Genomic DNA, 488,196 nt, shown 5'->3' with positions numbered 1-488,196 from the left:
ACCCCCCAGGTGCACACCGCTGGGGGGGGGTGCCGCGCGCTGGTCAGCGTCATTCGTTTCCATGCTCCCTCTGCCCTGGAACAGGTTACTTCCTGTTCTGGGGCAGAGGGAGCATGGAAATGAACGATGCTGACCGGCGCGCAGCACCCCCCCAGCGGCGTGTACCCGGGGCGGACCGCCCCCATGGCCCCCCCCCCCTTGGTACGCCACTGGGCACATAAATGCTAGTATTCTATTGTGGACTCTCAGTGCCCAGATCCTATTATAGAATTTGCACTTACCACCCAACATTTTGGTGCCTAACTTTTGGAGCACTTTTTAGAACAGCCCTTGTCTGACTCTGTCTCTCAAGAGTCCTAAAATAAGCAGGTAAATCAGTTTAACAAACCAGGAAAAACAAAGATAAAGGTGGCTTCCTGTACACAAGTGCCAAGTTGTGTATGGCTTATGGGGGCCACAACTTGTGAAACAGTTTCTTGACAGACTATTAGTGGGGTGTTTTGCTGTTGCTTTCCAGAGTCATCTTCTTCACACAAAAGCCAGGGACTCACTTACTGACTGAAATTAGATGGGGCCTGATGGCATACATCCGAGGTTACTGGAGAAACTTAAGGAAGATCTAGAGGCTCCACTCATTGACCTTTTCACTGCTTCTCTAGAATCGGGAGTGGTCCCAGAGGACTGGAGAAGAACAGATATGGCCCCTCACAAAAGCAGAAGTAAGGAAGAGGTTGGGAACTAAAGGCTGGTAAGTCTGACTTCTGTAGTAAGTAAATTAATGGAAACGCTTTAAAAACAGAAAATAGTAGTTCTTGGAATCCAGTGGAATACAGGACCCGAGGCAACATGGTTTCACTAGAGGCAGGTCTTGTTGGACAAATCTAGATGTGATGTATTTAGATTTTTTGCAAAGCCTTTAACATGGTTACACATAGAGGGGCATAATCGAACGGGGCGCCCAAGTTTTCCTGAGGGCGTCCTCGCAGGATGTCCCCGCAAAGGGGTGGGGAAAGCCGTATTATCGAAACGAGATGGGCGTCCATCTTTCATTTTAATAATGCGGTTGGGGATGCCCAAATCTCAGCATTTAGGTTGACCTTAGAGATGGTCAAACTAAATGTTGAGATGGTCGACCTTAGAGATGGTCGTCCCCGGTTTTCAGCCATAATGGAAACCGAGGACGCCCATCTCATAAACGACCAAATCCAACTCATTTGGTAGTGGGAGGAGCCAGCATTTGTAGTGCACTGTTCCCCCTGACATACCAGGACACCAACTGGGCACCTTAGGGGGCACTGCAGTGGACTAACTGATGCACTAACTGAACGGAAAAAGCCCTTCCTTTACCGATCCTTTACTGATTTGGAGAGGAACAGGCATGCATGAAGGAAATTGCATGCAAATGAGCTGCTCACTGTTAGCTCATTTGCACATGATTTCCTTCCTAAGGAGGGGAAACCAGTGCTGAGCAGCCAAGCATTATGCGTGGCCGGACACCTTTTTTTTTTTCTTTAAGAGTATGGATGAAGGATGTCTTTCTCTATGCCTCCATCCCTTCAGGTGAGGACGTCCAAAATGTGGATGCTTCTGTGAGAAGGACATCCATGCCTGCTATGCCTCTGACACCCCCTTTATTTATTTGGATTTTGGATCACAAGTAGTAGCAATGGGATTTGAACCAGCCACCTCAGGATTGCAAGACTAGTGCTCTAACCACTAGGCCACTCCTCCCTCTTAAAATTTGGCATTCCTGTGGGGGGGGGGGGGGGGCAGTTCAGGATGTCCAAAATGTTTGAAAGAAGGACATCCAATAATGATCCAATAATGATCACCCAAACTCCACACCTCTACAGGTAAAAGCATGCACTAATGGTTCCTGGAGTTTTGAGTCACCGTAAGGACCTATAGCTTCGCCTTGATTGCTACTATTCTTTGTCATCCACCAAAGGGCACAGCCCATGATAATCATTTAACATTTATTGATTTGATATACTGCCTCTATTGGCACGCAATTGGAAGTGGTTTACAATTTAAAAACAAAATACAATAAAATCAGGAAATGAACTCAATAAAATCCTAGGAAAGAAACCACACAACCAACACACTCGGTGAGAGAAAATTATTCATTCCAGTACAAACCAAAAAACTTTCTCATAAAAAAATTCAAAAACATTTCAGGATACTCATCCCACTGCACAATCTGAACCAAAAAAAAGGCTAGTTGGAAAAGATGAGTTTTTTAAAGCTGTCCAGAAAAGTGAATAAGATCTTTCCAGTCAAAGATATTAGGAAAGTTGAGTTCTATAATGCTGGTGATATGAAATAAAGGTAGAGATGTGTGTATTCCCACCTAGTCTTTGAAGGGGGTGGTAAGACTAACCTGTTATCGGCTAAGGCCTGGAGAGTGTAGTACAGTGAATATGGGATAGTTAAAACAGCCAGATATGGAGAACTGGTTGTGTAAAGAACCTTATGCGTCAATATGAGGACCTTAAAGCTTCATTCTATAGTCCATCAGCAACCATTGAAGGCACTGAAGAACAGGGACCCGATCATACCTGGAAGCTCGACAAATGATGCGGGCAGCGGTGTTCTGAAGTGTCGGAAGACATTTTAAGTTAGCCTTGATAATACCTGCATAGTTTAAATTACTGATGGAAATTGCTTCTTAACAACCGTTATATTTATAATAAAAGCAATTCTTCCTCTCAAAAGATCTTATATTTTAATTTGTAATGGAGGAAAAGACTTCAGATGTACAACCTTCTGTGTTAGTTAAATTATTAACCTCACGTGGTTGATGCCTATCATATCCATAATTGCAGGATGTACCCCATGTATTTACAGTGGATATTAGGCTTGCTCCTCATTAGTCAAAAACCTCCTATGTATCTTACAGTTTAGTCTCATTGGCTGCACTTATCTGAGCTTCGTAGTTTTGGCTGGGGACACTTTTCCGGAATTGGTGATCACCATTACGGAGCAATGTAAGCCACATTGAGCCTGCAAATAGGTGGGAAAATGTGGGATACAAATGTAACAAATAAATAAAAATTATATAAACAAAAATATGTGATGCATACAAACTAATATCAATGAAGTTGTCACACTATTGTTAATTTTAATGTGTTTACTGCTGCTTACGGGGTAGTTTATTGGAGTTCTAGGGCCTGGTGTAATATCTGTGTTTTCATGGATAGTTTGTTCCTCTTTGAGTCCTGGGAGTTAGTGCTGTTATATCTGAGTATGCTTTATCACAAGTTTGTGCATAGTGTTTTGCAATGGAGAGATTGTATGTTGGCCTTACTGAGATTATATCAAAACATTAATATAATTTTAGTTATAATATCAGATGGGGTTTTAGAAAATGCTGCAGGATCTGATGTGTGTTGAGGTGATTGTCTTATAGCAGACTTTTGTCTGATCAGGTTTAAATTATAATTACTGCCTCTTGCGTGTTTTTTTTTTAATACAGTTGAATTGTTTCCATAGATGTGTATGTGGTTTAGAGTTAGTAAGTGCTTGAAATTAATTGTTTAAAATATGAAACATACTATGATCAAGAAATCCATTGTTAGGTTTATGTGAAGCATTGCTTGCCAATAAAAGTAGCCAGCAGCCCTTCTTCAGGGCTCAGTCCCTTCACCACTGTACCAAATGTATTCCCCAATTGCACCAGGAGGAAAATCTCACTCATTGGCCTTCTCACTCTTTGGAATGAACCATCCTTGGCATTCTGCACTCTGGTCCAACATCTTTTCTTCCCCCTCCCGGCAATTAAATAATAAATAAATAAATAGGCTGTATTCTTGTGGAGCTGCTGTCTAGGATGCACAGCTGATGGATCTGCCGGTCCTGCTGCTTCTGATATGAACTTCCTATTTTTAAGGTGCAGAACCAGCAGAGTCATCAGCAGCATGATCTAGATGGCGGCTCTGTGCCTTTATACCACATTTGTTTCAGGAGGAAGTAGCATGACTGGCAAGGAGCTAAGACAAATATGCTGATAACCCTGGGGGGGGGCGGCCCATGTATAAAAGTTTGCTTAGGGCCCCATAAGTGGTTAAAGTGGCCCTGCCTGTCCAGCAACATCCTCTCTCCCCCCCCCCCCCCACGTAGGGTCCGCTATCTCTCTTCTTTCCCAATCCCTCGAGCATGCTGCAGTCCTCCATTCTTCCAGGCTGCCAGCAGCATCAGCAATGAAAACATGTTGCCTTTGGCTGGCCCTAGAGCCCTTCTCTTTGCTACAACTTCCTGTTCCTGCATAGGTGGGATGCTGTAGAGACAAGGGTTCCGGGGCCAGATGAAGGCAGCATGCTTTCATTGCTGACCCTGGAGGACTGCAGAAGACATGGGGGGACTGGGAACAGAGAGAGATAGTGGACCCCATGGGAGGGGGGAGTCAGAAAGGTCATAATGGGTGTTGAACTGTTTTTCTGTGGTCGTGCTTGTTACCCAATAGTGACACCTATGGTACATAGGCACCATTTTCTTGAAACTCCACTTGGGAGGAACTGGGAAGGGAGAAAGATAGTGGACCCCATTGTGAGTGGAGGGAGAGAGAGGTGCTACACCACGGATGGCAGGGGAGGGAAGGTAAAAGATGCCACATCACATAGGGGGTAGGGAGCAAGATGTTACCAGACCACAGGGAGGGGAGAAGGGCAACATGAAAAAGCTTGGATGAGGAGATGGGGAAGAGAAGCTGGACTCATGGGGAGAAAGGGAGAGATGCTAGGATGGGAGGGGTTGACCAGAGGGGAAAAAGAAAAATGGTATGTCTTTGGGGGGGGGGGGGGAGAAAGAGATGTGGTACCATGAGGAGGGATCAGAAGAGAGAGAGGAAGTGCTGGCTAGGGGGGAGGGAGTACAGAGGGCAGATACTGAACATGAGGGAAATAGGGACAGGGACACAGAGGGGAGGTGTTGGACATGATAGATAAGAACATAGAGGGAATAATGACGTAGACAAAAAGAAAGAAGAAATGTTAAATGGACAGGAGACATTGGAAAGCAGAAGATGGGTGGGACTGGAGAGAAGGGGCAGATCAGAAGATGGCTGGGATGAGGGTAGAAGGGGGGCATATCAGAAGATGGCTGGGATGAGGGTAGAAAGGGGGCAGAGGGGGCAGATCAGAAGGATGGGATTAGAGTAGAAGGGGGCAGATCAGAAGATAGATAGGATGAGGGTAGAAGGGGAGCAGATCAGAAGATGACTGGGTCTTGGTCATTGAAAGAGAAAGTGTTGGGGAGCAGAATAGGGAATTATAGATAGGACAGATGGCATGGGAATTTTGAGGGATGCTCGTACTTGGCATTGGTAAGTATGAATGAGAGTATGTTGATGGGTTAGGGGAATGAGTAAGGGTGTGAAATGGATAACAGAAGAGGGGAAAAAAGGAGAGGAAGTTTGAGACATAATGTGAATGACCTGGAAGACAGAAGAGGATGTGGCACTGAAAAGGGATGGGGGTACTGGAGAGGGGTATGGAGAAAGGTCTCTGAAGGGATTGTGTTAGAGTGGAAATGGGGTTAAAAAGATGATGGAAGAGGCAGTAGGATATGGGGTATAGGGTAAGAGACAGAAGAATGACCTTGAAGAAAGAGAAGGAAGAAAAAACAGGGATGGAGATGAAACTGGGGGTGGTGAGGGGATGAGAGGTAGTGGAGGGTAAATGAGGGCTAAGAGAGCAAGTACAGGGGATGGGAATGGGAGAGTAAGGAAGTGGATGAAAAATGAGGAAGGGGATAGGAGATTGGGAAAGGAGAGAGACAGAAGGCAATGAGAGGGAGATTGGAAATGCCAGTAGGTAGATGAAAATTGAAAATACTAAGGACTAGAAGGGGAGAGAAGGGATAATGAGAGTAAAATCTAATGGGCAGACAAATGCAGAGAAGAGAACAGCAGGGAGAAAAAACATAAAACAAAAGATCAGTGCCAGACAGAGGAAGAAAAAAAAGGAAGAAGACAAGAGGAGAGAGAAGAAATGGAAAGGCCAATCCAGAAAAGAATTTAGAAGACTGACATAAGAAAGTGGAAAAGAAACTGGAAGCAGCCTAATTATAGAAATAAAATGCCCAGACAACAAAGGTAAAAAAGAAAACAATTTATTTTTATTTAATATTTTTTAAGGACTGAGATATGCCTGTTTGAAAAATGTCACACAAAACATTTTCACTCTTTAACAAAGGCAAAATTTGTACTTGAAATAGACTACAGTTCTGTGAAGTGCATCAGACTTTAGGCTTTAAAAATATGAAAGGGAAAAAGCCTCTGAGACCCAACCTCCAGCCCAAATAGTTATCTTTAATGACACTGGTTAGAAGAAATCATGGGTTCCTTATTTTCATCGGCATAAAAAACCCTTTCATTTTTTGTAGTGCAGGAGATGCTAAATCTTCCCAGAGCTGACTATGGATCCAGATAAAGTGTGAAGAAAATCATAAACTTAATTTCAAACTTAACTTCAACTTTCAAATGCAGGGAGAATATCACATGTAGATAATTGGTCCAACACACCGACTTTGGCCAGAGTTTCGCTATATATTAGCAGTCTCAAGGCGTGATATTCAGTCAGAGCCCATATAAGCTTTTTTTTTTGTTTTTGTTTTAAACTTTGAGCCCCTGATGCATCCTCCGCACCCTCTCCCCCAGCTCACGGCCAGAATCCACCCCACCCCTCAGTAGTTCAGGTAGGGCCCACCTTGATCCCTGATGATCCAGTGGTGGTCGCTGGGGAAAGAGCGCAGACCCCTCACTTCTGTCCCTTGTGGCACCTTCCGAAAATGGCTGTCATGACCTATCATGGCAGCTCACAGTACTACATAAAGTACAGCGAGCTGCCACAAGAGGTTGCTGCAGCCATTTTGCAAAGCCACCACAAGGGACAGGAGTGAGGGGGCTTTAATCTTGACCCCAACAACTACCACTGGATCACCAGGGATCAAGATAGGCCCTGGGCTGGCCTACCTGAACTACTGAGGGGCTAAGGGTTGAGAGCATTTGGGAGGGAGTGGGAGTGGCTTGTGGCTATAGACTGGAGGAGGGGGAGGACGCTCGGTAGGGCTCAAAACTTTAAAGCAAAGCTGAATATTGAGCTGGGACCCACATAAGCTAGGTGAGTGAATTTAGGACAGCCCCTTAAGCCCATGTGGGCCTTGACTGAATATCGTTGGTACCCAAATAAGCCCCAGCTCCTCCCCCATCATGCCCCCTGGCCCACCCTTGACCAGCCCACTTTTTGGGTGCAGGTCAGAGGTGATACAGTGGCACTTCCTGGTTTAGTGCTCCTGAATATCAGAGGTTGGGCGGCAATAGGTGATTTAAGCAGGCCAGAGACTCTCCAGCCTGCTTAAATCTCTCTGAATATCTGCTTCAAAAGGGCATTAACTGATAGTCCTAGGAGCCAAAATCTGAAGGTTTAGTTCTCAGCTGGAATGTTGATTAACCTTAACTTGCTTAAGAAGTAGCCTAGTTTAATGAGTCTCATAAGCCAACTGTGTAAATTACATATGATCATTTGGAATAGTAAATATGGACTGTTGTTTATTATTTATCATCAATCAGGCTTATGACAGGTTACAGGATTGCTTTTCCTATTTACATCTGAGTGATTTATAATAGGATACTGTGTTCATATTGTCAGCATTTGAATGCATTCTCCTTCTGTATGATTGAATCTTTTCTATGGTTTACTGGAATCACTTCCTTTATCTGGTGAAGGGGGGTTGTAATTACCCATTGTACCCCTTACCTGCTTTTGTACCTTGATCGTGAAGGAGGGGTTTTACTGCCCCATTGCACTTCTTTACGTGTTATTTAATGCGTAAAGGGGGGATTCCAGTGCCCCATTGCACTCCTTACATGAAGGTTAATTTTACTACATTTCCAAATTTGATCATGAAGGGGGGGGGGGGGGTTTAGTGCCCCATTGCACACCTTACGTGTTATATGACACGTGAAGGGGGGATTCCGGTGCCCCATTGCACTCCTTATGTGAAGGTTTATATGTGAAAAGTGATGTGAGTTTTAAGGGTGTGATAAGTTGTCCTGAGAGTCCCCAGGGAGGACCCTGAATTCGGGACGCCGGATTCAGTTACTTGGACTTTGGGATTCCTGGTCACCTGAACCCCTTTATAGTGAAAGTATTTTTATCCAGAGTTAGCAGCGAAACTCGTGGATAAGCCACTCTTATGCACCCTGATTTCAGGTATTGTGTTCAGAATCGTTCGCAGGATTTCCTGACACACCGACCGGCAGTTTTTCCCGAAGAGTGGTAAGTAATAGTACTTTATTTTACTATTATATAGCAATACCTTTTTGTTTAGGAATGGCTATGCTGCTAGGCCTTGTTATTCAGTATTTCCCCAATGAGAAGAGGGATATTATTAAGATTTGTGCTAAGAGGTACAATACATGGAATAAAAAACAGTCTGACCTTAGTTGGCCTGTTTCGGGCTCCTTTGATCAGACTACCTTAAAAAAATTACTTGCATATAAAGAGACCCACAAGAAGGGTAAGTCTCGTCAAAAATACATACAGGCAATCAATAAATGGATTTTTGTAGGAGTTAGAGAAACAGATTCCAAGTCCTTGCCTGACTTAAATAAACACCCCTCTCCTCCACTTATTGCCACAGCCCCATGTGAACCACCGCCTTACGAGAATGATCTACCTTCAGATTCTATTAAATTATTGGCCTGCAGTACTGCTGTGGGATATGCTAAATTACATCCTGATCCCCCTAAATAAGTTCATGTGGTCTCTGAACCAGCCAGTCCACTGGTTTTACCTCTTATGGTAGAAATAGTTGAGCCCACTACCGTACAAATTAGTGGTGTGGTAAACTTAACACCTGTTTTTTCCAATAATCAGGCTCTAACCAATACAAGTCCTAATAGTAATAACCAGGTTTTAACTAATACAGGTCCTGATGGTCCTTATGTTACTGAGGAGGAGAGTCACCATATGCCATCTGCAGACAGAAGTCCCAGTCTTGAGGTTCAAGCTCGTGGGTCCCGTGATGCGGACCCGTTGAACCATGTTAATACTCTGGTTTTATAATTTTATTTTGTGAACTGCTTTGACTCGTACTACAAATAAGGTGGCATATTAAGTCCACAATAAATGATAAACAGGAGTGTCCTCTTATTCTGTGTTATGACAGTTTATGCACCATTTTCTAGTTAACCATTTCACCCCAATCAATTTTTTTTTCAAAATTCCTCAGAGTTGTCTTTTCTTCAAGCAGAAAAGTCAAACCCTGTTTAGTGTCTCTTCATAAGGGAGTCATTCTGTTCCATCATTTTTGTTACCCTATTCTGGTAGTACTATAGTCTCTTTGAGATGGGATGACCAGAATTGCATGCAACACTTGAAAAATGGATGGAACAGGGATATATGATATTCTCAGTTTTGCTCTCCATCTCTTTTCAGATAATCCGTAATATTCTATTTGCTTTTTTTAAGATGCTGCAGCATAGTAGACTAAAATTTCAATGTATTATCCATAATGACTTGAATATTTTTTATTGGGTGGTGACTCCTAACTGAGAATTTTGTACCCATAGTTGGGATTATTTTTCCCTATGTGCATCACTTTGCACTTGCCCACATTAAATTTTGTCTGCCATTTAGATGCCCAGTGTTCTAGTCTCAATAGATCCTTTTGGAAATCTTCACAATCCTCAGCTGTTTTAATGACCAAATAATTTTGTGTCATCTTAAAATTTTGATCACCTCACTTTCCACACCTATCTCTAGATCATTTATTAATATTTTAAGCAGCAAAAGTGCCAAAATAGGACCTTGAGGCACTTCCCACTAGTCTCTCTGAAATATGCCTTGGGTACCATGAGACTACCACTGGGGGCCATTTTGAGAGATGGTGCCAGGAAGGGCAGGATCAACTGGGGATCGTTCCATATGTTCCCTTCTTATTGTCCTTTTGCTATATTTCCATTATAATACTGGAGTCAATATGATCATACATTCTATAAGCATTTATTGCTGTGAACAGCTTAGACACTGTAGATAGACAAGTTATTGGTTTGTAATTTTGGGGAACATTACTTTGCTCTTCCTTTAGAAGAATAACCACCTTATAATTGAAAGAGAAAAACGCCTAGATTTCGACCCAAATCGGGAGATAGAGGTTTATCTCACAAAAACGAATAAATCGGTATAATGGAAAGCCGATTTTGGACGTTTTCAACTGCACTCCATCGTGGAAGCGTACAAAGTTGACGGGGGCGTGTCGGAGGCGTAGCGAAGGTGGAACTGGGGCATGGTTATCGGCCGAGGAGAGATGGGCGCCTTTCGCCGATAATGGGAAAAAAGTATCCGTTTGTAGCTAGAATTTAGGGCACTTTTCCTGGACCCTGTTTTTTCACGAATAAGGCCCCAAAAAGTGCCCTAAATAACCAGATTACCCCCAGAGGGAATCGGGGATGACCTCCCCTGACTCCCCCAGTGATCACTAACCCCCTCCCACCACAAAAAATGATGTTTCACAACTTTTTATTTTCACCCTCAAATGTCATACCCACCTCCCTGGCAGCAGTATGCAGGTCCCTGGAGCAGTTGTTAGGGGGTGCAATGGACTTCAGGCAGGTGGACCCAGGCCCATCCCCCCCACCTGTTACAATTGTGCTGCTTAATGCTTAGTCGTCCAACCCCCCCAAACCCACTGTACCCACATGTAGGTGCCCCCCTTCACCCCTTAGGCTATAGTAATGGTGTAGACTTGTGGGCAGTGGGTTTTGAGGGGGATTTGGGGGGCTCAACACACAAGGGAAGGGTGCTATGCACCTGGGAGCTCTTTTACCTTTTTTTTTGTTTTTGTAAAAGTGCCCCCTAGGGTGCCCGGTTGGTGTCCTGGCATGTGAGGGGGACCAGTGCACTACGAATCCTGGCCCCTCCCACAAACAAATGCCTTGGATTTATTCGTTTTTGAGTTGGGCGCTTTCATTTTCCATTATCACTGAAAAACAAAAACGCCCAGCTTACAAATTGTCGAATAAAACATGGACGTCTATTTTGTTTTAAAATACGGTTCGTCCGCCCCTTCACGGACCCGTTCTCGGAAATAAACGCCCATGGAGATAGACGTTTTTGTTCAATTATGCCCCTCTAAGTGTTCTTCCTGTTATTAGCCTTTGTGGAGTTAGGTCTGGCTCTCTGAACAATTGAGTTTTTAAATCTTCCAGGTCTTAGCTGAGTGGTATTAATTGTTTGAGCCAAAAGAGCTCTTCCAGTTTGGGGCTCTTTTTAGCCTCTTTTCTAATTCTTGTTTTTACTTCAGACAGTTTCATAAATTTGAAGTTTGCCTTTTGCAAAGTCTTTCTTATGCAGGACAGTCATTCTCCTTCTCAACTGTACTCTCCAGGGTACTATTATAAATTTCTCCAGAATGTTTCTGCAATAGAAAATGTTTTCTTAGAAGATGTGCTGATAGCAGGAATGCACAGGATCCCCGGTCAAATTTTGCCAGTTGTAGCCTGCTCTTTTGCTTGTTTTTCAAAAAAATCAAAACATTGTGATCTGTATCACTCAAACATAAATAACTGTCCAATTCATTAACAGCCTTCAAAGTAGAGAATGACATGTGACAAAGTTTGGCCCCATCCCTGTGGGCTCTGTCCCTATCCATGCCCCATCCCCATGGGTTCTGTCCCCAACCCGTCTCCATGGGCTCTATCCCCGTCCCCATTTTATTCTCTAGTCCAAGCTAATTAACCCCAGGGATAATCAGTGGCTTTCTCCAGCTCTAGCTTAATAATGATTTATGGACTTTTCCTCCAGGAATTTGTCTAAACCTTTTTTAAACCCAGTTGTATTAACTGCTCTTTGCTCCAACAATAAGTTATAGAGTTTAACTATACATTGAGTGAAAAAATATTTTCTCCTATTTTTTAAATGTGCTACTATATAACTTCATAGAGTGTCCCCAATCTTCTTATTTCTTGAAGGAGTAAACAATCAATTCACATCTTCCCATCCACTCCACTCAGTATTTTATAGATCTCTATCATATGTCCCCTTAGCCATCACTTCCAAGCTAAAAAAAAAGAGCCCTAACCTCTTTTGTCTTTCCTCTTATGAGAATTGTTCCATCTCCTTGATCATTTTGGTTGCCCTTGGGGATCATTTTCAAAACAGAAAAATAGGGGAGTGTCACTGGTGAGATTTGGGTGTTACTAACACTTGGACATATTTCTGCCATAATGGAACAAAACAAAAACATCTAGAGCTACAATCTAAACATTTTGTTGACCTGTTTTTATAATGAATAAGACACAAAAAGGTGCTCTAAATGACCAAATGACCACTGGGGAGATTAAGGTATTACCCTCTTACTCCCCAAGTGGTAAATGACCCCCTCCCACTCCCAAAGATGTAAAAGAAACAGCCTCTATGACAGCTTCAGTTGTTATAGCCAGACCTATTAGAGCAGCAGGGATGTCCCTGGAGTAGTCTGTTAGTCAATGCAGTGCACTGTCGAGAGGGACTCACGCTCATATCCCACTCTACTTGTTACACTTGTGGTAGAAAATATGAGCCCTCCCACACTCACCAAAAACGTACTATACCCACATATAGATGACCCCTTCAGCCATAAGGGCTATTTTAGTGGTGTACAATTGGGGACAGTGGGTTTTTGGAGGGCTCAGTACACAATATAAGGGGGTAACAATGAGATGTGTACCAGGGAGCTTTTACATGAAGCCCACTGCAGTGCCCTCTAGGGTGTCCCATTGCTCTGCTAGGATGTCTGTGTGGCCAGACTAGTAAGAATGCTGGCTCCTCCTACATCCCAATGGCTTGATTTTGTGCATTTTTCACTTGAACTTTTTTTTTTTAAATGGGCCAAAAATATAAACACACTGAGCGGAAAAACATCTAGCAAATGGCCATTTTCAAAACAAAAAAGATAAATGTTTTTCTGTTTTGAAAATCGCTGCATTTCCCACTCAGATTTGGGATATTTTGTGTAAAACATCCAAAGTTCTTCTCTGTACCTTTTCCACTTCCACTATCTTTTTTGAGATGCAGTAACCAGAATTGCACACAGTGCTTGAGGTGTGGTCTCACCTTGGAGTGATACAGAAGCATTTATGTTCATTGAGTTATTTTTTATTCTTTTCCTAATAATTCCTAACATTATGTTTGCTTTCTTGGCTGTTGCCATTCACTGGACAGAAGATTTCAATGTAATGTCCATGATGACACCTAAATCCTTTTTCTCAGTGGGACTCCTAATGTGGAACTTAGCATCATGTAGCTTTAATATGGGTTATTCTTCCCAAAGGGTATCATTTTGCACTTGCCCTTTTGACATCTCTACATGGTTAGCTTTCCCACATGTTCTTGTTCTGAAATGGCATTATACGTCTGGGCTTCTCCAGATGTTTAAATGTTACTGTTTACATGTGGGAATGCTTCTAAAATAAGGCCCTTTATGTATTTATCTTTATATTACAAGCCTATCTCAAACACAAAAACCATGACCCTACCTTAGGGTCATGGAAGAATGGGAAATGAAAAGATTAAAACAAACACAGTAACATAGTAGGATGTGAATGACAGCAAAGAAGTCCATCCAATCTGCCCAAGACAGCCAGAGCTACACCTGCCACTCTTGCATGATTTTCAAAAATAGGGCAGCTGGCAATTTATTACCATGCCTATCAAATATAGGCAGTTCTATTTGATGCCACAGTATCACAACACTATGCCAATAGTAAGAGTTGATTTATTATTATGTCGTTGGCATAATCACATTATTAAACTGAGAAGACAACCATATTGCTAATTAACAATATTTTATTTTCCAATTTCAAGCTTAAGGTGACTTCCTCAACTCCATAGAGATACATAACACCCGTACTCATAGCATATGATTTAAATGTGTTATAAAATACGTATACTTGACCTGACCGGTCATTGCCAATTTCAGAAGAGACCAAGAAGTCTGCCTTGCACTGACCTTACTTCCCAACTATTCAACTACTGGAATTGTCATCGAAGCCCACTCCAGCCCAACCTGTCCTGGCTTTTGCCATTTTCAGGACATAGACCTAGAAGTCTGCCTAGCACTAGCTTTAATCTCAACTACTGGAGAAAGAGAGTTGGTTTGCTCAAAAACTGTTTACAAATGCCAGTCTGAAGAGGGTATTATATATGCACATTAACACATATTGGTAGATTTAGAATGATAGAAAATGAAGGCAGATAAAGACCATATGGCATATCCAGTCTGCCCATCCATGCTACCTACTAACCCTTCCACACCCTTAGAGATCTGATGTACTTTCCCAAGCTTGCTTTAATTCAGATACAGTCTTTGTCTCCACCACGTCCACAAATTTACCATCCTTTCCAAGAAGAATTATTTCCTCAGGTTATTCCTGAGTCTATCATCTTTCACCTCATTCCAGAGCTTCCTTTCAGTCAAACATTAAACATATGCTGGTAATTTTCAGAAGCATTTATGTGGGTAAAGCATTACTTTACGTACAGATACCGGGCTTTTATAAAATTTCCCCTTCTACTGTAAAATGCAGATGAACCTATCTGCAACTTTATCTACACTGAATAGATAAGTGATGCATTAGGAGTTAGCGTTTATATGCTGACTTTAGGAAATATGGGCATGTGCATGTAAATTAACCCTAGAAATTTGCATGTACCAAATAGCTGGTGTGATGTCAATACATAAATACCCTGGAGTCATTTTCAAAGGAAAAGTACATGTATGTTTTCATTTTGAAAATTTGTCAGTACCCACATGGGGAGTATGCGTATAATATGTATGCATTTGCTTAGTTATAAAATTACCCTCATTTTCCATGCAAAATGTCTCTTGTTAAAGAGTGCCAGGTGTAAAAATATGTGCAATGGCATTAGTGTGTGAACTTTTACTGTAGGTGTTATTGGAAGCATGATTTGGATGGAGCACAGGCAGATCTGTAAAATACGTGTATAGAATATAAAATATTTTAATTTACATGTGTACTTCAATAATCTGCATGCAGACATTTACCCCAAGCGTTAAAAATTCACAGATCTATGCTAAGCTCAAGCTATACTGATGTTTGTGTTCTTATTTGGTGATAATTGTACTGAGTCATCTCTTTCAGCAGTCTGAACCAATATCCTGTCTAGCCAAAGAGTGGATTGCCAAATCAGATCTATGTTTGATCAATAAATACTTTTGTTGGATGTTGAATAGGAAGTGCTTTGGTGATAGTCCTTCCTAGTAAATTACTCACACTGGGCTATGTCTTAATGCATTGCATCATCAGTGTGGGATATAATGAATCATGTCCAAAAAGTCCCCTCACTATTATTACATGCTACAGTTTATAGAATGACATTACATAATACTTGCCCAACCACTGAGGATCAGTTGTATATCATTTTCAACTACGCATTCCTTGCTACCTTATCACAAATCACTACTCAGTAACTAATTATCTCCCCCACAAATTCCTTAAGGATTATTCAGAACAAACGTTCCATGAATCATTCTTTTAGCAAGATGTCTTAGAAACTTTGCAGTTCTGCTGTTCTTACTAACTAGATCTGACTTGTCACTGGTCTTGACTGAACTTAAGACATCAAACATAAAGGAAAGGAAATAAAATGCACCCCAATAAAGATTTGGAAAGTTCCTAAAAGAAAAGTCCATAAGCCATTATTAAGAGACTTGGGAAAATCCACTGCTTATTCCTGGGATAGGTATTATAAAATTTGTTTTACTGCTTTGGGATCTTGGCAGGTACTTGTGACCTAGATTGGCGACAGGATACTGGGCTTGTTGGTCTTTCCCAGTATGGCTATGCTTATTTGCTTATCTTTTAGCTTACCTGTTTCCACTTATCCATAATCCAGCATCCACAACGTCACTTTAACCATTCAATCTCTCCTTCCATTACACCCATAATTCCAAGCCATTTCTATCCCCCCTTTACCCCAGTCCTTCCACTCCACTTCTTTCTCTTAGGTAGGTAGGTGCATTTGTTTTTGTCTCTTTAAAAAATTAGTGTCTTAATATCTATTTAATCTACAAATTGGAGTGGAGGAATGGCCTAGTGGTTAGAGTGCTGGTCTTGACGTTCAGAGATGGCCGGTTCAAATCCCACTGCTGTTCCTTGTGATCTTGAGCAAGTCACTTAAACAGTCATTGCCTCAGGTACAAACTTAGATTGTGAGCCCTCCTGGGACAGAGAAATATCCAATGTACCTGAATGTAACTCACCTTGAGCTACTACTGAAAAAGGTGTGAGCAAAATCCAAATAAATAAATTGATGTTTGTACAATTGATTTGCAGGCATTAAAAAGTTCTAATGCACATTAAAAATTTTTTATCAAAATAAATACCTGTAACAAACCAAATAAAATGCCTGGGACTGCGTAGGTGTTGGGAACAGGACATTCAGCAGCCCATTTCTGACCAAAGTTGGATGCAGATGTGGTGCTCATTGTTTAAGTGCTCCAGGTCTGCTGCCCTCACACAGTCTCTATTTTTTTTATGCACGGGTCCTTATGGACGCCCCTCTGGTCACATACCATTAGTCCTTCCATCCCTAGTCTCTGTTGGTCTTGCCATGCTCAGCGGGGTACTCTCAAACACCTCATTTTCGACTGTGTGTGTCTTAAATAATTTTGGACTGATATATGGCTTACTTTAACAGATGTCTTTCATTTCACTGGTCCTATGTTGTACAAGTATGTGTTGCTCAGAGACCAGTGTTTTCGCTCTATGTTAAGCTGCAATGAATGCTTGCTTGTGAATACTTTGCTTAGTTTAGCCTTGAAAGTTGTTTTTGGGCACTGGAAGGCTCTGAGTCAATCCACACATCAAGATTGATGGAATTTAGTATTTCAGACTTATAAATAGGAAGTATTTCTAGCTAAAAGGTCATGTCGATACATTTCCTATAAGGAGAAGTGGTCTTTGTTATTGACCTACTTACATAAGTACATAAGTAATGCCACACTGGGAAAAGATCAAGGGTCCATCGAGCCCAGCATCCTGTCCATGACAGTGGCCAATCCAGGCCAAGGGCACCTGGCAAGCTTCCCAAACGTACAAACATTCTATACATGTTGTTCCTGGAATTGTGGATTTTTCTCAAATCCATTTAGTAGCGGTTTATGGACTTGTCCTTTAGAAAACCGTCTAACCCCTTTTTAAACTCTGCCAAGCTAACCGCCTTCACCACGTTCTCTGGCAACGAATTCCAAAGTTTAATTACGCGTTGGGTGAAGAAACATTTTCTCAGATTTGTTTTAAATTTACTACACTGTAGTTTCATCGCATGCCCCCTAGTCCTAGTATTTTTGGAAAGAGTAAACAGACGCTTCACATCCACCTGTTCCACTCCACTCATTATTTTATATACCTCTTTCATATCTCCCCTCAGCCGTCTCTTCTCCAAGCTGAAAAGCCCTAGCCTCCTTAGTCTTTCTTCATAGGGAAGTCGTCCCATCCCCGCTATCATTTTAGTCGCCCTTCGCTGCACCTTTTCCAATTCGACTATATCTTTCTTGAGATGCGGCGACCAGAATTGAACACAATACTCAAGGTGCGGTCGCACCATGGAGCGATATAGCGGCATTATAACATCCTCACACCCGTTTTACATACCTTTCCTAATAACACCCAACATTCTATTCACTTTCCGAGCTGCAGCAGCACACTGAGCAGAAGGTTTCAGTATATTATCGACGACGACAACCAGATCCCTTTCTTGGTCTGTAACTCCTAACGTGACATAGCTATAATTCGGGTACTTTACAAATGCCTGTTGAGAAGTTTTTCTTTCTGCTTTTGTCCTCCCCCCCTTCCCAATTTTTGAAATTTGTCTACTGTTACACTGAGTTGTTCACGGTTATACTGCTTTAAAATCAATAAAAATACTAAGACTAAAATGCCCAACTCTACTTTCTACTATGACTGTACATACCATATGCACTCACAATCTAAGGTTTTGGGATTTTTTTTGTTGTTTTTCTGTACCTGGGGCAATGGAGAGTTAAGGGCCTCTTTAATAAACCATGCTAGTGATTCCCGTATGGCAAATGCGCCATAGCCCATTCATTTTGAATGGGCTGCATCACATTTGCCATACAGGAATTGCTAGGGCAGTTTAGTAAAAAAAAAACGCCCTAAGTAACTTGCCCAGGGTCACGAGCAGCTGCAGGAGGAATCAAACTGAGTTCCCTAGGATCTCAGTTCACTGCACTAACCATTATGCTACTCCGCCACTACTTTCCCTTTTCATCCACACCATCACTGCTCATCACCCTTAGTATCTTCCTTATTTATTTTTATTTCTTGCACTTGTATCCCACATTTTCCCACCTATTTGCAGGCTCAATGTGGCTTACAAAGACCTGATATAGCGTCGCCATGCCAGGGTAAAGAATACAATTGGTGTTACAAAGAAGTCAAGGAAAACAAGAGGAATTGGTCAGGTAGTTATAGAAAGATACAATCTGATAAAGATGGATAGATGTTGTGGTTTAGTTATGGGTTTTCATGGTAGGCCTTGTTAAAGAGGTAGGTTTTCAGGGATTTGCGGAAGTTACTTAGTTCATTGATCATTTTCAGGTGAGGTGGAAGTGCATTCTATTAGATTGTAAGCTCTTTGAGCAGGGACTGTCTTTCTTCTATGTTTGTGCAGCACTGCATACGCCTTGTAACGCTATAGAAATGCTAAATAGTAGTAGTAGCATTCCACAGCTGCGTACTCAAGTAGGAAAAGGTGGTCGCGTGTGCTAGTTTGTATTTTAATCCTTTACAGCTGGGGAAGTGTAGGTTAAGAAAGGTTCGGGAAGATCTTTTAGCATTTCTGGGTGGAAGGTCCACGAGGTCTAGCATGTAAGTCGGGGCATCTCCGTAAATGATTTTATGAACAATCGTGCAGATTTTGAACAGTATCTTCCTCCAAACTCTTTGTCACAGATCACAGCTCCTCACTCTGCTCCTTTTGACTTTCATCCTACATGAAAGATAACATATTTCTGTGCTGATCTCTGTTGAAAGTGTATTGCACATCCTAAATGCTGCTGCTCATCATGTTGCCTTCTAACAAGAAGCTCTACCAGGTTGCAGAAGCCATTTTGGGTCTGTAGCATCCTAAACTGTTCTTCAGATAACTTGGTCCATTTCTTCTCAGGAAATGATAGGTCCAGGATCACAAACCTGATCCTTATTGCCACTGGTTAGCATAGGGTTTACAACACCGATGAAGATTTGCTTTAAAAAAAGACACAGAAAACAAATTTCATCTTTTCTGTACCAGTGCAGTATGCCCTTTCTTTGATTATAGTTCCCTTTAAGGACTGGGTTGATGTGAGCAAAATGTTTTCTTGTGTGCAAAAATTTTCAGTTACATTACCCTGTGAGCACAATTTCTATTATGCAATATAGTAATTAATTACAGAATGCTTTTGAAAATGAATATATTAACTCTTCAAGAAACAATCAGGAATCCAAGCAGTACACAGTTTTGGATCATCACTACTGTATCTTATGTTCAGACTGGGGATAATTCACCAGTGGTATGGGGGATTAGAATACTGTTTGGAGAGAAATAGAGGGACTACCAGTTGCCTCCTCTGCACAATTACTTCTTGCACACAGTCGAACAGATATTCCTCAATGCTCCAGAAGTCAAAAAAGAATTAAGCAGGTCAAGCATGGTGCTTTATGCTCTCTTTTTTACTGGCCTGGAGTGATGTGTCTGGCCTCTTCTGTCCATGGCTGCAAAATAGCCTCTGCTGAGCTACATAGATATATGTGAGCGTGCACATGGACATGGCTTACAGGGAACTACACTTCTGATAGCTACTAAAAGATAAGGGCCTTTACCCCCGAATTCTATAAGCCGCTTAGTTGCCTATGGAGCTCATTTTCAAAAGAGAAAAACGTCCAAAAAGTGGCATAAATCTGCATTTGGATGTTTTTCTCACAAAAACGTCCACATTGATATTTTCAAAACCAATTTTTAGATTTTTTTTTTAGGTCCATCAAAAGTGCGTTCAAATTACAAGGGGGCGTGTCAGGGGCATGTTAAGGGTGGGATCTGAGCGTTCCTAACACTTGGACATTTTTCAGCCATAATGGAACAAAACAAAACCATCCATGTCTAAAACTAAAATGTTTTGAGTTAGACCTGATTTTATAATGAATAAGGCACGAAAAGGTGCCCTAAATAACGAGATGACCACTACAGGGAATGAGGGATAACCTCCCCTTATTCCCCTAGTGGTCACTAACCCCCTCCCACCCCCTAAATATGTGATTTAAAACATTACTTGCCAGCCTCAGATATTATACTCAGATCCATTAGAACAGCATGCAGGTCCCTGGAGTAGTCTAGTGGTGGGTGCAGTGCACTGCAGACAGATGGATCAGGCCCATACCTACCTGTTACACTTGTGGAGGAAAATGTGAGCCCTCCAAAAGTCATCAGAAATCCACTGTACAAACATATAGGTGCCCCTTCACCCATAAGGGCTATGGTAGTGGTGTACAGTTGGGGATAATGGGTTTTGGCTGGGTTTTGGGGAGCTCAGCAGACAAGGTAAGGGACCAATGGTGAGATGTATACCTGAGAGCGTTTTATGAAGTCCACTGCAGTGCCCCTAGGGTACTCTATTGCTGTCTTGGGATGTCAGGTGGACCGGTCTACTAAAAATGCTGGCTCCTCCTACATCCCAATGGCTAAATTTTGTGCGTTTTGCACTTGGACTTTTTTTTTTTTTCAAAAATGGACCAAAAAAACAAAATGTCCAAATCACAAAACCTTGTTCAAAACAGTATTTTTTTTTTAAGATAGATGTTTTTCTTTTTTGAAAATGACCTTCTTTCCTATTCAGATTTTGGATGTTTTTTGCAAAACGTCCAAAGTCGGACTTAGATGTCATATCAAAAATGCCCCTCCAAGTGTAGGCCTTTGGCATTATATCAACCGTATGCAATAAATAAATAAATAGAAATTGCTAAAAATTGCATTCACAAATTTGGGCATGCAATTTAATTGAACAAGCCAATTAGTACCAATTGAGATTTTAATGCACAATTATTGGTGCTAATTAGATGTAATTAAAACTGACATACATAAAGTTATGTGCAGGATCTGCGCATAAATTTTACATCTAAAAAGGGAGCAAGGCCATGGAAGGGTTATGGGGGATCTGGGCTGTTCCTTTAAGTTATGCGCATTGTTATAGAATAAAGGGGATTCTGTCTAATTTAGGCCTTAGAATTTACACCAAGATTTTGTTGGTATAAAGTCATGCCTAAATGTAGTTACAGTTCCCGGCACTAAGCACTATTTTATAAACTGTGCTCAAGTTTATGCGCAGCTTATAGAATAGCTAAACGTTATTTTTCAATCCTGTTTTTAAACCACCATTTATAGAATTTCCTAAGCAGAATTGGCTTTGGGGGAAAATTATGGGAGTGTTCCTTTTAGTACACCTATTTTATTTAAATAATACATTGATATAATTAGTATAAATTGGAGTACTTAGCACCAATTCAAAAACAGCATCAGGGTGCCCCTTATCTGTTCTTGAATACTAAAGCAAATCTGATTTGGCACACTGAAATATAAGTGTGACTGCTTACGCCAAGTCAATGGCTGGCATAAGTTGATACGTCCATGTCTGCCTTTTAAAGCAAGCAACTGACAGTTGTATGCATTGCTAGGTTGAATGCCCATGACACACCCATACTCTGTCCACTTGTGATTAGGTGCTAAGTGATGCATATGCTGAGTTTATAGAACAGTGCCTAGGTCTTGCAAGCACAACTGCCAATTTATGCCACCAATCACGCTCAGAACTGCAGCTATTCTATAAATATGATGTGCAATTTAATGCCTTGTGTTAGGTAGTAGTAGTAGTAGGTGCACCTTATTAATTGCCTTTTAAGTGTGAAGAAATAACTGTCAACATTAAATGCTGTGATTGGAGACCCTCTACAGGTCAAAACTGGCATTACACTATACAATTCCTGCTAGTCACTCAGGCCATTATTTTAGAAACCCTAAGCACAATTTCTAGGTGAATAGGCAGGTATTTACATGTACAAGCAGCATCTACATGAATAGCATTTAATGGATAAAACATTTTAGAATGGCCATAGTTTACACATATATGAGTTGGGCACATCAAAATATTCATGTTTAAAAAAAAAGAGGTGTGTTTAGGGCATGTAATGGGCAGCACTGAGGTCTATGACATATTCTGCAAAGCCTGTGTAAGTTGAAGGCAGAAAATCTAAACATCAGCATCTACACCTGCCATAAATTACACAAAAGATTAACTTCACTTATCTTTTGGACCACTAAGTGGCTTCCCCAAACTCCCAATAGTCTTCAGATTTTAAATAGTTCCTTGATCTAAATCTTCAAGTTCCAAACATGATTTGTCTGAAGCATTAGGTTCTTGAGGCATCTTCTGGACACTACTAAGAACAAGAGGGAGTGGTTGTGTTGTCTTCGGAGCTGCTGCCCTGCTGCTCTCCCTCTTTCCTCTCCAATATTCTCCACAAAATAGGGCTCCTCCTAGTCCTGAACCAGAACAGTGAAGATTAGATCCAGTGGCTGTTCTTCCTGGGTTTCTTTCTTTTTTTTTTTTTTTCAACATTGCATGTCCAACTGCTGGCTTCCCCCTCCTAAAATATCACATGATGGAGGGGCATTTTTGAAAGGAAGTCCAAGTCAGAAAATTATTTTTTTAACAAATGAAAACAAGTATGTGATCGCTTTAACATTTTCCAATCAAATCTACACCATCATTTTTACTCTCCCTTTCTATGCCCGCATCCCCCTGCAGCCCAACCGGGCCCGGCACATCCCCCCCTGCAGCCCGACCCAGCTCTTGTCATCATAAGCAAAAATAAAGGCATATAGCACAGCACTGAAATCCACAATACAGCATTGCAACAAAGCAAGCTCTGAAGCACTGACAAATACATTTTGAATATACCCCTTCCCTCCTTCACAGATACCTCAAAATCTCAAAAACTCCCCAACTCCCCTTACGTGTTCCCCCCCCCCCCCCCAACAGAGAGAATGCAAAATCTAGCTTGCTATAGGCATTCTTAACAAAGAAAAACTAAGTCTGAGAAGTAGCTTTAGTGGTTAGTGCAGTGGACTGTAAACCAAGGAACTTGGGTTCAAATCCCACTTTACCTCTTTTTATTTATTTTATTATGTGAGCCCCCCCCTTTATTTATTTTATTATGTGAGCCCCCTCCCCCCCACGGAACAGAAAAATACTTTCTGTACCTGACTATGCAAGCCTGAAGGTTACTGAAGTGGTGTACATTTAGGTACAGTAGGTATTTTTCTATTCTTGGAGGGCTCATGATTACAAAATAAGAGTTAAAGTGGGATTTGAACCTGAGTGCCTTGGTTCACAATCCACTGCACTAAACACTAGTCTGCCCCTCTGCTATGCATGGAAGTCTGTATGGCCATCAGCTAAGAATGCTTCCATACTGACATCCATGTCCCTTCATCTCCAGCACACGGATGTCCATCTCACGCAGTTTCAAACCAGAAAACTTGACATATTTCCTGTTTGAAAATACCTTTGAAATGGGCATCCATTTTTGATGGTATGAGCTGGACATCTCTATCTTCCAGTCACATTTGCTAAGTTATTTTAGGTCTCTGCAAAATCCAGTGGGACTGAAGACAAGAGAGGTATAGAATGAAGAGAAGGGAAACACACACAGTTGTGCAATAGCCTTAGCTGGCAAGAAAAATGTTTTATTTATTTATTTGGTTCACTTGTAGCCCACATTTTCCCAGCTTATGCGGGCTCAACGTGGCTAACAAAGTTACTAGAAAATTACATAATACAACAGGATAAATTTGTTCCAGAAAAAAAAAGTGACAAATACAAGTACTGAAGCAGCAGAAAAAAGAGAATACAGATGGGAATACAGGAGCAATAAAAGGGAAGCAGACAGAAGGGAAAAAGCGGGAAGATGTGTTTTGCTGTATCGAGATTTAGGGTGAAATAGTCAAGGTATGGGAATGAGTTAGAGCAGAACCCCCTGGGTGAATTACACTGCAGATTTTTATCCCAGCATTGACGAAGTGCTGGGAAATCCAGGTGATACGTTTTGCTGTTGCAAATCAAGGGTTCCTTGTTCAGGAGGGTGCCCTAACCATCTGCAAATGTCGCTTTAGAAAAATAACGTTTACATGAAAGAGAGAACTCAAATGCTGGAATAATTGTAGTGCACTGAAGGGGGAAGAGTGGATCATGTTGGGGATTTCTCTAACCATCTTTTAGTCTTTTATCTGGATCTGTGCATTCGCAGGGGATGGAGAAGTGGGAACAGAGGGGGTTTGTTTTTATAAATCTGGAAACAAAATGTGTATTGCTTAATTAAACAACTGTAACCCTATTAGACTGTAAACCACTAAATTAGGAATGCATTTCTGGAACAGTAGACAATATACAAGTTGAAATCAAGGTTTACTAATCCCTCTGCACTGTGTGCAAGCGGCAAGAGTTACAAACCTGGGGAAGTTACTATTGTTTGTGGTTTATTTATTTATTAAGATTTATTTACCGCCTTTTTGAAGGAATTCACTCAAGGCGGTGTACAGTAAGAATAGATCAAACATGAGTAATAGACAATTACAGCAGTAAAAATATTCAAAAAACAATACAAAGTATGGCATGGTATTTACAATGTCAACACAATATGTAATAGAACATTATAATTGATAGCAAAGGGTAAAGCAAAGATGTAACATATAGAAAGGTAAGAAAGTAGGAAGAGTTAGAAAGTAAGGTGATTGATTTAAAGAAAGTTGCACATGAGGTCAGAGAAATTGTTAAATATTATCTCAGCTAGGGTAGGAGTGGATAAACATGTCCTGCTGCAGTATATGCAGCCTGAGTTACTCCTTGTGTGTGTGAGTGAGACTAATGAGTTAGTTACTTCTTCCTTTAAAGGCCTGGTTGAAGAGCCAAGCTTTCACCTACTTCCTGAAGTATAGATAGTCTTGTGTTATGCGCAGCCTTTTAGGCAGTGCATTCCAGAGTTTGGGGGCTACTCTGGAGAAGGCTCACTTGCGGGTATCACACTGTGTAATGTTTTTTTGGAGAGAGTGTGGTTAGTGAAAGCCCTTGTGAGGACTTTAGTGTCCTTGGAGGTGTGTGAAGGATCATCCTATTTTTCAGGTACTCAGGGCCATTTCCTTTCAGGGCCTTGAAGATCAGACATAGAGTTTTAAATTTAGCCCTGTATTGTACTGGTAGCCAATGAAGTTTTTGCAAAAATGGTGTGATATGGTCACGTTGCTTGCAACCTTCTATGAGCCTTGCTGCTGCATTGTGAATCAACTGGAGCTGGTGCAGGCCCTTTGTAGTCAGACCATTGTATAGTGCATTGCAGTAATCCAGTCTTGATGTTATCATGGCACGTACAACTGGGATAAGATTTACCTTCTTGATGTAAGGAGAGAGGCAGCGTAGCTGTCACAAATAGTAGAAGCAGCTCTTGAAGGTTGCTTGGATTTGGGGAATCAGTGTAAGTGTCGAATCTAACTGTAGTCCAAGGTTCCTGACTTGTGATTTGAGGGGGAGTTCATACTTCCCAAAAGGGATTTTGATGTCAGGTATGTATCCACTTGAGTTAAGGACCCAGAGAAGCTCGGTTTTACTTGGGTTCAGGCAAATTTTGTTGTGTTTAGCCCATTCTTGAATTGATGTTAGACAGGTAATCAGTTTATTCAAGGCTGTAGGTAAGTCAGGTTCAATGGGTATGAGTAGCTGCACATCATCTGCATAGATGTAGAACTGAGTGTCCATTGACCGAATCAGCTCAGCTAGTGGTTTGAGGTAGATATTGAACAGAATAGGTGACAGTATCGATCCTTGTGGCACCCCGCAGGTCAGTGTCTATGGTGGTGTTGAGTTGCTGCCAAACATTATGGATTGTTGCCTGTCGGATAGGTAGGATCTGAACCAAGCAAGTACTGTTCCATTGATACCTGTTTCTGTCAGTCATGCTAGCATGATATCATGATCCACGTTGTCTAAAGCTGCTGAAAAGTCAAGCAGTACTAACATCGAGGCGAACCCCTTGTCTCGGTTTCTGTGAAGATCATCTAGTAGGGATATAAGGACCATTTCTGTACCATAACCAGGTCTGAATCCAGATTGACATGGATCTAGCCAATTTCTCTTTTCGAACCAGTCATTAAGTTGAACACAGACTGTTTGTTCAATGAGTTTCCCTAGAAAAGGGTTGTTTGATACTGGCCTGTAATGTTCAAGTTTGTCCTGGTCAAGGCTGCTTTTCTTCTGCAGAGGGCGGACCACTGCCCTTTTTAATGCTGTTGGTAGCTGCCCATTAGAAAGAGAGGTGTTTTCAATTTTTGTGGCGCCTTCTATGAGGCCCATACTTGCCTGCTGCACTATCTTTGATGGGCAGAGATCAAGGGAGCAGGTAGTTTGTCAAGGCTCTCCTCTGTCATTGGGTTAAAAGTGTCCAATCTGTCTCTGTCAGCAGGGGGCAAGTTTGTGCACCCCTGGTTGACTGGTTTTGGACTGGGTGGGGATTGCCAATGAATCCTGGCAGAGTCTTTTAATTTTGTTGGCAAAGTATGCAGCAAAATCATTGCAATTCAGTTTAGACTGGGCAGGCTGGTTCTGTTGTGGGGGCTGCAGTAGGCTGTTTACTATACTGAACAACTGCTTGGTTGAATTGGCAGCCTGTGCAATGTATTGCGAGAAATACTGTTTAATTAATTTAATTTAATTCTGGTTTAATTTAAATACCTCTGTTGAGTGCAGAAGTTAAGTAAATCGATCTGAAGGAGAGAAAGGAAGAAAGTTGCCTTCTTGAAAAGACACCTATGACTCTGAAACAGAATTTGTAGCAAAAAATGAAGTATTTTTTTTCCTAACAGAGAGAATGCAAAATCTAGTTTACTATTGTTTTGGACAAACCAAGATGGTGGCAAGCTCTGCCTCCCACTGGCTTCAGCCCAGATAATGGGCTGGATAGGATCATGCTGTTTCCAGTCATCAAACCTACTTGGGGCTAATAACCACTGGGGGATTAAGGAGGTGTCATGCCTCACTCCCTCTCAATCAGAGCATCTTTTTGTATCCTGGATGTGACTGAAACAGGTCTAACTTAGGACATCCTTCTTTTTAGACTAAGATGTTTCTTCTTGTTCGGTAATCGCTGATAGACATTCTGATTTTGGGCCCTCCCTAGTCATGCCCACAACATGCCCCCTTGCTATTTGGACATACTGCAGTGTTGGATGTCCCTTTTCTACTTTTGCAAAATCAAGATTTAGACATTTGGTATTTTGAGATGTACATATGCTTCAAAAATAAGTGACTTAGTTTCATCCAGGGGACTTCTACTGCTAATAATCCTATGGTTATCCTCAGGTTCACCACTGGTGCCATTAATAAACACGAATACTGAGAGCACTTCAGGCAATAGTATAGCCAGACAGCAAATTTTGGGTGGGTCTAGAGACAGATCAAGGAGTATGAAATGTTCTCTCTGCTTCTCTACCCCCTGCCCCCAACTCACAATATAAATACCTGAGCTGGTGGGGATCCCCAAGCTTCACCAGTAAAGTCTTCCAGAGGTGCCCAACAGCACAGAATGCCATGCCACCAAGCTCTGCAGTCATCTCACAGGTAGTTTTCCTGAGGCATCCTGATTCCTGATTTGTGTCGGAAGATGGCCAGCGATCTCTTTCGAAAATAAGCCGGAAAGTGTCCCTGACTAGAGAGTCAGGCTCCCTCCCTTGCTTACTAGAACTCTGTAGCAAATTGGCATTCATTCACCACACAGCACAATCTGTCACACTTAGCCAGAAGTCACTGCCTCTAAAAACTCGTACTGACTCCTGCAAAAATCCCACTGACAACTTGCCCAATTCACACAGCCTTGCTACCTACTAGGTCTCAATATCCAGGGCTCTAGAGGTTAGAATTTTCCTTTTACCCAATGCTGGTGACAAGACTGCACTGCACCACTGCTCAGCACCTCAAACTGCCTGAAGTCAAACAGCAGCCTTAGGGCCCTGTTTACTAAGGTGTAGGGGCGTATTCAGACCTCGCAATGGGAGGGGGCCAGAGCCCGAGGTGGGGGGCACACTTTAGTCTGTCACCCCCCCTAACCTGCCATGTCCCACCCACTGCCGCAGCAAATACCTTGGCTGGTGGGGGTCCCCAACCCCCACCAGCTGAAGCTTTGTCTAGCACCAGTCTCCGGTACCGCCGCGTTGCCTGCCCTGTTCTCTCTTCCCCTCATGTCCTGCATTCTTTTAGTGAAATTGAGCATGCTCAGCTTCATTAAAAGAAGCGTGCCGGACATGAGGGGAAGACAGAGCAGGGCAGGCAACACAGCGGCACTGGAGATTGACGCTGGACGAGGCTTCAGCTGGCGGGAGTTAGGGGCCCCACTCAGTTACGCCACTGCTAAGGTGCGCTAGCATTTTTAGCACATGCTAAAAATTAGTGTGCACTAACCATATAGATGCCCACAAACCATATAGATGCCCACAGGAATATTATGGGCATCTACATGGTTAGCGTGTGCTAAAAACGCTAGCGTGCCTCTAGCATGGCTTAGTAAACAGGGCCCTTAGAATATTGGGCAGTTCAGCCCTGCCTTTATGCAAGAGAACTTAAAAATCTGTCACAAACTCTCTTACAAATACTACCTAGGCTCTCCCTTGTATACTTCAAACTAATCTCAGAACTCTCTCACAAGCTTCAGAGCTAGTACTCTCAGGAACAACCTCTAATTTTACCAAAAACGATCCAAAATAAAACTTTCACAGCTTTTTCTCACCTAACCAGCTAAACTGTTTCTCAACCTAAGCCCTGCTTCCACAGCAAGCACTCTTACAGGCTTCACTGAGAGCAGCCCGTCTAAAAAAAAAAACAAAACACACACACAGAAAAATAGTTCAGAATTCCTCTCATCTGCCCCAAAACTTAAATATGCTCTCATAAATTAAACTTACAAAAGACTCGTATGTTTTAGACTTAAAAGAACCTCTTCGCTAGCACCTACACCTAACAGCGCCCCCCTCCCTCATCCATCCCAGCTCTCAACTGCTTTCAATAGTTTTTCTCTCCAATGACATCACTAGTAACATTCTAAGGGATTGCATGCATTTTGCTGACACAAAATTCCATTCAAGGCATTTTCAGCAAACTTCTCCAGTTTAAAATATTTTCCCCAAAATCCTTTTCACACACATGCGCACACACAAACTCAGTCACTCACAAACACACAAACTCTCTATGAGATAGCTCCAAAATACAACTCCAAAATCACATATGTTACCATTCTGAGTCCAGCCACAGCCACCATGCAGCCACATACCTCAGCTTCCGCTCTCCATACCAGCACTCTGTTCTGGAAGCTCCTGTCTCTGAACTTCAGAAATGCTCAGGGGACTTGAAAAATTCAGCCACAGTTGACCAACTGCCCTGTGCTGCACATACACTCCTGTGTGGCGCCCCCCCCCCCCCTTGTTGCTTGACCTCCTGGCCAATCAGGGTTCTGTTTCATTGGCACTTTTCACACCATAAACATCCAGGCTCTTAGCCCTCTGTTTCCCCACTCTGGGCCAGCCTTTCTTCCCTGTGCATGTGCGAATAGCACAACCTTTATGTCCCACAGTTCCCATGACACCCGCAAGTGCCTCAACTCTCTTCCAGCTGCCAGCCTCTGCCCCTGAAGCACTTGACCTGTCACCCATGAGCTAGACCCAGTTCCACGAATCTCGGAGTGCCTCCCCTCACTGGCATGGGGCACTTCTGGGTCACGGGCCCATAGTCCCAGCCACAGAGCTTCTGAAGCCACAGCCCCAGTGAGCATTTTTTAATGTTTACACAAGCATGGATGGTATTAGGAGGGTGCTACCAGGACAATTGCCCTGGGCTTCAATGCCACGGGGTCTCACCCCTGTCCAACACCGGAGAGGGAACAACCTGCCAATGGATTTGGGGCTTCCTCTCATATTTCTTTCCTGGGCCTCTCCATCTCTAATACTAGCCCTGTTTGTGAGGGATTGGTCCTATTTCTTTCCTCATCCACTGCTGATTCTAGTCTGTTTGTTCTGAACAATATGCAATGGCTCCGTTTCCTAATCACCTTTAATGAGCCACAGGCCTGAATAAGTACAAACTGAGCAAAAATGAATAATGTTGTTGCAACCTTTATTTCAATGAGAATGCTACTAAAATGAAACAGCCAGTTTTGTTGCATTTTTCATTTTACTTTCAAACAATTGCACATTGCTAATTCTTTTCAGTACAGCTACTAATTTCCTGGCTGGCCATCCACCTTAGACACAGTATTCAAGTTACTGTGGTTAAGCCATATAACCTTACAGTCCTCTACAATGACCTCTATTTACCAACTATATGGCCTAAAGTTGCCAATTTATCCAGGTGTATCAGAAACTGTATTTCACCCTCAAATTATCATTAATTTTGTCTCATCTGCATGTATAACAAGATTATGATTTTGAGCTGATCCATAGTGTATCTGGATTTTTACAAGGCTTTTGATAAAGTCCTTCATGAGATACCCTTCAAGAAATTAAAAAAAAAAAGTCATTGGACATGAGGCAATTCCATATTGTGGATTTCAAGTCAGTTAAAATCAGATGGTTGACTAAATGGTTAGTTTTCTCAACAGTAAGTAATGGAGTATACAGCACATAATTCTTGCCAGTTAAACTAGGATGCTATCCTTAGCCACTCAGCAAAAATAAAGATTCAAACCCTCTGATCTCGCAACCAATTTCCATAATTTGGCACTATGATGGTTTTGAAAATTGAACTTCACAACTCCCAATGTCCCATTTGCCTTCTTAGACTGCAATCTGTACATTTATGATTCCTTTTACCTGTTTGTAACACGGGTTGAGCACCCTGGATTAGGCTATCAGACAAATACAATACACAACCAAGAAACTGTTATTGTGTAGATAATATACACTTTTATTAACAAATTGCAATTGGTAAGTGCTACAGCGTAATATTCATCAGTGCATTGGAAAGAGTCAGTGCTTGGTAAATTTCAATTCTTAATTAATACCTTTACATGAAGTGCAGAAAATCATCATCTAAACAAAATGTGACACCTATAGCTGTGGAATTAAACAAAAAGAAACCCAGTCCCTGGTGTCCACTCATCCTTTCGGTAAAAAGATAAAATGAATGAAATTACTCTGCACATTGTCACAATGTAAAAGAGAAATATACAGTACATCACTAAAGTAATTCATTAGCACATCCAAATCGAGGGCTATAAGGAACATGTTTCTCCCACTTTGTGCCTATAAAAACTGACTCCAAAGACTATTGTAAATGCCACTGTTGTGGTACAATGCAAAACGAAGACACATAGCTGCCTAGAAAATAGCACACTAGTATATGAATTCTTCATTATACTGTACCTACAGATAAATAGCAAATGCTTACTTAAGGCTTCCAGAGTAAACTACTCGTTGGGGTCTGAAATGTTTTTACAAGTGCTGATATAGGAGTTAAATATTGCTTTCAGATCATTAAATATTGTGACTGTATACTAATATTTCTCACTTAGTGGATGACAGCGAGAAGATGCTAAAATGATTTTTAACATTTGAATGCCTGAAATGTTTTGGAATAATAATCTTTAATTATTCTAAGTACTTGCTATAATATTTGCTAAGCAGGAAAGTAAATCAATTCAACAAAAAGCTTGCAGTAACTCTCTATCTCTCAATAAAAGATAAAAAGGAAATTAAGCAAGGGGTTCTCATTGGTTTCAAAGGCAGAAGCTGCACATACCTCCACGAAATGAGCCACATACTCATGGTCCGGGACAGTTAGTGGAAGGATAATGTTGGTAAGTGAAATCTGAAATGACAACTCCGCACACACTGAACAAAGAGGAAGCAATAGCAGTGTGAGCTATTGTTGGAGATGTGTGCCAAACTTCTTAACTAGAACCTTGAAAAATTCAAGTAAAGTATGCCAGAAGAGGAATAAGCAAATAAGCTCGTCTCACATTCATAGTAAACAAAAAGAGTAAAAATAAAACACACATACAGTGACTGAATAAAATAATATATGACAGTCTAGAAACAAGAAGAAATAAGAAGCTAGTAAGAAATTGCAAGATGACATCTAAACATTTCACGATTTCTAGTTTTGTTCTTTGGTACTGAAATTTGCATGTGGGTATGATATGAACCCACGGCAAGGTAGCTTTACAAATGCCCCAATGGTACAACAATAGTTTCTGAGCTTCCAGAGATTACAACTGAACTACTCAAACTAAGAAGGAAAAAACAGTGACTCTAAATGTAGCAGGCAATGGGTGAGACAAGAAAAGCGTGCACCAAAAATCACTAGGGGGTCCTTTTACCAAGCTACGGCAAAAAGGGCCCAGCGCTAGTGGCGGGGGCTATTTTTCCTGCATGTCAGGGTCCTTTTTACTGCAGAAGGTAAAAAGCCCCCAGACAAATATGGGCATGCAGTAAGAGAACTCTTACCGCATGGGAGCCCTTACCGCCATCCACCGAGGTGGCGATAAGGGCTCCCACAATAACCAGGCAGTTCATAGCGATGCCCGATTACCACTGGGTTATGACCGCGCAAGTCATTTCTGAGGGTTTTCTTTTCCCCCGGAAATGACACACACTCAGGGTGGAACTACCGCTGGCAGCAGCGTTGGGCCGGTAGTATTCTCGATTTAGCATTTGGTAAGCCTGCGTTGGGCTTACCGACACATTGTACAAGACCCCTGTGATACTTTACTTCAGTGGCAGAAACCTGCTTGCCCTGGAATTGGTAGAATGGAATGTTGCTACTATTTGTGTTTCTGCCAGGTACTTGTGACCTGGATTGGCCACTCTTGGAAGCAGATACTGGGCTAGACGGAGCACTAGTCTGGCCCAGTATGGCTATTCTTATGTTCTTAAATTAATGCTTCAAAGGATTTGTTGGGATGGGATCATATTTTCAGGGGACAGGGCACAGTTTCAGGGGGAAGTCAGAAAAACTTGGAAACAAGGTTAACATACATTTAAAAAAATGGAGACCTGGAATTCAAATGGGCTTTGCTAAATAACTGGCTGTACTACTGACATATTTTGAGATGCATGCTACAGAGCTGGCTTAAATATGGATACGGTGGGTGGACATGCTGAATTTTTTTGTTGTTTTTGGAAAGATTCTATGAATTTTGGAGCTGCTAGTTGCAGCACAACAGAACCTATAAAAGTAAGTAATTTAAAATCCTAACTTGAAACATCCTATGAAACTGTATGACAGTGCAACTAGGGCCATAGTAATTTAGCTGATATATGGTGATGTTCACCTTCCTTATGATCATGTCTAGTTTGGCAGAAAGAAAATCTAGCAGTCTTTAGACCCAATGAACCAAGATTTTGTGATGGTTCAATATTCTCCCTTCATTTTGTCTAGATGTGCCCTGGCTGTTTGTATGGGCACTGCTAACACTAATGGAGATGTTATCCCTTGTAAATACAGCAACTGGACTGAAAGATTTTATTTTCTACCATCATCCTACTAACAATAGGTTCAGTGCATATGACTACGATAGATACATATACTTCAATATCAAAAAGAACAGTAAATAATAAAATAATACAAAAGTGAGTATAACAAATAAAGCTCCACGTTTCATAGAGTACTGATATAACCCCATCTGAATGTGCACTTTTGTTACCCTGATCACAGAAATTTGGAAGCTATCAAAACTAGCATGGCTTGTCATGCCTGGGAAACACTTTTGATTCCTATTCAGAGGAATTTTTGACTAAGATAAATGGCTGAATATGTGCATATATGTATTCTGTACCAATCACTTAGGATAGTTCCCAATAACATTTTGTGGACCATCAGACGGTAAGCCATAAAAATATCTCATATGGCATCCAGCATACTATTTAAAATAAAATAGATTAATATTTTTTTGACCAATGAGGAATGGAGGCATAATTCTATGTATGCTGGAAGCCATATGAGATATTTGTATGGCTTACTGTCTGACGGCCCACATAATATTATTGGGAATTACCCTAAGTGATTGGTAATGATGAATTAGTAGTTCATATTATGTATTCTGTGGCATTTTTGCTAATATACAGGTTAGTGCATGGAATATTCTGGTCTGTAGAGCGTTAATCCTCAGCGCAATCTAGCATGATTTTGAAACTGCACTTTTTTTTTGTCTGAGGTTTTCATTCCCCCCCACCCCTCCAGTTTCTGGAAGGAATAAACTCTCTCATAACATAAATCTGTGGATTTTATTTTTATGAAAGCTCTATCCTGTACATACTTAACCTTGACTGAAGATGCAGGAAATTAATTCCTTTCAAGAGAGGCATACAGTTTCAAAGTCATGCTAGCAAACTGACTTGTCAGCGTCTTGCATATGCTTTTATTCATTCAAAAACAGAATCTGGCACTAAGGGGGAAAGTTATCAATGTGGGATACCACTAACTTGTGCTATTTTATATAATAAGACCTACCCCCCCCTGTTTACTAAGATGCACGGCAATGCTGACACAGCACATTCAAAGTGAATGGGCTGTTTCGGTATTAGCGCATGACTGCCACTAGCAAGGCTTAATAAACAGGGGGGGAGGGTAGTTACTAAAATAACATGTCTTAACAATAACTCATGTTGATAACTTCCCCCCTAGGTACATATAAATGGCACAAAATGGGAGAGACAAAATCAAGAATGAAACAATTTCAGTGGCTTTCATGGTTTTACTTTTTGTCTATTAGATTGTAAGCTCTTTGAGCAGGGACTGTCTTTCTTCTGTGTTTGTACAGCGCTGCGTACACTTTGTAGCGCTCTAGAAATGTTAAATAGTAGTAGTAGTAGTAGTTATACAGTACGAATTTTACAACTGGGATAACAAACTGCAATTCTGTTAAGGGAAGTTTTTATAAACTATAATGGTTTCAACATATAAAATTCATAGGGCAAATATTTAGTAGAATCATAACTGACCAGGTTAATTTTCACATTCCAGAGTGAAGAGTCAAGCTTTTAATTATATTACATTATCATCATACAGTAAAATATAATTTTAACGCAGCATAGCAAAAAGCAATAATATACATGGTGGACAGTGGGGAGGGAATTTTACAAATGCCTGCATTAGTGAAAATAGGCATGCACTCTTAATTATGTGGATTTTTCCAGGTTTTCAAAGTATGTGCTTGGCCCCACTTTGAAATTTCTCTCAGGAAAATGAGGTGCACACATTTATACCTGCTGTTTGCTGCACACTATTTTTCTGAAGTAATATGTGCATACTTTTGAAAATGAAACAGTTACATGCATACAAATCCCACCTCAATCCTGCACTTCAGAACACATGCAGGTTGTAAACATTAACCTTCACTCACACAGTGTGGGCAATATAATAAAAGCCCATTTCCAAGGGGGAGGAGACACTAGTTTACATATCAAAATGTGTTTGAACATTACCCCCTGCACTTTTTAAAATTCAAACTACATTGCGTTTAATTATTTTCTTATGTGATGATATATTTGTGATTATCTAATCAGGATTATGTTATGGTACTGCATATATATGAGCAGTTAGATTAGTTTAGAGATTTTAAACACACATAGGCTGTTATTTTAGAACCATATTCAATGTGTAAACAACAGCATATACATATAAATGCCAATTTCAAAGGGGTGTGGGGCTTGAGCATGGTTTGGGTATGGCTTAGGCGGGACTAAAATCTATGTGCATGCCTCACTTTTCAAAGAAATATATGTGAACGTGGAAAATTTTCCAAATTGGAATTTACCTTTTTGTGACTTAGTTGTGATTGAAACAGGTCTAGACCATAATGTTTACCTTTTAGCCCTGGATGCTTTTGCTTTGTTCCACTATGGGAATTCCAAGTTTTCGGAGTGCCACATCCTGCCCCCAACACTCCCCCTTGTGATTTGCATGCACTTCAAAAACGTCTAAAATCTGAGTTTTGAAAATACGATTTGGGCATTTTTCTCAATGCCACTTTATGTCATTTTCAAGATTTTTTTCTCTTTTGAGAATAAGCCCCTAAATCAGCCAAATGTTCCATTCACATATTTAATTTTGATTTCTAAATAGGAGAGCTCATCCTTACTGTAGTTTATCTCAGACTTCAAATTGTGGTCCTTAGTGTTCAACCATGTCTGGAATGCTAGATATTCATTTCCACCACTCCAAATCATCAAAATATATATACTGGCTATGGAGGCGGCCATAGTGGCCCCCATAACGGTACCTTTAATCTGTTTATAGAAACGGTCTTCAAAGTTAAAACTACAGCAAGGATGAGGTCTCCTTTTTAGGCATCAAGATAAAATACATGAAGGGCACATTTAAGACTACCATGTATCATAAACCCACAGATGTAAACAAGATATTGCCCTACAAGAGTTGCCAGTATATTGCAATCAAGTGTAATTTAACTCTATAGTCAGTTTCTGAGCATTAAAAAGAATATGCTCTGAGCTACAAGATGCAGAATACCAGGCTAGAGAGATGACTGCCAGATTTCAGGATAGGGGTTACCCAGTCAAACATTAGGGAAGGTCTTAGAGTAGGGCAACAAGATAGGAGTTCACTTTTGACTGTTTGACCTAAGAGAACTCGGAACAAGGTAGTCTGCATCTTGTTTTATAACCACCTTTCTATGATTTTGATTACTGCATATGTCTTTATTGACAGCTGTATCCCTGATGCAGCCTTTTAAGGTGAAATGTGGCCACATTGGGGGTTTGTTATAATAAATTGTCTAGTCCACACTTGCTGGCATACTTCTTGTTTGCTGCTTAGCTTGTTTGCATGCAAATCATCGCCTCGCAGCATGGGTTTGTAAAATGGGGCAACTATACATGGAAATGATACCACTTGCATGTGGTAAGAGGTCAAAGGGATCATGGATTTTGATATTTTGACTTTCTGTGGTACAACTAAAGTGGTATACATATAATACATATATGTACTTTCTCTGTCCCTAGTGGGTTCATAATCTTAAGTTTTTAACCTGGGGCAATGAAAGGTTAAGTTACTTGCCCAGGACACAAAAAGCTGCGGTGGGAAGAGTACAGTTCCTCAGACTCTCAACACAATGCACTAACCATTAGGCTGCTCCTCCAATTCCACATATACATGCTGACCAATCCACATGAAAGCTGCAAGTCTGAGCTATTCATTTTATTTTCAATGTATATCCTTGTAAAATGGCTTTTCCCACTGCATGTGCTGCCAGACATACAAGCAGTCCACGGGAATTTTAGAAAAGGCTCTGCATTGGCAGATCCTCTTCTACAATACTACTGGAATTTAGCATGACCTCACTTGAACAACTCAATTCTGATCAGTGTATTCCCTGTAAAAAGGGGATCTTAACCTATAAAAGCACTGAGGCTTTCTTATTTAGTAACTGTACAGTTTTGAAGCTGTACTATCATTGGCACTTTCTGGTTCTCCTCCTGGCTTAATAGTAAGTGGTATCAAGCTAGAGATCTATGGTTTACACGCTTTTAGTTAGTCTTCTTTTTTTTTTTTGTTACATTTGTACCCCGCGCTTTCCCACTCATGGCAGGCTCAATGCGGATTACATATACAGGTACTTATTTGTTCCTGGGGCAATGGAGGGTTAAGTGATTTAACCAGAGTCACAAGGAGCTGCCTGTGCCTGAAGTGGGAATCAAACTCAGTTCCCCAGGACCAGAGTCCATCACCCTAACCACCAGGCTACTCCTCCACTTATAGCTTATAGCTATGACACTTGCATAAAAAAAGCAGTTCAATCTGTCTGATTAGTTATCTGGTCACTGACACTGATACTGGCTGATGTCTGGGATAACTTCTTGATGGTGGCCTGGCTAGGTTGAATTTCTCATTTTTCACTGCTTGTAACTGGTTCTTAAATTATTTATTTATTACATTTGTATTCCACATTTTCCCGCATAGCAGTAGGCTCAATGTGGCTTACAGGTTCCAGAGAGGAGAGTACCAACTCTGGGAATATATACAGAGTGGAAAATAGAGTAAAAGTAGGTACAAGGAAGTGGATAAGGTTCCGGAAAACAGAATACAACTCTGGGACGAATATATAGTAGCATATAGAGAGAAGCAATCCCAATGAGGTTGATAAGTCTCCGGGGATGGGACTACAGCTTCTAGTGAGCAATACAGAGTAGGATAAGGGTAGAAGTACACTTAATTATAACTGGAGTGGTAAATTTCGTACAGTTTGAAGTAATAGGATTATGTGAAAGGGGCATTGTTCATTTCTTAGATTGAAAGATGTGATGCATTGTTCATGAATTAGTTCGGGTCTGCAGGGTAGGCTTTCCAGAAGAGGTGAGTCTTGAGGTCTTTTCGAAATTTTAGATGGGTGTTCACAGTTCTAATGTTTCTAGGTAAACCCTTATTTTATCATCCTCACTTTAATATTCCCTTATGTCTTGTTTGTCCTAATTAGATTGTAAGCTCTCTCGAGCAGGGACTGTCTCTTCATGTTCAAGTGTACAGTGCTGCGTACGTCTAGTAGCACTTTAGAAATGATAAGTAATAGTAGTAGTAAAGCGTTTCAGAGCTGGGTGCAAATGTAGGAAAAGCTGGATGCATATGTTGATTTGTATTTTAGTCCTTTACAGTTTGGGTAATGCAGGTTTAGAAACATTCTTGATGATTCGATGATGTTTCTAGTTGGTAAGTCGATAAGTTCGGTCATGTAGGTTGGGGCCAGACCATGGATTATTTTGTGAACCAGAGTGCAAATTTTGAAGGCTATTCATTCCTTGATTGGTAGCCAGTGCAATATCTTTAAAAAATTCAAAATTATCTTTAAAAAATTCAAAGGGATTGATTTACTGCAAATGCTTTAGTACTATAACATACATAACAGGCTTTTGCTAAAAAGAAAAACAGGTTGTATGCTTTTAGTGGTACAAACTCCATTGAATATTGGAAGCCTAATGAGCTGATGCAAACTTCACATAGAGAACCTTTATATATGAATCTAAATTAAACTAACTTACATGATATTTATAGTGGATATATATTATTATATTATTCAATATAAACAGGTAAGCACATAACATAAGAAGAAAAGAACAGCTATACTGGGTCAGATTAATGGTCCATCTAGACCAGTATCCTGCTTCCAACAGTGGCCAAATTCAGGTCTCAAGTATCTGACAAAATCCCAAATGGTAGCAAAATTCATGCTACTGATCCCAGGGACAAGCAGTTGCTTTCCCCATCTCTATTTCAATAGCAGACTATGGACTTTTCCTCCAGGAACTTGTCCAAACCTTTTTTAAACCCAGATATACTAACCGCTGATACCACATCCTCTGACAATGAGTTCCAGAGCTTAACTACTGAGTGAAAAAATATTTCCTCCTGTTCATTTTAAAAGAAGTACCTTGTAACCTCCTTGAGTGCCACCTAGTCTTTGTACTTGCTGAAATAGTAAACGATTGTTTTATGTTTATCCATTCTACACCATTCACTATCAAATCCTCAGGCCTCCCTTTTCAAAGCTGAAGAGTCCTAACCTCTTGAATTTCTTCATATAAAACGAGCCCCAACCCTTCAATAATTTTGGTCACTCTTCTTTGAACCTTTTCTAATCCTGCTACATCATTTTTAAGATACGGCGACCAGAACTGAACACAATACTCAAGGTGTGCTCGCACCATGGGGTGATACAGAGGTATTATAATATTGTTTGTCTTATTTTCTATCCCTTTCCTAATAATTCCTAGCATTCTGTTTGATTTTTTGGCTACCACCACACACTGGGAAGAAGATTTAAGCGTATTGTCCATAATGACACCTACATCTGTTTCTTGAGTGCAGACTCCTATTTTGGATTATTTTTCCCAATGTGCATCACTTTGCAGTTGTCCACATTTAATCTCATCTACCATTTGGATGCCCAATCTACCAACATCCTAAGGTCTTCCTGCAATTTTCACAATGTGCATGCACTTTAACAACTTTGAATAGTTTTTTTTGTCATCTCCAAATTTAACCACCACTCATTTCTGTTTCGAGATCATTAAGTATGTTAAATAGCACTGGTTCCAGTATAGATCTCTGGGGTATTCCACTATTCACCCTCCTCCACTGAGAACTGGCAATTTAACCCTACCCTCTGTTTTCTATCCATCAACCAATTCCTAATCCACAACAGAACATTGACTTCTATCCTGTAGGTTTTTAATTTTTTCAGGAGTCTCTCATCAGGGACTTTCTCAAATGCTTTCTGAAAAATTAGATAAACTTCATTAATCGACTCACCTTTATCAACAAGTTTAATCACGCATTCATAGAAATGAAGCAAATTGGTGAGGCAAGACTTCCCGTGGTTGAATCCATGTTGACTCTGTCCCATTAAACCATGTTTATCTATGTGTTCAGTGATTTTGTTCACTATTTTGCCTGGCACTGATGTCAGGCTTACTGGATCCCTTTCTTAAAACAGCTGTTACATTGGCCACCCTCTTCAGGCACTATGGACGATATTAATGACAGGTTACAGATTACTAACAGCAAATCTGCAATTTCACATTTGAGTTCTTTTAGAACCTTGGGGTGTATACCATCTGGTCCAGGTGATTTACTACACTTTCATTTGTCGATTGGGCTCAGTACATTTCTAGGTTCACTGAGATTTCTTTCAGTTTCTCTGCATTGTCACTCTTGAAAACCATCTCCGGTACAGGTAGATCTCTTACATCTACTTCAGTAAAGACTGAGGCAAAGAATTCATTCAGCTTCTCTGCTATAGCCCTGTCCTCCCGTGCCCCTTTTACTCCTTGATGATATAATGGACCCAAGGATTCCCTCACAGGCTTTCTGCTTCCGATATACCTGAAGAACTTATTACTACGATTTTTTGCTTCCAAGGAAGTTTCTTTTCGTATTCTCTTTTAGCCTCCTTTATCAATGCTTTGCATCTAACTTGTCAGTGCTTATGTTGCTTCTTGTTTTCTTCATTTGGATCTTTTTTTCCATATTCTGAAAGATGTTCTTTGTCTACAATAGCCTCTTTCACTTCTCTCTTTAACCATGCTGGCTGTAATTTGCTTTCCCCCCCCCCCCCAACTTTTATTAATACACAGATTACATCTGATTTGGGCTTCCAAAATGGTATTTTAAACATCCATTCTTGATTTAAAGTCCTTTCAGCTTTTTTTTTTTTTAACAGTTTTTCTCATTTTATTGTAGCTACCCTTTTGAAAATTAAATGCTGCTACAGTAGATTTCCTTAGTGATTGCACACCATTTAAGTCAAATTTGATCATGTTATGATCACTGCTTCCCAGCGGACCTAACACCATTATCTCTTGTACTAAAGTCCACTAAGTACTAGATCTACAAGAGCTCCCCCTCTTGTTAGTTACTGAACCAGTTGCTCCAAGCAGCAGTCATGTATTACGTCTAGGAATTTCACCTCCCTAGCACTCCCTGATGTGACATTTAACCAGTCAATATTGGGGTAATTGAACTCTCCCATTATTATATTGTTGCCAACTTTGCTAGCTTTTCTAATTTCTGTTAACATATCTTCATCTGTCTGATTGTTCTGGCCTGGCGGACAGTAGTACATATATTCTTTCCCTTCACAAAGGGGATTTCTGTCTATACAGAAAGGGGATTTCTGTCTATACAGATTCCACAATGCTGAATTCCAGAATTTTTATTTTGTTTTGCCTCTCCAAGGGGATGCTCTCCCTTCAGGTGACCTTTCTCCTCCACGGCAGCACAGAGGTTGCCAGACTAGAGGTGGAGCTTCTCTATTATGTCCCTGTAGGCCTCCTCTATATACCTCTGTCTGCCTCAGCTCCTCCAATTCTGCTATTCTAGACTCCAGGGATCGGACTCGTTCTCTAAGTGTTAGGAACTCTTTTCGCCAAGTACACACATATGACCTCTCATCAACTGGGAGATAATCAAACATATGACACTCAGTGTAAAAGAATGGATATCTCCCATCTCACTGCCAGATTACTGTCTGCATCTTATTATTGATAATTTCTTAATTAAGTTGCTAATGGAGTAGAAATTTGTAGATTCAAGTCCTCTACAATTTTAGTTATGTTCTAGGCTATGTTATTATTTAGGGTTTTTATTATTTGTAGGTTCCCCTCTATTGATCTAAGTAGACTATTTCCAAGAGCTAATTGCTGGCTGATAGAGATGCCCTAATTAACTTTCCAGCCTTCTAGTTCAAGGGCCTATAAATCAGAGATCAGGCCAGGGGTGGGCAGGAACTGGGTGGGTGGGAAGGAATTAAACTACACTAATTAGAACAATCCAGTTGAACAATTAGACAACCATGGTTTCCTTGTATGGAAAGGTGAATTATTACCAAGGGAACTCGATAAGCATCTATTAACAGTTTTAATAAAGTAAGTTGGAAGTCTACCTTCATAGTTATATTTACAGTGGTTCTTTAAACTATAATGAGTGTTAGCACTGCGATAAAGCTTCAGGAAAGATTAATGCAATGAAGTTAATGTACTGTGAGATGAAAATGCCAACATGTAATTAGACTATGGAATTTTCTGCAAAAGAATGTGATAAGAGCAGTTAGCTTAGAAGGTTAAAAAAGGTTTGGATAATTTCCTAAAAGAAAAGTTCATAAGCCATTATTAGGATGGACTTGGGAAAATCCACTGCTTATTTCTTAGATAAGCAGCATAACATCTTTTTCACTCTTGAGACCTTGCCAGATACTTGTGATTGGCCACTGTTGGAAACAGGATACTGGGCTTGATGGACCTTTGGTCTGTTCCAGTATGGCAATGCTTATGTTCCTATGATTTGGCCACATTATCTGGAGTATAAGTCTCAACTTTGAGGGGGTTTTTTTTTGTCCAATGTGATAGCAGGTCTTGTCCATTATGGAGGTGACCTGCATGAACTTTGAGACCGGAGGGAAGACAGGTATCACATTCAAAGTAATCCCTGCTTATGAAACAGAGGTGTTGAAGTTCTGTCTCTGAGCAGACTTCTCTCCAGCACTCAATCAGTGAGCAGTGCTGGACTGCTCTATGTATGCCATCTATGGATGGTATTCTAAAAGCATGGGAGAAATGAACAATAGAAAAATGTATTAGAAGATTTCTGTTACTGTACAGACAATATAATTTCCATGTTAACCATTTCTAAACCTTAGAAAATATCTCAAACTATGCTATTTCAAATTCCTTAAATATACATGTATTTATTTAAATAACAATATTCATTTCTAGAGCAGATAACTTACAGTAACAAAAACTGGTATAGAGGGACTGTACCCATGTTTATCTGCTCCAGAGAGAGACCTAATTATTCTTCCTGTCACCTGAATATACATCTGCCAAACTGAGGCTTATGGACAAAGTAAACCTTGCTTATCATATGAGTTTACTTCTTTATAGGAAATCAGATTAGAAACCAGCTTAATAAAATAGTCATTTAAAATCTATTCTATGTACAGAATAAATATATTTCTTGATTTTATAGTAGAGATATTTAAAAGAGGAAGCTTATAGTTAAAATGTTGCCCAGATATGTAACAGCATAATGTGGAACACATAGTTCAACCTTTCAAAGAAGAAAACAGTTTTCATCTAAATACATGTTCTGTTATTTCAAGTTTCATAGGAACCACAGATGCTATATTTCAATGCCAAAGGTTCTCCAGTCCTCTCTTGAGCATATCAAAGACCCACAACTCCCCAACCAGAACTCCTGTAGGCCCAGCATGGAGCAGAGCACCTGGGAGGATAGAACTCCATAATGTCTAAAGGAGTGCACACAATTATTAATAACAGTTTTGCTCAAAATCAGAAGAAAAAATGTGTTGTTGCTTCCATGTAGTAAGAATATGGGTTGGCATACATCTTTAGATGTGTGGGTCAGACATTGAAGAGAAGAAGGATATCAAATCTTCTACTGTATAAGAATCCATGTCAAATACACTATAACTCACACAGTGGTAGGCAGTGATCTTTGCTGGTTCAAGACCTTCCCATGTAACTTATCATTAAGATATCAAATCTTTGGCTCAGTGGTGTATAAGTTCTCGTCATGTCTGCTTTGGAGAAATCAGGACCATGTTAAAAGCAGACAATACCTCCCGTTTTTTTTTTCTTGATTCCTTCTACTTCCCATACTGACAACGGTGTAACTTTATCAAGCACAGTAAAAATACTTCAGCATAATAACGAAGATTTGGTGCTCGCTGAAATGTTACATGTATTTACTTTGAAAAAAAAAACTGATTCTGTAGTTTCTATGTCGGCAGAATTCTGAGTTTAGTTGGTACAGAACAGTCATCCTTGAAGTTTTCAAAAGTGTGATTAAATAATCTGCCTTTGGATACACAAGGTGCATAGATTAATTGTGTCATGTTGATTGAAGGCCTGAGAAAAATTAATGGTTGTAACCTTACATTTTGCTGACATACATTTCACTTTTCCTCCATTTTCTTCTTCAGAGGTCTTTTGAAAAATCCAGCCTGCAAAATTGAATATAATCATTAGTTACAAAGTTTCTAAATTTTATTTCTATTTTTTGTCTGTGGTCTTCCAAATTATGTATACTTCATTATGGCTGTTATTTTAGAAACATATCCCTAAGTAAATAATGACAGTTATAGATTATATCACATACATGTGTAAATATCAATTTCAAAAAGCTGCTATTTACATATGGAGATATAATACAATGCAACAAAAAGGTCCGGGGTGATTTACAAATAAAGCTTAACCAATACAATTACAACTTTAAAAATAAACAAACAATTATCCAAAAAATTATAAATCCTAAAATTTTGTAATGAAAATTTTGTTGAAAAGAAAAGTTTTTACTTTCTTATGGAGAGATATTTTTGTTCTTCTTTAATGGTCATATGTAAATTGCTCCAAGCATGTACTGTTTGATATGAGAATACAGAATTGTTAAAAGATTCACACCCTATACAGATTTCAAGGGGACATGATTTGAGCATAGTTTGGGAGAGGATAAAATCTATGGGGTAAATATTCAGCCGGCAGAGGTCAGTGTTTTTTTTGACCACCGCTGGCATTATGCCTGAACATTCAATGCCAGGCCATGTCTGGACTGGCATTGAATATTTAGGTATGTGCGGCCAGCTATCATTATCCGGTTAGGTGCGATACTCAGCACTTAACCGCTTTAAGTTAAATCAGGCAAAGATGGGACTGTGTTTTATACGGTCCTGTTTGACCAGTTATCTTATGTGCTGAATACTGGCACTTGACCGCATAAACACCAATTCCACACCCAGATCACTCAAAAATCATCGTCTTCAAGTTTCATGGTTAGTGCTGATATCCGGCGGCACTATCCGGGGACGTACTGCTGAAAATTAATGGCTAGCCCCACACAAGCAATTTAACCAGGACCCCCCCCCCCCCTTAGTTATATCTACCCCTATTTGTGTATTCTCCAATTTACTAAGGGAATACATACAACATATGGGGGAAATTTTTCATCTTGGATTTTACACTAGCTCATAGGTACACATAGGTTTTTAAAAAAGCACTTGTTTTTGGCCAGGCTTTGCACTAGAGATTTAGGGCATCATGTCCCTTTAATCCTATGCAGTTTATTTCCATCCCCAAAAGGAAACTAAGATCAAATAGAGGCCTCAACACTATACTGGTTGCATTTACATATGTAGGTCTGTAAACTGAAGGTGCTCAATGTGAAAGAGGAGCACTACCTCCAAGTGGAAGCTGCCAGGTTCATGCTGTTCATTTTTTTAATGTGTATATCTATCTATACACACACATATTATCTATCTATCTATCTATAAATGGCTGCTCCTGCTGCATGTTCTGGCAAATACACATGTACTCTTGTGCGTATTTTAGAAAAGGCTCTATGTCAGCAGAGGCTTTCTAAGATTATCACTGAAACTAAGCATACCTCAACCAGGATGTCTCAATTCAGATCTCTACTTTCTATGTAAAGAGGGGCTACAGATGAAATCACAAATGTCATAAGTAGAATGCACTTTTCAGAATTATGATATATATCCAATGCTCCCCATCTTTACAATATGCATTGGTATCCCTTCATAATAAACTCCCTTACCAATGTAGATTATATCAAAACTTGTGCACTGCTTAATTTGATACTGAAATTTTATTAACTGATTTTTCCTTATTAAGCTCTCAACTCATTGATTACATAGTAACATAGTAGATGACGGCAGAAAAAGACCTGCACGGTCCATCCAGCCTGCTCAACAAGATAATTTCGTGTGTGCTACTTTTTGTGTATACCTTACCTTGATTTGTATCTGCCATTGTCAGGGCACAGACCGTATAAGTCTGCCCAGCACTAGCCCCGCCTCCCAATTACAAAGAACCACTCTGACAAAAACTTACACCTCTGTTAAGAAATAATTATCTGCTTGCGTAAAGTCTTAAAACAGACCTGGACATTTGTTAACAGCAAAATAAGCCTGTTAATGAGACCAATAAAGCTACTGCTATTGACCGCCCCTATCGGACTGTCCGTTCACTTGTCTCTTAGATTGTAAGCTCCTCGAGCAGGGACCGTCCCTCTATGTTAATTGTACAGCGCTGCGTAACCCTAGTAGCGCTTTAGAAATGTTAAGTAGTAGTAGTAGTAATTACAGATTTCAGGCTTACTGAATTAATGTTGAAATACAGATTTACTGCCCCTCTACTAATAACAAAACTATTCATTTGTGAAGTATCAAAGAAAAATATAATGAACATCTGAAATTTAATAATGCATTTACAATGAAACAGTAAAAGAAAGGTGGCCCATAGCTCATTATACAAACCTATATATGTAAGTGCTACTAATTAAATAGCAAGGTCCTAATTTTTATTTTTTCCATTTTGGAGATTACAATGAAGGGGGAGGGAGTTGAGGAGAATTATTTTCTTAGAGGTCATTCTACCCAGCTGCAGGAAAAAGGGCCCTGCGGTAGCGGCAAGGGCCGTTTTTCCCAAGCGCCAGGGCCCTTTATACCGCAGCAGGTAAAAAGCGCCTAAAAAAATGGCCATGCCATAAGATTACTTTTACTGTCCATGCGGGAGGGGGGGGGGGGGGGGAGAACCACTTACTGCCATCCACTGAGGTGGCGGTAAGAGCTATTGCTGTAACCTGGTAATACCAGGTTAGCACCATGCTATAAAATTTTTTTGTGTGTGCTCAAGGCAGAACTACCACTGGTGGTAGCTCCGGGTTACTACTACTACTTAACATTTCTAAAGCGCTACTAGGGTTACGCAGTGCTGTACAATTTAACATAGAGGGACAGTCCCTGCTCAAAGAGCTTACAATCTAATAGACAAGTGAACGGTCGGTCCGATAGGGGCAGTCAAATTGGGGCAGTCTGGATTCACTGAACGGTAGGAGTTAGGTGCCGAACGCAGCATTGAAGAGGTGGGTTTTAAGCAAAGACTTGAAGATGGGCAGGGAGGGGGCTTGGCGTATGGGCTCAGGAAGGTTGTTCCAAGCATAGGGTGAGGCAAGACAGAATGAGCGGAGCCTGGAGTTGGCGGTGGTGGAGAAGGGTACTGAGCCCACGTTGGGCTTACTGTCGCTTAGTCAAAGGGCCCCTCAATCCCTTGTGTTAAGCCTTGGTTAAAACTAGCACTTTATAAGATGTATATTCCATTGAGTTGGTGCAAAACCTGATGGAGACATTTTCTCCATGTATGCATGTTCTGTTTATAAATTGGGGAATACATGTGGAGAATTTTGGCAACATCAAACCATGTCTCACCATACCCCCTTCACTGCATGGTGTGATTCTTCACATGTAAGCTCACATGTAAGCTTTCTAAACATCACCATTACAGTTGAATGCACCTGCAATGTCTTATGTGTCTTGTGCCACAAATGTGCCCACTTTATTTATTTAGGTGCACCAACCCTTTAGTAAAAGAACCCCTTACTGCACAACTGCAAGGGGCGTACACGTGGATGGAGCATGGACGTGTCACCAAGCATTACACAGAATTTACAGAACACTATCGATTGCATATATAGTACTTAATTTTAGGTCCACTAACCAACTTAAATTAGGACAGTAAAACAGCTGTACAAATTTATGTGAAGAGTTAACTGGGCACCAGCCTGAATATCAGTCAGTACCCAGTTAACTTCCAAGTCGGTGGACATGCCTGGATATTCAATGCTGGAAGCTGCACATGCAATGGCACTGAACATTCAGTGTTAATTCAGCCTGTGGTCAGAAGCGGCTTACCAGCCACTTACTACAATGGCTGAATATCAAGCCCTTAGTAAACAAATCAATATGCATTTATTTCATACCAGTTAAGACATCTAAGCCTTAGGGACTGATGACACCCTTTACCTATTCTATTCATATTATGTGTTTGACATTCACTCTGTCATTATAGTGTGGTAGAAATTATCAGTACTGTGTATAAAAATAAAAAAAAAATGTGTGTGTGTGTTTCCGTGTGTTCCTTAGGAAAAGAAAAACATGGGACTTACCTTCCACAGTGCTAGTATAAGTAGGGTGAGAATCAGAAGTCCAGCAAAAACACTCAATAGAATAACCCACAATGGAACTTTGCTGGGGTGGAGCTCTTTGGAAATTTTAATTATAGTCTGGAAAAGATGCACATACAATGGTAAATCAATACATAAAGCATTTGTTTGCAAGCTGAATGTTTGGGGTGTGGCCAGTCACAAGATACCTTGCAGTGTGGCTCCACTGATATGTATGAAACCAGCAGATGATACTATATTCCATATCATCATGCTGATCAATCCATAGACTGGTGGGTTATGTCCATCTACCAGCAGGTGGAGATAGAGAGCAATCCTTTTGCCTCCCTATATGTGGTCATGTGCTGCCGGAAACTCCTCAGTATGTTCTCTATCTCAGCAGGTGGTGGTCACACACAGCAGCAGCTCTGGCTAGGTCTCCAAGCCTAAATTTTAGGTTCTGTTGAGTACCTGGGGTTGAGGGCTCTTCTTGAGCAAGTGCAAACCTGGTGGCGCCAGGTCCCTCCTTTTCTCCCCCCTCCCGCTGGCTCCGTTAAAAAAAAAAAAAAAAAAAAATTTTGGACGTCCTTAAGGGCGTTTATTTCGACGTTTATTTAAACGTTTATTGCAGCTACTCACTGGGACACCAGGTCGTTACAGCTTGGAGCGAGAAGCAGGTCATTTTTACCTTTTTATAGCGGGCAGGGGGTTCCCCGATCGATCTCCATGTGGCCTATGGCGTTGGAGGGCGAGGGCGCGAAGAATCGCTCCCCGGACCGCCTGTGCGCTGTTAGCGGGGATGCGGGGGTCTTAAAGTCTGATTCGCCCTTGTTGGGTGTCAGTTCAGAGGCCGGTCAGTGTCCCGGGTCTTCCTTACGGTGCGGCGGTTTTTCCCGTCATAAGCGCCCATCCCCCGCTGCTCGCCTCCGCCATCTTGGCCGGCCACTCTGCTCGGACGGCTTCTTCTTGAGCCGCCCTTGAGCTGGGAGACGTTAATGCCATGGCCGCCCTTGATTTGGGCGACGGCAAAAAAGCGGCTAAAGTTAAGCGCCGTTCTTCCCGCGCGGCTCCTTCTCGGAGTGTTGCGCCGGACGCCATCTTGGATGTGCAGCATGTTTCTCCCCCGCTCTTGCGAGCGCCGGTTGAGGGTGCGTCTAGGGCTGTGGCCCAGGCTGCTGAAGTGCTCAGTCTGGGGGGTTTCTCCCCGAGTTTATTTTGCTGCTGCATCAGGCCTTTCTTATGCAAAACGTTGCCCCTTCTCCCTTGTCCATAAAGGGGTTGAGGCCCCCGGAAGTAAACGCCCTCGGGTGGTTTCCCAGGCCTTAGAGGACTCTGTTTCCTCTGATGTAGATGAGGGCAGCGTATCTGAGTTCTCCCAACGGTCCTTTGGGGATTCCTTGGAGGAGACGGATTCCCGCTCGGATGGAGCGGATGACCCCTCTGCAGCACGGATCTTTCGCTCAGAGGATTTGCCCAACCTGTTACTGCAGGCCATGAGCATTTTGAAGATTTCCTCTCCAGAGGACGTCTCTCCCTCAGCCCCTGTTGGCTCCGCCATTATGCTGGGGACGAAGCGCCCGCCTAGAACCTTCCAGGTGCATGATGCCATGCACACCTTATTTTCGGCTCAATGGTATGTCCCGGAAGCGAGCCTTAAAGTGGCTAGGGCTATGTCCTGCCTCTATCCTTTGCCTGAAAGTGAACGGGAGGCCTTTCTTTGGCCTACCGTGGATTCTTTAATCACTGCGGTGACTAAGAAAACGGCGTTGCCGGTGGAAGGTGGCACGGCCCTAAAGGACGCCCAAGACAGAAGATTGGAGGCGGCCTTAAGGTCGTCCTTTTAAGGCGGCTGCCTTAAGTTTGTAGGCCTCAGTTTGCGGCTCCTACGTGGCCAGGGCGTGCCTGACGATTGTGCAGCGGGCTTCCCCCTCGGATCCTTCCTTGAGGGCTGATTGGCCGGCCCTGGAATCGGGCTGGGCTTATTTGGCAGACTTACTGTATGATGTCTTGAGAGCCTCGGCTAAAGGTATGGCTCAGACAGTCTCTGCGCGGCGGTGGCTTTGGCTGAAACATTGGTCTGCGGACCACGCCTCTAAGTCCCGCCTGGCTAAGTTGCCTTTTAAAGGCAAGCTGCTCTTTGGGGTCGAGCTGGACAAAATTGTGACCGATCTCGGCACGTCTAAGGGCAAGAGGTTACCAGAGGTCAGGGGAAGCCCGTCGGTACCGCCCGGGCAAGTCGGGCTCCTCTGCCCCCTCTTCCTTCAAGAGGAACTTCTCCCCCAAGCAGCATTCCTTTCGCAGAGACCGCCGTCCCGGAGGTGCGCCCTCCGGTCCTCCCCCAGGGTCTCGTACCCAATGACGGGGTCCTGGTCCATGGCCCAGTGCAGAGACCAGGGTAACTTCAGACGCTTGGGTGCTGGAAGTCATCAGAGACGGCTACAAGCTAGAGTTCTGCCGACCCTTAAGAGACGGGTTTGTACTCTCTCCCTGCAAGTCTCCGGTCAAAGCTGTGGCAGTGCAGCAGACCTTGGACAATCTGATCCGCCTGGGCGCGGTCGTTCCGGTGCCAGAAAATCAGCTTGGCAAGGGACGTTACTCCATTTACTTTGTGGTACCAAAGAAAGGAGGTTCTGTACGGCCTATCCTCGACCTCAAGGGGTCAATCGGGCCTTGAAAGTTCGGCACTTTCGCATGGAGACTCTCCGCTCTGTTATAGCGGCAGTGAAGGCAGGGGAGTTCCTGGCATCCTTGGGACATCAAGGAAGCGTACTTGCATATTCCCATCTGGCCTCCTCATCAACGCTTTCTGCGTTTTGCAGTCCTGGGCCGACACTTCCAGTTCAGAGCCCTCCCGTTCGGGTTGGCTACTGCTCCGCGGACCTTCTCCAAAGTAATGGTGGTCATTGCGGCCTTCCTGCGAAAGGAAGGAGTACAAGTCCATCCTTATCTGGACGACTGGTTGATCCGAGCCCCCTCTTATGCAGAGTGCGGCAAAGCTGTGGACCGGGTGATTGCTCTTTTGAGCTCCCTGGGGTGGATCATCAACTGGGAGAAAAGCCAGCTGCGCCCAACTCAGTCCCTGGAGTATCTGGGAGTTCGATTCGACACCCAAGTAGGCAGAGTGTTCCTGCCGGACAATCGGATTGTCAAACTTCAGGCTCAGGTGGACCAGTTCCTAGTAGCCTCTCCGCTCCGGGCTTGGGACTATGTGCAGCTGTTGGGCTCTATGACGGCCACGATGGAAGTAGTGCCCTGGGCCAGGGCTCATATGAGACCACTACAACACTCTCTGCTGCAGAGCTGGACTCCGGTGTCGGAGGATTATGCTGTGCGCCTTCCCTTGGACCCAGCTTTGCGCAAGGCGCTGAGCTGGTGGCTGCAGACAGACAAGTTGTCTGCAGGGATGCCTCTTGTGACCCCGGAGTGGATTGTCGTCACGACGGACGCCTCTTTGACGGGCTGGGGAGCCCACTGCTTGGGAAGGACAGCGCAGGGGCTCTGGTCTCCTGCAGAGGCAAAGTGGTCTATCAACCTCCTGGAACTCAGAGCCATTCGGTTGGCGCTTTTGGAGTTCCTCCCGGTACTGGCGTTGAAGCCAGTACGGGTCCTGTCGGACAATGCCACGGCTGTGGCCTATGTCAACCGCCAGGGAGGTACCAAGAGCGCCCCTCTAGCCAAGGAGGCCATGAATCTATGCCAGTGGGCGGAAGCGAACCTGGAACAGCTGTCAGCGGCCCACATTGCCGGAGTCATGAATGTCAAGGCGGACTTTCTCAGTCGCCATACCTTGGATCCCGGAGAGTGGCAGCTATCTGCTCAGGCGTTCTTGGACATCACGAAGCACTGGGGCCAGCCGAGCCTAGATCTGATGGCGTCATCGGCCAATTGCCAAGTGCCGCGCTTTTTCAGCAGAGGACGGGACCCTCGATCCCTGGGAGTAGATGCTCTTCTCCAACAGTGGACGGCACAAGAGCTTCTCTATGTGTTCCCGCCTTGGCCCATGTTGGGCAGGGTGCTAGACCAGGTGGCAAAGCATCCAGGCCGGATAATCCTGGTGGGTCCAGACTGGCCCAGACGTCCCTGGTATGCGGTCTTGATCAGGCTCTCAGTGGACCATCCTCTACGGCTGCCAGTGGAGCAGGGCCTGTTGCATAAGGGTCCCGTGGTGATGGAGGATCCCTCCCCCTTTGGTCTTACGGCCTGGCTATTGAGCGGCAGCGTCTGAGGAAGAAGGACTTCTCAGACAAGGTCATCGCCACTATGCTAAGAGCGAGGAAGCGCTCTACTTCTACTGCTTATGCCAGGGTTTGGCGTACCTTTGCAGCAGCATGGTGTGAAGCAGGCTCACTTTCTCCCTTCACTGCTCCAATTTCTTCAGTGTTGGCGTTCCTGCAAGAAGGTCTGGAGAAAGGCCTGTCGCTCAGTTCCCTTAAAGTCCAGGTAGCGGCTCTGGCTTGCTTCAGGGGCCGCCTGAAGGGTGCTTTCCTGGCTTCGCAGCCAGATGTGGTGCGCTTTCTCAGGTGAGTTAATCACCTGCGCCCTCCTCTGCACTCAGTAGTGCCTGCGTGGAATCTCAACCTGGTGCTAAGAGCCTTGCAGAAGCCGCCTTTTGAACCCTTGTCAAGGGCATCTCTGAAAGACCTGACGTTGGAAGCAGTCTTTTTGGTGGCTATCACTTCAGCCAGAAGAGTTTCCGAGCTCCAGGCACTCTCATGTCGAGAGCCTTTTCTGCAGTTCACTGAGGCAGGAGTGACTATTCGCACAGTGCCTTCCTTCCTGCCCAAGATTGTTTCTCGCTTCCATGTGAATCAGCAGCTCTGTCTCCCTTCCTTTCGTAGGGAGGACTATCCAGAGGAATACTCTGCTCTCAAATATCTGGATGTGAGACGAGTCATCATCAGATATTTGGAAGTGACCAATGATTTCCGGAAATCGGATCATCTGTTTGTCCTGTTTGCAGGTCCTCGTAAGGGTCTGCAGGCTGCTAAGCCTACAGTGGCAAGATGGGTCAAGGAAGCCTTTGCAGCGGCTTATGTGGCCGCGGGGAAGGTGCCGCCTATCCAGCTGAAGGCTCACTCCACTAGAGCTCAGGCGGCCTCGATGGCAGAGGCTGGGTCCGTCTCCTTGGAAGAGATTTGCAAGGCGGCAACTTGGGCATCGGCCCATACCTTCTCCAGGCATTACAGCTTGACTGTGGCTGCTCGGGCGGAGGCCCGGTTTGGAGCTTCAGTGTTGCGGTCAGGGATTTCTATGTCCCGCCCTGGGTGAGTACTGCTTCGGTACATCCCACCAGTCTATGGATTGATCAGCATGATGATATGGAAGGTAAAATTATGTATCATACCTGATAATTTTCTTTCCATTAATCATAGCTGATCAATCCATAGCCCCTCCCAGATCTGTATTGTTTATATTCTGGTTGCATTTCAGGTTCAAGTTTAGTCTTCAGTTCCTGTTCAGGAGGACTTCGTGTTCAAGTTTTTCAATGGATTCTTCAAGAGTTGAGACGAATTTGTGTTACAGTGAGCTGCTGCATTCCTCTCCCCTCCGTTTTACGGGGCTGGATTGAGACTTAAATTCTGCTGGCGCTCCCTCCCGCTTCGTGCGTCAGTAGGGCAGCTTTGTACCCCTCCCGCTTCGGCGGTGTTAGGGTCAGTCAGCTCCTCCCGCGGTTGCAGGATAAGCCAGATCCCCCCGCATCGGCGGGTGTGGTGTCCCTCCCCCGCTCCGCGGGGATGAGCTGGACGGATTCCCCTCCCCCACTCGTGTGGGGATGAGCTGGGTTAATTCCCCTCCCCCGTTTCGGCGGTGGTGCGCTGGGCAGAGTGTCCCTTTGTGGGTGTAATTCTCTAAGTGCTGAATCCTGCGGATGGAGCTTGGATATCGACATACTGAGGAGTTTCCGGCAGCACATGACCACATATAGGGAGGCAAAAGGATTGCTCTCTATCTCCACCTGCTGGTAGATGGACACAACCCACCAGTCTATGGATTGATCAGCTATGATTAATGGAAAGAAAATTATCAGGTATGATACATAATTTTACCTTACTGCTCAGTGTGCAGCTGTGTCCAAAAACGCAAACAGGATGCTAGAAATTATTAGGAAAAGGATGGTGATTACGACTAAAAATACAATAATGCATCTGTATCGCTCCATGGTGCGACCTCACCTTTAGACGTAAAGGTCACTGTTACCTATTTGTGAGGGAAATTGATAATAGGAGGAATATCAATAACACAAACAGAAAACAATGAAGCCTAGAAAGTCATCCGAATAGACTAATTTTTCATTACAATTACTACAAAGACACCACCGACCAGATTATATTGTATATCTGTATAGAAATGTAGGTATTTGTATTTTTGGGGGATCTCAGAAGGAACAGTTGGCTAAGGGAAGGGGAATCAATTTGCCTTCCAATTTACTTCTTCTAGAATTAAATATATTTAGATTTAAGATCATTTTTTAGGGGCTTTATTACTAAGGTGCATTAGCTGTTAATGGACAGTTTAACATGCTATAACAGCTAATGCAAGGATAAGCTAATCTAGCTTCTCGTTAAAGACTTCATTAGCATGCGGTAAGTCACACGTAAATGGACTTTTGTTTTTTGGAGGGGTTATTGGGCAAAGAATGGGCATGGAGTTCTCTCTGCAGTAAAAACGCTGGAATTACCAAACATTAACTGACAAACTGTTAACACAGAAGCAATTTAGGAGGCACTAAGTGCCAGTGGCGTAGGAAGTGGGGGGGGGGGGGGGGGGGGGCGGTCCGCCCCGGGTGCACGCGCTCGGGGGGTGCCGGCCCCGCTGGTTCCCTGCTTTCTCTGCCCCGGAACAGGTTACTTCCTGTTCCGGGGCAGAGAGAGCAGGGAACCAGCGGGGCCGACGCAGCTCCGAGTGACGTACACTCGGGGCGGATCGGCCCTCCTGCAGGTAACAATGTGGTCCGGGGGGGGGGGGGGGGGGGGGCGCCGCAGGGGGGGGGGATCGCACCATGCTGCACCCGGGGGGGGGGGGGGGGGGGGTGCGCAGCGGCGACCTGCCCCGGGTGCCATTAGCCCTCGTTACGGCACTGCTAAGTGCCCCTGCCTTAACAGTGTGTTCGTTCTGAGCATTAATGCCAACATTACCACATGGCTTGAATAGTAAAATACAGAGAATGCCTCTTCTAGATGTCGCCTTAGATCCGGATTTTGTAAAATCCCACGTTACGGCATGGTAAGCCCAGATCTTAACCACTTTAGTAAGGGTTCCATAAATTGTAAATCAAAGTGATTTACATTCAGGTACAGTAGGTATTTCCCTGTCCCCAGATGGCATAGGATTTAGGGATTCATTTCCTAATGTGCATTAAAGTGCATTAAAGGGATTTAATAAATGCTAAATAATACAAACTCTATTATTCTCAGTAGGGCCTATTTAATATGGGGTCCTTTTACTAAAATGCACTAATGGATTTAGCACACGCTAAATGCCATGCACCCATTGTATACCTATGGACTGCATGGCATTTAACGCATACTAATTCATTAGCACAGACTAAATCTGTTAGCATACCTTAGTAAAAGGACCCCTATATGCTTAACTGAAATTATCGTGCATTAACACATGTTAATAAATGAGGCACTAAATTTGTACCCAGTGATGGTAATTTCAAAGTTCCTTAATTTTGTTTCATTTCCTGAACCTTTTCAACAGCATGTCCCAGTGTTATGCACCCACTTGGATCTAATAAATCCACAGGCCCCAGATACACTTTTGAAAGTCTGAAAGGGAAGGATCCACTGGAGCAAGGGAAGGATCCATTAGAACAGTGGTCTTCGTTAATTTTTAAGCTGGGGCCACATCGGATTCTAATGAGCTGAAGGACAGCATCATCATCCCATGTGGGGCCACAAGACTGCTGACCAGTGTGTGTCAATGACATCCGTCCCCACAGCCCAGCTTAAAATTTAATTGGGGGGGGGGGGGGAGGTATACTCAAGGTTGTGAGCATTTCCAAGTGCATTCTTTTTTGTCTATTGAGAAATGCTTTGTCCTTCAAGCATGTAGCTCTTTCCCATCCACATTCCCCCTTCTGTCCTAAGCCTAGCTAGAAAGGCAGAGTAGCAAAGAAAAAAGAAACATGACAATGGGGGCTGCCACTGTTCCCTAGGCATTGCATTGAAGAATACTGCACTACAGGCGTCCGAGGCATTCACCTGGCTTTTTACTGGCTGATAGGCCTCTGCTCACAAGGATGACAGAAGCCACAAATTGTGGCCTACAATTGTAAACAAATAATGCATATTTCCAGTATGGAATACAGCTCTGTTTACCTGGTCTAAATGTTGGTGGTTTCATTTTAGCCATGATTTCTGCTCTCTTCAGGGTCAATTTTATAAAGCTGGGTACCAAACTGTCCTCCCCACCTAAATGACTTTTTATAAGATCACCCTCAAAAAGGATCATTTTTAACAGGTAGTCTTAGTTGAAAGAGCAAGAAGCAGCCCAGATGTGCCCTATTTTATAAACATATTACATATATGTGTCTTTAAAAACTAAAAAGTATGGATGGCAGATGTTGAGAGTGTGGCTTCACACTTCTTCCTAATTCTGCGGAGTCACCATCTTGGACCTCGCGGGGGGGGGGGGGGCAGTAGAAGGAAGATGGATGGTACTGGGAGGGGTGGGGGAGCAGAGGGAATAAGCAAGAGATAGTTGGGACTGCGAGGGGTGGGGAGCAGAGGGATGGACCAGGAGATGGATGGGATTGGGAGAGGTCAGGCACAGCAGAGGGAAGGAGCAGAAGATGGATGGGATGGAGGGATGGTGAGCAGAGGGAAGGAACAGAAGATGGATGGGACTGGGAGGGGTGGGGAGCAGAGGGAAGGAGCAAGAGATGGTTGGGACTGGGAGGGGTGGGGAGCAGAGGGAAGGAGCAAGAGATGGATGGGACTGCGAGGGGTGGGGAGCAGAGGGATGGACCAGGAGATGGATGGGATTGGGAGAGGTCAGGCACAGCAGAGGGAAGGAGCAGAAGATGGAGGGATGGTGAGCAGAGGGAAGGAACAGAAGATGGATGGGACTGGGAGGGGTGGGGAGCAGAGGGAAGGAGCAAGAGATGGATGGGACTGGGAGGGTGGGGAGCAGAGGGAAGCCTACTGGAAAGAAGACACTGCATAAAGCGAATGCTACATACCTGTAGAAGGTATTCTCCGAGGACAGCAGGCTGATTGTTCTCACTGATGGGTGACGTCCTCGGCAGCCCCTCCAATCGGAATCTTCCTAGCAAAGTCCTTTGCTAGCTCTCGCGCGCCCGAGCGCACCGCGCATGCGCGGCCGTCTTCCCGCCCGAAACCGGCTCGAGCCGGCCAGTCCAGTATGTAGCAAGACAATACACTTTAAGGGAAGACACAACTCCAAAGGGGAGGCGGGCGGGTTTGTGAGAACAATCAGCCTGCTGTCCTCGGAGAATACCTTCTACAGGTATGTAGCATTCGCTTTCTCCGAGGACAAGCAGGCTGCTTGTTCTCACTGATGGGGTATCCCTAGCCCCCAGGCTCACTCAAAACAACAACCATGGTCAATTGGGCCTCGCAACGGCGAGGACATAACTGAGATTGACCTAAAAAATTTACCAACTAACTGAGAGTGCAGCCTGGAACAGAACAAACAGGGCCCTCGGGGGGTGGAGTTGGATCCTAAAGCCCAAACAGGTTCTGAAGAACTGACTGCCCGAACCGACTGTCGCGTCGGGTATCCTGCTGCAGGCAGTAATGAGATGTGAATGTGTGGACAGATGACCACGTCGCAGCTTTGCAAATTTCCTCCATGGTGGCTGACTTCAAGTGGGCTACCGACGCAGCCATGGCTCTAACATTATGAGCCGTGACATGACCCTCAAGAGCCAGCCCAGCCTGGGCGTAAGTGAAGGAAATGCAATCTGCTAGCCAATTGGATATGGTGCGTTTCCCTACAGCCACTCCCCTCTTGTTGGGATCAAAAGAAACAAACAATTGGGCGGACTGTCTGTTGGGCTGTGTCCGCTCCAGATAGAAGGCCAATGCTCTCTTGCAGTCCAATGTGTGCAGCTGACGTTCAGCAGGGCAGGAATGAGGACGGGGAAAGAATGTTGGCAAGACAATTGACTGGTTCAGATGGAACTCCGACACAACCTTCGGCAGAAACTTAGGGTGAGTGCGGAGGACTACTCTGTTATGATGAAATTTGGTATAAGGGGCCTGGGCTACCAGGGCCTGAAGCTCACTGACTCTACGAGCTGAAGTAACTGCCACCAAGAAAATGACCTTCCAGGTCAAGTACTTCAGATGGCAGGAATTCAGTGGCTCAAAAGGAGGTTTCATCAGCTGGGTGAGAACGACATTGAGATCCCATGACACTGTAGGAGGCTTGACAGGGGGCTTTGACAAAAGCAAACCTCTCATGAAGCGAACAACTAAAGGCTGTCCTGAGATCGGCTTACCTTCCACACGGTAATGGTATGCACTAATCGCACTAAGGTGAACCCTTACAGAGTTGGTCTTGAGACCAGACTCAGACAAGTGCAGAAGGTATTCAAGCAGGGTCTGTGTAGGACAAGAGCGAGGATCTAGGGCCTTGCTGTCACACCAGACGGCAAACCTCCTCCATTGGAAGAAGTAACTCCTCTTAGTGGAATCTTTCCTGGAAGCAAGCAAGATGCGGGAGACACCCTCTGACAGACCCAAAGAGGCAAAAGTCTACGCTCTCAACATCCAGGCCGTGAGAGCCAGGGACCGGAGGTTGGGATGCAGAAGCACCCATTCGTCCTGTGTGATGAGGGTCGGAAAACACTCCAATCTCCACGGTTCTTCGGAGGACAACTCCAGAAGAAGAGGGAACCAGATCTGACGCGGCCAAAAAGGAGCAATCAGGATCATGGTGCCTCGGTCTTGCTTGAGTTTCAACAAAGTCTTCCCCACCAGAGGAATGGGAGGATAAGCATACAGCAGGCCCTCCCCCCAATCCAGGAGGAAGGCATCCGATGCCAGTCTGCCGGGGGCCTGAAGCCTGGAACAGAACTGAGGGACTTTGTGGTTCACTCGAGATGTGAAGAGATCCACCAAGGGGGTGCCCCACGCTTGGAAGATCTGGCGCACCACTCTGGAGTTGAGCGACCACTCGTGAGGTTGCATAATCCTGCTCAGTCTGTCGGCCAGACTGTTGTTTACACCTGCCAGATATGTGGCTTGGAGCACCATGCCGAGACGGCGAGCCCAGAGCCACATGCTGACGGCTTCCTGACACAGGGGGCGAGATCCGGTGCCCCCCTGCTTGTTGACATAGTACATGGCAACCTGGTTGTCTGTCTGAATTTGGATAATTTGGTGGGACAGCCGATCTCTGAAAGCCTTCAGAGCGTTCCAGATCGCTCGCAACTCCAGGAGATTGATCTGTAGATCGCGTTCCTGGAGGGACCAGCTTCCTTGGGTGTGAAGCCCATCGACATGAGCTCCCCATCCCAGGAGAGACGCATCCGTTGTCAGCACTTTTTGTGGCTGAGGAATTTGGAAAGGACGTCCCAGAGTCAAATTGGACCAAATCGTCCACCAATGCAGGGATTTGAGAAAACTCGTGGACAGGTGGATCACGTCTTCTAGACCCCCCGCGGCCTGATACCACTGGGAGGCTAGGGTCCATTGAGCAGATCTCATGTGAAGACGGGCCATGGGAGTCACATGAACTGTGGAGGCCATGTGGCCCAGCAATCTCAACATCTGCCGAGCTGTGATCTGCTGGGACGCTCGCACCCGCGAGACGAGGGACAACAAGTTGTTGGCTCTCGTCTCTGGGAGATAGGCACGAGCCGTCCGAGAATCCAGCAGAGCTCCTATGAATTCGAGTTTCTGCACTGGTAGAAGATGGGACTTTGGGTAATTTATCACAAACCCCAGTAGCTCCAGGAGGCGAATAGTCATCTGCATGGACTGCAGGGCTCCTGCCTCGGATGTGTTCTTCACCAGCCAATCGTCGAGATATGGGAACACGTGCACCCCCAGTCTGCGAAGTGCCGCTGCTACCACAGCTAGGCACTTTGTGAACACCCTGGGCGCAGAGGCGAGCCCAAAGGGTAGCACACAGTACTGGAAGTGGCGTGTGCCCAACTGAAATCGCAGATACTGTCTGTGAGCTGGCAGTATCGGGATGTGTGTGTAGGCATCCTTCAAGTCCAGAGAGCATAGCCAATCGTTTTGCTGAATCATGGGGAGAAGGGTGCCCAGGGAAAGCATCCTGAACTTTTCTTTTACGAGATATTTGTTCAGGGCCCTTAGGTCTAGGATGGGACGCATCCCCCCTGTTTTCTTTTCCACAAGGAAGTACCTGGAATAGAATCCCAGCCCTTCTTGCCCGGATGGCACGGGCTCGACCGCATTGGCGCTGAGAAGGGCGGAGAGTTCCTCTGCAAGTACCTGCTTGTGCTGGAAGCTGTAAGACTGAGCTCCCGGTGGACAATTTGGAGGTTTTGAGGCCAAATTGAGGGTGTATCCTTGCCGGACTATTTGGAGAACCCACTGATCGGAGGTTATGAGAGGCCACCTTTGGTGAAAAGCTTTCAACCTCCCTCCGACTGGCAGGTCGCCCGGCACTGACACTTGGATGTCGGCTATGCTCTGCTGGAGCCAGTCAAAAGCTCGCCCCTTGCTTTTGCTGGGGAGCCGCGGGGCCTTGCTGAGGCGCACGCTGCTGACGAGAGCGAGCGCGCTGGGGTTTAGCCTGGGCCGCAGGCTGTCGGGAAGGAGGATTGTACCTACGCTTACCAGAAGTATAGGGAACAGTCTTCCTTCCCCCGAAAAATCGTCTACCTGTAGAGGTAGAAGCTGAAGGCTGCCGGCGGGAGAACTTGTCGAATGCGGTGTCCCGCTGGTGGAGAGACTCTACCACCTGCTCGACTTTCTCTCCAAAAATATTGTCCGCACGGCAAGGCGAGTCCGCAATCCGCTGCTGGAGTCTATTCTCCAGGTCGGCGGCACGCAGCCATGAGAGCCTGCGCATCACCACACCTTGAGCAGCGGCCCTGGACGCAACATCAGAAGTGTCATACACTCCTCTGGCCAGGAATTTTCTGCACGCTTTCAGCTGCCTGACCACCTCCTGAAAAGGCTTGGCTTGCTCAGGGGGAAAAGCATCAACCAAGCCCGCCAACTGCCGCACATTATTCCGCATGTGTATGCTCGTGTAGAGCTGGTAAGACTGAATCTTGGCCACGAGTATAGAGGAATGGTAGGCCTTCCTCCCAAAGGAGTCTAAGGTTCTAGAGTCTTTGCCCGGGGGCGCCGAAGCATGCTCCCTAGAACTCTTAGCCTTCTTTAGGTCCAGATCCACAACTCCAGAGTCGTGAGGCAACTGGGTGCGCATCAGCTCTGGGTCCCCATGGATCCGGTACTGGGACTCGATCTTCTTGGGGATGTGGGGATTACTTAGTGGCTTGGTCCAGTTCGCAAGCAATGTCTTTTTCAGGACATGGTGCAAGGGAACAGTGGACGCTTCCTTAGGTGGAGAAGGATAGTCCAGGAGCTCAAACATTTCAGCCCTGGGCTCGTCCTCCACAACCACCGGGAAGGGGATGGCCGTAGACATCTCCCGGACAAAGGAAGCAAAAGACAGACTCTCGGGAGGAGAAAGCTGTCTTTCAGGAGAGGGAGTGGGATCAGAAGGAAGACCCTCAGACTCCTCGTCAGAGAAATATCTGGGATCTTCTTCTTCTTCCCACGAGGCCTCACCCTCGGTGTCAGACACAAGTTCACGGACCTGCGTCTGCAACCGCGCCCGGCTCGACTCCGTGGAGCCACGTCCACGATGGGGGCGTCGAGAGGTAGACTCCCTCGCCCGCATCGGCGAAGCTCCCTCCGCCGACGTCGGGGAACCCTCCTGGGGCGATGGGCCAGCCGGCGCCACGCTCGACGGTACCGGAGGCGCAAGCACCGCCGGTACCGGAGGGGTAGGGCGCAACAGCTCTCCCAGAATCTCTGGGAGAACGGCCCAGAGGCTCTCGTTCAGAGCGGCTGCAGAGAAAGGCATGGAGGTCGATGCAGGCGTCGACGTCAGAACCTGTTCCGGGCGTGGAGGCTGTTCCGGGCTGTCCAGAGTGGAGCGCATCGACACCTCCTGAACAGAGGGTGAGCGGTCCTCTCGATGCCGATGCCTGCTGGGTGCCGACTCCCTCGGCGACCCAGAGCTCTCGGTGCCGACGCGGGGAGGGGACCGGTGTCGATGCTTCTTCGACTTCTTCCGAAGCATGTCACCGGAGCTCCCCAGCACCGACGAGGAGGACGTAGAATCCATCCGTCGCTTCCTCGGGGCCGAGACCGAAGAGGGTCGATCTCGGGGGGGCTGTACCGCAGGAGCCCTCAGGGTAGGAGGAGACCCACCCGAGGGCTCACCGCCACCAGCAGGGGAATGGACAGCCCTCACCTGCACTCCACTCGATGCACCACCGTCCGACGACATCAGGAGATGAGGTCCCGGTACCACCGACGTCGATGCAGCTATCCGATGTCTCGGCGCCGATGCAGAGGGCCGATGCCGCGATGCACTGGCAGCCAAGGATGAAGGTCTGGACGCTGATGACGTCGATGCACACGATGACCCCGGTGCCGATGCCGACGAAGAGCCCGAGAACAAAACGTTCCACTGGGCTAATCTCGCTACTTGAATCCGCCTTTGTAACAGGGAACACAGACTACAGTTCTGGGGACGGTGCTCGGCCCCCAGACACTGAAGACACGAAGAGTGCCTATCAGTGAGCGAGATTACCCGGGCGCACTGGGTGCACTTCTTGAAGCCGCTGGAAGGCTTCGATGTCATGGGCGGAAAAATCACGCCGGCGAAGTCAAAATCCGAAATGACGAATTTGGAGCACCAAAACTTTAAGGGAGAAAAAATCTCGACCGAGGCCGAAAAGAGGCCTACCCCGACGACGAAAGAAAACTTACCGGGGCAAAAACTGGAAATACGGGAAGGGGAAAACGAAACCCAAGGGGGTTTTCGGAGCACTTCCCGACAAATTTACAGAACTTTTCCGAAGAAAAACACGTCAATATAAAACGGACGCGCGAGGTCGACTCTCCGGGGCTCGACACGACAAAAACACAGCCGTACCGAGTGCGGACGAAAGAAGACTGGCCGGCTCGAGCCGGTTTCGGGCGGGAAGACGGCCGCGCATGCGCGGTGCGCGCGGGCGCGCGAGAGCTAGCAAAGGACTTTGCTAGGAAGATTCCGATTGGAGGGGCTGCCGAGGACGTCACCCATCAGTGAGAACAAGCAGCCTGCTTGTCCTCGGAGAAAACAGAAGACACTGGGACCAAAGCGAATAGAAAAACTAAATGATCAGACAACAAAGGTAGATAAAAGTATTTTATTCATAATTTATTAATTGAAATGTGTCAGCTTTTTGAAATGTGCATCTGTGATATTTTGCCTGTAAATTTCAATTCCTTTCTCCATATTAGCATATTCATTTGCATATGTATATATGCAAATGATATGCTAATATGCTCCGCCCATTCTTTGCCCCCCCCCAAATGAAACAGTCAAACTACGCCTATGGCCCTACCCTTGTTTTGTCCCCTGGCAATTAGATGCTATAGCACTTATGCGTGGCCTTGTACAATAGTGCTTAGGGTGCTTACATGAATAAATACTAATTTTATGTGCATTTACATGTGCAGAGGGAAGCGTAACCATGGGTGCTCAGTCACAGAACTGCCCTTCACATGACCATTTCCTTCATATATTTTTGCACAATGTCAAAGTCAGGAAAAGCTATGAAATATTACAGCTGCACTTACCTCTATTTTTTGGTTTTCACTGCTCAGTACTATTAGTGGGTCTTCACTTTGAAGTAATGCATTTATAATAAGGTTAAGGCTCTGGATATTTGCCTAGAAATAAACACATCTGCGTATCAGAGTACACACCAGAATCACACCACTCATCTGGACTCATCAATGCAAAAAGCCTCACTTTACATATTTAATTCATCTACTTTCCTTCAATCCATTTGCATTTTTGCTCTGACGGAAACCAGGGTGGATAATTTAACCTAATGCTTTAGCAGGGGTCCATAGGGAGGTGGAGAAGGAAAATGTATTTACAGAATTAGCCAGACAGTAAGTGGGCATGTAGATTCCTGTTTGCCAACAAAAAAATATTGGTTATCAATATTAGCTGTGGCTCTTGTTCTAGTACTACAAATGTTATAAGTTAGATGTTTTATGCTTTCTTTTCTAAGTACAGTATTTGAAAAACTCTATCTAGATGTAATTAAATGACAAACACATTTGACCATAATTCTCTCTGGTCAGGGTACTTACTGGAAGTAAATGCTTCAATTGAGGCTAAAGAACTTGATTTTATTGTGGCTTCTTAATTCTTGCTCAGTCCATTACCTGCCATAAATGCCCCGATGACTAGGGATAATCAATAAATTTAAACTCATAACTGAAGATAATTTAATGAATACTTAAACTTACTTGTATGAAGGTCTGTTTCCATATCCTTAGTGACACTTTCACTTCTGTGACATTAGATGGATCCACAGTGCAGGAAAAGGATGTACAATCGTATACACTACAATCCTGTTTTAGTATTTATGGATATAAATTATAAATGGTTAGTAGGTACTTTTGAAGCTGCACCATTTTAATATAAAATTGAGACACGGCACGTTCCCCAGTCTCTGGGGGACTGAGCTGCAGTGAATGCACAATGGTGACATCTAATAGCCAGACGTGGGGTGTACTTGTAATGAGCTCCAGGTGGCGTCATGCTCTCCAGCCCCTACTCAAGGACTGTTGCTGCAATGGTGGGGGCTAGGTGAGAGAGGAGTATTTATAAAACTGGAAAACTCATAAGAACTTCCTACTAAGCAGGAAGCCCACAGCAATAAGAGGAGACTGCTGCGGGGGAAGAACATGGTACCACTTCATAATTACGATTTATAGAACATTAAAATAAACTTCTGACTAAAGTTAAATTAATGTAATTCATTAACTAAAGGGTCTTTTCCTAAAGTGCATTAACTTTTGCAGTTACTGCACCTTAACGCAAGAAATTAACATGTGGTAACTGCAAAATTAATACAGCACCTATTAGGGTGTGCCCAGCATTTTTATTCCAGGTCGCGTGTTAAATTGTTCATTAGTGCAGATGCATTTAGTGCCTCTTATCTGCACTGCATTGGCTCCCAATCAAGGAGTGGATCATCTTCAAAGTTTGCACTCTGGTCTACAAAATCATATATGGTGTAGTCCCAGGATACATGATAGACCTCACTGATCTACCAACAAGAAACAGAGTCAGTACTGCTAGATCATATCTAAATCTACACTACCCAAACTGCAAAGGATTGAAATACAAAACAACCTACGCATCTGGCTTCTCCTACATAAGTGCACAATTATGGAATGGCCTCCCAAAAGCTGTGAAAACAATCCATGACCACTTTGGCTTCCGGAAATCACTGAAGACCATCCTGTTCCAAAAGGCTTACCCTACTGACCCAACGTAAATGCCTGAATCCAGCAACACAACGAAACTAAAGCCTGTAACGAACACTATATAACTCTTCTTCTCTTTGATTCTCCTAATGAATCTTTAACACATGACCCTCTTTGATAATAACATCATTTTATATCTGTTTTTCATTGAAGGCGACTAACGCCTTACGGTATTATGTAAGCCACATTGAGCCTGCAAATAGGTGGGAAAATGTGGGGTACAAATGTAACAAATAAGTAAATAAATAAATTATCTAGGAAGCAATAAGTGGACCCGCTCTAACTGCAAAATTGTCATTGAGCAAGTGGTAGTTGCTGTGTGGTAACAGCCATATGCTCTCCGTTTCCATTCTCTGCCTAGCTATGCCCTCTAGCACAAAAATCCTTTAATGCACAAATTAATTCATGCTGATTGTAAAAATACTGCAAAACAGTTGTTGCACTTGTGTAGCAGCAGTTAATGTGTACCAATAAGAATGTTAAGGGCCTAATGTGCTTTAATAAAAGGGCTCCTAAGTAACCTAAAAAACAACATTTTACAGATAGTCAAATAGAAAGAGACAAACAAGTTTGATTTAATATCAGAATGGCTTTCACAAAATATGGTCACAGATTAGTGAGGCTTACCAAAATAGTATCCTGTATGTGCTCCTTTACTTTTGGCAAGACATATTGCTCTCCAGAGTTTATCTTCAGTGGATCTATGAGGTGGCCAGCACTACACCTGGCATTCTGTTAGTGACAGAAAAGGTATCTACTATTATTGAGAGATACACGGACAAAAAATAGCACAACAAAATATTGGTAGGATAACATTATTGCTAGAATCTAGGGAAACTTTACTTACATTAGTGTATATACTGAGCTGCTATTTTCCTATGTTCAGGGCCCTTTTACTAAACTGTGGGGCTTAGAGTAGCCTTAGCAAGCCCTGGCGTGGGTTTTTCCCGTGTACTAAGGCCATTTTTACTGCAGCCATAAAATGGCCGGTTTTCTAATTTTTGTATTAATAGCCATGTTCTAATGTTGCCATTAGCACGTGACCATTAAATAAAATTACTGCATAAGCACTTACTGACACCCATTTTATATACATTAAGGGCTCAAGTGATAATCTTGTGCTAACCAGTTAACGTGCATTAATGTAGCTGCGCTGATCAGTGCAGAACACCCACTCTTTGCCCCCCTGAGATGCCCTCCTCCCTAAAGTAAAATTTTTTAGTACGTGCTAAAATGCACTTATCGCAGGACACCTGAGTGCATCCCACAGTACACCATTTTAAGCTGCGTTAGGTGTGCGTTAGTGCTTAATGCAGCTTAGTAATAGGGTCCCTTCATTTGTTAGTAACCATAAAAGGAAATTAATGTAAAATACATTTTTGGTCGGGTGGGGACTGTTGGAAGGAGGCAGTTTCATTTTCTACGAAAAGTGAGCGGCTAATTTCGGTCGCAGAGTCGGTTTCAGCAGAAACCCAAGATCCTGGTTTAGTAGGGCTGTAAAACCAGGATCCAGTTTTCAATACAATGGATCATGTTGGTAAACCTTCTCTACATAACACTTGATTAGCTGTTTCCTGGGCATTAATAGTAAGATACATTTGATCTCTAAAGTAGAAATAATGCTAGGCAATGCTCCAGTTATTTTTGTTTTCTTTTCTGACCTATCCTTGTTAAATCTTCCCAGAAATGTGGAACTTACATGAGAAGATGATATATTTGTTAGATACAAAATGGTGTTGTTGCTTGCAGTTAACTTAGGAAATAAAATCTTCAAGGTAAGGGTTGGCATTGGAAACTTGTCACCTTTTTCAATCTGTAAGACATAAAGTTTATTATCAGTCAGTTGCTGAGCTTTCGTCTACTATCATGATTCAATGTTCTTTTTTTTGTGCGTGCCATGCAATCAACAACAAAGATTTAACCTCGATAACAACAGAAAGTAAACAAGATGTTTCATGGATGATCCTGTTCTCTTTCATTTGAAGATCAGATTTGGGATATAATAAACACTGAATACAGCTATATGAAGTTGTAATTCTTGGAACACACATTTCCTTCCTGTTCCTGTGGCCCTCCAGGTGAACTGGAGCCAGGGTTGGGATGCTGGAGCCATAAACCTTCACTTTAATCCAACAAGGGGATTTTTCCCTTATTAGATAACACTCCCCTCCCATCCCCTGACCCAGTTTATGCATGACAGCAACAGTCTGGGGCCATGCACTGGAATTTTAAGCTGGTATTATTTTTCCTAGAATAACACAGCTTCTGAAATTCAACACATGCTGAGTTATTTGATTTACATAATAAGGAGTGGGTTTGCATTTTATTATGTATCCCATGGTAACAAACTAGCATGTGTTATGGTAAAATAATACATGCTATATAATGCCAGCCTATGAAAATCTGCTATCAGCAGCTCAGGATAGCTTGATCCTACTAGAAAGCTAATTATTCACCCTATCTCCCAAGCAGACAATTCTTAAACAGAAAAGGGGTATGACTGGGGTGTTTTATGTTAACAAAGGTTTCATTGAATTATTCTTTACAACTGACAAAGACCCATTTAGGAGACAAATATCTAGATAATGGATAAGGGATCTGATCTATAATAGATGGAGGAGTATCAGGCAAGTTCCCACCCAGACAGTTCTTACTGGACAGTTCCCACCCATCAATTCCCCCCCCCTCGGGACAATTCCAACTAGAACAATTCCCACCAAGGACTTCCCCCTCCCTCTTGTACAGTGTCTGAAATGAGGTTACAGCAGCATACGGATGTACACAAAGGACGTACAATAACGGAATAACTTTTTATAGGTAGAGTAGCAATTTGTTATAAATCATAATCAGTGTGTCATTTTGAGGGGCTGAATTAGGTTGAAATCTAATTTGGGGGGGGGGGGGGTGTAAGGGGGACATTGGCCCCCACCACATTTACTGAACTTTGTATTTATCTACGTATTTATTTATGACATTTAGATCCAAGATTAAACATGAATTAGGTTTAAACCTAGTTTGGGGGTTGTGTGTGTGTGTGTGTGGGGGGGGGGGGGGGCACTGCTCCCTCATATGAACTGCATGTCTAGAAGGGGAACGGGATGTGTAAAACAATGTTGTGGAGGGGGGGTAAGGGTGAACTGGACCCCCAAACGAAGTGGAAGAGAAGGGAGGGAGATTATTTGTCCTAGTGTGTTTTTTGGGTTATGGGTGGGAATTGTTCTCCCTGGTGTGGTGGGAATTGGTTCAATCGGAATTGTCCTAGGTGGGAATTGTCCAGATGGGAACTGGTGGGTGGGAACTGTCCAGGTGGGAACTAACCTAGAACTGATAAGTTGCAAGATCCGAGACAAGATGGTTTCACCAAAAGGGAAATTGTGCCAAACGAATCTCATTGAATTCTTTGACTGGGTGACAGGAGAATTAAATCAAGGACGTGCTATGGACGTAATCTACTTAGATTTCAGCAAGGCTTTTGACACGGTTCCCCAAAGGAGGACATACAATGGCAATCATATCACACAATCAGAAATTATTGGCAAAATCGTTGCCTTTTATTGTTGCCATCCTCATCGCTTGACTGATGATCACATAACAGTAAAGAATACAACTATACAAGAAGAGAAAGAAAGATGCATGGAAAGAAAGGGAACTAATTTGAGCAAACATTCTCCATTCCTACCAATGTTCCAGCAGCGCCATCTTGAAAAATGGAACCACCTTACCTCTAGTGATAGTGACATATCACTGTCAGACAGCATCATTCAAGATGTAGCTGCTGAGGCAGGACAGAGGGGCTGATGCACAAAGGTTGCCATTAAATACGGCAGCTGTGGGTAAACTTACCGAGTCGCAAACAGCAACCAATACACAAACATGGATGGCATGCAAATGAGATGCACGGAAATGTACAGCGACCTTTATATATCAGCCCCTGGAAGCACCTAGCACATATGCAGAACGGGATCAGCTGTTTCCAGGATCCGGGGGGGGGGGGGGGGGGGGGGGGGGGGGGGAGAGAGAGATGAGCTCTCCATCTTTGGGACAAAAACGCAGAGCTCCTGTTTAGAAAAGTAGCGAGGCTCCAGGGTGTGCACTCTTCCCCCCCCCCCCCCCCCCACTACCAATGCACAACTGCCTGTGGCAAGATAAATAAGGGTCAGTAGAGCACCGTTAGGAGGGCAGGGCAGAGGATGAAGGGAGAAGGGAACTGTACAGGAGGGTCAGCCTTGGAGTTGCCAGTGTGGATTAGGAGGGTTCCTGACAGCCCCTGACCTTACATAAAATCTAGCGAGTGGTCTGGTAGTTAGAGCACTGGTCTTCACATCCAGAGGTGGCTGGTTCAAATCCCACTGCTGCTCCTTGTGATCTTGGGCAAGACACTTAACATTCCATTGCCTCAGGCACAAACAAGATTGTGAGCCCTCCAGGGACAGTGAAATACCCAATGTACCTGAATGTAACTTACCTTGAGCTACTATTGAAAAAGGTGTGAGCAAAATCCAAATAAATAAATTGCATGATAAAGGTGGGTGCTCCTTTCTGTACATCGCAGGGAATGCTCATTATAATACTAATGAGCTTGTTGTAATACTTTTGCATAGCATTCTTGGCAGCTGCTACGGAACACAATAAAAGCAAAGCAAAACCCTTTTGTGCATTAAATGCTACATAAGGTCTACTTTAGACTGGCTACAACTGGTCTAAAGAAAACGTTGCAACCATGGTAAGCGCAGACCATTTTTAACTGCACCTTAGTAAAATGACCCCTAAATGAATTATTTGCTTGGGTTTTCACAGAAGAAGACGTGGATGAGATGCCAGTACCAGAAATGGTATTCAATACTGATGAGTCAGAGAAACTGAGACAAGTCTCTGTAAACCCAGAAGATGTAATGCGACAATTTGACAAATTGGAGAGTAGCAGATAGACTGGACTGGATGGCATATATCTCATAGAACTGACAGAATTGAAAAATGAACTGGAAGAGCTATTGCTAGTAATATGTAAAATCAAGCACGGTACTGGAAGATCAGAGGGTGGCCAATATAACACCAACTTAGGGTTCCAGATAAATTTAGAAGCATACATTTTAGGAGTGTAAATTCAGGAGCATAACCTTTATAGAATAAGGCCCTTAATGTGAGCAAGTGCAAAGTGATGCATGTGGGAAACAGGAACCGAAACTATAGCTACGTGATACAAGGTTCCAAATTAGGAGTCACTGCCCACGAAAAGGATCTAGGTGTCATTGATGATTATTTATTTAGATTTTGCTCACACCTTTTTCAGTAGTAACTCAAGATGAGTTACATTCAGGTACACTGGATATTTCTCTGTCCCAGGAGGGCTCACAATCTAAGTTTGTACCTGAGGCAATGGAGGATTAAGTGACTTGCCCAAGATCACAAGGAGCAGCAGTGGGATTTGAACCAGCCACCTCTGGATTGCAAGACTGGTGCTCCAACCACTAGTCCACTCCTCCACTCCATATATATGTTGAAACCTTCTGCTCAGTACACAGCAGCAGCTAAGAAAGCAAATAGAATGTTAGGAATTAAAGGACTGGCAAACAAAATAAGAATGTTATAATGCCTTTGTATCACTCCAAGGTGCGACCGCATCTCAAATACTGCATGCAGTTCTGGTAACCACATCTCAAAAAGGATATAGCAGAATTAGAAAAGGTACAGAGAAGGACAACGGAAACAATAAAGGGGACAGGATGACTTCCCTATGAGTAAAGGCTAAAGTGGCTAGGGTTCTTCAGCTTGGAGAAGAGATGGTTGATGGGAGATTTGATAGAGTTCTATAAAATATTGAGTGGAGTGGAACAGGTAAATGTGAATTTCTTGTTTACTCTGTCCAAAAATACTAGGACTAGGGGGCACACAATGAAGCTACTAAGCAGTAAATTTAAAACAAACTGGGGAAAGTATTTCTTCACTCAATGTGTAATTAAACTCTAGAGTTCATTGCCAGAGAATGTGGCAAAAACAGTTAGCTTAGTAAGGTTTAAAAAAAGATTTGGGTAATTTCTTAAAAATTTATGGAAGGTTTGGTTATCATATGGTTGAATATCTAGAGAAGTTTGATGTTTTGCATCACTCCCAATCTGGGTTTTGGGCTAATTTTAGCACCAAAACCATACCGTGTGCTTTATTATAGGACATCAATATATTGTTGGCTGAGGGGGAAAAAGGTGTTTATTATGCAATTCAATCTGTCAAGTGTCTTTGACATTGTAGATTATGAACTACTTTTAAAAACTGTTAAATAACATCGGTTATAACAGGCCATGTTCTCAATTGGGTTAGGGTTTTTTTTTGATGGAGATATCTTATTTGATTAAAATGAATGGCATTTATTCAAAGAGGTGGACTACAGTCTATGGAGTTCCTCAGGGTTCTCCACTCTCCCCTGTCCTATTTAATATTCTCATGTCATCGCTGGGTTAGTTAAATTTACTATGCAATGAAGCTACAAAATAGTAAATTTAAAACGAATTGGAGAAAATATTTCTTCACTCAACATGTAATTAAACTCTGGAATTTGTTGCCAGAGAATGTGGTAAAAGCAGTTAGCTTAGCGGAGTTTAAAAAAAGGTTTGGATGGCTTCCTAAAAGAAAAGACCATAAGCAATTATTAAAAAGGACTTGTGGAAAATCCACTATTTATTTCTGTGATAAGCATAAAATGTATTGTACTGTTCTGGGATCTTGCCAGGTACTTCTGACCTGGATTGGCCACTGTTGGAAACAGGATACTGGGCTTGATGGACCTTCGGTCTGCCCCAGTATGGCAACACTTATGTACTTATGTTTTGGAAGCTGCAGGTTTTCAGGTGTTCATGTATGTCAACGATTTTACAATTTTAATTCCAACTTTGAATGATATTTATGCGATGAAACCTTTCTTGGAGAAATATACCGCTAAAATTGCCACTTGGATGGCTGTTAAATCATTTAAAGCTGAACAGTGATAGTACAAAATTTCTATTGGTTGGGCAAAATGGAATCGTTTCAAAAATTGCTCTTTTGCAGTGCATGACTTAATTTATAAGTTAGTATCTTCTTTGAAAATTTTGGGTATCACGATAGACCAGAACTTAACATGAGAATGTCAGGTGAATGGGCTTGTAAAGAGATGCTCTCTGTTAATGTACAACCTCAGAAGGATTACGGAATATTTTACACAGGGAATATTTAGAATGATAGTTCAGGCTATGATATTTATTAAGATTTATTTACCGCCTTTTTGAAGGAATTCACTCAAGGCGGTGTACAGTAAGAATAGATCAAACATGAGCAATAGGCAATTACAGCAGTAATAATATTCAAGTAACAATACAAAATATGGCATGGTATACTACGTGTAATGACAACACAATACGTAATAGAACATTATAATCAGTGGCATAGGAAGGGGGGGGGGGCGGTGGGAACCTGTTCTGAGGCAGAGAGAGCAGGGAACCAACGAGGCGCCGACACCCCCCAGCGGCGTGCACTCGGCGGATTGGCTCTCCCGCCTGCCCCTCACCGCCTTCCAGGTATGTTCTCGGGGGGGGGGGGGGGGGGGGGGGGGGGGGGGGGGGTTGCGCTCCGGAGGGGGGAGGGTGCGCCGTGCTGCACCCGGGGGGGGGGGGGGGTGCGCAGCGGCGACCCGCCCCGGGTGTCAGCTGCCTTCGCGACGCCAATGATTATAATTGGTAGTGAAGGGTAAGGCAAAGGCAAAGTTGTAACATATAGATGAGTAAGAAAGTAGAAAGAATTTGAAAGTAAGGTGACTGATTTGACATTGTAGATTATGAACTACTGTTAAAAACATGAGGTCAGAGAGATGGTTAAATATTATCACAGGACTATTGCAATGTTATTTATCTGGGCTATCCTAAAAACCTATTAAGAAAGCTGTGGACAATACAAAACATGGCTATAAGGCTTACTTGTGGTGTGAAAAAGTTTGATAGGGTGTCCCACTTCCATGTCTAGTTTCACTGCCTCAGAGACCAGAATAATTTCAAGCTTTGTTCTTTTGTATTTAAAATTATTCATGGATTTGCTCCCGCATATCTGTTTTCCTTAATTTCAGTCTTAACATCAGATCACAGGACTAGAAATTTCCTAAAATTATCATTTCCATCGCATAAGGGATTTCACTCAGAGAATTTTTTTTAAGGCTCGGAATATTTTACCAATATCTGTGACTGGTCTTTCCTGTCATTCCTTATTTCGTAAAGCTATAAAAACTGTTTTGTTTAAGAAGTATGTATGTATTGTCATGTTGTAATTTTAAAATTATTATATTAGCCTTGTTTTATATTCTTAGTTATTGTTACTGGTTACTATTATTGTAATCCGCTCCAAACCATTTTTGATGTGAGTGGAATATAAGTCCTAGCTAAAGTAAAGTGCAATGTATCTGTCAAACACGCTGGCGGGAGACCCCAACACCTGCCAGCCGAAATCTTCTTCCTTCGTTTGGTTTCTGACTCACAGAAACAGAATGAAGCCCTGCAGATCGCAAGGCTTCGTTCTGTTTCTGTGAGTCTGGCATCCTGCACGTTGTACATGCAGGACGTCAGACTAAGTCATAAACCAAACGAAGGAAGAAGACTTCGGCTGGCGGGGGTTGGGGTCCTCCGCCAGCAAAGGTATGCGACGGCGGGCGGGCGGGGGGGGGGGGGGTCGAGAGGGTCATCGGCAGGGGGGGGTCAAAGTTGTTGGAGTGTCGGCAATGGCGGGTGGGCGGGTCGGTGTCGGCAATGGCGGGCGGGTGGGGGGGGGGGGGGCTAAAATGTGCCCCCTCACCTCAGCTCTGGACCCCCTACCATTGACGTCTGGCTACGCCCCTGCAACATGCCCCTAGCCAGAAGCTCAACTAGACAGGCAAACCTCCAGGGTCAAAACTGGGAGGAAAGTAGTTCTCAGAATCTCAGTTACCCAGGGTGAAAAATATCTGGACATATTTCATGCACTATGTCACCCTGACTTTAAGATAATTCAAAAAATTTAAGTGTCTGGTTTCTTACCAAATAGATGAGGTTAATCTCCGTTCCAATACTGTCAGATGAATTGATACTATGAGGGACTGTATCATTTTCTGCAACCGTAACATGGTATTCTTTAATACGGCTTGAAAAACAGAACAAAGAAGCATTAAATATAAACAAATGGCAACAAATGCAATTGTGTATCCTAACATGTTTGATCTATTCTTATTGTACACCACCTTGAGTGAATTCCTTCAAAACGGAGGTAAATACATCCTAATAAATAAAATAAATACATAAATAAACATTGTCTGTGATTCCTAATGTATCCAGTGTGAATTAGCTGCCTACAGTGAACCTACTGCACTTAGGGCCCCCGTTTACTAAGCTGCGCTAGAGGCATGCTAGCGTTTTTAGCGTGCATTATGCATTAGGGTGCGATAGCCATGTAGATACCCTTAATATTCCTATGGATGTCTACACGGTTAGAGCGTGCTAATTTTTAGCATGCGCTAAAAACGCTAGCACACCTTAGTAAACATAGCCCTTAATTTTGAACAATTAGGTAATTTTCTGACAGGCCAACTAACATACACAGCAGAAACTAAGTTGCACCTATTTTATAAAGGGAAGTTATGTACATAAGGATCTCTATAAAACTATCCTTGCCTTCTCCCTCTTTGCCCCACCAGAAAGTAGCCACTAGCACCTGTCCTGGGACTCACAAATGTTCTGACAAATTTTATGCATATTTTATAATACAGTGTCATTGAAAACATAAATTGATAATTGAATAAAGAAGCGTTTATTTCTGACAGTTATATATGCATGGAAATCAGCTAATTATCTATGTTCACTGTGTAAATTTCTTACAGGGGCTTAGGAGCTTATTTTCAAAGCATTTAAGTACATAAGTAATGCCACACTGGGAAAAGACCAAAGGTCCATCAAGCCCAGCATCCTGTCCATGACAGCAGCCAATCCAGGCCAAGGGCACCTGGCAAGCTTCCCAAACGTACAAACATTCTATACATGTTATTCCTGGAATTGTGGATTTTTCCCAAGTCCATTTAGTAGTGGTTTATGGACTTGTCCTTTAGGAAACCGTCTAACCCTTTTTTAAACTCTGTCAAGCTAACCGCCTTCACCACGTTCTCCGGCACTTGGTCAGGATAAAAAATGTCAGTCTTTAAAGCTCTGCCCCCTTTAGATGTAAAGTGAAGGTTTCCGTTGGGTCAATAATACTAAACTCATGCTCTTCCCAACTCCAACAAGTAAATCCCTGGTAGTGTCGTGGAGTGAATTCCCCCCTTTCCCTTCAGCTCAGTCTGGAGCATAGAGTACAAAAGCTAACTTCTAAGCTACTCCTCTTACCTCCTCCACCTCCCAAACAGACCAGGGCAAAATATAGTAATTTCAATATGGGCAAAATATAGACAAGTTCAATAAGTGGCTAACGAAGATTTTACATACATATAAGGATGGGGCAATAGATGGAAAAACAAAAGGCTCTATTGTAATGATAGACTACATCTTTCTGTGGAAACAATAAGGATCCTTGGGGAGAAATTTAGACAGTATGGGCCCAGTATTCAGTGCAAGCTAACTAGCCAAGAACGGCCACCGACCGGTTAACTCGCATTTGGAGGATAACAGGTCATTTTTCAGCAGCATTTAACCGGTTATTGCCAAAAATAAAGCCGGCAATGTTGAGGTGTTCCAGGGGCATAACCGGTTGAGTCCCGATATTTGGAACTTAACCAACCTGGCTTAGCGGCCAAATAAGGCCACATACAACGCAGGCCTATCTTTGCCTGCTAAGCCATAGCCGATTATGTCAAAATATTGACTTAACCAGTCATTCACTAGCCGGTGTTGAAAAACCCGGATATTCAATGCCGGTCTCTGGAATATCAGAGGGTATGTGTCTAGGCATTTAAATTAGGGACTGGAGGTGACAATAGGAAGCAGAAGCATTTAGGAAGTTATCCCCAGCAAAAGCATAGCAACGGAGGGGCAGATAAACTTAATTAAAAAAAAGAAAGAAACATACAAACATCTAAGCAACTCATTCATTAGCGATAAATAGAAACCAATGAGCACAAATTCTCATGGTCTGAGTAAAAACATTCAGGATTTGCAAGCCCTAATGTCTGAAGCAGATTTAGATATTGTTGCTATCACAGAGACATTGTTCAATGACTCCCATGAAAGGGACACAATTATAGCAGGCAATAATCTTTATAGGAGGGATAGGTCAGACCAAAGGGGTGGAGAAGTGGCACTTTTTGTGAAAAACAATATTAAAGCAGCTGAAATGAAGGCCCCTGGGGAAAAGGATCTTTGGGCATGTCTCTAAACTTGCCAACTTCCCAATTGCCATTTATATCAAAATTCATAGAAAAGTTGGCCTTTGACCAACTCTCTGCGTATCTGGATGATCAGCATCTCCTCCACCCCCAGCAAACCAGGTTCCAAAGATCTCATAGTACTGAAATGGCACTTCTAGGGCTATCAACTACCATTTTGGAAAACCCAGACAAATCTAAACTCACTGTGCTTATCTCATTGGACCTTACTGCAGTGTTTAATCTCGTTGACTATGACCACCTTCTTGACAGATTAGCTTCAGTAGGTGTCCAACATGCAGCTCTGTCCTGCTTTGCTTTTTACCTTAAAAATAGATCCTTTATTGTTCGTTGGAAAGCTACCGATTCAGTTCCCTATGTCCTGTCATATGGTGTACCCCAAGGGTCAGTGCTTGCCCTTATTCTTTACAATGTCTTTACGACCCTGTTACTTACTCTCATTCACTCCCTGGATCTGATCTCTTTTCCTTATACAGATGAATTCAGATAGTGGCTATACTTTCTGATGATGTGACTACTGAAATCTATGCCCTAAACTCCAAACTAGAACAGGCTGCCGGTTGACCATATTCTCACAGACTGAAGTTGAATCAAGAGAAGTCTAGGGCATTAGTAATAGGGTGTTCAACCAGCTCAATTCCTACTATGTCTGACATACATATTCTTTTTGTACAATCTGCAAAAAGTTCTCGATGTCAAATTTGGCAATCTCATATCTTTTCAATACCATGTTACTATGGTAGTGAGATCCTGCTTCAATAAGCTGTGGATGATTTATCCAATCCGCCCATTTATTCACCTCTTCTGCTCTGAGAATTTGTATTCATTCTACGCTTGCATTGCCGCCTGTCACTCGCTTGGGAAGGAGTGCCAGAAACTGGACAGTCAAAATAAAACAAAATGCCCAGATGCCCGACAGTGCCCTGGAAAGGAGGGCAGGTCAGGGGAATCCTTATGCCTGGGGCAGCTATGATCTCCCTTGTAGCAGTGGTCTTCTGAGCACAACGGAGATCATAACTGCTACAGGCAATGTCTATGAGGGAGGACACTGTCTGTTCCATCCTCTCTCAGCCCAGATGGCCCCTGACTCACATCCGGTGAGTGTGGGGGAGGACCTTTAGATGCTTCCTGTTTCAGTGCCCAGAAGTCTAGCCCCAATACAGCAGCATCCAAAAGCCATGGGTGCCAACACTGCAGCACCTAAACATCGGTGTCCAAAAATCAGGCTGACCATTTGTATCTACTCAGCTTTTTATATTAACCACCGTATAACATGCATAAAACTCCAATTCACTCCTACTTTTCCACAGCACCAATTATTTAAATTTCACTTCTTCATTATGTTCATGAATTGAACTGGACCTGTCATTAATGATTTACGCCAGAACTGGAAATAACTATGTAGTAGGCAACTACTGCATGATGGCTTAATATATTTCACTTCTAACAACTTTGAACCTGAAAAGAAATAAGAAAACAGCAGTACCTTAGAAATAGTAATCCACTTTCATATCTTACTGGAATGGTGATGTTTTTTGTGTTGTCTGCCAAGGTTTCATATGGCTCCTCGCTGTCACTAGATAAAAGATAGCACATAAATCTATGTTAATTTTATAGATCTGCACATTGGGTTACTTATCAGAGTTGCACCAAAGAACAGTATTTGACAGGTGTCATAGAAAGGACAATTAGTCCAGAAAAGCTACTCAGTTTCCATTCCTTTGAAAGTTACTACTTATTTGATTGTACAACTATGCAACAGGGGCGTAGCCAAGCTCGACGGGGGGGGGGGGGGGGGGGGGCACATTTTGGCCCACCTCCCCATTCCGCCCTCCTGCCACCACTTCTGCCCCCCTGCCTGCCACCCCCCACCGCCGCTGGGAGGCATTTGTCCCACTCAGGTCTCACATTGTCTGGCACCCTGTCCTGTTTTCAGTGCCGTGCATGCTCATTTTAATGAAACCAAGCACGCGTGGGACAAACGCCTTAGCTGGCGGGGGTTGAGGACCCCCACCAGCCAAACCGGGGGCCCCGGAGCCAATCTGTGGGGCCCAGGCCCCCCATAGCTACACCACTGCTATGTATAAGCATTCCACACTATAGAAAATCTTGTCTCTCAGCACCAAAAGGGAAGAACGGAGAAAGGTTTCTGAAATTAAAACAATTTAAGTAGATGACACCTTATTTTTTATTGGACTAACTTAAGGTTTCTTTAACAAGCTTTCAGAATTATCCTTTATTTATTAGGTCACTGAAATAATACAGATAATACAGTTACACTTGCTGTCTATAGACTGTCTGCATATGTTACCACATCTCCGTGAAAGCGGGTGGTGGATAGACAGAAATGATGCCACAGTAACACTTTACAGTTCAAAGGCCCTTGTGACACCCCCAGCGAGGGTTGAGGGTGGGCCTGTGAAATAACACAGCTGGACAAAGCAATATAAATGAAAACAAGTGTTTATTTAATTGAATCCTGAGGCCTGTTATGTCGCAGGATCAGGAACAAAAGATAGAGCGCCTCTGTAGAAGTTCTGAAGAAAAGGACATTTCTGTGGGTAAGTAACATTATTTTGCTCTGGGCTTGGTAACTTCAAGACTGGGTTTGAAAGAGGAATTGTAGGTTATTGATAAACATAGTTAGAATTAAAAAACAAAAAAAGAGAAGCAAACTATGAATAGTCTGTCACATTCCCACCCTCTCCCCAGCTCCCACTCACCCCTAGTTCAACTCTTCATTTATAGTCAATTATTCTAATTAGGACAACAAGAGGAGAGTTTTCATTAGATTTTTAATTACATTTAATTAGCTTCTAAGAAGCAAACACTAAATAAATTACACAATATATCATATCTTAAGGCTCTTTATACTCATCTGATATCCCCAGTACCTTAAGAAGTTTTAACTAAACAACTCTATAATACTAAGATGCAGACAGCAATCCAGCTGTGAGAAGGGGTGCTATTCAGTCTTTTGCACTGAATGTCACATGTATGATTATATCCCAGCTGATGAGATAATATATGTGTGTGCTCGATGCAAAGAGCTCCTACCACTCAGAGAATGAGTCTGTTCTCTTGAGGCTCGAGTAGCAGACTTGGAGGAGCTGAGGGAGACAGACAGGTATATAGAGGAGGCCTACAGGGCCATTGTAGAGAAGATCCACCTCTAGTCTGGTGAAATTGGAAGTAATCCTGTAGCCAGGACTAGCCCACCAGGGGATGCAATATTTTCTCGCACTGAGGATGTATCTCCAGGAGCTTCTTCCCAAGAGGCAAGGGTTAGGATGGCTGTTGTAGTTGGTGATTCGATTATTAGGAATATAGATAGCTTGGTGCCTGGAGGATGTGATGATCACATGGTCACCTGCTTGCCTGGTGCGAAGGTGGCAGACCTCACACATCACCTAGATAGGATTTTGGATAGTGCTGGGGAATAGCCGACTGTCTTGGTACATATGGGTATCAATGACACAGGAAAATGTGGGAGGGAGGGTTCCAGAAGCCAAATTTATGCTCTTAAGTAGAAAGCTCAAATTCAGAACCTCTAGGGTAGCATTTTCAGAAATGCTCACAGTTCTCCACGCAGGGCACAAGAAACAGGTAGAGCTCCGGAGTTTCAATGCGTGGATAAGATGAAGGTGCATGGAGGAGGGTTTTAGATTTGTAAGGAACTGGGCAAGATTCTAGGGAAAGGGGAGCCTATTTCAGAATGATGGACTCCACCTTAACCAGGGTGGGACCAGGCTGCTGGCATCGGCATTTAAAAAGGATATAGAGCAACTTTTAAACTAGAAACTGGGGGGAAGGCTGGCAATTGCTTAAAAGCATATGGTTTGGAACAAGGTACCTTCAAAGATATCAGCAAAACAGGGAAGATACGAGGTTGTAATAGAGACCATAGTGGACCAGGCAACTAAATAAAAAGCAACCAGAAGATTGTAAATTATCACTGTCAACTGCTGAGCAAGATATAAATAAGAACAAAAACAGTTTGAAATGTCTAGATGCAAATGCCAGAAGGTTAAGAAATAAGATGGGAGAGTTAGAATATATTGCACTAAATGAAAAATTAGATATTATAGGCATCTCTGAGACCTGGTGGAAGGAGGAAAACCAGTGGGACACTGTCATACCAGGGTACAAATTATATCGTAATGATAGGGTGAATTGAATTGGTGGAGGGGTAGCATTGGATGTTAAGGAGGGCCATGAATCAAATAGACTAAAAATTCTGCAGCACACAAAACACATCTTGGAATCCCTATTGATTGAAGGGGAAAAGGAGTGTACTACCGTCCACCTGGCCAGGATGAACAGAGATGTAGAAATGTTATCAGAAATTAGGGAAGCTAACAAACTGGGCAACACAATAATAATGGGTGATTTCAATTACCCTGATACTGACTGGGTAAATGTAATGTCAGAGCATGCTAGGGAGGTACAATTCCTTGACAAAATCAAGGACTGCTTTATGGAGCAGCTGGTACAGGAGCCAAGAGGTGGAAAAATTCTGGACCTAGTCTTTACTGGAGCGCATGATCTAGTGCAGGAAACAATAGTGCTGGGGCCGCTTGATAACAGTGCTATCAACATGGTCAGATTTGACATAATCTCTGGAGTTAAGCACCCAAAGGAAATCCAATACGTTAGTACTTAACTTTCAAAAAAGGAGATTATGAAGAATGGTGACAAATAAACTTAAAGGAACAGCTGCAAAGGTCAAAAAGTTACATCAGGCGTGGATGTTGTTCAAAAATACCATCCTGGAAGTCCCTATGGCTGCAAGACCCATGTCCAACACCGGGAGTGGGCGTACATCGAGCAGATCTCAACTTGCCTCAACACCAACCACTGTGCAGGGCCCCTGGGACCACTCAGCATCAGATCTGACACCAAGGATGGGATTCGACATCGTTCTTATTGGCACCAAGAAGTGTTAAAAATAACATGAGCCAGCACTTGCTAGGAATGGCAGGCCAAGGAGAATTACCTCCTATCTGTGACCCCTACGCAATAATCCCGGTAATCAGAATAGATCTATACCCCCAGACCAATGCCATTTATCCTCCAATTAGCATTGGAGGCACACCACAGAGGAAGCGGAATGAGCTGCGGACCTCCAAAAAATCCTCCTCGACGCATGGTGCCAGGAGCACCAGGGCACTGAGGATTCCAGTTCCCAACAGGATGGGGGTTGCCATCAGGAAATGCACACAATCTCCAGTTGGCTGGCAGATTGCATTTCTTTCACTTACACCTAAGCTGGGCTGACTCTTGAGGGTCATGTCAAGGCTTATAATGTCAGAGCTAAGGCTGCGTCGGTAGCCCACTTGAGGTCAGTCTCTATAGAAGAAATTTGCAAGGCTGCAAGTGGCCTTCAGTCCACACATTCACATCTCACTATTGCATTGAGCAAGATACCCGATGCGATGGTCGGTTTAGACATTGCAGCATTTGTTTGGGGTCTAGAATCCAACTCCATCCTCCTAGGTCCACTTTGTTCTGTTCCAGGCGGCACTCTCATACAGTGTGTATATAGCAGTAGGTTGATTAGTCATTTGAACTCGCTGTTGCGAGTTCCCATTGTCCTACTACTATTTTCGGTGAGTCTGGCAGCTAGGGATTCCACATATGAGTATTAACATGTAGGATATCTGTAGGAAGTATTCTCAGAGGACAGCAGGCCATTAATTCTCACATCCCCTCCCACCTCCCCTTGGAGTTGTTTTCATATTGCTATTATACTGTACCACTAGTTCCATGCTCTCGTGGTGGGTGGGAAGGTACTCACACATGCACAGGGGGAATGCTAGTGTGTGGCTGTTAAAGATATATATGCTATTACAGTGTTCCACACTGGGCGACGTGGATGGCTTCAACTACATGTAAGAATTAATGGCCTGTTCGCCTCACAGAATACCTCCTACAGTATCTTTGTTTTATAGTTTCAAAAAAATAACTTGTATTCTAATCCACAACCATTAAAAACAGTCATCTTTTAAGTCAGAGACTTAGAAACACTTAAAGGCCCTTTTGCTAAGCTGTATTTAGGCATTAAGGCTCATCTAACGCAGCTTAAAATGGTATACCTTGGGACGCACTCAGGCGTCCTGCGGAATGTGCCAAATATACGTGCACTAACTTTACATTAAAAAATAGTTTGGATTTTTTGTTTGAAGGGGCATGTCTTGGGCCGGACAGTGGGCACTCCTGCTCTAATTAGCGCAGCTACATCACCGTGCACTAACCAGTTAGCGTAGGAATACTATATGAGCCCTTACCACTTTCAAACTGGGTGGCAGTAAGTGTACATGCACTAATCTATTTGAATGGCCAAGCACTAATGGCAACATTCAGTTGAGATGCAAGATGAAATGACAAACAAGATAAGTAACCTACTCTTTATTACAATTTATGCACACTTTGGAAGCACTGAAGGTGGGGAGTTAAATTATTATAATTGGACATTTTGCATTTTGTTATGGTTTACTGCAGTATTGTTTTTCTCACAGTAGAGTTTTTTTTTTTTGGACCAATGATTAAATAGTTGCAATTTTAAACAGGTGCCTTAACTGTTACACTTTTATTTATTTATTTTTTTAGATTGAGGTCTCTCTTTCCTCCACTGTGCTTGTGTTAGAAATTAAGATTTTTTTCTTTCTTTCCACCACTGTGCTTGTGTTACTAATTAAGATTTTTAAAAAAGTTTATTCATTGTTTTAGTCTTTCTGATTGAGAGAGAACATTTGCAGGGAACCTGACAATTTTTGCAACAGTGTATACTGGATTTTCTGATTTCAATTACCCCCCAATAATGACTGGATAAATGTCACATTAGGAAATGCGAGTGAAGTAAAGTTCCTAAATGAAAAGAAGACTGCTTCATGGAGTAGCTGGGTTCAGGAACAGACAAGAGGGGGAGCTGTTTCAGATCTAGACCTTAGTAGAATGCAGGACTTGGTGTGAGGGGTAACAGTGCCTTGTAGCATATTAATAAATGATCTGGAGATGGGAACGAGTGAGGTGATCAAATCTGCAGATGACACAAAACTATTCAAAGTTGTTAAGGGGTGAATTCATCAAGTGGAATTAAGGATTTAAGTTGCCTTAACTGTCCCTTAATGCGAGTTAAACAACCCTAATGTCGCTTGACTAAAAATATCAAGGTGATAATTAAGGAATGAGATATAAAATATGAAAATGCATGTTTTGCATCTTATTATTATGCAAATATCCTATTGTGACTTGTGGTAATACACCACAAGTTACGTTAGGACCCAAAACTCACATTAAAATAACCCAGCCTTTTTGCTGGGGTTATTTTACTATCCAGAAGCATCGGCCGCAAAGCCGTAGCCCAATGCTCCCAGGCCTGAAGATCTGGGCCCTTCCGGGATTCCATTACCCCTTTGACTTAAGCTGATCCCCCTCCCCCCACCCTCCAAGAGGCTACTTTTAAAAATCATTGGTGGGCCAGAGCGGTCTTCAGAGAGGAATGAGGCCCAATCGCTCTGGTCCAGTCCATGTGCCAGCTTCAAAATGGTATGACTACTACTAGGGATCATATTTCTATATAAGTAAATATTTCTTTATAGGGACATGACTCCTAGCGGTAGTTGCGCGAGAATACTGCTAGGGGTGTCAGTTTGAAGCCAGAACAAGGACTGGGCATTGCTCCTGCCTGAAGACCCCCTGGATCACCAATGATATTTAATGGTAGCCCCTATAGGAGGTAGGCAGACCTTGTGCAGGGGTGGGGGATTAAGTCTTGGGGACCTGGAAACCTGGGGAGACCCAGATGTTCAGGCCATGACTTTGCGGCCCGATGCTCACAGGCTGTGGGAATAACACTGATTGTGAGGTGGCTCACAAACAGCATTATTCTCTTGCCCCAAGATTCAGCAACGTGTGGTACCAGCATCCCGCAGGGTCCTGAATCCCACAGGACATCAAGGTGCAGTAAAGGGTGAACATTTAGGAGGGAATTCATTGAGGTGTGGTAAATCACATGTGAACCATGTGGGAGGGAGAGGATTAGCAGCAGGGGATCCAGTATGACAAGAAGCAACCCATTTTTATGGCTAATGAGATTTTCTGGTTAATGGATTTTCAGGTAAACAATGCTCAACTGTAATTCATTACTTTAGTATAGAAAAGGCATTTGCTGCAGCACAAAGTTTTGGCATCTCACATATAGTAGAATGTATAATCACTAACCTTGTTGTGTGCATGTGAATAGCAAGGTACTCTCGGAGATGAGAAGCATTAAACTGGAATGCTATGCTGAAGGAAATCTGGAGAGAAAAAAAATTTTTTTGTTTAAGTACGAGGAAGTATAGATGAGAAAGGAATTCTATAACTGAGTGCCTGCAGTAAAAATGCCACTATGCACACACACACGCACCCTAAGTGCTAGTCTGTAAGAGTGAGCATAAGTGGCTTACTGCATATAAGTGTACACATGTGTGAAGCATGGCTGGGATATGGGCATGTCTCCCATTTACACAAACAACTTACAGATTACTCTATGATGCGCGTAGTGCTTTCTGCACTTAAGCATGCCCATTTATGCCTGCCACAGACCTGGAGTAAATGGGTGTGCCTTCATATCAGCACACAGATGTGGGTTTAAACTAGCATTCTATAACAGAATTTGGATGTCGCCATTCTAGATTAACTGTGTCCCATGATGCCATGGAGCATCTACATCTAAGCACCCCTTAACAGAATTGCCCCCTTAGTTACCATAAACACAAATGAAAATTTGTCTCAGAATTTGTCTACAAATTGCCACATTTTTGACAAGAGAGTTATGAATTGCTGGATCTGTGATTTGTCTGCAACTCTGAGGTGCAGGAGACTAAAAATACGTCTTCTTTCCAGTGTGATCCCTGGTACTTAGTCACATTTCTGAGGTGAGAAGTTTGCATTCTGGGTTATGAAAAGAACACGGGTGTCACTACAGTGATGATGCCTAACAACATTATGACGAACGCTAAGGGATTTATTCATGGCGGTGGATACCCAATCAGTCCTGAGCCATGTGAAGGAACTGGAATTGCTCAGGCACTCTTCTTGCAGAAGCGGGATTATAGTGGGAAAACGGGGGGGGGGGGGGGGGGGGGGGGGAGTTTAAAAGAAAACAATTGTGTGTTATTTACAAATATCTCCAGAAGTGCTGTACATACTAGGCTTGACCCATCAAAAAGTTTGTTAGCCTATGGAAGATGAACATCAGAAAAGAATAGTAATTACCAGAAAAACACATATTTAGTAGATACTAAGATATGATATTCTACCTCACATAAAAAATATAATGAGTCCACCTATTATGTATTTATTTTTTTTTGCATTAGAAACCAATCAAATCATTTAAAAGGTTAAATTATGTCTTACCTGATAATTTTCTTTCTTTAGTCTGCCAGATTAGTCCAGACTAATGGGTAGTTGTGCTCATCCATAAGTGGATGGAGACAGAAACAGAAAGTAGTTCTATTTGATTCACCTTCTTAAGGCCCTGCACACAGCTGTAGAATGCTCAGTATACTGTATAGCCAAGCCATGGTGCTCCACTACGAACAATCGGGCAACTGAAGAAAGGAGTGTGAAAGTCCATCTTCGCCAGCATATGAATTCCAACAGCATGCAAATCCACAAATTACTTCCAGATATTTCACCCAAGTCAGGAGTGGCACCAATCAGACTGTATGAGGCTGAATCAGATAGGCATGTTCTCCACTGACAGACATATTTTACCAAGTCGGGAGGTACGTCTTTAGATACAACACGACTGAAGGAAACAAGCAAACTCTCTCCTGACAGATATTCCACTGAGTCAGGAGACACATCCACTGCACATATGTGACTGGAGAAAGAAGGTACACTCTCTACTGAAGGTCAGCTGGAGCATTGTCAGGAAGCATCCACTGAGGTCCTTACTGAAAAAGTAGGCCTTCATTCGACAAACATGTCACTACTCCACAGAACGATGAGTTATCCCAGAAACAGAGCATGAGAAACAAAGACATCCAAGAAAGGAAATCTATCTGAAAAAAATGAGACAAACAGGTGGGGTTCTAGACTCATCTGGTAGAACTAAAGTAAAGAAAATGATCAGGTAAGACATAATTTAACCTTCCTTTATGTCCTTGCCAGACCAGTCCAGACTAATGGAATGTAACAAAGCAGTTCCCTACATACAGTGGAACCATCTCCATAGATAAAACTGGAATAACCGTAGAAACACAGCCCGGAAGGAGACGTTTCTGTCCTCGATGCTAGACTGGGGACCCCAGAAATAAGAAAACTGGACCCCCCCAAAAGCCGCAAACTGCTGCTACAATCATGATAAATGAACCTCCACCTAACATCTACCAGCAACCTAGCTCGACAGACACCATCAAATGAGTACAGAGTCATGTGATGGCCGATAATGCAAAGACAAATGTGGTATGAGATAGCCCAACCAGAAAATAATATAAGCCAGCACCTGCTAGGAATGGCATGCCAAGGGGAATTACCCCCATCTGTGCCCCTGTGTAATAATCCTGACCACCAGAATTGATCTATAACCCAGACCAATGCAATTTATCCTTCAATTAGCATTGGAGGCGCACCATAGAAGAAACGGAATGAGTCGTGGACCTCCAAAAAATCCTGCCCACTTGACAGCCAGGCCACATAGGACAGGCCCATAGCCGAACTGCCATCAAGAAATAACATCCAGCCTGAACCCCTTTGCCTTTTCTTTTTTTTAATCAAAAAGGCAAAAGAAACAAAAGAGCAGTTACTCAGCAAGGGGAGAGCATGGCAAGCCCCAAACCAAACAAAGTTGGTCTGCACAGCACAGCAACTCAGCCAATAGACTGACATGAAGGAGCTCTAGCTACAGAAGTGGCAGAGGAGTCAAGCCAGGAATTTGGAAAATCAGAGGAAGTACACCCCCTGAGAAAATAAGGGCAACCTCGAGAACTGGTAGATTGTGGCTAAAACTGAACTCTTGGGTTGAAAACACTTGTAGCATAGCAAAGGCCACCACCAGAAAGGAATGTCTAGATGAAAGCCCAAGCATGCATATTGCCAGATAAGAGCACTGGACCAGACCTGAACAGGACAGACAGAGGTGTCCAAGCCAACCCACAGGAAAAGGAGACAGAGCCCCACAGAGACTAATTAGCATGGACTACCTCAGAGATAAAGCCAGACAGACCTCCGCCAACTTGAATCAGGCTGGCTCGAGTAAACAAGAAATAAAACAGGCTGCCTTAGATCAGAAAATCCAACTTCAAGCCCCAAAGGAACAGGCCCACGCAGGCTAGATGAAGACCACTGCACTAGGTTCCAAATAGCCCTCCTGTGGAAGCGCAGACATAAGCAACCCTCCACTGATCTGAAAGAGAAAGTGAGAGAGAGCAGAAACAGCCGTAAGGCTGATGACTCCCCATAGTCCATACTATAACAGATACCCGTCACACTGACAAGTAATCGGCCTGGGGAGCTCCAAACTTGTAGGATTTTGTCATTGTGAGAAGATGAAGCAGTCATGAACTAGAAGTATGTTGGCGGACCACCACTCCAAAGAAAGGAGACATCTGGGCAAGGGAGAGCAGATGGTGCCCACCATCCAAATGGACCTTTGAGGTCGGTAATCCAGCCAACACATGAAACTCTTGAGAGCGGAGTGGGGACTACTGCAGCTGCAACAGATCAGACACCTGTGCAGCCCAAAGAGAGAGAGCTCTGACCTGCTGACCCCTAGGAGACATGGGGCATCTGCAGAGCCAGAGCATGCAACTCTGAAGGCAATGAGAGAGCCGCAATCCACAAACAGAGGTACCTGCAGCTATAAAATACCGGAGGCGTCTGTCCATAGCAAAAAGGAGCCTGCTGCAGCCACGGAATACAGGAGACCACTGCAGCTGTGACATAGCGGAGATGTCTGCAATTCAGAAGCGAGGCAGCTTCCGCAGGTACAAAACCCTGGCGTTTCTGCCATGGAAAAATGAGGTGGCTGCTGCAGATGCGAAACCCCAGAGTTGCCGCAATGCAAAAGCGAGGCTGCTGCCGCAGGTGCAAAACCCCGGAGTTGCCGCCATGCAAAAATGAGGAGACTGCTGTATATGAGAGATACTGGAGACGACTACAACCCAGAAGCAAGGAGGCTGCTGCATATGAGAGATACCGGAGAAGACTACAACCCAGAAGCGAATGGATTGCTGGAGATGTAAAATACAGCAGCTGTCCGCAACTCCACAAAGAAGGTATGAACCACAGGAGCTGTCTGCAACTCAACAGAGGAGACTACTATATTTGTGAACCACTGGAGCAGGCTACAACTCAAGAGCGAGACTACTGTACATGTGAACCACAGGAGCTGGCTGCAACTCAAGGAGAAGAGACTGCTGAAGTTGTGACCACAGGCGCTGTCTACAGCTCCAAAGAGGAGACCGCTGCAGATGTGAACCACAGCTCAAGGAAAGAAGACTGCTGAGGCTGTGGACTGCCATTGAGGTCTGCAACCCCAGAGGAGACTGTTATAGTTGTGAAATCCAGGAGGTGTCTGCAACTCCAAAGAGGAGTGTGCTGTAGGTGTGCAAAATAGAGAAGTCTGCCATGCAACTACTACTATTTAGCATTTTTATAGCGCTACAAGGCGTACGCAGCGCTGCACAAACATAGAAGAAAGACAGTCCCTGCTCAAAGAGCTTACAATCTAATAGACAAAAAAATAAAGTACGCAAATCAAATCAATTAATGTGTACAGAAAGGAGGAGAGTAGGGTAGGTGGAGGCGAGTGGTTACGAGTCAAAAGCAATGTTAAAGAGGTGGGCTTTCAGTCTAGATTTAAAGGTGGCCAAGGATGAGGCAAGACGTAGGGGCTCAGAAAGTTTATTCCAGGCGTAGGGTGCAGCAAGACAGAAGGCGCAAAGTCTGGAGTTGGCAGTAGTGGAGAAGGGAACAGATAAGAAGGATTTATCCATGGAGCGGAGTGCACGGGAAGGGGTGTAGGGAAGGACGAGTGTGGAGAGATACTGGGGAGCAGCAAAGTGAGTACATTTATAGGTTAGTAGAAGAAGTTTGAACAGGATGCAAAAACGGATAGGGAGCCAGTGAAGTGACTTGAGGAGAGGGGTAGTATGAGTAAAGCGACCCTGGTGGAAGACGAGACGGGCAGCAGACTATTACGTGCTATGGCTCCTAAACACAGGAGAGGTCTGCAACCCAAATGAGACAAGACCGCTGCAGCTCTGACAAACATGCGATGCCCAGCCATCAGATGAGACAGCTGTAGCTGCGAAATTCAGGAAATGCATCCCACACAGAAGAGAGGAGATTGCTGCAATTGGGAGCCGAATGGACCAGGGAACATGCCCCGCCCACATAACCCCACTAAAAGAAACAAGAGAGGCCATATGCTATACAATGAAGCACCTCGCAGGCAGGAAACCTCTGACCCCCGCAGTTACCTCAGCACCACCAAGCAAGAAAGAAAACAGAGTGTCAAAACCCTGAGGTGCAATGGCATACAGGAAAAATAAAAAAAATGAAACAGCAACCCTGGAGCAGCTGACTATACTCCCTCTGTACAGGCTGGCTAAGTTTGCACGGGACAGCCAACCACCGTGAAAATGGAGCACAGCAACTTACCTCTGTTTTTGTTTTGAAGAGAAATAGAGGCATGCAGGCCCTCCAGACTGCATGCAGTATCCAGTACTGCTGCACCTCCACAGTTTGACCCAAATTGAAAGAAGGGAGATAGATAAGCAGGGCAGGTACCTGGCACCACCGGGTTGACCCCAGTGCTGAGTAGGCATTGCATAATGAAAGGGAGCCTCTGTCATTGTGAGGAGTTTCCACTTAGTCACCTCCTAGGAATCCCCCAGGCCATGAGCTGACTGAGAAGCATCAGATGGAAGTTATGCGTACCATCCACCATCTGCTGAAGACAGAACATACTGAGCATTAGACAGCTGCACATGGAATTAAGAGGGCGAATCACATGGAACTACTTTCTGTTTCTGTCCCCATCTCCTCCGCCCTAGACACCCTTGCACCATCTGTTTCCCGTCCCACAAGACGCACTAATCCCCAGCCCTGGCTTAACCCTTGCACCCGTTACCTTCGCTCCTGTTCCCGATTGGGTGAATGCCTATGGAGGAAATCTCGCACCCATACTGACTTCATTCACTACAAATTCATGCTATCCTCCTTCCAGTCCTCCCTAATCCTCGCCAAACAGGACTACTACACTCATTTGACTAATTCCCTCAGCTCTAACCCTCGTCGTCTCTTCGCCACCCTCAACTCCCTCCTCAAAGTGCCCTCCACTCCCACCCCTCCCTCACTCTCTCCTCAATCACTAGCTGACTACTTCCACGACAAGGTCCAGAAGATCAACCTCGAATTCACCACTAAACCTTCTCCTCCTCTTCATCCTATCACCTACTCCCTAAACCAATCAACCCAGGCCTCCTTCTCCTCTTTTCCTGATATCACCGAAGAGGAAACCGCCCATCTTCTCTCCTCCTCAAAATGCACCACCTGTTCCTCAGACCCCATCCCCACCAACTTACTTACCACCATCTCTCCTACTATCACCCCCCCATCTGTCATATCCTCAACCCCTCTCTCTCCACCGCAACTGTCCCTGACACCTTCAAGCATGCTGTTGTCACACCTCTCCTCAAAAAACCTTCACTTGACCCTACCTGTCCCTCCAACTACCGCCCCATCTCCCTCCTACCCTTCCTCTCCAAAATGCTTGAACGTGCCGTTCACAGCCGTTGCATTGATTTTCTCGCCTCTCATACCATCCTCGATCCGCTTCAATCTGGCTTTCGCCCACTTCACTCAACAGAAACGGCACTATCCAAAGTCTGTAATGACCTGTTCCTCGCCAAATCCAAAGGTCATTACTCCATCCTCATTCTCCTTGACCTATCCGCCGCTTTTGACACTGTCAATCACAACTTACTTCTTGACACACTGTCCTCTTTTGGATTCCAGGGCTCTGTCCTCTCCTGGTTCTCGTCTTATCTCTCCCATTGTACCTTCAGAGTTGTTATGATTCTGCCGGTTTGGCTGAGGGGGAGGGGGGACGTCTCTTCTGATTGGCTGCCAGGAGTTGTGCTGACGTCAGGGGATAGTACTTTAGCCTGCAGCTGAAGAGTTTCTCTGCTTTTGCGTTACTTATTTGGTGGTAACAGGAAAGCCTGATAGGTTTCTCTCAGAACGTGCTCTAGGTTCTGACAGGGATCTGTGTTGATTTAGAGTATTCTTTTCCTTCCCTCTGGGTTAGCTGCTGCTGTGTTTGTGTGTGTGTGCTAGCTCTGTAATCAGGGTCAGCTGCTCGTTTGTTTAGTGGGGGCTGGGCATTGCTCAGCCTCCAGGGCTCTGGGCTGAGTGAGAGCGTTCTCCTTTGTTTGTTTGTTTTAAAGATTTCTCTTCCCAGTGTCCCGGCCTGCTGGCTCAGTGAGTTTAACCCTTTGTGTACTGTGTGTATTGTATTCCTGCCTCTGCCTATGTGTTTGTTTGGATGGGCCTCACTCCCTCTGATTGTTTGTTGATTTATGGCACTCTCTCTCTGCTGGCTCTACAAGCTTAACCCTTTGTGTTCTGGGTGCCTCTGTCTACAGTGGGGTTGAGGCAAAGGCTTTCTGCCTTCCTTTTGTGTTTGGTTCCTCTGGTTTCTGCCTGGGGCTCCTACCCTGGTGGGGGGGGGGGGGGGTTGCTGTGTTAGTTTCCCTGTCCTGCGCTAGTCCCCTGCATGGGCGTGGCCCGCTCTGGTCCTTTGTTTCCCCCTCTGCCCTATTGCTAGTTTTCAGCGCTTGTCTGGCCTCTTGGGGCCCTCTGGGTTCTTTCACCCCTCCCTGTGTGTGATTGGGTTCCAGTTCAGCCGTGAGGCTCGCATGAGTGGCTCTGTCTGCGTGGGTTCCGGTTCGGCCGCGAGGCCCGCCTGTATGCCTATTTCCCTTCTTCCTGAGGGACTGTGGGGAGGGGTAGCTTAGGGGGTATTGTGTAGCTGGGGTGTGCGGTGGTGGGTCGGTCTCCCCTTGGCCTGGGTCGGCGCCCTGCTGGCCTCGGCCAGGGCCCAAGGGCTCACGACCAACCCAACGGATTACAAGAGTACATTCTCATGGTTCTTCCTCCACCCCTATCCCGCTCTCTGTTGGAGTCCCTCAGGGTTCTGTCCTTGGACCCCTTCTTTTCTCTATCTACACCTCTTCCCTGGGCTCCCTGATCTCGTCTCATGGCTTCCAGTATCATCTTTATGCTGACGACACCCAGCTTTATCTCTCCACACCTGACATCACTGCGGAAACCCAGGCCAAAGTATCGGCCTGCTTATCCAACATTGCTGCCTGGATGTCCAACCGCCACCTAAAACTGAACATGGCCAAGACCGAACTTCTTGTCTTCCCACCCAAACCCACTTCTCCTCTACCTCCACTCTCTATTTCGGTTGATAACACCCTCATCGTCCCCGTCTCATCTGCCCGCAACCTCGGTGTCATCTTCGACTCCTCCCTCTCCTTCTCTGCGCATATCCAGCAGATAGCCAAGACCTGTCGTTTCTTCCTCTATAACATTAGCAAAATCCGCCCTTTCCTCTCTGAGCACACCACCTGTACTCTCATCCACTCTCGCCTTGACTACTGCAACCTACTCCTCACTGGTCTCCCACTTAACCACCTATCCCCCCTTCAGTCCGTTCAGAACTCTGCTGCACGTCTTATCTTCCGCCCGAACCAATACACTCATATCACCCCTCTCCTCAAGTCACTCCATTGGCTTCCGATCAGGTACCGCATTCAATTCAAGCTTCTGCTACTAACCTACAAATGTACTCGATCTGCAGCCCCTCCTTACCTCTCAACCCTCATCTCCCCTTACGTTCCTACCCGTAACCTCCGCTCTCAAGACAAATCCCTCCTTTCAGTACCCTTCTCCACCACCGCCAACTCCAGGCTCCGCCCTTTCTGCCTTGCCTCACCCCACGCATGGAACAAACTCCCCGAGCCCATACGCCAGGCCCCCTCCCTGCCCATCTTCAAATCTCTGCTTAAAGCCCACCTCTTCAATGTCGCTTTCGGCAACTAACCTCTACACCTCTACCCAGGAAAGCTAGACTGCCCCAACTTGACATTTCGTTCTTTAGATTGTAAGCTCCTTTGAGCAGGGACCGTCCTTCTTTGTTTATTTGTACAGCACTGCGTAACCCTAGTAGCGCTCTAGAAATGTTAAGTAGTAGTAGTAGTAGTTGGTGGATGAGCACAACTACACATTAGTCTGGACTGGTTCTGGCAAGGACTTAAAGGACGTGGTTTTTCAAATGATCTTTCTTGGTCTTGCAAAAGTAATCAGGCACTCATATTAAGTGTAATAATGTTAATCCTTTTTGGTTAGATATCTGGTCTAAAATTCTTTCCATTTTGAAGTTTAACGCGTCATTATCTTTCAAACATATCATATGGAAAGCAGTTTCCTTAGAAAGTTCTCTATCAGATGAAGATGTATCTTTATTTAATTTTTTAATCTCAGTGGCACTGAAATTAATTATTCAATACTGGAAAGACAATTTGAAACTCTCCATTTACATATGCATTATTATTTACAAAATATGAAAGCATTATCATACACAAATCATATTTAAACTATAAACATAATTGCAAATAGATCAAATTAGATGAATATCTTACCAATAATTCAACATGAATAATTCCATTCAATTTTTCTACTTAGCATTGATCATAACGTTGTTCTGTTTTGTTATGTGTTACAAAATGTATACTTGCTACCTATATTTCTAGAAATATTCCTGATCAATATTTTTGATTATTTTTGTTCTCTTTATATTATGTAATTATGTTCTTATCTCATAACATTAAATAAAGATTACAAATGAAAAAAATATACTGGGCCCACCTATTATTTGGAACATATTTATTTATTTATTGCATTTGTATCCCACATTTTCCCACCATATGTAGGGTCAAAGTGGCTTACATATTGCTAAAAGTGCTTACAAAAAATGTGTTTTGATGATGTTTGGTGTATGATACAGATGTACAATGATTGCCTAGGTTAGATTAGTATACTGAGCTTGGGATTTTTTAGGTTTTTCCTGAATTGTAAGTAGTTTTCGGTGAGTTTTATGTCTTTCGGTACTGAGTTCCAAAGCTGTGTGCCTACAAATGAGAAGATGGCAGCATAAGATGATTTGTATTATTATTATTTGTATTAGTATATATGGGTAACTCTAGCATTAGCACATGCTAAAAATGCTAGCGTGCCTACAGCGCAGCTTAGTAAACAGGGCCCATAGGTTTTATTACTGGCCCTTAGTTACTAAGGTGCAGTAAGGTAACATAAAATAACATAACATTTGTATTCTGCTAATATAAAAACGTTCTAAGCGGATTACAATAGTACAATGAACTAAAACATCTGTAGGAATTAAATATAAAGAAAAAAAACAGAAAATAAATTAGACTATTGTTTCTAACACAAGCTTTAAAAATAAAAATGTATTCACTGATCTCAGAAAGGTATAATAATTGGAAATGAGTTGTAAATCCCTAGGTAAAACCTTCAATATTTTTACAGCTTGACAGGCAAGAGAAATTTGAACTAATCTTAAGGATTTCTTCTCTTTGAATGAAGGAAATGAAAAAAAAAAAGGAATGATTACAACTCCTACGCTCCCTAACGGTTTTATGAAGACAAAATATAGTGGTAAAATGTCTATAAAATACTGAGTGGAGTGGAATGGGTAGATGTGAATTGCTTGTTTTCTCTTTCAAAAAAATACTAGGACTAGGGGGCACGCACTGAAGCTGCTAACATAGTTAACATAGAAGAGACGGCAGATAAAGACCTGAACAGTCCATCCAGTCTGCCCAACAGTCACATTCATTATCAATCTAAGATTAAGTCAACATTAAGACAAATCAGAAAAAATATTTCACTCAACGTGTAATTAAACTCTGGAATTCATTACCAGAGAATGTGGTAAAAGCAGTTAGGCTTAGCAGGGTTTAAAAAAAAGGTTTGGATAATTTCCTAAAACGGAAGTCCATAAGCCATTATTGAGGTGGAGTTGGGAAAGTCCATTACGTATTTCTGAGATAGGCAGCATAAAATCTGTTCTACTGTTCTGGGATCTTGCCAGGTGCTTATGACCTGGATTGGCCACTGTTGGAAACAAGATACTGGGCTTGATGGACCTTTGGTCTGTCCCAGTATGGCAATGCTTATGTTCTGTAACAGGTTGTCTACAATTAGGTGTCGGGGGGGGGGGGGGGGGGGGGGGGTGACGGCATGGTAGGAGCCTATTCTGTAAAAGAAAGGAAGTGCTTACTTTCCTCTGTAGAATACTAGTGTAAACAGGTATACACATGTATATATACGCTTAATTGCAAATGCCTAAGCGCTGGATATCCACATAGCATATAGTATTCTGTACGTTAAAGGGGATACTATAAAGAGCACTCAGATTTGCACACCCATATTTGGGTGTGATCCTGAGATGCACGCACAACTAAAATAGATAAGCCAATTAACATCAATAATTGGGCACTAAATCAATTACTGGTGTTACTGGCACCAATTTAGATTTATGCGAGCATCTTGCTACATCCTATCCCTATAAAACTGCATGCCCAAATCCCAAGGCGGGCACCCAAAAGGGAGAGTAGTCAAAGGAGGGGCATGGGCAGATCAGGGGCATTTCAGAAATCTATATGCAGTGTCACTGAATACAGAGGATGTGTATCCAAATTGGGCACCAGGAATTACACCTGGTTTCAGCAGGTAGTCCTGATGGGTGTAAGAATCAGTTGCACCGCTATTTTATAAAGGACAATCAACCTGGAGCGACTTTTATTGAAGAGCACTGAGCGCCATTTACTGCTGGTGCTATACACTTAAGCTTGAGCCCTACCCTGCTTGACACATATGTATCCCCTCTTGCAAATCTGAACTATGTAAATTATCGGGTATTTGCAGAATTTTGGCACTTATGCAGATATGTGCAAAATATGTGCATAAATTGCATTATTCTAAACATTTACATACATGGACAGACAAATGTGAGTGCTTATGTGACAGAATAGCCACTTTCGTGTGTGCTAACCGCTGCATTAACATCTAAAGTAGTTTAGTAATAGACCCAAAGTTGGGCAACAGAACAGCTTAGTTGAAAGGCAGTATAATTAACCAGTGGCTTCTTATCTGATATTTTTTTAGGTATTAAGGGGGCCCTTTTACTAAAGGGCATTAAGCTCTAATGTGCGGTTAGTGCAAGAGAAAAGGCTTTCTGTAAAACATCAAAGCGTTTTGTTGTAATTTTTCTGTTTTTGCGTTCTAAGCACACACTATTTAAAAAAAAAATATATATCTCTCTATATAAAAGGCAACACCAACGTTCTATGAAGCCTCCAGCCGGAAGTGTGAAGGGGGCGAGATATCCGGTTTCCCTATGAGTGTCTGCCCCGCCCTCTCTGTAACACAGTCAGTGAAGGAAAACAGCACAGCACGAAATCAAATCGCTGGCTCTGTAACAGTGAAGGACTCAGATGGGGGAGGGGAGAGAGGCCAGAGGGCAGGGACACACACACTCCCACATGCACACAGAAGAAAACATTGCTAGCCCCCGTTTCATTTGCATCAGAAACGGGGATTTTTTACTAGTATATATATATATTTTTAGATGGGGCATGTCATGGGCAAAGACTGGGTGATCCTGAGCTAACCAACTAGTGTGTTCTGATTAGCATGGGTTAACCAGATAACATAGTTAATGTGGGAGCATCTAGCACCACCTACGTAGGAGGCAGTAAGTGATCCCATGTTAACGCCAGAAGGTAGTAGTGTGCGCTAATGGCTACATTATGACCTACATAAAAATGTGTTTTAAAAATACTAAAAAATGTTGCATTGAATCTGGGCTTAGTGTAGGGAAATTCCCATGTTAAAATGCACTAAGCGTGTTTTAGTAAAAGGGCCCCTTAATGCAGAAAACTGTGAACAAAATGGATCCCATTGTTTATAACACTTGTGTGTTTCCTGGTGTTTCTAAAGAGTTTAGTTTCGCTTATTTTTCATTTATATACCGCCTTTCCTTCTCCAAAGGGACATCACCTTGTAATGATGGAGGGTGTTTCAGTGACTCAGAGGGCTATGCTCTAGGGCCACCCATAATAGACAGGCCTCTGCAGAGACCCCAGTTGAAGAGTGCCCCAAACCTGCGGGAGTCGATATGGTATTTGAGGCAGAAGTGCTGTGAGTCAGCTCCTGTGTTCGCGTCTGTTTTAAGCCATTTTCTCCCTGTTTGTGCTGGTTACAATGGGGAAGAGAGGTCAGATATGTACCTACCCCTAAGGTGCCGTAAGGACTTTTGGAGGGATTTTGCCCAAGTGTCTTGGTGATGGGGGCATCATACTTATATGCCATGCATAATTTTAATGGTGGATTTATTTCTTGAACCTAAGCAATTGTTGGGATTTTTGGTGGCTTGGGAGGGTGGTCTGACTACGATGGTAGTTCCCTTTGGTTAGTACATAATCTGGCTGTCAACTGTATAGGATTCCTCTGCCTTGTTGTTGAGTTTTATTTCATTTTCTATATTTATATTTCCTGATTCACTCCAGCAATATTGTGGACTAATGAATGATGTTTATTTCCTCTATTAAGTGGGTTTTCTGTATCTCTGTCTTTTTCTGGTTTCTTTTTCAACTATATGCTTGAATGTTATGTTGAAATTCTAAAATAAAATATATATACCGCCTTTCATAAAATCAAAGCAGTTTACAAATAAAATCAATTTAAAAATAAGGAGAAAGGAATAAGAATGCCAACTAAAAAGAGATAGATGTAAATTTTATTAATTTTATCACGGATTTTTAAAAAATATTCCGGCAGATATTAAAAACAATTTATCTAGCCTTCTGCAATGTTTAGATGCCATAGCTGAGTGGCTAGATAAGAATGGTCTGGTATTGAACTGAGAAAAAACTGCTGCATGCTGGTTTTCAGGCATCACCTTTAGTCAGCTGCTTCTTTCTTTCTGGGGTTCTTTTAGAAAGGAGTGGTAGGAATATATGGGCATCTCTAGCATTTAGCGCACACTAAAAACACTAGAGCACTTTTGTAAAAGGCCCACACTGTTTGATACCATTCATAGGCGGTCGGTGGCCCAACTGTTTGGGGAGGCTAGAGGGGGCAGGGTTAGGGGTAGAGCTTACATCCATAATTGACTGATAACACAGAAAAAAAATAAGTAAAAATAAAATAGTCACAATTAATACCTTTAATATTCAAGATTAAAAGTGACCATAAAGTAGAAGCTTTATCCTTCCCATCTGGACTTCCTTCTCACAGTCGACAGGTTTAAGTCATTCTTCTGGAATACTAATTATAGGCAAAATTGTGTTACAAGATTGATCCTTACCTTATCTTTATGTTTTAAGAAGGGATATCCCACTTTACACGTAATATTGTGATTCAGTTCACAACTGTCCTTCTGTCTATCCTGATAGCGAGAAAATTTGCAATTATTATTAAAACCTGGAAAGACAACCTGGCAACAGTTGTTCAAGTTTTTTTCTTTTTTTCAAGAAAGCAGCACTGTATGCTAAGAATCATACATATTTGTATGGATCGATATTCAGTGAGAGTGAGATTAGTGCTTGCTGACCAGGACCTGACTTGATAGTGAGTGGCACAAAACCATATCGTGCTCTGAATATCATATCTGACCACCTCAGTGCTACTTGGGCTGTGCCAGAAGGCCAGGGACGGGTCAAAGTTAGAACTGGAAGTTATTCGAGCACTGCCTATACTCAGCACTGGTGCCCGGAAAATTATCCAGGCAAATTGGACTGGTTAAAAGATTGTCTAAACTTGCCCGGATAGCTATCTGGGAACTACCTACGAATATTGGCTATACCTGGATAACTTCTGGCTGCTGTAAATGACCCACATATTGTGCACTGGCATCCAGGTATGGCTTGGCATTGAATATCCATGTCTAAATCAGTCCAAGCACATCAGTATGTTTTAAAACGCTGACCGCTGCAGTCTGAATATTGACTAAAGTTTTAATGGCAGGAAATCACAAAAGCAGCACTTAAAGAAAAGCAGTTCTTCAAATGAACAAACTCGTTTGTCTGTCTTTGGTTCTATTTCGTTCATAACTTCAGCTTAAAAAAAGAATAATAATAAAGTTAAGATGATTTATTTACCTCTATTCCAGCAAAAATGACATTAGAAGAATAATGCACTGTGGCTCTGGCATTATATGCACTCTCTTTCTTATTCTCAATAATCAGTGTCACGTTAAATTTATCATTGTTTGACTTTATAATGAATGGTGATGAACTGTAAAAAAAAAAAAAAAAAAAAGGAAATGTATTACTCTTTTCAGAAGAGTATAAATGTTATGCTATGTATATGTTAACAGAACAATCAGTTCTACATTTTAAATACATGCAGATAAAATAACATTTCTTCATTGTCTACCAAATTTTTTGCCAATTTTATCAATCTTTTTACTACTTTCATCCAAAACAAAAATCATAGTTCCATCAAACTGAAACTGAATCATTCATTCCCAGGTCATCTTTTAAATATACACACAGTCCCATTTAACAAAGAACATTGAGATCAAAACTGAGACATCGAGGTTGGGACGTGCTCAAATCCCTTTACATTTTACAAAAGACTGCTGAATGTGGACACTTTTGTAAAACACTCAGAAGAATGTGCAGGACTGAATGTTTATTTCCTGGGTAGAACTAGCAGAGAAATCACTGCTCTGCGGACAGCACACAAGTGGTCAAAAGAAGCAGATCACATATCAAGATGGTGTAAAATATTTATTCAACATTGGAGATCTCACACGATAAAGTGCCCAACGTGGACGTTTTGCCCAATGAGTTAAATCAGGGGCAAAGGAAACCAACTAATCGCATAAAAGCTCTGGTATAATCAAATAAGCCAGCAAAACTTTAAAACTGCATACAGATGACAGCATCCACTTAAAACAAGCAGATTCTGCTTTAGGCGCAAACACTTACACCATGCCAAAGGCTGGTATAAATGTTGTGACTGTTAGCAGTTAGGCATGTAATTCTAAGTATTCTATAACCTGCACGTCAAACTCCTGGGCATGCCCCTCCCACTTTCATGGCTTCTAGAATAGCGACTAATGGCAGTTGCTTCTTTATGGCATTAAACACCTTGCCCCCTAGTCCTTGTATTTTGGCCACTGTTGGAAACAGTATGGCAGCACTTATGTTTCTTAAGGTACCCAGTACACGTCTCACCATTACCCCCTTATATTGTATGGGGAGCCCTCCAAAACAAACCAAAAACCTACTGTTCCCAACTGTACACCAGTACAATAGCCCTCATGTCAGGTGTCACCTATATGTCGGTAAGGTAGAGTTTTGTTCGGTTTTAGAGGGCTTACAATTTCCACAAGTGTAACGTGTGGGAGATGGGTCAGGGGACTCTTCTCTACAATACACTGCACTGACCAAGGACCTGCCTGCTGCTCTAATAGGGCTGGCTATAACATCTGAAGCTGTCATAGAGGCTGGTATGTACTACATCTTTAGGGGGTGTGAGGGGGGCCAGGCCTTAATCTCTCCAGTGGTCATTTGGTCATTCAGGACACCTTTTGTGCCTTAGTTGTGACTGAAACAGTTCTAGACCAAACTGTCTAATTTTCAGCCTCTGATGTTTCTTGCTTTGTTCTATTATGACAGAAAAATGTCCAAGTTTTGGGTATGCCCAAATTCCACCCCTAACACGCCCCCTTGTGATTTGGATGCACTGTGTATGAACTGCATAGGAAACAGTCTTAAAAGTATGTTTTCAAAATAGTGATTTAGACGTTTTAGCAAAAAAAAAAAAAAAAAAAAATCCATCTGCCACTTTGTGCTGCTTTTTGGATGTTTTTCTCTTTTGAAAATGAGCCCCCTGGAAGTGTATTTTCACAGTACTTGGACTTACAAAGTCATGTGGAGGGGCATTTTCGAAAGAAACGTCTAAGTCTGAATTTGGACATTTTACAAAGATGTCCAAATTCCGAACCGGGAAGACGGTCATTTTCGAAAAAGATGGCCGTCCATCTTTTGTGGTCGAAAATACCATGGACGTCCTGTGATTTGGATGTTTTGCGATTTGGACAACTTTGATTTTCAGCCATTTTCGGAAAAAAAAAAGTCCAAGTATAAAACGTCCAAAGTGAAGCCATTGGGACATGGGAGGAGACAGCATTTTTAGTAGACTGGTCGCTCTGACATCCCAGGACAGCAATCGGGCACCCTAGGGGGCACTGCAGTGGACTTCATAAAAAGCTCCCAGGTACACATCTCACCACTGCTCCCTTACCTTGTGTGCTGAGCGCCCTGAAACCCCCAAAACCCCACTACTCCTAACTGTACACCACTACCATAGCCCTTACAGGTGAAGGGGGCACCTAAATGTGGGTACAGTGGGTTTCTGGCGAGTTTTGGAGGGCTCACAGTTTCCTCCACAAGTGGGGGTATGGGCCTGGTCCACCTGTCTCAAGTGCACTGCACCTACTACTAAACTACTCCAGGGACCTGCATATGACATCTGAGGCCGGCAAGTAATGTTCTTCATCATAATTTTTAGGGTTGGGAGGGGGTTAGTGACCACTGGGGGAGTAAGGGGAGGTAATCCATGATTCGCTCCAGTGGTCATCTGGTCATTTCGGCCACCTTTTTGTGCCTTATTCGTAAGAAAAACAGATCTAGCTCAAAACATCGAAGTTTTAGTGCTGGACGTCTTTGCTGTGTTCCATTATGGCTCAAAGACGCAAAGTATTAGAATGCCGAAGTCCCGCCCTGAACATGCCCCTGATTTGGACGTCCTTCTGATGGACTTCGGAGAAAGATGTCCAAAATGAGGTTTCAATTATACCAATTTGGACATGTTTGTGAGATGGATGTCCAAATGTGATTTTGTTGCTTTTTGGACATCCAACTCTTTCGAAAATGAGCCTCATAGTAACCTATGAAACTTTGTAAGTCTAAGTGCTTGAAAATGAGCCCCAGGCCCTCTCAAAATTTCACAGTTGACATTTACGGCTGTTGCTAGGCACGCATACAGTGGTGGAAATAAGTATTTGATCCCTTGCTGATTTTGTAAGTTTGCCCACTGACAAAGACATGAGCAGCCCATAATTGAAGGGTAGGTTATTGGTAACAGTGAGAGATAGCACATCACAAATTAAATCCGGAAAATCACATTGTGGAAAGTATATGAATTTATTTGCATTCTGCAGAGGGAAATAAGTATTTGATCCCCCACCAACCAGTAAGAGATCTGGCCCCTACAGACCAGGTAGATGCTCCAAATCAACTCGTTACCTGCATGACAGACAGCTGTCGGCAATGGTCACCTGTATGAAAGACACCTGTCCACAGACTCAGTGAATCAGTCAGACTCTAACCTCTACAAAATGGCCAAGAGCAAGGAGCTGTCTAAGGATGTCAGGGACAAGATCATACACCTGCACAAGGCTGGAATGGGCTACAAAACCATCAGTAAGACGCTGGGCGAGAAGGAGACAACTGTTGGTGCCATAGTAAGAAAATGGAAGAAGTACAAAATGACTGTCAATCGACAAAGATCTGGGGCTCCACGCAAAATCTCACCTCGTGGGGTATCCTTGATCATGAGGAAGGTTAGAAATCCGCCTACAACTACAAGGGGGGAACTTGTCAATGATCTCAAGGCAGCTGGGATCACTGTCACCACGAAAACCATTGGTAACACATTACGACATAACGGATTGCAATCCTGCAGTGCCCGCAAGGTCCCCCTGCTCCGGAAGGCACATGTGACGGCCCGTCTGAAGTTTGCCAGTGAACACCTGGATGATGCCGAGAGTGATTGGGAGAAGGTGCTGTGGTCAGATGAGACAAAAATTGAGCTCTTTGGCATGAACTCAACTCGCCGTGTTTGGAGGAAGAGAAATGCTGCCTATGACCCAAAGAACACCGTCCCCACTGTCAAGCATGGAGGTGGAAATGTTATGTTTTGGGGGTGTTTCTCTGCTAAGGGCACAGGACTACTTCACCGCATCAATGGGAGAATGGATGGGGCCATGTACCGTACAATTCTGAGTGACAACCTCCTTCCCTCCGCCAGGGCCTTAAAAATGGGTCGTGGCTGGGTCTTCCAGCACGACAATGACCCAAAACATACAGCCAAGGCAACAAAGGAGTGGCTCAGGAAGAAGCACATTAGGGTCATGGAGTGGCCTAGCCAGTCACCAGACCTTAATCCCATTGAAAACTTATGGAGGGAGCTGAAGCTGCGAGTTGCCAAGCGACAGCCCAGAACTCTTAATGATTTAGAGATGATCTGCAAAGAGGAGTGGACCAAAATTCCTCCTGACATGTGTGCAAACCTCATCATCAACTACAGAAGACGTCTGACCGCTGTGCTTGCCAACAAGGGTTTTGCCACCAAGTATTAGGTCTTGTTTGCCAGAGGGATTAAATACTTATTTCCCTCTGCAGAATGCAAATAAATTCATATACTTTCCACAATGTGATTTTCCGGATTTAATTTGTGATGTGCTATCTCTCACTGTTACCAATAACCTACCCTTCAATTATGGGCTGCTCATGTCTTTGTCAGTGGGCAAACTTACAAAATCAGCAAGGGATCAAATACTTATTTCCACCACTGTAAGTATTACCCTGCTACTTGTATGTATCTGAAAGAGTGATTGAGGGGGCATTGGAAACACCAGAGAGTAAGTACAACTGCAAAAATCTACAAGTTTTAAGTCTTAGTTTATTTATTAAGGAAAAAGTCACATAATCCAAAGGTTTTAGAGTTTGCAGTTTTTTAAAATGCTACTTACATGCATAAATGCTGACACTTATGCACAGGAATGTAGCCACAGGAAGAACCCCTGCCAGACTGCACAACTGCATAACCTGATGGGGACTCCCAAGCCCCACCATCTGAAGAAAAGCTGGAGACCTGCTGAGGTCACAACTATACTAAAGTAGTGCTGACCACAGCTCAAGCTTCTATCATGGCACTGCAAGCAGGTTCTGTGCTAACAGGAGCACATCCCGATGTTGATCACATGCTATCGCATCAGCAATGCTAGTCCACCAACTCTCAATGTGCTCGTGGTGCTGTGATACAGGATAGAGCTGCTACCTGCACTTCTGTAATGTACTCACAACTGCACCAATACTCCAGCTCTCTTCAGATGGCAGGCTCGGAGACATCCTCTAGCTATGGATGACAGGGGAATGGGGGGGCAGGGATAAGTAGGGGACAGAAGTTGGGGGAGGGTTGAGACCCACCCATGTTAATTTTACTTCCATTCCCAACAAAAAAAAAAATGTGCTACTGCTTACACGTGCAAATTGCAAAATTCACCACTTACATATGCTAAGTGCCAGTATTTACACTGCATCCTGAAGTGATTTATTTATTCTTTTTAATATATTTCTTAGTAAAATGACTGTTCTTGATGGCACCAAATGTAAGTGCTCTTCCTGCAGACTTGGCTATCCTTTATCCTACCTAGGGAACCTATGCAAGATCAAGCTTTTTGTTTACTAGATGGATTTTGAGTAGTACACTGTAGCCCCCATGTAAGAGAACTTGATGTAACACAGAATCGCTTATAATGCAGCCAAGGACTAGACTTCATTTTTTTAATTTCTTATAAAGTGGTCATAAATCTTGGATCCCAACATCCATCCACATTACTACTACTACTACTATTTAGCATTTCTATAGCGCTACAAAGCATACGCAGCGCTGCACAAACATAGAAGAAAGACAGTCCCTGCTCAAAGAGCTTACAATCTAATAGAAAAAAAATAATAATAAAGTAAGCAAATCAAATCAATTAATGTGAACGGGAAGGAAGAGAGGAGGGTAGGTGGAGGCGAGTGGTTACAAGTGGTTACGAGTCAAAAGCAATGTTAAAGAGGTGGGCTTTCAGTCTAGATTTAAAGGTGGCCAAGGATGGGGCAAGACGTAGGGGCTCAGGAAGTTTATTCCAGGCGTAGGGTGCAGCGAGACAAAAGGCGCAAAGTCTGGAGTTGGCAGTAGTGGAGAAGGGAACAGATAAGAAGGATTTATCCATGGAGCGGAGTGCACGGGAAGGGGTGTAGGGATGGACGAGTGTGGAGAGATACTGGGGAGGAGCAGAGTGAGTACATTTATAGGTTAGTAGAAGAAGTTTGAACAGGATGCGAAAACGGATAGGGAGCCAGTGAAGGGTCTTGAGGAGAGGGGTAGTATGAGTAAAGCGACCCTGGCGGAAGATGAGACGGGCAGCAGAGTTTTGAACCGACTGGAGAGGGGAGAGGTGACTAAGTGGGAGGCCAGCAAGAAGCAGATTGCAGTAGTCTAAACGAGAGGTGACAAGGGTGTGGATGAGGGTTTTGGTAGAGTGCTCGGAAAGAAAGGGGCGGATTTTACGGATGTTGTAAAGAAAGAAACGACAGGTCTTGGCAATCTGCTGGATGTGAGCAGAGAAGGAGAGAGAAGAGTCAAAGATGACCCCAAGGTTTCGAGCTGAGGAGACAGGGAGAATGAGAAAGCCATCAACAGAAATAGAAAACGGGGGGAGCGGGGAGGTGGGTTTGGGGGGGAAAATGAGAAGCTCGGTTTTGGTCATATTTAATTTCAGGTGGCATTGAGACATCCAGACAGCAATGTCAGACAAGCACGCTGAAACTTTGGTTTGGATGCAAGGTGAGATATCAGGGGTAGAAAGGTAGATTTGGGAGTCATCAGCATAGAGATGGTAGGAAAAGCCATGAGATGAGATTAATGAACCAAGGGAAGAAGTGTAGATAGAAAAGAGGAGGGGACCAAGAACAGAACCCTGAGGTACGCCGACAGGCAGAGGGATAGAAGTAGAAGAGGATCCACCAGAGTGAACACTAAAGGTGTGGAGGGAGAGGTAGGAAGAGAACCAGGAAAGGACAGAGCCCTGGAATCCAAGTGAGGACAGGGTATCGAGAAGTATGCTGTGATCAACAGTGTCAAAAGCAGCGGAAAGATCAAGAAGAATGAGGATGGAATATTGACCTCTGGATTTAGCCAGTAATAGGTCATTGGAGACTTTAGTAAGCGCAGTTTCGGTTGAGTGGAGAGGGCGAAAACCAGATTGTAGTGAGTCAAGAATAGCATGTGAGGAGAGAAAATCAAGGCAGCGGTGGTAAACAGCACGCTCAAGTAATTTGGAGAGAAAAGGAAGGAGGGAGATGGGTCGGTAATTAGAGGGACAAGTAGGGTCGAGTGAAGGCTTCTTAAGGAGAGGTGTGATCACAGCATGTTTAAAGGCAGCAGGGACTAAAGTTTGCATACACAATTTAACCCAACAAGCAAATTAGCACCGATAATTGAGATTTACACACTGGTCCAAAAAAGGGGCTGAGCCATGGGCAGATCAGGGGTGTTCCTTTAATTTATGCGTGTTGTCATAGAATAAAGGGGATCCATGCCTAATTTAGGAGTAGGGTTTTACACCAAGGTTTTGTTGGTGTAAATGGTCGTGTCTAAATGTAGTCATAGTTCCCAGGGCAAAGCGCTACATTTTTCTGACACCAATTTTTTTAGGCACCATTTTAAAAAATGTAGTCCTTTATGAAACCTACAGTGTATATCAAAATGGTTTATAGCAACAGAACAGATATAAACAATTAGAGCTTAGAATCATAGAAACCCAGTTAGAGTTACAACCATTGAAAGCAAAAGAAAAGGAGGATAGCTGAAGTTTCACATTGCTGTAGCCTGAAATATTTTATGTTCCTCACTGCAGCAACTCAAAGACCATAGACTCCACATCTTCTGAAAGCAGCTAAAAATGGCACCCATCCTGATCAAATAACCACAGCCTGAAACCTTCTGATCCTTCCAAAAATAAAGTTAGTGCCTCTCTGAACCCACCATCCACCCCCAATCCCATTTAAAATAGAGTCACCATGAGTTGTCAATTCACCCACACCCTGACCAGCTAACTGGATAATTTTTGTTTATTTATTTATTACAATAAGTTTGATTATACTGCCTTAAACAGGTAGATTTAAGAGGTGTACAATAAAAACACAATTAGGAACAAAAAAAGAAAATAACTACAATAATTTGACAGGAAAGCATTCACATTCATTCACAAGCTACAAGATAGGAAGAGGAAAATAAAGGGGGAGGGATGGCAGGAAAGGTACAGGAGATATACTGCAGGGAATAGTAAAGAAGAAGGATGGGAAAAAACTGATCCTATAGCAGCAGCAAGACACCCTATGTAGTATCAAAGGCCTGGCAGAATATACAAGTCTTTATGGCTGGTTTGAATTTCTTAAATGAAGTTTCGGCTCTAATTTCGTGAGGGAGCGAATTCCAGTGAAATAGAGCAGCAAAACAGAATGCACAATGTCTTGTGGTTTCGAGGGTGGCCTGTTTAAGGTTAGGAAGGACTAATTGATAGTCATTCAGGGATCAAAGTAAATGCATATGTGAATAGGGAATAGTAAGATTGGTTAAGTAGAGTGGAAGACCAACCCGAAATGCTTTAAAGGTTACGGTTAGAAGTTTTTATGGATAATTCTTTGGTTAATCAGAAGCCAATGGCATTTCTGGAATATAGAGGAAACATGATCAAATTTCTTAGCAAAATAGAGTAGTCTCACAGCGGTGTTTTGTAAGGTCTGTAGTCGCTTAAGCACATAATGTAGAGAGCTGAGATAGATGATGTTACAGTAATCCAGTCTGGAAATTAATAAGGACAACATGAGGGAATGAAATGCACTGTGCTCAAACAATCTCCTAATTAGTCTCAACTGCCTGAATATAAAGTAACCAGTTTTAAAAACATTAGAGATCTGTGGTAAAAATGACAGGTGGGAATCTAGAATTACACCTAAATACTGAAAAGAGGTGACTGGAATGATAAAGGTCTCAAGCAGATTTAGGGTTTCAGTTGGACTAGGACTACCTCCTATAAACCAGCAAGCTACTGTAGGTTGTCCCCACCAACCAAGAGCAAGAGTGATTCCCAGTTGCTCCTGCAGCTACCACTTACTGCAAGGAAGGAAGTGACTGGGGATTACTTCTGTCTTCCAGATGTCAGAGGGGCACTATTTTGTTTTAAATATATTACAGAGTTGTAGGAGGCCTTTTTTTTTTTTGCCAAGCTGACTCCTGGGGAAGTTTCAATCAATAATCCACAATGTTAATTTTAACCCAAGCAGTCTTATTCATTCTGCATAATAAGCTGCTTTACACGCATTTGCATGTTTCACAGCTCATTGTTATTTAATCTACATTGAGGTAAAAACAAATCCTTAGGAAAACTGCATTTGTAATTTTCACATGAAGGGTTGTCAAAGTAATACCAATAAAAAAAATAAAAAAAGAATCCAGAAGGATCCAGAAAACTATAGTGAGCTGGACATCAATGCCAGGTAAAGACCATTCTGAAAAATAAATTACTAAATGCATGGTAAGCTGAATTGTAGAAAAAGCATTAGTGTTATTTGAATGTTCTAATTCTGTGCGTATTACACATTTTGTTAATATTATGCTGGCATCGTATTATCTTTATTTATTATTCAGTGCTGTTAAATGTGTATAGTTTTGATCCTGTTTCATGGCAGTCTTATTATTAGGTTTCAATTTGCTGTTTTCAAGTTCATTTAAGGCAGTTAATGAATCCCAATAAATAAATACAATACATACACAGTACATATATACAAGGTTTAAAGGGTCAAAGCCAACATGGATCTGGTAGAGTGACATTTCGCTGTACTAATCTTTTAGATTATGTTTTGAGATGTTAATAAAGGTGTGGCTATGGTTGAGCAGGCTGGCAGTATCTGGAGTAAACGTGTGGGTAAAGGTGGGCAGGTTGGCAGAGTGCATCTGGGTTTTCAGAAGGCATATGATAAAGTCCCTCATGACAGGCCCCTGAGAAAATTAAAAAGTCATGGGATGGGAGGCATTTCTTTTCATTATGTAGGCTTTCACTGCTTAGAGCATTACCTGTCCCCAGTTATACTTGTATTTGTGTGCAGTACCAGATCCGTAATACATTTCTTCTTGTTTCCACAATCCTTTGTAAAAGGAATCTACAAAAACAAAACTGAAATAATTATATAGTCCCTTCTCCAAGACAGTTTATATGGTGCTCACCTAAATCCAAACCATTCAGAAAGACAGCCCCAGCTGCTTGTATTTGCACCAGGGTATCTGAGACAGAGGCTGAATTAGATGTTTGGTTTCTTGAAAGAGGCCAAGATTTCAGCTTTGAATTAGACTTTGCTCTTCTATAGACCACAAAACAATTTTTCAGTTTGCTGGCAGGGATTAAGAAAAGATTGTCTTTGCCACGACTTTCAATCAAGAAAAAGATTCAAACTGTGGAATTAGAAGAATCAATAGCACTGTCTTGATGTGGTCTGATTTCATTAGTCTTCCCTTATGCAAATTCCTGAAAAATCTTTAACAGTCCATATTCAGCCAACATGAGTCGGCATTTCTTTTAAACGTTAACTAGCTGCTTGTTAACCAGTTAGTGGTCTGAATATCACCGCTAACCAGTTAAGCACTGCCCTGCCGAAGCTTCAGCAATGGACCACCCCAGTATTAACCAAACAGTGCAGGAGCAACTAGTGCTGAAATTCAGCTGCACTGTCTGGTTAAGTGACACTGTATATCAGCTGATAGGTAGGCACAAGTGATTTAACCAGGCAGGAGGCTCTCCTACACAGTTAAATTGCTTTGAACATTGAATGGCTGATCATCATCTGAGTATGGTCAGTAGGTGTTGTGCGTATCAGCTCCTTTGGTTGAAAAGAAACAGGCTGTAGGAGATAAGATACTGGCAATCCATGGCATTAAAGATCACCTGCTTAAAGCTGAGCACTGACACTTGGTCTCAGTTTCATTAAAATTAAAAAATCCTTATCCTAGTCTTCAAGGGGCAGAACGCTCATTCCACTGCTTACCTAGCACCTTACATTCCATCATGCACTCTTCGCAGTCTGCCTTACTCTATCTCCCTCCATCCACATATATGCAGCTTGACTTCACCAGGGACACTGCCTTCTACCTAGGCCCTCAGCTATAGAACCCCCCTCCTTGTTCTCAAAATTCAAGAAAGAAGTGAAAATCTGGTTATTTCAATTAACCTTCAACTAATACTCCTCTTCTTATTATTTACCTCTTCATGACTATTGATTTTATATCTAAGATTACTTGTAGGCCTGTTTTTCAAAGCAAAATCAGAATTTCTAGGTTCCAATTTCTAAATGATTTTTTTTACTGTGATTTATTAATGCCATTAAAAGCTTTTGTCCAAATTACTTAAAACTCTATACACACACACATATATATTATATTATAACATTATAACCAAGAGAATTTCATCTTCGATATTAATAAAAAACAAATGTAACCCTGGTCTATCCCCACAGTCTAGGTTACTGGCTAAATTCCTCAGGTCAGGTACCCAGCATTAGGATCCATAAAACAGGTTCAGTTCCAGTGAGCAAGGCATAGGCCAAGGCCGAAGAAAATATCTGGTAGGCCGAAGGGTTTTCTCACCCTGGGGTGTGCAAGAGTCCTCTTTCAAATAATGACCAGCAGTCTCAATATGTAAATGTCAAACATTTCCTCTACTGGATCAACTCAAACCAAATAACAGTTCATGAAACAACCCTCATAATTTCAGTTTAACAGCATAAGAGGCCAAAGTCACATCCTGTTAGTATATAATATAAGCCTGGCCCATCCTGGATTAGGGATCCTCTGGGCAACTGGCAAAAGTCCTGCTGGGAGTGGGGCTCCTCCATGTTTATTTCCCTCCCGCCTAGGGTATCCCTTTTCACCAGGCACTGCTTCCTTCTCATGGCTCCCCGTACCAGAGAACTGACCATAGACCTCCTCTGCCCCTTGGCAGAGGTTTCATCAGCCAGTCACACCAAAGTTCACTTGCTCAGTTCCAGGACTCCCCCTCAGTACTCAGGGACTTGGCAGGAGTTGGGCAATCACAGACCTCTCTCCACAAACAGTCCTTTTTTATTTAATATCTCACCCCACATCCTGAGATTGGACTCCCCCCCTCCCCCCACCTGGCCAGCTGTTCCAGCATCATAGTGACCCCCAAGAGATCTTCCCACCTGCTGCCCGGCAGCAGAGGCATTATACTGGGAAGGAGGGCACACAGATGCTAATGATCAATACCTTACAGTTTTATCAACAAAAAGCTAAATTCCAAACAAGAATTACCTACTTACATATTCATGTATTGAATTTGGTAAGTCGCTATCAAGAACAGGACCATTTTCTGGATCAGAAAAATTAAATTCCACTGACACCTTCACAGAATCCAGAAAATCTGGCTTCTCCTGGAAATAACAAAGAATATCAAGATTAAGACCATTTTCACTAACACTGACTCATTATATTACTTGGGGGTCCTATTACTAAGCTGCAGTAAAAACTGGCCCTAGCATGCCCTTACACGAGTCTTTCCTGTGAGTTAAGGCAATTTTTACCAAAGCCGTAAATGATCAATTTTCAAATTTTTTTTATTAATGGTCATTAGCCAATGACCAGTTTAAAAAATGACCACATGGGCATTTACCTGCCACTCATTTTGTAGGTGCTAACAGCTTACAATGTATTCCTGCACTAACCAGTTAGAACATGCTAATGTAGATGTGCTATTTAGTACAGAACACTCCCTCATTAAAAAAAAAATGTAGCGAGTGGTTAAGCGCACACATATTTGGCTGTTACCGAGGGATACTTGAGTGAATTCCATGGTATGCCATTTTATGTTGCATGTTAGTGTCCATTTACAGCTGCGGTAAAAATGGCCTTAGTGCACTGGAAACACCCATGCAAGGGTGCGCTAAGGCCTCTTTTGCCACAGTTTAGTAAAATGATCCCTAGATAACTAAATAAAACATCCTTTGTAAAATGGAGAATAAAACATTGATATTCCAGCCCAGCCAAACCACTCTCTCTCCATACTCTAAAAAAAATTCCCTTGCAATCCACACATGCAAATAATTAATAAAATCACTATTTGCATGTGTAGACAACCTACATATTTAAAATCTGTTGTTTTCATGCAGTTATGCTTCTAAAAAGAGAGCCTTGATATGCATGAAGGGCTCAAGTCAGTAAAGGGCAATAAACCTTTGGTGCCAAAAATTTGGGAGTTCAGCACCAATTCTATAACAGCAATACTGCATGCAGTTGCCGTTATAGAATATTAGTGTAAGTCTGCATTTTGGTGCCTAACTCTAGGACTGAGCACCTATGCCGTGCGAATGACTGGTGTAAATGCTCGTGCCCAAATTGCCTGGCACATCCCTGATCCAACTCACATCTACACCCCTTTCGAGTTGCACACCATAGATATTAGGTTCTAAGGTTATAGAATTTTATTTATTTATTTGTTACATTTGTATCCCACATTTTCCCACCTATTTGTAGGCTCAAAGTGGCATACATAGTACCGGAGAAGCTTTGCAGGCTCCGGTGTGAAAAAATACAGGGTGATGTTATGATAAGATCAAGTTCATATGGCACAACCACATTAGGGAATCGGAGAACGGAAGAGTTGTGTTATGTCCATTACGTGCTTTAGTTTGGTTGTGTTGCAGAGATTAGGTGTAGAGGCTATTTACATGCGTAACTACAAATTAGTGCTAATTATTGGTACCTCATGTCAATTCAGCACCAATTAGCTAATTTAGTTATGCACATAATGACCCCTGCACACCTAGTTTTTAGTTGTCTTTATAGAATTTGAGGGAAAACCACACTGCAGGTTACATAGATGAACTTAACGCCACCTATGGAGATGGCATTAACTGTTCTCCATTATCTGATGCATTAACAGCTAACATGTGGTACTGTACCGAGTTTTGAGTGTAAGGTGCTGTCCCTGCCCAATCCCCATCCTGTTTCCTTTCCATGCTGTGTTATTCATGGAGGGAAAACAGGGTGGGGACTGATGTACACCAACTCGATGTTCCCTCTAAGCAGAGTATGTGAGCGACTGATTGCTCATACATTTTTGGAGCGTCATTCACAGATTTGACATGGTTGTCCATGAAATGCTTTTTTATGCTACATAGAAAAATGCATTGCAAATACTGGCGCTCAAAACAATTTGCACACACCAGGCCACTCCTTAAAGGAGATACCGCACCAACCCCCAGGTTCTGTAAATGGTGTCCACATTTGGGTGCAGATCTCAGATCTGCGCACAAACTAATCAGTTAACAAGCTGTTAAATATTGACATTAATTGTCACTAATTAAGATTTGTACGTGGATCTACCAGCAGGCAATTCTATAATACAACATGCCTAAAGGGTCTCACATGCAACTATAAAGGGGGCATCACCATGGGTGGGTCAAGGCCATTCCAAAACTTTAGGTGGGGTGTTACAGAACAGGGTCATTTGCGCACCCAACTGCCATTAGTTCAGCATGAGGATTTATACCAGATTTCAGCAGGCAAACTCTCGCACTCAAAGTTGAGCAAGGGAATTGGTGCTTAGCACTACTGTATATAGCACGCATGGCACGGATTACCCTTTATAGAATATGTATTTGGTGAGGCTCTTTCCAGCGCCTTACTTTAGGCACCATTTACTGAATCTGGCCCCACGAGTCATAACATAAGAACATAAGCATTGCCGTACTGGGACAGATCGAAGGTCTATCAAGCCCAGCACCCTGTTTCCAACAGTGACCAATCCAGGTTAAAGTACCTGGCAAAATCCCAGAACAGTACAATACATCTTATGCTGCTTATCCTAGAAATAGCAAAAACAAAAAAACTGTATGGCTTGACTTACTCCTATTATAATATAGGCTACTACAATAAATAGAAAGAGGAGAAAGTCTTTCAGAATATTTGCAATTAGTGTACAGGTGGAGTCTCATATATTTATTTGCACGAATATTCACATCACTCCCTTGGTGACTCTATTAACGTGCACAGATTTAATCATTGACTGAAACCACCTCCACCCTAAAGTTGCAATTCATTAAACTTAACATACTAAAAAGTGCAAATATATGTAAATATGTGCAAAAAGACACTTAACTTGCGGAGCATATAAACTCCCTTATTCAGATTGAAGTGTGTAGAAGCCCCCGCTACTACACACTTCAATCTGAATAAGGGAGTTTATATGCTCCGCAAGTTAAGTGTCTTTTTGCACATATTTACATATATTTGCACTTTTTAGTATGTTAAGTTTAATGAATTGCAACTTTAGGGTGGAGGTGGTTTCAGTCAATGATTAAATCTGTGCACGTTAATAGAGTCACCAAGGGAGTGATGTGAATATTCGTGCAAATAAATATATGAGACTCCACCTGTACACTAATTGCAAATATTCTGAAAGACTTTCTCCTCTTTCTATTTATTGTAGTATCCTAGAAATAAGCAGTGGATTTTCCCTAAGTCCATCTACATTACCTGTTAACGCAGGCTTGCACTAACAGTGTATGCTATTTCCTGTGATAAATAACAGGGTTTAGTGAAACGCAGTGTAATAGCAGTGATTCCTACATTCTGTCCTCAAGAACCCTCCTGTCTTCCAAAAATCTGATTTTTAGTGAAACAGAATAGACATATTAAACCAGTTCTTATCCTACACGTGCAGAAGTATTTCATCAATGCTCCTTGCGAATAGCCTGAAAACCAGTCTTGAGGACTGGATTTTGAATCACTATGCCCTAGGATTCGGAGCCATGCAGTCCTGCTGACATGTCTGCTTGTCTGCATGTCTGCTTGATGCTAGTTGGCGTATTTTTTGCAATGATTATCTTCCTTCTCTATTAAGATAGATACAATGCAACAGACAAAGCAGTTAAAAAGTAGCTATTATATATGATTTACTTGCCAACATGTAGAGGCCGTATTCAATGCAATTGGAACCTTTGATAGTTATATTATTTTGTATCTTCCTTTCTTGAGTTCCATTAAAAAAACTTCGAGACAGCTGTCTGTGTGAATCTAAAGTAACTCTGTACTGTATGCCTAAAGGATTAAAGAGACAATTAGAATACTGACAACACAGCAAATATACTGACTGAATAAGATCCTTCTTTGGTATCTGGTGCCTCAGACTGCAGACCATGAAAATTTAATGACGACTACTATTTGCTGGCCAAAGTATCATTTAAAAAACACTAACTATGACAAGAAAGCTGTTAACCATTCACCAGAAAAGAGTTGCAGAAATATCAATTTGAGGAACAATATCTTGTTCAGTCAAACCTTTGGATAACATAGTGTGGTAGCCGTATTAGTCCACTTTTAAAGGTAATAAATAGAAATAAAACAGAAATTATTGGACTAACAATACAGATCTGAAGAAGGTATTGTCTTTGAAACCTAATCAAAAATGTATTCCAGTCAATGGGCAGATTTAACCCTGGATATTAAATGCCTTTTATTAGTAGGACCCCCCCCCCCCCCATAAGGTGCCCTCTGCTTCTACAACCCCCCTCTCCCCCATGACCCCAATTCCCTTTTCCCTTTTCCCTCCCACCACACATGTATTTAAGAGCTGAATGAGACTACCCTGCTAATCCCCACCTGGGCCTACTTGTAAATACCTGGTGGTCCAGTGGGGTTGTATGGACAGGAATGATGCACACTACTTCCTAGTATCACAAGGCTTCTGCTAGAGGTCACGGTAGCCATTTTATACTGGCTGAGCATCACTCCTGCCCAATGGAACCCTACTGGACCATCAGATATTTACAAGTAGGCTGGGGGGGGGGGGGGGCTCAATGGGCCTTGAAATACATGAGGGGTGGGAGGGAAGAGGGATTGGGGTCATGGGAGAAGGAGGGGGCGGCAGAACAACTAGTGCCGCAACCCGGAAGCTAACTAGGCACCGGCCAATATTCAGCCTTTTTGCTGTCCTAACTTTACCTTACCGCTTACTAGTTAGCGGCCTGAATATGGCCACTAACCAGTTAGGTCCTGGCTCCTCCCATGCTCCGCCAAAGCTCTGCTCCAGCACTAATTGAACAGTGCAGGGGTGGTCTGTGGTGATATTCTGTGGCACTGTCCAGTTAAGTGCCACTGAATATCACCACTTAGGTGGTCAGATACAAATTAACTGGGCAGGAGCCTCTCTTGCCCGGTTAAATTGCTTTGAATATTAGGTCCATTAAGTCCAATAAAAAAGGTATCTCCTTTTCTTTATTCTTTTTTCAGTCTGTTTTATTTCTATTTGAATCTAACACATCGCCTTATACTCAAATTATATCACTGATTTGATGTTGATGCTCTCAAACCTAAGATACTGTACAGCTAATTCTGGAGAGCAAACCAGGACCATAATTATCATGCACAGAGTCAACAGACACAAGCAGCACAATGAGGCTCATTTTCAAAGCACATAGACTTACAAAGTTATGGATGTTATTATGGAACTTTGTAAATCTATGTGGTTTCAAAATGTTGACATTAATTAGATTTGATTAACCGCCCCTCATAAATCACAGCAGAGCGGTGTCACAGCTCTCAGTGTCAAAAAGGCAAGCTGCACAGAACTGCAATGTTCTATAGAATTTTGCCATTTTATTCAGGAGTCCTTTTATCAAGCTGTGGTAAAAGGGGGCCTGCATGTTTTTGATGAATGCTGAGCCCCCCTTTTACCGCAACAGGTAAAAGGATGTCTTTTTTTTTTTTTTTTAATGGCTGTGCGGCAAGTGAACCACTTGCTGAGCGGCCATTTTTGGGGGAGGGTACACTTGGTGGTAAGGGCTCCCGCGCTAATCTGGCAGTAACTGGGCAACATGAAGTGGTGCATGCTGGGGGTGGGAACTACCACTGGGCTGCTGCGGTAGCCCAGGGGTAGTTCTGAATTAGCAAGAAGTAAGCCTGCATTGGGCTTACCACTGCTTCATAAAAGACCCCCCCCCCCCAAGTGTGAACTCCCATCAGAACAGCAGAAGGGAATATTCTTCAAAAGATTAATAATTTCCATAAAACCTAAAAGTGTACTGACATTTTTCTATAGTCAATCTCAGTCTGAAAAACGCAGTTAAAACCATAAATGAATGACATATCATCAGACAGTCGCTCAGATAAGTAGGACCAAACTAACTGGTGTGACGGACAATTCTATAACTGGCCACACATAGTTATGTGCGACTTGCATGGCTAAGTGCACAGAATAGTGGCACTATTCTACCTGGTAGTGTACAAGTGCTTTAGTGCACATCTGCAATAGTGTATATGCATGAGCAGAGGGGCATGGGTGTGTCTCCAATTTACACACATAACTCACATAATACTAAAAGCTACATGGGTAAAACTGAACACTTAGGCATCCCTATTTAAGGCAGCCATTGACCTTAAATGACCACCCCTAACTTTAGACACGCCAATGCCAACTTATGCTAGTAGTCTGTAATGGTATCCTGGCCCACAGATAACATTGCAGAATTAGTGCTCAGTGCATGGCATCTGCACACCTACCTGAAAGCGTCCACTTATATAACTGCCCGCTTATTACTTTATGACTGATGTGGAGGAGTGGCCTAGTGGTTAGAGTGGTGGACTTTGGTCCTGGGAAACTGAGGAACTGAGTTCGATTTCCACTTCAGGCACAGGCAGCTCCTTGTGACTCTGGGCAAGTCACTTAACCCTCCATTGCCCCAGGTACAAATAAGTACCTGTATACAATATGTAAGCCGCATTGAGCCTGCCATGAGTGGGAAATTGCGGGGTACAAATGTAACAAAAAAAATTAAAAAAAAATATACAAAACCTTGAACTGCACATTTTGCTCAATAAGCAACAAATACATTTCACATAGGGCAAGCAAATTAGGCTCTCTTTTATGCCCATCAGCTACATTTGGAAGGAACTGTAGTGCATATATACTGGGGGGGCCAATATTCAAACCACAGGAGTTAGACCGGCTAACTCCCAAGAATGGTGCTGGACCTGGATATTCAATGCCGAGCCATTTCCGGTGACTGGCATTGAATATTTGGTTTATTTCTGGCCAGTTTAAAGATAACCGGTTAAGTCAATATTTAGCCGGTTAACTTTAAACCGGTCAAATATATCCCACCTTTTCACATGGCCAAATATGTCCACTAAACCAGCCAGTTGTATCGGGCAATATAACTAGCTATAATCTGCTACCTGGGGATATTCAGTGGGGGATAGCTGGTTAAGCACTATTTAACCAGTCAGCAGCCGGTCTAGCTAGTTAAATAGCGCTGAATGTTTGAAGGTGGGAGTTCAAAATGTAGAGCATTCTAGTACTTCTAACTGAAGAAAGCAGCACAGAAAACTAAGGGGTAAATATTCAGCAGACAGCAGCAAGTGATTTTTTTTTTAATCTGTTGCTGGCTTTATGTCCAGATATTCAATTCCACTCCAGGCACTGGCATTTAATATCCGAATATGTGCAGGTGGACAGTACTTATCTGGTAAAGGCTCATATTCAACCCTTAACCAGATAAGTGAAGGACCCCCCCCCCCCCCGGGTGCACGCCGCTGGGGGGGTGCCGCGCGCGCCTGTCCTCCGTTGTTCCATGCTTCTTCTCTGCCCCAGAACAGGAAGTAACCTGTTCCGGGGCAGAGAAGAAGCATGGAACAACGGAGGACAGGCGTGCGCGCGGAACTCCCCCAGCGGCGTGCACCCAGGGCAGACCGCACCTACCCGCCCCCCTAGGAACGCCACTGCCGTCATGAGAATTTGGTCCGCTTTATTTGGACCCTTTTTTTTCAGGTCCAAGTCCCAAAAAAGTGCCCCAACTGACCAGATGACCACCGGAGGGAATCGGGGATGACCTCCCTTGACTCTGTTACTGGTTACAAAAACAAACAAATCAGCATAAAGCATTATTTACATAAATATAAAATAGCAGGTTAGATAAGTGGGCAGGTAAATACATACAGGCTTTTTATAAATTAGTTTATTATATGAGAACTTCATTATTATACTAGTTTGTTTTGTAATTTTTTATGTTTTGTTTTTATTTATTTTTGCTGCTATTTTCTTTGTGTAAACCACTTTGACTGTTTTGAACAGTAAAGGCGGGAGAGTAAATTTTAATATAAACAAACTTTTAGGAGTAATTCTATAAAGGGCGCTAAAAAGCCCATATCTAGGCGCTAAGCTAGTATCCCATAATGGCAAATTTGTGCACCTAATCTATATAGCATACTAGCGAAAGTCAGCAATTAGAGCCACCACTTATGCTTGCTCTATGGCAGGTGTAAATTGGGATGCCTAAAACAGCAGTTAGGCTCCTAACAGTCTTCACTAAACCATGCGCTTATATAATCAGAATGCCCATGACCCACCTATGCCCCATATCTTAACACCCCCACTGCAGTTACACGTTAGAAACACTTAGGCGCTATTCTATAACTTGGTGACTAACTACCATTTTACCACCGATTTAGCAACAAAAGTTAGGTGCCAAATTGGTTCAAATAGAGGTTAACAGAAGTTATGCACCAAAACCGGAGTGAAACAGCAGTTAGGGCACCTAAGAATATTTAGGTACTATTGTATAACTTGGTACCTAAATGATGACGTGGAGGAGTAGTCTAACAATTAATGCAGTGGGCTGAGTTGGGGAACTGGATTCAATTCTCACTACAGCTTCTTGTGACCCTGGGCAAGTCACTTAACCCTCCACTTGCTGCAGTACAAAAACAGATTGTGAGCCCAGTAGGGACAGAGCAAGTACCTGCATAAAATATATAAACTGCTTGGTTGCACCACAAAAAGGCGGTACATCAAGTCCATGATCCCCTTTGACCCTTTGTAGTGTGTAACTGCAAAGGGGCGTTTACATGGGAGGGACATGGGCAGGTCATGGGCATTCTGACTATTCAAGTGTGTGCGTTATTGAGTATTGTCAATTAGGGGTCTAACTGCTGCAATTAGGTACGCCCTTTTTCACCTGCCACAGATCAAGTGTAAGTAATGATATCTAAATTTAGGCATCTAATTGTCTGATTTATGCTAGTATTCTATAATGGATTTTGCACACAAATCTGTTCAAGAACACTAGCTCAGCACCTAGATGACTCACTTTTAACACCCTTTATAGAATTGCCCCCTGTATTTCAGCACTGGAGTAGCTGAAAATCATCAGATTTGCCTGTCTTCCGCTTGGCAGCTGAACAACTCTCTGTTTCTCTGCTATGTAACTTTTCTCCTTTGTCACCTTAGCAATCAGCATGGGGGGGTGGGGGGGTGTTTTTCTTTCATACCAGAGAATATAGGACCTTCCCTGTTCCTGCTGCAATCTCAGAATCACAAATCCTCATACACACTGAATGGGAACAGAGAAGTTTCCCATAATTCCTTATAGCAGTAGGAGTTAACCCAGTTACTGCCAGCTCATGCAAAATGCAATCTCAGAACAACAGAGGTTGGGCTAGCGAGTCAATGCTAGCCTGGTTTTGGTCACTTCTTTCAAACTTGGATTCCATGTTATCTTGTTTTTGTTTAATATCTTGTTAAGTTCATTGGTACACTGTCTTTGTTCAGATTGATAGTGATTTTATTTAATATACAGTGATACTTCTGTTTTCATTGATAATCCGTCCGAAAACAATCAACGAAAACCGAAACAGGCGAAAATCGAGGCAATTATTTCCATATGAATCAATGCAAATCCAATGAGCAGGAGAACGCATGGGTTGCCCTTTGTTTTTGCAAAATTAGCAGCGAAAACCGAGGCAACCAACGAAATCCGTGACAAATTTTTCACTGAAAAAATCAGCGAAAACCGAAACCGACGATAACCAAAGTCAACGAAAACCGAGGTTTCACTGTATATGAGTACGTATTAAGATTCTGAGGATGTTACTGTTGTTCTTATTTAGGGGAATTCCCTGTATCTTATCTTTGATAGGCAATGAACCATTTTTTTGTGAACAATACCAACATGGATTCTGCATGATTTCCTAAAGCCAATTATTGTGCCAGCTGACATCATTCAAGAACATGCTGTTTACTTGCATTTGCCATCCGGTTTATGGCCTGGAAAACTACAGAGGAGAGAGCTTTATAGGCACATAGAACCCTCCAGTATCTCGTGTGAAGCTGTGAAGGAGAGTGTTTCACAGAAAGCCAGGGATGAGGTCATAATTGTTATTCACCTCGTTGTGAGAGACTACTACTGATAAGGTTAAGGTGGTCCCTCTGGAAACCCAAAGGCCCCTCATTGTGGTGACTGAATGACACCTGTTGGACTAATGTATACGGTTCCTGATTGGTCCCGGATTGGCACCTGTCAATGGCCTGGTGAAGTGAAGTTGGGCAAAGGGAGAGGGAAAGAAGATCTGATTGTGTATGTATCTCTCTGAGGAGAGGGACTGAACTGTCAGTAACACCTATGAACTGTATCTTTCTTTGCTAAGTTCAGCAGAAGGAAAGATTCAGGAGCGGATTTGTAGCTTCTGCCAGACTGAATCTAACTGCCTCTGCAGGGCAAGGTCTCATCGGACTAAGGCCTGATTACAGGGGTTCGGTGGGATCAGCTACAGCCCTGAAGGAGTGACCAATTCATCACCCCATCTGAAGCAGAGGCTGCGGATCTCAATAAGCTAGAGAAAGGGATTTTCTTTATGGTTCAGGGTTGACCAGTTTCTGGTCTTTTGCTAGCGAAGGATTGGTTATAACTCAGACACACGATCTATAGCCTAATATTGCTGGCTAAGTTCTAACTTCTTCTCAGGAAAGTACTGTAGTTGTGTAATCATATATATATATATATATATATATATATATATATATATATACAGTGGTGGAAATAAGTATTTGATCCCTTGCTGATTTTGTAAGTTTGCCCACTGACAAAGACATGAGCAGCCCATAATTGAAGGGTAGGTTATTGGTAACAGTGAGAGATAGCACATCACAAATTAAATCCGGAAAATCACATTGTGGAAAGTATATGAATTTATTTGCATTCTGCAGAGGGAAATAAGTATTTAATCCCTCTGGCAAACAAGACCTAATACTTGGTGGCAAAACCCTTGTTGGCAAGCACAGCGGTCAGACGTCTTCTGTAGTTGATGATGAGGTTTGCACACATGTCAGGAGGAATTTTGGTCCACTCCTCTTTGCAGATCATCTCTAAATCATTAAGAGTTCTGGGCTGTCGCTTGGCAACTCGCAGCTTCAGCTCCCTCCATAAGTTTTCAATGGGATTAAGGTCTGGTGACTGGCTAGGCCACTCCATGACCCTAATGTGCTTCTTCCTGAGCCACTCTTTGTTGCCTTGGCTGTATGTTTTGGGTCATTGTCGTGCTGGAAGACCCAGCCACGACCCATTTTTAAGCCCTGGCGGAGGGAAGGAGGTTGTCACTCAGAATTGTACGGTACATGGCCCATCCATTCTCCCATTGATTGCGTGAAGTAGTCCTGTGCCCTTAGCAGAGAAACACCCCCAAAACATAACATTTCCACCTCCATGCTTGACAGTGGGGACGGTGTTCTTTGGGTCATAGGCAGCATTTCTCTTCCTCCAAACACGGCGAGTTGAGTTCATGCCAAAGAGCTCAATTTTTGTCTCATCTGACCACAGCACCTTCTCCCAATCACTCTCGGCATCATCCAGTGTTCACTGGCAAACTTCAGACGGGCCGTCACATGTGCCTTCCGGAGCAGGGGGACCTTGCGGGCACTGCAGGATTGCAATCCGTTATGTCGTAATGTGGTTACCAATGGTTTTCGTGGTGACAGTGGTCCCAGCTGCCTTGAGATCATTGACAAGTTCCCCCCTTGTAGTTGTAGGCTGATTTCTAACCTTCCTCATGATCAAGGATACCCCACGAGGTGAGATTTTGCGTGGAGCCCCAGATCTTTGTCGATTGACAGTCATTTTGTACTTCTTCCATTTTCTACTATGGCACAACAGTTGTCTCCTTCTCGCCCAGCGTCTTACTGAGGTTTTGTAGCCCATTCCAGCCTTGTGCAGGTGTATGATCTTGTCCCTGACATCCTTAGACAGCTCCTTGCTCTTGGCCATTTTGTAGAGGTTAGAGTCTGACTGATTCACTGAGTCCTGTGGACAAGTGTCTTCATACAGGTGACCATTGCCGACAGCTGTCTGTCATGCAGGTAACGAGTTGATTTGGAGCATCTACCTGGTCTGTAGGGGCCAGATCTCTTACTGGTTGGTGGGGGATCAATACTTATTTCCCTCTGCAGAATGCAAATAAATTCATATACTTTCCACAATGTGATTTTACGGATTTAATTTGTGATGTGCTATCTCTCACTGTTACCAATAACCTACCCTTCAATTATGGGCTGCTCATGTCTTTGTCAGTGGGCAAACTTACAAAATCAGCAAGGGATCAAATACTTATTTCCACCACTGTATAAAAAAACATAAATCTATTTTGTGTAATCCTCAGTATATTTTTGTGATCAGTATATTTTTGTATTTTGCTTACCATATGTGTTATTTTATTATTTTATAATAAATAATAAATATATTTCCACATTGGCATTATTCCTTCATTTGGGACTGCTTAGCTCGGGACCCTAGGTACTATCTGTGTGATTTTCCGACATTGTACATGCACCTAAACTTAGGGCTCCTTTTACTATGCAGCGGTAAGCCCAACGCGGGTTTACCACTCGCTATACAGGAAGTACCGCAAGGCTACCGCAGCAGCCTGGAGGTACTTCCCACCCCTAGTGTGCCGTCATTTCACAACAATGTATTTATTTTTGTAGCGCCGGAGTGTACCTGGCGGTGATCGGGCAGTGCCGCGCAATGCCTGGTTACCGCTGAGTTAACATGGGAGCCCTTACCGCCACCTCAGTGGGTGACGGTAAGGGTTCCCCTCCCCGAAATGCCGTTTGGCAAGTGCTTTACTTGCCGCACAGCATTTCCTGTAGGAAAGCGAGGCTTCCCTTTTACCAGCTGAGGTAAAAGGGGGCCTTGGCATGTGTGTAAAAGGGCTTGGTAAAAGGGGCCCTTAGTCTTTTGATGTTATTTGCTGTGCGGATGTTTGTTTCTGTTCTATTTAAATTGTTGGAGTATGTGCACCGCTTTGGTCTGTTTTGCAGTACAGTTGGTATAGTAAGAAAAAATAATCTATAAATTATGAACTATCAGATAAAACTGAATATGCCAATTTTATCTCAGTGGTCTGTGTATGTGTCTTTTTTGTTGTTGTTTTATCCAAAATCAGAAGCCATAATTATAAGAAAGCTAATAATGAATTACTCTATCCTGAGCAGAGGTCAGCCTAAAAATTTATAGAAAGGTGGTTTATTAAGTTTTCCTAAGAAATACATATTTATTTCTTACACAATTTTAGTATTCCTATTCACCAAGTCTGACAAATACAAGGATTGTACACAGAGCTGTTAGGTTGTCAGATTATATGCTGCCCTTTTCAATTTGTGAGCCAAGGTGGCTTCACTGACCATGTTGTGATTCTGTCAGCTCTATTCAGGGAAATGCTCTGTGTATGATGATTGTTACAAAGGTATCAAAGTTATAAAAACTAATGTTTTTTTAAAAACAATTGACGAATACGTTTTTGTCAGAAGGAATCGAGTGATCTGCACTGCCCCTATTGGGGTAGGGGGGAGTCAATGAAATTATGGAACACATCATCTATACATGTCCACTCATGTTCACATGGTACACTTGAGGCTTTGCACACTGCATTTACTCTGCCATTGATTGACTCAGTTGAATGATAAGTATGCGCTATGGAGAAGTGAATTTCATAAGGAATGACTACTGCAAGACTGCAGATTCTTACATGAACTCCATTAGGGCTTCAAAATCTGATGACTGCTCAGAAGCAGCATAGAGGATCAATATAAGAGTCACTTGTACCAACACTTAGCTTGGAGTGCATGGATGCCATAGACCATTGTATTCTTATGGGCATGGCAGCAATGGATACTAAATGCCCATTAGTGCACTATAAGCGATAGAAAAGGTGCCCTTGTTCATGAGAAACTTGACACTTTTGTACTAAAACCCAAAGAGTTATGCAATATACATAACATTTAAAAAAGAAAACCACATACCAGTTTATAGTCTGTGTCCTCAGTAGACTTTAATTTGACTTTAAAACAAATGGTAGCATTAATGCATACTGTCTCCTTGCCATAAACTTTGGCAATTTTTCTTCTGAATATTAATTGTATTGGGGATGAAACTGATGGTTACATGAACTCTTCAGCCACATCACGAGACCTACAAGAGCATTGCGAAACAAAGGAGAAATTTAAATTAGCTGAACATTTCTTTTCAAAATTAAGAAACTGTGAAAACATACATACGCATCATAACTAATCTGGAGTTGAGTGGGCAATTCACTTTGCTCTCTTATACTGCAGCTAAAACATACCACAGACGGAAGATGTAATTTTGTCTACTAATAGAAAGACTTCTGATCTATTGGTCACTTTTGTACTGGAGCCTGACCGCAATGCTGTTTTAAGACTTTCCTTAAGACACTTAGAAAACTTGTTTTGGGCTCAAAGGTTCGAATTTTTCCAGATCTCTCGAGGCCTACACAAGTAAGGCGCAGGGCTTTTTTTGGAGCAGCGCCCTAGAGCGTTGGCACTGGGAGTAAACTTTGTATTACGATTTCCTTGTATTTGTAATGTATTGCTTGAGGGTAAACAGTTTCAGTTTGTAGACCCAAACAGTTTAAAGAATTTCTTGATGCTAGAGTTGATGTGAATGTTGTATGCCCTCCCTAAATAGCAGGCTAGGGTCGGTGACCCGATGGTAGCAACCGCTAAAATTTCTTTAATTCTTTTTAGACTTTTGAATTCTTGGAACTTAATTTCTTTGCTTGTGGACAAATAGGCTGTTAAGAATTTTTTTGTTACTTTAATAGCATCTTGAATTTCATTTGTATAATAATGCCGATTGCATATTTACACTGTGTAGTGAAATACTGAAATTTATTAATAAAATAAAAATGAAAAAAAAAAAAGACTTCTGATCTATTAGGCTAATTTACTAAAGATCTGTAACCTATTCAAAATGTGTAATGAAGGTTAATAGATGGGTTATTTGTTGAGTGCCCCATTATTACAATCACATCAGTTTTCTGATGTGAGCCTTATCCATGCTAAGGTTTGCATGTGTTTCCATGCTTTACTGCACTGGCCTCTATGACGGTTAATTTTTTCTGAGACAAGGTTACATTGCTGAAAATAAATTGTTCTGGAAAAAACAGGCTATTGCAACAGCATCAGAAGTGAGAGTATAGCTGTGAAATTGCCATGATGAATGTCTACTAGCACAGGTGCTCTGCCACTGAGTAGATGCACTGCTCAACATCCTGATGACTCATCGGGCTTTGAGCTTTGCTGCATTCACTTATCAGCCCTCCACAGCTCCACCTTCTGTATGTATTTATGCTTCTTCAGCTGCATGGGTGCTATATTTGATAGCTTTATTCCCAAGGTCGCAACCAAGTTCCCAACATGTGAGAAATCCGAGTAACCTACTGGGACATGCCCACAAAGGGCAATCAGCCCAAGTTACGAATGGTTGTGGAATGCCCTTCTTGCCTCTTACAATTGGAATCCTCACTTTCTCAATATAAGGCCCGTCTTAAAACATATTTGCTTTGTGATGCTTTTAATTTATCACAATCTCAACTCTGATTTGCCAGTATTTCAGGGTACTGCTGTTAAGAGACAGGCCAGGATCTCTGCCACTGACACTTTCCTGTTTTTATTTTCTTCCTTTGGAATTGTTAACTTTTTCTCTGACTTTTCTGGTACTGTTTAGATGTATTGATGTAAGCCACTTAGAAGGTCTTTCCCTTAGGCAGGGTATTAAATGAAAATAAACTTGGAAAACTGGAATGGTTTACTGGAACCTTGCCCCCCCCAACCCAGTCAGGGCCAGTGGAACCTAGTAAGCGTGGTAAGCATGGCAGGGGGGCACCAACCTCTGGAGGGTGCCACAAGCCATGCGTACCACCGCCCGGGAACTCACCTACAGGCAGCTCTAGGTTCCCACCTGCCTGCCCTCAGATCCCCGACAGCTCTCCTTTCATTCCTGTCGCCCTAGGGGATTTAAATCTTTTACTTTACCTCAGTCACAGTGGCGGCAGCCACGTCAGTGAAAGCAGCAGGCAGCCTCATCGTCTCTAGCCTTCCCTTCCCTCTCAGTGTCCCGCCTTCTTCTGATGTAATTTCCTCTTTCCGCGAGGGCGGGACACTGAGGGAAGGGAAGGTTAGAGACGTCGAGCCAGCCTGCTGCTTTCACTGAGCGGCCGCCAACGCTGCGACTGAGGTAAAATAAAAGATTTAAACCCTGCAGGGCGTCAGGAACAAAAATGGGGATGTTGGGGGAGAAGAGGGCGGGCAGGTGGGGCTGGGGTGGAACCGGAACTCGGGGCTGAAAAGGGGAGCAGGTGGGAGCTGGGGTGAGTCACTGGGCATGGATGGGAGGGGAGGACAGGGGCCAAAGGAGAATCACTGGACATGGATGGGAGCGGGAGGGGAGGGCAGAGGAGAAATCGTTGGACATGGAGGGGAGGGCAGGGGAGAGAGGAGAATTGCTTGATATGGATGGATGAAGAGAGCAGGGGAGAGAGGACAGTTGCTGGACATGGGTGGATGGATGGAGAGAGCAGGCGAGAGAGGAGAGTTGCTGGACATGGGTGGATGGAGGTGAGGGCAGGGGAGAGAGGGAGAGTTGCCGGACATGGGTGGATGGAGGTGAGGGAAGGGGAGAGAGGAGAGTTGCTGGACATGGGTGAATGGAGGTGAGGGCAGGGGAGAGAGGAGAGTTGCTGGACATGGGTGGATGGAGGTGAGGGCAGGGGAGAGAGGAGAGTTGCTGGACATGGGTGGATGGAGGTGAGGGCAGGGGAGAGAGGAGAGTTGCTGGACATGGGTGGATGGAGGTGAGGGCAGGGGAGAGAGGAGAGTTGCTGGACATGGATGGAAGGGAGGGAAGACAGGAAGGAGATGCACATGGAGGGGAGAGCGGAGAAATGCTGGACATGGATGGGGGAGTGGAGGACAGAGAAGAGGAGAAATGTTGGATAGGGATGGAGGGAAGGAAAGACAGACAGACAGAGGAAGGAGATGCACACGGATGGAGGAAAAGGGAGAGAGAAAAAATGCTGGACATGGATGGAGGGCCAGAAAGACAGAGGAAGAAGATGCACATGGATGGAGGGGAGGGGTGACAGGAGAATACTAGTCATGGATGGAGGGGAGGGAAAACAGGAGGAGATGCACATTGATGGAGGGAAGAGAGATGAAATTCTGGACATGGATGGAGGGGAGGGAATACAGAGAAAATTAGATGCACATGGATGGAGGGGGAAAGGATAAATGCTGGACATGGATGGAGGAGGGAGAAGATAAATACTGGACATGGATGGAGGCAGGGAGAGGATAAATATAGCTATCAAAGTTGCAGGTTTAGCTTGTTCTGTTTCAGAAACTTCCAAAATTACTGATATATCCAATGAATCACTTTGTTGCTGCTGAACCGGTTCTTTTTGTGGTACATAATAAACATATTTTGTCATATTATGTTGAACAATGCATTTATAAGGAAATCTTAAATAAAATACTCCTCCTAATTGGAGAACAGCCGGTTTTAAAAGTAAAGATTGTTTTCGCTTTCTTTGAGTCTCTTTCGAAACATCAGGAAACATATTTATTTTTAATCCAAGAAATAATTTATCCCTGTTTCTGAGGAACAATCTAAAAAGCCATGCTTTATCTGTTGTTAAAGCTAATATAGCTATCAAAGTTGCAGGTTTAGCTTGTTCTGTTTCAGAAACTTCCAAAATTGCTGATATATCTAATGAATCACTTTGTTGCTGCTGAACCAGTTCTTTTTGTGGTAACATAATAACATAGTAGATGACGGCAGAAAAAGACTTGCACGGTCCATCCAGTCTGCCCAACAAGATAACTCATACTGCTAATTTTTGTATATACCCTACTTTGATTTGTACCTGTGTTTTTCAGGGCACAGACCGTATAAGTCTGCCCAGCCCTATCCCCGCCTCCCAACCACCAGCCCCACTTCCCAACCACCGGCTCTGGCACAGACCGTATAAGTCTGCCCAGCACTATCCCTGCCTCCTACCACCGGCTCTGGCACAGACCTTATAAGTCTGCCCAGCACTATCCCCGCCTCCTAACCACCAGTCCCGCCTCCCACCACCGGCTCTGGCACAGACCGTACATAATAAACTTGATTAAAGGGTGGCAAATTTGCTTGAGGAATTTCCAAGATTTCTTGAAGGTATCTTTTCAGCATATCTATCGGTTTCACCATTTTAACCTTCGGGAAATTTATAAACCTTAGATTATTATATCTCATATAATTATCATAAATTTCCATCTTTCTCCTCAAGTTTACAGTGTCTTTCATCATTACAGATTGTACATTTTCTACATCTGAAATCTTTTTATCCGTTTTGTCTCCCTTTTCAGTAGTAGTTTTAAATCTACTTAATTCTTGTCCATTCTTTGTTCAATCACTATTACTTTCTCAGATACAGTGTTTATCTGATTAGTAAGAGTTTGCACTGATTGGGATATTAAATCCCATAGAGAGTCAAGAGTGTACCTCTGCCCGTTTCTCCAAAAATTTCGAAGGATGTATCCCCAAACTGTCCCGGATTCCTCAGATTGTCCACTCTTTCCATTCCTCTTTGGCCCGCAATTTTTCCACAGGATTGTTCGTCCCGGGGGTTTCTAACTGCCCCACTGTCTCTCCCTCAAGTTGTCTTGAAGCTTCACTCGCGGGACTCTCTCTCCGCTCTGTGGCGGAGGCCCCATCGATCCTCCGGAGGGAGAGCTGGTCAACTGCAGTTCCGGGGGTGGCGTTCTCTGGTTGGGGCTCAGCGTGACGTCCTGCCTGAAAGACGCTGATAGTTCCTCTACACGCCGGCGTCTATCAAGGGGTCCGCTCCCAATCATTCTGTCCCAGGGGTCCGCAAATAACGGTCAATCGGACCACAAGGTAAAGGGGAAGGAAACAGAGAAGCTCGAGCTGCTGCCCTTCCTCGTCTTTTTCGGCATAATTCTTTATTTAGGAAAGAGAGGTCCACAGCGTGTCTAGGTAGTGGCAGCCATCTTGGATCCGAGAACACCCCTTCTTGATACGGACTGCTGCTTTATAATATATTTATAAATGATCTAGAGATGAGAGTAACTAGTGAGGGTAATTAAATTTGCTGACGACACAAAGATATTAGTTGTTAAATCACGAGATAATTGTGAAAAATTACAAGAGGACCTTACGAGATTGGGCATCTAAATGGCAGATGATGTTTAATGTGAGCAAGTGCAAAGTGATGCATGTAGGAAAGAGGAACCCGAATTACAGTTACAAAATGCAAGGTTCCACATTAGGAGTCACCGACCAGGAAAGGGATCGAGACGTCGTCATTGATGATACAATGAAATCTTCTGCTCAGTGTGCGGCAGTGGCTAAGACAGCAAATAGATTGTTAGGTATTATTAGAAATGGACTGGAAAACAAAAATGAGGGCATTATAATGCCTTCGTATTGATCCATGGTGCGATCGCACCTCAAATATTGGTTCAATTCTGGTCGCCGCATCTCAAAAAAGATATAGTGGAATTAGAAAAGGTACAGAGAAGGGCGACGAAAATGATAAAGGGGATGGGAAGATTTCCCTATGAGGAAAGGCTGAAGCGGCTAGGGCTCTTCAGCCAGGAGAAAAGACAGCTGAAGGGAGATATAGGTCTATAAAATAATGAGCGGAGTGGAATGGGTAGACGTGAGTTGCTTGTTTACTCTTTTCAAAAATACTAGGGCTAGGGGGCACGCAATGAAGCTGAAGTAGTACATTTAAAATGAATCAGAGAAACTTTTTCTTCACTCAACGTGTAATTAAACTCTGGAATTTGTTGCCAGAGACTGTAGTAAAAGTAGTTGACTTAGCTGGGTTTAAAAAAAGGTTTGGATGGCTTCCTAAAGGAAAAGTCCATAGACCATTATTAAAATCAACTTGGGGAAAATCCACTGCTTATTTCTAGGAAAAGCAGAATAAATATATTGTACTTTTTTAGGGAACTTGCCAGGTACTTGTTGCCTGGATTGGCCACTGTTAGAAACAGGATGCTGGGATTGATGGACCTTCGGTCTGTCCCATTATGGCAATACTTATGTACTTAAATAAGTTGGGAGAGTTAGAATATATTGTACTAAATGAAATATTTTAGATATAATAGGCATCTGTGAGACCTGGTGGAAGGAGGATAACCAGTGGAACACTTTCATACCAGGGAACAAATTATATCATAGTGATAGGGTGGATTGAATTGGTAGAGGGGTAACTTTGTATGTTAAGGAGGGTCTTGAATCCAAATAGACTGAAAATTCTGCAAGAAACAAAACATCTTGGAATCCCTATGGATTGAAATTCCATGTTTAAAGGAGAAAAGGATAATGATAGAAGTGTACTACCGTCCACCTGGCCAGGATGAACAGATGGATGTAGAAATGTTATCAGAAATTAGGGAGGCTAACAAACTGGGAAACAGTGGTGTAGGTAGGTGGGGCGCCAGGGGAGCAGCCGCTCCCCCAAATGGAATTTTACCGGCACCTATTTATTTTCATGCTGTTGCAGTGAAAATGTGTGCCGGCGGAAGTCTGCTCTCGCTCCCCCCGCGCCGTCAACTTGCATCATCCTGGCTCTGCTTCTGCTGGGGAACACAATAATAATGGGTGATTTCAATTACCCCGATATTGACTGGTTAAATGTAATATCAGGGCATGCTAGGGAGGTAAAATCCCTTGACAAAATCAAGGACTACTTTATAGAAGCTGGTACACAAGCCAACAAAGGAAAGACTATTTGGGGGTATGGTCCAGCTAGTGTATTCATATTAGCACATGCTAACTGAATAATGCAGACCAGGTGGGAGCATTTACCACCCTCCTATGAAGGTACTAAGCGTTCCCATGTTACGTTTTTTGCAAGTCCCGTGCACTAATGGAAAAATTATCACAGGACCTGCAACAAATATATATATATATTTCCTTCTACTTTTAGCAGTATGACATACAAATACATACCAGAAGAGGGCAGCACCACCAGGCCACCAATGGTCACATCAGTAATACCATCACCATTCAAATCCATTTCTCCATGAATTGACTGACCAAAAAATTTCACTTTCTCTCCATCTCCACCTGATGGAATATGCTGTAGGAACATTAGAAGAAAAGAGCTTAATATTTGTATGCATTAGCATTTTATATTTGGCTATGCGTGAATTCATAAATTATCTATAATTTTCAAAAGGGGCAGTGTCCCCTATGCTGATTTATATATTTTCAGCACTTGATATATCTCAAGTATATATCCCTGAGGTGACTGCAGTTTACAGTTTCTATTACTGGTACTGTGCACTGTCCCTAATGGCTCACAATCTAAGTATGGATTGTACATGGGACAATGGAGGGCTAAGGGGGTCTTTTACTAAGCTGTGGTGGCATTTTTAGCTCATGGTAGAAATCAGCTGGCAGTAAAGGCCAAGATGCCCATAGGAATATAATGGGTGTTTCGGCATTCACCGCTAGCTGATTTCTACTGCGGCTTAGTAAATGACTACCTAAGTAACATGCCCCGGGTCACACAGAGCTGCAGAGGGATCTCAACCCATTGCCAACCATCAGGTAGAAGTGAGAATCGAACCCAAGTTCCCCAGGTCCACAACCCGCTGCAGTAACCATTAGGCTATTCCTCCATATATTGTGATCCTTATCTTAGTGAAAGCTGCAGACTAACTTTTCTTTCTACTGGGCACCTATCTAAAAATATGCTTTTTTTTTTTTTTTTTTTTACATAACTAAAGATCAGGAAGAGCCACATTTCCCCTTATTCTTCACCTCCCATACACCAACACATCTTCTGCAAACTCCTTTCAGGGCCCCCCTGCCTCTGAACACAGCTGCAAGTTCATTAGCTATCCCTATTCCAGTAGCCACTACACCCCACTAATGCCAGGCTGCGTCTGCAGCTTCTCTTTTCACCTCCACTATGATACCTAGTCATCACTACCCTCTCTTTCTAACATCTGATGCATCTTGAGGCACCTTCCCCACTTTCAGTAGCTACTGCCACAGTTCCCTGCACCATCGTCTATCTCCTACCACTACTACTTCAAAGAATAACATAGAATTCACAGCTTTCCTGTAAGCCAATGAATCTTTCCCTTATTTTTATTTTCTCAGTTGTACCCCCCATGTTCCCAACTTGCACAAAAGATGGTTTATACTGTTACATAGTGATACAATTTTAAAACCAGGAACTAATACGTAACACATAAAGCAGCACCCATCATTCTGGGAAATTTCCATCAAGTAAAACAGTAAGGCAGTACTTCCCAAACCTGGTCCTGGAGGCACCCCAGTCAGGTTTGTAGGATATCCACAATGCAGCAGACTTTGATCCTGGGGAACTGGGTTCAATTCCCACTGCCGCTCCTTGTGACTCTGGGCAAGTCACTTAACTCTCCATTGCCCCAGGTACAAATAAGTACCTGTATATAATATGTAAACTGCTTTGAATGTGTTTGCAAAAACCACAGAAAGGCAATATATCAAGTCCCCCCCCCCCCCAAGAATATTTCTTTTATTTGCATTTAGAAATATACAAAGAATTTACTTTGAAAAGAAAAACAGAAACAAATTACATGAAGATTGCTACCATTCCAGAACCTGGAAAGGAAATAGAAAAATACCAATGGTCCACACACCTCTGGATTCTATATAGGTTGCCAAAATTTGGGCACAGATCCCAGATCTGTTAATGAGCCATTAACAATCAATAACTGGAATTAACTAGCACTCATTTGGCTTTAAGCGTGGATCTGTCCTGCGCCCTACTTTATAAAACGCGTGCCTAAATTTTACAGCGTGCAACTCAAAAAGGGGTGTGGCCACAGGAGGGGCATGGGTGGGTCAGGAGCATTCTCAGAAATTAAGCATGATGTTATAGAATAGGGTCATGTATGTGCCCAACTGCCATTAGTTGTACACTTGCATTTACAACAGGTTTCAGAAGGTGTATGTGTTGCACCCAAAGTTAGGTATAAGATCCATGCTAAACTAGTATTCTATAAAAGGCACTCTGTGCAGAGAACCCTTTGCAGAATACTAATTCAGCATAGATCTTCCAATGCTAACTTTGGGTGCCATTTATAGAATTCTCCCCACAATGGGGAGTCAAGAACCACAGCCCATAGGAAGATGGCTTTTACCATAGAATAGTCAAAAAAAATAGGAGTATTACAATTTTACTACTTATATTAATAACCTGAAATAACATGAGAGTAGTGGCTTCATAGGGAAACACCTTACCTTCTTTCAACAATCTGACTTGTGAAGGTTAAAAAATTATATGAGTATTTTGAAGGTTCAAAAGATATATGAGCATTTTGAAAGGTAACAATGCATTTACAAGAAAATCTTAATTGGAAAGACCATCCAAAAGGCACTATAGGCAGTCTTAATTTCAGAAATGTTTTCATGCAACAGACAAATATAACAACCACATACACCAAACACAATCATGAAACTAGGCCCATAAAATCACACTCAAATAAAATTAGGCCTAATAGATGATAAAAACCTAGACAAAAAAAAAGCAAAGCCTGTAACTAGAACAATCACAGTCCCCTGAATAGTAATAATACATATTATAAAACTGAGCTCTTGAACTATGATAAGTAAGCAGTCTATACAAGGACATAATACTACAAAAAAGCCTTACATACAGAAAATCACAGCCTATAAGCTAATCATTATGGAGACAATTTTATAATTGATTTGAGTGTTTAGAACAGAATTTTAATGGTCATATAGGAACTTATAAAACTGCCCAGTGTATATACATATAAACAGGAAATAGGAAACAATAAAGCCTATTACTATTAGTACAGAATTAGGGCTGGATTTAAGATTTTGGCACCCATAAGGAAGACCAGACACAGATTCCAGATAGCAGAGGGAATGGGTGCCAGAGATCCCAAAGACCGGCGACTATGAAGGGGAGCAAAGAAAGACCACAGTACTACAGTGGTGTGTCTTTAAAGCAGCTCAAACACCTAGCTCCTCTTTGGCCTGGGTACTCGGCACCTTCACAATCTGGCACCCCACACAGTTGTATAAGTGGCCTATGCCTAAATCTGGGCCTGTAGAGAATACCACAGCACAAGTCTTTGGGAGCATTAAGTCCAGGGACCATGTTTCCCCTGTATTAGAAGAACATCACCAGTGGCCACTAACTTTCTGATTGAAGTTTAAAGGACTTTATGATCCTCAAATTGGAAGCATCACGATATTTGACAGAATATATCTATTAATATAAGTACATAAGTACATAAGTAGTGCCATACTGGGAAAGACCAAAGGTCCATCTAGCCCAGCATCCTGTCACCGACAGTGGCCAATCCAGGTCAAGGGCACCTGGCACGCTCCCCAAACGTAAAAACATTCCAGACAAGTTATACCTAAAAATGAGGAATTTTTCCAGTCCATTTAATAGCGGTCTATGGACTTGTCCTTTAGGAATCTATCTAACCCCTTTTTAAACTCCGTCAAGCTAACCCGCCCGTACCACGTTCTCCGGCAATGAATTCCAGAGTCTAATTACACGTTGGGTGAAGAAAAATTTTCTCCGATTCGTTTTAAATTTACCACACTGTAGCTTCAACTCATGCCCTCTAGTCCTAGTATTTTTGGATAGCGTGAACAGTCGCTTCACATCCACCCGATCCATTCCACTCATTATTTTATACACTTCTATCATATCTCCCCTCAGCCGTCTCTTCTCCAAGCTGAAAAGCCCTAGCCTTCTCAGCCTCTCTTCATAGGAAAGTCGTCCCATCCCCACTATCATTTTCGTCGCCCTTCGCTGTACCTTTTCCAATTCTACTATATCTTTTTTGAGATACGGAGACCAGTACTGAACACAATACTCCAGGTGCGGTCGCACCATGGAGCGATACAACGGCATTATAACATCCGCACACCTGGACTCCATACCCTTCTTAATAACACCCAACATTCTATTCGCTTTCCTAGCCGCAGCAGCACACTGAGCAGAAGGTTTCAGCGTATCATCGACGACGACACCCAGATCCCTTTCTTGATCCGTAACTCCTAACGCGGAACCTTGCAAGACGTAGCTATAATTCGGGTTCCTCTTACCCACATGCATCACTTTGCACTTGTCAACATTGAACTTCATCTGCCACTTGCACGCCCATTCTCCCAGTCTCGCAAGGTCCTCCTGTAATCGTTCACATCCTCCTGCGACTTGACGACCCTGAATAATTTTGTGTCATCGGCGAATTTAATTACCTCACTAGTTATTCCCATCTCTAGGTCATTTATAAATACATTAAAAGCAACGGACCCAGCACAGACCCCTGCGGGACCCCACTAACTACCCTCCTCCACTGAGAATACTGGCCACGCAATCCTACTCTCTGCTTCCTATCTTTCAACCAGTTCTTAATCCATAATAATACCCTACCTCCGATTCCATGACTCTGCAATTTCTTCAGGAGTCTTTCGTGCGGCACTTTGTCAAACGCCTTCTGAAAATCCAGATATACAATATCAACCGGCTCCCCATTGTCCACATGTTTGCTTACCCCCTCAAAAAATGCATTAGATTGGTGAGGCAAGACTTCCCTTCACTAAATCCGTGCTGACTTTGTCTCATCAGTCCATGTTTTTGTATATGCTCTGCAATTTTATTCTTAATAATAGCCTCCACCATCTTGCCCGGCACCGACGTCAGACTCACCGGTCTATAATTTCCCGGATCTCCTCTGGAACCTTTCTTAAAATCGGAGTAACATTGGCTACCCTCCAGTCTTCCGGTATTACACTCGATTTTAGGGACAGATTGCATATTTCTAACAGTAGCTCCGCAAGTTCATTTTTTAGTTCTATTAATACTCTGGGATGAATACCATCAGGTCCCGGTGATTTACTACTCTTCAGCTTGCTGAACTGACCCATTACATCCTCCAAGGTTACAGAGAATTTGTTTAGTTTCTCCGACTCCCCCGCTTCAAATATTCTTTCCGGCACCGGTGTCCCCCCCAAATCCTCCTCGGTGAAGACCGAAGCAAAGAATTCATTTAATTTCTCCGCTACGGCTTTGTCCTCCTTGATCGCCCCTTAACACCATTTTCGTCCAGCGGCCCAACCGACTCTTTGGCCGGTTTCCTGCTTTTAATGTATCTAAAAAAGTTTTTACTATGTATTTTTGCTTCCAACGCTAATTTCTTCTCAAAGTCCTTTTTTGCCCTCCTTATCTCCGCTTTGCATTTGGCTTGGCATTCCTTATGATCTATCCTGTTACTTTCAGTTGGTTCTCTTCTCCACTTTCTGAAGGATTGTTTTTTGGCTCTAATGATTTCCTTTATCTTACTGTTTAGCCACGCCGGCTGACGTTTAGTCTTTTTTCCCTTTTTCCTAATACGTGGAATATATTTGTCCTGAACCTCCAGGATGGTGTTTTTAAACAGCATCCACGCCTGATGCAAGTTTTTTACTCTGCAAGCTGCTCCTTTCAGTCTTTTTTCACCATTTTTCTCATTTTGTCGTAATCACCTTTTCTATAGTTAAACGCTAGCGTACTTGATTTCCTAGTTTCACTTCCTTCAATGCCAATATCAAAACCGATCATATTATGATCACTGTTATCAAGCGGCCCTCGTATCGTTACCCCCTGCACTAGATCATGAGCACCACTAAGGACTAAGTCTAGTATTTTTCCTTCTCTTGTCGGCTCCTGAACTAGCTGTTCCATGAAGCTGTCCTTGATTTCATCAAGAAATCTTATGTCCCTTGCGTGTACAGATGTTACATTACCCCAGTCTATATGCGGGTAATTGAAATCCCCCATTATTATTGTGTTGCCCAGTTTGTTTGCGTCCCTGATTTCCTTTAACATTTCCGCATCCGTCTGTTCGTCCTGGCCAGGCGGACGGTAGTACACTCCTATCACTATCCTTTTCCCCTTGCACATGGAATTTCAATCCACAGTGATTCCAAGGAGTGTTTTGCTTCCTGCAGAATTTTCAATCTATTTGATTCAAGGCTCTCGTTAATATACAATGCTACCCCTCCACCAATCCGATTCACCCTATCACTACGATATAATTTGTACCCCGGTATGACAGTGTCCCACTGGTTATCCTCCTTCCACCAGGTCTCAGAGATGCCTATTATATCTAATTTTTCATTTAGTGCAATATATTCTAACTCCCCCATCTTATTTCTTAGGCTCCTGGCATTCGCATATAGACATTTCAAACTATGTTTGTTGTTCCTAAGTACATCATGCTTAGTACTTGACAGTATTAATTGGCAATATGTGCCTCCGGTACTCTCACCTCGGCTCAAGATCTCTCTATTATGTATTTAAGTCCAAAGGAAGTGAGCACACAAGCCATCATGAAAAATCATTTTCATACGTGACCCTATCTCTTTGAAATTCGCTATCAGTCCTTTAAAGAAAAAACAAAACACAGAGCTATGCCTGGGGTCTTAGGAAAAAGGCAAACAATGGATAGAGAGAGTCCAAAAGTTTATTGGCCAATGGTAAACCTGACCTAATGAAAGACCCAACACGGGCTGTGTTCCTCGGCTAACGAGCCTTCCTTAAGTTTTGATGCCAAGATTTACATCCATTGTGATGATACACAGCCCTCAGTGGACCATTCGTTTTTTTCTGTTTTTCCTTTTTTCATAACCTGCCGTTTTTATCTTTTTCCTTTTAAGCATTACTGCTGAATTTGTTTTGGTTTTGCTTCCTAATATTTCATCACGCTTATAACTACGTTAGATCTTCTTTTTCTCTGCAGCTATACCCGTGGAGGTGCACTTTTAACTTTTTATCACTATACATCGGTAGCGCTACTACTTCCATTATAATAGCACTCTATATAATTACATCACATCATGGTCGTGCTTTTAACTTCACTTATATTGCTTCAATGGGAGAAATGTCATGGCTCTCAGCATATTTCACTCATGCAGGCTGTTTCTAATTCACTACGCTTATCATACCTTATTTTCAGTAGTATTCTGATCAGTGAAACACACATTGGGTGTAGTATAATCTTTTCATTATCCCACGCATAGCTTTCATGTGCATGATAACATTGAGCTCATTTTCAAAACAGAAAAATGTCCAAAAAGTGGCATAAAGCAGCATTTGGACGTTTTACTCACAAAATCATCCAAATCAGTATTTTAGAAACCAATTTTTAGATGTTTTTATTTTAAGTCCATCAGAAATGCCCCCAAATCTCAAGGGGGTGTATCAGGGGTGCGTTCAGGGCGGGACTTGGGCATTCCTGAGACTTGGACATTTTTCAGCCATAATGGAACAAAACAAAAACGTCCAGAACTAAAACTAAGACGTTTTGAGCTAGACCTGTTTTTATAATGAATAAGGCACAAAAAGGTGCCCTAAATAACCAGATGACCACTGGAGGGAATCAGAGATGACCTCCCCATACTTCCCCAGTGGTCACTAACTTCCTCCCACCCCCCAAAAATGTGCTGAAAAACATTACTTGCCAGCCTCTGTGCCAGCCTGATGTTATACTCAGGTCCATTAGAACAGCACGCAGGTCCCTGGAGTAGTCTAGTGGTGGGTGCAGTGCACTGGAGACAGATGGACCCAGGGTTCTATCTACCTGTTACACTTGTGGAGGAAACTGTGAGCCCTCTAAAACTCACCAGAAACCCACTGTACCCACATATAGGTGCCCCATTCACCCGACAGGGCTATGGTAGTGGTGTACATTTGGGAGTAGTGGGTTTGGGGGGGCTCAGCAGACAAGTTAAGGGAGCAATGGTCAGATGTGTACCTGGGAGCATTTTATGAAGTCTACTACAGTGCCCCCTAGGGTGCCCTATTGCATTCCTGGGATGTCAGGGGGACCACTGTACTAAAAATACTGGCTCCTCCTACATCCCAATGGCTTGATTTTGTGTGTTTTGCACTTGGACATTTTTTTTTTTTTAAATGGACCAAAAAATAAAACATCCAAATCACAAAACCTTCTATTTTTGAAAACAAAAGACGTTTTTCTTTTTTGAAAATGACCTTCTTTGCTATTCAGACGTTCTGCAAAACATCCAAAGTTGGACTTAGACGTCATATCGAAAATGCCCCTCCACATCACCTTAATTTTTAATAGCACATTACAATTCAGTTACCACTCATCTCTTTGTACTACACGTACCTCATCACACACATCATGTGGTATATTGAAACTTTATTAATATATTGAGGTAAATTGTTTATTGTCTTAGCATCTGTAATGTGTATTTTCATTTTAGTGACATCATCACTTCAAGAGTCCTTTTGTTCTAGAAGTTTTATGATTCTGTGAAGTTGATTAATTTGAACTATTTTCAGTATGTGCTTTAGATTATTATCCAGTATTCTCTAACATTTTTATACAGTTATCCTTTTATATATTATGCTATATATTTATTTTTTTATACTTTTATGTTGTAGACCCTCGAGGACAGCTCTTTAGCTGAAACACGGACTGTGTTGGGTCTTTTCTTTCAGGTTTACCATTGGCCAATATAATTTTGAACGCTCTCTATCCATGGTTTGTCTTGGTCATTTGACACATTCCCACTTCCACCTTTGCTTTGTTTTTTTTTACTTTTCCTGTAGGTGCGTGGACCCCACCTGCTCTTTCTCTGTTTGTTTTAGTAAAAATGCAACTGTTGCTTTTTGAGCAGGCTTTTCCCTAGTGAAGATAGTGAGGGTTAGTTATAGAGTGCTTAATATCATCTTGAGTTTTAGGGGATGTTTCAATTGTGTAGTTCATAGTTGCTTGTATGTAGAAAATGTAATATATTGGGAAAATTATATAACATGGCACCAAGAAATAAGCGCCACAACAGGGTGCACTTAGCACTAATTTTATAACAGTACTTAGGAATGACTAAGCTTTTAAGGAATACTAATGCAAAACCGCATTAGCACACCTAAATTTGGGTGTGCACACTTACAACTGAAACCAGTGGTTTTGACTCTAGGCAAACTTTGCATCTTGGTTTTGACTGGGACCAAAGCCAAAACCAAAAATGCTGTGCCTGCAACCCCCCTCCAACTGAAAGATACGCCCCCATCCCCTGGTGGAAGATGGGCCTCTCCGGGCTATCGCCACGACCCTCCAGGCCCCTCTGATCATTAGTAGGCCTTCCTCAGGCCTACCTTAAACCCTGGTGGTCTAGTGGCCTCTTCGGGGACAGAAAAGAACCCCATTCTTTCCTGCCCAGTGACTCTGCTACTTTAAAATGACTGCCGAGATTGCCATATTGAGATTGCTATTTCTATGCCAATGCCAATCTCAATCGCAAAATGGATGCTGGGACCTCCTGGTGCAAGTTGTACTATAGCTGAAAAAATAAGCTGGGGGTCATTTTACTGCCCAGGAGCATCAGGCCTCAAAGATCACATCTTAAAAAGTCTGTTGGAGCTGTCCTCCACCAACCATCACCCCAATCATGACCCCAGATGACTATCCCCAGAAGCCCCTCCTCCAATCCTTGTGGGCTTACCGGCACTCTTATGATCCCTAATCACTCCTAACTTTACTACTACTACTTATCATTTCTATAGCGCTACTAGATGTATGCAGCGCTGTACACTTGAACATGAAGAGACAATCCTTGCTCGACAGCGCTTACAATCTAATTAGGACAGATAAACAGGACAAATAACAGATAAGGGAACTTCTAAGGTGGGGATGATAAAATAAGGGTACTGAACAAGTGAGTAAGGGAGTTAAAAGCAGCATCAAAAAGGTGGGCTTTTAGCCTAGATTTGAAAATGGCCAGAGATGGAGCTTGACGGACTGGCTCAGGAAGTTTATTCCAGGCATATGGTGCAGAAAGATAAGAGTTAGCAGTGGAGGAGAAGGGTGCAGATAACAGAGATTTACCCAGTAAACGCTGTTCCCGGGGAGGAGTGTAATGAGAGATGAGAGTGGAGAGGTACTGAGGAGCTGCAGAGTGAATGCACTTATAAGTCAATAAGAGGAGTTTGAACTGTATGCGGAAACGGATAGGGAACCAGTGACGTGACTTGAGGAGAGGGCTAATATGAGCATAGCGACACTGGCGGAATATAAGTCGTGCGGCAGAATTTTGAACAGATTAAAGGGGAGAGAGGTGGCTGAGTGGGAGACGTGTGAGAAGCAAGTTGAAATAGTCCAAGCGAGAGGTGATAAGAGTGTGGATAAGGGTGGGTTCTGGTAGTGTGCTCAGAAAGGAAAGGGCAAAGTTTGCTGATGTTGTAGAGAAAGAAACAACAGGTTTTAGCAGTTTGCTGAATATGTTCAGAGAAGGAAAGAGAGGAGTCGAAGATGACCCCAAGATTATGAGCTGATGAGACAGGGAGGATGAGAGTGTTATCCACAGAAATAGAGAATGGGGGGAAGAGGAGACGTTGGTTTAGCAGGAAAGATAAGAAGCTCAGTCTTGGTCATGTTTAGTTTCAGATAGCGGTGAGACATCCAGGCGGCAATGTCAGACAGGCAGGCTGATACTTTGGCCTGAATTCCTGCTGAGATTTCTGGTGTGGAGAGGTAGATCTGGGAGTCATCAGCATAAAGGTGGTACTGAAAACCATGGGATGAGATCAGAGTACCAAGGGAAGAAGTACAGATGGAGAAAAGAAGAGGTCCCATGACAGATCCCTGAGGTACACCAACAGACAGTGGGACAGAAGTGGAGGAGGATCTATCAGAGTATACACTAAAGGTATGATGGGAGAGATAAGAAGAAAACCAGGAAAGAACAAAGCCCTGAAATCCAAGTGAGGACAGCGTATCAAGGAGTAGGCTGTGATCAACAGTGTCAAAAGCAGCAGATAGATCGAGAAGGATGAGGCCATTGGACACTTTAGCAAGTGCTGTTACAGTAGAATGAAGGGGGCGAAAGCCAGATTGAAGTGGATCAAGAATAGCTTGAGAGGAAAGAAAGTCAAGACAATGGCAGTGAACAGCATATGTTCAAGTATATTGGATAGGAAAGGGAGGAGGGAGATGGGTCGATAGTTGGAAGGACAGGTAGGGTCCAATGAAGGTTTTTTAAGGAGTGGTGTGACTATGGCATGTTTGAAGGCATCAGGAACAGTAGCAGTGAACAGTGAAAGATTGAGGATGAGACAGATAAAAGGGATGACAGCAGGAGAAATAGTGTTAAGTAGATGGGTGGGAATAGGATCAGAGGAACAGGTAGTTAGTTTCAAGGCGGAAATAAGATGTGTAGTTTCCTCTTCACTGATTTCAGAAAAGGAGGCAGGGGTTGGAGGGTTGAGAGAATGGACTAAGGGAAGGAGAGGTGGAGGTGACCTGGTTGAGAATTCAAGTTTAATCTTGTGAACCTTATCATGAAAATATTCAGCCAGAGTCTGGGGAGAAAGTGAAGAGGGACTTGGTGGAGAAGGCACTTTGAGGAGAGAGTTCAGTGTGACAAAGAGACGTCGAGGGTTTGAGCCAAGAGAATTTGTCAACTGGATGTAATAATCCTGTTTGGCAAGTAAAAGAGCAGACTGGAAGGAGGTCAGCGAGAATTTGAAAAATATGAAGTCAGCATGGGCACGGGATTGCAGCCAAAGGCGTTCGGCAGAGCGGGCATAGGAACGTAGGTAGCGGATTCTACAGGTCAGCCAAGGCTAGGGTCTGGAACGCTTTACAGGACGGGGAATGGGAGGAGCAAAAGTATCCAGAGCAGAGGAGAGAATAGTATTATAGGAAGAGACAGCCTCATTGACAGGCTTGGATAGCATAGTGGTAGAGAAGAGATTTGAAACACTGGAGGACAGAGTAGAAGGGTCAACAGCCTGAAGATTTCTAAATGTATTGGTTAAGATTGGACAGGACTGGGGAGGAGGGTGAAAGTTATCAGATGATGGTCAGAGAGGGGAAGAGCTGAGGCACAGAAGCTGGTGAGTGAGCAGTTTGAGAAGAGGACAAGATCAAGACAGTGGCCATTCTGGTGAGTGGGGGTAGTGGAGCACAGTTGAAGATTGAAAGAGGATGTTAAAGCGAGAAACTGAGAAGCATAAGAGTCAGAGGGATCAATAGCATGAATGTTAAAATCCCCAAGAATGAGGGAAGGAGACGAAGGTTCAAGAAAGAAGGAAAGCCAGGCGTCAAAGTCAGTGAGAAAGGAAGGGACTTATCAGGAGGTCGATAAATGACTGCTACTCGGAGAGGCAGATGAGTGAATAGATGAATGGAGTGGACTTCGAAAGAAGAAAAGCAGTGAGACTGAGGTGGAAGAAGATGTTGAAATCTACAAGAGGATGAAAGTAGTAGACTGACACCACCTCCGCGGCCAACCGGGCGAGGAGTATGGGAGAAAAGATAACCTCCGTGGCATAGGGCCGCGACTGAAGCAGAGTCTTCAGGGCAAAGCCAAGTTTCAGTTAGGGCAAGCAGATGGAGAGAATGAGAGATAAACAGGTCATGGATGTAGGAAAGTTCAGACAGAGCGGGCATTACCCGGAGCACAAGAGAAAGGCAGGCAAGAAGGGGGGAGGAGAGGAACAGAAATTAGATTGAAGACATCACGGTGTGACCTGCACAAATAGGATGAGAGCTGATGTGGAGGACCAGGATTGGGATTGATGTCCCCAGCGGAGAGCAGGAGAAGGAGCAAGAGAGTTCAGAGAACAGTAGGAGAAGTATGACAACAGCGACGAAGGCGAGATGTATTCAGATAGAAAGGAGATGGATGAACGGAAGGAAGGAAATGGTTAAGGTTGAGAGCTGAGAAGAAGGAAGAGGACAAAAGAGATGATGAGATGATGAAAGCAGAGGGTGGGCAATGTGTTTGTGCAGTGTACGGTGGTTTCAGATGGAGAAATAGATTAGGAAGGGACAGTACCAAGAAGAGAAAGTGTACTGGAGCCATAACTAGTAACTGGGAGAAAATTTAAATGTAAAGAGAAAGGCACCTAGAGCAGAGGCCCTGAGTGGACCTGGGAGTCACCCCGGAGAAGGCTGTGAGAATACAGTGGGGGAAATAAGTATTTGATCCCTTGCTGATTTTGTAAGTTTGCCCACTGACAAAGACATGAGCAGCCCATAATTGAAGGGTAGGTTATTGGTAACAGTGAGAGATAGCACATCACAAATTAAATCCGGAAAATCACATTGTGGAAAGTATATGAATTTATTTGCATTCTGCAGAGGGAAATAAGTATTTGATCCCCCACCAACCAGTAAGAGATCTGGCCCCTACAGACCAGGTAGATGCTCCAAATCATCTCGTTACCTGCATGACAGACAGCTGTCGGCAATGGTCACCTGTATGAAAGACACCTGTCCACAGACTCAGTGAATCAGTCAGACTCTAACCTCTACAAAATGGCCAAGAGCAAGGAGCTGTCTAAGGATGTCAGGGACAAGATCATACACCTGCACAAGGCTGGAATGGGCTACAAAACCATCAGTAAGATGCTGGGCGAGAAGGAGACAACTGTTGGTGCCATAGTAAGAAAATGGAAGAAGTACAAAATGACAGTCAATCGACAAAGATCTGGGGCTCCACGCAAAATCTCACCTCGTGGGGTATCCTTGATCATGAGGAAGGTTAGAAATCAGCCTACAACTACAAGGGGGGAACTTGTCAATGATCTCAAGGCAGCTGGGACCACTGTCACCACGAAAACCATTGGTAACACATTACGACATAACGGATTGCAATCCTGCAGTGCCCGCAAGGTCCCCCTGCTCCGGAAGGCACATGTGACGGCCCGTCTGAAGTTTGCCAGTGAACACCTGGATGATGCCGAGAGTGATTGGGAGAAGGTGCTGTGGTCAGATGAGACAAAAATTGAGCTCTTTGGCATGAACTCAACTCGCCGTGTTTGGAGGAAGAGAAATGCTGCCTATGACCCAAAGAACACCGTCCCCACTGTCAAGCATGGAGGTGGAAATGTTATGTTTTGGGGGTGTTTCTCTGCTAAGGGCACAGGACTACTTCACCGCATCAATGGGAGAATGGATGGGGCCATGTACCGTACAATTCTGAGTGACAACCTCCTTCCCTCCGCCAGGGCCTTAAAAATGGGTCGTGGCTGGGTCTTCCAGCACGACAATGACCCAAAACATACAGCCAAAGCAACAAAGGAGTGGCTCAGGAAGAAGCACATTAGGGTCATGGAGTGGCCTAGCCAGTCACCAGACCTTAATCCCATTGAAAACTTATGGAGGGAGCTGAAGATGCGAGTTGCCAAGCGACAGCCCAGAACTCTTAATGATTTAGAGATGATCTGCAAAGAGGAGTGGACCAAAATTTCTCCTGACATGTGTGCAAACCTCATCATCAACTACAGAAGACGTCTGACCGCTGTGCTTGCCAACAAGGGTTTTGCCACCAAGTATTAGGTCTTGTTTGCCAGAGGGATTAAATACTTATTTCCCTCTGCAGAATGCAAATAAATTCATATACTTTCCACAATGTGATTTTCCGGATTTAATTTGTGATGTGCTATCTCTCACTGTTACCAATAACCTACCCTTCAATTATGGGCTGCTCATGTCTTTGTCAGTGGGCAAACTTACAAAATCAGCAAGGGATCAAATACTTATTTCCCCCACTGTATGCAGATGAGCTGCAAGTCTTCCACAGCACCTGAAAGGCAGCCGGTGGGAGAGCTGGGCACCTCTCAGCCAAGGAAATGCTTACCAGGGGATAGGCCAAAGCCAGCATTCCTCCCCCTGAGGGTCACCTGACCTTAGCGGCACTTACTAGTGGCATCAGTCAATATGGCACCCATAGCGGAAGTCTCATGGTACTACCACTAGGGACATATCAAATTAGACCAGATGGGGACTTTCAATTTGGGGACAGCAGCAATTCCATGTGGGGGAGGCCCTGACTTAAGAGGTCATATCCAGTTGGGGGACACAGGCAAATGAGGGGTCTTGATATGGAGGGAGTATTGATATGGGGGGCCTGCACTGTAAGGGTAGCTGACAGATGGGGGTCTTTAGAAGGGGGTTCTATGACTGAAGGGGTACTTTACTTCCTCTATGACAGCCCCTTAAAAATGCTCAAGGGTCAGTAGAATAACGATGCTTGCATGGTGGCTCGCAAGCAGTGCTATTCATTAACCTGCAGTATTGGGCTACTGCCAGTTCACAACTCCCATGGTAAATCAAAAGCAGGAAACTTTCCCCTAAATCTGGGGAAAAAAAAACAATGCTTTCCTTTTGTTTTATATATTTAACATTTTTCTTTCAGCAGCACTACAGTGCTATAAATCAAAGTCTGTTTTACTTGGAACAGTGCTAAATTGGTTTAATGGCTTTCTTAAAATGAGAGCTTAACAAGTTAAAATGGCAGCTTCCATCTCCTCTTCCTGGGCCCCAACACGTGCAGTGCCACAGGGATCTCTACTATCATCGATCCTATTTAATATCCTAATGGCACCTCTTGGAAGGAAACTTGAGTCTAGTGGCTTCAGGTCATTCATATATGCTGATGATGTCATGATTTATACCCCTTTTATAGGAAAAAACAATGGCACCAAAGATAAGATCCAACTAGGGCTAGACGGGTTGGAAATGTGGGCCTCAAATTTCAGAGGAAAAGACAAAATTTTGATAATGTCTATTCCCCACTATCCCAACCGAATTTATGGTAACTAACTGAAGATATTCACTTGAAAAAAGCCTAAAAATACTAGGAGTCATAATAGACCAACACTTAACAGTTGACCAACAGACAACAGCAATAATAACAAAGGTGTTTAGAACACTTTGGAAACTAAGAAGAATTAGAAATTTATTTTACAGTTAAGCTAATTTATAGCCCGCTCATACCAAATAAATAGTTCATAGCGGGTCATAGACAAGATCATTCCGCCTTTTGGTGCAATCCCTGATTCTGTCCCAAACTGACTACTGCAACAGAGTCTATGCAGGATGCAAAGAATCAGGCTTTAAAAAACTACAAACCTCCCAAAATACTGCAGCACGTCTAATCTTCAAAACTACATGCTACCAACTTGCGACTCCTTTATTACAAGCACTATACTGGCTCCCAGTGAAAGAGAGAATCCAGTTCAAAATCATAGCCATGGTCTTCCAAATACTATTTGGAATGGCCCCCGACTATATGTGCCCTCTAATAAATCTACCATTACGAAACGCCATGATGGTAACCAGAAATTATCTACTACTCCATCTGCCAGTTGAACATGATTTAAAGTACAAGTCCATATATGCAATAGGTTTTCCTTTCCTTGCATCCAAGTAGTGGGATTACGTACCACTAGCAATAATATGGACCACTAACTACCTACTATTTCAAAAAGATCTAAAATCACATCTTTTTAAAAAATTTCTTACAGATAAGTTAACTCTCCCAATACTCGTATCAACAAATATAGAGACACACGTATCAGGGAAGAGACTGCAAAGACAAAGGCTAATATTAAACTTTTATATGATATACAAGTTGAAATTTTCAATAGCACCGTGTGTTGCATAATATGTTCAAAACGTGCTCAATTGCTATCTTTACAAAATTAGATAAGTATAGAACATTGGACATGCTCTAAGTGTTCAAATTATTTGGCTCTGTTGATCAGGTAAACTGTGTATTGTAACTCATTTATATGTACCATCTCTGTTAGTCAAGTCACACTGACCCAAATTTTCATTTGGATAATGAGGTATTCTGACATGTGAGACAGTTGGTTGAGATTTATGAATTAGGCACAAAGGGGCCTGCTTTTTTTTTTGTTCCTAATATTTCACCTTTAAATGCTAAATAGTAGTAATAGTACTTACAAAAACCCTTGGTTTTTTGAAATTAGTTACTCAGCTTAGGGCCTAGAAGCCACATGTGGCACTACAGATAAGATGACTGCTCCTCAGTATTAGGGGAGAGATCCATGCAGTCTTCATGTTCTTTCTTTTGTGTGTGTGTGTGTGAGGGGGGGGGGGGGGGCGCATTACTACTAATTCGATCTTGGCTCCACATTCCAGTAAGGTCAAACTCTTCTGATTTCCCTCTTTAGGGGCTTGCCGATTATGTACAGAAATAAAGTCATTTCATCTGCTAGATTATATATTAGAGGCTTCTGTAGGAAATGAGCCCATCCTTAATTAAGGAGTCAACTGCAGAGGGATTCAACCTTCCCTATTATATATTCATAACACATCTTTTCATTATTGGGCCTTTTCTCTTGTATGACCACTCTATACGAACAAGTTAAGACTAGATATTCAGAAGCTGATACTCAACAAATTTGTCCAAGCAACTTCAGATGTCACCTGAACAAATTTGAAAATCCACCTCTGCTGACTGATTACTTACTTGTTGGTTAGAAAAAGAAAATTGGCTGCCGCCAAAGATATGGAGTTTGAGGTGTGGCATGGTCAGAGTTTTGCTGATAACACTGGTGTCAAGTTAAACCTAACTGCCCAAACAGTGGGCCCAAAATTAAGCAGACAGCTTTGTCCGGTTAACTTGTCTGGATATTCAGCCAGCACCATTTTAAGCTAAATATCTGAATAAAGTTACCTGAACAAAGCTGTCTAGTTAACTTTACCAGGATATGCTTGGTTAAATATCAGCATTATTCTCTTATAGCATGCTAATGCCAGCTCAAAACTAACATGTTTAAGTAAGCTGTAATTTCATAGCACTTCTAAAACAAATCCACACAGATTTATTGAAATTTATACGTCAATTAAAAATAACTAAATGTCACACATGGGCATATTGTTTCCTTATGGTTTTTGCCATTTCTATGATAACAGTATATTGGTTCTAGAGGGGCTGCAATCAAAACACATATGTCAAACAAAATCAAATATCATACCTGAGCATACTGTTTCCTTATGGTTTTTCCATTTCCATGATAAATATACACTGCACCACGATGGTCACCCTCTAGAGGGGCTCCTATAACAACATCGTTAAATCCATCAAGGTTGAGATCCTTCACTGAAGCAATAGCTGTCCCAAATCGAGCCCCACAAGGTTCATGTTTATTCTCATTTCTGCAGGCACTATTCTTTTGTGACGAACAGCATGTTTGCTTTATTGGTTCAAGGCTCATCTGATAGACAAAATGTGACTGTGAAATGATAAAGAGAAATTAGTTCTTGAACTTTAAAGAAATGCATGAATAGAAAAGGAGAGTCTTACTCAGACAAATTTCCACTTTTCTGAAAATCTGAGAGAGAAAATCACATTAGATATGTGTATTCATTTTAAGTAACGTGGAAATGTCTATGACAAAAATACCTGAAATCTTGGGGGGTTTTCAGTCATAAATAGTGTGCACCATTCATAAAGAGTATGCACTATTTGTGAAATGTTTGCATTCTTTTCAAATAGTGAACACTAAATAGTCTGTATTCTTTGTGAATAGTCACACTCATCAAAATGAACACACCATTAAGAAATAGTGTGTACTCTTTACAACAGAATGCAATATTCATGTAGAGTGTGCTTTATAAATAGGGTGCACGCTATTGGCAAATAATGCACACTCTTCACAGACAGTGCATACTAAACCTGGTGGTTTGTGTGTTGGGTCTGTGAGTGCTTTCTGGGAACTGTGGGACCACTGGGAGTGTGGCTCCAGTAACCTAAAAATCATTGGGGACAATTTGAGAGCAGGAGACTCGCCCAGAGGCAGTTGTGACCCAGTCGGTGGGAGAAGGGTGCTAGTGCTGATGTTACTTCCTGTTCAAGGGCAGAGAGAGAAGGAACTGGCGGAGCCGACAGCCACGTGGCTGTTCCCAGCACCCCAGGAGGTAAGAACAATGCACCCGGGGGGGGGGGGGGGGGAGGATGTTTCGAGGTGATGCGCCAGGGAGGGACATTGCACACGGGGGGGGGGGGGGGGGGGGGGGGAACAGCGGTGATCCACTCCAGGTGGCAGCCGACCAAGGAACACCACTGACTGGAGATGCTTAAATAACTGACATATCACTACACCTCTTGTCAATCGTGGCATGAGAAGGTTCCATACATTTTACTTGATTAAAAATATAAAAGTTAACTGGAGATAAACACATCAAATAACATTTTAAAATTTCAAAGGCTTTTTTATTTCTTCTTATTTAAAGGATACTTCATGTAATAGGTTTCTGCTATTAAACAAATGTTGAATTTTGCGTTCTGTATGTTTCCTTCTAACTGATTTCTTGGTTTCTGTAAAAGGGATAAGGCAGCTTTGTTTGACTCCAGCAACCTACTGCTGTGTGTATCTCCTTTCAATGGACCTCTTAAACATCTGTTCACAGTGTTATTTAAATTCACTTCCTGTCCAAACACAACAAGTCAAACATGTACTTTCAAGATGAAGATGTCCTGTGGGATGGCTGATGCTTAAGTGCTAATCTCTTCTGAAAAGAACCTGATCAGAAACACTTTCCCAGGCCAACATGGCCACTATTCTATATTCCTTAAGAGTCAGTTTTCTAGGGTTAGAAAAGAATATCAGAAAAGAAATGAAAAAATACACATGCCAATGAGATAATGTGAAAAATCTGTGGCAAATGATGAACAAAGAAGTGAGGTTAACTCACGGAGGATGTCCAGAAGTCTTTATTGTAAACAGCATAAACTCGATATTATGCTATTTACAATAAAGACTTCTGGACATCCTCCTCGAGTTAACCTCACTTTTTTGTTCATTGTTCACGTGAGGTTTCTCCCCTTTTTCTTATTTAAAAATCTGTGGAATACATTTATCAGATGTATCAGTTATCATTTTCTCACCAATTCTGACTTTTTTTTTTTAAGTACTGCATTGGGAAAAAATCACTAACATAGGGCCTAATATACAGAAAATGCTGAGCCCCTAAATTTATGCTCCTAAATTTGTTTCCTAAGGAGCCCTTTTACTAAATCTTAGCGTGCACTAACAAACATTAGCGTGTGCTAAATGCCATATGGCCAATAGGTATAAAATACGATGTGCAGCGTTTAGTGCACACTAATGTCTGCTAGAGTGTGCTTGTGACGGAGATTATAGGATGTGGCCACTTCCCTTTAAGGACACTTCCTCACAGAATCAGAACTAAGGAGATTTAACTGACAGGAGATGGCGGGAGCGTGCTTAGCCCATTATCTGGGCTGAAGCCAGTAGGTGGAGCTTACCGCCATATAGGGTAACCCAAAACAATAGCAAACACTTTTTAGAAATAACAGGCTGCCTGCACATGGACCATCTGTAAAAGGTCTAAAGCTATTCCAGTTGTATATGCTAAGAAATAAGTCCCAGCTGTTTCTAGACAGCTTCCTTGGACAAAACCTACCTACTTCTACTTAAAAACAATCCCAATGCTATTCCTCTAGCAGCTATTGCTCTTCAATCACATTACTTCCTGAGAGCTCCTGAAATCTAAAAGACAAATCCAGATCTGACCGTGTACTGCTGACCAAATTGTGAGATGTGTGCTTACAGCAGGCCTTTCCTCACCCCCACCCCACCTCCTAGGAAGAAAGCAAGCTCTGCAGGGGCATTAGGTGCACTACCTCCCAACAGCTGTCATAGACCGATAACGAGGTTCAGTCAGCCCGAAATAAGAAGGCATGAAAAACTGCATGTTGGAATAGAGGGGAGAAAGAAAATGCCCCAGTGTGTCTCACTTCTCCTTCCATCAGCAGCCCTACAAATACCGGAAAGGGTAGTGTTAACCATATGACCAGGTTCCCCCAGACAAGTCCTCCTTTTGAGGGCACTGTCAGGCAACTGGATGGTTTTCTGCATTTTGACTGATTGTCCAGTTTCTAGGCCCAAAGCAACGAATGTGCAGTCACAGACACTCATGTAGGTGCCATATTAGTGAGATTATAGTCACCTGATCTACAGGCGCATGCATGTGGCTGAATTGGCGTGTAGCATGCAGAAACTCCTCCATCCTTCCTTGTGCGCTGCATGCAGCCCAGGCCAGCAGCCACAGTCAAAGACCCAGGACGACTCTCGAGGTCGGACTTGTGTAGTAAATCCAAATTTGCCCTGGAGCCTCAGAGCTGCAGCTCTTACATTGTTGCTGGTTTTACTTATAGTGAGATGACACAGGGAGTACTGCCACACACATGTATCTACTGTTCTAAGGTAAGTTCTGTTTGTATCAGCCTGCCTGTTTGACACTGCTGCCTGGATGTCTCACCGCTATCTGAAACTAAACATGACCAAGACTGAGCTTCTTATCTTTCTCCCTAAACCAACCTCTCCTCTTCCCCCATTCTCTATTCCTGTGGATAACACTCTCATCCTCTCTGTCTCATCAGCTCGTAACCTTGGGGTCATCTTCGACTCTTCTCCCCTTACTCTGCACATATTCAGCAGACTGCTAAAACCTGTCATTTCTTTATAATATCACCAAAATTCACCCTTTCCTTTCTGAGCACACTACCAGAACTCTTAGCCACACTCTTACCTCTCGCTTAGACTATTGCAACTTGCTTCTCACAGGTCTCCCACTAAGACATCTCTCTCTTCCCTTCAATCTGTTCAAAATTCTGCTGCAAGACTTATATTCCGCCAGTGTTGCTATGCTCGTATTAGCCCTCTCCGCAAGTCACTTCATTGGCTCCCTATCTGTTTCTGCATACAGTTCAAACTCCTCTTAATGACTTACAAGTGCGTTCACTCTGCAGCTCCTCAGTACCACTCTTACCTCTCCCTATACTCCTCCCCAGGAACTCCGTTCACTGGGTAAATCTTATCTGCACCCTTCTCCTCCACTGCTAACTCCAGACTCCATTCTTTTTATCTTACTGACCCATATGCCTGGAACAGACTTTCTGAGCCGGTACGTCAAGCTCCATCTCTGGCCATCTTCCATTGCCGTTGCCTCCAAGGAGGTTTAATTGAGTTTATCAAGATGGCGGCTGCATGGGGGAGATTGCTTCAGACTTGTCACAAGATGCCATCCCCTATCTATTAAACATCCTTTCAATGCAAAGTAACCCTAGCACTGCCTATACTTCAATGTCAGGAGCAAACACCACACATTTAAATCTCTCTCATGGACCTGAGCGATGACTCGTTTCACAGCCCTGTGTCTCACCTTGCTGGTCATCGGTCCAAAACATCTTTAATACTACTTCAAATGTTCTTACTAATTTTAATATTTAAACATACTTATCTATCGGAGAGACATTTGAGAGGACCTCTCGCTGAAGCAGCCCACGGCGAAACATGGTGCATGTCGGTTGCAGATCTCCTCATTAAAGTGTGCTTAAATATTAAAATTAGAAAGAACAACTTAAGTAGTATTAAAGACTTTTTGGACTGATGACAAGTGAAACATGATGCATGACGGTTGCAAATCCCCTCCTCAAAGGTAAGTATTAAAGGTAAATATTAAAATTAGTAAGAACAATTTAAGTAGTATTAAAGATTTTTTGACTGATAGCGAGCAAGGTGAGAGACAGGACTGTGACCCTGTTTGAAACAAGTCACTGCTGAGGTCTGTGAGAGAGATTTGTGTGTGTGGTGTTTGTTCCCAACATTAAAGTATAGGCAGTGCTGGGGTTACTTTCCAGCTTATAATTGAAAAAGAAAAACGCCTATATTGCGACCCAAATCGGGAGATAGAGGTTTATCTCACAAAAACGAATAAAGCGGTATAATCGAAAGCCGAATTTGGACGTTTTCAACTGCACTCCGTCGTGGATGCGGACAAAGTTGATGGGGGCGTGTCAAAGGCGTGGTGAAGGCGGAACTGGGGCGTGGTTATCGGGCGATCAGAGATGGGCGCCTTTCGCCGATAATGGAAGAAAAATATGCGTTTTTAGCGAGAATTTAGGGCACTTTTCCTGGACCCTGTTTTTCCACGAATAAGGCCCCTAAAAGTGCCCTAAAAGACCAGATGACCACTGGAGGGAATCGGGGATGACCTCCCCTGACTCCCCCAGTGGTCACAAACCCCTCCCACCACAAAATATGCCGTTTCACAACTTTTTATTTTCACCCTCAAATGTCATACCCACCTCCCTGGCAGCACTATGCAGGTCACTGGAGCAGTTATTAGGGGGTGCAGTGGACTTCAGGCAAGGTGGACCCAGGCCCATCCCCCCCCCCCCACCTGTTACACTTGTGCTGGTAAATGGGAGCCCTCCAAACCGCCCCCCAAACCCACTGTACCCACATGTAGGTGCCCCCCTTCACCCCCTTAGGGCTATAGTAATGGTGTAGACTTGTGGGCGGTGGGTTTTGAGGGGGATTTGGGGGGCTCAACACCCAAGGGAAGGGTGCTATGCACCTGGGAGCTCTTTTACCTTTTTTTTTGTTTTTGTAAAAGTGCCCCCTAGGGTGCCCGGTTGGTGTCCTGGCATGTGAGGGGGACCAGTGCACTACGACTCCTGGCCCCTCCCACGAACAAATGCCTTGGATTTATTCGTTTTTGAGCTGGGCGCTTTCATTTTCCATTATCACTGAAAAACAAAAATGCCCAGCTCACAAATTGTTGAATAAAACATGGACGTCTATTTTTTTCGAAAATACGGTTCGGTCCGCCCCTTCACGGACCCGTTCTCGGAGATAAACGCCCATGGAGATAGACGTTTTTGTTCAATTATGCCCCTCTTTGCCTATCAGGCATATTTTCAAAAGAGAAGGGCGCCCATCTTTTGACACAAATCAGGAGATGGGCGTCCTTCTCATAGGGTCGCCCAAATCGGCATAATCGAAAGTCGATTTTGGGCATTCTCAACTGCTTTCCGTCGCAGGGACGACCAAAGTTCACTGTGGCGTGTCGGAAGCGTAGCGAAGACGAGACTAGGACGTGCCTAACACATGGGCGTCCTCGACCGATAATGGAAAAAAGAAAGGCATCCCTGACGAGCACTTGGGTGACTTTACTTGGTCCATTTTTTTGTCACGACCAAGCCACAAATAGGTGCCCGAACTGACCAGATGACCACCGGAGGGAATCGGGGATGACCTCCCCCTACTCCCCCAGTGGTCACTAACCCCCTCCCACCCTCAAAATAAACTTTTTAAATATTTTTGCCAGCCTCTATGCCAGCCTCAAATGTCATACCCAGCTCCATGACAGCAGTATGCAGGTCCCTGGAGCAGTTTTAGTGGGTGCAATGCACTTCAGGCAGGCGGACCCAGGCCCATCCCCCCCTACCTGTTACACTCAGGAAAACTTGGGTGCCCCTTTCGATTATGCCCCTCCACGTGAAACCCCCGCTATCAAAAACTGTTGAAAAGAATTAAACCTCCTTGGTGAGAACCACCTTAAAACTACGTCTTACCCACCGGGGGGGGGGGGGGGGGGGGGGGGAGACACAGGAGTGGTGGAGCCAGGAAGGAATGGTCTGGGAAGAATAAAAGCTCAGGGCACAGCTAGGTTAAGGAGGATCAGGCTGGTGAATATTGTTGAGTAGAGACCTTAGTGCATGCTGTGGCCTGCGGAAGCAGGAATTTGGGAGGACTTTGCTGCCTAGGACTAGTTTACATTTTTCTCCCTTGCCTGTTACACTAACAGGACCTCTCATACCTAGCACTTTTGACAAACTATTGTTTATGTTCCCCTGAACCCAATCTGAGGCTCCATTTTGTCCAGGCTCTGGGCCCACCCTTGTTCACATTACCACAGCGCTAAGCTTTAATAAAAGGGCTCCTAAATTTGTGCCTTATTTTCAACCAAACTTAGGATAACAACTTTTGGGCTGGAAATTCATCTTAATTTAGGAGCTTATAACTTATTCTCGTAAATTTAGGACTGACATTCTTTTGCCTAGATTTATGAGCCTAGTACTGAAAATCAGTGCTTAACTCACATTTTTCCACTGCTCTAAATCTGCCCCTGAGACTACCAACTTTTTATGCTTCTGAATTTAGTTTAGTCAAATTTTGACTAAAAAGTTATGTACTATGCACTAAGCACTAGTAAAATTTCAGAGAGGCCAATTTATGAGCATATCTTTCAAAAGGGCTCTTTTGCTAAAACTTACAGCACGCTAATGGACATTAATGAATACTACATGCTACGCATATTATTTTATACCTGTAGGCCACATGGCACTTAGTGTATGCTAATATCTGTTAGCGTGCACTGAGCGTTTGTAAAAGAGCCCCAAAGTTAGAAGCATAAATCATTTGAATTTCAGGCCCACAGTAAATGTAAATGACACAAAGGAAAGGAGGTCCAAGTCTTCCACAAACAAGCCAAAAGCAGCAAAGTACACAGGGGGTGGAAGAAAACCAAGTCCAAGTATCTTTGTATTTATTTCTTTGGTCACAGTGGTGGTTTTCATTTTTATTTTTACTACTTTTCTTTCTTCCAGTTATGAGACACTATTTTGTGATTTTAGCATTACCATCACCCGTTTTTATGATACATGCGAGTAACGTCTCTGCAATACGGGATTATTGTTTTTACAACACACATACCAACAAATTGACGTGTAAAGATTTTGCATCTGAACCTCTGAAAAATGAGGAGCAATGAGCAAAATCTTTACACGTCAATTTGTTGGTATGTACATTTATAATGTCATTTAAATGTGCCTGCGTCTTTCAATTTGAAGCTGGAATACAGTTCCCTTCCATCCCTATGTCGTCTGTAGTGTGATCTTATGTAGCCTATTTATATATATTTTTAATTTTCTATGAGTGTTATAGAAGTCTATTGCTCTTGCCATATATATGTATACACAATTGGATTTTTCCACACATATATTCTTATATTTTTACCTGTCATGTCTTATGATCCATGCTTTTGTTGTACATTCAATGTTTTATATTTATATAGTTTTCTTATATTATATATATACTTTTTCATTATGTTTTTACATTTTATGGTTACATTTTGCATTTTATGTTTTTAGACCCCTGAAGAAGGCTTTATAGCCGAAACACGGACCGTGTAGGGTCCCAATAAACTGTGATTTTGGTGTTCTTACCACCGTGGTTTCAGGACTGGTCTTTTGGACTTGGTTTTCTCCCACAGTAAATGACAGCAGATAAAGACTTGTATGATCCAAAAAGGCAGCCACAGTTGTACCTGCTACCCCATGAGATTACATCTCTCTATGCCCTGGTTAAAGCGTGAAGGTTTGCTTTTGATTCTATCTTCTTTCTATATAGGGATCCTCTGTGTTAATCCCATGTATTTTTGAAATCAGTCACAGTTTTTGTTGCTACAACCTCCACTGGAAGGGTATTCCAGCCATCTACCACCCTCTCCATACAAAAATATTTTCTAATACTACTCCTAAATGTATCAACATGCAACTTCAATTTGTGTCTCCTAGGTCTACCACTTCCCCATCTCTAAAAAGGGCTGCTGGAGAATCTGGACTACCACATTCTCCTCCTCCCCCCCCTTCCAACACACATACACACAGAGTCCAGTGTCTCTTCCTCTGCGACCAGCCCTGCCCACTTCTTCTCACTTTCTTTTCTTCTGAAGTTTTCAGTGCTGCCGCGCTAGCAGAAGCCTTACTCACAGGCTGCCTCCGGCATGCATTGGACCTTTCCCTCTGACCCATCCCACCCTTCCAAAAACAGGAAGTTGCATCAGAAGGGGCGGGACGGGTCAGAGGGAAAGGACCGGTGCAGAAGTTAATCTGACGCCCAAAGTTAGGAGCGAGATTCACACTTAAGCGCTATTTTATAAAGGGTACACTACCTTTACAGAATAGCACATAGTGCTGATTATTTTCCAGCACCTACCTTTGAGCACCATTTATAGAATTCAGCATCTCTTGCCCAGTTAAATCACTTTGAATGTTGGGCAGATAATTGCAGATTGCGTAGTTGTTGTAAATGATAGAAGCTGTTCTTAAAGGTTGATTGGATTTGGGGAATCAGAGTAAGTGCTGAATCTAATTGTTTTCCAAGGTTCCTGACTTGTGATTTGAGGGGGAGTTCATATTTCCTAAAAGAGATTTTTATGTCAGGTATATCCCCACTTGTGTTAGGGACCCATAGAAGCTCAGTTTTACTTGGGTTCAGGCAAAGTTTGCTGTTTTTAGCTCATTCTTGAATTGATGTTAGACAGGTAGTTAGTTTATTCAGGGCTGTGGGTAGGTCAGGTTCAATGAGTATAAGTAGCTGCACATCATCCACATAGATGTAGAACTATGTGTCATTGACCGAGCTTGGCTAGTAGCTTGAGGTAGAAATTGAATAGAACAGGTGACAGTATCGATCCTTGTGGTACCCCACAAGTCAGTGCTCATGGTGGTAATGAGGTCCTGCCAAACACGATGGACTGCTGCCTGTCTGATAGGATCTGAAGCAGGCAAGTACTGTTCCACTAATACCCCTTTCTGCCAGTCGTGTTAGCACATCGTGATCCACAGTGTCAAAAGCTGCTAAGAAACCTATCAGTACTAACACCGAGGCAAATCCCCTGTCTCAGTTTCTGTGAAGATCATCTAGTAGGGATACAAGGACTGTTTCTGTTCCATAACTGGGTCTGAATCCAGAGTGACATGGATCTAGCCAGTTTCTCTCTTCTAGTCAATCACTGAGTTGATCACAGACTGTTTTGTACTATAAGTTTCCCTAAAAATGGGATGTTGGACACCGGCTGGTAATTTTCAAGTTTGTCCTGGTCAAAGTTGTTCTTTTTTTAGAAGGATGCACCACCACTCTTTTTAATGCTTCTATGAGGCCCCTACTTGCCTGCTGCATTATTTTTGATGGGCAGGGGTCAAGGGAGCAGGTAGTTGGTCGAAGGTTTCTTAGGATGTCGTCAAGGCTCTCCTCTGTTATTGGGTTAAAAGAGTCCCTTATGTCTGTGTGAGGAAGGGGCGAGAGTTTGTGCGCTCTAGGTTAGCCGATTGGAGACTGGGTGGGATTGTCTGTAAATCCTGGTGGAGACTTTTAATTTGTTGGCAAAGTATGCAGCAAAATTACTGCAGTTCAGTGAAGTGATGGTGATGTCATGCAGACCCATACAAAAATAATAAATGTAGAACTGCAGTGATGCACGTCCCTGACATCACTCACCCTTTCTCATCCCACAACAATATTACTCACCTCTTCTGATATCCCTCTAGTATCACATGCCTCAACCTATCTAATTCTCTTCGCCATCTGCAGCCCCAAGCCTCATCTCCTATCTCCCTTCTCTGGGACCTACTCAGAGGTTTCTATGGTGGTCTACTAGCATATGGTGGGAGTGGTCCCCCTTTGCTCCTGGCAAAGACTAGGCCAGGATCCAAAATGCCACTGACATGTAGGGGGCATCCTTCCATAATTTTTAACATGTGGTAAAACCTTCGCTACAGGCTTAATGCAGCTTAGTATAAGGCCTCATAGTTGAAGTCATTTTGGTAAATGCAAAAGTATGAACAACAGTAAACAAAACCATAGCCTTAAAGCATCCAGATGTATGGCACATTCAACATTTTCAAAAGAACAGAAGTATAAGCCAAACTGAAGATCTTATTTATGCCACAATATAAAACAGCTTGTTTGGGATTCCTATGCAAATACCTTTCAGATATATTTAATTTTAATTTGGAGTTTTGGCATAGATAGAAAAAGCAAACATACTTTCATAGAATAAAATCACTTGTCAGAAAAAAAAATTAGGATAGTAGCAACTACAGGATTTATGGAACACAGATTGCATTTTTATTTTTTAGCATTTAGCAACTGAAGTAATTAAATGGGTTTGTGTTCTGCTGATTTATCTTCCTTTTAGATTAAATTTCCTCCTACAAATACGAGGTTTTACAAGAGACGAATGTACTCAACAGATTTGCTGAAAACCCAAATCTACATTTTTTTGGGTTCCTTTGCTTCTCATTACCTTGTCTAAAGAATACACATACACTTTCCCCTGTTCTTCTTTTTCTGTCCCCATATACATAGGAGCTCCAACAAGGAGAAGGTCAGTCAATGAATCATTATCGATGTCAATTGTTGTAATAACACTCCCAAAATACGACCCAATCTAGAAATGCAAAAAAAATATGAACATGCATCAAAAATCTTAAGGATGTTAAATATGTAGCTATCACTTTAAACAACCTGAAGGCAAAAGTCATTATGATTATAAAGGGAACACAAAAGATTAATTTTCCCTAACATTCTATAAATGGTGCTTTAAATTGTGTGTGTAAATTTGGGTGCATGCCCAATTTGGCCCTATCAATTATCGGTGCTAATTGGCATTAATTAAAATCGCAGACATGAAAAGGTCAAGGATGGATAAGGCACATTCCTATTATTTAGGCACGTTCTTTGGTGGATCCATACTAATTTAGGCATGGGGGATTTACACCCAAGTTTCGTTGGAGTAAATGGTCACACCTAAATGTAGTCGCAGTTTCTGGCACTTAGCACTATTCTGTAAACGACACCTAATGTCATTTATAGAATAGCACTTAGCGCTCGTTGGTTTTGGGCGCCATTTATAGAATTTAGTTTTTTATGTGTAGACTTAAGTGACACTTTTGCTAAGCTGCATTAGGTGCTAACGTGCACCTAATGCAGCAATAATGGCCTAAGGTGGGATGCACTAAAGTGGTCCGGATTAGTTTTGCCATCTGTGTGTGCTAATCACACATTCATTTTTTTTTGGGGGGGAGGGGGAGGAGGTGTATCAGGGGGAAAGAATGGGTTTGGATGCACTATTCAGCTTTCATGCTGACATTAGTGTGATCTAACTAAATCATGCAGACAAAACACAGGAGCCCTTAGCACCTCCTAAACAGGAGGTGGTATGTGTTCCCGCGTTAAAAAAAATAAATAAAAATTAAGGGCCTTGTGCTAATCCTCAAAAAACCCCCACAAATATCCTCATATCAACCATATAATTGCAAATTCATGTAAAACTGCATTCAGAATTCAGGCCCAGATGCACTAAACCTTAACGATCCTCTAACAACCCTTTAACGAGGAAATTTTGATCCGTTGCATGCATCAAAGGGCTTTTACCGAGGAAGCTAGCAGCTAACGAAAAAGGAATGCAGATGAGCAATTTGTGTACAAACCCCATTGAAACGAGATGCACTAACCTTTTCCGATTGCCTTTACGCAGGAAAAAGGCAGGAAATCTAACGAGAGGTCTGTACCTCTCGTTAGGACAGCTCTGTGCCAGGAAAAATCGTAAAGTGAAAAAACAAACAAACAGTGAGCCAATCCCAGCGCATTAGCAGAGCTAAAAGCGCTGTGATTGGTCAAAAGGACGTAGCATTACAAAGAGCTGTGTTTAAGCTTTAAAAAAATGTGTCATAAACCACATCAATGTAGTGTTAGCGTATCCAGAGCATGTTTGAGCCTTACCCAACAAAAATCCAAAAAAGAATCGGGAGGGGGCAAAGGCGCTCGTCAGGAGCGTCCTGTATGGCCGTCCTTGCCCCCCCCCCCCGCTTCCCCCTGCATTATAAATTAAAAAGCAAAACATACCGTTAGCAGCCCCGGCCCCCCTCCCTCACTACTCTGTCTCCCCTCAGCTCCGCCTCCCGACATCCTCCACCCTGTGCCCCGCCCCCTCTTGGGGTCGTCGCCGCCATTCCCCCCCTCCACCGGGCCCCCCTCCCTCTTACCGGGCCCGTGCAGTGCCTCTCTCCTCTGTCCGAAGGCGCTGCACGGGCAAGAAGAAAAGCTGATGCCTGTCTTTGCCCAGCTTCGGTCGCGCGTCTCTCTCCTCCTGGGCCTGCCCCCATCTGACGTCAGTAACTTACTAAGAGGGAGCGGGGCCCGGTGGAGGGGGGTAATGGCGGTGACGACCCCAAGAGGGGGCGGGGCACAGGGTGGATGATGTCGGGAGGCGGAGCTGAGGGGAGACAGACTAGTGAGGAAGGGAGGGGGGCCTGGGCTGCTAACGGTATGTTTTGCTTTTTAATTTATAATGCAGGGGGAAGCGGGGGGAAACGGCGACCTCGGACGGGGGGGGGGGGGGGGGGGGCAAGGACGGCCATGCAGGACGCTCCTGACGAGCATCTTTGCCTCCTCCCGACCCTTTTTTCATTTTTGTTTTGATTTGGGAGCCATGTGCTTGTGTTTTGACTGTTTGTGGCATGCGCAGAGCAGCTAACATAACGCTTGGCTGCTCTGCGCATGATTTAGGGGCCGATTACCGACGTGTATTACGATTCTTTGATACATTGTACTTTTCAATACCGATCCGAGCATGTGTGACTTGTTTTTTTGGTGCATTCTTCGTTTTTTTTAAATCGTTAGGGACTTTAACGATTTAGATTTTTTAACATTTGCTTGATGCATCTGCCTCTCAATCATCAAAAATTTGAGGAAAAAGCCTCAACAGGCTATGATTATCTAGGCACCAAGCCTTATATTTACAGGAGCACTTGCTGTCATCATAGGCAAACCCCAAATAATAACAAAGTGTCCAATCTTTCAAAATTAAAAGCAAAAACATATCTTATTGGAATGTTCAGTGTCTTCATACTGTCCACGGCCGACTATGGCCAATGTTTTGAGAGCTTTGTGAGGGTCCATGGTTAGTATAGCTGTCAAGACAACAAAATCCCAATTAACATCTTGAAAGAACCAGCAGCTTACCACATAACAGTATAATGAATTGCCTCACTCCACTACTGCTAGTATCCGATTCTTCTCTCCAACAGGGCAGAGTGAGGCAATTTATTATACTGTTATGTGGCAAGCTGCTGGTTCTTTCAAGATGTTAAATGGGATTTTGATGTATTGACAGCTGTATTAACCACGGACCCTGACAAAGCTCTCAAAACGTTAGCCATAATCGGCGGTGGAAAGTATGAAGATGCTGAACATCCCAATAAGATAAGATTTTGCATCTAATTTTGAAAGATTGTACACTTGTTGATTTAGGTGGTTTTTGCCTATGATGACAGCAAGTGCTCCTGTAAATATAAGGCGTAGTGCCTAGATAATCGGAGCCTGTTGAGGCTTTTAACTCCAATTTTTGATAACTGAATTGTGAATGCAGTTTTACACGAATTTGCAGATATATGGTTGATATGAGGATATTTGTGGTTTTTTTTGAGTGATTACATATTTTTATCCTCTTAAGCTTTGATTGTTTAGAAGATTCTAAGATTTTCATGTGCTAATGCTGACATTAGCACCCAGATATTCAACAAATGAGAAAAAGCTTATTTTACAGCTATGCTAAAAATGGGCTTAGTGTGCAGGGGAGTCCCACGTTAGGATATGCTTAGCCCATTTACTAGCGCTATCCTCTAGTTCTTAGGCGTCAAGATATATGGCACAGAGCAATAAGAGTGTGGAACAAATATGGTCTTTGATCAACCTGTAGCTGTAACTATGGAGCTATTTCCCTCCCCCTAGGCCCTTTTGTTGTCTTCTTAATTTTATGTTTCTTTAAATATTTATTATTAAGACGTTAAAACTTTGAAGACAATTGTTTTCTCCTTTTTCTTTGACTTCTGTTGTATTGACTTCGAAATTTTCAATAAACACTAGGGCCAATATCAGTAGACTTTTATAAATTTTTTATTTTTTTAAGGAATCATGCTATGCTTAATTTCATCTGTAGATTACCCACAAATACAAATATGTTCTTACCTGTTCTCCACTTAATGTCTGTTCTATTTTAATGTCTCTTTCTATCATTTTAAAAATGATAACTTGACCTGTATGATTATATCGAGGTTGACCAGCAATGTACAACACATCTCCGGGAACAGATGCAGAATTCACAGTGTAACCTGGTATCAATAAAATATTTGTTATGCATTGTAAAGTAGCTCACTAACATTCAACACAGCTTTAAAATACAAATATTTCACAGTCAGATATTTTGGAGGTATAATATAAAAGGTTAATATTTAAGCAAACAGGAGTTTATATTCATTGGCACTTATCCAGACAAATCGTAAGTTTTATTCAAATTTCTGCAAGCAGAGGATGAGGAAGATATGGGTACAGAACAAATGTTGCTCAGTGAAAGGAAAAGAGACATGCTGCTATTCTTTTTTTCTGATTGCTTCCTAGAGCAGAACACTCATACTCATGTTTTGAGCTATTGCAAATACATCTGTCTTAGGTATGCCCCACTCAAGAAAAATTATTTGCTGTATCCTGATCCATGAATTACTCACAAGGACTCAGATGACAAATGTATAAATCTGCCAACATGTTCTTTCTTCCTGTAAGGTACATGGCTTTTACAGTCGCTGTATAAGAAATAGTCCAGTTCCACACTTTGGAAGCTTCTCAACACAGGTTTGGCACTCATTCCCTTTCTGCTTGTCCAGGTAGAAAATGACTATCTGGTTGGATTTACAGAGACAATTTTGTTAGACACCTGACTTTTAAAAGCCCTTAGGTGTTTTTGAACTGCCCAAATATCCAACGGATAACATTCAATTGTTTTTCCTGGAAACAACATCTGTAGTTATAAAAATCTTAGAAGCTAACATTTGGAACAGTATATCAAAGATCATCAAACTGAAATGAGAGAGCCAAGAAGAAAAAGGATTCTCTCAGTTCTTCCATGACATAGATCTCTCTTCCAATCCCTGGGACTTCAGGACCTATTGGGCTTGTCTAATGTGGATATGTGCCATAAGAGTAACTTGAATCATGGAAGCCATATGTAACACGTCTGTGCCAGAGCTCTCTTCACTCTCTACCTTACCTTTAGTCACGGTTAGCCAAGTGCAACTTTTACCTCAACAGTGAGGAGCTCATGCAAGAAGTGTCCAGCTACAAAACAATCTTTCAGCAAAGGGATTAATCACATGCAAGATTTTATCGATACTAGGAGTGGTTTAGTGGTTAGAGCACCAGGCTTGACATCCAGAGATGACCGGTTCAAATGCCACTGCTGCTCCTCAAATCACTTAACCCTCCATTGCCTCATGTACCAACTTAGATTATAAGCCATCCAGGGACAGGAAAATACCCAATGTACCTGAATGTAACCACCTTGATCTACTACTGAAAAGGTGTGAGCAAAAATCCAAATTAAAAAAGTAATTATATAAGAACGCATTTCACATAAAGCATAGGTTTTAAAAGATTTATTCCTGAAACTCAGTAGGATCTATGAAATATTTTTCTCTACAAAACTTACAAAACAATGTTCTCAATGCTTCTCTAGAGAAGTCCTTACTTCTCATCTAATACAGCTATAAATCACTTAGATAAGTATATGACTTCATGCACAACACAAAGTTCTTTGTCTCATTCTAGGTTTGTTTGGGTTTTTTTTTTTTTTTTTTTTTTTTTTTAAGAAGTTTTCTCTTGCTTCTGCATATTCTATAGGCTAAAATCTTGGGAGAATGCATTAAACAAATTCACTGAAATGTATATTAGGGTAGTGGGTTCTTTGCACTGGTTTTCCCTGATCTAGAGCTAACTAGCGCTATTCAAATATGTGCACACTTTTAGTACTTTCCCTATTTCTTTTGCGACAGTCACTTAGCTTTCCCATTGATATGTACATAAGTACTGCCACGCTGGGAAAAGACCAAAGGTCCATCAAGCCCAGCACTCTGTCTCTGACAGCGGCCAATCCAGGCCCCAAGAACCTGGCAAAAACCCCAAATTTAATAACGATCAATGGACTTTTCCTTCAGGAATCTGTCCAAACCCCCTTTAAACTCAGCAAGGTCAGCTGCCGTCACTACCTTCTCCGGCAATGAGTTCCAGAGTCTAACTACGCGCTGAGTAAAGAAAAACTTTCTCCGATTTGTTTTAAACCTACCACATTCTAATTTCATCTTGTGTCCCCTGGTTCTATTATTGTTAGAAAGTGTAAACAAACGCTTCACATCTGTCCGCTCTACTCCACTCATTATCTTGTAGACCTCTATCATATCACCCCTCAGCCGCTTTTTCTCCAGGCTAAAGAGTCCTACCCTTCTTAACCTCTCCTCATAAGGTAGTCGTCCCATCCCTTTTATCATTTTCATCACCCTTCTCTGCACCTTCTCCAATTCCTTTATATCTTTTTTGAGATGAGGCGACCAGAACTGGATCTTGGAAATCTTTCTTGCGGTGGCTAGGTTGTCGCAGGAGCAGAAATTGGCCTGGATCCCTCTCAGATGAGTACTTTTCTCTTCGTAAGTACACAAGTATTGCCATACTGGGACAGACCGAAGGTCCATCAAGCCCAGCATCCTGTTTCTAACAGTGGCCAATCCAGGTCGCAAGATCCCAAAACAGTACAATACATTTTAAGCTGCTTATCCTACAAATAAGCAGTGGATTTTCCCCAAATCCATTTTAACAATGGTCTATGGACTTTTCCTTTAGGAAGCCATCCAAACCTTTTTTTAAACCCCACTGCTAAGCTAACTGCTTTTACTACATTTTCTGGCAACAAATTCCAAAGTTTAATTAATATTTTCTCCAATTCGTTTTAAATTTACTACTTTGTAGCTTCACTGCGTGCCCCCTAGTCCTAGTAATTTTGGAAAGAGACATGCTGCTAGTCTTTTTTTCTGATTGCTTCCTAGAGCAGAATACTCATACTCTTGTTCTGAGCTACTGCAAACACATCTGGCTTAGACATGCCCCAAGATTATTTGCTGTGTCCTGATCCATGAATTACTCATGAGGACTCAGATGATGTCTACCCATTCCACTCCACTCATTTTATAGACCTCTATCATATCGCCCCTCAGTCGTCTTTTCTCCAAGCTGAAGAGTCCTATCTGCTTTTGCCTTTCCTCATTGGGAAGTCATCCCATCCCCTTCTGTGGCCTTCTTCGATGCACCTACTATTCCTAACTTTATTCAAATAGGTAAAGGAAAACCCTATCTATTACAGTGCACTTTCCCTGTGTTTTCCCTCTGCTGCCACTGTATGTAATCCCTCTCTTTCTTTTTGAAAAGAAAAGAAAATTGAAGTCCCTGCCAGGTTTCACTTCCAACTGTTTTTCCACAATCTTGAATCACTTCAGGCACACCATGAACCCAGAACCGAGTCAAGACTAGCAGGGTTATCTTTTGGCCAATGATGTCTTAGCCAATATTTTTGTTATAGGCAGCTGTATCACTGAAGGTAGGTTTATGATGCTTCTGTAGCTGTTCCTTAACCCCTGAAGCTCTTAAACAATTCTGGATACAGTAGTTCAGAGTTTTCTCACTTTAGGAATTATGCTAGCTGTACTGGTGGCTCTGTCTCACAATCAAAAAGAATTACTGTGCACTTTCCCTGCTAAAGGGCTTTTTTATTTTTAGAACCCTGCAGTCTGGCACAGATTCTGTTATTCAGACCCACAGGCCAGAAACACAAATGCTTCTGAGCTATCAGTTTTCTTCCTGAACTTCAACAATTAGCTTTTATTTTATTATATTTTTTTCTCTCAAACACTCAAGAGTCTGCTATTTCCCACGAGACTCTCAACAGCCACCCACAGCGCTGGCTGCTTCTTCCTTGCCTCTCTCATTCACATACACAACATCTGAGTGTTCCCTGACTTTTCAGAATATTTATTTTTATTTTATTTATTGCATTTGTATCCCACATTTTCCCACCTTTTTGCGGGTTCAGTGTGGCTTACAATATGAGTCAGTGTGGCTTACAATATGAGTCACTTCTGCTATCTTGAAAGTATATTTAGGTTCGTCAGAGGAAACACTCAGCTCACAGTTTTCCTATCTGAAGATTCCCTCCCAACTGCCAGTCTGATGGGCCAATGATCAGAAGCAAGCACAGGCGCTAAAGGCTATTAGTGCCATACTAGCACCTGCATTTGCTACCGCCCCATGCTCAAAGCCCCAAGTGTGTGAAATGACGTACTTGCAGGCTCTGACCGCAACTAGAATGCAAATGCATGCTAAACAGGGCTCTTAATGCAAGTAGCATGCAAATATATTCCTTCCTAATGACCAGCGGGCAGCGCGCCAAACACTTGCATGCTGTCCATGGCAAACCCTTACACCAGCTCATAGCTGGCGTAAGGGTTTGCAGACCATTGGGGAGGAATGGTGAGCCTTGTCCAGCATGCATCTGCATGCTAGCAGACCCCCCATTCCCCCCAATACAGCTCTCCTCTGCAGGAGCAGGAACCCTCGACCCTCCCACCCCAAGCCAGCGACATGGGGGCTGGAGGTCCAGGACCTCTAGTCCCCCCTGACACCCCAACACAAGTTCACTGGGGGCTGGAGATCAGATGGATTTCCAGCTCCCCTAACCCCTCCCTTGCACCCCCACAAAAAAGCCCTGGTGGCCCAGTGGGCCACAAATCAAGACCCCCAACCTTGAGGTCTACTGGCCCTCTTCCCCACCCCCCGTACCTTTGTTTGAGGAGGGAGGTGTACACTCTATTCTCTTCCAGCGCTGTCTTGAAAATGGCAGCGCCCAGCCCTGCCTAGTGCATCCTGGGATGCGCTGGGCGAGACTTCACTTCATACTCTATATAATAAAAAGCACCTCCAACGTTCTGAAGCTGACTCCGTGGCAGTGAAGCTTTGAAGGGTTCATGCTCCTGCTGTATCCATGTCCTGTCCTGACGTTTGCGTACTTCCTGGTTCATCACCAGCAGCAGTGACCAATCACTGGAAGGGAATGCTGCAGAGTTGCCAGACAACGGAACGCGTCATCACACGCATGAGGGTGTCATCGTCCTTCCCTTCCAGTTCCAGGCCCCCTCCCTCTGAATTTTAAAACTCATCTTCACTTACTAAGTCGGGTTTACGGCGGCCGGCAGCAGCAGCAGCGGTAAAAGGCGTGAAGGCTCGGCCCTTCTCTCTCTCTCAGCTCTGGTCCCGCCCTTGCGGAAACAGGAAATGAGGGTGGGACCAGAGCTGAGAGAGAGAGAGAAGGGTCGAGCCTGCACGACTTTTACCGCTGCTGACGGCCGCCGTAACCCCGACTTGGTAAGTGAAGATGACTTCTAAAATTCGGAGGGAGGGGTGCTGGAACTGGAAGGGAGGGAGGGACGACGACCCTGGAACTGGGAGGGAGGGGGGATCCTGGAAATGAGAGGGAGGGGGATCCTGAAACTCGGAGGGAGGGAGGGGGGACCCTGAAACTTGGTCCCCTGGAACTTGGAGGGAGGGAAGGGACGACCCTGGAACTTGGAGGTAGGGAGGGGATGACCCTGAAACTCGGAGGGACGGAGGGGACGACCCTGGAACTCGGAGGGAGGGAGAAGATGACCCTAGAACTCGGAGGGAGGGGATGACCCTGGAACTCAGAGGGAGGGAGGGAGCGGATGACCCTGGAACTCAGAGGGAGGGAGGGAGGGATGGCCCTGGAACTCGGAGGGAAGGGACGGACGGACCCTGGAACTCAGAGGGAGGGGATGACCTGGAGCTCGGGGGTAAGGAGGGGAGGACGACCCTGGAACTTGGAGGGAGGGGAGGACGACCCTGGAACTCGGAGGGAGGGGGTGACCCTGGAACTCGGAGGGAGGGGAGACCATGGCACACACTTCTCTCTCACAGACACTCTCGCACCCAGTCTCACTCTCTGTCACACACACTCGCACATTCACTCTCTCTCTCTCACATAGTCACTCTCACACACACTCTGTTGAACATACACACTCCCAGGAAAACCTTACTAGTGCCCATTGCATTTGTGTCAGAAACGGGCCTTTTTTTTACTAGTTTCCCTTATATGGTATAAAGCCCAGCCCAGTGCATCCCAGAATGCACTGGGCAGGGCTGTACACTGCCATTTTCAAGACGGCATTGGAAGAAGAGGGAGAGTACTACCTCCCTCCTCCAACAAAGGTACTGGGGGGGGGGGGGGCGGAGAAGAGGGCCGCTAGACCACCAGGTTGGGAGGACTTCATTTGCGGCCCACTGCACCACCAGGGCTTTTTTTGGGGGGGGGGGGGGTGCGAGGGGGAGTTTGGGGGCTGGAGATCCACCGGATGTCCATCCCCCCAATGAACTTGTGTCAGGGGGGTCGGGGGGGACTGGAGGTCCGCTGGACCTCCAGCCCCATGTCACTTGCTTGGGGTGGGGGTTTGATGGGAGCACTAGGCCACCAGGGCCTTGCTGTCTGGGGTCTGGTGGTCCCACGGACTTCCAGCCCCTGTGTTTGACAGGTCTCTCACACAGCGAATGCTACATACCTGTAGAAGGTATTCTCCGAGGACAGCAGGCTGATTGTTCTCACTGATGGGTTGACGTCCTCGGCAGCCCCCTCCATCGGAAAGTTTACTAGCAAGGCCTTTGCTAGTCCTCGCGCGCCCATGCGCACCGCGCATGCGCGGCCATCTTCCCGCCCGAAACCGGCTCGAGCCGGCCAGTCCAGTATGTAGCAAGACAATACACTTCAAGGGAAGACACAACTCCAAAGGGGAGGCGGGCGGGTTTGTGAGAACAATCAGCCTGCTGTTCTCGGAGAATACCTTCTACAGGTATGTAGCATTCGCTTTCTCCGAGGACAAGCAGGCTGCTTGTTCTCACTGATGGGGTATCCCTAGCCCCCAGGCTCACTCAAAACAACAACCATGGTCAATTGGGCCTCGCAACGGCGAGGACATAACTGAGATTGACCTAAAAAATTTACCAACTAACTGAGAGTGCAGCCTGGAACAGAACAAACAAGGCCCTCGGGGGGTGGAGTTGGATCCTAAAGCCCAAACAGGTTCTGAAGAACTGACTGCCCGAACCGACTGTCGCGTCGGGTATCCTGCTGCAGGCAATAATGAGATGTGAATGTGTGGACAGATGACCACGTCGCAGCTTTGCAAATTTCTTCAATAGAGGCTGACTTCAAGTGGGCTACCGACGCAGCCATGGCTCTAACATTATAAGCCGTGACATGACCCTCAAGAGCCAGCCCCGCCTGGGCGTAAGTGAAGGAAATGCAATCTGCTAGCCAATTGGATATGGTGCGTTTCCCTACAGCCACTCCCCTCCTATTGGGATCAAAAGAAACAAACAATTGGGCGGACTGTCTGTGGGGCTGTGTCCGCTCCAGATAGAAGGCCAATGCTCTCTTGCAGTCCAATGTGTGCAGCTGACGTTCAGCAGGGCAGGAATGAGGACGGGGAAAGAATGTTGGCAAGACAATTGACTGGTTCAGATGGAACTCCGACACGACCTTTGGCAAGAACTTAGGGTGAGTGCGGAGGACTACTCTGTTATGATGAAATTTGGTGTAAGGGGCCTGGGCTACCAGGGCCTGAAGCTCACTGACTCTACAAGCTGAAGTAACTGCCACCAAGAAAATGACCTTCCAGGTCAAGTACTTCAGATGGCAGGAGTTCAGTGGCTCAAAAGGAGGTTTCATCAGCTGGGTGAGAACGACATTGAGATCCCATGACACTGTAGGAGGCTTGACAGGGGGCTTTGACAAAAGCAAACCTCTCATGAAGCGAACCACTAAAGGCTGTCCTGAGATCGGCTTACCTTCCACACGGTAATGGTATGCACTGATTGCACTAAGGTGAACTCTTACAGAGTTGGTCTTGAGACCAGACTCAGACAAGTGCAGAAGGTATTCAAGCAGGGTCTGTGTAGGACAAGAGCGAGGATCTAGGGCCTTGCTGTCACACCAGACGGCAAACCTCCTCCAATGGAAGAAGTAACTTCTCTTAGTGGAGTCTTTCCTGGAAGCAAGCAAGATGCGGGAGACACCCTCTGACAGACCCAACGAGGCAAAGTCTACGCCCTCAACATCCAGGCCATGACAGCCAGAGACTGGAGGTTGGGATGCAGAAGCGCCCCCTCTTCCTGTGTGATGAGGGTCGGAAAACACTCCAATCTCCACGGTTCTTCGGAGGATAACTCCAGAAGAAGGGGGAACCAGATCTGACGCGGCCAAAAAGGAGCAATCAGAATCATGGTGCCTCGGTCTTGCTTGAGTTTCAACAAAGTCTTCCCCACCAGAGGGATGGGAGGATAAGCATACAGCAGGCCCTCCCCCCAATCCAGGAGGAAGGCATCCGATGCTAGTCTGCCGGAGGCCTGAAGCCTGGAACAGAACTGAGGGACTTTGTGGTTCGCTTGAGATGCGAAGAGATCCACCAAGGGGATGCCCCACGCTTGGAAGATCTGGCGCACCACTCTGGAGTTGAGCGACCACTCGTGAGGTTGCATAATCCGGCTCAGTCTGTCAGCCAGACTGTTGTTTACGCCTGCCAGATATGTGGCTTGGAGCACCATGCCGAGACGGCGAGCCCAGAGCCACATGCTGACGGCTTCCTGACACAGGGGGCGAGATCCGGTGCCCCCCTGCTTGTTGACATAGTACATGGCAACCTGGTTGTCTGTCTGAATTTGGATAATTTGATGGGACAGCCGATCTCTGAAAGCCTTCAGAATGTTCCAGATCGCTCGCAACTCCAGGAGATTGATCTGTAGACCACGTTCCTGGAGGGACCAGCTTCCTTGGGTATGAAGCCCATCGACATGAGCTCCCCATCCCAGGAGAGACGCATCCGTTGTCAGCACTTTTTGTGGCTGAGGAATTTGGAAAGGACGTCCCAGAGTCAAATTGGACCAGATTGTCCACCAATACAGGGATTCGAGAAAACTCGTGGACAGGTGGATCACGTCTTCTAGACCCCCAGCAGCCTGATACCACTGGGAGGCTAGGGTCCATTGAGCAGATCTCATGTGAAGACGGGCCATGGGAGTCACATGAACTGTGGAGGCCATGTGGCCCAGCAATCTCAACATCTGCCGAGCTGTGATCTGCTGGGACGCTCGCACCCGCGAGACGAGGGACAACAAGTTGTTGGCCCTCGTCTCTGGGAGATAGGCGCGAGCCGTCCGAGAATCCAGCAGAGCTCCTATGAATTCGAGTTTCTGCACTGGGAGAAGATGGGACTTTGGGTAATTTATCACAAACCCCAGTAGCTCCAGGAGGCGAATAGTCATCTGCATGGACTGCAGGGCTCCTGCCTCGGATGTGTTCTTCACCAGCCAATCGTCGAGATATGGGAACACGTGCACCCCCAGCCTGCGAAGTGCCGCTGCTACCACAGCTAGGCACTTTGTGAACACCCTGGGCGCAGAGGCGAGCCCAAAGGGTAGCACACAGTACTGGAAGTGGCGTGTGCCCAACTGAAATCGCAGATACTGTCTGTGAGCTGGCAGTATCGGGATGTGTGTGTAGGCATCCTTCAAGTCCAGAGAGCATAGCCAATCGTTTTGCTGAATCATGGGGAGAAGGGTGCCCAGGGAAAGCATCCTGAACTTTTCTTTTACGAGATATTTGTTCAGGGCCCTTAGGTCTAGGATGGGACGCATCCCCCCTGTTTTCTTTTCCACAAGGAAGTACCTGGAATAGAATCCCAGCCCCTCTTGCCCGGATGGCACGGGCTCGACCGCATTGGCGCTGAGAAGGGCGGAGAGTTCCTCTACAAGTACCTGCTTGTGTTGGAAGCTGTAAGACTGAGCCCCCGGTGGACAATTTGGAGGTTTTGATGCCAAATTGAGGGTGTATCCCTGCCGGACTATTTGGAGAACCCACTGATCGGAGGTTATGAGAGGCCACCTTTGGTGAAAAGCTTTCAACCTCCCCCCGACCGGCAGGTCGCCCGGCACTGACACTTGGATGTCGGCTATGCTCTGCTGGAGCCAGTCAAAAGCTCGCCCCTTGCTTTGCTGGGGAGCCGCGGGGCCTTGCTGAGGCGCACGCTGCTGACGAGAGCGAGCGCGCTGGGGCTTAGCCTGGGCCGCAGGCTGTCGGGAAGGAGGATTGTACCTACGCTTACCAGAAGTATAGGGACCAGTCTTCCTTCCCCCGAAAAATCTTCTACCTGTAGAGGTAGAGGCTGAAGGCTGCCGGCAGGAGAACTTGTCGAATGCGGTGTCCCGCTGGTGGAGAGACTCTACCACCTGCTCGACTTTTTCTCCAAAAATGTTGTCCGCACGGCAAGGCGAGTCCGCAATCCGCTGCTGGAGTCTATTCTCCAGGTCGGCGGCACGCAGCCATGAGAGCCTGCGCATCACCACACCTTGAGCAGCGGCCCTGGACGCAACATCAAAAGTGTCATAAACTCCTCTGGCTAGGAATTTTCTGCACGCCTTCAGCTGCCTGACCACCTCCTGAAAAGGCTTGGCTTGCTCAGGGGGAAGAGCATCAACCAAGCCCGCCAACTGCCGCACATTGTTCCGCATGTGTATGCTTGTGTAGAGCTGGTAAGACTGGATCTTGGCCACGAGCATAGAAGAATGGTAGGCCTTCCTCCCAAAGGAGTCTAAGGTTCTAGGGTCTTTGCCCGGGGGCGCCGAAGCATGCTCCCTAGAACTCTTAGCCTTCTTTAGGGCCAGATCCACAACTCCAGAGTCGTGAGGCAACTGGGTGCGCATCAGCTCTGGGTCCCCATGGATCCGGTACTGGGACTCAATCTTCTTGGGAATGTGGGGATTACTTAGTGGCTTGGTCCAGTTCGCAAGCAATGTCTTTTTCAGGACATGGTGCAAGGGAACAGTGGACGCTTCCTTAGGTGGAGAAGGATAGTCCAGGAGCTCAAACATTTCAGCCCTGGGCTCGTCCTCCACAACCACCGGGAAGGGGATGGCCGTAGACATCTCCCGGACAAAGGAAGCAAAAGACAGACTCTCGGGAGGAGAAAGCTGTCTCTCAGGAGAGGGAGTGGGATCAGAAAGAAGACCCTCAGACTCCTCGTCAGAGAAATATCTGGGGTCCTCCTCTTCCTCCCACGAGGCCTCACCCTCGGTGTCAGACACAAGTTCACGAACCTGTGTCTGCAACCTCGCCCTGCTCGACTCGGTGGAACCCCGTCCACGATGGGGGCGTCGAGAGGTAGACTCCCTCGCCCGCATCGGCGAAGCTCCCTCCGCCGACGTAGTCGGGGAGCCTTCCTGGGAGGTGGCTGCGGTCGGCACCGCACGCGGTACCGACGTCGGGGACCTCAACCTGGGCGATGGGCCAGCCGGCGCCACGCTCGACGGTACCGGAGGCGCAAGCACCGCCGGTACCGGAGGGGTAGGGCGCAACAGCTCTCCCAGAATCTCTGGGAGAACGGCCCGGAGGCTCTCGTTTAGAGCGGCTGCAGAGAAAGGCTGAGAGGTCGATGCAGGCGTCGACGTCAGAACCTGTTCCGGGCGAGGAGGCTGTTCCGGGCTGTCCAGAGTGGAGCGCATCGACACCTCCTGAACAGAGGGTGAGCGGTCCTCTCAGTGCCGATGCCTGCTGGGTGCCGAATCCCTCGGCGACCCAGAGCTCTCGGTGCCGACATGGGGAGGAGACCGGTGTCGATGCTTCTTCGACTTCTTCCGAAGCATGTCACCGGAGCTCCCCGGCACCGACGAGGAGGACGTAGAATCCATCAGTCGCTTCCTCGGGGCCGAGACCGAAGAGGGTCGATCCCGGGGGGGCTGTACCGCAGGAGCCCTCAGGGTAGGAGGAGACCCACCCGAAGGCTCACCGCCACCAGCAGGGGAATGGACAGCCCTCACCTGCACTCCTGACGATGCACCTCCGTCCGACGACATCAGCAGACGAAGTCTCGGTACCACCGACGTCGATACAGTCGCCCGATGCCTCGGCGCCGATGCAGAGGTCCGATGCCTCGATGCAGTCGATGGAGCGGCAGCCAAGGAAGATGGTCCGGACGCTGACGACGTCGATGCACTCGATGCCTCCGGTGCCGACGAAGAGCCCGAGAACAAAACGTTCCACTGGGCTAATCTCGCTACCTGAGTCCGCCTTTGTAACAGGGAACACAGACTGCAGTTCTGAGGGCGGTGCTGGGCCCCTAGACACTGAAGACACGCAGAGTGCCTATCAGTGAGCGAGATTACCCGGGCGCACTGGGTGCACTTCTTGAAGCCGCTGGAAGGCTTCGATGTCATGGGCGGAAAAATCACGCCGGCGAAATCAAAAGCCGAAATGGCGAAAATTGAAGCACCAAAATTTAGAGGGAGAAAAATCTCGACCGAAGCCAAAAGAGGCCTACCCCGACAACGAAAGAAAACTTACGGGGCAAAAACTGAGAAATACGGGAAGGGCAGAAAACCCGAAAGGGTCTTCCGGAACACTACCGGAGCGCTTCCCGAACTTTTTCAAGGAAAAAAAGGACAAAAACACGTCGAAAAGGACGCGCGAGGTCGACTCTCTGGGGCACGAACGGCGTAACACGACCGTACCGAGTGCGGACGAAAGAAGACTGGCCGGCTCGAGCCGGTTTCGGGCGGGAAGACGGCCGCGCATGCGCGGTGCGCATGGGCGTGCGAGGACTAGCAAAGGCCTTTGCTAGTAAACTTTCCGATGGAGGGGGCTGCCGAGGACGTCAACCCATCAGTGAGAACAAGCAGCCTGCTTGTCCTCGGAGAATTTACCCTATGATCAGAGAAATAGCTCACATAAATCTGCATACTACTATCTCTGATCATAGGGGAGGTAAAGCCTCATGCTTTTCCAGCACTAATTTTAGAGCACTGTTTGGAACAGTGAAGGGATTTCGATCATCTGGGCATGAACTGTTTAGAATCTTACCCCAGCTAGGCAGCATTCTATAGACTGGAGCACAAGCTCTGCAGCATGGTGCTCCTTCCAGTCCTTCACTGCACTATTCACTCAAAGAGAATTTCTAACCAGCTCTCCTTACTCTTTCCATATTTGCACCCTGTGTACCCTGCCACTGGTCACACATAAAAGCACATTAAAGAGTCACATTGGTTTAGCTCCTAGTTTTATTTATAAAACATTTTAAAATATCAAAAAAAATTATCTTTGGTAGGCTAATGCTCCAAAGATCAATCAACAAATAATATAAATAAGGCTGCCATTAAAGCAGTGCTTATCAATCCTTTTCAGGCCATGACCCCATGGTCATAATTGCAGCCCCTTTCCAACCCCACCATGGTGCATAGTTATGACACATTTATGTACTTCTGGGATGGGTCACAACTTCAAATGTGGAATGCATGTCCCCGTTTGTGATCTCACCCTACAGTTTGGGAATCCTTGCATTAAAGTAGACTTTCAGGATAGCGGTGTCAAGTTGGAATACACAGGATTGTATTGCTATAGGGCGTTGTTATTGTTGCTTTTTGCACAGCACCGGTCTATCGTTCCTTCAGCATTTGAGATGGTTTCTTTCAGACTTATTTTCACACATTTGAGAATTTTATCTTCTATGAGACCCCCAAAACACGGACTGTGTCAGGTCTTATCAATAAAGTAGTGGTGTGACGTCTCCACTCTTGAAGGCTCCTTATGCTCTTTTGGCTGCTTGCTATCCCTGAGGTTAAACAGCAAGAAATCTTGCTACTTTTCGGGACTCCACCAGGACCTGGACTGGCCACTCTTGAAAGAGGATACTGGGCAAGATGGGCCCTTGGTCTGACCAAGTAGGCAACTCTTATGTTCTTATGATAACTGTGATTCTAGAAGTGGTCAGCAATTAAGTGTCTTAATTATCACAGCTCTATATTCTACACAATATCTGAGACCTTACTCCTTATGCTTTGGTATCTATTTAATAATTTTGCCCTCCAAAAACAACTCTTATTCTCAGGTATTATCTGTAGCGCCGTTTTTCAGGTTCCAATACAAATTGCAGTAACGGGACTGGTATCCCAAATCCTCACTATTACATACCTCTGACATCATTCACTAATCCTCTTTCAATTGCCTCTGTTGCTCAAACTCCTACATTTTCACTACTTTTCCTTCTTGCAGAAAGAAAATGCACCCTACATGTTTAGATCCTTCCTAAATCAAACAAACTTCTTGAAGAACAGCAAGCTCTTAAAATGCCCTTGTCAAATCTAACATATCTTCCTTATACATTATAATACTGTATAAAAAACATAAACAATATAATACTGTATATAACATGTGGAAATAGCTATTTAATCATGTAGATTGCAAACATTCAAAAAGCTGCTATTTACATGTGGAGATCCCACCACACAAAGATTTCAAGGGGGTGTGGGGGAGGAATGGTTTGGGTGTTACTTGAGTGAGCCAAAGAGCTACACATTTATTCCCCATTTTGCAATATGCAGCTCAGAGGCAAGCAGAGATGTTAAATAAATGGTCATCTGGGCCAGGGGGGGATAATCTTTATTAATTCCTCTGTTTATTTCAGCCTTTAAAATGAACAATAAAAATTTCATCCTCACTAATTGGCAGTACATATGTAAAATAGGTCACCAACACATGAAAAGAGTGCACTTAACACATAAGTTCCCAAATCGCCATTTCCACATGGATGTGCTGACACTTCCATGTGAAAGCTGCTGAGTCCATACTGTTCATTTTTTTTCCACTTGCATGTTTATACTGTATAATAGCTGTTCTTACTGTGTGTGCTGGCAAATACATGGGCACTCCTGCACATCCTTCTGTGCATTTTACAAAAGGCTCAGCATTAGTGAGCGTCTTTTATAAAATACAGGAGAATTGAGCCTATAACCACCTGGACATCTCAATTCCAATCTCAAAAGTGGCCTTTAAGAGAGTAATTCTCAAAAGACTGCCTATATTTGGGTGGCAGGATGCTGTGCACTAAGTGCGGATTTTAAAACAGCAATTCATCAAGCCAGGTTAGGGCCTTAACATGTGTTATTTGACCCTTAATGCAACCTAAAGGGCCCCAATGCCGCTTGACTAAAAATACCATGGCAATATTTAAGCCACTGTAGGTTAGGAAGTCATGAGATCCACAATATGTAAATGCTTGTTTTGCATCATATTACTATGCAAATACCCTAATGCAACTTGCAGTGATATTTCCTTATATGGGAATATGATCCCCTAGTGCGAGACTACTTCTAAGGGTGCCATTTGGAATGCAACATAGGACTGGTAGGAGCAACTGAGCATCACTCCTGGCCAAACCTCAGTCGCTCCAGGCCAAACCTCCCCCCCCCCAACCCAGACCTTCTGCACCTCCAGTAAGATAAGGTAGCCCTTTGAAGTATGGAGAGGGCTTATTCTTGTGGTGTGGGGGGGGAGGAGAGGGACTTGTGGCAGGGGGTGGGCAGTTACCTGGGGGTGGACTCTGCACTTGGCGGTCCAATGGATCCAGGCGTGTGAATAACACTGCTTGTGAGGTGGCGCACAAGAAGTGTTATTCTCCTGACTCTGGATACAACAACCTGCGATAACGGGATCCCACAGGTTGTTGAATCCCGCAGGGCATCAAGCAGTGGTAAAGGACAATCTTTTACTGCACCTTGATGAATTTCCACCATAGAATACTAGTCTAAGTCTGCACATTTAGGTGATTCATGGAACCCATTTTCCTGCTCCTTCATAACTCAAGGAACACTGGATAGAGACCTCAACTATAGGATAAGAATAATGGAAGCCAAAAGGACATCAGAAAGAAGAAAAGTAAATGATAGACTACTGATTTCCTTGATATGTCGTTGCTACCAAGACTGGCAATATCTGAATCTTTGTACATATAATCAGCCGATATTCAGCTGGCGGCGGATAGCGTTTTTAAAATGCTGATTGCCACCACCAGCTAGATTAGTCCCCACTATTCAGTGCTGGGCTAAGTCTGGACACCAGCAATGAATGTCGGTGCTAAATTTGGTGGGGTTGGCTGCCGGTGCCTATGTGGGTCCCAGCTGATATTCAGCCAGGTCCCACATAAATGAGTTATATGAATTCCGGCTGAAACCTGCCTAACTAGTTTTTAAATTCTAAGAATCTCCGATCCCCCTCCCAGCCTCTCCGCCCCCAAAAGCCTCTCTCCTTCCTACCCCAGCCCACCAGACTCAAAGCCCACTTCCCCCTCCCAAGGCCTATCTGTATTCCTGGTGGTCCTAGTGGGGGTGTTGGGGAAAGGTACTACTTATTGTAGTAGTGCGAGGTCTTAGCAAGAGTTCATGACAGTCATTTGCAGATGGCAGATGCAAGGGGAAGAAGTGAGGGGACTGGTCTTCGCTTCTGTCCCCAACGCCTCCACTAGGACCACCAGGAATATGGGTAGATCCGGGGGAGCCTATCTAGACCTCAGGAGGAGCAAGAGGAGGGCTTTGAGTCTGGCAGGCTGGGGGTAGGAGGTAGGGGGCTATTTTGGAGGCCAGGAGGGAAATCAGCAGCACTTTGACATCCAAAATGGGTCCCGGCCGATATTTAGTGCTGGGGCCTGCACAGCTAAGTGGGTGAATTTTGGACAACTTTTAAGCTGTACTAAATTCACTCACATAGATATGTGGGTCCCGGCACTTAATATCGGCCAGGACCCACATAACCCCCAGCTTCTCCCTAACACTGCCCCCTGTACTGCCCCTGACCCACCCTCTTTTTGTTGGATGGTCTGTAGACATATTCAGCAACAGAAGTACCACTAAATATTTCCACTTAGGCGGTGATAAGAGATTTAATGGGGCCAGAGAGGCTCCTGTCCGTTTAAATCGCTTTGAATATCAGTCAGATAGTTCTTCAAATACAAATGTGATCTAATATTGTACATACATTTGTCTACTACTAGCAGTATACAACTCTAACACACTTATAACTCAGAAAATGTAAAATCACCTCTCATTTCTATTTACTGAACCAAAAGAATTTTTCATTTTTTATCTGTTCTGCTTGCCACACGTATCATCACTTAAAAGGTAAAATGTTTTATTTCACTTACCTAGATAAGCAGCAAGAGGTTCATTGTTTTCAGAATTGGCTTTAAATGTATCGTTTCGAGGGATAATAAATTTGTCAGTTTTCTGCATAACCACTGTTCCATTCCAATCATATGCACCAACTGCTCCAAGCATGATCCAGTCCTTGCAAATGAATGGACAAGATCATAATAATTTTGGTACTAGACAGCTCCAAACAGTAGTTTAGCATCAACCTAATTATAAACATACAGTCCATTCTGTCAAATCTGGAAAGATAAAATGACTACAAATTTTGATTCTTTAAATAAGAAATGCTCAGAGTCTGTAATCATGAATGTTATAGAAGCCAATAGCTGCATAGTTATACGCTAAAAATAAAAAGGCCCTCTTTTTTTCTCAAGATGTAACACATCCAATATAATCAACACAGAAAGAGTCATTCCTTTAACACTGATGGCATACATTAGAGTCTAAGAAATAGAGAGTTAGAACACAAAATAGGGGAAAAGGAACGGAAAGTTGGGGGCTGAGCCAATGGTGATCAGTGTTTCTTTAAAATCGCCACTGCTAGTAAAAACCCCCCAAAAAACTACAGATATTTACTACCAGTATCTGGATACCAGCCTGTGCTGAACATCTGGGAATCAATGCTGATCAACAGTGCCATCCAGTTAGCGGCAACATTCAAACCGCTACCGGATAGCTAATTGGATAAAGTTAGGCTAGTCTGGTTAGCGGTCTCAATATCACTGTTAAACAAATAACCTTCAACTACACGCAAGGACTGCCCTGACACTGTTGTTCATTCTTCTTTTTTTCCTGCTTTTTACGCTCACCTTTGATGCTAGAAGCAGCTTCCTTTACAGTACCCAGCTGTGGCTTTTAATCGCAGGATTTGAAATGTTGCTCTAGTATCATCTTTTCATCCCAAACTACAGCTGACAGAGCATTTTGATCCCTGAGGCACGCAGTCCTCTGCTGAAATATGGCCCCATGTCAAGTCTTTCATTTTGGGTGCTTTGTCAATTAAATAAAATATTGGTTGTTTTATGCCTTAATGCCGGAAATTCTTTGGTCCACATCCACCCCTACTCGCTTATCTAGGTGTCCCTCACGTGTGGGGGGGGAGGGGAGGGGCGCGGGGTACCTCCCTTTTTTTTTCTTTTCGTAGTTTGGTACTGTCTGGATAGTGCCAAGGCAGTCAGAGGAAATATTCAGCAGGACTATCCAGTCAGTGCCACTGAATATCCCATTCACTGGCGTTTCTGTGATTAGCAGCACCTGCTAACTGACACTTGTTTTTGAATATCAACTGGTTTTTGGCCTGCTATTTCTAATAAGGATCAAGGCAGCTTCCAGCATTTGTTTTTTCAATTTAAGTACAATAATTTAAAGTCTCAAATGCAGGAGGATATAGACCTGTCAAACAAGTGCGGGAGGATTGTGCCCGAGCGTATGCTCAGGCACAATCCTCCCGCACTTTTACCCTATGATAAGAGTGAATAGCATGCTTAAATTTGCATTCTATTATCTCTGATCATAGGGGCGGTAAAGCACCAAGCTGTTCCAGCACTATTTTTAGCTGTTTGGAACAGCGGGAGGCTTTCAATCATCCGCCCATTGGTGCAGATTTTATAAGAGCAATTCATCAAGCCAGGTTAGGGCCGCGGGAATTCATCAAGCCAGGTTAGGGAATTAACATGTGTTATTTGACCCTTAACGCTTACATGGGTACTAAGGCAACAGGAAACTGAGGCTGAGGTACTAAAATGTGATTTCTTTCTCTTTTTTTTGCCAATATATAAAAAAAAAAACTATGCAAAATTTATTTTTGTGAATGTTTCTCATGTTGGCCCCTTTTGCAAAAAAAATCACAAAATTGCCCCTTTCAACTAATACAGTTGCAAAGGGATTCCTGTTGCATGAAAAATATGCTGCTTTGACACTGTATCATGGAAAGCAGCTCAATAACACAAAATAGATCAATAACCAGGAAGTGAAAATGTATTCATTTGTTAGTTTTTATTTAAAAGGTAATTATGCCCAATTGACATCTACCATAGTTACCCTTCTCAGCCAGTTCCTGTAGCTAAGGGCCTTTTTACTAAGGGGTGTTAAGCCCTTAAAGGCCCTTTTACAAAGGTGCACTAGCATTTTTAGTGTGCACTAAAAATTAACATGCGCTAAACACTAAGACATCCATTATATTCCTATGGGCATCTTAGTGTTTAACGGTTCCACATCAGGAGTCAATGACCAGAATAGGATCTAGGTGTCATCGTTGACGATACGTTGAAACCCTCTGCTAAGTGTGTGGCGGAGGTGAAGAAAGCAAAATAGAATGTTAGATATTATTAGGAAAGGAATGGAAAACAAAAATGAGGCTGTTATAATGCCTTTGAATCGCTCCATGGTGCGACCGCACCTTGAATACTGTGTGCAATTCTGGGCACTATGTCTCAAAAAGGATATAGTGGAATTAGAAAAGGTACAGAGAAGGGCGAACAAAATGATAAAGGGGATGAAATGACTTCCCTATAAGGAAAGGCTGAAGTGGCTAGAGCTCTTCAGCTTAGAGAAAAGACAGCTGAAAGAAGATATGATAGAGATATATAAAATAATGAGTGGAGTGGAACGGGTGGAGGTGAATCGCTTGTTTACTCTTTCCAAAAACAACAGGACTAGGGGGCATGCAATGAATTTACAAAATAGTAAATTTAAAATAAATCAGAGAAAATATTTCTTCATTCAACATGTATTTAAACTCTGGAATTCATTGCCAGAGAATCTGGTAAAAGCAGTTAGTTTAGTGGGCTTTAAAAAAGGTTTGGATATCTTCCTAAAAGAAAAGTCCATAAGCCGTTATTAAGATGGACTTGAGAAAATCTACTGCTTATTTCTAGGATAAGCAGCATAAAATCTGCTTTACTGTTTTGGGATCTTGCCAGGTGGTTGTGACCTGGATTGGCCACTGTTGGAAACAGGATACTGAGCTTGATGGACCTTCAGTATGTCCCAGTAAGGCAATGCTTATGTTCTTATATTATGTACTAGTTTTCTCTGTGGCTTTATTGCATTGAGTAGCACCCTTCCTAGATAATCGCGTCTTGATTTCTTTCTAATTAACAGTTTCTGATTCTTCTCCTTTTAAAGATGTAGCTAATTAATATTTCCACACCAAGAGGGTAAGTCTGTAAAGAAGGTGTCAACACTTATTCACCAAATATGTGTATAAATGATTAGAACATTGGTATAGGGAGGTGGGGATGGGATTTGATATACTGCCTTTCTGTGGTTACAATCAAAGCGGTTTACTTATTATATACAGGTACTTATTTTGTACCAGGGGCAATGGAGGGTTAAGTGGCATGCCCAGAGTCACAAGAAGCTGCAGTGGGAATTGAACCCGTTCCTCAGGTTGTCAGGCCATTGCACTAACCATTAGTCCACTCCTCCAAACATATATGTTTGTACATACGAGCATAAATGTCAACATTCTGACAATGTGTTATTTTATAGAAAGGATTTAAATGTAATAGCACATAGCTGGAAGGTGGGCATACACAATGCCAGTGTGTGTGTGAAATGTGGGTGGACTGCACAGTTATATGGGTAAATTGTATGACACTATAACTTAGGCAAATGTTTCAGCAGTTTAGGCATAGGCACTTAAACCAGCTGTATGGCTGGCCTAGGTGCTAACACCTAAATTATAAAAACAGAGAAAAATGAAGCCAGATAAAGATCATATCGTCTATCCAGACTGTCCATCCATGCCATCTACTATCCCCCTTCCTCTCCCCTAACATCCTATGTACCTGTCTCAAGCCTTCTTGAATTCAGATATTGTTTTTATCTCCACCACCTCCACTGGGAGGCCGTTCCATGAATTCACCACTCTTTCTGTGAAGAAGTACTCCCTCAGATTACTTTATTCCCGTTCACCTTCAACCTATGACACCTCACTGCAGAACTTTCTTTCAATTGAAAGAGACTCACCTCCTGTGCATTTATGCCACATAGGTGTTTCTATCATATCTCCCCTCTCTCTCCTTTCTTCCAAAGGATAGGCACGACAGACAGATGCCAGAGGGTGGTGATTAATGGAGTTTGCTCGGATGAGGAAAAGGTGAGTAGTGGAGTGCCTCAGGGATCGGTGCTGGGACCGATTTTGATCAATATATTTCTGAGTGACATTGCTGAAGGGTTAGAAGGTAAAGTTTGCCTATTTGCGGATGATACTAAGATTTGTAACAGAGTGGACACTTGGGAGGGAGTGGAAAACATGAAAAAGGATCTGTGGAAGCTAGAAGAATGGTCTAAGGTTTGGCAATTAAAATTCAATGCGAAGAAATGCAAAGTGATGCACTTAGGGAGTAGAAATCCAGGGGAGATGTATGTGCTAGGCAGTGAGAGTCTGATAATGTACGGACGGGGAGAGGTATCTTGGGGTGATAGTATCTGAGGATTTGAAGGCGACAAAACAGTGTGACAAGGCAGTGGCCGTAGCTAGAAGGTTGCTAGGCTGTATAGAGAGAGGTGTGACCAGCAGAAGAAAGGAGGTGTTGATGCCCCTGTACAAATCGTTGGTGAGGCCCCACCTGGAGTATTGTGTTCAGTTTTGGAGGCCGTATCTTGCTAAGGATGTAAAAAGAATTGAAGCGGTGCAAAGAAAAGCTAAGAAAATGGTATGTGATTTGCGTTACAAGACGTATGAGGAGAGACTTGCTGACCTGAACATGTATACCCTGGAGGAAAGGAGAAACAGGGGTGATATGATACAGATGTTCAAATATTTGAAAGATATTAATCTGCAAACAAACCTTTTCCGGAGATGGGAAGGTGGTAGAACTAGAGGACATGAAATGAGATTGAAGGGGAGCAGACTAAAGAAAAATGTCAAGAAGTATTTTTTCACGGAGAGAGTGGTGGATGCTTGGAATGCGCGGTAACTGAATTCAAACATGCGTGGGACAAACATAAAGGAATCCTGTTCAGAAGGAATGGATCCTCAGAAGGTTAGCCAAGATTGGGTGGTGGAGCCGGTGGTGGGAGGCGGGGCTGGTGGTTGGGAGGCGGGTGGTCTGTGCCCTGAAAATGACAGATACAAATCAAGGTAAGGTATACACAAAAAGTAGCACATATGAGTTTATCTTGTTGGGCAGACTGGATGGACTGTGCAGGTCTTTTTCTGCCGTGATCTACTATGTTACTATATTTTACCTGTTACACTCATATTCCATAAATGAAAGTAGGCATTACAGGATAGTGCCTAAATATAGGTACACTGTTATAGACTTGCCCTCCAAGAGAATAATTTTATAATCTATTTTCATACGTGAAAGACAGATTACACACCAAAGAAAAAAGTACACACCGTGACAATATTGTGCATAGTTTGCAGGTAGGTCTCGTGACAGAGAAAGAGGATCCCAGTTCAAGGACAGGTAGGAGAGACGTCTGCCTGTCACAAAATCCCCAGAACACAAAGGGAAGCCTAGCCAAAACAAAAAGACTAGGAAACATAATGCTCTAGACTCTACAGCATGGGAGGAGTCCACATAATCCATGGGAAACAGTAAAAGGGAATGAAGTTTTTGCACACTGGAAAAGGAGGATGAGGAGGAGAAACGTTTTTCAGAACAGACCAAAGGAAAACATATGGGAAGTCCAATGGAACTAGAAGAGGGGCAATGCAAAGCATTCTTGGCCAATGGAAGACCCAGAAAGGGGGACCTAAATCAGGAAGCGTAGGCTAGGAAGTAGGGCTTTTAAGGGTCCTTTCCCCAGACTAAAGGCAGAAAGGAATGAACTTCCAAAAGTCTCTGAGACAGTTTGGGAGGCTGGAGAAGAAGAAGAAACTATGAATATCACTAAGTGGGTTAATCAGGAAGAAAAGTAGGTAGAACCTTATGATGTATAAAGTAAGGTTTTTTTGTTGTTGTTTGGTGACAATTTTGTAGGAAGGCCAGCTGGGGAGGCAACTGGCTGTGAGAGTGAGTGAGTGGTGGGTCTACCTCCCTTTTCCTTGCTCATGGCTCCCTGTGCAAAAAAAGGGTTTTGACAAAGAGAAGTTCTGACTGTGTAGGTTTTCTTTTTTTCTTTGGCCACTGGAAAGTTGCTGTTCTTCCCAATGAAAAAGTAATAATGTGGAAGTAAACAGTTAAGATAAGAGACTGGAGAGATACTTTTCTAGGTTTTTTTTTTTTTTTTTTTAAATCCTAAGGCACATGGATTGACTGTTGGCAGAGAGACATTACTGCATTTGCATACGCTGGGCACAGTGAGTAATTTGCACGTGACTTTCTTTCTAATAGAACCGTTCTGTTTACTAAAATATCAATTATCTACAAAGAGACTATGGAATTTTTGTTTTTGCGTGTGTGGATTCTAAAGATAACTCTGAGTGACTGACTTGAATTATGATAGATCTTTCTCTCTACCTCATAGGGTGAGAGAGACCTGAAACCCAGGGATTTATTGCTGATAGAGTTCACCCTGAACACTCTGTCCAGGAACAAACTGGACAAACTCCCTTTGGGCTCACAAAACCCTCAAATTTGGACTCCACACCTCCCTGGAGTGGCAATGTGTACAGAGTGAGGTTTGGAGGTATATGTGTAGATTATGGACATTTACCACTGCTCAAGAAGAGATAGGACTACCTGCACCTGTAAGGTAGGCACAGCCTCTATTACTTACAGATTTTATGAAACACATAGATGCCTATGTGTCACTATAAAATAACTCCTTTAGGCACATACGTGCCGTCTTAAAAAATTACCATCCAAATGCATAATTTTACACTGTTTGGCATTCAAGTTCAATCTTGAAGAAAAATTCATCCACAACTGTTTAAAAAAAACTAAACTTTTAAAAATATATTTAAAAGCAAAATCATGGTGTTGATATTTATACGATCAAGTTACCTGTGAATAGTGAGCACTAAAACCAGCTTGAGACATTTCCATTTCAAAAGAAGCTGCCTGCTTATCACTTGTGGCTGTAAAATAGAAAGTTAAATTTAGAACACCGAAATATTATGTAGATAGTATAACACAGTACTTTATACCATAGTATAGTATAAGAACATAAGTTCATATGTGACGTGGAGGGGCATTTTCAATAAGAAGTCTAAATCTGAACAGGAAAGAAGGTCATTTTCAACAAACAAAAACGTTTATCTTTTGCTTTTGAAAATACTGTCTGGAAAAACGTTTTGTGATTTGGACATTTTATTTTTTGGTCCGTTCTCAAACAAAAAACGTCCAAATGCAAAACGTCCAAAATAGGAGTGGAACAAAACAAACCGTCCAGGACTAAAACTTAGACATTTTGAGCTACACCTTATAATTAATAGCTGCAGTGGGAATTGAACCCACTTCCACAGGTTGGCAAGTGATATTTTTAATCATATTTTTTGGGGGTGTGAGGGGGTTAGTGACCACTGGGGGTGTAAGGAGAGGTCATCCCTGATTCCCTCCAGTGGTCATTTGGGGCACCTTTTTGTGTGGAGTAGAGGAGTAGCCTAGTGCTTACTGCAGTGGACTTTGATCCTGGGGTAGTGGGTTCAATTCCCACTGCAGCAATTTTTTATTGTTATGATCGTGGTCAGAACCCCTCTCAAACTTACCTTTTGCCTGGGGGTCAGCTTTTTAGCTAGCTTCTGTTCTGTTTTTCTGTCCTGTTTGAGCTAGCTCTCTCTCTCTCTGTGCCGGCTGCTGCCAGCATGGGGCTAATTGTCTCACTTCACTGCAGCTGTGGGTGTGGTCTGAGTTGCTCTACCTCTCCCTGGGTGTACTGGCTTCAAGAGCTTCTCGGTGCTGCATTGATGTGGGTTGGGCCTCTCGGGGTTTCAATGTGTTCTGCCTGGCTCTAGGGAGAGTGACATCATCTGGGAGGGCCTTGATAAGGAAGTGGTGTTCTTTCCTTCAGGGCCTTCGCAACGTTTGCTTCTGGCTACTTGCTTTAGGTCCAGGTTAGTTTAGTGCAGTGTGCACTTGTGACTTGTGTATTTGACTTCCCTGTTTTTCCCTTTTGCTACGGTGAGTAGCACTGCTGTTGGTGCAGTGCTGGAGTTTGGTGCTGGGAGCACCCTTGTTAGTAAGTGCTTAGGAAGCACCTTTTGTTGTTTGGGTATTTGGCTTTCCTGCCTGTTTCCTTGTGTCTTCCCCGCTTTTCCTCGTGACCTGTGTTTAGCTGCTGTAGCTTGGTGCTTAGGAAGCACCGGGGTGAGAACCCGTGTTTAGCTGCTGCAGCTTGCTGCTTAGGAAGCACCAGTGTTAGGTCTGGCATTTGTCTTCCCTTCCTTTTCCCTTGTGGCTTCCCTGCACTTCTGTTAGTGTAGGGCGTAGGGGCACCCCTGTTAGTTTCTGTTAGGAGCACTGCTGTTAGTGGAGGGCTTAGGAGCTTTTCTGTTGGTGCTGGGCTTAAGAACACTTTTGGTCACTTTAGGAGTTAGGTGCACTTCAGTTACAGCTTGTTCTAATCCTGGTCCCTGTGTCGTCCAGTAAGTCCTGCCGGCTATTCGAACCCAGGAGCTCAACTCCTGGGGGGCTTAGTAGCTAAGTGCAGGTGAAGCTGTGTGGACCAGTCCAGTGTGCTCCAGTCCAGTGTTCCAGTCCTGTGTCCTCCAGTCTGTGTGTTCCAGCTCGCTGGGCGGTGCCTGCAGTCCCTGCCGGTGTCGGTGTGCTTGCCCAGCGTTGGTTGGTGGGTTTTGCCTGCTGCTGTCGCTCCTCGTCAGCAGCCCAAGGGCTCACGTTTGCTCCAGAGCCCGGCCCCGCGGGCTCTGAACCTGAGAACCTGACATTTATAAAAATAGGTCTAGCTCAAAACGTGTAAGTTTTAGTCCTGGGCAATTTTTTTTGTTTTGTTCCATTATGGCTGAAAAACGTGCAAGTCTTAGGAACGCCCAAGTCCCGCCTTGAACACGCCACTGGCACACCCCCTTGAGATTTAGACGCACTTCTGACGGACTTCAGAGAAAAACGTCTAAAAAGAGGTTTCAAAAATACTGATTTGGATGTTTTTGTGAGAAAAACGTCCAAATGCAGACGTCACTTTTTGGACGTTTTTCTAATTTGAAAATGAGCCTGCTGCTGAATGAAAAGGTACCAGAAATTGGGATATGTGACTTATTTATACCAAAAGATAGAGGAATATCAACTGTATAATCCTGCAAATTTTCAGAATCAGGTTTGGATTAATTATGTCTAAAAATACTAAACTTTTATCAATAAAAAAGTAACTAACCCTAGAAGGAGGATGGAGGAGTGGCCTAGTGGTTAGGGTGGTGGACTTTGGTCCTGGGGAACTGAGGAACTGACTTTGATTCCCACTTCAGGCACAGGCAGCTCCTTGTGACTCTGGGCAAGTCACTTAACCCTCCATTGCCCCATGTAAGCCGCATTGAGCCTGCCATGAGTGGGAAAGTACGGGGTACAAATTTAACAAAAATAAAAAAATCACAAATCCCACCTCATGAACCTGCAGGTTTTAGGCTGTGAAACCAAAGCTGTGAAAAAAAATTACATAGTCCCATTCTACTGACCCTTTAGTAAACAAAACTTTCAAAAATGAAAGTTTCCCCTCCAAAGTTATTTGGAATACCACTTTTGGTACCTTTTTGCTGAGCGGGTCACATATGTATCTATAGCAGACTTTTTGGAGACCCAAAACGACCAAATCTCAATTTCATGGGCCCCATCTATTGCCTGCCCATGAGAACACCCATGTGAATAGCCCCCTTACAAATACACACTATGCTATTTGAGTTCTAAGGTGCTCAAATTACATTTTTGTGAAGAAGTATACCCTTACGGTAAGCACTTAAAATTTAGGCGCACGGGGGCCCTTTTACTAAGCTGTGTAAGGCTCTATGCGTGCCCAACATGTGCCAAAATGGAGCTACCGCCTGGCTACGATGTGACTCTTGCAGTCATTTCATTTTTGTCGCGCAGCCGAAAAATTATTTTTATTTTCGGACGCGTGCCAGGTGGCACTTGGCGCGTGTAGGTCAATACCGCCCGGTTACTGCGTGATACTTTACCGCTAGGTCAATGGATGGGACTAAGGTCGCAGACCCAAAATAGACGCTGGGAAAAGGTGACTACAGTAGCAAATCCAAATGTTGAGTATGGCTGATTTTTTTATGTCATGGGTTCATAAGTCCACAGTCTGTAAAAGTTACTTGTTTGAATTTCTGTAACTTTTTCAATTTTTTTTCACAGAAAAGGATGAGGTTGGAACTGTGGTATTACAAATTGTTTGCTGTAACAGAATTCATTAAAAATGATTTTTTTGTTTACAGAGACTCTAGTCACCTTTTCCCAGAGATGGTCACATAATGTATATTTTATTAATTTATTTTACATTAGTCAGTCAGCTAGCCAAACAGCCCAAGGCAATATACAGAAAATAATACAAGGCTTGTACTGATAGTCTATGAATACAGATGCAACTAATATAAGATACAGTGCAATCTCAGATGTAACATATATCTGAAATGTGTTTCCTTCCTTTTGTTTTTTCAGGTTGATGTGGGAAGCTGAGGCACAATCTGTCCATTACCCCATTTAGAAGGCTGCAGCCTTTTTTTTTTTTGTAATCAAGGGCAGGTTCTTCACTTTACAAAGCTGTCAGGGAAAGCCCTAACTGAAATGACTACAGATCAGTACACAGATCCCTATGTCTATTATAAAAAGGGGTGGAGATATGGTATGGTATGTGGCTAAGCTAAGACTCCTAATTAGGGAATCGGAGCCATCTGAAATGCTAGGCTTGCTGGTCAGACAAGGGAAAGTTGCAGAGGAATCTGAGAGGCACTAATCCCTTGATCCTTCTGAAAGACTTATGCTGAATGAGCATCTGTTTTAGAAAGATGAAATGTAAATTACTGTCCTCAGACTGAAGTTGGATTCAATACTACCAAAGAGCCTAACCTGCTAATGCTTAAAGTTTTTACGTGTGTGTCATTTGCATGTGTAAATTATACATACATATGCTATAAACAACTGTTTTAGATGGCTGCCATTTACACATGTAGATCTGCAGCATATACAGATTCCAAGAGGTTATATATTGTGCGTTTGGATTTGGTGGGCCACAGAAGTTTGCTTATATTTCTGATTTTGCAACAGTAATGCATGCACACTTAAGAAAAATGGACTTTGGCATCTACACCTGCTCTGAGGTAGGGATTATTCAGTTAACTGCTTGTTTAGATTTGGTGTTTGCATGAGAGATTGAAGGAGCAACTGTGCTGTGGTGTTCAAAACCACCTTAAAAATAATATAACAAGAGTTTATTTGCTCCGTTCCCTGACTCTTCCTGGATATCCAGTTCTGTAAAATTGAGCACTTACATGTACTGGTTGTAAAATGGGTACTAACAAAACAACACAAGAATTACCATATTGGTTCATACCAAAGGTCCATCTAGCAAAGCATTCGGTTTCCAACAGTGACCAATCCAGTTCACAAGCAGAATCTGGCAAAACAGCAAGACTCCCTGCTTTTTACACTTAGGGATAAGCAGTGGGCTTGTTCTAAGTCTACCTTAATAGCAGTTTATGGGCTTCATCTCCAAGAATTTATCCAAACCTTTAAAAAACCCAGCTACACTAATGGGCCGATGATCAGAAGCAAACGCAGGCGCTATAGGCTGTTAGCGCCATACTAGCACCCGTGTTTGCTACTGCCCCATGATCAGAGACCCAAGCGCGTGAAACAATGCGCTCACGGGCTCTGAATGCAACTGGCATGCAAATGCATGCAAAACTGGGCTCAGCACAAGTAGCATGCAAATACATGCTAAACCTATTCATCCTCAATGATCAGCTTCCAGCGAGCCAAAAATTGGCACGCTGGCCGCGGAAAACTCTTCGGGATGAGCACCCATTACAGAATAGCATGCGGAGCCGGGATCTGCGCTCAACTTTGGGCACCAACATTTATACCAACTGAAACTAGGTGTAAATCCTGGTATGGACACAAATCCGCAGTACTCTATATATCACTGCGTACATCTTAAGGGAACGCCCCTGATCAGTCCATGTTCCTCTATCATTACACCCCCCCTCCTTTTGCAGATTCATGGGGAAACACTTAGGCGCCATTCTATAAATGGGCATAGATCTGCCCCATTTCAGAACCTTGTATCTGTTAGAACACTTCTAACATATATAGGCGCCATATATATTGAACTCCCCCATAATTGTATTTCCATCTACCATAAACCCCCTAAAAATGTGGAGCAGCCTAATGGGTGGCACAGTGGGCTGAGAACCAGGGGAAGTGGGTTTGATTCCTAATGTGGCTCCTTGTGACCCTGGGCAATTCATTCAACCTTCCATTGACCCAGGTACGAAATTTAGATTCTCTGTCCCTAGTGGGCTCACCACTTTGGTTTATAGACCATAGAAAGGCAGTATATCAAGAATTTAAAATATAAACCTATATAAATTTATATTGGAAAATGTGCTTAGAAAAGTGGTGTTGTACATTTACTTATTCACACAAAAGGCTCCCTCCTCAATCATTGCACAACAATATCCATGAAATATTTTCCAACCGCATAGTGAAAAACAGACAAAATTTGGGAAATAATTATCCTACAGCTTGCTCCAATAAATTAAAAAAACAGTTCAGTGCAAATTCTCACCCAAATCCATCTAAGATCCATATCCAACTCAGATTCTAATACTGAAGATCTCTTCCTTCCCTAGTATTACAATTTGACTTGGATATGGGATCTTCAATGGGTTTACAAATGTATTGGCGTGAGGTTTTTTTTTTTAAATGTTTGTTTGTTTGTTTTTGACTATACAGATGGAAAATGCTTCATGAATATTAGTGCACAATGATTGAGAAGAGAGCTTTCTATGTGAATATTTAAAGGTGCACCACCTCTTTTCTGAGCACACCTTTTTATATAATTTTTTTGTTCAAATATTTTTTATTAAGTTATTAAGAAAATACAAAATATGCATGAAAAATATAAACATATGAACATCACTATACATAAGGATTTATATGCGGAAAATACAATATAGGGATCACATTTAAATTGCCAGTCAATGTGTACCATAATATAAAGAATGAATGGCGTCACACTGATGAAAGCAACCAGTGTTGACCAGTCTATAAGAACAAAACATAGCGGAAGGTAGAGAATGACACAGTTACTGTTACTGTGGATATACCGTGGTAAACTGTGGTAACATAAACATTGGAAAAAAAATTCCTGCGAATGCAGGAACAAAAACTTTTTACTGCCCCACGGGAACGGTAAAAAGCCATATTCCTGAGGTAAAAATAAATCCTTTCCTCCCCGCAGGTGTTACTACTTACACTTTCCTGCAGTCAGCCAGCAACATCAGCGATTCACACAGGCCAGCTCCATGGCCTTCCTCCTTTCCAGTCTCACCCTCTCTACTGCAATTTCCTGCTTAGTGTCAAACAGGAAGTTGCAGTAGAGAGGGTGGGATTTAACATGAGGAAGGCCATGGAGATGGCCTTAGTGAATCATTGTCAGCTGGCTGCAGGAAGGGCAGTGTGCTTACTTCTCTTATTGACATTGCCAGTGGCCTAAAAATTGAAGGAGGACAGTGGTGCAGGGAGCCAGAAGGGAGAACGTTGGAAAGAGCTGACCAAGGAGATTAGATTGAGAACCGGAGATGACATGATGACTGAAGCCCATGAGGTTAGTAGTCTCCCTTCCCTCTCCTCCACACAGCTGTCATCCCTGTTCACCCAAACAAAGCAAGCAAACCTACGAGCTGCTCTGTCCACGTAGTCATTCTTTATTGTTGGTAGCATTTTTGTTTATCTCACTTTTATTTTCAAGCTGTGCAACATACAGTTGTACAAAGAGGAAGCACTGGTTTTCAACCGTTAGAGTAATAATTAGTTCTAAATTGTAAATCACTGCGTCATTTGGAGGGGCTGGTTATAGGGACTCCCGTATTCATGCAGAAATGTTTTCACCTAGTAAAGGGCCACTAAAAACAGACATGCTATGAGTATCAGATGCTCAACAATCAAACTTACTATTTTTAAGTACAATTTTTAAAAAAATCGTTTAATTAGTTTGAGACCTGGGAGCTTTTAACATCTTTTTTTCCTGTGCCTACATCAAAAGAAGATGGCGGCATGTGGGAACCTGCTCCTTTTTTTTGTGGAATGCAGGGAGAAATTAAATAATGAAGGAAGGGCTTCCTTGATGCATAATTTCTGTGCAGTGTCAGTCTAAATTTGGCAACACTGTACAGTTTGAGGCTTGTGCAGATGGGATCAGAGCTCACGGGGATGGGACGGGGACAAAACGGGTCAAATCATTCTCTAGTGGAAGGTATAAAAATAAATCCATGAATAAAGCCTTTATGTATGATTTTGAACATCACCTTTGGTAGAGATATAGTTCTTCAAGGTATGACCATAGCTTTAGCTTGGATTGAAAGGTACTAATGTTCATGACATTAATTTCATACTTATATATGAGGAGAACAGAGTTCCACCAAAACTGGTTGTTGAGTATATTCAAGTTTTTAAGATTCGTCACAATCTGCAGAATGGCAATTGCTGTTAATATATGCAACAGCTGTATTGCGCTGTGTTCAATAGATGCAATTACAGGGTGCATATTAATAATGGGAGGACAAAATGAAAGAGGGATTTTAATTTTAACTATCTTTTCGATATCATAGCAGATAGCATTCAAACAGCAGATGTTTGAAAGTACCAGGTTTCACTTGATACGTTCTGTAATTTTATTCTTTATAAAAGTTTCCACTATTTTGACCGGCACCGAAGTCAGGCTTACTGGTCTATAATTTCCGGGATGACCCCCAAAACCGTTTTTTTTTAAATTAGCGTCACAATTTCCTGGATGACCCCTAGAACCCTTTTTAAAAATCGGCTTCACATTGGCCATCCTCCAATGTACAGATACTACGGACGATTTTAAGGACAGGCTACACATTACTAACAGCAGATCAGCGATTTCATGCTTGAGTTCTTTGAGTACCCTTGGATATATGCCATCCGGTCCAGGTGATTTACTACTCTTTAATTTTTTAGTTTGGCTCAGCACATCTTCCAGATACACTGAGATTTCTTTCAGTTCGTCCGCATCATCACCCTTGAAAACCATTTCCGGTACAAGCAGATCTCATATCTTCTTCTGTAAAGACAGAAGCAAAAAATTCATTCAGTTTTTCTGCTATGGCCTTTCCTCCCTGAGCGCCCCCTTTTGTTCCTTCGTGATCTAACGGTCACACGGATTCCCTCGCAGGCTTTCTGCTTCTGATGTACCTGAAAAAGTTGCTACTGTGAGTTTTACCCTCTGTGGCAAGTTTCTCTTCATATTCTCTTTTAGCCTTCTTTATTATCTTCTCTCATTACCTCTCGTCTCGACTACTGCAACTTGCTCCTCACTGGGCTCCCACTCAGCCATCTAGCCCCCCTTCAATCCATTCAGAACTCTGCCGCACGTCTCATATTCCGCCAGAACCGATATACTCATATCACCCCTCTCCTCAAGTCGCTTCACTGGCTTCCGATCAGATACCGCATCCAATTCAAGCTTCTCCTCCTTACTTACAAATGCACTCACTCTGCTGCTCCACCCTACCTCTCTACCCTCATCTCCCCCTACGTTCCTGCCCGTAACCTCCGCTCACATGACAAATCCCTCCTCTCAGTACCCTTCTCCACCATTGCCAATTCCAGGCTCCGCTCATTTTCCCTTGCTTCACCCTATGCCTGGAACAGTCTTCCTGAATCCCTACGCCAAGCCCCCTCCCTACCCATCTTCAAATCCTTGCTTAAAGCTCACCTCTTCAATGCTGCATTCGGAACCTAACCTTTCGAACATATAGGTTGCCCCAATCTGTCTGACCTATATGATTAACTGTACATTTGTCTTTTTAGATTGTAAGCTCTTCGAGCAGGGACCGTCCTTCCATGTTAAACTGTACAGCGCTGCGTAACCCTAGTAGCGCTTTAGAAATGTTAAGTAGTAGTAGTAGTAGTAGTTTATTAATGCTTTGCATCTGACTTTCCAGTGCTTATGTTGCTTCTTATTTTCTTCATTTGGGTCCTTGTTCCATTCTTTGAAGAACAATCTTTTGGCTGTAATGGGCTTTTTTACTTCACCTTTTAACCATGCTGGCTGACTTTTTCTCTTCTTTTCACCTTTGCAAATATGTGGAATGCATCTGGACTGGGCTTCCAAGATTGTATTTTTGAATAACATTCAGGCCTGATTCTTTTAGTTTCTTTTTAACCATTTTCCTCATTTTATTATAGTCGCCTTTTTGAAAATTAAATGCAGCTACAGTAGCTACAGAGGACCCAACACTGCCATCTCTCGTACTATGCCCTGCACACCACCAAGGACCAGATCGAAAAGGCTCCCCCTCTTGTCTGTTCCTGAACCAGCTGCTTCAAGAAGCAGTCGTCTATTACATCTAGAAATGTTATCTCTCTGGCACTTCCTGATGTAACATTTATCCAGTCAATATCGGGGTAATTGAAATCACCCATTATTATAGCATTGCCCAATTTGCCAGCTTTTCTAATCTCTGTAAAAAGACTAAACTAGGTCCTCTGTACCTGCTACAGTCTAGTTGTTTTTATTCTGGGCTACAAAGTTCAAGTTGTAAAACTACGGGGAAAAGAGTTTGGAGATTAGTTGATAAAGTTTGCTTTTTACTATATTTTTATTCTGCCTATCACTAACCTGCAATTCCTCCATTAAACCCCAATCTAAAGTTCCCAAAGCACAAAGCAAATAATGTTCACTTACCAGAGAAATGTCCTCTTCTCTCAGAACTTCTCAGAAAGTTAAGTTGGACCTTTCCTCTTTATATTTTTATTTTATTTATTTTATTTGTTACATTTGTATTTCACATTTTCCCACCTATTTGCAGGCTCAATGTGGCTTACATAGTACCGTAAAGGCGTTTGCCAATTTTAGTATGAACAAATACAGTAATGTTGTATAGAATAAGGTTCATGTGTACAGACACATTAGGGAATCGTAGAGGAAAAGAATCGTAGAGAGGAAGAGTTATTATATGTCCATTATGAGCTTTGGTTTCATTGTGTTGCAGGGTACAGGCATTTAAGTTGGGTCGGTAGGGTATGACTTTTTGAACAGGTTAGTTTTTAATGATTTCCGGAATTTTAGGTGATCATAAGTTGTTTTCACGGCTTTTGGTAATGCATTCCATAGTTGTGTGCTTATGTACGAAAAGCTGGATGCATAGATTGATTTATATTTGAATCCTTTGCAGCTTGGGTAGTGGAGATTTAGGTATGTTCATGTTGATCCTGTTGTGTTTCTGGTTGGTAGGTCTATGAGGTCTGTCATGTATCCCAGGGCTTCGCCATAGATAATTTTGAGGGGCATAATCGAACATCGCCAGCGAAATAGGTCGCCGGCGATCTATTTTGGCGGCGGCGCAACAGCTGGCCAGAACCATATTTTCGAAAAAGATGGCCGGCCATCTTTATTTTCGATAATACGGGTTTAGCCCGGTCAAATGCCAGAGTTCGCCGGGTTTGAGATGGCTGGTTTTGTTTTTCAGCGATAATGGAAAAAAATGCCGGCCTCTCAAACCCAGCGAAATCCAAGGCGAAATCCCAATTTATGTCGGAAGATGGCCGGCGATCACTTTCTAAAATAAGCCTGTTTATGAACCAGGGTGCAGATTTTGAAAGCAGTACATTCTTTGATTGGGAGCCAGTGCAGTTTTTCTTGGAGGGGTTTGGCACTTTCAAATCGCGTTTTTCCAAATAAGAGCCTGGCTGCCGTGTTTTGAGCGGTCTGAAGTTTCTTTATAATTTGTTCTTTGCATCCCGCATAAATTCCGTTGCAGTAGTCTACATAGCTTAGTACCATTGATTGTATCAAGTTGCAAAATGTTTCCCTCAGGAAGAATGGTTTCACGAGTTTGAGTTTCCACATTGAGTGGAACATTTTCTTTGTTGTAGATTTCACTTGGTTCTCTAGTGTGAGGTTATAGTTTTGAATCTAAGGGGACTGCTTCAAACAAACCCTTTCAAGCTAACTCAGTAATCAGACCTTTAGGTATCAGCTGGTAGCTTTACAGACCTGGGAGTTTAACTTTTTATCCACTGGCTCAGGACTACCTCTAGCCATGAACACCGTGGCATTACTATTCTTTGTAAACCTGGGCATGATCCTACTTGTTGTGGTTCTTATAGATCAATCTCGTTGATTAACATGGATTTGAAGATATTAGCTAAGTTATTGGTGAATCGAAAGGCCCTGCAAATGCCGCAGTTAATCAAGTCTGACCAAGCTGGGTTCATCCCAGGGCACTAGACACCTAAGAGCCATAGCACCTAAGTGCAAGTAGGCATACACGTGGGCAGAAAATGAGTGGGTCCTGTACATGTCTCCCAGTTATGCACTTAGGGGTTCTTTTACCAAGCTGCACTGAAAAGTGGTGTCAGTGCATAGGTTTTCCATTCGCTATGGCCACTTTTAGTGGGAAGGTAATATGGCTGCCTTGCCATATTTTTTGTAATGGTTTTGTGCTAATTTCCCCGTTAGAATGTGGCCATTACTGTGGGAGTCCTTTAGGATTAGCACAGGCATGCCTACTCTCCACCCATGGATACATCTCATACGCTAGAAAATAAAAAAATATTTTCCAGTATAGGATTAGAACGTGCTACGTGGAAAACTACCACAGGACACCTTAGTGCGTCCCGCGTGTTAGGCCTACTGCACCTTAGTAAAAGGACCCCTTAGTTCACAGAATACAATGTTATGCACATCTTTTGGTGCACAGATTATACCTGCTATTGACATGATGTAAGAGGATGAAACTAAAGATGGGTGCACCAGTGCCGACTTATCCTAGTATTCCATAACAAAATCTTGGCACCAAGATGTCATTATAGAATTGGAACTAAGCATACAGCATTGGGGCACCTAAATTCAGGGCTGGTGGAACCCAGTAAGCGAGGTAAGCATGGCAGAGGGGCGCCAACCTCTGGAGGGTGCCACAAGCCATGCTTACCACTGCTTACCTCAGCTCTCTGACAGCCCTTGTTTCGTTCCTGCACCGCCCTGGGAGATTTAAATCTTTGATTTTACCTCAGTCGCAGCAGCCGCATCAGTGAAAGCACTGCTCTTCTCTAATCTTCCCTATGTTCCCTCTCAGTGTCCTGCCTTCTTCTGATGTAATTTCCTCTTTCTGCGAGGGCAGGACACAGAATGAACGAAGGGAAGGCTAGAAACGAGCAGTGCTTTCACTGATGCGGCCGCTGCGACTGAGGAAAAATAAAAGATGTAAACCACACAGGGCAGCAGGAATGAAAAGGGGGCTGCTGGGGGAGATGAGGGCGGGCTGGGGCACGTCACTGGACATGGATGGGAGGGGAGGATGGGGGCAAAGGAGAATGGTTGGACATGGATGGGAGTGGAAGGGAAGGACAGAGGAGAATCGCTGGACATGGATGGGATAGGAGGGGAGGGCAGGGGAGAGAGGAGAAATCGCTGGACATGGATGGAAGGGGATGATAGGGGCAAAGGAAAATCAGAGGTCCACGCCGGAGTTCTGTTCACCGGCTTTCCTCAGTTCCTGTATTCCTGTGTACCAGACCTCGGCTTGTTTTCCTGACTACGATTGTTTGCTGCTTGCCTAGACCTTGGACTGATTTGACTATTCTTTACCCTACGGATTACTTGGCTATTGGACTGTGTCTGATTGCCCACCAGCCTAGTCAGCGGCTGTGCAACCCCGCCGGTTCCAGAAGTCCTGGTGGCCACCTGCAGCTGGGAGCTCAACTCTTGGTGAACGATGGTCGCTTCCCAGGTGAAGCTAGGGGTTGTCTGGCTGCCTGACCGAGTGCGGTGTCACTCCATCTCTGCCATGCTCAGTCGGGGCACAGGGGCTCACTACTACCAGGTCATAACAAAGGGCAAGTGTCTGAACAGGGATCTGTTGTTGTTAGGTTCTGAGATTTTGATAACACATTGATGGGCATAATCGAACGGGGGGCGCCCATGTTAAACATGACCAAAACCGAGCTTCTCGTTTTTCCCCCAAACCCACCTCCCCACTCCCCCCATTTTCTATTTCTGTTGATGGCTCTCTCATTCTCCCAGTCTCCTTGGGGTCATCTTTGACTCTTCTCTCTCCTTCTCTGCTCATATCCAGCAGATCGCCAAGACCTGTCATTTCTTTCTTTACAATATCTGTAAAATCCGCCCCTTTCTTTCCGAGCACTCTACCAAAACCCTCATCCACACCCTTGTCACCTCTCGTTTAGACTACTGCAATCTGCTTCTTGCTGGCCTCCCACTTAGTCACCTCTCCCCTCTCCAATCGGTTCAAAACTCTGCTGCGCGTCTCATCTTCCGCCAGGGTCGCTTTACTCATATTACCCCTCTCCTCAAGTCGCTTCACTGACTCCCTATCCGTTTTCACATCCTATTCAAACTTCTTCTACTAACCTATAAATGTACTCACTCTGCTGCTCCCCAGTATCTCTCCACACTCGTCCTTCCCTACACCCCTTCCCGTGCACTCCGCTCCATGGATAAATCCTTCTTATCTGTTCCCTTCTCCACTACTGCCAACTCCAGACTTCGTGCCTTCTGTCTCGCTGCACCCTACACCTGGCATAAACTTCCTGAGCCCCTACGTCTTGCCCCATCCTTGGTCACCTTTAAATCTAGACTGAAAGCCTACCTCTTTAACATTGCTTTTGATTCGTAACCACTCGCCTCCACCTACCCTCCTCTCCTCCTTCCTGTACACATTAATTGATTTGATTTGCTTACTTTATTTTTTGTCTATTAGATTGTAAGCTCTTTGAGCAGGGTCTGTCTTTCTTCTATATTTGTGCAGCGCTGCGTAAGCCTTGTAGCGCTATAGAAATGCTAAATATTAGTAGTAGTAGTAGTTCTCCTGGGGCCGTCCTTGCAGGACGGCTCCATGAAGGGGTGGGGAAACCCGTATTATCGAAACAAGATGGGCATCCATCTTTCGTTTCAATAATACGGTCAGAGACGCCCAAATCTCAACATTTAGGTCAACCTTAAAGATGGTTGTCCTTAGAGATGATCATCCCCGGTTTTCGGTGATAATGGAAACCGAGGACGCCCATCTCAGAAATGTCCAAATCCAAGCTATTTGGTCGTGGGAGGAGCCAGCACTCGTAGTGCACTGGTCCCCCTCACATGCCAGGACACCAACCGGGCACCCTAGGGGGCACTACAGTGGACTTCACAAATTGCTCTCAGGTGCATAGCTCCCTTACCTTGTGTGCTGAGCCCCCCAAACCTCCCCAATAGCCCACTCCCCACAACTGTACACCACTACCATAGCCCTTACGGGTGAAGGGGGGAACCTACATGTGAGTACAGTGGGTTTCTGGTGGGTTTTGAAGGGCTCACATTTACCACCACAAGTGTAACAGGTAGGGGGGGGGGGGTGGGCCTGGGTCCGCCTGCCTGAAGTGCACTGCACCCACTAAAACTGCTCCAGGGACCTGCATACTACTGTCATGGAGCTGGGTATGACACTTGAGGCTGGCAAAAACTTTTTTTAAGTTTTTTTTTTTTTAGGGTGGGAGGGGGTTGGTGACCACTGGGGGTGTAAGGGGAGGTCATCCCCGATTCCCTCTGGTGGTCATCTGATCAGTTCGGGCACCTTTTCTTGAAGAAAAAATGGACCAAGTAAAGTCGGCCAAGTGCTCATCAGGGACGCCCTTCTTTTTTCCATTATCGGCTGAGGACGACCATCTCTTAAGCACACCCCAGTCTCGCCTTCGCTACGCTGCCGACACGCCCCCATGAACTTTGGTCATCCCCGCGACAGAAAGCAGTTGAGGGCACCCAAAATTGGCTTTCAATTATGCTGATTTGGGCGACCCTGAGAGAAGGACGCCTATCTCCCGATTTGTGTCGGAAGATGGGCGCCCTTCTCTTTCGAAAATAAGCCTGATTGTTTTTCAGATTTGGAAGACTGTCTGTTCTCCTAATTCTTGGTCTGTATGCTAATTTGGTTTATGTCATTTTGGGTATACTAGAGCTATAACAGCTTACAGAAATTATTTATAATGAAAACAAACAAAAAAAAACACAAGTTATTTTTCTTCTATACTGGTGCAATATTTTCAATGATGCCATGGCTGGTAAAAGGAGTGTGGCTACTGTGGGTGTGACTACTGTAGGGGCAGAGCCATAGTGATCCCACCCCTGGATGGGTAGGGGCACTGACTAATCGGCTGCAGGAGGGCGCCAGAAACCCTAGCACTAGCCCTGCCTAAATTGAGGCACCAATTTATAGAATTGCTGCCCAATTGCAAAGGTCTCAAATATAAAACCTACTACGCGTCCAACTTCTCCATTAAAGGCAGCCAACTCTGGAACGCCACACCAAGATACATCCGAACAACCAACGAACACCTACCCTTCCGAAAGCTGCTGAAAACTTACCTCTTCAAACAAGCATATCCAAAGGACCCAACTTAAATCGCGAACTTAATCCACACCACTGACACTACCAATACCTTGACACATCCCTCCCTCATGTCCTACTCCACACAACTATGCTATTTCTGTGGTACTTTGTACAAAACATTGTAACCATGCTATTTCTGTGACACTTTGTACCTAACATTGAAAGCCGCACTGAACCTGCCATTGAGCGGGAAAGAGCGAGGTATAAATGCTACAAATAAATAAATCTTCACTGGGGATGTGCATTCATTTGAAACAACATGGGAAGGTCAATTAAATTTCCTATTTTGTTTCATATCAATATTATCCTGAAATGATAGGGAAAAAATGTAATTTCTGATTACCATCAGTGCCCTGCCTACAACATACTATAAGGAAGCTAAAGAATGGAATAGTAAGATCATTCAGTCACATTTACCTTGGAAGGGGGTATGGAGAATTTTGACAATTTGTTCATATATCTCATCGGAGATGCCAAACCTTTGGTCCCAGCAGTATAAGCTACCTACAGAGCGCCGTCCAGATAGTATTGGTAAAACAAATTCAATAGGATACTGTATGAGGATAAAATGATTCATTTCACTCAATTTGGGAAAATATTAACATTCAGATTATATTTTCCCAAACTGAGCTAAATGAATCATTATATCCTTATATAGAATCCAATTGATGCTGTTTTTCCGATACCAGCTGGATGGCACTCTACAAATAGCTTATACTGCTGGAACCAAAATTTTGGCATTATGGATACATTTTGTGTACTTATTAAAATTGTTAGCTTTTTTGTTGGTATGCCAAAGTAATGCTTTTTTTTTTTTTTTTTTTACTCCATCTGTTTTCTCAGCAAAAACTGTTTCAGTGGCCTGGCCACTACTTAAGAGATATTTTCAAAGAAATTATTGAACTCATGATGTATTCACAAAATTTCTGCCAAAACAAACATTATACGCCATTTCCCACAACCTTACTTGGCAGTAAAACATAATGAGACAATTTCTGAAGCGAGACAACTGATGATCTCAAAAAGCAAAGTGTTGACTACTAGAGAGCTGCTGATTCCCATGAATGTCTACAGTAAAAGAACTAGCTACTTTAAGTTTACTAAAGTTATCTCTAGGAACTGGTAGTCCTTCAGCTGCCAGCAAGGTAACAGGTCGGGGTCATCCTCTTGAATATTTCACTTAGAAACATATGTTTAAACCAATAGGATTTATTCTAAAGGCCACAGCTTCTATAATCCACATTACACTATGTTTTTTTAAGATGGCTCCCAAATGAAAAGTCATATATTGCTGTCCAGAAAACAGAATGCAGAGACTAACCAGGAAGAGAAATATTAGCAAAACAGAAAAATACAAAAGACGTATGTGAACAATTGAGGGGGCAGAAACTATGGTACGGTAAAGTCAGGCTTGTACCATACGTTTACTGCAGGAGTCACTAACTTACAATATTTGTCAGTATTTCAGGATAGTGTCTCCTGCAGTACAGAATAGCGCAGCTTGGGATCAGTCTCACAAGCTATATTCATACTGCTTGGCCTGATGCTCCCAGGCTGCATCTTAGGGTATTGAAAGAAATTTCTCACCCTTTTCCCCATGCTCCCCTAAACACAATCCCCCCTCTTAAAACTCACCCAAACAATTCCCCTGACAAACAGCCCTTTATTACAACCCCTCCCTAAAAGAGCTTCCTTTCCCCCAAAAGTTCCCCCACCTTCCCGTAGGCTCCCCAGACCTACCTGCTCAAATCCCTGGTGTCTATGGGTTCCAAGGCAGAAGCGATCCTCTCTCGTTCCTGCCATTGCCAGCATCTGGTTCAAAATGGCACCGGCAACCCTAACTATATTAGAGGTCAAGCTGCATCATCAACTTGACCCCTTGTGGCAGTACCATGATACTACCACTAAGGGTCACTGGAACCATTTTGATGCATGGGCCCAGCAAGGGCCCGGGATCACTCCTACCCTGGAAACCTAGACATCAGGGATTTGGTCAGATAGGCTCGGGGGGGGGGGGGGGGGCATTATGGGACAGTGAGGATTATTAATAACTCTCCTTCTAAATTTCACAAATACATGGGATATTTTGCAAAGACATGGAGGACTAAATTTCAAAAGGCTATTTACATGGGCAACAGGGTGATTTAAAAAGAAAAACACACACCACGATAAAATCTGCAGTTAACGCAGCTTGGTCTATCCAAAAAGTTCTTATTGCTCTTCAGTTATCAAAGAAGCAGGAACAAGGTCTCAAAGTGTTCTCCTATTTGTGATCCCTGATGCAGACATCTGCCAAAACATGGCCCTTGTCGGGTCCTTCAATAAATTTATTGACACTTCCCACCCTGAAAGCTCATCGTGCTTTTTGTTTGTAACTACATCAGTGAAGACACTTACATTTATCTTCAGAACTGAAAAAACTCAGACTGCATCATATTTAACTGGCTATATGTGGTTGACATGATGGCAAATTGCCAACCAGTATTTAAACATGAATGACTATAACCTGCAGAGTGTGGCAGGTGCAGTTTGCCTTTGTGGGGCATACTGGATGGACCGTGTGGGTCTTTATCTGCCATCATTTACTGTGTTACTATGGGGCTCATTTTCAAAGCACTTAGACTTACAAAGTTACATGGAGGGGCATTTTCGATATGACATCTAAGTCCGACTTTGGATGCTTTGCAAAAAACGTCCAAAATCTAAATAGGAAAGAAGGTTATTTTCAAAACAGAAAAATCTCTTTTTTTTTTTTTTTTTAAAATACTTTCTTGAATAAGGTTTTATGATTTGGACATTTTGTATTTTGGCCCATTTTTGGAAAAACACGTCCAGTGCAAAACGCACAAAATCCAGCCATTAGGATGTAGAAGGAGCCAGCATTTTTAGTAGACTGGTCCCCCTGACATCGCAGGAAAGCAATAGGGCACCCTAGGGGGCACTGCAGTGGATTTCATAAAATGCTCCAAGGTATACATCTCACCATTGCTCCCTTACCTTGTCTGCTGAGCCCCCCAAAACCCACTACCCCCAACTGTACACCACTACCATAGCCCTTACGGGTGAAGGGGGCACCTATATGTGGGTACTGTGGGTTTCTGGTAGGTTTTGGTGGGCTCACAGTTTCCTTCACAAGTGTTGTAGGGGGAGGTATGGGTCTGGGTCTACCTGTCTGAAGTTAACTGCACCCACCACTAGACTACTCTAGGGACCTGCATGCTGTTCTAATGGACCCGAGTATAACACCTGAGGCTGGCTAGTAATCTTTTTAATCACATTTTTGGGGGGGTGGATGGGGATTAGTGATCACTGAGGGACTAAGGGGAGGTCATCCCCTATTCCCTCCAGTGGTCATCTGGTCATTTAGGGCACCTTCTTATAAAAACATGTTTAGCTCAAAACATCTTTGTTTTAGTCCTGGACGTTTTTGTTTTGTTCCATTATGGCTGAAAAACATCGAAGTGCTAGGAACGCCCAGATCCCACCCTTAACACGCCCCTGACACACACCCATGTCATTTGAACGTACTTCTGACGGACTTCATAGAAAAACGTCTAAAATTAGTTTTGAAAATACCAATTTGGCCTCACAGAGATCTGATTCTAATGACGTCAGTGGTGGGCAGCTAAGACAGTGACAAAAGGGCCTACTTATTTTCTCACTGAAATAAAAGGGTTTGTGTAGCAGAAAAGGGAGTTTACTTGAAACATGTTACTACAGCTTACAACATACAGAAAAAGTCACAGCACAAAAAAACTAATTTCCTAACTCTCACCCCACAATAGACATAGGGTAGGAGAAAACCCTAGTAAATCATGCCCAAAGTGATGACTAAAATTACTGGAATCAGCAATGGAAACTTCTTTAATTTAGGAAGCAAAACCAGACTAACAGATTTCATTCCTTAAATAAACAAAAAAAAAAAAGTCATGTCAGTGGTAGATACATGTTTCTTGGATTTATTGTAATAATCAGTGCTTTGAGGTCTGCAGGTCCTGCATGCTTTATGGAATCCGTTTTGTTTTGTTACTATGGTTAAGTTGTCATGCTTTACAATCCACTGTCACTGAAAAAGCATTTCTGGAGAACTTCACAATGCTTTGCATACCAATTCAAGCTTAGCTTACTTATGTCCAAAGATAAATAGTGAAGATGGTAATATTGTTAAGATATTAAAGATTCATTTTAAAAAAATCCTTGGGGTCCTCAGCTTTGACACACATTTAAGCTTTTACATTTCTTTTCATCACAACAGATAAATGTTCTTTTGGTATTTGAGTGAAAATACCTTTTCTTGTGATGTCTACTTTATCTTTTGTTTAATGAAATTTCAATTATAGTACAAACAAAATGTACTAGAAATAGTTCACATTACAGAAGAAAAATAGTGCTGATGTCACAAATAAAACAAGAACAAAATATCTCAAAAGAAATTCTAAATAACATCAGTTACCTGACTATATATTAAGGCAATCTTAAATACACTTAGAGGGGCATTTTCGAAAGGGACGTCCAAGTTGCAATTTGGACGTCCTTGCAAAACGGCAAAACCTAGGGGTGGGGAAACCTGTATTTTCGAAACAAGATGGACGTCCATCTTTTGTTTCGAAAGTACCGTCAGGGACCTCCAAATTCTTAAATTGGGGCGTCCCTAGATTTGGATGTTTCTGACTTTTGGCAATTTTTGAAATCAAAGACTTCCATGTCAAAAACAACCAAATGCAAGCCATTTGATCATGGGAGGAGCCAGCATTTGTAGTGCACTGGTCCCCCTGACATGCCAGGACACCAACTGGGCACCCTATGGGGCACTGAAGTGGACTTCATAAATTGCTCCCAGGTACATAGCTCCCTTACCTTGTGTGCTGAGCCCCTCAAAACCCATTGCCCCCAACTGTACACCACTACCATAACCCTTACGGGTGAAGGGGAGCACCTAGTGGGTTTGTGGTGGGTTTTGGAGGGCTCACTGTTTCCTCCACAAATGTAACAGGTAGGGGGGTATGGGCTGGGTCTGCCTGTCCGAAGTGCACTGCAGTACCTACTAAAACTGCTCCAGGGACCTGCATGCGCTGTCAAGGACCTGAGTATGTCATCTGAGGCTGGCATAGAGGCTGACATGACATATTTTGAAATATGTTTTATAAGGGTGGGAGGGGGTTAGTGACCACTGGGGGAGTAAGGGGAGGTCATCCCCGATTCTCTCCCGTGGTCATTTCGGGCACTTTTTTGTGCCTTAGTCGTAAGAAAAACAGGTCCGGGTGAAAACGTCCAAGTGTTCGTCAGGGACGTCCTTGTTTTTTTCGATTATGGGTCAAAGATGTCCAAGTGTTAGGCATGCCCAAGTCCCGCCTTCACTACACCTCTGACACGCCCCCCTTGAACTTTGGCCATCCCCTCGACAGAAAGCAGTTGGGGATGCCCAAAATCGGCTTTCGATTATGCCGATTTGGGCGACCCTGTGAGATGGATGCCCATCTTCCGATTTGTGTCGAAAGATGGGCGTCCTTCTCTTTCGAAAATAAGCCTGAAAGTGGAGTATTGCTGTATAATGAAAAAAAACCTGCTTATGAGCTATTCTGTAAGCTGCGTTTAAAGTTCGGTGTGGTTTATTAGGGCTGTTTTTCTTTTGCTGTTTAAGAATATGAGCACTGTTTTGGGGACTATTTTGGACTCAAATATATGCTTGTTTGGTGTGAATGAACTGTGCTGCTCACTCTGGGTCCTGTCTGTTAGGTTCTAGCCTATTCTCTAGCCTGCTGCAACACATCCACAGGTGCCTATGCGCCCTGTGCCAATAATTTTTTTTCTGCTCCCTCCTGAGTCCTATCTCTTCTGCCCGTCTTCTCCCTCCTGCGCAGCACCGGCGATTCAGAGTGAGCCTTTCTTCTGCCGGCATCGGGGCCTCTTCTCAGGCGTGTCCCGCCTACTCTATTGCAACTTCCTGTTTTCCGCAGAGGTGGGACGCGCCTGAGAAGAGGCCCCGACGCTGGCAGAAGCAAGGCTCACTCTGAATCGCCGGTGCAGCGCAGGAGGGAGAAGACGGGCAGAGGAGAAGGTGAAACTGAAAGATACAGCGCTCGGGGGGGGGGGGGGGTGCTGGAGAAGGGAGAAAGCGGGCAGGCTGGAGAAGGGAGAAAGCTGCCCGGGGGGGGGGGGGGGGGGTGGCTGCTGGAGAAGGGAGAAAGCGGGCGGGGAAGGTTTAATAGGCTCACTTCCACTCTGGTCAATCTAGTCCACTTTAACAAGGGAGCCAAACTTACTTTCCTTGTGCCATCACTATCCAGCAGGATAGGCAATGTCTTGAAAGGTAGAGGATAAAGGATTTTTTTAAATATATGTTTATATCATACATTATCACAAGCAAAGTTGGATTCAGTGTGGCTTACATTTTAAAATACAGTGAGACAGAATAATAGAATTTAGTTATATCATGGGAATAAATAGATGGATGTGTCTGAAACATTTAACAAAGTTGAGATTAGCATATATACCCAACTGGGCATTTAAACGTTTGTCCTTTATTGATACCACATGTTCAGAAATCATAGCCATAAGTATAGACAGTTATTCAAAGATTATCACATGGGAGGGGAAGGAGATAGGGACACAAAGAGGGCACTACTGGAAAGGGGAGGAGGAGTTAGGGACAGAGAGGGGCACCACTGGAAGGGGGAATGGGGATATGGGGACAATGGTGAAAAATGGGTGAGATGGGGACAAAGAGGTAATGCTGGAAAAGGGGGAAGAGGTAACAGGGGTAATGCTGGAAAAAGAAGGAAGATGGGGACACAGGGCAGATGCTGAACTTGGGGGTAGGATAGGGACAAGGAGCACAGAAGGATGCTAGAAAGTGGGAGATGAGGAGACCAGGTAGGCTTGTGCTGAAAAAGAGGAAAGATGGGGACACAGGGCAGATGCTGAACTTGGGGGTAGGATAGGGACAAGGAACACAGAAGGGAGATGCTGGACAGGATAAATAGTGGTGCAGAGGGAAAAAGGATGGTGCACTTGGAGACAGAAGAAATGTCAGATGGGCAAGAGACCCTGTAAAGGCAGAAGAAACAGAGAAAAACAGAAAAGAGACAGTGGGACCAAAGCAAATTAGAAAACAGTAGAGGGGTCAGAGTGCATTTTCTTAAGTCATTTTGGACGTACTGCAGCACAGATTTTGACGGGTAGAATCAGGGACTGCAAATCCCACATGAATTTGGGATGTGAGTTCACACTAGGACTGGTTGAAAAATCTCCCTTCTGGAACTGGATCACTTGGCAGCTCTATATACAGCTATTTGATAGTGGGGACATAAAATGAAAGATCAGAGCCAAACAGATGTAGAGAACGAAAGGAAGAAGACAAGAGGCGAGAGAAGAAATAGAAAGGTCAACCTGGAAAAGAATTTGTAAGGCTGACTCATGGAACATGGAAAAAAAGACTATTCCCAGACAACAAAGGTAGAAAAATATTTTTATTTAATACTTTGTAAGCACTGAGATGGGAGAAAATGCATGTCTGTGTCTCTCTCTCTCTTTTTTTTTTTTTTACCAGTATTGCACTGTTTAGAGTCTGGCTTCCTTGGGCAGGGGGTCTCTATTTCAATTTTTGTTGTTGTTTTTTGGGGGTTTTCTTTGTGGCTCCCTATTCTGCATTAGATTGGTAGCATGTAATGTTGTCACAATTTGCGTTTCTGCCAGGTGCTTGTGACCTGGGTTGGCCACATTGGAAACAGGATACTGGGCTAGATGGACCTTTGGTCTGTCCATGTTCTGCATGTGTGACTGAGGTGAAGGATTCTGCCAGCATGTAGTATCTGTGTAGGAATGTGTAACAGTGCAGCTTGTTCCTGTTTCCCAATAGTAGGTATACTGGTGTTTTAGAGCCCAGTGTAATATATATAGCACTGTCTTCTGATAGGTGGTTTAGGGCTGTTATGGTGTGGTAAGTTTTGTGTTCTAGGGCAGTCCTGGAGTACCCCCTTGCCAGTCAGGTTTTCAAGATGTCCACAATAAATATGCATGACATTGATTTGCATATACTGCCTCCATTACATGCAAATCTTTTTCATGCAGATTCATTGTGGATAGCCTGAAAACCTGAATGGCAAGGGGGTACTCCAGGACCACCTATGGAAACACTTCTCTAGGTCCCACTGTAATATTTATAGCATTGTCTTTTCATAGGTGGGTTAGGGCTGTTTTGGTGTGGTAAGTTTTCAGTATAGGTTGTGGGTGTCATTTTGCAGGGGTTTGTGTTATTTCACAAAGTGTCTAGCCCTATTTGAAAGTAGGCTCTGGGGCAAGGGCCACCAAAGGTCACCCAAAATAAAAATGCTCAAGACTAGTGTTCTTCACCTCCTGTAGAGTCGCCACACAAACAAAAGCCCATCTGATTTAAACAAGGTGTCTAGCAGTGGAAAAACTGGGTGTGCTATTCCTGAGGTGATGGTCACGATTTGAATATTTTTATTTGAAGTTAAGAAGACAGGTTGCCTGCTCTGGCCAGTCCAGGGACCTCTTCTACGTCCTGCCTACTGATGTAACTTACTGTTTCCTTGTAGGCAGGATGCAACAGAGACAGCCTTTATTAATCATTGCCCGCCACAGCCCCTGAGCAACAACACAGACACTGCTGTCTAGCTGACACCAACCGGCGCCTATTTTATAAAAGTCTGCGCCTCCTGAGATCAAAACCTGGCTACACCTCTGACTGCAGTGTTAAACTACCTGCTAAACTTCTTGTGTTTTACCGCTGTGCGCTGCTGACTCTCGAATATTTTTCCCTGACCATCCAGCTGACCGTGCTCGGCGTGACAAAGGGAAGAGGGGTAGAAGGAGAGATGCTGGACCTGGTTAAGTGAGGAGAAGGAGAGAGGGACCTGGTGGAGTGGGGAAAAGGGGGAGGAAGAGAGAGAGACTAATAGAATACACCTAAGTAAGGAGGCATTTGCAAGACACACACAGTTATGGGGATGGAAGTCGTCAACATACATTGGTTGGTGGTGTGACCCCACTTGGGAAGATTTTGGCTCTCCTTCAGCCCTTTTGAACCCAAAGCAGCCTTGACTTAAAAATTAGCAAAGACTACAGCCCTAAATCTTAAACTGTGCATGAGTAAAGGGAGAGCAAAGTGAATAAAATACAAGAAAATATGTTGAGCAAGGTGTATCAGCAATAATGAAAAAATTATTAATGTCTCACGAATGGGGATAGTGTGTCAAATGTCCGAGTGGCTGCACACCTGGGAAGCAGTGACCATCAAACGGTTTGTTTTGATATAACAGCTCATGTGGATGGCGGCCACTCTAAACTCAAAGTCCTGGATTTCAAGCGAGCTGACTTTAACAAAATGGGAGAATACCTGAGGAAGGAGCTGATGGGCTGGGAGGACATACGAGAAGTGGAAGGACACTGGTCCAGGCTAAAAGAAGTAATAAACAGGGCCACAGACCTTTATGTAAGGAGAGTAAATAAAAGCAAGAGAAAAAGGAAACCGATATGGTTCTCAAAGCAAGTGGCTGAGAAAATAAAGATTAAAGAGTTAGCGTTCCAGAAATATAGAAAATCTCAAGAGGAGGAACACGGGGAGGAATACCGGATGAAACTGAAAGAAGCCAAGAGAGAGGTACGTCTGGCGAAGGCGCAAGCGGAAGAACAAATGGCTAGAAATGTAAGGAGAGGAGACAAAAACTTCTTCAGGTATATTAGTGAAAGGAGAAAGACTATAAAGGGAATTGTGAGACTAAAAGATACAACGAAACGCTATGTAGAAAATGATGAAGAAAAAACCAATTTGCTAAATAGATACTTTTGTTCTGTTTTCACCGAAGAAAATCCTGGGGAAGGACCGAGAGGGACTGGCAAAAGTACACCTGAGAACCAGGTGGATAGAGCACCGTTCACGGAAGAGAGTGTGTATCAACAACTTGGAAAGCTAAAGGTGGACAAAGCCATGGGACCGGACGGGATCCACCCCAGAATACTGAGGGAGCTCAGAGAGGTTCTGGCGGGTCCTCTTAAAGACTTGTTTAATAAATCCTTGGAGACGGGAGAGGTTCCGAGGGATTGGAGAACGGCGGAGGTGGTCCCTCTTCACAAAAGTGGGGATAGGGAAGAAGCTGGAAACTACAGGCCGGTAAGCCTCACTTCGGTTATTGGAAAAGTAATGGAAGCCATGCTGAAGGAAAGGATAGTGAATTTCCTGGAAGCCAATAAGTTGCAAGATCCGAGACAACATGGCTTCACCAAAGGGAAATCGTGCCAAACGAATCTCATTGAATTCTTTGACTGGGTGACAGGAGAATTAAATCAAGGACGTGCTATGGACGTAATCTACTTAGATTTCAGCAAGGCTTTTGACACGGTTCCCCACAGGAGGCTCTTAAATAAACTAGACGGGCTGAAGATAGGACCCGAAGTGGTAAACTGGATTAGGAACTGGTTGACGGGCAGACGCCAGAGGGTGGTGGTGAATGGAGTTCGCTCGGAGGAGGGAAAGGTGAGTAGTGGAGTGCCTCAGGGATCGGTGCTGGGGCCGATTCTGTTCAATATATTTGTGAGTGACATTGCCGAAGGGTTACAAGGTAAAGTTTGCCTTTTTGCGGATGACACCAAGATTTCCAACAGAGTGGACACTCCGGAGGGAGTGGAAAACATGAAAAAAGATCTGAAGAAGCTAGAAGAATGGTGTAACGTATGGCAATTAAAATTCAATGCGAAGAAATGCAAAGTGATGCACTTAGGGAGTAGAAATCCAAGGGAGACGTATGTGTTAGGCGGGGAGAGTCTGATAGGCACGGACGGGGAGAGGGATCTTGGGGTGATAGTATCTGAGGACCTGAAGGCGACGAAACAGTGCGACAAGGCGGTGGCCGTAGCTAGAAGATTGCTAGGCTGAATAGAGAGAGGAGTGACCAGCAGAAGAAAGGAAATTTTAATGCCCCTGTATAAGACGTTGGTGAGGCCCCACCTGGAGTATTGTGTTCAGTTTTGGAGGCTGTACCTTGCGAAGGATGTTAAAAAAATGGAAGCGGTGCAAAGAAAAGTTACGAGGATGGTATCGGATTTGCGTTCCAAGACGTATGAAGAGAGACTTGCTGACCTGAACATGTATACCCTGGAGGAAAGGAGGAACAGGGGTGATATGATACAGACCTTCAAATATTTGAAAGGTATTAATCCGCAAACGAATCTTTTCCGGAGATGGGAAGGTGGTAGAACGAGAGGACATGAAATGAGATTGAAGGGGGGCAGACTCAGGAAAGATGTCAGGAAGTATTTTTTCACGGAGAGGGTGGTGGACGCTTGGAATGCCCTCCCGCGGGAGGTGGTTGAGATGAAAACGGTAACGGAGTTCAAACATGCGTGGGATATGCATAAAGGAATCCTGTGCATAAGGAATGGATCCTAAGAAGTTTAGCTGAAATTGGGTGGCGGAGCAGGTGAGGGGAAGAGGGGTTGGTGGTTGGGAGACTAGGATAGGGGAGGACAGACTTATACGGTCTGTACCAGAGCCGATGATGGGAGGCGGGACTGGTGGTTGGGAGGCGGGAAATACTGTTGGGCAGACTTATATGGTCTGTGCCCTGAAAAGGACAGGTACAAATTCAAGGTAAGGTATACACATATAAGTTTGTCTTGGGCAGACTGGATGGACCATGCAGGTCTTTTTCTGCCGTCATCTACTATGTTACTATATGTTTTCTAATTTTCCGGAGGAGGCATATAAAGCTGAACTACTTTAAACAGAAAATATCACTCAAGCCCTATTACTTTCCTTTACTATCCTCTTGTACATCTGTACTTTCTCCCCCAGGAGGCTATACTTTTGTAATAAAATCTCTGTGGAATTCAATGACTTTAGGTTCACATAAGGCTAATGAATGGGCTTGCTCACTGTCTACAGGATAGAACAAGAAATATAAGAGGTTGCAAGGAAAAATACAAGTCTTACATTTTGCAATTTACGACCTTTCAGTTTACAGGAAAAGGAAGAAAACCAGCAGGCAGGATGAGCTAAGAGGTCTTTAGTACAAGAGTCTTTCCATTCCAAGCATACTTGTTTTGTTTGTTTGTTGGAAGGAAACAAGCCAGTATTTAAGGAATGACTTTTCCTGTTCTTTAATTAAATAAAAGAAATGGTTGCTTTCCCACAGAGTTCTTTATATGTTTGTGTATGTGTGTGTGTATATATATATATATATATATATATATATATATATATATATGTATGTGTGTGTGTGTGTGTGTGTGTGTGTATATGTGTGTATATATATATACAATTTTTTAAATTTATTTATTTATAGTTTTCAGAACAAACAGAAGTACAACAGTAACAAGTACAATATTTATTGAGGTGTTCATAAACCAAGCTGTAACATAACGTATTTGTTCAGTGTGTGGCCAATATCAAATCAGAAAATAAGCCACCAAAATCCAACACCCTCCCACCCCTTACAACCCCCCCCCCCCCTCCTCACCCTGCTCAGGATGAGGTAGCACAGAGATAGTCACAATCAAATTGAAGTCATTAAGGCAAAATGTCTACTGTGGGAATCAGCAATGATATCTCCAACCAGGTAATATAGCTATCCCAAGTTCGATGAAAGGATACAAGTATATTCCTCTTGATCGCTGTCAATTTAGACATCAGGTAGACGTGGTTCACTTTTGTTAGCAGGCCAGTTCTTCCCGGGAGGGCAGGCACCTTCCAAGAGGGTGGCAAAGATCAAGCAGCCAGCTGTAACAATCAGGTGAACTAACGTCCTCTTATGTAAAGGCAAAGTAAATGGGCCAATGTTCAGCAAACATCTAGCAGGGGATTTAACAAGTGGTGTGCCCAAAATGTCTGATGCCAACTCCATGAATTGATCCCAAAAAACCTAAGCTGTGGGACATGCCCACTATCCAGCTTATTTTCGAAAGAGAAAAACGCCTATAGTGCGACCTAAATCGGGAGATAGACGTTTGTCTCGCAAAGGCGCCCAAATCGGTATAATCGAAAGCCGATTTTGGGCGTTTCCAACTGCACTCCGTCGCGGAAACTAATAAAGTTGACGGGGGTGTGTCGGAGGCGGAACTGGGGCGTGGTTATCAGCCGAGGAGATATGGGCGTCTTTAGCTGATAATCGAAAAAAAAGGCATTTTTACCGCGATTTTGGGTCACTTTTTTGGACCCTTTTTTTTCACGAACAAGTCCCAGTGCTCCAACTGCCCACTGGAGGGAATCGGGGATGACCTCCCCGGACTCCCCCAATGGTCACTAACCCCCCTCCCACCAAAAAAAAACCCACTTTAAAAACTTTTTTTCCAGCCTGTATGCCAGCCTCAAATGCCGTACCCACCTCCATGACAGCAGAATGTGTTCGATCCTGTCACAGCCTTTCCCTGGGTCAGATGTGGCTCTTGGGTGGACTACAGGGTCACATCAGCATTGCATTGTGGTGGGTGTAGAGTATTGGGCTCCGTGATTTCATTAGCTTGTGTTACAGTCTCATGATGTTGGTAGTTGGTAGGCTCTTCTCCCATGGTGCTTTTCCCCCTGCCTACTGGGTCAGAGTGTGCCCTGTTGTGTTTCCTGTTGTAGTCCATGCGGTAGTGGCCATTTTTGTAAGCCAGTTTTAGTTCCCTTTCCTGTGTTAGCCACGTTAGACAACTTAGTTCTTCCCTTGAATGTGGCTGAAAGAGGGCACTGTACAGCATTCTGCCAGCTCTGACCTACTGCTAATCTCAGTACCAGGGAAACTTGTTGCCAGTGGGGCACAACCTCTGATCTGCAGTTAACTGTGAGTAAACGCGGTTATTCCAATAAAGGACGTTTTCGGAGAGATTAGTCTTCAGGTGTCAACTGGTGTGCCAATGTTAAATAGCGCAACCAGTCCTAGAGGCCTGCGTGTATGCAGGTCCCTGGAGCACTTTTAGTGGGTTCCACAGTGCACTTCAGCCAGGTGGACCCAGGCCCATCCCCCCCTACCTGTAACACTTGTGCTGGTAAATGGGAGGCCTCAAAAACCCACTGTACCCACATGTAGGTGCCCCCTTCACCCCTAAGAGCTATGGTAGTGTTGTGCATTTGTGGGTAGTGGGTTTTGGGGGAGGGGGGTTGGGAGCTCAGCACCTGTGGTAAGGGAGCTATGCATGTGGGAGCTTTTTCTGAAGTCCACCGCACTGACCTAGGGTGCCCAGTTGGTGTCCTGGCATATCAGGGGGGCCAGTGTACTACCAATCCTGGCCCCTCCCACGACCAAATGGCTTGGATTAGGACGTTTTTGAGCTGGGCGTTTTTAGTTTCCATTATCGCTAAAAAAAAAAAAAAACGCCCAGCTCAAAAAAATCCATTTTTTCGAAAATACGGTTCAGCCCGCCCCTTCACGGACCCGTTCTCGGAGATAAACACCCATGGAGATAGGCGTTTCTGTTCGATTATGCCCCTCCACATGTGTAGAAAGGTCCTTTGTGTACCACAACCCTGTCAGCATGCTATTTCTCGTGCCATTCATAGCTTTAAGTTGGGTGGGGGTATAATATCATTGATGTAGCATTTTATAGCCATTCTCCAGAAAATGAGATGCTATAGAAACGCGCAGTAAGGAGCTAAGGTGTTTTTCCCAATCTTTAGCTTCAAAGATGGAACCCAAATATATTATCCAACACCATTCTATAATGAGTTGGCAGGGGAATCTGAAGCAATAGAGCCTAATAGACTCTAGTGATGCTTCCTCTATCACTGTCCCGCTGTACCGCCTGTTCCAAAGGGGATTCCTCCAACAGTAACTTTGTCCAAGCTTTATGAAGGATAAAGTCTATCACCTGTTGATAAAAAAAAGAAAGAAATCCCGCTTTCTAAGATAAAACAATAAATCCTGCTTTGTAAGGCCATACTCATCTCTGAGCACCTCGTAGGGTAACACCACACCATCCTCAACCAGTTGGCCCAGTGAGGCCAGGCCATTTCCTGCCCATCTAAGAAAAGTTATGTCCTGGGGGAAGCCCTCTGCATAGGAAATAGATGTGGCAGAAAAGTAGGTCCTACCCTGTAATAGTTTGCCGGACTGTACGCCATAGGGATATAGTGAAGCAAATGATAGGATTACCTGATCATTTCGAATGTCGTATTGTTTCCATTGGAAGCTAGGAAATCACTCTTAAGGGGAACTCACCCACCAAGGTCTGCTCCAGCTGTACCCAACTTTTATGATTATCCCGTATCTAACTAGTGAGATATTTAAGTTGTGCCGCTTACATAGTAGATGACTGCAGATAAAGACCTGTATGGTCCATCCAGTCTGCCCAACAAGGTAAACTAATTGTATGTGCTACTTTATATGTGTACTTGACCTTGATTTCTCCTTGTCATTTTCATGGCACAGACTGTAGAAGTTTGCCCAGCACTAGCTTTGCTTCCCAATTACCGGTGTTGCCACCCAATCTCTGCTAACCTGCTGTGGATGCATTCCTTCTGAACAGGATTCCTTTATGTTTATCCCAAGCATTTTTGAATTCCGTTACCGTCTTCATCTTCACCACCTACCGCGGGAGGGCATTCCATGTATCCACCACCCTCTCCATGAAAAAATACTTTGTGACATTTTTCCTGAGTCTGCCCCCCTTCAATCTCAATTCATGTCCTCTAGTTCTACTTCCTTCCTGTCTCTAGAAAAGGTTTGTTTGTGGATTAATGCCTTTCAAATATTTGAACGTCTGTATCATATCACCCCTGTTTCTCCTTTTCTCCAGGGTATACACGTTCAGGTCAGTAAGTCTCTCCTCATACATTTTGTAACGCAAGTCCCATACCATTTTTGTAGCTTTTCTTTGCACCCCTTCAAGTCTTTTTACATCCTTAGCAAGATACGGCCACCAAAACTGAACACAATACTGCAGGTGGGGCCTCACCAAAGACTTGTACAGGGGCATCAACACCACCTTTCTTCCCTGGAGCAGTTTTAGTGGGTGCAGGGCACTTCAGGCAGGCAGACCCAGGCTCATCCCCTCTCCACCTGTTACACTTGTGGTGGTAAATGTGAGTCCTCCAAAACCCACCAGAAACCCACTGTACCCACATCTAGGTGCCCTTCACCCCTTAGGGCTATGGTAGTGATGGTAGTGGTGTACAGCTGTGGGGAGTGGGTTTTGGGGGGCTCAGCACACAAGGTAAGGGAGCTATGTACCCGAGAGCAATTTATGAAGTCCACTGCAGTGCCCCCTAGGGTGCCCGGCTGGTATCCTGGCATGTCAGGGGGACCAGTGCACTACGAATGCTGGCTCCTCCCATGACCAAAAGGCTTACACTTGGTCGTTTCTGAGATGGGCGTCCTTGGTTTCTCCGCCCCTTCGCCAGGACGTTTTGCAAGGACGTCCTCAGCAAAACTTGGGCATCCCTTTTGATTATGCCCCTCCACATATGTTGGATTTAATAGGATTTCCAACTGCTGGTAGATCTGGGATTTCTAAGAACCCTTTAATGTTACTATATCCAAGCCAAAGAATGTTCATTTAAAGTCAATATTCTCCACTACCTTTTTATTTTTTAGCAGTTCAAGTATAGAATAATTTGCCAGTCCAGTAAGAATTTTAATTTACTATGGTCAGTTAGGAAGTTTTTAAAAACATTTTTGTTTAAGAAATTTCTCTTATATAAATTGATGTATGAAATTTACTTTAAGTTATAATTATCCAGAAATTGTCTGGACTTCTTGATTCAGTAATCCACGTAGAAGGTGGTTATTGCAGACTATAAGAAGAAACTGTAAGAATAAGAATAAACTGCAAGCTTTGTAAGCCTGTTGTCCCTCTTAGGGCAAAACAAAAATTAGGGGCAAGAGAAAAGAGGTCTCTGCCCGATCCTTTACTTGCAGTACCCTCTCCAAAAACCTTCTGGCAGCAACAAAGAAAAACAAAACTCAGCCAGCCCAAATCCTGCCTGCTTAAAAAAAGCCCATAATACCAAAAAAAGCACCGGCTTTCTTCACTGCTGCCTCCAAAAGAAAAAAATAAAAAGCCCAAAGTCCCAACTCGGACTGGTCTCCGTTCATGTTTTCTTTACAATGTGGGCTAGCACATTAAAGTTTAAACTCAACCAGGAAAAAACGCAGTGCCTCATCCTCTCCTCCCAGTTTAACAAGTCAATCCCGGCCTCGGTCACTGCACAGAACATCTCCATTCCTGTCGCTGCCAGTATGAGACTTCTTGGGGTCATTCTGGACCCCCACCTGACCCTTGAGCGCCAAGTCTTGTCCGTCACAAAGCGCATGTTCCTTTCCATGAGGTCCCTTAAGCGTATTAAGCAGTATCTTCCTTTTGACCTGCTCAGGACGCTAATCCACTCACTCGTCTTAAGCCACTTTGACTACTGCAATGGAATTTATACTGGTTGCAAGGAGCACGTCCTTAAGAAGCTACAGATTGCACAGAACACAGCGGTGCGACTGCTATTTGGCAAATCGCGGTTTGAGGCAGCGAAGCCCCTCCGTGAAAAGCTCCACTGACTTCCGATCAAAGAGAGGATTGAATTCAAAGTTTGTGTTCTCGTTCACAAGATTGTCTACGGGGAGGCCCCAACCTATATGTTTAGCCTCATCGACCTCCCGCCCAGGAATTCCGTGAAGTCTTCCCGCACCTATTTGACTCTCCACTTTCCTAACTGCAGGAACTTGAGATATAAGCTGCTCTTCACCTCGTCGTTCAGCTACACATGCCCTCGTTTTTGGAATGCTCTACCATCACCGTTAAAAAAAAGAGACAGCCGACCATAGCCTATTCAAGAAATCTCTAAAGACTTACCTATGTAATCGTTCTTACTCCACTCCTGCTTGATCCCCTGCATTCCCTCATACCTCTCCCCTGTTGACCCCCTCTCTCCCCCTCCTCTACTCACGACTCCATCTTGCATATGACTTATTGTTTTGTACTCTTCCTTTAACGTTGTAAGCCACATAGAGCCTGCCTTGGTGGGATTATGTGGGATATAAATGTTCACAATAAATAAATAATGTCCCCACTGGTACAAACTAAAGAGTCAGAACTACTGCCTTTCCGGTGCAAGAGTTCAAAATCAAGCAAACAGTCAGAGCAATCCAGGGCTTTGCCCTGTCCCACAGAGTTTGGGAAAGGGCCCAGTGAGAATATTTGCACCCGGCCCTGCCCAGCTATGCAATCTCCTTTCCTCAGGCCCAAACAGCAGTCAAGGAGCCAGCATAGCAAGATGCCTCCCAAGTCATTTTTAAAAGTAATGGCAGCAAAAAAAAAAAAAAAAAAAAAAACTTTTCAAGAGGGATCCATCTCCTCCCCAGCATGGTTTCCTGAAACAACTGGCTAGGCCTCCTCCTCCCAGCTCTCTCTGTTAAGGCTATGCTGCTGTTATACAGGATTACACACCCCTGCTGGTTGGAACCCAGAAGCAGTAAGAAGCTCTGGGGCAGAGTATATCCTGATTGAGATCCCAGGGAGACTGACTGGGATTTCCCTCCCCTGCGGATCCTGGAAATCCAGTCCCAACTTTTGGTTTAGCCCATCCTGGACCTGAATTTCCCATCTCCCTTCTGCCAGGGTCAGCACAGCACCTGTCTTACTTACTGAAATAAGAGCGGACTGTTTTGAAAGGGGTTTTCTACTGTAAATAAGGCAAGTATCAGGGAAGCCTAACTGTTTCATAGGGTACCCCTCCCCTTCCCCACCATACCCTACTCCACCAGGATCTCTCCTGCTCTCTTCCCTTCCTTCACCCACCAAGTCTGGCATCTCTCATTTTTCTTTACTCCTCCCCCCCACAGGTCCATCATCTCCCCTTCTACCCACCTTCCCCCACCCCAGGTCTAGCATCTCCACCCCCCCCCCCCCCCAATCAGATCCAGAATCTTTCTTTCTCCCTTCTCTTTATCCCCTAACCTGGTACACCATCTCTCCTTCTCCCTCCCGAGCTCCCTCATCAGACCTCCCTACCCCAAACTCAACCCACATCTACAGGAAGGATTAATGCCTTTAGAGGAGGGTAGGGGATCTTCAAAGTAGATTGGGAGGATTGTCAAGGGCAGCCAGAGTGGCGTCTGTGGGAGTGTGTTCAGAGGAGACAGGGGGGATGTGCAGGGTGGCCAGAGAATCTGGGAAGATGTCCGTGGCAGCGGGGAGATCAACAGGGGCTGCTATAAAGGTACATGGGGGCCACCCTTGCATTGAAAAACATTGATTTAAGGAATCTAGGTAAGAAAACAGATGCTTAGATCCATGCCTTCAAACACCTCTAGTATGTTATAAACAAAGCTCACCAAATGCAGATTTGTTTGTAAAATACATACAGTGCTGCAAAAAAGTATGTGTTTGGCAACATGCACATTAAGAAAATGATTTTACAAAAAAGCATGTTAAAAAAGAATATTATCACAGAGCACATGTTTAGCAGTACTTAAAATACAGAATACAATTCTACTTTGAAGCACCAAACCAAGCTGAGGACACACCACTTCCATGCATACTGATTTACACATTACAATCTGTGTTTTACAATGTAAACAATCTATGTTTACATGTAAAAAACAAAAACACACCTAACCCAGTGGTTTCCAAACCTGGTCCTGGAAGCGCCCCAGCCAGTCAGGTTTTCAGTATGTCCACAATGAATATTCATAAGATAGATCTGCATTTAGTGGAGGCAGTGCATGCAAATCTTTCTCATGAATATTGATTGTGTGATCCTGAAAACATAGTACTCACACCTATCCCCAAAATCACTACCAGCAAGATCAGAAAATCACAAATTACAGACCAGTAGCCTCAATACCAATACTGAACAAAACAATGGAAGGTCTAGTAACACAGAAACTAACAGAATACAAAATTCTCAATCCTTCATAAATCCCAATCAGGTTTCAGACCACAACACAGCACTGAAACGGTCATAACCACCTTAATAACAAACTTCAGAAGCATAATATGCCAAGGACAAAACATATTACTACTACAATTCGACATGTCAAGTGCGTTCAACCTAGTAGACCACACCACACTAATAACACTGCTCGACAACAGAGGAATCAGCCAAGCAGTGGCAACATGGTTCAATGGCTTCCTAAAGACAAGATCCTACATTGTAAAGATGTCCAACCAAACATCAACCTCATGGATCTCTGAGTGTGGTGTGCCACAGGGATCGCCAATATCACCAATACTGTTCAATGTAATGATGGCACTGCTCATTTAAAAAAATGGAATTAATGGGTTTTAACCCATTCATATATGCAGATAACGTTACCATCTTCATACCTTTCCAAAACAATATCACAAAATTTAAAAAGGATTGGTCGTCATGGAAGAATGGGCAACAACTTTCAAACTGAACAGAGACAAAACCAAATTCCTAGTACTATCCAGCCCACACAACCTTACATCCTACCAAAAATTCACAATCAACCAACATACCACATCGAAAAACAACTTAAAATACTAGGAATCATTCTTGGTAAACATCTCAGACTGGACAATCAAATATCGGCAGTAACATCAAAATGCTTCAGAACACTATGGAAACTGAGAAGAATAAGAGACTATTTCCCTAGACAATCTTTCCAGATACTGGTCCAATCAACGATACTATCACAACTAGACTACTGCAATGCAGCATACTTAGGGTGCAAGGAAAACACACTAAAATTGCTGCAAACAGTTCAAAACATGGCAGAAGACTGATTTTCAAGAAATCAAAATACGAACGAGCAACCCCACTGCTTGAAACACTACACTGGCTACCAGTCAGGGCAAGAATATTTTTCAAAGCAAGCACCCTAATCTTCAAGATGCTATTCAGAATGGCACCCAAATACATGCTTAACATGATTGAACTATCTTCAAGAAATGTCAACCCAGAAAACAAATTACCTACTCCTACATCTACCCAACTGCAAAAACCACGGCAACAAGACTGATTTTCAAGAAATCGAAATAAGAACGAGCAACCCCACTGCTTGAAATGCAACACTGGCTACCAGTTAGGGCAAGAACATTTTTCAAAGCAAGCACCCGAATCTTTAAGATACTAATTGGAATGACACCCGAATACATGCTTAACATGTTTGAACTATCCTCAAAAAATGCCAACCCTGAAAACAGAAACTACCTACTCCTACATTTACCCAACTGCAAAAACACTGTTTACAAAACTATCTACACAGCAGGATTTAGCTACCTACATGGAACTCGATATCAAAAATTATAAGAAGCATCACAAAACTCCTCCAATTCAGAAAAGAAGCTAAAGCCTACCTCTTCAAAAAATTCTACAACTAATCACAAAGATACTGTCGCCTTCTTCTAACCTACCTCCTGAAAACTATACACATAAATATCACCAAAACTCAACAATTGAACATAAAAACTACTACTACCTATTCCTCTTCAATAACTCTTAAGAATACCATATGAACTACAGATGCCCTCTCCACATAGAACAAAACTATTGTAACTCCAACAAAATGTAAATTGTAAGCCATTTTGAACTGAAACTTGTTTTTGGATAATAGTGAGAAACAAGAATGCATAAAAAAATAAATAAAACAACTGGCCTAACACTTTCACAGCAATAATCAAAAGTGTTTACCACTATAAAAATGTGGTTGAATATTCTCTCCTAAGTGTGTCAGTGTGCTATTTCAAGCCAAAGAAAGCTTCACTTCAATAGTAACCCACAGGCGGAAGACCCTGAACTGAGACATCCTTCAGAGCTAGCTGTGCCTCTTTCAAAACTGCTCAAGGATAAGATACCCACAGAGATTTCTGTGTTTTTCTGCAGCTATTGTTCTGGCAAAAACAACACAAACAGCTTTAAAAAAATTGCAAAACTAATGTCTGTTGTTGCTTTGCTTTAAAAAAAAATTGCAAAACTAATGTCTGTTGTTGCTTGCCCGGCTTAGTTTCACCCCAGGAATGTCTCCAAGGTGACCTCAATATTCATTGTCAAAAGTACTAGAATATTAGGGAAAAAAAAGCAAAGTCTGAAATTACTTTTGTCGGATCAGCTCTCAGTAAATCCACCTACTGAATGGTTGGTGCCAATAGTGTTTTCTATCTTTTTTTTTTTTTTAATGAAGGTGGTGCCCCCTCTCTCTTACCCATAGAGCTCTTCCCTGCTTCCAAAAAGAAGTGTGTGGAACACTCAAACTCATGTGCTATATTTTCAAGAATTTACATGCCTGGGTATGTAGAGTTCAGATTACACAGCACAGCCTCTTCTATTACATTTGGCCATGGCCATGTAGTTGACTGCTTGCCAGATGTCTAAACGTACTGCTGAGTATGTACAGAGAAGCTTATTCCTGTTGGCAGAGTCTAAAGACTGCTGACAGTATTTGGTTAAGTTGACTGAGAAAATGAGCTATCATTTAGGGGTCAATTTAGGATGGTCTTTCGATCCCCCCCAATACTATTTGCTTGGGAAGAGACCTTGACAATTATAGGCCCTTACATTGGTAGCATTTTTTTTAAGCTTTGTATTTTTTGAAATAAGCATCCAGGGGAAAAACTAATAGATCAGCAATGGAAAATACGAAAAATAGGCCCTCATTAAAGGAGTAAATAGACCCAAATTAGACAAGTGACCCAGCTTTTTGCCTGAACTTTATCCAGTATATTTATTTTAATCCTATAATCAAATGACCACCCATACGTGGCACTGTTCCCTGCACCACTCCCAACCATACCTGAGAAATCTCTGGATTTAGAGCTCAGGGTCTCCAAGTTTGGACTCCAGACTCTGGGCCCTTGGAATAATTATTAGGTGTTCAAATGCCCACATACTTTCAAAAACAACAACAAAAAAAGACAGCACTACAACATTGATTCTACAACACTACAGACCAAGAAGCTGCTTTTCTCACACATGTGCTGCTGTTCCTTTCCCTTTGTTTATCATACAGAAAAGTGGTATATCAAATCCATGACCCTTTACTCTTCCTCCAGGAGAAAGGAAGGTTCCAGCTCCTGCCAGACTCTTTCTGAATTTCTGGATCTGCAGTGTTTTTTTCAATTTGGAGTGGTGATAGTGGCAGTGCAGAGGAGTGAGGAGAAAAGCAGCTGAGTGGCAGATGACAAAGAGCGGGGGATCACTGAGGAGGAACACTAGGACAGAGGGCTCTGGAGAGGGAGGTGAGAAGGATCCCATAGACAAGGGTAATGAAAACAGCATTACAAGAAGGAAAAAGAATATGAACACGGAGTGAGAGGAGAAAGCTAGAAGCAAAGGTTTCTCTAAAATATGGAAGAAAAGCACAAGAGAAGCTGCAGAGATAAAGGAGAAAAGAAATAAGGATGGGAAAAAAATTTTGTATAGAAACCAGATAGCAGATTTTTTTTTCTGGTATGTATGATAGTGCCAGAAATTGCTTCAAGCTGTTCCTTAGTACCTAAGTGGGTAATTTTATAATGAGTTCTGCAAACGCTATCCTGCAAATTCTATATAGTGTGACATGAGTTGCGTGCACAAATGTGGGCAATATTCTGATATGTGCGTGCAACTCAATTGGTTAATAAGCCAATCAGCGCCGATAACTGGATGTTAACAATTACTGGCACTAATTAGAATTTATGTGCACTACTCGCTAAGCATATTCTATAAAACAGTCCGCATAAGTTCTACCATGTGGATCTCAAAAGTGGGTGTGGCATGGATGGGTCATGGGTGTTCCTAAAATTTAAGTGCAGTGTTATATAATAACCCGTTCTGTGCCCAAAGTTAGGAAAGCGAATGCTACATACCTGTAGAAGGTATTCTCCGAGGACAGCAGGCTGATTGTTCTCACTGATGGGTGACGTCCACGGCAGCCCCTCCAATCGGAATCTTCACTAGCAAAGTCCTTTGCTAGCTCTTGCGCGCCCGCGCGCACCGCGCATGCGCGGCCGTCTTCCCGCCCGAAACCGGCTCGAGCCGGCCAGTCTCGTATGTAGCAAAAGAGATACAAGGGAAGACTCAACTCCAAAGGGGATGCGGGCGGGTTTGTGAGAACAATCAGCCTGCTGACCTCGGAGAATACCTTCTACAGGTAAGTAGCATTCGCTTTCTCCGAGGACAAGCAGGCTGCTTGTTCTCACTGATGGGGTATCCCTAGCCCTCAGGCTCACTCAAAACAACAACCATGGTCAATTGGGCCTCGCAACGGCGAGGACATAACTGAGATTGACCTAAAAAATTTACCAACTAATTGAGAGTGCAGCCTGGAACAGAACAAACAGGGCCCTCGGGGGGTGGAGTTGGATCCTAAAGCCCAAACAGGTTCTGAAGAACTGACTGCCCGAACCGACTGTCGCGTCGGGTATCCTGCTGCAGGCAGTAATGAGATGTGAATGTGTGGACAGATGACCACGTCGCAGCTTTGCAAATTTCTTCAATGGAGGCTGACTTCAAGTGGGCTACCGACGCAGCCATGGCTCTAACATTATGAGCCGTGACATGACCCTCAAGAGCCAGCCCCGCCTGGGCGTAAGTGAAGGAAATGCAATCTGCTAGCCAATTGGATATGGTGCGTTTCCCCACAGCCACTCCCCTCCTATTGGGATCAAAAGAAACAAACAATTGGGCGGACTGTCTGTTGGGCTGTGTCCGCTCCAGGTAGAAGGCCAATGCTCTCTTGCAGTCCAATGTGTGCAGCTGACGTTCAGCAGGGCAGGAATGAGGACGGGGAAAGAATGTTGGCAAGACAATTGACTGGTTCAGATGGAACTCCGACACGACCTTTGGCAAGAACTTAGGGTGAGTGCGGAGGACTACTCTGTTATGATGAAATTTGGTGTAGGGGGCCTGGGCTACCAGGGCCTGAAGCTCACTGACTCTACGAGCCGAAGTAACTGCCACCAAGAAAATGACCTTCCAGGTCAAGTACTTCAGATGGCAGGAATTCAGTGGCTCAAAAGGAGGTTTCATCAGCTGGGTGAGAACAACATTGAGATCCCATGACACTGTCGGAGGCTTGACAGGGGGCTTTGACAAAAGCAAACCTCTCATGAAGCGAACAACTAAAGGCTGTCCTGAGATCGGCTTACCTTCCACACGGTAATGGTATGCACTAATTGCACTAAGGTGAACCCTTACAGAGTTGGTCTTGAGACCAGACTCAGACAAGTGCAGAAGGTATTCAAGCAGGGTCTGTGTAGGACAAGAGCGAGGATCTAGGGCCTTGCTGTCACACCAGACGGCAAACCTCCTCCATAGAAAGAAGTAACTCCTCTTAGTGGAATCTTTCCTGGAAGCAAGCAAGATGCGGGAGACACCCTCTGACAGACCCAAAGAGGCAAAGTCTACGCTCTCAACATCCAGGCCGTGAGAGCCAGGGACCGGAGGCTGGGATGCAGAAGAGCCCCTTCGTCCTGCGTGATGAGGGTCGGAAAACACTCCAATCTCCACGGTTCTTCGGAGGATAACTCCAGAAGAAGAGGGAACCAGATCTGACGCGGCCAAAAAGGAGCAATCAGAATCATGGTGCCTCGGTCTTGCTTGAGTTTCAACAAAGTCTTCCCCACCAGAGGAATGGGAGGATAAGCATACAGCAGGCCCTCCCCCCAATCCAGGAGGAAGGCATCCGATGCCAGTCTGCCGGGGGCCTGAAGCCTGGAACAGAACTGAGGGACTTTGTGGTTTGCTCGAGATGCGAAGAGATCCACCAAGGGGGTGCCCCACGCTTGGAAGATCTGGCGCACCACTCGGGAGTTGAGCGACCACTCGTGAGGTTGCATAATCCTGCTCAGTCTGTCGGCCAGACTGTTGTTTACGCCTGCCAGATATGTGGCTTGGAGCACCATGCCTTGACGGCGAGCCCAGAGCCACATGCTGACGGCTTCCTGACACAGGGGGCGAGATCCGGTGCCCCCCTGCTTGTTGACATAGTACATGGCAACCTGGTTGTCTGTCTGAATTTGGATAATTTGGTGGGACAGCCGATCTCTGAAAGCCTTCAGAGCGTTCCAGATCGCTCGCAACTCCAGAAGATTGATCTGTAGATCGCGTTCCTGGAGGGACCAGCTTCATTGGGTGTGAAGCCCATCGACATGAGCTCCCCATCCCAGGAGAGACGCATCCGTGGTCAGCACTTTTTGTGGCTGAGGAATTTGGAAAGGACGTCCCAGAGTCAAATTGGACCAAATCGTCCACCAATACAGGGATTCGAGAAAACTCGTGGACAGGTGGATCACGTCTTCTAGATCCCCAGCAGCCTGAAACCACTGGGAAGCTAGGGTCCATTGAGCAGATCTCATGTGAAGGCGGGCCATGGGAGTCACATGAACTGTGGAGGCCATGTGGCCCAGCAATCTCAACATCTGCCGAGCTGTGATCTGCTGAGACGCTCGCACCCGCGAGACGAGGGACAACAAGTTGTTGGCTCTCGCCTCTGGGAGATAGGCGCGAGCCGTCCGAGAATCCAGCAGAGCTCCTATGAATTCGAGTCTCTGCGCCGGGAGAAGGTGGGACTTTGGGTAATTTATCACAAACCCCAGCAGCTCCAGGAGGCGAATAGTCATCTGCATGGACTGCAGGACTCCTGCCTCGGACATGTTCTTCACCAGCCAATCGTCGAGATATGGGAACACGTGCACCCCCAGCCTGCGAAGTGCTGCTGCTACTACAGCCAAGCACTTTGTGAACACCCTGGGCGCAGAGGCGAGCCCAAAGGGTAGCACACAGTACTGGAAGTGACGTGTGCCCAGCTGAAATCGCAGATACTGTCTGTGAGCTGGCAGTATCGGGATGTGTGTGTAGGCATCCTTCAAGTCCAGAGAGCATAGCCAATCGTTTTCCTGAATCATGGGAAGTAGGGTGCCCAGGGAAAGCATCCTGAACTTTTCTTTGACCAGATATTTGTTCAGGGTCCTTAGGTCTAGGATGGGACGCATCCCCCCTGTTTTCTTTTCCACAAGGAAGTACCTGGAATAGAATCCCAGCCCTTCTTGCCCGGATGGCACGGGCTCGACCGCATTGGCGCTGAGAAGGGCGGAGAGTTCCTCTGCAAGTACCTGCTTGTGCTGGAAGCTGTAAGACTGAGCTCCCGGTGGACAATTTGGAGGTTTTGAGGCCAAATTGAGGGTGTATCCTTGCCGGACTATTTGGAGAACCCACTGATCGGAGGTTATGAGAGGCCACCTTTGGTGAAAAGCTTTCAACCTCCCCCCGACCGGCAGGTCGCCCGGCACGGACACTTGTATGTCGGCTATGCTCTGCTGGAGCCAGTCAAAAGCTCGCCCCTTGCTTTTGCTGGGGAGCCGCGGGGCCTTGCTGAGGCGCACGCTGCTGACGAGAGCGAGCGCGCTGGGGCTTAGCCTGGGCCGCAGGCTGTCGAGAAGGAGGATTGTACCTATGCTTGCCAGAAGAGTAGGGAACAGTCCTCCTTCCCCCAAAAAATCTTCTACCTGTAGAGGTAGATGCTGAAGGCTGCCGGCGGGAGAACTTGTCGAATGCGGTATCCCGCTGGTGGAGATGCTCTACCACCTGCTCGACCTTCTCTCCAAAAATATTGTCCGCACGGCAAGGCGAGTCCGCAATCCGCTGCTGGAGTCTATTCTCTAGGTCGGAGGCACGCAGCCATGAGAGCCTGCGCATCACCACACCTTGAGCAGCGGCCCTGGACGCAACATCAAAGGTGTCATACACCCCTCTGGCCAGGAATTTTCTGCACGCCTTCAGCTGCCTGACCACCTCCTGAAAAGGCTTGGCTTGCTCAGGGGGAAGAGCATCAACCAAGCCCGCCAACTGCCGCACATTGTTCCGCATGTGTATGCTCGTGTAGAGCTGGTAAGACTGGATTTTGGCCACGAGCATAGAGGAATGGTAGGCCTTCCTCCCAAAGGAGTCTAAGGTTCTAGAGTCTTTGCCCGGGGGCGCCGAAGCATGCTCCCTAGAACTCTTAGCCTTCTTTAGGGCCAGATCCACAACTCCAGAGTCGTGAGGCAACTGAGTGCGCATCAGCTCTGGGTCCCCATGGATCCGGTACTGGGACTCGATCTTCTTGGGGATGTGGGGATTACTTAGTGGCTTGGTCCAGTTCGCAAGCAATGTCTTTTTCAGGACATGGTGCAAGGGAACAGTGGACGCTTCCTTAGGTAGAGAAGGATAGTCCAGGAGCTCAAACATTTCAGCCCTGGGCTCGTCCTCCACAACCACCGGGAAGGGGATGGCCGTAGACATCTCCCGGACAAAGGAAGCAAAAGACAGACTCTCGGGAGGAGAAAGCTGTCTCTCAGGAGAGGGAGTGGGATCGGAAGGAAGACCCTCAGACTCCTCGTCAGAGAAATATCTGGGGTCTTCTTCCTCTTCCCACGAGGCCTCACCCTCGGTGTCAGACACAAGTTCACGGACCTGTGTCTGCAACCTCGCCCGGCTCGACTCCGTGGAGCCACGTCCACGATGGGGGCGTCGAGAGGTAGACTCCCTCGCCCGCATCGGCGAAGCTCCCTCCGCCGACGTAGTCGGGGAGCCTTCCTGGGAGGTGGCCGCAGTCGGCACCGCACGCGGTACCGACGTCGGGGACCTCACCCCGGGCGATGGGCCAGCTGGCGCCACGCTCGACGGTACCGGAGGCGCAAGCACCGCCAGTACCGGAGGGGTAGGGCGCAACAGCTCTCCCAGAATCTCTGGGAGAACGGCCCAGAGGCTCTCGTTCAGAGCGGCTGCAGAGAAAGGCATGGAGGCCGATGCAGGCGTCGACGTCAGAACCTGTTCCGGGCGTGGAGGCTGTTCCGGGCTGTCCAGAGTGGAGCGCATCGACACCTCCTGAACAGAGGGTGAGCGGTCCTCTCGGTGCCGATGCCTGCTGGGTGCCGACTCCCTCGGCGACCCAGAGCTCTCGGTGCCGACGCGGGGAGGAGACCGGTGTCGATGCTTCTTCGATTTCTTCCGAAGCATGTCACCGGAGCTCCCCGGCACCGATCAGGAGGACGTAGAATCCATCCGTCGCTTCCTCGGGGCCGAGGTCGAAGCAGGTCGATCCCGGAGGGGCTGTATCGCAGGAGCCCTCAGGGTAGGGGGAGACCCACCCGAAGGCTCACCGCCACCAGCAGGGGAATGGACAGCCCTCACCTGCACTCCTGACGATGCACCACCGTCCGACGACATCAGGAGACGAGGTCCCGGTACCACCGACGTCGATGCAGATATCCGATGTCTCGGCGCCGGTGCAGACGGCCGATGCCTCGATGCACTCGATGCACTGGCGGCCGAGGATGAAGGTCTGGACGCTGATGACGTCGATGCACTCGATGACCCCGGTGCCGATGCCGACGAAAGACCCGAGAACAAAACGTTCCACTGGGCCAATCTCGCTATCTGAGTTCGCCTTTGTAACAGGGAACACAGACTACAGTTCTGAGGACGGTGCTCGGCCCCCAGACACTGAAGACATGAAGAGTGCCTATCAGTGAGCGAGATTACCCGGGCGCACTGGGTGCACTTCTTGAAGCCGCTGGAAGGCTTCGATGTCATGGGTGGAAAAATCACGCCGGCGAAATCAAAATCCGAAATGACGAATTTGAGCACCAAAACTTTAAGGGAGAAAAATCTCGACCGAGGCCGAAAAGAGGCCTACCCCGACGACGAAAGAAAACTTACCGGGGCAAAAACTGGAAATACGGGAAGGGGCAAACGAAACCCAAGGGGGTTTTCGGAGCACTTTCCGAACGAAAAGAGAACTTTTCCGAAGAAAAACACGTCGATTAAGATAACGGACGCGCAAGGTCGACTCTCTGGGGCTCGACACGGCAAAACACAGCCGTACCGAGTGCGGACGAAAGAAGACTGGCCGGCTCGAGCCGGTTTCGGGCGGGAAGACGGCCGCGCATGCGCGGTGCGCGCGGGCGCGCGAGAGCTAGCAAAGGACTTTGCTAGTGAAGATTCCGATTGGAGGGGCTGCCGTGGACGTCACCCATCAGTGAGAACAAGCAGCCTGCTTGTCCTCGGAGAATGGGCATTTACAGCAGCTTTTAACTGGTATAAATGGCTGCTCCTATGTTTTAGTTGTATCGACGGTGCTACAAGTATTCTGTAAACTGTGCATAACTTTAGGTTTATAGAATACACTTAAACATGTTTTCCATCCATGCCAATTTTTTTGGCGCCAAATATAGAATCAGGCCCATGATGGGTAATTTTATAAAGATTTTTTCAGATCCAAAAGGCTTTTAGTGCACACAAAACAGCATTTATAAAATTACCCCTGAGGTTACTTATGTAAATGTACATGTGGTGTCAAGAAGGTGTGTACTTTTATGCAACCCATGTGTAAGTATATTATGGGCAGAGTCATGAAGTGCATGTGTTCTTTATGCAAAAGTCATGTACGTGTGCACTTTATGTGCTAACATTTATGCTTATTCCAGAGTTACAATCTAGCCACTAGGTCTTCTGGTTTACCCCTAGTATTTTATAAAGATATGCAGGTGCCTATGGTGCTCATTTTCAGAAAAGAACAATGTCTCAAAAGCAGCACAAGTGCCAGGTGGATGTTTTTCATGGGTAAACGTCCAAGTTGCAATTTTCTAAACTCAAATTTGAGATGGTTTTCTCCGCAGTTTGTCTAAATTGCAAGGGGGCATGTTGGGGGCATCTGGGTGAGATTTAGCTGGGCCCAGAATTTGGACATTATCACAGGACTAGTGGAACAAGATAAAAACATATAGGACAAAAATTGGGACATTTGTATTTGGACCACTTTCAATCACAACTAAATAACAAAAGGTGCCCTAACTCACCAGCTGCCACTGGAAGAATTAAGGCATAACCCCCCCCCCCCCCCCCCCCCCCCCCCACACACACACACCTTAATCCCCCAGTGGCCAATGACCTCCTCCCACCCCCAAATATCTGACAGTGACAATATATACCAGGCTCTGTGACAGCTTCAGATATCATGGCCATATCTATTAGAGCAGCAAGCTGGTCTGGTCCTAGGATTAGACTAGTGGTCGGTGCAGTGGACTATAGAGAAAGGGACCCAGGTCCACACCCCACTCAACTTGTAAACTTGTGGTGGAAATTGTGACCCTTCCCAAACCCTCAAAATATCAACACCTGCAGACCTGAAGGCTTTTGTAGTGGTGTACAGTTAGGTACAGTACGTTTTCAGGTGTTTCTCGAGGGCTCACAATACAAAATAAGGGTGTTCAAGTGGGATTTGTACCTGGGTCTCTTCATGTGACATCCACTGCACTGACCACCAGGCTGTGTGGCCAGTTTTCTAGGAAAGGTTCCACAGTCATCCCTATGGTTTCTTTTTGTGCGTTTTTCTCTAGAACATTTTTGCTTTGAAAATGGTACCTAAAGAAATACATACCTTGCACAAAAACATCTGGAAATTAGAGATTTTTGAAACAAAAAAATAGACATTTTTCTAGTTCGCAAATTGATATGTTCAGGATGAGGATTTTAGACGTTTTCACCACAACGTATACAATTGGCCTTGGATGTCATATCGAAAATGCCATTCCATGTGCCTTTATAAAACCAGATAAAAATACATACTTGCTTGCCTCCAACCCTAGCTGACCACACGTGCATAAACTTAGGCACTGTTGGTGGTGATCAGCAAAACACTCATCACCACCAGCTGAAAACTGACCCCTTAGTGCACAAATGGAACTTACGTTTAGACACTAAAGTTACAGAATGAAGGGGGATAGTAAACTAGAAAAGTTGTGCATACTACACTGCAGGTGTACATGCGTGTGTAGATGTGTGTGTGTGTTTTGTGCACACACAAAACCAGAATTTATTGGTTGTTCCATCTTTTATTCTGGTACGGTTGGAGGAAATTCATAGTCAAGTTTTTTTTTTTTTTTTTATTGCTGGCCCTCGTTTGTGGAATTTGTTACCATTGGCTATGCGTCAGTCTGCATCTGATCCCCAATTCAAGAAATTGCTAAAAACCTGACGATTTTCTAGGGCATTTGGTTGATTGGGGTTCTGAATTTCTGAGTTTGTGACTTGTAAGACTATGTATTGTTTGTGAGAATATTTTATTGTACCTTACCTAGATGTTTAAATAGGTGGGTTATAAATGCAATAACTAAATACATGCGAATGTGTGCCTGTCTATGGCAAAGTATGCACATATGTCTCTTCAAATACCTGGTGTAATTAATAAATATACATGTCGCACAGGTCAAGTTGTCTGGCAACTTATGGTATTGTCATACGCACCAAAAAATGCTAAATAGCACATACATAAGAACATAAGAATAGCCATATTGGGTGAGACTGATGGTCCATCTAAGCCCAGTATCCTGTGTACAACAGTGGCCAATCCAGGCCACAAGTACCTGGCAGAATCCCAAACAGTAGCAAGACTCCATGCTGCTGATCCCAGGGACAAGCAGTGGCTTCCCCCATGTCTAGACTATGGACTTTTCCTCCAGGAATTTGTTAAAACCTTTTTTAAACCCAGATACATCTTGTTTCGATAATACAGGTTTCCCCGCCCCTTCGCAGGACGTCCTTAGAGATGGGCACCCTTAGAGATGGTTGTCCCCGTTCGATTATACCCCTCTTTGTGTTCAATTGTAGAATTTTGGTGATATTAATTCATATAGTTTTTGAAGAGGTAGATTTGAAAGGAAGGCGACAATCTACCTCTTCAAAAACTATATGAATAAATATCACCAAAATTCTACAATTGAACACAAAGAGGGGTATAATCGAACAAGGGTGCCCATCTCTAAGGACGTCCTGCCAAGGGGCAGGGAAACCCGTATTATCGAAACAAGATGGGCGTCCATCTTTCGCTTCGATAATACGGTCAGGGACGCCCAAATCTCAACATTTAGGTCGACCTTAGAGATGGCCAACCTAAATGTTGAGATGGTCGTCCCCGGTTTTCGGCAATAATGGAAACCAAGGACGCCCATCTCAAAAATGACCAAATCTAAGGCATTTGGTCATGGGAGAAGCCAGCATTCATAGTACTCTGGTCCCCCTCACATGCCAGGACACCAACCGGGCACCCTAGGGGACACTGCAGTGGACTTCACAAATTTCTCCCAGGTGCATAGCTCCCTTACCTTCGGTGCTGAGCCCCCCAAACCCACTACCTACAACTCTACTCCACTATCGTAGCCCTAAGGGGCGAAGGGGCACCTACATGTGGGTTTCAGGTGGGTTTTGAAGGGCTCACATTTAGCAGCACAAGTGTAACAGGTGGTGGGGGGGGGGGGGATGGCCTTGGGTCCGCCTGCCTGAAGTGCACTGCACCCACTAAAACTGATACAGGGACCTGCATACTGCTGTCATGGAGCTGGGTATGACATTTGAGGCTGGCAAAAAATATATATATACACTAGCCGTTAAGCCCATTAAAACGGGCGAGTATTGGTATGGGGGTTTCCAGGGCCCCCTCCCCTCGCCGCTGCAGGGTCCCTTGCTCTCCCTCCTTCCCTGCCAGCTCCAAGGCCCCCCTCCGTCTGTCCCTCCCTCCCTCCCAGTTCCAAGGCCCCATTCCCTCCCAGCTCCAAAGGCCCCCCCTCCGTTCCTTCCCCCCATCCCAGCTCCAAGAGCCCCCTCCGTCCCTCCCCAGCTCCAAGGCCCCCTGCCTGCCCTCCCAGTTCCAAGGCCCCATGCCCTCCCAGCTCCAAGGGCCCTCCTCCGTCCCTCCCTGTCAGCTCGAAGGCCCCCTTCTGTCTCTCCCTCCCAACTCCAAGGCCCCCTCCTTCCCTGCCAGCTGCAAGGCCCTCTGTCCCTCCCTCCCAGCTCCAAGGCCCCCCTCCGTCCCTCCCTCCCAGCTCCAAGGCCCCCTCCTTCTGATACCTCCCATATCCAGCATTTCTCCTGCCCTCCCCTCCCTTCCCCCCAAGGTCGTCGCCGCCGCCGCCCTTCCCCCCCCGAGGTCGCCACTACCAGTCCCCACCCCGGAGTCGCCATCGCCCGCCCCTCCACCCGGCCCCTCTCTTCGCTATTAAACTTACATCGCCGAAAACGCAGCAGGGCAGATCAGTTGAGCTGCCGTCGGCCTTCCTTCTCTGCCTGTGTCCCGCCCTCATGTGACGTAACGTTGGCGAGGGCGGGACAAAGGCAGGTAAGGAAGGCCGACGGGAGCTCAGCTGATCTGCCCTGCTGCGTTTTCGGTGATGTAAGTTCAAATGCGAAGAGAGGGCCCGGGCCGGGTGGAGGGGGGCAGCGGTGACGACTTTGGGTGGGGGGAGTGGTAGCGGCGACCACGGGGGGGGAGGGGGGAGGGGGGAGCGGTTCCCTCCCTCCCCTTCGTGCAGTTTCCCTCTCTGTCCCGCCCTCGTCATCACATATTGACATGGGGACGGGACAGAGAGGGAAGTCTCTACTGTGCATTTGCCCTTCTTTTTTCCATTATCGGCCGAGCACGCCCATCTCTTAAGCATGCCCCAGTCCCGCCTTTGCTACGCCCCCGACATGCCCCTGTGAACTTAGGTCGTCCCTGCGACGGACTTCAGTTGAGGATGCCCAAAATCGGCTTTCAATTATGCCAATTTGGACGACCCTGAGAGAAGGACGCCCATCTCCCAATTTGTGTCGGAAGATGGGCGCCCTTCTCTTTCAAAAATGCCCCTGAAAAGCTACCACTAACTTTTCCACTTCAAGTCTCTCTCTTCAAAAACTCTATGAATAATCACACAAACTATAGACGCCCTCTCCACATTGCACAACACTACTGTAACTCCACCAAAATGTAAATTGTAAGCCACTTTGAACCGAAACTTGTTCTGGGATAATAGTGGGATATAAGAATGCATAAATAAATAGTCACAGACATAAACTCACAAAGTAATTATATACAAAGAGCCCCAAAAGGTCAGTGGGGTAGGTTTGGAAGGTTAGCAAAAAAAGCACACGAGAGCCCTCAAGACTAGAACAATGTAGAAATATTTAATGCAAAAGACCTGACACGCGTCCAAGCACAATAACATTTTACAACAACGGGTTGTTGTAAGCTGCTATTGTTCTTGGACATGTTTGGAAGATTTTGCTGCTTGTTTTTTTGGGAAAAACTGCCTTGACTTCATTCTTTATCAAACAGTATACTATTCTGACCCCTGAGGCAAGCGCCCATCTGTGCCGAAATACGGCCCATGTTGGGTCTTTTGCATTAAAGATTTCTGTTAAGATTTCTACGTTGTTCCAGTCTTGAGGGCTCTTTTGTGCTTTGCTGTCCTGTTTTGTGTACCCTCTCTTTTGCTACTAGGTTTGGAAGGTTAATCAAGTGCAATACCAAGTTTAGGGGTAGATGGGGTACAGGTGCTTTACATGATTTAAAGGGTAAAATGTGATTCATTTCTAGGTCTGAAGTAGACATAACCAACTGACCCCCGAAACACACTCTTGTACCGTGTCAGCCCTAAATTATTAATGTACCTCATTGCTGTCTACAACCTAGCCATGGGACCAGTTTAGTATGGTAGTTGGTTTGGGGACTTGGGGGTAGGCAGGGTGTGAAAGTATATTAGGAGTGGGTGTTAGTAGGTAGGTATGCTAAGTGGGGCTGCATTAGTAATCAGGCTACATGCGTGACTGGGTTAAGAGGGAAGTCTAGTATACAGGGGCTGTGATTTCAGCATATCCAGAGACCCCCAGCTCAGATTACCCATGGAACAGTCCCTGTAGCTCAGGGGTCCACAGGCAGAAGTCTTTGTCTCTGGGGTACTAGATTTAGATCTCCCAGGACCAATGGTTCCTTTCTGAGGGTCCTGTGTTCTATAAAACTAAAAATGAAAAGATTTCATTGCTGTATCTGCTAAAATGATTTCCAATGCAGGAAGGATTGGAAGTAATTTTAGCAAGCAAAAATGGGCATCAAAATGGGAGTATAAAGGTACATTAAGCTTAGTGCACCACATTACACTTGGCTCTATCTCAGATAGAGTAGGAATAGCATTAGGATTTGAGGCTACAATATTTTCAACTTTATTCATTGCACTTATAAGAGGCATTTGCATTGTTATATATAATTGTATGTGTGGATTTATTATGGCTGTGTATATATATCACATCAGATTCATATGACAAGATATGATTCATCAAGTACATGCATGAAAGAAACACAAGTACGCAATACATTTCTTACCTTCTAAAGCAAATATTCTTTCACCAAGTGCTTCAACAATAGTAACAAGAGCTAATTCATCAGATACATTAAAAAAGTGTTTTTCTGTTGGTTCACTTGCAATTGATTTAATTTCTTCTACAAAAGACTCAGTACTTAAATTTCCTCTGTTGTAGCTGCCAAGAATCTAAAATGCAACACAAGATGAACTATATTAAATCCCACACTCAAAAAGCAATTCAAAGAGACTGCAACTAGTATAAATTTAAATGTAATATTTTCTTTTTCTATCCACATTTTACTTCAGTTAGACTAAATGAGGTAAAATTCCCCTCCCTCCCTCCCCCCTCCCCCCCAGAACATCACCCCTGAAATTTACTCCTGCATGGAGAAAAGCATGCATGTTGCCAACTAGTGAGAAAGATGGTTGGTACTGTGAGCAGCAGGGTTCGTTGGTGTTGGTATGCAAAGAAATTTAATTTTGAAATTCTTGATTCTGCTCCTCTTCTGTGGTACTGGTGGCAGGCAATTTTTGAAAGAACATTTCCCTTTTAAAATCTGCTTGAAGACCCACAGGTGGAGGAGTGGCCTAATGATTAGTGTAGTGGGTTGTGGACCTGGGGAACTGGGTTCAACTCCTGCTGCTGCTCAGTGTGACCCTGGGCAAGTCACTTAACCCTCCATTGCCACAGGTACAACAGTAGTACAATGTACTACTTAGATTGTGAGCCCAATAGGGACAGATCTAGTACCTGTAAAATGAAACTGTAAACCACTTAGGTCTAAGCGGTATATAAATACTGAAATGAATGAATGAAAGTACCTGCAGGGCTCTAAGCAGGAAGGCTGAAAATTGCCCTCCCACAAACAGAGGTTCTTTTTCGAGCATCAGTATAAAGATATGGAAGCATATTTTAAAAAGGACATAGAGAATTCACACATTTACTACATTTATACCCCACCTTTATCTAAAGCGGGTAACAATAAAAAGTTTTTAAAAAAAAAGTCAGGACATATCACTGTAACCTCTGCCAATAGCCCTGATCCAGTATCCAGGCCCTTTCCAACAACAGCCAGCCCCCACCCTGATGGCAGCTTCCCTTACCCAGCAGCACCCGCCCCTCCAGCAACTGCCCCCACTGACAGCATCCACACCCCCCCAAACACAATACCTGATCTCCTGACATATCACTCCACCCCCATACAGCACCTAGCCCCCCCCCCCCCCCCCCGTCCCCACCACAAAGTAGCCTCATGCAACAAGTACATGACTACCCACACATTAGGCAAAAATAAATACAGTACCTAACTCCCAACAGTACACCCTGGCAACTCCCAAATCCCAGCCATTCAGCACCCTCTGGCGAAGGAAGTCCCCCATGTGCAGGCAAGAGCCTCCCCGAAGTTCCCCACCAAAATCACCAAGCCCAGACCCTTCATACTTCACCTTTCAATAGACTCCCCCCCCCCCCAAACGTAACAACATTCCAGACAAGTTATACCTAAAAATGCGGAATTTTTCCAAGTCCATTTAATAGCGGTCTATGGACTTGTCCTTTAGGAATCTATCTAACCCCTTTTTAAACTCCGTCAAGCTAACCGCCCGTACCACGTTCTCCGGCAACGAATTCCAGAGTCTAATTATACGTTGGGTGAAGAAAAATTTTCTCCGATTCGTTTTAAATTTACCACACTGTAGCTTCAACTCATGCCCTCTAGTCCTAGTATTTTTGGATAGCGTGAACAGTCGCTTCACATCCACCCGATCCATTCCACTCATTATTTTATACACTTCTATCCATCAGGGTGGGAGCTTGGTTGAGAGCAGTGGAGAGCTGATATTGTGGGCAACTGGGACATTGCTGTTTACAGCAATTACTTAGACTTCATTCAGGGCAGGAACTGACCGTGCAGGGGCAGTAAGTGCTGATATTTAGAGCCACTGTCTGGTTAAGCGCTGCTGAGTATCAGTGGTTAGGTGGCAACAAGCTATTTATATAAGAAGGAGCCTCTCCTACCCAGCAAAATCGCTTTGAATATTAGGTGGAATAAAACTGTGTGCATTAAATTGTGAAAATTTCTCATTGCTGTAAAATTTGGTGTGTGTGTTGGGGGGGGGGGGGCTTCAGCATTCTTCCATACTAAAACCGTTCTTCCACCCACAACCTACTCCCTCCTCATACTTGACCCTCCCTTAGTAATGTCACTCTTGAGGTTCCCAACTTAGCCTGAACCCCTCCCTACACCTGATCTTCCATCCTTTCACAGTTTTCTGCCCCCTCTCCTGGATGGATCTCTTGCATTGTTCTGTCTCCTCCAACTTACTTTCTTTCCTTTTTTTTCTCTCTTTCTTCTGCTCCTCAACCCCCCCCCCCCCCCCCGATCCTGCATTCCTTAGTTCTCTCACCCTACCCCCAAGCTTTCACTCTGGGTACACAGCACATGCTCCCCCCCATCCCCCACCCCAGTACCATCCCAACTTGCTCTCTCTTTCTTGCGGAGCACCAAACACTAGTCATCTTTCAGCTTCCCACCCCCTGACAGAATACCATTTTCACTGTCCCATGATGCAGATTACCTGATAAAAGGAAGAGGAAAGTGGATGCATGTTAGGCCGCGTTCTCCTCCTGTACTGCCTGGACTCAGACAACGCATTGGAGCCATACTGGGCACTGTAAAGCCACATGGTTCAAATGAGCAGCCTAACTTTTGGTGGCAGAGGAGAAGAAGAATATGTCTTGACATGCAGTCACTCTCCTTTTACAGTTCTAATATATTTAAGAATAGGGGAAATTACCCAGAGCATGTGGTTGCAGCACGTGTTGTATTTATAAGTTTTAAGATTATATATATATATATATATATATATATATATATATATACATATATATATATATATATATATATATATACACACACATATATATAGAATTTATTCTCCACCAATTACCTATAAGGTAATAAGATTTACAATTGCAAGAATAAAGGGGAATTAAATATTATCTCTGTTGAATTACATTAACCTGCACTGCAAGGTTTAGGAATATGTGCTCAGAACATAAAAGACCATATAGCCAACTTTAAAAAGGTTTATTTACAATACAAGTAATGTAATAATGTTGCAAACGAGAGGTAGTTTTTTTAAGGGATCTTGGTTACAGGAGAAATCTGCGACATGATAACAGGTTTGAATCATAAATTAACTTACAAGTCTTTGCTTCAGAATTGTTGAAGTGTCTGTTAGAGAGAGAGGTAATTAGCACCATGGGACAATAAAACATGAATTCCTTTGTTTGGAGGGGGGGGGGGATGAAAAATAGCAGCTGCCAATGCTGCGGCTTATGCAGAATTCAGTGTTAGTGATTTGAGGTTGGATTGCAGAAGGGAGCCTCTATTCAGTGTTCTCAAACTTAAAAAAGCCTGGAGTTTGTATGGAGAAAGAACTGAGTGTCTTTTGAGAAAAGGAAACCAGTTCTGATGAGGCCAGCATAATATGAATAACTGTTCTGGCCTTATCGAACAAAAGCTGGGTCCAGTGGAATCTCTACTTGGAGTAAATTTATAACATATGTAATTACCATCTTCCAAAATGATGGGGGCATGTCCACCACGAGTGCCGTATCTCCTTAGATGCAACATCCTCTCCAACAAAAGGGAGAAGACTGTGCTTGCCATTTGTGTATGCGGTGTGGAGTGAGATAAGCAGAATAGAGGATTCTCAATTGGGTGTTAGTATCAGTGAGATAAAGGAGTGGAAGGAATAGGACCATACTGTAGTCCAGAAATTCTCAACAGACTGTTTCTTTATAATTTCTTCCCATAAAGTCTTTGACTATTTATTTAAGATTGATTTGCCAATCTTCTGCAATGTGCTTGAAGCTTCAAAGCATAGGCAGAATATAAATACTGAATTAAATTAAAACAAATTAACTTATGTTATGACTCACAAACATCAGCTCAATCTTTCAGACAGACATTCAGGACAAATGTATTTAATTTCATCCAACTGACAATGGCAGAGACAACCTGCAAAAGCACTACAGCCTGGATAAAAAGAATCATCAAATGAAAAAGGAAAAAAAAAAAACACCCCTGAATGTTGTCCACATATATTATGTAGTGCATATTCAGCATCTTTAATTTCCAACACAATGGGAACAGGCAGATATTAATAGGAATAGCATATTAAGATAATCCCTGAGGTACTCCTACCATGAGTTCCTCTAAGGGGGAAATCATATCACCAATTCCTACCTTCCTGCTTCTTCCCAGTCAGAAAAGATCCAAACCACTTCAGTACTCTTCCAGAAAGCCCAAAGGACTTATTAGGAAGTGAAAACGTCTAACAAAACAAGAAAATACCTGCTGCACCACTGCAGTCCTTGCCTCTTTACATCCAATGCCGATAAAAGAGGGGACTCAGTACTGTGAGCCTTTTGGAAGCCATATTGGAAAGGATATCTCTGAGGTCAAAGATAGAGCACAATCATTTGGGAGTCAATATTCAGCCTGTGGGCATATTTGGGATATTCAACTGGGCCAAAACGAGTACACTGACAGACACTGGCAGTTACAGCCAGTGTCATCTCCCAGAAAGAACTCTGAGCAAGTCAGGGCAGCTTTTATCTGGCCCAACTTGCCCAGATAGCACCAGTACTAAATATTGGCAGTGCCCAGATAACTCCTGGCTCTGTCCCCTCCTTAGATCTAGAGATTGCTGCAGCGGTCTGTGCTGATACTCAATAGTAGTCTCTGGTTACGTGCTGCAGAAAATCAGTATCAAACCTGATTAGTCTGATTTAACCTGGAAAGAACCCTCCTACTCACTTACATCACTCTGAATATCGACCCCCTGGTCATTGTGGGAATGAGGACCCTTTATTCTTTTCTTATGTTGGAACAGGTTCTGTTGACATTAACTTGTAGAAATAGAACTTCTTTGTGAAGACAGTAAGTGTGGGTTTGAGTCAGTTGAGACTTGGTCAGGGGGTCGTAGGGGAAGAATTAACAGAAATCTGGGATAAGGATGGTAGCTAGATTTTACGATGTGGAGTACCCAGAAATTCATTATTTTCTGCTGTCATATCTGAAGAACGCTGTATCTGATCCCCTACAACTAGGGCAGGATGTATATTGATAAAGGAACTTGCAGTATTTGGACAATGCTGTCAAAAGGAAGAAGGCTGGGCAGAACAGTGGCAGCTTGCTTTGGTAGTCTAGGATACCACCTGCACTAAGGGTTATTATGATTGCCTGGAGAAAGGTACATGACTTCATTTTCCATACTACTGACTTCTATGCTGCATTGTGCTTGTTCATGTAAAGAATGATGTAGACTCTGAAAATATAGCAGCTTTTAAATAAATCAGCCAGTATTATTCTCACTCCTATCCACTTACACCAAATATTCACAGGACCAACTTTTGTGTTTTTATGGTACAAAAGAGTCCCTGCAGAATCTACTGTAAATATCCTTTTCTGCTCCTGCCTATATATTTTATATAGTGATAAGGCAAAAGCTTCAGTGGAGCAATGCACACACTAACTTCTGATTTTCAGTAAACTTCCCTTAGGGATTCAGAAGCCGTTTCATTTTAAATGGTTAAACCAAAATCTCTACCACCATTTTTCATGTGGCCTCCTTATTCCCACCTTCCCTGATAGTTACAGTGCAATCAGAAAACAAAGACTGCTCCTGAACCATCCTGAACCATCCTGAACTATGCTGTATTAATAACAAACTGAACCACTTTATCCACAACCTTAACTTCTTAGGAATCTGGCTTTCAACAGAAAGAGAATATTAGCTATGTTACTTACTGCAATAGAAAATCTTTGAATGTTGTCAGCTTCACATTCTTCAATAACTGATTTCAGTCTGTAGTTGTCATGAGATTCCCCATCAGTTACAATAACCATAACTTTTTTCACCCCTCTCCGTGCACCACGAGCCTCAGTAAAGGCTTCTTTTCTAAAATATTAAAATGAAGAAAAAAAGTATATTTCTTATATTATTAACCCATGATTGCAATGAATATTCATGTCAACCGCCCAGGCCATCCACTGCCTCAAGTATAAACTTCTGAGTGCAAGCCTTTCAGTGACAGCAAAATAAATATTATATCTGACAGTAACTCGCTTTGAGCTACAACTGGGAAAAAACATAAGCTAAATTCAAAATTCCTTTCTTTTTCTTTCCTTTGAAAGAACAAAGAAACACATAAAACCATTCTGCAATTTGACGCTCTTTTTTTTTGGGGGGGGGGGGGGGGTTCCAGAGACTGCAGGCAGATGCCTCATACCAAGTGTAATTTCATTGGACCAATTATTGTAGATATTTTAGAAAGCACAAAAAAGCTGTATCCAGCATGCCCCCTAACAGCTCCTCAATCTAATGATAACATCCTTTGATGAGCATGATAGTGTTAAGGCAGAACTGGGAAATATCATTACGCAGATACAGAAGTGCCAGGAGAAAGCTTTCACATTCTTCCTGACTGTGTCTTTTCAGGGTGGCAGCATCTGGAAAAGTAAATTAGTATTCCATAGGGATAGGAAGATATTGAGGCAAAAGGGGGCTGAGGTCTGAAAACCTCAAAGCAGAAAAAGAGAAAACTAAAGGCAGATAAAGGCCATGGAGAAATAAAGTTCTTACCTGATAATTTTCTTTCCATTTCTTTCCCACTATTCCAGAACCTGTGGGATAGCTGAGTCCATCAACAATTTGGAGATAGAGAACTGAAAACAGAGCCGAGACATATCTCTTGGCATCCAGTTCAGCTCCTCAGTATTTACATAGAAAAGCAGAAGGACAAACTCAGAACACAACAACCTTAAACAACCCACTAACACTAACCAGATGAGCAAACATGTGGACCTCTTTCATCTCTGGACAATTTGTAGAGAAAAAAAGAGATATGCAAGAAGCACCATGCAAGGTTACAGTCGATATTTGAGTCATTATTTTGCAACGATTGAACATCTCAGAAACCTCAGCTGGGCTTTTGGAACAGTGGGAAGGACTAATGGAACGAAAATTATCAGGTGAGGCCTAATTTCTCCTTCCATTTCGTAGATTCCTGATGGGAACCACAGCAAACAATGTGGTAGTTAAGCACTTGCCTAAGTAATACCAAGTTACCTGTTTTTGGCTTGCATATATATGTACACTATTATTGTAACACTATGTTATTAGTGTAGTAGTCTAGTTCAGTAGTTGCCCAGCTGTAGCCCTGCTACCAGATAAACAATGGTTATTCAAACTATTCTTTCGGAATAAAGCAAAGTTATTTTTGAGTCACAGAGTATTATTGTTCCCCGATGTTTCAAGGGCCACCCAAAAGAAGAGGAAACAATTCCTGCTATTAAAATCAGCTGTTTTACAACTAGGAGGCACATTTTATCTCAAATTTCCCTGTAAATGTATTGTGAATTATAATTCACTTAAATATGTCTTCACGGAACCGACTCATTTGACAACATTTGTGGCTTCCAAAAGAGTTATAGGAGTATAAAGAAATGGCTTTGTATTCTTTTACTATATGCATATTTCCTTTATAATGATTTCTTGTTCCTCCAAGTACTCAATCATGGAATCTCCAAAATGTGGACTTAAGTGTTATCATTTAATTTTATTTTATTACCTACTTTTTTTCCCCTTAAAAAGAAATGTTGTGAAATTATAACACTATCCTTTTCAAGTGTAAAATTCTTGAAATATGTAATATGAAAATTTAAAAATAAAATAAAATAAAAGCTATAGAAAGCAAAATGCTAGAAGCAAAGAAACATGACAAAGTGGAGGAAACAAAGTCTACCAATCCCCCAACAGAGGAAAATCAAACACAGAGCAGAATATATCCTGATTTAGGACAGTGGCAGGCCCCTTCCCCTACATGATGATAAATTGGCAGCTCTCCTGTTTCAGTGTTAATAGTGGGGACAGGAGATCTTTGCCTATATGTCCCACCCACAAATGCTTGATTTTATAGATACAGAAACAGAAGAGATCCTTTTGCATGACAGTGTAATGAACTGAAGGGAGAAACTGCTGTTGTAAATGGTTATGGGGAGGCCAGCATCCCAGCAAAGTGTTTAATAGGGTAAGTGGCAGTGGGCCCCTCCGCTCCACTTACAGCTGCAGTGTTTGTGCCATGCTGGAGGGCAAGCTAGGAACAGTGCACACATATTGTGGAAAGTTTGGTCCTGACAAACATGTATGAAGTTTGTCCTCTTAAATAGATTGTGAGATGCCATGTACAACGGTATCTCTTGCCGGGGGACACTTAGAAATAAGAATGATGATAAAAGACTTATTGCAGATGGACATCAGTCAATTTGCTCTAAATTCCTATCATAATTCAGTGTGGTCTATGTCCAACCATGATGTTGTGAAGAAAAAAAGGCTGTTTTTCAATAGGAGTCTGAACAAGAAAGACTTTGCTGAGGCAAAAGCAACTACCATGCAGTATCAGACACTAAGCCCCATTGATCTTACACAGCCTTCTGAATTAGAAGTCACAGAACTGAACAACACTGTCAAATACTTGTTTTTTGCACCAGAGGCAGTGTGTGTAACTGACAACCAACCAATTTAGGTGAAGACAGGTTGGTCATGAAATACAGGCCTGATAGCCAGAACTGGAGTGGATCCAAACCAAACTTTGATGAAATGGAAGTGGTGTCTACAGGAGACAGCACAGTTACAAGCCAAAGAACTGTCACAGTTACAAGAAGATATGGCAGCAATTGATAACTTTACTAAAACAAAAAAACTGCCACATAAGCATGGGGTAACAGGAAATGTTCCATATATAGAGGCCCCACCTTATGAAGAATTACCTGCAGAGCTGCAAGCTTCAAGGGAGCCTACAGAGAGCTCTGCAACAGCTATCAGAGAGCCACATGTGGATAGCTGCAGCTTTTCAACCAGCACAGAAAACTGATTTTTGCCTGCAAGGCACTGGCGGGTATAGCCAGTATGCTGAATTGTAGGACGTGACAATCAACCAGCACAAAGTACTGGAAGAGAAAACAGTCATCTACACCAGCAAAAGACCTGATACAACAGTTCCTAGACTAGAAAGCCAGGAGGTGGAAAACTCATAACTACTACTACTACTACTACTTAACATTTCTAGAGCGCTACTAGGGTTACGCAGCGCTGTACAAATTAACAATTAAGGACGGTCCCTGCTCGGAAGAGCTTACAATCTAAAGGACGAAATGTCAAGTTGGGGTAGTTAAGATTTCCTGAGAAGAGGTGTAGTGATTAGGTGCCGAAGGCGACATTGAAGAGGTGGGCTTTGAGCATTGATTTGAAGATGGGTAGGGAGGGGGCCCGGCGTATGGGCTCAGGGAGTTTGTTCCAGGCATGGGGTGAGGCGAGACAGAAAGGGTGGAGCCTGGAGTTGGAGGTGGTGGAGAAGGGTACTGAAAGGAGGGATTTGTCTTGAGAGCGGAGGTTACGGGTAGGGACGGAAGGGGAGATGAGGGTAGAGAGGTAAGGAGGGGCCGCAGATCGAGTGCATTTGTAGGTAAGTAAGAGAAGCTTGAACTGTATGCGGTATCTGATTGGGAGCCAGTGGAGTGACTTGAGGAGAGGGGTGATATGAGTATATCGGTTAAGGCGGAAGATAAGATGTGCGGCAGAGTTCTGGATGGACTGAAGGGGGTATAGATGGCTACGTGGGAGGCCGGTCAGGAGTAGGTTGCAGTAGTCAAGGCGAGAGGTAATGAGAGAGTGGATGAGAGTTCGGGTGGTGTGCTCGGAGAGGAAGGGGCAAATTTTGCTAATGTTATAGAGGAAGAAGCGACAGGTCTTGGCTATCTGCTGGATATGCGCAGAGAAGGAGAGGGAGGAGTTGAAGATGACACCGAGGTTGCGGGCAGATGAGGTGGGGACGATGAGGGTGTTATCAACTGAGATAGAGAGTGAAGGGAGAGGGGAAGTGGGTTTGGGTGGGAAAACAATAAGTTCAGTCTTAGACATATTCAGTTTCAGGTGGCGGTTGGACATCCAGGCAGCAATGTCGGATAAGCAGGCCGAGACTTTGGCCTGGGTATCCGCAGTGATTACTGGTGTGGAGAGATAAAGCTGGGTGTCGTCAGCATAAAGATGATAGTGGAAACCATGAGAAGAGATCAGGGAGCCTAAGGAAGAGGTGTAGATTGAAAAAAGAAGGGGCCCAAGGACAGATCCCTGAGGAACTCCAACAGAGAGCGGGATAGGGGAGGAGGACGAACCAACAAACCTACTTGGGGTGGGCGAGAACTGTGGAATCCTATTTGAAAACTGGGATCTCAGGGATTCATTGCTATAGGACATGTGGATACCCACTGATCACCTCCCCAGCCTGGGCTGGTCCCCAAACAGAAATAGAAGTACATCGTGTGACTGCATCTCTAACAGATGAAGAAGAACTGCATGCAAAGGCCAAGTGGGCGTACAAGAAAGATGGGCATGTGGGAAAAGAAAACCTCAGCAATGGGCCATTCGAAAAGAGATGCCTCTAACCAAAACACAGGCCAAAGTAGCTGTGTAAGAATATAATCCCTATTTCAGAATGAACAGGTGGCCAATGACTCCTAAACCATTTGGTCACATGAAGCTAAGAACACAAGCAAATGAAAACTGGCCAACAGACTTCAGTGGACATCTGACAAGACAACAAAAAGCAATAAGTCTAAACAGCTGAGGATACCAATTCTGGGATCATTGCAATGGTTCCAGTGGTCATTTGTGGCCAGAAGAGAAGCACCACAGAAGCCCTGATAATCATGATGTACGGGGGTGCAAGAGAAATTCCCTCCAACAATGGAAGTCACTTCATCAGGCAGACCGTGCAACAGTGGGCTGAGTTCATTGTTCCGCAAAGAAAGCACAGTTGTGTATTCCTTGGCGTGCAGCAGTTCCTGCCAAGATTAACACTAGTGATGGATAGTAAGTTTATTGTTAGTAGTGCTTGGTACGGATAGTTGTGTCTCATCAGTCACTCACTTCTGAACTCACGGCGGTGCTTTTATATGTCTTTTTCGTTCAACTTTGGACATACCACATAACTTTAGTCACTGATGGCTTTATTACTTTTTTAAAAATCATGTCTGATACGTTGCTGTAACCACTGATGGTTTTCAAACTCTGCTGTTGACACTCTAGGTCAGGGGTAGGCAACTCCGGTCCTCGAGAGCCACAGGCAGGTCAGGTTTTCAGGATATCCACAATGAATATGCAGGAGATAGATTTGCAAGCACTGCCTCCATGGCATGCAAATCTATCTCCTGCATATTCATTGTGGATATCCTGAAAACCTGACCTGCCTGCGGCTCTCGAGGACCGGAGTTGCCTACCCCTGCTCTAGGTGTTGGGAGCAGCCCTACGCTGGCTTTTCTTTCTTTATACACAGCATTTTTATTTCTCTCTTATATGACTCATTCTTGTATTTTGGTGTTTTTTGATTTTAACTATGAGTTAGCACTGTTCTGGTTATCCTCGATTTTGCTACAGTTTTGTTTCATATTTCTTACAGAAACATGTGTTTACATATAAATAACTGCTTTTTTGTGCATTCTCACATACTTTTGTACGAGGCCTCCAGTGTGGTTCACACAGTTTTAGAAGTTTAAAATAATATTTTCTGTGTTTCAACTTTGATAGTATTCTATAATACATCACATACAGCATTCCTTTGAGATCACACAGACAACCATAGGAGGTACATATGGTCTATATATTTAGTACATAAGTATGGCCATACTGGGACAGACCAAAGGTCCATCAAGCCCAGCATCCTATTTCCAACAGTGGCCAATCCAGGTCACAAATACCTGGCAAGATCCCAAAAAAGTACAGAAATAGTGGATTTTCCCCCAAGTCCATTTAATAATGGTCTATGGACTTTTCCTTTAGGAAGCCGTCCAAACCTTTTTAAAACTCCGCTAAGCTAACCGCCTTTACCACATTCTCTGGCAACGAATTCCAGAGTTGAATTACACGTTGAGTGAAGAAACATTTTCTCCGATTTGTTTTAAATTTACTACTTTGTAGCTTCATCGCATGCCCCCTAATCCTAGTATTTTTGGAAAGCATAAACAGACGCTTCACTTCTACATGTTCAACTCCACTCATTATTTTATAGACCTCTATCATATCTCCCCTCAGCCGCCTTTTCCCAAAGCTGAAGAGCCCTAGCCGCTTTAGCCTTTCCTCATAGGGAAGTTGTCCCATCCCATTTATCATCTTCGCCGACCTTCTCTGCACCTTTTCTAATTGCACTACATCTTTTTTGAGATGCGGAGATCAGAATTGAACACAATATTTGAGGTGCAGTCGCACCATGGAGCGATACAAAGGCATTATAACATCCTCAGTTTTGTTTTACGTTCCTTTCCTAATACCTAACTTTCTATTTGCTTTCTTAGCCGCAGCAGCACACTGAGCAGAAGGTTTCAACGTTATCATCAACGACGACACCTAGATCACTTTCTTGGTCAGTGACTCCTAATGTGGAACCTTGCATGATGTAGCTATAATTTGGGTTCCTCTTTCCCACATGCATCACTTTGCACTTGCTCACATTAAACGTCATCTGCCATTTAGACGTCCATTCACCCAGTCTCGTAAGGCTCTCTTGTAATTTTTCACAATCCTCCGGCGATTTAACGACTTTGAATAACTTTGCGTCATCAGCAAATTTAATTGCCTCAATAGTTACTCCTATCTCTAGGTCATTTATAAATATGTTAAAAAGCAGCGGTTCCAGCACAGAGCCCTGGGGAACCCCACTAACTACCCTTCTCCATTGAGAATACTGACCATTTAACCCCACTCTCTGTTTTCTATCTTTTAACCAGTTTTTAATCCACGATAGAACACTATCTCCTATTCCCATGACTCTCCAATTTCCTCTGGAGTCTTTCATGAGGTACTTTGTCAAACGCCTTCTGAAAATCCAGATACACAATATCAACCGGCTCACCTTTATCCACATGTTTGTTCACCCCTTCAAAGAAATGTAGTAGATTGGTGCTTTTAACCACTGTTAAATTATTCTATTTGTTTTAACATTTTCGGCGCAATAGTTCTTATATTTCAGTTGGTCTTTCAAAGTTTCTATCCATATTTAATGCTCATATTTTATGTAACTTGTTCATATGATTGTAACATTTATTTTACATTACCTATGGTCTGCAAATATATACTTGGGTTCTTAGATTTATTGCTTTTAATCTTTGTTAGAACATATTGTTTTAACACTATAACGTCTTGGTGTTATAGCTCTTATATTTTAGCTGTTTAAGGTTCAAATTCATATTTGATATTTATAATTTATGTAAGTGTATGTTTTACCTGTCCATATGACTGTCATTTTACAGATCACTTGTCCAAAAGATTATGCCATTTTAATTTTTTATATAGAATGCTGAGGTAGGCCATATAGGCCAAACATGGACACGTTGAGTCTTGGTTATTGAACAATAAACATTTAGATCCTTTGGAGCATTGTCTGTACATCTTTTGAGTCACCTTCGCTGTTTTTGCTTTGTTGTTTTTTTTTTAGCATCTACAAGGGCTTTGGTTCTTGTGTATACGTCGACGAGTGAGGAAAAATGAAAGCATACACTCCAGAAAAATGAAAGAAATGGGGAGAAATCATTGCTGTGGGAGAAGGGGATGCTTATTTGGTTATCTGTAGAATATTGCTGTTTATGTTTCTCTCCACAAGTTGTCACTCTCCCATGAAAGTTGAAGGCCCACTTCCAAGTCTGCGATTCAAGCCTCCTAATAATCAGCACTATGACAGCACAGACTGGAAAAACCCTGCACAAGTTGTACTGTGTCACCGCAGAAGTGATTTTTGAAATTATAAGGAAGCTTCCTAGGGGTAAGGGCAGAATCTGGACTTAAACACATGGGGGTTTGATTTTACTACTACTACTACTACTATTAGCATTTATGAGGATGCCTATCTGAAGTCGAAATAGTTGTCTATGGTACGCCTATAAAGACTTTATAAGATAGCCATCCTGAACCAGCCCCAGCAGCATACAAATGTCCAAATTTATACCTGCTTCAAAGATAGTGTAATCACATACATGCATTCTATGCATATTCCAAAGTGTTCTATAAAACACACGTGTATACTGAAACTCTTCCCTCTCAGCTCTGACTCTGGTCCCGCCCTTGCAGAAACAAGAAATGAGGGCGGGACCAAAGTTAGAGCTGAGAGCAAAGAGAAGGGAAGGCAGCAGACTCGCGAGGCTCTTCACTGCTGCTGCCGGGACCCCGGTAAGAGGGAGGGGGAGGGGAGGGTAGCAGAGGGGGGTTGGCGATTTTGGAGGAGGGGCAACGCACATGTAGGGGGATGGGCGGGGCCGCGGGTGGAGGCATCGCAAGGTCGTGTCTGTAAGACAAGAGAGGAGGGGAGACTGGAACTCGGGGAGGGACAGAGGGAAGGAGAGAGAAAGAGAGGGAGGGAGGGCCTGGAGATCGGAAGGGAAGAAAGGGGGCCTTGGGACTTGGAGGGGACAGATGGAGAGAGTGAGGGAGGGAGAGAGGGATAACCTTGCTAGCGCCTGTTTCATTTCATACTGAAACGGGCCTTTTTTACTAGTAATGTATATAATGTACAATTATATTAAAGATCCTATACACCATATGGCCATATATTGAAAAAAAGGAAAACAGGCCTTTTCATGGCCATGGAAAAAATGGCTTAAGTGTGTGGGAAAGACTTATGTAAAGGTGTGCTAAGGCCATTTCTACCACAGCTTAGTAACAGGACCCCTAAATGTACAACTAATGAATGCAATCTCTTAATGTCACTGCGGTGCCAGCACATTTTTGTTTGCAGCTGTGTGCCAGCATGGCTTATCTTCCTGGACCAAAATCTCTCTGGCTTTGGGGTCCTGCGTCAAAGGATCACTTATACCTAGGGCGCCAGAGATCTGAGAGACTACTGAAAGCTATGCTAAAAAAGAAAAAAAAAAGCCTTCTATTTTGCCACACTTTTACATTACTGAGGTTTCAGTGCACTTGAAGTATTTTACCTACTCTATGCATATAATTATTTTACTGTTACTAATTAGTATGGTAGTTAAGCAATGTGCACTAAAATCTAGCACACATATGTAGTGCTGGCTTCATATTTCAGTCACTGAATTAGTAAAAGTATATCTGCACTGATATGTGACTTGTGCTGTACGTAAGTCTTGTCTTACAATATCTGCATTTGCACACTGTACCTTGCTTCATCTATTCCCGTGGCTGTCATAGTCTGGCGTCCGCCTCGCTGAACTATTTTTGTTGCTGCGTGCAGCACTTCTTCAGTTGTTCCATACTTATTTAGATTAAATTCATGGGTTACATTTTCTCCATACTGCACTATTCCAACCTAAAACATAATAACACAGTATAAAGTGAAATAAAATAGGACTTCATGCATGATTCTGGCTTCCTTTTCATTGTGGGCATACTGTATTTTTCACTGTATAGCATGTTGCATTAGGAACAGGGGAGAGGAGATGTCAAAAATCTTACCAGCAATATAGAGTACAATTTTTTCACTATAGAAACTGGAGCTCAAGGAAGAACAAGGCAGCATATGAATGGAAAGCGAATGCTACATACCTGTAGAAGGTATTCTCCGAGGACAGCAGGCTGATTGTTCTCACTGATGGGTTGACGTCCTCGGCAGCCCCCTCCATTGGAAAGTTTACTAGCAAAGGCCTTTGCTAGTCCTCGCGCGCCCATGCGCACTGCGCATGCGCAGCCGTCTTCCCGCCCGAAACCGGCTCGAGCCGGCCAGTCCAGTATGTAGCAAGACAATACAGTTCAAGGGAAGACTCAACTCCAAAGGGGAGGCGGGCGGGTTTGTGAGAACAATCAGCCTGCTGTCCTCGGAGAATACCTTCTACAGGTATGTAGCATTCGCTTTCTCCGAGGACAAGCAGGCTGCTTGTTCTCACTGATGGGGTATCCCTAGCCCCCAGGCTCACTCAAAACAACAACCATGGTCAATTGGGCCTCGCAACGGCGAGGACATAACAGAGATTGACCTAAAAAATTTACCAACTAACTGAGAGTGTAGCCTGGAACAGAACAAACAGGGCCCTCGGGGGGTGGAGTTGGATCCTAAAGCCCAAACAGGTTCTGAAGAACTGACTGCCCGAACCGACTGTCGCGTCGGGTATCCTGCTGCAGGCAGTAATGAGATGTGAATGTGTGGACAGATGACCACGTCGCAGCTTTGCAAATTTCTTCAATGGAGGCTGACTTCAAGTGGGCTACCGACGCAGCCATGGCTCTAACATTATGAGCCGTGACATGACCCTCAAGAGCCAGCCCCGCCTGGGCGTAAGTGAAGGAAATGCAATCTGCTAGCCAATTGGATATGGTGCGTTTTCCTACAGCCACTCCCCTCCTATTGGGATCAAAAGAAACAACAATTGGGCGGACTGTCTGTGGGGCTGTGTCCGCTCCAGGTAGAAGGCCAATGCTCTCTTGCAGTCCAATGTGTGCAGCTGACGTTCAGCAGGGCAGGAATGAGGACGGGGAAAGAATGTTGGCAAGACAATTGACTGGTTCAGATGGAACTCCGACACGACCTTTGGCAGGAACTTAGGGTGAGTGCGGAGGACTACTCTGTTATGATGAAATTTGGTATAAGGAGCCTGGGCTACCAGGGCCTGAAGCTCACTGACTCTACGAGCTGAAGTAACTGCCACCAAGAAAATGACCTTCCAGGTCAAGTACTTCAGATGGCAGGAATTCAGTGGCTCAAAAGGAGGTTTCATCAGCTGGGTGAGAACGACATTGAGATCCCATGACACTGTAGGAGGCTTGACAGGGGGCTTTGACAAAAGCAAACCTCTCATGAAGCGAACAACTAAAGGCTGTCCCGAGATCGGCTTACCTTCCACACGGTAATGGTATGCACTGATTGCACTAAGATGAACCCTTACAGAGTTAGTCTTGAGACCAGACTCAGACAAGTGCAGAAGGTATTCAAGCAGGGTCTGTGTAGGACAAGAGCGAGGATCTAGGGCCTTGCTGTCACACCAGACGGCAAACCTCCTCCAATGAAAGAAGTAACTTTTCTTAGTGGAGTCTTTCCTGGAAGCAAGCAAGATGCGGGAGACACCCTCTGACAGACCCAAAGAGGCAAAGTCTACGCCCTCAACATCCAGGCCGTGAGAGCCAGAGACTGGAGGTTGGGATGCAGAAGAGCCCCTTCGTCCTGCGTGATGAGGGTCGGAAAACACTCCAATCTCCACGGTTCTGCGGAGGATAACTCCAGAAGAAGAGGGAACCAGATCTGACGCGGCCAAAAAGGAGCAATCAGAATCATGGTGCCTCGGTCTTGCTTGAGTTTCAACAAAGTCTTCCCCACCAGAGGGATGGGAGGATAAGCATACAGCAGGCCCTCCCCCCAATCCAGGAGGAAGGCATCCGATGCCAGTCTGCCGTGGGCCTGAAGCCTGGAACAGAACTGAGGGACTTTGTGGTTTGCTCGAGATGCAAAGAGATCCACCAAGGGGGTGCCCCACTCCTGGAAGATCTGACGCACCACTCGGGAATTGAGCGACCACTCGTGAGGTTGCATAATCCTGCTCAACCTGTCGGCCAGACTGTTGTTTACGCCTGCCAGATATGTGGCTTGGAGCACCATGCCGTTCCGGCGAGCCCAGAGCCACATGCTGACGGCTTCCTGACACAGGGGGCGAGATCCGGTGCCCCCCTGCTTGTTGACGTAGTACATGGCAACCTGGTTGTCTGTCTGAATTTGGATAATTTGGTGGGACAGCCGATCTCTGAAAGCCTTCAGAGCGTTCCAGATCGCTCGCAACTCCAGAAGATTGATCTGTAGATCGCGTTCCTGGAGGGACCAGCTTCCTTGGGTGTGAAGCCCATCGACATGAGCTCCCCATCCCAGGAGGGACGCATCCGTGGTCAGCACCTTTTGTGGCTGAGGAATTTGGAAGGGACGTCCCAGAGTCAAATTGGAGCAAATCGTCCACCAATGTAGGGATTTGAGAAAACTCGTGGACAGGTGGATCACGTCCTCTAGACCCCCGGCGGCCTGATACCACTGGGAGGCTAGGGTCCATTGAGCAGATCTCATGTGAAGGCGGGCCGTGGGAGTCACATGTACTGTGGAGGCCATGTGGCCCAGCAATCTCAACATCTGCCGAGCTGTGATCTGCTGGGACGCTCGCACCCGCGAGACGAGGGACAACAAGTTGTTGGCTCTCGTCTCTGGGAGATAGGCGCGAGCCGTCCGAGAATCCAGCAGAGCTCCTATGAATTCGAGTCTCTGCACTGGGAGAAGGTGGGACTTTGGATAATTTATCACAAACCCCAGTAGCTCCAGTAGGCGAATAGTCATCTGCATGGACTGCAGGGCTCCTGCCTCGGATGTGTTCTTCACCAGCCAATCGTCGAGATATGGGAACACATGCACCCCCAGCCTGCGAAGCGCCGCTGCTACCACAGCCAGGCACTTGGTGAACACCCTGGGCGCAGAGGCGAGCCCAAAGGGTAGCACACAGTACTGGAAGTGGCGTGTGCCCAACTGAAATCGCAGATACTGTCTGTGAGCTGGCAGTATCGGGATGTGTGTGTAGGCATCCTTCAAGTCCAGAGAGCATAGCCAATCGTTTTGCTGAATCATGGGGAGAAGGGTGCCCAGGGAAAGCATCCTGAACTTTTCTTTTTCGATAAATTTGTTCAGGGCCCTTAGGTCTAGGATGGGACGCATCCCCCCTGTTTTCTTTTCCACAAGGAAGTACCTGGAATAGAATCCCAGCCCTTCTTGCCCGGATGGCACGGGCTCGACCGCATTGGCGCTGAGAAGGGCGGAGAGTTCCTCTGCAAGTACCTTCTTGTGCTGGAAGCTGTAAGACTGAGCTCCCGGTGGACAATTTGGAGGTTTTGAGGTCAAATTGAGGGTGTACCCCTGCCAGACTATTTGCAGAACCCACTGATCGGAGGTTATGAGAGGCCACCTTTGGTGAAAAACTTTCAACCTCCCTCCGACTGGCAGGTCGCCCGGCACGGACACTTGGATGTCGGCTATGCTCTGCTGGAGCCAGTCAAAAGCTCGCCCCTTGCTTTTGCTGGGGAGCCGCGGGGCCTTGCTGAGGCGCACGCTGCTGACGAGAGCGAGCGCGCTGGGGCTTAGCCTGGGCCGCAGGCTGTCGGGAAGGAGGATTGTACCTACGCTTGCCAGAAGAGTAGGGAACAGTCTTCCTTCCCCCGAAAAATCGTCTACCTGTAGAGGTAGAAGCTGAAGGCTGCCGGCGGGCGAATTTGTCGAAAGCGGTGTCCCGCTGGTGGAGAGACTCTACCACCTGTTCGACTTTTTCACCAAAAATATTGTCCGCACGGCAAGGCGAGTCCGCAATCCGCTGCTGGATTCTATTCTCCAGGTCGGCGGCACGCAGCCATGAGAGCCTGCGCATCACCACACCTTGAGCAGCGGCCCTGGACGCAACATCAAAAGTGTCATAAACTCCTCTGGCCAGGAATTTTCTGCACGCCTTCAGCTGCCTGACCACCTCCTGGAAAGGCTTGGCTTGCTCAGGGGGAAGAGCATCAACCAAGCCCGCCAACTGCCGCACATTGTTCCGCATGTGTATGCTCGTGTAGAGCTGGTAAGACTGGATCTTGGACACGAGCATAGAGGAATGGTAGGCCTTCCTCCCAAAGGAGTCTAAGGTTCTAGCGTCCTTGCCCGGGGGCGCCGAAGCATGTTCCCTAGAACTCTTAGCCTTCTTTAGGGCCAAATCCACAACTCCAGAGTCATGAGGCAACTGAGTGCGCATCAGCTCTGGGTCCCCATGGATCCGGTACTGGGACTCGATCTTCTTGGGAATGTGGGGATTAGTTAATGGCTTGGTCCAGTTCGCAAGCAATGTCTTTTTCAGGACATGGTGCAAGGGAACAGTGGACGCTTCCTTAGGTGGAGAAGGATAGTCCAGGAGCTCAAACATTTCAGCCCTGGGCTCGTCCTCCACAACCACCGGGAAGGGGATGGCCGTAGACATCTCCCGGACAAAGGAGGCAAAAGACAGACTCTCGGGAGGAGAAAGCTGTCTCTCAGGAGAGGGAGTGGGATCAGACGGAAGGCCCTCAGACTCCTCGTCAGAGAAATATCTGGGATCTTCCTCTTCCTCCCACGAGGCCTCACCCTCAGTGTCAGACACAAGTTCACGGACCTGTGTCTGCAACCTCGCCCTGCTCGACTCGGTGGAACCCCGTCCACGGTGGGGGCGTCGAGAGGTAGACTCCCTCGCCCGCATCGGCGAAGCTCCCTCCGCCGATGTAGTCGGGGAGCCCTCCTGGGAGGTGGCCGCGGTCGGCACCGCACGCGGTACCGACGTCGGGGACCTCAACCTGGGCGATGGGCCAGCCGGCGCCGCGCTCGACGGTACCGGAGGCGCAAGCACCGCCGGTACCGGAGGGGTAGGGCGCAACAGCTCTCCCAGAATCTCTGGGAGAACGGCCCGGAGGCTCTCGTTCAGAGTGGCTGCAGAAAAAGGCTGAGAGGTCGATGCAGGCGTCGACGTCAGAACCTGTTCCGGGCGAGGAGGCTGTTCCGGGCTGTCCAGAGTGGAGCGCATCGACACCTCCTGAACAGAGGGTGAGCGGTCCTCTCGGTGCCGATGCCTACTGGGTGCCGAATCCCTCGGCGACCCAGAGCTCTCGGTGCCGACACGGGGAGGAGACCGGTGTCGATGCTTCTTCGACTTCTTCCGAAGCATGTCACCGTAACTCCCCGGCACCGACGAGGAGGACGTAGAATCCATCCGTCGCTTCCTCGGGGCCGAGACCGAAGAGGGTCGATCCCGGGGGGGCTGTACCGCAGGAGCCCTCAGGGTAGGAGGAGACCCACCCGAAGGCTCACCGCCACCAGCAGGGGAATGGACAGCCCTCACCTGCACTCCTGACGATGCACCTCCGTCCGACGACATCAGCAGACGAAGTCTCGGTACCACCGACGTCGATGCAGTCGCCCGATGCCTCGGCGCCGATGCAGAGGTCCGATGCCTCGATGCAGTCGATGGAGCGGCAGCCAAGGGAGATGGTCCGGACGCTGACGACGTCGATGCACTCGATGCCTCCGGTGCCGATGCCGACGAAGAGCCCGAGAACAAAACGTTCCACTGGGCTAATCTCGCTACCTGAGTCCGCCTTTGTAACAGGGAACACAGACTGCAGTTCTGAGGGCGGTGCTGGGCCCCTAGACACTGAAGACACGCAGAGTGCCTATCAGTGAGCGAGATTACCCGGGCGCACTGGGTGCACTTCTTGAAGCCGCTGGAAGGCTTCGATGTCATGGGCGGAAAAATCACGCCGGCGAAATCAAAAGCCGAAATGGCGAAAATTGAAGCACCAAATTTAGAGGGAGAAAAATCTCGACCGAGGCCAAACTAGGCCTACCCCGACAACGAAAGAAAACTTACGGGGCAAAACTTGAAAAATACGGGAAGGGCAGAAAACCCGACAGGGTCTTCCGGAACACTTCCGGAGCGCTTCCCAAACTTTTTTAGAAGAAAATACACGAAAAAACACGTCGAAAAGGACGCGCGAGGTCGACTCTCTGGGGCACGAACGGCGTAACACGACCGTACCGAGCGCGGACGAAAGAAGACTGGCCGGCTCGAGCCGGTTTCGGGCGGGAAGACGGCTGCGCATGCGCAGTGCGCATGGGCGCGCGAGGACTAGCAAAGGCCTTTGCTAGTAAACTTTCCGATGGAGGGGGCTGCCGAGGACGTCAACCCATCAGTGAGAACAAGCAGCCTGCTTGTCCTCGGAGAATGCAGCATTTATCTTATCCACTAAAGCCACAAAAATAGGAAGGTTCAGGGTAAACAAACATAGATTTCTTAGAAATTGGGAAAGGAGATTGATATTAAATACTTACATATTCTTTATACTACGACCCTAGAAAGGTTTCAGTAAATGCCAAATTAAGGTGCAATATACTGGTTAAACTATGGCCATGGTTGAAATTGATTTAACTCCTTCCTCATATTCACAGTCCACCAAGTCAGCCCCTTAACACCCACTTGAGGATCCCAAAGACAAGGAGCAGATGGATTACAGTGGGATCAAGCAGGGTACAAATCATGACTCAGAGACATTTCCATGAATGATATTACTGCTCAGTTTCCTGTATAGGAAAGTGTCATAGAGGTATTAATAGTAGAGCTAGGCCAATGCAAAAGGCAATTCAAGAACAGAGGAAGAGGACACCAGAAAAAGTGGAAGATAATTCTAGCAGGGTATTCAATCAGAGGAATAGATGTGTGGACAGGAGTAGACCAATGTTCCCTCTAAACTGTGTGGGAGTCCTCCAACTGCATTGTGATGGTTCAATATCATGTTTTCAATCACTAGGAACAAATAGTACTTCTGGAGTCCTGCAGAACTTGCCCGTTTGCCTGTCTCTTGCTATTGAAAATGCAATACTGAACAGCACCACCACATGCAGGAATGTAGGTGGAGGATTCCCGCACAGCTTAAATGGAACATTGGACTAAAGAAAGCGTGTTAAATACTTAGTGCAATCACAGTTAACAGAGAAACAAAGCACACGCTTAGAATTGGAAATACTGCTTTTCTGAGAATACAGCAGACACTTAAAATAACCTGCCAGCAGAAGTGATAATATCTAAACAGTGGCTGATCTCAAACATGCTTAGGACAACTTAAAAAAAAAAAAAAAAAGACAGTTTGATGGTAGATTTCTGTCAGCGGTCCGGGCTCTCTATTGTAACCCAAAAGCACGGGTGAAGGTTAATGGGATGGAATCAGAGGAGTTCCCGATATGCCGAGGAACCCGACAAGGGTGCCCCTTATCCCCGTTACTCTTTGTATTGTCACTGGACCCGCTGATTCGAGATATAATGGCTAGCCCAACAGTGCAGGGTGTTCGAGTGGGTCAGACCGTATTTAAAATAGCGGCTTTTGCGGACGACCTGTTGGTATTATTGACAGAACCCGGTCATCTTTTGCGGTACTCATGGAATTGATGAAAGAATACGGCGACTATGCAGGATTTAGCTTGAATTTGACAAAGTCGGAAGCCTTAGCTTCCTCAGCGACAGTGAAATCACTATGGGATCAAAGTTTTCCACTAAGCTGGGCGGAAGGATCTTTTAAATTCCTAGGGATAAAACTGACTATGGAATTGGAGAAACTGCATGACTTAAACGTTACCACTTTGTTAGAAGGGACAAGAACCAAATTAGAGGGGTGGGACGGCCTACCGCTGTCCTTGAGGGGCAGGATAAATCTAATCCAAACGGTGATATTTCCTAAGTGGTTATATCTCATGCAAACGCTCCCCATTTGACTACGACGAAAAGATTTAGCGAAAATCACAAAACTTTTCAGTAGATTCTGCTGGGGAAAAAAGAAGCCCAAGATGCAGTTTAAAGCATTATTGGGGGGCTGGCACCGGGGGGGGGGGGGGGGACTGGGATTGCCTGATATAGCTTTATATAACCAGGCTTGCCTGCTGAGACATGTAGGAGATTGGATAGGCCAAACAAATATATTTACGCCACTAGAGGTGGAGCGAGAATATTTTGCCCCCTATGATGTCCTTACCCTCCTACATCTCGATCAGAGGCAGATTCCGACCCAGTTTAAACGTTGTCGGCTGTTACAACCCATGCTCGTGGCTTGGAGAAGGCTGGTTATCAACCAGGGAGGCACACCAGCAACATCGGAACTGTTAGCACTCAGAGGAAACCCAAACTTTGAGCCAGGGCAGAGTAATGCTACATTTATAAGATGGGGAAATAAAGGAATCACACGGGTGGAGGACCTGATGAGACCAGAAGGGAACCTACTAACATTTGAGGAACTACGAGATAAGATAGGGAACACCTGGGGAGACCGCTAAGCCTATGCTCAGGTTAAGCACTACATTCTACATCTAAACCAACATGCCCTAAGACTGAAACTTGGACATCTGGTAAGCACTTTTTTTCAAAATCTAGAGATAGCGGGAATGACAGTTTCAACCCTATACAGAGCACTAGTGTCACACCATCCCCGAAATAATTTAGGATATATCACACAAAGATGGGAAAGAGATTCAGGGAAGTCATTAAGAGGATGGGACATTGGGGCAACGCTGAGACGCTGAGACGCTTTCCATCACTCACCATAGATGAGAGATTGAGAGAGTGTGGATATCGGGTAGTTATGCGGGCATATATGTCAGGGCAACAATGGGGACATATGAGGGCCACAAATGATACTAGATGTGTAAAATGCAATCATGTGCCTCATAAATTATACCATGCATTTTGGGGCTGCCCAAGGGCACGTGCCTTTTGGAGACAAATCCAGAGTTATCTGACTAAAATAACACAGGTCTCAGCAGGTGGCACCTGGGATCATTATGTCTTAGACACACAAGCAGCTTTTGCGACCCAGGCGAAATGAAATAGAGTTTGGTGTCGCAAGGTATGTTTAGTGGCACGTAAGACTATTCTACAGAAGTGGATAGACCCGGATCCACCGGTGTATTGGCACTGGAGGAACCAGATACATGAGTTGGCCACTTGGGAAGCCAGAGAGGCGAAGGGAACCCCGAAAAGAAAAAAACAGTTCATGTCCATATGGGGCCGATGTATACAAGGACTTAGCCCACGGGGGCGAAGTTTGCTCCTTAATCTCTTGTGAGCTGCCTGGGTAGTACACACGGTCTGAATGTTTAAACCCACTATCCCCAATATTGATTGGCATACATAGAACTAAGGGGGGAGGGAGGATGGAAAAAAGGGTAGGGAGTGTGGGGGGGGGGGGGGGGAAGTACATAAAAATTTGATGATGGTCTGTTCAAATTTATATGTTAAATTCCACTGTACTGTTGCAGTTTTATATTTTGTGGTATCTGTTAAGCCATATTATTTCATCATCAATAAAAACGTTGAAACATAAAAAAAAAAGACAGATAAGTCAAAAAGGAAGAAGATTATGTTGTCTCATTAGGCAGAGATAGCTGGGTAGACTAGGTAAACCAAGAGATCAATAACTATTAGCTACAGACAATCCAATTCACAAATAACTTGGACGATGGTCAAGTAATTGATTTTGAGGCAGCAGGGCCAGTGTTACCATTAGGTCAACTAGGAGGTCACCTAGAGCACCAGATTTTGGGTGAAAGCAAAAACAAAGTACTGAAGGCCAAAACAGTAAGGATAAGAAAAGAAGGGACAATTCTCCTCTCTTTACTTAGAAAAATATGGTTCTGAGGATGAAGGCCAAGGAATTCTCATAGTTAAGGACTGAAACCCCTCTTTGGTGCTAGTGATATCCTCATAAATACAGCTTCTAGCTTTTACTGGTTAATGTGGCTGCCCTCTATTAGCCTTTATTGATATTCCCTTCCTCTGATCTTTCCCATACAAAAAGCAGTAAGTTATACTCATCACTCCATCGGGCTCCTGATCAAATGCTCCTTCGACCTGCTAAAATGCAGGATTTTTATCAAACTGAAGTCTTCTTAACCTTTGTACCTGAATAGATGAGTAAGATGTTTGCTGCAATGCAAATATGTGGGTCTGCCAATATTTTCCTTGGCTGGAGAAAATAGCTAGGTAGAAGTAAGAGACAGACACTGATACAGCAGAGAAGGGTGAAAGGATCATGGCAGGAGGAGCGACACTAAGAGCTGATGTTGCAGTACTTCAGCTAAAGATCTCTAAAAAGTATATAAGTGCTTTGTAGCAAAAGCTGAAAAATTACATTCTACACAAGTTCTCATGTTATTGCCTTGTTGTAACAGTGATCTATGTTCCTCTTTTTCAGAAACTTCTAGGGACACGCAAAGAAAAATATTTTGGTTAATTTTCAGATTAATTTCAGACTTTTTTGGCTGGTTTTCAGAATATTTTTGATTAATTTCAGATATCAATGTATATAAAATTTGAACAACACAATTTTTTTACATTCTTATATCAACTTTACAATAATTGCTGATCCTAATATTTCATTCAGCAGAGGTAGTATTACAAAATAAATTCACAAACCCAGCACTTAGAAAACACTTCAATAGGTACCACCATTAAAAATGTATTACTCTAAAGTGGACTTCAGAACGACTAATAAGAAATAATGAAGTAAGAAGCTGTGGCATTTAGCCAGGACCACGCCCTGACACAGCACAGGCGAAATACAGCCCATTTCAGCTAGGGTCCTGTTTGTAAAATGGAGAGTAATGGGATAGGAGATAATGTCCTATTGTGGATTAAAAACTGGTTAAAAGATAGAAAACAGAGTACAGTTAAATGGTCAGTATTCTCAATGGAGAAGGGTATACAGTGGGGTTCCCCAGGGTTCTGTGCCGGGACTGCTGCTTTTTTTTTTTTTTAATGAAGCCCAGCATATATTATACAAGTGTATTAACCTGATTACATATAATAGCAGTAATTTAAAAGAGGAAAAAAAGACAGCCTCATACAAAATATGTAAATGAACCAATCAAATAATAAAAGTAGCAAGTCACATTTACATGTGTGTATGTACCTAAGAATCCAGGGGTTATCAAACCTTCTTCCTCACAATGGAATAGACATCAAAGATACTCAGTTTCAAATTTGTGGGTAAAGTAATCCAGATTCCACCAATGATTAAAAGTGATATTGACATCAGATTTCCATGATGAAAATATTACCTTTAAAGCTAACATAAGCAATATATTTCATAGTTTAGCAATATGTTTATCTGTAAGAGATGGCAAAGCTATCGATTTCCAAAAGATTATAGCCGAAGAATGAGATTCCTCAATATCACATATTTCCTGAACAGTTAACCAAACATTTATCCAGTAGAGAGTTAGAGAACAGCATTCAAACATGTATAAAAGTGTTCCAGGATGTTTCTTACAGTGCCAACAAGTGGAATCTGGTGTTATATGTTAATTGCCAATTTAACAGAAGACCTTAAAGCCCTGTGGGAAATAATGAGGATGGACATAAAGATGCTGAGCTACAAATACGAAGTCTTGTGTCCCAAAACTGGTCCCACCATATTATCCCCATATAGGACACCTTGGCCTGTTCTTGTTTGATTGTGATGCCTTTGATTTGAGTAGAATGTCTTAATGCAATTGCCAGTGGTTCCAAGGCTAGATTGAAAAGCAAGGATGATAGGGGGCACCCGTGACGTGTTCCTCTAGAAAGAGAGAACATTTATTATACACAATCCAGCAAACTAGATATCATAAATGTAATTAATCTTACCTGAGTTTGTTTTGGGCCTATATCCATTTTTTCTAGAAGCCTCCTCAGAAATTCAGTCACACTCTCCCATGGGTATATACTGTTTGAGCCATCAAGTACTATGACAATATCCAGTTCTGTGCTGCATTCTATAACATTAAGTGCAATTATACAGTAAGTAGTGTTCTCAAGAGCAGCAGAAAAAATGAAAATCACTTTTAAATTAAGGTTAACAAATGGATATGTCTAAAACAGCTACTGTTACTGATACAAACAGTTTGCAGCAGACCCTTATTATTTTCCAGTATGTAATTAGTAAGACATCATGACAGAAACCTTAAAGAAAACAATGGATCCCAGTAAAATCTATAATGTCACTTAATCGGTTATCTTCACTGAAAATGACCAATCAATGCCAAATTCTAAAGCAGCTAACTTGGGTTAAGTGCCAATATTCAGCCCCTCACCGTGTAAGTAAACTGCTTAAAATTGGGTCACTAAATAGCAGTCCAATCTTTAAGTGGTTTGTCTTATGCAGTCAAGGGATGAATACTGACTTAGTCCAGCTATGGGTTAGCTGCCCCCCCCCCCCAAAAAAAAATAAAATAAAATGGATATTCCATGCTGAAGCCTGGACAGCAAAACGCTCACTGCCACTGGCTAAATACTGGGGGGGGGGGGGGGGGGGGGGGGATTGGGTCCAGTATTAAGCAGGCAGTGATTGGTTTGCTTTTTTTTTCTTTTTTTTAATTGCTGGCCACCATGGAAATGAATATCCGGATACTCAGTGTCAGTACCTAGATAGTGGCTGCTGCTGAATATCCGGGTGTTGCAGTGAGTGCCTACTACTATCTTAGTGGTGATGAAATTCAACTTTATCCGGACAGCTTATATGGCTATAATTATGTTTAGTGTGTTTACGTTTATTTGATTCTTGATATACAGCTTTTCTGCTGTACTAAGTTATCCTGATAGCTACTTGGGTACTGGTGTTGAAAATCACCTGATAAACTTTGGTCTCCCCCAGACTGTCCCAGCACTATCCAGATAGTGTCACAGTGGTCTGTAATGATATTCAGTGGTCTGTAACGATATTCAGCACCACTATCCAGATAATGCCTCTGAATAGCTGCATCTCGTTCAGCAACATTTATTCAGGTAGAAGGTTTTACAACCCAGAAAAATGGTTTTAAATATATTTCCAATTATCCTTTGTGGTGGACCCACAGACGTCATCCTTAGCCCTCTTCCACATTTACAGCTTGTTTCTGCTTCCTCAGAAGCATGTGGCTCCACAAATATATATCACAGAAAGCCACAACAAATTAGGGATGTGAGGCAGTACAATTCTAAGCTGAACCAGTTGGATTTCAGTCTAGTTCAGGTATAAGAAATTTTTCAGATTTACCAGAGTTCCAAGAGAAAAATGCATTATTCTGTATAAGAACATAAGAGTTACCCTAGTGGATCAGACTATGGTCCATCTAGCCCAGTAACCTGTTTCCAACAGTGGCCAGTTCGGGTTACAACTACCTGGCAGAGTCCCAAAAAGTGACAAGATGCTATGTTACTTAATCTTAGGGATAAGCAATGGATTTCCCCAAGTCTTCCTTAACAACAGTTTAAAGACTTTTCCTCCAGGAATTTGTCCACACCTTTTTTAAAATCCCACCACATTAACTGCTTTTAACACTTGCTCCAGCAAAGAATTCCAGAGCTTATGTTGAGTGAAAAAAAATATTTTCTCCCATTTTAAATGTGCTACTTATGTAACTTCATGTTGTTTCCCCTAGTCTTTGTACTTTTTGAAAGAATAAATAATTTGTGTGTTATATGCTAGTGAAATAAAATCAGAATCCTTCCACATCCACACTATACCCTAGCCTGACCACACCCTTATTGGATTCCAATGCCCTGTCCCACACATTAAAAGAACATCTCATCAAAAGAAACTTTAGTTCAGTGAAGTAAGTCAACTTACTCCTCAGTTTTTCCAAAACATTCTAGAACCTTTGACAACCCAATTTTCCTCTCGTACACTAGATGAACAAGCCAATCTATGGGATACTTCCCTAAGCAAGGTATATAATACCTTAGGCTCCTTTACACACCCACACCATCTATATTAGGGACTGAGAACCCTGGTATAATGAAGGTCTGCATTTATTGAGATGTCAACTATGACTCGCCGAATGAGAATGGCGAAAAATCTGTAAGGGTTCCTCACTCATCATAAAGAATACACCCACTGCTACTATAACAGCCAAACACAAATACTACTTGATGCAAATTGCAAAGGCGTCACATTCTTTAAATTATATAAAACACTGAAATTGCTGATGGCCCTTCCAAGTTTAACAGGAAATGCTACTGTACCTCCATCAGCTCAGGATCTTGCTACTACTTTTCAAAACAAAATACTTGCCCTTCAGGGAACATTTGGATCAACCCATACTAAGCCTTTGCATCAATCCACTAACATGGATCATATTGCTTTAAGCAACAGACTTTCCAACTTCACTGCTCCAGGAGTCAATACAATCTCCAAAATACTGACTACAATAAAAATTACACCACCACCACATGATCCCATCTCGTCAGCATAAATTAAAATCCATGCTGATATTCTGCTACGCCTAATAGTGCCTTCAACATAGAAATTAGCCAACATCAGACCAACTCTACAAATTATTCAAGGATTCAAAGTTAGACCAACTCTACAAATTATTGGTTCATCTCGAATCTCCCACTTATACTGAAAATTGCAGAAAGCACTGTCCTAACACAACTACAAGATTTCCTTTAAAAAGAAACTGATACACTTCACCCGAATCAGACTGAATTTCATCCACAATATAATACTGAGACCACACTACTAGGCATAACCACATTCATCTTGTATTAATTAGATCAAGGTAAAACAGTCCACGTTCTTTCACTTGACTTGATGTCAGCATATCAGGAAGTGCCTTAAATGATTCTATTCATATCTTGAAAATAGAGCCTATATGGTCAACTGGCAAAACTTTCTTTCCTTAGCGTATGCAGCAGATGAATCCAAGAACTGGTGGGTTGTGTCCATCTACCAGCAGGTGGAGATAGAGATTACAAAGCTGAAGGCAGTGATACCAGACGGACAGCTCCTCCTTCACCTCAGTACATCTCTATCTCCAGCAGGTGGTGGACGACGCTTCAGCAGCTCCTGGATTTGTCTGTTGGGGATACTCCTGGGTCCTGTGGGCCAGTAGAGTTTAGGGGGTGTCTGGCTGGTGGTGCCGACTTTGGGGGCATACTCAGTCTTCTGGGTCCCTGCTTCACCCTTTCCCCGCTTGCCTCCCAGTCTTTAGAGCTCTAGCCTTCCTCACCAGTAAAAAAAAAAATCAAAAACCCCAAGAGAGCTCCTTTGCCTTCATTTGGTGTTTAAAAAAAAAAAAAGAAGAAGAAAAAGAAACAGAAGATTTCTGACAGGACCGGGCAGTACAGGGTTTCCCTGTCTTAGTGCTGTGCTTTCATTTTGTGTGCCGGTTAGGCAGCAGGCTGCTGCGTCTGTGGGACTCTGCTTCTCCTCCGGAGATACCTGCTGTTCGGTGAGGCCCTGCCTTTCTCTTTTCAGCGTGGGGGTACCATGCTTTAATGTGGGTGAATCTGGCATTTGAAAGCTGTTCCCGCTGCAGTAGCAGATGCTCCGCAGTGGGACTTTGTGTGGTGGCGTGTTTGAACGCTGGGGAGGGAAGTGCTGAAGTTCCCCTTCCCTGAACGGTCTTTTCCCGTGCTAAAATGGCGGGAACGCCCGCTTTTTTGCCGGTGTGGCCCTCTTTTCTCCTGATATCAGTTCTGATCCTTTCCCGCCCTGCAGGGGGGGAGGGGTGGAAAAGTAGACAGAGCGATGAGGCCTGATGGGATACACCCGAGGGTGCTTAAGGAACTCGGAGAAGTTCTGTCGACTCCGCTGATGGACCTCTTCAATGCTTCCTTAGATACTGGAGTGGTCCCGGTGGACTGGAGAAGGGCGAATGTGGTTCTTCTGCACAAGAGTGGAAGTAAGGAGGAGGTTGGGAATTACAGACCTGTCAGTCTGACCTCGGTGGTGAGTAAGCTAATGGAAACACTTCTAAAAAGGAGGATTGTGAGCTTTCTTGAACTACATGGAATGCAGGACCCGAGGCAGCATGGCTTCAGTGGCAGGTCGTGTCAGATGAATCTGACTGTCTTCTTCAACTGGGTGACCAAACAGTTGCATGTGGGAGGGGCTTGATGTGGTATACTTGGATTTCAGCAAAGCTTTTGACACGGTTCTGCACAGGCGACTGATAAATAAATTGAGTGCCCTCGGTATGGGACCTACAGTAACGGATTGGGTTAAAAATTGGTTGAATGGTAGGAGACAGAGGGTAGTGGTTAATGGAGCTTGGTCTGAAGAAAAGGATGTCGTCAGTGGAGTACCGCAGGGATCGGTCCTAGGGCCGGCTCTTTTTAACGTCTTTGTGAGCGATATTTATTTATTTATTTATTGCATTTGTATCCCACATTTTCCCACCTATTTGCAGGCTCAGTGTGGCTTACATAATTTTGTTAACATTGTCATTACAGGTTAACAGATACATTTAGTTTTGTGCAGAGATTAAGTAAAGGAAGAAAGGAGAAGGAAGGGAGTGATTAGGGTAATTATAGAAGGTGAGCTTTCTTAACTGATTGAGTTGGTGAGGTGGATTAGTGTGGCTATAGGTTCTCATTGTAGATATGAGATATGTCTTCAGAGATTTGCGAAAGATAGTTGTTTCGTCAATTGTTCTCAGGGTTGTGGGCAATGCATTCCATAATTGCGTGCTTATGTAAGAGAAGGTATTTTATTTATTTTATTTATTTATTGCATTTGTATCCCACATTTTCCCACCTATTTGCGGGTTCAGTGTGGCTTACAATACGTTGTAAATGATGGAGGTACAGTTTGTTACATTATGATTATGGGTTACATTATGAAGAGTTATAGGAGACAAATTCGGTAAAATCATCTTTGGGGCATAGAAAATGTGGGATGTGACATTGAGGAATGGTAGGGTGAACAGATAATAGCAGGAGAGCGTTAGGGTATAACAATTTATCTGTGGGTTGATTGTGAATGTGAGGAGAGTACGGGGGAAGAGAATTCAGAAGGGAGTGTATAGATGTGTTTCTATTAGTGTGCATGGAGATCATGTGTTTTGATCCTTGCAGTACGTTTTTTCAAAGAGATAGGTCTTCAGTCGTTTGCGGAAGTCGGTTAATTCGTAAATCGTTCTCAGGTTACGTGGTAGTGTGTTCCAGAGTTGCGTGCTCATGTAGGAGAAGGTTGATGCATGTACAGTGGTGGAAATAAGTATTTGATCCCTTGCTGATTTTGTAAGTTTGCCCACTGACAAAGACATGAGCAGCCCATAATTGAAGGGTAGGTTATTGGTAACAGTGAGAGATAGCACATCACAAATTAAATCCGGAAAATCACATTGTGGAAAGTATATGAATTTATTTGCATTCTGCAGAGGGAAATAAGTATTTAACCCCTCTGGCAAACAAGACCTAATACTTGGTGGCAAAACCCTTGTTGGCAAGCACAGCGGTCAGACGTCTTCTGTAGTTGATGATGAGGTTTGCACACATGTCAGGAGGAATTTTGGTCCACTCCTCTTTGCAGATCATCTCTAAATCATTAAGAGTTCTGGGCTGTCGCTTGGCAACTCGCAGCTTCAGCTCCCTCCATAAGTTTTCAATGGGATTAAGGTCTGGTGACTGGCTAGGCCACTCCATGACCCTAATGTGCTTCTTCCTGAGCCACTCCTTTGTTGCCTTGGCTGTATGTTTTGGGTCATTGTCGTGCTGGAAGACCCAGCCACGACCCATTTTTAAGGCCCTGGCGGAGGGAAGGAGGTTGTCACTCAGAATTGTACGGTACATGGCCCCATCCATTCTCCCATTGATGCGGTGAAGTAGTCCTGTGCCCTTAGCAGAGAAACACCCCCAAAACATAACATTTCCACCTCCATGCTTGACAGTGGGGACGGTGTTCTTTGGGTCATAGGCAGCATTTCTCTTCCTCCAAACACGGCGAGTTGAGTTCATGCCAAAGAGCTCAATTTTTGTCTCATCTGACCACAGCACCTTCTCCCAATCACTCTCGGCATCATCCAGGTGTTCACTGGCAAACTTCAGACGGGCCGTCAATGTGCCTTCCGGAGCAGGGGGACCTTGCGGGCACTGCAGGATTGCAATCCGTTATGTCGTAATGTGTTACCAATGGTTTTCGTGGTGACAGTGGTCCCAGCTGCCTTGAGATCATTGACAAGTTCCCCCCTTGTAGTTGTAGGCTGATTTCTAACCTTCCTCATGATCAAGGATACCCCACGAGGTGAGATTTTGCGTGGAGCCCCAGATCTTTGTCGATTGACAGTCATTTTGTACTTCTTCCATTTTCTTACTATGGCACCAACAGTTGTCTCCTTCTCGCCCAGCGTCTTACTGATGGTTTTGTAGCCCATTCCAGCCTTGTGCAGGTGTATGATCTTGTCCCTGACATCCTTAGACAGCTCCTTGCTCTTGGCCATTTTGTAGAGGTTAGAGTCTGACTGATTCACTGAGTCTGTGGACAGGTGTCTTTCATACAGGTGACCATTGCCGACAGCTGTCATGCAGGTAACGAGTTGATTTGGAGCATCTACCTGGTCTGTAGGGGCCAGATCTCTTACTGGTTGGTGGGGGATCAAATACTTATTTCCCTCTGCAGAATGCAAATAAATTCATATACTTTCCACAATGTGATTTTCCGGATTTAATTTGTGATGTGCTATCTCTCACTGTTACCAATAACCTACCCTTCAATTATGGGCTACTCATGTCTTTGTCAGTGGGCAAACTTACAAAATCAGCAAGGGATCAAATACTTATTTCCACCACTGTAGTACTTTGTACTTTATGCCTTTGCACTTAGGAAAGTGGAGGTTGAGAAAGGTTCGGGATGATCTTTTGGCATTTCTAGGTGGCAGGTCTATTAGGTCAGACATGTAAGCAGGGGCTTCACCGTGAATGATTTTGTGAACTAGCGTGCAGACTTTAAAGGTAATACGTTCCTTGAGCGGGAGCCAGTGTAGTTTCTCACGTAGGGGTGTTGCACTTTCGTATTTTGGTTTTCCGAAGATAAGTCTGGCTGCTGTGTTCTGGGCTGTTTGAAGTTTTCTCAGTATTTGTTCTTTGCAGCCTGCATATATTGAGTTGCAGTAATCCAGGTGACTGAGTACAAGTGATTGCACTAGGTTGCAAAAGACAAATCTTGGAAAGAATTGTTTTATTCTTTTCAGTTTCCACATGGAGTAGAACATTTTTTTTGTTGTGTTGTTCGCGTGAGTCTCAAGTGTTAGGTGGCGATCAATTGTGACTCCAAGGATTTTTAGATTTTCTGATATTGGTAGATTTAGTTTAGGTGTGTTGATAGCGGTGAATTTGGTCATGTTGTATTGGGAGGTTAGTATGAGGCATTGAGTTTTTTCTGCATTCAGTTTCAGTCGGAATGCATCTGCCCAGGTATTCATGATGTGTAGACTTTGGTTGATTTCATTGGAGATTTCACTAATGTCTTGTTTAAAAGGAATATATATCGTTACATTATCGGCATATATGTAAGGGTTAAGGTTATGATTTGATAGAAGTTTTGCCAGTGGAGTCATCAGTAGGTTGAAAATTGTTGGTGAGAGGGGGGATCCTTGCGGTACTCCGCACTCAGGTGTCCATGCGGCAGACGTGATTGAGTTTGATGTGACTTGGTATGAGCGTGAAGTTAAGAACCCCTTGAACCAATTTAGGACGTTGCGTCCGATGCCAAAATATTCAAGTATGTGTAATAAGATTCCGTGGTCAACCATATCAAAGGCACTTGACATGTCAAATTGTAGGAGGAGTATATTGGTGCCGGTTGCGATCATTTGCTTGAATTTGGTCAGTAGGGTGGTTAGTACTGTTTCTGTGCTATGATTTGACCGGAATCCTGATTGGGCGTTGTGTAGTATTGAGAACTTGTCAAGATAATTTGTGAGTTGTTTGGTTACCATTCCTTCTGTTATTTTGGTTATTAGTGGTATAGAAGCAACTGGTCTGTAGTTGGTTATTTCGCTTGCGTTTTTCTTTGTGTCTTTGGGTATTGGGGTGAGTAAAATTTTTCCTTTTTCCTTTGGGAAAAGTCTGTTTTGTAGCATGAAATTTAAGTGGTTCGTTAGGTCTGCTATGAATTGTTGAGGAGCTGATTTCATGAGGTTGCTTGGGCAAACGTCTAGTTTGCATTGGGATTTGGCGAATCTTTTGAGAGTTTTAAAGATGAGGTCTTCTGACAGTGATTCGAATTCGGTCCAAATCCTGTCTGCTGGGTATATTCCGTCTTCTGGGTCTAGGCAATTTAGGAGTGTGGCATATTCAATAGGGCTGGTGGGTATTTTAAGTCGTAGTTGTATAATTTTCTCCTTGAAGTATTTCGCGAGGTCGTCGACCCCTGGTGTATCTTTGCTATTGTTTGTAACTGGTGTGGTGTCTAGCAGTTTATTTACAAGGTAGAAGAGTTTGTGTGTGTCTTTGTAGTTTGGTCTAATCAGTGTTTTATAGTATAGTCTTTTAGTCAGTTTTATAAGTGTATTTGTATTTCCTCTGAAGTGATTTCCAGGCATTCAGTGTGTGTTCATCTTTCTTTTTGTTCCATGCGCGTTCTAGTTTTCTGACTTGTGTTTTGAGTTCTTTCAGCTCTTCGGTGAACCATGGATTTGATTTTTTTCTGTGTGATGTTCTGGTTTGGAATGGGGCGATTGTGTCTAATGTTGTCTTACATATGTTGTCCCATTCTTGGAGGAATTGTATGGTGTCTGTATTTGTTGGCCATTCATTTTGGTAGACCTGTTGCCAGAAAGTTGTGGGTTCAATTTTTCCTCTCGTGGTGTATGTTGTTCGTTCATGTTTGTTGACTGTGTTTTTGTGTATTTTTCGCCAGAGGAGGGAGACATGTGCTTTATGGTGGTCTGTCCATGGTGTGGGTGTCCATCTTGTGTCTGTAAATAGGAGAGTTGAGTCCGAGTCGAATTTGTGTGTAATGATGTCTAGTGTGTGTCCCTTTTCGTGTGTTGGTTGTGTATTAGGTGCGTGTAAATCCCAGAGATTTAGGAATTCTTTGCATTCTTGTGTGCCTGTTGAGGTATTGTCTTCGAGGTGAAGGTTAATATCTCCTATTATGAGGATGTTTGAGGCAGCGACACATGTATTCGAGATTAAGTCCATGAGTTGCATTTGTGAGTCTTTCCATTTTCCTGGTGGTCTGTAGAATAAGATTGCATCGAGGTATCCTTGTTGGTTCGGATGAATGATTCTTGTTGAGGCGATTTCGAGTTGTGGTGAGGTGGATTCGCCAGTGGTTGTGATGGTGAACTCGGATTTGTAAATTATGGCTATTCCGCCTCCTCTTTTTCCCTTTCTTGTCCAGTGGGAAATTTTGTATTCTGGTGGGCATGTCTCTATGATGGCGGCGTCAGTTGGGCCGTGGAACCATGTTTCCGTGATGAATAGAATGTCTAATTTCTCTATGGTGATCCAGTCAATTATGTCTACTGCGTTGCTTACTGCTGATCTAGCGTTAATGTATCCTATTCGGATTGAGCGGTATGGTTCTGTTGGGAGGTTTAATGTGTTTATTTTGATTAGTTGTCTATTTTCTCGGTATTTGAATTTGTCATTGTTTTTTCTTTCATTTTTCTGTTGGTGGTGTTTGTATGTGGAAATTTTTCTTTTTGGTTGGCTGTTGTATTTTTGGTCTGGTGGGTTGTTGATAGGTTGTACATTGAGTTGGTGAATTATGGTTGGGTTGTTGTTGGTGTTGGGGGTGGTCCTTGCGTGGTAGATTATGGGAATGAAATAGATTATTATTAGTAGCCTGTTGGTGTTCATTTTGGATTTTAGTGAACGGCGTTCGTGTGAGTATAGGGTAGTGTAGGTGATATCAGTATTACATCAACAGTCTTATCAATTGTTCCTTAGTAATGGTTAGATCAATAAAATATGGCGCTCAACCTAAACTTAGAGAACATTTAGCATTTAAATAAAAGGTACAGCATTCGATTGTAGTACAGGTACTTGAAGCGTTTAGATGTTATGCAGTTAGAGCAAGGCTTAGAAGCAAGGCAATATGCGTTTAGAAGTTTATGCAGCTAGAAGCAAGGTTTAGAAGGAGGCAATATGTAAGGCACTTAGCATGTGTTACAATTAGAACGTTTATGCTAGCAAAGAAGCAAGGCAATATGCGTTTAGAAGTTTATGCAGCTAGAAGCAAGGTTTAGAAGCAGGCAATATGTAAGGCACTTAGCATGTGTTACAATTAGAACGTTTATGCTAGCAAAGGCGAGCAGGTAAAGTCACAGGCAGCTTAGCAGCAGCTCTTATCTGGTCTCCAGTGCATCCGGGGCGATCGATGTGAGCCGATCCTCTCACAGTTTCATCATTTGGTCGCTCTCAGCGCTGCTCTGGCCGGTGCTGGGTACTTCTCCGCGGCCTGGTCGTTGGTCTCACTCAGCAACTCGGGTCCTCTTGGTCTGCTCCTCGCTTGGGTGGTGTGCCTCGCGACGGTCGAGCTCCGTGGTTCCAGCGATTCGCCGGTCATCCAGTTTAGTTATGAGTTCCGCTAGATCACCCGATCAGCTGGGTCGGGCCATGAGGTCTCGGTCCTCTGCTCGGCTAGGCCACGAGGCAGTCCGCCCCGGGATCGCTCACTCAACCGGCCGCTTCAGGACTTCCGCCGCGCCACGGGCTGGAGGGGTCGCCCGACGCGATCAGCCGCGGCTCGTCCTCATGTGCATGGGACTTGTGGGGCTGTTGCGGCTGTGATCCAGCCTTCCCTGGCTTGTTCAGCGTTCGCCCCAGTCCGTGGTAGTCGGCTCCGGGTCGCTCACCCGTGCACAGGACCCGTGGAGCCAATGTGGTCACGGCTGCGGTCGCGTCCTCTCCCAGTCGGTTAGGAGATATCTCCGATCCGTTCCGGACCTGTAGGAGGGTCGCCCGTATGGATTGTGTGGGCCCAGTCCCTCGAGGTCTCAGGAGCTTGTTTCTGGGCTCCCTACCTGTCAGCCATCTTAGTACTCATCAGGTTGTATTTTAGTCCTTTACAACTGGGGAAGTGTATGTTGAGAAATTTGCGGGATGATCTTGTGGCATTTCTTGGAGGTAGGTCCACAAGGTTTAGCATGTAGATTGGGGCGTTTGCATGAATGATTTTGTGTACAATCGTGCAGATCTTGAACGTAATGCGTTCCCCTCAGTGGGAGCCAGTGGAGCTTCTCTCTTAAGGGTTTTGCACTTTCATATTTAGTTTTTCCAAATATGAGTCTGACGGCAGTATTCTGGGCAGTTTGTAGTTTTTTGATAATCTGTTCTTTGCAGCCCACGTATAGTGCGTTGCAGTAATCCAGATGGCTTATTACCATTGACTGTACCAGAGTACGGAAGATGTATCTCGGGAAGAAAGGTTTTACTCTTAAGTTTCCACATGGAGTAGAACATCTTTTTCGTCGTGTTTTTCACGTGGGCATCGAGAGTGAGGATTCGATCAATGGTGACTCCAAGAATTTTCAAGTTTTGTGAGCCAGGAAGAGAACAGTATGGTGTGATTATGGTGGAGAAGTTTTTTGTGTTATGTTGTGAGGTGAGGTGAGTGCGGAGGGGCTGTCTGGAAAGGTCTGTCTCTTTGCGGATGATACTAAACTCTGCAACAGGGTGGACATCCTGGAGGGTGTGAATGACATGAGGAAGGACCTAGCGAAGCTAGAGGAATTGACTGATATTTGGCAACTAAAGTTTAATTCCAAAAAATGCAGGGTCATGCATTTGGGTCACAAACATCCAAGGGAACGGTACAGTTCTTTGCGGATGATACTAAACTCTGCAACAGGGTGGACACCCTGGAGGGTGTGAATGACATGAGGAAGGACCTAGCGAAGCTAGAGGAATTGACTGATATTTGGCAACTAAAGTTTAATTCCAAAAAATGCAGGGTCATGCATTTGGGTCACAAACATCCAAGGGAACGGTACAGTATAGGGGGTGAAGTGCTTCAGTGTGCGAAGGAACAGCGGGACATGGGGGTGATTGTGTCTGATGACCTTAAAGCTTTCAAACAGGTAGAAAAAGCGACAGCCAAAGCCAGAAGGATGCTTGGGTGCAGAAAGAGAGGCATGACCAGCAGGAAAAAGGAGGTGATAGTGCCGTTGTATAAGTCTCTGGTGAGGCCCCATTTGGAGTACTGCGTGCAGTTCTGGAGACTGCACCTAAGGAAAGATATAAACAGGATGGAGTCGGTGCAGAAGGCAGCTACGAAATTATTAAACAGTCTTGAATGCAAAAATTATAGGGACAGGCTTATGAACCTCAACATGTATACGCTGGAAGAGAGGAGGGAGAGAGGAGACATCATAGAAACGTTTAAATATCTCAAGGCCATTTATGTACAGGAAGAGAGCCTTTTTCAAATGAAGGAAAGCTCTGGAATGAGGGGGCATATGACAAAGTTAAGAGGGAATAGGCTTAGGAGTAACCTAAGGAAGTATTATTTCACAGAAAGGGTGGTGGAGGCGTGGAATGGCCTCCCGGTGGAGGTGGTGGAGTCTAGGACTGTTCCAGAATTTTAAAAGGCATGGGATAAGCATGTGGGATCGCTTAGGAACAGGTAGAATTGGTGGTTACAGAGGATGGACAGACTGGATGGGTCATTTGGCCTTTATCTGCCGTCATGTTTCTATCATAAATTTTATACATATGTGTAAACCGCTCAGATGGACCCCGATGGGTGGTATAACAAGTAATAAAGAAACCTGAAACTTTGATCCCAGGGAAACCTGCACCAGATCCTCTGAAACGGACTGGATTTGTGAAAATCTGAACTGAACCCTGGTTAATTCTCATTTATGTGCTGCAGTATTTACCAACTCTAAAAACTTACTTCTTTAACAAGAGGACTGGAGATTTAGTTGACTTTATCTGCTAATTTTCTTATTGTACTTCTCCTAAAATGTAGGACTTCTTATAAATGGGATATGCTTTGAATCTGAATGGAATTTAGCGGAATATAATAAATTATATAGCACAGCATAGAATGGTATAGCACAGCAACCTCCTCCCCCACATCACCATTTTCTTTAATAGGTTTACAAACTATTTCTGCTTTCAATAAATTAGCTTGTAATCTTGTTTTTTTTTTTAAATAAAGTATTTTATATAATTCCAAGATACAATCTTGTAACAGAAAATAAACAGATCAATACATAAAATTATACAATTATACCACACAAAATAAAATGAAGGAAAAATACTCCATTAATCCACCAACCTAATCCATAGAGGAAGAGGAGACAAGGTAATACATCATGTAATATATCGAATAGGAAAAGACAAGAGAGAAATTATCCATCACATATATCTATTTCTATTTTTTTCATGGAGTGGATGTAGACAAGGCAAGAGGAGGAACAGTAACCTTAGGAAAAGATTTAGATTCCAAAAAAGATTTCAAATGTTCCAGGTCAAAGAAAATAAACAGAGTTAAGTTTAACAACACATTTACACAGATAATTAAGCCAGAACAGCAGTCCTAACTGCTGCTGACAGTAGAAGACGCAGCTAGAGCCTTATCCCAGTTGATAGAGCAGGTGCCACTGAAGGGCCCTCAATAGCCTGACCAGGCAGAGAGAGTACTCTCTGCTCAGCGCTGAGTGAAGCCAGTATCAGCGGTGGGCTCCGAATCTCTGGACTGAAAGTGAAATCAGCCTCTAGCAGAGGGAGCCATTCCTCTCTCAATGCTCCCTCCGCCCGCGAGGAAGTCACACTAGACATGGTCAACTGAACAGTGAAACAATCCATCAGGCCCGTCACAGGAACAGCAGATGCGGCAGTAAGTACCCGCAGCTTCCCTCTCCTGACTGATTAACCATCTGGTTCCACCCCCTTGCTCCGGTACATCTGACCTATGAACTGAGTTTAGAGCTGGGAAAGAGTGAATCTGGAGATGTGTAGTGTCCCATGGAGGAAAAGGATGCTAGTGAGAAAGTGCTCCCTAGCGATTGGTGAGCCATCCAGCTCCACCCCCTTGCTCTGTTACATCTATGCTATGTGCCAAGGCACATGGATGTTGAAGCCCCTTCAAAATACTTCAAAGTACTTTGAAGTTATTTGAAATTTTACCTGTAATTTTCCAGTAAGGGGAAATGTAAAGGAGTGGTAAAGAAGCAGGTTACATCTACCCCTAAGGTCAAAGGGACAACGAATAAACATCTAATGACATTTGCACCAACTGCGAGTACTTTCATCTGATGGCATGTCTGACTCCAGAGACATGTGTCCCTCCTATACAGCCAACAGATGATTTTGCTCATCAAGCGGCTGATATCGACGAGTTGCAAAAGGCTGATGAGCTTGTGGGGCCTAATCCTTCTGTTGCTACAAGAGCAAACTTGATTATTTTAGAGCGGATGACTTTTGATCCAACTCTAGCAGATCCTTTGCAGACCATGGATGAGGGAGTGATCTCTTTAATTGATATCTGGCGAGAAGTGTCCAGAACAGAGGAAATGTTGAAAGGCAAGGTTGCCCAATTATGTACTTGTTCTTCTACATTTGCTGCTTGTACTTCAGAAATGTAGTTTAAGATCACTAGTTTGGATGCTTAAATGAAGATAGTGTAGGGTCAGACTAACACCTTAGTCTTGTAAGCCTTGAAAGTCTCAGCAGTTAAGGATAGTCTGACTATGCACCATAAATTAGAGTCAAGTGACTCTACACTTTAAAATCGATTGTGGGTTAATAATCTGCGTTTTTTAAAATATTTTCCTACTTTACTTTAATTTCTGCTGAACAGTTACTGCATAAATATTAAAGTTTGAGAATGTTGCTCATGAACATAGGAAAAAAGTTTTGCTATTAAGAGCAGATGTTTGGTTCATCTAGAGGATAAGAAGTATTTTTCTATGATCCTGGACCTCTAGAAAGGTTTGTACTGGATCATGAAATTAAGTTAAAATCATTAGTTCTAGGGACTTGCTATGTTTGATTGGTTCACTAGATAGCATTATTGCTTAGTTTTTCTTATTTTTCTTTTTCTTATAATAAAATAATTGTATTTGTTTTCTTCCCTTGATGTGGACTTTTGGATAATGATGTTGGTTTTGGAATCCACTGAGATTAGATGGTTCCTATAGATATATTTGTGATATTTGAAATTTGATATTTCCTGATATTTGTTTTATTTATGACATTTATATACCACATTGTCCCACACAAGTTTGGGTTCTATGTGGCTCAACATTGAACAGAAACATTTGATAACCACTCCTAGTTACATAGAACATATATTATGAAATCCAAATAGCATCAATTATACAGTCAAAATATAAGAAAACACTGTAACAGCAAGAATAAAGTACAATATAGTCATGAATATACAAATAGTACATTACATATTGGATTGGTTGCTGCTGTCAATGATAAACAATCTTACCAAGTATGTTTATAGCAATTTACAGAATATAAAATATTCAATTGTATGACGTCATTGCTTAGGTAGGGAGTTCCATCTCTTAGTACATTGATAGGACAATCCAGCAGAGTGAATTGTTTTATATTTAATTTTATTGCAGTGTAGGAAATGTAAGACAAGGAAATCTCTGGAGGATTTCTTAGCATTACACATCGGCAATTCAATAAGGTTCTGCATATAAGATGGAGACAGATCATAGATTATTTGATGAGTGAATACACATAATTTGAATGTGATCTGTGAATTTATTGGAAGCCAATGTAATTTTAGTACTAGTGGGGTCACTTTAGAGTAACAGGAAGCTCGGAGTAGAAGGTGAGTTGCCATGTTCTGGGCAGGTTGTAGTTTTCTGATTAATGAGGTTTCTAGACCTGCATAGATGGCACTGCAATTGAATTTAGATAATACTAGTGATTGTGTTAGGGACCTGAAGACCAAGTTTGGAAAGAATGGTCTCAATCTTTTTAATTTCCACAGTGATTTGAAGATATTAGACACCACTTTGGATACTTGTGGCTCAAATGATAGTTAGTTGTTGATCAATTATTACTCCTAGAATTTTCAGATTGGACTCCAATGGGTAGGTTATATTGTCAGTGGAGAAGTTTTTGGAATGTGTTGGATGATAAGGATTTGTTATTATTAGAAATTTAGTTTTTTTTTCTCTATTAAGTTTCAGTTTGAAATTGTTGGCCCATGTTTCCATCAGATGTAGTCCAGATTTTATTTTTGTTATGATTTCTCTGATGTCATTAGCAAAGCATTTCCTTTGCTTATTATACATATATATATATGTATATAAGTTGAAATTCTAAATAAATAAATAAGAAAAGGAAAAAAGCCATGCCGAGTCACACTAAGGTCCATTGAGTCCAGTATCCTGTCTCCAACAGTGGCTAGTCCTTCCTAGATTTGCCTGCATGCTGTGACGGATTTATCCTGTTTATGTTGAAGTCAATGATCAAACAAAGGCTCAAATAATTTGGCAAGCACAAGGCTCTTGTGACCGTTATTTTGTTCTTCAGTTTCTAAATTTCCTCTTTCATTTAGTGTCTTGAGCACCTCTCTTTGATGTTTGGATGTAAACATCATACTTGCTTTCATGCTTTTTGTTAGCATGGTACTGCAATAACAGGCAGTTCAGTTTAGATGCCATTGAAAAAAATGCAGCCCCAAATATGAGAGAGAGTATAAGTGTAACAACAAAGGAAACCAAGGTCCCACCATCACAAAACCACATTAAAAAAAACTTATTGAAAATGGACTTCATAGAGTCAACTGCAATTCTATATACTAGATGCCCACATTTATGTGTGCATTACCCATGCAAATGTTCAGAATATTAGCACTAGCCTGCATATGTGCACACAAACCCATATAGGTACCAGCAGTACACCAATGTGCTATTCTGCAAATACCCTCTTAATTTACATAGTGATTATTTGCAAGTGGGACATATGTAGGGGCAGAGAATGGGTGGGTCTTAGGTGGACTCCTATTTACACACGTATAGCGAATGCTACATACCTGTAGAAGGTATTCTCCGAGGACAGCAGGCTGATTGTTCTCACTGATGGGTGACGTCCACGGCAGCCCCTCCAATCGGAAACTTCACTAGCAAAGTCCTTTGCTAGCCCTCGCGCGCCCGCGCGCACCGCGCATGCGCGGCCGTCTTCCCGCCCGAAACCGGCTCGAGCCGGCCAGTCCAGTATGTAGCAAGACAATACACTTCAAGGGAAGACACAACTCCAAAGGGGAGGCGGGCGGGTTTGTGAGAACAATCAGCCTGCTGTCCTCGGAGAATACCTTCTACAGGTATGTAGCATTCGCTTTCTCCGAGGACAAGCAGGCTGCTTGTTCTCACTGATGGGGTATCCCTAGCCCCCAGGCTCACTCAAAACAACAACATTGGTCAATAGGGCCTCGCAACGGCGAGGACATAACTGAGATTGACCTAAAAAATTTACCAACTAACTGAGAGTGTAGCCTGGAACAGAACAAACAGGGCCCTCGGGGGGTGGAGTTGGATCCTAAAGCCCAAACAGGTTCTGAAGAACTGACTGCCCGAACCGACTGTCACGTCGGGTATCCTGCTGCAGGCAGTAATGAGATGTGAATGTGTGGACAGATGACCACGTCGCAGCTTTGCAAATTTCCTCCATGGTGGCTGACTTCAAGTGGGCTACCGACGCAGCCATGGCTCTAACATTATGAGCCGTGACATGACCCTCAAGAGCCAGCCCAGCCTGGGCGTAAGTGAAGGAAATGCAATCTGCTAGCCAATTGGATATGGTGCGTTTCCCTACAGCCACTCCCCTCTTGTTGGGATCAAAAGAAACAAACAATTGGGCGGACTGTCTGTGGGGCTGTGTCCGCTCCAGATAGAAGGCCAATGCTCTCTTGCAGTCCAATGTGTGCAGCTGACGTTCAGCAGGGCAGGAATGAGGACGGGGAAAGAATGTTGGCAAGACAATTGACTGGTTCAGATGGAACTCCGACACAACCTTTGGCAGAAACTTAGGGTGAGTGCGGAGGACTACTCTGTTGTGATGAAATTTGGTGTAAGGGGCCTGGGCTACCAGGGCCTGAAGCTCACTGACTCTACGAGCCGAGGTAACTGCCACCAAGAAAATGACCTTCCAGGTCAAGTACTTCGGATGGCAGGAATTCAGTGGCTCGAAAGGAGGTTTCATCAGCTGGGTGAGAACGACATTGAGATCCCATGACACTGTAGGAGGCTTGACAGGGGGCTTTGACAAAAGCAAACCTCTCATGAAGCGAACAACTAAAGGCTGTCCTGAGATCGGCTTACCTTCCACTTGGTAATGGTATGCACTGATTGCACTAAGGTGAACCCTTACGGAGTTGGTCTTCAGACCAGACTCAGACAAGTGCAGAAGGTATTCAAGCAGGGTCTGTGTAGGACAAGAGCGAGGATCTAGGGTCTTGCTGTCACACCAGACGGCAAACCTCCTCCAATGAAAGAAGTAACTTCTCTTCGTGGAGTCTTTCCTGGAAGCAAGCAAGATGCGGGAGACACCCTCTGGCAGACCCAAAGAGGCAAAGTCTACGCCCTCAACATCCAGGCCGTGAGAGCCAGGGACTGGAGGTTGGGATGCAGAAGAGCCCCTTCGTCCTGCGTGATGAGGGTCGGAAAACACTCCAATCTCCACGGTTCTTCGGAGGATAACTCCAGAAGAAGAGGGAACCAGATCTGACGCGGCCAAAAGGGAGCAATCAGAATCATGGTGCCTCGGTCTTGCTTGAGTTTCAACAAAGTCTTCCCCACCAGAGGAATGGGAGAATAAGCATACAACAGGCCCTCCCCCCAGTCCAGGAGGAAGGCATCCGATGCCAGTCTGCCGTGGGCCTGAAGCCTGGAACAGAACTGAGGGACCTTGTGGTTCACTTGAGATGCGAAGAGATCCACCAGGGGGGTGCCCCACGCCTGGAAGATCTGCCGCATCACACGGGAATTGAGCGACCACTCGTGAGGTTGCATAATCCTGCTCAACCTGTCGGCCAGACTGTTGTTTACGCCTGCCAGATATGTGGCTTGGAGCACCATGCCTTGACGGCGAGCCCAGAGCCACATGCTGACGGCTTCCTGACACAGGGGGCGAGATCCGGTGCCCCCCTGCTTGTTGACATAGTACATGGCAACCTGATTGTCTGTCTGAATTTGGATAATTTGGTGGGACAGCCGATCTCTGAAAGCCTTCAGAGCGTTCCAGATCGCTCGCAACTCCAGAAGATTGATCTGTAGATCGCTTTCTTGGAGGGACCACCTTCCTTGGGTGTGAAGCCCATCGACATGAGCTCCCCATCCCAGGAGGGACGCATCCGTGGTCAGCACTTTTTGTGGCTGAGGAATTTGGAAGGGACGTCCCAGAGTCAAATTGGAGCAAATCGTCCACCAATACAGGGATTCGAGAAAACTCGTGGACAGGTGGATCACGTCCTCTAGACCCCCAGCGGCCTGATACCACTGGGAGGCTAGGGTCCATTGAGCAGATCTCATGTGAAGGCGGGCCATGGGAGTCACATGAACTGTGGAGGCCATGTGGCCCAGCAATCTCAACATCTGCCGAGCTGTGATCTGCTGGGACGCTCGCACCCGCGAGACGAGGGACAACAAGTTGTTGGCCCTCGCCTCTGGGAGATAGGCGCGAGCCGTCCGAGAATCCAGCAGGGCTCCGATGAATTCGAGTTTCTGCACTGGGAGAAGATGGGACTTTGGGTAATTTATCACAAACCCCAGTAGCTCCAGGAGGCGAATAGTCATCTGCATGGACTGCAGGGCTCCTGCCTCGGATGTGTTCTTCACCAGCCAATCGTCGAGATATGGGAACACGTGCACCCCCAGCCTGCGAAGCGCCGCTGCTACCACAGCTAGGCACTTTGTGAACACCCTGGGCGCAGAGGCGAGCCCAAAGGGTAGCACACAGTACTGGAAGTGGCGTGTGCCCAGCTGAAATCGCAGATACTGTCTGTGAGCTGGCAGTATCGGGATGTGTGTGTAGGCATCCTTCAAGTCCAGAGAGCATAGCCAATCGTTTTGCTGAATCATGGGGAGAAGGGTGCCCAGGGAAAGCATCCTGAACTTTTCTTTTACGAGATATTTGTTCAGGGCCCTTAGGTCTAGGATGGGACGCATCCCCCCTGTTTTCTTTTCCACAAGGAAGTACCTGGAATAGAATCCCAGCCCTTCTTGCCCGGATGGCACGGGCTCGACCGCATTGGCGCTGAGAAGGGCGGAGAGTTCCTCTGCAAGTACCTTCTTGTGCTGGAAGCTGTAAGATTGAGCTCCCGGTGGACAATTTGGAGGTTTTGAGGCCAAATTGAGGGTGTATCCCTGCCGGACTATTTGCAGAACCCACTGATCGGAGGTTATGAGAGGCCACCTTTGGTGAAAAGCTTTCAACCTCCCCCCGACTGGCAGGTCGCCCGGCACGGACACTTGGATGTCGGCTATGCTCTGCTGGAGCCAGTCAAAAGCTCGCCCCTTGCTTTTGCTGGGGAGCCGCGGGGCCTTGCTGAGGCGCACGCTGCTGACGAGAGCGAGCGCGCTGGGGCTTAGCCTGGGCCACAGGCTGTCGGGAAGGAGGATTGTACCTACGCTTGCCAGAAGTATAGGGAACAGTCTTCCTTCCCCCGAAAAATCGTCTACCTGTAGAGGTAGAAGCTGAAGGCTGCCGGCGGGCGAACTTGTCGAATGCGGTGTCCCGCTGGTGGAGAGACTCTACCACCTGTTCGACTTTTTCGCCAAAAATGTTATCCGCACGGCAAGGCGAGTCCGCAATCCGCTGCTGGAGTCTATTCTCCATGTCGGCGGCACGCAGCCATGAGAGCCTGCGCATCACCACACCTTGAGCAGCGGCCCTGGACGCAACATCAAAAGTGTCATAAACTCCTCTGGCCAGGAATTTTCTGCACGCCTTCAGCTGCCTGACCACCTCCTGAAAAGGCTTGGCTTGCTCAGGGGGAAGAGCATCAACCAAGCCCGCCAACTGCCGCACATTGTTCCGCATGTGGATGCTCGTGTAGAGCTGGTAAGACTGGATCTTGGACACGAGCATAGAGGAATGGTAGGCCTTCCTCCCAAAGGAGTCTAAGGTTCTAGCGTCTTTGCCCGGGGGCGCCGAAGCATGTTCCCTAGAACTCTTAGCCTTCTTTAGGGCCAGATCCACAACTCCAGAATCATGAGGCAACTGCGTGCGCATCAGCTCTGGGTCCCCATGGATCCGGTACTGGGACTCAATCTTCTTGGGGATGTGGGGATTACTTAATGGCTTGGTCCAGTTCGCAAGCAATGTCTTTTTCAGGACATGGTGCAAGGGAACAGTGGACGCTTCCTTAGGTGGAGAAGGATAGTCCAGGAGCTCAAACATTTCAGCCCTGGGCTCGTCCTCCACAACCACCGGGAAGGGGATGGCCGTAGACATCTCCCGGACAAAGGAGGCAAAAGACAGACTCTCGGGAGGAGAAAGCTGTCTCTCAGGAGAGGGAGTGGGATCAGACGGAAGACCCTCAGACTCCTCGTCAGAGAAATATCTGGGATCTTCCTCTTCCTCCCACGAGGCCTCACCCTCGGTGTCAGACACAAGTTCACGGACCTGTGTCTGCAACCTCGCCCTGCTCGACTCTGTGGAGCCACGTCCACGATGGGGGCGTCGAGAGGTAGACTCCCTGGCCCGCATCGGCGAAGCTCCCTCCGCCGACGTAGTCGGGGAGCCTTCCTGGGAGGTGGCCGCGGTCGGCACCGCACGCGGTACCGACGTCGGGGACCTCAACCTGGGCGATGGGCCAGCCGGCGCCACGCTCGACGGTACCGGAGGCGCAAGCACCGCCGGTACCGGAGGGGTAGGGCGCAACAGCTCTCCCAGAATCTCTGGGAGAACGGCCCGGAGGCTCTCGTTTAGAGTGGCTGCGGAGAAAGGCTGAGAGGTCGATGCAGGCGTCGACGTCAGAACCTGTTCCGGGCGTGGAGGCTGTTCCGGGCTGTCCAGAGCGGAGCGCATCGACACCTCCTGAACAGAGGGTGAGCGGTCCTCTCGGTGCCGATGCCTGCTGGGTGCCGAATCCCTCGGCGACCCAGAGCTCTCGGTGCCGACACGGGGAGGAGACCGGTGTCGATGCTTCTTCGATTTCTTCCGAAGCATGTCACCGGAGCTCCCCGGCACCGACGAGGAGGACGTCGAATCCACCCGTCGCTTCCTCGGGGCCGAGACTGAAGAAGGTCGATCTCGGGGGGGCTGTACCGCAGGAGCCCTCGGGGCAGGAGGAGACCCACCCGAGGGCTCACCGCCACCAGCAGGGGAATGGACAGCCCTCACCTGCACTCCACCCGATGCACCACCGTCCGACGACATCAGCAGACGAGGTCCTGGTACCACCGACGTCGATGCAGCTATCCGATGTCTCGGCGCCGATGCAGAGGCCCGATGCCTCGATGCACTCGATGCAGGGGCGGCCGAGGAAGATGGTCTGGACGCTGACGACGTCGATGCACTCAAAGATCCCGGTGCCGATGCCGACGAAGAGCCCGAGAACAACACGTTCCACTGGGCTAGTCTCGCTACCTGAGTCCGCCTTTGAAGCAGGGAACACAGACTACAGTTCTGAGGGCGGTGCTCGGCCCCCAGACACTGAAGACACGACGAGTGTCGATCAGTGAGCGAGATAACCCGGGCGCACTGGGTGCACTTCTTGAAGCCGCTGGAAGGCTTCGATGTCATGGGCGGAAAAATCACGCCGGCGAAATCAAAAGCCGAAATGGCGAAATTCGGAGCACCAAAATTTAGAGGGAGAAAAAAATCTCGACCGAGGCCGAAAAGAGGCCTACCCCGACGACGAAAGAAAACTTACCGGGGCAAAAAAGCTAGAAGTACGGGGAGGATTTACACGAAACCCGGCGAGGGTTTCCGGAGCACTTCCCGACTAGGACAAAGCTTTCCCGAAGGAAAAAAACACGTTCAAAACAAATTGGACGCGCGAGGTCGACTTTCCGGGGCTCGACACGGCGAAAACACGACCGTACCGAGTGCGGACAAAAGACTGGCCGGCTCGAGCCGGTTTCGGGCGGGAAGACGGCCGTGCATGCGCGGTGCGCGCGGGCGCGCGAGGGCTAGCAAAGGACTTTGCTAGTGAAGTTTCCGATTGGAGGGGCTGCCGTGGACGTCACCCATCAGTGAGAACAAGCAGCCTGCTTGTCCTCGGAGAACTTATAGAATACTGCAAGTCACACATACCCTTGACACATTTAAAGCACTTGTACTTACAGCAGCTCTAAGGATGGTAGAAGCACGAGCACCTAAATGTTAGGTGTGAGGATACCTGGCTAAATTAATTTTCCAGAATGGAACCCAGGTACCTAGGTTCTGTTATAGAATAGGCTCCTACTGTACAGCCTTGGGGTGCCTAAATGTAGACGCCCTCTCACAGAATCGACTCCTAAGTGATCAGAATGCTTCTATAAACTAATATTAATTTATTAAATTGCTTCTTTGAAGTGAAATCATAGAAAAAGACCCATCTACTCTGCTCATTTTTGGATCCCCTATGCTCACCTTCTTATCCTTCGGTATATTTAAAATTGAAGTAAAGTCAAACAGTTTTTGCCAGTTGTAATTCTGGATATTCTGTCTTATTTTACACTCAAATGTCTGACTTTTATCCTCTGTTCATAACCATGGGGTCATCCTGGTTCAAGGGTGATATTTATGTTTCATCATATTCTTTTTATTCTTGAAACCAGTTACACAGTATTCATTCATTCAGAAAAGTTATTTTCCCAAAGAAACACAAAGGAAGCCTTGAGCAGCTCTTCTCACAATCATGATTTCAAACTTGCAGAGCAGGAGAAACACACAACTATTTGTGATACAAATTAGGATGATCATAACGAAAAATCGATAGCATAAAACCACTTTTAGCGAACTCACGCAAAAATATACGAGTCTTTTTAATGCAAAAAGATTTAGGGCAGGTACGGCAAATGTAAATAATGAGCACGGGTGTGCACTTTGAAACAAGACAGAGCAAAAAGGCAAAAGGCTGATAAGCATGTGAGCCAGAGACTCATGATCTGATAATACATTCTTGCGTGCAAGCAGCCATGAGAGGGAGGCCAGTGTAAATATACAGGAGAATGTGGATTAGCAACTTAAGGGAAAATAGATGGTGAGAACAGAGAACAGAATGATCTCTGAGGAAGATAAGTGCTAAAGTAATGTGAAGCACTTTTAACCTAAAAGTATATAAGCAGCTGAACCAGATCATTACTTTGGAGAGACGGGTTCAGATCAATACCTTTGTATAGCAGAGCCCGTTCCCCCATGAGAAACTATTAATTATATCTGTACCTTTATATATCCGTACTTTGGTAAGTAAATAAAAAAGAAATTACCTTTCTCATATACGTAGCCTTCCTAGTCTTATCACTTCAAGATATTGTGGCTGATACATAATTGTTTTGGGGTGATGGTAAAAAGACTAGATTTAACAAACTACTGTCCTCAAGTCACAACCAGCCTGCTGGCATAAAATGTTTAGTCTGCCACCTAGCATCAATAAAAACAAAAGCGTACACAGTTCACAAAGATCCTCCTGCAGCCCATCCTCACTTACCTGCAGCTAACTGTTGATGCAGATCCCACCCAAGCCTCTAAAGTCATCAATGGTATGCTTTTAAGGATGCAGAAATACCTGTGGGATCAGAGTGATGATATGTTAGAGGTCATGACAGGATCTGCATCAATGGCAGTCAGCACTTAGGCAATAATGGATCACAGCAAGGGTGTTATGACCCGGTAGTGGTGAGCCCCTGTGCCCCGACTGAGCACGGCAGAGATGGAGTGACACCGCACTCGGTCAGGCAGCCAGACAACCCCTAGTTTCACCTGGGAAGCGACCACCGTTCACCGGGAGTTGAGCCCCCAGCTGCAGGCGGCCACCAGGACTTCAGGAACCGGCGGGGTTGCACAGCCGCTGACCAGGATAGCAGGAAACAGACACAGTCCAGAACCAGTACTCCAACAGGCAAAGAAATAGTCAAATCAGTCCAGAGTCAAGGCAGGCAGCAAACAAGCAAAATCCAAGATAACTAGCCAAGGTCTGATACACAGGAAAACCAGGAACAGAAGGAAGTCGGTGAACAGCACTCCGACAGCAACTTCTCAGAACAAATGAGGCCGAAGCAATGAAGGCCTGGAGGCAGTGCTTTAAATAGTGAAGAAATCTGAGCAAACCAAACTCAGGTGAAGCCAACATGGCTGCCCCCATAGGAGATCCTCCCAAGACCAAATATGGAGTTCCTTCCTGATCTCGTTTATACAAGATGGCCGCCCCCTCCTGAGCTAGCCAAGATGGCCGCTGCCCGTGCTCTAAGCCGGATGACGGCTGCCAGACTTGGGAAACTGAAACCGACCCATCCTGGAGAAACATCAAAAAGCCGGCTAGCTCTGCCGGACCGCACCTCGCCGGCGAATCAGACGCGCAGGCCTGGAATCAGGTGAGGAACGTAACAAAGGGCTTCACAGGTTGTATAAATTTGTTTTTTCTTAACTAATTCCAGGCAGGAGACACTGGAAGACCTCCAAGGCCAAATCCATTTATCAGGTCTCAGACAATATCAGTCTCATAACCCAGTTAAAATTCCCAATACGGTCTGTGGAACACAATTCCGGGGTGGCCACCTGGCTCCTCTCGCTTCCTTTCTTCTTTCCCTGGATATGTCTGCAGCCCAGCAACTCTCTATCTACCTCACCACCTTTGTGAGCTGCAGTCTCTGCAGACTTCCCTTTGCCACTTCCCGCCCTTGCTGACGTCACTTCCTGCTTCCATCTTGTGTTGCAGACTGCAGATGCCACTTCAGGCACACTCTAGCCATGAACGAGCTGCACAATGTCAATTAAAGGCCCAAAGAGGTCATTTCAGCGAGCCTTCTAGGTTCCTATCCTCTAGGTCATTTAGGACAGTGCCCCCTTCCAACAACAAGGTGGTCATCTTAGTCACTGCTGTAAACAAGGGAGTCCAGCCTGGTAAACTGCAACTTCTCTTTCTCCTCTGGGACCAATGGGTAGACGTGATCCATGGCTCTTTCCACTCTCAGTCCCAGGTCCGGTGAGACCCGTTCTGCTATAATCAGGTCTTGAATGTCTGGACACATCAGGTAGGCCTTAGAAGGACCTCTAAGTCCACTTAAGAACGATGAAGATGAACTCCTAAAGCTGAAGCAGAAGGCTCCTCAATGAAAAGCACTGCCAAAGCTCCTCTTTATTAAACCTCAGTACTTTTGGGTCATCCCTCTCCTCAGGAGGAAGCTCTCCCTCCTCTAACAGCTCCTTCAATGATTTCTCCTTTGAATAGACTGAGGCCAAATCAAATAAGCAGGAAGAAGCAGAGACAGACCTCAAGGAGCGGCCAGAAGAGGTTAAACAAGATCTCTTAGGAGCTGTAGGGTCAGCAGGGCGAGAAACTGAAGCACTCTGCAGCAATTCTGACTGTCCCTGCTTCAGCAAATGGGCCTGGTGTAAGAGCAATATAAAATTCTGAAAAAATAAAAATCCCGATGCAGTTGAATGCTCTGTCGGGCCCTGAGGTTGTAAAATGGCGACTGTGCTGCATGCGTGATCAGAGGCTGTTCCTCACTGCCAGTGGGCCCCAAGAAAATGGCACCCATTCCCTTGCTCTCTTGCATCAAACTGCGCACCGACCCTGCAGGAGAGCACAAAGTCCCCAGCATATTCAGATGCTGTGTCAAATCTGAAGATGTGCTGCCGCCAACCATTTTCCCCACATCCCATGGGATTCCTAGCTTGCACACACTGCAATGCCCCAAAGCCAGTCAGGGGATCCCACAGTGGGAAAACCATTTAACTGCTTCCACGGGAGTCATCGTTCACCCCGAATGGCACAAGTAAGCACAACACTTACAATACATCCCAAATGTCCCAAGCGGTGATTCAGGATCCCTCCCCTGCACCAAATAGAACTTACAGCCATCCAAGCGGTTCTGAGTCAAACTTTACTCGGACCTACTGCTGCTGGCTGCTCCCCCGAAGCTCACAGTCTCTACAAGTCTTACCCCAAATGAGAAAGAATCAGGACTGATACTCTGTCCCAAGCTATCCAGTAAACCTTTAAACTCTTTTTTTTTTTTAGGTTCTTGTGCTGGAAAAGGAGAGTTCCACAGGACACAGGAGAGAGGTGAAGGAAGGGAAGAAGTAAATTTGCAGGGCACCAGAGACAGGGATCTGAATTTCTTTAGATATGACTCTGCAGACTCAAGTCACCTGCAAAGCTCAACTGGAGACCAATTGGCCAACTGGACCAGGAATCACTCAGAACCAGAGGCTAAAAAATGTGTCCATCCACCTGCTGGAGACAGAGAACTGAAAATTGAGCGAGACAGTGCTTTTTTTGTAGGAAAAAAGGCACCAGTACTCTTTGTAGGTGGGGTCACAATCTATGGCTCCGCCCCTATGGTAGCCACACTCCTTATACCATCCATGGCACATATAAATAGGCATCACTGAAATTTTATACCAGTATACGAGAAAAAAATAACTTGTGATTTTTTTTCATTATAAATAAGCTCCAGTATACCCAGTGCAAAATAAGACAGCAGATGTAAATTCTCAAATTGGACATATTCCAAACACTAAAATGAAAATAAAATGATTTTTTTCTACCTTAGTTGTCTGGTGACTGTTTTTCTGATCATGTTGGCCCCAGTCTCTGATTCTGCTGCTCTCTTGTTTCCAGGGCTTCCTTTCCATTTATGTCTTTAGTTTCCTCATTTCTTGCCTACATCCATAAGTAAAAGCTGGGTCCTCCGTGGAATAGACTGGAGGAGGTATAACATGGTTCCAGCTTTTGTCTATTTTCTCCATCCATGTGCAGTTTTTCCTCTTCTCTTCCCTTTCTCTCATCTCCATCCATGTGAATCTTTTCTCTTTCCTCCCCTCCATGTTCAGCATTTCTCCTCTCTCCTCCCCTCCATCCACGTCCAGCATTTCTCCTCTCTTCCCTGCCCTCCCCTCTATCCATCCATGTCCAGCAATTCTCCTCTCTCGCCTGCTCTCCTCTCCATCCATTTCCAGCATTTCTCCTCTCTCCCCCACGTTGTCCCATGTCCAGTGATTCTCTCTCCCTGCCCTCCACACCCCTTCCATCCGTATCCAGCATGTATTCTCTCTCCCCTGCCCTTCCCTCCCATCCATATCCAGCAATTCTCCAGCAATTTTTCTCTCCCCCCTGCCCTCCCCTCTCATCCATGTCCAGCGATTCTCCTTCCCCCCATCCTCCCCTGCCATCCATGTCCAACCATTCTCCTCTCCCCCCTACTCCCCTGTTATCCATCTCCAGCGATTCAACCTCCCTCCTGCCCACCCATCCACCTTCTCTCACTGCCTGCCAGCCCCCTTCTCCCATCTGAGACCCCCCCTTTTCAGGCCCCCGACCCGGTCCCCACCTGCTTACTCTCAGCTCCCTGGACAGCCCCCTTCTCTCTGCCACCCGGCCCCCTGCATCGGCAGCGCAGCACCTCGTGTCTGCAAAACAAGCAGATAGCCTCTGGCCTTCCCATATTGTGTCCCACCCTCGTGGGAATAGGAAGTTACATCAGAGGAGGATGGGACACAGTGAGGGAAGGCCTGAGGCGATTAATTTGTTTTGCAGATGTGAGGCGCTGCCGATTCAGAGATTTTTTAGTAAGCCACTGCTCAAAAGGTTAAAAAAAAAAAAAAAAAGTGCCAGTGCGCCATACCGGCACAAAAAAAGGACTGGCGAGACATCTCTCCTGGCATCCAGTCCAGCTCCTCAGTATTTTCCATTTTTACCTGCTGGTTGATGGATATAACTACCCTACAGGTTCTGAAATGGTGGGAAGCTACGTAACTGAAGTGTCTTTTTTTAAAATTCTACCACAAATACTGTAGAAAACAAGGATAACATTCACCCATATAAATTTATACCTAGTCAGGAGCAGGTGTAGGTCAGAAGCAGGTGTAAATGTGTACACCCACACAATAAGCATAATCACACATATTTTATAAAGTATGCATGTAAACTGCATTAGTACCTAAGCTCAGTCTAAACTCCACCCCAGAACACACATATATTTACACATGTAGTAATTTTGTATCAAGCACACATACATTTACACATGTGGCAAATTTATATGACTTCTTAGTAAATGAGTGAGACTTGTGTCTATAATCCTAGCATGGCAGATTTGTTTTTTTTTTTAAGGACCTCAGCAGGGATTAGAAGCGACATGTAAATTCTTGTCACTCTAAACAAAGAATCCCAATATCGTCACTGGTCCAACCATACATTTTTTTAAACTCTGTGTTTGACCAGAGTTGGAATGCTTGTTTTGGTATAATACTACTACTTAACACTACTTAACATTTCTAAAGCGCTACTAGGGTTACGCAGCGCTGTACAATTTAACATGGAAGGACAGTACCTGCTCAAGGAGCTTACAATCTGGAGGGTTGATCCTTTATACACCTGCTTGGCGGCGAAACACGATTCATGTCGGACCAAACAGCTCTCCACAGCCAATATCTATTAAGCTAAGTATTGTTGAAACATATGTACCTTAGAGGTTTTGGAGTTTTCAAAGATAAAGTAACTGAAATGGCACATAGATAAAATATAATTGATAAAATCACATACAAAAAGTTTTTTAAAATTTATGGTTGGGCCAGTGACGATATTGGGATTCTTTGTTTAGAGCGACAAGAATTTATGCGTTGTTTCTAATCCCTGCTGAGGTCCTTAAAAAAAAAACTTAGCATACTAGAATTATAGACACGTCTCATTTATTAAGAAGTTATCTTGGGGAACTTGTGAAATCACTATTAATATAGCTGGTGGTTATCTATTGTAATTTTATATGAGACATTATACAAGCATACATTAACACATATGGGTGAAAATGACTTTCAACCATTACATCCCATATGTATAATTTTAAAAGCCCATCCTCTCCATGAATAAAATGAAGTTTTGTGTGTATACATGGCTTTTAAACTTGATCTCCTGATGTGTTCATGGTAAATGGTAGAAACAATCCAGTTAGTATTCAGCCAGCGACAGTCAGTGGGTTTTTAAATATTGCCCATCATTGGTAGAATTAAGCTACAATATGTATTACTGGTCTATGTCTGGGCACCAGCATTGAATATTGGCATCTGACCAGACTCAGTCAGGCCGCCAGCTCTTAAGGGGGTACTGGTTATATTCAGTGCTGGCACTCGCTTAGCTAACCAGGCAAAGTTAGGACTCCTTTCAGTGTGGTCCCACATGCGCAGTTATTCTCTGCAGACACTGGCATAAAATACTGCCAGCACCTGCATAACTCCTGTACTAGGCTGCATTTGGATGCCATTCTCTAAACATTTCAACACATTACATGAAATTGGACAGGAATTAGAGAATAAAGCATTTTATTACTCACCAGCACAGCATCAGATATCAGTTGCAAGTCATGGAAAAATAATAACACACTTACAGAATCTAATATCAGTAGCTTTGGTAATGATAAGTAATCAGACTAATTATATAAAGAACAGCTGTAAAGAGAAGAAAGAAAATGAAAGAGAAAGGAACCACTAACATGAAATATCATAGATATAAAGAGAAAAGAGAATAGTACATAGTTATCTGTTATAAAGAAATAGTTCTTACCCAAAACAAACAAAGGAAAATAATATATTTCCTGGAGAATAGCCAATTAGCAATGATAACGCCCTGAATCAGAACAGAAAACTCTCTTGCAAAAAGGCTCATTCTAAGGATTTCTTTGTCTGCAGGTATTTTTATAGTAATAATGATGTCGTCACCTCTCCCCTCCCCTATACCAATCAAAGGTTTGCATAGGTGTCCTGCAAATACACCATTGGTTTCTTTGTCCTTACCATCTTGTAACTGAAAAAAGTTATGTGTAACAAGACACTGGGCTGCCATAGTAATGAGGATCTTATCAGAGCTTGTGATCAGCCAGAAATTCCTGCATATGGCTGACAGCAAAGACCAACAGCCACATACAGAAAAGAAAGATAGGAGATGGGAATAGTGCAGCATACCTGAAGTAGAACACTCCCAGTTCCTTCCCTGCTTTGCCTCCTGTACCTGCCCCTCACATGCCCAATTCCAAGAGAGCCAGCGAGTGCTGATATTCAATGGCACTGTCCAGTTCAGTGCCGCTGAATATTGGTGGCTAAATAAGCACAATCGATTTAAACAGGTAGGAGGCATTTCTGAATAAACCGCTTTGAATATCAACTCCAATAGGTTTACGCTCATACTGTAAACCTAAAAATCTGTTGACTAAATAATGTTTGCATGATAGTTACCATGGACATGCTAAATAGCATGAGCATATTAAACTGAACATGCTTTGCTCTCTCTCTTGACTTCTGCAGCCTTCCTAGAGGTATACAACTAAAGTCAGTGCAGATGGAAGAAGTGGACAATCTACCACACTCCAGGTAAGGTGGTCAAAGAATAGTGGAGAGTTCCAGAAAAGCAGAAAATTGACTTGAGAGCACCTATCTTCCTCACAAGAGTCCTCACAAAGCAGTGTGAAAGGATGTCACTGGGGACAGACAGGAGTATTCAAAGGGAAAATCCAAGAAGGAATCTTGCCAACTTGCCTCAAAAGGGGACCAGCATCTGACATCCTCCTTTAGAGGACAAAGAGGGCGCCTACGTAGTGCTTATTCTATAAAGGACAGTAGGGGCCTGACGGGTAAAATATGTGCCTATAACTTACACATGCAAGTGTGAATCCCACCCAGGTGTATGCATACCTGTATAATATGTGCTGAGATATACACTTATTTACAGAATAGTTCTTTGGCAGATTTTTAGCATTTATACATAGATGTCATTATTCTAAACATTTATGCAGGTAATCAGTACGTAAATATTAGTGCCTGCTTTATAGAATTACTCATAAACTGTCTTGAGTTATCAATGAAAAGATGTGAGTTGAAAAAGAAGATGGATGAAAGTGAAGAGATATCACAAGAATTAGGAGCAGGGTCTGTCTGGCAGGCTACAATTTCCTCCTCTCCTTCCTCTATGCCCACAACCTCCTTGTCTGCATTTTTGGTACTAATCAAGCTCTGTTCTCCTTTGACCTCCTCTTATGAGCTGAAGCAGGATTCCCACTTATTCCCTCTGCACTGACCACACATGCCAGGATTTCCGATGTACTCTCAGAAGTATGAGGAGGGATCAAGAGAAAAAGAGAACTGAGCATGCTCAGTTTAGCCTTACCATGCTAAACTTCCTCAGTAAACAACAGGATCGTGTTAACACCAGTTACTAGCAAGTATTATATACAGAATCCAATCAGAAAACTCTTGCTAAATAGCGCAAAGGGCGATCATACCATTCTGCTTAGTGTTAATGCGATAACTCTCATGACATGCCTTCATATATGTGTAGGATCCTAAACTGTTATAGGATCACACTAAGCTCTTCTAGGACAGAGATTCTCTTTATGCTTATTAAAATTCTTATATACCACTACACAATACAAATACATGGTTGATCTAAGCGGTTTACATATGCTTTGTGAAACACATGTATTTGCTATGTCAGAATGAGCTAGCCTTATTTTTGCCAAAAAAAAACCTTGTTTTATATGCAAAAATATCTTTGAAATTTGCCCTCTAAATGAATTATGATTCACAAAATATACTTGATTATACCACCACATTAAAAGATTGTTTGTATTCAATTTAGTTCCAAAAACAGTAAGACATTTGAATATGTACTGAAAAGGAAAACATTTTCCTAAATTGGTAATGCTGGTAGCAGTGAAAAATAGCACAAGCTTCTTGGAATGCCTCTGTACATGTGTCTGATGAAACGCTCCCTGCTTTCTAAACATACTTGAGCTTGTCCGTTTGCTTACCTTTTACAGATGGAGCGATAGAATTTACAACATCAAACGTGGAACTCACATTGGAACAGATACCAGTGGTGTAGTGCAAGCTCCCACATCGGTATGCATAGAGTGGACCACATGCCTATCATAAATATAAAAGATATCCAATTAAATTATCGATTTCAGAAATGCCAATAGTCCCTTATCTCATCAACTGTAGCACAGTATTAGCACACTGCTTTCTTACCAGGAAGCCTCCTTTTGGGTTTGTCACTAATGTAGTTCCTAGGGTCATATTCTCCTTTACTTCAGAAACCTTGGGAATAGATGTATGGTCTGTAAATAAAAGTACACATTACCAATTAAGCAAAATATTAAAACCGTGTGAACTCCAGGCTTGGATCTTTCTGTTTCCTGGACAATATACAGTGAACAGTCTTGTTAGAACCAAAAGTTAGAACATATTATACTGTTATTACGGTACTATAAACAATTAAAATAATTCAAACATTGGCTAACATCCCAGAAAATCAGTCTGGGTCACTGTCTAAAATATTTTCTTTGAACCATACAGCAATCTGGAATTGCTCTACTGTAAAGAGAGATTACAGTCACACAGATTTCCTAATTATAACAGAATGTCTACACTTCATTTTTTCTTGAACTAAGTCTGCTGCTCTACAGGTTTGAACCTGATTTGTCATGTCACACAATAGATTTAAATATTCAGGTTATATGAAAATGCAAACAAACCAAATCTAGAGAAAATCAACGGCATAGGCCCCGATAATCAAAACTCTGACACTGTAAAAATACCACCGGAACAGCGAAGAACAACGCCCTAATGCTCAACGCTAATGAGATGCAAATATCAGTTCACTCATAGCGTTGAGCATTATGGAGTTCAGCGGGAGGATTGTGACGGTGCATGCGCAAAACAGTTCCATGGCAAGCTCGACTCCTGAGCACAAGCACCTGGTAAAACCCGAACGTGAATCACATATTGGTGTATGCTTTCTGCAGGCTAAATATAAGCATTTTAATTATTTTTTTAGTTTAGACTAAACGCCTAATACCTGCTCCAACCTGGTGTTATTTTTTGCAGCGGTAAGGCAGTTTTGTTCCAGGCACTCTCATAGGCGTAGTTTGGGGGGGGGGGTGGCGAGGGGGGGCAGTGCCCCCCAAACGAGCTGCTCCTACCCAAACCTCCGTGGACTAACCCACCACTATCTTCTCTTTTCCCAGCCGCTGCTATGGCAGCCTGGAAGAACCGCAAACTTCCATGCACTTCTCTTTCCTTCCTTTCCTCTCGCTCGCTCCCTCCCCCTCCCTGGCAAAGCATAATGCAACCGTGTGTGGGGCCGTACTCCTGCTGCGTGTGCCACTCCCTCCTTTTCCCTCACTCACCTCATAATATAAGTTCCTGTTTCCAGAGAAAGGAGGGAAGCCAGCAGCGGTGTGCACAGTAGGAGTACGGCCCCGCACACGTTTGCATTATGCTTTGCCAAGGAGGGGGAGTCAGTGAGTGAGCGAGAGGCAGGGAAGGAAAGGGAAGAGCATGGAAGTTTTTATTTTGTTTTGTAGCAGCGTCGGGTGTGGGGGTGATGGAGAGAATGAGTGAGAGAGAGACAGGAAAAGGGCAGGGTAAAGCACAGAAGCTTGCGGTTCCTCCTGGCTGCCATAGCAGCAGCCAGGAGTAGCAGCTAGTAGTTTGGTGCTTATGTCCCTAACCTTGCTTGGGGGGGTAGAGAGAGTGAGAGGACAGGTGAGGCAGGGAAGGGGAGTGAGGGAGGACATTGATGGAGGGGTGAGGCAGAGATGTTCGATGGAGGGATGAAGGGGAGACGCTGGATGGAAAGGAATGAGAGAGAGATGGAAGATCCTACAAAGGGGACAGAGAGGGGGGGAGATGCTGAATGGAAGGGGAAGAGAACACAATGGAAAGGAATGAGAGAGAGAGAGAGAGAGAGAGATGGGAGATGCTGCCAAGTGGGGGGAGAGAGGGGGAGACGCTGGATAGAAGGGGGAAGGGGATGGAAAGAAACAGGATGGGCAGGGGAGAGAGGAGAATTGCTGGACATGGATGGATGAAGGAGGCAGGGGAGAGAGGAAATTTGCTGGGTATGGATGAATGGAGGAGAGGGCAGTGGAGAATGGAGAGTTGCTGGACATAGATGGATGGAGGGGAGGGCAGGGGAGAGAAGAGAAATCGCTGGACATGGAGAGGAGGGCAGGGGAGAGAGGAGAATTGCTGGACATGGATGGATGGATGGAGGAGGCTGGGGAAAGAATCTGCTGGATATGGATGGATGGAGGAGAGGGCAGGGGAGAATGGAGAGTTGCTGGACATGGATGGATGGAGGGGAGGCCAGGGGAGAGAATAGAATTCGCTGGACATGGAGAGGAGGGCAGGGGAGAGAGAAGAATTGCTGGACATGGATGGATGGATGGATGAGAGGGCAGGGGAGAATGGAGAGTTGCTGGACATGGATGGATAGAGGGGAGGGAAGACATGAAGGAGATGCACATGGATGAAGTGGAGGGAAGAGAGGAGAAATGCTGGACAGGGATGGAGTGGAGGGCAGGGAAGAGAGAAGAAATGTTGGACAAGGATGGAAGGAAAGAAAGACAAACAAAGGAAGGAGATGCACATGGATGGAAGAGAAGGGAGAGGAGAAATGCTGGACATGGATGGAGGGGAGGGAAGACAGGAAGTAGATGCACATGGATGGAGGGGAGGGGATTGAGGAGAAATGCTGAAAATGTATGGAGGGGAAACTGCTGAATTTAAGGACTGGATCGGAACACTTTGAAGGCAGATGCTGAAACTGGAGGAAGGATATGGACAGGGCTACAGATGGTAGACAGGACGCACAAGGACACAGGAGGATGGTGGACATGGTGACTGAAAAAATATCAAATGGAAAGAAGACACTGCATAAAACAGAAGACACTGGGACCAAAGTGAAGAGAAAAACTAAATGCTCAGACAACAAAGGTAGAAAAAAGTATTTTATTCAGAATTTATTAATTGGAATATGTCAGTTTTTGGAAATGTGCATCTGTGATATTTTGCATTTAAGTTTCAATTTCTCTAGTATTGCTACATGCCAAGTTTGATTTCTTGAGGTAACTTTCCAGTTCAGTATTTTGCCTTCATATTTTTTGATTTCTAGTTTCCTGTGACGTGTTGTGTCATGTGTTTTTCATGTGTGATCAAGGTGCAGTATTCTGCTAACGTGTAGTATTTGCACCCCTTTTTTGTTTTGCTTCTTTCACAAGGTAGTGTATTGGTGTTTTAGAGCCTGGTGTAATTACAGTTCTGCCTTTCCACGCAAAAGGTTGTAGCTCGTCCTGTCCTTGGAATTAGTGCTGTCATGGTTTGGTAAGGTTATGAGTGTGTTTTTGCACAAGTTTATGTATAGCGTTTTGCAGTGGAGAGATTGTGTGTTGGCCTTACTGAGGTGGCACCAAAACATCAGAAAGTGTTTTAGAGCCTAAATCATGACACACTACCTCTTGAAGGATCTACATATAGAGCCTATGCATTTCTAAGGTCAACACTAGCATGGTATGGGAAAGGGGGTGGGGAAATACTACCGGAGAGGAAGAGGGAGTGCTGGGTAAGGAGGAAAGAAGGAAGGAAGGGAGTAAGAGCTGGCTTGATATCTCATACATATTCATTATGGTTATTCCCATAAAAGCCAGCTCTTTCTCCCTTCTTTCCTTTCTCCATATTAGCATATTTGTGTGTGTGTGTGTGTGTGTATATATATATATATATATATATATATATATGTGTGTGTGTGTGTGTGTGTGTGTGTGTGTGTGTGTGTGTGTGTGTATATATATATATATATATATGTGTGTGTGTGTGTGTGTGTGTGTATATATATATATATGTGTGTGTGTATATATATATATATATATATGTGTGTGTGTGTGTGTGTGTGTATATATATATATGTGTGTGTGTGTATATATATATATATATATATATATATATATGTGTGTGTGTGTGTGTGTGTATATATATATATATGTGTGTGTGTGTGTGTGTATATATATATATATATATATATATATATATATATATGTGTGTGTGTGTGTGTGTATATATATATATATATATATATATATATATATATGTGTGTGTGTGTGTGTATATATATATATATATATATATATATATGTGTGTGTGTGTGTGTATATATATATATGTGTGTGTGTGTGTGTGTGTATATATATATATATGTGTGTGTGTGTGTGTGTGTGTGTGTGTATATATATATATATATATATGTGTGTGTGTGTGTGTGTGTATATATATATATATGTGTGTGTGTGTGTGTGTGTGTGTGTGTGTGTGTGTGTGTGTGTGTGTGTGTGTATATATATATATATACACAAATGAATATGCTAATATGCCCCACCTCATCTTTGCCCCCCCCCCCCCCAAATGAAACGGTCAAACTACGCCCATGGGCATTCTTTTATGAGCATTGGGGAGGAATATACAATGACCTCATTTACATGAGCTTGACTATATTTGCATGCTATCTGCGGTCATTGTTTCCTGCGCTAGACCCCTATGAACATTCTGCACAGGTAAATGCGGGTGCTAGTAAGGCGCTAATGGTCTCTAGCACCCACGTTTACTTTTGAGCATCCGGGCCATAGTGATTTCCTGTCTACATTGACAACAATTAAAGTGAAGGTGCGCTTATCTACATAGGGAATTCAACAATGGTGTGAAAGCAATGGGTATTTAAGATAAAGCCATTGCCATCTACACCACAATAGCCCTAGATAGCTCAAGACTCGTCAAATTTAGTATCTTTCAGTGTCCTTTCCAGTGCAGGCTCATTCTACTAGCCACCCAAACACACAGAGGGCGTTATTGTTTATATACCCATTACTTACTTATATTTTTTTTAATTGTTTCTGTGCCAAAGATAAGGACAGTTTACAAGTAAAAAAAATAAAAGTGATTAACGGAACAAAAAAACACGAATTGTCTATGACAAAATTGACAATATACAATTCAATTCTTGTATACCGCTAATATCCCCTTTCCAGGGTCCAGTACAGTTTACATTCTAGGTGAGTCAAAAGCAGACAGTGTTAGTGTGAGGTATGAGAAACAGAGACCATTGGTGTAATGCATGAGACTAAAAACATATACAATATGGGAAAGGGAATGCACAGCACAACAATGACATAATTGTTAATGAAACAAAAATAACTGAACACAAAGGTAGCAGACAAAGAGGGGCATTTTCGAAAGAAACGTCTAAGTCAGAATTTTACAAAGATGTCCAAATTCCGAAGCAGGGAGAAGGTCATTTTCGAAAAAGATGGACATCCATCTTTGTGTTCGAAAATACCATGGGCGTCCTTGGATTTGGATGCCTTTGATTTTTGGCCATTTTGGAAAAAAAAAACGTCCAAGTCTAAAACGTCCAAAGTCAAGCCATTTGGACGTGGGTGGAGCCAGCATTTTTTGTAGACTGGTTCCCCTTTCATGCCAGGACAGCAATCGGGCACTCTAGGGGGCACTGTAGTGGACTTCATAAAATGCTCCCAGGTACACAACTCCCTTACATTGTGTGCTGAGCCCCCCCAACCCCCCAAAAACCCACCACTCCCAACTGTACACCACTACCATAGCCCTTACAGGTGAAGGGGGCACCTATATGTGGGTACAGTGGGTTTCTGGTGGGTTTTGGAGGGCTCACCGTTTCATGACAACTGTAGCATTTAGTGGGGGTATGGGCCTGGGTCCACCTGTCTGAAGTGCACTAAACTACCCCAGGGACCTGCATGCTGCTGTCATGGACCTGAGTATGACCTCTGAGGCTACAATAGAGGCTGCCAAGTATTGTTCTTCAACACACTTTTTTGGGGTGGGAGGGGGTTAGTGACCACTGGGGGAGTAAAGGGAGGTCATCCCTGATTCCCTCCAGTGGTCATCTGGTCATTTGGGACACCTTTTTGTGCCTTATTCGTAACAAAAACAGGTCTAGCTCAAAACACCCAAGTTTTAAATGATGGACATTTTTGCTTTGTTCCATTATGGCTCAAAGACGTCCAAGTCTTAGGAACACCTTGAACGAGCCTCCAATACACCCCCTTGAGATTTGGACATCCTTCAGACGGACTCCTGAGAAAGATGTCCAAAATGTGGTTTCGATTATACCGATTTGGACGTTTCTGCGAGATGGACGTCCAAATGCCGATTTATGTCACTTTTTGGACGTCCATCTCTTTCAAAAATGAGCCTGAAAGGCCAGAAAAAATTAAAAACAGTAGAAGATGAATAAAAAGTAAATTTCAGTGTAAGAAAATGATCGATTCAAATCCCTGCCTAAAAAGCTAGTTCTTCGGTGCTGTTTTAAATTTTAGCCAAGAGGAGAGGGACCTATGCTCTGGACAAAGATTATTCTAGAGTGACAGTTGCAGCAACAGAAAACTGTCTCACAAGAGGCAACTAGTCATATCCAAACTACAGTAGGTATAACCAATCAGTCAGTACTGGAAAATCCAAAAGAAAAGGTTGCATGATAGGCAGTCAGAAGAGAAATTAGACAAGGTGGCATCATATAGTAATACGCATTATGGGTCACCAACAATATCTTGTAGCAGACTCAGAAGCTAGGGAAACAAATCTATAACTGCCATCCAGATGTATGGCAAGAGTCCAAATTCTATAATGACATCTGTGTGCACAAATTCAGTTGTGCACAGATTCAGTTATAAAATACTAGTGTTACGTCAGTAGATATGTGCGCACATTTAGATGCACCCACTTACACCAGGTCTATGACATCAGTTGTACATACAAGGGGAGACATACTCCTGCTCATGTTCCACCCAAATACCCTCCCTTGTATTTATATGCTAAGGCAGTTGTGAACGTATGTCAGAATGCTGCTGTGCATACAGCTTACACTTCCACCTGTATGTGTACAATATTCATGCAGATGTGCTAATTAGCTATAATATATGCACACAATAAGACTAGATTCTGTAAATGGTGTCCAAATTTGGGCGCTGAAAAAAATAAGCACTAAGCGCTGTTCTATAATGGCAATCTGAGTTGGGTGCCATTTATAGCATAGTGCTTAGCGCTGGGATCTGTACCCGATTTTGGGCACAAGGATTTACACCAACTGAAATCTAGGAATGCCCAACCCACCCAAGCTCCTTCCATGGCCAGGCCCAATTTTCTGATCCATGCATAAAAATGTATGCATGTATCTTTAGAGAATACCGACTACAAAGATGCGCATATAAATTCTAATTGTTGCCAATTAGTGACAATCACTGATTGCTGGCACCAAATGATTGGGGCTAATTGGCTTAATTGATCAATTAAATTGTGCACGCTGAAATTTGCACGCACAATTTTGAGCACCATATTTAGAATTTGGGAGATAGTGCATAGTAAAAGATGCACATTATCCCCATCAACTTTTAAGCAGCTTGTAGATACAAGGAAAAAACACAATTCAAAGTGTCTATATATAAACCCGAGAAGCCTTAAAAAACAAGATGGGAGAGAGTTACAGCATACTGCACTAAATAAAAAGCTAGATATAATAGGCATCACAGAGACCTAGTGGAAAGAGGACAATCAATGGGACACTATATATGTTAACAGGGTACAAATTATATCACAATGACAGAGTGGATCAAATTGTGTGTGTGAGGGGGGGGGGGGGGGATTTTGCTATATATGTTAAAGAGGAAATTGAATCATTCTTCATGAAACAGCATAGCAGCGTGGAATTCTTATGGATAGAAATTCCATGTGTGAAGGGAAGGAATATTCTGGTAGAGCTGGACAGAATGGACAGACAAATGAAGAAATGTTTACAGAAATTAGGAAAGCTAGCAAACTGGGCAACAGTATAATAATGAGTGATTTCTATTACCCAAACAAGTATCAATCAAAATGTAGGAAATCTGTAGAACTCAGTATAACTGTAACAAGAATCCTGAAGACTGTTTTCCGACTCCCCAAGGAAGGAATATAACTTCAGGAAACAAGAACAGCACCTAAAATCAGAATCACTGCAATACAGACAATCATACAGGGAGGGCTCATGGATTCATCTGCTATGACTAAAGGAAAGCAAATTATCATGGTAAGAACCTAATTTTCCCTTCCTTGTCATCAAGCAGATGAAGCCATTACATATGGGATGTAACAAAGCAATCCCTAAATAGGGTGGGAACAAGCCACACCACACGCTAGCACCTGTGCTCCAAAACGCGCATCCCTCCTGGCAGCCACATCCAGCCTGTAACGTCGGGTGAAAGAGAGCTTAGAAGCCCATGTTGCAGCACTGCAAATCTCATGAAGAGATAGTGCTCCAGTTTCCGCCCAGGAAGACGAAATCGCTCTTGTGGAATGTGCCTTAAAGGCTTCAGGCGGAGCCCAGCCAGGCAGCAGATATGCTGAAAAGATAGCTTCTTTGAGCCAATGGGCAATAGCGGCTTTAGAAGCTGAAGACCCTCTGCGAGGACCTGCAAACAGCACAAAAAGATGATCAGAGGTCCTGAAAGAATTTGTAATTCGCAGATACTGCAACAGAGTCCTGCGCACATCCAAAAGGTGCAACTGCCCAAATTAATCTGGAAACTCCTCCTCAACAAAGGAGGGAAGAAAAACAGGCTGGTTTAGGTAAAATGCTGAAACCACCTTAGGCATGAAGGAAGGCACGGTCCGAACCATGACCCCTGACTCTGAGAATTGCAGAAAAGGGTCTCTACAGGACAGCGCCTGGAGCCCTGACACCCGTCTCGCCGAGGTAATGGCCACTAAAAGGACGGCCTTCAGTGTCAAATCTTTCTCTGAAGCACGCCGAAGTGGTTCAAAGGGAGCCCCCTGAAGGGCCTTCAATACTAACCCCAGGTTCCAAGCTGGACAAAGTGCCCGCACGGGAGGACGGAGCCAAAGCACCCCTCTAAGAAACCGTGCCACATCTGGATGAGCAGCTAAGGACACGCCTTCAACCTTGCCACGCAGGGAGGCCAATGCTGCCACTTGCACCCGCAGGGAATTTAGGCCAAGCCTTTGTGTACACCATCCTGCAAAAAGTCCAGAATCAGCGAGACAGGAGCCTGCAACGGAGAAAGCGCTCTTGAAACACACCAGACTTCAAACTGGCGCCAAATCCTGGCATAAGCCATGGAAGTGGAGCGCTTACTGGCCTGCAGGAAAGTGGAAATTACCTTACTTGAGTAGCCTTTATCTCTCAATTGCGCCCTCTCAATCGCCATGCCATAAGACCAAAGTGGCAGGCGTCCTCCATGGCCACCAGACCCTGTGACAACAGGTGCGGAACCAGAGGTAACGGAAAGGGAGCCTCCAACAGCATCTGTCGGAGGTCCGCAAACCAAGGCCCCCTGGGCCAATCCGGGGCGATGAGCACCACTTCTCCTGGATGCAGCCGAATCCGCAGGAGCACTCGTCCTATCAAGGGCCACGGAGGGAAGACATACAGGAAGTCCAGGGGCCAGGGTTGAGCCAAGGCATCCAACCCGGCAGAGCGAGGATCCCTCCGCCTGCTGAAGAAGCACGGGACTATGGTATTGGAACTGGTCGCCAAAAGATCCATCACTGGCTTGCCCCATTTGGCACATATATGCAGAAATACATTGTCTGCTAGTTCCCACTCCGCTGGATCGATCTGATGTCTGCTTAGATAGTCGGCTTGCACGTTGCTCTGACCTGCAATGTGAGCTGCTGACAGGGACTGTAGATGCAGCTCGGCCCAGTGGCAAATTTGTTCGGCCTGCGCGGCTAGAGCTCTGCACTGAGTGCCGCCTTGTCGATTTATGTAGGCCACTGCTGTCATGTTGTCCGACATCACTCGGACAGCCAATCCTTCCAGGGTCACTTGAAAGGCCAGAAGAGCCAGAAACACTGCTTTCAACTCCAGGCGGTTGATAGACCACTCCGACTCGTCGGGCGTCCACAGACCCTGGGGGCATGCTTCCCCTGGCAATGTGCGCCCCAGCCCTTCAGGCTGGCATCTGTCACCACTAGGTACCAATCGGGGAGCACCAGCGGCATTCCCCGCCGCAACATGCTGTCCGAGAGCCACCACTTCATACTGAGGCGGGCCGCAGGGAGCCAAGAAAGTCTGCACTGATAATCCTGAGATACTGCAGACCATCGTTGAAGTAGAGAATACTGTAGAGGTCTCAAGTGCGCTCTCGCCCATGGCACCACTTCCAAGGTGGCCGTCATCGATCCCAACAGCTGGACAATGTCCCAAGCTCGCGGGCGGGGCATCCTCAGGAGCAGACGGACCTGATTCTGAAGCTTGCACCGCCTTTGCTCGGGAAGAAACACATAGCCCGAGGCTGTGTCGAACCTGGCCCCCAAATATGCTAGAGATTGCGAGAGGGTCAGGTAACTTTTGGCCATATTGACGACCCAGCCCAGAGATTGAAGGACTGAAACCACTCTGGCTGTAGCAAGATGACTCTCTTTTTCCGAGTCTGCTCTGATGAGCCAGTCGTCTAGGTACGGGTGAAACCGGATACCCTCTCGCCTGAGAAAGGCAGCTACTACCACCATTACCTTGGAGAAGGTTCGGGGAGCTGTGGCGAGGCCAAAAAGCAAGGCCCAAAACTGGAAATGTTTTCCCAACACCGCAAACCGCAGAAACTTCTGTTGCGGGGGCCAGATGTGAGAAACTCTCCTGGCTGTACAGCTGTACCGTCGCAATGACGGAGCACAGGGTTTCCATGTGAAAATGCCGCACTCTTAAGAACTTGTTTAGCTCTTTTAAGTCCAGGATCAGGCGAAAAGACCCGCCTTTTCATGGCACCACAAACTAAATGGAGTAGCGGCCTAGACCTTGTTCGGCCGGAGGCACTGGGGTCACAGCCCCTATCCGGCACAGACTGTGCAAAGTCTTCTCTACCGCCGCCCGTTTGGCGGCAGAACCGCAGCGGGACTCCACAAACACGTCTCTTATCGGGGCATCGAATTCTATTCGGTATCCGTCTCTGATCAGGTCCAAGACCCACTGATCTGCGGAGATTTTAGCCCACTCCTCGAAAAAGAGGGAAAGTCTTCCTCCGATGACAGGAAACGAGGAGGGGGCCGGCGCACCATCATTGAGAGGGTCGCCCCTGAACTCCAGGCCTTGAACCGGCAGCTGCGGAACGTTTGTCCGAGCGAAAGGAGTTTCTCTGCTGAAAGCGGGCACGTGAAGTGAACCCAGCAGCACGCCCCGGGCGGTACCTTCTAGCTTCACAGAAGCGAGGTCTGTAAGAGGAGCGGACCACCTGACCCTTAGAGGAAGGCTTCGGCTTATCTTCGGGCAAGCGCTGAGGTTTGGAATCTCCCAGGCCTTTAACAATGTTTTCCAGCTCCTCACCAAACAGGAGAAGGCCTTGAAAGGGCAACTTCACCAACCTTTGCTTAGAGGCCATGTCCGCCGCCCAATGTCGTAGCCAAAGAGTGGGGCGAGCCGCCACTGCTACAGCCATTTGTTTAGCCGAAGCTCTGACCATATCATAAAGGGCGTCAGCCAAAAAGGACAAGGCCGACACCATCCGCGGAGCCACTTCAGATAAGGTCTCCGCTCCATCACCGGGCTGTTCCACTGCCTGCTGTAACCAAGCCAGGCAGGCTCTAGCAGCATAACAACTGCATGCAGACGCCCGAACAGTGAGACCTGCCAAATCAAAGGACCGCTTCAGAGCTGAATCAAGCCTGCGGTCTTGAATATCCTTCAGGGCAACACCTCCTTCAACAGGGAGGGTAGTTCTCTTTGTCACAGCCGTGACCAGGGCATCCACTTTAGGCATTGCAAAGCGAGCGAAATGTTCCTCACTCAGAGGGTATAATTGCCCCATAGCCCTGGCAACCTTCAAAGGTCCCTAGGGGTCTGCCCATTGAGCCGAAATAAGCTCTTGGATGGAGTCATGCAAAGGAAAGGCTCGAGCAGGCTTTCTGGTACTAGCCATCCTTGGATTAACAGAGGAGGCTGTGCCACTCCCAGGATCTTCAATCGAGAGGGCTTGTAAGGCATCTGAAATAAGCGCTGGCAGCACCTCGCGGTGGAAAATCCTCACCGCAGACGGATCATCAAGCTCCTGTGGCAATTCTGCACCCGACTCTGGCTCTTCAGCCCAAGAAGTTCTGCCAGACCCCTCAGAATCCTCATAGCCCGACCACGGGGGGGAAAAGGGGGGTGCGCCACACTCAGAAGGGGAATTAGCCCTTCTGCGTTTATCAGGAGAATAAGAAACAGGCAAAGCCAACTCCAAAAGGCCAGAATCCACCGGGGGGGGGGGGGGGGCAGGCAGAGGGTCCGAAGATCCCTGTGGAAGAGCTCTTTTAAGCATGTACGCCCTATGCAGCATTAAAACAAAATCAGGGAAGAAAACCGCTCCCTGACCGCCCAGATCCTGCCCAGGGCTATCAGCTCTATTATTAGCCTAACTCAGAGGAACCCCCCCCCCCCCCCACCCAGATTCAGGGCTCTCCGTCGCAACAGAGGCCGCGCCATGTGGAAAATCCAAAATGGCGTCCGCTGCCAGCTCAGAGCGCAAAAGATCGCCGCTCGCCATGCTCGGGCCGGCTCTACCGTCTGTACAGCACGAATTACAGAGCCCCGCTGCTGATTTGCAGTTGCCACATTTTGAACAGCGCTTTACAGTCTCCGCAGCCATCGCCGAAAACGGCGGTAAAATTCAAAAATGGCGGTTCGCGCCACAAACGTCCCGATCGCGGGCCCACCCCGGAGGAGTCAGAAAACACTCTTACCTCACTAGACCGAGTATCACAGCTCCGGTCCTGCAGAAGAATCTCAAGAAAAAAAACCTCTTTTCCAAGATCGCTGCGCTAAAGCGCGACGCAACTTTAATTAATTTTTTATTTATTTATTTATTTTTTAGCGCTGTGAGGAAAGCAGAGGCAAAAGAGGTAAATAAAAACACTCCAGAGGCTCAGATAAGTGGGAAAGGCAGGGTAAGGCGAACCAATGTGCCTGCATCCACTGAGTGGGAAAGGACAGGGAAAAGCAAGCTAATATGTCCACATCCACGGGGGCATGGGTAAGGCAGGGAAAGGGCTGACCTATGTACCTTCAAAGTTAGCCTCTAACACCTCGGCTAACAACTGGCAAGCCAGGAGCCACCCCCAGGCAGATTTTTGATGGAGCTCGAAGAAGCTGCAGCCACCCTGCTTGGGGAGATAGAGAATACTGAAGAGGCAGTGGAGCTAGCTGGCTATGAGGCACTGTGAAAAGTTGAGTGCTATCTCCCCCTGCTGGTTGATGGACACAACCCATACGTAATGGCTTCATCTGCTTGATGACAAGGAAATGACTGTTTCTTGGAGCAACTGGTCCAGGAACCAACAAGAGAGAGAGCTATTTTAGATCTAGTCCTTGGTGGAATGCAGGGCATAGTATGAGAGGTAACGGTGTTGAGTCTTCTGGGAAACAGTGATCATAGCATGATCAAATTTGAGCTAATATCTGAAGTGAACATAAGAAAAGCCATACTGGGTCAGACCAATGGTCTATCTAGCCCAGTATTCTGCTTCCAGCAGTGGCCAATCCAGGTCACAATTACCTGGCAGAATCCCAAACAGCAGCAACATTCTATGCTACCAAACTCAGGGCAAGCAATGGCTTCCTCCATGTCTATCTCAATATAAGAATATAGACCATTGGTTCCCAAATTTTTTCAGTTCACGGCACCCTTCGTATGCAAACAATTTTACAGCACCCCCCCCCCCCCCCCCCCCCCCCCCCCAGCCACACAGGTCTCTGTGCCCCTCCACCCCCCCAGCCACACAGGTCTTTTTTTCTCTTTACAAATATAACTGTTCTAGGGTGTCCCTATATCCAGCTTCTCCAAATGATACAGTGATTACAAATTATAAAAAAATTACTACTCTACCTATGAAAAGTTATTCCATTATTATACTTCCTTGTGTACATCCATATGCTGCACAAGCCAGCATATTTGAAAATATGTGTTAAATAAAAAATGCTACCGACAATAAAAAATGACAACGTGGATGCCGAGGCCGCCAATTCCCCCCCCCCCCCCAAGAAGACCTACCATCTTAGAAGCCCAGACCAAATGCCTTCCACCTATTTACATAGGTAGAAAGAGCAAATGACAGACAGCATGGTTAAAAAAGTGAAATGAAAAAAGGCTATTAGAGCCAAAAGAATGTCTTTCAAAATGGAAAAAGGACCTGAATGAAAAAAATAAGAAGCAACACAAGCAGTGCAAAGTTACATACAACGCACTGATAAAGAACGCTAAGAGAATATAAGGAGAATCTTGCCATAGAAGCAAAAACTCACAGTAACAACTTTTTCAGGTACATCAGAAGCAGAACGCCTGTGAGGGAATCCGTGGGACTGTTAGATCGAGAATGAGAAAAAGAGGCACTCAGAGAGGACACAAGAACGGAGCTCGGAAGGAAAAAGCACTACGTCTTGTAGATTCCAAATACGCTTTCGATGGTCTGGGCAGAACTAGTCTACAATCACTGAAAGATCTGAGACTGTGTGTGGGAACATAAGAGATGGTTAATGCAGCAAGGTACTCAGGCATGCCAGGATAATGAGCTTTAAATGTCAAAACTAAGATCTTAATTTTCACCTGAAACTCAACAGGCAGCCCATGAAATTTGATAAGGAAGGGAAATAGATGATCCCATCGTTTTTAATGAGAGGATCCTTGCTGCAGTATTTTGTACTGTCTGTAACCATCTTAACTCTGCTTTTTATATACCAGCACAGGTTATATTACAGCAATGGTTCTCAAACTTTTTTTCTGTCGGGACACACCTTATGGACAATGCTTGCATACATGACGTACTTCATATATGACCTTCATGAACCTTTAGTCTGATATAGTATAGCACTTATAAATTAAATGTAAACATGCCCCCCCCAAACAGAGATCATAACTAGCACATTTTCTCCATAGAAATTATCATACAAAAAATGTGTGTATATATATATATTCCCCCCACCCCGATTCTTATTCCATCTGTGTAATGGCAATATAAATCTCTCCACTACTGAATTTATACCATTTTGGGCTTGTAAGTAGTATATAAATACTACTACTACTACCAGGCACACTATAAAATACAAAATCAGAAAAAATCCTAACATGCATGTAGCAAACTTACCATACAACAGCAGCATTAAATTCCTATGATTTAAACAACACGAACCCTATATATAAATAGGCAGCACTACAATATTAACATAGGGACCTAGGACACCAATACACCTACTACTAGTTAAACTGAACAAGTAGGATGGCTACAGAGCTCTACACAGAAACTATAAGCAAACAGAATACCACACGGAATTCAAAAATGCGTGGGATAAACAAAGGAATCCTGTTCAGAAGGAATGGATCCTCAGAAGCTTAGGAGAGATTGGGTGGCAGTGCCAGTGATTGGAAGGTAGGGCTAGTGCTGGGCAGATTTCTACAGTCTGTGCTCTAAAAATGGCAAATACAAATCAAGGTCAGGTGTACATATAAAGTAGCACATTTGAGTTTATCTTGTTGCGCAGACTGGATGGACTTTACAGGTCTTTCTCTGCCGTCATCTACTATGTTACTATCAGGTTAATTTTAGAAAGAGGACGCCCATCTTTCGACACAAATCGGAAGATGGGCGTCCTTCACAAAAGGTCGCCCAAATCGGGATAATCAAAAGCCGATTTTGGGCGTCCCCAACTTCTTTCCGTCACGGGGATGACCAAAGTTCACGGGGGCGTGTCAGAGGCGTAGCGAAGGCGAGACTTGGGCGTGCCTAACACATGGGCGTCCTCGACCCATAATGGAAAAAAAGGTCATCCCTGACGAGCACTTGGACGACTTTACCTGGTCCTGTTTTTCTTACGACCAAGCCTCAAAAGGTGCCCGAACTGACCAGATGACCACCAGAGAGAATCGGGGATCACCTCCCCGTACTCCCCCAGTAGTCACTAACCCCCTCCCACCCTCAAAAACATCTTTAAAAATATTTTGTGCCAGCCTCTATGCCAACCTCAAATATCATACTCAGGTCCATCACAGCAGTATGCAGGTACCTGGATCAGTTTTAGTGGGTGCAGTGCACTTCAGGCAGACGGACCCAGGCCCATCCCCCTCCACCTGTTACATTTGTGGTGGTAAATGTGAGCCCTCCAAAACCCACCACAAACCCACTATACCCACATCTAGGTGTCCCCCCTTCACCCATAAGGGCTATGGTAGTGATGTACAGTTGTGGGTAGAGAGTATTTTTGGGAGGGGGAGGTTGGGGGGCTCAGCACACAAGATAAGTGAGCTATGCACCTGGAAGCAATTTATTTAGTCCACTGCAGTGCCCCCTAGGATGCCTGGTTGGTCTCCTGGCATACCAGGGGGACCAGTGCACTACGAATGCTGGTTCCTTCCATGACCAAAGGGCTTGCATTTGGTCGTTTCTGAGATGGGTCATCCTTGGTTTCCATTATCTCCAAAAATCAGAAATGACCAAGTCTTGGGACGAGGAAACAACAAGTCAAGCGGAAGATATTCAGAAGGACCAGACTGAAGTCACAGATGTTAACAGTCAAAAACGATGATTTATTAAGACCCTACACGGTCCGTGTTTCGGCCAAGAGGCCTTCTTCAGGGGTCTGGAAGTGCTCCTGAAAACGGATAGGAAGGATTTGAGCCATGGCGGAAAGCGGGAAGGGAGAATGGACCGGCAATAGCAGCTAACCCAGCCTCAATACCTCCCCAACTTAGAAGAACTGCGCAAGCGCACAGCCTCTCCGCATTCCGCTAGGGACGACCATCTCTAAGGACGATCTAAATTTCAAGATTTGGGCATCCCAGATGGTATTATTGAAACAAAAGATGGATGTCCATCTTGTTTCGATAATGCGGATTTCCTCGCCCCTCCACGTTTTGCGAGGAAGTCCTCAGCAAAACTTGGGCATACCTTTCAATTATGCCCCTCCATGACACACCTCGATGACACGTAAACATACAGACAGACCCTCAGCAAATACAGAACAAGGGATCACAAACTTGAAATACATATTTATTTTCAGCACTTGAAAACACTACAAGTGAGGGAACTATGCGGTTTACAATTTCTATTACAGAAATACATTTTAAATACAAATATGAAGACAAAAATTGAACTGGGAAGTCCAAGAAGTCAAACTAGGCATGTAGCATAACACAGGAGAAATTAAAAACAGAAATGCATTTCCAACAAAATACAAAGTCATGTGCAATGCACATTTCCCATAGCTAACATATTACACCTAATTTAAAATTCAAAACAAAACACTTTTTTCCTACTTTTGTTGCCTATGCATTTTTTCCCAGGCTTGTTGGTTTCAGTTTCTCTTTTCTGCTTTCATGTCTGTCTTTTGCTGTCTTTCTAGTGGATGCTGTCATTTGTGTTTTCTTCCTGTCTGCTTCCATTCCCTCAATACATCTGTCTGACATATGTCTTTTCTCTCTTTTCTGCCTACCCATTCAAATTTCACCCTCTCACTTTTCTGACCTCCACCTATATTTCACTTACCTATCAACTTTTTCATCTCCTCCTCTCACCCTCTAGCTCTTCTGTCTCACTCATTCCATGGCCTCCCATTCTATCTTCTTTTACTCACCTCCTATTACCCTCTGTACTCACCAACCTCTTCTTACTCATCTCCCCTGAGAACCCCGATGGTCTCTCCCACGTGGTTCTACCATATCAAGCATCTCCCCTCTCTCTTCATTCCTACACTCTTGGACATTTCTTCTCTCTTTCTGTACTCACACTTATAGACCACCTCCCTGCCCTGCCCACCCCTACAGTCCAGTGTTCCCTTGTCCTCTGTCCTTTCCCTCCACCCTTATGGTCCAGCAATTCCCTATCCTCTCTCTCTTCTCCTCCACCCCTATGGTCCAGAACTCCTTCTCCCCTCACTCCCCCTTCCTCTTTATGATCTAGCAATTCCCTGTCCCCTCTCCCTTTCCCTCCTCCCCTATGGTTCAGAACTCCATGTCCCTCCCCCCCCCCAAAAAAAAATGTGCAGCTTCAAGGAAGCAGCTCAGAGGGGAAGGCAGCTACACAAATCCGAATGCCCTGCTCCTTGCTGGGTTGTGTAGGTGGAAAACCAAGCACTGGAAGTGAAAGCCTCCTATTTACCGCCTAAACAACCAAGGAAGAAGTATGGCATCAGAATTTGTGTAGCTGCATCTCTCCCCTTCCCCTGCAATCCAGCACCTCTCTCTCATATTCATTTTTCTCTCCCCCCAGCCCCCACAATCTGATATGCCCCCACTCCCCTGGCCACATCCCTACAGTCTGGCATGTTCCTCTCCTAACCCCCCCAATCCACATCCTTCGTGGTCAGATATGTCCCCCTCTCCTCAGTTTCCAATCGCCACAGTCTGACATGTCAGACCATGGAGGGTGGGGAACATGTCTCTCCTTTCTCCCTATTTCCTCAGCCAAGATCTGGCATCTCTCCTGTCCCCCATTCATCCAGCATTTCTTCCTCTGCTTCTTCCATCTCCTCCCCATGGGCCAGCACCTCTCCCTTCCCCTCATCTCCTCTTCTCATAAGTCCAATACCTCTCCTTCCTTTCCCCTCAACCCCTGCTCTCCACAGTTTTATATGTCTCCTCTCTCCCCAAACCCACTCCCCCATTGTCTGACATGTCTCTCCTCTCTCACCTGTTCCCTCAATCAAGGTTTGGAATCTCTCATGTCCCCCTCCCCCACACATCTCCTCCCCATGGGTCCAGCACCTCTCTCTTTCCTTCCCGTAAGTCCAGTACCTATCCCCCGCCCTGCAAGTCTGGTTCTTCTTTGTCCTCCCTCAGCAACCCCCAGCCAGATTTCTTCACCGTGCTGTCTGAGCCGACCCAGTCCTTTCCTCTGCAGCATCCCGCTTGTGCGTAAACAGGAAGTTACATCAGAGGGGCTGGATGCTACAGAAGGAAGGACCCGGGTCGGCCCAGACAGCCTGTTGCCAATGCCACTGCTGACACTGGTGAAATAATTGGGTTTTTGTGGACGAGGAAATGCCAGACTCGGGGGGGAAGGGAAGGAACAGGTGCAAGATCTGCAGTGGTAGAGAAGAGAAAACAGGGCGGGAAAATACAAATAGGGGAAAAAAAAGTCGCTCTGTGTGCCTGCCCTGAAACACACCTCCTGGGTACTTACGACACTAGTTATCAACCACTGCTTTACAGTAGTCATGTCATGAGCCTATAAAGGCATGCAACAGTGTAAGGGTTTCAAAACTTAAGTAACTACGAAGTGACCTCAATCGGTGAAGCTTAAAAAAACCTGTTTCAGTAACTGATGAAATTTGAGAAGAAAGTTAGTTGAGTCTATTTATTTTATCATCAGGATGAAGAGAAATATTGAAAAAAGAGTAAGGGGCCAGCAGGAGTAAGACGTGACCAATAAGCCAACAAGCAGTCATTTTCTTCTGGGTTTAGCACTAACTCATTGTTTTTTAGTCTGTTGGCCACTTTCAACAGACAATTCTGTAAAGGAGATAAATCACAATTGTGGAAGGTAGTATAATGAATCAAAAAAAATACATATATATATATCATTATCATTATCATCAGAATAAAAATAGTCACTAATCTCTGAAGTTTGTATTATTGATGCTAAAGGACTGAGAAAAGATTAAACTGAATGGGGGACAGAATAGATCCTTGCAGGACACCTTGTGAAAGAGCTTAAATGGCTGAAGTATTTCCTGACACAACTTAAAAAGGAATGAAAACCAGGAGTAAACAGTACCAGTAATGCCAATGTCCTGGATCCGCTGTAATAAAAGCGAATGGTCAATCATATCAAAAGCAGCTGAAAGATCTAATGAAACCACTAAAGCAATGAAGCAGTCGTCTAACTTACTATATCTCACTTAAAAAAGTGACGTTAGAACAGTTTTGGTACTAAAACCAGGCAGCCAATAATAAAAAAAAAACAACTTTAATCCAAATGTGACTGAAGTTGAGTGAAAACTGTTTTCAATAACCTTGGTGATGAAAGAGAGATTAGAAATAGGGTGATAGCTGGAGGGGAGAGAAGGGTCCAATGCTGCCTTTTTCAGGATAGCATTGGACAAATAATAGCCATCTTTAGAGTGTCAGGTAAAACTGCCCTTCTGTTTTTAGCCTCCCTTGGTTTTCTGTTGGAAAAAGCTGGTCTGCAATCTTATCTGTGCAGACTATATTACCATTCTTATTCCCATTCCATCCTTATTGGAAAACTCAAGATCTATTATTTCTGTAAATATAAATATAGTTAAGGATTGGATGCAAAAGCATTTTCTAAAACTAAATTGTGGACAAGACTAAATTCTTATTGATACATAACTATAATCCTATGCAAGACAATTCTATTAGAATTCAGAATAAGGCATATAAACTTGACTCAGAAATTAGAATCCTCGTGATTCTTTTCGATGACATATCATTTTACAAAGGCACGCTAGCGTTTTTAGTGTGTGCTAGAAATAAGCACACGCTAAATGCTAGAGACACCCATATATTTCTATGGGTGTGTCAAGTACTAAAAACGATAGTTTGCCTTTGTAAAAGGACCCCTTAATGCTTACTTTAATTTGCTAATTTAAAAAAAAACCTTTACACTAGTGAGAAAGTTATGTTGGATATGCTAATACTTAAATGAATACTCTTTTTAACTTCTTGTCCAAAGTCTTATCTCAAATTGACTAATTTTATTTGATTTTTGTTTCTTGTCCTAACGCCATTTCAAAAAAGCTAAGAACTATTCAAAACACAAGATGTTAGACAGATCTTGTCTTACTTTATTTGAACTGCCTACATTGGCTTCCTTCTGAAAGTAGAGTGTTGTTTACATTTTATTGTTTCCTATTTAAAGTCCAGCATGTTTATATGTATAATCTATTCTGCTTCTCTCAGAATATCAATTATTCTTTACGTGATACCCACTATTTTAGTTTTCCAGTTCTAAAGGTAAGTCATCAAAGGGATTGACAACTTTGTCATATGCATATCAAGCTGCAAAATTTTGGATAGAACTTTCTATTTTGATTAGATCTATATACAATTACAAAATCTTCAGGAAACAATTAAAAACTTTCTTATTTAATAAGGCTAACTTTTTGCACCCTTGAATCACTACTATGTTTATTTTACAATTTATATTGTAACTTTTTGGACAATTGTTTAGCTTTTCTTTATTGCAATCCCTGCTTTAATTATTTGTTTGTTGTTTTTCTTTACTGTGATTTGCGTTGAACTTCTTGAGGTATATGCAAAATACAAGAAATATTGCTATGATGCGAACATGAGAACACAGCCACACTGGGTCAGACCAATGGTCCATCTAGCCCAGTATCCTGCTTCCAGCAGTGGCCAATCCAGGTCACAAGTACCTGACAGAAACCCAAATAGTAGCAACATTCCATGCTACCAATCCTGAGGCAAGCAGTGGCTTCCCCCATGTCCATCTTAACAGACTATGGATTTTTCCTCCAGGAACTTGTCCAAACTTTTTTAAAACCCAAATACGCTAACCACAGTTGCCACATCCTCCGGAAACAAGTTCCAGAGCTTAACTATTCTTTGAGTGAAAAAAGTATTTCCATGCAATTTCGTTGAGGGTCCCCTTACCTTTGTATTTTTAAATGAGTGAAAAATCAGTTCACCTCCACTGGCTCCACACCACTCAGGATTTTGTAGATCTCAATCATATCCCCTTCTCAGCCATCTCTTGTGTAAATTCCTCATATGGGAGGAGTTCCATCCCCTCAATCATTTTGGTTGTTGTTCTTGGAACCTTTTCTAATTCAACTATATCTTTTTTGAGATATGGTGACCAGAATTTAACACAATACTCAAGGTGAAGTTGAACAATGGAACGATAGAGACATTATAGTAGTCTTGCTCTTATTTTGTATCCCTTTCCAAATAATTCCTAGCATCCTGTTTGCTTTTCTGGCCACCACCACCACCACCACCACCACACTGGGTTATACTAAACTATGTTTTACAAACTGATGAACTATGGTTAGCAGGCCCAAATGAGAAATTTAAGCCAATGGAAAAATATGGGGTCATGACTACAAGAAGTGATGCTCATACCTGACCAGACTGAGAAAGTGCATCTAGGATGCGATATTAAAATTGTCAAATACAGAACTGGGAACTAAAGGTACTAATTCTGAACCAGAAGTAATTTATGGAACAGTGGATTTTGAAGATTCAACCTTTTAGATGAAATACTGAGCTAAGACATCAGCTGAGGAAATTGAGGGGGAATCTTTACAGGAAGGAGAGTTGACAAGAGCAGTAAAGACATGAAACAGTTGTCTGTTAGAACTGGAAGCAATCTGGATCTGTTTAGAATAATATGTACTTTTGGCTTTCTTTAACTGGAGAGAATAGAGCCGCTGCTGAATTTTGCACGTCTGAAGGAGGTCAGGAGTTCTATGTGCCTTACCTGGTGCTTCAAAACACCAAGACTACAGCGATACCAGAGTTTGTGGTTAGAGTTGAAAAATGATATAATAAAGGAGAGCAAGATCATCTAATTTTGAGCGCAGGAGTTAATTCTATAATTAACTGAGCTGCTAGAAGTAAGGAAGAAAAATTTGAGAAAAGTTCTGAAAAGGAAGAGGGAGAAGCAGGATCAAATTGAGGCAATTCTTCCCCATTTCCCTCTCTAAGTTCCCCCCAACTGCTCCTACCATACATGTACCCCATTATACCACAATATCACTTTGTATTCATTAATACCATGTATTTGTTCAGACCGTAATCGGCTAACGCCGTTAACGGTTATATGTAAGCCACATCGAGCCTGCAAAGGGTGGGAAAATGTGGGATACAAATGTAGCAAATAATAATAATAATTTTCTAGTCCAAAAACCAGGTGATGTTTTGTGGCAGAAACTAAAGGGAATAAGGAAGAAAACAGCACCGTGATCTGTCTATGATAATGGGATACTTCCTAAACACTCTATGCAATGAATATCATACAGTGGACTTTTATAGGTAAACTTTGTTTTTGAGAATTAACTACAAGCCAATACTAAAAGGCAAACATCTTTTTTGAAGGAAAGAACCTCTCAGTGTGTACCCTTTGGTGCCTTATTTCCAGCAACCCTGAAAGGCCAAATCCATCTTGGATTCCCCAACATACTACTTAAAATAGAATGAATGAATTAATGGAAAACATTGCAACTTTTTGACAATCCAGCAATTTGAATATCCCATAGTAATGTGCAATTATATTGATTATAATAATCAACTCACATACATACCTGGCAAATTCAACTTTACACAGCTTGGCTGGCTATCCCTTCCCACAGGACATTTATAAACATCACCTGTCCTTTTCTTTGGTTGTCCAACTAAGGGAGATCCAATAAGAACCCTAAAATGAAACAAGAAATGTGTTTCATAATGGAATAGGAAATAATGTAATGATTACTATTATTTTCTGGGTTTTTCCTCTCCAAGTTCTCAGAAAGAAATATAGGAGAGGAAGAGGTAGGAGACTATACACTAAACAAATTCATAAATTTTTACAAGGAGTCCTATTAACTTGTTTATGGGTAGTAGTGATACACAAAGGCTTCCATACAGTGCTGAGAAAACATTAATGAACAACAAGCATAATAAGAACAAGTTCTTACCATGCTATTCTTGTTTAATTGAAACTAATTTTCTTATGGAATAAAAATTGTCTAATTTACATTAAACATTCTTTTCCATTTCTTGAAACAAAAATAATATACAAAAGTGGAAAAATAAAATTAATTCATAGAACAGGTGTGAAACAGTAGGTGAACTCTTAGATCCCCCACAAACAATTAACTAATTAGAATTAGGGCCACAGAATTAATATACCACCTTTCTGTGCTACAACCAAAGTAGTTTATATTTACAATGTGAAGGTATTTACTCTGCTCCTAGTGGATTCACAATATGTGTTTTTTTGTACCTGGGACAATGTAGGGCAAAGTGACTACCCAGAATCATAAGTGCAGCAGTGGGAATCAAACCCAGTTCCCCAGGTTCTCAGTCCACTGCACTAATCATTAGGATATTCAGAGTAAACCCTGCAGTGTAAATTCATGCCTGAACTTGGGTATCCTGTTCCATATAAGCGTCCAACACATTTTGATTTAGTGGTAACTCATCATACCATGATCTAAAGATAATTCAGATGATCTATGAAAAAGTGTAAAAACATAAGAATAACCATACTAGTTCAAACTAATGGTCCATCTAACCCAGTATCCTGTTTCCAACAGTGACCAATCTAGGTCACAAGTACCTGGCAGAAACCCAAATAGTAACACAAAACCAAAACAGGGGAAAAACTATAATAAGCTAGAGTAGCATATGAATGAACAAAATAAGGAAGTTTTCATAAGACAAACTTTGAAATTTGGGCTATTGGATCTCTTATCTTGTTATGCTAAGCTATTTCAAATCCTGATCCTGCTTGGCGCTACCAATCACTTGCATTTGACGTCCTGTTGAATATAAGGAAAAGCTAAATAGGTTAGGGTTCTTCAGCTTGGAAAAGAGAAGGCTAAGGCACCCTTAGATGAACACTGCACCACCATGGGACACAGGTTTGATCAAGTTTGTGGTTCTGGAACAATTAGTCCCACCGCTCAGAGAAGGTGATTTAAATGCACTGCTATGTAATAAAGGATGCCAGTGGATTTTTTTTTACAGACCATGACACCCTGAGGTTTGAATCGCATTGGAGAATTTTGATGCTTTTACTTCATTTCAGTTTTTTATTCATTTATTGGATGTACCACTTTGGACTCGCAACGGGTCAGGTGATTAATCTGTCATCAGTATGGCGGGTCTTATTAAACCAGCGTCGTTTCATAATGTCGTCCACGGCTTTCAGTCTTGCATGGAGTTGGTTGAATTTTCGAGGTAAACTGAGATAATTTAATTTTATATATATATATATATATATATATACAGTGGGGGAAATAAGTATTTGATCCCTTGCTGATTTTGTAAGTTTGCCCACTGACAAAGACATGAGCAGCCCATAATTGAAGGGTAGGTTATTGGTAACAGTGAGAGATAGCACATCACAAATTAAATCCGGAAAATCACATTGTGGAAAGTATATGAATTTATTTGCATTCTGCAGAGGGAAATAAGTATTTGATCCCCCACCAACCAGTAAGAGATCTGGCCCCTACAGACCAGGTAGATGCTCCAAATCAACTCGTTACCTGCATGACAGACAGCTGTCGGCAATGGTCACCTGTATGAAAGACACCTGTCCACAGACTCAGTGAATCAGTCAGACTCTAACCTCTACAAAATGGCCAAGAGCAAGGAGCTGTCTAAGGATGTCAGGGACAAGATCATACACCTGCACAAGGCTGGAATGGGCTACAAAACCATCAGTAAGACGCTGGGCGAGAAGGAGACAACTGTTGGTGCCATAGTAAGAAATGGAAGAAGTACAAATGACTGTCAATCGACAAAGATCTGGGGCTCCACGCAAAATCTCACCTCGTGGGGTATCCTTGATCATGAGGAAGGTTAGAAATCAGCCTACAACTACAAGGGGGGAACTTGTCAATGATCTCAAGGCAGCTGGGACCACTGTCACCACGAAAACCATTGGTAACACATTACGACATAACGGATTGCAATCCTGCAGTGCCCGCAAGGTCCCCCTGCTCCGGAAGGCACATGTGACGGCCCGTCTGAAGTTTGCCAGTGAACACCTGGATGATGCCGAGAGTGATTGGGAGAAGGTGCTGTGGTCAGATGAGACAAAAATTGAGCTCTTTGGCATGAACTCAACTCGCCGTGTTTGGAGGAAGAGAAATGCTGCCTATGACCCAAAGAACACCGTCCCCACTGTCAAGCATGGAGGTGGAAATGTTATGTTTTGGGGGTGTTTCTCTGCTAAGGGCACAGGACTACTTCACCGCATCAATGGGAGAATGGATGGGGCCATGTACCGTACAATTCTGAGTGACAACCTCCTTCCCTCCGCCAGGGCCTTAAAAATGGGTCGTGGCTGGGTCTTCCAGCACGACAATGACCCAAAACATACAGCCAAGGCAACAAAGGAGTGGCTCAGGAAGAAGCACATTAGGGTCATGGAGTGGCCTAGCCAGTCACCAGACCTTAATCCCATTGAAAACTTATGGAGGGAGCTGAAGCTGCGAGTTGCCAAGCGACAGCCCAGAACTCTTAATGATTTAGAGATGATCTGCAAAGAGGAGTGGACCAAAATTCCTCCTGACATGTGTGCAAACCTCATCATCAACTACAGAAGACGTCTGACCGCTGTGCTTGCCAACAAGGGTTTTGCCACCAAGTATTAGGTCTTGTTTGCCAGAGGGATTAAATACTTATTTCCCTCTGCAGAATGCAAATAAATTCATATACTTTCCACAATGTGATTTTCCGGATTTAATTTGTGATGTGCTATCTCTCACTGTTACCAATAACCTACCCTTCAATTATGGGCTGCTCATGTCTTTGTCAGTGGGCAAACTTACAAAATCAGCAAGGGATCAAATACTTATTTCCCCCACTGTATATATATATATATATATATTCAAGACAACCGTTTTTTATCAAATCTAATACAAACTTTATTATTTCAAAAAAACTTTTTTATAGCACGTTCAATAAAACGGATCACATGCACACTCAATCTTACATTCATTCACATCAATTTAATACAATAAATCTTTAAAACATCTTATATTATTACAAATATTGGATCATCGCACATAAACTGGACCTTCTTTTATCACTATCTTGACATGCCCTATCTCATATCTTATCTATTGTCCCATATTAGTCTTGGATAGTATAGATATTGTCCATCATTACTGATTTTCCACCAGTTGTCATAAGGATTATCTTTCTCTATACTGGGACACCAGGGCACTTCTCACTTCGTCAAAACTTGTTATAGGTCCAGTAGAAATGTCCATAAAGTTTTCTTTAGCCTGAGACTTTTCCAGACTGTAGAATGAAACATAGAACCCGACACAATTGTGTTTCACCAGCTATGGCGTCTTCCAGGGTTGTTCATTCATCCTACAAATATAATGTGCATGATATTCAATCCTACCTACATTTTTCACACATTATTGAAACATCAAAACTTTGAATTTATCAATCGCTCTTACCGGCTTCCGATAGTAGCTAGGAACACACCTTTGCTAGCAGCATGGAAGGCAAAAAAACGCCCGCACATGTGTACCAGCGGTCAAGATTCCCAGTGGTTATATCAAATGTTTAGCCTATCAATTTCACGGTTAAGTCCACCAGGACCTACCGTATTCCACTGATGAATCAGATGTTGCTCTTTTTTCAATAAACTAGAAGAGAGATTACCTCCTCTTTCTAATTTAACCTGATTTAGGACCACAAACTTTAAATCTCTAAGCAAATGTTGAGCAGTCATCCAATGAGGCATGAGCAGAGCTTCCTTACGCTCTGTTCTAATACAACTTAAGTGTTGAGCGATTCTACATTTGATCTTCTGAGTAGTCATACCTATGTACCACAGCTTACAAGGGCATACAATCCCATATATACAACCGGTAGAGTTACAATCAGTACGAGATCTTAACCTATACTTCTTCCCAGTATGGGGAATAGTAACCTCCTGAACTTCCAGAGCATATTGGCAGTAAATGCAATGATTACATTTAAAATGTCCTGTTTCTATTGCTTCATGATCAATTTTTTATTATTTTTATTTAAATATTCTCCCAAATTCCTCCCTCGAGTAAATGCAAACCTGGGGGTAAATTTAAATACTTCATGAATAGACAAAATTGTCCAATGGCGTTGAAGAATCTGAATTATCTTATGGGCCATCTTAGTATACGGTAAAACACAGGTTAAAACCTGATCTGAACTTTGAACATTTTCACTTGTCTGCCATTCAGTATGAAAATTAAAGGCACGTTTTGCCGCTTTTTTAAATATCTTTCTAGGGTAACATCTAGATTGAAATCTATCAATCATGTTTTCTGCTTGTTTGCAATAGTCGTTTCTAGAACTACAGAGTCTTCGTGCTCTACGCAATTGACTACTAGGTATACTATTTCTCAAAGGGGTGGGATGGTGGCTACGGTAGTGAAGAATGGTGTTACGATCAGTATTTTTACGATATAATTTAGTATTGAATTTGATGCCTGACCAAGAAATATTGACAGTTTATTTCCTGATGTCCAATATGATACTCAAATTTTATATGTTCACTCACAGAATTCAAATATTGCATGAAATTATACAGAGATTCATTGTTGTCATCCCAAATTAACAAAATGTCATCGATGTATCTATACCATCATATGACTCCATGAAAATACTCTGATGTATATACAAATTGTTTTTCAAAATAATCCATATAAAGATATGCTATGGTAGGCGCTACCGTAGCCCCCATCGCCACCCCCTTGATCTGATGAAAAAACTGTGACTGGAATTTAAAATAGTTCTTATACAGGACTTGTTCAGCCATTTCTCCTAACAACTGCATTTTCAACGCTGACATAGATAAAGTGTCCAGCAATTGATGTACTAAATGAACAGCATCACGTTGGGGGATGTTAGTATAAAGGGCTGTCACATCAAGGGTGACCAAACAAATTTTTTGATTATCGTCAATACTTACTGACTAACATCTGCAATAAATGAACAGAGTCTCTAACATAAGACTTAATATTATGAAGACACGGGCATAGATGAAAATCTAGGAACTGGGCTAAAGGTTCAAACAGTGAATCAATACTGGAGACTATGGGACGTCCTGGAGGGTTCTCTAGATTTTTATGAATTTTCGGGGTAAAGTATATGATCGGAATTTTAGGGTGTTCCTTAAACAAATACCGAAACTCTTGGATGGTAATGACCCCCTCATTTGAAGCTTGTTTTAGCATCTTATAAACCTGTTGTTGGAACTCCCAAGTAGGGTCACCTACTATTTGCTGATAAAAATTCTTGTCCATCGGCTGACGATATGCTTCAGCATTATATTTATGAACAATATATAATGTTGAGTGGCAGAAGTGTAAGAGTTTTGAATTTTAAGTGGCTTTGTTGTTCATTTTTAGATGGTTCTGATGACTAGCAAAGACGCCTGAAGCAGGTCTGAGGGACCGAAATTGCCATTAATGTGCTTCAGTAGGTGTCGGATGTCTTAAGATCTACAGCGCTATGACTGCTCATGCAGCTAAGTAGTCACATTTTTTATTTACTGTGTTTCTTAATGAGAATATTTTCAAGAAAATGTATTCAGTATACTACTCTATTAGTCTACAACAGTGATAAGAATAAAGTATTCAACAGGAAGTCAGATGCAAGTGATTGATAACGCAAAGCAGGAACAGAATTTGAAATGGCTTAGTGATATAAAAGATTAATAGCATGATTTTCAAAGTGTATCTAATGCACTCGCTTCCTTATTGTGTTCATTCATATGCCATGGTAGCTTGGCTCTCTTTTTTCTTATTGTAGAAACCCAAATAACAGCAACATTCCAATCCCATGGCAAAAAGTGGTTTCCCTATGTCTGTCTCTAGCAGACTATGGACCTTTCCCCCAGGAACTCATCCAAATCTTTTTTTTTAGACCCAGGTACGCTAACTGCTGTTACTACATCCTCTGGCAAAGAGTTTGAGCTTAACTATTCACTGAGAGAAAAATATTTCCTCCTATTTCTTTTAAAAGTATTTCCGTGTAACGAGTAAAAGAATCAATTCATTTTATTTATTTGTTACATTTATATCCCACATTTTCTCACCTATTTGTAGGCTCAATGTGGCTTACATAGTACCGGAGAGGTGTTACAGACTCCGGTGTAAACAAATACAAAGTGATGTTGTGGTAAGATAAAGTTCACGTGGCACAGCCACACTAGGGAATCGTACAACGGAAGAGTTGTGTTATGTCCATTACGTTCTTTAGTTTTGTTGTGTTGCAGAGATCAGGCAATTATGTTGGATCAGTAGGGTATGCCTTTTTAAACAGGTTAACTTTTAGTATTTTCAATTCACTTCACTTCTACTCATTCTACAGCACTCAGGATTTTGTAGACCTCAATCATATCGCCTCTTAGCCTTCTCTTTTCCAAGCTGAAGAACCCTAACCTCTTTAGCCTTTCCTCATATGACAGGAGTTCCATCCCCTTTATTATTTTCATCAATCTTTCTTGAACCTTTTCTAATTCCACTATCAGGCTTATTTTCGAAAGAGAAGGACGCCCATTTTTCGACACAAATCAGAAGATGGGCGTCCTTCTCACAGGATCATCCAAATTGGTATAATCAAAAGCCGATTTTGGATGTCCCCAACTGCTTTCCGTCACAGGGACGACCAAAATTCACGGGGGCGTGTCAGAGGCATAGCGAAAGCGGGAATTGGGCGTCCCTAACAAATGGGCATCCTCGACCCATAATGGAAAAAAAAAGGCGTCCCTGACGAGCACTTGGACAACTTTACCTGGTCCTGTTTTTCTTACAACCAAGCCTCAAAAAAGGTGCCCGAACTGACCAGATGACCACGGGAGAGAATCGGGGATGACCTCCCCTTACTCCCCTCCCAGTGGTCACTAACCCCCTCCCACCCTCAAAAAATATCTTTCAAAATATTTTGTGCCAGCCTCTATGCCAACCTCAAATGTCATACTCAGGTCCATCACAGCAGTATGCAGGTCCCTGGAGCAGTTTTAGTGGGTGCAGTGCACTTCAGGCAGGCGGACTCAGGCCCATCCCCCCTCCACCTGTTACACTTGTGGTGGTAAATGTGAGCCCTCCAAAACCCACCACAAACCCACTGTACCCACATCTAGGTGCCCCCTTCACCCGTAAGGGCTATGGTAGTGATGTACAGTTGTGGGTAGTGGGTTTTGGGGGGCTCAGCACACAAGGTAAGGAAGCTATGTACCTGGGAGCAATTTATGAAGTCTACTGCAGTGCCCCCTAGGGCACTACAAATGCTGGCTCCTTCCATGACCAAAGGGCTTGCATTTGGTCGTTTCTGAGATGGGAGTACTTGGTTTCCATTATCACTGAAAATCAGAAAACAACCAAGTTTCAAGATTTGGGCATCCCCGATCGTATTATCAAAAAGATGGACGACCATCTTGTTTCGATAATATGGGTTTCCCCGCCCCTCCATAGGGCCGTTTTGCGAGGACGTCCTCAGCAAAACTTGGGTGTCCTTTTCGATTATGCCCCTAAATATCTGTTTAGAGATACAGCGCCATAGATTGATACAGAGGCATTATATTATTCTCTGTCTTATTTATTATCCCATTCCTAATAATTCCAAGCATCCTGTTTGCTTTTTTGGTCGCCGCCGCACACTGAGCAGTTTCAGTATATTATCTATATCACCACCTTTATCTTATTCTTGGGTGCTGATCCACAAGGTGAACCCTAGCATAAGGAACTGTGATTTGGTTTATTCGTCCTGATGTGTATCACTTTGCATTTGTCCACATTAAATTTTACCCACCATTTTGATGCCCAGTCTTCCAATTTCCTAAGGTCTTCCTGCAATTTTTCACAATCCGCTTGTGTTTTAACAACCTTGAATAGTTGTCTCATCTGCAAATTTAATCACCTCATTCATCATCTCAATTTACAGGTAATTTATAAATATGTTAAATAGCACTAGTCCCAGTAGAGATCCCTGAAGCATTCCACTCTTCACCCTCCTCTATTGAGAGAAATGACCATTTAACCCTACCCTCTTTCTGTCCACTAGAACATTGCCTCCTATCCCATGACTCTCTAATTTTCTCAGGAGTCTTATGAGACACTCTGTCAAACGTTTTCTGAAAATCTAGATACACTACATCAACCGGCTCACTTTTATCCATATGTTTATTCACACCTTCAAAGAAATGAAGCAAATTGATGAATAAGACTTCCATTGGTTGAAACCATGCTGACTGTCCCATTAAACTATGTTTATTTATGTGTTCCATAATTTTATTCACAGCTGGAACCCTTTTTATAAATCGGCGTCACATTGGCCACCCTCCAATCTACAGGTACTATGAACTACTTTAACGACAGGTTACAGATTACTTTAATGAAAAGTTACAGATTACAAGGCAGATCAGCAATTTCATGTTTGAGTTGTTTCAGTACCCTTGGATGCATGCCATCTAGTCCAGGTGATTTACTACTCTTTAATTTGTCGATTTGGCTCAGATCAGCAGTTCCTCCACATCATCACCCTTGAAAACCATTTCTGGTACAACACATCTTACATCATCTTCCATAAAGACTAAAGCAAAGAATTCATTCAGTTTCTTCACTATGGCCTTGTCCTCCCCAAGTGCCCCTTTTGCTCTCTCATGAGTAAACAGTCCCATGGATTCTCTCACAGGCTTTTTGCTTCTGGTGTACCTGAAAAAGTTGTTACTGTAAGTTTTTGCCTCTGCGGCAAGCTTCATATTCTCTTTTAGACTTCTTTATCAATGCTTTGCATCTAGTTTGACAGTGCTTAAGTTGCTTCTTATTTTCTTCATTTGGGTCCTTTTTCCAATCTTTAAAGGACATTCTTTTTGCTGTAATAGCCTCTTTCACTTGACCTTTTAACGATGCTGGCTGTCATTTTTTCTTCTTTCCATCTTTGTAAATACGTGGAATACATCTGGTCTGGGCTTTCAAAATGGCATTTTTAAACATCATCCATGCCTGATTTAATGTCTTAACCTTTGCAGCTGATCCTTTTAGCTTCTTTTTAATAATTTTCCTCATTTTATCATAGATGCCCTTTCAAAAATTAAATGCTGCTACAGTACTTTTGTGGCTTCATTCCAGATAGTAGCTCAAATTTGATCACGTTATGATCATGTTTCCCAGCAGACCCAACACTGTCACCTCTCATAATATGCCCTGTACGCCACCAAAGACAAGATCTAAAATGGCTCCCCCTCTTGTTGGTTCCTGAACTAGTTGCTCTAAGAAGCAGTCATTTAATACATCTAGGAAGTCTCTCTCCCTAGTGCTCCCTGATCTAACATTTATCCAGTCAATATTGGGGTAATTGAAATCATTATATTTTAAGGAATCTGTAGAATTCAATATCTTATATCTACAATCAATTTCTACCTTATGCTATATTCTGTATTTTTAGGGATGTCATTAATTTTCTCAAGAGAGTGTGTATCAATAACAATATATGAAAAGTGGAGAAAAAAAGACCAGTGAATATCAGCCATTCCTATTTGTAAGGCAAACACCTTCACAGTTGTAGGAGGCTCTGTTCAATCTTGAGTCATAAAAAAACTCCAGCTTTATAAATGTCTATAAATGAAAAATACCTTCCATAGATATAGAATGAGCTGTGCAAAGCTAAATAATGATGCCCACACAATTTGTACAGTACTTATCTTGGAATTTCACAATTGTAGTATTTTCACCATATACTGCATCCAGCATTTCTTCTGAATTGCAATTGCAAATGCTTAAGTGGAGTTTTTTTTTTATCACTCATGATTGAACAGTCCCTCCTACAACTCTGAAGGTGTTTGGCTTACAAATAGGAGTGACTCTGATATTCACTGGTCTTTTTTCTCCTTGCTGCTTTGCTCAGAATAGCCATAATACCTGCAGCTGACAGCCACTGGGTGATTAAGGAGGGGTCATGCCTTAATCCTTCCAGCGGTCAGCTACTCAGTCAGAGCACCTTTTTGTAACTTGAACATGAATGAGACAAGTCTAGATGAAAACATTCTTTTTAGACATAGACATTTCTTCCTGTTCAAAAATAACTGTTGGACATCCTACATTTGGACCCTCCCTAGTCCCGTCCACAATACACCCCCTTGCTATTTGGAAAAACTGCAGTGTGAATTTTGGAAATTCTGACTTTCCAAAATTGGGATTTGGACGTGTTTTTGCAGATAGACTTTTAGGCATTTTGATGCAACCATCTGATTTGAAAATGAGCGCCATAGTCTACAACTGGAAAAAAGCTGTCTATACCCAGAAATGATTATTCAGCCAAAATCACACCAACAGCGCACTAAATTCCATCCACAAGTCACAAAGACCCCCAGACTAGTGTCTAAAGATAGGCAGGTCTCTCACAGCACCATCAGGAAAAATGTTTTTAAAAAGCCTGAATGAGAGAGGTGCTCATGGGAAGAGGTTGAGGAAGAAACTACTGTTCTTTAAAAACAGTTTTACTTGCCTCGGGTTTGGTCATGTTAAAAATAAATTTTGTTTGGCAAAACCTTAGCACTGCCTTCCAAAGTGAGAACCTCATCCCAGCTGTCAAAGCACAGTGGTGCAGGATTTCAGTGGCTTACCAGCACTGATGAAACCATAAATTCTGCTTTACTTCAGAAAATGTTAGAGGAAATATCAGGGCAAGCTAAATCTGAGCCAAAAGTGGGTCACATAGCAAGACAACAACCCTGAAGTTACAGAATGACTGTACAAGAGATTTTGGGTTTTGGATTTGCCAAATCAAAGTACAGTGCACTCCATTTAAGTACATGTCAGATAAGTGAATGCTCTGTTTAAATGCATGCCGTACTTCGGTCCCATTTTTGGTGCCATCAATTTCTATGGGAACAAACTTCGGTTAAGCGCACCACTGATTAAGTGCAAGATTCGCTTATATGCATGGCTTAAGACCACTCCTCTGCAGGAAAGACTCTGCATAAGCGCACGCACGGAATATGAAAGTTGATTGGCGTGTGACAAAGGGGCGGTAAATTTGAAATCTGGTTGGTTAACTGCCACAGGCAGAAGAAGCGAAAGAATGTTGTTAGAGTGTACACTGGAGTCATCATCGTTGCGCAACTGTAAGACTTTAACACTGCTGAACAAATAGAAGTTATTAAAAAATTAGAAAACAAACAAAGTCAAGCATCTATTGCTAAAGAATATGGTGTCAATCCCAGTCAAATTTCACGCATCTTGAAGCAGAAAGACCAGCTTCTGGAAAACTGGCAAACCAATATAAATCCACACCGGAAACGTAAATGGGCAGGAAAAGCTGAGGATGTAGAAGATGCTCTTCTTCGGTGGTTTTCTCATGTCAGGAGCAGACAGTTTCCTGTCAGTGGTCCACTGCTTATGGAGAAAGCTAATCAGCTAGCTGAAAGTCTTGGACTAACTGTTGGATGGTTGGAAAGATGGAAGGAGAGGAACAACATAAAATTCAAGAAACAGCATGGTGAAAAACAAGACGCTGATGTATTTGGTGCTGAAAATTGGATTGTTTCAGTTCTTCCTAACATCTTGAACGAGTTTGCACTTCGTGACATTTTCAATGCTGACGAAAATGGTCTCTACTGGTGAGCGATTCCTGATGGAACACTTGCATTCAAACAAGCCGAAACTACAGGAAGTAAAACGTTGAAGTACCGACTGACGATCCTCCTTTGCTGCAATATGGGATGGGAGTGAGAAGTTGGAACCACTCGTCACTGGAAAGAATCTTAAGCGACTTCCTGTGTCATATGAAGCTAACGCAAATTCATGGATGACTGGGGAAATTTGGAAGCAGTGGCTAAAGAAGTTAGGTACTAGAATGTGGGTACAAAAACGTCAGATTTTGTTGCTTTGTGATAACTGTGCTGCACACAGTGGTGATGTCAGACTAACGTCAAGGTGGTCTTCCTGCCACCAAACACTACATCTCTGATCCAACCTATGGATCAGGGCATAATAGACAATTTCAAACAACATTATCGGGCTCTTGTGCTGCATTGTCTGATGAGTGTTATGGATGACCAGACTTCAAGGATAAACGTGCTGTTGAACTGGCTCATAATCTATCACTGTTGAATTCCCTACATATGCAGAAAGAAGCCTGGAATCATGTTACACAGGCAACCATTGTGAACTGCTACAAGCAGGCAAGCTTTGTTAGGGATGTAGAGAGGGACGAAACAGATGCAGCTGTTGCAAACGCGTCAGATGAACAGGCTATTGACATCCCAGCCGGTGTTACTGAAGAGGAGTTTCATCACTACGTAGCTGTTGGTTACGATCTACAAACAGCAGATGACAGCACTGATGTCGAGATATGCGCCTACACGCAGGCAACGGCTGATGATTAAATGAGCAGCGAGGCACATGCTGACGAAATTCAACAACCTCCTGTCACTTTTGCAAGAGCGCCGGAGAGTCTCAACACCGTGCGGGCCTATCTGGAGGCCACTGGATGTCTCACTGCACCCTACGCCTGGAATAAACTTCCTGAGCCCCTACATCTTGCCCCATCCTTGGCCACCTTTAAATCTAGACTGAAAGCCCACCTCTTTAACATTGCTTTTGACTCGTAACCACTCGCCTCCACCTACCCTCCTCTCTTCCTTCCCGTTCACATTAATTGATTTAATTTGCTTACTTTATTTATTTTTTGTTTATTAGATTGTAAGCTCTTTGAGCAGGGACTGTCTTTCTTCTATGTTTGTGCAGCGCTGCGTATGCTTTGTAGCGCTATAGAAATGCTAAATAGTAGTAGTAGTAGTGCTATGACGGTTATTACCGTCTGGCAGACGTAGTCTATGGAACTCACAGACACAAGAGTGTACAGAGGACTATGACTGATTACTTCAAGTATGCCTAATGTCAGTTAATGGAGACTGTATAACGTCAGTTAACGGAGACAGTATACTGTACATATAATAAACAGTACTGTACATATGTTTATCAGATGTCAAGCTTCTTTGGGTCACAATGGTTAAGTGCACGCTCCGGTTAACTGCATGTATTCCTTTGGTCCCAGACCCTTGCACTTAAGCGGATTGCACTGTACCAACCTGAACGCTATTGAAATGTTGTGACAAGACCTGAAGCAAACTGTTAATGCAAGGAAGCTCTCATATGTCATAGATGTGAAACAGTTCTGTATGGGAAGAAAAAAAACTCCTCATGTAAGAGACTGACATGGACTCTGATTTACAACCTTCTGTGGTAAAAGCAAAGCAGTGAACTAGTTGTTATTCTAGGACGTGACACCAGTTACTGAAAGATTCCCATATTTTTTTCCAACAATACCTGCTAAATCTTTTTATGGAATAAAGGATCAAAATATTTCCTTTGATTATTTACCTAGTAGGGTTATCTTCCTCTTGTATCAGGTTTTAGGATTAGGATCTAATCATGTTTTTAGTTAAAATTCTGCTAAAATACATATCATGTGGTCAGCACTGTATCCCATCTGATTGCATCTATCTTCCAAGCCCTGCTCTCCTTTGAGTTCACTTTTAAGGAAGATCATCTCTAGCACTAACCTCACCTCCTTCAAAAAAAAAAAAAAGAATGCCACAAGCAGGACTCCAACACACTCTCTAGAAAAAGCAATTACCAGTAATCAGTGTTATTATGTGGTTGCAGTTGTAGCACATAATAATACTGATTAGTGTTATGTGTTACTGCAAAAAATTCTCATCTCTCTACTGCTGGAGAAAATCAAGCTAATTTAGAACAGTAGGTGCTCATTCCAGAACAGCTTGGGAGTCAGTATGGGACAACAGCTTGGGAGTCAGGTATTTCAGCCTACAAAGGTTTTCCTTAAGTTGGTTCAAGCTGCGACTTAAAGGGTATGCAGAGCTTGATTTCAGGATCAGATGTGGATTGGGGGGGGGGGGGGGGGGAAGGGTTCAACACACTGTATGCAAAATAGAATAAAAATTTAAGGCCTGCATCAAAGCAGGTGTTAATTTTATGTCATAGCAGTCTCAAGTAAAATAACAAATGGAAGATATCATTCCAAGCTTTTTCATAAGTAGTTGCTAAGGCCTCATTTGCATTTAACTCAACTTAATTTATATGTGGGTAAGTATATGTCTATCATGTTTAGTTGATTCATGGGGACCAGGTCAAGTATAATAAACCATCAGTGCGTAGCACACTACTCCATCAGTATGCTAAACAGCAATTGCCTGCGTGATCAGCTTTGTTTTTCCTTTTAATCTAAATCTCATTACTCCATTTTTAGGAGCTTAACTTGCAATGTCATCTAGTCTTCCGTTATTACTTCCTATCTAATTGTTTTCATAAAGGCAGATAAACATTTAAGTACACATTTGCCATTTTGGACCTCATTCAAAAGGGCCTTTACTTCATTCTGTGCGTAAGGGAAAAACATCCAGATTGAATAAAATGCATTCCATTTCTGAGTTTCTCTCATTTCTTTTCAGTTTAAGTATTTCTCCAGTCAAATAAAAATGTAGTAAATAATTTTATCTACTCTACCAGAATTATTTACAACTCTGAGCTAAGCTGGAAGTAACCCAGGACCTAAGAGGCAGCCAAAGCTTCGGAGTCTCTGGGCGTCTTTTACTAAGATGCGCTCACATTTTTAGCGCACGCTAAAATTGTGGGCATGCCTTAGTAAAAGACCCCGTCTGTGTGTAGATGATATGATGGTGCAAGAAAGAGGGATTTAGATTTGCTAGGAACTGGGCAGCATTCTGAAGAACAGACAGCCTATTCCAAAAAAATGGGCTCTACCTTAACAAGGTGGAACCAGACTGTTAGAGTTAACATTTACAAAAGAGATAGCGTAGCTTTTAAACTAGAACAAAAAATAACACACCATATTTTGAAATATGGTGTGTTATTTTTTGTATACAGACATTTTGAAATGTCTATATACAAATGCTAAAAGCCTAAAAAATAAGAAGAGAGAGTAAAGAGTATATGGCACCTAATGCAGAAGTAGATATAATAGCCATCTCAGAGACCTGGTGGAAGGAGCATAACCAATGAGACACTGTGATATCAAGGTACAAATTATATCACAATGATAGGTTAAATCAAACAGGTGCAAAGATGGCACCGAGTCAAACATAATAAAAGGAAAGTCCATGTGTGAAGGGAAAGAGTAAGCTCTTCCGAGCAGGGATCGTCCTTAATTGTTAATTTGTACAGCGCTGCGTAACCCTAGTAGCGCTCTAGAAATGTTAAGTAGTAGTAGTAGTAGAATAATTTTAGGGGTATATTACCATCCACCTTGCCAGAATGAACAGACATGTTGAAATGTTAACAAAAATTAGGAAAGCTAAGAAAAATTTAAACACAAGAATAATGAGTGATTTCAATTACCCAAATACTAAATGAATAAATGTCATATCAGGAAATGAGAACCAGGCAGGGGAGGGTGTATGGATGTTCTTCTTGGGGAGGAGGAGCTAGGGAAGTGTGGGAGTATAGGTGTTCTTCCGGGTGTGTGTGTGGGGGGGTGGAATCTGGATCTTCCGCGGATTGTGAGGTAGGGAGGGGGAGATCAACACACTTAAGGCTGGGATAGAGAGCTGCACGGGAACGGAGATTGTGGGAATCCTGCAAGGATGAAAGAAGTTACTATGGGATTCCTATGGGATGGAAAAAGTTGCCATGGGATTCCCACGGGAGTGTAGTCAAAATCTATGATGACTCTAGAATAAGGCTTGGAATGCACTGAAAGAGGCAATTGGAGAACCAGAATGAGGCTTGGAAGGTAAGGAGCACCAGAAAGAGGCTTGGAATGGCCAGAGAAACAGCTGGAACACCAGATTGAGACTCGGAACACTCACTGGTTGAATAGTGAATTCCATCCAAAAAAACCACGGGAGGCTGTTGGGGATGGGAGGAAAATGAGGGATGCGAACAAGTAAATAGCAGCATGTGGAGATGGAATGGATCATAGTATGGGTGGATATGGGTTAGATTCCATTGGGGATGGGCGAGGATGGGTAAAAGTTCTGTCCCTGTGTAACTATCTAGGCTGAGACACAGAAGTTATGCATGTGTCAGCCAATATTCAGTCACAGCAGAGAGGGTAAAAACAGCATACAAGCATAAACAGAAACAAAAAAAAAAGCAACACTGGGCTCTCAGGATCTGAAAATGACCCGACACGGGCCGTGTTTCGGCGTACAAACTCCTTTCTCAGAAGTCAGAATGGTTCTTATGTGTTTAATATGGAATAATGGAAATGAACCACGAAGTTAGGGCATATTGCCCACTACGTTGTGATTGTCCTATTAATCAAACAGAACGCCGTCTGTGGAAAAAAACGGTTCTGTTTGATTAATAGGACAATCACAACGTAGTGGGCAATATGCCCTAACTTCGTGGTTCATTTCCTTGTCAACCCTGGAACCACTTAAAACTGAAGAATGGGGATTTCCTTTCTGCATCTTCAGTAAGGTAACAAAGATTTCAATTTCTCATTTAAAACAGAATTTATGCCTTAAGAAATATTTAAATTAAGTTGTGCAATAAACTCAACATGGTGTACTGGAAGTAATTATACATTTCATTAATCCTATGGAACACTTGAAACCATCTGTTTTAAGGGGCTAATAGCTTACAAAAGAAAGGAGGAAATATGGTCTATTGCTTTCAGTAATGAAATATGAGGCAACAGAATGTTTGTCAAGCTTAAATTCTTTATTATTCTCTCTACATCAATTCTGTGACCTGGCTAAGACACTATCTCCATATTTCTATTTTTCTGCTAATGACACTGTTGTGCCTTTTCATTCTCCTTTAAAAGTTTCATGCAACATGGAGTCGAAAAAGTGTACTGCCAGGCTACTCAAACCTGAAGAGATTTAAGTATGTTGCTGTAGTACTAAATTGTAAGGGTTCTAAGGATTTCAAAGGATAATTTTCATAATCATTTACATGTATATGAAGCAATATACATATGTATTTTGGCAGTCAAAGCTGTCTTTCCCTTTTTAGAGGTGGTGGTCTCAGAAGCACGTTTAGGTTAGGAAAACAATGTGGTAAATCATGTTTTCACAACTGCACATTATTTTCTATTAAAGTATCCCGAACAAATACCATGTGAAAGATGTCCATGGGGACTGTCTATTCACAGTGTTTCAAAGTGAAATTGTGCATATAACAGATTTTGTCCCAAAGCAACCACCTTGAAAATTCTTCCCCCCACCCCCCATAGGAAAGAAAAACCATTTCATTACTATAAATAGTAGTAAAAGATAAGATGGAACATGTTAAGTGTCGTATCTGAAGCAACTTGAGATATCTGTAGATTTGAAAAAGTTGATGTCACCTAAGCCAAAATATTTTTTATTTCTACTTGTCCCACTTCACTGTCTTCACTGATTCAGCCAATAAAAGTATAAAGTGAGGACTTGTGGCAGCTCTACAGATGTCTTTTATTGGTCATATTTTAAAAGGATATAGATACCAATATAGTCCTAATCTGATGTGCTTTTAATTTTGTCTTGAATAAGAGTCCAGTTTTCCAATGACAAAATTAGATTTAATCTGAATATAGTTCTTTTGATTACAGCTAATCTCAACCAGGGGCATGGACAGACCTCGCGGTGGGAGAGGGACAGAGCCCGAGGTGGGGGGCAATTTTGGTCTGCTGCCCCACCGCCACCCCTCCCCTACTGCCCTGCCACTCCCCCCCCCCTACTGCTACAGCAAATATCTTGGCTGGCTGGGGTTCCCAACCCCCATCAGATGAAGCCTTCTCCAGCACTGGTCTCTGGCGTCACCGCACTGCCTGCCCTGCTCTCTCTTCCCACTCACGTCCTATATGCTCCTTTTAGTGAAACCGAGCATGCTCAATTTCACTAAAAGGAGCGTGCAGGATGTAAGGGGGAAGAAAGAGCAGGGTAGGAAATGCAGTGGCGGCGCCGGAGACTGGCGCTGGACAAGGCTTCAGCTGGCAGGGGTTGGTGATCCAAGCCAGCAAAACCAAGGGACCAGAGGAAATTTGAGGGGGCCCAGGTCTCCGTGGCCCCACGTAGCTACGCCACTGATCTCAACTGAATTTTGTATAATTTCTATTGGTCTCCACATTTTAAATAAAATGCATGTGTTCTTTTTCCAGAATAATGGGGTTTAGGATAGAAGACTGTTAAGTTTATTGATTCAGATGAAATAGTAATGTCATTTAGGATGTCTTCTTAGTGTAATTTTGTTCTAGAAAAACTGTGTAACATGGATGACACACAAGGCCTTGAAGCTCAATGACTCTTCTCACCAAGGTGACTGTCACTAAAAAAGGTGACATGGAAGGGCATAATCGAAAGGGGCGCCCAAGTTTTCCTGAGGACGTCCTCGCAGGACATCCCGGCGAAAGGGGTGGGGAAACCTGTACTATTGAAACAAGATGGGCGTCCATCTTTCGTTTCAATAATACGATCGGGGATGCCCAAATCGTGAAATTTAGGTCGACCTTAGAGATGGTCGTCCCCAATTTTCGGCGATAATGGAAACCGAGGACGCCCATCTCAGAAACGACCAAATCTAAGCCATTTGGTCATGGGAGGAGCCAGCATTCGTAGTGCACTGGTCTCCCTGATATGCCAAGACACCAACCAGGGCCCCTAGGGGGCACTGCAGTGGACTTCAGAAAATGCTCCCAGGTGCATAGATCCCTTACCTTGTCTGCTGAGCCACCCCAAACCCACTCCCCACAACTGTACACCACTACCATAGCCCTAAGGGGTGAAGGGGGGCACCTACATGTGGGTACACTGGGTTTCAGGTGGGTTTTGAAGGGCTCACATTTACCACCACAAGTGTAACAGGTAAAGGGGATGGGCCTGTCTGAAGTGCACTGCACCCACTAAAACTGCTCCAGGGACCTGCATACTGCTGTCATGGAGCTGGGTATGATATTTGAGGCTGGCATAGAGGCTGGAAAAAAATATTTAAAAAAATTTTTAGGGTGGGAGGGGGTTAGTGACCATTGGGGGAGTAAGGGGAGGTCATCCCTGATTCCCTCCGGTGGTCATCTGGTCACTTAGGGCACATTTTTGTGGCTTAGTCGTAAGAAAAAAAGGACCAGGTAAAGTCGTCCAAGTGTTCGTCAGGGACGCCCTTCTTTTTTCCATTATCGGTCGAGGACGCCCATGTGTTAGGCATGCCCCAGTCCCGCCTTTGCTACGCCTCCGACACTCCCCTGGGAACTTTGGTCATCCCCGCGACGGAAAGCAGTTGAGGATGCCCAAAATCGGCTTTTGATTATGCTGATTTGGGTGAGCCTGTGAAAAGGATGCCCATCTTCCGATTTGTGTCGAAAGATGGGCGTCCTTCTCTTTAGAAAATAAGTCTGTTTGTGTATCTCCTGAACAGCATTAAAGTCACATCAATGTCCCGTGGAACTGGTGATTTTGGAATAGGTAGTTTAGTATGAAGAAGGCCTCTAATAAACATTGCAATTATATATTTTTTTGCAATTAAAGCTTTATTAATGGTTTCATGATCAGCTGAAACAGCACTGCATTATAACTTGACGGGAAAGCTGAAAAGGAAGTAGTAACATCTATAAACTTTGAAAGGAGTTTTGGTTCCTGTCTTTACATTGAAGAGAGAATCTCCTCCATTTTAAAGCAGTGGCATAGCCAGACCTGACATTTTGGGTGGGCCCAGAGCTAATATGGGTGGGCACTATGTATATATAGGTGTGAGTAGTTTTTTTGGGGATCCTAAATCATTTTTAATAAACAGTCTGCCCAACAGCTGTCCTACAGCAACATAAACCACATACATATTCAGAACCTATGTTGCAAACCTTAAAACCACTATACCGAGAATACAAAACACTCAGGACCTATAGAGCAATTCTACCATACCATAAGCAGTTATTTCTACGAGTCACACAAGGAAAAGGAAAGCATCTTAAACACTACAGTGAGCACTAGAACATCAATTCACCTATTGTAAAACGAAACCAGATCTTCCCTTTCATCTTTCACCGTTTTTCGTTTTTCCCTCCTTTTCTTTCTTTCCTTCCTTTCCCCTCTTTCCCTTCTCTTCCATTTCCTTTTTTGGCCCTTTCTACTTTCCTGTCCTCATTTCTCTCTCCCCTTTTTTCTTCTTTTTACCCTTTTCCATCCTTCCCCCTTCTTCTTCTTTTCCCTCCTCATCTTCCCTTCTCTCTCCTTTCCCCTACCATCCTTTCTCCTTCCCCTTCTATCATGCCCTTTTTCTTCCACTTTTCACTTTCCACCTCCTTTCTTTCCTCTTCCCCTCCTCTTCTCTTTTCCATTCCCTTTCCCCTCCTCTTCTTACCTAGTAAAGGGCCACCAAAACAGACACCAGATGCAGATGTGATTCCATATGCCCCAATGAAAGGAGAGTTTAATTTTACTTCCATTGAATTTCAGTATATTCCATCTTTATAACACCAGGCTTTCCAATCCCAAAGGCAGATTACAGAAACAGTTAAGATCAAGGAACATTCTCACAGAAATTTTGCAATGTGTATTGTTTAGAACAGCATAGAAAAATGAGCATAAAATACAGAGAATTATAACTGCTGTTTCTACCAGCTATAATCACTTTTAAGCTGTTTTACTGATGTTCACTTTTTATTTCATGATATTTACTTAAACCTAGATACAGGAAACTTTTAAATAAATTAAAAAGCTGTCAAATAAGTAAAAAGAAAACAAAATCTTCGGAAGGAACACCTCCTCTTCTGTTTTCTCCAACTTCCTGGCTGCAGGGTTGCCAGATGGGCGGTTTTCCCGCCCAATTGGGCGGTTTTCCGCAGTGTCCCGCGGCGGGTTGTGGTTTTTTGGGCTGGTTTTGTTTTTTTTGTGCGGGTTTTGGGGCGTTTTTTCGGCCAGGTGGGGTGGGGCTAATGGTGACAGAGGCGGGGTTTCTGATGTTTTGGGCGGGGTTTGCCGACTTATTGGGCGGGGTTTGCCGACTTATTGGGCGGGGCGATGACGGAAGGGGCGGGGTTGATGACGGAAGGGGCGGGGTGATGATATCGGGGGTGGGGTGTGTGCGGTTTTTGGGCGGGTTTTGGGTGGGAATTTTTTTTTTTTTTATATGACAACCTTCCCTGGCTGCCCTGTCTGTGCTGTGTCGGGGATGGGTCGGGTGAGCAGCTTCTGCAAGTGCCAGGGAGGTGGACTTGACCCGACCCGTCCAATTCCAGGATCCATCATCCCCCACCCAGTAGCAGCCCACACCACACACACACAGTCAGCACCCGCCGCGGGAACTGTGTCGGTGGTCGCCTGGTCGCGGTCCCTACCTTAAGAAGAGGCCTCATGCAGCCAACAGGCCAAGCCAGCGCCGCCACCGCCGTCGTCGTCAAACATCTGGACTGCAAGGCAACAGTGAGTGCAGCCTGCACCACGGACCTGGCTGACTGGGCCTGTCATGGGAGACAGCCACCTGGAGCGTGGGGTGTGCGGGCGGCTCACAGTGGCAGGCAAGTGAATCGCGACGCCGACGATGACAATCTGATCCGAAGCATTCTGTTACCGCGTGGCGGGCGGCGGTGCAGCACAAGCTCATAGGCGCCACATGCAACTGCCAAGGGAAATGGTGCTGCCGCACAGCGCATGTGCACGTAGGCGCCTTTTTTGTAGAAAATCTATTTGGGGGAGAGAGCGACCGCCTTTAATAAAAAATCAGTGAAGCCGTGTGACAGGCAGCACTTCGCGTCTGCCCTGCGTGCATTGCAAAAGAAGGAAATTGTCTTCAGGCCTTCTCTCACTGTGTCCTGCCCTCGGAGGGCGGGACACTGTGAGGGAAGGCCCGAAGATGATTTCCTTCTTTTGCAATGCATGCAGGGCAGACGCAAAGCGCTGCCTGTCAGACGGCTTCACTGATTTTTTTTTAAGTGCCCGATTTTCCGAGCGCTGACTGGGTGGGCCTGAGTTGTGATTGGGTGGGCCCAGGCCCACCCAGGCCCACCCGTAGCTACGCCCCTGTGCATAAGTTCTAATCAAAAGGTTTTGGCCCGACCCCATATCTATTAAACCTGAAGAGGCAGAGATGCCATAATGCTGTGCTCTATATCCATGCTATCAGCCGAACTCTGTAGATGGAATGAAGTAGAACTCTGTGTCTGGTGTAATCAATTCTAGGAACACCTCCAACCTCATGAGCCTCTGATTACAAAACTCAAGAGTGTAAACCATACCTTCTCTTGGCCAATAAGGAGCTATTCTCCTTATTCAACAGCACTCTCTAAAGTCTGTAATGACCTGTTCCTTGCCAAATCCAGAGGCCACTACTCCATCCTCATCCTCCTCGATCTATCCGCCGCTTTTGACACGGTCAATCATGACTTACTTCTTGCCACACTGTCCTCATTTGGGTTCCAGGGCTCTGTCCTCTCCTGGTTCTCCTCCTATCTCTCCCACCGCATCTTCAAAGTTCACTCTCATGGATCTTCCTCCACCCCCATTCCCTTACCTGTTGGTGTTCCCCAGGGATCTGTCCTTGGACCCCTTCTCTTCTCAATCTACACCTCTTCCCTGGGCTCCCTGATCTCATCTCATGGTTTCCAGTATCATCTCTATGCTGATGACACCCAACTGTATCTCTCCACACCAGACATCACCGCGGAGACCCAGGCAAAGGTATCGGCCTGCTTATCCGACATTGCTGCCTGGATGTCCAACCGCCACCTGAAACTGAACATGTTCAAGACCGAGCTTATCGTCTTTCCACCAAAACCCACTTCTCCTCTTCCTCCACTTTCTATCTCAGTTGATAACACCCTCATCCTTCCCGTCTCATCTGCCCGCAACCTCGGAGTCATCTTTGACTCCTCTCTCTCCTTCTCTGCGCATATCCAGCAGATAGCCAAGACCTGTCGCTTCTTCCTCTTTAACATCAGCAAAATTCGCCCTTTCCTCTCTGAACACACCACCCGAACTCTCGTCCACGCTCTCATTACCTCTCGCCTTGACTACTGCAACTTACTCCTCACCGGCCTCCCACTTAGCCACCTATCCCCCCTTCAATCTGTTCAGAACTCTGCTGCACGTCTCATATTCCGCCAGAACCGATATACTCATATCACCCCTCTCCTCAAGTCACTTCACTGGCTTCCGATCAGATACCGCATTCAATTCAAGCTTCTCCTTCTTACCTACAAATGCACTCAGTCTGCTGCCCCTCACTATCTTTCTACCCTCATCTCCCCTTACGTTCCCGCCCGTAACCTCCGTTCACAGGATAAATCCCTCCTCTCGGTACCCTTCTCCACCACCGTCAACTCCAGGCTCCGCTCATTCTGCCTCGCCTCACCCTATGCTTGGAACAACCTTCCTGAGCCCTTACGCCAAGCCCCCTCCCTGCCCGTCTTCAAGTCTTTGCTTAAAGCCCACCTCTTCAATGCTGCGTTCGGCACCTAACCCTTACCGTTCAGTGAATCCAGACTGCCCCAATTTGACTGCCCCTATCGGACCGACCGTTCACTTGGCTATTAGATTGTAAGCTCTTTGAGCAGGGACTGTCTCTCTTTGTTAAATTGTACAGCGCTGCGTAACCCTAGTAGCACTCTAGAAATGTTAAGTAGTAGTAGTAGCTATTAGAATCATTTAGCTACAGTGCTTTCTTAACATAAATAAAGTCATTAGAGATAACAGAGGATAATGAAATCCTATTTCCAGGATATGATTAATGCATCATAGGCTATTCTTTTCCTGCTGGAGCCTTGGAGCAGAATACATTAATTTTACTTTTCAGACTGGATGCAAATAGATCCAGCTGAGGAGTTCCTTTCTTTTTTTTTTTTAACTTGAAAAGTTTGATTAGTGCAGCATTGTTCAAGGACAGCTTGTGAAGTTGCAATATACACAAAACTTAAGTTATGGAAGCTGCTCTTAAACACACCTCCATAGTTACCACAAAATCCCAGGTTCTGGCTGTCTCCTGACATAGGACCAGGAACCAGTCTTTCCTTCCTTGATGATGTAGTACACTGCCACACTCTGCCTGTATTAAGGGTGTTGCATGTTTTCCTCAGTTCTAGTTGATTTTTGTAGAGTTGCTTCTCTATTATACTGGAAAATGCATCTTGGAGTTCAGATATGCTCTCCACTCTCTGTGGCAGACCTCTGTAGTGAGGACACACTGATTAGGTTGCTGGAATGGAAACATATTCAGAAGACTGGACTGAACAGTCCCACCAATGGAATTATCAAAAGAGAAGAGAACAATGAATGTTCTGAGTAAGAGAGTGTACGGCTGAATTCCACTATTTCACTTCCTTTTTAGATTTTATGTGGAGATGAGCCAAAGGAACTACATACAAAGCTGATACCATGTGGCCACCCATTTTCATGTATAATCTTGCTGTTACATCAGTAGCAGAGAAGACCTTCTTGAAGGAATCATGCAGGTTCTTGATTCCATTGTATAACAGGGAGGCTCTGTTTTAACAGTATTCAGGTGGTCTCCTATGAAAATTAGGAAAATTAGTTCCTTGACTGGAATGAGGTTGAATTGGCTGGTAATGTGTAAAAAACTCAAAGCTCTGTAGATGATGAATGGTAAGTTGAGTGGCAAGTATAATATCCAACCTTGTATGTGCAGCTAATATCCAATTGTCTAGATACATGTTAAAAAAAATCCCTGTGGCATCAATATTCATCCTACAGTGGTCAGCATTTTTTTTGAAACACTGATTCCCACATGCAGATTTGAGATTGAATATTTAGTATCAGGCCAAATCCAGATACCAGCACCAAATATCTGGTATGTTAGCAGCCAGCCACCATATACACCAGTGACCATGTGTGATCTCACCGTCTGTTCACATTGTTTACAATTACGTTTTTTCTCTGCATTTTGATTCTCTCCTACATATGTTATTAATGTTATCAACTCATTGGCAAAGTATTTTGAAATCGATTGAGAGTAAAAAAAAATTAAAATAGACTTTATCAAGTGTCTGGTGCCTGGAAAAGAAACTGGATGAACACAAGCAGCATGAAAAATTTTAAATGGATAAAAAAAAACTGCTGAAATTTGAACAGCTCCAAACCACTGCAGAGCAGGAGCATAGTGGTAAACAAATTAGTGACAGTCATGTACATGGACAAAAGAGGGATTAACACACATGGTGCTAATGACAAGATATTGATGAAGAGAGTAATGTTATAATGCCACTGATGCTGGTGCAGCATTACTCAAGGAAAAAAAATAAACATATTAGGCAATGGCAATGCCAAATATAGAGACATGATTGACTCTGAGAGCCTAACAAGCAGCAAACTGCTGCCACCCACCGATGCCACAAACAGAAGTAACCCAGAAACTTGGCCTTTAAATATTGCTGATTCTTTGTTAAGTGAGACAAGGATAATGTAAAATTACTGCCTTTCAGTCTCATTTTAATGATTATAAATATTGACTCACTGAGGACAATTATTACCCTAAGTTATAGAACGGTGAAGTTATTGAACATGGCTGGCTCATTTATTGATTGTTGTTTTCTGTTTTTTCTTGCAAGCTTTGATATTTCAAATCTAACCTGACCAAGAACAATTATAGCAACTAGAAGTACATTTCTTGTTATTTGCAAGACCATGAACACACATGAAACCATTTGGAATCAATGCAGAAAAGGAAGCATTCACACAGCTCGGTGGAGACAAAATACAACACTTGATCCATATGCACAGAAACTGATTGAGGCTAAGAGAATACACTGGCAAAAGAGTTGTGCATTATATCAAAATTATTTAACATTTAGCTGAAAGATGCTTACAATTTTGAGGGAATGTTGAGAAAATAGAGGAGCCAAGCAATGGACATTCTCTTGGCTAAGTTGAACTATGTAAGACCATAAGAAAATAACTAATTGCAAAACTTTACCCTGTTTTGAAGGAACACATGATGTATTTGAGGCAGGCATTTGACCATTACTTAGGGAAACATGTTCAAAATTAAATAATTTCCTTCCTGGCTAAAAACATTTTACAATGAATCATTAATTCAATCAGTCCAAAATACTTCTCTATAATGTTTAATTGAATATGTGATTAAAGTCAAATGGAGCAGATGTTGGCTATTGTCAAGTTAAAGTGAGAAACTTAAGATATCAAATAGACTTTCTTAGGCTTTTTGAATGTTAGTAATGGGAGAGTATTTAATGAAACAATTCTTTAGATACACACAATTGAGGAGGTCAATGCTACAATAATGGTAGTAATATGAAGAGTAAAAAGTGCCATGCAGGCAAGAATTTTGAGTGTCCCCTAGTCTATGTACTTTTGAAACGAATAAAAAATTCTACACCACTCAGAATTTTATAGACCTCAATCATATCTCACCTCATCCATCTCTTTTCCAAGCTGAAGAGCCCTAACCTCTTTAGCCTTTCCTCATACAAGAGGAGTTCCATCCCCTTTATCATTTTGGTTGCTCTTCTTATTCACCATCCCTTTCTTAATAATTCCTAGCATCCTGTTTGCTTTTTTGGCCGCCACCGCCACACACTGAGCAGGAGATTTCAGTGTATTATCTACAACGACACCCAGATCTTTTCTTGAGCGCTGACCCCCAAGGTGGACCCTAGCATCAGGTAACTATGATTCAAATTATTCCTTCCAATGTGCATCACCTTTCATTGGTCCACATTAAATTTCATCTGCCATTTGGATGCCCAGTTTTCCAATTTCCTACGGTCTTCCTGCAATATTTCACAGTCCGCACATGTTTTAACAACCTTGAATAGTTTTGTATAATCTGCAAATTTGATCACCTCACTCGTTCCAATTTCCATATCATTTATTTGGCATCAACTCCTTGTGGAGATCAATAAAGTTAAAAATTCTGCTACTTGTGTTGCAATGGCAACTAGACTTGTAGCAATAACACGACAAAAACCATAAGTGAGGCAAAGAAAGTTGTAGAAGAATTACACATTTTTCCTGTGTTTCCAACCAGAATCATAGACAGGTTTTCACAGCAGGGAGAGAAGACCTTTTGTAAAACAGGAATCAGTGTGAGGCTACAGGCCCAATCCATATAGGCTCCATTTAAATTTAAAATGAAATGAAAAATCAGTTTGGGGGTGCAACCGTTCCCCTTGCACCCCACTAGCTACATCTCTGTTGCCAGCCAGAATCCATCGATGATAAAAGCATTAGTTCACTTATGAGGGATGTATGAATCAATAATTAATGAAAAGAATTCAATTTTGAATTTTTCCTTTTATCATCTCATTGGTGTGGCATTACCAAAACTGGAAGACAGATATTTCATGCTTGGAAATATGAGATGTTATGACTGACAAGCCTGAAGCATATATCCTTTCATGAGCTCAGTAAATTAACAATTAACTTATAAACTGCTCTTACTGATTTACAATCTGGAGAATGTGATGTGGATGGAACTGAACCTGGGAAAGAACTTTGCATCTTTTGCTTACTTCCAGCAGAGGGTGTTAATAGTGCAGCCAAGATCTTTCAACCCATAACGCAACAATGATTTTGCTACTGAGAGAAAAACATGTGATTTATACTAAATTGAACCTGCCGATTCCAAATATGAACTCCGAATTTGCCTGACACGTCCAGATTTTAAGTTATACATGCAAAGCCTATTCACTTATAATATTAATGCATTATATATTGGAAATATTCCAACGGACATGCCCGGACGCGCTCAGACATGTCCATTGGCTGATGTCAGCAGTAAGTATATAAGGCAAGATGGATAGCTGCAAATGTGTTAACAATCCAGACAATTTCTGCTACATTTGTGGCAAATACACTGATCAGCGCAAGAATCTGACAAAACGAGTGCGCCTTGCTTACAAGTATTACTTTGACTGTCAAATTGGAGATCAAGATAAAAGCTGGGCACCTCACGTTTGTTGCATTGTGTGTTACTCTGGGCTAATGCAGTGGTTGAATGGTAAAAGGAAAGGAATAGCTTTTGCAGTGCTGATGGTTTGGCGGGAGCAGAAATATCACCATTCAGACTGTTATTTTTGCATGACTAAAATTGCCGGATATTCAAAGAGAAACAAGTCACAAATTGTGTATCCTGATTGAGTCTGCTCTTAAACCAGTACCACACAATGTACAGAATCCAGTGCCTGCCCCTCCTGCAGCAGGAACGGCAATTGAAACTGACGCTTCCGATCCTGATGAAGAAGATGTTGATTGGCATGATATATTTCCTGATCCAGAACAACTGGAGGGTCAGCCGCACTTGCTGAGCCAATCAGATTTAGATGATCTGGTAAGAGATCTGTCATAATATAAAGAAAAGTCATAACTGCTAGCTTCTAGACTTCGGGAATGGAATTTGCTACAAAAAAGCACCACAACTTCACACTTCCGTCATTGACACACCAAGTTAGCTGCATACTATGCAATGGAAAGCGATGTCTATTTCTGTACTGATATACATGGTCTTATGATGGCGTTAGATTGTACACATGTTCCTGATGAATGGAGGCTATTCATAGACTAGCAAAATGAGTTTGAAAGCTGTCTTATTGCACAATGGTAACGAAAAACCATCTGTTCCATTGGCTCATGGGGTTGGAATTAAAAAAACCCACGCTTCTATGGAGTTAATTTTGAAAATTATCAAATACTCTGAACATAAATGGAATATTTGTGCTGACCTGAAAGTGGTTCCAAAACTACAAAACCAAAGATATGACTCCAACAGTACGGGCTAATAGCACCATACAAGTGGACACTATCTTCAATGGTATTATTTTTTGCCAGTATTATTGCTCTTTTAGAATTAAATGTCCACACTCTCCTAATCAAATTGAGTATTTGACAGAGAGCCCTCAGAAACAACCACCACTTTTAAGGCAGTATCATTTGTTTTGGCTCGGTGGCATAGCATATCTTTCATAGGGCTATCTCTAATATATAAGTGTACGTGCTATTACCACAATACAAGAGTGCTCAAAAAATGAAATGTGCTCGTAAATAAAAGTGAACTTATCTTTAGACGTTTTTAGTTCATGCTGTCTTTTTTCTGTATTTTTACTCTTATTTCTTGCTGGAGGGTAACAACTCCAAACATTTCCCAGTCTCAAAAATTAACAGACCACAAGGCTTCCCCTGGTAACGCCCGACGCCGCGGGTTTCAACGATTTCCTCAGGGACTCGGGTTAAACGCCATGCGAAGATTGAGCAAGATACTGTTAACTGAGACACAGTCGCCAAAAGCTTTTCGATGCATCCATTTTGGTCCAGCACTTTCTCAAGAACATCTTCTAAATGCACAGCTTACCTGTGTCTATCATTTCTGACCAGGGTATCCAAGTCAGCTCCAAATTCTAGCGAAGCTTCAATCTCTCCCTTCAGGTGAAACTAGAATTCTCCTCAGGATACCAACCACAGACTAATGATCAAACAGAGAGAACAAATCAGAGTATAAAGGCCTTCCTGCGAGCCTGTGTGCTGGTCCTATAGGGCAACTGGTCTCAGCTGTTACCTTGGGCAGAGTTCTGTCATAATATGAATGCATTCACCAGGGCCTCTCCTTTATGGATTATCTTTGGCCAACACCCCCAGGTATCTATGCCTTTGCCCCTAGCCCCACAAGTCCCTGCAGTTGCAAAGACTATCACTTTGGTTTCTCAGATCTGGAAGACGACCTGGGACCTTCTACTTAAAACGACCCACAGATTCAAGCAGCAGGCCGAAAAAAAAGGTGCCCTGAGCCCCACTTCCAGATAGGGGACCTGGTATGGCTTTCCACACAGAATATATGCCTTAAAACGCCATCAGCCCAGTTTGCCCCTTGAATAATTAGGCCGTACCCAGTGACCTGTCAGACTGGCCCTATCACGTACCAATTAAAACTACCAGTTAACCTCAGCATCCACAACATCTTTCACATGTCCTTACTGAAACAACTGTTCTTGAGGAGAATGACTAAAGCTTCCCCCACCCCACTAGTCGATGTGGACCCAGACAAGCACTACGGAGGTGCAGGGTATTCTGGGCTCACAAAGGTTGGCAGAGAGTGGAGGAGTAGCCTAGTGGTTAGTGCAGTGGACTTTGATCCTGGGGAACTGAGTTCAAGTCCCACTGCAGCTCCTTGTGACTCTGGGCAAGTCACTTAACCCTCCATTGCCCCTGGTACAAAATAAGTACCTGAATATATGTAAATCGCATTGAATGTAGTTGCAAAAACCTCAGAAAGGCGGTATATCAAGTCCCATTTCCCTTTCCCTTTAGAAACCATACTTGACAAATGATTTGGTCCTCTTGATTCAAAATTGGAGGGCGTGCAATCCCAGCTGAAGAGATGAACCAAGACTTTGTGACTTATCAAACCAGTACTGGCGCAGTGGAGGACTCATGTGAAGCTATTGAAGAAAGTGGGGGCGGACCCAGCCAGAATCGACGACGGCGGCAGTGGGGGAGGGGTGGTGGCGGAAAGGGGGGCTCTGGAAATCGGAGGGAGAGGGTCTGCAAATCGGAGGGAGGAAGGCAGGGAGGTGGGATCTGGAACTCGAAGAGAGAGGGAGGGGGGTCTGCAAATCGGAGGGAGGCAGGGAGGTGGGGTCTGGAACTCGGAGAGCGAGAGGGAGGACAAAGTTGAAGACCTGGAAAACAGGTCTCAGAGAAACAATCTATGTCTTGTGGAATTATCCAAGTCTGTTTTGGACAGGAATTCATTGGCTTTTTGGCACTTTGGCTGCTGCAGAAATTAAACCTTCCACAGTGCTACGTGTAAAAGAATGAGTGCACCAGTTAAGCCTTAAACAAGCTTCCTCAGCTACGCCTCAAGTGATCATACTGAAAATACTCAATTTCACCCATGAAATAGCCATATGTGATATGGTGACTGACACGCAAACACTTTTGACCCAGATTGAAGCAGGAGAGGGTGCACTGGCGTCCACCCAGGGCTGATTGCCCATGGAGGGGACTATAATGGACAGCTTTGGTAGAGCTGTTTGATGGGGGGGGGGGGCAACTCCACATATCTTTTGCCTCTTATCGTGAATACAATTGGGAAGCATTACCAGCTTGCTTGTTGGTGCATCTCCTTGGTGACTGCATTTTGATCTGACTCTTTTGGGTAACCGACTGGATGATGGGGCGTGCATTGGAGTGGATCAGATTATTGGCCACATCACCATTATATTTTCAGTTAAGGTCAGCTTATTAGCTGGATGACTTATTAGTTACCCTGATGACTGACAACTTCAGGGAGTGGCCGATGACTTTCTTTATTACTGCTTTGAAGTAGAGGATTTTTTTTCACACTTAACACACCACTGCTAACTGCTGTGAGGCCTCATTGACTACTTTCTTTTGCCAACCTGGATCAGTCTAGTGATCAAAGGGGTAGAGACCTGGACCCCTCTTTTGGGTGATCTGGGGTTTCTGTAGGCCCCAGTGGCACAGGCCTGGCCTTATAGTGAGCATCTGGCAGAATGCACAAGTTCTGATAGGCAATGGATGTTTATGAAGAGGCCAGGTTAATAATGCACTGTGAAATGAACAGGTCAATATGGGCAGTGGACATAATTGCACAGGTCTGAACTTTGCTAACTGAGATTGAATATAGCACAGGCCAGTGTTTCCCCAAGTCCAGTCCTGGAGTACCTCTTGCCATTCAGGTTTTCAGGATATCCACAATGAATATGCATGAACTTGATTTGCTTACACTGCCTCCATTCTATGCAAATCACGAAGGGCCGAAGATATTGCCTATTCAAATTTCTATTGAATGTTTGTGCAAGACTGTGTGGATATACGGGCATATTAGAATGATAGTAGCTTGAAAAGTATATTGTGTATGGTGGGTTTCTGCCACAACAGGACTGGCACCAGATGTGAAGGTTCCTGTTTTGGGAAAGAAGGGGCTAGAGGGATGGGGATTATTCTACCTGGGTGGGGGGAGGCATGGGGGTGGTAAGGTGGGATTGGGGGATGTGGACATAGGGTGTACCACTAATTGGTGGCATGGCCTGTCACTAGGATGCTGGGATAGTTTGAAGACAGGACTTGGATGGAGCTGGTGGCTGGGATGGCTTCCTCTATGGCACCTGTGTAGACTTTTTTATTGGTTGACACAACTCTGTGACTCTGAAAGATGAAAATTGTATGTGGGAGGTATTAACTCTCCAATTAAGAGGTCAAAAATTCTGCAACATCATCATCATAAAATTGACATTGCACTTTATTTTATTTTTATTTTTTTTTAACAAGAAACTCACCTAACACCCCAGAACACACAAAAAAGTTAGAACTTCGTAGGTGGGGGAATGTATCATGGATCATGCACAGAGGAAGAAGTAAGGGGCTGCCATTCTGTTCCGAAAAGGCATAACTGCCCAAGTTCAAACACTTTTCGCTGACCCAGGGGGCCAATATATTCTACTAGTAGAAAAGGCCCGTTTCAGACACAAATGAAACGGGCGCTAGAAAGGTATTCCTCGGAGTGTGTATGTTTGAGAGAGTGTGTGTAAGAGTGACTGTGTGTGAGAGAGAGAAAGAGAGTGAATTTGCAAGTGTGTGTGTGTGACAGAGTGAGTGACACTGTGTGTGAGTGTGTGTCTGTAAGAGAGTGTGTGTGCCTGGGGTCCCTCCCTCCCACCCAGTTCCATTGTCCCCCCTTCCTCAGTGTTCCAGGGTCGTTGTCCCCTCCCTCCCTCCGTGTTCCAGGGTCGTCGTCCCCTCCCCTCTCTCTGTGTTCCAGGGTCGTCATCCCCCCTTCCTCAGTGTTCCAGGGTCGTCCCCTCCCCCTCTCTCTGTGTTCCAGGATCGTCGTCCATGCCTCCCTCCCTCCCTGTTCCAGGGTCGTCCCCTTGTTTTTTTTTTTTTTTTTTTTAGTTTTTATACAGGTGGTGCATTCCCCCCCCATCCTCCCCTCTCGTCCCTCCTCCGAATTCCAGATCCCTGTCCTCCCCCAGTTCCAGACCCCCCTCCCTCCAAACTCCAGACCCCCCTCCCCCCCCAGTTTTTTTTTTGTTACATTTGTACCCCGCGCTTTTCCACTCATGGCAGGCTCAATGCGGCAGGCAATGGAGGGTTAAGTGACTTGCCCAGAGTCACAAGGAGCTGCCTGTGCCTGAAGTGGGAACTGAACTCAGTTCCTCAGGACCAAAGTCCACCACCCTAACCACTAGGCCACTCCTCCACTCCAGACTGCCGTTCCCCTCCAGTTCCAGACCCCCCTCCCTCCATCCGAATTCCAGACTCCCCTCCAAGTTCCAGACCCCTCCTTCCCGCTCTCCGAGTTCCAGACCCCACCTCCCTGCCTCCGATTTGCAGACCCTTCCTCCCTCTCTCTTCAAGTTCCAGACCCCACCTCCCTGCCTTCCTCCCTCCGATTTGCAGACCCTCTCCCTCCGATTTCCAAACCCCCCCCTCAGAGTTCCTGACCCCTGGACCCCCCTGCCGCGACCCTCTCGAGCCCCCTTCCCGCCACCAACCCTCCCTCACCGCCGCCGTCGTCGATTCTGGCTGGGTCCGCCCCGTTTTGTGTTGATTCGCTGCTCCCTGCTCCCTTCTACTGGCCAATCTGATGTCTCTTCTCTTTTGTCTCCTTCCCCTGCTTCTTTCCTATTGGCTACTGATGATTTCTGTTCCCTCTCTCTCCTATTGGCTATGAGTCTCCCCTTTCTCTTCTACTGGCCAATCTGATGTCTCATTTCTTTTGTCTACTCCCTCTGCTCCTTTCCTATTGGCCTCTGATGTTATCTGATCCTTCATTGCTTCTTGTCTGTTGTGTCCGTGGTGGTTTCGGGAGGGCGTTCGGTGAATGCAGCAGGTTCGGGAGGGCGGCAGTCTCATCAGCTGCGAGGTGGGGGTTTTTTTTGTGTGCATGCCAGTTCGTGGGATTCGATCAGCTGTGTGTGTTTTTTTTTTTCTCACCGGGATCACGTTATAATGCGGCCACTGACATCAGTATGATCTAAGGAGCCTAGCAGACCAACTCCGAGGGAGCCACGGTCCCAGGCAAGACAGAACATTGGAGGTGAGAATTATTATACAGGATGTCAGGATCAAGTGGCCCGGCAGTTGGCGTTGTTCTGTAATATCTATGCCCCCAATCAGTATGATAGGAATTTCCATAAAGCAGTGACAAACTTCCTCTTGCAATATAAAATCAACATCTTCATTCTTGGGGGGTAGGAGAGGGACTTTAACACAATCTGGGACCCCTTCCTAGATAGAGCTCATAGCCACACTGCTCACCGTATATATAGTACTAAGGGCCTCATCAATGTGTCAGATTATAGATTTGATTGATGCTTGGAGGACCCTTCACCCAAAGGAGTGGGAATTACAGCCACTTGTCTAGGGTGCACTCCTCTCAGTCTTGCATCAACTCTTAATTTCTCCAGCTTTGTTCAGCTCCTTAATTAAGGTGGAAATAGGGCCATATGTTATATCAGATCATGTGTGGGTATGGCTAGACTGGAATCCGGGGAAGGATAGTGGAGGTAGGGGTTGGTGGGTTTTTTTCATTAGCATTCTATAGGGATTCTTGTTTCCAGGAGAGATTGCTTCACATTTGGAAGGATTATAAATCCCACAATACCGACCATGAAAACAACCCAGTGATCTATTGGGAAGGCAGTTCTCAGGGGGGAGATTATTAGCTATTCCTGCAACACTAAAAAAAAAAAGCTAGGGACCAGGAGATCCTGAGATTAAGCTCACAACTGTGGAAGGCACAACAACGTTTTGGGAACACTCACAGCGTGAGCCACAAACAGCAACTTTTGGTCCTGCAAGCATCTCTTAATGAGTTGCTTCATCAGGAGACCTTAAAATCTCAAGCATATTAAATAAATGCTTTATAGACATGGGAATAAAATGGACAGGCTCTTGTCCAAATTAATATCCAACAAAGGGGCCTACCAAGATCTTGGCCCTAAGGGACTCAACTGGGGCTTGTATTAATACTGATGAGGGCATTAGAGATATTGTCTATTCCTTTAATAAGAGACTGTTAGGCTTATTTTCAAAACAGAAGGGCGCCATCTTTTGACACAAATCAGGAGATGGGCGTCCTTCTCCCAGGGTCGCCCAAATCGGCATAAACGAAAGCCGGTTTTGGGAGTCCCTGACGAGCACTTGGCCGACTTTACTTGGTCCATTTTTTGTTACGACCAAGCCTCAAAAAGGTGCCCGAACTGACCAGATGACCACCGGAGGGAATCGGAGATCACCTCCCCTTACTCCCCCAGTGGTCAACAACTCCCCCCCACCCTAAAAAAAAAAAAACTTTTTAAATATTTTTTGCCAGCCTCTAAGCCAGCCTCAAATGTCATACCCAGCTCCATAACAGCAGTATGCAGGTCCCTGGAGCAGTTTTAGTGGGTGCAGTGCACTTCAGGCAGGCGGACCCAGGCCCATCCCCCCCTACCTGTTACACTTGTGGTGGTAAATGTGAGCCCTTCAAAACCCACCAGAAACCCACTGTACCCACATGTAGGTGCCCCCCTTCACCCCTTAGGGCTATGGTAGTGGTGTACAGTTGTGGGGAGTGAGTTTTGGGGGGCACAGCACACAAGCTAAGAGAGCTATGCACCTCGGAACAATTTCTGAAGTCCACTGCAGTGCCCCCTAGGGTGCCCGGTTGGTGTCCTGGCATGTCAGGGGGGCCAGTGCACTACAAATTCTGGCTCCTCCCACGACCAAACGGCTTGGATTTGGTCGTTTCTGAGATGGGCGTCCTTGGTTTCCATTACGGCCGAAAATCGGGGACAACCATCTCTAAGGTCGACCTAAATTTTGTGATTTGCGCATCCCCGACCGTATTATCGAAACGAAAGATGGACGCCCATCTTGTTTCGATAATACGGGTTTCCCCGCCCCTTCGCTGGGACGTCCTGCGAGGACGTCCTCAGAAAAACTTGGGTGCCCCTTTCGATTATGCCCCCTCTATATGTTGCCTCAATCTGCCTACCTTGAGTCATGAAGATCGGGACTTTTTAAACCTACCGATACATCCTGATGAGGTTGCTTCTACTATTAAACGAAGCCCCTTCATGAAAAGATTCAAGAGCCAATAGTTTTCGAGCCAAATTTTATAAAATGTTATGCGAAGGGGAGACCACATGATGCTGTAGCCAGGAAGATGTGTGTCTACTGTGCTCTGGGGCCCTGCGCTTAAAATTTCTTAGTAATTTGGATTGGAACATTGCGATTCACTCTTCATCTCTAGCTGAGAGCTTAGAGAGGTACATTGGCAGATTTATATTGAGATCGGGAGCCATAATGACAGTAAAATCTGCCCAAAAAGAAAAAGGGAAAATCAAATCGATGGAGGACAAAATTGTGTCCGTGGCACTGGGAGCGGTTTTGCAATTTATGGAGACAGCTCTTTCAGAGTTGCAACATCCAGTGGACCAGGCATTGGGACCAACATTGGAATATTTATCCGGTCAAATACAACATTTGGAGACATTATTATTAGAAACAAACGTACCACAGAATTGAAATCTCGAGTACGGTGCAAAGGCTTCAGACACAGTGTTGACACAGCTACAGGACAATGTACAGGCCCATGAAGTTAAATTAGAAGACCTAGAAAATAGATCCAGAAGGGGCAGTCTGAGATTCTTTGGCATCCCTGAAAATATTCCAGATGTGTAGCTGCTAGAGGTGAAGGAGAACGGGTTAGAAAAAGCGTAACATGTGTCCTGCCCCATTGGAGCATGAACACCGCATTGAACGGAAAACACCTGAAGAGCTGCTTCCCCGCATAGTAATTGTGAAATTTCACAATTATGTTCATAAAGTAGGAATCTTGAAGGAATGCAAGCTCCATAGAGATGATTTAAAGTACGACGATCACCTGGTGCAAATTTTTCAAGACTTTTCTGCTGCATTGGTTGAAAAATGAAAGCAATAGCAACCATTGTGTGTCACGTTAGAAGCTCGCCAAATACGCTTTAAGTTTATCTATTCTGCTGTATTGAAGATTCATTATGAAGGCAAATGTTACACACATTCAACATACGTGGAAGCCAAAGACTTTATAAATACACTAGTAAGAGAAGCCCATTTCAGAGCAAATGAAACAGGCGCTAGCAAGGTTTTCTTCGCCAACACCCCCCTCTCCCTCCCTGGCCAACCCCTTCGTTGCTCTGGCATTGCTCCGCACCCAACGTCATAACGTTTGAAGCGAGGGCGGGGCCCGGAGCGATTGCCCACCCCCCCGCCTCCCTGCCTCCCTCCCTGCCAACCCCTTTGTTGTTGTGTCATTGCTCCGCCCTCGAGGGCGGGGCCCGGAGCGATTTTGGTGGCTTCACCACCACGAACCTTCGAACCTTTTTGAAGGAAGTCAGAGCTTGGCTTCACTGACGTCAGTGTCCTCAGAACGTTGAGGGTGAGTTTTACTATAGTAGATTATGCACCCCTGGCACGTCATCCACAACCTGAAGAAATGAGATTTGGAAAGGTAGAACTTCAGCGTGGAGGACTTGGAGCTTACTAAGTATTACATTATGAGTAAACTAGCTCAATGTTTAGGTTACAGTGAGTGTTTTGCTTGTTCCTAAAGGACATAGTTCTAGAGGCGTAGCGTGCCTCACTATATCTCTATTTGTCAGAATATGGGGTGTGGGTGTATATCGCAGAGGAAAGAGGGAGGGGTAGGGATTGTGAAGAATTTGGGAAGTTTAATATTTCTTTTTTCTTTTTCTGTTTTGCTTGATGTGTTATGCAGCACTCCATATGGTAGTGTCTCACAAATACGAATATGTCTCCATAACCTCTGGGGCAAGGCTGGGCATCCTGGGGGCACTGTTATAATGACTGGGATATGTATTTGGTTAAATACGCTTTCAACTAATGACTACTAAGAAGGGTTTAAGAATTCTCTCGTGGAATGTTTCAGGCATAACCCCACCAGTGAAGCGCACTAAAATCTTGACCCAACGGAATTGTTACCAGGCAGATATTGTATGCCTATAAGAAACTACATTAAATGATGTTAAGCATCAAAAACTTAATAGAGGCTGGGTGGGTCTATTACTCCTCCTCACCAAGGTGTAAAGAAGGAGTGGCGGTGTTCATCAGGACATCACTGTTGTGTGAAGTTATGCCTATATTGCATGATGACTTTGGTAGATGTATTATGCTGCAGATAACACTTCCTGGATGCAAATTCAATTTATTAGCAACTTATGCTCAGAATCAATATGGACATGCATTTTTTAAATGCCTGATTAAAATGGGCCTGCACAACCCTGACATACCCTTGATATTACTAGGAGACTTTAATCAAGTCATGGATGCCCGAGTAAATAGATCAGTTTCAACAGGGGGAGCTACCATGACGATGGACAATGGATTATCATATCTGAGCACCTCTTTAGGTGTGGCAGATGTATGGACAATGTTTCATCCTTCTGAATGAGATTATACACACCTATCCAGGGCACATGATACATTCTCACGTATAGACTACATTTTTGCCTCATACTCCCTGTGTACATGTGTAAACCAGAGATTGGCCTTATAATGATTACGGATCATGCAATGCACTGGGTGGACTTAGATTTGGGACCAACACATGGAGAGCATCCTGCTTGGAGATTTCCGGCAGATCTTTTTGAAGATTCTCACTTTTAGACATTTTTGAGAGATAAATGGGAATCCTATCTGGAGTTTAATAGCTAACATGGGGATAACCTGAGCCTCTTCTAGGAAACATCAAAAGTAGTCCTACAGGGATATGTAATATCATATGTAGTTCACAGAAAGCGTAGACTGGCCCAGGGCATAATTCACATAGAATAGAAGTATACCCAGGCTAACATACATACACGCGATGCCCCCCATTGCAGCTGCTCGTGAAGCACTAGCAGCTACTCAGTCCTAGTATTACATAACTACATAAGTATTGCCATACTGGGAAAGACCAAAGGTCCATCAAGTCCAGCATCCTGTTTCCAACAATGGCCAATCCAGATCACAAATACCTGTCAAGATCCATGCTTATTCCAGAAATAGTGGATTCTCCTCAAGTCCATTTAATAATGATCTATGGACTTTTCCTTTAGGAAGCCGTCCAAACCTTTTTTAAACTCTGCTAAGCTAACCGCCTTTACCACATTCTCTGGCAACAAATTCCAGAGTTTAATTACACGTTGCGTGAAGAAAACGTTTCTCAGATTCATTTTAAATTTACTACATTGTAGCTTCATCGCATGCCCCCTAGTCCTAGAATTTTTGAAAAGCGTAAGCAGACGCTTCATATCTACCCGTTCAACTCCACTCATTAGTTTATAGACCTCTATCATATCTCCCCTCAGCCGCCTTTTCTCCAAGCTGAAAAGCCCTAGCCACTTTAGCCTTTCCTCATAGGGAAGTCGTCCCATCCCCTTTATCATTTTCGTCGCCTTTCTCTGTACCTTTTCTAATTCCACTATATCTTTTTTGAGATGCGGAGACCAGAACTAAACACAATATACATAGTAACATAGTAGATGACGGCAGAAAAAGACCTGCACGGTCCATCCAGTCTGCCCAAGATAAACTCATGTGTATACCTTACCTTGATTTGTACCTGTCTTTCTCAGGGCACAGACCGTATAAGTCTGCCCAGCAGTTTTTCCTGCCTCCCAACCACCTGTCCCGCCTTCCATCACCGGCTCTGGCACAGACCGTATAAGTCTGCCTTCCCCTATCCTCGCCTCCCAACCACCAACCCCTCTTCCCCCCCACCTGCTCTGCCACCCAATTGTAGCTAAGCTTCTGAGGATCCATTCCTTCTGCACAGGATTCCTTTATGCACATCCCACGCATGTTTGAATTCCGTTACTGTTTTCATCGCCACCACCTCCCGTGGGAGGGCATTCCAAGCATCCACCACCTTTTCCGTGAAAAAATACTTCCTGACATCTTTCCTGAGTCTGCCCCCCTTCAATCTCATTTCATGTCCTCTCGTTCTACCGCCTTCCCATCTCCGGAAAAGATTCGTTTGCGGATTAATACCTTTCAAATATTTGAATGTCTGTATCATATCACCCCTGTTCCTCCTTTCCTCCAGGGTATACATGTTCAGGTCAGCAAGTCTCTCTTCATACGTTCTGGAACGCAAATCCCATACCATCCTCGTAACTTTTCTTTGCACCGCTTCCATTTTTTTGACATCCTTCGCAAGGTACGGCCTCCAAAACTGAACACAGTACTCCAGGTGGGGCCTCACCAACGTCTTATACAGGGGCATTAAAACCTCCCTTCTTCTGCTGGTCACACCTCTCCCTATACAGCCTAGCAATCTTCTAGCTACGGCCACCGCCTTGTCACACTGTTTCGTCGCCTTCAGGTCCTCGAATACTATCACCCCAAGATCCCTCTCCCCGTCAGTGCCAATCAGACTCTCCCCGCCTAACACATACATCTCCCTTGGATTTCTACTCCCTAAGTGCATCACTTTGCATTTCTTTGCATTGAATTTTAATTGCCAAACGTTAGACCATTCTTCTAGCTTCTTCAGATCTTTTGTCATGTTTTCCAGTCCCTCCGGGGTGTCCACTCTGTTGCAAATCTTGGTGTCATCCGCAAAAAGGCAAACTTTACCTCGTAACCCTTCGGCAATGTCACTCACAAATATATTGAACAGAATCGGCCCCAGCACCGATCCCTGAGGCACTCCACTACTCACCTTTCCCTCCTCCGAGCAAACTCCATTCACCACCACCCTCTGGCGTCTGCCCGTCAACCAGTTCCTAATCCAGTTCACCACTTCGGGTCCTATCTTCAGCCCATCTAGTTTATTTAAGAGCCTCCTGTGGGGAACCGTGTCGAAAGCTTTGCTGAAATCTAAATAGATTACGTCCATAGCACGTCCTTGATTTAATTCTCCCGTCACCCAGTCAAAGAATTCAATGAGATTCGTTTGGCACGATTTCCCTTTGGTGAAACCATGTTGTCTCGGATCTTGCAACTTATTTGCTTCCAGGATATTCGAGGTGCGGTCGCACCATGGAGCGATAAAAAGGCATTATAACATCCTCATTTTTGTTTTCCATTCCTTTCCTAATAATACCTAACATTCTATTTGCTTTCTTAGCCGCAGCAGCACACTGCGCAGAAGGTTTCACGTATCATCAACGACAACTCCTAGATCCCTTTCTTGGTCTGTGACTCCTAACATGGAACCTTGCATGACGTAGCTATAATTCGGGTTTCTCTTTCCCCACATGCATGACTTTGCACTTGCTCACATTAAACGTCATCTGCCATTTAGACGCCCAGTCTCCCAGTCTCGTAAGGTCCTCTTGTAATTTTTCACAATCCTCCCGTGATTTAATGACTTAGAATAACTTTGTGTCATCAGCAAATTTAATTACCTCACTAGTTGCTCCCATCTCTAGGTCATTTATAAATATGTCTTAATGCTCTCATACATGAACGTACAAAAAAAATGTTCTTTTATAGAAAATTTCACTACTACAGATGATACGGGAATAGAACAAGCAAACTCTTAGCTCACCTTACCAAACGATGGATGGGCTCTAGATACATTTCGGGGATCGAAGATCATATTGGATGACATGTCATGAAACTCGAGAAATAAGAAAGATATTGCACAAACATTTTTCCTCTTTTTATACTGGCTGCCCCCTCTCCCCCCTTCTTTATTCCTTTTATATTTGGAGCCATTCCTGTGTACAATACAGCAAGAAGATGAAACAGCAAGTGTCAGAATAGGCACATAGGAGGTGAGAGTATTGGCATTTGCTTATTACATACTCTTAGTGTTAACAAGTCCATAAACCTCCTTGCAGAGACTGCTCAGCTTGGTAGATGAATATTGACTTTATTCAAATTTCACATTGAACCCACAGAAATCTGTAGCTTTCCCAATATAAGACTCTGTTCATACATCCAGGGAAGCAATATTTCCACTCACATAGGCAGAACGAGAAATGTAAGTATTTAGGGATTTATATACCCCAGGATGTGTCCTCCGTAATTACTCGTAATATTGTGTCTCTTAAGCACATTACCACACAAAAACTGTGAGAGCAGCAAACTTACCCGTTATCACTCATAGGGAAAATAGCTTTATATAATATGGTACTTTTCCCACATTGGTTATACATTTGTCAAATGCTCCCTATAGTATTCAATGTTTGTCAAGATAAGCGATTAGCTAGATTATTGAATTTGTATCTATGGAATGGAAAGAGAGCTAGACTAGCATTACCATGTGCATATTTACCTAAAGAAAAAGGACGGTTAGAGCTGCTCTCTGTTCGTCTTTTTTCTTTGGCCTGCAGAATGCGGCACATAAACGACTGGTTCAGAGGAGTTTCTCATTTTTCGTTTACCCCTGTGGAAACCTCTTTGATGCACCCATTTCATTTTAGTTATGTGCTGCATTCCCGATGTGGTACATTGGGATCACATTGGCAAAATTATTTTATTTATGGCCAAGTGCTTGCGACATTGCAGTGGGTTCGTAAGACGCTTTGGTTACCAATTGAGGTATCCTCCTTACTGCCTATACAAGGCAATGCTACTTTTTACCAGGTATGTCTATGGCTCGCTTTCAGCAATGGAGAACTAGGGGTCTTGTATTTCTATTTCAAATTGTGAATGATGAGGGCCGCCTGCGCCCCTACCCCAGTTTGTGTTTAGAATTTGAACTGGTCCTAGAGATATATTTTCTTATATACAACTGCAACACTATATACCAACTATTCCTAACTCATACTTACCAATGAGGCACATGAATTATTATTGGAAACATACAGCTTGGAGACCTTTGAGATGCCACCATAAAATGATTTTAGAACTTCTCCCAGATTATGATTTGGCTCCCACAGCACAGCATTGGTCGACTGACTTGAATACTATAATATTACCAATGCAATTGCTGACAAGCCTTCGGGCATACAAAGCTACAATTAAAAACAAAATCCATTGGGAAATGCAATATAAAATTGTGATGCAACCTTACACCTCCCCCTCCACAGCATATAAAGCTCACTTTAGCAATACTGATAGATGTGCCAAATGTCATCAGAGAGGAGCAACTTTAGATCATTTGTTTTGGCATTGTTCTCTAATTCAGGCCTAATAGACAAATATATGTTTCTGCGTTACAGAAAGCATGATGGCATCCGTAACCACCACCAGCCACTGCAGAGATACCAATGGCATCCCCTGCTGGAGGCTAGAGTGGCACAGCCACCAGCTCATGCTGCGCCTCGCCAGTGGAAAGCCACGGCAGGTGACTCCTGAGAAACAGGAGACCATCTGTCCAAAAGAGCCTTCTGCAGAGCAATCATGCGAGCCCTCGCCCATGGTACTTCCTCCAGGATGGCCGACATGGAGCCCAACACTTGGACATAGTTCCAGACATGTGGACACAACATGCTCAGCAGGCCTGAGCCTGCAATTTGAGTCATCTGTCCTCCGGCAGAAACACGCACCCCTGCACCGTGTTGAACCTGACCCCCAGATATTCCAACATCTGGGAGGGGATCAGGTGACTCTTTGGGAAGCTGATCACCCAGCCTACTGCCTGCAAGAGCTTGATGACTGTGGGTGGCCCAACTACTCTCCTGTTCCAAATCTCCCCGGATTAGCCAGTCGTCAAGGTAAGGATGCACACCCTGATCCCTTCCTTCCTCAGAAATGTAGCCACTGCTACCATCACTTTGGAAAACGTATGAGGAACCATGGCCAAGTCAAAATGGCAAGGCCCTGAACTGGAAATGATTTCTTAGTATCATGAACCACAGAAACCGCCAATGCGGAGACCAAATAGGAATGTGCAGATAAACCTCTCTGAGGTACAGCTGCCACCACAGACCTCACAGTTTCCATGCAGAAATGGCAAACCCGCAGGAACTCGTTCACCTTCTGCAGGTCGAGTACCGGCCTGAAGGACCCCCCTTTCCAAGGTACCACAAAGTAAATTGAGTACCTGCCTGCGCGTAACTTGGTTTAAGGCACGGAATTCACCGCGCCCATCTGTAGCAACGACTGCAGAGTTTTGGTTACAGTCACCCGTTTGGCGGTTGAGGCGCACCAAGATTCCAAAAAGGACTCTCCTACAGGAAAGGAAAGCTCCAGCCTGTACTAACTCTGACCAGCTTGAGGACCCACTGATCCAAAGTAATCTTGGCCCACTCTTCGAAGAAAAGGATCAACTGACCCTTATCTGTGGAACCAAAGAGTGGACCGGCGACCCATCAATGATTGGAACATCCCGGAGCTCCCTGCCTGGTTGCCGCTCCTGAAGGCCATTTCTCAGAACAAAAGGACAAATGGTTTTGAAACCTAGGATGCTGAAAAGTGGCCAAAGATCAACCAGGCCGATACTGCCGAGCCTCGTGTAGCTTGCCCTGCCAGAGGATTTGGACTTATCCTCCGGCAGATGCTAAGATTTGGAATTTCCTAAATCCTTCACAATCTTCTCCAGGTCCTCACCTAACAGTAACTTCCCAAGAAAGGGCAAGTTAGAGAGATGCTGCTTGGATGCCATGTCTGCCAACCAATGGTGGAGCCACAGCAGGTATCTGGAAGTTACTGTCACATCCGTCGCTCCCTCCGGCTGCTCCTCTGCGGGAAGCAAGAGCCGGTGTCCATTGCAGCGAGGGCCGGCCTTCTTGAGGCCGCAGCGGAGAGCCGGGGCTCGCCGCGGCAATGGCCGCCCTGTCTGGGGCCGAGCCCGTGGGCCGGCGATCGCGGCTTCCGGGCTCTCGGTCGCCGGCTATGGGGTCCGTGCTTGCGCCAGCGGGGAGGATGGCGCCGAGACGCGATGGCCGGCGTCTTCTCCACGTGGGCGCGGGAATCCGAAGCTCCGCCTCAAAAGGAGCCAGATTGGGAGACCGGTGCTGTAGCCCCACCTGGGAGGCCGGACGGAACCAACCAGAGGGATTTCTTCAGCAGCCGGGTTCCGATTGGCCGGCCATGTCGGCTGGGGCTGGGCGGTTGAATGCTGACAGTATTTAAGGAGCAGGGCTGAAACAGGACATTGCTTCAGGTTCTGTTTCCCAAGGCCAGTCTTTGTGTGTTCTTGTTTTCAGTACGTTCCCTTGCTCTCCTGGTTTGACCTTTGGACTGTTTTTGGACGACTCTGATAGCCGCCTGCCCTGACCTGTGACCTGTTATTGGACTTCTCTGTTTTCCACCTGCCCTCCTCGCTCCCAGTTGCGGGACTGGGTCAGTTCGTCAACCCCGCAGTTCCGGAAGTCCCGTTGGCCGCCTGCAGCTGGGGGCCTTGCGGGACCTAAGGGCTCACCTTTTTCCTAGACAAGACAGTTGGTGAGGGTGTCCGCTAAGCAGATGGTATTGGTGGTAAGACAGTTACCACCAATACCATCTGCTTAGCGGACACCCTCACCAAGTCATAGAGCGCATCTGCCAGATAGGCCAGGCCAGATTCCATTCTGGGGGCAGAGAGAAGCAAAGAAGACCCAGACTCTTGATCCTGCTGAAGCACCTGCTGGATCGAGGAAAGACACACTCTGGCCGCATACAAACTGCAAATGGACGCCTGCAATGCCAACACCGAAACCTCAAAAGAGTGCTTCAATGATACCTCAAGACAATGGATCCTGCATAACTTTCAATGCTACCCCTCCCTCAACAGGAAGGATGGTCTTCTTGGTAACGGCCGTCACCAAGGCATCCACTCTTGGAAGAGAAAAATTGTCCAGATGGGAGGCTCCAGTAGGATAAAGACAGGACATCGCCCTAGCAACTTTAAGGCCGCCATCCAGCTCAGCCCACTGGGCAGAAATGAGTTCTTCAATAGACTCATGGACTGGAAAGGCCTTAGCAGGCTCACCTCAGCAGCCGATGAAACATCCAGATCCATAATATTCAGCATCTCGGTGTCAGAAATCAGGGATGAGAGCTCATCCCGATGAAAACTCCGAACGGCAGTAGGATCATCCTGTTCAGGTTGAAGGAGCCAGCTGTCATCCACAATCTCTAACCGCGAGGGTCTAGAAGACTCCCCTGTGCCTGTTACAAGCGAGAGAGGGAGGGAGTGGGGCCCCACGTAGACCGCATCAGACATAGTGGCTAAACATCTGAACTTAAGTGCAGGGTCCTCTACCGGGGGGGAGGGGGGCAATGCCCTGAAGTCCTCATCTGCAGAGCTGCCCCGGTTCCCATCAACGAGACCTGGCTGTGGCAGAGCAGTGAGAATGCGAGAAGCCCCACTTCATCATATACGCCCTATGCATAATCAAAATAAACTCTGGGGAGAAAAAAATCCCTTGTGGAGCCTGCTGCCGCCTCTAACCCCCCAACTGCCGCCAAAGAAGCCTCTGAGCCACTAGCACCCGCACCCAGCATTCCCGACATGCATTTGAGATCCTCCAACTCCAGCGGCAGCAAATCAGCCTCACACGCAGCTGAAGAAATGGCGCGCTCCCAAGTCCTGCGCATGGGAAAAACCTGCGTCTGAAGGCACTGTTGACAGCTCCACTCCCTGGCTGTCCAGACAGATTTTTTTTTTTTTAATGCCGCAAAAGCTGCTTTAAACAGTGTTGTGAGGAAGTGCAGGCAGCACTCCAGAAACCCTGTGCCAGGCCACTGGGAGAGTGGGGAAAGCAGGATAAGGCAGGTAACCAGAGCCCAGATATGCCCTCAAAGCTGGCACCTTCAGCCACACACACACCTTGACTCAACTGGCCCAAGCCCAGGAGCCCCCACTAAACAGAATCTAGGAGCTGGAGGGAATCCGTCCACCACCCGCTGGAGACAGAGATATACTGAAGGACTGAGGAGATGGACGTCCAGAGTCCCTGTCTTCAGTTCAGTGTTTCTCTATCTCCACCTGCTGGTAGGCAGATACAACCCAACAGTTCCTGGATTCATCTGCTGCAGAGGATAAGGATGCATACATCTTTAGTAAATAGGTACCATTCTATACTGTAATGTGCTAGTGCCTCTCTTTAAATCTAGACCTTAAATTTATTATCATCATATTCGATAATTATTGGCTTAGTTTATGTTTTGCTGAATGATCATTGCTGCTGCTGCTTACAAAAAAAAAAAAAAAAAGATGCTGCTCAAAAGTTTGTTTCATCTATATTTCCTTTACTATACTGTGAAAGGTTTGTGGTTTTCACACGTAAATACAGAAATATCTTGATAAGAAGAGGTTGTTGACAGTTGTTTCTGTGGTTTCTAAGTAACAAATTCAAGCATCTCTAAAAATTTAAGCACATTAAAAAAAAAAAGTTTAGAATTGTGCCCAAGTAAAACTTGGTTCAGCTATTAAACTTTAAAGAACAAAGTTGAATTTTTCAATTTCGTACGCTGCATCCTGGAGGTTTAAAGAAGAAAATTAATAATAAAATATTCTTATAAAAAATACAAAAACAGGGTGATCTTATGAAGACTTGCACCACAACCATTTCTTTGAAAAACAAAGAACAAAATTGTTCATATGGTATGTGCTGCAGTTAGATCTGATGATCCCCTTGAATCCAAATAAAATGTCTATCTCATTGCAGCCATGAGAAAATTTTGACTAAGTTTTGATGTTTGAGACATTAAGAAGAATTATATAGTATTGATGGTCCCCACACTTGCTTTTTTTGGTGGGCTTCAATTTGATTACAAGTAAAACTTGGGAATCCTCTTTGTTCTGGCTCAAAGACATGTCAAAAACATTAGTCCAAGCAAAATTAGAAATGGTTCAGATTTTGCCAAGGAAATCAGAATTTTTCAAAAAGATTTTAGCAAAACTTGCACTGCTTGTTTTGTTTTGTTTTGTTTTGTTTTTTGCAGCCATTAAGGATTCACCAGTTTTCCATAGTTCCTTATTGGTCCTGTTCCACAAGTGGGTGTGGGTGTTTGAAGTAGTGTAAATACAGTTTCTAGGAGAAAGGTGTGGATAATGTGTGTGTGACCTTGAGATGTATATGTATGTATGAGAAGGTGATAGAGGGTATGCACATGTTTGTGGGAGGCATGCAAGGGTGTGGGTAGGGGTTGTTGGTTTGTATGATTGAGGATGGCTACAAAGATGTAGATTTGTGGGGGTTGTAGGTCCATACGAGACTGGATGTGATGATATTGAAGTATGTAAGATATGTGTGGGAGTATGGTGGCTATAACCGTGTCATTTATTTCTTATTTTTAGCCTGCATATTAATTAGGCAGGATTCACTAAAACATGCATAGTTCAATAATACAACACAGCTGGTTTGAGGTTTGTGTGTATGTGGTGTGTGGTATATGAATGCGGTTGTGAGAGTGTGGGGGTAGAAAGAGTCAAGTAGATGGAGATATGTGAGAGGTATGTGTGATGCATTAGGAACAGTACTGGTATGTGTGCAGATGGAAGGTGACTGGAGGTATATGGGGTGTGAGTAGATGTGGATGTAGGCATATACATATATGCATGAGAGACCTAGGGAGGTGTGGAAGAAACGTGTGGATCTGTGGGGGAGTTGTGAAAAGAAAGCTCTATGACTAAGTGGTATGGCATAGGGAAGATGAATATGTATAGCTTGTGTGGGGGTGCAAGGGAGTATGGAAGTAGGGATGCAACATGATGAGATGGCCTGCGTAAGGGGTTGAGAGTGTACTTGTAATTTGGAAAATAGGGGGGGGGGGGGGGGGATTTGGCTTTGAAAGAGCTTTTTGGTGCTATCCATCACCAGAAGTTTCAGCTTTTTTCCCTTGAGCCAAAGTGCAGGTACAGGAGGGAATGAGGATGACTTTTGAAATGCAGTAGTGGTTAAACTTCCACAGCTCTAATTATCTGCAGAAAGCTTTATAAATTTTTTTTGGTGGGGGAAGGTCAGTTCCCCTACCAATACTGGCTTTCAAATTAATCCAAAAAATATCCATTTGCATCCTGCCTGCTATATTCCATAAATTTCCATCCAAATTTTGGATAGTTTTGGGGCCTACGGATGGATGGAGTGTGATAGGTATGATTATCTCCCAGTTGGTGACATGACATATATGTGTGTGCTCGATGCAAAGAGCTCCTGTCTCTCAGAGAACTAGAGTATCAGACTTCGAGGAACTGAGGAAGACAGAGAGGTACATAGAGGCGGCCTACAGGGATGTTGTAGAGAAGTCCCACCTCCAATCTGGCAGCCCCTGTGCTACCTTGGAGGAGGGGGAACTTCTAAAAAGAGATCATCACCCTGGTGACGCTGGAAGTAATCCTGTAGACAGGACCAGCACACCAGGGAATGCAACGAGGATGTGTCTCCAGAGGCTAGTGCCCAGGTGGGAAGGGTTAGGATTGCTGTTGTAGTTGGTGATTCGATTATTAGGCATGTAGATAGCTGGGTGGCTGGTTGACGTGAACATCACCTGGTCACTTGACTGTCTGGTGCGAAGGTGGCGGACCTCACAAGTCACCTAGATAGGATTTTAGATAGTGCTGGGGAGCAGCCGGCTGTCTTGGTACATGTGGGTACTAATGACATAGGAAAATGTGGGAGAGAGGTTCTGGAAGCCAAATTTAGGCTCTTAGGTAGAAAGCTCAAATCCAGAACCTCTAGGGTAGCATTTTCTGAAGTGCTACCCGTTCCATGCGCAAGGCCCAAGAGACAGGCAGAGCTCCGGAGTCTCAATGCGTGGATGAGTCAATGGTGCAGGGAAGAGGGTTTTACATTTGTTAGGAACTGGGCAACATTCTGAGGAAGAGCGAGAATATTCCAAAAGGATGGGCTCCACCTTAACTAGGCTGGGACCAGGCTGCTGGCACCAACATTTAAAAAGGAGATAGAGCAGCTTTTATACTAGAGACTGCGGGAAGGCCGACAATCGCTCAAAAGCACATGGTTCAGAATCTTTTAAAGATATCACCAAAACAGGGAAGATAGGGTATCCTGATAGTGAGGTTCCAAAATAGACCATAGTAGATCAGGTGTCCTTAAATAAAAATCAGACAAAATATTGCAAATTAATACTGTCAAGTACTGAGCATGATGTAAATAGGAACAACAAACACAGTTTGAAATGTCTATATACAAATGCCAGAAGCCTAAGAAATAAGATGGGAGAGTTAGAATATATTGCACTAAATGAAAAATTAGATATAATAGGCAGCTCTGAGACCTGGTGGAAGGAGGATAACCAGTGGGACACTGTCATACCGGGGTACAAATTATATTATAGTGATAGGATGAATCGAATTGGTGGAGGGGTAGCATTGTATGTTAAGGAGGGCCTTGAATCAAATAGATTGAAAATTCTGCAGGAAACAAAACACATCTTGGAATCCCTATGGATTGGCATTCCATGTGTAAAGGGGAAAAGGATAGTGATAGGAGTGTACTACCGTCTGACTGGCCAGGATGAACAGACAGATGTAGAAATGTTATCGGAAATTAGGGAGGCTAACAAACTGGGCAACACGATAATAATGGGTGATTTCCATTACCCCGATATTGACTGGGTAAATGTAACATCAGGGTCTTCCTACTTTCTTATCTATCCATATATTACATCTTTGCTTTACCCTTCACTATCAATTATAATGTTCTATTATGTATTGTGTTGACATTGTAAGTAGTATACTACGCCATACTTTGTATTATTTGAATTATTTTTACTGCTGTAATTGCCTATTGCTCATGTTTGATCTATTCTTACTGGTCACTGCTGTTTTGAGGTTTAACCAATTATGGATGAATAAATTTGATTGACATCATTACTTTTAGCTTTTTGCCTTTTACACATAGCCTTGAACATTTGAGCTTTTGGTGACTTCCACCTGTGGTAAAGTAGCATCGGTTAGTGGTAAAACAACATCTTAACAGTAGCTCACATGTATAACTATACCCTTTAATTCCCTGTTCTAATGTTTACATCCATTTAAAAAAAATCTGATAATACATCTAGAATCCATAAAATATTAAGGTGGGCTACAATAATGCCCTTTCCACGGGAGGTGGTAGAGATGAAAACGGTAACGGAATTCAAATATGTGTGCGATAAACACAAAGGAATCCTGTATAGAAGGCATGGAACCAAACAAGCTTAACAGTGATTAGATGACAACACCAATAATTGGAAAGCAAAGCTTCTACAATATGAGCCCTGATCGTGGCCAAACAGATTCAGTTTCCATAACTGGAGAACAACGGCAGTGCCAGGCAGACTTCTACAGTCTGTGCCCTGAAAATGGCATTATATGTATCATATGAATATGTATCATTATATGTATCATATGAATTTATCTTGTTAGGCAGACTGGATGGACAATACAGGTCTTTATCCGTCGTCATCAACTATGTTACTATGTAATAGCAACAACAATAAGAAGAATCTCAGACTGCTTGAAAGCCACATATAAAATGCAAATTCACATTCACTTCTTAGAAACTACTGTTTTGATGCTAGCCCACTGGACTTTTGCCCTCTACTGTTAAATGATCCTGATGCCAAATAATCCACACGTCATCAAATTTGTACTGGTGTTTAAAAACACCAACAGCTTACCATTTTCCCTCCTCGTTTTCATACTGTTGAACAGTATATCCAAACATGTCATCCACTGAGCCACTAAAGGTCATCGCATTTTTCACATCAACGTTGAATGATGTAGCAATCTGCAGGAAAACTTTAAGCAAAATACAATATGGTTAAATGACAGATACATATGATGAACACAGATTTAAGCATATACATAGCCCCATAATGAACGCTTTAATAAAACCATTGCAAACTTTAGAAAAAAATGTTAGAATTCAAAATAAATCAGAGAAATATTCATAGCGGATTCAAATAAAGCTCTGGTGAGAAGTCTATTTTATATTTACCATTCTATACATTTAGAAATAATTTTAGGACATACAATTTATGACAGCAAAATTGTACTGAAAAATCCTAATATCAATGTAGATCAGTGTTTAAAAGATGTGACCATCTCTGAGAAAAGATGATTAAAGTCACCAGAAACAAACAAACAAAAAAAGATGTTTTAATGAATTTAGTTAAAGCAAACAATTTGTAATACAACAGTTCAAACCCCATCTTTTTAGGTGAAAAAATAAGTTATGTTTGAACTTCTGTAACTTTTGCAGACTGCTTATGGACCGATGACATGAAAAAAATTGGTTATTCTCAACATTCTGGATACGCTACTTTAGTCACCTTTAGTCAGAAATTACCATCAAAATCTTAAACTGCATTCAAAGCATTAGCAGTTAGTATGGAATAGAATAAAAAAAATATTATTCAGATTCTAGCCACTGCTGCTAGCCAGGAATCTTAGCCCTTAGCGTGGCTTATAATAAAACATTTTTACCCCTCCAAAACAAAAAAAAGAAAGTGCCTTGTAAAACTCTTCACACCCTTGTAGATATATATGTATATATATATCTATATATAGATATATAGATAGATATATAGATATATATATATATATATATATGTGTTTTTGTTTTGTTTTTTACATTCTGCTGCTTAAAACATGCAATTTATAATGCTTTTAGAAGCTTGGTTCACTGAATAAGAAATTAAAAAAAAGTCATGATTGCATAAGTATTCATGCCCCTTGACTGAATACTTGGTGGAAGCCCCATTTGCAGTAGTAATAGTTAGAGTTCTTCAGGATAAGTGTCTATCAACCATGCACAACAGGATGATGCACAATAGCTCAAGCCCTTTCAAGTAAGCTGGGGATCACTTGTGAACTGCTGTCTTCAATCCTTTCCATAGATTTTCTAGTGAATTCAGGACTGTGCTTTGGCTGGACCACTTGAGGACATTCACTTTCTTCTTGGTAAGGGTGCGCAGGCCAAACCTTTGGGGTCCTTTTACTAAGCATGTCTATTATCATTACAGCTGACTTTGGTTCAGGATCCAAAACGAGAAAAAATCTTACAGGCCCATGACTCTAACCTGAACTAAGTGTGACTGCAGAACCCATGATCTGTTGTGACATTCATGCAGCAGAAAGAGGAACGGGCGTAGGTGGAAAAACAGAGTAACATCGTTTAGCAACATGGTGGTCACAGATGTTTTGGTAAAAAATAGAACAAGATAACTCCTCAGGAAGATGACATACAAGCTCATTTTCAAAGCACTTAGCCTCCCAAAGTTCCATAGAAACCTATGGAACTTAGCCTCCCAAAGTGCTTTGAAAATATGCCTCTTAGTCTTCCAGTAAGAACTGGTCTATTGTTAGCTTTTCCAGTAAATACTAATCAACTCATTACCATAACCAATCAGTGTTAACCATTATATTAGAATATCCAATAGATGGGAGTGTTGTCAGATTGCCTATGTATGACCTGTTATGTTAATGAGCATATATAAGTGATTGTATTTCCTGCTTCAAGGGAGTGATACAGTTACAGCCAAAGCGAATGCTACATACCTGTAGAAGGTATTCTCCGAGGACAGCAGGCTGATTGTTCTCACTGATGGGTTGACGTCCTCGGCAGCCCCCTCCATCGGAAAGTTTACTAGCAAAGGCCTTTGCTAGTCCTCGCGCGCCCATGCGCACTGCGCATGCGCAGCCGTCTTCCCGCCCGAAACCGGCTCGAGCCGGCCAGTCCAGTATGTAGCAAGACAATACAGTTCAAGGGAAGACACAACTCCAAAGGGGAGGCGGGCGGGTTTGTGAGAACAATCAGCCTGCTGTCCTCGGAGAATACCTTCTACAGGTATGTAGCATTCGCTTTCTCCGAGGACAAGCAGGCTGCTTGTTCTCACTAATGGGGTATCCCTAGCCCCCAGGCTCACTCAAAACAACAAGCATGGTCAATTGGGCCTCGCAACGGCGAGGACATAACTGAGATTGACCTAAAAAATTTACCAACTAACTGAGAGTGCAGCCTGGAACAGAACAAACAGGGCCCTCGGGGGGTGGAGTTGGATCCTAAAGCCCAAACAGGTTCTGAAGAACTGACTGCCCGAACCGACTGTCGCGTCGGGTATCCTGCTGCAGGCAGTAATGAGATGTGAATGTGTGGACAGATGACCACGTCGCAGCTTTGCAAATTTCTTCAATGGAGGCTGACTTCAAGTGGGCTACCGACCCAGCCATGGCTCTAACATTATGAGCCGTGACATGACCCTCAAAAGCCAGCCCCGCCTGGGCGTAAGTGAAGGAAATGCAATCTGCTAGCCAATTGGATATGGTGCGTTTCCCTACAGCCACTCCCCTCCTATTGGGATCAAAAGAAACAAACAATTGGGCGGACTGTCTGTGGGGCTGTGTCCGCTCCAGATAGAAGGCCAATGCTCTCTTGCAGTCCAATGTGTGCAGCTGACGTTCAGCAGGGCAGGAATGAGGACGGGGAAAGAATGTTGGCAAGACAATTGACTGGTTCAGATGGAACTCCGACACGACCTTTGGCAAGAACTTAGGGTGAGTGCGGAGGACTACTCTGTTATGATGAAATTTGGTATAAGGAGCCTGGGCTACCAGGGCCTGAAGCTCACTGACTCTACGAGCTGAAGTAACTGCCACCAAGAAAATGACCTTCCAGGTCAAGTACTTCAGATGGCAGGAATTCAGTGGCTCAAAAGGAGGTTTCATCAGCTGGGTGAGAACGACATTGAGATCCCATGACACTGTAGGAGGCTTGACAGGGGGCTTTGACAACAGCAAGCCTCTCATGAAGCGAACAACTAAAGGCTGTCCTGAGATCGGCTTACCTTCCACACGGTAATGGTATGCACTGATTGCACTAAGATGAACCCTTACAGAGTTAGTCTTGAGACCAGACTCAGACAAGTGCAGAAGGTATTCAAGCAGGGTCTGTGTAGGACAAGAGCGAGGATCTAGGGCCTTGCTGTCACACCAGACGGCAAACCTCCTCCAATGAAAGAAGTAACTTCTCTTAGTGGAGTCTTTCCTGGAAGCAAGCAAGATGCGGGAGACACCCTCTGACAGACCCAAAGAGGCAAAGTCTACACCCTCAACATCCAGGCCGTGAGAGCCAGAGACTGGAGGTTGGGATGCAGAAGAGCCCCTTCGTCCTGCGTGATGAGGGTCGGAAAACACTCCAATCTCCACGGTTCTGCGGAGGATAACTCCAGAAGAAGAGGGAACCAGATCTGACGCGGCCAAAAAGGAGCAATCAGAATCATGGTGCCTCGGTCTTGCTTGAGTTTCAACAAAGTCTTCCCCACCAGAGGGATGGGAGGATAAGCATACAGCAGGCCCTCCCCCCAATCCAGGAGGAAGGCATCCGATGCCAGTCTGCCGTGGGCCTGAAGCCTGGAACAGAACTGAGGGACTTTGTGGTTGGCTCGAGATGCAAAGAGATCCACCAAGGGGGTGCCCCACTCTTGGAAGATCTGACGCACCACTCGGGAATTGAGCGACCACTCGTGAGGTTGCATAATCCTGCTCAACCTGTCGGCCAGACTGTTGTTTACGCCTGCCAGATATGTGGCTTGGAGCACCATGCCGTTCCGGCGAGCCCAGAGCCACATGCTGACGGCTTCCTGACACAGGGGGCGAGATCCGGTGCCCCCCTGCTTGTTGACGTAGTACATGGCAACCTGGTTGTCTGTCTGGATTTGGATAATTTGGTGGGACAGCCGATCTCTGAAAGCCTTCAGAGCGTTCCAGATCGCTCGCAACTCCAGAAGATTGATCTGTAGATCGCGTTCCTGGAGGGACCAGCTTCCTTGGGTGTGAAGCCCATCGACATGAGCTCCCCATCCCAGGAGAGACGCATCCGTTGTCAGCACTTTTTGTGGCTGAGGAATTTGGAAGGGACGTCCCAGAGTCAAATTGGACCAAACCGTCCACCAGTACAGGGATTCGAGAAAACTCGTGGACAGGTGGATCATGTCTTCTAGATCCCCAGCAGCCTGAAACCACTGAGAAGCTAGGGTCCATTGAGCAGATCTCATGTGAAGGCGGGCCATGGGAGTCACATGAACTGTGGAGGCCATGTGGCCCAGCAATCTCAACATCTGCCGAGCTGTGATCTGCTGGGACGCTCGCACCCGCGAGACGAGGGACAACAAGTTGTTGGCTCTCGCCTCTGGGAGATAGGCACGAGCCGTCCGAGAATCCAGCAGAGCTCCTATGAATTTGAGTTTCTGCACTGGTAGAAGATGGGACTTTGGGTAATTTATCACAAACCCCAGTAGCTCCAGGAGGCGAATAGTCATCTGCATGGACTGCAGGGCTCCTGCCTCGGATGTGTTCTTCACCAGCCAATCGTCGAGATATGGGAACACGTGCACCCCCAGCCTGCGAAGCGCCGCTGCTACCACAGCTAGGCACTTTGTGAACACCCTGGGCGCAGAGGCGAGCCCAAAGGGTAGCACACAGTACTGGAAGTGGCGTGCGCCCAACTGAAATCGCAGATACTGTCTGTGAGCTGGCAGTATCGGGATATGAGTGTAGGCATCCTTCAAGTCCAGAGAGCATAGCCAATCGTTTTGCTGAATCATGGGGAGAAGGGTGCCCAGGGAAAGCATCCTGAACTTTTCTTTTACGAGATATTTGTTCAGGGCCCTTAGGTCTAGGATGGGACGCATCCCCCCTGTTTTCTTTTCCACAAGGAAGTACCTGGAATAGAATCCCAGCCCTTCTTGCCCGGATGGCACGGGCTCGACCGCATTGGCGCTGAGAAGGGCGGAGAGTTCCTCTGCAAGTACCTGCTTGTGCTGGAAGCTGTAGGACTGAGCTCCCGGAGGACAATTTGGAGGTTTTGAGGCCAAATTGAGGGTGTATCCTTGCCGGACTATTTGCAGAACCCACTGATCGGAGGTTATGAGAGGCCACCTTTGGTGAAAAGCTTTCAACCTCCCTCCGACTGGCAGGTCGCCCGGCACTGACACTTGGATGTCGGCTATGCTCTGCTGGAGCCAGTCAAAAGCTCGCCCCTTGCTTTTGCTGGGGAGCCGCGGGGCCTTGCTGAGGCGCACGCTGCTGACGAGAGCGAGCGCGCTGGGGCTTAGCCTGGGCCGCAGGCTGTCGGGAAGGAGGATTGTACCTACGCTTACCAGAAGTATAGGGAACAGTCTTCCTTCCCCCGAAAAATCGTCTACCTGTAGAGGTAGAAGCTGAAGGCTGCCGGCGGGAGAACTTGTCGAATGCGGTGTCCCGCTGGTGGAGAGACTCTACCACCTGCTCGACTTTTTCCCCAAAAATGTTGTCCGCACGGCAAGGCGAGTCCGCAATCCGCTGCTGGAGTCTATTCTCCAGGTCGGCGGCACGCAGCCATGAGAGCCTGCGCATCACCACACCCTGAGCAGCGGCCCTGGACGCAACATCAAAAGTGTCATAAACTCCTCTGGCCAGGAATTTTCTGCACGCCTTCAGCTGCCTGACCACCTCCTGAAAAGGCTTGGCTTGCTCAGGGGGAAGAGCATCAACCAAGCCCGCCAACTGCCGCACATTGTTCCGCATGTGTATGCTCGTGTAGAGCTGGTAAGACTGGATTTTGGCCACGAGCATAGAAGAATGGTAGGCCTTCCTCCCAAAGGAGTCTAAGGTTCTAGGGTCTTTGCCCGGGGGCGCCGAAGCATGCTCCCTAGAACTCTTAGCCTTCTTTAGGGCCAGATCCACAACTCCAGAGTCATGAGGCAACTGAGTGCGCATCAGCTCTGGGTCCCCATGGATCCGGTACTGGGACTCAATCTTCTTGGGAATGTGGGGATTAGTTAGTGGCTTGGTCCAGTTCGCAAGCAATGTCTTTTTCAGGACATGGTGCAAGGGAACAGTGGACGCTTCCTTAGGTGGAGAAGGATAGTCCAGGAGCTCAAACATTTCAGCCCTGGGCTCGTCCTCCACAACCACCGGGAAGGGGATGGCCGTAGACATCTCCCGGACAAAGGAAGCAAAAGACAGACTCTCGGGAGGAGAAAGCTGTCTTTCAGGAGAGGGAGTGGGATCAGACGGAAGACCCTCAGACTCCTCGTCAGAGAAATATCTGGGATCTTCCTCTTCCTCCCACGAGGCCTCACCCTCGGTGTCAGACACAAGTTCACGAACCTGTGTCTGCAACCTCGCCCTACTCGACTCGGTGGAACCCCGTCCACGGTGGGGGCGTCGAGAGGTAGATTCCCTCGCCCGCATCGGCGAAGCTCCCTCCGCCGATGTAGTCGGGGAGCCTTCCTGGGAGGTGGCCGCGGTCGGCACCGCACGCGGTACCGACGTCGGGGACCTCAACCTGGGCGATGGGCAAGCCGGCGCCGTGCTCGACGGTACCGGAGGCGCAAGCACCGCCGGTACCGGAGGGGTAGGGCGCAACAGCTCTCCCAGAATCTCTGGGAGAATGGCCCGGAGGCTCTCGTTTAGAGTGGCTGCAGAAAAAGGCTGAGAGGTCGATGCAGGCGTCGACGTCAGAACCTGTTCCGGGCGAGGAGGCTGTTCCGGGCTGTCCAGAGTGGAGCGCATCGACACCTCCTGAACAGAGGGTGAGCGGTCCTCTCGGTGCCGATGCCTACTGGGTGCCGAATCCCTCGGCGACCCAGAGCTCTCGGTGCCGACATGGGGAGGAGACCGGTGTCGATGCTTCTTCGACTTCTTCCGAAGCATGTCACCGGAGCTCCCCGGCACCGACGAGGAGGACGTAGAATCCATCCGTCGCTTCCTCGGGGCCGAGACCGAAGAGGGTCGATCCCGGGGGGGCTGTACCGCAGGAGCCCTCAGGGTAGGAGGAGACCCACCCGAAGGCTCACCGCCACCAGCAGGGGAATGGACAGCCCTCACCTGCACTCCTGACGATGCACCTCCGTCCGACGACATCAGCAGACGAAGTCTCGGTACCACCGACGTCGATGCAGTCGCCCGATGCCTCGGCGCCGATGCAGAGGTCCGATGCCTCGATGCAGTCGATGGAGCGGCAGCCAAGGAAGATGGTCCGGACGCTGACGACGTCGATGCACTCGATGCCTCCGGTGCCGATGCCGACGAAGAGCCCGAGAACAAAACGTTCCACTGGGCTAGTCTCGCTACCTGAGTCCGCCTTTGTAACAGGGAACACAGACTGCAGTTCTGAGGGCGGTGCTGGGCCCCTAGACACTGAAGACACGCAGAGTGCCTATCAGTGAGCGAGATTACCCGGGCGCACTGGGTGCACTTCTTGAAGCCGCTGGAAGGCTTCGATGTCATGGGCGGAAAAATCACGCCGGCGAAATCAAAAGCCGAAATGGCGAAAATTGAAGCACCAAAATTTAGAGGGAGAAAAAATCTCGACCGAGGCCAAAAGAGGCCTACCCCGACAACGAAAGAAAACTTACGGGGCAAAAAACTGAAGAATACGGGAAGGGCAGAAAAACCCGAAAGGGTGTTCCGGAACACTTCCGGAGCGCTTCCCGAACTTTTTGAGAAAAGTTGAAGAGAAAAACACGTCGAAAAGGACGCGCGAGGTCGACTCTCTGGGGCACGAACGGTGTAACACAACCGTACCGAGCGCGGACGAAAGAAGACTGGCCGGCTCGAGCCGGTTTCGGGCGGGAAGACGGCTGCGCATGCGCAGTGCGCATGGGCGCGCGAGGACTAGCAAAGGCCTTTGCTAGTAAACTTTCCGATGGAGGGGGCTGCCGAGGACGTCAACCCATCAGTGAGAACAAGCAGCCTGCTTGTCCTCGGAGAACACCTTTGTGCAAGCAGGGCTGCTCTCTCTCATGAGAAAATCAATTTGTATCTGAATTGGCAAATAATCCTACTGCTTTCTCATAAGTGGTTTTGAATCTTTTATACATATATTTGGAGAATAATAAATAAAAGCACTTGATTGCTTGTATATTCTTTGGAGTCTCAGATACAGAAGTAATTTTGTGTAGCAATGTTCTGTACTCCCAGTGAGACCACTAATCTGCTAATTGTACAAATACTTGATAAGAATTAAGGTATCTAAGTAAATTCCTAACTGACGCAGCCTTGGGTGATTTATTTCTTCCTAGGTATACTAGCAATAACTGGGCGCTAACAAGCAATTATTGCAGTTAATTGGTACCAAAAAATCTGCATGTGCAAGTGGCTGAACACTATTCTATAAGGGTCAGCCCCCAACTCTCACAGTGCATATCTGAAAAGGGTGAATGGCCAGAGACATGTCAGGGGCCTTCTGAAAAGCTGCGCATAGAATTACAGAATGTGGTCTAAGCACACCTAACCTGGGCACCAGCATTTACACCTGGTTTCAGATTATGTAAATTCAGTACACAAAGTTAGGTGCAGGATCCATGCCTAAGCGCTATTCTATATAAGCTGCATGCCCTTTACAGAATATCACTTAGCACCAAATTGCTTTGGTACAATTTATAGAACTTACCCCATCCTGTACATTAATTTGTGAGATAAATTGTGGTAAATGCAAAACTTACCACACTTTACTAAAAGTGTCACCTTGTTTTGTTTAGTTTCCCCATGTCATTTACAGGATTTTTCCGTTTTGTTCATCTTTTTTTTTTTTATTTAGATGGTAATTGTCAGGATTTCTGAGTTATCAGAAGCTGGTTTCATATTAATCTAAGTATGTCCAGCAATCCTGACATCTATCAAGTATCCAGGTTTGCTTCCATCTTGCCTCCATGCACAAAAAAAAAAAAAAAAGTGGTGGAGATGTCAGGATTGCTGAGATGTCAGGATTGCTGGACATACTTAGATTAATATGAAACCAGCTTCTGATAACTCCCCCCTCCCTCAGGAATCCCTGAGGATGGCAGATGGACCAAATATTGCCCAGCTGCCTGCTAGCCCTTTGTTTCTCAAGTACCCCTACTTAACATACCTTTGTCCTCTCTGGGCATCTGGGACCAGGGCTCTCTGAGAACAATGAAAGCCAGACAGATAGTCTCCAAAACTAGGGACTTCAAAGATTAAAACCTGTGAAAATGCTCACCTTCCCTACATCATGAGTTTGCAAATGAAATAGCTGATAGCAAAGGCTGGGAAGGAAAGAAGTTATTTGATCCCTCCCTGTTATATATATATATATATATATATATATATAAAGCAGAGCACATGGCTCTGCTCTCGCTTCTTTTTCTTTCTCTGCATACCCCCATCTTTAGCCCCAGAGCACCTGGCTCTGTTCCCCTCTTCTCCTTCAGCCCTACCCCAAAGCTCTCGCTCTCTCTTTTTTCCTCTGAACACCCCTATCCTTACTTTTCTCTCATTGATTCCCATCTAAACACACACACAGATACAGCATTGCAATATTTATCTGTACTAAGTGCTGTGAGCCTATATATGCAAATACAATATACTTTCTATATATATCCAAACCCGTGTGGATTGTGTATTCTTGGGAACCCACTGCCTCTACGAACTGGAACCGGGACCATAACTGGACAGCGCATGCTGACAGTAATGTGTGTTTTATGTGGTGAACATTTTTTCCTCTATTGTGCAATTTGGTTCTATAATTAAGAGGTTTATCCCATTTGGTTAAGCTTTTAGTCATACCTTTAGCATAATTCAAGCTGAGACATTTTGCAATAAACCTTGTACCCTTAAATGCACTATTGCCTAATTTAAAACATTTGATGAAATCAATTTCTCCTACTTTCATGGACATACAGGTACAGATGGGTTGTCCAATCTTTATGATCTTTCACTGATTTTTAGACTACTGCACACCCCAGAAGGATGCCATTTTCTAAACAGCAAGGCCACCACAATCAATACTAGCAACGTCATTACTGTCATCTATATGACTGTCATCCTCACTGTTACTTCTCTCTTCATATTATTTAACAACTAAAGTTCTCTTCTATTTGACCAATCTTTCTCAACTACCTCAAAGCAGCCAGTGACTAATATAGATTCTTGACCCAATACAAGCATTTTAGTATTTTTTATTAATAGAAACAATAAATGACAGCAGATAAAAGCCATATGGCCCATCCAGTCTGCCCATCCATAACATCCATTATCTCCTCCTCCCCCTAAGAGATCCCATATGCCTTTCCCCATCTCCACCAGGAGGTCACTTCACACATCTATCACCCTTTCCGTAAAAAAGTATTTCCTTAGATTACTATCCATTTTTTTAATCTTATACCCTCCCTTCAGTTGAACGAGACCTGCTTCCTGTGCATTTATGTCATGGAGATATTTAAATGTCTCAATCATATCTCCTCTCTGTTGCCTTTCTTCCAAAGAATACAAATTGAGGTCTATGAGTCTTGTCTCTATACACTTTATGAAGACCACTAACCATTTTTAGTGGCCACTCTAGGGACCGACACCATCCTATTTCTACATTTGAAGGTACAGTCTCCAGAATTGTACACAATACTCTGAGGTCTCACCAGAGACTTATTTAGAAGCATGATCACCTCCCTTTTCCTGCAGGCCATTCCTCTTCCTATGCACCAAATGATGGTGAATGACAATGTTGCCAATAGTACTTAATTGTCTCTCAGAAGTGGCTCTGATTGGGGGCGACAATTAATTTATTGTATCCCACATTTTCCCAACTTTTTGCAGGCTCAATGTGGCTTACATAAAGCCATAATGGTGATCGCCATTTACGGAATGAGAAATACAAGGTATTATAACATTTAAAGTCCAAAATGTATTAAAATAAATTAAGGTAAGTAAATAAACAGTTCATTACAGGCATAAGAGATAAGGGGGTAATGCATAACGTTCACTGGTGACAAAGTAATTGAGATAAACAAGTATAAAGAGTTCAATGTTATCTTGTTCTGGTAGAGTACTGATGTCAGGTCATTTATGAAGGATCATTATGATAAGTCTTTTTGAACAGGTTGGTCTTTAGTAATTTTCGGAAGGCTGTCAAGTCGTGCATTGTTTTTAAGTAAAATATACTAGTGTAAGACTAGACAAACAGGACTCTTCTCCTGCCAATCCTGTTCATATGAAGTTCTCCTTCAGGTGCTAATTCTCATCTGCTGAACATTCAGAAAAAAAAAATAAGCTCTGAGCTCTGCAGTAATATTTGTTATTCCCAGTCCATCAAATTATATAAATCTACTCAGCACTGTCAATAAATGTAAATTATGCATATTAAAAAAATACATGTTTCCATACTGGATCCATGGAGGTAGTGTGCCTATTTCTTTCTAGTTGCCTCATCTTATATCACTCTGAGTTCTCCATTCTGACACCCACCAGACAGGACTTAACAAAGATCTGGGTTTTCTAGCCCACTATAAACCATGAAATTCCACTGCTCTGTCACCTTCTGATCACCATGCACATCTCCCTGTCCCTCATCCTATCAGCCCTCCCTGATCCTTTCAGACTGTCACTGAAATACTTGAATGCTTCACTTACATATGCTGTTACTTATCAAAATTTGCTTATTTCTGATCTGACAAAGAAGGGCTACCTTCAAAAGCTAATCAAAAAATATATTGTTAGTCCAATAAAAAAGGTATCATCTTATTTTCTTTTCTATGTTTTATTTTATTCTATTTCTATAGATTATATTTAAAAGTGGACTAACACGGCTACCACATCGCTCTATTCTTCAAGATATCACTTGCTGGTTGTTCTATCCTTTGCACATCAGCTGACTGCAGTAACAGGAATAGCAGCTATTCCGCTTTGCCAGAAACCAGAGTTTAGGTACCAAAAAGTTTACACCCACTGCTATAGATACAAAAGAAGAGACAACCATAAAGTGAAAACCAAATCCAAGGACACACCAAGAGGGGTATGATCGAACAGGACACCCACGTTTTGCTGAGGACGTCCATCTTTCGTTTCGATAATACAGTCGGGGATGCCCAAATCTCAACATTTAGGTCAACCTTAGAGATGGTCGTCCCCGGTTTTCAGCAATAATGGAAACCGATGACGCCCATCTCAGAAACGACCAAATGCAAGCCCTTTGGTCTTGGGAGGAGCCAGCATTCATAGTGAACTGGTCCCCCTGACATGCCAGGACACCAACCGGGCACCCTAGGGGGCACTGCATTGGACTTCAGAAATTGCTCCCAAGTGCATAGCTCCCTTATCTTGTGTGCTGAGCCCCCCAAAACCCACTCCCCACAACTGTACAACACTACCATAGCCCTAAGGGGTGAAGGGGGGCACCTACATGTGGGTACAGTGGGTTTCTGGTGAGTTTTGGTGGGCTCACTGTTTCCTCCACAAACATTACAGGTAGGGGGGTATGGGCCTGGGTCACCTGACTGAAGTGCACTGCAGCACCCACTAAAACTGCTCCAGGGTCCTGCAAACTGCTGTCAGGGAGCTGGGTATAACATTTGAGGCTGGCATAGAGGCTGGCAAAAAATATTTTTAAAGTTTTTTTTTAGGGTGGGAGGGGGTTAGTGACCACTGGGGGAGTAAGGGGAGGTCATCCCCGATTCCCTCCGGTGGTCATCTGGTCAGTTTGGACACCTTTTTGAGGCTTGGTCGCAAGAAAAAATGGACCAAGTCTGCCAAGTGCTCGTCAGGGACACCCTTCTTTTTCCCATTATCGGACGAGGACGCCCATGTGTTACGCACGCCCCAGTCCTGCCTTCAGTATGCTTCCAACATGCCCCCGTGAACTTTGGTCGTCCCCATGATGGAAAGCAGTTGAGGACGCCCAAAATCGGCTTTCAATTATGCCTTTTTTGGCGACCCTGGGAGAAGGATGCCAATCTCCCGATTTGTGTCGAAAGATGGGTGCCCTTCTCTTTTGAAAATAAGCCTGCAAGCCAGTCTGGTTTTCAGAACTACTATAATGAATATGGATGAGACAGATTTGCATATAATGGATATGTGCATACAAACTTATCTCATGCATATTCATTATGGATAATTTGAAAACTAGAGACAACCTTGGCATGTCCCGAAGATGGGTTGAAAACTGTGCTTTAGGGAGCCACCTCACAGAATCCTAAACAGTACTGAGAAAAAATACTTTTCTTTCTCAAATGAGGGAGATTCCCCTATCCTGAAGTGGCTCCTAGGAAGTCATCCTACAGCTTACCGGTAGAAGGGGACAAACAGAGTCTGACAAGAATACTGAGATCAGAAGTGGATGTGATGTACACTTGCAGCTGGTTTTTAAGTGAGGTGTAGATTGGTAAAAACAAGTAAAAAAACGACATTGGCTGGGAGAGCACCAGCAGAATAGAATCAGCTACTATTATGCAGTAAGAGACCAATCCTAAAAAAATTTAGGGGATGTTGAAAACCTGGTTTTTCACTCAATGGAGTGGTTAAGAATAGGATAAGATTATTTTTATGGGTACTGTAATTGCTGAAGGTGGTCTTATAGATTTTTATGAAACTTCCAATAGTTGAATCATCAGATTATTACTTGCGAACCCCAGTTAAATGTCAGCTGCCAGCACTCGCCCATAAAGCCCCAAATAACTAGTGCCCAGACACGGTCCATCATTGAAAATTCAAGGTTAATTTAGTTGGCAACAGTAAGCACTTAGGGGTCCTTTTACAAAGGCACGCTAAAATATGGCTTGCGGTAGTGTAGGCGCGGGTTTTGGGCACGCGACGATCCATTTTTAGCGTGCCTGTAAAAAAGGCCTTTTTTTGGCTAAAAATGGACATGCGACAAAATGAAAATTGCTGCGCATCCATTTTGGGTCTCAGACTGTTGGTGGAGGTGTACATTGTGCTTATGAAGGCCTGAACCAAGCAGTTTCAGTGCTGCTAAGTATCTGATATCTAAGAATTAATGTACAGACGATGAGAAGTGGAAATTTCTCATTTTTTCTGTAAATTACAATGATATTAAGCAGGCCAGGTGGAGCAAGTACCCCCACCTCTTTCCCCCACCTTCCTCTGACCAAGTGAAAGACAATGAGCTCCTGCCATTTGTTGTCCATTTGCTGTTCACATGAATGTGTGTATTAGCCTTTGAGAGACTTTCAGGATGCAGATCAAAGGAAGTTCCAGGTGTAGGGGGCAGAGTTGACAGAGGAGAGAGAGATAGAAATCCTGTAGTAAGGACTGGATAAGAAAATATTATTGCAGAAGGGGGAGAATCTCTCCCTTGGAATATGGCCAAGAGACAGAATTCTTTCCCATGAAGTAAGGCTACTATCCAGGACAGAATTACCCTTTTACAACCACAATCAGGTAACACCTTATTTCCTTCTCTGCCTAGAACAATTCAAACACTATCTCCCTGGCCCCTGGAGTCAAAAGCAATAGTTCTATTGACAAAAGAAACCTAACACCTATATAGCAACTGGAAGCAGTAAACATTTGTCTCCTCTTTTAGAATAGGGGAGATATTAAATTAAAGGTTTGAGAAATGTATGTCCAAAACATTTGGACAACAGACCAAATGCATCTTCAAAAGGAAATACAGATGCTGTGTATTTTATTGATACTAGAGATCCTGACTGACTGTAAGGTGCTAACTAAGGGGGTGTGACAACCCCTCCCCCTTGTGCTCCCTTTTTGTCTTGTAAGGGAAAAGAAACTCTATATATTATGTCTTTGCCAGATAAGAAGTTGGTCAGTGTCTAGTGCACTCTGCCCCATGCCAGGGGATGGAGAGCCTGACCTGATCATTTCCATTGTCCTTTCATGTTTTCTCTCCTCTTTTCTATACTAGACTATACTTGAATATTTTCTTATTTTTTTATCCTAATCTCTGGATAATTAAATAAACCTGTGTTAACCCCAGGAAGCGCTTCCTTGGTCTCTTTTTGTCTTTGTTGCAGTCTAAATAGTGCTACCAGTTGTCTGGTTCTTTTAAGGTACCAGGGTCGAGGGGATTACATTTGTGAGAGTAGTGCCCAGCCGTGATTAAAGACTCTGGAGGCATGGCACAAAAAGCACAAACAAGACCTTACCACCAGCCACTGACCTAGCAATAAAGACTCACACGGTAAGCAGGCAGTAATGACCTATGAATGCCAAATGACAATTGGCACGAGTCTGTTATGCATGCCAGAAAATAAAAAATATTTTGCAGATGCGCCAAAAATGAAATTACCGCAAGAGCCACGCGGGGACTCCATTTTGGCATGTGTTGGGCTCGCGTAAACGCTTATGGGGCTTAGTAAAAGGACCCTTTAAATACTGACCACTGCCAGCTGAATATCCTGGGGAAAATGTTTTACTCTATTGTTATTATGAAATGTAATTAAACCTGTATCCTACGTTTTCTTGTTATGTAAACCACTAATGGGCATATTCTGTGGGATTAGGGGGATCTAAATTTACAAGCTAAATACAAAAGTGTCTATCCTCAATGAGTCTTCTGCACAGATGTGCCTACGTCTGCAGATGAAGGAAGAGAAATGCGCCACTGTGTCAGATTTACAGATACTGTACTTTAGCTTTTTCTCAAGTGACTTTACAGGAAAACCAACTTTAAAAGTTGCCACAGTGTGTTACACTTGTCAGTGACTAAATATCAGTGAATAAACGGCTTCTGTTATTCTCTGAATATTACTGCATCTAAATTGGGCCTTTAGCAACTATGGATGCATAAAGTGGCCTTTGTACATTACTGCTGGCAATCGGGTGTCCCTTTAGCCTATAACCTTTAAAGAAACAAATGGTTTGATTCCATTTCATTGGAAAATAGCTTTTTATTTTTATTAGTATCCAGACATCCAGTAAAAGAAGGCAAAGAGATACACTGCTTGCCAACAGTGGCTCATGAAAGAACTGAGACTTCAACTTCCCCAAACAAACCATATATAGTCCAGAGATCAGAGCTTTCTGAGATCCTGTTTTGTAGAGGAATCAAGTCTTCCATAAGATGCTTCACAACTGGCTGAATCAAGACTTTGTTATGTAATTTAGAGCATATTCCACTGGCATTACTGTTGCAAATAATACAGTCATTGTTATAATGAATGCTAGGTACTAAGCTTCAGAACTATTTGAAAATGGGTCACTGAGAGGGCTGGTGTTAAATATGTAGCCCAAGGCAGAAACTAAGGAGGGGGCCCCAAGCCTGACTGCAAGTTATGGCTCCCTTTAGTTTGAGGCAGGCTCGGGACCCTCTGGGGACCGAAAGTACTTACCCTGTCTGCCACTGCCTAATGCCAGCCCTGGTCATTGATTACATAGGACAACATGATTTTTTTTCCATAATGAGATTGGGTGTTTCTTATGCATTTTTGGATGCTGATCACAGAAATGACATCAAATGTATTATATAATGTATGGTCATATAATAACTAGCTATTCATCATCTTCTTCTAGAAGAAAAAAGGGCTAAATAAATCATAACCCTGAAAACCCTTGATGTCTGTGTGCTTCAGTTGTATAATTTTACATTTAATAAAAAAAAGTTACCTAAAAAAAGGGCAAAATGGCATCATAATATATTTAAACTATATATTTACTAGTGACATCATGTTGATATATACATGTGTGGTAAATAATTCTGTAAATTTCTGGGAAAACATAAGAAAATAAAAGTAACCATACTGGGTCAGACCAATGGTCCATCTAGCCCAGTATCCTGTTTTTCAAACAGTGGCAAAGACAGGTCACAAGCACCTGACAGAAACCCTGCAATATTTCACTGACCGCAAGTAGTTTTTTTAAAGGTATAGTAAAAGTAAGAAGCCGGCAAAAGAATCGATTGGACTACATGAACGAAGTGTAAAAGGGGAACTCGGGGAAGAAAAAGCCACAGCGGAGAGATTAAATTAATTCTTTGCTTCCGTCTTCATCGAGGAAGATTTGGGAGAGATACCGATGCCACAAATGGTATTCAAAGATGAGTCAGAGAAACTGAATGAAATCTCTATAAACCTGGAGGATATAATGGCACAATTTCAAAAACTGAAGTCTAGCAAATCTCCTGGACCAGGTGTTATTCATCCTCGAGTACTGACAAAATTGAAAAATGAACTTGCAGAACTGTCCAACTCCAGTCCAGCATCAGGTATGATATGTTCCTATGCTGTTGCCGCCTATCTGCTATAGGCTGTGGACCCAGCCTCTGATTCTTATTGGCTGCCCATGCCAAGGGATTTCCCCTGAGTAGGCTGCATCATTCAAGGGGGACCCCATCAACCAGCCATTCAGGGTGCCACTGTTTTGTTTATTGACAGTTCTGCTCGCAAGCAGTTGAGAAACTTTAGATACTGTTACATTAAGAAGGCATGCATGCATCAAAAAAGAGTAATATAATATAGTATGTACTAAAAATGTCAGAAACTGGAATTTATATGTGCATAGATTTTACAATTAGGTTGTGTCTGGAATACAGTAATACAATATTTAATTAGGGCAACCATATTATTTGAAAACCCACAATATAAATGTGTCCCTTTCAAGATTAGATTATTTTCCATCCAATATTTTCCTGGAAAGTTTTCTTAATGGTCAAAAAAGTGGTTTTAAATTATTGGATTGTCAGAAGAAATTGCAGTTTTGGTACAGTGAAACTTCAAACAGCAAAAACATGCAGGAATTCTGGGTATTAAGAAGAAAACGAAAAAAAAGTCTTATATACAGGACGCCAAGGGAGCTAGAAAGAATAAGGAAACCTCCACAGACTCATGTCAAGGCTAATTTTGGAGGGAACATGGGGTAGGGGTCAGCAGGAATTCAATAATGACATGAGGATACATGGTAGATCAGGATGGAGGATCAGCCTGTCCTAATTTAATTTCTTTTACTGGATGCTGGCAGAGGAGGAGGAAGATCAGAGAGTACTGTGAAGTAGATATTTGGCAACTTTCATATCGGATACCCACCAAAAGGAAGGGTGGTGGTCCAAATGTGACAAGAGAACATTCAGATTCTTTTTATTAAGAGCCTATTGGAAGTGAGGGAGGAAAAGCAGAGTGTTGGGGAGACATTTCTTTTGTGAGCCAGAAAAAAGGGTGGGAAGACCGAGGGATTTTAAACGCACATGGTCTCAGGAAGGGCTAGAGGAATTATTTAGGATTACTATCGCAAAGCCTAGATTGATGTGGCCAAATTTAGGGGGCCTTTTTACTAAAGGGTGATAAAGCTCTAACACGTGTTTAAGTGTGTGACGAACAGAGTACCACATAATGCATTTTGCAGTATTATGTCTGTTAGTGTGCACTAAGCAGGCATTAACAATTTTTTTTTATTTTTTTTTTAAGAAAGCACGTCATGCGCAAAGAATGGGGCCCATGACGTGCTCATGAAAATGTTAACCAACTAATGTGTTCACATTAGCGTGCAAACTGGCTAATGGTGCATTAACACAGGAGCACTCAGAACCTCCTAAATAGGAGGCAGTAAATGCTCCTATGTTAATATTTCCCATGTCCCAAACGCTAATGGAAAAATTGGCGCTGGGACCTGCAAAATTAAAAAAAAAAGAAAAAGCCCTAAATACTGACACACTGAATCTAGGACTTTATGCCCCTCGTTAAGTCTCGCTAAGCCCAGATCCTAATGCCATTTTACTAAAGGGCCCTTAGCCAGTTTGCTTTGATTACAAAGTTATCTGACTACAGAATCTACTTACTATCCCATGATTTTAAAAAAAAAAAAAAGTGTGTTTCTGCACTTTCTTAGTTCACAGGTTACTGAATCTTATGGTAAATTTAGCTTTATGATGCTGTGGCCAGGAATACCATTTATTGCCACCTGCAGCAACATGAAGACAAGCCCTTTAGGCTGGACGATGGTGTTAAAAACAAACCCTCTATATGATTCCTGATCCACATGAAACTGTGAAAGTCCCAGCATCCCCACCCACCTGATCTTTAAGCCATATGAAATTGTCCCAACCTCTACTCACTTCTCACCTCCTGTTCTTTTTAATACCAATTTTGGGTGCAAATATTCCTCATATCACCAACAAGCACTTACTATAGGGTTTAGTAGGAGAACCAGAGCAATTCAATGCTGCCTTTCTGGCTGTTAGTGGTAGTCCAGTGGCACTATTGATAGGGACTGAATTAATAAATGAGGGGCAGAGATTGTAAGGTAGAGGGTTGGGATGGAGGTGTACCATTTTTTTTTTTTTTAGTAATTGGGGATGGAAGGACAATTATTACAACATCAACAGCCCACTTAACTTTTTGGCTCATGTGTTTAAAGGTCAATGCTCTTGGGAGAAAGCTACTACCTATAAGAACATAAGCATCACCATACTGGGACAGAAGGTCCATCAAATCCTGCATCCTGTTTCCAACAGCAACCTATCCAAATCACAATTACCTGGCAAGATCCCAAAAGTGTAAACACAGAGTTTATGTTGCTTATCCCAGGAATAAGCAGTGGATTTTCCCATGTCATCTTCCCAAGTCCATTATTAAATGGCTTATGGCTTGTAAGAACTGGTCTAAACCTTTTTAAAAAAACTCTAAGCCAAGCCAACTGCTTTTACCATATTCTCCGATAATGAATTCTAGAGTTTAATTGTATGTTGAGTGAAGAAAAATTCAAAGGCTCATGGGCTGCCTCAGTCCGATAAAATAGACCCTGAAGTTTTGTCTAAGGTGGCCTCCACCTCTACCCAGACCTCCACACAAAACAGACATACAGGCTTGGCATTCCCGTTAGGTTAACTAAATAATACTTTTAGAGGCAGAGATACCCAAACACCCAATTATGCACAACATACAATATGGAGGGTTCTCTTTTACAACGTGAGCACGCACAAGTAGTGTTTACAGGAGGAAAAGCTTCGAGAAGCTCCTGGACTAACTTAACAGTCTTACAGGAGCAGGACTTCATCATCATTGGCAAAAACCTTCTTTATTACCAAAACAGCCCGCAAATCAATTTATAACACTTAGCTTTGGCTGCCAGGTCTCTTTTCTTCCCTTCTCAAAATCTCTTCAAACCGTTCATGATCAACGGTGGCCAGCGTTTCAAATAACTGCTTCAGGATCACAAGCCAGTAGAATTTCTGTACCATTCAAACTAGCCGACAGAGGGCACATTTGTCCTAATGTTTCATACTTGCATATGTGTTTTTGGTAGTTTTACAGAGGTCCTTGTCACTCAATTTATTAACAGCATTTTAAATCTACTATAATAAAACACACCCTCAACGTTCTGAAGACATGTTCAGAAGACATCTGACGTCACTCCCTGAAGGGTTCGTGGTGGTGAAGCCATCTCTCTCTGCCCATGTCTCCTTGGCCCGCCCTCACGTCAAACGTAATGACGTCGAGGGCGGAGACATGACCAGAGAGAGATGGCTTCAACCTACGAACCCTACAGTGACGTCACAGACTTACAGGATTCCAGCTCAGATACCCTCCAACCACCCCTCGACGAATGGCCCCGTCATCAACGCCGCTCCCCCCCCCTCCACACCCCTCTCTGTCTGCAAACGGAACGCAGGCCGGCTCCTCACAACGCTACTGACCTCCGTGTCAAGGCCCTGCAGCACGCAACAGCTGATCGTTTCACTTCGCCCCTCCCTCATTCCCTCCCTGTGGGACACGGAGGGAAGGAGGAAGGCCCGAAAGGAAACGATCAGCTGTTACCTCTGCTGCAGCGCCTTCACACGCATGTGAAAGGCGCTGTGAGGGCCCGACCCCACCCCCAACCAACGCTGACCCCCCTCAAAACCCCACAACCCCCTCCAAGCCCTCACCACCGCCGCAACATACCGTGAGCCTATTTAGCTCCCTGTAAGCAAGGAAGCCAATGTGGTTGATCTCTGTTTCCACTCTCCCGCACAGCCGTCATTTCTACACACTCAAAATAAAGCAACCAAACCTGTTCTTTATTCTTCGTCCATCTACAGCTCTTTCATTTGGACCCCTCCAAGCCCACAGCCACTCCCTCACAGTTCCACAACCGCCACTCCCCCACAAACATTCACACACAAACACACACTAGCACCAAAAAAAAAAAAAAGTAACACACACCAAAAGCATGACCACAGGAATCCCTCACTTTCAACCCATCACCACAGGAATGCAGACCCCCCCCCTTCAAAACCCCCTCGCCACTCCCTCATATTTCACCATCCACACCCCCCCCCACAAACATTCACACACACACACACACTCTCTAGCACAACAACAAAAACACAACAAATGACAGACAACACAAACATGACATGAACGATTCCTCACTTTCACAACCTCAACCCATCTACGCAGACCCCCCTCCAAGCACCACGCCACTCCCTCACACATCACAACCCCCGCCCCCAATAAATACAAAAGCTCTACTATGGAGAATCAGCATCTCTTACTCACAACCACACACTCCCCTCCCCATCATACACACACTCTTCCATGGAGAAACAGCATCTCTCTCACTCACACCCACACACTCCCCCTACCCCCCTTAATACACAAACTATACCATGGAAAAACAAAGTCTCTCTGTCTCTCACTCACACACACACACACACCCAACACACAACATCATACACAAACTCTGCAATGGTGAATCTGGATCTCCGTCTGCCATTTGGCACTGGAGCACCACAAGAAGGCGGCGGATAACCGCAGGGCCCTGCAGAACACCAGGACACTTATGGACAAAGTGGTGAGTTACAGCGGAGTGGAAGAGGGGAGGAAAGGAAGGCGTGGGACTCGGAGGAGAGAGAGGGAGACAGCAACGAACGGAGGGGGGGAACCCTTGCTAGTGCCCGTTTCATTTCAGGCAGAAACGGGCCTTTTTCACTAGTATCTTATAAAGCTCACAGGCAGGTCTGTCATGATTTTATATTTTATTTTCATTTTAAAGAGGCATATGTCAATTTTGATTTACTTTTAGGCATTTTTAGTCTAGTTAACTTGTCTAGGTTTTATGTTTTAATCACTTTTATTAAACCAAAAATGAGCCATAAAAACAAGATATAAGATATCACAATATCCAAAACATAAGGATTTCCAGACCCCCCTCCCACCCAGCCTAGACCAGAGTAAAACATATATGTTTATAAGTTGAGCAGACAACTTCTTGCAGTTGAAGATATTGTACTCCTATGTCATTGCTGCCTACATGTACCAAGACAGCCAGCTCCTCCCCAACATGTCTAAAATTCTATCTAGGTGATGAGTGAGGTCCGCCACCGCACCAGGCAGGCAAGTCACTAGACGATCCTCACGTCCACCAGCCACCCAGCTACCTACATGCCTAACAATCGAATCACCAATTACAACAGCCATCCTAACCCTTCCTTCCTGGGCAGAAGCTCTTGGAGACACTTTCTCGGTACGAGAGGATATTGCATCCCCTGATAGGCTGGTCCTGAGTACAAGATTATTTCCAGCTTCACCAGGATGATGCTCTCCATTTAGGATGCCCCCTCCTCCAAGGCACAAAAGGGGTTTCCAGATTGGAGATGGGACTTCGCTACAACATCCCTGTAGGCCTCCTCTATGTACCCCTCTGTCTCCCTCAGTTCCTCCAAGTCTGCTACTCTAGCCTCAAGAGAACGGACTCATTCTCTGAGAGCTAGGAGCTCTTTGCATTGAGCACACACATATAACCTCTCACCAACTAGGAGATAATCATACCTGTGACACTCAGTGCAAAAGATTGGATAGTACCCCTCTTGCTGCTGGACTGCTGTCTGCATCCTACTATTACAGAGTTTTTTTTAATTAAAACTTCTTCAGGTACTAGGGATATTAGATGAATATAAACAGCCTTAAGATTATATGGTATAATGTGTAAGTTATTTAGTGTTTGCTTCCCACAAACTAATTAAATGTAATTAAAACTAATGAAAATGTAATTAAAACTCTAATGAAAACACTCCTCTTGTTATCCTAATTAGAATAATGACTATAAATGAAGAGCTGTGCTAGGGGTGGGTAGGAATGAAGACTGAACTAAGTCCTGCTGTGCCCGTTACAGGCTGTTAATGCTGTGGTACAACGTTCAAGTTTTAAAACTAGGGGGAAAAGGGTATAGAGACTAATTGATAAAGTTTTGCCAGAGAAATGTCCTCTTCTCTCAAAACTTCTCACTTTGTATGAAGTGTTTTGAAAATGAGCCCCATAGGCACTTTTTGGCTCACCCATAAGATAATTGTTCTTTTAGATAATGTGTCTTCAGACAGATATATCTGTATCTATATATACACATACATACATACCTTGTTAAGTTTTTAATTTAGGTATTTTGGCCTTCTTTTAGACGGTCTGCTACAGGAGTTACAGAATTGTTATTTTCACATTTAATAGTCAGGTTTTGATTTTTTTTAATACATTCAAAAATAATACATTACCACGTGTAGAAGGCTGAGGTTTAAAATTTATTTTCACTTTCTCTACTACATTTATATGGTACGTACACAATCAACCATATTCAAAGTACAGTACCGAACTGTTTATTTAGGCAAAGACAGATCTTGAAATACATAATACACATCATATTGCAGCAAGCCCAAAGCTATATTCCTAAACACATTTCCTTCCCAATATTTATTTATATTGTTTGAAAAACAATGGCACAATATTATGCCAGATACTGCCCAGGTCCTGTTTCCTTTAAATCAAATCGCACAATGTTTGTTTTAAATATCTGTGCACTAATCTAGAAGTTTCAACTAAGCTAGTACATCTTGTATCATTACATGAAAAACACAATCTTAATAAGTGAATGTTTTAACATACAAATCCCTGAAAACTTTTTTTTTAAGCAAAAATGCACAACGTTGTTAAACAAATAAAAATAACACTCCAGTGTGACAAAGAGCTTTACAAGAGGAAGCACAATAAAACAGCCATTCCCAACCCAGTCCTCAATGCACACCTAGTCCCGCTGGGTTTTCAGGATATCTACAATGAATAGTCATGAGTTATACTTGCATGCACTGCCTTAATTGCATGCAAATCTATCTCATGGAAATTCATTGTGGATATCCTGAAAACCTGATGAGGACTAGGTGTGCCCCGAGGGATGGGAATGACTGAAGTCAAACTTACTATTTTGACATTAAATTAAACATAAACACAAATCACAAACAAGACAAAATCCATAGAAATTTAACACAACATCAGACGAGTAGAGTGAATTTCACCCAAAACAGTCCCCATAGTACAAGGGACCCAGTCCCAAAGGGGGCCCAATGACCTGAAGAGCAGCAGAAGAGGCAGAGTTGTAGGAAAACTGACTTTTAAAAAAAAGATTGCTGCTTTGCCTCCCTCTGGCTTTCTCCAATGAAAGTACTCTCATCCTGCCTCCTGGCTGCTAGAGAAGTTTCATGAAAATAGCTGCAAAATCACACATCTCTTATTGCAAGACTCTGACCTCCTCTTAATCCTGAGAAATCCATCCAGGCACCTCTCCACATCTCTCTCCTTGAAGCCAGGAGAACAACAATCTATCCATCTCTCAAGTTAATGCCAAGGCTACTCTAGCAAGCAGCTAAACATAAGGGGGTTAATATTCAGCCCATGGCAGTAAGTGGTTTTTAAGCTGCTCACAGCCACTGACTGAGTTAACCCTGGATGTGGGGAAACGTGCAGCAATCCAAAAGTTAACTGGGCATTGGCGATATTGAGACAGTGCCCAGTTAACTTGGCAGATAAAGCTAGGACAGCCTTTTTGCTGCCTTAATTTTATCCTCTTACTTAGCTGTATAGCTGACTGAATGTTGCCACTAACTGGATAAGTAGCAGATCTGCCCAAATTCCGCTCCTGGACCATCCCTATACAGCCAATATTCAGCTGCAGTACCCAATTAAGTGCTGCTGAATATTGGTGGCTGGCCAGCTCAGCGGACTTAAACTGCCTGGTTAGACCTCTTTGAATATTGAAGCCGGGGTGGGGGTAATTCTATTAGTGGGTGCCTCCTTTTAGGTGCCCCGATGCAAGCAGTGAGAACCTGTTCTATCAGGGCTGCTGCTAGGGACTCTGGCTTCCCCTATAAACTATCACTTAGCACCCCCCTCACATTCCAGCATCTCCTTTCTCTCTTCTTCCTACCCCCTTCTCCCATCCACCCCCTTTTCACCCCTGTCTTCTATCTATCTTTTAACCAGTTCTTAATCCACAATAGGACACTGCCTCCTATCCCAGGATGAGCCCTCAACAAAATGAAACAAGAGACCACAGGTAAGAGGGACAACCTCAGCTTGAGTCTGCAGGGAAAGGAAAGGGAAGAGATGCCCTGTCACCGCTCAACTTCCAACTCTGTTAACAACCTCCAGCTCGGACTCAAACTAACTCTCAAACTCATCCTCCACTCCGTACAGCTCCTTGTAGTCGTCCATAGTGCCTGACCGGGGCTCACAGTGAACGGGAACCAGATCGGCATCCATCGCGGTCCCTCTCTCCACACAGAGCTGCGAATAACCGTGTTCCATCACTTCTGGCTACCCCTTCCACAGCTCCGTTCACACACTCCGCCCCTAACCTCGCATTGGTCATCTCAGGGTCACGGACGGCGAAATGCAGTGTAAAGAGCTGTAGCTGGTTGTTCAGCCCACCACGTGTTGTATTCCTGTCTCATAGCTTTGCTTCCGTTCCTCTACAAGAGAAAGTACTATGCGCACGCTGCTTGGGTGCAGTGAAATGCAGTGCTGCGTGCGCCATCTTCTGCTGTGTCAGTATCCTAAGAGGTATGTAAGGCAGCATGCACAAGGCTCTGCTCCATGTAATGACAAAGCTAGTCAGGCCAAATGACTATGTAATACAGCGCATAGGCCACCCTACACAGTACCACTTCAAGCTACCAGAAGCGCAATGAGTAAGCATCAGCAGATTCCATTATAGAATACTAGTGTACAGGGTGCCTAAAATCTAGGTGCCCACAGTTACACCAGCCATAGTTCTGGCAAGGGTGAACGTAACTTACAGTATGCTGTAAGTGGCAGCACTGCCCATCCTTTCATGTGAATGCCCGGCTCTTGCATTTACAAACTATGACACTTACGCCTGCCCTAACAAAATACCGCTTTGGTGCCACTTACACTCATAAGTGTAAACTTAACTCGCAAACATGCAGGTATTCCTTATATTCATGCATGCAATTGGCACTTAAATGTGGACGCCTAGTTATAGAATTGCCCACTTGCTAAGCATCCTCTTCCCCAGTACACCCACACTGGTCATTGGCCATCAACACTTCACCCAAAAAACTGTTAGTCCTCTTCCCCAGTGATCTCGAATGGTCACAGGCCTCAACAGTATCCACTTCAATTTCCTTGCAATGAAAGGGGACTAAGTGTGCAGCAGTGGCCAAGAAAGCAAATAGAATGTTAGAAATCATTAGGAAAGAAATCAAACATATAAACTGCGAGTGACCGTACTCACTCGCAAATGCGCAGTAGAGACTTTCCCTCTCTGTCCCGCCCCCGCGTCAATACGTGATGACGGGGGCGAGACAGAGAGAGAAACTGCGCAAAGGGGAGGGAGGGAACCGCGAGGTCGCTACCGCTCCCCCCCCGGTCGCTGCTACCGCTCCCCCCACCCGGCCCGGGCCCTCTCTTCGCAAATGAACTTACAGCGCCGAAAACGCAGCAGACAGATCAGTTGAGCTCCCATCAGCCTTCCTTCCCTGCCTGTGTCCCGCCCTCGCCGACCTTCCTTCCCTGCCTGTGTCCCGCCTTCGCCGACGTTACGTCACACGAGGGCAGGACACAGGCAGAGAAGGAAGGCCGACGGGAGCTCAGCTGATCTGCCTGCCTGCTGCGTTTTCGGCGCTGTAAGTTCAGTAGCGAACAGAGCGCCCGGCCCGGGTGGAGGGGAGACGGCGACTCCAGAGGGAGGGGCGGCGACGACGACGATGACCTAGCGAGGAGGGTAGCTGAACATCTCGCCCGTTTTAACGGGCACAACGGCTAGTAGAGAATAAAACAGAAAATGTCATAATGCCTTTATATGGCTCTATGGTATGACTGCACCTCAAATATGGTGAACAATCTGGTTACCATATCTTAAAAAATGATGTAGCTGAATTCAGAGGCATAGCTACCATTGAGTGAGCTGGGCAAAATGCCTAGGGCCACCCAACAATAGGGGCTGCCTACTGTTGCCTCCTCCCTCCCCCCCCCCCCCACCCCCCCAGTCCTGGCATTTTTCTTCCTCTCTCTACTCCCTCTTAAGTTCAGTATCTGCCCCCCTCCCCTGCCCTCAAAAACCAAAGCAGGCAGCTGGCTGAGGCAGCAAGATAAACAGCCTACCTCTGGCAATGCCACCAGGGTCTTTTCACTGCTTTGTCATGCCTCTCTGATGTCACTTCCTGTGGGCAGGATGCAGCAGTGGAAAGGTCCTGGCAATGCCAGCCAGAGGCAGGCCATTTACCTTGCTGCCTCTACTATCTGTTATGGATATTGAAGGCTGGACGGGGGGGAGGTTAGAGAGATGCTGGGACCTGCAGGAGGGGGAAAAAAGGAGGATTCAGAAAGATGCTGGATCCGTGTGGGGGAGAAAAGGAAGAGATGGGTACCAGACCTGCTAAGGGAAGGGAGAGAGGAAGGGGGGGGGAATGCTGGGACCTGTGTGGGGAGAGTGGGTTGAGGCACAGGAAAGAGGGAGACCTGGGGAAGAAAGTGAGAGATGACGCTGAACCAAAGGGGGGAGCAGAGAGGGAGGGAGATTGAAAAAAAAGGGGGGAGGATGCAGGACCCTGAGGTAAGTAGAGGAAAAAGAGAAACTCTGAGGGCGAGACATGCTGAATCAATGGAGGGACAGAGTGATGCCAGTTTGTAGAAGGGGGAGAGACCCTACCCTGGGCTAGGATGGAAACATGAGGAAAAGAGAGTTGACAAGTTGGATAAGTAAGTGACGGGACAGGGACACAGACAAAGAGAAGAGATCTGGACACAAGGGACGGATAGGGACACAGAGGGCAGGTGCTGAACATGAGGGAAGGATAGGAATATGGACGAAAAATGGATAGTAGACAGAAAGAAGAAATATCAAAACAGGAAACTCTGGATACAGAGTTAAGAAAAAAAAAGAAAAAAGCAGAAAAGAGAAGCCACAAAGTGTGAAACTCTGATATCTTGCATTTCAGTTGTTATTTCTACTATGGTAGTATGATAGGTTTTCTATATAGGTCTGGAATGTGTTTGCATTTTGCAGGGCTTGTTTACTGCAGCTTTGAAAGGGTTTCTCCTCCTCCTCCTCCCTCCCCCACTCCCTTAGAAGAGATGGTTTAAAGGAAGGCCCATCTTAATATTTTCCACCCAAGGCCCATTCTGTCCTTGCTACACCACTGGCTAAATCAGAAAAGGAACAGAGAAAGATGATGAAAATGATAAAGTGGATGGAACAACTCCCCTATAAGGAAAAGCTAAAGAGGCAGGGCTCTTAAGTTTGAGGAAGAGACGGCTGACAGGAGATAAGATAGCAGTCTATAAAATGAGTGGAGTGAAATGGGTAGACATGAATCAATTATTTACTCTTTCCAAAAGTACAAGGATTAGAAGGAAGACATGAAGATACTAAGTGGTACATTTAAAACAAATCCAAGAAAATAATTATACACTGAGTGAAAAAATAAGCGCTGGAATTTATTGGTAGAGAATGTGGTAAAAGCCATCATCACAACAAGGTTTAAAAATAGGTTTGGACAAGTTCAAGGAAGAACAATCCAAAATCATTATTTAAAGGTAGACTTGGTGAAAATCCACTGCTTATTCCTAGAATAACGCCAAATTTTAAAAAGGGTTCTGGGGTGATCCGGAAAATTACAGACCAGTAAGCCCGACGTTGGTGCCGGGTAAAATAATGGAAAATATTATAAAGAATAAAATTACAGAACACATAAATAAACATGGGTTCAGCCAAGGGAAGTCTTGCCTCACCAATCTGCTTCATTTCTTTAAAGGTATGAATAAACATGAGGATAAAGGTGAGCCAGTTGATGTAGTGCATCTAGATTTTCAGAAAGCTTTTGACAAAGTTCCTCTTGAGAGATTCCTGAGAAAGTTAGAGTCATGGAGTAGGAGGCAATGTTCTGTTGTGAATTAGGAATTGGCTATTGGACAGAAAACAGAGGGTGGGATTAAATGGTAATTTCTCTCAATGGAGAAATGTGAATAGTGGAGTGATGCATTGATCAGTACTGGGACCAGTGCTATTTAACATATTTATAAATGATATGGAAATCGGAATGATGAATGAGGCGATTAAATTTGCAGATGACACAAAATGTTAAAATAATCTAAATATCAGAACAGAGCTCTTGGAATATCACAAAATCAATTTCTGATGGGTATTACAGATAACAGAAGGCAAAAGTAGAGACTAATAGACGATTCACCACTGGAGACGTGAGTCCAACAGTCTTAATAAAGACTGTTGGACTCATGTCTCCAGTGGTGAATCGTCTATTAGTCTCTACTTTTGCCTTCTGTGATTCGTCATCGTAGAGAACTTTTCCTGTTCTATATTTTGGGTATTACAGATACCCAAGTGAAATAATGATGTGCTTAAGGATTGTTTTATATAGAGGAAAAAGCCTCAAATGCAAAGGAAATACTCCATTGTTGATCTTTACAACATTGGGGAGATCCCTTAAATCATCACGGGCAAAACCTCTTATGTCTCAAAAGTTAAGCTATTAGAACCAAATGTCGCTCTTAATGGTTCTAAAAAATACACTTATCTCTGAATCTTGCGGTCGTATAAACAACCTCCACGGCCTGACTTCGGCCCAAGTTTCGGATTCTGCCTCAGGGTCCGTGGTGTCTGACCATAAGGAATAGTTTAATGTTGCCACTGCCTCTTTTTAAAATATGTTAAAAAGCAGAGGTCCCAACAAAGACCACTGTGGAACCCCACTATCTACCTTTTTCCATTGAGAATACTGACCATTTAACCCTACTCTCTGCTTTCTGTCCTTTAATCAGTTTTTAATCCACAATAGAACACTACCGTCTATCCCATGACTTTCCAATTTCTTCTGGAGTCTTTCATGAGGTACTTTGTCAAATGCCTTTTGAAAATCCACAATATTTATCTTAATGTTTGTTCAACCCTTCAAAGAAATGTAGTAGATTGGTGAGGCAAGATTTCCCTTCACTAAATCAATGTTGGCTTTGTATCATTAATCTATGCTTTTGAATATGCTCTGCTATTTTGGTCTTTATAATCATCTCTACCATTTTGCCCGACACCAATGTCAGGCTCACCGTTGGAGCTCATTTTAAAAACTGGTGTTACATTGGCCACCCTCCAATCTTCCAGTACCATTCGAGTGTGTAGCCAATAAATACTAAGAAAAAGTGCACGTGGGACAAAAGCATATTTCCTTCTTCATTTAAAGGAATTTACCATGGGTCTCATTTTCAAAGAACTTAAAGTTTCATAGGTTACTATCGGGCTCATTTTCAAAACAGAAAAACGCCTAAAAAAGTGAATAAAGCAGCATTTGGACGTTTTTCCTCACAAAAACGTCCAAATCAGTATGTTCAAAACCTATTTATAGACGTTTTTCTATGAAGTCCGTCAGAAGTGCTCCCAAATCTCAAGGAGGCATGTGAGGAGCGGTTTCAGGGCGGGACGAGCATTCCTAAGAAGTAGACATTTTTCAGCCATAATGGAACAAAACAAAACCGTCCAGGACTAAAACTTAGACGTTTTGAGCTATACCTGTTTTTATAACAAGGCACAAAAAGATGCCCTAAATAACCAGATGACCACTGGAGAGAATCAGGGGTGACCTCCCTTATTCCCCCAGTGGTCAGTAACCACCCCCCCCCCCAACTCCCAAAAATGTGATGAAAAAAATCTTGAGGTATATGCAAAATACAAGAAATATTGCTATGCTATGAACATAGGAACGTGGAGGGGCATAATCGCTGGCAATCTATTTTGGCGGCGCAACAGCTGGCCGGAACCGTATTTTCGAAAAAGATGGCCGTCCATCTTTTTTTTCAATAATACAGTTTAGGCCGGCCAAATGCCAGAGTTCGCTGGGTTTGAGATGGCCGGTTTTGTTTTTCAGCGATAATGGAAAACAAATGCCGGCTATCTCAAACCCGGCGAAATCCAAGGCATTTGGTCATGGGAGGAGCCAGCATTTGTAGTGCACTGGTCCCCCTGACATGCCAGGACACCAACCGGGCACCCTAGGGGGCACTTCTAAAAATTAAAAAAATATATACAAATAGCTCCCAGGTGCATAGCTCCCTTACCTTGGGTGCTGAGCCAGAACCCACTCCCCACAACTCTACACCATTACCATAGCCCTTGGGCGAAGGGGGGAACAGTGGGTTTGGGGGGGTTTGTAGGGCTCAACACTTAGCACCACAAGTGTAACAGGTGGAGGGGGGTGGAACTGGGTCTGCCTGCCTGAAGTGCACTACACCCATAAAAAACCTTTCCAGGGAGCTGGGTATGACATTTGAGGCTGGCAAAAAAGTGTTTTATTTTTATTTTTTTAGTGTGGGAGGGGGTTGGTGACCACTGGGGGAGTATGGGGAGGTCATCCCCCATTCCCTCCGGTGGTCATCTGGTCAATTGGGGTACCTTTTTGAGGCTTGGTCGTGAAAATTAAAGGACCAAGTAAACCCAGCGAAATACTGCTTAACGCCGCTTTTTTTTCCATTATACATGAAAGCCGGCCATCTGGTAGCCATGCCCATGCCCGCCCATGTTCCGCCTTCGCTTCGCCGCTGACACGCCCCCTTGCACTTTCGCCGGCGCAGTGATGGTGTCAAAAACGCGGCTTTCGATTATACCGATTTCGCCGCTTTTGCGAAATCGCCGGCCATCTCCCAATTTATGTCGGAAGATGGCCGGCAATCACTTTCGAAAATAAGGCGGATAGTCACACTGGGTCAGATCTGGTCCATCTAGACCAATATCCTGCTTCCAGCAGTGGCCAATCCAGGTCTCAAGTACCTGGCAGAAACCCAATTAGTAACAACATTCCATGCTACCAAATCCCAGGGAAAGCAGTGTCTTCCCCCAAGATCCATCTCAATAAAAGACTATGGACTGTTCCTCCAGAAACTTGTCCAAACCTTTTTCAAGCCCAGATACGCTAAGTGCTGTTAGCACATCCTCCGGCAGTGAGTTCCAGAGCTTAACTATTCTTTGAATCTGTTAATTAAGAAGTCCTGCATACAAACCACAGCACTGAAAAACATCCTCCTATACATCTGTCCAACTGCCAATAAAAGCACATACCATTTCGAAAGCAGTCACATACTGAGCAAGTGTTAACAGTGGTCACTTCTTTAAAAGATTGCTCTGAAGGATGTTAAATGATGTGGTTGAAATAAAGTTGTTGTTTTTACGGCAACTTGCTGTGATTTCTTCGATGGACTGTATTTCTTTTGTAATCAATTCATCAGCAGCAGTTACAAATTCTTCAAATGCCACTGAACCGTCCAAAACTGCAGAACAGTTCTCATCAGTCAGGTTCTGTAAAGGGTTATCAATGTTGTTTGTGTTGCCAGCATCTTCAGGTTCACATGATGAATCGAACTGCGCCTTGTGAAAACAGTTCATGATCCTGACCTGGCTATCTGAATCTATGCAGTGTGCATGGAGTCTATGGCAATTTTGACATCAATGTCGGCTGATCACTACTGCATGCAGAATGTACCACACAAGTCACTTTCTGTATTATTGCTTTTAATGCATAGACAATAGCCTGGTCACAAGGCTGAACCACACTGGTTGTGTTTTGTAGCAGAAAGACTAGCTTTATTGCAGTCAGGTTTCTGATGTCAGTGTGCACAGGGCAATTGTCCACAAATGCTGTGACATTATGTGGGGCACGATATTAACCGTTGTGACATTAAGTAGGTTTGACTGTATCGACAAACCATGGCTTCTTCTATATAGAAGTAATCAAATACTCACAAGTACTGTTAGTATAAATAAAATATAGCACCGTACCTGAGAGAAGTTAACCAAGTTAAAAAGATGAAAACTACAAATTATAATCCAACCCTTCTAAAACATCAAAAAAATGAAGCACTAATTCCAATATATGAAGAGAGATTCTGAAAAATTAAACCAGGAAATGAGAGCATTCAAGTAATTAAGAACACACACACACAAGATCACCACAGTTCTATACTGTGATTCTAGGGAACTAAACCAATAGAATAGTCAGTTCGGTATGCATAGAATATGTCATCTAAACAAACCAAGAGCAGAGAAAATCAAGGAGTATATTATCAGCTGAAAAAAAAACACACACACACACACCTAAGACTATCTGAAAAAAATCTGAGCTTTCAAAGGTTATAAATCATGCCAGGATGCAAACATGCCAGAAAGTTGTAAAACACAAGCTCTCAGGGGAATTTCCAAGGGGCCAGCTGGGACTCAAGAGTAACATCAGAAAATACTGCTTCACTGTAAGGGTGCCTCATTCATAGAATAGGCTCTCAAGTAGAATTGATGGACATATTCTCTAAGAGAAATCAAGAATGCTTGGAATAAACAAAGGGAATCTTTATTTGCAAGACATGAACAGAAAGCCAGAAATCAATTGGGGTGTATGGCACTGCAACAGGAAAACAATCTTGGCAGGCTTGACAGTCCCCTGTTATATTCTCCTATATCTAGCCCCCTCCTCCCCCCCTTCAAAAGACATGTTCTTTCACAGCAAAGGCAATATGTTTTGCTGTCAAAAGCATAATTTACTTATTTTTATTTATTTATTGCATTTGTATCCCACATTTTCCCACCTATTTGCAGGCTCAATGTGGCTTACAAAGCACTGTGCTGGCGATTGCCAGTTCTGGTATGACAAGTACATAGTGATATTATGGTAGAGATCATGTGTGACAAACACATTATCGAATAAGAAAGGAGAAGAGTTACGTTATGTCCATTTCGAGTCCACTTAAGCTGGCATTTGTTGAGGCCAGCAGTGATGAGCAAAACCTATCTGCAGGTCAAGAGGAAAGCCTATGCACTGGCAACTGATAGCCACATAGTCAGGAAGGAGAAAGCAAGATTAGAGAGTGGGAAATAGTTCTGGTTGCACGCTGCTTAGGACAGCTTAACAACGTGGACATAAGCACCCCGTATAAGATGCTTGGGGAGATTAAGCCTCCCCAGCCCCACCTGTTAACTTCTCCTCTCTCCTGCCACCACTACAGCACAGCCCATTGTCCTACAAGGTTAGCAACAGCAGTAATAGCCAGGTGAAGACATACGAAACCACTTTCCTGCGGGTACCACTGCTAGCACTGCCGGCCACCCCCTCTCCCCAATGTAAACATTCTGCATTGAGGGGGCATGACTAGCAGAGCTAGCGGCAGCGCACACAGGAACCAGGTCCCAGGTCCTGTAAGCCTTCACACAGCTTTTATCACCAACTTGTTCCGGCCTGAACTGATAAGGGTACCCTACAACAGTGTGAACGAGCCAGTGAGCAGCAGGAGAGAGAAAGAAAGCAGGTGACGCTGTATAGGAATGTGCACAGTCAGTCAGATGTTTGGGGAGGCTAAACAGAAGAGGGGCTGGGGCAGGATGGAGCACAGCGGGACAATTCAAAATCCTTGAAGTGGGGAGAGTGACACCTATGCCAGCAGTAAATCAACAGTGGGTCATTTCTGAACACAGCAGAGAAGGACCCTTCTATTGTGTCGCTCCGTGCAGCTACATCAGCTTCTCCTCCCCTAGCAACACTGATAATATTCACAGTGAATATACTCCAGAGAATTATGTGTCAAAAATCAAAACAATGCTTCATATTAAACCAAATAGTATTTGCAGTATTATGTATTTGCAGGTACAGTAACACTTAGTTCCCAGTCAACCCTAGCAGCATTTTCCTGTAGGCCATGTGAACAGTCACTGTGGTGTTCAGCAGCACTGTAACAGAAAACTTGTGGTTACTGGTACCCATAAAATGAGGTTTGCCTATCAGTATTCTTGGTATGTTGCCAAATGAGCACCAGGCTTCAGATCTCCTGGTTTTTAGTTTCTTAAGCTACCAAACATGTTTAGAGCACGCATTACCTGCATTCGCAGTACCTAATGGTTAGAACAGCTTTCGCCTTTCTCAGTAGTAGGATGAGTTACATTCAGGTACAGTAAGGGAAAAAAAGAGTCATGATTCTAGGGAACTAAACCAATAGAATAGTCAGTTCGGTATGCATAGAATACTGCCTTTCTGTGGTACACCCAATATGGTTTACATTTATTATATGCAGATACTTTCTCTGCCCCTAGTGGGCTCACATTCAAAGTTTTTCTGCCTAGGGCAATGGAGGGTTAAGCAACTTGCTCAGGAACACTTCTCCTTATTCTGCCAGTATACAGTTGAATAATCTAGGTTTTCAACAGCTACCGAAAGGGCCAATATTCAGTTGACTTTTCAAATCCAATGGCAAGTTATTCCACAGAAATAAGGCAACCCCTGAAATCGCCCTGTCTCGGGTTTTTACCATCCTGCAATACTTGGTAACTGGGATGACCATATTACAGGCTTGGCTTGCCAATAAGACACTAGTTGGGATAAATACTTCCTTATTTCATAAGGACATGATATAAAACATTTCAGAGTCTGTATATATATGGCCGCCCTTGCTCTCAGTAAAATATAGGTCAATGGCTCAGGCTAAAGAGCTAGGCCTCTACAAGCAAATGGCTCATAATAAGAGCTAGGCTTCTCTTAAAAATCCAAAGTCATCTCTGATACAAAATACATTTTTCTGCAGCACAAGCTGAACTGAGTTCTCAGGGAGCTGGCACGGGACGGGGTCCTTTGCTCTTATAAACATGCCTGGGACTGGCATTGGTGAAGAGTCATGAAAGATGTTTTGGGTTAATGAAAGTAGATAAAGGGGTAGATGTACGTAGTTAGAGAGTACTCAGAGGGAGGGGGGAGCTGAGAAGAGCAGAGTGACCGATGAAGTCATCTCGCCAGCTGTGCTTTGCACCCCTTTTGTGTATAGTTAGAACCTGGGACCTAATGAAGTCACCCTTATTGGTTCCTTATCAACTGATAAGGGATAGCAAGTTCTGCTGACAAAGCTGGATCCCATTGGAATCCATTGGGTTGAGACAGTATAAAGGAAGCACCACGAGAGGTGTAAGATGCAGATACAGAGGGAGATGCAGAGGCAGATGCAGATGCTGATGGAGGAGAGAGACAGAGCACCACCGAGAGCTGATGTGTCGTGTGATTCTGTTCCACTGTATGATTGACTGAATTGCTGGTATCCTCATTATTGGGTAATGTATCAATGCTAATTAATACTAATAAACTACATCTCTTTAACTAATTAAAACTTGGTTCCTCTTTAATTACAGACTTAGCTATGGCTAGGTCTGTACTGAACTGTCTTGAGCAGATTCAAGGTTGGGAAAGCTAGATATTTGAAGAGCATATGTAACTTTGCCCAGAGAGGAGACAGACCACTGCTTCCGCTGCCTGATTAGCAAAGGCAGATTCTGAGGAAATAAACAAGTCATTTTAGGCTTTTTTTCCAGACATCCCTCATTTCACTGCACTTTTTGTCAATATAAATTAGTATCAAAACCCCATGGCATGATAAGGTATAAAAACAAAATATGATAGCTTTAACTCAATGCACTACATCAGTGTAAAGGTATCAAGAGAGGAGATGCCTGTTCCAATGTATAATGTGTTAATACTCTTGCAGCAAAATGACTCAAAAGGCTTCAGAAAAACATAAAAACATGTCAGAAGATAAGAGCCGAATGGACCATCCAGTCGGCCCATCCACAGTACCTGCTAACTCCTCCTTTTCCTAAGGAATCCCACATGCCTGTCCCACATTTTCTCAAATTCCGACACAATCTTCATCTCCACAACCTCCACCAAGAGGCCATTTCACGCAGCCACCACCCTTTTCGTGAGAGTATTTTTTTAGATTCCATCTAAGCCTAATTTCCACTTAACTTCATCCTATGCCCTCTCATTCTAGAGGTTTCTCTCATTTGAAAAAGGCTCACCTCCTGTACATTAATGCCACTGAGGTATTTAAACGTCTCTATCGTATCCCCTTCTCTCCTGCCTCTCTTCCAGCATATACATATTGAGGTTCATAAGCCTTACCAACAGTTCATCCACAATAACACTCACAAAGATGTTAAAAAGAGCCGGCCCAAGGACCGATCCCTGTGATACACCGCTTATAACAACCTTTTCCTCAGAGCAAGTTCCATTATCCACTACCCTCTGTCTCCTTCCATTTAACCAGTTTTAAACCCAGTCAGTCACTTTAGGTCCCATACTGAGGGCATTTAGTTTATCAGTCGCCTATGCAGAACCATGTCAAAGGCTTTGTTAAAATCCAATTACACAACATCTAGTGACCCTTCCACATCCAACTGCTTGGTCACCCAGTCAAAGAAGATAATCAGATTAGTCTGACAAGATCTGCCTCTAGTGAAACCATACTGCCTCGGGTATTGCAGTCCATTTGATTCGAGAAACTTCACAATACTCCACTTCAGAAGCATTTCCATTAGTTGACTCACCACTGAGGTCAGACTGAACAGTATGCAATTCACAACCTCCTCCTTGCTTCTGCTCTTGTGCAGAGAGACCACAGCCGCCCTTCTCCAGTCCTCCTGGACCACTCTCGACCCTAAGGACCCATTGAAGAGGTCAGACAGCAGAGCCATCAGAGCTTCTCCAAGGTCCTCGAGTACCCTTGGATGTATCCCATCAAGCCCCATCGCTTTGTCTACTTTTAGTTCAGCTAGCTCCTCATGAATACAGTCTTCTGAGAATCAGTCATGGTCTACCATACATTCATCCCTTGTTTTCTGAGGTCCTGTCCCCAGACTTTCATCCATGAACATAGAACAGAAGTAACTGTTTAGCAGTTCAGCTTTATCCTTATCAACTTCTACATATTCCTGCCTCTTAGCCTTGAGCCTCACAATGCTATTGTGGCACTTTCTCCTTTCACTTACATATCTAAAAAATGTCTTGTTGCCCAATTTTACTGTATCAGCTATCCTTTCCTCCGTTTGCCTCTTCGCTTTCCTGACAGCTTTTCTAGCTTCTCTTAGCTTTTCTAGGTATTTTTGCCTGTCTTTCTCTTTCTGTGATGTCTTGTAATGTATGAAGGCTAACCTTTTTTTCCCTTACCTTGTCAGCTACTACATTCAAGAACCAGAGCGGCCTTCTTTTCCTCTTACTTTTATATAATTTTCTAACATAAAGGTTTGTCGCCTTCAAAATAGCTCCTTTTAATTTTGCCCATTGATGTTCTACTTCCTTCTGTTCCCATCCAACTAACTCTTCCTTGAGAAATTCACCCATCTCGTCAAAGTTAGTTGTTTTAAAATCTAGGACCTTCAATCTTGAATAAGCCTTCTCCTCCTCTGTCTTAATATTCAACCACACCATTTGGTGATCATAGATGCCAAATGATCCCCCCACCGTAACATCAGAAACATTCTCCCTGTTTGTAAGCACCAGGTCTAGAATCGTTCCATCCCATGTTGCCTCCATTACCCACTGCTGGAACAGTTCTTCCTGTAGAGAATCCAAGATCACTTTGCTTCTAGATGAACCCGCAGCAGGGACTCTCCAATCGACACTTGGCATATTAAAATCACCTATTAGTTGTACTTCCCCTTTCCTAGCTATCTTGGGAATGTCTTCAATTAAGTCTCTGTCCATTTCTTCTGACTATGAAGGAGGCCTGCATATCAAACTAATGTAATTACATTTCCATTACCTCATTCCAGTTTAACCCACAGCGCTTCTTCCTTACCCCATATGTCCTGCAATTCTCTCACATTAATATTATTCTTAACATATAATGCCACTCCTCCACCCTTTTTTCTACCCTGTCCTTCCTGAATAGATTACAGCCAGGTATAACTATATCCCAGTCTTGGTTCTCCGTGAGCCATGTCTCCATGACCATCACTAAATCCAAGATGGTTTCTATCATTGCAGCCTCTAGATATAGAAATTTGTTTCCCATACTACAGGCATTGGTATACAAGGCTCTCCAGATTTTACTAATTCTTCCCTTTTCTATAAAAGTATTTAATGTCTTATCTTTCTGAAGGTCAATAATGACTTTGGGGCCTTTTTTTTACCCATTTTTACTAAAGGTGTGCCTAAAAGTGGCCTGTGCTGGTGAAGGCGCGTGTCCATTTCCTCAGTGCACCTGGAAAAAAAATCTTTTTTTTTTTGTGCCGAAAAATGGACATGCAGCAAAATTAAAACCAGCACACATCCATTTTCGGCCTGAGACCTTACCACCACCCATTGACTTAGCGGTATGGTCTAATGAACTAACCGGGCGGTAAGCGTTCAACACGTGTCAACTGCCAATTACTGCTGGGTAAGCACCATAATGTAGAAAAAATTTTCTACCACGTGTTTTGGAATTACCGCCAGGGGCATGAGTTAGCCAGGTGGTAGTGCCAATTTGACATGAGTTGGATCCGCGTAGGCACCTATGCGCCTTTGTAAAAGGGCCCCTTAGTTTAAAGCCCTCTTTAGTACTTTGGCCACTCTGTTGAGAAAGACACTTCGTCCCTTCCTTGATAGATGGACACCATCGCTGCTCAGTAGCTCTTGGAAAAATCATCCCATGGTCTAAGAAACTGACGCGCTCGTGTTGGCATCATCCACGCAGCCACACATTCAGTTCCAGAAAATGACCCAAAGTACCTGAGATACCCGATAGCAAGATTATTCAGGTTTGTTTTGCGATTCTTACAGCTTTTCTTTAGAAGCCGATGGCCTGTGACACACATTTGCATATTTTTACATGGAAACAGGATTTGATTGCATGCATTACTTCTGGCCTTAATACAGCCAATAAGCAGATTTGTAATTTGAACAACTGTTCAAATTTAACTCTGGGGTTGCATCGATAAGGGCTCCTGCGCTAACCAGGCAGTAACCGAACAGTGCGCACAGCTGCTCGATTACCACCTGGTAAGCCCTAGCATTAAAAAATTTTTTTTTTCAGTGACAGAAATGGCACGAGTTGGGGGCAGGCACTACAGCCAGGCTCCTGTGGTAGCCTGGCGGTACACAGCAAAGAGGCAATAGGGGTACCGCCACTTTGTAAAAGGGGCCCTTAGCCTTTAAAAAAACTACTTCTTTAGCATAATTTTTTTTCCAACTAAATGTTGAGGTGTTCTCATAAATGGTTTGTCCTGTTTTACAGGAAAAATTTCAGACAGTACAAACTGTTTCCATTGCTATCATATTTTTGACAAATAAAATACTACTGTTTCTTTGTACTTGTCACAACAGTAACAACTATTTTCTGCTTGTAATTATCATGAAGAACATGGTAAAAAAATGTAGTGGATAAAGCTTTTAAATAAACCATTGTTTAGAACTGGTTACAACAAATTCCAGTACTTTCCGTACTTTACTAGACTGTTTCCACTGGAGAATGGGAAATTCTTCTTATGGGCAATGGTATATTTTACTTGGCATTCTCCTCTATTTGAATGTTTTACTAGAAAAGGCAATGCAAGCATAAGACTGGATTTTGTGCAAGTCCTGTTACCTTTTATTGGACCAACATAAGAATTAACCAAAGTTATTCTTTTGAGATCACTCCCTCATATACCATTCATATCTTCCATGCTGCCTGTTTAGGGAAAAAAATGGAATAAGAAAAAAAGCCAGGGAAGTAGCTAAATAGAACCTGAGAGAGATGGAGAACTTCTAGGTCAAGGGAGAAATAGGACAAAGAAAACATGCCGGTGTGTGAGTTCCAGACACCGTGGTTACTGGGTTCTTGCAGGTGGCTTTGACCAAGTGTTCTAATGAACCTCCAGAGATGAAAATCGACATGGGTCAGAATTCACCCAAACCCTTCAATGACTAATACCCTCTGAATCAGACCTTAGTTAGCTAGCATGGAAGGAAAACTTGGTTAGATCCCAGCTACTCCAGGATGCTAGTCCCATAAACCTAAGGCAACTGGAATACAATCTGATAGACCTTTGTTGGGAACTGTTTATTCACAGTGGCAGAAAAGAAATTTACAAAGTTCAGTTCCTAAATTTATAAGCGTAATTTATGTTCCTCAATTTACACTCCTAAACTACGAGCGTAATTTATGCTCCAAAACAGATTAAGCTTGTAATTGAGGAGCATAAATTATGCTCATAAATTTAAGAGCACAAATTTTAGGAGCATAACCTTTATAGAATAAGGCCCTATGGGCCCGATATTCAGCCAGCAGTGGTTTGCTGACTACCATCGGCTTTATTCCTGGATATTCAATGTCAGGCCATGATACACACCGACATTCAATAATCAAGCACATACAGCTGGATAAAACCTAGCCGGTTCAGTGCAATATTTAGCATTTAACTGGTTAAGATAAACCGCATAAAGATAGGACTGCATAAAACCGAGTCCTACTTATGTCCTACTGGCTGTTAAGTGCTGACTCCACCCCCAGAGTGCTCACAAGTAGCCGGTTTGGGCTTAGACGGTAAACCGGGCATTTTCAACGGCATTATTCAGTTAAGTGTCACTGAATATGCCCGGTTAGCCCTGGACAGGAGCCATTTCTGGCCATTTAAATTGCTTTGAATATTGACCCCTAAGGTAATAAACTTAGTGGAATAGTAGCTTACAGTTGTACTGACTGAGTCTTCAGGAATAATCTCTGATGAAACAAGAAGGACTTTGATTCCATATAGTCCTGCTAGGAGCTAAGTTATGCCCATTCTAGGAGAAGGATTTTCTGGGTTTATCCATAAGAATCAAAATCTTACAGAATCATATACGCTTTCAACAAATTCCTCTCTGGAACTCTCACAGAAAAATCTGATCAGAATCCACAAAAATATTTAAGGAGGTGCACCAGAAAGACTTACAGGCTCATTTTTGAAAGAGAAGGATGTCCATCTTTCGACATAAATCAGAAGATGGACGTCCTTCTCCCAGAGACGTCCAAATCGGTATAATCGAAACCCGATTTTGGACGTCTCCAACTGCAGTCGGTCGCAAGGAAGCCCAAATTTCAAGGGGGCGTGTCGGAGGACGTCCCTGACGAACACTTGGATGTTTTCACATGGACATGTTTTTATTACGAATAAGGCACAAAAAGGTGCCCAAAATGACCAGATGACCACTTGAGATAATCGGGGATGATCTCCCGTTACTCCCCCAGTGGTCACTAACCCCCTCCCACCCTCAAAAAACATCTTTAAAAATATGTCGTGCCATCCTCTATGCCAGCCTCAGATGTCATACTCAGGTCCCAGGAGCAGTTTTAGTGGGTACTACAGTACCCCCGTTACATTTCTGGAGGAAACAGTGAGCTCTCCAAAAACTACAAACCCACTGTACCCATATACAGGAACCCACTGTACCCATATACAGGAGCCCCCCTTCACCCATAAGGGTTATGAAAGTGGTGTACAGTTGTGGGTAGTGAGTTTTGGGGGGGCTCAGCACATAAGGTAAGGGAGCTACGTTCCAGGGAGCATTTTATGAAGTCCACGGGTGCCCGGTTGGTGTCCTGGCACGTCAGGGGGACCAGTGCACTACAAATGCTAGCTCCTCCCACCTCCAAATGACTTGCATTTGGACGTTTTTGACATGGACGTCTTTGGTTTCGAAAATCACAAAGTCAGAAATGTCCATGTCTAGGAACGTCCAAATCTAGAGATGACCAAATTTAAGGATTTGGACAACTCTGACGGTATTTTCGGAACGAAAGATGGACATCCATCTTTTTTTCGAAAATATGGTTTTACCCGCCCCTGGATTTGGACGTTTTGCAAGGACGTCCAAATCGCAACTTGGACGTTTCTTTCGAAAACATCCGGATACAGTAGTATCCATAAAACGTATAGGAGTAGCTGGACACACTGAGCTATGTTTCTCTGTCTGCATCAAGAACAAGCCTGGAGAATGAAGGAAAAGGTCAAGAAAGGCCAACAAGAGAATGAATGGGTCAAGAGGGAAATGCTAAATAGTAGTAGAAGTCTAGAAAGAGAGAAGCATATCAGAAAGACAGGACGGTAAAAGAGGAACTAAACAAACAGCAATAAAAAAACATCTCATTATTGTGAGCATATCAGAGTATAAAAGCAGTGACAGCTGATTAGACAACAGGATGCTAGAAGCATGAAAAAGAAACTACCAGAGCCATTTCTAAAAAATAACAGACAACGGAGTTTATTATAATTGTTTATGCTTAACTACAGAGATGAAAGTCAAGGGAGCTTCCACTGGCTTTCTTTCAAATTTTGTAGAGTTTTGCACTACAGTTTGATGGCTTTGTTAACTGATGATTGTATACTTTATTTAAAATATTTACATTGTACACTATCCCACATGTGTTAGATAAAAACACATACATGACATTAATATAAAAGTCTCATCATCCATGAGATTTAAGCACCCACCTAATCACCAGCCCAGTACTTACATTACAATTTTTATTTTGCCTTCTATAATTTTTATTTTTAAGTTTTATCTTCTACAACTTCGTATAATTTGGCTTTTATTATTAAATACTCATCTATATAATAATTTGTCAATCTGCGCCCCTGGCTGGCTGGCTTTGTAACCATATGCAAATGATGTATACGTAATTGGGTCGCCTCCAGCCTTCCCTTCCCTCTCAGTGTCCCGCCCTCACGGAAAGAGGAAATTACGTCAGAGGAGGCCGGGACATTGAAAGAAGGAAAGGGAAGGGAAGGCTGGAGGCGAGCCGAGCCGAACCTGCCGCTTTCACTGACACCACTGTGACTTCAGGTAAAATGGAAGGAAAGGAGGGCTGTTGTGGGAAAAGAGGGCAGGCCGGTGAGGGCTGGGGAGAGACAAGAAATTGCTTAGACGAGAGCCTAGGCTTTTTTTTTGCTTGTCATAAAAACACAGCAGAATGAACTCTATCCCAGTTGGTCAGAGGATGTTTACCCCACATGTTTCACCAATTGGCTGTTTCAAGGAGCTTCTCCATAGCTTGCTGACCTCACCAAAAAATGGCTGAAGACTGCCAGTCAGGATGACATATTATAGGCTATCGTTTTTAGTGCGTGATAAAAATTAGCGTGCATTAACCGTGTGGACGCCCATAGGAATATTATGGGCATCTACACAGTTAGCACGTGCTAATGCTTAGCTTGCGCTAAAAACGCTAACGCACCTCTAGTACGGCTTAATAATCAGGGCCCGGGCCCACCCGCTTTGGGCTCAGGCCCACCTAGCAACGGTGCACCTCACGCCCAAACCACAATTGTTCCCTTCCTGCTGCTCACTTTAGCTTTCCCTTCCCCCAGCCACCCGCTGGCACTATTTATTTTTTTTTTACCCAAAAACCAAAAGCACTACTGCATTACACATTTCTTATTGGTCGCATCTGAAGCAATGGGGCCTATTTACTAATAACATGCATTAATAGAAACAGCACACCCTAATGAAGTAACACACAAGTGTAAATCTAGACCTGAATAAGAGAACTTTTCAGGCAGCCAGTTTGCCCAGGTTAATTACTATTTATTTGGGTAAAAGGTTTTGGCAATTTTTCACAAGTAAATTTAAAAAAAATCATATTTGCTCAGGTTTCAAAAAATGCTCCATGGGTATTAATATTCCCTTGGATGTACTTATATAAGCAATTTGAATCTGCTGCACTTTATGTCCTGAGGGCAACAACAGTAATGACTCAAGTAACAAAGAACATTGTTAAGACCTTTTCTTTTCATTCTGATGTGTTTCCTCCAAAAAAAACAGTATCAGCTTTTCAAAAATATTGAATGAATTTCTCCTGTGAAACCAGTCCCACTTGTGAAACTCAAAATAAACTGCCAACGTTTATCAACTCCTCTCTTCTGGACATAGAGTGAAAAAACTTCCTTTGGCCACTTTTAGTTTCTCATGCCCTACTAATTTTCATACTTCTCAGATTGCCTTTCAAAAAGTAGTATGTGGTGTGTTTGCATTAACACAGTACAGCTGGGGCAATCTTCATACTTTCCATAACAAGGGCTTGATTCATTAATGCTTTATTTTTCTTTCTTTGTCCATGTGGAGAAAAAGCTTTATGAAATCAAGTCCTAGATCAGTGCTCTTCGTGGTAAGTCCCATTAGCCATCGTCAAATACCACCTCCCTGACTCTCTTCCACTCAATAAACAGTCTCCTCCACCTAATATGGAGGATTTCAATCAATATGTCTCTAGGTCTCCATAAGCATATGCCTGGTATAGAGGTTTGGGAATGCTAAACCTCCCCAGCCCCCAATGTAACCTTCCCTTCTCTCCCGTTTACTGTCTCACTCCCACCTCAGCAAAGCCTGTTTTCCTTGATCTCTGGCAGCAGAAGCAGTGATTAAAAAAACAACAGGAAAGATGCATGGAACCATTTCCCCATGCACATTGCTGCTGGCTCTGCCTCCTCTGATATAAACATTTAACTTCCTGCATCACAGTGGTGGGACAGGGGACTGTCAAAACTTGAAACGGTGTGTTGTAGGGAAATGGTCCCATGAGTCCTTCCTGTTGCTTTTACTGCTCCTACTACTGCAGATCCAGGAAGGTAACAAGATGGTAAGCAGGAGAAAGGGAAGAAAAGAGAAAAGGGGGGGGGGGGGGGGGCAATGTTGGGAGAGAGAGAGAGAGAGAGAGAGAGAGAGAGATGCTGCATGACCGGGGAACAGACAGCAAAGTGATGCTGGATGGTTGTGGGGAGCAGTGTTGCCAGGTTTAAATAAAATTTTCCACCCCAAACCAGTTTAAAATCCGCCCAAAACCGCACACCCCCGCCCCTGCCGTCATCAACCCCGTCCCTGCCGTCACCAACTCCGCCCCCGCCGTCACCAACTCCGCCCATGTCACCGTCATTAACACATCGTTAACACGTTGTTGACACATCGCTGACCACGCCCCCTGCGGGGCGAGAAACCCCGCAGCGAGCGAAGAAAAAACAACCTGCCCAATGAAATCGAAAACCGCCCAAAAAACCGCGACCCGCAGCGGGCAAAAATTTCCCGCAGCGGGTCGCAGAAAGCCCGCCCATCTGGCAACTCTAGTGGGGAGGGGAAAGTTAGGAATATGTGGCAGGGGAATGGGAGGGCCCAGGTGAAGGAGAGAGATGGAAAGTTGTAGTTAGAGGCAGGAAAGAAAGGGAGAAGGCGGCTTCATTTTAGTTAAATTAGTTGCTTCAACTGCACTTGATTGCCTAAGTTAGACACATCAGAGAAGAGACTCCTCTCTGGGCCAGCTGTGTCACTGGAAAAAAATCCCTCCTTATCCAGGATATTCCTGTTTTGTCTGCTGATAATCGTGGTTCTCACACTGAAGTCTGTTGCAGAAGTGTCCTCCACTTGAAACTTAGTGAAGATCTCTGTCCTAGATAAAGGTTACCAACCCAAAATTTATAGCTGCCGTATATGGAAAAAGTAGACAAGTTTAAAATAACATTTCAGCTGCTAATCAAAGCTCTAATCCATATCACCTCCTGCATCTCAGCCTCCCTCATCTTTTAGTACACTCAGCACTGCCCTATAATGGCATTCCAGCACAGATATGGTAAATTATACAGGCATGCTTCAGAACATTGCTAAAGAGCATGAATGACTATAAAACAGGGCAAATAGCCTAAAACAGAGAAAACGGTTAATGTGTGCTTAGGAAAATGGTTTACATTTGTAGATGAGTCAAACAGCCAGTTTGCAGCATTGCTTGCTAACAGTCCAGACATCTTCAAGTAAAAATCTTTGAACTAAAGCAGACATGGCAAAAATGAACTTTTCAAAGGAAGCAGCAGAGACAGTTTGTGGTGAGCTAAAGCAAGTTTTTCAGCAGTGCTGTAGATAGAATGTGCATGCCAGTTGGAATTCCCCGCCTTCTATTAGACCGTGATTTCGAACAAAACAAAGTTCAGGGTTCAGGGCTGGGGATGGAGTGGGGGGAATGTTTCCTTGCAGTTTCCTCCTGCTCCTTTAGGCTTCTTCTATCTCAATATGAACCCACGCCAACTACGGTTACAGTGCCAAGAACTTCAGTTGTGACTGCCCTTTATTGCTTTGCTCTCTTTTCTCTACAATTCCAGCCACTGAGGGGGTGGAGGGGGTCACAGGCAATAGCTCTTTTCATAAACTGAATCCTACCCATAGCAGTTTCTGTTCTGTGACTGGGATTCCTTCCCCTCCCAGGAACTATGAACACAGTTTTCCTATTATTCCCGGTTCATGGCAGCCCAAAGAACAGAAGTCGGGCAGTGGTATATCATGGGTCTACAGTGCCCAAGAACCAATGTTTTACATTTACACCCCAAATGCCCTGTGACTTTTTTTTTTTTGCCTTCCAGCTCCCCCCTCCTATGCCCTCTCAAGCAGATGCCTGGGGGCCATGGCCACCTCCCAACACCTCACCTTGTAGGTGTGTCACTGTAGCCAAACCTTGATCTACCACAAAGAAATGAGCAAGGCCATCATGTTTATCTTGCAGTAACATGCAAGAAGCATACAGAAAGACAAAAAAGCCTTTTACTGGGGAAACTGACAAAGTTAAGACCTCAGACTGCAGTAATTATACAGTAGATTTTCAACTGCTAAACAAATTTTCAAGTTGGCAGTGAAATCCTTAACACCACAGCAAGGCTGCTGCCTGAAATAAAGCATATGTTATGGTGATGATATGCGATACATGAAATTTAATGCATGTCTATGTATTTTAATGTTTTAATTGATTATTACCATGTCCTTCCTTGTTCACCTGTTCAAACAGCAAAATAACAAGAAGGTCTGCCCAGAGGTTACTATGGTAAGTCATAAAAATGTACCAATGCCCCAAAAATGTATTACTAGAAAATTCATGAATTTGTGTTATTTATCTTTTGTCACTGGATTTTAATAAATCCTGAAAAAAAGAACTTCTTCTATTTGCATATTGTTATAAACATCTAAATGCTTGGGATTTGAGGGATGAGAAACATTTTTTTACAATTTTTTTTTAATTTTGAAATTCTGTGAAGAACTTTTTTTTAGGACTTGCAAAAGTGTAAACGATAGCGAACATAATACAATTTAGCACAGAAAGTTGTCCGACATCCTTATAGGAAATTAAAATAATAGAAAAGATGCAGATGGAAACAGTTTGCTATCCAAGCCCATCAATCCTGTGAAGCACTCTACCATCTGTGCTGTTTTGCCAGTTCTGACTGCTTCTTTTCCATGGTTGCATCAGCATCTGCAGTCGGTCCCAGAAAATCTTGATCCTGCCCCGTGGCGATGTCATCCAGGACAGACGTCAAAGGAGCTAAGTAGCAGAGCACCGTGCACGCCTCCTTGTCATGCGGACTTTGGACAAGTTGAGGAGTTAAATTTAGATCTCCTTATTCGTAAGTTTCTACCGTTTTATTTTCTGGTTGTAAAAGATGACACAAAGTGAGATTGCAGTTGTAACAGGTCAAGGTCAATATGGAGATCTAGCATTCAACAAAATTTGTAAGAAAAAGATGGTTAAAGGAAGATCCCTTGACCAGCTTTCACTCTAGACATGTTTTATGTAATTTTAGCATTGTTTTGATTAATGGTAGATCAGTTAGGAATAAGACCTATTTTTTATGACTATGGGAGGAATTATCTACCTGATATTTTATGTGTGGCTGAGTCCTGGCTTTCAGTAGAAGGTGTTGTACAGAATCAGATATGCCCCTTTGGGTATGCTGTAGCCTCCCAACCATGACTTCATGGGAGAGGGAGTGGAGTACTGGTTATTTTTAAAGAGAGGCTAAAGCTGGCTAATAACAATATACCTCTCGTACATGGATTAGAAGTCATTTTCTTAACATCTGTTTCTGTGTATGCTTTTGTCTCATTGTGCCCCAGGAATTTTATATTCTCATTATACCCCTTTGATTGAGTTAATATGTGATTCAAACTTGTCTGTGCATAACACTTCGATTTTAAGTGATTTCAATTCACATGCTGATGAATGTAATCAGGATTAGATAGTATATAATTTTATTCAGATTTTATCCACTATGGATGGGATGCCAGTATTTCAAGAGCAAACACATGTTGGAGGACACATTTTAGATCTTATTTTTATTCGTTTGTTTTAAATGAACCATGCGCAGTGTCTTGGTCAGATTATTGTGCAATTTCTCTCCATTTAAATTACAATCTGGTAAATTAGTGCAAGTTGATAGAAAAGCTGTACCTTATCAATTGTCTTACGAGTTAATAAATTTAAACACAGATTGCTGAAAGACTTCAGACATCTGAAGACATGGATGTGTCATCCTTGGTCCAAATATGGAACAAGACCTTGATGGATTCTAAATGCTATAGCACCAATGAAGAAACAGTGGTTAAATCGATCTAAGAAAGTACCATGGTTTAATGATAACTTTAAGAGGCTTAAGGGCCCTTTTACTAAGCCGTGTAGGCTCCTATGTGCACCAATTCAGAACTACCGCCCGGCTACCACATGGCCTGGGCGGTAATTTCATTTTTACGCATGTTCAGTATGCGCACTGTAAAAATTTCAGCATGCAGCGCTAACTGGGTGGTAATTGGCAGTGTATGCATTTTGACGATTACCACCTGGTTAACACTAAATCAATGGGTGGCGGTACAGTCTCAGGCCCAAAATGGATGTGCGACAATTTTTAGTTTGATGCATGTCCATTTTCGGCCAAAAAACAAAAAAAAAAGGCCTTTTTTGCAGGTATGCTGAAAAATGGACCTGCACGCATCCAAAACACATGTCTACACCAGCGCAGGCTGTTTTTCAGCGCACCTTAGTAAAAGGACGCCTTAAACATGAATTAAGGCAGTCTGAATGGGAATGGAGAAATTATCCTTCTAGACCAGGGTTGTCCAACCTAGTCCTTAAGAACCACAATCCAGTCGGGTTTTCAAGATTTCCACAATTAATATGAATGAGATCTATTTGAATGCATAGCCTCCATTGTATGTAAATAGATCTCATGCATATTCACTGGGGAAATCCTGAAAATCCAAACTGGTGAGGGCCAAGGTTAGGCACCCCTGCTCTAGACTGTCATCAGAAGAATATAATTTGAAGACGTCCTTATATAGTACTGTTAGGAATGTTGAGAAGAAGTCATATTATAATAAGATTATTGAGACTTCTCCATCAGAGTCTAAGGAACTCTTTTCAGTAGTTAAGTGTCAGGTTCTGATGTGTTAGCTAGGTCAAAACTATCCAATCAGGGACTTTGAAGGTTTTCAAAGAAAAGTTTTAGATACTGTAAATGGCAACACATTACCGAAGGAAGAACTGCAACTGGTTTCGGAAAATAATCATTAGGATAATAATCGTAGAACAAATTGGAGAGGACCAAGTTAAACATGTTTGTGATAAAGTTATTCTTCTGTAGATTGGATATGGTACAGTATATCTTTCTATTATTAAAAGCACTGAAAGATCCATTTATCACTGTTTTCGCAGAGGTAGTCAATAAATCCCTGCAGGAGGGTGTTGTGCCGGCATCCTTGAAAACCACTTTGGTTCAACTACTTTTAAAAGAACAAAACATCTTATCATAATGTGGTTGACAATTATAGGCCAATCTTATCACTCTTTTTTTTTTTTTGCTAAATTGATTGAAAGGGTAGTTTATGGCCAACTGGTAGCTTTCCTAGATGCCAAACAGTTTTAGGTAAGAGTCAATTTGGGTTAAGAACCAACACTGCTCATTTCTCTTCTTAACTTAGTCAAGGTGGAATTTGATAAAGGTACTCAGTATCTGATTGTTATGCTCAATATTTATTTATTTGCTGCATTTATATCCCTCATTTTCCCACCTATTTGCAGGCTCAATGTGGCTTACAATATAATACAACAATAATCATATTGATGGGATAAGGAAATCAGAATATAGATAACAAATAAGGTGCGTGAGAATATCATGGCAATCATATTAACGGAATAACAATTTCAGCCTTATTGCAGTTAAAGGTGCATAAGAAAATTATGTATAATGAGAAGTGGGTAAATGGATAAAACATAACATAATGATAGCAGGACAAGATATAATGTTCAATAATTAGGGTGTAAGTTAGAATAAACAAATTTGAAAAGTTCCATTAAACTTGTATCTGGTGAAGTTTAGGTGCCGGTTTTTTATGGGGATCTTTTTTGTACGTTTTTTTGAACAAATAAGTCTTCAGTAATTTCCGGAAGGTCATCAGGTCATGTGTTGTTCTCAAGGTGGTTGGTAATTCATTCCATAGTTGTGTACAGATGTATGAGAAGCTGGATGCATGTATTGATTTGTATTTAAGTCCTTTGCAGTTGGGGTAATGGAGATTTAAGTAAGTGCGTGATGAACTTTTGTTATTTCTCTCTGGTAGATCTATCAGATTTGACATATAGGAAGGGGCATCTCCATAAATAAATTTTATGAACTAAGGTGCATATCTTGAATGCAATTCAATCTTTCAGATGAAGCCAATGCAATTTTTCTCTAAGGGATCCAGCACTTTCATATTTCGTCTTTCCAAAAATCAGTTTGGCTGCGGTGTTCTGGGCAGTCTGAAGTCTCTCGATGGTTTGAATCTTGCATCCCCGCATATAAGGAATTACAGTAGTCCAGATGACTCAATACTAATGATTGCACTAGGTTACAGAATGTCTCCCTTGGGAAGAAAGGTTTCACTCTTCTAAGCCTCCACATTGCATAGAACATTTTCTTTATAACATTATTCACGTGGTTATCTAGATTTAGATTACGATCAATTGTTATGCCTATCTCAGCATGATTAATCATGAAACAATGCTCAATCATCTGCGAGCGATTGGGCTTGATGGTATAGTTTGGAATAGTGAAAGGAAATTTTGTGTGGTAAAGGATAATATAAGATACTAGTAAAAAAGGCCCGTTTCTGACACAAATGAAACGGGCGCTAGCAAGGTTTTCCTCGGAGTGTGTATGTTTGGGAGAGTGTATGTGAGAGTGACTGTTTGAGAGTCAGAGTGAAAGTGTGAGTCCAATCCATGCTCCTCTGTCACCTGGCCCCTCCATTCATCCCTATCCAGCAATTCCCCTCTTCCTGAGTCCTGCCCTTCCAATCCATGCCCATCCATGCTCCTTTGTCACCTGCCACCTCCATTCATCCCTATCCAGCAATTCCCATCTCTCCCTGAGGCCTGCCCTGCAATCCATATCCATCCATGCCCATCTGTCCCTTCCATTCATCCCTATCCAGCAATTCCCCTCTCCCTGAGTCCTGCCCTTCCAATCCATGCCCATCCATGCTCCTTTGTCACCTGGCCCCTCCATTCATCCCTATCCAGCAATTTCCCTCTCTCCTTGAGGTCTGCCCTCCCAATCCATGGCCATCCATGTTTCTCTGTTACCTGCCCCCTCCATTCATCCCTATCCAGCATTTCCCCTCTCTGCCTGAGGTCTGCCCTGCAATCCATATCCATCCATGCCCATCTGTCCCCTGCCCCCTCCATTCATCCTTTTCCAACAATTCCCCTCTCTCCCTGAGCCCTGCCCTCCCAATCCATGGCCATCCATGTTTCTCTGTCACCTGCCCCCTCCATTCATCCCTATCCAGCATTTCCCCTCTCTGCCTGAGGCCTGCCCTGCAATCCATATCCATCCATGCCCATCTGTCCCCGCCATTCATTCCTATCCAGCAATTCCCCTCTCCCTGAGTCCTGCCCTTCCAATCCATGGCCATCCATGCTCCTCTGTCACCTGGCCCCTCCATTTTTCCCTATCCAGCATTTGCCCTCTCTCCCTGAGGCCTGCCCTGCAATCCACATCCATCCATGCCCATGTGTCCCCTCTATTCATCCCTATCCAGCAATTTCCCTCTCTCCCTGAGTCCTGCCCTCCCAATCCATGGCCATCCATGTTTCTCTGTCACCTGCCCCCTCCATTCATCCCTATCCAGCATTTCCCCTCTCTGCCTGAGGCCTGCCCTGCAATCCATATCCATCCATGCCCATCTGTCCCCTCCATTCATCCCTATCCAGCAATTCCCCTCTCCCTGAGTCCTGCCCTTCCAATCCATGCTCCTCTGTCACCTGGCCCCTCCATTTTTCCCTATCCAGCATTTCCCCTCTCTGCCTGAGGCCTGCCCTGCAATCCATATCCATCCATGCCCATCTGTCCCCTCCATTCATCCCTATCCAGCAATTCCCCTCTCCCTGAGTCCTGCCCTTCCAATCCATGGCCATCCATGCTCCTCTGTCACCTGGCCCCTCCATTTTTCCCTATCCAGCAATTGCCCTCTCTCCCTGAGGCCTGCCCTGCAATCCATATCCATCCATGCCCATGTGTCCCCTCTATTCATCCCTATCCAGCAATTTCCCTCTCTCCCTGAGCCCTGCCCTCCCAATCCATGCTCCTCTGTCCCCTGCCCCCTCCATTCATCTCTTTCCAGCAATTCCCCTCTCTCCCTGAGCCCTGCCCTCCCAATCCATGCCCATCCATGCTCCTCTGTCCCCTGCCGCCTCCATTCATCCTTTTCCAGCAAGTCCCCTCTCTCCCTTCCATGACCCCCCCTCGCATCCATGCTCCTCTCTCTCCCATGTGGCAGCCTGGGCCGGCCTCTTCTCCCCCCCCCCCCCTTCGCATCCATGCTGTGGTTTCTCCCCTGCCCTCCCGCTCCCATTGTTGTAATTTACTGGCCACCCTCTCTTCTCTCCCCCCAACATGCGTTTTTTTTTTTTCTTGTTTTTAAATTTACCTCCGTGGCGGTTCCGGCAGCGAAGCGTCAGGGAAGGAGGCGGCGCTCCCGACGTCTAGGTTTCCCTTCGCTGTGTTCCGCCTTCTTTTGACGTCATCCTTGACGTCAGAAGAAGGCGGAACACAGCGAAGGGAAGGCTAGACGTCGAGAGCGCCGCCTCCTTCCCTGACGCTTCGCTGCCGAGCGATGCGATTGGTTGTGTCATAGCTCCGCCCTCGACGTCATCACGTTTGACGCGTGGGCGGGGCAGACACAATGCGATCTCACCCCCTTCACTTTGCTAAGACAGGCTTCAATAGAACGTTGGAGGTGCGTTTTATATAGAGAGATTCTGAATTAACATGTCCTACTGGGATCCCACAAGGATCATGTCTTTGGCAATATTATTTAATATCTTTTTGTTGCCTTTATATAAGATGAACTGTTTAGGTTTGAATTATAGAATCTTTGTTGACAACATTCAGTTTTTGTTAAACATAGGATCAATCAATTGAGAAATGCTTTTTTATAATATGACCGTGTTTGACTACCACAACAGTGGATAAAGGGGAACCATTTAAAAATGAATGTGGCTAAGACCCTAAATTTGTTGCTTTCTAGTTATCCATCGCAGGATGCCCCTTCCCACTTTCCAATGGGTACAATACCTATTCCAATTGTACAGAATATTTGTGACCTAGGGGTTATGAAAGATTCATCACGAACCATGAAAACACAAGATTCAAGAATAATTCAACAATTTTTTTCCAAGTTGAAAACTTTTAGGAAGTTGAGGGCCTTTCTTAATGAGAAAAACTTCCACACAGTAGTACAGAATATATTTATGTCCATCGTTTGATTACTGCAATGGACTTTTCATTGGGATCTCAAAGAATTTGTTGAAAGCATTACAGGTGGGACAAAATGCCACAGCAAGAGTCATTAGCGGATGTCCACATTTTTTACATATCACACCAATATTGAAGAAATTACATTGGCTGCCAATTCAACAGCAAGTTTGTTTTAACATTTTACTGTTGGTTTTCAAGGTATTGAATAATTGTGTCTCGTAATCATCAAATCTGAAAGGATATTAACCTCACAGAGCACTGAGGTCAACAATTAAGAGACTGTTAGACGACTAGAAGAATACATATCTTCTGTGTTTTTTTTATCATTGGACCAAGCATGTGGAATGCTTTGCAAATATTGGAGATTCAAACAATAGAACAATTTTATAAAAGAGCTGATGACCTCTCTCTTTGAGCAGTCATATGTACAGCGCTGCGTAACCTTAGTAGCGCTTTAGAAATGTTAAGTAGTAGTAGTAGTCATATGGCACAGAACAGACTGAGTAACATCATCTGAACTAGTCAGTTTTTTAAGAGTGGAAGGTTTCTGTGGTTGTTATTTCTGTTGGTCTTTATTTGCTTTAGATTGTGTATGTTACACATAATCTGCTTAGAATACTAAACTAATGTGGAATATAAATATTCTTGCGGGGGGGAATGTTTTTGTGGATTACTTTGGAGGGATTTAATCTGCTATTCTCTGAAATGATAATTATCAAAATCATCAGTCATAACCCGTTTCCTCCCTTTGGCTAGTAGACATTTGTAAGCCACACTGAACTCAAACTTGTTTGGGATAATGTGGGATATGTCATAAATAAATAAATAAAACCTACAGCATATATCAGTAGCCATAACCATATTCATATACAGTGGGGTAAAACAGGATGCCTCTGTGGAAGGTCCAGACAGTGACATGATTTTAGCCTACTTTCATAAAGGCTACATAAGTGTTTGTGTACCTTTATAGAACAAGCAAACACAACACAGAGAAAGGAGCTTATACCCTCAACATGTCAAATGGAATTCACATCTAAGAGGTCATTAGCCATCCACTAATCAAGAACAAGAATTACTAATAAAATACATTTTTAAAAGCTATCTGAAAATTACACAGTCAATCATTCATCCAACAATAAAGCTTCCAGGGGTGAATGGTCAGAAGTAGTACCTGGATATGTAACAAGACATCTATAAGGACAGCACAGAAAGAAAGTTGCACCTGATGGAAGAACCCACTGTTTCAGCCAAAGAAACATTTTTCATTATAATTGAGTTTCCCTAGATACATCAGGGAATATCATAATTATCTGACCACAAAATAATACATCCTTCAGCGAAATAAGCCTTAAAGATTGTAACCTTATCCATCTCTAGGCTGAAAGACACCAGCAGGCTTACTCTAATGGAGATGACAAGATTTTTTGGAATCTTCTAATGATATTAAATTAGTAATAGAAGGATCCCCACCAATCTGACCAGAACTTACTTTATCATATACTTAAGAAAAAAAAAGGTAATAAAATTCAAAATTGGAAAAGGAGAGAGCATTTTTGAAAATTAATTCCTCTGTAATATCAATGACAATGAGTCCACCATGGAAAGTTAACAAACCTCAGGTTCTTAACCTCCAGCTGGTTCTCCAAATGCTCTAACTAGAGTTGCCAACTTTTTGCCAATGAAAAACCAAACTGCTGCCCCACTCCCTACTGTTATACCCTTCTCCCACCCCTCTACAACCAACTGTCCACACTAAGGTTGCCATCTCAAAAGAAAAAACTGCCACATGTGCATATGTTCTATGATTATTTCACAAACTTTAAATAACAGAAACAGAGCTCCAGTAACCAAACTCCACAAAAACAAAAACAAAAAAAGAATTATATATTGTGAAAAACTGCAGACTTCTACGTTCTATAACCTAAAAATTGCAAGGTTAAATCAAGATCAGGTATACATATGATGTATCACTTCATACCATATGTAATGAATTTATCTTATTGGGCAGACTGGATGGACCATACAGGTCTTTATCTACTGTCATCTACTATGTTACTATGGTACACATAGGTGTACACTGCATTAAATAAATGGTAATGAGACCATTAAGTAATCCTCAGCAATCAAAAGAAAACCATGGCTTTTAACATATGCACATGACAAATTTTTCACCAGGTCCAAGGCAGCATAGAAGGGTTGGTTGAGAGGATTTAGGGCTAGTTTCGGGGATTTAAATAAGTGTTAACTTTTTTTTTTCAGTGTACAACTGGCTACAACTGTAAAAGATAGACTGGCAGTAAAAACTCATGTGTGACACTTGTTCTGACATGCACACATCTGTGCCTGTTCTATGCATATCAGCCTCACAATAATTTTATGTGCAAGAAATTTTTGCAAGGCTAATATTTATGCACTGAACAATAGACACCGATAGGAGTTGGCAATTTCATTTTGTTTGGGCATGCGCACAGTGAGCCACCCTCATTGCAGAATCTTTCTGTGTATGTGTCTGGCAGGCTTCACTAACTGCATCATGTGGTTTTAGTTCTGCCATAGAAGCCACATGCTCAGCTATCTGAAAGTGCTTTTTTCACCGACCCCTAAGTCTGTAACTGAAGCAACAGAGGGTTATGGGGGCATTCTATAATTTACCATCAAGGAGTAGGCATCACAATGGGGCACATTTAGTGCCAATTCTATAACGGCACTTAGGCGCAATAAGTCGTTATAGAATACTAGCAAAAACCCGCTTTGGTGCGCTAATAGCTAGATGTGATCTCTTACGCCTCAATGGCTGATGTGAACGCACCTAGATGCGCCAATCAATGCATGCAGCCATAGGCGCCGACTCCGTGGGTGCTGTGGGTGCTGTGGGTGCTCGGGCACCCCCAATATTTTCAAACCTGCCCTCCTTGCTTTCCTGCCACTCAGCCAGCGCTTAAAACTCATTTTACCTGACTGAACGGCAGTGAAAGAAGCCGAATACAGCCGGCTCCGTTTTCAGCTTTCTCCTTCCCTCTCAGCTGTGGTCCTGCCCTCATTTCCTGTTTACGCAAGGGCGGGACCACAGCTGAGAGGGAAGGGAAGGAAAAAGCTGAAGATGGAGCCGGCTGTACTTCTTTCACTGCCGTTCAGTCAGGTAAAATGAGTTTTAAGAGGTAGGGCAGGGAAGAGGGGAGAAATCGCTGAACATGGATGCAGGGCAGGGGGCAGGGAAGAAAGGAGAATTGCTGGACATGGATGGAGGGAGGGCAGGGGAGAGATGAGAGTTGTTGTACTTGGATGCAGGGGAGGGCAGGAGAAATGCTGGACATGGATGGAAGACAGGAAAGACAGGAAGGAGATGCACATGGACGGAGGGGAGAGAGGAGAAATGCTGGACAAGGAGTGGAGGAAAGACAGGAAGTAGATGCACATGGAGGGGAGAGGAGAAATGCTGGACATGGATGGAGGGCAGGGAGGAAAGGAGGAAATGTACATGGATGGCAGGGAGAGAGGAGAAATGCTGGACATGGATGGAGGGAAGGGAAGACAGGAGATGCACATGGATGGAGGGGAGAGAGGAGAAATGCTGGACATGGACAGAGGGGAGGGAAGACAGGAGGAGATGCACATGGATGGAGGGGAGAGAGGAAAAATGCTAGACATGGATGGAGAGGAGGGAAGAGAGGAAGTGAGATGAACATGGATGGAGGGGTGAAGAGAGAGGAAAAATGGTGGACATGGATGGAGGAGAGTGAAGAGAGAGGGAGGAGTTGCATGTGGATGGAGGGAAGTGAAGAAAGAGGAAGGAGATGCATACTGACAGAGATGAGGGAAAGGGAAAAGAGGAGAAAACTACACATGGATGGAAAGAGGGAAGAGAGGGGGCAGACGCTGGATGGAAAGGAGAGAAAGAGGGGGCAGATGCTGGATGGAAAGGGGGGAAAGTTAAAGATTGAGGAAAGAAGAAACAAGAGACTGGGACCAACACAATTAGAAACAGTAAACAGCCAGACCACAAAGGTAGGAAAAAATTAATTTTATTTTTAGTTTAGGATAAAGTAGTGTGGTAGCTGTGTTAATAAATACAGAAAATGGAAGGTGATATGTTTACTGGACTAATTTTAATACATTTTTGACTAATGCTTGGAGACCAAACCTTCCTTTCTTGTGTCAGAACAGAATACCATAAAAGCAGTATACTGTCCTGACCTGAGGAAAGAGGTTTTGGCCTTTGAAAGCTAATTGAAAAATGTATTTAGTCCACAAAAATGATATCATTTTTCCATTTTTTGTTTTGTTAACCTATAGTATAGTGATTGAAATATGTCACTTTTTGAAATTTGCATCTCTTTATATTTGCACAGTACAGGGGGACTGAGTGGTGGGACTGTTCAGGGAAGAAGTCCTGGTGCAGGTTACAGGCGCTGCCACTGCCCAGGTGAAGACTGCAGTAGACAGAATTTTAAGGTATTGAGGGGGGGGGACGCACTGCCTGTAAAAAAAAAAAAAAAAAAAAGTTTCAGCACCCCCAACCATTTTGAAAAGTTGGCTCCTATGCATGCAGCTGATAGAATTATGTAAGTTCTGCACATTCCTTGATGACATACCCATGGCCCTCCCATGTGTACACTCCCTCCAGTTATACGCTATACCACTTAGGCACTACATTACAGGATAACATCCAGTGCATATACATGCATTACTGCTGAGTATTGGCGCATACTTCTAGGTACCCAAGATCAAATTCTGCTGCTGCTCCTTGTGAACTGAGCTTCCTTGGTTGTCAGCCCCTCGCTCTAACCTTTAGGCTAGAGGCCAACCAAAACTGGTGATTTTGGTTCCAGCGGAAACCAAATCTGTGGCCGAAATTCACAGCTTGGATTTAGCCAGAACTGAAACTGAAAATGTCATGCCTGCCTCCGCCCGTGTGGAAACCTGCCCCCCCTCCCCTGAACATTAATGAGCCTTCCCCAGAGCTACCTAAACAAGCCCTGGTGGTCTAGCGGCCTCTCTGAGGGCAGGAAAGAATGCCAGTCTTTCTTGTCTGGTGCCGCTGCTGGTTTAAAATGGCTGTCGGGCCTTTCCACAGCAGCCTTGCAAGACTCCCACAGGAGGTCCAAGCAGCCATTTTAAGATGCCAGTACCAATCTCAATATGGATGCCAGGACCTCCCGTGGGAATTCTGCAAGGCTGCTGCGAGAAGTCTCAGCAGCCATTCTAAAGGAATCAGGCAGGAAAGAGTGGGGTTCTTTCCTTTCTCTGAAGAGGCCAGTAGATTATCAGGGCTTGTTAAGGTAGGCTGGGGAGGTCTTACTGATGGCTGGGGAGGATAGGGCCAGGCCGTGGGGGAGGGGCAGGTCATGAGCATAGGCACTAACTCTGTGGGTTCTATGGGTGCTCAAAAACCCCCAATAATTTGGGGCAGTGGCGTAAAGTGCCTGTGTTTACCACTACTGGCTGCCCTCCTGCTCCCTGCACCGCTATGCTACTTCCTGCCCTGCACCGCTGTCCTTCAATTTTCTGGACCGCCAGCAGCATCAGTGAGGTAAACACACTGCCTTCGGCAGCCCGGAAACTTTCCCTCTGTTACAATTTCCACAGAGGGAGAGTTTCTGGGGCTGCCAAAGGCAGTATGCTTACCTCACTGATGCTGTTGGCGGCCCAGAAAATTGAAGAAGGGCAGCGGTACAGGGAGCTAGAACAGGCAACATAAAAAGCTGAAGCCAATTAGGTAAGTCTACTTTTCCCTCTCCTCCACGGAGCTGTCGATCATCCCTATTCACGCAAATCAAAGCATGCAAACCTATGAGCCAATCTATCCCGTTGTTGTTCTTTATTGTTGGTAACATTTTTATTTGATCTCACTCATTTTTTCAAACATGCCGACTCTGCAACATACGGATGTACACAGGGGAAGTATTAAGTAATTAATTCTACATTATAAATCATTGTGTCATTTGGAGAGGCTGGTTATAGGGACTCTCTGTATTCCTGCACAGATGTTTTCACCTAGCAAAGGCCAACCAAAACAGATATCATGTTATGAGAATCAGGTGCTTAAAAATCAGACTATTTATAACTACGATAAAAAAAAAAAATACAAAACATTAATTAGGTTGAGACCTGGGAGCATTTAACATATTTTTTTCCTGTGCCTACATCAAAAGAAAAAGGTAGCATGTGGGAACTTGCTCCTTTTGTTTTGTGGAATGCAGTGGTTATTATAAAAATGCACTTGCCTTTTTTATTACTGCTATTTCACAGAAATGTATTGAATAATGAGGTAGGGGATTCCTTCATGCAGGATTCCTTCATGCAGAAGTTCTGTGCAGAGGCAGTCTAAATCTGCCAAAATTGTCCAGATCAGAACTCTTTGCCACTACGTTCATAAAAGGTTTACTATGTTCAGTGGAAAATAAATCTGTTGGCTCAGGCTGCCTATGTGAATATGCCATTATTATTGCTACCAAGTATTACATAATAAGGACATTTACTTTAAACGTTGTTTTAATTAATTTACCCAGGCCTTACATGCACATGGTTTTGCTTTTTAAACCCAAAGGTGAATCCTAATGGTGGTTGAACAATTAGGTATAAACTGTGTTTATTCTGAATTAATTAATTGAAATACATCAGTTTTCAGAAATGCATCTCTTATTAGGTAGTGTATTGGTGTTTTAGGGCCCAGTGTAATATTTACACTGCTGCCTTTTCACATATGAGGTTGTAGCTCTTCGTGTCCTGGCAGTTAGTGCTATTATGGTATGGTAATGTTCTGAGTGTGCCTTTGCCCAGGCTGGTGTATACTGTTAAAGATGTCTTAGCAAGGTGTGGTTTGGATCGTAATGTCTCAGAAATAAGGAATAGTGTGCAAGCTAAAGTTTGGGAAATGGAGCCACGTATTATCTGTGAATGCAAACTAGGACTATTATTTTTTGGTGGTGGCAGGCGGAGGAAGAATATTGGATTGTGTTCAGTACCCCCAATCATTTTAAAAAGTTGGCTCCTATGGTCGGGGGGGGGGGGCAGGGGCAGGTCTGTGGGGGGGAGGAGCAGGTCAGTGGAGGAAGAGGCTCATCTTTTTCAGAGATGGAGTGGAATGGGGGGGGGGGGGGGTTGGTCTGGCCTAAAGATGGTCAGGGCGGTTGGGGGCAGAGAGTTTTGGTTTCTAAATCCCAAACTCATATTTTGGGAAAAAAGCCCTGAAAAGAGCCCCAGATAATTTAAGTGCTACTGCTCTTAACATTAACATTTTCATTGTTTACTGCTTTGCATGTAGGCTTACATCAGGCAATTAGGAAGGACTTCTCTGAAGGAAAAAAAAATCCAAGTGCTTGTCAGGGACATCTAACAGGAGCTGAACGTCTTCCTGCAGCTTTTGTGATGGGGTCCTTCTTGGACGTGTTTTTCTTACCTGCAATTAGGAAGGACTTCTCTGAAGAAGAAAAAAAAAAAAGGATGTCCCTGTTTTTCTTACCTGCCTGAACTGACCACAACCACAGTTCTCTCAACTGTCCCCTCCAAGGTTGTTTTCGTCTTGCGCCCCCCCCCCCCCCCCCGAATCAAAACTTTTTGGATGTCCCTCCCTCCAGGTCTCTCTCAGCCAATCCCAGCGCGTTTAGCTGATACTGGTAACAGCTAAATTCGCATTGATTGGCTGCGAGAGACCTGGAGGGTGGGACATCCAAAAAGTTTTGATTTGGACGTTCTCACACGTTCCAATCTTGTGGGGGGGAGGGGGGCACAAGCTGAAAACAACCTTGGAGGGGACTGTTGAGAGAACTGTGGTTGTGGTCAGTTTAGGCAGGAAAGAAAAACAGGGACGTCCTTTTTTTTTTTCTTCAGAGAAGTCCTTCCTAATTGCAGGCAAGAAAAACACGTCCAAGAAGGACGCCCATCACAAAAGCTGCAGGAAGACGTCCAGCTCGTGTTAGGCGTCCCTGACAAGTACTTGAACGTGGCTAGGCAGTGAAGGACGTCCATAAAGGACGTCCCTGACGAGCACTAGGACGTTTTTTCCCATTTTTTTTGTTACATTTATAGAAGTTTATAGAGGCTGCGCAGCCCCGAGAGGTAGATTTTCCACGGTTAGGCAATCAGAAAACGGTAGTGCATCTCATTACGATTTATACACATTGGGGTACTAATTTGCTCATCTGCATTCCGTTTTCGTTAGCTGCTACCGTGATAGGAAAATGGCTCGGAGAAGCATTTAGTGCATGCCACAGTTTACTACTTGCTCGCTAATGGCCCGTTAAGTTTAGTCAATCTTGCCCTCAGTGCCAAATCCATGACCAAAATTTGATCACCCTCTATTTGAGGCTACTCCTCTACTTCACTGCCCATCCCAAATTATAATTTTTTTAACCCCATAAAGGACTCAATAAACTAAACAAAAATTGAAGGGGGCTGTACACCCTTAATACAACATGCCGCACAGATTAGTAGAGATCATTTTAAGCACTGGTTTCTCTAAACCCTCATATATTTTTATAAACAGTAACAGCAGGGTGGTAACTGATGTCCTGGTGATAATACTGATCAGAACCCACTGCAGCTCCCTAGACCAGTATTCACAGCCTTCAGCAAAGAGCCTTTGCTTTGCGCGCTGCTAGCGACACTTATTGGAAAAGGAACAACACATTTTACCCTGCCTACACCCAGAATCTGTCAGGTAAGGGCTGAGTAAATAATGTCAGAAAAACTGAAAAAAAAAAGAACACAAACAGAACTACTTCAATAAAAGGAGGTAAATGCAAAAAAAAAAAAAAAAAAACCTAGTTATTAAATTTGGTGCTGACCCTCTTTCCTATGCGTGCTAAGGAAAACAGTGCTGCCATTCAGATAACCTGTAAACATTATTGAACTCTGCGACGAAAAACTCCCGACTACGACAAGAGTAAGACGCCTGTATTTAATAAACATCCTGAAATTGTGGTAATTACCAGTTAAAATTCATGCTAATTAGAAATAAAATCAAAGACGAAAAAGAGAACAAAGCTCGGAGGCTTTTCTCACCGGCGAGGAGACCGAAGGAGGTCCCGGAGCAGGCGCGCATATTGGCGCTAACTGAGAAGCCCCAAGGCTGAACCGGTTCTTTCCTTGTGCAGTAGGAAGCAGAAGCAGCAGCTGAGATTCCGGGCGGCGGCTGCAGCAACTGACAGTTCAAAGACCCTCCGCCGCCCACTCACTTTTTAGCCTCTGCAGCCTCCGAGCATTTCCTGTTTGCTGCCTGTCGCGACTGCCTTTCAAGTTGGGGACCTCGAGCCGAAGAATGCGCGCTCTCTGGGCTGCGCAACCCCACGTGGCGCGAGCCGAGGGACATGTACAAATAAAGGCAGCTTTCGCGGCGCTTCATCTTTACATTGAGGCTTCGCGCAGCCAGCGGAAGCCTTAAAGAGGCATCTGAGGTTTAATTAAGGAGAAAGGAGGGATTCACCGATGCAAGAGTGGCAAAGGGAAAATATGTGAGACTGGCCAAAAATCCTGCAGTGATATTTATGTAGTGTTTTATTAAGCATTTCATAAACCCACACCAGAGGACAAGATATTATCCATTCTAATAGCTTTTCACTCTCTGTGACTTGTTTTTGTTAGTTTGTTGGCGTTGAGGTTAACCAGTATACTCTTTACTGTAAATAAGCTTTTGCTTTTTTATCATGTAGCTGGATGCAGCTCCAAGTGTTTTAAACATATTTTTCTATTACTGGCATTCTTCTTTGTGCTCCTTCCCTTTATGCAGTCTTTATTTTTATTTTTTTGTTTTCTTTGGTTCAGATGTGTTATTTCCTCTTTAGTTAGATGAATATCTGATGAGTTATTGTGGTTTTGGTTATGCTTTGTTCTTAGGTGATCTTATTGTGTTGTCCAGATTGTGTAAGTAGTATACAGTTACCCCTGATGCGATGCCTGAACTAAATGATACTGTGGTTTATGGTATAAGTTTTTTTGCTATACCACTATTCATAATACATAGCATAGTGGTTTACAATAGAAAAATCAAAATAGAAAATAACTCAGCATAGAGAAAATTAAAACAGCATTAATCATTTCAAAGAATACAAATCAAAGCCAAGACAGGAGAGAATTAACGGTATACACATACAATCAGGACAGTGCAGGAAGTAGCTGCACAGCGACAAGCAATATTTTATTAAGTTTCTCCAAATGCTGCTGTGAATAAGTGGGTCTTGAGGGCTGCCCTAACTTTGGGAAATGAAAGTTCCAGACGAAGCGTTGCTGGCAGAGAGTTCCATAAAGTTGGGTCTACTCAGTAAAAGGCTGATTGCCTTGTAGAGTCTAATCTAGCAGTGGATGACGAGGGAATATATAATCGCCGGTCATTCAGTGGCCTAAGGAGCCTAGGGGTGCGTACTGGGCTATTGCAGTCGGCAAATATAATGGGATACCTGTGGATAGAATTTTGTGAGTTGGAGTCAAAACCTTATGTTGAATGCAAAAGTTTACTGGGAGTGGTCAAATTTCTTAGCTTGGGTAAAAGGTCTCAGAGCAGTATTTTGTACCAGCTAGGTGTTAAGATGTTTGCACTTTCAGCCTGCTCTGTGGTTTGTCTGCAGCTGCTCTTAAGAGCATTACTTTGGCATTTCCAGCCGGGTTGCCATTGCACTGCCTTGTTTATAAATGTTTACAATGGTAACACTGTGCCACCAGTGGAACTCATCCCAACTGCATGCAGCTAAAGGCTCTGAAACCACTTGCAGGGCCCATCTTGTGAAAAAGGACTAGGACTTCAGCATTTAGAAAAAGGGAGAGGACAATGCATGGTGAGTAGGTGTGAGGAAAGGAGAGGGAAAAAGGGTACCAGGAGAGTGTGGAATGGTGAAGGAGGGTGATGAGGTGGGAAGAGAAAGCGAAGGAGCTGTCTGGGTGGTAGAGAGTATGTTTAGTGGGTGGCAAAACAGAAAGAGAGAGAGAGAAGCTGTTGAGTAGGTGAGGGCGAATTGGGATGAAATCTAAAGGGTGGAGGTAGAGTGGAGTGGAGTGGAGAGAAAGTCTGGGCACTGTAGAAAAACACAAGGAATCTGGAACGATGTTGGTATGTATACTGGGGAGGGCTGGTGGGATGAAAAAGGAGGAGGATGCTGGGCAGGGAGAGAGAGAAAATGGATGTTGTATACTATGGGCAAGGAGTAAAGGTAGGTAGATTATGGGCAGAGGATGAAGGGCAAAAGTGAACGGGATGCAGTTTCAGAGTTACTGCTGCCATGGAAGGGAGCACTCTATTGGATGAAGCCATAATTGGTAGGATGGAGTGCTGTACTGGAGCTACCATTGGTAGGTACGTTGGTGGGAGGAGGGGGTGGCACAAGTCTGAAGGCTGGACTAGCCCTAGGCCTGTGAACTTCTGCCAGGCTACCAGTCAGCTAGGGTGAGGAGTGCAGACTGTAGAGAAAAGGCATGCAAGTATAGTACATGGCATGCAAATTGTATTTTCCTTTAATTCCTTATTGTTAGTCAAGCACTGACACAAATCATCTAACAAGGATTGAAATCTTCCTCACTAGATAGATTAAAGAAAAAAAAATGTGCAAGATATTTTTGCATTGGAGACTGCCAGGAAAGGGGATAGTTTAGATGACCTCATAAGATCCCTTCCAGCCCTCTTTTGCTTTGATTCTATTAAACAGAATATAAGAACAAGCATTTTGCTACCATGAAAACCTCTCAAAAAGAGAAAATCATTGCTTAGAAGTTAGCACTTCTAGTGAGCCAAAACCAAGAATAAAATCTTTTTTACCTCAAAAGTTATTAAGTGTTGCAGATGTGGCAGGCATGACCAGTCCTGATATTCTGATCTATTTATGGCATGCCAACACAAAAAAGCAATGTTAAAGAAACCCATTCACTGGGCCTCTGGCTTCTTGTGAAAGAAATGCTTCCTTTTCTAGCCCCTCCTTAGCACAAAATGATAAAGAACAGCAGCAGTAAAAATAAATGGAAAAAGCGATCTCTGTTCTACTGAACCTCATGAGAGTCGAGATTAACAGTAGCATTAATGAAATAGCAGAGAAGCAATTATCAGACTAGTCTAATGGCACAGTGTCAGTGCTGTGTACTGCCAACCAGAGGACATAGGTTCAGTCCTTGGGGCTGGACTCTGCTCTATGGCCTGGCCAGGGCTGTGAATGCTTTGGTCATAGACTATCATATAAGTTTGACAAGCTACAGCTTATGGCTTCACATTACAAGGGGCCTAACAACCTAAAATATATTTCCCAATTAATTAAGGGAGGCCCTATTAAATGTTACAACTTAGGGGCCACAATATGCATACTCTCAATCTGCTCTGACAGTGATAACACCTAATGGCAAGACTCATGGTCCTCATTAGTCATTATTGGTTCTAGAGGGAAATACAGATTTTGACCCCTGAGCTAGGTTAGGATATAAAATGTGTGTGTGTGTTGGGGGGGGGGGGGGGGGGTACAAACTTATGACTAAACGGTCTTGGTAGTATTGCCAAATAGAAGCTGGTTGTGATTGAGTTAGAAAATCCTCTCTCCTTTCCAAAAACCACACATAATTACACACAGTGCTGACCAAAAATAGTCCTGAAAGATGTCAGCTTCATTTTGTGAAATGTTAATTCCAAGGAAGAAACAGAACTCCCTTTATAGTCCTAGAGGGAAAGGAGTTTAAGCAACCTAGATCCTGGTGGAGACTGGTAAGATTGGCCTTTGCATTTGTAAATTGAGTGGACAGTGTCCCATAATACCTACTGCTAGGGGTCATTCTGCCATTGACCCTTCGGTTTAAATTGATCTGATCTTATTCCTCTTTCTTTGTGAACAAGCAAGTAACCACACTCCTGGAGCAAACAGTATGATCTTGTACTGTGGGTGAAATTAAAGTAAAAGCGCTCAAACTTAAACCATATATTGCAAATAAAGTATCTCCAACAAAGAGAGGTATCTCAGACAGAGGTACTAGGTCAATATTCAAAAGCACTTATGAGGCTGACAAAAGTGCTTCTTTTTAAAATTCTGTGTCATTTGAATGGATAATTATGGATGTATAAATTGTTACACAGCGAAAATGATCTGCCTGAAAAGGGAGAAGTATTTGGGGGCATTTCAGGGGCAGCACCAGTTAGATGCATAACTTATTCATCTTAGTGGTAGTGTTCAGCAGCTAAATGTGTAAGTTAGATGGCCAAGTGGGCTGTACAAATAGCAGGTATAACCTGAACTAACACCCTAATGGGCCGATGATCAAAAGCAAACGCAGGTGCTAGAGGCTGCTAGTGCCATACTAGCGCCTGAGTTTGCTACCGCCCCATGATCAGAGCCCCCGAGCGCGTGAAAATGCACTCGGGGGCTCTGAATGCAACTAGCATGCAAATGCATGCAAAACAGGGCTAAACATATTCATCCCCAATGATCAGCGACCAGCACGCCAAAGATTGGCTCTCTGGCCGCAGCAAACCCTACGCCAGCTCAGAGCTGACATTAGTGTTTGTAGACCATTGGGGAGGAATGAGGAGCCCTGTCCAGCATGCTAGCAGGCCCCCATTTTCCCCAATGCAGCAGCCCCCGCAGGAACCAAGAGCCAACCTGACTGCCCCCCCCTCCAGCAACAGGGAGCTGGTCCACCCGACTCCCCCGACACTCCAGCCCCCCTAACCCTCCCCCCAACATTCCTTGGATGTCCCTGGTGGTCCAGTGGGCTGCGGGTGACTACCCCCCCAACCTGGTGGTCTATTGCCCCCCACCTTAAGGTGGAGGAGGGAGGTGGCCTTCTTCCTCTTCCATCGGCACTGCCTGCAAAATGGTGGCGCCCAATCCTGCCCAATGCATCCTGGGATGCACCGGGCGTGGCTTCATACCATATAAGGGAGCTTCAGGCACAATCCTCCCACACTTCTACCCCATGATCAGAGAGAATTGCATGCTTAAATTTGCATGCAATTATCTCTGATCATAGGTCCGGTAAAGCCCCATGCTGTTCCAACGCTATTTTTAGAGCGCTGTTTGGAACAGCGTAGGGCTTTTGATCATCTGCCTATAAGACCTTAACATACTAATTGACAGCAGATAAAGACTTGAATGCTCTATTCAGTCTGCCCAACAGTCACATTCATTACCAATTCAATTTCTTTGGTGTTTCTGGGACAGAGACCATAGAAGTCCACCCGGCTCTGTCCTTATGTTACAACTACTGGAGTTGCTGTCAAAGCCCACTCCAGCCTATCCAAGTCTGTCTTGTCATTTACGAGACAAGGACTGTAAAAGTCTGCCCGGCTCTGTCCTTAAGTTCCAAACCACTGGAGTTTCCGTCGAAGCTCTCTTCAGCCCATCCTAAATCAGATCATCATATGTGAGACTCAGACCATACAAGTCAGCCCAGCACCAGCCTTAGTTGATGGAGCCAGAATTGCCATCTAAGCACCACTTGACATCAAACACATATGCAACCCTTTACATTTTGTATTTTTTATATCATTAATTTTCTAAGTAGAGATTCTCTGTGTTCATGCCATGCCTTTTTGAACTCCATCACAGTTTTTTTTCCACCACCTCCCTCGAGAGGTAAGTCCAAGCATCCACCACCCTCTCTGTGAAAAAGAATTTTCTAATATTACTCCTGTCTACCACCCCGCAACCTTGATGTAGTAAGCAGTGTGTTAGAATAGTGTGCTTTACTCCCTATGCATTAAACAAATGGCATGCAAATTACAGTGACATTAAGAAGTGTGTGCTGACAGAATACAACAGCACACACTGCAGAGGAAATATGCAGATGTTGCTGAATCATGAGTGAAATGTCTCTTTTCCTCTCAGTGCATTAGACTTCTTCATCTGTGCCCCCCACCATTCCCTATCCCCTCCCTGTAAATTTCCATGCTGGAACCAGGGGCATAGCTAGACACCCAATTTTGGGCAGGCCTGAGCCCCAACTGGGTGGGCACGACAACCCCACCCCCTGCCGCACCTCCCTACCCTGTATCTCTCCCCTCCCAGTTAATCGGGGAGGGGGAGGGTCACTTAACTCCACTCCCCTTACCTTCCCCCGGTACTTTTAAATCTTTTAGGCCGTCACTGGCAGTGAGCAGCAACTCATTTCCCTTGCTCCCACAGCTCTGAACCTTCACTCTTATGTAATTTCCTGGTCCTGCGAACAGGAGGTTGCACCAGAGGGAAGACTCGGGCCAGCGCAAACAGGGGGAATGTGTAGCTACTCACTTCCAGTGAAGAACTAAAGGATTTAAAGGTTCAGGTGGTCAGAGGAGTGGAATTAAGTAACCTCCCAATCGTCTGGGGAGAGAGATGCTGGGAGTCTTCAGCTGGTGGAGCTTGTGGATCCCTGCCAGCCACTTCACTGCTGTGCTGCTGCTGGGTGGGCCTAAGTCCAAAGTGGGTGGGCCTGTGCTCGCCTAGTCCCCCATCCCACATTGGCTACACCACTAACTGGAGCCCCAGACACCCCAAACTACCTGTAGATGCCTGCAACCCCCTTGGAACTATCTGTCGAGGGCATCTGGCATGGGTACTTGGCACATGAAGAAAGACCCATGACTTGAGAGGCTTAGACCCTGCCTCTGGTCCAATAGTTACTTGATCTGGGAGGCATTTAGTGGCATCCTCCCTTCATCATATAATTTGGCAGACTGGCCCCTAGTGTTGCATCCTAACACAGTGCTAAGTGTCAGGTGCCACCATTTTCCAAGATGCCCTGACCTGGGATGCCATGACTTGAGAGTGCCCAGGCCAGAATTACCCTGAACCAAATAGTTCTGGGGCTGCTGGTAGTGGTGGGATTGCTGAAGTCCAGTGGTTTTGGAGGTGTTGGGGGAGGGGGGGAGGTCAGGGAATGTTTGGGGATGGGATTGGACACCCTCCAACACCCTTTTGTGCCATACTGCTTTTTTACAGGAGCCCTGAGCTGGTATAAAGATTCAGCACTACAAGATGAGTGAGTAATTTCAAATTCAGTTTTTTTTTTTGTATGCATTTTGCATGCCTAGTGCACTACTGTTAAGCATCTGGTTTTACTGATGATGTTCCTGCACTAAAAATTCTTACTACATTAGGATTATAGCAAGAAAATCTTAGGTAAACTTCTGTGCTATAGCACAGCTTTCTGCACTAGGGAAATCAGACAGGAAGTGGGGGGGGGGGGGTGGATGGGGGGTCTGCATTTCAGCTTTCCCTCTCTGATAAGAGTTTCCTCTGGCATCCTGATAGGCAGCTCCTGCAGTAGGCAGCTTCCTCTGTATGAAATCTGTTATATGTGGAAATTGTATTATGCTTTCTTTGGCCATTCTGAGGTAAGACTTTTTTTTGTTTGTTTGTTTCACTCTTCTTCTGAATGGAAACTTGAGGCAGGCAAACCCAACACTCTGTAAAAGCAGAAAAACAAAGAAAAAAAAAAAAAACAGCACCCAGACTTTCGGGGACATTCTAGTAATTATCTGTGAGAACAGCAGATCTCACAGATAATTGATCTCAGTCTTGATCCAAGAGGAAGACTCTGATCTCAGTCTTCCTCTTGGATAAAATGAACAGCAGATCATTTTATCCAAGAGGAAGACTGAGATCAGAGTCCTTTTGTTTCTTCTCTGTGTGTTGTGCCAGTGGCCTTCCCTCTGCAGTTAACCCTATATTGGCTAGAACTCAAGGTTCCAAAAAAAGTTTTTTTTTTTTTAAACTGTAAAACCATCCTATATAATAATTATCACCTCCAACGTTCTGAGGCTGCCTGGAACCATGGATTCCGGCCAGAGCTGCTCAGGAAAGTGGAGTAGATAAAAGTGACGTCATTCCTGAAGTGCCACTGATTGGCTGCGCCTCCAGCCCGACGCCTAGCAACAAAACGCGATCCAAGCAAACGGTGACCCAGCCAGCAGCAAACAGCGACTCAGGCAGGGGGAGGAGTGTTTTACTCCTCCCCCTGCCTAGGAATTGTTGCAAACTGCCTGCCAACCTACAGAACTAACCGCCCCCAATCAGAGAGCACAAAGAGGGAGGGCAGCAACACGGCGAATGAGTGTCGGAGAGGACGAAGCGGAGGAGGCGGGTGAGGGCTCAGGGCGGGGGGCGGGGTCCGATTCCAGCGCGGCCGTCATCCCCGTTCACTCAAAAGAAAGCAAGCAAACCTATGACATGCTGCAGGATGTTCAATAGACAGGAGAGGAAGTGAACAAAGCAAGTCTATGGCAAGGGTGTATCTGCGTGGGGCCTCAGGGGCCTGGGCCCCCGCAGATTTTGGCCTGAACCCCCCTACTGCCATCAACCCTCCCCCGCTGCCGTTGCTTACTTTTGCTGGCGGGGGACCCCAACCCCCGCCAGCCGAGGTCCGCTTCCACCTGCCGCTGCCTTAAAAACTACTTCTTCAGCCGGCGGGGGACCCCAAACCCCCGCCAGCCGCCCCGCGTTGTTTAAAGTTCATCTTCGGCCTCCGTGGCCGTGCTGCTGTTGATAGGAGGCGCTGTTGAATACACTTCGGAGTCTGACGTCGTTGTACGTTGTACGTGCTGCGACGTCAGACTCCGAAGTGTATTCAACAGCGCCTCCTATCAACAGCAGCATGGCCACGGAGGCCGAAGATGAACTTTAAACACCGCGGGGCGGCTGACGGGGGTTTGGGGTCCCCCGCCGGCTGAAGAAGTAGTTTTTAAGGCAGCGGCAGGTGGAAGCGGACCTCGGCTGGCGGGGGTTGGGGCCCCCCGCCAGCAAAGGTATGCAACGGCAGCGGGGGAGGGTTGGCGGCAGGAGGGGGTGGAGAGAGTCATTGGTGGCGGTGGGGGCTCTGACAATGGCCGGGGGGGGCTAAAATGTGCCCCCTCCCTCTGGCTCTGGCCCCCCCTACCGCCGGAGTCCAGATACGCCCCTGGTCTATGGTAAGCAAGGAAGCCCATTGGTTAATCTCTGATTCCACTCCCCAAAGCAGCAGTCATCCCTATACACACACACAAAAAAAAAAGAAACCTAGGAGCTGCTTCTCGTCGTTTTTACAGCTGTTTCCACTGGACAAAAAGCTGTGACCTTTTCCGCCGCTGCCCACCCCCCGCTGAGCCCACCCGCCCTCAGCTCCCCGACCTTTCCATTCCTGCCATGGCCGCCCGGCGTAAACCTTTTTAAATTGCAGCGAAGGCTCACCTCCGCTCCAGCATTTCCCTTCTCGCTCAGTGTCCCGCCTTCCTCTGATGAGGTATTTCCTGTTTCCGCGAGGGCGGGACACTGAGCGAGAAGCGAGAAGGGAAAGGCAGGCTGGAGCGGAGGTGAGCTGTCGCTTCAACTTCTAATTGTGCAAGGAAGTGTTTGATGACTAACATGCTTTTCTCTTATCTGCTTAGAAAAATGTTGTGCAATCTGTGCTTAGGACTTGACGGTGGGGGTGGGGGGGATCGGAAGATTACTGATGGAAAATCTTGCGGGCTGCAGGGAATTCTGCTGTAGAAAGGAAGCTTCAGCTCTGGGCAGCCCCCCCCCCCCCCCCCCCCGTGTGTTTTTCACTTCTAACAGGTATAGGAAAGTTCAGTGCACTTCATGCTTTACAGTGAGTTCCTCATTCCCCTGCTTCTGAAAAGTTTCCCAGCTTCACTCAGATTGAAGTTCCTTTTGATTAAAATTTATAGAGAAGAGGATGGGATTTATCAAGCAACCAGATCTGATTAATGAGGTCGTTTTGGGGTTTTTTTATTTTGTGTATTCCTTGTCACCTGAGATAACTAACAGCCTGGATAAACTTATCTTCCTTTGCTTCTAGTTCCCTGCTAGGGTATTATATCAAGCTTTCTCTTCCTGCTGATCTGAACTCCCAGGGAACTGTGAGATTTAACCCTTACCTGAGAGGTTGGGACCGCAGTAGATTAAGGGCAGATGGAGGAAGGATAGGGACAGGGCTACAAGTGGTAGACAGGACACATAAGGACACAAGAGGATGGTGGACATGGTGAGAGAAAAAATATCAAATGGAAAGAAAACACTGCATAAAACAGAAGACGCTGGGACCAAAGCAAATAGAATAACTAAATGCTCAGACAACAAAGGTAGAAAAAAGTATTTTATTCAGAATTTATTAATTGGAATATGTCAGCTTTTGGAAATGTGTATCTGTGATATTTTGCAGGTAAGTTTCAATTTTTCTAGTATTACTGCATGCTGAGTCTGACTTCTTGAGGTAACTTTCCAGTTCAGTATTTTGCTTTCATATCTGTTGTATCATGTGTTTTTCATGTGTGATCAAGATCCAGTATTCTGCTAGTGTGTAGTATTTGCAGCCCTTTTTGTTTTGTTTTTTGTTTCACTAGGTTGTGTACTGGTGTTTTAGAGCCCAGTGTAATTATAGTGCTGCCTTTCCACGCATTAGGTTTTAGCTTGTCCTGTCCTTGGAATTAGTGCTGTTATGGTTTGGAAGGTTATGAGTGTGTTTTTGCAGAAGTTTGTGTATAGTGTTTTGCAGTGGAGAGAGATTGTGTGTTGGCCTTACTGAGGTGGCACCAAAACATCAGAAAGTGTGTAGAGCCTAAATCATGACACACTACCTCTTGAAGGATTTACATATGGTCGTTAATAAAAGGAGCTCATTGTGAACACTATCCACCCTAAAAGGGTGTTTTGTGGCTCTACATGAGAATTATATTATGATCCCTTGTTTCATATTGACGACGGTCTGCATTATTTATGGTACAGTAAGGTTCTGAGTGTGTTTTTGCACAAAGTTGTGCATAGTGTTTTGCAGTTGAGCGATTGTGGTTAGTATATGCTTTGAGCAACCACTTTATTCTTTGACATATGATACATATCTAAATTTAATAAAAGGTATTAATTGTGACTTATTTTTACTTATTTTTGTTCTGTGTGGTCAGACAATTATGGAGGTAAGTTCAGCCCCTGGCCCCACCCCTAACCCCACCCCCCTTTAGCCTCCCCAAAGAATTGGGCCACCGACCATCAGAGGTAGAGAAGCTCTGCAGACAAAGGGTTTAAACCCAGTTCAGCACACATACAGAAAGCTGAGGCAGAGAATAAGGCAATTAACAGGGAACCAGAGAAGCTCTGCAGACAAAGGGTTAAACCCAGCTCAGAACACAAACAGAAAGTGGAGGCACACACAGGATGGTAACTGAAAGCACAAAGAAAAACAAACAAACAACCACCACAGAGAGAAACAAGGGACAGGACCAGACAAGCAGCAATAAACAAATAATTCAGCACATAAGATAAATTTAAAATTGAACTAAATTAATTATCCCATTAATTTCTTGCTATGTCTAGGCAGTCCAGCTTAAATTAACTGGGCATCTCTTGTCTACTCTTAGGTGGGCAGGGATCAACCACAGCTTGCACTGCTTCTAAGAAGGGAACAGGACTTGCTGAAAATGACCTCAGGAGAGGAAACCAGTGATGCTAAAGAAGCTTCGAACATAATAAATAAACCACATGGGATGAAGTACTTAAAAGATTTCCATTATTGTATTTGTAAGGTACAGCCCTGAAATGTTAATTAGCACATTCTGCCCCTCTTCCAAAGAGTTCATTAGAAGTTTCTTGTTTGGTTCCTGAACACTCAAAGCCCGTTCATTAGGTGAGCCAAGATTAAAGACTTGTTTTAACTTTGATTGAATGAAGAGCTCAAAAATTTACCATAATTATACAAAGTGCATCAACAATAGCTGAAAGTGCAAAACGCCAGTGTACGTGGGTCTGTAAAACTGCCTTCTTTACCAGGCGCACACACAGGTAACTGGAAATGCACTCGTGTGCTTTATAAAAATGCATTAACACTGTCAGATTTGTTGCAAACAGCAATCCACATCCTAACACTCCTAAGAACTGCTCATTACCCTACCAGCTTCCTTCTTGCCTAAAAAGAACCCTTATTAAAGCATAAAAGTGCTGTATCTTGCATAATATCCAAAACGATTTCCAGTCTATCAGTATTGCAAAGGAAATACATCTCCGGGAGAACTGACCCAGTCATTCCTGAGACCTGGAAAATTATTACCATACCTTGTATAATCAAGAGAAGAAGGCAGTTTCTTCTTATCTCTTTCATAATAAAGAAGTGAAGCTGAATGCAAACAGCTTTCTTCAAAAGGATTAAACGTGAATGAGCTAGAAGGTTTCTGCACACTTCAGCTGAAGTCTGGGGTTGCTTCCAACTCTGCTATTGCTGCTGCCTAAGGTTCAGTCAGAAACACTGGTGTCTGACACATGAGCAGCCAGCCTGCACCTCTCTCTCTCTCATACTCCCTCCTTCCTTTCTCCTGCCTGTACCGCCCACCACCATCCCCATCCTCGCCCTGACAAGCCCTGACCCTGGACTGTCTCAGGCACACCGCCTCACCAGCAGGAAGGAAGTCCGGGGCAGACAGAAGGTGAGGACAACAAGCTGAGTTTAACCCAGTCCATACTATGAAACAGAATTATGATGCGAGTACTGCACAAAAGTTATACTCAAAAACCTGAATAGAAAATATTAAATTGAAAAAAAAAAGTGAAACACAAGTATACTGAAAGCAATACTTTTACACTCCTTCCATAGTTTTTTGATTACCTAATGTGAGCCACATTGAACTCAAGATTCCTTGGGATAATGTGAGTTCTCCGAGGACAAGCAGGCTGCTTGTTCTCACTGATGGGTGACGTCCACGGCAGCCCCTCCAATCGGAAACTTCACTAGCAAAGTCCTTTGCTAGCCCTCGCGCGCCCGCGCGCACCGCGCATGCGCGGCCGTCTTCCCGCCCGAAACCGGCTCGAGCCGGCCAGTCTTCTTTTGTCCGCACTCGGTACGGTCGTGTTTCGCCGTGTCGGGCCCCGGAAAGTTGACCTCGCGCGTCCAAATTGTTTTTTGAGCGTGTTTTTTCTTCGGAAAAGCTTTTTCTAAAGTCGGGAAGTGCTCCGGAAACCCTCCACCGGGTTTCGTGTCAATCCTCCCCGTACTTCCAGCTTTTTGCCCCGGTAAGTTTTCTTTCGTCGTCGGGGTAGGCCTCTTTTTGGCCTCGGTCGAGATTTTTCTCCCTCTAAATTTTGGTGCTTCAATTTTCGCCATTTCGGCTTTTGATTTCGCCGGCGTGATTTTTCCGCCCATGACATCGAAGCCTTCCAGCGGCTTCAAGAAGTGCACCCAGTGCGCCCGGGTTATCTCGCTCACTGATCGACACTCGTCGTGTCTTCAGTGTCTGGGGGCCGAGCACCGCCCTCAGAACTGCAGTCTGTGTTCCCTGCTTCAAAGGCGGACTCAGGTAGCGAGACTAGCCCAGTGGAACGTGTTGTTCTCGGGCTCTTCGTCGGCATCGGCACCGGGATCTTCGAGTGCATCGACGTCGTCAGCGTCCAGACCATCTTCCTCGGCCGCCCTTGCATCGAGGCATCGGGCCTCTGCATCGGCGCCGAGACATCGGATAGCTGCATCGACGTCGGTGGTACCAGGACCTCGTCTGCTGATGTCGTCGGACGGTGGTGCATCGGGTGGAGTGCAGGTGAGGGCTGTCCATTCCCCTGCTGGTGGCGGTGAGCCCTCGGGTGGGTCTCCTCCTACCCTGAGGGCTCCTGCGGTACAGCCCCCCCGAGATCGACCCTCTTCGGTCTCGGCCCCGAGGAAGCGACGGGTGGATTCGACGTCCTCCTCGTCGGTGCCGGGGAGCTCCGGTGACATGCTTCGGAAGAAGTCGAAGAAGCATCGACACCGGTCCCCTCCCCGCGTCGGCACCGAGAGCTCTGGGTCGCCGAGGGAGTCGGCACCCAGCAGGCATCGGCACCGAGAGGACCGCTCACCCTCTGTTCAGGAGGTGTCGATGCGCTCTGCTCTGGACAGCCCGGAACAGCCTCCACGCCCGGAACAGGTACTGACGTCGACGCCTGCATCGACCTCCATGCCTTTCTCTGCAGCCGCTCTGAACGAGAGCTTCCGGGCCGTTCTCCCAGAGATTCTGGGGGAGCTGTTGCGCCCTACCCCTCCGGTACCGGCGGTGCTTGCGCCTCCGGTACCGTCGAGCGTGGCGCCGGCTGGCCCATCGCCCGGGGTGAGGTCCCCGACGTCGGTACCGCGTGCGGTGCCGACTGCGGCCACCTCCCAGGAGGGCTCCCCGACTACGTCGGCGGAGGGAGCTTCGCCGATGCGGGCGAGGGAGTCTACCTCTCGACGCCCCCATCGTGGACGTGGCTCCACGGAGTCGAGCCGGGCCCGGTTGCAGACGCAGGTCCGTGAACTTGTGTCTGACACCGAGGGTGAGGCCTCGTGGGAAGAAGAAGAAGATCCCAGATATTTCTCTGACGAGGAGTCTGAGGGTCTTCCTTCTGATCCCACTCCCTCTCCTGAAAGACAGCTTTCTCCTCCTGAGAGTCTGTCTTTTGCTTCCTTTGTCCGGGAGATGTCTACGGCCATCCCCTTCCCGGTGGTTGTGGAGGACGAGCCCAGGGCTGAAATGTTTGAGCTCCTGGACTATCCTTCTCCACCTAAGGAAGCGTCCACTGTTCCCTTGCATCATGTCCTAAAAAAGACATTGCTTGCGAACTGGACGAAACCTCTAACTAATCCCCACATCCCCAAGAAGATCGAGTCCCAGTACCGGATCCATGGGGACCCAGAGCTGATGCGCACCCAGTTGCCTCACGACTCTGGAGTTGTGGATCTGGCCCTAAAGAAGGCTAAGAGTTCTAGAGAGCATGCTTCGGCGCCCCCGGGCAAAGACTCTAGAACCTTAGACTCCTTTGGGAGGAAGGCCTACCATTCCTCTATGCTCGTGTCCAAGATCCAGTCTTACCAGCTCTACACGAGCATCCACATGCGGAACAATGTGCGGCAGTTGGCGGGCTTGGTTGATGCTCTTCCCCCTGAGCAAGCCAAGCCTTTTCAGGAGGTGGTCAGGCAGCTGAAGGCGTGCAGAAAATTCCTGGCCAGAGGAGTTTATGACACTTTTGATGTTGCGTCCAGGGCCGCTGCTCAAGGTGTGGTGATGCGCAGGCTCTCATGGCTGCGTGCCGCCGACCTGGAGAATAGAATCCAGCAGCGGATTGCGGACTCGCCTTGCCGTGCGGATAACATTTTTGGCGAAAAAGTCGAACAGGTGGTAGAGTCTCTCCACCAGCGGGACACCGCATTCGACAAATTCGCCCGCCGGCAGCCTTCAGCTTCTACCTCTATAGGTAGACGATTTTTCGGGGGAAGGAAGACTGTTCCCTATACTTCTGGCAAGCGTAGGTACAATCCTCCTTCCCGACAGCCTGCGGCCCAGGCTAAGCCCCAGCGCGCTCGCTCTCGTCAGCAGCGTGCGCCTCAGCAAGGCCCCGCGGCTCCCCAGCAAAAGCAAGGGGCGAGCTTTTGACTGGCTCCAGCAGAGCATAGCCGACATCCAAGTGTCAGTGCCGGGCGACCTGCCAGTCGGAGGGAGGTTGAAAGCTTTTCACCAAAGGTGGCCTCTCATAACCTCCGATCTGTGGGTTCTCCAAATAGTCCGGCAAGGATACACCCTCAATTTGGCCTCAAAACCTCCAAATTGTCCACCGGGAGCTCAGTCTTACAGCTTCCAGCACAAGCAGGTACTTGCAGAGGAACTCTCCGCCCTTCTCAGCGCCAATGCGGTCGAGCCCGTGCCATCCGGGCAAGAAGGGCTGGGATTCTATTCCAGGTACTTCCTTGTGGAAAAGAAAACAGGGGGGATGCGTCCCATCCTAGACCTAAGGGCCCTGAACAAGTATCTCATAAAAGAAAAGTTCAGGATGCTTTCCCTGGGCACCCTTCTCCCCATGATTCAGCAAAACGATTGGCTATGCTCTCTGGACTTGAAGGATGCCTATACACACATCCCGATACTGCCAGCTCACAGACAGTATCTGCGATTTCAGCTGGGCACACGCCACTTCCAGTACTGTGTGCTACCCTTTGGGCTCGCCTCTGCACCCAGGGTGTTCACAAAGTGCCTAGCTGTGGTAGCAGCGGCGCTTCGCAGGCTGGGGGTGCACGTGTTCCCATATCTCGACGATTGGCTGGTGAAGAACACATCCGAGGCAGGAGCCCTGCAGTCCATGCAGATGACTATTCGCCTCCTGGAGCTACTGGGGTTTGTGATAAATTACCCAAAGTCCCATCTTCTCCCAGTGCAGAAACTCGAATTCATCGGAGCCCTGCTGGATTCTCGGACGGCTCGCGCCTATCTCCCAGAGACGAGAGCCAACAACTTGTTGTCCCTCGTCTCGCGGGTGCGAGCGTCCCAGCAGATCACAGCTCGGCAGATGTTGAGATTGCTGGGCCACATGGCCTCCACAGTTCATGTGACTCCCATGGCCCGCCTTCACATGAGATCTGCTCAATGGACCCTAGCCTCCCAGTGGTATCAGGCCGCTGGGGGTCTAGAGGACGTGATCCACCTGTCCACGAGTTTTCTCGAATCCCTGTTTTGGTGGACGATTTGCTCCAATTTGACTCTGGGACGTCCCTTCCAAATTCCTCAGCCACAAAAAGTGCTGACCACGGATGCGTCTCTCCTGGGATGGGGAGCTCATGTCGATGGGCTTCACACCCAAGGAAGTTGGTCCCTCCAAGAACGCGATCTACAGATCAATCTTCTGGAGTTGCGAGCGATCTGGAACGCTCTGAAGGCTTTCAGAGATCGGCTGTCCCACCAAATTATCCAAATTCAGACAGACAATCAGGTTGCCATGTACTATGTCAACAAGCAGGGGGGCACCGGATCTCGCCCCCTGTGTCAGGAAGCCGTCAGCATGTGGCTCTGGGCTCGCCGTCAGGGCATGGTGCTCCAAGCCACATATCTGGCAGGCGTAAACAACAGTCTGGCCGACAGGTTGAGCAGGATTATGCAACCTCACGAGTGGTCGCTCAATTCCCGTGTAGTGCGACAGATCTTCCAGGCGTGGGGCACCCCCCTGGTGGATCTCTTCGCATCTCAAGTGAACCACAAGGTCCCTCAGTTCTGTTCCAGGCTTCAGGCCCACGGCAGACTGGCGTTGGATGCCTTCCTCCTGGATTGGGGGGAAGGTCTGCTGTATGCTTATCCTCCCATACCTCTGGTGGGGAAGACTTTGTTGAAACTCAAGCAAGACCGAGGCACCATGATTCTGATTGCTCCCTTTTGGCCGCGTCAGATCTGGTTCCCTCTTCTTCTGGAGTTATCCTCCGAAGAACCGTGGAGATTGGAGTGTTTTCCGACCCTCATCACGCAGGACGACGGGGCTCTTCTGCATCCCAACCTCCAGTCCCTGGCTCTCACGGCCTGGATGTTGAGGGCGTAGACTTTGCCTCTTTGGGTCTGCCAGAGGGTGTCTCCCGCATCTTGCTTGCTTCCAGGAAAGACTCCACTAAGAGAAGTTACTTCTTTCATTGGAGGAGGTTTGCCGTCTGGTGTGACAGCAAGGCCCTAGATCCTCGCTCTTGTCCTACACAGACCCTGCTTGAATACCTTCTGCACTTGTCTGAGTCTGGTCTCAAGACCAACTCCGTAAGGGTTCACCTTAGTGCAATCAGTGCATACCATTACCAAGTGGAAGGTAAGCCGATCTCAGGACAGCCTTTAGTTGTTCGCTTCATGAGAGGTTTGCTTTTGTCAAAGCCCCCTGTCAAGCTTCCTACAGTGTCATGGGATCTCAATGTCGTTCTCACCCAGCTGATGAAACCTCCTTTTGAGCCACTGAATTCCTGCAATCCGAAGTACTTGACCTGGAAGGTCATTTTCTTGGTGGCAGTTACTTCGGCTCGTAGAGTCAGCGAGCTTCAGGCCCTGGTAGCCCAGGCCCCTTACACCAAATTTCATCATAACAGAGTAGTCCTCCGCACTCACCCTAAGTTTCTGCCAAAGGTCGTGTCGGAGTTCCATCTGAACCAGTCAATTGTCTTGCCAACATTCTTTCCCCGTCCTCATTCCTGCCCTGCTGAACGTCAGCTGCACACATTGGACTGCAAGAGAGCATTGGCCTTCTACCTGGAGCGGACACAGCCCACCAGACAGTCCGCCCAATTGTTTGTTTCTTTTGACCCCAATAGGAGGGGAGTGGCTGTAGGGAAACGCACCATATCCAATTGGCTAGCAGATTGCATTTCCTTCACTTACGCCCAGGCGGGGCTGGCTCTTGAGGGTCATGTCACGGCTCATAATGTCAGAGCCATGGCTGCGTCGGTAGCCCACTTGAAGTCAGCCTCCATTGAAGAAATTTGCAAAGCTGCGACGTGGTCATCTGTCCACACATTCACATCTCATTACTGCCTGCAGCAGGATACCCGACATGACAGTCGGTTCGGGCAGTCAGTTCTTCAGAACCTGTTTGGGCTTTAGGATCCAACTCCACCCCCCGAGGGCCTTGTTTGTTCTGTTCCAGGCTGCACTCTCAGTTAGTTGGTAAATTTTTTAGGTCAATCTCAGTTATGTCCTCGCCGTTGCGAGGTCCAATTGACCATGGTTGTTGTTTTGAGTGAGCCTGGGGGCTAGGGATACCCCATCAGTGAGAACAAGCAGCCTGCTTGTCCTCGGAGAAAGCGAATGCTACATACCTGTAGAAGGTATTCTCCGAGGACAGCAGGCTGATTGTTCTCACAAACCCGCCCGCCTCCCCTTTGGAGTTGTGTCTTCCCTTGAAGTGTATTGTCTTGCTACATACTGGACTGGCCGGCTCGAGCCGGTTTCGGGCGGGAAGACGGCCGCGCATGCGCGGTGCGCGCGGGGGCTAGCAAAGGACTTTGCTAGTGAAGTTTCCGATTGGAGGGGCTGCCGTGGACGTCACCCATCAGTGAGAACAATCAGCCTGCTGTCCTCGGAGAATACCTTCTACAGGTATGTAGCATTCGCTATATAAACAGTAAATAAATAAAATATATATATATATATATATATATATATATATATATATATATATATATATATATATAGACTGTCTCTCTCATTCTATAATATAAGCATATGCTTAAATTATAGAATACTAGCACTTATGTGCATAAATGTTATAGAATTGTGCATAGGTGCTAGGTGGGCGATAAGCAGTACTACTACTTAACATTTATAAAGCGCTACCAGGTTTACGCAGCGCTGTACAATTTAACACAGAGGACAGTCTCTGCTCGAAGGAGCTTACAATCTAAAGGACAAAAAAGTGCAATCAAATTGGGGCAGTCTAGATTTCCTGAATAGATGAATAATGGTTAGGTGCCGAAAGCGACATTGAAGAGGTGGGCTTTGAGCACGGATTTGAAGATGGGCAGGGAGGGGGCTTGGCGTATGGGCTCAGGGAGTTTATTCCAAGCATAGGATGAGGCGAGGCAGAAAGGGCGGATCCTGGAGTTGGCGGTGGTGGAGAAGGGTACTGAGAGGAGGGATTTGTCCTGTGAGCGGAGGTTACAGGTAGGAGCGTAAGGGGAGATGAGGGTAGAGAGGTAATGAGGGGCTGCAGATTGAGTGCATTTGTAGGTTAATAAGAGAAGCTTGAATTGTATGCGGTACCTGATCGGAAGCCAGTGAAGTGACTTGAGGAGAGGGATGATATGAGCATATCGATCTAGGCGGAAGATAAGACACGCAGCAGAATTCTGAACGGATTGAAGAGGGTATAGATGGTTAAGTGGGAGGCCAGTGAGGAGTAGGTTGCAGTAGTCAAGGCGAGAGGTAATGAGAGAGTGGACGAGAGTACGGGTGGTGTGCTCAGAGAGGAAAGGGCGAATTTTGCTAATGTTATAGAGAAAGAAGCGACAGGTCTTGGCTGTCTGCTGGGTATGCGCAAAGAAGAAGAGGGAGGAGTCGAAGATGACTCCGAGGTTGCGGGCAGATGAGACGGGGAGGATGAGGGTGTTTTCGACTGAAATAGAGAGTGGAGGGAGAGGAGAAGTGGGTTTGGGTGGAAAGACAATGAGTTCGGTCTTGGCCATGTTCAGTTTCAGGTGGCGGTTGGACATCCAGGCAGCAATGTCGGATAAGCAGTCCGATACTTTGGCCTGGGTTTCCGCAGTGATGTCAGGTGTGGAGAGATAAAGCTGGGTGTCGTCAGCATAAAGATGATATCAGCGAGCCCAGGGAACAGGGGTAGATTGAGAAAAGAAGGGGTCCAAGGACAGATCCCTGAGGAACACCAACAGAGAGCGGGATGGGTGTAGAGGAAGATCCATGAGAATGTACTCTGAAGGTACGGTGGGGGAGAGAAGAGGAGAACCAGGAGACAACAGAGCCCTGGAATCCAAATGAGGATAGTACGGCAAGGAGTAGATTATGATTGACTGTGTCAAAAGCGGCGGATAGGTCGAGGAGCATGAGGATGGAGTAGTGACCTTTGAATTTTGCAAGGAACAGGTCATTACAGACTTTAGTGAGTGCCGTTTCTGTCAAGTGTAGAGGGCGAAAACCGGATTGCAGCGGATCGAGGATGGCATGAGAGGAGAGAAAAATCAAGGGAGCGGCTGTGAACGGCGCATTCAAGTATCTTGGAGAGGAAGGGTAGGAGGGAGATGGGGCAGTAGTTGGAAGGACAGGTAGGGTCTAGTGATGGTTTTTTTAAGGAGTGGTGTGACTACAGCATGCTTGAAGGTGTCAGGGACAGTTGCAGTGGAGAGAGAGAGGTTAAGGATATGACAGATGGGGGGTGACAGTAGGAGATATGGTGTTTAGTAAGTTGGTGGGGATGGGATCAGAGGAACAGGTGGTGCATTTCGAGGAAGAAAGAAGGTGGGCGGTTTCCTCCTCGGTGATATCAGGAAAAGAGGAGAAGGAGGCCTGGGTTGGTTGGTTGAGGGAGTGGGTTAAAGGGTGAAGAGGAGGAGGTGGCTTGGTAGTGAATTCAAGGTTGATCTGCACCTTGTCGCGGAAGTAGTCAGCCAGTGATTGAGGAGAGAGTGAGGGGGGGGGGGGGGGGGGAGCGGAGGGCACTTTGAGGAGGGAGTTGAGGGTGGCAAAGAGACGAGGGTTGGAGCCGAGAGAATTAGTCAATTGGGTGTAATAGTCCTGTTTGGCAAGGAATAGGGAAGACTGGAAGGAGGATAGCATGAATTTGTAATTAATGAAGCCGGTATGGGTGCGAGATTTCCTCCAGAGGCGTTCAGCAGATCGGGCGCAGGAGCGAAGGTATCGGATGCAAGGTGTCAGCCAGGGCTGGGGATTAGTACGCCTTGTGGGACGGGGGATGGATGGTGCAAGGGTGTCCAGAGCAGAGGAGAGAGTGGCGTTGTAAGCAGAGGCAGCCTTGTCGACAGACTCGGAGGACATGATGGAAGGGAGGAGATTATACTAGAGGGTAAGGTGGGAGGGTCGACAGCCTGGAGATTCCTGAAAGTAGTGGTTAGTGTTGGGCGGGACTGAAGGGGAGGGTGATGAAGTGTGAAGGTGATCAGGTGATGATCGGAGAGAGGAAGAGCTGAGGCGCAGAATTTGGAGGGTGAGCAGGTAGAGGAGAGGACGAGGTCAAGACAATGGCCAGTTTGGTGAGTAGGGGTGGTGGAGCTCAGCTGGAGGTTGAAGGAGGATGTCAGAGTGAGGAACTGAGAAGCGTAAGAGTCGAATAGGTCGTCAACGTGTATGTTAAAGTCTCCAAGAATGAGGGACAGAGATGAGGGTTCAAGAAAAACGGAGAGCCAGGCATCGAAGTTGGTAAGGAAGGAAGAGAGGGACTTATCAGGGGGCGGTAAATGACTGCAACTCTTGAGTGGCAGCGGGTAGAATAGACGGATGGAGTGAACTTCAAAGGACGAGAAGCAGTGAGATTGTGGTAGGAGGAGGGGTTGAAAACTACAGGAGGAGGGGTTGAAAACTACAGGAGGGCGAAAGTAGAAATCCGACGCCTCCTCAGCGGCCAACTGGGTGGGGAGTGTGGGAGAAAAGATAACCTCCATGGCATAGGGCCACGACTGAGGCAGAGTCGTCAGGGGTGAGCCAGGTTCCAGTCAATTGTTTAACATTAGTGAAACATAGCCACAGAGGCATGGTATGGTTGCATTTTTAATATGCTAATACTAGGGCCCAGCTAAGGAACAAGTTATTTTGAGTTAGTCTTCACTGGACCAAACTTGCTTTCCTTGTGCCATCACTATCCAGCAGGATAGGCAGTGTTGTGGAGGATAAAGGATTTTTTTTTTTTTTACATTTATATCACACATTATCCCAAGCAAAGTCGGATTCAGTGTGGCTTACATATAACACATGCTAGAGTATCCCTATAACCAGCCCCTCCAAATGACACACTGATTACGATTTATAACAAATTACTACTCTTCCTATGAAAAGTTATTCTGGTATTATACTTCTGTGTACATCAATATACTGCACAAATCGACATGTTTGAAAATATAAGTGAGATTAAATACAAATGCTACCAATAATAGAGAGTGACAATGTGGATGCAGCAACTCATAGGTTTGCTTGCTTTCTTTTGAGAATGCAGCGATGACAGCTGCGCGAGGAAGAGGAAACAGACAGGCCTAATTGTTTTTAACATTTTGATGTCACTTGGTCTCCTGTCTATTAAAACCTCCTTGGAGCTGCCAGAGGATGGATCATGGGAGCAGGCTAGGGAGATATTTGGCCCTAAGGAGGATGGGGAGCGCTGAAAGAGAAGGGGAAGAAGGTTAACATGGGGAGAGAGAAGGATATAGTAAATGCTGGACAAGGAGGGAGAAGGACACAGAGTCAATACTGGACAGGGCGAGGGTAGGGACACTGGAACACAAAGAGGCAATGCTAGAAAAAAAAGAAATGGGGACACAGGGCACTATGGAAAAGGTGGAAAGATAGGGGCTGTACTGAAAAGGAGGGGGATAGGGACAATGGTGAAAAATGGGTGAGATGGGGACAAAGAGGTAATTCTGGAACAGGGGTAATGCTGGGAAAATGGGGACACAGGACAATGTTAGAAAAAGGGAGAGGTGGGGACACCAGATGCTAGAAAGGGGGAGATGAGGAGACCCGATAGGCTTGTGCTGAAAAAGGGGGGAGATGGGGACACAGAAGGGAGATGCTGGACATGACAAATAGTGGTGCAGAGGAAAAAAGGATGGTGCACTTGGAGACAGATGTAGAGAAGGAAAGAAAGAAGACAAGAGGCAAGCGAAAAAATGGTAAGGCCAACCTGGAAAAGAATTTGTAAGGATGACTCATGGAACATGGAAAAAAAGACTGGGACCAGCCAAATTTCCAGACAACAAAGGTAGAAAAAAATTATTTTTATGTAATACTTTGTAAGGACTGAGATGTACCTGCTTTGTAAAATGAACATTTTTTTCTATTTTTATTTTGCAAAGTACAGGAGAAAATGCATGTCTGTCTCTCTCTCTTTTTTTTTTTTTTTTTTTTTACCAGTATTGCACTGTTTAGAGTCTGGCTTCCTTGGGCAGGGAGGGGTCTCTTTCAATTTTTGTTGTGGCTCCCTATTCTGCATTAGATTGGTAGCATGGAATGTTGTCACAATTTGGGTTTCTGCCAGGTGCTTGTGACCTGGGTTGGCCACATTGGAAACAGGATACTGGGCTAGACGGACCATTGGTCTGACCCAGTATGGCTACTCTTATGTTATATAGATGAGAGTCTGTCCATGTTCTGCATTTGTGACTGAGGTGAAGGATTCTGCTAGCATGTAGTATCTGTGTAGGAATGTGTAACGGTGCAGCTTGTTCCAGTTTCCCAATAGTAGGTATATTGGTGCTCCAGAGCCCAGTGTACTATATATAGCACTGTCGTCTGATAGGTGGGTTAGGGCTGTTATGGTGTGGTAAGTTTTGTGTTCTAGGGCAGTCCTGGAGTACCCCCTTGTCAGTCAGGTTTTCAGGATATCCACAATAAATATGCATGACATTGATTTGCATATACTGCCTCCATTACATGCAAATCTTTTTCATTCAGATTCATTGTGGATAGCCTGAAAACCTGAATGGCAAGGGGGTACTCCAGGACCACCTATGGAAACACTTCTCGAGGTCCCACTGTAATATTTACAGCACCGTCTTTTCATAGGTGGGTTAGGGCTGTTATGGTGTGGTAAGTTTTCAGTATAGGTTTTGGGTGTCATTTTGCAGGGGTTTGTGTTATTTCACAAAGTGTCTAGCCCTATTTGAAAGTAGGCTCTGGGGCAAGGGCCCCTTGTCACCCAAAATAAAAATGCTCAAGACTAGTGTTCTTCACATCCTGTAGAGTCACCACACAAACAAAAGCCCATCTTGATTTAAACAAGGTGTCTAGCAGTGGAAGGACTGGGTGTGCTATTCCTGAGGTGATGGTCTCAATTTGAATATTTTTATTTGAAGTTAAGAAGACAGGATGCCTGCTCTGGCCAGTCCTGCCTCCTGATGTAACTTACTGTTTCCTTGTAGGCAGGACGCAACATGACAGCCCTTGAGCAACAACACAAACACTGCTGTCTAACTGGCGCCTATTTTATAAAAGTCTGCTCCCCCTGAGATCAAAACCTGGCTACGCCTCAGAATTATAGGTGTCCAGTTATAGAATTGCCCTCTATGGGCCATACCCAGATATTCAGTGCTGGAAGCCGCACATACCATGACATTGAAAATCTGGGGTTAGTTCATCCCGTAGCTGAAAGTGACTTGCCAGCTGCTTGCCACTGTGGGCTGAACATTAGGCCTCCCGTTCATTGTGCTCATGAGATGTCTCTCTTTCTTAATTGCCAAAATGAATATTACTATCCTTAGAAAACATAAAGGCAGATGATCTGCAATTTCCACTATGGTGCAAACAAAGAGCAGATGACACGAAGAAAGTCCATAAAGCTATTTATTCACCACTACATTTATAGTACCAATTAGCCCAGCCCAGCATAGCCATGTTTTGCTCACCTAAGGGCTGCATCAGGGGCATACAAAGAATGGTAATAAATAAAGATGAAAACATATATTAGTAAAAACCATAAAAAATAAATTCAAATCATGCAACATAAAAATCACTTATTATGAGATAAGAAAAAAGTATCAACATAGGAAATACATCAAAACTGACCATAAAGTTAGGCCGCTTAGCTATGCAGGTGTCAATACTGAATATCCGATCAGCACCTGCATAACATTTTTTTAAATAAAACCCTCCCAATCCCCCTTCTGGCCTCTTTAATACACCCCCCTCCTACCCCCGCCATGATTTCCTAAGTCCTTCCCCACCCCCTCTCGATGTCTAGGTAGGCCCCCCCAGGGTCTACCTGTCTCCCTGGTGGTCCAGTAGGTTCTTGGGTGTAGGAGTGCAGCCCACTCCTCCCCTCTTTCAAAATGGCTGTCATGAGGGGTCTGCACTCCTGCCCTCAAAGACCCCCAATGAACCACTAGAGAGCTAGGTACCTAGACATCTGGAGGGGCTGTTATAAAGCAGCAGTCCCAGCATAAGCCCCTGGGGAACCCCACTATCTACCCTTCTCCATTAACCATACTCTGTTTCCTCGCTTGTAACCAGTTTTTAAATAAAACATATTACTGATAAAAGACTATTTAAAAAAAAAAAGTTTTTACAAAGTCTTTTATCAGTAATATGTTTTAGTAACTGTAACTGCATCCTTCCGTGGGCCTTTCCCATGCACTATGCCCATTTCTAGCGTTGCCGTACAGGTGACAATTTTCTATTTCTTGAACATATCACCACTTACAACATTCTATTTAGGTGATTCTAAGGGCTGCTGCATTATAGATGTGCTAACCAGTTAGCATGATAGTAATGTCAGCGTGCTAGCTGATTAGTGCATCAATGCCCATTCTCCATATCAGACACACCCCCTTCAAAAATAAATAAATACCATGCTTAGCACACACAGATGACAAAACTATACCTTATTTCTAGTGTAATAATACCTTCAACATTAATGTCCTTACTTCACAAAAAAAACCTTTGTCTACATTATGAATGATTCCTAAAACAAAAAACCCCAAAAACAAACAATAAAAAAAAAAACAACTACAAAGGGCTGCAGAGCCTTATGTTAAGATGCCTTAATAGCTTCTACAGTCATGTGGTATACACTTATATCAATGCAAACTTCTAAAAATCTTTGAACTGGTGATAAAAATCAAAAGAAAATCCCTTTTTACAATACAAGAGCAGCATTCTACACTTTCTCTATTATTGTCTATGTAATCTATGTGATAATGCACATTAAAAAGTACAACACAAGCTAAAGTGTGATAACATATGTTAATGATTAATACAGGTTAGTAAATCTGGTCTGTAGTTTTAGGGTTGAAATTTGTGGAATTAAAAAATCTTGAAAGAGATTCAGCTTCCTTAGTTCTTGCCTTTCAGCTGTGACTTGATATCTCTAGTGGGATGATTTGGTATTTATTATTTCTCCTGGGATAGAAGGGAAAAATTGTGCACAAGCTTCTCACTATTCTGAAAGGTCAAAGATTAATCCTGGGAATCATGAAATACTTAATGACTGACCTCAGCAAAAGGACTGACTGCAAGTAAATAACTGAATTTATTTCTCACTATAGATGTCACTATACACATTGGACATTATTAGAAAGGTTCTCAAGGACATGAAGATATTGAATTTGGGAACATCACACATGTATAAAGACAGATAAAGACAATCCGCATTATTTTCGAAAGTGATGGGCGCCCAGATTTCGACCCAAATCGGGAGATGGGTGCCTTTCTCCCGTGGGAGCCCAAATCGGTATAATCGAAAGCCGATTTTGGGCGTCTTCAACTGCAATGTGTCGCGGAAATGGGCAAAGTTGATGGGGGGTGTTGGAGGCGTGGTGAAGGCAGGACTGGGGCGTGGTTATCGGCCGAGGAGAGGTGTGCGCCCTCGGCCGATAATGGAAAAAAGAAAGGCGTTTTTACCGTGAATTTGGGACATTTTTTTAGACCTTTTTTTTTTCATAAACAAGTACCCTAAATGACCACCGGAGGGAATCGGGGATGATCACCCCCGACTCCCCCAGTGGTCACTAACCCCCTCCCACCATAAAATAACAAACTTTAAGAACTTTTTTTTCCAGCCTGTATGCCACCCTCAGATGCCATACCCAGCTCAATCCCAGCAGTATGCAAGACCCTGGAGCAGTTGTTAGTGGGTGCAGTGCACTTCAGGCAGGTGGACCCAGGCCCATCCCCCCTACCTGTTACACTTGTGCTGGTAAATGGGAGCCCTCCAAACCGCCCCCAAAACCCATTGTACCCACATGTAGGTGCCCCCCTTCAGCCATAAGGGCTATGGTAATGGCGTAGAGTTGTGGGCAGTGGGTTTTTGGGGGGGATTTGAGGGGCTCAGCACCCAAGGGGTGGGAGCTATGGACTTGAGAGGTATTTAATTTTTTTTAACTTTTTACAAGTGCCCCCTAGGGTGCCCGGTTGGTGTCCTGGCATGTGAGGGGGACCAGTGCACTACGAATCCTGGCCCCTCCCATGACCCAATGCCTTGGATTTCGTTTTTGAGCTGTGCGCCTTCGGTTTCCATTATCGCTGGAAAATGAAACCGCCCAGCTCAAATCTGCAGAAATCAGATGCATTTGCCCAACACAAACCGTATTATCGAAAAAAAAAGATGGACGCCCATTTTTTTTTCGAAAATACGATCTGTCCCGGCCCTTAACGTACCCGTTCTCGGACATAGACGCCCATGGAGATGGGCGTTCGCGTTCGATTATGCCCCTCAATATGACCTATCCATCTACACCAGCTGCTCAATTTCACAAACTCTTTCTCTTGCTCAGAGACACTCTGTGCTTGTCCTGTGCTCCCTTGATTTCAGATACTTTTCTCATCTCCATCACCTTCACTGAGAGTCTGTTCCATACACCTACTACCCTTTCTGTAAAGAAATATTCCTTAGATTACTCCTAAACCTACACTCTTTTAACCTTGCCATATGATCCCCTATTCTAGAGCTAAGGGAGATGCTAAACTTGGGAAGGGGTCATAGAAAGAGAGAGAGGAGATAATGGACCCAGAAGATATCAGTAGAAGAGAGATGATGGACATGAGGGGAAAGGGATATATAGAGAGATGAAGATGACGGAGGGAAAAGGGGGATAGAGAGAGAAAGAGGGAGGTGTATAGAAAGACGGGAGATACTGGACCTGGGTGGATGAAGGATAGAGAAAGGAGCTAGCTAGTGAAAGAAGGAAGTAGAGATGGGGAAATTAGAAGGCTGGGGTGAGGATTAGAGAGAGCAAAGGATTCGTTGAACAGGGCCTTCCAAAAGAAATTAAGTAGAGAGGTGTGGTAGCCATGTTAGTCCACTCTTAAAGGTTATCAATAGAAATCAAACAAAATAAAACAAGATGATTTCTATTTGAAAAGAAATGAATATATTTCCCTATATTGCAATTTTATTAGTCAAAAAACTGGGACTGCAATTGTGGACCTCTCCAGATGATCTACCACTCAAGGGATGACTTTCTAGAATGAATGATATGCCTCCTTTGAACTCCATACTTACCACAGCAAAACATCTCTTGATTGGATGAATTATAAAGGTATTGTGGAAACGCTTTCAAACTCTTAACCCCAATACACTGTAACCAGGCGCCTCTCTTGTGCAGCTAGGAATAGAACAATCTCCTCTAACCACAGGCTCCCGGTACAATGAAGAAACAGATATCCACCAGTAACTTCAAACTCAAGGACGTTATTCCATGCAGGTTTCTAGTACACAGTTCCAACAGCAGCATTCACCTTCAATCCTAAGCACCTATAAGCCACCTGAAAGTGTGTGGCCAGTAGTCCCCTTTAAGCAGAAGGCTCTTAGCACATGTCAGGATTCAATACAGGCTACAGTCGGCTTCAGTCTAGGCTCTTTATCCAGTGCACCATAAACATTAGTTCAATTCCAAATAGCAGCAGTCCATTCAATTCATCATCCTAGTTAAATCACAAAGCAGCAGTTATACTTCTATTCTCTTCACCCCCATAATGAGCTCCACATTTTAGGGACTTCTTACACCCAAGGGATTCCCCCTGCAACAGCTTCACTAGTAAGGTCAATACTTTAGGGACTTCTTACCCAAGGATTTTCAGCCTGCAAATACTTCCAAGACTTCAGTACTTTAGGGACCTCCCTGCCCAAGGGTTTTCAGCCTGCAACTGCCTCTCAGACTTCAGTACTTTAGGGACCTCCCTACCCAAGGGTTTTCAGCCTGCAACTGCTTCTCGCCTACCTTGCTGCTCTCCCTGAACTGAACTCCTGAGACTCCTTCCCACCTGCCTTATCAATCCCTTGCTTCTGCCTTCACAACCAGTCATTCTCCACTCATTAGCTTCTCTACACACCCATACCAGCTGAGTTGAGCATGATGAGCCTAATGAGGAGCTCCTGCACACAGGGTTTCCTAGCTCTCCTTCCCCCTAGGGGCAGACAATCTACACATCCTGTCAGCTTATTCCTTTGTCTTCCCCTATTGCAGCTAGAAGTCCAGTCCGGGTTCCTCATCTCACCCCCTTGCTCCTTGCCTGCAATGCCTTCTGGGACTTGTAGTTCAGACTGAAATTGCCTTAACCCAACTATCCTGGATGTGACTTTATCACAACACAAACAAGTGAAGTCTGAACTTGAACTTGTGTGTCCATAACTTTTTCTTTTTTTTCTTTTCTTTTTTTTTCTCTCTCTAGTCAGTGAAAGAAGGTGAACACAAGTACAAAAACATATATCCTGCCAAGATACATTACTAAACTAAATGATACAAAACAATGCAATTCTGAGTTGGGACAGAAGAGGGAACCCCCACAGAGAAAGGCAAAAACAAAAAAACTAGCACTCGAACACTCTAAAAATAGCATAGGACAAGAAACAGGGAAATAGAAATGTCAGAAACACCAACCCCCACTGTGCTTTTTGTTGGATTATTTGTAGTAAATAATTAGCAGATTTTAGTACACACAGCTTCAGCTTTAGAAATGTTAATTTCTTTCTTCATCTCTCTCTCATTCACCCCAGAATAATTCACTGCTGAGTCACTTTAAAGTTGAAGTAACAAAACATCTGTTTACTCACAGTTTGTAGTTAGATTATAATCAGACAGGCTTATATATACATATTATTATACATTTGTCTTATCAGCTCCTTCCATGTGCTTAGATGGTAATGGATGCTCACACCACCATAGATCCTCTCAGGTTAGGAGAGATCATGAGCTCCATGTGCTCCATGTGCTGCATGTGCTGCATCTAACTGTGTCTAACCCCCACAGGAAGTTGCATAGCTGTGTGACCTCTCTAAGTAATTCACATCAGAGGTCACAGAGTAATCACAGAGAAATAATAGGTGACAGGCAATGCATGTAAAAATACAATTACATTCCAACACTTTTTTCTATAGAGCAGAACCAGCCACACATCTGTACAGACTGACTACCATAGAACTACCCCAAATATTGACATCCAGCATACCTTCATAACAGTCACGCACCCACACAGCCCATACACCCACCCCCACCCCATAAAACCTAAGCTAATCTGGAAATCTGTCTTGACATTCACATGGTCCTATTACATTGAGCCTGTAACTATCTCCACATTTGAACACAGCTCTTCCGATTGTCAGAAAGAAGTATCCCATAAGTGAGAATTTCAAAACTGGCATATTCTTTCATTTTTGCTACCCATTTTTGGAATAGAGGGGGTTGTTCAGACCCCCAGTAAGCTACGATTAATTTATTAACCAGCAGGATAGCATTATAAATAAACTGGCCCTGTGGATCCCCCAAGCCCTGAGCATTCAATCCTTCCTGACATCCCAACAATAACATCCCATAATCTCACTCTATTGTACAATGCAAAATGGTGTCAAGCACCGATAGCACCCTTTGCCAGATGTACAACTGGGCACACCTCAAGAAAGAGTGGACATAGGTACCCTGCAAGTGCTTACACATAACACACAAATCACTCTGCCAGAGGCCCAACCGCGTCCCCCCCCCCCCCCCCCCCCCCCGTTCCAGTGTCCTGTAAGATCTATGTAATAACTAACTGAGACTCTTGTAGCTCTGCAGTTTTGGTGAAAAGACTAAGATTATCAAAGAGTTCTGGCATTATAACATTCTCATTTTTGTTTTCCATTCCTTTCCCAATGATTCCTAACATTCTATTTGCTTTCTTAGCCACCGCTGCACACTGAGCAGAGGGTTTCAATGTTTGATCAGCGATAACACCTAATGTGGAACCTTGCATCATGCAGCTATAGTTTGGGTTTCTCTTTCCCACATGTATCACTTTGCACTTGCTGACATTAAATGTCATCTAATATATAGCAATATAATACCATAAAGAGCTTATTAGGATATCACTAATAATCAATGTTCACATCACAGCCAACAAAGATATCCTTGCTAGTCCTGAAAATTCTGAATATTAGGAGGAAAAAACCTCAAATTCTAAAGGCACACTCCTATTGTTGATATCACCAACTGTTGGGAGGTCCTTTAAATCATCATGGGTAAAAAACCTCCTTCTTTTCTGTTATTTTGCAAATACTACAATGTCTTTTTACTCTATTTAAACCAAAATAACAAAACCCTTCTATATATATCTAGTACGGGAAAAGGCACTTATCTTCAGTCAACTCGACACCTTCCACGGCCCGACTTGCCCTCAGTTTCGTGTCCTTCAGGGTGCCGTGGTGTCTGACTGATCGAATCTGTAAAAAAGCGCATCAACATTTCAGCACGACTTTTTTAACACGGCTACTCAGAACAGTAGTAGAATGCTTTATTCTTTTTTTCTCTTTTTTCTCTCACAAAGTGCTCTCCAATCTGTTCACACTTCCACAATCATTCTCAAAATGGCTCCGCTTTATCTAGAGGTGACATCAGACGCCTCCACACTACGATCCTCCTCTTCAATGTCGATCAACAACAATCTACCTCGCTAGCCAATGTTGTCAGAAGAATTTATTCCATTCAATCTTGGTGTTCAATCCAAACGGAATCAGTGTATTTAAGCGGAATATCCATCGCTGTTCTTGCCTAAGTAAGAGGAGTTTCTTGTCACCCCCTCCTACCTGCCATTTCAATTGTTGGAGTACGCAACATTTTAAGCTTTCAAAGGTATGCCCTTCTTTGTTACAATGAACTGCTAAGGGTGCTGTGGTCTTTCTTATGTTGACAGGTTCGATCGACCTTCAACGAGGTCGCAACAATAAGTAATTCGGAGGTTATAAATCTCTCAAATTACTCCCTCTCTTCTTCTGAATATAAAGTCCTAGCGAAAGGTTTATCATTTGTTCCTACTGTATATTATGACCCGTTTCAAACCAGAATTGATCTGGAGAGGTTTTTACGGGCAATACATATTAAATCTTTTTTTAAGGAGCAGTCTACAGAGAGAATAGAGACATCGAGAGTGAAGCTTAAATCGACACCACTTTGTAAAAGGGCCCCTCAAGTTTCTAGCTCATAAATTAAAGTTGATGAAAGGCAGAAGTGTTATTATAAGTATTAATCCAGTTGCAGGGTGGGGGTATTTCAAACCCCAGACACATCTCTGAGCTGTTCAAAATCTTTTTCTGTTCTCTGTTCTTTTTCGAGTTTGAAGGAAACCAAAGATGAGTTGAGGATTTTCTCTGACAAATTCCTCTACAGATGTTTGTTGGTTTCTGAATAAGGAGATTGCAGGCAGTGGCGTACCTAGGGTAGTTGACACCCGGGGCCGGTCATTTTTTAACACCCCCCCCCCCCCCCAAATCCAGTACTAGGCATGCCGAGAATACAAAACACTCAGGACCTATAGAGCAATTCTACCATACCATAAGCAGTCATTTCTACGAGTCACACAAGGAAAAGGAAAGCATCTTAAACACTACAGTGAGCACTAGAACATCAATTCACCTATTGTAAAACGAAACCAGACAGAATAGTACAGATCGTAGATCCTGCACAGTCAATGCCAACTGAAAGCCATGTCTTTTTCACAAACACAGATACACCCTAATCCACTATAGAATAAGTAATCATAAACTTTCTATTTAGACAAAAATTAAACTGAACCCCCAATGCCAGACTCTGCATACAATGCAACACCACAGAAACAGAAACTGTCCCCTAGTACTGTGCAAAATATAAAGACAGCAGATGTAAATTTGAAAAAAAACTAACAAGTACCAATCACCACTTTACAAATTAACAAATAGAAATAAAACAAATATAGAAAGTAAAATAATACCATTTTATTGGACTAATACATTTAGCTTTCAGAGGCCAAAACCTCCGTCCTCGGGTCAGTACAGTATAGTGCTGTTACAGTATCCTATCCTGACCTGAGGAAGGGGGTTTTGTTCTCCGAAAGTTAGTCAAAATGTATTAAAATTAGTCCAATAAAAAGATTACCTTATTTACATGTTCTATTATAAACATTTAACATATCTACAATACTTTATCCTAAAGCAAAAAAAATAAAAAAATATATTTTATTTACAGTTTGTTGTCTCTGGTTTCTGCTTTCCTCATCTTCTTTTCACCGTCTTCCTTCCATCCAGCATCTGTCTTCACTCTCTCTCTCTCTCTCTCTCTCTGCCATCCAGTGTCAGCCCTCTCTGCCTTCCCTTCCATCCACTGCCTGCCCTTTCTCTCTGCCCCTTCAATCCACCATTTGCCCTCCCTCTCCCATCCATCCAGGGTCTGCCCTCCCTCTCGCTCCCCCTTCCATCTAGGATCTGTCCCCTCTCTCTCTCTGCCCCTTTTTTCAGCCCCCAGTTCCAGCCCCCTTCTCCCCTCTGAACACCCCCACCCCAGTCCCCTTCTCCCCTCCCCTTCTCCTGTCTGAGACCCCCACCCCAGTCCCCTTCTCTCCTCTGAACACCCCCACCCGTCCCCTTCTCCCCTCCCCTGTCTGAGATCCCCACCCCAGTCCCCTTCTCCCCTCCCCTTTTCCCCTCTGAACACCCCCACCCCAGTCCCCTTCTCCTCTCCCCCCTCCCCTGTCTGAGATCCCACCCCAGTCCCCTTCTCCCCTCTGAACACCCCCACCCCAGTCCCCTTCTCCCCTCCCCTCTGAACACCCCCACCCCAGTCCCCTTCTCCCCTGTCTGAGATCCCCACCCCAGTCCCCTTCTCCTCTCCCCCTCCCCTGTCTGAGATCCCCACCCCAGTCCCCTTCTCCCCTCCCCTTTTCCCCTCTGAACACCCCCACCCCAGTCCCTTTCTCCCCTGTCTGAGATCCCCACCCCAGTCCCCTTCTCCCCTCCCTTCCCCCATCTGAGACCCCCACCCCAGTCCCCTTCTCCCCTCCCCTTTTCCCCTCTGAACACCCCCACCCCAGTCCTCTTCTCCCCTCCCCTTCTCTCCTCTGAGATCCCCACCCCAGTCCCCTTCTCCCCTCCCCTGTCTGAGACCCCCACCCCAGTCCCCTTCTCCCCTCTGAACACCCCCACCCGAGTCCCTTTCGCCCCTCTCCTTCCCCACCGGCGAAGCAGCGTCGCAGGCAGCGCCTCGTGCCCTGCTTGTAAAAAAAAAAAAATCAAATCTCCTTCCTTCTCCTCGTCTTGACGTCGACTCGGGCCTTCCAATCAAATTGATTGGAAGGCCCGAGTCGACGTCAAGACGAGGAGGAGAAGGAAGGAGGAGATTTGATTTTTTTTTTTACAAGCAGGGCACGAGGCGCTGCCTGTGACGCTGCTTCGCCAGTTTTTTTTTATGTGCGGTGCCGCGGGAACGGCCACGGGAGGCGGCGGGAGCGGAGCACCCCCCACCCACTGGCACCCGGGGCGGACCGCCCCCACCGCCCCCCCCTTAGTACGCCACTGATTGCAGGCCAGTAAATTATCTCTCTATATAAAAGGCAACACCAACGTTCTATGAAGCCTCCAGCCGGAAGTGTGAAGGGGGCGAGATATCTGGTTTCCCTATGAGTGTCTGCCCCGCCCTCTCTGTAACACAGTCAGTGAAGGAAAACAGCAGAGCACGAAATCAAATCGCTGGCTCTGTAACAGTGAAGGACTCAGAGGGGGGAGGGGAGAGAGGCCAGAGGGCAGGGACACACACACTCCCACATGCACACAGAAGAAAACATTGCTAGCCCCCGTTTCATTTGCATCAGAAACGGGGCTTTTTTACTAGTAGACACATAAATTCTATGACCACTGGAAAAAGTCCAGGAGAAATGGTTTTACTTTTATCTTTTTATAAATATTCTACAGCATTGTTAGCTCCTAATATAGTGAAATGCATTCTCCTGGATTCCATGTCATTATCTCAGAGACAGATGTAAGTACTGGAAAGGCCCACTGAGATGCAGTTGCTACATTCCAGTTTCAGGATTTAATTTGGATTCTTATAAAAGTGCTAGTACGGCATCTAGAGACCAACTAGTTTTATTAAAGAACTTGAAGGGATAGAAAACATAGGACTATTGATTTAATACAGGTAATTAAATCTAGGGATACTGTAGCTATCTTTCAGAGAGTTATTTATATTAAATAATATTGATGCTGATTTAGCACTGTTTGAATGACAGGTTAACCACATAGTATACCAGCAGGTAAACTATGGAACAAATTTTGCCCTGTTTCTTCTACTATGATAGGAAACATTCTGGGAAGGGTGGTCAAGAAAGGAACACCTTTGGATATTTGTCCATCTTTTTATTTAAAGACAATTACTTCTTAGATCTTAATATGGCTTACTGCATTTATAAACAATGTATTGCTTGAGGGTGTTTGCTTCAATTGTTCTTACTTCCATTCCTAAAAATATAGAAGGAGTTCTCACTTGTTGAAAATTTTATACCAGTGGCTAGTATTCCTTGGATAGTGAAACTCCTTGAGTTTGGTGATCTATCAATTCTCACTTTTTTTTTAGAAGAATCTATGTATTTACATTTCTCACAGCATGGGTTTTGCCCGATGCATAGCACAGAGACAATGCTTATAGTGCTTATAACAGAAATAAAGTGATACATACCCTTGGGTAAGGAAGCTGTACTATTGCAATTTGATATTTCCATGACGTTTGATATCGTGGATCATGATTTGCTGCTTTTTTGATTGAGTGAAATGGGTATTGGGGGATCAGTTCTTAAATGGTTTTCGTCCTTCTTGGGAATAGACAATATAGCGTTTTGAAGAAAGGTGTAGCATCAAAGAGTTGGAAGCCGAGGTGCGGTGTCCCTCTAGGGTTCTCATTGTCACCTCAACTTTTTAACATTTACGTGAGCCATTTGGGAGGTTACTTTTTCATTATCGTATGCGGATTACATTTTTGTTTTGTGCCCTGTTCAAGATTCTTTGGGGAATACTTTTTCATTATTAAGGCATTATATAAACATAGTAGAAGACTGGGCTTCAACTAATGTTCTTAAACTTAATACGCAGAAAACAAAATTAGTATGGTTTGGTGACCAGAAGAAGATCTCTTCTGAAATAATAAATAGTTCTATAAAATTTGATAATCAATCAAAAGTACTTGGTATAATTTTAGATTCAAAGCTATTTTATAAACACCAGAATAATGCTTTGGTAAAAAAAAAAAAAAAATTCTTTTTTCATCTAAGGAAATTGAGAGTTATTAGGGCACCCTTAAGCTCTGGTGGATTTCAAACAATAGCACAGGCAATTTTACTTCCATTATTGGATTATTGTAATTCTTTATTTGTGGCATAAATAAACAACAAATGCAGCAACTCCAACTTCTGCAGAATACATCTGCTAGATTAATCTCTGGATCAGGCAGGTTTTGTGAAGTTAGTCCCCTGTTGAATAATGTACACTTGCTAAGATTAGAACCTCAAATTCAATTTAAAATAGCCTGTCTGGTATATAAATGTGTTAATTCAGTTATGGTAGGAAACTTGCTTATATTCCTCATAGAGGGCAACGGTTTGCTTAACTACTACTTACAGTTCTTTCTGAAAAGTCTTAAAAACTATTTGTTTGTTCTTAATGTTATGTTTTATAAGAATGATTTAGATGGATATTTATTTTTAATTACAATTAGATTTTAATGTAATTCTGCCTGGTTGGGATATCTCTTTGCTCTGTGATCCGTTTTGAATTGCAAGTTAAAAGTGTAATATAAATTGCAGAATAGAATAGAATCTCCATAGAATGAGATTTTTGATGGAAGTGAATAAATGCTTCTGAAACATGTTTACAGGATCTATGACAGGTGCTAGCGTACAATCATCTAGAATTAATGGTTGAGATATTTTGCTTTTACAACCATTCTCATGTAGTAGATGCCCCTTGTTTCCTATCATTTTTTACTATTGCCATGGAACCATTTTCTATAAAAGTTAAAGTTTCATTCACAGACTGAGTTTCAAAGCAATTAAGCTAAGAAAACTGGGGTGTCTGAAAATTCCTTTTCTCTGATCAACAAAAAAATATATAGATACGATTTGCAATGTGCATACTTTTATCCATACTAAAAAGTGACACTCCTTTGAAGGTATTTAGTTTGAGGAATAAAGCAAAGGTGGGTGGAGCAGTGAAGAGGAGATTGGTGCTATCAACTTACATATCACAAACAATATTAAAACTCTGTCTTGCAGTTTGAATGAATAGATGGCTGCTGTGATTGGTTGGAAATGACAGGTGACATAGTTTTAATGCTAAGAAATGCAGGGTCATGCACTTGGGTTACAAGAATCCGGGGAGTGGTTTAAAATAGGGGATGAACTGCTTCTGTGTATGAAAGAAGAGCTGGACTTGGGGGTGATTGTGTCTGATGACCTTAAGGTCTCCAAACAAGTAGAAAAAGTGACGGTCAAAGCCAGAAGGATGCTTGACTGCATAAGGAGAGGGATGACCAGCAGGAAAAAAGAGGTGATAGTACCCTTGTATAAATCTCTGGTAAGGCCCCCATTTAGAGTACTGTGTGCAGTTCTGAAGACCGCACCCACAGAAGGATATCAACAGGATGGAGTTGGTCCAGAGGGAGGCTACAAAATTGGTAAGCAGTCTCAGTCATAAAACATATAGGGACAGGCTTAGAAACCTCAACACATATATACTGGAAGAGAGGTGGGAGAGAGGGGATATGATAGAGACATTTAAATACCTCAGTGGCGTTAATGTACAGGAGGCGAGCCTTTTTCAAGTGAAGGAAAACCCTGGAATGAGGGGGCAAATGATGAAGTTAAGAGGAAATAGGCTTAGGAGGAATCTAAGAAAATACTCTTTCACGGAAAGGGTGGTGGATATGTGGAATGGCCTCCTATGGAGGTCATGGAGACGAGGACTGTGTCAGAATTTAAGAAAGCATGGGATAGGCATGTGGGATCCCTTAGGAAAAGGAGGAGTTAGTGGTTACGGAGGATGGGCAGACTGGATGAGCTATTTGGCCCTTATCTGCTGTCATGTTTCTACAGAGGACTTGATTGGTGGATGTCTATGGGATTGTTTTATAAATTCAGACAGCATGTTTAATCAATAGAGTAACAGCAGTAAAATAAGATAGACCTTTTTTTCACACTATGAAACAGAATTTGCTCTTTTCTAGATATGATAACCTGATACAGTGCAATTGCTTGAAATACAATCATGTTGGTGTTTTACCATGCTGTGCTGAACTGAATAATCTTCATTTGTAAGTATTTGTGTATTTGGTTAATTTTGAAGATAAACACATAAAAACTGTAAAAAAAAAAAGTGATAGAAAACAAAATTGCAATAAAATTGTATTGAAGATATTTTGTATAAATATCTTCTATACAAAATGAAGGCAGCACATACACCTGAGTTCCTTTTGTGCAGTGACTCCCAATAATGTGCAAATACGCATGCACAAATTTACATCTGTTCTAAAAATGATGTAAAGAAGTGCATGTACTATATGCCTGAACTGACATGGGGGAAATACTATAAGACGCCACCTAGATTTTGGCAGCAAGGATGCACATAAACACCGGTATTCTAGTCATTTACACATGTATGGGAATACATACACATGTATATTACAGTACTCTGGCTACACATCCTCCTGGAACTGGAGCTTAGCAGAGTTTAAAAAAAGGTTTGGATGGCTTCCTAAAGGAAAAGTCCATAGACCGTTATTAAATGGACTTGGGGAAAATCCATTATTTCTGGGATAAGCAGTATAAAATGTTTTGTACATTTTTGGGATCTTGCCGGGTATTTGTGACCTGGATTGGCTACTGTTGGAAACAGGATGCTGGGCTCGATGGACCTGTGGTCTTTCCCAGTATGGCAATACTTATGTAACTATGCACAGTTCACGGGGAAAGTTTGGACAGAGAATGGGTGGGTTGCTCAGTTATGCATGTGAATTACAGAATTTATACACATTCTGTGATAGTCTAGGTGTGAGCATTTACAGTACCTCTATGGCTGATGTAAAATGGTCACACCTAAAATATATGCTCATATTTGACCTATAATATTAGTATTCTATCAAGAAAAATAGGTGCATACTTTCCTTTATAGAATAGGCTCCAAATAGGTGCTTTCCTGGTGCCTTAAAATGTACCACAAGGCTGCTGCTAGAGGTCACTATGGCCCTTTTAAGGAGGAAGCCACACTGCGCAGGAATGAATAGGCATTGCTCCTGCCCATTTCCCCACTAGACCACCAAGAATCAGGCAGTTAAGCCCACCATGATCCTGGAGGGTGAGGGGATCCTGGGAGTCTTGATATTCTTCCAGGTGTGTAGAAGAGAGGGATGGGGTATACTGGGGGGGGGGGGGGGGAGTCTTGATGTTCTTCTGAGGGGGGGGGGTGGAAGAGAGCAAGGGGGATCCTTGGGGGGGCCTTGATGTTCTTCCAGGGGTTATTGGACTGAAGGGTTCAGGATGTTATGTGGGGTGGGAGGGAGGATTGACACACTTAGACTGAGATCCAGAAGATATTCAGTGCCAGCACCCAAATACCTAAACAATCAAAGTTAGGATTTTTTTTTTATGTGGTTCTATTTGGTCATTTGGCTATGCAAACCCCAGCACTGAATATTGTCAGCATCTGCATAGCTGCCAGCTCCTCCCTGACCCTTCCTCTGGAACACCCTTCTCCTGCCTACTTACAAACCTGCCCGTCAGAGCTGATATTCAGTGGCACTGCCTAGTTAAGTGCCACTGAATATCAATTACTGGCCCGCACAATGCAATTTAAGCATCCAGGAGCCTCTCCTGCCTGCTTAAATTGCTTTGAATATCAACCCCTTTAAATTTGGTTTTCAGTTACCCGCCTTTTGTTAAAGCAGGTGCAGTATTGTTTAATTTAGAGCCCGACCGAACCCAGGATCTTTGGTTTCTCCAAAACTGAATCTGCAACCAAAATTGGCTGCTTGGTTTTATTAGAAACCAAAACCGTAAGCAAAACTTCCTGCCCTCACTCCCTCCTCCACACTCAACTGAAAAAGTCCCCCTCCCAAGTTGAACTTAGCTGTCCCCCCCCCCCCCCCCCCGGTGGTACACCCCTCCCTGTGATCACTTCACCCCCCCATAAGCCCTCCCCAGGTTTACCTTAGTAAAACCTGGTGGTCTAATGGAGTCTTCAGAGGCAGAAACTAACTCCACTCATTCCTGCCTCGTGCTGCTACTCCATTTACAATGGGTGCCGAGACTTCCTACGGCATCCTCGCTAGACTGCCTCAGCAGGTCCCGGCAGCCATTTTGTGATTAAAACCAACTATCCATGGCAAATGGAGTGGCAGCACTTGGCAGGAATGAGTGGGGTTCACTTCTGCCCCTAAAGTCTCCACTAGACCACAAGGCCCGAGGTGGACCTACGGGTGGAACAGGAGGGAATGATCGTGAGAGGGGAGTGATCGCGAGGGGGGAGGAGTGAGTTTCAGAGCTGAATCTGAAAATGAAACCAAAATTCCATCGGCCTCTAGTTTAACTTTACAAAGTCACAGTAGATTGACAAATTTTTCTGCAGTTTCACCAAGCAGAGCACCCTGTTTGAACATTGCTGCAAAACACTCCTTCCAATTTTATGTGAAATATGTTGTAACAGTTTAATTGTATTCATCTGTAATCATAGGCGCCCCGTATAAGAGGCTTGGGGAGGCTTCCAATCGTGAACTTCCGTTTTGTGACCCCCCCAGCCCGCCGGCCCTCCCACCCTTCGCGCGGGTGTGTTATCTTTTTTACTTCCATGGCAGCGACGTCACGTCGCTTCCATGGAGCGTACGGAGGTAAGCTCCGCCCGTGGCAGTGATGTGACGTCGCTTCCACGGAGACGGAGGTAAGCTTCGCCCCCTTTAGCCTCCCCAAAACAGTTGGCTACCGACCGTCTATGTCTGTAATCTTAATACAGGGCTTACTGCAATACCAAAGGAAAACATTCTAGTTGTTTCAGTTTAATTCAATAAATTCCTAACAAACCTCATAAATCAATCTGATAGACTACCACCACAGATTGACAATACTTTGGAACCAAGTTCCTTTATGCCTAAACATTAAGTAAAACTGTGGGAACTTACTTCCAAGTAAAAGCAGGAGAACAGGGGGCTGTGATGGGAATTATAAACAGTTTTCAGAGTAATTTGCCTTCAAGTGAATCCTCTGGTCTTATAAACACAGGTACATGATCATGTAGGAAAGCATGACACATTTAAGAATAAGGAATGGCAAATATACAGCCATTATATTTGAATCCCTGCTAGTGGTGTAGGCAGATGGCTGATTTAGGGTGAGCCTGACCCCAAAGAGGGTGGACCCAAAATGTCATCTCTGTCCCACCCTCTTTATCCCGCTCTTGGTGTCTCACAAACTCCCAAAGTCCCACTAGCTGAAGATCTCTTCCTGGATGGTACACTTGCAAGCTGGACAGTGGGCATCAGTGTCACCAAGCTGTGGCCAATACTGGCTCCCTGTGCATGTTCAGTTTCATGCATGCGTGCAAGTGTAAAAACTGAACATGCATGGGAGGAGAAAGGGGGGGTTGAAGGAGGCAATGGCAGCAGCTCGTGGATACTGTCGCCGGCTGCCCAGGATGCAAGCATTCAGGCTGTGAGGAGGTCTTTTGCTGTGGGACTTGGAGATCTCCGCCAGCCACACTAAGGAAGCACCAATTTTGGGTGATCCTGAACTCGAAGTGGATGGGCTCTGGCCTAATTGGCCCACCTGTGGCTACACCACTGCCCTGAGTCCCTTTATCTAGCCTGCATTCTTTGTACACTGGGGATGGAGGGGATACTGTAGTGTTACTACAGGGTGGCAAGTCCCCGTCCAAAAAATTGCTTCTCCCCTTTTGCTGGAATTCAGGAGGAGCTGGCAAATGAAGGAACATTGCTGGTGAAAATCCCCTCCCCCAGCTGAACAAATCTGGATCTGCAACCAACAGGAGAAATGGTGGCCTGCCTCTCCTCCCCTCACTGGTCTGCCTTCTCCATCATTGTCTGCTGGTATAAAAGACACATTCTAAATGCATGAGATCAGTAACAGGAAGTACATACTGAGTTTAGGATGTGTTCTCGTTGCCAGAACAATGACAGAGGAGGCAGAACAGTAGGGAGCAAAGGGTCAGGTTCTTGCTGCTTAGTTAATCTTAGTGCTTTTCAGTGGCAACCTGAGTTTCATCACTTAGGGGCAGATGTTCTAAAGCAAATGCCGGCGCTAGAGACTGTTAGCATCGTACTAGCGTCGGCGTTTGCTATCGCCCCATGATCAGAGCTCTCGAACGCGTGAAACAATGTGCTTGAGGGCTCTTACCGCAAGTAGCATGCAAATGCATGCTAAACGGGGCTTAATGCATGCATCCCCACTGATCAGTGACCAGCATGCCAAAGATTGGGTTGCTGGCCGCGACAAACCCTACGCCAGCTCTGAGCTGGCGTTAGGGTTCACAGATCATTGGGGAGGAATGGTGAGCCCTGTCCTGCATGCATTTGCATACTGGCAGGCCCCCATTCCCCCCAATGATGCAAAGCACCCCCCCAACGACAGGGGACCGGAGGTCCAGCGGACCTCCGGTCCCCCCCGACGATCCCACCCCCTCCCGATTCAGGGAAGGCTGGAGATCCGATGGGTCTCCAGCCCCCCCCAACCCCCAGAAAAAGACTCCCTGGTGGTCCAATGGCCGCCGGACAACCCCCTGCCTCCCTCCCTCCCAGCGAGCGACAGGAGTGGGCGGACTCCCTTATATGGTGTGTAGCCCCGCCCAACGCATCCCAGGACGCACTGGGCAGGGCTGGGTGCTGCCATTTTGTGGCGTCGAAGGAAGAGGAGGGAGGCAGGCTGCGTCCCTTCTCCAACTAAGGTAGGGGGGCCGGGAGGGGGTTCGGGGTTCTTTTTACCAGGGATTCGGCGGCAGACAACTCTGGGAGTTGGGGTGGGCTGCAAGTCCGCCCACCCCTGTCGCTTGCTAGGAGGGAGGGAGGGGGGACGGCTGACCGGTAGCGGCGGTGGCCACTGGACCACCAGGGAGTCTTTTTCTGGGGGTTTGGGGGGGCTGGAGACCCACTGGATCTCCAGCCCTCCCTGAACTTGGGGGGGTGGGATCGGGGGGACCGGAGGTCCGCCGGACCTCCAGCCCCCGTTGCTCGGGCCAGGGGTAGTCAGGGCCTGGTGGTCCCATGGACCTCCAGCCCCTGTGTTTGACAGGTTTGGGATTTTGACAGCCTAGACCTGTCAAACAAGTGCGGGAGGATTGTGCTGAGCGCATGCTCGGCACAATTCGCCCGCACTTTTACCCCATGATCAGAGATAATTGCACTGCTTAAATTTGCATGCATTATTTCTGATCATCAGTGCGGTAAAGCCCCGTGCTGTTCCAGTGCTATTTTAGAGCGCTGTTTGGAACAGCGCGGGGCTTTTGATCATGAGGGTGTTAAAGCTGAATATCCAGCCCTGGAAGACTGAAGTACAGTGATAGAGGCTGTAGAAGGGAATAGGGGATTCCAGAACTTTCTATCCTAGCAGCACCAGAACCCATGGATTCCCCCCCACCCCACTGCATAAATCTATGTTAATGTATATCTTATATAAATTTATGATAATTGATATAAACAATTAATGTTGCATGTAGGATTATGAAGAGGCAGGAGGCAGTCCTGGGGAGAAGAAAAGGAGAGGGGGCAGATGTGAGGAAGTGGTGACAGAGATGTTGAGCAGATGCTGAGAGGCAGAGAGGAAGAAGAGAGGTGGGCAGATGCTGGAAGCAGGGTGGGGCAGTGGTGTACCAAGGGGGGGGAGGTGGGGGCAGTCCGGCCCGGGTGCACACCGCTGGGGGGGTGTCGCGTGCCAGTCAGCGTCGTTCGTTCCCATGCTCTCTCTGCCCCGGAACAGGAAGTAACCTGTTACTACTACTACTACTACTTAACATTTCTAGAGCGCTACTAGGGTTACGCAGTGCTGTACAGTTTAACAAAGAAGGACAGTCCCTGCTCGAAGGAGCTTACAATCTAAAGGACGAAATGTCAAGTTGGGGCAGTCAAGGTTTCCTGAATAGAGGTGTAGTGGATTTTCCCTAGTCTATCTTAATAGCAGCTTATGGACTTTTCTTTTAGAAAAGTATCCAAACCTTTTTAAATTCTGCTAAGCTAACTGCTTTTACCACATTCTCTGGCAATGAATTCCAGAATTTAATTACATATTGAGTGAAGAAATATTTTCTCTGGTTTGTTTTCAATTTTCTACTTAGTAGCTTCATTGTGTGCCACTAAGTCCTAGTATTTTTGGAAAGTGTAAAAAAAGTGATTTCCCTCTACCTGTTCCACTCCACTGTTCTGGGGCACAGGGAGCATGGACACGAACGACGCTGACTGGCGCATGGCACCCCCCCCCCCCCCAGCGGCTTGCACCCGGGGGGGTTCTTTTGCTGGGGTGTGGGGGGGGTGTCCTTTCGCCGGGAGGAGGGGGCGCTGCACCGGGGGGCGGGGCGCATCGGTGATCCACCCCGGGTGTCAGCCCCTCTAGGAACGCCACTGGGGTGGGGAGACGAATCCAGTGGTAGATACTGGAGGGTAGGGAAAAAGTGAGTGAGATTGGAGGTGATGAATGATGTTTCAGTGAGTAGATTGGAGAAGGGGAGAAAATAAGGGGATCCGAAGGGCTGAGGGTTGAGAGGATTGTTCCACAAGATAGCACATAGCTTAAATTATTCCATAGTGGCTGCTATCTCATATGCTTTCCTCAATGCCCACCAACACACTTAATAAGGCATCACTGCCATGCTGGCGTTTCAGCACGATCCAGTGCCTGCTTCTGGAGAAATTTCAACTGCACTTTAACTCAGATCGCCTACTCTCAAATCCGCGGTCAAACAATTGACTCATATTTTGCTTTAGATTATTTATGTGTTTGTGGTGGAGTTTATATATTGAGTAATAGTCTTGTTAGACATTATAAGTTAATAAAGGGTTTCATGTTGAGGTTTGCAGGTTGTGGAGAGTAAATGATTGAGGAATAGTGACCTTGAGGTTGGAGGTCTTGGAACGGGATGCTCCATAAGAAGCTCCATAACCTATAGTGGTGCATATCTGAGGGATTGGAGAATGGCGGATGTGGTCCCTCTTCACAAAAGTGGTGATAGGGAAGAAGCTGGAAACTACAGGCCGGTAAGCCTCACTTCGGTTATTGGAAAAGTAATGGAAGCGATGCTGAAGGAAAAGATAGTGAATTTCCTGGAAGCCATTAAGTTGCAAGATCCGAGACAAACATGGTTTTACCAAAGGTAAATCGTGCCAAACGAATCTCATTGAATTCTTTGATTGGGTGACCGGAGAATTGAATCGTGGATGTGCTATAGACATAATCTACATAGATTTCAGCAAAGCTTTTGACACGGTTCCCCACAGGAGGCTGTTAAATAAACTGGACGGGCTGAAGATAGGACCCAAAGCGGTGAACTGGACTAGGAACTGGTTGACGGACAGACGCCAGAGGGTGGTGGTGAATGGAATTTGCTCGGATGAGGGAAAGGTGAGTAGTGGAGTGCCTCAGGGATTGGTGCTGGGGCCAATTCTGTTCAATATATTTGTGAGTGACCTTGCCAAAGGGTTAGAAGGTAAAGTTTGCCTTTTTGCGGATGATACTAAGATTTGTAACAGTGGACACCCGGGAGGGAGTGGAAAACATGAAAATGGATCTGCGGAAGCTAGAATTATGGTCTAAGGTTTGGCAATTAAAATTCAATGCGAAGAAATGCAAAGTGATGCACTTAGGCAGAGAAATCCATGGGAGACGTATGTGTTAGGCGGTGAGAGTCTGATAGGTATGGATGGGGAGAGGGATCTTGGGGTGATAGTATCTGAGGATCTGAAGACGACAAAACAATGTGACAAGGTGGTGGCCATAGCTAGAAGGTTGCTAGGCTATATAGAGAGAGGTGTGACCAGCAGAAGAAAGGAGGTGTTGATGCCCCTGTATAAGTCATTGGTGAGGCCCCACCTGGAGTATTGTGTTCAGTTTTGGAGGCTGTATCTTGCTAAGGATGTAAAAAGAATTGAGGCGGTGCAAAGAAAAGCTACGAGAATGGTATGGGATTTGCATTACAAGACATATGAGGAGAGACTTGCTGACCTGAACATGTATACCCTGGAGGAAAGGAGAAACAGGGGTGATATGATACAGACGTTCAAATATTTGAAAGGTGTTAATCCGCAAACAAACCTTTTCCGGAGATGGGAAGGCGGTAGAAATAGAGGGCATGAAATAAGATTGAAGGGGGGGGGGGCAGACTCAAGAAAAATGTCAGGAAGTATTTTTTCACAGAGAGAGTGGTGGATGCTTGGAATGCCCTCCCGCGGGACGTGGTTGAGATGAAAACGGTAACGGAGTTCAAACATGCGTGGGATAAACATAGAGGAATCCTGTTCAGAAGGAATGGATCCTCAGAATCTTAGCAGAGATTGGTTGGCAGAGCCGGTGGTGGGAGGCGGGGCTGGTGGTTGGGAGGCAGGGGTAGTGCTGGCCAGACTTCTACGGTCTGTGCCCTGAAAATGACAAGATACAAATCAAGGTAAGGTATACACAGAAATTAGCACATATGAGTTTGTCTTGTTGGGCAGACTGGATGGACGTGCAGGTCTTTTTCTGCCGTCATCTACTATGTTACTATGTACAAGTACTCTGATACTCTCCTTGCTTTGCAGACATTTTGAAATTTTTGATTGGGCAATTTATTGTTCCCGTTGTTTATACTTCTTCAAATAGCAGGAGCAAAGTCTATGTTAAGGAGTCCATAGACAGGGTTGATCCATTCCTGGGCTTATCTCAATGCATGCAGGGACTTGTTGCCTTGCTTTTCATAGGGAATCCATTCCTTTCCTAATTTTATTTTATTTTTGTAATGTATAATCACTTTGATTTACGTGTTTAAAAAATGATGTAGCAAATTCTAATAAACATAGATTCACCCAATAGGGTTGATTCAGTCCTGGATTTACCCCATTGCATGCAGGGACTTGTGAATCTGATTTCCTCATTTGATTCCCTAAGAAAAGCAAGGCTACCAGTCTCTGCGTGCATTGGGGTAAGCATTCGGGTGAATCTGAATATAGTTAGCAACCCTAGTGGAAACAAGTGGGGGAAGCTAAGCAAGGGCTCCCCTGAAGTTCTTCTTGTCCCAGGGCTGGAACCTCATGAAGAAGATGTACACTTGCATTCTAGGGACCACTGGGAATGCCATTGGATGCTGGCTCATAAGAGCAGAGCCATGCAGTGAAGCGTGCTGGCCTAGGAAAAGTGGAAAGAAACAACACTGCAAGATAAGGGACAAGGGAAAAAAAGTAGTAGTATTTAATTTGGGCTTTGGGAAGTG

At 44.2% G+C, this 488,196-nt stretch overlaps 1 protein-coding gene across 1 annotated transcript; it reads right to left on the bottom strand.

The window, feature by feature from the left end:
- Nucleotides 1–42,927: 42,927 nt before the first annotated feature.
- ITGA1 (integrin subunit alpha 1) lies at nt 42,928–452,807 on the bottom strand. The gene is given in 33 exon segments (XM_030193116.1): nt 42,928–44,617; nt 48,631–48,747; nt 64,443–64,535; nt 65,127–65,231; nt 66,780–66,884; nt 67,852–67,965; nt 75,182–75,284; nt 78,998–79,087; nt 85,735–85,811; nt 99,968–100,048; nt 100,761–100,896; nt 110,584–110,669; nt 112,839–112,949; nt 116,480–116,616; nt 126,637–126,733; nt 126,735–126,791; nt 126,794–126,812; nt 133,668–133,689; nt 133,692–133,797; nt 151,504–151,761; nt 162,431–162,574; nt 166,156–166,298; nt 183,090–183,231; nt 189,999–190,072; nt 241,618–241,783; nt 247,417–247,567; nt 256,840–256,988; nt 268,861–268,988; nt 301,854–301,968; nt 302,074–302,162; nt 325,157–325,269; nt 376,996–377,116; nt 452,632–452,807. Coding segments are annotated over 33 exon segments (3,543 nt in total). The 5' UTR covers nt 452,678–452,807; the 3' UTR covers nt 42,928–44,569.
- Nucleotides 452,808–488,196: the final 35,389 nt, after the last annotated feature.

This window comes from Microcaecilia unicolor, chromosome 2, assembly GCF_901765095.1.
Source record: "Microcaecilia unicolor chromosome 2, aMicUni1.1, whole genome shotgun sequence".
NCBI lineage: Eukaryota > Metazoa > Chordata > Amphibia > Gymnophiona > Siphonopidae > Microcaecilia > Microcaecilia unicolor.
This window is presented reverse-complemented; position numbering and strand designations above follow the sequence as displayed.